The 433,871-nt window shown below is 42.7% G+C and overlaps 7 protein-coding genes across 34 annotated transcripts in view; 3 read left to right on the top strand and 4 right to left on the bottom strand.

The window, feature by feature from the left end:
* Positions 1-36,901, bottom strand: part of LOC125115732 (uncharacterized) — a 136,476-nt gene extending 99,575 nt beyond the window's left edge. The window contains exons 1-3 of the transcript XR_007132163.1: positions 36,585-36,901; positions 33,867-33,914; positions 29,648-30,642 (exon numbers count right to left, since the gene is read on the bottom strand). The gene's annotated coding sequence lies outside the window, so the exon portion shown is untranslated. The remainder of the gene's footprint in view (positions 1-29,647; positions 30,643-33,866; positions 33,915-36,584) is intronic.
* A 2,213-nt stretch (positions 36,902-39,114) lies between these two features.
* Positions 39,115-41,130, top strand: COMTD1 (catechol-O-methyltransferase domain containing 1). Of its 2 annotated transcripts, XM_047760167.1 has the most exons (7): positions 39,115-39,332; positions 39,515-39,642; positions 39,894-39,999; positions 40,089-40,207; positions 40,295-40,349; positions 40,556-40,689; positions 40,892-41,130. In XM_047760167.1, the coding sequence occupies exons 1-7, from the start codon at positions 39,239-39,241 to the stop codon at positions 41,042-41,044; spliced, it is 789 nt and encodes a 262-aa protein (XP_047616123.1). In that variant the 5' UTR covers positions 39,115-39,238; the 3' UTR covers positions 41,045-41,130. The 2 variants fall into 2 exon arrangements, with proteins under 2 accessions (XP_047616123.1, XP_047616124.1); XM_047760168.1 differs by lacking the exon at positions 40,295-40,349.
* Positions 41,131-43,663: 2,533 nt separating this feature from the next.
* Positions 43,664-58,860, bottom strand: VDAC2 (voltage dependent anion channel 2). The gene is made up of 10 exons (XM_047760628.1): positions 58,455-58,860; positions 58,195-58,249; positions 57,126-57,194; positions 56,240-56,289; positions 51,041-51,193; positions 50,897-50,949; positions 49,220-49,447; positions 48,232-48,382; positions 45,926-45,983; positions 43,664-44,055 (listed from the first exon to the last, which is right to left on the bottom strand). The coding sequence occupies exons 2-10, from the start codon at positions 58,223-58,225 to the stop codon at positions 43,964-43,966; spliced, it is 885 nt and encodes a 294-aa protein (XP_047616584.1). The 5' UTR covers positions 58,226-58,249; positions 58,455-58,860; the 3' UTR covers positions 43,664-43,963.
* A 32,382-nt stretch (positions 58,861-91,242) lies between these two features.
* On the bottom strand, positions 91,243-143,408 carry SAMD8 (sterile alpha motif domain containing 8). Of its 5 annotated transcripts, XM_047761030.1 has the most exons (8): positions 143,193-143,275; positions 120,576-120,639; positions 116,833-116,852; positions 116,139-116,731; positions 104,274-104,369; positions 100,707-100,824; positions 93,830-93,980; positions 91,243-93,659 (listed from the first exon to the last, which is right to left on the bottom strand). In XM_047761030.1, exons 4-8 carry the CDS (start codon positions 116,714-116,716, stop codon positions 93,355-93,357), a joined length of 1,248 nt encoding a protein of 415 aa, XP_047616986.1. In that variant the 5' UTR covers positions 116,717-116,731; positions 116,833-116,852; positions 120,576-120,639; positions 143,193-143,275; the 3' UTR covers positions 91,243-93,354. The 5 variants fall into 5 exon arrangements, with proteins under 5 accessions (XP_047616986.1, XP_047616985.1, XP_047616982.1 ...); XM_047761029.1 differs by lacking the exon at positions 116,833-116,852; XM_047761026.1 differs by lacking the exons at positions 116,833-116,852; positions 120,576-120,639 and having other exon boundaries at positions 143,193-143,408.
* Positions 143,409-145,026: 1,618 nt separating this feature from the next.
* Positions 145,027-158,685, top strand: DUSP13 (dual specificity phosphatase 13). Of its 9 annotated transcripts, none has more exons than XM_047761979.1 (7): positions 145,028-145,242; positions 147,691-147,898; positions 150,219-150,323; positions 151,465-151,559; positions 155,433-155,606; positions 157,306-157,526; positions 158,230-158,685. In XM_047761979.1, the coding sequence occupies exons 1-7, from the start codon at positions 145,034-145,036 to the stop codon at positions 158,430-158,432; spliced, it is 1,215 nt and encodes a 404-aa protein (XP_047617935.1). In that variant the 5' UTR covers positions 145,028-145,033; the 3' UTR covers positions 158,433-158,685. The 9 variants fall into 9 exon arrangements, 7 of the variants coding, with proteins under 7 accessions (XP_047617940.1, XP_047617935.1, XP_047617934.1 ...); XM_047761978.1 differs by having other exon boundaries at positions 150,219-150,422; XR_007132388.1 differs by lacking the exons at positions 150,219-150,323; positions 151,465-151,559; positions 155,433-155,606; positions 157,306-157,526; positions 158,230-158,685 and adding exons at positions 146,026-146,243; positions 148,195-148,270; positions 148,502-148,763.
* A 20,849-nt stretch (positions 158,686-179,534) lies between these two features.
* On the top strand, positions 179,535-219,898 carry DUSP29 (dual specificity phosphatase 29). 2 transcript variants are annotated; one of them, XM_047761942.1, is made up of 4 exons: positions 179,535-179,802; positions 193,349-193,582; positions 209,389-209,609; positions 219,270-219,898. In XM_047761942.1, the coding sequence occupies exons 1-4, from the start codon at positions 179,639-179,641 to the stop codon at positions 219,515-219,517; spliced, it is 867 nt and encodes a 288-aa protein (XP_047617898.1). In that variant the 5' UTR covers positions 179,535-179,638; the 3' UTR covers positions 219,518-219,898. The 2 variants fall into 2 exon arrangements, with proteins under 2 accessions (XP_047617898.1, XP_047617899.1); XM_047761943.1 differs by lacking the exon at positions 179,535-179,802 and adding an exon at positions 192,648-192,687.
* Positions 219,899-225,423: 5,525 nt separating this feature from the next.
* On the bottom strand, positions 225,424-418,114 carry KAT6B (lysine acetyltransferase 6B). Of its 14 annotated transcripts, none has more exons than XM_047761837.1 (18): positions 417,989-418,114; positions 406,946-407,013; positions 402,487-403,365; positions 292,431-292,539; positions 282,531-282,646; positions 282,215-282,296; positions 279,399-279,531; positions 275,622-276,553; positions 274,532-274,653; positions 271,756-271,871; positions 269,683-269,824; positions 266,328-266,489; positions 262,906-262,999; positions 237,749-237,980; positions 237,273-237,432; positions 236,333-236,677; positions 232,792-233,083; positions 225,424-229,577 (listed from the first exon to the last, which is right to left on the bottom strand). In XM_047761837.1, exons 3-18 carry the CDS (start codon positions 403,105-403,107, stop codon positions 227,035-227,037), a joined length of 6,201 nt encoding a protein of 2,066 aa, XP_047617793.1. In that variant the 5' UTR covers positions 403,108-403,365; positions 406,946-407,013; positions 417,989-418,114; the 3' UTR covers positions 225,424-227,034. The 14 variants fall into 14 exon arrangements, with proteins under 14 accessions (XP_047617793.1, XP_047617794.1, XP_047617798.1 ...); XM_047761838.1 differs by lacking the exon at positions 417,989-418,114 and adding an exon at positions 417,675-417,870; XM_047761842.1 differs by lacking the exon at positions 417,989-418,114 and adding an exon at positions 417,675-417,870 and having other exon boundaries at positions 276,171-276,553.
* Between the last annotated feature and the right edge of the window lie 15,757 nt (positions 418,115-433,871).

The raw sequence follows: 433,871 nt of genomic DNA, 5'->3' as shown, positions 1-433,871 counted from the left end.
TTCTTTATTTATCCCCCAGGAATATTAATTATATCATACCAATGCTATAATTTTTCTTTATTGCTAGAATCATCAATTTGATGACACTTTGTTTAATATCTGTTTCCCCACTAGATTGGAAGCAGACACCCCTGCATCTCCAAAAAACGTAGCAAAGCCTGCTGACCCACAACTGTCTTAAGAATGAATGAATGGTATATCCAGACAAAACTCTACTTAAAAGAGGCACATGCACCTGCATGTTCATTGCAGCACTATTCACAGGACATGGAAACAACCCAAATGTCCATCAACAGATGATTGGATTCGGAAGAGGTGGTATATATACACAGTGGAATACTACTCAGCCATAAAAAAGAATGACATAAGGCCATTTGCAGCAACATGGATGGAACTAGAGAATCTCATACTGAGTGAAATGAGTCAGAAAGACAAAGACAAATACCATATGATATCACTTATAACTGGAATCTAATATCCAGCACAAATGAACATCTCCACAGAAAAGAAAATCGTGGACTTGGAAAATAGACTTGTGGCTGGCTGCCTGATGGGAGAGGGAGGGAGTGGGAGGGATCGGGAGCTTGGGCTTATCAGACACAACTTAGAATAGATTTACAAGGAGATCCTGCTGAGTAGCATTGAGAACTATGTCTAGAAACTCATATTGCAACAGAACAAAGGTGGGGGAAAAAATGTATACATGTAAGGATAACTTGATCCCCTTGCTGTACAGTGGGGAAAAAATAAATTTAAAAAATAAATAAATAAAAATAAATAAATAAATAAATAAAAATATATTTTAAAAAAAAGAAAAAAAGAGTGAATGAATGGGCGTTCCCATTGTGGCACAGGGGAAATGAATCCAACTAGGAACCATGAGGTTGCAGGGTCAATCCCTGGCCTTGCTCAGTGGGTTAAGGATCTAGCATTGGATCCTAGATTGAATGAATGAATACATGCTGTTTCTCCCAAATGCATACCTCTTTCAGGTTCACTGCCATCATGAGCAGTGAGGAATAATTCTGGCACAATTTTTTTTTTTTTTTATCTTTTCTAGGGCTGCACCTGCAGCATATGGAAGTTCCCAGGCTAGGGATCTAATCGGAGCTATTGGTGCCAGCCTACACCACAGCCACAGCAATGCCAGATCCAAGCCGCATCTGTGACTTACACCACAGCTCATGGCAACACCGGATCCTTAACCCACTGAGTGAGGCCAGGGATCGAACCCACAACCTCATGGTTCCTAGGTGGATTTGTTAACCACTGAGCCATTTGTTAACCACTAACCACGGGAACTCCAATTCTGGCACAATCTGAGCTTGCCAGCAACCTAACACATCACTCTGAGCTACACATCGCAGGAGGAGTTTAAACAAAGGCCATCATAGAATGAGAGCTACTGTACCGTAAGGATCTCCCTGCACCTGGTTCTCATCCTACCTCAGGCAGGACATCAGCCAGATTGCCACCAATTCCACACCACCATCTACAATGCCTCAGTGAACATGCACCTGTCCCCTTATGGACCTGTGAAAAAATTTCCCTGGAATATAGGTTTTCCAGGTCATTAGGGATATATACACCTAATATACTTAATTGGATTAAATTCTCCCCTATTTTTGAGCTGCATATGTTTGAGAAATTTAGGGCTGATTAACTAGCTTGACGAGTGGGGCCTTGAACCAAATTTAGTTTGATTTAAAAAATACACTGTTGTTCTATTCTAAGTATCATGGCAAATGTGCTACCCGTTACAGACACAGCTTTATGTGCTATTGCCATTGCCACCCTTAGGGAAAAGGCCTCAGAATGAGCTGGATGCTGGAGGTGGGCAGTGTCAGTCCTTGCTTACCTCCTGGCATAGGTGACATGAGAAAGGGAGGAAAAGGAGAGCATTCTGGTAAAGGCTGGGTCTCCTGGAAGTATGACTGGTCTGCTTTCCTGGAGGGCCATGGAAAAATCCACAGGGCAAAACATGAGGTTATGCTCCTCTAAGGCCTGGGCTGGACTGAGAGGAACAACCAAGTCCATCCCACGTCCAGAGAGACCAGCTCGCTCGACAGGAACCACAGAAGGGTCAGGCTGGGAGCTATGGGATTACTGTGGAAGGGAGAGGAGAGACAGGGCCCCCAGATCAGTCCCATTTGACTCAAAACAGGAAAATCTTTCTGCTCCCACTCTGTCTTCCCAACCAGACTACAAAAGGCACCATCTGCTTGGTTCATCTGCAGCCTATCCTCAGCCCAGGCCTGACAGACTCTGATGTGGAACATCCAGAAATCTGGCAGAGTGACTATACAAGCAGCCTGGAGTTTCACCTGGGCAGACAGAAGGAAGGACCCTGGATCAGGGGGGCCAGCCACAGACAGCTTCCCAGACTCCAGCAGAATGCATTCAGATGTACAGACAGATGTGCATCCGGATGTGCAGTCAGAGGTAACAGATCCACAGCACACGCCTTCATGTAAACTGACCTGTCTTCTCCCAGCCAACCCCACAACCCACCTCAGTCTCCTCCAGAACTGCTCGCTTCCCAGTTTGACAGCACTATTGCTAAAAGCAAAAGAGTACTGAGCGCTCCCCACCTCCGGCCAGGATAGAGCAACGGGGACTGGATCTCCCCTCCCACCTGAAACAACTAAAACCTAGTACAAAGTACATGAGACAGTTTTCAAGCCACTGCACATCCAGTAACAGAGATGGGAAATCAACAAGGTGAGTCATACACTTTCCCAACTCACTGCCTTCAGAGTTTCCAGGATGCCACAAAGGGAAGAGGAACCCCAGGCAGAACTTAGCTACTGAGATGAGTTAAGGAGATGGAAGCTAAGGTTCTGAGGAAACCAGGGCATCTGGCATTTGCAGGACAGAGCCCTAGAGAGGAGAGGGTTGCCTAGAGGGACAAGCCCAGAGATGTGCAGCGCCCCCTGTAGGGCTCAATACTGAGTGGTATGTAAGGATGCTGTCTAAGGCCAAGAGAAAACTACCAGAAAAGATTAGAAGGCCAAGAATATTTCCACCTTCATTTTTCACCGGAATTGGGTGGAGTGCTTAGAAGAGTCCTGCCTCAGTCGTGAGTCAAGATTAGCCCTAGACCAATACAATTCTGGTTCTACCTAACAAATCTTAAAAGCAAGACCCAAAAGGATGAAACTGTTTCCAAGTAATGTAATGGCATCCAGAACACAGCTCAAGAAGACTTGTAAGAATTCAAAACACTCAACAAAGTAAAATGCAAAATGCCTGGTATCCATCAAAAATTGCTGCATGTGCAAAAAAGTAAGAAAGTGCAACCAATAAAGAGGAGAAAGGAGTTCCCTTGTGGCACAACAGGTTAAGGATCCAGCATTGTCACTGCAGTGGCTCTGGTTGCTGCTGTGGTGTGGGTTCGATCCCTGGCCCAGAAATTTCCACATGACATAGGCACAGGAAAAAAAAAAATTTTTTAAAGAGGAGAAAAATCAATCAATAAAAACCTGGAATTGATGCAGATAGTAGAATTAGCAGACAAGAACACTAAAACAGTTATTATAACTATATTCGTATATTCAAAAGCTAGAGCAAAGAGCAAACATGTTAAGTAGAGATAAGGAAGACATAAAAAAGGCCCAAATCAATTCTACAGAAATAAAATTGAACTCATCATCAACAAACTGTGGACAACTCAAGAAGATATATATATATATATATATATATATATATATATATATATTCCAGAGAAAACCATAATTTGGAAAGATACTTGTACCCCTACATTAATTGCAGCACTATTTACAATAGCCAAGACATGGAGGCAACCTAAATGTCCATCAAGAGAGGACGGGATATCCCCATGCTGTATGGTGGAAAAAAATTAAAATAATAAAACAAGAAATAAAAGAGAGAGAGGACGGGATAAAAAAGATGTTGTATATATATATATAAAATAAAAAACATAATGGAATAGTACTCAGCCATAAAAAAGAATGAAATAATATATTGGGGAATATTATACTCATATATCCCCAAAGGAAAGGAGAAGGGAACAAGAAATAATGGCCAAAATTTTTCATCAAACTACTAAAGCTTATTCAGGAAGAAATAGATATCTTGATTACTACTGTATTATAGAAGTTGAATTTGAATTTGAAGTTATGAACTTCCCAGGCCTGGAGACTTCACTGATGAATTCTATCAAATATTTAAGTAAGAAACAATACCAATTCTACACAATCTTCCAGAAAACTCAAGAGGACAGAATATTTCTGAATTCATTCTATGAAGCTAGCATTACTCTGATCCAAAGACATTATTAAAAAAAGAAAACTATTGTCCAATATCCTTTAAGAAACTTGATGCAAAAATTCTTTTTTTTTTGGGGGGGGGGGGGGAATGGTGGGACTACTACCACGACTTGTGGAAGTTCCCAGGCCAGATATAGAAGCCAAGCTACAGCACTGATCCAAGCCACAGCAGTGATAATGCCAGATCCTTAAACTGTTGAGTGACTAGGAAATGCCTTTTTTTTAAAAAATAGTCTTTCAGAAATGTTAGTGAGTTGGATCTATCAATATATAAAAGAATATCATATGATAACCAGGTAGGATTTAACCTGAGGATGGAAGGTAGATTTAATATCCCAAAATCAATTGATATGATATGTGATATTAATAGAATGAAGGGGCTAAAAATCAGTTTATTATGTCAACAGATGCAGAAAAAGAATCTTACAAAATGCAACACCCATTCAACATGAAAATCCTCAAGAAACAAGAAATAGAAGGAAACATCTTTGACCTAATAAAGAGTACTATGTAAAGTTCACAGCCAGCATCATAATTAATGGTAAGAGACTGAATGCTTTTCGTGTAAAACTAGGAATGAGATAAAGATATTATATTTTGTCACACCACAACAATGTACTAGAGGTTCAAGACAATCCAGTAAGGTAAGGAAAGACCTCTAATAAGGCATCTTAGAAAAGATTGGAAAGGGAGAAGGAAATTGTCTTTGTGTATGATATGACCATCTAAATAGAAAATCAATTGGAATCTACAAAAACCAACTAAAACTAATAGGTAAGTTTAGCAAGATTACAGGATACAAGATCGATTTCCAAAAAAAAATTAATTGTGTTTCTATATACTAGCAATAAACAATTGGAAATTAAAATGAAAAAAAAAATCATTCACAGTATCAGCAAAAATATGAACTACCTAGGGATAAATATAGCAAAAGATGTATGAGGTGTCTGTACTAGAAAATACAAACCATTACTGAGAGAGAAATAAAGACCTAAATGAATACAGAGGTATACCATATTCATAGATCTGGAGATGATGTCACTTCTGAAAACTGATGTACAGAATCAAAGAAATCCCAATCAAAATCCTAGCAGAATTTTTTTAAGCAATTGAAAATGTGAGTCTAAAATATATATGGAAATATAAAAGACTTAGAGTAGCCCAGACAACTTTGTGTGTGTGTGTGTATGTTTTGTTTTGTTTTTTGCCTTTTCTAGGGCCACTTCCCATGGCATACGGGGGTTCCCAGGCTAGGGGTCTAATCGGAGCTGTAGCTGCTAACCTACGCCAGAGCCACAGCAACACCATATCCAAGCCACATTTGTAACCTACACCACAGCTCATGGCAACGCCGGATCCTTAACCCACTGAGCAAGGCCAGGGATCAAACCCGCAACCTCATGGTTCTAGTCAGATTCGTTAACCACTGCGCCACAAAGGGAACTCTGCCCAGACAACTTTGAAAAAGAACAAAATTTGAGGTCTAACACTACCTAATTTCAAGACCTATTACAAAGCTCCAGTTATGAAGATAGAGTGATACTGACATCAAGATAGGCAAACAGAACAATGGAAGAGAAAAAGACCCACACATAAATGGACAATTTTCAACAAAGATGTAAAGGCAAAGTAGTGGAGAAAAGATAGTCTTTTCAACAAATGATGCTGAAACAACTGAATTCACATATACAATAAGTGAAGTTTGATATTACCTCATATCATATGCAAAAAAATGAATCAAAATAGATCATGACTTACATGTAAAACTAAACTATAAAAATTCTAGAAATTGTTATGACCTTGAGTTGAGCAAAATTTTCTTAGATATGACATTAGAAACCTAATACATAAAGGAAGAAATAATAAATTGGACTTCATCAAAATTAAATTTCTCTACTTTTCTTTCTTTCTTTCTTTCTTTTTTAGGGTCATACCTACAGCATATGGGAGTTCCCAGGTTAGGGGTCAAGTCAGAGCTACAGCTGCCAGCCTACACCACAGCCACCACAACACAGGATCTGAGCAGTGTTTGCAACCTGCACTACAGCTCATGGCAACACCAGATCCCCAACCCACTGAGCGAGGCCAGGGACTGAACCCGCCTTCTCATGCATACTAGTTGGATTCGTTTCTGCGGAGCCACAACAGGAACTCCCAAATTTCTCTACTTTTCAAAATACACTGTTAAGAAAATAAAAAGATAAGTCACAGATTAGGAGAGATATTTGCAAATCAGATATCTGATAGAGGTCTAATCTCCAGAATATATAGAACCCTCAAAACTAAAAAATAAGAAAACAGCTCCATATAATCAGCAGGAGTTCTAATTGTGGCTCAGTGGTAATGAACCCAATTAGTATCCATGAGGTCACAGGTTCAATCCCTGGCCTCTCTCATGGAGTTAAGGACCTGGCGTTGCCATGAGCTATGGTGTAGGTTGGCAGCTGAAGCCCTAATTCAACCCCTAGCCTCGGAAATTCCATATGCTGCAGGTGCGGCCCTAAAAAGACACACACACACACTCACACACACACAAATCAGCAAAAGATTTGAACTCTTTCCCAAAGAAGATATACACACACACTCACACACACACACACACACACACAAATGATAACTAATGGTTAATAGGGAAATGCAAATTAAAACCACAATGAATTACCACTACACACCTATTAGAATTAAAAGAATTTTTCAAATTAAAAAGATTTAGCATACCAGGTGTTAGTGAGGATATGAAGGAAGTGGAACCCTTAAACATTGCTACTAGGAGTGTACAATCGTACAAACACTTTGGAAAACAGTTTGACAGTCTATTTAGAAAATTAAATATATACCTAGTATATCCAGCCCACTCTCACATATTTGCCCAAGAGAAAGGAAAGTATAGGTCCATATAAAGACTTACAAACAAATATTTATAGCAGCTTTACTTTTAATAGCCAAAACCTGAAAACTAGTCAAATGCCCATCAACAAATGAATGAACAATTGCTGTGTTAAAAGAACAAAGAACCAGAGTTCCCGTCGTGGCTCAGTGGTTAACAAATCCAACTAGGAACCATGAGGTTGCGGGTTCGATCCCTGTCCTTGCTCAGTGGGCTAAGGACAGGGCGTTGCCGTGAGCTGTGGTATAGGTCGCAGATGTGGCTCGGATCCCACGTTGCTGTTGCTGTGGCTGTGGCTGTGGCCGGCAACCATAGCTCTGATTCGATCTCCAGCCTGGGAACTTCCATATGCCACGGCTGCAGCCCTGAAAAGACAAAAAATAGAAAGAAAAAAAAAAGAACCAGAGAGACAGATACCCGTGTTCCTAGCAGCATTATTCACATAGCAGAAAAGGTGGAAGCAATCCAAGTGTCCATTGGTGGATGAATGAATAAACAAAATGTGGTATATATGTGCAATGGAATATTATTCAGTCTTTAAAAAGGAAGTAAACTCTGATGTGTGCTACAACATGGAAAACTGAGCACACTACGCTAAATGAAATAAGCCTGTCACAGAAGGATAAATGCTGTATGACTCCACTTATATGAGGTACCAAAAATTGTCAAATTCACAGAGACAGCAAGTAGAATGTAGATACAGGAGCTGGGGAAAGGGGTAAAAAAGTTACTGTTTAATGGGGACTGAGTTTCAGTTTTGCACGATAAAGATTCCTGTTGATGAATGGTGATGATGGTTATACAACAAAGAGAATGTACTCAACATGACTGTACTGAACTGTACACTTAAAAATAGCTAAGATGGGGAGTTCCTGCTGTGGCTCAATGGCATCAGCGGCATTTTGGGAGCACTGGGACACAAGTTCGATCCCTGGCCCAGCCCAGTGGGTTAAGGATCCTGTGTTGCCGCAGCTGAGGCTTGGGCTGCGACATCAATTCAGATCTGATCCCTGGCCTGGGAGCACCGTATGCTTTGGGGAGGTCAAAAAAACCAAAAAAGCCAAGATGGTAAATTTGACGTTATGCGTATTTTACCACCAATAAAATTGTTTAACTTCTTTTTAAGTGCCAGGAAATAGAAGAGATTCCTTACAACTTGAAAGAATTCTAGACAGCTTCTTGGAGGAAGTGTCCTTTGAGTTAGATCCAGGAAGGAGAGTAGGCTTAACCTAGAGAACAGGAATTAGTTATCCCAGACAGAGGAACTCAAGCAGAGGCAAGGAGACTGCAGGGGGCTGAAGGGTGTGGGGTCAGGCAGCCAGGAGGGGGGCACCTGGGACTGAAGGGAAAAGTAGGTTGGGCGCAGCCCATGAGGGCCTCCCAGCCTCCGTTAGAGAAGAGAGACATCTGTAAACATCAGCGCTGTGTGAGCCAGACCCACAGCACCATGGCTCCATCAAGACGCCCATTCGGAAGGGAAAAACGTGGGGTCGGCTCTGGACAGTCATCAAAAAATAAACATGTCCCTGGACAGTCAGGAAACGCTCAGTGAGGCTGTGTCCAGGCGGGGCTGTTTGCTTATTTGTGACTTTCCTGCTTTCCATCACCCTGTCAGCGGCCACGCTGCCCCCATCCTGACCCTGACACCCGGTTGGTCAGCCTGGCCTCAGTCATTGGCTTCAGAAGAAAACCGGTCCCTGGGAGGGGAAGGAAGGCAGGAGGGGCAGCGGGAGTGCACGTGCAGCACCAGCTGTGAGTGTGTGTGTCAGAGTGCATTTGCACAAACTGGTCTAGCAGCATTGTGAGTGGCAGAGGGTGTGAGTGGATGTATTTGTCCAAATGCGTATACGTGGTCTCTGTGTACATGTGAAGGCTGATGCATGTCAGTGTGTGTGTGTGTGTGTGACTCCATGCGTGTGCAAAGCATCAGAGTAGATGAGGGCCTGGGAGAAGCAGGGTGGACTCTAGGCCCAGATGGGCTGAGTTCAAATCCAACTCGGGCAAGTTCCTTAGCCTCTTTGTGCCTCAGTATCTACATTTCTTAAATGGGAAAAATAACATTACCTATCTCACAAGGTTGTGCTAAGTATTGAAACAAATCCATGAATAAAAAGTACTTGATCAGGGAGTTCCCACTGTGGCTCAGCAGAAAGGAATCAAACCAGTATCCATGAGGAGGCAGGTTCGATCCCTGACCTTGCTCAGTGGGTTGGGGATCCAGCAGTGCCATGAGCTGTGGTGTAGGTCACAGACATGGCTCAGATCCCACATTGCTGTGGCTGCGGCATAGGCCGGCAACCATAGCTTTGATTCGATCCCTAGCCTGGGAACTTCCATATGCCACGGGTGTAGCCCTAAAAAGAAAGAAAAAAAAAAAAGTACTTGATCGAATGATGCCAGTATATAGGAAGTGCCTAATAAGTGCTAGCAAGTGTTATGCATACATATACCAGTGTGTGTGCACAAGCACACGCCGGTGTGTGTTGGCGTGGGTTCAGAGTATAACGATGTGAGCATCTTTACAGTGAATACCCAGTGCGGGTGTTCTTGAGGGCACATGTACCAGGATTTGGGAAAAAGCAGCCTAATCAGCCAGGTGCTGGTGCCCCAGGTACCATGGCCAAGCCTGGCACCCAGCGCTGAAGAGCCCAGGCCCTGCCTCCCGATGGAGGCGAGCAAAGCCTCTGGGCAGCTCCCTCCTCCTCAGCCTGCTCCCTGGGCCGCCTTCTTCCTGCCTTGGGCTGCTCAACCCTCCTTTGTCTTTCCATTTCCTCAGGCTGCAGGAGTGGGGGTATTTTTTTCTATCAAAGGCCCTTGGCCCCCAGAAGAAATCAAGCAAGGGTCAGATACAAAATCAACTTAATCTGGGGGCTGTTTTTCCTTGAAAAATACCAAAGGCACTCAACATTTCTGCTTTTTAAATCAAGAATAATAAGTGGTGCCAATTCTTTTAAAAAAAAATGGTCCTCAACTTCATATTATGTGAAATTGCTTTCTAAGGGGTAAAGCACTTTACAGATGTGAGGAATTCTTCTCTCTGGGAGGCGCAGTGCACCCCACCAGGGCGGGGGAGGACCTAGTAAGTGGAGGAAGGCAGATGGAGAAGAAAAGCTGTGAATGTGGCTCTGAGAAGGTCATCCCAGATGCAACCTTCAGATCCAGGCTGCAGCGGGGATGTGACCAGTGGTGGGCTGACCACAGCTTCCTGTTCTTGAACTGCTCCAACTCTCAAACCTTTAGAGGTTAAATCTGAAATGGAAACAGTGGGCTTTGGAACCAGGCTGGCCTGGATTCAAATCCTAGCCCTGTTCTCACCAACAGGGCTGCTACGATAAACACCATGTTCCTGGAATTGTGCAACCAGGTGTGTGAGCTGGGCTGTAGTGAAATGACAGGTGACCCCAAAAGCCTATGTCTATGTTCTCTCTGAGCACCTGTGAGAATTCCCTCATCCGGCAAAAGATCCAAATAAGGATCTTGAGAAGAGGAGCTCATCCAGTACTATCCAGGTGGCCCTAAATCCAATGACAAGTGTCCTTATAGAGGCAGAGGGAGATGAGAGACCCTCAGAGGAGAAGGTAATGTGAAGATGGAAGCTGAGGTCTGAGGGGGGATAGCAATAGTTCCTTCCTCTGGGAATTTTTTTGAGGACTAAATAATGAAATGAACATACAGCCAGCTATGGAACTCGGGGATTCTGCTTTAAGACTTGAGTTTGATGTCTGCCTCTGGGCCCTCAAAGTATGATTCTCTGCCATTCTCACCTTCTGACTCCTGGCAACAGTCTAGAGCTGCCTGGCCCCTTGTCTCTAATTGTCCATCTATAACTATTCTCCCCCTTCTTCCTTTCAGGAGCAGCAACTGCTGAGTGTCAGCTGCACACACAGATCCCCAGCTAGAAACTTCATTTCCCAGACTCCCTTGCAGTGAAGCCTGACCCTCTAAGTTCTGACCGACGTGATGTTCCAAGAAGTGATGTGTGTCCTCAGAAGGATGCAGCCTGCCACCCCCTCCATCCTGAAATCTACAAGGAAGACCCGTAGAGGCCCTTCCTCAGCCAGGCAGATGAGGACCCCTTCCAGAGACATGCTAGCCACATGAGCCTGAATTAATTAAAATTAATGATATTAATTAAAATTAAATAAAATTTGGAGTTCCCGTTGTGGCGCAGTGGTTAACGAATCCAACTAGGAACCATGAGGTTGCAGGTTCGGTCCCTGCCCTTGCTCGGTGGGTTAAGGATCCGGCGTTGCCGTGAGCTGTGGTGTAGGTTGTAGATGCGGCTCGGATCCCGCGTTGCTGTGGCTCTGGCGTAGGCCAGTGGCTACAGCTCCGATTCAACCCCTAGCCTGGGAACCTCCATGTGCCGTGGGAGCGGCCTAAGAAACAGCAAAAAAATATATAATAATAATTAAATAAAATTTAAAACTCAGTTCCTCAGTCACTCTAACCATACTTCAAATGTTCCGTTGACACATGGGGCCAGCGGCTACTGTACTGGACAGCGCGGGTAGAGAAGAGTTCCATCATCACCGTAAATTCTACTGGACAGCACTGTCATGGCTGTAGAGCAACAAGACAGAAGGATCTTGGGTCCTTAGTCAACTCTGAAGAGCACAGTCACCCTTCAGCCTTCTCTGCTTCAACTGCCTATCTCCTTATCTTTTTACAGGAAAGCACGAAATCCTCCACCTTTATCTGTCAATGCAGCCAAACCAATATCCCAATAAATACTTTTCTTTAATCAATCCCTTTTCCATTTAAGCTAAGGGCAGTGTCTGTTGCTTGTAGCAAAGAATGTTGCCTGATGCCAAAATAAGTAAAATAAGAAATGTAGAAGGGGGTGGATGACATGGTCTGGGAGAGCAGCTGTGTACACTAAGACCTCGGCCACTCTGTCCATAGCCATGGGACCCGGCTGAGCTCTCCAAGTCATGCAGTGCTGGGCCAAAAGCATGCACACGATGTAAAAGGGGATGTCCCTCCCCACAAACACGGCTAGGCTTATTCACCCACAGGCAATGGCTGAGGCAGGGAATCGCCAAGCTGAGCCATATTATAGCAGCCAGGAAGGACTCTTCAAGGACCACTAGGGTGGTGTCAGAAGGACTCAGGAGCCAATGGAAGTGCTCCCACTGGACAGATGGGCAAGTTGGGCATCAATAATAAAACTAACAGCAGTGGATTGAAATGCACCCAATATGTATAAATCTATAAGTTCATCATGACACTGAAAGGAAACAAACAAACCCAAGAGGCTGATAGGAAACTAACTTGTTCTTTTGAAGACTGGTAAACAGAAGGACAAATCTAGCTTTATGCTGCTGTTCCTCTATGAACTGTACCACTGAAACCAAATAGTTGATGAGGAGAACTTCCTCTCTGCTAACAAATGAAGAAGGAATAATGATAGTTTTTGCAGCCCTTTACGAATTTATGGATCTAGGCGTTGAGTATCACAAAAAGAAAGACAACCAGACACTATGTGTCTCCTGATGAAATAACATACCACCACCACTGAGGTAGCCTCGCCAAAAACAGAAATTTAAAAAAATGAATCTGATCAAACCTCTAGACCCAACTTCCAGTTTTCCATGAAACTGAGAGTCCAGAGGAGCTTGCTAAACATACCATTGGGAAATTCAGGCTCTGAACTCTTCTGAACAACAATCCAGTTTCTTCACCAAATCAACTTCAAAAGAAAAAAGAAAAAAAGAGGAGGAACATGGTTTAAAAAAAGACTCAGAGGAGTTCCCTCACGGCTCAGCAGGTTAAGGACCTAGTGCTATTACTACTGTAGCTCTGGTTACAGCTGTAGCACAAGTTTGATTCTTGGCCAGCATATGAAAGTCTCCAGGCCAGGGATTCAATCCAAGCTGCAGCTGCGACCTACACCACTGCTGTGGCAACACCAGACCCTTAACTCACAGCACCAGGCCAGAAATCAAACCCACACTGCAACAGAGACAATGCCAGATCATTAACTCACTGCACCACAGCTGGAACTCCTGTGTGGGCTTATTTAGACTCTGACTCAGAAAAACCAAATTTTTTTAAAAATATGGTCTTATGGTTTTAATGACTGGATTGAATATTTGATGATCTTAAGGAATTACCATTAATTCTTTTAGGTATAATAATACTATTTTCAGATGTAATCCTTTGATGTGTGAGGTTTGCTTCAATATAATCTGAAAAGGGCAGAAGTGAATGGGGATTTAAATGGAAAAAAATAGTGATGAATTGATAATTGTTGAAGTTGGATGATGCAAACATTTTACCATTCTCTTTCTGGATACTTAGAAATTTCTGTTTGACATTTTCTTAAAGAATCCTTTGGTATCTTTAGCTGAAATCTTAATTTTAAATCTTCTAAAAATTTTTTTTAAATAATTTGCTGCACACAAAACCCCACAGCACAAACCAAAACAACTGGACCAAGGCAGATTTTGGTTTCTATTGCCTTTCCGTCACCAGCCAACCCACCGATTCCAAGCCTGTCTCATGATGATTTTATCACAAGGAGCTCAATCGCCTTCCCTGCCACTGGGTCTTTTTGTTATTGCGTTAGTTTTCTTTTTCTTTTTGGCCACACCCAAGGCATGTGGAAGTTCCTGGGCCAGGGATCAAACCTGTGCCACAGCAATGACCTAACCCACAGCAATGACAACACCAGATCCTTAACTTGCTGTGTCACCAGGTAACGCCCATGTTAATGTTCTAATAACTGCTTTATTGAGTTGCCAGTGCTTTATTGAGGTATCACATGATTCACACATTGAATGTGTTCAACTAGGAGTTCCCCTCATGGCGCAGTGGAAACGAATCCGAGTAGGAACCATGAGGTTGCATGTTCGATCTCTGGTCTCACTCAGTAGGTTGAGGATCCCATGTTGCCATGAGCTGTGGTGTAAGTCACAGAGGTGGCTCAGATCTGGCATTGCTGTGGCTGTGGCATAGGTCAGCTACAGCTCTGATTAGATCCCTAGCCTGGGAACCTCCATATGCCGCAGGTGCAGCCCGAAAAAGACAAAAAGAAAAAGGAAAAAAAAGAAAGTGTTCAACTCAATGGTGTTTGGTAGAGTCTCAAAAAGTTGCAACCATCACTACAGTCAGTTTCAGAACATTCAAAACATTTCATGAACACATGCCCAAAGTTCTCAATACCTTCGCATCTTACACAAAAGGAGTCGGAGCCTTGATACTTTCTCTCCCAGAAGATTTCTGCAACAATTCATGCCAGTTTTTCTGCCATGACACAAATGATACAAGTACCATGTATCATTTACTCTATACACACACACACAGACACACACAAGCAGAGTTAAGTGCCACCCCACCACAGAATGACCATATTCCAAGCCCAGGCTCAGCATGAGAAGAGGCCTGGAGGCATAGAGCTGTGAGCACATGGGGTTGACAGGAACCCTTATGTCATTAAGGGGTGGAAGAGGAAGCGGGAGATGGAGAAACCCAGGCGGGGCCGAGGAGACTGGACCCAAATGGGCCCCTGACGCTGTAGGGGCTGCAGGTGCCCCTGCTCAGAAGGATGGGCGCCTCCCCCTCTGCCCTCTTCCCAAGCGGAAAAGCCATCACCACCCCTTTCCTGTCCTCCTGCCCCACTCCGGACGCCTGCAAATCACACAAGCCACTAAGCCAGTCCAATCACACCTTCCAAAGCGGTAGTTTCCTCTATCCAAAGACAAGAGATGTTTCCACTCAGGCAGACAGGCCGGGAGCCCTTTCTCCTTCCCCATCCTCCCTTCCCAGAGAATCAATCTTCTTAAACCTTATCCTCCCAGAGACCATCTGGATGAAAACTGCTCAGGAAATTTAGTCGGGTACTAAGCCCAGCATTCTCATCCATCTTGCCCTGTCAGAGCCCAGCACTCTGGCCTTAAAGAATCCTTATAGCTGGGGCCACCAGAGGGCTCCTGGCCACAGCAGCAAGGCCTGCCTGCACTCACAGCTACACCTTCCAGACATCTTAGAAACCATAAACCACCTTACAGCCTTATCCAGCCCTCATCCTCCCTCTGGACGCTTGGTTCCACTCTGCTGTGCCATCCAATTGTAACATCAAGAGAAGTGGTGTGCTACAGCAAGAAGAATTCACAGAGACTCTGGGCTGGGGCCTTGCTTTGCTGTGTGACCGTGGCCAAGTGGCCTGACCTCTCTGATTCTCAGTATCCCCATCAGGAAAATTATGGTTAATAATGCCCACCCTAGAGAACTGTGATAAGAACTAAATGAGATAATGGACTTTAAAATTACTTTCCTCCTCATTTTTTCTGCTCTGGCCTTCTTGTTGTTCCTCAAACTCTAACCATTGCCCCACCTCAGGGCCTTTGCACTTGCTATTCCCTGGAAACTCTTTCCCTAGAGATCCAAAATCATGGCTCACTGCCTTCAAGTCTCAGCTCAAAATGTTACCATGTCAGGAGTTCCCGTCATGGCGCAGTGGAAACGAATCCAACTAGGAACCATGAGGTTGTGGGTTCGATCCCTGGCCTCGCTCAGTGGGTTTAAGGATCCGGGGTTGCCGTGAGCTGTGGTGTAGGTCGCAGATGTGTCTCAGATCTGGCGTTGCTGTGGCTGTGGCATAGGCTGGCAGCTACAGCTCCAATTGGACCCCTAGCCTGGGAACCTCCATATGCTGTGGGTGTGGCCCTAAAAATTAAAAAAGACCAAAAAAAAAAAAAGTTACCATGTCAGAGAGGCCTTCCTGGACCAGACTATCTAAGACAGAAACCGCCTTCGTCACCCACCACCACCCACCACCCCCTTTCCTCTCTACTCTTTACCCTGCTTTCATCTTCTTCAGAGCCCTACCCTCCCCACTGGAAAATAAGTGCAGTGAGGGCAGGGACCAGGTCTGTTTTATTCCCCAGTGTTGGGACAGTGCCAGGCATAGAAATCACTCAATAGATATTGTGCCAATGGAGGAATAAATGGCTGATTACATGAACCAGTGCCTGGCCCATCGCGGGTGCTCAGAAAACAGGCGTTATTGCTGTTACTAATTTGGGGGTGCTGAGAGAGGCATAAAGGGGCCTGGACTGTGGGGAACATGTGGGGCTAAAAAGGAGAGCTCAGGTGAGACTCAAAGCTACCCGCAGCCTGTCCACGGGCCAAACATCACACCCACACCATGACATCTGGCCAAGGCAGGGATTTGCAGTCAGAAAGCTGAGGAGCCCTGGAGCCCCGCCCACTGCAAACCTTGCCTCCAGGGTCCTCTGGGAGCTGGGTCAGAGGGAGGTAGGGGATTGGAATGGGCCTGGTCTTGAGGATGGACAGCCCCTGCCACCCACATGTAGATGGGCTGCCCAGCCAGCCCCAGCAATGCAGTGGAGAAGAGGCACTCTGTCCCCACAGGGAGCTGGAGCAGCAGAAGGGACTGGTCACTGAGACTGTGGTGGACACTCAGGCCAGGTAAGGAATAGGCCAGGCCCAGGCATAGGAACCAGACGACAGGGTCATGAGTCTGTAGCCCTGAGCTGTATGCCCAGTGTCTGGAGTTTCCCAGTTCAGAGCAGGCTGGGCCCCAGAGTTATAGCAGAAAGAGCAGATCTGTATGGAAAGCCCAGCTCCATCCCTTTAACTGTATGACCTCAGACAAGTCACTGAACCTCTCTGAGCCACAGTGTCCCCATCTGTCAGGTGGAAATGATAATATCCACCTCAAGATGCTCATTAATAATAATGAGTTACCATTTATTAGACTTTGCCAGTGTTACATTACTGTGCTACAGTGTTACATTATCTCCTTTGATCCTTAAAACATCCCTAACTTGATGTATTTCTATTCCTCCTTCACGGAGGAGGAAACTGAAGTTCAGAGAGGGTAGTGACCAGCCCAAGGCCACACACTGAGAGATTCAGAGCAAAACTGGACCCAAGCCTGCTGGTTGTAAAGCCCTAACCATCATCAAGAGGATGCGCTTAAGCCCCCAGCACCTGGCTGGGGACACCCAGATTTCCAATCAAGGTGAATTTTCTTCCCCATCCCTGAGCTTCAGGTCTGGAGGCAGGTGAGCCCAGCTATGGGGACTGCAAGGTCAGGAAGCCAGGTGGCCCTTCGGTTGGGTGGATGCGGCAGCAGCAGCAATGACCCCCATCTCACTCCCAGCCAAGCACAAGCAGCCCAGGCTGGCTTCCTGCTCCCAGTAGGTTGTAAGACCCCTCCCCAACAATACCTCCTCCCCAGCTCAGGCAAGCTGGGGTCATCCCAGCAGAGGAAGTACAGCCAGGTCAGGCCTGCCCCTTTCCCACAGCCCCAGAGTGACCCTCCACTGCCTTTCCACTCAACTCTGGACCGAGAATCCCCAAGGCCCCCACCCAGGGCCCGTAGGGTTACCCAGCCGTCGGTGTGGCTCCCTTGACAGGGGACAGCCTAATTCACGTATGACCCACACCAATAAATCAGGGAAGGGCGGGGGGGGGGTACATTCATAAATCCATATCAAACAGCCTCCAAATTATGACAGATGACATGGCAGTCATAAAATTGCACAAGCAAAACTCACCAAGTCATTAATTTCATGGCCGTAGAAAATAAACAGACACATTTTTCCGCGGCCCTAATAAATTTTTAAAAACTCAAAGAATGGTCCATCTGCTTCGAATAATTTTTAATTTCCTATTCTGTCTCATTCCCATTAGCTATTCCACTGAGATATTTGCTAAATTCTTTCATTTACCTCCTCCCATCTGTATTCAATTACCCTATTCCCAAATAGAGTGAGTTTTTGTTTCTCCTAAGCACGGGACAAAATACCCCCGCCTGTACGTTAAAGCAAATGTTATGTGTGTTTTATTATCTGTTAGACCGTATGAGTCATTCTAACTCGATTGCCTGTGCGGAAAGGCTTGGAGAGCAATCTGATTTTGATGTTTTCTGGCTTGGGTGGAAAACACCTGCCCGATTCTCAAAGCTAATCTATTAACGTGGTAAATGCTGTAGCAGATGTTCCTGAGTGAGCAAGGGGCCGTGCTGGGCTGTGACCGGGCCCAGAGTGTCGGGCACGTAGTGGAGATCAGAGGCCAGCAACGCCAATGGGGCCCGAGCTGTCACATTTTCCAGCCGGTCCCCAGGCTCTGGCTGCCTGGTGACTTGCCACTGCCTCCCAGGGCTCTCAGCAGCCACTCAATGAGATGCAAGGACATTTCAAGGTCATCTGGTTGACCCCTACCAGACCCGGGCCTTGTATAGGAGGGAGACTGAAGCCCAGAGAGGAGGTGTTATTGCCCAAAGACACACAGCATACCAGAAAGGGGGAACATCCTTAGAGGCTCTGGTGGGTGCAGGGAGCTGAGACTCATTCTATATGGAGATGAGGAAAGGAATTCTGTGAGCGCCTTTCCCACCAGTGCCTGCCACCTGAGAAAAGAAGACCACTTAGGGTCTTTTCAGTCTATAAGTCTTTGCATGGCATCTTTCCTCATCCTGCAGGAACTGGGCCAGGCCTGCAACAGGTGGGGAGGAAGACTGGGAAGCGAGCAGAGGGGCCAAAGCCTTGCCCGGGGGTGGGTTGGTTTCAACGCGGTGGTAACCACAAAGGCCCAGGAAAGTGGGCGGCCAGGTAAAGCTGCAGATCTGGGTAGAGTTGGCGGTCTCCAAAGCCTCTGAGGGCACAGCGCAGGTAGCTGCGCTGTGGCTGCCCACCTCCCTGCAGCCCTCATCATTTTCACGCACGTGGGTGGCTTCTTACTCTGAGCACCTACAACACTGCCTGAGAGCCTTCTCCGGCCTGGGATTGTGTTCAGTAAACCCTCAGGACAGGCCAGAGGGGCAGCGATTTGACACCCCAGGAGTAGCCCTCACAATGATGACTGGAGGTTGGTGTATAAATACCCCAGCTTCCTCCCCTCTTGGCTAGAACAATTCTAAGACAATTCCATACCGGTGATTCTCTACCAGGTGCAATTTTGCCCCCCAGGGGACATGTGGCAACATCTGGAGACATTTTGGTTGAATGGTTGCTACCAGCATCTAGTGCATAGAGGCCAAGAAGCTGCTAAACATCCATCCATGCCCAGGACAGCCCCCAACCAACACTAATTATTCGGTCCCAAAATGTCAGTAGTGCAGAGGTTGAGAAACCCTGTTCTCCACCCTCCTGCAGAGGTCTCCAGTGGGACAGGTCCCAGATACCCACAGCAGTAACCTGCTCATTTAGGCACTCTCCTGACTTCTTTCCCCTCCCCAGACCCCTTCCCCACTCCCCTTCCAGAACTTTCTGGGACCACCTCCCACAACTGCTTTCACACAATTCCTCACCTCAAGGTCTGCTTCTTGAAGGACCCAGCCTAGGATTATGCATAGTCATGATAATCATGATGACACCCCCAAAAGGGTCTTGAAGACTTGAGTTCCTATTTCAGTCATCTACAGTCTCACCACACCCATTCGGTCCCAGTGACACTCACTCTGAGTGTAGCTTCTCAAAGACACATACATGGGGCACACCAGACCAGCTTGGTTAGGAATGCCCTTTGGGAGTTCCCATCGTGACGCAGTGGTTAACGAATCCGACTAGGAACCATGAGGTTGCAGGTTCGATCCCTGGCCTTGCTCAGTGGGTTAAGGATCCGGCGTTGCCGTGACCTGTGGTGTAGGTTGCAGACACGGCTCGGATCCTGCATTGCTATGGCTGTGGCGTAGGCCAGCAGCTACAGCTCTGATTCCACTGCTAGCCTGGGAACCTCCATATGCTGTGGGAAGTGGCCCTAGAAAAAGCAAAAAAAAAAAAAAAAAAAAAAAAAAGGAATGCCCTTTGGTTCTACTCTCATGGACTCACTGATTGGAAATATGCTTACACTGTAAAGAGATGTAAGACCTGAATACAGATTCAGTGCCATACCTGTCAGAATCCCTGCTGACTTTTTTTTTGTAATCATGCATATTTTAAAAATCTTTTTATGAGAGTTCATTTACATTGTTCTGTCAATTTCTGCTGCACAGCAAAGTGACCCAGTCATCCATCTATACACACTCTCTTTCTCAGATTATCTTTCATCATGTTCCATCACAAGTGATTGGACATAGGTCTCTGTGCTGTACAGCAGGACCTTGTTGCCTATCCATTCTTTTTTTTTCTTTTTGGTCTTTGTAAGGCTGCACCATGGCATATGGAGGTTCCCGGGCTAGAACTCAAATGGGAGCTGTAGCTGCTGGTTTACACCACAGTCACAGCAACACGGGATCTGAGTTGTGTCTTGCAACCCACACTACAATTCATAGCAACACCAGATCCTTAACCCATTGAGCGGGGCCAAGGATAAAACTCACGTCCTCATGGATACTAGTCAGGTTTGTTACCACTGAGCCATGACGGGAACTCCGTCTATCCATTCTTTTTTTTTTGTCTTTTTTTTTGCTATTTCTTGGGCCACTCCCACGGCATATGGAGGTTCCCAGGCTAGGGGTCGAATCGGAGCTGTAGCCACCAGTCTACACCAGAGCCACAGCAACTCGGGATCCGAGCTGCGTCTGCAACCTACACCACAGCTCACGGCAACGCCGGATCATTAACCCACTGAGCAAGGGCAGGGACCGAACCTGCAACCTCATGGTTCCTAGTCGGATTCGTTAACCACTGAGCCACGACGGGAACTCCCGTCTATCCATTCTTAATGTAACAGTTTTCATATATTAACTCCAGTTTTCATATACTAACAGTTTTCATATACTAACTCCAGCTGACCTCTTTGTAGATAGTGGCAGGCCAATTCTAAAGTTTACATAGACTTACAAGGGGCCAGGAATAGCCAAAACAATCTTGAGAAACAAGAACAAAGTATGAGGACTCACAGTTCCTGATTTCAAAACTTGATACGAAGCAACAGTAATCAGGATGTGGTACTGGCACAAGGAAAAATATATAGATCAATGAACTAAAATTGAAAGTACAGATATACCCATGTATCTATGGACAACTGACTTCTGACTAGGGTATAAAGACCATTCAATGGAGAAAATATAGCCTTTTCAGCAAATGATGCCAGAACAGCAGGAAATCCACATGCAAAAGAATGAAGTTGAACCCTTACCTCACACCATATACAAAAATTAATTCAAAATGGATATAAGATCTAAGTCTAAGAGCTTAGACATGACCCCAAAAGTATGAGCAAAAATAAGAAAAATAAATCCAAAAATTGAACTTAAAATTTAAAACTTTTGGGGCATTCCCTTCATGGCTCAGTGGTCAATGAATCTGACTAGGATCCACAAGGATGCGGGTTCAACCCCTGGCCTTGTTCGGTGGGCTGGAGATCCGACGTTGCCATGAGCTCTGGTGTAGGTTGCAGATGTGGCTCAGATCCCACATTGCTGTGGCTGTGGCATAGGCTGGTGGCTGTAGCTCCAATTTGGCCCCTAGCCTGGGAACTTCCATATGCCACAGGTGTAGCCTTAAAAAGCTGAAAACAACAAACAAACAAAAAAACTGAAAACTTTTGTGGTCCTATGAGCACCATGAATAAAATGAAAAGACCATCCACAAAGAGAGAAAATATTTTCAAATTATATATGGTAAAGGACTTATTAAGTATCCATGAATTTAGAACTATTTTCTCCTGATTAATTTAAATTTCATACAGTGACCCTCTATATCGCTAATGATGCCCTTTTGCCTTAAAGTCCATTCTATCTGATAGTAATATAACTATGCCAATTTTCTTTTGGTTTACTATTTTTCTGATATTTTCCTTACAATTTTTAATCTGTCCTCATGTTTTAGACATGTCTCATCTAAGCAGCATTTTTTTAAATAGAAGTATAATTTAAAATTACAATGTTTATTTCTGCCATACAGCAAAGTGATTCAGTCATACATATATATACATTATTTTTAAAATATTCTTTTCCATTATGGTTTAATATAGGATGTTGTATATAGTTCCCTGTGCTATACAGTAGGAAGTTGTTGTTTACCTATTCTATATGCAGTAGTTTCATCTGATCTGCTAACCCCAAAAATCCAAATCTATCCTTCTAGCTATTCTTTTTTTTTTTCTTTTGGCTATGCCCATGGCATGCAGAAGTTCCTAGGCCAGGGATTGAACCCGACCACAGCAGCAACCCGAGCCATAGCAAGGACAATGCTGGATCCTTAACCAGCTAGGCCATCAGGCAACTTCCTGGCTATACTTTTTTTTCAATCTAGTCTTATGGTATATGAATTTTAATGGGAGAGTTTGATCTATTTATATCTATAAAGCTTACAAATATATTTAACTCATTTCTATGATCTTATTTTGTTTTTAATTTGTCCTGCTTTCTAAGGATTATTTTCATTTTCTGTGTTGCATTGTTTGGAACTGATTGAGGTTTTTTTTTACTCATTCATTTTTCCTCCTTCTACTGTATAGGGGTGAAGCATTCTATTTCCTATTTTTTATTGGTGACTCAGCATTTTCAAGTTATTACCTAACTTAATTTAAGTCTAAAGTTAATAATCAATGTCTTACCCCTCACTTGAAAAATGCGAAGTACTTTGAAAGCTTTAATTCCATTTACCTACAGTCCAGGCTTTTAGATCTATCTCCCGTTTAACTCCACAGAATAGACAATGTTTTGGACAGTCAGTGTACTTGTTTGGATTTACCCATATTTTTTACTACTTTCTCAATTCATCACAGCTTCTTGTATCTGAGACTTTTTTCCTGAGATAATTTTTCAAGTTTATCCTTCAGAAACTCCTTGAATGGAGGTCTATTGTTTAAATTTTCTCAGTTTTAATAAATAGGCATTCCTTTTATCGCTCTTCACATCACTGTGGTTTGATTTTGCTGTTGTTGTTGCTCTTTACAAATTGAAGGTTTGTGGAAACCCTGCCTCAAGCAAATCCACTGAAGCCATTTTTCCAACAGCATCTGCTCACTTCGTTATCTTGGTGCCATATTTTGGTAATTCTCACAATATTTTAAATTTTTTCACTATTACTATATTGCCATAGTGATCTGTGATCAGTAATCGTTAATGTTACTACTACAACTCACTAAAGGTGAGTTACTTAGATGATTAGCATTTTTAGCAATAAATATATATTACATATATTATTTTTTTGCTTTGTTTTTTAGGGCTGCACCCGTGGCATATGGACATTCCCAGGCTAAGGGTCCAATTGGAGCTACAACTGCTGGCCTACACCACAGCCACAGCAACACAGGATCCAAGCTGCTTCTGTGACCTACACCACAGCTCACAGCAACACCAGATCCTTAACCCCCTGAGCGAGGCCAGGGATCAAACACGTGTCCTCATGGATCCCAGTCGGGTTTGTTAACTGCTGAGCCACAAAGGGAACTCCCTAGCAATAAGTATGCACATTTTTTGAACATAATGCTTTTGAACGCTTAACAGACTATAGTAAAAACAGATCTTTTATATGCACGGGGAAACCAAAAAATTTGTGAGACTTGCCCTGCTGCAACATTTGCTTTATCAAAATCATCTGGAACTGAACCTGCAAATCCACGGTAAGCTTATAAGTGAAAATGTCTTTATTTCCACCCTTTTTCTTATTTTTTACATGTTCATTGAGATATACTTCACATACTATAAAATTCATCCTTTGGAAGTGTACAATTCAGCTTTAGTGTACTATTTTTTTCTTTTATTTTTTTGACCACGTCCACAGCAAGCCAGGAATCAAACCTATCTCACAACAGTGACAATACCAGAGTCTTAACCCACTGAGCCACCAGGGAATTTTTTTTTTTTTTGGTGGGGGGCGCTTCAGCATACAGCAGCTTAATGTGGGATCTCAGTTTCCAGACCAGGATTGAACCGAGGCTGCAGTGCTGAAAGCACTAAATCCTAACTACTAACTACTAGACCACCAGGGAACTCCACTTAGTATATGTATAAGGTTTTATAAACATCACCACTATCTAATTCTATAATATTTCACCACTCAAAAAAGAAACCCCATGCCCATTAGCTGTCACTGCACATTCCACTCCAGCCTCTGGCAGCCGCAAATCTTCCTTCTCTCTCTATGGATGTGCCTATTATGTTTTATATAAATGAAATCATACAATTTGTGACCTTGGTGTCTAGCTTCTTTTGCTTAGCTTAATGTTTTCAAGGTTCATCCATGTTGTTGCCAAAATCAGAACTTTATTCCTTTTTATGGCAAGTAATACTCTACTATATGGCTATACCATATTTTGTTTATCTGTTCATAAGTTGGTAGACATATGGGTTGTTTCCACTTTCTCACTATCATAAATAATGCTGCTGTGAACATTTGTGTACAAGTTTTTGCATGGACATATGTTTTCAATTCTCTTTAGTACATACCTAGAATCTGTTTTAATTCTTTTTACAAATGAAAGTTCTTGAGCCAGGGATAGAATGTGAGCTGCAGCTATGACTTAAGCCACAGCTGCATGAATGCCAGATCCTTAACCAAGCACTGTGCCACAGCGGACACTCCTATACTTACTCTTAAAAGATAAATTATCTTTTAAGAAATTATTTAGTCTTATTAGGGACTGGGATATGCAGGCCCTAGTTGGTATGACTTTTTTAAAGTCCTTTAAAGTCATTATTCTGTCATTCATTGTTATTATTCATACCATTATAACTAATCACCATTAGATTAATTTCCTTTAATTATAGAAGTTGTAAACAACAAAAATTTATTTTCTTCCTGGTATTTTTAAGATCATTTCTTTGTCTTTGATATTCAATTTGATATGATGTATCTGTATATGGACTTTTTATTTATCCTTTTAGGGATTCATTTGAATTCCTGAATCTGAAGATTCTTTTTTTTTTTAATAATCATAGAAAATTCTCGGCCACTATCTCTTCAAATATTACATCTCTCTCATTATTTCTACAATTGCTTTCCAAAACTCTGATTAGACATATATTAGAGCTTAACATTCCATCATCTATGTCACTTAACCTCTTCTTCACATCTTCATTTTTCCTTCCTTCTTTGTATTTTCATTTTTCCTGGATCTATCTTCCAGTTTACTAATTCCCTCTCCATCTGTGTCTATTCTATTTAACCATTCCATTGAGTTTTTAATTTCATATGTGATATATTTAAATTCCTAGAACCTCTGTTTTGTTCTTTGTCAAAACTGCCTGGTCATGTTTATGATCCTTTGCTTCTTCCTTGTCTTTCTTGTGCCATGGAAGCTCAAGGTATGGAACGTTAGGCTGCCCAACAAGGTAGAAGTCTTCAATATGTACAGCAGTTTCATCAACATTTACTTCCCTGGACTGATGTTTACAATTTGTTCCTGACCTCTCACAATTCCCTTTTTTTCTTAGAGACTGTTCCATTAACAGAAGAGAATTTCAAAAATATTTTTTCTAGCATCCTTAGATGTTTTGTAGCTGATATATCTGTAAACCTTTCATCACCATATAGATTTTAAATCACTTTGTTCTTTTTCCAATATCCATAGTTTCAGAGACTAACCATTAAGCACCTACTATGTGCCAAAAGTTGCACTTCAGATTCAGGGAGAGCAAGAAAGAGCTTATCCCTGCTCTCAGGGTTGCTTACAGTCTATGGAGAAATCAGACACTTAACCAGGCAGCTGCAGCCCACAGATCATCAGTGATATGATGGCATAGGTGTTAATAAACATGACCATGATGAGATATATGGAGGACAGGAACACTCTAATACTCACACTGATTCTCTTTAAGTAAATATTCAACATTTATTTAAGGGGAAGGAATACCTTACAAAAAAAACTCAGCTCTTTGCCTACCTTAGAAGGCATTAGGGAAACTGTCTGTCATTATTCAAGCACATGTTATTACTGGAACATAACCTTTTGCGGGGAGGATCCAGCCCCCACCCCCAATCCCAAGCTATTTAGAAAATCAATTATTGCAACCACATACAGTAGCCTCCTAGAGGGATGTTCTGGTAAACAACATTTCCACTGATGTTTTACTTGCTTCCCTAACCACTCCTTAATTGCGATGTTCTGAGTAACTACTGCAGCATAACAAATCACTTGAAAACCATGGCTAAAAATGATAACTATATATTATGGGTTGAATTATGTCCCCCCAAAAGATATGTTAAAGTCCTAACCCTTGACTCCAGAATGTCATCTTATTTGAGAAACAGGGTCATTGAAGATGCAATTAGTTGAGATGAGGTAATACTGGAGTTCAGGAGCCACTAATCAAATGTGATGGTATCCTTTGTAAGGGGGAGATTTAGAAACAAAGACACAGGGAGAACACAATGTGAAGATGCAGGCAGAGGCTGGAGGGATGATCTACAAGCCAAGGTATCCTTCTCTTCTTCCTTCCTTTTGCCCTCCTCCTCCTCAACTTCTGCTTCTCTCACCCTCTCCTTCCATCCCTCTGTCTATTTTTGTCTCTAAACTCTTTCTCTCTCTTTCACTCTAACCTCCCACAGGGGCCAAGTATTGTTTAGAGCCAGAATCGTCTCCAAAATGATTTAATTTTCCCCTTGAATCTGCTCACACTCATTCAGAAAACCCCATGAAGGAATATACAGTGAATACCTGCCACCTCCTTCTCCTCACTCCACCAGGGACCTTTCCCAAGTCACTAAGCTGAGACCTAGAGTGGGATGGATAAGGAAAGAATGACCAAAGGCCAGAGTGGCAAGAGAGGGGATCTACTCCCAGTGGTCAAAATGCACTAGGACACATGAAGTGAAGACAGGAATTAAATCCTCATCAATAATCAAAGTTCTGAAGTTCCCATCGTGGCTCAATGGAAACGAATCCAACTAGTATCCATGAGGATGCAGGTTCGATCCCTGGCCTCGCTCAGTGGGTTAAGGATCCAGCATTGCCATGAGCTGTGGTGTAGGTTGCATATGCGACTCAGATCTGGCATTGCTGTAGCTGTGCCTTAGGCTAGCAGCCACAGCTCTGATTCAACCCCTGGCCTGAGAACCTCCATATGCTGCAGGTGCAGCCCTAAAAAGACAAACAAACAAACAAACAAAACAAATCAAGATAATCAAAGTTCCTCCCAACCTGAAAATTCCATCCCAAAAGCATGCTCCCACTTGCCAGCTACATGATCTTAGCTATGTCAGTTAACCTCTCTAAGACAAAAATAATAATCCCTACTTTAAAAGATTTTATTATGACTCAACAAGATAAAGGCTTGATTTGTCTCCCAAGGCAACAGAAATAAAAACAAAAATAAGCAAATGGGACTTAAACCTACGAGCTTTTGTACAGCAAAGGAAATCATAAAACAAAAAGACAATCTACAGAATGCTTTGCAAATGAAGCAACCAACAAGGGCTTAATTTCCAAAATATACAAACAGCTCATATAACAGTATCCAAAAAAAAAAAAACTCAATAGAAAAAATGGACAGAAGAACAAAACAGACACTTCTCTAAAGAAGACATACAGACAGCCAACTGACACATGAAAAAATGGAGTTCCCATTGTAGACCAGAGGGTTAAGACCCAACTAGTCTCAGTGAGGATGTGGGTTCAATCCCTGGCCTTGCTCAGTGGGTTAAGGATCCAGCATTGCCACAAACTGTGGCATAGGTTGCATATACAGCTCAGATCCAGTGTCACTATAGCTGTGGCATAGGCCTGCAGCTACAGCTCTGATTCAACCCCTAGCCCAGGAACTTCCACACACCACATGTGCAGCCATAAAAAGAAAAGGAAAAAAAAAAAGCTCAACATCACTATTAGAGCAGTGTAAATCAAAACTATAATGAGGTATCACTTCACACTGGACAGAATGGCCATCATCAATAAATCTATTTTTAAAAATGCTGGAGAGTGTGTGAAGAAAAGAGAACCCTCCTACATTAATGGTAGGAATGTAAATTGGTATAACCACTATGGAAAGCAGAATGGAGCTTCCTTCAAAATCTAAATATAGAACTACCATATGATCTAGCAATCCCACTTCTGGGCATATATCCAAACAAAACTGTAATTCAGAAAGATACATGCACCCCTATGTTCAAAGCAGCACTATTCACAACAGCCGAGACATGGAAACAACCTAAATGTCAACAGATGAATGGATACAGAAGATGTGGTATATATACACAATGGAATACTACTCAGCCATAATAAAGAATGAAATAACGCCATTTGCAGCAACATGGATGGAACTAGAGATTCTCAAACTAAGTGAAGTTAAAAAGACAAATACCATATGATATCACTTATTCGTGAATTCTAAAATATGATACAAATGTACCTATCTACAAAATAGAAACAGACTCACAGACCAGGAGAACAGACTTCTGGTTGCCAAGGGGAAGGGGGTTGGGAGAAGGATGGAGTGGGAGGTTGGGGTTGGCAGATGTAAGCTGTTATACATGGAGGGGATAACAACAAGATCCTACTGTATAGCTCAGAGAACTATATTCAATGTCCTGTGATAAACCATAACGGAAATGAATATTTTTTTAAATCTATGTATTATGTATAACTGAATCACTTTGCTGTATGTACAGCAGAAATTAAGACAACACTGTAAGTCAACTATACTTCAATTTTAAAATTTTTTAAATTTTAAAAAGGCTGTTGATTTGTTTGGAATGTTTTGCCCTGCAAATAACAGGAAGTTAACCAGGGCTTGCTTGAGCAATAAAGATACTTAATTATTTTATGTCCTGAGATTTAGAGACAGTTTTCAGGTTTTGTGCAATGACTCAGAAATACTATTGAAAACCAGTTTCTTTCTATATTTCTGCTTCACCACCCATAGCTTGTTGTTAACACCTCATGCTGTTTCTTCATGACTGAAAGATAACTGCTGCAGCTCCAGACATCACATACCATATTCAAAAAAAAATTATGAAGAAGGGAAGAGATATAGTAAAAATAAGCACCTCTTCAGGTGATGGACTCAGATAATCCAAGCATCCTACCCTGAGAAATTCTGCCCTGCAGCATGATCACCTAATATGAAATTCATTCTAATCTCATATGTCTTTGCATTTTGAAAAAGCCTTCAGAGAAGAGACCCCAACAGCAGGATTTCACGTACACGCAGGGCTAGGTAGGGGAGGAGAAGTCTTCCTGGCATCTCAGGTCGTATCACAGACCTTCAGAGCTGGACGAGTCCTGAGAGAGGGCCACCCTCTCACCCCAGCCGTACAAAGAAATGGAGGCCCAGGGTGGAGAAATGACTTCCTCACCATCATACGGGAGAGCCAGGGCCAAGGACTCCTGCTTCTGAGCCTCTCTTAGCACTCAGAGAGGAGACCTAAGAAAGAAAGGCTCAGACCAGGAAATGCAGCTATCTCAGGAGGGTTCCCCAGAAGCAGAGCCTGGGTTGGGGGTTTGCACTCAGATGATTTACAGGGAAAGGCTCTGAGAAGGAGAGTGAGGAGACAGGATGGGGAAGGGGTAAAGGCTGAGCCAGAAAGTGGTCTCAGCTGGGGCCGAGCCACAGCCTGGTCCCACCGAGACTTCTGGAGCTTGAACAGCATCACAGAGTTCATCCTACCTTGAGGCTTGGGGTGGCCTTTTGCACCACATCAGCCGGTCACTGGCCACAGTCTGCTCAGGTCGTGCAGTGTGGGGCGGCCTTGCGGGGCACGGCCCTCGTTTGGCTGCGAGCTCATCCCCAGCGAAGGGGCAGCTGGGAGCCATCAGCAGCAACCTCCTACAGCTGGGGGCCGGGGAAACCATCAGGTTAGAAGGAAAACAAGCAGGTCTTCCTGGAGCCCCGAGTCAGACCCAGCGTCCCCAACCACAGTACACAGCATGCAGGGGTCTGTCCCTGCCAAGACCCTCAGTTTCCTGGTTCCTAAAATGGGTATGCAGGACCAAAGGGTCGCTGGGTTCCTTTCCAGCTCTGCATGTTCAAGCTCCTGGGGTTCCACTTTCGCTTCACCCCAAAGTTCCAACTGGACAGTCCCTCTGCCTCTAGACCCCTGCCTCCTCCAAGCAGCTGAAGAACCAATGAGATCAAAGTCGGGTCATGACTCCATCAGGCCTGAACCCCACGAGGTGGGTGAAGGCAACAGTTTCTCGGCGTGTGTACATCTCCAGCCCCAGTCGACCTGGGGAGTCAGTATTTCTTAAAGTGTAAGTACCGAGACCACATGGGGTTGTCAGTAAATTCATTACCCCATTACCAGACCTGAATTATTCAGCGCCTCAGGAATGTGCCCAAGCACAGTCGATGCCGGATGGATGGAGTCAGGCCCAGGGCATGGTTGGTGCTGGGGTGATGGATCTGGCCCAGAGAAGCTGGCAGGGCTGACAGGCACAAGGCTGCCTGGCTGGTGGGGCCTGGGCTCTTGGTGTTCCTGGGGCCCAGGGAGAGGGTTGTGCACAGATCCACAGTCCTCCTCACCCGGCAGGAACTCAGCAGAGTGTATCTTTGGAGGCCCACCTGCTCCAAAGGGCCCAGGGACAGGAGATCCAGGCTCCACCTCTTCCTGGCTGTGTGACCTCCAGCAGGTGATTCACCTCTCTGAGCTTCAGTCTCTTAATCTGTAAAGCATAGGAATGATGCTGAATGTTCTCAGGATCCACTCTCTATTTTAAGTTTAATAATAATAGAACTGATTATTTTTTCATTGAACATATAACTCTCTGTAATAAAGACTTCTTTTGAGGAGTTCCAGTAGTGGCGCAGTAGTTAATGAATCTGACTAGGAACCATGAGGTTGCGGATTCCATCCCTGGCCTTGCTCAGTGGGTTAAGGATCTGGCGTTGCCATGAGCTGTGTTGTAGGTCGAAGACGCAGCTCAGATCCTGCATTGCTGTGGCTCTGGTGTAGGCCAGTGGCTACAGCTCCGATTCGACCCCTAGCCTGGGAACCTCCATATGCCACGGGAGCGGCCCAAGAAAATGGCAAAAAGACCCCCCAAAAAAACAAAAAACAAACAAAAAAAAAGACTCTTTTGAGGCTGAAGCATGGTCCTGTGACTAAGAGCTGGTCAAAGAGATGCAAGTAAAGTATCCTGAAAACCGGATTGAAAGTGTGATGGCTTGTGCTCAAGCAGTCATTTTGTTCAATGAGGAGATGCCATATGATAAGGATGGCAGCACAGCAGAGTAGAAGCCTGAGTCTCTGTTGGCCATGGAGCCTCCTTACCACTTCCAAGTTACATCTACATAAAATTGAAATCAAGTTTTCCCTTGGTTAAGTCACTGTTCTTTTGGATTTTTCTGTCTCTCATAGCCAAATCAACCCGACCTTACTGAGCAAGTCCAAGGGTGAAATGAGATATTACAGAAAAAGCAGCCACTTCAATAGGCAGTTCCTCTAGGATACTTCAGTGCTTGAGAACTAGAAATCCTGAAACCATAAAATCTGGGCTCAAATCCCAACTCTACCACTTACAAGCTGTGCAAATTTAGGAAAGTTACTTAACCTCTCTGGGCTTCAGCTTTCTCATTTGTAAGATGGGGATAAAAGTGATGCCTTCCCCCGACAGGGTTTATGTGAGGATTAAGCGAGTTAATATGAAATTAAGAGAAATGACTTGCACTCAGTAATTGCTATGTAAGTATCAGCAGTTAGTATCTCATCCGTTTATATCTCGGGACACTCCCTATGTAACTCAGGGACCTGGGTGTCTGTAACATCTCCCAAAGCCCCATCTCAGTCTAGATTCTCCCCTCAAGGTGGCTGTGCTCTTGGGGCAGCAATGCCAGGGGTGCTCTGAGTTTCTACCACGGCATGAACAGCTTTGCCTTGGGGGAGAGGACCCCAATCTGAGCGAATGGGGTGGGTTGCAGAGCCTGGGCTCCGTGTTTGGAGTCCACAAGAGGGACTGCTCTTTGGAATCTGGATGAAGCTCTTACTCAGGAAGAGAAAAAAAGAAACAAAATCCTGTGATAGGCTCTGTACCCCGTATCTCTCTGCTCTGGGCCTCTGGGGAGTGGATTAGATTGGAGGTTACAGCTCACCCACCAGCAGCACAAAGACCAATATGCAAAAGAGTGAACCTCTGTGGGTTTGAGACAGCAGGGACTGGTGGGGACTGGGGCAAGTGTAGATGTCCCATGGGGAATGAAGGCAGGTACCACGCAGCACCAAGCCAACCTGTTTGCCGCAGAATGGGCCCAGTACTGTCAAAACTTCTGCTCTCGGAGTTCCCGTCATGACGCAGTGGTTAACGAATCCGACTAGGAACCATGAGGTTGCGGGTTTGATCCCTGGCCTTTCTCAGTGGGTTAAGGATCCAGCGTTGCTGCGAGCTGTGGTGTAGGTTGCAGACGTGGCTTGGATCCCGCGTTGCTGTGGCTCTGGCGTAGGCCGGTGGCTACAGCTCCAATTCAACCCCTAGCCTGGGAACCTCCATATGCCGCAGGAGCAGCCCAGAGAAATAGCAAAAAGATTAAAAAAAAAAAAACCAAAACTTCTGCTCTCTCAAAAGAAATGGGAGTCAAATCTGCATTCTTTGTTACATTTGCTGATTGTTCAGTGTTGGCTCCATTCAAACAAGCAAAACCTTGATCAAGGCAAACAAAATATGTCCCCAGGCCAGCTCAGGGGCTGCCAGAAGTAAACAAGCACTGAGAGGTGTCCTGTGCAATGCAACCAGAACCCTTGAGTCCCAGGCTCTGTGTCCAGATGTCTGGGGGGCGGGGGGAGGAATGGGCATAGCTTGAGTGTGGGTGGGAAAGAAAGGGGCTCATCCTTCCCAGGGAGGTGCAGGCTCTGAGCTGGACCCGGGGAAGGTAAGCCTAACCCCTCAGCTGCCTCCCCACCTGGATTCAGGATGGCAGTGAGGATGGATGGAGGCAGGAGTGGCCCTGTGACCCCAGGTGACACCATGAGTCCCAGAGCGCCAGGTTCTTCCTCTGGAAACAGACGGGGGCATCCTCAGCTTGGGCACAAGGCAGGGACCCTTGCGGAGGCCCTGCCCTGAGGCGGGGTTGGGTCTTGGCACCCAGGACTTTGGAGACGCCCAGGGATATCTGTGTGTAGACTGGCCTGCTGATCCCAACCCTTGTCTCTGACCCACAATAGGGCTACATATCCACACCCTCTGCCATGCAACCTGGCAGGGCCACCCACAGAGGGGGGAGGGTACACACTTGCCCCCATGCGGACCTTGGCCAAGTGACTTGGCCAACATCAGCAGACCTGACCAAGGCAGAGGCTTTGAAAGCACAGTATATGGTTGGCCTCTTGCACCCATGCTGCCCACCAGGAAAGAGTGTCCCCAGGTAGCCACTCATCTCAGAACAATCTGGACACACAACCCAAAGCAGATGCAGCCCAGCTGACGCTGACCCAGCAGCGAGGAAAGTGGGTGGTTCTCTCAGAAGCTGCTGAGACTTGGGGCTGCTCCACAGCATTGTTGTAGCAGAAACCTGACCATGAGGCTGGGAAGGCGTGGGCACAGAAGCTCCCACCCCATCAAGTCATCTACTGTCGCAGAAGCCCCTGCACCTCCGGCCCATATGCAAATGGAGAAATTCTCCCTAGAATGGGGAGACCCCAGGCTTTGGGCCATACAGAACTGAAGCCAATCCCCACGCCCTGACTGTGAGACCCCAGCTAAGTCACATCCCGGGTCTGTAGAGGATGAGTGATCAGGCTCACCTCACTGGGGACTGGGGGTCTTGACAAGGCATCCCGCAGCAGGGCGGGGGTGGAGTGCTCAGTGGAGTCCTCTGGCATTTGGGCTTGTCAGGTGATCAAGGGACAAAGCCTCTCCTGTGAGAAAACTCACCCCTGAGGAAAGTGGGGCCTTACCTTTGGAGAGCAAGATATCAAGTTCAGTGTGGAATCTGCCACTCCAGCCTGAAAAAAAGCAAACGGGGTTATCTCAGCACAATCCCCCAACCACCCCTGGGCATGGGCCACACATTAGAGTGCCTGTATCAGTTAGGAAATAATAAATAGCTAATCACTGCTGAAACACAAAGCGCTCCATTTTCTCACATTAACAAGAAGGCTGGAGGTAAACAGTTGCTGGTGGTGTTTCAATGTGCAGACAATGTCTTCAAGGACAATTCACCATCCTTACTGTTTGGGGTTTTTTTAATCCTTAACCTTGTTGCCTCATGGCCACAAGATGGCTGCCACGGTTCCAAACACTTCACCTTTACACAACCACGTTCAAGGTAAGAAAAGGCTAAGGAAGAAGGGGGTATTTCTTGCTATCACAGAAAAAAAAAAATGTCCTGAGAAGTACCCGCTTTTCCCTGGCACAATATCCCTGGATGTTATGAAAAAGGGACAGAGAGGGTTGTAAAAGCCTGAGACTGATCACATTCCACCCAGAGAGTTCAGTACATTGTTGTCTGAACAATATTGAGCTCCTGTTGGCAATGCAGAAACAGGGGAATGGCACTGCGTGCTGGAGATAGGAGGTACCAGGTGGGACTCCTAACTGCAGACCATAGAAGCTGCTTTGTGGCAAACAGCAGATTTTACTTTGCTACAAATAACAGAATCCACATTGTGCAAACAGCAAATTCCACTCTGTTGGCAAACAGCAGACTCTGGGAGGGCCAGAGACTCAGGCTTGGATGCTCCACAACCAGGAACTAAGCAGCTAGAATCTCCATCAAACCACAGCAAAGGACTATTTTAGTTAAAAGCCCTCTGGGCACAGTCCCCACCACAGCCACCCCAGCAGGAACAGGCACCTCCTTGTTTGCTCACTTGGTGTCAGAGCCTCACTCTCCCTCCAAGCAGTGACTCACATGCCATTTTTGCATGCAAGTCCCGTGCAGCACGTGGGATTGTGGACCCCAGGTCCATGCCTGCAGGGGAGTTTGGGACATGTGTCTGTCTTTTTTGGGGGAAGGAAGCTCTCACAACAGAGGCCAGTGTCTCAAGGTAGAGAGGGTGGAGCTGCTGGGAAGCTGTCTTTACTCTTCTTCAAAATGACCCCACAAAGCCTTGACCATGTGACGGCTCCTGAGAGTCAGCTGAGGGGTCTAGCAAAAGCAATGACACCCCCGAGTGGCCATGATAGTGGTGCCACAGCCATCTCATTGGGAAGAGAGGAGCAGGTGACACCATGAAACACACACCTAAGTCATCCACTGGGGACTCCCAGAGACACCCAAATGCAAAGACCTGAATTCAATCAGAGAAGTCGGGTGACAGATAAATTGCTGGCACAGGTGGGGGCCTTGCAAAAGAACTCAGTGTACTTCCAGGGGATACAGGAGCTCTGGCCTCGGGCCCAGTGGTGAAGCTGAGACAGGGACACGTCCACATCCTGGCTCTGCCACCTGACATCTGGGAACCTCAGTTTGCACACCTGGAAAATGGGGACAATGCTGACTACTTGAGAGGGTGGCTGTGATGAACTTTCCCACTGCCCACTCTTTTCGGTTAGCAGCAGGGAACCCTCTGCAGTTAAACACCTAACATTGTGGTTCACAAGGAACGGGATAGGAACCAGGCAATTTTTTTTTCTTTTTTGGCCACCCCGCAACATATGGAGTTCCCAGGCCAGGGATCAGATCCTAGCCATAGCTGCAACTTACACCGCAGCTGCAACCACACCCGATCCCTAATGCACTGTGCCAGGCCAGGGATCGAACCTGTGTCCCAGAGCTCCAGCGATACCACCAATCCCGTTGCGTCACAGCAGGAACTCCATGGCAGGGGTATTTTAAACCTTACAACCCTTTTGAGAGGCAGGGGCTTATGGCTGACCATCCTCTCATGATCTCCACCACCAATGTTCCTCCCACGCTCATTGTCCTGGATGGCAAAGGGGGCTTGGCCAATAGAACTAAGGTCACTAACCAGCTCGCCTTAAAATGGGGAGATTGTCCTGGCTTAGCTGGGGGGGGGGTGTCCCAGGAACTACATGAGCCCTTAGAAGCAGAGGAGGAAGGCAGAGCATTTTGAAGCACCAGAAGTATCTGAAGTGCCTTTGCAGTCTTGCAGACAGAGCGGCTCAATGAGAAGGAACTAAATTTGGGCAATAACTGGAGAGCTCAGAAGAGGACGGGGAACTCAAGCAGAGCTGCTGCCCCAGACACCTCACCTTCTGCCTGGTGAGACCCTGATTGGCCAGGCCTGGCCATACTCCTGACCTACAGAACCAGGAATAAATGGTGTTTTTTGGGTTTTGTTTTTTGTTTTTCTTTTTAGGGCCGCGCCTATGGTATATGGAAGTTTCCAGGCTAGGGGTCGAATCAGAGCTGCAGCTGCCAGCTTATGCCACAGCCACAGTAACATCGGATACTCAACCCACTGAGCAGAGGCCAGGGGTCGAACCCGCATGGACCTAAGGGCTCATAGTGCACCCATCCTCTCTGCCCTCAGCTGCATTGGTGCCTGAATGGGGCAGCTGCATTTGGCAAAGGGCAACTGAGAGAGGCAAAAATGATCCCCCCTCCCCACCCCTGGGGGCAGCATCCCACATCCACGTGGCCCTCTAGGGAGGCCCAGCTCCCACTGCCACCACTGGGGCCACCACCAAGGAAAAGGATCAAAACCTACTTTGTCTTCAGCCCCCTGGCCTTCTAAGAAAAGCCTCTGTAACAGATTCAGAGGCGACACTTTGCTCCCTTCATTGTGAGCTGAGACACTGGGGCTGTAATAGAAGAGACAAGAAATGAGTAGAGAACAGGGGGAGGGAGGTGGAAAAATTAAATTTTGCGTGATCAGCAAGGTTTCAAACAATCGCTCGCCAGCTGAAGTGGGTGCCACGTCTATAAGTCATTCTGTTTTATAGACCATTAGGATCTCCAGAGAGAACCTGCATGGAGACCACTGCTTTTTGTTGAAATTAAAATGTCAGAGAAAAAGAAATAGAACAAAACAGGGAATCTGCAATTAATTACCAGGCCATAAAAATTCAATAATCAGGAGGCAGAGCAGCCGCGGGCCCAGAGGTATCAGAGCCAGCGTAACAAGAATGGAATACATTAATCTTTTCAAATTAGTTTTTTAATCTGACGGGGATATATGGTGACATGCCTCCCCTCCCTGCTTGCCGCCCACCTCCACAGGCTGGGGCCTGAAACCAGGCTCCGGAGAGAGGCTCTGGTGTGAGCTGGGGGTCTGCCCAAACCCAGACCCCCAGGCAGGAAAGAGAGTACAGGCTTGCAGCCCCAGCCGTGCCCAGGTGGAAGAGCCCCAGCAAAGGTGCTAGGAAAGCACGTGGGAGTCTGTTTTCCTCTGGGTCAGAAGAGCTTATAGGCATGTCCCTCTCTGGCCAGAGGACTTAAGAAAGCATAGAGCAGGACCTGCGGAGTAAGCATGGAGGAATGGTCTCTCTGAGCTGTGGTTTGTTCCGTTGGAAAATGGGAATAATATCGCAGCTTCACGGGGAGGCTGGGGTGCGCAATAAAATGTCCCTTATTGTTACTATTTTTACTGTCCAGACCCGCAGCTCAGGCAGCCAAGAGCCCGAGGCACCGCCAGCACACTATTCAGGGAACATTTATTTAGCACTTGCTGTGTGCACAGCTCTGGAAGAGAAGAGGACAGCGGCTTCAGTCCTTACCCCGCAGAATCAGACTCATAGTCAGGTCGGGAAACATTTACAGGGCCAAGCAGGATGTAGATAATCAAAAGGTAAGAGGAAAAACGATACTCTTCCAAGCTGGCCGCTTGCTTGGCAACAGGCAGACGGGAGGAGCTGGGAGGGCGGACCCAGACCCACCCAGCAGCAAACCACGGGCTCCTCCCCTGAATACCGCCCGGGGCTGTGGACTGATTGGTCAAAGGATCAGCCCCACCCCTGTGTCTGATAGGAGGCCACGCCTTCCGTCCCTGCGAGGCCTCGCCACCTTGCCCCGCCCCGCTCACCCTGGCCCAGGGCTCGCGAAGCTCGGATCAGTCCCAGCTCGCCAGGGACTTCAGGCTTAGCCAAGCCAGTCCCGCAACAAACCCAGCAACAAGGCTGCCTCTGAGCCCTGCTGGGGCTGAGCCTCGCCTGGGAAGCCCCTGGTGGAGTTCCAGTCTGCCCAGTGTGGTTGCCAAAGGGCTGGAGGGCCCTTCGTGTCAGGGGACAGCCGCGGAGTTGTCTGATGGAATTTGACTCCTTTTATAATTATAGCTCACTAAGTGCCGGGCCCTGTGTAAATCCTTCACCCGGATTTTCTCATTTCATCCCCCAGAGGTTAGGACTACTAAGAACCCCACTGTACAGAAGAGCAAATTCTGAAGCTGGGGCTGCTCACCAGTTCCCTGTGTCCTGCGGTCTCTGAGCCCAGCTTCACTAATACAAGCCAGGAACACCTTTCTCTTAGCCCCACTAGGCACAGTAGATGTTCAATCAGTGCTTACTGGATGGCAGCCCTGCGCAACAGCCCTGCAAAGGGGCCTCATCTGTCCTCCGATCACTTTCCTCCCCAAGATTTCTTCACTCCAACCTATGATTATAACAGCAGCTGCTATTTCTCGAGCACTTACTGTGTGCCAGGCCATGGATGGGATCTGGTGCCATTAACAGTAAGAGAATGGTCCCAGTTTTACACAAAGGAAACTGAGGCTCAGAGAGACATGGGCCCAAGATCTCACACCTATGTCTATCTAGCTGGCTCCCAAGAGCAGGATTCTAACTAAGGATATTGGCTCAGAGCTCAATCAACCAGATCTTACCCGGGGCTCCCGAACCCCACCTCTGGTTATGCCCCCTAAAATTACACTCCTTCAGCCTGATACCCTTGGTGACCTCCTCCAAGAGGCCTCCTCTGATTCTCTCAGTCCTTCCCAGGGATCCTTTAATTTCTATCGCTTTGTACTTTTACTATCCTGTTACACCAATGGTCTACTCACCCACCCAATATGCCCTAAGGGGTTCTCAGCAAAAATGGTAGCGATGAGGAAGAACCATAACCAAGAGTAGCATCACATTTTTCTTTCCTGACTCAGGCCCCTAGACCTCTGGTGACCGAGAAAGAAAGCAACCCCTGATGTAGTGCTTCCTCCCCGCCGGGCGCAGTTCCGAACGTGGCCACCAGATGACGACGGATCCACTCGGGTGGGGCTTGCAGTAAGGCAGTGCTGCCGCCAGATGGTACTCGAGACCGCAATTCCGAGGTCACTGCCCCGGCGGGGTGGAGCCGCCAGGATCCGCGGGTCCCAGGGAGGTCCCAGTAGCCTCAGCGCAGGTGAACAGGACGCCGCCGTCTCCAGCCTACACCATGACCCAGCCGGTGCCCCGGCTCTCTGTGCCCGCCGCGCTGGCCTTGGGTTCGGCCGCACTGGGCGCCGCCTTTGCCAGCGGCCTCTTCCTCGGTGAGTATGTCGGGGCCTTTGGCACCCTCCGCAGAGCCCCTGGGCGGGCACCGGAGTAGAGACCCTGCGGGCGGGCGAGCACTGGAGCAGAGCCCATGAATCCGCGAGGCTGGCTGCGGCTGAGGGTCAGCCCTGGTGCCCAAGAGCCCCAGTCCCTGATCCCAGCACCCACTACCCGGTAGGGAGACGGTTCCCTCCACGGCGATCCCGGCAAGAGAAGCGACTGCTGCCCCCTGAGGACAGCCCCCTGTGGCAGTATCTGCTGAGCCGCTCCCTGCGGGAACACCCGGCGCTACGGAGTCTGCGGCTGGTCAGCAGGGCCAAGGGGGCGGGAACAGGCGCCCACCGCGGGCCCATTTGGGCCCACGTGGTTATGTGACCTTGGGCGGGGCGGTGGCCCTCTCTGGGCTTTCCCGCTCCCCAGGCGGCTCTCAGTGGGCGTTCCGCGAGGGCACGCCCCTGGGCCACGCCTGCAAACCCCTCGGGGCGGGGGGAAGCTCTGAACCTGGGGCGGAGCTGGGTAACTGGCAGAGCTATGCGACCCTCTCCTCTCCCACGCAGCTGACCTTGGAGCAGCCGCAGGGGGATTCCATGATGACCTGTGAGCAGGCCCAGCTCCTAGCCAACCTGGCTCGCCTCATCAAGGCTAAGAAGGCGCTGGATCTGGGTAGGGCGCTCATTCGGGGTCACTGGGGGCCGGAGTCACCGGGCTATCCTCCTACTCTGGCCTGAACCTGTCTGTGTCCATGTTCCCAGGCACTTTTACAGGCTACTCAGCCCTAGCGTTGGCCCTGGCGCTGCCGCCTGCCGGGCGCGTGGTGACCTGCGAAGTTGATGCGGGGCCCCCAGAGCTGGGGCGGCCCCTGTGGAGGCAGGTGAGTGTCCCCCATGCCTGAGGCCCCGGTCAGGCGACTGGAGCCCCGGCACCCCCAGCTCCGGCTCTGACCCCGCCCCTTACGCAGGCTGAGGAGGAGCACAAGATCGACCTTCGGTTGAAGCCTGCCTTGGAAACCCTGGGTGAGGAACGGAGCGGAAAGGGCCTTGGCGCCGTTTTCCTAGTGGGTCCGCTGGGCAGGCTTCTTGGGCACTGACAGCACCCCCGCCCCCTAGTACGCGGCCACATGCAGGGAGGCAGGGCCGGCACTTCCGAGGCCGGCCCTGAATGGCCACCGCGCCTGGGCCGGCCTGCGCACTCAGCTGCATCTGCCTCTCCTTCCCGCAAGACGAGCTCCTGGCCGCGGGCGAGGCTGGCACCTTCGATGTGGCCGTGGTGGACGCGGACAAGGAGAACTGCACCGCTTACTATGAGCGCTGCCTTCAGCTGCTGCGACCTGGGGGCGTCCTCGCTGTACTCCATGTAAGGGACAGCCCCGGAGTAAAGACTATCGGGCTGGGTCTTTTCCTTAGGCTCCTCCCTGCGCCCCGCCCCCATACCCCAGAACCCTACCAGGTCAACTGCTACTCCCAGGTATTTCGAGGCTTTCCCCTGAGTCCTCAGTCCCTGCCTCCTGCGCTGGCACCTCCCGGGCCCCGCCCCCTGATGCCCCACCCCTCCACAGGTCTTGTGCCATGGAGAGGTGTTGCAGCCTCAACCGCAGGACAAAGTGGTCCAGTGTGTGCGAAACCTGAATGAGCGCATCCTGAGAGATGCCCGGGTCCACATCAGCCTCCTGCCCCTGGGCGACGGCCTTACCTTAGCCTTCAAGATCTAGAGCTGGCCATTAGGGAGTGGCCTCAAGGGAGGGGCCCTGGGAATCGCAGTTTTAAATCTGACAATAAAGTGAGGTCTGGGAAGAAATTCTGAGCCTCCCTAAGTGCTGAGATGGGGTAGGGAGGGAAGGCCCACACTGACTGCACCTTCAGCAGAAGGGAACTTTTGACACCACAGACCTCTACCCCCTCCCGGACACACTCCTGAGGATTACCTGGCACCAGAGCTATGGCCAGACCACAGAAGCTTCCAGCTGAATGGACTTTTAGGATGTAAAGTTTGACCTGCCCACATGCAACTGATCAGACCGAGCTCCTTGGGTTTGCCTCCACTCCAGAAGATCTGAGCGCTAGAAGCTTGGTAGAGGCCCCTTGTCCTCCCTCCTACATCTCTTTCTAGGAGGCTAAATCAATGAAGTTCTTGTTCAGTGCAGCTGGGACTAAGGGAGAGAACAATCTGGAATCTGATGGCAAGAAAGGGGTATTGCACCATGTACTTTTGTAGGGTATGCCAGTTCTGCTGGCCATTTGCCCATTTTCATATAATTGTCAGTTCAGCATAGCCTCACCTCTGCAGTAGAGGCTCTGGTCTACATCACCACAGATCAGGCCACTTGACTTAAACCTAAGGACCTCAAGAGTGGGTGAAGTATAGAGATATTATCCTGTCCTCCCCTGAAGTCCTGATGGAAGGTGAGAGCCAGAGTGGGATCACTGACCAGTGGTGTGAAGTAGACAAGCCAATAGGTAGGAGGCAATTTTTAACAAGATCCCCAGAAGAAGATGAAGAGAAAGTTAGGTTTTCCAATACCAACATCTATGTGTTGAGATGGAGAGGGAGCCAGGTGCTTCACTCTCTGTTTAACCTATTTAAACCTTCCCAATCCATAGGAAAATCTTAACTCCACACCAAAATGATCAGGCTCAGATATAGTGTTCTTTCCATGGCATCAGCCTAGAATACAATTAGGTGTTTGCCACCATCTGGTTAGGCCTGGGTGGTGGACGTGAACCTGGAGCCTGACACAGGCCCTATGAGCCCAGAGCTGGCGACTTTCATAACCTGACAGTGCCCTGGGATATACCTTGCATTTAAGGCAACCTTCATGGACCTAACTACAAACCTATCTTTCTCCCATTCATAAAAGCATTAGGAGTTCCTGTTTTGGAGCAGCAGAAACAATCCAACTAGTATCCATGAGGGTGCAATCCCTGGCCTCGCTCAGTGGGTCGGGCATCTGGCATTGTCAACTACAGTGCAGGCTGCAGACGCGGCTCAGGTCGCACGTTGCTGTGGCATGGTGCAGACCAGCAGTAGCTCCAATTCCGACCCCTGGCCTGGGAACTTCCATATGCTGCAGGTGTGGCCATAAAGAGCAAAAAAAAAAAAAAAAAGGTATTAGGATGCACAGAAGTGAACAGGTCCATTTTACTCTTAAGTATCCTGAAAACACAAGACATGCTTTCACACCTAGTTTGCAGACACCTTTTCCTATTTTTATCTAACAATTGGTCTTGCCTGACTTAAATTGGTTCAAATTCCAACTTACTGCCATTAAGTCATGTGTCTTATTCATATGGGCCATTCTAAGCCAGTCCCTTAGGACAGTGAAATCAGAAGGGGTCTTTCTGTCCCTCACCCCACCTGTGTGTAAAGCTTGTTTGGGTTTCTTATCTCTTAACAGATTCTTAACCTAGAAATTTTCAGCATGTATCACTTTTTGGGTAACGAGTCAAACACATTTTCTTATCTATTCTCTCAAACTTCACACTGTATCACAATTACGAATTTGTTGGGAAAAAAAAACAACCCTTCTCTAACCTTTGATTGCATCCTTCTAATTACATCCTCACATTAAAATTCCTCTTTCCTGTGTTTCCAACCAGAGTCACCTATTAATTTCTATCATTCAGCCAAAGTCCAGATTAAGGCCAGTGGCCACATAATCTGAAGGCATTGGCTTTGGTAACAAACTCAGGCCCACGCTTTGCAGTGTCGGCCTGGAAAGAAGTGATGACCTCTCACTGATGCCCATACATTTCCCTCTCGCAGACTCTGATTACTGACACTGTCTACACCTAAGTCCACTGCCCTACACCTAGTCCCATCCCACAGAACTAGGGCCTGGATCATTCCCATAGCAACAGCTTGAAGGGATATGGTGTGTGTATACAAACTTTAGCACCACCTCCTTTCCCTCTTTTTGTCACTTACATGCTAACCTTTCCTGGACTTAATGAGCCAATGCAATTTTGCATTAATTTATAAAATAAAGATATTAAATGCATTTATCTTATTGTCTAAAAATATCACTGAGTTACTCTTGGGACAGAGGACATTATAAAGAGCAAAATGCTCATTGGAAAATAAAGCACTAGCTAGACACCAGGAAGATTTGACCCTACGTGACAAGTTTTTAACTCTGCAAATACTTGGAGTCATTAATTATATATACTTGTTTTATTCATAATTTATGTCTGGGGATACCAAAAGTAATTCTAATGATGGTTGAATTTAACAAAAAATTTTAACCTCTTCTTAAAATATCCACTTATCCATCTCATTCAATGGCAATATTAAATGTTAAAAGGAACATAAAAACAAACATGCACACCAACTGCACAGTTTTCATAAAGGTCTATTTCATTATTGGTGGGCAGCGCATTTAACAGTTAAATACATTTAAATAATGTATAGGTGACTGCACGACTGCAGCATTGATAACTAGATAGATAACCAATTCAACTAGAAACCAGCTAACAAGTAACTGTCTAAATATTTAAAATACAGCTCTTGTTTAGATCATCCTTTGTTTTGATCACCTTTTGGGGGGGGTGGGGGTGGGGAAGCCTGCTGGTCACACTGGAAATATATTAAGGCCAAATCTGATATCCATTCCCAGAGGTTTCTTTCAGCTGGATTAAGCCTCCAGCTCCAGGGCAAGCCCAAGTTTGTGGCCTCCAGCATTAATGCTCTTCCCATCTACCAGAGCAGACAGTGTCAGCTTCACACCTGTAAACAAAAGCAGACAACCATCATGTGCCTGAAACCTCACGAGTCTGCAATCTTCTTTTTAAATAATCATGTCACAGCCTGCTTGTCACTTCTCAGCCTGTCAGATGACCTACTAGTGCCAGCCACCAGAGGGCGCTCAGGAGTATCTGAGATACAAGAGGGAATTCAGTTGGCACCATCCTAAGAAAAGCCATCAAGTGACAGCATTAAAATGTTAATAATAAAGCTCAGACAGCTTTAGAAAAGACAATAATGTTCAATACATTATCCACACTAAAGGACAATCATAACTGGATCCTGAAAAGGAAAAACTACAATAAAGAGACATTTTGAGGACAAGCGGGGAAATCCAAATACAGACTATATATTAGGTGTTATTTTAAATTATTAATTTCCTTAGCTATAAAAACAGCCCTGTAGTAATAATGTAGTTTAAAACGTCTTACTCCCCGGACTAAGGCTGATGTGTCCATGCGCTGCAGAACATATTTAAATAATTCATAAGGATATATGTAGGGGGAAAAGAAAAAGACTACATATACATAGAGACATAAACATAGTAAATGTTAGTAACTGGGAAGGTATATGGGTGTTCATGGTACCACTCTTTTCTTTAGGTTTCAAAATAGTCAAAAAGTCTGGGGAAAAAGTTCTAAGTGCTTTAGAATCTGGCTATTCAAATGGTTCAAGCACCAGCCATGCTGGCATCACCTAAGAGCTTATTAGAAAGACAGAACCCTCCTGGAATTCTCTTGTGGCACCGTGGGTGGTGTGGTGCAGGTTCAATCCCTGACCTGTGAACTTCCGTATGTCATGAGTGGAGCCAAAAAAAAAAAAAAAAGACAGAACCCTTCACCATATACCTATGTGATTAGAGTAAGATTCCTAAGGTGATTCATGCACACACTGATATCTGAAAAGTACTGCCCTAGAAAACAGCAAGGCTCAAAATACTATGTAAAGGAGTTCCTGTTGTGGCACAGAGGAGATGAATTCGACTAGTAACCATGAGGTTGTGGATTCGATCCCTGGCCTTGCTCAGTGGGTTAACGTTCTAGCATTACTGTGAGCAGTGGTGTACGTCACAGACTCGGCTCAGATCCTGCATTGCTGTGGCTGTGGTGTACACCGGCAGCTGTAGCTCTGATGTCTCAACCCCTAGCCTGAGAACCTCCATATGCCTCAGGTATGACCCTAAAAAGCAAAAAAAAAGAAAAAAAAAACTATGTAAAGTAAATGAGACTACAGAGACCAAATAACCAAAGCAATGACTGATCTATGACTGGAGAAATAAAATTACAAGTAAGGAAAGTAAGTAGAGAATGGATATCAAGTTAATATGGAATCAATGTTACCTTTATCAGGAGCTAACAGTACTGTGGTTATACAGGACAATGTTCTTAATTCTGAGACAAAGCATGTTCAAGATTAGGGAAATGGCATGGTAGCTGCAACTTCCAAACAGCCCATATAAAAAAAAGGGAAAGGAACATTGTGGCTCAGCAATAACAAACCTGACTAGTATACATGAGGATCTGGGTTCAATTCCTGGCCCCACTCAGTGGGTTAAGAAGCCCGAGTTGCTGCGGTTGTGGCGTAGGGTGGCAGCTGTAGCTCTGATTCGACCCCTAGCCTGGAACTTCTATATGCTGCAGGTGTGGCCCTAAAAAGCACAAAGAAAAAGAAAGACAGAAAAAGAAAAAAGAGGAAAGGAATACAAATTTATGGCAAAAAAGGTAAACATGTGTTGTTCACTGTACCCTTCTGTCAATTTTTCTGCATCCTTGAAAGGTTTGCAAAAGAAGCTAAAAAATAAAAACTAATTTTGAAAACACTATCAGAAAAATATTTTATCAAGAATACTTACCAGGCCTCAGGGTCTGAGTGTAGCCCACTCCAATTAAACTAGAGTTGTTGACTTTTGCCTAAAATAAAATGAAAAAGCAAATGTTAAGAAAAATTTTTGAATGGCAGGGCAAAAGCCCCTACAGGTTTCCCTATCATGCAATTATGAGGCATTCATTTTTTTCACATGTGAGGTAATAAAAAATTAACACTGTACTAAACCAAGCAAAAACCAGGTGACACATAATTCTTATCCACTGAACTCAAACTGTCAGGAGAACACATAATCTTGCAATCTTTTGGGATGTGTCTACAGACCCAAAACTGTCCATATAGTATAAAATCCTAAGCACTCTCATTAAAATTGTCCTTGGTGAGTCTAATCCAGTACAACAAAACCATACCAGAATGTGGCTAAGGAAGCCCATCAGGCTGACTAACTTATTTGACATGACACACACACCAGCCTCAAAGTATATAGCATGGGAAGTTTAAATTTGTGGCTATTATACACACATTACTACTTTCGGGGATCTGCCTCAAGAATTAAAACCAAGAATGTTGAAAATCACCAAAAGACAAGCACTTTCTCTGAAGAAACAGACTGACTAGAGCTCCTTGACCTCATACATAGTCTCATGCCTCTCATTAATATATCCCTGTGTCCTGGCTTGTATGTAACTAGACTATGCTTTAGACAAGGTTCTGATGGGGCATCATTTAACCCAGACCCCTGCCCTCCTGCATAATTCTACTATTTTAGGATTTTAGTCTCAGATCTTCATGCACACACATTACCCAGATCTCCAAGGCCTAGGCTGCCTCGTCAGGCAACTCTGTTGGGCAGCATTTTGAGTGCTATGCTAATAAAAAAGCAACAGCCTCTAGGATCAAAACAGATTTGGAAATGATTTGATGTCTACACTCTTTCGTAATGTGCAAGATCAAAACAGACCAATCCAGAGAGAAAAATGCTATGTCTATACAGGCAAAAGTCACATAAAAGGCACTTGTATTCACTTGGCACTAAAGCCAAGTCTTCATGAGCCACCCATGACATGTGAGTTATTTGCAGAAGAAATGCCCCACTAGTAACCATCTTGTGCCCAACAAATTAAGAGCCCCAGACAACTGGATACAAGTTCCTACTATTTTAGAATAGAAGTTGACCATAAAACTAATGGGGCATCAAGCAGTGCTTCAGGTAACGAATGCCTGACTGGGGCAATGGCAGCACTACTTAGGTGGATACACTGCCAAACTAATCCCCAGAAGTCACTCACTGGCACAAAGGTCCCAAGCTGCCTTTCCATTTTAGACTTTGAGAGCTGCATCTTATAAATGAATCACTGCTTTGCCAATGGGAAAAGCATTCCGAGTGCTTCTCATTCCCTCTGATTATAATTATGTTTTCCAATAAAACAAGGGGCTAAAACCTAACTTCCTAAATTACCAAAATATATTGTCCTCAGGAATAAAGATCACTTTATGTAACTAAAATAACTCTTATGGAAGGTTAAACTATCTCATTCCAGTACATACAGTACCTGACCTGTAAGCAACTGACACACAGGAACAGATGGTGACCTGCTTGAAACTGGAGTCAGCTGCTCTAGAGCCTCAGACACGGCACTCTCTCCTACCCCAATTCACTACGACCGAAGGAAGAAATAGCAGAAAGAGCCAAGAACAGAACCAGGGTGGCCACACAACCCAGCTAACCCACAATAAAGAAGAGTTCCTGGGATGCAGGACATTCAGTGCTAAAGCTGGGATAGTCCCAGGCAAAGCAGGATGAGCTACCTGGTCACTTAGATGGGAGGGTAATCAAAAGACATGCAGTCCAGTCCTGGCTCTACCCCTCTTTCCTTCTCTCCCTAGCAGTGGCCTAAGTCCTTCCTCTCTCCAAGCTTTGGTTTCTACATCTGCAACACTGCATGTGTGCCACTGGCCTCTCACATCAAATCTGAAGATATTTTGTAAACCATAAAAAGACAAACACAAAGTAACAAAGTACTATTTCTTTCCAACAAGAATGAGAAGTGCCCAGGGCTCACTGGCTTCCATGGGGTTGGATAGGCTTGGCGCTCAAAGTTATTACCTATATTAACTCACTAGCTTTTTTTTTTTTTAAGAATTTTTAAACAAATTCTTGTAGCCTGGGTATCAAACTTCTAAAACTGTCTCCACGGAGACTGCCACTCCAAGTCCTAATCCCAATTAGAACTGTGTCAACTGGGAACTGTGTGAATCACAATTCATATTTTCAAAAGAATCCAATATACTCAACGATTAATTCTCACAACCAAAACCCACAGTAGTACTCACAGAAATGGAAGCAGTGGGATCCAACTGATATTTAGCTGCAATGCCAAAGCGAGTGCAGTTGGTTCCTGATGTCCAAGCAAGGTTTACTGAAGTGTCAAGATCTTCACATACTTTCTGATAAATTGATCCTCCAAATTCTGTCCCATCATTGCTATAAGATATTTTAAATTAGTCAATGTAGACTAGACAATATCTAGTAATAATATCTAAGGCACAGGTTGATACTGTAGCTTCGCATTTAAACAGAAGCCATTGCAAATCAACTATAATAGAAAAAATAAAAATATAAAAATAAAAAAATAAATAGAGGCCATTGCTCACATGGGTCTCTAGAGTGTCACTAAAAACTTTAAATGTTTTCAATATTTTTGTTTGATTTTTGGCCATGGCAAGCAGCAGCTTAATGTGGGATCTCAGTTTCCAGACCAGGGACTGAACCTGGGCTACAACAGTGAAAGCACCAAGATCTAGCCACCAGACAACCGGGGAACTTCCTGAAGTTTTAAAGATTATACATCTAGTGGGATTATAAGAAATTCTGGTTTTCTTCTTTTTCTGTTATTTACCAATGCCTCATTTTTATAAGGGATAGAAATCTTTTTAAGTCCTTTCCACATATACATTTAATTTGGGTTAGATAAAAACTATACCTTTTAGGCAATCCTATCAAATGAGCACCTCACACATCACAATCAATTTAAATGCATGCACTAGTAGAGTCTGGTAATGTCTTGGCCTCTTCTAAAAACCCAAAGCACATCAAGCCTCATGTGAAATAAACATCTACTCTTTCAGCACCAAACTCAAACTAACGTGTCTCAGTCTAACACGTATACATCTCTGAGGGGCACTCTAGAAATGCCCAAAGATGATCTTTTTATGTTAAGAGAACTCCTTTGGGTTGTACCCAGAATCACAGAAAATAACATGAGACATCAATATCACTTTGAGGTCCTACATCATAATATGCCACAAAAGAAATACTCACACATTAGTGTGTAGCTGGAAGTCCCCAGTCCTGTAGCCCACTGCAAAGTTATTCCTTGTCAGCTTTGATTTGGCACTGTCAAAGGTCATCTGGTACCCAGCAAGCCAGCCCTCATAACCAAAGACAGCTGAACCATGGATTGCAGGTCCAGCAAAGTCAAAGTCAACATCGCAACCAAGGTTTACACACTCCCTCTTGTAAGAAGACTTGATTTTACCACTTTTCTTCCTGGAAAAAGAACAAATCGACTTAAAAGTGATGCCAGTGGGAAAGATTTACATACCTAACTTCTGCACAGAGGGCACAAAACATACTGAAATGAACTACAGTATAACTGGGGAGTACAGGCACATCCCACTGTTTCACCGCAGTTCACTGTATTGTGCTTTTGCATATACGGCCATTTCCCCCTCACAAACTGAAGGTTTGTGGCAATCCTGCATCAAGCAAACCTACTGGTGTTTTTTCCAACAGCATTTGTTCGCTTTGCGTCTGTCACATTTTGGTAATTCTCACATTATTTCAAACTTTTAAAACTATTATTATATCTGTTACAGTTATTTGTGGTCAGTGGTCTTTTGATGTTCTATTATGACTCAGTGAAGGCTCAGGTGAAGCTGGCTTTTTTTTTTAAGGCTGCACCTGCAGCATATGGAAGTTCCCAGGCAAGGGGCTGAATTAGAGCTACAGATGCTGGCCTATATCACAGCCACAGGGATCAAACCTGCATCCTCATGGATACTACTCAGGTTCTTAACCCACTGAGCCACAAGGGGAACTCTTGATAGATGGCATTTTTCAGAAACAGTTTTTGGGTTTTTTGGGGGTGGAGGGGGCACTCCCATAGCATATAAAAGTTTCCACGCCAAGGAACAAACCCACACCACAGCAGTGGCAACACTAGATCTTTAACCCACTGAGCCACCAGGGAACTCCAGAAATAAAGTATTTTTAAATTAAAGCATGTACATTTTTTTGCCCAACATAATGTTATTTCACACTTAATAGTATAACGTCAACATAACTTTTATATACACTAGGAAACCAAAAAACCTGTGTAACTCGCTTTTTTACAAAATTCACTTTATTGTAGTGATCTGGAACCATAGCAGGATAATCAAATCAAGCTCAATGAACACACTGACAGCACATGGGGCAAAGGAGCTGCTGCCACCACCACAGGAAGACTGTTTTGCAGAACTGGCTATCAGTCACAAAAGCCTATGGTACACATGTCAGTTGCCCAAATTAGTGCCACAATGATAAAAGGCAAATATTTGAAGGCAAGCGAACAACTGTATGCTTCATGCTCCAAAGGCAGAAACGGAAATCTGCCATAAGGCAGCTGAAGTTCAATAAGCTATCAAACAGTAAATATGCACCTTTCCTAAATACAGAAGAGGAATGCTTTTCAATTTAAAGCAGATAAAAATGTCCATGGAGATCCTGTTGTGACACAGTGGTAACGAACCCGCTAGTACCTATGAGGATGTGGGTTCAATCCCTGGCCTCACTCGGCTGGTTAAAGAACCCGGTGTTGCCGTGAGTTGTGGTGTAGGCCAGCGGCTACAGCTCCAATTCAACCCCTAGCCTGGGAACTTCCAGGTGAGGAAAGTGTGGCCTTAAAAAAAAGACCAAAAAAAATTTTAATTAAAAAATAAAAATGTCCATGCTTACCCTGTGTTTGGTGAAAAGGTGGTATCAAATGTCAGTTTCAAACCTTGACAAATCTATTTTGAAAGAAAAAGAATTTATTTTCAGCTTTATTTCCCTTTGAAATACAAAAATAAGTAATAGTAAAGCACACTTTCAGAATGTTACCTGGTCTTCAATAGCGATTTCTGTTCCCAGAGTGTTATCAGTGTTCCACTTTTCTGTGAAAGTCAGACCATACTCACACCATTTATATTTGGTCTCCAAGGTCCCAGTAACTTTACCAGTGTCTGTATTAGATGAACCAGATGTTGAGAATTCCTAACAAGAAAATAAATAACATCATGAACTTTCTCTTAAGCCTAGAAGAATCCACTAACTTACACATACAAAAAAATCCCTACTCAAACAACTTCACTATCCTCTTTTTTTCTAGCTTCCCAAACACTGCTACCCTTTACTACCAAATATACAAGAGTGACAAGTTAGCCTGCAAGTTACTGAGTGTCATCTTATTATTGCTGATATTTCCAACAAATTGTCACTGAACAACAAAGTATACAGCTTTTAAGGAAACTTCTGCTAAGGTGATTTCATTTGGCATTCCAAAACCAGTGAGGGGGGAGTTCTCAATGTGGCTCAGTGGGTTAAGAACCAAACTAGTATCCATGAGGATGTGGGTTCAATTCCTGGCCTCGCTCAGTGGATTAAGGATTCAGTGTTGCCATAACCTGCAGTGTAGGTTGCAGATGTGGCTCAACTCTGATGCTGTGGCTGGCAACTCCTGCTCCAACTCGAATTCCACCCCTAGACCAGGAAATTCCATATGCTACCGGTGCAGCCATAAAAAAACCAACCCAGTGAGGGGAAGAAAAGGAACAGGTGCTTCAATCTACCTGAGTAAAACACTAAGTAGGTCAGTATGACTAACCACAGACCCCCTTCATCAAAATCAGTTTATAATAATTAATATAATTTACTATGAAATAGTTTCTGAAAATCCTTAAAGGGAAAGCATCCCATTAAAAGAATGTATGCCATGAAAGTTTTGTTTTGTTTTGTTTTGCTTTTTAGGGCTACACCTGTAGCATATGGAAGTTCCCAGGCTAGGGGTCAAATCAAAGCTGCAGCTGCCAGCCACCGCCACAGCCATGACCACATGGGATCCAAGCCGTCTCTTCAACCTTAACCGCAGCGTGAGTCGACACCAGATATTTAACACACTGAGCAAGGCCAGAGATAGAACCTACATCCTCAGGTTCTTAACCCACTGAGCTACAACAGGAACTCCCAAAAAAGATTTTTTTAAGAATTATTTGGGAGTTTCCATCGTGGCACAGTGCAAAAGAATCCAACTAGGAACCATAAGGTTGCAGGTTCAACCCCTGGCCTTGCTCAGTGGGTCAAGGATCCGGCGTTGCCGTAATTTGTGGTGTAGGTCACAGACGTGGCTTGGATCCTGTATTGCTGTGGCTGTGGTATAGGCCGGCAGCAATAGCTCCAATTGGACCCCTAGCCTGGGAACCTCCATATGCCTCAGGTGAGGCCCTAAAAAGACAAATAAATAAATAAATAAAAATAAATAAAAAATTATTTGGTAAGCCCAATGTTCTGTTTTCCTAAAGAGTCACCAGGTTTTATGCCTTTCTAACCACCTTTCACATTCTCATTTAAAAAAAAAATTGAGTTCTCTTGTAGTACCATGTTATAGATTTAGTGTTGTCACTGAAGTGGCTTGGATCACTGCTGTGGTGTAGGTTTGAGCCTTGGCCCAGGAACTTTCACAAGCCATGGGCATGGCCAAAAAATAAGTATTTTTAAAAATAGGGGGAGGGAAATCATAGGAGATTAACTCTACATCTGGTTGATATCATGAATAATATAAACTATACTCTGTATAACAGATGGCATCAGTAGAAAAATTATCAAATGCAGTCACCAACTGAAGTGCATTATATAATGTGTTGGAAGCATATGTATTTATAACTTGCCAATCCTGCACACTAACTGAAAAGGAAGGCATAACATAGAGGGCTTATATGAAATTTAAAATCTGCTGCAAATAATCCAGAAATCCAATCTTCCAAAGATCGAATACTGGCAAGCAACTGAAATCTTCCAAAATAAAATACTAAAATGCCCTATGAAGGTTCTGATTTGACTACTACTGATATTTATAGGTTTTGGCCACTGGAAAGCCAAATTTAAAGATGGCTGATCTGAACTAATAAAGAGAATTTATACCTGAAATTGTGACATCTATATCAAAAACTATATCAACAGGAGAAAAGGCGAATCACCCTTCACTTAGGAAAACAGTACATTTGTTTAACTATTTCTCTGCAGTGAAACAGATTCAACTCCTTAGGTCTTTTAGATGCTTTCATTAACAGAAATTTCAAGTCAAAGGTTGGCACTCAATGCCCATACTAAAAAAAACACTGGATATAAAATTAGGAGTCTTGGAGTTCCCATCGTGGCGCAGTGGTTAATGAATCTGACTAGGAGCCATGAGGTTGCGGGTTCGATCTGTGGCCTTGCTCAGTGGGTTGGGGATCCAGTGTTGCCGTGAGCTGTGGTGTTGGTCGCAGACGAGGCTCGAATCCTGCATTGCTGTGGCTCTGGTGTAGGCTAGTGGCTGCAGCTCCGATTGGACCCCTAGCCTGGGAACCTCCATATGGCGCAGAAGCGGCCCTAGAAAAGGCAAAAAAATAAAAAATAAAAATAAATAAAATTAGGAGTCCTGACATCCAGTTCTGCCACTCATTATTAAATGAGAACAGTGAGGAAGACATTCTTCTGGGTCTCAATTACCTCAACTGAGCTATCTCTGGAGAATTAAAGTAGAGTGACACTGAAAGCTTTGCACATTTTCACATGCTCTACACAAAAGCATTCATTATTAAAACACTATAATGTATGGAGCATGTTCTTTTAATAGATACTTTTAATAGATACACTTGCAGAATGTGTATGAGCAGCTATTTCTAATGCTGAGTGACATGATTGATGATTGAGGCCCCGTCCACTGCCACCCATCAGTCCATAGATTGAGCGGGTTTATGTACAAGTACATGCCATGGAGTGCTCGAGACACAAAAACAAGATCACACTGTAATGTGGAAACAGAATTGGGCCAGATAACAGCACCAGTGGAGCTTATACTCTTTTCACACCATCGCCAAGACATTTAGGCTTCTACATTCTGGCTGGGGTGGCCTGGACATCTCTGCAGCTCAGGTGAGATAGCAGAACTAGGCATTGATGGGAATATTAGGGGCCAGGTACACATTACAAAATGAGTTCCACACTTTTGAATTACATATATTAAAAATAAATAAAAACACACTAGGGATTCCCAGCGTGGCTCAACAGTAATGAACCCAACTAGGATCCATCTGGACACAGGTTTGAACCCTGGCCTCAGTGGGTTAAGGATCCAGCGCTGTGGTGTAGGTTGCAAACATGGCTCGGATCCCACGTGGCTGTGATGTAGGCCAGGGGCAGCCACAGCTCCGATTCCACCCTTGGCCTGGGAACTTCCATATACTGGAAGTGTGGCCCTAAAAAGCAAAAAAAATATAAAAAAAAATTTTTAAAAGCTGTATCTAATTAAACTCCTATACATTCTTCATGTTCTTAAGCCTAATTTCATAAAATTCCTGGCCACAAAAAGCCTTTCCTTTCCAATAAAGACTCTGATTTATTGAACAATCTAGTACTAGATATACTGTTCTATTCCCTCATTTAAAGTGTCTCTCCAGCCAGCAAGCCTTTTAAACACAAGAATTGAGTCTTCTACTTTTTTAGAAGGCCTTTTGTGTTTCAGCAAACATACAGCAAGTGGTTTATAGAGGCCAATAGGTTAAGAGAGGAAACACAAAACAAACACCTGTTATCTTGAGCAAGTAAGTCACTCAACCACTGAAAACTCAGACCAAAGAAACCAAATGACAGATGTGACCAATATAAAACCCCAGAAATCCAAGTCTAGGCATTAAGAAACTACAGAATAATTAATTTAAATAAATATCAGTTATATGCATTAAGGGAGTTAACAACTTACAGCAAGAATTTATCAAAATAACCAGTATGCACACATTACACCCCATCCCTACAACAATCTCAACATGAAACAAAAAAAAATCCTTAGAAAAAAAACTACACAAAATAAATTTTACTTTACTCTTAGAGAGTCAGGCAGAATCAAGACATCCAAATATCAAAATATTAATCTCTCAAACATGGAGTAATAGAGTTCCTATTGCGGCTCAGCAGATTAAGAACCTGACATAGTGTCCATGAGTATGCAGGTTCGATCTCTGGCCTCACTTGGTGGGTTAAGAATCTGGCACTCCACAAGTTGTGGGTTAGGTCACAGATGTAGCTTGGATCTGGCATTGCTGCAGCTGTGGGGCAGGCCTGCAGCTTCAGCTCCAGTTCAACCCCTAGCCAAGGAACTTCCACATGTCGCAGAAAAAAAACATTTTTTAAAAATACTCAAATTTAGGACTCTAAAAATTCACAAAATACAGGTGGAAATGTCTCCAAGGAGGGCTGTTAGAATATAACCATTGTATAAATGATTACTACACTCAAATTACGAATTAGTTAAAAAAAAAAAAAAAGGAGCTCCCATTGCTGCACATCAGAAACAAACTCAGCCAATATCCACGAGGAGGCAGGTTTGTTCCCTGGCCTCACTCAGTGGGTTGGGGATCCCTTGTTGCTGTGGCTGTGGTGTGCAGCTGTAGCTCAGATTAAATCCATAGCCTGGGAACTTCCATGTGCTGCAGATGGCATTAAAAAAAAAAAGGAAGAATAAATTAGTGAATATTTTATGCGGAGAACTCTTAAGGCTTTTCAAACTCATCAAAAGAAGGGCTTGTAAAAAAGTAAAATAGGTTGCAATCTTACTGAGTAACAGAATCCCACATGACCAGTCTTTCCTGAGTACCTTGTATATACAAAGTAAGTAATACGACAAAAGATCACACAAAACCCAGAAATCCTATCCAAAAATGAAAATAAAATCAAGATAAAATGCCCTTAAAACGAAATCATCTTTTGTTTCTTCAAGATAAAATAGGCATTTCCGTGTGGCCCAGCGGTAATGAACCCAACTAGTATCCATGAGGACACAGGTTCAATCCTTGGCCTTGCCAGTAGGTTAAGGATCTGGCATTCCGTGAGCTGTGTGTAGGTTTCAGACGGGCCTTGGATCTGGCATTGCTGTGGCTGTGGCCAGCAGCTGTAACTCCAATTCAACCCATAGCCTGGGAACTTCCATATACCAAGGGTGAGGCCCCCCCCCAAAAAAAAATTATATAAAGGCTCAACAGAACTTAACAGATACCTAACACTCACCACGCCACTGCATGACTTTGTTTTCACATCCAGTTTCACCAACCCAAAACCTTCAAGAGAACAAAATGATTCTTTTGTATAAAAGATGCATGACAACAGCCAACTATATACACTAAAAAAAGAAAACCAGAAAGATTTCATGTATTCAAAGGGAGACAAAAATGTGCATTGATACATGATACTTAAATGAAAAATTCTATGTGAACAGACAGAAACATCCCCTTGAAGCTTTGCCTAATATATTGGTGTGTATTTGGCAATCCCCCCCCCCCAAAAAAAAAACTTTCAAAAATTTTATCAAAGCATTTATTTAAAAATGCTTTTCAAACCAAAATATCAGATTAGAAAAATCACTTCAACTTAAATCTCAGAATAGCCAATAATTTATTATAATTCAGGCACTGAGAACATTTATCCCAAAGAGGTACCTCCTTCGGGGATTAATAATCTAAACAATTAATAATCTAAATAACTGGGGAAATATTCTAAAGGACAGGGAGGGTGAGGTGTGGAACAAAATCTTCAAGAGAGTCCTAATTTATTCGAAAAAACCCATAACTCTTTAGTAGGAGTCACCACCATAAAAGCGATCCAAGACAATCATCACAATTCTAGTCAACCATGGCGTAAACTATATCTCAAAGAAAAGAAAGCACGATTGCTTTTCTTCTTAAAGGTAAATTCCTGTAACTCAGGTTTGAAAAAAACAGATGAAATTGGGATAGGATTTGGATTGTTTTACAGTACTATTTTAATAGAAATCTTATCTTAAATGTAACTAATAGGAGAATGCAGCAAAATACTTACAATTTAAAGTCAATAATTTCCCTAAGCAATCCACACACATTTTCCACTTCAGATCTAAAATTTTTAAAACAATTCTTACCAAATCCTTTGTTGAAAATATCTCTGGCAGCTTTGCCAAGGTCAGCATATGATGGCGGAATACACATTGCTGGTGGGAAGAAACATTCCAATGTTAATGTCCCTGTGCTCCCACAGTCTGTTCAAGAACTAGATTATGAACAGACTGCTATCTTTAAATCCAAGCAATCCAACTTGTTTTTATTACCACGAGGAGCTACAACAAAACTATAGTCTACTAGGATCCATGAGGGAGATATCAGCACCAAAGACTAATTTCTAAAACAGATAACTATAGTAAGTGGCCAAAAAACTTGGGAAATTCCTTCCAAAATATACAAAGAATCAAACACATACACACATATATAACTGTACATTCAAATATACCTGCCAAAAGTCACTGGAATAGGCTGATTTAACCAAATGACATAAAAAAACTAACACAAGTCCCTCACCCCCTCCCCCAATACATCCTTTAGTATCCTCTCTGAGGCCAAAACCAATATTCTGGAATGGGAAGAGAAAGGTAAATAATACCTGGGGAACTTAACGGAACTTAAAAAAAAGCCATCTATGTTTCACTCAAGTGTCTACATCAACTAAATATCAAATGGCACTTTAGACATATCCTAGGCCAATGCTGTGCGGCTTAAGGGCAAGCAATCTGAGCTCGTTACACTAGCTCATTCATTCTACACAGCACGTCCACGCCCTTAGGAGCACATGTAATGACCTTGTGCATTCACAAGGGAGATTACTACTTCCTCTAAAAAAGTGACCGATCCAAGCCTCCAAAGACCAAATCCGACATCAGTAACTTTTTCCTCTGAGTCCATTAAAGACACATCCAAAAGCTGAAGGTGAATGCGACCATGAACCAACTCCCCTGGCCTAGTCCCCCTATTCGAAATCCAGCAACTCAGTCCCTCCTCCGCAGAATTAAAGGAGTCAGACGGTGGAGGAACTACCAAAAGGGACAAATTTCCAAGTCCTTGGAGAGATACGGGAAAAGAAGCCCTAGTTTTCCGTTCGACAGGCTTCGGCTGTCCAGGCACCGCCGCCCCGTCCCGCAGAGATCCCCCTCTACTTACGCCGTGGGCAGGTCTGTCCATAGGACGCCATGGCGAAGCCGTCGGATGAGGTGATCTGAAGGAGGGACATAAAGTGTGGTCAGCAGGGGTCAGAAGCAAACCAAGGGGCCAGAAAGGGGGTCTGGGACAGAGGGGAGAGGGGCCGCAGGGCAGCGCGGCCATCTTAGGGAGCCAGGGCCGACCCAGAGTCCGGCTCAGACATCCCGCTTGGCCGCCCAGGCCTACGCCCCCGGGTCAGAGTGAGGCGGGGGCAGCGGTACCTGGTGGTCTCCTGGGGGGAAGGGGAGGCGCCCCTGCCGTTCGCTCGCAGCAGAAACCGTTCGGCTCCTTCAGGGTCGGGCTGCAGCTCCCTCGGCTGGAGGGCGAAGTGAAGGAGACACCGTTCCGCCTGCCGCAACCCTGTCCTCCCCCCACCGGCCAGGACCCTGCCGCTGCCCCTGGGGCTGCCCGCCGCGCCTGTCCCCGCAGCGCCGCCTGCTGCCCACTCCAACCTGCTCTAAAACAGCCACGTGCTCCAAGAGCACCCCCGCCCCCGGGATAGGGCGCCTCGGTCCCTCGGCGGGGGCCAGAAAGACATACGTTGCTGGACCTCAGGTCAGGCAGCGACGAGGACAGCCCCAGAGACGAGGGGGCGGGGAACGACGGATGCTGCAGGAGGGGACCGCGAGGGCGGGGGGATGGGGTGGAGGCCCCGCGCGCGCTCAATATGGGCGGGGCGGGGCGTCGGGCGCGTGCCTGAGCGGGACTGCGCGCGACTGGGCGCGACCGCGCTCCCCGAGGTCACGTACATCTCTCCAACTCCCCTTCTCGGCTGTGACTTACATGCCCTGCAGAGCCAATCCCCGGTAGAGGAAGGAGTCTGCTGAGCGATACCACTTCTGCCCTGAGCAAGTGCTTGCGTCTCTGGAAGACCGTGTCTCTCCTGGCTGAGAGAGAAATGAGTGGGGCGCTGGGGCGTACCTCCAGCCCCTCGCCCACTCCCTTCTTTCGCCCGCTTCCCATCATGGTGTAATCGCCATGCTAGGCGGGGCTCGGCCTGAGAGGCTCTCTTGGGCTGCCCCGCCCTGAACAAACTTGAGCACGTCTCGGGGTGCCCCGCCTTTCCCTACTCCACCCTACTCCCGCTCAAGCCTTAGGGTTCCTTTTCTGCCTCCTTCGTTTGGATTGGGGTTGGACTGCTTTACACACACAGGGAAACTGGAGCGGTCTTGGTGAGTCAAGCCTGCTAGAAAATTTAGGAATCATGCTGACCAAGCATTAGAACGCTGCACTCCAGTTCTCTGGGTGTGCAGGAAGTGAAGAAGCCAAGGGGACAAGAAAAAAATGAGCGGTCTAATGAGATAGAAATAGGGTCAACTTAAGGTCGGTAATCAATAGCCAGTCTCAGCAATTTATCCCTTCTCTACCCTAGTTTTGTCTTGTTTTGTTTCACTCTATAAAATAAATGAGATGAAGTGGTTTTAACAGCCATTCAGCCATAGACTGTGAGGAAAGCCCATTTTCCCCCACTCTGGCTTTTTCTTCTTTTTCTACCCACCGTGTGGCATGTGGAGGTTCCCAAGCCAAGGATCAAACCATTGCCACAGTAGTGCCCCAAGCTGCAATAACAAGGCAGGGTCCTTAACCCACTTTGCCCCAAGAAAATTCCCTGACTCTGGCTTTGAAAACCACCTCTATTTAAATGTTGCCAAGTTACCATCTTTTCCTAAACCAGGAAAAAAAGGGATAGCTAGATAGGCCTCCCAGTGCAAACCCGAATTTAAGCTGCAGCCTGGTGGATTTCCCTCCCATGAGCAGGCCCAGCCAGCAAGCTTGCCTAGTCATGGTTGGTATTACACATTGTAAAGGGTTAGAAGAAGGCAAAAGTTTTTGCGCCTAAAAGTTCAGGCACCAGGAGTTCCCGTCGTGGCGCAGTGGTTAACAAATCCGACTAGGAACCATGAGGTTGCGGGTTCGGTCCCTGCCCTTGCTCAGTGGGTTAACGATCCGGCGTTGCCGTGAGCTGTGGTGCAGGTTGCAGATGCGGCTCGGATCCCACGTTGCTGTGGCTCTGGTGTAGGCTGGTGGCTACGGCTCCGATTAGACCCCTAGCCTGGGAATCTCCATATGCCGCGGGAGCAGCCCAAGAAATAGCAAAAAGACAAAAAAATAAAAAATAAAATAAATAAATAAAAGCTCAGGCACCAGAGTCCTGATTAATTCCTTCATTCAGGTTCAGACAGGTTGGTCTGAAATCAGTCTGGTTCCACAGAGGACTGGTCTGTTCTGGCTATATTTGATGCTAATGGCAGAAACTGTCATCCTATCCTAAGTGCAGCATAATATACTACCTCCCAGAAAAACCTAGTCTCTGCTCAGTCATCTTTGGGGCTTATTCACACTGTGAACTATCTAACATATTTAACCACCAGAGAATCTTAATGTGCTACAAAACACAGATCTGAGGCTTTACCCTCTAATAAAAATCCAAGGGATATACACAGTACCTAATAACAGGAAGAATCATGGCAATTTGTTTCAAAGTGGGATTCAGTAACTATATATGAGTACTTACATCCAAAGCCCTTTAAAGAGTCCACTCTAAAACAAAACAAAACAACAAAATCAAAACAAAAAACAAAGCCCTTTAGACCAAAGCATCATTAGTAGCAGCCACCACCTATAGAGCAACTACTTTGTGTCACCCACAAAGGAAGCAAAATCCATTCAGACACACTTCCTGCTCCCGAGGAAGCACTTACAGTCAAGCATGTAGAGATGCAGAGATGTGTAGAGATGTCAAGAACTGGAAAGGTGGAGTTCCCATCATGGCTCAGTGTTAACGAACCCAACTAGTATCCATGAGGACTCAGGTTCTATCCCTGGCTGAGTGGGTTAAGGATCTGACGTTGCCATGAGCTGTGGTGTAGGTCGAAGATGTGGCTCAGAGCTGGCATTCCTGTGGCTATGGTATAGGCTGGCAGCTGCAGCTCTGATTTGATGCCTAGCCTGGGAACTTCCATATGCCATGGGTTTGGCCCTAAAACGACAAAAAAAAAAAAAAAAAGCTAGAAAGGGTCCAAAATTTTCCCTATGTGCAAACTAGCAAGTTCACCTGCCATAATTTCATATATTGATAAATGCTGGCAGAAGACAGGAAAGTTAAAGGTTAGAGACAAAGGATTTTATTACTCCAGGCTCAGCAAGCAGCATAAGCTTCATGTTCAAATCAGTTCCCCCTTGCCCTCTGTGTTCCACAGGGGTGTTGCAGACCACCCTAGGGAGTAACTGCACACCATGTGTTTGTGTCACAGCTGAGGAATCCTAAGCTTAGGAAATATCCTGCCTTATAAGGAGCTACAAACCTGTCCAACCTTTGCCCCAAGAGAGACATTATTATACTTCCCGGGAAACAAAATCTGCCCTCTGCCTGTTAACCCAGAGGGAGCTAACATCCCTGTCTCCCAAGGCTATTTGCTATGTAGACATTCTTGAAAAGATAGTTTGAGATAAAAGCTGTCACAAGACCTGTAGAAACACCACTGAGAATTGTCCTACAACACAGGACGGAGAATTCAGGGGTTCTAAGCACAATGCTGAATGTAAGCACCTGCTGACACAACACTGTAAATCAACTACACTTTAATAAAAAATTAGGAGTTCCCATTGTGGCTCTGTGAGTTAAGGACCTGATGTTGTCTCCTGAGGACGTGGTTTGATCCCTGGCCTCACTCAGTGGGTTAAGGATCTGGCATTGCCACAAGCTGTAGCATAGGTTGCAGTGCGGCTCAGATCTGGTATTGCCATGGCTGTGGCATAGGCCTCAGCAGCAGCTTGGAAGTTCCATATGCCACAGGTGGGGCACCAAAATTTTTTTTTTAATTTTTAAATTAAAAAAATAAATAAATGTAAGCACAGAGAACTGTGATCATGCACAGTCAGACTGAGGAGACACTTGCATTAAAGTATGAAAGTAGGACTTATCAAAATTGGAAAGCCAGGGGAGTTCCCGCTGTGGCACAGTGGTTAACGAATCCGACTAGGAACCATGAGGTTGCGGGTTCGGTCCCTGCCCTTGCTCAGTGGGTTAACGATCTGGCGTTGCCGTGAGCTGTGGTGTAGGTTGCAGACGCAGCTCGGATCCCGCGTTGCTGTGGCTCTGGCGTAGGCCAGTGGCTACAGCTCCGATTAGACCCCTAGCCTGGGAACCACCATATGCCACAGGTAAGGCCCTAAAATGAAAAAAGACCAAAAAAAAAAAAAAAAAATGGAAAGCCAGGAGTTCTCATCATGGCTCAGTGGAAACGAATTTGACTACATGCATGAGGATGCAGGATCGCTCCCTGGCCTCAACCAGTGGGTTAAAGATCCAGTATTGCCATGAGCTGTGGTGTAGGTCAGCAGCTGTAGCTCCGATTCTGACCCCTAGGCTGGGAACTTCCATCTGCCACAGGTACAGCCCTAAAAAAACAGGAAAAAAAACAACAACAAAAAAACACTTTTATTATCAGAAAGTTTCTGTGGGTCAAAAATTAAGCTTAGCTAAGTAGTTCTGGCTCAGGGCCTCCCATGAGGTTGTAGTCAATATATTAGCTGGGGCTACTGTCATCTGAAGCGTTAACCACGCTAAAGGATCTGCTTCCAAGGAGGATCCTTCACATGGCTCTTGGCAAGAGGCCTCCATTCCTCACCATGTGGCTGTTTCCCTAAAGCTGCTGCTTGAGTGTCCTCATGACATGGCAGCTGGCTTCTCCCAGAGTAGGTGACCAAAGAGAGAGACTGAAGCCACAATGTCTGATCCTGCCTCAGAAATCACACTGTCATTTCTGCTTTTTTCTATTTGTTGGAAGTGAGTTACTAAGACCAGTCTATCAAAGGGAGAGAAATCAGGCCCATCTTTTGAAAGAAGTATCTAAGAATTTGTGGACATATTCTATTTTTAATTTTTAAAATTTAAAAATTTTTATGGCCACACCTGCAGCATATGGAAGTCCCCAGGCTAGGGGTTGAATCAGAGCTGCAGCTGCTGGCCACAGCCACAGCCACAGCCATGCCAGATCTGAGCCACATCTTGCAGCAATGCTGGATCCTTAACCTACTAAGTGAGGCCAGGGATTGAACCCCCATCATCACAGACACCATGTCGGGTTCTTAACCCACTGAGCCACAGCAGGAACTCTGAGTAGATATATTTTAAAATGCCACAGTCAGTGCTGTGGTCACATTATTTACCTTTTTTCTACACAAAAAATACACTAACTCCCTCCTAAAACCTCCCCAAACCTCCACATTTATAGCATCAGCAAGAGGTTTCTCGGGTGTAGTTCCTTTACGCATAGCCACTCTAGTAGAGTTCTACTTGATCTTAAGACCTATGAACAAGGGACAACTACCTACTCCTGCCCGTCACTATACATATCCAACACACACATGGTAGGTCAGGCACCAGATAAATGCTAAAGGCACCCCTGGTCAAAAGGGGGGAAACAGGATGAACAATGGAGTCCACAACAGTTCTGAAATCCAGCCAGGCAAATTTTGAAGTTTCCTTTACAAGGATTCCATCCTAATCTTGACTGTGCCAGGTGAGGTCACATGGGGAGAACCAGCCCTAGTTACACATTCCTGTAGGCAGGCCCCAGAAGCAGGCTCTGGACTGTTTCAACAGGGGAAGCTGATATCTTTTGTACCTAGAGTTTGGGCCAGATACAGAAGGTGAGCGTGGGCTTGGGTGCACCTGTTCCTTGGCCCTGTAGACTCCTCACCCTGTAGGAATAGGCACAATCTGAGAAGGGTTAGAGTGGGGCCCTGTAAAGTCTGAGGCTCAGGGTGGGGGCTCCTCTTGCCCAGGTCTTAGGGCCTAGGGACTGGGAACCTTCTGTGACTGAAACAAACATTTATTGAGATGAAACAAGTGAAAGAGAGAACTATAAGCTGTGGTTACAGTTAGAATGTGGGACTTTGGGATGTAAGATTTTTGAGATAAAAGCTGTCACAAGACCTGTAGAAACACCACTGAGAATTGTCCTACAACATAGGACGGAGAATTCAGGGGTTCTAAGCACAATGCTGAATGTAAGCACCTGCTGACACAACACTGTAAATCAACTACACTTTAATAAAAAATTAGGAGTTCCCATTGTGGAACATTCTGGGTGGCGAGTAGCCATGGAAGAGTGGAGGGGAAGTGAAGTGCACTGGAGTTGAAGGTGGTCAAGGATGAAGGTGAGGTTTGGTTGTTGGAGCTCTCTGCTGCCCACACATCCAATGCACGATGGTGGAACAGGCACAGGTTGCTGGCAGGGATACTGAAGTTACCAGGATGTGGCTAGGACAAGAGATGGACAGGAAACTGTGAGTCGGGTGTCAAAGTCCTCAGGGAACACAGGAAGCTGGCTATAAGGATGACTACAGTAGAGGATGGTAGAACTGATAACATGAACCCCAAAGGAGGTGATTTTATGGGAGACAGGAGGAGTATAGAAAGTGGACATCCTTCTGGTCCCCAGGTCCAGCCCTAGAATGTGGGAGGGTGTTGGAAAATTAGTAGTCTTCCCTGGGATCCAATGTACCAATGGAAAAAGATGGTTTTTTGCTAAGAGAGCAGAGTGAAAGAGCATTAAGTGGTGAAACTGAGGTCTCAGGGTCATTTGTTTACAATGGAACAAGGTTGTAGAGGGCTCTGTGGGATGAGGTGGCAAGTCAGCCGTGGGAAGACAAACCAGGAAGAAGGAAGCATAGAGATGAAAACAAAGGAGAGCAAAGAGGAATACAGGGACTTAAAAATATTTGGAAGAGGAATTCCCCTCATGGCTCAGCGGAAGCTAATATTACTAGCATCCATGAGGACTCAGGTTCGATCCCTGGCCTCGTTCAGTGGGTTAAGGATCCGGTGTTGCCGTGAGCTGTGGTGTAGGTCGCAGGCACGGCTTGGATCCCATGTTGCTGTGGCTGTGGTGTAGGCCAGCAGCTATAGCTCCGATTTGACTCCTAGCTGCGAATCTCCATATGCCACTGGTGCGGCCCTAAAAAGACATATATATATATATATATATATATATATATATATATATATATATATATATATATTTGGAAGAGTTAGAACCCACATCTGGGGGGCAACGACCATCCTAGGATTAACTGGGCTCAAAAGTCAGGCCAGGAGAATTCCCTGGTTGCTTGGTAGTTAAGGACTAGGTGTTATCACTGCTATGGCTTGGCTTACTGCTGTGGCTTGGGTTCAGTCCCTGGCTCAGGAACTTCCACATGCTGCCGGCATGGCCAAAAAAAATGTCAAGCCAGTACCTATGGAAAATCCCTAAAACTGCAGGTAAAGAACAGTGTGCCCAGTTTTGTGCATATAACATTGGCTGTGCTTCTTAGGCACACTAAAGCATGAAAACCACTGATCTAGACTGTCTATCAAATTCCAGCTGTCACTAGGGGAAATGATGAGCATTCTAAAGCTCTCCAGATCACACACAGTTGTGGACTCTATTCTGATTTAATATTTAATATAAGATGTGACAATTAAAGCAGATAGTAGTGTTACAGCTTAATAGTCAGGACACAAATTAAGTGCAAGTTTCTTGCAATTCCTCTCAATTGATATTCCATTATAATGATTCTGGGTTGATTGTGTAATAATATAAAAGGACTTTTGTTATTTATCATCCAGTCAGCAGCCTGTGGCTTGCTCCGAGTTCCAATTAGGACACTGGTGAAGCATCATTTAGTTCCTTGAAAAAGCTCACACTTCCCTCTATGGGAAAGCTTAGTCCAAAGTGACAGGAAAAATAAAGAGAGGCTCCTGCTCAAGAAACTTCAGTGGCTCCCAAGTAGGATAAGATTCCTGATATAAAGAAGACGAACCATGATCCTACTCTGCCTTCCATCCCAGTCATGTTTCCCTCCTGCCACCTGTATAATTCAGGTCACATTTTCCCAGATCACGGTGTGTTTTTACTATCATGGCCTTTGCTGCTCATCCCATTTTGAATGCTTTCTTGTTCCCACCATTTTTTAGCTAAACTCTCTGAATCATTTTATTTATTTTTTGGCCATGCCCACAGCATGCAGAAGGTCCAGGGGCATGGATTGAACCTGTGCCACAGCAGCGACCCAAGCCATAACAGTGACCTGAGCCACAGCAGTGTCAAGGCCAGATCCTTAACCTGCTACCATCAGGGAACTTCCCCTATGAATCCTTTTAAGGTCCAACTCCAATGTACTCCTACCAGTATTTTCTTACCTACCAGTTACATGTTCATTTTACTCCCTCTGAACTTCAGTGGAATTTGTTACCTTTGGCATAAAGTATTATATATTTTCCCAATATTTTATTATGAAAATGTTCAAGCATGCAGGAAAGTTGAAAGAATCGTGTAGGGAACTCCTATATATCCACTATGTAGATTCCACAATTACCATTTGTTTTATTTGCATTATCCCATATTCTTCTGTCTATTCATCAATCCATCTTACCTTTTTGAGGCATTTAAGTCAATTGCAGACATCAGTATACTTCACTCCTAGATACTTCAGTATGCACTTAATTAACTAGAGTTCAATATTTGTGGGGGCTTTTAAAGTAAAATTTATCTATATATCATATTTTTTAAAAAATACTCTGCTTTCTGCCTTCCTTCCCTATCAAACTCTTTAATGGTGGGAAATAGTTCCTTTTTTTTAATGGCCGCCACCCATGACATATGGAAGTTTCTGGGCCAAGGATTGAAACCAAGCCACAGTTGCCACCTAAGCCACTCCAGTCATATTCTTTTTTTTTTTTTTTTTGAGGGTCACAGCCACAGCATATGGAGGTTCCCAGGCTAGGGGTTGAATGGGAGCTACAGCTGCCAGCCCACACCACAGCTACAGCAACACCACTGAGCAAAGCCAGGGATCGAACCAGCAACCTCATGGTTCCTAGTCAGATTCGTTAACCACTGCACCATGATGGGAACTCCTGGGAACAATTTCTTATTCAGTTTTATTTCCACCCACCCACCTATCCAATGTCTAATAATGGTGAAACTAATATGGTAAACAATCAAAATAATCACAGCTAACACATATTAACCACTTCCTTTGTGCCACATACTGTTCTAAACACTTCATATGCTTTATTCTTTAAACAACCCTATGAAACAGGTACTGCCTGTTATACCTATATCTATGCTTACAGATAAGAAACACAAGCCATTGGAGGTTAGGTAACTAACCCACTAAATGCAGATAATTCTTTAAGTGATGGAGACTAAATTTAAACCCAGCCGTAAGTCCAGGGCACATGTTCTTAACCACCATTCACACTGCCTCCCCATTGTCAAAGCCTTACCCCTTGCAGGTGACTAATGTGTTTATTAGTGACTAACACACGAACATATTTATGGAATGTTCAAAGAATCCACTGCTTTGCACCAGCTTTGTCATGGCCCATTAACAGACATAGTTGCTTTAAAAACTTTTCCCTAGTGGGTTTGTGATGAAGGCGTGAGCATCCACAATGAAAGTAAATGGGGAAGAGGCAACTGGCTTGACTGCAGACTTGCCACTGGGTCACCACTGAGAACGTCTCATGACTCACATCCTACGGCTGCCTCCATCTACTGTGCCCTGTGTCTCTGGGGCTGGTGTGGGAGGTGATGGAAGGAGAGTGAGGGAGAGTTCTGAGGCCGGGGAAAGTCACAAGGGCAGCTTGGCTGGCAGCCGCCTGGATACTCTATACAGAGAGAAGCTGATGAAGAAGTCAGGGGGACAATGGGCCATTATTTCTGGCTCTAAGAGGTTGCTCAGTTTGATATTGGGTGAGCCACCACCCCTCCTACCAATTTTGGTTCTCCTAGACCTTTGATTAGAAATAAAGCAAGTGGATTTCAAATGATTCACATGTCTGGAGATGGGGAGCAATCACAGGACTAGTTATGGCTGTAGGTAATCAGGGATGAACTTTGAGGTTCACCTTCTTGCTCCAGTCACCACAACACACCAATGCAGATAATACAACTCTGAGTGCCTGATTCCTCTCTTCAGAACCCCTCAATAAAGCAACCCAGGTTAAATACCAGTTAAAGCCCTCCACCAGATGGCCTATACCTAACTTTCTAAGCAAGTACAGAGTTTGGTTGGACAATGGTTATACAGGGCATTAACAGAATTTACATATATAAATGAGTTCTATGATCAAATATGTTTAGAAACTGTTGTATTAAACCAAGATTAACCCATTTCTTTCTTTCTTTCTCTTTCTTTCTTTCTTCCTTTCTTTCTTTCCTTCTTTCTTTCTTTCTCTTTCTTCCCTCTCTCCCTTCCTCCCTCCCTTCCTTCCTTCCTTCCTTCTTTCTTTCTTTCTTTCTCTCTTTCTCTTTAGGGCCACACCTGTGGCATATGGAGTTTCCCAGGCTAGGGTTTAAATCAGAGCTGTAGCTGCTGGCCTGCTGCCACAGCCACAGCTGCACCAGATCCAAGCCACGTCTGTGACTTATGCCAAGGCAGCTTGCAACAACACCAGACCCTTAACCCACCGAGTGAGGCCAGGGATCGAAACTGCATCCTCATGGATACCAGTCAGATTCTTAAATCATTGAGCCACAACAGAAACCCCCAAGGTTAATCTACTTCTTTAAGTGGAACTTCACAAAGCCTTGAATCATTGTGCATGATGAGTCTCTGAAAGGAGAATGCACTATGTTCCCAGTGTTTTCAACAAGGCCTTGAATCATGCACAATGATTCTATGCGGTTTCGATCCCTGGCCTCACTCAGTGGGTTAAGGGCCTGGTGTTGTTGCAAGCTGCCTTGGCATAGGTCACAGACGTGGCTTGGATCTGGTGCAGCTGTGGCTGTGGCAGCAGGCCAGCAACTGCAGCTCTGATTTAAACCCCAGCCTGGGAACCTCCATATGCCACATTTGCTGCTGTGAGGACAGTGGCAGACTCACTACTCTGGCTGCTGACCCTCTGGATTCAGTGAAGCTACACAAGCTGCTGCTGATGACCAGGCATGATGTGGGTACTCATCCCCACAAAATGTGGGACTCCTCTAACAGGCGGCGTCGGCTGGAGGATGCCCCTCTGACCTGGCTGAAACTTTCTTAGAACTACAGTGCCATCTGAAACTCTTCCCACCCAATCTTCCTCCTGCATCAAAATATGAAGCTGCTTCTACTTTTTCTTCTCTGTCTGTCTCAGGCATATCCCTCAGTAAATCTCTTGCACATTTTTTTTTTCTCCTTTTTCAGCTGCCCTGCAGCATATGGAGTTCCCAGGCCAGGGATCAGATCCAAGCCACGGTCAGGACCCAAGTCACAGCTGTGGCAATGCTGGATCCTTAACCCACTGTGCCAGGCTGGGGATCTAACCTGTGTTCCACTGCTCCCAAGATGCTGCCAGTCCCGTTGTGTTACAGCAGGAACACCACCTCTTGCACATTTAATTCCATCTTGGCATCTGCTGCTCGGAGGATATAAACTAGCATACCTATCTCAAATGTCTTTATTTTTCCTTCCTTCCTCCTTTACTTCCTTCCTTTCTTCCTTCCTTCCTTTTTTAGGGGGCCACACCTGCAGCATATGGAAGTTCCCAGGCTAAGGGTCGAATTGGAGCTTCGGCTGCCCTCCTACGTATGCCACAGCCACAGCAACACCGGATCCAAGTCACATCTACCACCTACGCCACACCTTGTGGCAACACCAGATCCTTAACCTACTGATTGAGGCCAGGGATCAAATCTGCATCCTCATGGATACTAGTCAGGTTCTTAACCCGCTGAGCAACAACGGAAACTCCTCAAATGTGTTTTTAAAGTCTTTCTGATTGTGCTCTTCCTTGGACTCTCACATCACTTTTCTGGCATCTGCTTTTTATGGTCTGCACTAAAATGTCTCCTGATACAATAAAGAAGTTCACAGACTCTGGAAGACAGTGGCCCCAGGTTTGAATCCCAACTCTGTCACTTACTAGCAATACAACCTTAAGGAATTTCCTCAACAAGCTGTAAAATGGGGAATTATACCATTATCTTGCAAAGCTTACAAAGATTAAATGAAAAATTAAACTTAAGGAGTTCCTGCCATGGTCCAGTGGGTTAAGTATCCAACTAGAGTGGTGTGGGTCACTGCAGAGGCTTCGGTTTGATCCCACGCCCCGGCATAGTGGATTAAAGGATCTAGCGTTGCTGCATCTATGGCACAGCTTGCAGCTGTGGTTCAGATTCAATACCTGGCCTGGGAATTTCCATATGCCATGTGTATAGCCATAATTTTTTTTAAATAAATACATTTTTAAAAAGAAAAATTATGCTTAGAGCACTGAGCACTCAGCAGTTACTCAACAGACAGACTGATAATGATGGTTTCATCACTTGTGTTTTTTCTATTTTCCCTACCAGATTATAAAGTCTTAAAGAGGCACAGTTTAATCTTCATCTTTAACTCCTTTGAAGGGCGTTATTCTTAGTGGATCAAGAAATAGCTGTTAAATTGAGTGGGGAAAAATGGTTACTTGCAGAAGGAAAGGGGCATCTCAGAGAAGAGGGGTATAAGAGCCAATCAGGAGAGTCAGCCAATGGTTCAGGAAATGTAAATCTTCAAAATATATAACACGTATAAAATAGGAAATGTTTACATAACATATGTAATATTTATTATGCATAATATTTACATATATAAAGGAAGCATGATTTCAGAGATAAATGCCTAAAAGAGGACCAGGAAAATGAAATGTGTGCTCCCAGACCCCTCTGCAGAGGTTGGTACTCTAAACCCCGTAAACACAACCTGGAAGAGCTATTTTAGCAGTAAAAGCCTCATAGGCAAGCTTAGCGCAGGGAGGAAAAAAAGGAAAGCAAAGGAAGGAAATTGCAGAGATTAATAATAATGTATCAATGTAAGGACACAATTAGAACCTACAGAACCAGGGCGTTCCTGCCTGGTTCAGAGTTCCCTTCTCATTCAGTTTATGGTGTCAGGCCACACTAGTTTTAAGATTTTCCTGTGGACTCTGACTTGGTGGAGGAAACCATAGCACAGGAGTGGTGGCCCCTAAAGTAAGCTCTTGTGGGTCTGTGCAAGAGGAAACTAGTGCAATCCTAGAACTTCTGCCTGTGTGCCCAGCTGTGGCTCTGCTTCCGGGGAGGCTCAGGAAAGGACGGAACCTGTCCCAGGAGCCCAACTGCTCTTTTGTGGGAGGGGAGACCTTCACACTTACCTCAGCTCTTCCCAAAACCTCATTAGTTCCTTGAAACCCCAGCTCCAGGATATTTGAGCCAAGAGCAGAAAAATTATAGGTGGAAGAAATGCCTAAAGCCCTGTTTGGGGGTATAGCCCAGCACTTAGTGTCCTCTTGTTCTCTCAGTAGGCAAGTGTGTTCATGTGCAGCAAGATTTCCTCCCTCCTGTTCTAACAGGATGATCCTCCATGATCACTTTATTTAAGGCCCTAATTTCCCATGAAAATTCTATGTGTGTAGAAGGGGTGGGGGAGTCATTGGAAGGAGTGCCTTTTAAGAGTGAGGGCTGCTGCTACAGCTTCCTTACAAGCAGAAAGCCACCAAGCTTATGCAGTTCAAATCTAGAAGCCAAATACACCAAGGCCTCCTTCACCTCCTTCAAAACAGCATCAGTTTTCTCCAAGCTTCCAGCAATTTTACGAGACAAGCTACAGACACACCATTTGAATGAATCCCTCTGCTCTCTGCAGTGCCAAGGACTTCATGTCTAGTTAATTCAGATTAATTAGGTCCAGCTGACAAGAGTTGGTTTGACTGACTCATAAAGCATATTAAAAGAAATTCAGCTTTATTACCTTCAGGAATCTAGTGGAACTATGTTAATAAATTGCTCCTCGGGATAGGTCTTAAGGGAAATCTGTTTTAATGAACTGATAAGAATGTTTTCTAATTCAATCTATCAGTTGTTTATACAGAAAGGATTACTTGTTGCGTGTTGAAGCTACCTGAAATGCTTGCCCTTGTTTATATCACAGAATTTCAGTTGAACAAACCCTGCATTTATAAATGGTATAAAATAAACTATCCAACTTGTCATTCCTTCAAAATTAGTGAAGTCCCAAATAACAGGGCAGTGAAATCAAATTACTGATGAGTGTTGCTCATCCCTCAGCAGGAACACTCCGCTTTTGCCTGGGCTATTCCCCATTCTTACAGATTCTGCAGCACTTATTCCTTCCCCTCTCCCTTTCTTCTACAAATGGTTATTAAGTATGTGTTAGACACTGTGCTGGAATCTAATTAAAAATCAATAATCTCCCAGTCTAGAAAGGGAGAGAAACATGAACAGGCATTGCCAAGTGCTGTCTTTGCAAGGATTGCTCTGTGAACAGAGGACAGCGGGGTTATGAAGGGATCAGTTCGCTCTGAGAGCATCCTGGAAGGCCTCAGAGGTCAATGGATTCTTAAAAATGGAGGATGTGTTTGTGTCACAGACAAGGGGGAGAAGGGCAGCACATAAAGAAAGAATGCCCAGGCATGCTACAACATGGCATGTTCAGCAAACTGCAAATAATATGACAAGAATGGAAATTACAACAGGTGGGATGTTAGGGAGGGAGGTATCAGGAAGAGGGGTTCTTAAGCAAGGCCAGGCTGGAAAGATCAGCGGAGGCCAGATCCCATGCTACTACAGACAGTGCCTGTGGAAGTTCTACCTTCTTTTTATGAAATTACAAACATGAAATGACATGTAAATCAAGGGGAGCATGGGCTGGCTGTCCTCAGTACTGGGTCCATATCACATCTGGAGTATCATGTTTAGGATGACGGTGATAATCTAGGGGGCATCAATGAAGTGGGAGGGTAAATCTGGACCATATTACTTCACCTTGGCCACAGGCAGAAATCTAAATTTGTGCTTTCTTATTTGTTTCTAAAAAAAAAATGTTTATGGCTATACCCACAGCCTATGGAAGTTTCTGGACGAGGGAGGGACTGAATCTGAGCCATAGCTTCAACATAGGTCGCAGCTGTTGCAATGCCAGATCCTTTAACCCACTGCCCCAGGCTGAGGATCAAATCTGCCCCTCTGTAGTGACCCAAGCCACTGCAGTCAGATTTTTTTTTTTTTTTTTTTGGTCTTTTTGTCTCTTAGAGCTACACCCATGGTATACGGAGATTCCCAGCCTAGGGTTCCAATCAGAACTGCTGGCCTACACCACAGCCGCAGCAACTGGGGATCTGAGCCATGTCTGTGACCTGCATCACAGCTCACTGAACCTCCAGATCCTTAATCTACTGAGCGAGGCCAGAGATCAAACCCACATCCTCATGGATGCTAGTTGGGTTCACTAACCGCTGAGCCACAACGGGAACTCAGATTTTTAACCCCCTGAGACACAGCAGGAACTCTTAAATTTGTATGTCTTAATTAAAAAAAATTTGAGGGCATATGTGTTTGTCCTTTTAATTCCAGGCAAAGCCTAGTGACAATATACCAGTGACTCATCAGTGAGACTGCACTTATAACAGCTTCAGAGCCAAAACTAGCTTCTTGAAAACAGACTTCATGCATGGAACTGGGTATTGGTCAAGAAGCTGGAAAAAAACACACTCTAATCTCTTAAAGTAGTAAAACCAGGCCTTTCAAGACATAGACCAATGGGACAGGGCTTTAAGCAAAATATTAGGTATAAGTGTTATCAATTGCTACTGAACAAGCCATACCAAAACTTAGTGGGAGTTTATGTCTATGACCCTGTGTACTGACCAGTTCTCCTGGTCTCCCTTGGGCTTACTCAGGCAGCTGTATGAGCTGGTAGGTAGGCTGGGGAGTGGGCTCAGTGCAGACGTTGGTCAGCTGGGCTTCTCTTTCCTTAAAAGATCTTTCATCCCAGGCTCCTTCATGGCACGGCAGTTTTAGGCCAGCATCCCAAGAGGGTGACAGTGGTAGCTTTCTCAGTCACATAAACAACAATTCCACCACATTTTCTTAGTTAAAGCAGCCACAAAGACAGCACCTACAAGGGTGGGGAAATAAACTTTGTGTCTTGATGGATGGAAGAGTGAAGACGCAGGTGAGAAGAGTATGTAGTCTACCACAGAGGACTTGGTGCCACTGCATAAACACCTGTATGATGCAGGGTGAGTACAAAAGGGTTGAAAAGCAAAGAAAACCTGCCCTAGGCTCCTGACCATGCAGAGACAGAACACTAGAAAAAGAGAGTGCAGGCTCAACCAAAGCCTTCAAAGAATGCAATGTAGAGTACAATCTAGCAGAAAAGCCTAGACAGGGCAAACAAGGGCCAGCAAGAGAACCCTGTTATTAAAAGGGCTTATTTATCAAACATACATCCTGACTCTCCAATAGAATGAATCCTGGGAGGTCCTGTTGGGGCACATCAGAAACGAATCCAACTAGTATCCATGAGGATGCAGGTTTGATCCCTGGCCTCGCTCAGTGGGTCGGGGATCTGGCATTGCTGTGAGCAGCAGTGTAGGTCGCAGACAAGGCTCAGCTCCTGTGTTGCTGAGGCTGTGGCGTAAGCCAGCAGCTGTAGCTCAGATTCAATCTCCTGGGAACTTCCATATGCCAGCAGGTGCAGCCCTAAAAAGCCCGCGCGCGTGCGCGTGCACACACATACACACACACACCCCTAGGACACAGAAGCCAGCTCTTGTAACTCAAGACCTGTTACAGTACAACATCTGAGGTTACCAGCCATTTCTGTTTTATATGTTTCCTAAGGGGAAGGATTATGAGAGATAAGAGGTGAGCTAAGGCAATAACCTTATGCATGAACATTTCCCAGACTGCCATGATGCTGTTGAGGTCTTAGGCAATTGATAAAGCAGTTGTGATAAATAAAAACATTTCACCTAAGTCTCCTTTACTTCATAACATAGATACTGACATGATAGGAAGCTCTTGGCTTAGGGAAAGTAAATTTTAGATTTTAGAATATGGACTCAGAGTGGCTGAAACAAATACTTTAATCTGGTAACCTGTTGTTCCTCTGGTATATCCTTCAGGATTGTTCCAGTAAAGTTTATTTTTCAAGAAATTTACTTCACATTATTGTATGTAAGTGATCACTTGTCAGTGTTCCAGATGTATCTTAGCTAAAACGAGTGAATGCCCTAACTTAGATGGTTTTGAAGCCTGTACATTTGGTATTGTTTGACCCTTAAACTTTTACATCTCTTAGCATGGAGGACGAAGAAAGGCTGTACATTGTTGCTTGAAAGTCTGTACATTTAGACCAAATTTGTATTTGCACTGTCAGTATAGCAGATGAGTGGGAAAAATGTTAATACACTATTGGATTTTTTTTATTTCTCTTTTTTTTTTTTTGATTCAGCTTGTACCTGGGCTGAAAACCTCAATTTTGTTCATGATAGTGGGGATTTTTTTTAATGTCTACATTCTTTCTAATAAACTTTTGGAAAACTTCTTGGCTATCCTTCCAAGTGTCTGGTTTACTGTAATTTCATGTATTGCCATTTACTGGAATGAGTTTTTATTTTTACTTGAGGAAGAATTTGGGAATATCCCTCTGTTCGGAAAAAAAAAAAAAAAAGAGGCTTGCTGTAATATCACAGGAAACCTTTTAAAAGTGGATCTATTACAGAAAATTAGAAAATTGTAGATGCACTTTGCAACAGTCGGAAAAGAAAGTGTTGTGATTTTGATTGAAATAAAACTAAATGTGTTGTCCTCCTCTAAAAAAAAAGAAAGAGGTGAAGCCCAGAGTGGGAGGCCAAAGGAAGTAGCAATTTCTTTTTTAGGGTGATTTTTTTTCTTTCCTTTTTTTTTTAGGGCCGCACCCACGGCATAAGGAAGTTCTCAACCTAGGGGTTGAATAGGAGCAGTAGCCACCAGCCTATACCACAGCCACAGCAATGCAGGATCTAAGCCACGCCTGTGACCTACACCATAGCTCATAGCAACGCTGGATCCTTAACCACTGAACGAGGCCAGGGATCGAACCCACATCCTTATGGATACTAATCAGGTTCATTTCTGCTGAGCCATGACAGGGACCCTCCAATTTTATTTTATTTTTGCTTTTTAGGGCCACACTTGTGGCATATGGAGGTTCCCAGGATAGGGGTTGAATCAGAGCTACAGCTGCCAGCCTACGCCACAGCTGTAGCAACTTGGGCTCCGAGACTTATCTTCAACGTATACCACAGCTCACGGTAACGCCGGATCCCTGACCCACTGAGTGAAGCTAGGGATTGAACCCACATCCTCATGGATACTAGCCAGATTGGTTTTTGCTGTACCACAAGGAGAACTCCAGGAACTCCGCAATTTTGAATCTACTCCAAAACATGCTACCCTACAGCTAGGGAAATGAAAATGTAATGCATTTCAGACATGCTGATATTTTCCTTGAGAAGGCAATGACTACCTTTAAGTATTGAAGCAGAGGAAGGATTAAGCTGTGGAAATGGGAGCTCTTAGTAAACTGACCCCAGAAGTTAGTCCCTAGGGAAGGGGGCTTGTCACAGGGAAGGCCAAGTGAGGTCGTGCTCCCAGTGCCAATGTATGAAGGCACCAGGCAGTGTGTGGGGTGAGAGGACACAAACACATTACATTGCCCCAGCTGCCATTCATTCCCACTCAACCACTACACAGAAAAGGCAAACTTTCTCTCCTCTGCTGCCTCGATTGGAAGCCCAATCTGTTGTTTTCCCTTGGGGCCCTTCCATGAGCATGCGGCTAACAATTCCCCTGACGTATCAATCGGGTTGAGGGCTACCTTCACCTCTGCCAAGCACTGGTCTACCCAAAGGCTTAACGCAAGAGTCCCCTCAGATGCTGCAACTCAGCTGCTTAACCACTCAGGAAGTCTTGGCTCAGAGTGGCAGGGGTTGTGCTATAGACTAGACTCCTGCCACTCCTGACTGAAGCCTAACCTCTCTCCATTGTAGGATGGTGGGAGGTCTACTCTTCAGCTCAGGCCAGTGAGAACAAACTATTTCAGGGCGAGGTCTCTCTCATTTCAAGGCCAATGTCCTTATCATCATTTCAGATGTTTTCCCCCTAAGTGTCCTCAGTGGTCACTTAGGATTCAGAATATTGTCATTGCTTTGTGAACTGGTGCATTATCTGTTTCTAAATATCATGACAGAATGGGGTCAGCAGATCTATTTCTGGTCACCAGAGAAACAAGAGTTCAGGATGGAAAGGGGGAAGGGTAAAACTGTCCCTGTTTATAGATGATGAGGCCGTCTATGACTACATAAAAAATCCCAAGGAATCTACCGGAGTTCCTGTCGTGGCACAGTTGTTAACGAATCCGACTAGGAACCATGAGGTTGCGGGTTTGATCCCTGGCCTTGCTCAGTGGGTTAAGGATCCGGCGTTGCCGTGAGCTGTGGTGTAGGTTGCAGATGCGGCTCGGATCCAGCGTTGCTATGGCTCTGGTGTAGGCTGGCAGCTACAGCTCCGATTAGATCCCTAGCCTGGGAACCTCCATGTGCCGAGGGAGTGGCCCAAGAAATGGCAAAAAGACAAAAAAAAAAAAAATCCTAAGGAATCTACAAAAGAACTTCTAGAACTAATACATGAGTTTGGCAAGGTCATAGGACAAAAAGCCAACATCCAAAAATCAATTGTATTTCTATACACTAGAAATTGGAAACCAAAATTAAAGATGAAATGGGGGAGTTCCTGTCATGGCATAGCAGAAAAGAATCTGACTAGAAACCATGAGGTTGAGGGTTCAATCCCTGGCCTTGCTCAGTGGGTTAAGGATCCAGCTTTGCTGTGGGCTGTGGTGTAGGTCGCAGATGTGGCTCAAATCTTGTGTTGGTGTGGCTGTGGCTGTGGCCAGCGTCTACAGCTCCGATTCAACCCCTGGCCTGGGAACCTCCATATGCCACAGGTGCAGCCTAAAAAAGATAAAAAAAAAAAAGAAGAAAGAAAAAAAGACCAAAAAAATAAGTAAACAAAAAAAGATGAAATGGGGGGATAAAAAGCTAAGCCTGATGCCTACAAACTTCAATTTTTACAGTGAACTTTCACAACTTCCTAAGAGGAGTGAGGAGGGAACTAGGCAGCTTTGTGAACACTTGCATACTCACTCCAGGCTGTTGTGAAATGCCCTTAGGGAAGCATGCCCAAGCTAGTAGAAAGGCTCTTGGGGTGGTTCTGATTGCCTCCAGATAGAGAGCTAATTTGACCAGGAGCATTTGCATCACCCGGGAATCTGTTAGAAATGAAAATTCCTCCCATCGATGGCCTCAAATTCAGGAGGTAAGCTCTAGTGCCGTATTTTAGCCAGCCAGGTGATTCCGATGTGCACACTATCCTTTGTTCAAAACAGCAACTTCGTCATTCATTCTGTGCCTAAGTGACAAAAGCACACAGGCTGCTGGAAGTTTGTAGCACCCTCTGCTGGTGCCCACTGCCTGTGAATTTTTTATTCAAATGAAGTAAATTTAAGAAAAATCCTGTTTCCTATTACATCCACTGCTGCCTCATCCCACCGTAGCCTTTCTGAGATAATGGTACGTTCTCCTATGGCTCTGCTGCAGCTTTCATTTCCTTGTGCCTCCTCCTTTTTTCCAGGCTCCTAATAAGGGCCCAGAAGGGCTGAGGAAACTTTCAGGGATAACAGTCTCCAAGGTCAAGCGAGTTGTCCCACACAGAAAAAGGTCAGTAGATGAAGCCTTCTCTGCCTTAGCCCAAGGGCAGTGTCACTTTGGCTACAATGCAGATTTGGGACGGAGTGGTGAGTCACTCCCCTACCCAAAACCAAAATCTCTCAATGACGTCCTCTAACACTGTAAACAAAACCTAGTCTTTACCAGGACCTTTGAAGCCTGCATGATTAGAGCCCTGGCTACTTAAGTTCATTTCCAATCACCCTTTCCCTTCTCACTCTGAAGCCAAATTTGGCCTCTTGTTCATACAACAAGCCAAGCCTGCCCCAGAGGTTAATGCAGTTGCTATTCCCTCTAACCCTAGAGATCCACATGGGTCCTCCCTCATTTCATTCAGGCCTCTGAACAAACATCACCTCTGCAGGTGTTTCAGTGCTGCCAGGCTGCACATGCTGTCACTATCCTTTCATCCTGTTTTGTGTGTGTGTGTGTGTGTGCGTGTGAGCATGCACAAGCGTGTGCATGTGTGTGTTAGAAAGATAGTGCTTCGGGGGATTCCCACTATGGCGCAGTGGGTTAATGATCCAGCTTATCTCTTTGGAGGCTCCAGTTCAATCCCTGGCCTGGCAGAGTGGGTTAAGGATCTGGTGTTGCTGCTGCTGTGGCTTAGGTCAAAGTTCTGGCTTGGATTTGATCCCTGGCCTGGGAACTTTCATAAGCCTTGGGTGCAGCTGAAAAAGGAAAAAAAAAAAAAGCGCTTGGCTTTTGGCTACCCAGAGTCAATTCCCACCAGCCAAAGATCACCAAGTATACACAACAGTTAGTTTTTAAATTTTTTAAATTGACCTCCCTGCAGCAAGAGACACTGAACATCAAGAAGAGTGGGGGAATCCCAGTAAGAGGTTTTAGGCTTGGATTGTTCAGGATTTGGGCTTGTTAGGTAATGTTACAGAGGCTCAAGAAAACAAGGAAGTGGAGTGCTATGCCAGATTGAGTGTTTTCAGAAAGCTAGGGCAACTCAGTACCTTAGTTACTAGCATTCATAGGGAGAGTCTGGAGAGTCCTGAGTATGGTTATTGGTGTGTTGCAAAGTGTCTGTTCAGGCCTGATTACAATATCATGATCATGCCCAGGCCTCATCTGATGTTGATACTCTGTTACATTATGTTCAGTAGGGGAACACCACTGTAACTATACTAGTTGACAGCTGTTAAGAATGCTTTTTTCGGAGTTCCCCTCATGACTCAGTGGTTAAGGAATCTGACTAGGAACCATGAGGTTGTGTTCGATCCCTGGCCTTACTCAGTGGGTTAAGGATCTGGTGCTGCCGTGAGCTGTGGTGTAGTCTGCAGACACGGCTCAGATCCAGTGTTGCTATGGCCCTGGTGTAGGCTGGGGGCTACAGCTCCGATTAGACCCCTAGGCTGGGAACCTCCATATGCCACAGAAGAGGCCCTAGAAATGGCAAAAAGTCAAAAAAAAAAAAAAAAGAATGCTTTTTTCTTTTTCATGGATTTGTTTATTGTCTAGAAAGTAAGCTTCTTGAGGGCTGGGACTTCATCACTGAAGTACCAGTGCTGAATTAGTGGTTGGCATAAAGTAAGTGTTCAATAAATGTTTGATAAATATTCTTTCAAAATGTCTTCCACACTTCAGGTCCTATATGTATATAATGCAGTCTTATATCTGGGACAGGTAAATTTGGGTCACTGGAATGTCTTATAAGAGATGGCAGAGCCAACAATAGCTGCTGGTGGGCAGACAGGAATTAACATTTATACTTTATAGAAATTTAGAACAAGGAGAGCAATGGTCTTTTTGCCATTTCTTGGGCCGCTCCCACGGCATATGGAGGTTCTCAGGCTAGGAGCTGAATCAGAACTGTAGCCGCCAGCCTCTGCCAGAGCCACAGCAACACGGGATCCGAGCCGGGTCTGCAACCTACACCACAGCTCACGGCAACACCAGATCCTTAACCCACTGAGCAAGGCCAGGGATCGAACCCGCAACCTCATGGTTCCTAGTTGGATTCATTAACCACTGAGCCACGGCGGGAACTCCTGGACTCTCCTATAGATTAGATAGAACTTAGCTTCCATCAGGTGCTCAAGGAAGGTAATTATCACAAAAAAACCCTGCTATTTTCCAATGAAGAGATAGCCAAGTTAAAGACTATGCTACAAGTAAAATGGAAGAAACACTCCTCAATCTAATAATCATCCATCCTTCTTCCATTCAACAGCTCACCGTCACATAGGTTTTTAGCAAAATTTATGGCATAGTCTGTGATTCAGTTAGTCTTCCAGAAAGATCTGCATGGTAATAAAGTTGTCTCCATTCTACCCGTCCCTTATTATATTACTATTTATTTATTTATCTGTTTTTGCTTTTTAGGGCTGCACCTGTGGCATATGGAGTTTCCCAGGCTAGGGGTTGAATTGGAGCCACAGCTGCTGGTCCATGCCACAGCCACAGCCACACGGGAGCTGAGCCTTGTCTGCAACCTATACCACGGCTCACAGCAACGCTGGATGCTGACCCACTGAGCAAGACCAGGCATTGAATCTGCGTCCTCATGGATACTAGTCAGATACGTTTCCACTGAGCCATGACGGGAACTCCTACAGGTGAACTTTAAACCTATCAAGTTGACACAAATAAAAATGTTCAGTAGTACATTATTTTGACAATAGTGCAGATCAATAGGCAAACTCATACATTGCTAGTGGAAAAATAGGAGATCCGGATTTGGCCTGGGAACTTCCATATACTGCGAATGCAGCTGAAAAAGAAAAAAAAAAAGAATGCAGTTACAGAATTGCTCTAGTATCCTGAAACCATCCAGTTCACAGAAAACATGTGCCTCCTTAAAACTTTCCCCCCAAACTAGTTAACCAAACCCCCAATTCTATAAGTCCTTTTGAACACACTCCAACTGAGATGCCCTATAATTCCCCAGGGTGGATATTCTCCCTCACTGCAATGAGCAAAAAACTCAACTTATTCAACTAAGATGTGTCCTTAGAGGGGAAGGCATTAGCACATGGTAAGCAAAATAAGCAAGGTGCAAAACCATATATATATATGTGCCTATATGTGTATATGCTACAATTTGTGTAAAATAGTATAGAAATAAAATTTTAAATATATTTGTTGGTATATGCATAGATTAGCTCTGGAAAAACACACTCATTAAAGATGGCTGTTTCTGAATGACAATGGAAACACAATCATACAAAATCTATGGGTTGCAGCAAAAGCAGTTCTCAGAAGGAAGTTCATAGCAATACAGGCCTTCCTCAAAAAACAAGAAAAATCTCAAACAACCTAACCTACCACTTAAAAGAATTAGAAAAATAAGAACAAACAAAACCTAAAGTCAGCAGAAGGAAGGAAATAACAAAGATCAGAGAGAAAATAAACAGAGATCTAAAAAATTGGGAAAAAATCCATAAACTAAGAGTTGGTTCTTTGAAAGAGTAAACAAGACTGACAAACCTCTGGCCAGACTTAACCAAGAAGAAGAGGGAGAGAATTCAAACAAAATAAGAAATGAAAAAGGAGACATAACAACCAACACTACAGAAATACTAAAAAACCATTAGGGAATACTATGAACAATTATATGTCAACAAGTTTGACAATATAGAAGAAATGGATACGTTTCTAGAAACACACAGCCCACTAAAACTGAATCAAGAAGAAACAGATAATTTGAACATACCCATCATTAGAAGTGAAATAGAACCTTTTTTTTTTTTTTTTTTAAGGGCCGCACTTGCAGATTCCTAAGCTAGGGGGCAAATCAGAGCTACAGCTGCCAGTCTACACCACAGCCATAACAACATGGGATATGAGCCATGTCTGTAGCCTACACCATAGCTCATGGCAATGCCAGATCCTTAGCCCACTGAGCGAGGCCTGGGATTGAACCCATGGCTTTGTAGATACTAGTCAGGTTCTTTACTGTTGAGCCACAATAGCAACTCCTGAAATAGAATTTGAACTTAAAAACTCCCTACAAGCAAAAGTCCAGGTTCAGATGGCTTCACAGGCAAATTCTACCAAACATACAAAGGAGAACTTATATTGATATTTCTCAAATTCTTCCAAAAAAGTGATGAGGAAGGAACATTCCCAACAACATTCTATTAAGCCACTATGACCCTGATACTAAAACCAGACAAAGACATGACCGAAAAAGAAAATTACAGGCCAGTATCTTTAGTGAACATAGATGAGATGTAAAAATTCTCAACAAAATATCAGCAAACCAAATCTAAAAACACATTAAAAAGATTATGCACCACAACCAAGTGGGATTCCTCCCTAGTTTACAAGGATGGTTCAATAAATGCAAATCAATCAATATGATAACACCACATAAACAAAAGAAAAAGACAAAACCCACATGATCACCTCAATAGATGCAGAAAAAGTATTTGAAGAGTCCCTTCATGGTACAGTAGGTTAAGAATCTGGCTTTGTTGCTGCTGTGGCACAGGTTCAATCCTGGCCTTGAAACTCTGCATGCAAAGAAAAAGCATTTGACAAAATTCAACATCCATTCATGATAAAAACTCTTACCAAAGTGGGTATAGAGGGAAGACATCTCAACATAATAAAAGCTATCTATGTCAAACCCACAGCCAACATAATACTCAACAGTGAAAAGTTGAAAGCCTTCCCGTTATAACCTGGAACAAGAAGAGGATGTTTCCTCTCACATCTTCTACTAAACATAGTATTGGAAGTCCTAGCCATAGCAATTAGACAAGAAAAAGAAATAAAAAGTATCTAATTTGGAAGGGAAGAGGTAAAACTGTCATTATGTGTGGGTGACATGATACTTTACACAGAACACCCTAAAGACTTTACAAACTACTAAAACTGATAATTCAGTAAGGGAGCAGGATACAAGATTAGCATACAGAAATCAGTTGCATTTCTTGACACTAACAATGAAAAATCAGAAAGGGAACGTAAAAAACCTTTTAAAATTGCACTGCCAAAAATAAAATATTTAGGAATAAACCTGACCAAGGATGTTAAAGACTTCAATGCTGAGAACTATAAAACATTAATAAAGGAAAATGAAGATGATTTAAATGAATGAAAAGTTATCCCATGCTCTTGGATTGGAAGAATTAATATTGTTAAAATGGCCACACTACCCAAAGCAATGTACACATTTAATATTATCCCTATCAAATCGCCCATGACATTTTTCACAGAACTAGAACAAATAATCCTAAAATGTACATGGAACCATAAAAAAACCAAAGATTGCCAAAGCAATCCTGAAGCACAAAGCAGGAGGCATAACCCTCTTGACTTCAGACAATACTACAAAATGGCATAGTATTGGCACAAAAATAGGCATATGGATCAGTGGAACAGAATAGAGAGCCCAGAAACGAACCCACATACCCACAGTCAATTAATCTTCAATAAGGGAGGCAAAAATACACAATGGGAAAAAGTCTCTTCAGCAAGTGGTGTCAGGATAGCTGGACAGCTGCATGTAAATAAATGATGATAGAATATACACTCTCACCATACACAATAAATAAACTCAAAATGGTTTAAAGACGACACCATAAAACTCCGAGAAGAGATCATAGGCAAAACATTCTCTGCCATAAATCGTACCAGTGTTATCTTAGATCAATCTCCCAAGGCAATAGAAATAAAAACAAACAAATGGGGAGTTCTCTTGTGGCACCTCAGGTTGAGGATCTGATGTCACTGCAGCAGCTCAGGTCGCTGCTGTGGTACGGGTTCAATCCTTGGCCCAGGAACTTCCACATCCACAGGTGTGGCAAAACAAAACAAAACAAAACAAACAAACAAAAAAACCCAAACAACAACAAAAAAATCCCAAACAACCCAATCAAAAAAATGGGCAGAAGATCAAAACAGACATTTTTTCCCCAAAGAAGAAATACAAATGGCCATTAAGCACATAAAAAAAAAAGTTCAACATCATTAATTATTAGAGAAATGCAAACCAAAACTACAATGAGGTACCACTTTACACCAGTCAAAATTGCTATCATTAGTAAGTCTACAAATAATGCTGGAGAGGGCATGTAGAAAAGGGAACCCTCCTACACTGTTGGTGGGAATGTAAGTTGGTTCAGCCACTATGGAAAACAGTATAGAGGTTACTTGGAAAACTAAATATGGAACTACCATATGATCCAGCAATCCCACTCCTGGGTATATAACTGGACGAAACTGTAATTCAAAAAGATACATGCACCCCCTATATTCATAGCAGTGCTATTCACAACAGCCAAGACATAGAAACAACCTAAATGTCCATGGACAGATTAATGGATTAAAAAGATGTGGTATAGATATACAATGGGATACTACTCAGCCATAAATAAGAATGAAATAATGCCATTTGTAGCAACATGGATGGACTTAGAGATTATCATACTAAGTGAAGTCAGTCCGAAATAGAAAGACAAATACCAAATGATATCACTTACATGTGTGATCTAAAATATGACACAAATGAACCTATCTACAGGGCAGAAATAGACCCACAAAGAGAACAGACGTGTGGTTGCCAAGGGGGAGGGGGTTGGGAGAGGGATGTTGAGGTTAGCAGATATGAACTATTATATGTCAAGGAGGTAAACAACAAGGTCCTATTGTATAGCACAGATAACTACATTCAATGTCCTATGATAAACAATAATGGGAAAAAATATGTATTTTTTGTCTTTTATCTCTTAGGACCACACCCGCAGCATATGGAAGTTCCCAGGCTAGGGCGTCCAATGTGAGCTGTACCTGTCGGCCTATACCACAGCTTACAGCAATGCCAGAACCTTAACCTCCTGAGCAAGGCAAGAGATTGAACCCGTGTTCTCATGGATACTAGTGGGTTCGTTAACCACTGAGCCACATCAGGAACTCCGAGAAAATGGTATTTTTAAAAAGTATATATAACTACATCCCTTTGATGTACAGCAGAAATTAGGACAATATTGTAAATCAATTACACTTTAATGAAAACAAGTTCTCTTAGAAGGAGAACGAAAGGCTGGGGCACAGGCGTGGGAGAAGAGTTTTCAATATATACAGTTTGTTACCATGCTCATGAATTATTTACTGGAAATTAATGACATTTTAAAAAGAGATTAAGAATCACAGGCACCACTGTGTAATCAGTCATGAAGTAATTCAGAATCTTGCCTGGACAATGAGGCTTATCACATTTCTGCATGTAAGACTTGAACTATGTTGACGTCTTCAAATTGGCAGTCTGTGGAAAAACAGGATCAAATTTTATGTACATTGACATCTTATTGATGAAGGCAGCTGATTAGTCATATCAAAAAAACCCCTTAGGTACCCCTTAGTATTCTCTTTAGAGTGGGATCTGGTGCTCTTAAAGCTGGAATATGAACAGGTCATTGTGGTTTTGTATTTCTGGCTCTCATGGGGAGTTCTGTCAGCTGAGAACATACAGCATTTCAGGATCATGCTACTCCAGCAGAAACCTTACAGCTATCATCTGTTCTTTTTCAAAGTTACAGCTGAGGGTAATCACTGAGCTCCTTCTGAGGTGACCACAGCAACCCTTCTCAAGTCTTCACCAGAGTATGCTCCCACTTCACTTAATGCCCATGGCAGGCCAGCATTCCAACAGGTGAGTTAGGTGTTCAAGCAGAAGAGAGACAATTTTGAATACAAGGTATATATCCTAGATTCATACTGCACCAGCCAGTAGCAGTTGGCAGCTCATTTGTTTGGTGTCTTGATCTTCCCTGGCTGTGGGCAAAGGCCTCCTACAAACTGTGCCCACTCCTGGTTCCTTGACCTACTTACTACCTTGGGCTTTCCAGCCTTCCTTTCATGGCTAGTGATCTTCTGCATACTTTCCACCTTTGTCCCTCCCACCCCCGCTTTTTTTTTTTTTTTTTGTCTTTTTGCTATTTCTTGGGCCGCTCCCGAGGCATATGGAGGTTCCCAGGCTAGGGGTCTAATCGGAGCTGTAGCCACCGGCCTACACCAGAGCCACAGCAACACGGGATCCGAGCTGCGTCTGCAACCTACACTACAGCTCACGGCAACGCCGGATCGTCAACCCACTGAGCAAGGGCAGGGACCGAACCCGCAACCTCATGGTTCCTAGTCAGATTCGTTAACCACTGCGCCACGACGGGAACTCCCACCCCCATTTTTTAAATTTTCTTTTTATGGCCAAACTGTGGCATGTGGAAGCTCCTGGGCTAAGAGCTGAATCAGAGCTGCAGCTACTGGCCAACACCACAGCCACAGGAATGCAGAATCTGAGCCTTTGCCGCAGCTTGGGGCAATGCCAGATCCTTAACCCACTGAGGGAGGCCCAGGATTGAACCCACATCGTCATGGATACTAGTTGGGTTCTGAACCCATTGAGCCACAACAGGAACTCCTGTTCCTCCTCTTTTTGACTTAAGACTTCTGCTCTTTGTCAATTCCTCTTTTACAGAACTGCTTATACCCACAATCTAGACCCAGGCAACAAACATTCCCAATGCTTTCATTTAAAATTAAATCAAATGTATGTTCTGTCAACAGTTCCCTAATACATACACAAATAAAGTCAGGGTTTTTGGGGTTTTTTGGTTTTGTTTTTGCATGACAATTAGAGTCCTCTAAGCCTTTTATCATGCCCCAATGAGTTATCCTTCAGAGAGGAGTCAGTTCAAGTTTCACATGCTTAGTGAATTCTTCTAGGATCTTTAGTCCCCAGTGAGTTCTTCCTCTCCCAAACTACTATTAAATGAAGAGAGTACATTTGTCTATTGCCTCAGTGGTTTCCAAACATTTACTTCTCCCATTCTCAACCCTCTTTTCAAAAAGAAATCCTTCTAGGAAAGCCAAAGACGTAAAACATCACCACTGGATGAAAATGGTACGAGCTCCAACTCCCTTCCCCTACCCCAGATGTTCATTCAGGCAGTTTTAAAACCACTGGCCTATTCCACCAATGAATGTTGTTAGTTCTATTTTTATGTCATCCTCCCCGCTGGGTTTTTAATTCCCTGGAAATACAGGCCCTGTGTTACTGACTTAAAAACAACTGCTATTTTAGCACTATGTACCAGTTACAGAGCCAGAAAGGCTATACTACTTAATAATCTAGGCCTTAACACAGCCTATGAGGTAGGCATTTCTCCCTACATTTTACATGTAAAGTTAAGTGGAGCTGGGAAAAAAGACCCAACTTAAGCAGCAGCAGAGATAATTAAACCCATACCTAGGTCCTCAGAGTCTAAACCCATCTTCTATTCCATTAAGCAGCCTCTTGGTGTTTTTGACTATTGTTTTCCAGAGTTCCCAAGACAGACAAGCTGGTGCCTGCACCAGAGAGGCTACAATAAGTAGTGACTGTGAATTAGTAATGTGAATCAGTCATGAATTAGAAAACCCTTATGGTCCTGTGATAATACTTAGTGTCCCAACTACTACATGGCTCTGGGCGGCTGGGTTACCCCTAGGAACGGTGTTCCCTTCTTTTCCTGCTCATCAGTATTTCCAAAGCTAACCTTCTACATAATCTGCAATTAAAACAAATTCCAAACCAACAAACAAAATGTCCAGGAATAAGTAGCTATTTGCTTCCATTTCCCCCCTCTCGACTTAATCTATATTTATTCTGATATCCTCAGGAAGATTATTTTTCTTTCCTAGTTTACAGAAATGAAAAGAGAAAGGGAAATGGCTTATCGGATAATTAAGAATTAGTAAATACCAGGGACTAGGCCCTATATTAGGATTTAAAACTGCAGGGCCCAATCATTTGCATAAATAAAAATCATCATATAAAAAATAGACCAGCTACATTAACAATGTGAAGACATTTAAATAAGAGACTGCAACATAACTTTTAAATGTTTTATTTTTAGTGTTTTAAAACATTTTAATACAACAAAGATATAAAATAATATATTAGTTAAATCTGGATTTAATTTAGAATCAAGATATTTACTTATATACAATACTGTGCTTCAAGGTATGGCTACACAGGAACTTTCACATCTTCAAGTAATACTAGTTTCTCCGTAGACGAGTGACATTTAGGTAGAATTCTTAAAACAAAACATGCCCACTTTAGCCCAAGCTAATTTTGCTTCCCCCATTAAGTAACAATTTCCACTTTATTTCATATCAGAAATACTTGAGTTGTACTAATAATCCATAGATTCTTTGAATAAAAAATTATTCAAATTAAGCATTTTAAAGATGATAATGATAACACTGCTTGGCTAGTTCAGACAACCCAGTAGTTCAGATTCAAAGAGATCTGAAAAAATAATGAACTTAACACAGTATTCCTTCTCCTTTCATATCAGGCACAAAGCTTCCTTATGCTTAACCGTGATGTACACTGATAAAAGTCCTTTGGCTAATTTAGGGTAGAACATATTCTAAAAACCAACTTTTGGAGCTGAATTATGGCTTACTGATTTCGTAGATGTTCTTACTGAACTTGATGCAAAGTATCCAGCTACATTTTAATTACTTGAAATTGGTGGCATTTGTTGGGGGTGAGGGATAGGTGAGAGGGGACCCAAACCTACTTCCACAGTACTTTCAGTCACTTAAAGTCACTCAAAGAAGAAGGGAAAAAACCCTCAACCTCTTTCCTTTCACATTAGTCACCTGAAGCAGTCTGAGTTTTAATGTCATTAACAATTTTCCTCTACACAGTTATGGGGTAATTCAGGCTAAACATTTTACAAATGTAAACGGTCTTAAGTGCCAAGTAAAGATAGCATTAAAGCTGACATGCTTTGCTGGTTTTGAAACTATCTAATACTATTTAAGAAAGCCATGGGACTATTCTAAAAAGAGCTTTCCTGTCTCAAATGCCTGAATGCTGTAAAGAACTCACAAATGACTATTATTATAATTACTTTTAGTAAGGGATAACGTAAGTCTACAAGAAGACTATTAAATAATTAAATTTATTAGATCAGAGAGTTTACAACAATATGGTTAATGTTCTCAAACATTCTGGAATAAGAATCCTTAAAAGTTTACTATGAAACTGATGAACTGCCTTTTACTGAATATAATCGAAGCAAGTTAGTGTTATGAATATGACTTTGAACATATAACACTTTCCAAACAGATGTCCCTAAAACACATAGTTTCATATTAGCTATACAATAATTTGGCGCCTCTGTTCTCCATTTATAAAATCGTAAGATTTTTGGAATTCTAAGTAACAACACTCAGGCAGGTAGAGGGTAGGGAAGAACGCCACTTTCAGTGTCAGTCTCTAGCATCAGTTTCTGCTTGTAAAACAGTCCATACTTATTTAACTGGTTCTACAGCTAAGCTCATTGATTTCTGATTTGGAGATACTACTAAATAGCCTAGCATACTGAAGTTTTATTTTTACCCTAGCAATTCTGGCCACAGAGAACTATGGAGAATATAGGCATGTTGAGAATTTTCTAAGACAGCGAAAAAAAGGTTTCTCCCAAATTATTTGGTGATAATTAGCAAACTTGCCTTCTTCCAAAACACCTGTTCCCTACAAACTTCAATTATCCTTCAGTAACACTGACCTTCATGAAATTAAAAAAAAAAAAACGAAAAAAAAAATTAAGGTAATGCTGCCCCAAGGAAAAAGCATCGAGGATTTTCACTATAACCTCCAGCTTGCATACCCAAACAAAAAAACCTTCTTGATTCCTTCTATACTGAGGTCTCAATATCTAATGATGTAAGCCTCTTACATGTTTGCAACTGTAGACAAGGTCAAAAAACATGTAGATAAATAAGGTATGTAGCTTCTCTACCTAGCCACACCAACACCCAAAATGTAAATCTAACTTCATTATGGTTTAGATTTTTTTTTCGTTTTTAGGGCCGCACTAGCAGCATATGGGAGTTCCCTGGCTAGGGGTTGAATTGGAGCTGTAGCTGCTGGCCTATACCACAGCCACAGCCATTTGGGATCCAAATCTGCCTCTGTGACCTACACACCACAGCTCATGGCAATGACAAATCCTTAACCTACTAAGGCCAAGGATCAAACCTTCGACCTCATGGCTATCAGTCAGGTTTGTTTCTGCTGAGCCACAATGGGAAACAAACTCCCTAGATTTTTTAACAAGAAAAAAAAAAAATTCAAAGACAAAATCTGGAAATTTCTGGACAAAACAAAAAGCAACAAAAATAGAGTTTTTGTATTAAAAAAGAAATGGAAAATAATTTTGTCTCAAAGTTTTCCAAGGAAGAGACTTGGAGATGATTAATTTATATAAACACTGCCATGTAATAGTTATAACACTAAATTATAAATCTAGCTTACCTTTTCCTCAAAACAGATTATGATAAATGCAAGGCTGGAAAGTTATTTTAGAATCCTCATTGCAGTCAGCTGTTAGACATTCTCAACATAAATAGCTCTGCAAAGTTACTTGCAATTTTTTTCTATTTTGTTCTAGAATAGAACCCATATGAAGGAAAGAAGACTGATGTTAGGCAGTTAACCATTTAGCAGCTATTCAACATTTTTTTTTTCTTTTTACGGCCACATCTGTGGCATATAGAAGTTCCTGGGTCAGGGGTTGAATTGGAGCTGTAGCTGCCACCTATCCCAAAGACACGGCCACACCTGATTCAAGCCACATCAGTGATTTATGCCGCAGCTTGTGGCAATGCTGGATCCTTAACCCACTGAGTGAGGCCAGGGATCAAACCTGTATCCTCACAAAGATGTCAGGTCCCTAACCCACTGAGCCACAATGGGAACTCCCTACTCAACATTCCTGAATTAATATTGCCACAGATTTTTTTCAACCATTTTTCCAAAAGCCAACACCAGTCCCTAACTAAATTCAGCCCTGTTCTGTCATTTGGAAAAAGTGAGAGTTACACATCTGTTGACCTCAAGGGTCAAACTACTCTAATTGGCACAAGGAACATCCCTCAACCTCCAATGATTATGCAATTTCCTTTGATGAACTGCTGGCATTTTCATCCCCAGCATATAACAGAATCAATAATTTAAGACATTCTAAGATTCTGAAGTATATGATTTAAAAGCATAATAAAACTTGAATTGCCTTGTGCCATTTCTCAAGTGAAAATAAAAAGAAATGTTCAGAGTAGACCTAAATCAGGGTCACTCAACATTAGTTGAAACTTGTTTATATAATATCTGCTTCTGGCCCAATCCATTCAGGTTCCTCTATAGCTTATACAGAGTGGGAATATGATTCAAAGTGCAAAAATAAAATATTTCACCCACGTAAGGAGCAAGTTTCTGCTAAGTGGCCTAATTTTAGACCTCAATATACCAGCACCTTTTCTATCTCCTTGTTTTAAAATGGAATGTAAAAACTACACAATTCATATTCCAAGTGGCTAAGCTCATCAGTTGGAGTTCAAATTTCAATTCCATAACCACTGTCAGAACTACTGTTAAAATAAAATCATTAAAAGTAAAGTGACAAATGTTATCACAGAGGTCAAATTACTTACTAGTGTTGTAAACAGCAACTAAGTTATATTACTTCCTGACTGCCAAATTAAGACTAAAGAATGTATGTACATAACTATATTTTAAAATAAAAAACAAAACTTTTTCATATCTGAATATGTCTGAGACTGCTTGCTTCTGATGGCCAAGAATGAGAAATTTCAAAAACCAAAAAGTTACATTACACCTGCAACCTGTTATAAATTTCAGAACGAGAAAAATTCTTTGCATGCATACCTCCCTACTTAAGAACAGAAGAACTTTATCTGATAAAACACTCCACTATTTTTCTCATTAAATAATATCATTAAAAAGCATAAAATTGGGCTGTCATCTGTCTCACTAACAGCTATAGCACAAAGTTATTCCAGGTACTTAAATCAATAAAATTAAGCCAATTTTATTTTTATTTATGGATGCAGCCATTTTTTCTTCATGAATACTTACTGATGGTCATGCTGAACCTTCAGAACAAAACAGGAATTGCATCTTTTGTTACATCTTTGGTGAAAAATGCCAATACTATACTGATACTTTGACATCTCATGTATGGCCCCTTTTATTCTCCTTGTTTCATGCATCCTGGTATATTCAGTATACTTTTCTTAAAGATGGTTCAGAAGGCAAAAATTAATTTGTTAGTGAAATGGATCACTTTCCAGAGTTGCATAAAAAAAAAAAAAATCCACAGAGATTAGTTCAAAGAAGAAGACTGCTCACTTGGTAAGAATTTTTCTCTGAAGATAATTTTTTGACTAGAGTCCTACTGGAAATTAAATAAAAAAATCTTTCAACCAGCCAATGGTTTAAGTTCATTTAAGTTCTACAGGCAAATACTCAATAGATAAAGATAAGAGCCTGACTTAATCACAACATTAAATCTGCCTAAAGTGGGCAGAAAACATCTACTTAAGCTTTCTGTTCAAACAGACTGGTAAGGCCCCTTGATTGTTCTTTCTTGCTTTCTACATTCACTGCCTTGCTCAGAACAGGGAACTTTACTTTGTCAAACATATAGGCCAAAAGCAAGACATCCAGGAACAACCTAGGGGGAAAAGGAAAAGTCACTTTCAACAAGGACTGTATATAGACATGAATCCATTGGTCTTCATCCAATTAGTCTTTTCATTATTGCTGGTTTTGAAAATGGCCAACAATATTCATTTGGTACTGTACCATTAACATTGCATTCAAAAAAAGAAAACATGGGAAACCAAATTCTTGCTCTCCTACTCTGCTGATATGCTCTGGTATTGGCTAGTGTATGGTAGTACAAAAAGAGTCTTGTCGTAATATAAAAAGCAATAAACACATCAATGGAATAATGTTCATGGGCAGCCAAAATGAAGAAGATTCCAAAGAGGTTGAGAACCCAGGATAAAGTATGCAAGAAATTCCAGCTTCTTGGTGTATCTGAGAAAAGGACAGAAAAATCATTGTAAAACCACATTTCATCCAATGTTTCTTAGTCATATGTTTCTTAGACCAGGTTGTTTCTCCCGCTCTTCATAGAATTCGACACCCTTCCCACAGCCTCCTCTGCAGCTAGTTGATAGGCATAGAAGCACTAAAGAGATACTTACATTCAGTGACAAAGAAATTCAGCATAGTTAGGACGACTGTGTGGCCACTGAACATGTAATCTCCACAAGTATGAACGCCAGTTAGGGTCATACCAAAGCCACTCCAAATGGCAAAGGCCCGGTGTAGTTTCTCCCATACACTGCCATATATCTATAAAGAAAGCGAAGCATTAGTGCTTCAAATGCTTAGAGTGGCAGAAGCTCCTGCCACTCCTAATGAAATTCAAAGGCTGAATAACTTATAAATAAAATTTAAACAAAAGCAACCAGACTCCCAGTCTAATTAGTTCCAGACATCAAAAATGGGTAGTCAGGGAGTTCCCGTAGTGGCTCAGTGATTAACGAACCTGACTGGCATCCATGAGTACACAGGTTTCAACCCCTGGCCTCACTCAGTTGGGTTCAGGATCTGGTGCTGCCGTGAGCTATGCTGTAGGTTGCAGATGCAGCTCGGATCCCGAGTTGCTGTGGCCCTGGAGTAGGCTGGTGGCTACAGCTCTGATTGGACCCCTAGCCTGGGAACCTCCATATGTTGTGGGTGCGGCCCTAAAAAGACAGAAAGACAAAAAAAACGGGGGGGGGGGTCAAAACTTGGTTGCACTCAGAAATATTTTGGTAATTAAATAAAATCAATATAATTCAAACTTCCGTACTAGGAGTTCCTTTACAATGAAAAGCTCACTACAACACAAAAATATTTCCAAGTTTTAAACGCTACAATACAGTAATATTTGCCTGGCTGTTCCTTTTAATAATAAATAGGATATGACAGAGACAATGGCTACTCCCCCTTTTCACTGGTAATAGCATCTCGCTTATCTGAAGAGGCAATAAACTCAACCAAAACACTGCACTTCCCAGCCTCTCTGGCAGTTAAGTGTGGCTAGGTAACTAAGTTCTGTACAACAAGATGTAAGTGGAAGTATAAAAGACTTCTGCGAAGGCTATACATAAAGGAAAGAGACAGCTTGCAGGAAATCTTTTCTACCTTTCCTTCTTTTAGCCTACAACTCAGACATGATAGTTAAAGTTCTAGCAGCCATGCTGGACCACAAAGTGGCCTTAAGGGTGCAAGCCAAATGTTAGAATAGGAGAACAGAAAGACAGAAGAATCATGGATTTTTGATGATGCCATAATGTTATCACACCTGACCTGGAGTACTTACTTTCAGATTTCTATTCTGAGAGAGGATAAACAGTTGTTTGTTAAACCACAGTCACCTTGAGGTTCCTATTATTGGCAGCCAAACCTAAACCCAACTCCCACACATACACTTAAAAAAAAGCAATCCATTTTGAGGAAGAATTTGAACAATGTTCACTTTTTTTAAAAAAGCATTTAACATAATAACAATACAAAAAGCGCTGCCTTTTATGTGCATTAGTGTGTGCAGCATGCTATGTGCTTATATGTTACTGCACTTAATTTCCACAAAAATCCTATGAGGTGATTCAATTGTGCAGATGAGGAAACTGGCTTAGAGAGATCACACAGCTAGTAATTCACAAGGAGGTGAACCCAGGGTGTCCAATTCCAAAGCCCTATGTCTTAAAGATTCTACTACGGCAAAAGAAATATTCTCGTTAGAATTACAACTTTGGAGTTCCTGTCGTGGAGCAGTGGAAACAAATCCAACTAGGAACCATAAGGGTGCAGGTTCGAACCCTGGCCTTGCTCAGTGGCTTAAGGATCTGGCGTTGCAGTGAGCTGTGGTGTAGGTTGAAGACACAGCTCAGATCCTGCATTGCTGTGGCTGTGGTGTAGGCAGTAGCTGTAGCTCTGGCTGGACCCCTAGCCTGGGAACCTCCATATGCCATGAGTGTGGCCCTAAAAAGAAAATGAAAACAAACAAACAACAAAAGTATCACAACTTCACTAAAAATCTCCCTGCTGAATACATACCACCCAGCTTTCCCTTTCTGCCTCAGTTGATGGCAGGAAGAGTGAAATTTATTATTAAGAGAAAACGAAAGTACTAAAATATACCTGGTTTGGCTCTTTCCACAACCTCTAATGAGAACAGGGTTAGCGATGTTACTCTCATGAAAGTGAAAAATTAGGCAGTGAAGAACGGAGACTGCTGGGAAACTGTCTCAGCCAAGGAGAGGGAACAAGTGATGCCAAAGAAAGCAATTATTGCTCAATTACTCAAGTATTCCCATTCTTTTCAATCTTGAAATGTCCCAAATATCCTTCCAGAAAAATAATAATTGAAACAAAACACAATATAATGAATTTAATCACTTTGATGAAAAATTTGCTTTGTGTTCCTTTTCTTAAGGTGTTTCCATCGCTAAATCTCAAAAATAGACATATTCTAGGTTTTGTCTCCAAACCTACTACTTCCGGGCATGAGATTTCAAGCAATTACTCTATTACAATAAAAATGCCCTATGGAGTTTAGTGTAAGGGATTTGATTTCTAGTTAATATCACTCTAACTTTCTATTTTTAATGACTGCTGCAAATAATTCAGGTCAATAAGTAGGCTATAAGTCAAAGCAATTAACAGTATTTAGGGCAGATTTGAATAGAAATGTCCACATAAAACTAACTGATAATGAAAAATTGTCATTAGAGATAGAAAAAAGGGCTGTCCATATGGTAGAGGGATGGTATCTAATTTATCTCTGTAGCACATGTTGCAGCCCTATAGGAAATTCTCTTTTCATTGTAATAAGCTTACATATTTCTTCTTTCAAATCTCTTACAATCAATTAGCATACTATCTGGGGGAAACTTTTCTATCCTTCCTTCACACCATGCACAGAAATAAATTCAATACATATGACAACTAAAGAATGTCACTGGCTACCAGGTTCTACAAGAATGAAGTCATTAGCCACTGTGGTTGCTGACCTTCAACATACCCTGAAAGGATATCAGGAGGGAGATGAGGAACGAGGCACTCTGCTCTAAGAAAATTGAAAGAAGAGACCTGCAGAACAGTTAGATTTTTTTTTTTTTTGCCTTTTCAGGGCCGTACCTGCGGCATATGGAGGTTCCCAGGCTAGGAGTTGAATCAGAACTGTAGCCACTGGCCTATACCACAGCCACAGCAACGCCAAATCTGAGCTGCATCCACGACCTATATCACAGCTCAGCACAACAATGGATCCTCAACCTACTGAGTGAGGCCAGGGATTGAACCCGAGTCCTCATGGATACCAGTCAGATTCGTTCCCACTGAGCCATGACAGGAACTCCCAGACAGGTATTTTTAAGAGAAAATTTTATGAACTCTGTTTCTTTCATCTTCCCATACTCAGGAAAGCACTGAAATTACTAAGCCATCCGCTCCTCATGATAGCAGCAACTTTCTATCAAGATACGTGCTTCTCCAAAATCACAAAAATGCTGGCCTTCCCCCTCACATCTTTAGAGCATTTCCTCAGAGCTATCCATGAGGCTGTCTCCCAGGCTATAATTTAAGTAACTCTCGGAACAAAACTGAAATTCACAGCTCTCACGTTGTGTATTTTTATTTAAGATTTAAATATAAAACATAAGACCATAAAAGTCTCAGATATAATCTTTCATTAAGCAGAATGGCAGTGGCTCCAAAAATTGATAATATTACAATTTTCAGCATGTTGTGTTCTTTAATTTCATAACTCCACTTACAGAAATTTTTTAAAAATGATTTAAAAAAAAGCATTAAATGTACAAGGATATTTATGACACCAATGTTTATAAATAATAAGATTTGAAAATAACCTAGGAGATTAGAACACCCTGCAGCTATTATAAAGATGAGGCATTTTTTCAGAAAAAAGTAAACAACATACTATTATTAAATAAAATATAAGCTAAAGAACAATGACTGAAATATAATCCTAGCTTTTGTTTAAAAAGTATATCAGAGTTCCCTGGTGGCTCAATGGGTTAAGGATCAGCATTGTCACTGCTTTGGCTCAGGTTTGATCCCTAGACCAGGAACTTCCAAATGCCACAGGTGTGGCTAAAAAACACAAATAAATAAAAAATAGGAGTTCCTGCTATGGTGCAGCCCATCACAGTGGGGTAAAGGATCCAGCATTGTCACAGCTGAAACATTGGTCACAGCTGCAGCTCAGACTCAATCCCTGCCTGGACAACTTCTGTATGCTGCAGGTGTGGCCATAAAAATTAAAAATTAAAAATTAAATAAAATATAAAAAATACGTTATCTTTATACTTATGTGAATATGTAAACATGCTTAAAAACTGTCCATACACGTAGTTCCTGCTGTGGCACAATGGGATCAGCAGTGTCTTGGGGGTGCTGGGATGTAGGTTCAATCCCCAACCCAGCACAGTGGGTTAAGGATCCAGTGTTGTAGCACAGTGATGTCACAACTGCAGCTCGGATCTGATTCCTGGCCTGGGAACACCATATGCCACGGGGCAGCCAAAAAAAGGAAAAAAGAAAGTCCATATAACTATACCTACCACTCTTAACAGTATTATTTATGGGGTGGAGTGAAAGAAGAGAGAATTTTGTGAGACTTTATTTCTATAAAATTTGATTTTTGTTTTGTTTTGTCTTTTTGTCCTCTTAGGGCCGCACTAGCGGCACATGGAAGTTCCTAGGCTAGGGGTCTAATCTGAGCCGCATCTGCAACCTACACCACAACTCACAGCAATGCTGGATCCTTAACTCACTGAGCGAGGTCAGGGATTGAACCCGCAACCTCATGGTTCCTAGTCGGATTCAATTCTGCTGCACCATGACGGGAACTCCAAAATTTGAATTTTTACAATAAGTTTATGTAACTTTATAATTAGAAAAAATACGTATCCTTTTGGGGGAAAAGAGAAGAAATAAAAACAGCTTTTTTTTTTTTTTTGGTCTTTTTAAGGCTGCACCTGTGGTATAAGGAAGTTCCCAGGCTAGAGGTACAATCAGAGCTGTAGTTGCCGGCGTATGCCACAGCCACAGCAACACAGGATCCAAGCTGCATCTTCAACCTAAACCACAGGTCATGGCAACGCTGGCTCCATAACCCACTAAGTGAAGCCAGAGATTGAACCCAAGTCCTCATGGATACTAACTGGGTTTGTTACTGGTGAGCTACAAGGAAACTCCCCAGAACAGCTTTCACCTTAAAACTAAAACCTTCACAGTAAATTGTTTTTTTAGGGCCACACCTGTGGCATATGGCAGTTCCAAGACAATAGGCTAAACCTGAGCTTCAGCTGTTGGCCTATGCCACAGCCATAGCAACACGGGATCCTAACCGTGTCTGTGACCTATACCACAGTTCATAGCACAGCTAGATCCTTAACCCACTGAGCATACAGGGATCCAACCTGCATCCTCATAGATACTACTCAGGTTCTTTTTTTTTTTTTTTTTTGGTCTTTTTGCCTTTTCTAGGGCCGCTTCCTGAGGCATATGGAGGTTCCCAGGCTAGGGGTCTAGTCGGAATTGTAGCCAAGGCCTACGCCAGAGCCACACCAACTCGGGATCCTTAATCCACTGAGCAAGGGCAGGGATCGAACCTGCAACCTCATGGTTCCTAATCGGATTTGTTAACCACTACGCCAAGACGGGAACTCCAATACTAGTCAGGTTCTTAACCCACTGAGCCACAACAGGAACTCCTCTTTTACACTAAATTCTAAGTGTCATTAACCTTCCTCCTTTCTTAATGGTCCATCTCCTTATACCTGGGAAGTCTAGTCACCCCTTCGGCTCAAGGTTGTATTTTTAGTTCTTGATCTCCTTTGGATGCTTAACCTTCCCTTGTCAGCATTTCAGCTATTTATATTCAGGTGAAGAACTAACACTTTATTTTGTTTTACACTTCACAAACAATATCAAAATAACAACAAAGGTATAAGGATATCATTTGAATATTTGGGAACACATATACCTAAAGCATGGAGGCTTAGAAAAGTAGGCTAACAAGTTCTTTTGTCCAAATTTAATGAGTCACAATAGCCAATTTTGTATATAAAGCACAGTTGATCTTCAGGGTTTTTAAAAAATTTTTTTCCTCTTTTTCAGCCACGCCCATGGCATATGGAAGTACCTGGGCCAGGGATCGAATCCAGGCCACAGCTGTGGCAACACTGGATCATATCATTAACCCATTGCACCACAGTGGGAACTCCATAAATTTTAAAAAATCTTTAAACTCATTACCCTGGTTGTTTGTTCCCATCTGCATAACCTATCCTCTTTCAATTTAACCAGAAGATATGTTTACAGTGTATCAAACAAGCTACAAAGAATAAAACAAAACTTAGCCATTATTTAAATACATCTTAGAAAGAATAAAGTTTAGAGCAGTGGCTACTACATTTTAAATAAGATAGGGTCCAACTACAACAGGTTTTTAAAAAGGAGTGACGAGAAAAATGAAGAAACCAGAGTCATGTCATATGAGGAACTAAAGATGCTGAGGATGGTAGGTAGGAGAGGGAAGCAGATAATCAAAAGTTCCTTTTTTTCTACAGCACTGAACTAGTACTAATGGATGAAACTAACAGGTAAGCTAGATTCCAGCTTAAGATTTTCACCAAATTATTTCTAGAGTTTTATTGTAGATACTCAAAATTCTAAAAGCACATTTTAATAGTAAAAGCAGTCTTAAGAGTTCTGCTATTGCACAACAGGATTGGTGGCATCTCTATAGTGCTAGGATGCATGTTCCATCCCTGGGCCAGGACAGAAGGTTAAAGGATCCACTGTTGCCACAACTGTGCTGTAGGTTGCAAGTGTGCTCAGATCTGATCCTTGGCCAGGAACTCTATATGTTATCGGGCGGCCACAAAAAGGAAAGAAAAATAAAAATAAAAGGAAAAGCAAAGTCTTAGCCCGAGTTCATATATGGTGCTATCAACACACTAAGAACAAAAACAAAGAATGATAAAGAAGGTAGTAGGCTACCTTTCCAGTACACTGCAGGTGCTGTCCTGGCACGGAGAGGGAGGTCACAAACATGGTAAAGCAGCGAAGCAAGAATACAGTGCCCATCAGACTACAAAGCCTTCGCAGAAGTATTGACCTGTGAACAGAATGACCAAAAAGGGAGAAAGATCAGAAGAAAACAAACCAAAACATCCTAGGCATCTAATGTTTACTTAAAGGGAGAGCAAGCAAGAAAGCCACGAGATTATTTGAAGAGGACAGAAATCTGAAAGACTATCCAAAGAATAACTGTCCAACAGAACTTTCTGCAATGATGGAAATGTTTAACTGCACTGATCAATAAGCTATCTACATATGGCTCTTGAGCACTTGAAATTTGACTAGTACAACTGAGGAAGTGAATTTTACTTCATTTTCACTAAATTAAATTTAAATAGCCACATGTGGCTAGCACCTGCTACACAGACCTAGAAACATTTCACAGATAAGAAAATTTCTAAGAGAAAGTAAGAGTTATGCAAGAGAGAAGATACTGTCTAGCCTGACTCTTAATGTTAGTTCTATTACTCATACATTGTCATAAATTATTTACTCACTGAGAAGTAAAGTTACATACATGACTCTAGGGAATTTATTTGCTCATTAACAACACTGTAAGTTAGTTAAAGACAGTAACTATATAATAAACATTCTCTAATTTGTTTTAAATTTAAGCTATAAAATACTGTGGGATTTTTTTGTTTGCCTGTTTTTGTTTTTTTTTTTTTTGTTTTTTGCTTTTTTTTTTTTGTCTGTGCCTATAGCATGTAGAAGTTCCTGGGACCAGGGATTGAACCTGCACCACAGCAGCGACCCAGCTGCTTCACGACAATGCCAGATCCTTAACCCACTGTGCCACAAGGGGATTTCTACAATACGTTTTTTTTTGTTTGTTTTTTTGTCTTTTTGCCATTTCTTGGGCCGCTCCCGCGGCATATGGAGGTTCCCAGGCTAGGGGTCTAATCGGAGCTGCAGCTGCCAGCCTACGCCAGAGCCACAGCAACGCGGGATCCGAGCCGCATCTGCAACCTATACCACAGCTCACGGCAACGCCGGATCGTTAACCCACTGAGCAAGGCCAGGGATCGAACCCACAACCTCATGGTTCCCAGTCGGATTCGTTAACCACTGTGCCACGATGGGAACTCCTGTTTTTTTTTTTTTAATACTAAGTTTTATGTTAAGTATTTCTCTAACAAAAATCTTGAATTGCATTATGATATCACTCATTCTGTTAAATTATTTTTTTTAAGGTCTTAAACCAAAACAGACTCCAGACTCAAGATTCTTTTTTTTCTCTTTTTCCTTTTTATGCCATCCGTGGCACATGGAAGTTCCTAGATTAGGGGTTGAATAGGAACTACAGCTGCCAGCCTAAGCCACAGCCACAGCAACACCAGATCCAAGCCACATCTGCAACCATCACCACAGCTCACAGCTATGCTGGATCCCTGACCCACTGAGCGAGGCTAGGGATCCAACCCGCATCCTTATGGATACTGGTCAGATTCCTTTCCACTGTGTCACAATGGGAACTCCCTCTAAGATTCTTAGACACAGAGACTTTGCTTTACACATTTTGAAATGCTCCTCCCACTCTCAAAAAAAAAGGGTACTAAACACAAGCTTAGGTAACTTTCAAACTTTAGTGCGTACACCTGGAATGGAGCCCAGGAATCTGCATTTTAACAAGAGCTCAGTTGATTCTAATGGAAGTAGTATATAGACCACACTTTGAGAAACACTTCCTCTGACTAATTTAACATCAAAACAGGAATTTAGCTGGTCACTGCTATGCTTTGCTAAACCTACCAAGGTTTCCTATATAAGGTAAAATCTTTCCTGTTTTGAAGAATAAATACATTCAAATATACAGGGTCTTGTGAGGCAAAGTTAAACCAGAAAATGGCAGTGATAAACCACCTCTGGTTTAAAGCCATCCAGTTATAAATATTGCCACAAAGTGGGAGAGAATGATGTGCAATAATGGTCTGAAAGTGTAACAAGACTAGCTATCATTAACCTTCTTTTCACTTTCAAAACAATGAAATAACTGCTGTTTAGAACCTAAATCATCACTGTGGTTTACCTCAAGCACTGCCTCGTGAAAAGCAAAAAATCAAAAATGTAAGACGGTATCCCTATTCCTCTCCACTGTCCACAGACAATGAATAGCAGACCCACAATCTTAATAAGCTCTTTATTTTTTTTTCTGCACTATGCCTTACTTTAAACTGAAGAATAGCTGATTTACAATATTGTATTTGTTTCAGGTATACAGTAGTGATTCAGTTATAATATATATATTTTTTTCAGATTCTTTTCTTATAATAATTGATCCCTAGGTTATTACAAGGTACTGAATGTAGTTCCCTGTGCTATATAGTAAATCTTTGTTGTTTATCTATTTTATTTATAGTAGTATCTGTTAATCCCTTCCTCCCCTCCCCCTTTGCTAACCTTAAGTTTGTTTTCTATGTCTGTGAGTCTGTTTCTTTTTTGTAAATAAATTCATTGTATTATTCTTTAAATTCCACACTATGCCTTATTTTTTTACTTAAATAATTCCCCCTCATTAAAGCAGGAAAGAAGCTTTCTCTTCTGTTTAAAAAAAAGGAGAGAACTCCTTTTTTAAATAAAAAATTCTTCCCTTTATATTTCTTGACACAATGTGGAAGAAGCATTTACCTTACTTAGCATTTCCTAAACCATCTGAAATAAACCACATTTGCTAAATGTCTGAGGTGTGCAAAATTACCTCTTTTTTAATGGGCCTCCTCCAAGTAGAGAGTTATTTCTTCTATCCAAACATCTGACCAAAGTGACATTAGAGAGGTTTCTACCCTTTCTATACACAGTGACATTTCTGATTTGTTTCCAAAGAAAGGTATGGCTACACTTAAGAGTGTGAGTGGTCAGAGTTCCTGTCATGGCTCTGTGGTTAAGGAATCCGACTAGGAACCCTGAGGTTGCGGGTTCGATCCCTGGCCTCGTTCAGTGGGTTAAGGATCTGACATTGCTGTGAGCTGTGGTGTAGGTCACAGATGCGGCTGTGGCTCTGGTGTAGGCTGGTGGCTACAGCTCCGATTATACCCCTAGCCTGGGAACCTCTATATGCCGCAGGAGCAGCCCTAGAAAAGGCAAAAAAGACACACACACACACACACACACACACACACACACACACACGAGCCCACGGCTGAACATCACCATCTCTAATCTTTCCCTACAAAATTCACTCCGAATATTACTAAATATGTAGGTATTACTTTAGGCTTTATATGCTCTTTATTTTTTTTCCTTTTTTTTTCTTTACTATGCCTTACTCTTTTGTTGATCAAACCCCAAACACCTTCCTCTATCAATAACCATAATGTCCCAATTAACAAGGAAACTAACTGCAAAAGGAGATACGGAGGTTCATCGTACAACTACAAATGTAATAAATTCATTAAATAATAAAAAAAAAGAGATATGGAAGTCTGATGACCTTTCCATTAAGACAGTTAATACATTCTCAATCTTTTAACAGAATAAGAGAGGTACCTGTGCTTGTGAAGAAGAAGAACCAGGAGCCAAATATAGCACAGAATCATGCCACATACTTCTGTCATGGCAAAGGCCCAAGGAATTCTGGGAACGCTGAAACAGAAAAAAAATACATTTTGGACAACAAGTATATGTATGTAAATGGTGCCACCCTTTTCAATAAAATACTCTTCTAATAATGACGTTGACACTGCTTTCCTTAACTTTTACCGCTTTTAGAAAAAGCTATCTGGAGAACCTGGAGGAAAAAACTGTTTCGTTAAGTACCTCATTTACCAGAACCTCTTTGTTGTCTGTGATTCCCAATCACGGTCCTCTGTAAAGAAGCAACAGCCTTCTTCTCTTCCCCACAGCATGACAGACCTGGACATATGACTGCCCCAAAAGACAATGGGAAAAAGGCTCACTTCTTTTTTTTTTTTTTTTTTTGGTCTTTTCTAGGGCAGCTTCCCTTGGCATACGGAGGTTCCCAGGCTAGGGGTCAAATCAGAGCCTGTGGGATCTGAGCCGCGTCTGCAATCTACACCACAGCTCACGGCAACGCCAGATCCTTAACCCGCTGAGCAAGGCCAGGGATCAAACCCGCAACCTCATGGTTCCTAGTCGGATTGTTAACCACTGTGCCACAACAGGAACTCCAAGGCTCACTTCTTAAATGATGTGCTCATTTCAGAATCCAGCAATCAGTGCTTGAACCTGACTTTTTTTTTTTCTTTAAGTATATTTGATTTTGTTATCAAGGAAGTAAATACAGTTTCTGTTTGTTTCATTCCTTTATTACTCTCTGCCCTCCTTTGTTTTACATTCCTGTTTTCTTCTATCTTTTCTTTTTCTTTCTTTCTTTCTTTTTTTTTTTTGGCTGCCCCACGGCCCATGGAATTCCAGGGCCAGAGATCAGATCCAAGCCACCATTTTGACCCCACAGCTAGGGTAACCCTGGATCCTTATAACCCAGTGTGCCAGGCTGGAGACTGAACTTGCATCCTGGTGCTAAAGAGACACCACCTATCCCGTTATACCACAGCAGGATCTCCTTCTATCTCTTCCATTGATCTCTCTTTCCTAGCCAAATCCATAGCTCCTGTGATTATTCATGAGTAAAAGGCTTATCATGTTTTTTAATTAAAAAGAAAGGGGGGAGAAAAAGAGGAAGAAAGAGGAGGAAGAAGAAAGAAAGAAAGGAGAAGATGAAGAAAAGGGGTGGGAAGGAGGAGATGGAAATGAATTAATCTAAATAGGTAGTACTGGTAGATTATGGATAGTTTTATTTTTACTCTTTGTAAATTTCCACTAAAAATTTGTATACAATGGTATGTTAAGTTTATTAACAAGGAAATAAAGATATTATAAGAAAGAAAACATGAATCTCAAAGATATTAATAGGTATATACTCCAAACCTCATTCAGAGTAACTGAAGAGAGTCAATCATCTTCATTCAGGGACTTATCTTTTAATTTTTACCCCAGAAAAAAAAGACTCCTCTTATGCATTTTTTTTCTTTTTCAGATTCCTTTCCCATATAGATTATCACAGAATACTGGGTAGAGTTCCCAGTACTATCCTCTTATGTAATTTTAATCTATTGCTGCCTTATTTATCTGGGATTACTGAGGAAAAGGTTATTTCACATTATAGAAGTTTCCAGATAAAAGAAAGACCTCTTTAAAAATTTAAACTTTGGAGTTCCTGTCGTGGTGCAGTGGAAACAAATCCAACTAGGAAACATGAGGTTGCGGGTTTGATCCCTGGCCTTGCTCAGTGCAGCCATGAGGTTGCAGCCTCGCTTAAGGATCCGGCGTTGCCATGAGCTGTGGTATAGGTCACAGACACAGCTCGGATCCCACATTGCTGTGGCTGTGGCATAGGCCTGCGGCTACAGCTCTGATTAGACCACTAGCCTTGGAACCTCCATATGCCATGGGTGCCGCACTAAAAAGAAAAAAAAAAAAGTTTCCATTTTTCCCTTAGGAGAAATCTCTCCTAGAATGCCTTCTTCAGAGAGGCTGCACTTGCTAGTCCTCTAGCATAGTTATTTCTTGGAATAAAATTTAAATCCCCATCTTGGAAATTCCCTTTTTCTATATTGGATCTTGTTTCCTGAATCCCATGTCCTCCTCTTTTTCAGTTTACTCCTTAGGCTTTTTTTTTTTTTTTCCTTTGGCTTTTTAGGGCCACACCACGTGGCATATGGAGGTTCCCAGGCTAGGGGTCAAAATGGAGCTATAGCTGCTGGCCTACACCACAGTCACAGCAACTTGGGACCTGAGCCACATCTGTGACCTACACCACAGTTCACGGCAATGCTGGATCCTTAACCCACTGAGGGAGGCCAGGGATGGAACCCACATCCTCATGGATTCTAGTCAGATTCGTTATGGTTAAGCCAGAAGATGGGAACTCCTTAGTTTTGATGTAGCATATCCTCCCATTATTCTCTCAAAAGAGAGGCTGGAGAATAAAGTTGTTTTTAATTTCAAATTTATTTAAGTTTAATTTTTCTTTTTATGGCCATACATGTGGCTTATGGAAGTTCCCAGGATAGAGGTTGAATCGCAGCTGCAGCTGCAAGCCTACATCACAGCAACAGCAATGTGGGATCTGAGCACATCTGTGGATCCACACCACAGCTCACAACAATGCTGGATCCTTAACCCACTAACCAGGGCCAGGGATGGAACCCGCATCCTCATGAATACAAGTCAGGTTTGTTACCAGTGAGCCACAAGGAGAGCTCCTACAATAAGTTTTGACAAACATATTCAGTCATGTAATCACCACTACAATAAAGATACAGAACATTTTCATCTCCAGAAAGTTCCCTTATGTCCCTTTGTAGTCAACCCCCTCCCTAACTTTAGCCAGGGCAACTGATCTGATTTCTGATTCCTATATATTTACCTTTTCTAGAATGGTATACAAACACAATCACACAGCATTTGTCTAAATACCTTTCATATCTGGCTGTTTTCTTTTTTAGGGCCGCACCTGCGACATACGGAAGTTTCCAGGCTAGGGATCGAATCAGAGCTGCAGCTACTGGCTCATACCACAGCCACAGCAACGCTAGATTTGAACCACATCTTCAACCTACACCGCAGATTGGGACACACCGGATCCTGAACCCACTGAGCAAGACCAGGGATTGAACCCATGTCCTCATGGATACTACTTGGGTTCTTAACCCACTGAGCCACAGTGGGAACTCCTATATCTGGCTGTTTTCACTCAACATAATATATTTCAAATTCATCTATATTATTGCATATACAATTCTTTATAATTTCCTTATCCTTTCACTAGTTGACAGATACTTTGGGCTATTTCCAGATTTGACTGATTATAAATAAAGGCCGCATACAAGTCTTTGCATGACATATGTTTTCATTTCTCCTGGGAAAATAACTAGGAATGAAACTGTTGAATCCTATGTTAAGTGTGAACAACTTCTTAAAAAACTATTTGGATTTCTACAAGCAATGAGATTATCAGTTGTTCTGAATCCTCGTCAGGCCTCATCATTACCAATTTTTTTCATTTTAGCAATTCTAGTAGATGTAGGGATGGAGAGTAAATTTTGTTGATACTTATAAATTTTAAATATCCTTGGGTCTAGCTTTATGTCTAACTGGTAGTTTATCTGGACAAAAATTCTAGGTTAGATATTATGTTCTCTCAGAATGTTAGAGGTGTAGGTCACACCTGCAGCTCAGATTCAATCCCTGGCCCAGAAACTTTCATCAGCTGTGGGTGGGGCAATAAAAAAAGTAAAATTTTTTTAAATTAAAAAAAAGAAGCATTTAGTATCTCCTGTCTATATCTAGTGTTCTGAAAATTTTCATTTCTTGCACTGGGTGTTTAGTGTACTCTTTCAATCTAGAAACTCATGTTCTTTGGTTTTGGGAAATTTCTTTGAATTGTATCTTAGATAATATCTTCCCCTTTACTTTCTCTACATATTCTTCCTAAAACTCACCCTATTTTTTCCACTGTTGGGCCAACTGGATTGATCTTACTTTTTCTCCTCTACTTCTTATCTCTGCTTTACATGCTGAGCAATTTCATCAGATCTAGGTTCCAATTTTCCTGCTGGATTGTATGATTTTTTTTTTTTTTTGCTATGTCCATGGAATGTGGAAGCTCCCGGGCCAGGGATCCAGCGGCAACTTGAGCTGCTACAACGACAATGCCAGGTCCTTAACCTGCTGCACCACAAGGGAATTCCTATCCTGTTGGATTTTAAATTTCTACTTTCACTCATTATTTTTCAAAAAATTTTCTCTGAATTTTCCTTTCTTATAGCCTGTTACTGTTTCAAAGAATGCACTATCTCTTATTTGTGACAATACGGTTATTTTTCAAGTATTCTTCTGCTCCCAATTTTGTGTTTCTGAATTTGCTTTTTTCTATTTGCATCAATCTGTTTTCCTCAATGAAGAACTAAAAAAAAAAAAAAAAAACCCACAGAACAACCAATGCAATGTTCTATGTGCATGGACTGAGCTCATCGAATTGTGGGTTTCACTGTAGAGTGACAAAACAGAGGTCTGGATGAGTCAGCTTCTCTTATGCAGGTTTTCCAAGGAGAGGAATCTGTTCTCCTGCTTGGAGGATTAGGGCTGGCTATGACTGGGGGTGGGAAAGAAGTCTGGCTACTGAGAGAAAGGAGCTGGAATTCTTAGTAACATAGATTTACAGTTAATAACCTTGAAAATATGCACCTTTGTTCTCATCTGGGCATGGTGTCCTCAAGTCCAGAGTCCTTCACATTCAACTACTCTGGAGAATAAACCACCTGACTTCTGTTGCAGCTGAGCAAATTCTTAAATTGATTTTTGATCAGTTCTCCCATATTTAGTTCCCATCTGTACCTAGTCTTGAGAGATGCTTGACACTGCCTGTTTAGAGAGTTTTCTGGAACACTACAGTACAAATAAACTTACCTCTTGGGCACTGCTAATCTCCAATCCCAATCTCACAACTGGCACTTAGCTTTCTACCTTCCAAATTTTCATTATCACCACTGCTTCTGCCTTTATGAGATTACTGGGGTCCCCTACCCCCAATTTTTCTTGTTTTTAGTAAAGCGTTATAACTGTCAAATGTGTATTCAATATCTCATACTTATTTTGATGCAAAGCCTTTGAAAATGCATTCATTATACACATTATGTCTTTTTTCTTCTGCATAGAATTTAATTTTCTTTGATAACGCAGAGTCATCATTGTGAACAATGATTATTACCCTGGACATGGTAATGACCTCAGGGACTACTGAGAAATGAAGGGCAGCTGAATCTCAGATTGATGTGGTTTTTCCATTATTTGTATTTGCTTTTTATAGTGCTTCTGTTTCCTCCCCTGCTATTACAGTTATCAGCTATCCCTCCTCACTTATAAGTGGGCCTGCCTGGAGAAACACCTCTATCTCCTAATTTTTTGGGTTTTTTTGTTTTTTTGTCTTTTTAGCTATTTCTTGGGCCGCTCCCTCGGCATATGGAGGTTCCCAGGCTAGGGGTTGAATCGGAGCTGCAGCCCCCGGTCTACGCCAGAGCCCACAGCAACGTGGGATCCGAGCCACATCTGCAACCTACACCACAGCTCACGGCAACGCCAGATCGTTAACCCACTGAGAGCAAGGGCAAGGATCGAACCTGCAACCTCATGGTTCCTAGTCGGATTCGTTAACCACTGCGCCACGATAGGAACTCACTAATTTTTTGTTTATGATGCTGAAGCTCTTGGAATTGTGTCAAATAAGTTTCATAAGCAGACTGTGAAACAAAGATCACTGTGAAAGTGATAAGGAATGTTCCCAAGGGAAAATCACTGTGTAAGGGGAAAGGAGATCAGGAAGGAAAGGAAGCAAAGCAAGGGTGAGACATCAAGCCAAGCCCTGTGGGAAACTCAGGCAAAGGTAACTTTGGCTCAATCCTGTGGGGAATCTGGGAGACAGTGTAGGTCCATCCCAAAGGCTGTCTCAATTTGGTCAAAGAGAAATGAAATATTTACACTCTACCTCATCAATCATTGGTTAAAGGCCGCTGCTGGAGAGATGTACATTTCCAAGCATGTCTGGCTCTCTTTTTAAGCAGGCAAAATATGTTCCAGCAGTTCTCCAACAAAGACATACATTTGGAAATATCAGTATACAAGGAAATGGAAAAGAAATCCAAGGGGGGAGTTCCCATCGTGGCTCAGCGGGTTAACGAACTCGACTAGCACCCATAAGGATGTGGGTTTGATCCCTGGCCTCGCTCAGTGGGTTAAGGATCTGGCGTTACCGTGAGCTATGGTGTAGGCTGCAGACGAGGCTCAGATCTGGCGTTGCTGTGGCTGCATGTAGGCTGGCGGCTACAGCTCCAATTCGACCCCTAGCCTGGAAACTCCATATGCTGCGGGTTGTAGCCCTAAAAGACCAAAAAAAAAAAAAAGAGAGAGAGAGAGAGAGACAGAGAGAGATCCAAGGGGATATAGGAGAAACACTTAACAGCACTTGCTTCCATTCTCCTGTGAATAAGTTTAGATGCTTAAGAGCATGGGGCTTTGTAGTTAGTGGAACTGTAGACTGTCAGGCAAAATTTGGTTTCAAATCTCCACTGCAAACTGAAATACGTGTCTATACAAAACTTTGTTGGAGCTCCCATCGTGGCTCAGTGGAAACAATCTGACTAGCATCCATGAGGATGGAGGTTCAATCCCCAGCCTCGACTGGTAGGTTAAGGATCCAGAGTTGCCATGAGCTGTGGTACAGGTCGAAGACATGACTCAGATTTGGCATTGCTGTGGCTGTGGTGAGGGCCGGCAGCTATAGGTCCGATTCAACCCCTAGCCTGGGAACCTCCATGTGCCGTGGGGGTGGCCCTAAAAAGACAAAAAACAAGCAAAAGACACCTTTGTTCATAGCAGCATTATTAATAGTAGCCAAAAAGTGGACACAACTCAAAATTCATCAATTGATAAATTGATACACTAAATGTAGTATATTCATACAACGAAATAATATTCTGTAATAAAAAGGAAAGAAGTCTTGAAAAGAATCTGAAAAAGAATATGTGTGTATGTGTAACTGAATCACTTTGAGTATAGGAGAAATTATCACAACATTGTAAATAGACTATATTTCAATAAAACTTTAAAAAATGAAAAAGGAGTTCCTGCCATGGCTCAGTGGAAAACAACCTGACTAGTATCCATGAGGACATAGGTTTGATCCCTGGCCTTGCTGAGTGGGTTAAGGATCCAGCATTGCCATGAGCTGTGGTGTGGGTCACAGATGCATCTCAGATCTGGCGTTTCTGTGGCTGTGGTGTATGCCAGCGGCTACAGCTCTGATTCAACCCCTAGCCTGGGAACCTCCATATGCCCTGCCGTGTGGCCCTAAAAAGACAAATAAATAAATAAATGAATAATGAAAAAAAAATAAAGGTGAAATGAAAGGTTAAAAAAAAGGGGGGGGGGGGAGCCCTGATACGTAATACTTATATGGATGAATCTTAAAAACACTATGTTAAAGGAAAGCAGCCAGACCCCAAGAAAGGCGACATGTTGTATGACTCCATTTATATGAAATTCCTAGAATAGACAAATTCATAAAAATAGAAAGTAGACTGGTTGCCAGGGTTTAGAGGAAGAAAGAAATTGCGTGTGACTGATAATGGATATGAGTTTTTGGGGTGGTGGTGAAAATGTTCTGGAATTAGTGGTGCTTGTTACACAATTTTGTAAATTCACTAAAAACCACTGAATTGTACACTAAAATAAAATCCTCATTGTTCTTCCAGATCATTTCCCCTCTTTTCTCCCATTATGCCTTGTTACAGTCATCTATAGAAACTCAGCACTCATTCGCAGTTTTTTTTTTTTTTTAAGGGCCACCCCTGTGGCATATGGAGGTTCCCAGGCTAGGGGTCGATTCGGAACTATAGCTGCCGTGCTACACCACAGCCACAGCAATGCCAGATCCAAGCCACGTCTGTGACCCATACCACAGCCCACGGCAACACCAGATCCCTAATCCACTGAGCAGGGCCAGGGGTCAAACTTGCATCCTCATGGATTCCAGTCAGATTCATGTCTGCTAGCCACAACAGGAACTCCTGATTTCTTGAGATTTTAGCTTTTGGTTCACTGTTACTCCACCCCAAACTTCTCCTGCTGTGATCTGTGCCCTTCTCCCTCTTCTCTTTACTTACTTCTCTTCCTTTGACTTTGCCTTTTACTCTACTTCAGTAACCCACTCCCATGGTTATTAACTGGATCTTGTCATTACCAAGATTATTCTTCAAAATTTCAATGTCAAGAATCCTACACTAACACCTCTTATATTTCCATCTTATTCCTTCAACTCTTCTAACTTCAATAATTCTGAGACCTATAATTACTGTTACTGATCTTATAACATTTTCAATGTCCTTTACTTATATCCACCTGTCCCTCCTTATCTACCTAAGTCCATGGTGAGTCATTATAATCACTCCCTTTCCTCTTTTTCCTTCACTGTACTGCCTAGCAAAACTTCAACTCCACTTAAATCCAATTATCTACTTAGTCTAAACCTGTATCTGTGCAGTTGAATGAGGCCAGTAAAAACACACAATGTCAACATGACTATTAAGTGCAAGAAACCCTTTAGTGCTGCTACTACATCACCCAAGTCGATTCATTCTCCTAGATGACTATTTTACACCTCATCATTTTTCTCCTCAAACTTCCAACTGTCTCTCTTCTAAATCTCTATTTTCAAAGAAAATAAAAACAAACAGGAGCACGCCCTCATGCTCTAGCCATCTTCTGTTTCCGTATTTTCTACCTTTCCCTCCATTACGAATGAACAGATCATGTACCTAAGACCAGCCTCTCCCACCTACTAGATCCCACTCCTTTTCATCTGCTCAAGGACATGACTCCATCAATTATACCCTTTTTTCACTCTAACAGCACCTCCTTCCTCCTAAATTGGGTCATTCTTATCATCAGTACAACAATCATGCTATATAATACAGCATATCCAAAACAAAACCCTAGTAACTCCATATCCTTTCCTCTACTCCCCAAGCTACAATTCCATTTCTTTGCTGCCCTCACAGGAAAACTTAAAAGAACTTTAAAGACTTACAATTTTTCTTTTCCCATTTTCTTTCTCTCTCTTATCATTTCTTTGTCCAATTCTTTTATTTTGAAAAATTCTGATCATAACAAAAGTTGAAAGAATACTTTATATTCTTCACTTAAATCTATCAATTGTTTATAATAATTAATATTTTTCCATGTTTGCTTTATTCTCCTTTTTCTATATATACCTAAATACATAAACACATACACATACACACTCTTTTGGAGGAGCCTAAGTCCTTCCAAAAGTAAGTTACAGACACTGACACCTCTCCCTTAAATGCTTCAACATGTGTCTCTTAAGAACAAGGATATCCTTTTCATAACACAATATCCTATCACACCCAGCAATTTGTAAGACCAATTTAGTGTTATAACTGTATCATTTAATAAGCAATCCATATTCAGATTTTTCTATTTGTCCCTAAAATGTTCTTTACAGCAGTATTTTTTTTTTTTCTTGATCTAGGATCAAATTAAAGTTCATGCACTGTGCTTGGTTCCCTGGTAATTCCCTATAAGAACTTCCCTCCACTTCATCATTTTTTGTTTGTTTTGTTTATCATATGGGGTCACAGATTCTTTTCCTAACTCAATATATTTTAATCTGTTACCATCATTATGCTTTTGTATGTCCCAAATGTCCTAATTTGACCAGCAGGAGCCCCTTCAAACCAACTCATATGGAAGTTCCCAATGTGGCACAGTGGTTAACGAATCCAACTAAGAACCATGAGGTTGCGGGTTCGATCCCTGGCCTTGCTCAGTGGGTTAAGGATCTGGTGTTGCCATGAACTTTGGTGTAGGTTGCAGATGAGGCTCGGATCCCGCGTTGCTGTGGCTCTGGCGTAGGTCAGCAGCTACAGCTCCCATTCGACCCCTAGCCTGGGAATCTCCACGTGCCACGGGAGCGGCTCGAGAAAGGGCAAAAAGACCAAAAAAAACAAAAACAAAACCAAAAAACAACTCATATGTTTTTTTGTTCTTTTGATAGGTTTCCATTGGTTTCCACTTCCTTGCTTCATAAAGGCAATTTCAAAGCATATCTTTATATACTACAGATAAAGCAAATGGAAAGTACATATCAATCAAAATAACAGTAATAAACAACATAATTATCATGAAAATATTATTGTTGCTATTACAGCAATCTTCCACAAACTTGGCAACAGGAAATAAAACTTACCTGTCTAACTTAAAAGTTTCTGCACAGCAAAGGAAACCCTAAACGAAATGAAAAGACAACCCACAGAATGGGAGAAAATATTTGCAAATGAATTGACTGACAAGGGATTAATCTCCAAAATTTATAAACACCTCCTACTGCTCAATACCAAAAAAAACAAACAACCCCATCCAAAAATGGGCACAAGATCTAAACAGACAATTCACCAAAGAAGACATACGGATGTTCAACATCACTCATTATTAGAGAAATGCAAATCAAAACCACGATGAGGTACCACCTTACACCAGCCAGAATGGCCATCATCAAAACGTCTACAAACCTGGAAAGGGTGTGGAGAAAAAGGAACCCTATTACACTGTTGGTGGGAATGTAAATTGGTGTAACCACTGTGGAAAACAGTATGGAGATTCCTCAGAAAACTAAACATAGAACTACCATTTGATCCAGCAATCCCACTCCTGGGCATCTATCCAAAGAAAACCATGACTCGAAAAGACACATGTACTCCAGTGTTCATTGCAGCACTATTTGCAATAGCCAAGACATGGAAACAACCTAAATGTCCATCGACAGAGGAGTGGATCAAGAAGATGTGGTACATATACACAATGGAATATTACTTAGCCATTAAAAGGAAAGAAATAACAGCAATTTTAGCAACAATGGGATGGACCTAGAAATTACCATCCTAAGTGAAGTCAGTCAAACAATGAGACACCAACATCAAATGCTATCACTTACACGTGGAATCTAAAAAAAGGACACAATGGGAGTTCCTGTCGTGGCGCAGTGGTTAACGAATCCGACTAGGAACCATGAGGTTGCGGGTTCGGTCCCTGCCCTTGCTCAGTGGGTCAACGATCCGGCGTTGCCGTGAGCTGTGGTGTAGGTTGCAGATGCGGCTCGGATCCAGCGTTGCTGTGGCTCTGGCGTAGGCCGGTGGCTCCAGCTCCTGATTCAACCCCTAGCCTGGGAACCTCCATATGCCACAGGAGCGGCCCAAGAAATAGCAACAACAACAATAGCAACAACAACAATAACAACAACAACAAAAAAGACAAAAAAAAAAGGACACAATGAACTTCTTTGCAGAACAGATACTGACTCGCAGACTTTGAAAAGCTTATGGTTTCCAAATGAGACAGGTTAGGGGGTGGGGGGATGTACTGAAGGTCTGGGATGGACATGCTGTAAAATTTGGTTGTAACAATTGTTGTACACCTATAAATGTAATAAAATTCATTAATAAAAAATTAATTATGAGGAGTTCCCATTTTGGCACAGTGGAAACAAATCCAACTAGGAACCATGAGGTTGCAGGTTCAATCCCTGGCCTCGCTCAGTGGGTTAAGGATCCAGTGTTGCTGTGAGCTGTGGTGTAGGTCGTAGGCATGGCTCAGATCCCACGTTGCTGTGGCCGTGGCAAAGGCTGGCAACTACAGCTCCGATTTGACCCCTAGCCTGGGAACCTCCATATGCCGCAGGTGTGGCCCTAAAAAGACAAAAGACAAAAGTAATAATAATAATAATAATAATAATTATGAAAGAAAAAAAAAACTTACCTGTCTAAGAATATATCTGGGAGTGGTGGATAGGTCTGCATGTCAGGCACTCGCTCGTGGACTATCACCATTATGAAAGATGTAAATCCAAATACTATAAAAACATATATACAACTCAATATGGTTTTCCAATACTCTGGGTCCAATCTTCGAATAGAATGTTTGTTTTTGCCATTCACATACTGGTATTGATCAGAATTCAAATCAGTGATGGGTCCATCACAGTCATGTGAAGGCTCCCCATTACAGAGCCACTCTGCATTCTGAAGAACACTGATGAAAGGAGTCATGGAACTCATGGGGCTGTCACTGTTGTATCCCATCTCTTCTAAAACATCAATATGTATTTTCTGCAGTTTTCGAACTGAGAGCATTAACCTTTTAATGTCCCCCAAGACTTTGATTTCCAGAGGAGGAGACCGGAGATCATATTCAGTCAATGTTAGCAATGTGATTCCGTCAAGTCGGTGTTTGTTGCATAAAATGTCCACATATTCAAAAAAGCCTTCATCCTTCAGCCAAACAGCAACATGCTTGGTAGTCCAGCGGCGAATGCAGAGTTGATTAGGACCAGCCATTTCCTCTTCCACTGCCTGTCAAGGAAAAACAGAAAAGTAGAACAAAAACTTCAGTATGTCCTAACAACTCCTTTGAAGACCAAATACACATAAACACACCAAAAACTGTAATTTACCTAAACTGCTCTACTGGCTTCTAGAAGAGAGTAAAAGAAACAAAGATTATTCAATGAGTAGTTTTCAATAAATGAACATTCTAATAGTTTTATGCATAGAACCCCAATAGCAGATGGAAAGCTAATGACCAAATATTTTTACAGAAATATGTTTTGAATGTTTTATAGTATTTTACCAGTGTGGCTCTTCCAAATCATAGCAAGCCATAATATAATTACAAAAAGCCAATTGTTGGAGTTCTGCTGTGGTTAAGGATCTGGAGCTGTCACTGAAGTGGCTTGTGTTGCTGCTGTGGCGCAGGTCTGATCTGTGGCCTGGGAACCCATGTGCCTTGGGTTCAGCCAAAAAAGAAAAAAAGAAAAGAAAAAGCCCACTGTTGAGAACAAGTGAGAAGAAAAACTCAACACTTTTCATAAAATGAGGTACTTAAAAAGATTTGCTATACATAAAAAAACAAATCAAATTTCAGAAATCTTCATGTTCATAGAATAAGTATCTCCCTCGCCTCCAAAAAGGGAAAAAAAAAAAAAAAAAAAACCTCACAAAAGCAGATAGATAACTAATTTCAGGAAATCCCGTAGATTATGCATATTTCTATCTACAACAAAAATAATTTCTATCACAGATATAATAAAGCCTTTAAACTAGATATACATATCTAAAAATATCTTAAGAGCTTATTTCTTTCTATACTTTGAATATTCCATGACAGAACTGAATAAGGAATTTCCTTCCTTCTTAAACTATCATTGATATTTTGTGATAAAACATTTCAATATACTCATAAATTTGAGGACCTTATTTTATGTTATTTTTTTTGCTTTTTAGGGCTGCACTCACAGCACATGGAGGTTCCCAGGCTAGGGGTTAAATCAGAGCTGCAGCTACAGGCCTATGCCACAACCACAGCAATGTCAGATTCGAGCCTCATCTGTGACCTATATACCACAGCTCACAGCAACACTGGATCCTTAACCCACTGAGCGAGGTCAGGGATTGAACCTGCGTCCCCATGGATGCTAGTCAGATTTGTTTCCATTGAGCCACGACAGGAACTGAGGATCATATTTTACACTACAATTATAAAAGGCCAATAATGTACTGACCGTTTCAAAAAGTACTAATAATTTTTACTACTTTGACCCCACACAGCTGTTTATGTTCTTTTTTCATTTTAAAATGTTTAGTAACTTGGGCCTATAGCAGATCTATAAACTTTATCAGATAAATGGGAGACAAAGGACTACATGGAAAAAAAAAGTACTTTCTCAACTACTAAAGTACTATCTCAATTATGAAAGCTGATGGGTTTCTCACATTTTCCAGATATATAAAGACCATATTTCGTTTTGAAATGATTTTTAAAAATCATTGTATGAGTTCTTGTAGTGGCTCAGAAGTAATGAAGCCGACTAGCATCCATGAGGAAGCAGATTTGATCCCCGGCCTCGCTCAGTGGGTTAAGGATCCGGCATTGCTATGAGCTGTGGTGTAGGTTGCAGACTCAGCTCACATCTGGCATTGCTATGGCTGTGGTGTAGGCTGGCAGCTACAGCTCCAATTAAACCCCAAGCCTGCGAACTTCCAAATGCCACAGATGTGGCCCTAAAAAGAAAAAAAAAAAAATAAAGTATGCTTTAGGTAAACTTTAAAGCATTAAAAAGAAGAAAGAATGATTCAACAAACACCCATGTGCCCACTACCCAGCTTGGGGGTAAAAAAAATCAAACAGTTTCAATACAAATGTTCTGTTTCATAAACCAGCTATAACAGAAAAAAATAAAAATCACTTTAAAAAAATGTTCTGCTTCTTTTTCTTTCTTTTTTTTTTTTGCCTGGATCCTTAACCCACTGAGCCACCAGGGAACTCCTAAAGCAAACTTTTAAAATCAAGCTTAACACACATAAAGTGTGGATCATAAGTATAGAGCTTGATGAATTTTCAGCTCTATAACTAACACCCAGATGAAGAAACAGAACACTGGGTGTTTTCTTGTGGTGCAGCGGGTTAAGGGTCTGGTGTCACTGCAGCTGCCTGGGTCCCTGCTGTGGCGCAAGTTCAGTCCCTGGCCCAAGAACTTGTGCATGCCATAGGTGTGGCCAAAAAAATAAACAAACAACAAAAAATAAAAAGCAAAACAAAACATCAATAAGTGAATGTCCTTCCCCGACAAAAGCCCCTTCCTCTCCTCCCAGATGTAGTAATTGCTGATTTTAGTGCTTATCATTCCCTTATAACATGTGTTTTTGGCTATGAAAATTTTTCTGTTTCCTTATGCTGAGGAGAGTAAAAAGCTGTTACTGTTCTGCATTCTTCTTCTATCCACATAAACTCTTGCCATGAAGACTTATAACCACCTAAAAAAGGCAAATACTCAACAACATAAGTACCTCTTATACCATCAAAAATATTCAGCCAACAAGAAGCATGCTCATTTAATATTTACTTAATTACTAAAAAGCAATCCCAGTTTTTGGACCTTAAATCACGCTTTGTTTCCAAGCAGAACTTTTACTAGTATTAATCCACAACAGCTTTGCAGTCCCAGAAAATTAACAGCCTATCCATCTATAAAGAACCTATATGTCTTAAAATTGCTAATTCTTATTTACTACAGAGCTACAAAAACTCTTACTCGGAGTTCCCGTCATGGCTCAGTAGTTAACGAATCTGTCTAGGAACTATGAGGTTGAGGGTTCGATCCCTGCCCTTGCTCAGTGGGTTAAGGTTCTGGCGTTGCCGTGAGCTGTGGTGTAGGTTGCAGACGTGGCTCAGATCCCACGTTGCCGTGAGCTCTGGCGTAGGCTGGCAGCTACAGCTCCGATTCCACATGGGAACCTCCATGTGCTGCAGGAGCGGCCCAAGAAATGGCAAAAAGACAGAAAAAAAAAAACCAAAAACTCTTACTCAACCTTTTGTTTCAGCTACAGTATATAATCACCATCCCAGAGGCTAAGGAATTATGATTTATTCATTTCAATTCATGGAATTTATACACACTGATGTATATTATTTTATAGCTTTTATTACATATATGCATATATATAATTTCATTTTAAATGATTTTGCTATGTTTTAGTTCATATACATAGCCAGATAGTTTCATCCTACTCACTACATACTTATCTTTTCCCCAAGGTATTCTCTGAATAAATTATTTCATCCCTGAATATCCAATAAGCATATGCTATGAACGCTTTAATAACTATGATGTAACAAATATGAGAAGTTCACCTCATGCAAAACAAGATCATATTCTGTCATTTTATTTCTATTCCGCTACCTTTCTCCTTTCTCTAACAACTTACCACCAATGGGTTCCAAGTCACTCCCATCCTTGTAGCCTTATTCTTCAGTTTCCTCTCATACATACACTGCTCAAAATGATCTCTTTCATGTTTTTTTTTCTTGTCTTACATCACCATCATTCTGGCTAACCATCTACTCTTTAAACCCTCAGTATAACAAACAGGCTTTGATGCTGCTGTTTTAGCTGCTAGAAAATAATGAGTTTTCATAAAAGAAAGTTTCTTGGAAGTCTTTTGAGCCTGCTGTGGCAATGCCCTGAAAGCATGACACACTGCACTGCTGTGCTTCATCAACTCAGCGCACGTCCTTTAATTGTACGCTGAGTACATATAGTTAAAGGCGCATATTTAGCTAACACTGTGAAAACCTGCACTAAACAGATATGAAAAGATGATAAAAGGCTTCAGGTCCAACTTAATATTTATGTTATACCTTAGGAACTACAGGGAACAGAAGACTTTTAATGAAGAAAATGACAGCTATAGGTCATCCACACCTACAAAATGAAGAAATTAGATTAGTAAATGTTTCAGCACACTTTCAGCTTTAACCAGTAATTAGTTTGAATCAATTATCAGCTAAGGGACTTCTGCTTCTGACCGAGAAGTAATATGAGAAATGAGATTTACCCTTCCATTTCAAACAACCAAAAAACAGATAAAATATATGGGGGAACAATTCAAGACGCTAGGCACCAGACAACAACGGAGATCCTTAAAAGACAGGAAACAAAGTGAACCCTACTGTCCTAGTTATGAGTAGTACAGGATGGAAATTTGGTAAGGCCCAGAAGACTTGGAGAATTGAAACAGACCTCAGAGTCTTGGGAAATCAACGCGATTAGTGTTAATGGGATAGAATACTAGAGAGGAGAAGGATGCAAAACAGAGAACTTGTTATGGACTGAATGTCTGTGTTCCCCCCTAAATTCATACGTTGAAATCCTAACCCCCAATGGGATAATATTAGGTGATTAGGTCATGAAGGCAGAACCCTCATGAATCCCATTCATGGGATTAGTGCCCTTATAAGAGATAGCCCAAGAGAGTTCTCTCATTCCTTGGGCCATGTAAAGACATGGCTAGAAGATGACCATCTATGAACTAGGAAGCAGGCCCTCACCAGACACCACATCTGGTAGTGTTTTGAACTTGGACTCTTTAGCCTCCGGAACTGTAGGAAATGCGTTGTTTAAGCCACACGTCTATATTATTTTTTCTTTCTTTTTTTTCTAGGGCCGGACATGTGGCATATGGAAGGTCCGAGGCCAAGGGATCAAGTGGAGCTGCAGCTGAGGCCTATGACACAGTTACAGTCACATTCATAGAGACAAAAAGTAGATGGTTTCCAGGGATTGTGCGGTAGGAGACAAAGGAGAATTACTTTACACAGGGAAGAGACTTTCCATTTGGGATGATGAAGAAGTTCTGAAAATGGATGGTAGTAATGACTTAACAACAATTTTTGTTTGTTTGTTTTGCTTTCAGGGCCACGTGTGCAGCATATGGAGGTTCCCAGCCTAGGGGTCGAATCGGAGCTACAGCTGCCAGCCTACACCACAGCCATAGCAAAGTCAGATCTGAGTCACATTTGCAACCTCCACCACAGCCCATGGCAATGCCAGACCCTTAATCCACTGAGAGAGGCCAAGGATCGAACCCACATCCTCATGGATACCAGTCAGGTTCCTTACAGATGACCCACGACAAGAACTCCAACAATGTAAATGTACTCAAAGCCACTGAATTGTGCAGCAATTAAAAATGGTTAACATACAAGTTTATGTTATGTATACTTTACCATGATCAAAAAAAAAAAAAGAAAAAGAAAAAGAAAGAAAGAAAAGAACAAGGAAAAGAACATCAGTGACAGGTAGGACAACTTCAAATAACCTAAGAGTTGTGTAAGCATAGTTCCCAAAGGAGAAGAGAGAGAAGAGAGCACAGAAAAAATAAGTGAGGTAACAATGACCAAGATTTTTCAAAATTCAATGAAAACTATAAATACATATATCCAAAAGGCTCAACAAACTCCAAACATAAACACACAAAAAACCATGCCACACCGCATCATAATAAAATTATTCAAAACCAGTGACAATGAGGAAATATTACAAGCAAAAACAGAAAATACACACATTATATACATAGGAAAAAAGAATGACAGCAGATTCCTCAGTGGAAACAAGGCAACCTAGAAGACTGTGACAATTTTTAAAATACTGAAAGAAATTGTCAACCTGTAATTCTCTAACTGGTAAAATGTCATTCAAAAACAAAGGTAAAATACTTTTTCAGACTCACAAAAGCTGAACAATTTCATCTCTGGCAGACCTGAAGTAACAGAAAGGTGAAAAAGAAACCCTCAGGCAGAACAAAAATGTCATCTTATGAAAATATGAATCTAAATGAAGCACTGAAGAATACCAGAAATGGTAACAATATGGGTAAATACTGAAGTAAAATACATGTCAACAATAGCACAAAAGTTGGAAGAAACAGACTGCTAAAATAACACACTTCCAGAAAAGGAGAGGATATTTCTGAATTCATTCCATGAGGCTAGTTATTACTCTCATACCAAAACCAGATAAAGATATTATACGAAAATAAAACTATAGCTTGATAACCCTTAAGAACATTGAAGCAAAAATTTTCAACAAATCTTAGCAAATCAAATCCAACAATATTTTAAGAGGATAATACAATATAACCTATAATGTTTATCCCAGGAATGTGAAGTCAGTTTAACACTTGAAAATTATTTGTTTTATTTTATTATATATATATATTTTTGTCTTTTTGCTATTTCTTGGGCCGCTCCCGCGGCATATGGAGGTTCCCAGGCTAGGGGTCGAATCAGAGCTGTAGCCACCGGCCTACACCAGAGCCACAGCAACGCGGGATCCAGCCGCGTCTGCAACCTACACCACAGCTCACGGCAACGCCGGATCGTTAACCCACTGAGCAAGGGCAGGGACCGAACCCACAACCTCATGGTTCCTAGTCGGATTCGTTAACCACTGCGCCACAACGGGAACTCCTAACACTTGAAAATTAAAATAATTCATCAGCTAAAATAGGGAAACCACACAACTCAAAAGACACACAAAAAAGCATTTGGCAAAACCTAGTATTCATTTCTGATAAATACTCTCAGCAAACTATGAACAGAGAGAAACTTAATCAAGTTGATTAAGGGTATCTTTAAAAAAACATATAGTTAACATCATCCTTAATGATGAAAGACTGAATGCTTTCCCCCTAATATCAGGAACAAGACAGTCTACTCTCACCATTTCTATAAAACACTAGATAATCTAGCCAGTAGAATAAGGCAGCACAAAGAAATAAAAGGCATACAGTTTAAAAAGGAACAAAACCGCACTTGTTCAGATTCAATGGAATCTACATACAGACACACTCATACGAGCTATTAGAACCAATAAATTAGTTTAGCAAGATTGCTGAATATCGACACACAAAAAACAATTATATTTCTATATATTAGCAATAAACAATCAAAAATTGAAATTCATAAAACAATGTCATTTACAACAGCATCAATAAATATAAAATACCAAAGGATAAATCTGACCAAACATACGAAAGATTTGTATACTAAAAACTATAAAACATTGCTAAGAGAAATTAAAAATCTAAATAGATATGAGACATGGGTGGGTCAGAAGACTCAATATTTTTAAGAAGTGAAATAATATTCATATTTTATGGCAATACAAGAAAAATTTAAACATAAAAATTCTTCTCTGCCTTTTTGCCTCCTCTCTCCCCACTACTGTGCATTGTGTATCTGCATTATGCATCAACTAAACCTCCCCCAGTGGCAGAAATACCTGCTCAGCCATAAAAAGCAACATGTTCCTAGCACCAACAAGACAACTCCTTAAAAGATAACATTTCTTCTTGATCTTGTAAGAGGGCCATATGACCTTGGATCTGGATTGTGTAAAGTGTCAATAATAACTCATTTAATGTATAGCCCTCTGTCTCAAAAAATTTAAATAACTATGCCTTGACTTCTAATGGACAACGCTTGGAGTTTTCTGAGATGCTGTTCCCAGGTTATAATCCTAAATTTGGCTCAAATAAAATTTTCCATTTCTTTCTTATATCAACTGATTCGTTTTTTTGCCAATGTGTCAATTCATCTCAAATTTGACCTATATATTCAATGCAATCCCAATCAAAATCCCAAGAGACGTTTTTTTTTAGATATTGACAAATTTACTTCAAAAGTTCTATGGAACTGCAAAGAACCCAGAAGAACCAAAACAACCTAGAAAAAGAACAAGATTAGATGGCTAACTTCAAGACTTATCATACATTATTGTTTTTGACAGCTGTGTAACAAATTACCATAAACTTAGTGGCCACTAGCATTCAGAGCCTTCTCTTATTCTGAAAATCAGCAGCTTCTTTGTGTGTTGATTCCCACTTGTACTTAGAATCTCTTTCTCCAGGAAAAAGCCAGTCCTTTTTAAAGGGCTAGCTGATTAGGTCAGGTCCACTGACGATAATCTCCCTTTCTTAGTCAACTATGCCATATGATATAACATAACTGCAGTAATAACCAACCATATTTACAGGTCCTTCCCACTATACAAAGGTCATTGGAAGATTTTAGAATTCCATACTACCCTAATCAAGATAAAGTGTTACTGATGTAAAGATAAACAAATCAACACAGCAGAAAAGACTGGAACAGAACAGACTCTAGAAACAAACCTACATATATATGGATATCTGATTTTCTACAAATGTGCAAAGGCAATTCAGTGGAATGGTATCAAATGGTATCAGAACAAATGAATATTCATATACAGAAAACATTAATTCTTAACTTGCACCATATATAAAAACTAACTTGGAATGAAGCATGGACCTAATGTTTCTAAAACTAGAAAAGCTCTAGGGGGTTTCCATTGTCACTCAGTGGTTAACAACTCAACTAGCATCCATGAGGATGCCAGTTCCATCCCTGGCCTCACTCAGTGGGTTAAGGATCTGGCATTGCCATAAGCTGTGGTGTAAGCCACAGACGGGGCTTGGATCCCACGTTGCTGTGGCTCTGGCATAGGCCAGTGGCTACAGCTCCAATTGGACCCTTAGCCTGGGAACCACCATATGCCGTGGGTGGGGCCCTAAAAAAAAAGACAAAAAAAAAAGAAAAGTTTTAAAAGATAACACAGGAGAAAATCTTTCTGATCTTAGGTTAGGTAAAGATTTCTTAGATATGACACCAAAAGCAAAATAGATAAAAGAACAAATTGATAAAATGGACTTAATTTGTCTACGTAGATGACTGAAGGACTTTTATGGTTTTTCACCTACAAATTTCTGCACAGTTTGGATCTTTTAAAGTAACATATTTCTATTATAAAAAGACAAAAAAATACCTAAAAGCAAAATGTATCTGCTGAATAACATTTAAAATATAATTGTTACATTACTGCCCCAGGGAACTACTGTTTATAATTTTTTATTTATCCTTCACACATAGAATTTTCTATAGAGAAATCATATCACAGGTAATTCTGTACCATTTTACTTAATATTACTGCATGAGTCCTGTCTAATGCTATCAAACTATCCTTTGAAAAGGACATTTAATTGTATGGCTATACAAGAAATTATCCATTTCCCCACTGTTGGCAACCATTCATAGTTTTACTACTATTACAAACAGTACTGCAGTGACTTAGGTTAGATTTCTAGAAGTGTAATAATAACATCAAAAAAACTGAGGTGTTATTTAGACACTATCACTCCCAGGTATGTCATTAAAGTTTGATCCATGTCAAAAAGCACTGCATGCAAAGCATGGTACTTGTCCAAAATGTTAATTGGTATGTAAAGGAAACATTCCAATTTCAGATAAGATTTAAAAGTTTATTTTGAAATCTGTGAGCAATTTAAAAATTACTTAGTTATCAAAGATCAATATTCTATTATCAAGGCACTGAGTGAATAGTCCACTCACGCAGAATCTTACCATCAATAGGCATTAATCAAACTTAGTTCCAAGTCATAGATAACATAAAGCAACTGACTGTTCTGTACAAAGTGGAACAAAAGATATCTTATCTTTTGGGTGGAGTCATGAGAAATTTCTGAAAACTATTAAAAGATACAATTTTTAGCACATCAACTCTCTCATTTACTAGCAAATTTATTTTTCTCTCCACACTTAGTTCGTAATAGTTAGAGATTTCAGCTGCCTGACGCAAAAGAGCTCAGTGCATTTCCTATGATCTTATCTTCATACTTAATGAAAACAGTTTATTAACACAAGAACTTTAAATCTGGTGTTCCTTAGCATAGCTATTTTTTAATCAATGAGCCTTTAGTGCATTCCATTGGAGTGACTCAAATCTCTTCACAATATAAATAACTCAGTTATTTACCCACCATATTAAAACTGCAAATAGGTTTAACAAACTAAATACAATCAGCCTAGAACTGCACTGTTGAAAGATAGTGACTATCAGAGTTCCCTTCGTGGCACAGTGGAAACAAATCCAACTAGGAACCATGAGGTTGCAGGTTCGATCCCTGGGTTAAGGATCCAGCATTGCTGTGAGCTGTGGTGTAGATTGCAGATGCAGCTTGGATCTGGCATTGCTGTGGCTGTGGCGTAGGTTGGCAGCAACTGCTCTGATTAGACCCATAGACTGGGAACCTCCCTATGCTGTGGGTGCGGCCCTAAAAAGACAAAAGACAAAAAAAAAAAAGACAGACAGACAGTTACTATTAACAAACTCTCCCTATCCTGCCCCACTGAAGGTATTTGTTTTGCCCTGTTCTCTGTGAGTGACCAGCTGCAGGACAATGTGGCCACTACTGAAAATGATGACTTTAATACAAAGAGTATTACCATCTATGAATCACCACTGACTCAGTATCTGTGACAAATATGATGAACTGGCACTCAGCGTCCCTTTCAATCTCCCTTTAGTTGTTTTCTGCTACTAAAGAGGTTGAAACGCTAAAAATTATTCCTCAGGATCCACTGCAACTAGGGTTCTAAAAGTGAATTAGATTCAGCCAACTAGATGCTCTGACATGAGATGCAGAAAACAGAAAGTGAAGTAAGGGCCATTTTCCTCAAGATTTTGCTATCCATAAGACTATGAAAATGCTGGTTGTGTGTGTGTGTGCATGTAATTCTCCAGTTTTCAGTCACTAACTTTGTGTCAGAAAGCAAGTGTAATTGTAGAGTGGCAGTACTGGCCTGTATCACAGGTAAAATGATATGTTCTCTGTGGATGTGTTAAGCTATATGTAACAGAAAATGTACTATTTTAACTATTTTAAGTGTACAGTTCAGTGGTATTAAGTACATTTACACTGTCATGCAATCATTACCACCATCTATTTTCAGACCTCACTCATTATTCCAAAAGGAAACTCCATAGTCATTAAACAGTAATTTCCCCATTGTCCCTTCCCCCCAGCCCCTGTCAATCACTATTCTACTTTCTATCTATGAATCTGACTATTCTAGATACCTCATGTGAGTGGAATCCTATATTTGTCTTTTTGTGTCTGGCTTATTTTCCTTAGCATAATGTCCTCAAGGTTCACCCATGTTGCAGCATGTATGAGAACTTCTCTTCTTTAAAGGCTAAACAATATTCCATTGTGTGTGAGTGTGTATGTAATAACACATTTGTTTATTTGTCCATCAAAAGGCACTTGGGTTGCTTCTAACTTTTGACTATTGTGAATAATGTTGCTATGAACATGGGTATACAAATATCTGCTCAAGTCTGCTTTCACTTCTTTTGAGTATATATCCAGAAGTGGAATTGCTGGGTCATCTGGTAACTAATTTTTTTCAGGAATCGCTACACTATTTTCAAAGTAGTTGTATCATTTTACATTCCCACTAACAACACGCAAATGTTCTAATTTTTCCATATCCTTACCAGCACTTGTTATTTTTTGGTTTTTATTTTATTTTTTTGTCTTTTTGCCTTTTCTAGGGCTGCACACGCGGCATATGGAGGTTCCCAGGCTAGGAGTCGAATCGGAGCTGTAGCCACCGGCCTACGCCAGAGCCACAGCAACACGGGGCCAGAGCCACAGCAACGCAGGATCTGAGCCGCATCTGCTACCTACACAACAGCTCACGGCAACGCCGGATCATTAACCCACTGAGCAAGGCCAGGGATCGAACCTGCAACCTCATGGTTCCTAGTCAGATTTGTTAACCACTGCACCACGACGGGAACTCCTGGTTTTTATTTTTAATAGCAGTCATCCTAACGGGTGTGATGTGCTATCTTATTGCGGTTCTGATTCAATTTCCATAATGATTAGTGATGGTAAATACCTTTTCATGTGCTTTCTGGATATTTGTACATCTTCTTCAGAGAAATGACTATTCAAGGAGTTCCCATTGTGGTGCAGTGTTAACAAACCCGACTAGTATCCATAAAGGTTGCTGGTTCGATCCCTGGCCTTTCTCAGTGGGTAAAAGATCCAGCATTGCCATAAGGTGCAGTGCAGGTTGCAGATGTGGCTCAGATCTGGCATTGCTGTGGCTGTGGTGTAGGCTGGCAGCTGTAGCTCTGATTCGACCCCTCACCTGGGAACTGCCAATATGCTACAGGTGCGGCCATAAAACACCCACAAAAAAAGAGGGGGATAGAGAGAGAGATGCCTATTCAAGTTCCTTGCCCATTTTAAAATCAGTTCTTATTATTCATGTAGTATATTTTTCTTCTTTTTTTTTTCTTTCAGGGCCGCACCTGCGGCTAAGGGTTTCATCAGAGCTACAGCTGCCAGCCACTGCCACAGCCACACCAGATCCGAGCTGCGTCTGCAACCTGCACCACAGCTCACAGCAATGCTGGATCTTTAACCCACTGAGAAAGGCCAGGGATTGAACCTGCATCCTCATGGATACTAGTTAGATTTGTTTCCACTAAGCCACAATGGGAACTTCTTTATATGGCATATTATTAAATTAATAGTTCCATGCTGGCCTTCTAATACCCTAACCCTCTGCTGACTGTGGCAAAGGTGGACTCCTCTAGCATACTAAGTCAAATCTTGTTCTAGAAGTCATTCCTAGCAGCCCAGTCCAGAGCCTGGAGTAGCTGTCTCTTATAACTGAAACCTGACTGACTATACCAATTAAAGCCCTGGGTCTTTCAAGTTGTCATCTTTCAAAGCAAGTGAAGTTAAACACTTCAAGTTTTCTCATAAGGTCCACATTCTGGTACAATTCTAGAGAAGGCAAATAATTATAAGTTGTTTCTTTTAATTTCCTGGGAAATTAAACAGGATATGGTTTTATCTACCCTTCTCATTAAATATATAACTCCTGCATTATCTATGAACTGAATGACATGTTTTATTACAATAAGCTGCTCAATTACTTTTTCTTAACCAAGCACACTGAGTCAGTAGAAAAAAGACTTGAGTAGTAAAATGTTCCATTAAAAAATTAAAAAAAACAAATGCTCTGATTTGGTCATTTTATCTATTAATTAGGTTCAACTGTATCAAGAATAAGAGAGTAGACCAATACCACACTATAAATTAAAGAAATGGGGAGAAAAAGGAAAATAAGAATGTTTTTAGTAAATAAAAAAGAAGTATCTAACACCTAGAGCAGTAGGAGAGCTTAGAGGATTTTCATTTGTTAGGTTGCTTTTGTTTTATTTTTATAGAAGACATTAGGGATTACTAAGAATATTACTAAGGTCTGTATGATTAGCACATAGGTTCTCAGTGAACATTATTAAATGAACGTGCAAAGAAGAAGTAGCAATCAAAACGAATGAATAACTCAATTCCCCAAAGCCCTTTTAAATAAAGTCATTAACAGTTAAGACAAAACCCTGCCTTTAGACTGGTTATTTCTTAAGAGTATATACCCTTAAGATTAAAAAAAATTCCTTTTACTTATGAATATTTTAATTATAAATTTTATCACAAATTCTTCAGGGCTTTATATCAACAAGTTTTATATTAACAAATTTAGAATGTCTAACTCTCAAGAGACAACCTCTAGTCACTAACTCGGTAAATTCACAAGGAATCAGGATGTGGTATTCAGCCTTGAAGGTTCACAAGTTGACCTTGTCGGTACCCCAGAGTTGATCAAACCAAGAGAGACCAAGAGAAAACTCACAAGGTACTCATAGATAAACTAGAATGCCAATACTAGTCACTAACGTATCTAGAACGAATGCTCAATCTAGAATGCTAGAACAGGAGTTCCCGTCGTGGCGCAGTGGTTAACGAATCCGACTAGGAACCATGAGGTTGCGGGTTCGATCCCTGCCCTTGCTCAGTGAGTTAATGATCCGGCGTTGCCGTGAGCTGTGATGTAGGTCGCAGATGCGGCTCGGATCCTGCGTTGCTGTGGCTCTGGTGTAGGCTGGCAGCTACAGCTCTGATTCGACCCCTAGCCTGGGAACCTCCATATGCCGAGGCAGCGGCCCAAGAAATAGCAAAAAAGGCGACAAAAAAAAAAAAAAAGAATGCTCAACATCTTATCTCAGGCACACCCTTTTACAATTTGGACATATCTAGGACAGTGTCTTAGTAAGCAGAATGTTACTTGTAGAGTAAGTAATCAGCGCAAAAGAAAAGTAGATAATCTTAAGTAAAATTTAATACAGACTTTTATGAGACCTAATGAAACATATGTGCCACACGGAGAGTATCTGTCTAGAAAATGTTGTTCCCATCTTCCAGGCTGTCTTCTGTCTCCTACACAGTGCAGGATATAAAGAGCCAGTTCTCTATGACTCCTCCCCCTTGCCTATGCTCTAAGGAAACTACATATACAAAGGCTTTCAACCCGGTCTACACATTAGAATAATCTGAAATTTTAAAACATGCCTGTACCAAATCCCATGCATTAACACCATTTTGATTCAGTCAGAATCTCTCAGGGAATAGGAGCTTTACATTTATATATTTTGAAGAGCTCTCCAAGTGATTCTGATACATACTGAGAGTTTCAAAGCATGGTATTAGCCCAAATTCTTGTTCATCCACTTATGGCTTTAATTTTTGAGATTACTTTGCACACATCTTATTTCATCTATTAAACGCAGATTTTATGTTAGGCTGTTGTCTCTCCTATCTTATAATCTACATGATACAACTGAATATAGTTAAATATATACACAGAGGAAAAGAAATATCACACTCTAGGGTTGACTGATGATATATTACATTAAAAATAAGTCTGTGGGAGTTCCCGTCGCGGTTCAGTGGCTAACGAATCCGACTAGGAACCATGAGGTTGCTGGTTGGATCCCTAGCCTTGCTCAGTGGGTTAAGGATCCGGCGTCACCATGAGCTGTGGTGTAGGTTGCAGACTCGGCTCGGACCCCGAGTTGCTTTGTCTCTGGTGTAGGCTGGCAGCTACAGCTCCGATTCGACCCCTAGCCTGGGAATCTCCATATGCTGCAGGAGCAGCCCTAGAAAAGGCAAAAAGACAAAAAACAAAAAACAACAAAAAAAAACCCAGCCTGTTTATAATACCAAGATCTAATATGCAGAAAACAGAATTTTTATTATAATCAAATTTATCCATAACTTACACATTTCTGGTAATTATAAGAATAAAAAACAAATGGATTTTCAAAATACAAGAATTTTAAGACTCTATAATAAACATTTTTAAAATCTCGAGTAGGATTTAATAGCTTTATTTTCAACCTGTCCTTTAGATACAAGGAAAAGTAGCATGATGTGGTGGGAAGCACTGAATCAGTTGTCAAAATTCTTGGATTTTAATTTCAACATCCCTAATAACTCTTTTGGTGATTTAAAAATAATCTAAACTTCTTGGCACTTCAATACCCTAATCCATAAAATGAGTAAGGAAAGAAAGAGTTAACATAAGAAAACTAACATTTATGAACACCTGCTACAGGTCAGCCACTATAGAGGGTGATTTCACATCTGATTTCATTTGTCTTCTTTCTCCTCCTCTTTTTTGTCTCCTCCTCCATCATGTCTATCATCGTCAACATCATCATAATTCCTGCTTCATCTTTGCCTAGTTGCTCTGGGGGCTCTGCCTGCCTGGACCTGTTTTACCATTTTCTACTTCTTGAGACCTCCAAGTTCTCTTCAAAGTAACAGATTATGAGATAAATACAAAATAGTAACAACAATAACAGCAGGTGCCATTTTATTGAGTGCTCATGTACTATTCTAAGCACTTCTCTGTAAAACTGTAAATATTAATTCTCGCAACAGTTTTATGAGTTAGATATTACTATTATCTCTCCTTTACAGATAAGACAACAAAGACAGAAAATTTAAGTGACCAAGGTCCTACTGGAAACTGACAAGATTCAAATTCAGGATTCAAACATTTCAAAACACTTGCTTTATACATATACACATACATTGCTAAACCATTCGACAGAGAAGACATTAAGATATTTATCATCAATACTTCAGCATGCATCTTCTAATAATAACAACTTCCTATACAAGAATAATACTTGTTACCACATCTAAGAAAATTAACTGATTAATGTCACCCCCCAACTGTCCCAACAATGTATTTTTGTCTGTTTTCCTCTAAAACAATAAGGATTCAATTTAGGTTCATGCACTGCATTGGCTCATCTCTTTTCTTCTGTCTCTTTTAGTCTAGAAGAGTGCCCCATCTTTTAGGGGACAGAGGGAGAGGGGTTGAGTTCAGGGAAGTTCTTTTGTAGACTGACCTACATTCTAGATTTGCCTCATTGTTTCATTATTTTCTCTTCTTTTAATTTTGTTTTGGCCAAGCCCACAGCATGTGGAAGTCTCTGGACCAGGGATGGAACCCAATTGCTGCAGTGACAAGACTGGATCCTTAACCCACTGAGCCACAAGAGAACTCAGTTATTTTCTCTAGTCTTAATCACAATACTCTGATGTCAGAGGTTAAAACCAGCTAAAATTAGCACATATCTCTAACAACAGTAAGGATTCATTTAACTCTTCAGATGGCACTGGGGATGTTTCCTAACCATTAACCTTTACCTACTATATGCCTAAGGGTGTAAAAACGAACTATTTTCTAGTATCCCTAAGACTTTCCTTCTTCTACATAGATGACAAATTTAAATCTGAATATGTCAAATAAGAATAGTTAATCATTTTAACTTTAAAGAAGTCCAAAAAAAGAAAAAACAAATAGCTTCAGAATAAGAAAGGCGCACTAAAAACAAGATCCAGATGATTTCTAGGTGACATAGTATAGAAAAGAATTATGGAGGAGGCGTTTCCGTTGTGGCCCAGTGGGTCAAAAATCCAACTGGTATCCATGAGGATGTGGGCTCAATTCCTGACTTCATTCAGTGGGTTAAGGATCTGATGCTGCTGAGATCTGTGGTGCAGGTGGCAGATAAGGCTTGGATCTGGCGTTGGTGTGGCTCTGGTATAGGCCAGCAGCTGCAGTTCTGATTTGACCTCTAAACTGGGAACTTCCATATGCCGCAGGTACAACCCTTAAAAAAAAAAAAAAAAAAAGAATTATGGAGGAAAGTAGAGCTTTTAATTATAAAAGTGTCAATTTTTGTTAAAAGCTCCTTTTGCAGATAAAAACAACACATTTTTCTCAATGTCTAGAAATCTGTGCTATTCAGGTACCAAAACCAGGCAAATACACATATTAAAAGTAATACAAATAGCTAGATAAAAAGCAAATCTTTCCATTTCAGGCTTATGACTATTAATTTCCCTTAAACTTTGTAACCACCATCAGGTCACCAGCCCAGTAGCCCTGTATACACTTCCAAAAAATAACTCTCTTCTTCCCATACCTCCTCCATGGTAACCACAAATCCCTATTCTATTTGTGATAATTCTTTGTTTTTTTTTTTTTTTTTACAGTTTTATTATCTAAGCCTGATCCTAAACAATACAGCTTCACCTGCCTTTGCATTTTACATGAATGGAATATCATATGTATCCTTAAAGTCTTATACAAGAATAGACTGCAGAATTTACCTGCAATTAGAAAAAAAAAATCTAAACCAGATTACTCTTGGAAAAAGTTTAGAGGACTATTACATTGATAAAAACAGACTTAAGATTCAAAATCATATAGGAAATGTTAAGAAGTCATTTTAATTTGTCCATGAAGACAAAACAAAGATTTATCACCTAGAAAGAGTTAACTGCACAATAGGAAAGCATAACCCACCAGAACTAATAAAGTTTGTTATTATATCCTTTAAGTGAAGAAGATAAAGTGCACACTGTTCCTTAGTGTGAACTAATTAATCTTTTCTGAGCTAAAAAGTCCCAGGAGGATTTTTTATTTAACTTCTGTATGATGAGCACAACAAGGTATGGTATTGGAATACATCCATCAATAGGATGGAAATACAGTGGGCAAGATGTTCAGGTACAAGATACGTGATGTCTGCAGTGTTGTTCTTTAAAAAGAATATACAATTGACCCTCGAATAACACAGGGGTTAACCCCCTGCCCCTTCCTTGAAAATCCACATGTAACCTATAGTTAGCTCTCTCTATAGGCAGCTCCTTCATACCCACAATTCTGTATCCAGGGATTTGACCTACTGTGGATTGTGCAGTACTGTAGTATTTACTACTGAAAAAATCCACAAATAAGTGGTTCTACACAATTCGAATCCATGTTGTTCAAGGGTCAACTGTATACGCCAACTTCCACACTCTAATTCCAAACTGTGTTTAGTGCATTTTGAGGAAATAACAACAGGCAATAATTAGATTAACATTTATAAAGTGCCAGCATGATCTGTTTTACTTACATGCCAAAATAATCCTCCAAACAACTATATAAATAGGTATTATTATCTTGCTCATTTTACAGATAACTGAAACATACAGGTTAAGTAACCTGTCCCAGAAAACTTGTACTGGTAATTAGGACAAACAAGTTTTAAACCTTGACAATCTCATCTCAAAGTTTCTGTTCTTACTCAGTAAACTACACCACTTCACTAGAGCTGAGGGCGCTTGTACTTCCATAAGGTTTGAATCTCATAAATATTAAATATTTTCTAGTTATCAGTAGAAAAATTGGTCAAAGGTCTTCAGTTACATTAAAGATTACAGTGATGAGGGAGTTCCCGTCATAGCACAGTGAGAGCAAACCTGACTAGTATCCATGAGGATGCGGGTTCCATCCCTGGCCTCGCTCAGTGGGTTAAGGATCTGGCATTGCCATGAGCTGTGGTGTAGGTCACAGATGTGGCTCAGATCTGGAGTTGCTGTGGCTGTGGAGTAGGCCAGCAGCTACAGCTCCAACTGGACCCCTAGCCTGGGAACTTCCATAGGCCGCAGGTGTGGCCCTAAAAAAGCAAACAATTACAGTCATGAGACTGCCTAATGGTGAAGGCTTTTTAATCACAAATTTTGCCCTGTTCAGTCTCAAGCATTTACTGTCTGCTGTATAGAGATGTCAGATTGTAAGGCACTGGGGATACACAATCTTAAGATGCCCTCTTGTTACATGTGTTCACCTATTAGACATTCACTGTGCACATAATATGTGAAGACACACTAGGTAATGGCATTTACTCAGATGAATCTGAAGCAGAGCCTGACCACAATGGTTTTATAGTCTAGAAAAGGATATTAAAGAAAACCATTTTTTAAAAAGGTAAAATAAATTACAGTTGCTAGTTCTTTAGATATATTAGCTTTCTTAATCCTCAAAACAATACTAATAAAGTGGTTGCTTATGTAATTTGTTTAAAAGTTGGCAAGTTAAGAGAGTTGGAAAGAGAGGTTATTTCCAGTTGTTAAGATCAGAGAAGAGTTCTTGGAAGTGACATGTGAGCTGAGACTTCAGGAGAGATGAAATTGTGGGGAAAGATGGAGAAATAGGGAGTTCCCACTGTGGCTCAGCTCACCCATGAGGATATGGGTTCAACCTCTGGCCTCTCTCAGTGGGGTAAGGATCTGGCATTGCCATGAGCCGTGGTGTAGGTCGCAGACGCAGCTTGGATCTGGTGTTGCTGTGGCTATGGCATAGACCAGCAGCTACAGCTCCGATTAGACTCCTAACCTATGAACTTCTATATGCTGTGGGTGTGACCCTAAAAAGACAAAAAAAAAAGAGAGAGAGAGAAATAAAAATACATCAGCAGAGGAAACTGCAGAAGCAAAGGCATGAGGACAGAAAACAATGGAGAACTGTTAGTATTTATAGGGCACAAGGGAGTATTAGAAAATAAGGCTGAGAATTCTCTGGTGGTCTAGCAGTTAAGGATTCAGCATTGTCACTGCTATGGCTCGGGTGTGATCCCTGGCCTGGGAATTTCTGCATCCCTTGGGCATGACCAAAGTAAAAAGAACAAAGAAAATTAGGCTGAAAAATATATATATTGAGGCCAGATATGGAAACTTTTGTTAAGTGGAGGCTATTCTATAGATATTGAGGAGCCATTAGAGATTTCTGATCAAGAAGATGATATAATCAGGGTGTATTTTAGAAAGAATAATAATTGACAATGGCGTTCCTGCTGTGATGCAAGGGGACTGATGGTGTCTCTGCAGCAGGAAGGACAAGGGTTCAATTCCCAGCCCGACACAGTAGGTAAAGGATCAGGTGGGTGCCACAGCTGTGGTGTAGGTTGCCTCGGATTCCATCCTGGACCGGGAATTCCATATGCCATGGGTTGGCCAAAGAAACAAAACCAAAAACCAACCAACCAACCAAACAAAAGAAAGAATAACTGTCAAAAGAGTGTAAAACAACTGTGAGGGTTAAAGCTAGGGTGAAAAGTAATGATAACGTGTAAAAGACCTCTAAAGAAACATGTTATTAAAGAGGATTTACGATAAGCATGTGAAAAGATGCTCAGCATCACTAGCCACTAGGAAAATGCAAATTAAGACTATGATGAGGTATCACACCTATTAGAACAGCTTAAAGACATTGTAGCAATAGGAAATGCTAGCAAGGATGCAGAGAAACTGGATCTCTCACATATTGCTGGTGGGAAAGTAAAACAGTATAGCCATGCTGGAAAATAGTTTGGCAACTTCTTAAAAAGCTGAACATAAACTTATCACCTAACCTACCAACTGTACTCCTGGGCAGTTATCCCAGAGAAATGAAAACTAATGTCCACACAAAAATCTGTACACAAATGTCCCTAGTTCCATTACTTGTAAGAGCTGACAAGTATAACAAAATATCCCACAATACATGAATAGTTAAACTGTGATATACCCTTACCATGGAATACTACTCAGCAATAAAAGTAAATTATGGATACACACAACAGATGGGACTCAACGGCATCATGCTGAATGAAAATAGCCAATCTGAAAAGGTCGTGTACTTATGATTTCATTTATATAACACACTCAAAATGACAAAATTATACTGGTAGAAAACAGATCAGTAGTTCCCAGAGGCTAGAGATAATAAACGTTGAGGGATGGGGGGTAACCAAAGGGAGATCTTTGCAGTGATAGAATACTCCTTTATCTTGATTGGGACAATGGGTACACAATCCACTCATGGTAATATGACACACAACTATATACACATGTTGAGCCAATGTCAATTTCCTGGTCTTTATTTGGTACTATAATTATGCAAGATGTGACCACTGAAGGTGCATGGGATCTTTCTGTACTGTACTTACAATTTCCTGTGAACTGAAAAGTATTTCAAAATAAAAAGTTAAAAAAATTTTAAGCAAAAAAAAATTTTTTAAAGGAGCAAAATGCCCTTAAAAATAGCACATAGCACATGGAGAATATGTATGTATTTAAGATAAATAAAATGTTTAAGTATTAATGGTTACTCCCCCAGTGGACTCAATGTTAATATATTTCCCTTATGTTATATTAATGTCAATATATTTTCCTTAAGGCAATTATATATTACAGTTGTACTCGCACTAAAATAAGCATAGAGCCAACTTTACCTAATAAAGCTTAATTAATATGCACAAGAGAAACAAAGCATACCACTGAGCAGATCCATAAACCAGAGGAAAAAAAGTAATTTTCATGGAAGCAAACCAAAATGTAGGAGGACAAGGTACTTTGGGCACTTAGCTCTCAGTTTGTAGTATTCAGACTATGCAGATTTTTTATTTTATTGAGCAAACAAAAAAAATTTTCTCTTATATATCAAAAGAAAAGTGTACTTTTTCTTAGCACTGTTTCCAAAGTATCTATGAAACTGCTATAATTACAAAACAGTTTCAAAAAACCAGAACCACTTCCTACCATCCATTTCTGAAACTCTAGCAGTGATTTTTCTACTGTTTTGGTATGTCCCACTTATGAGCAGTAGAATTTGGGGCAGTGCAACTGAAACAAATTAAATTGCCTCTTAAGTTACATTATCATTCTCTTGGCTGCACTTTAGCCCTGGTACACTTTTTTTTTTTTGCTGTGCAGACCATGCACTTACACTGTTATTTTAAAAATGTGTCATATAAACCAAAGAACACAAACATTTTCTGGTTCCAACTTGCCTTTAAACTAAAACTTCCACTATCAGCTTGTATCTAATCCTTAAATGACATTCAGAACTGCCTCAGTTCAATGAATAAGAATATAGGGAGCTCTTGTGCAGAACTTAAGCTGTGATGCAGCAGGTTAAGGATTTGGCATTGATTCTGTGGCCGTGCAGGTTTGATTCCAGCCCAGTGGTTAAGAATCCAGTGTTGCTGCAGCAGTGGCATAGGACACAGTTGCAGCTTGGATTCAATACCTGGCCCAGGAATTTCCATACGATTTGGGTGCAGTCAAAAAAAAAAAAAAAGAATCTAATAGACAACACTGCAGTTTATATCCTCACTCAGTTACAGTAAATGTTTCTACACAATGGTCAAAATACAGAGGTAAATTTGATGAAGCATCCTTAATCTGGCTGCAAGCCAGAACACACTAGTAAAGAAGCCAAGTATATAAAATTTGAATTCTTATTCTAGTCACTAAAATAACATTTGGACAGGCTAGCAGAGGTCTGATAGGTTGACTGGTAAAAATATTTATTTTTATTTTTAAATATGCTACATATATCCCCAAATCAAATCAACATAATAGAAAATGAGAAACTGGCTCAAGACTTCAACTCCATTAGAACACTGTAGACATATTATGAATTTGAAGGCTTTTGTTTTTTTTTTTTCCCCCTTGGCCATGCTCTCAGCATGTGGAAGTTCTCAAGCTAGGGATCAAACCTGTACCACAGCAGCAACCCAAGGCATGGCAGGGACAATATCAGATCCTTAACCCACTGTGCCACAGGAGAACTCCTGGCCCCAAACTTTAATATATGGTTTTGGCAATCTTTGACTTTCATGCCAATATTATATTGATAAAGCTGATCTAGATTTACTTTAGTTTCAGAGTGCCAAACTAAAACCAATTTGCAGGCATTTCCAATATCTCAGTGAGATATTGTAATATACAGTTTAACTTACAGGATGACCCTAAATTAGCAGAATTCATGGTCCTCTCCTCCTACTAAAACAACCATCAAGAATTTTAAAAGAACAGAAATGAGGTCAAGATAACAGATACATCACCACCTCTTTTTGTCCTCTGTCACAATTCAAAAGCTAATCTAAATGCACAATACAAATTCAAGACAGGAGTTCCTGTTGTTGTGCAGGAGGGTAGGATCCAATGTTGTCCAGCTGTGGCTTAGAATGCAATTGTGGCTCAGATTTGATCCCTGGCCCAGAAAGTTCCATATGCAGAGGGTGCAGCCAAAAAAAAAGAAAAAAAAATCAAGACAAATATAAGTCTCGGCCTCCACAACATTCTTTCAAGGTACACATCAGAAAACATTATTTTATTCTGAAACATGGTGCTGAAATATTATAACCAAGTTTTCCTAGCTTTTACCACCATAAGCAAAAGCCAAGATATACTCACATTATGTTACAATCTGCGGTGAAGTGATTGTATTACTAGTAGGGCCCAGTGTGCAGTGAAGTAATAAAACACTTCCGATATGGAAGCGTGAAGTCTAGACTCAAGAGGGTTAGGCTTAAAGGTCCAGTGATGATGGTGCTATGTGTATAAGAGGAGGGGTTGCAGGTCTGTTACAAATCCACGTCCCAATATTCAAATGGCAAATTACCAGACAGTGACAAAGGCAGCATGTAAACACTGAAATGTTTTCCCAGAGTGCCTGGCCCATGCTCTTCTATATTTAGTTAACAACCTCTTGATTTCTCAAAGTCAAGAGAACAATAAGACCTAAAGTAAGAATCACTGTCATGATTAACATCCTAATATCACATCAGGCCTGGAGGTAAGAATTTTGAAAGAAGAGCTAGTTAATACGGTCATTCTTGTAAGATAAAATAATAATATTCAGGAGTTCCCGTCATGGCGCAGGGGTTAACGAATCCGACTAGGAACCATGAGGTTGCAGGTTCGGTCCCTGCCCTTGCTCAGTGGGTTAACGATCTGGCGTTGCCGTGAGCTGTGGTGTAGGTTGCAGACGCGACTCGGATCCCGCGTTGCTGTGGCTCTGGCGTAGGCTGGTGGCTACAGCTCCGACTCAACCCCTAGCCTGGGAACCTCCATATGCCACGGGAGCGGCCCAAGAAATAGCAACAACAACAAAAAGACAAATAATAATAATAATAATAATAATAATATTCATTAGAACATCTGTGATTCAATAGTTTCTCAAAAACAATGTTCAAATTTCAATTCTGAGAAAAAACATGAAAATGTCTTTAAATCACCTATGTTGTAAAGTGTTGAAAAACTGTTGAGGATCTAGTAATTAACAAAATAAAAATATTTACAAAACTTATGTGATGCGAAATCTTTGCAGAATGAAGAGGATGCTACTGCAATCAAAACTGATTTACCTAAATATGCCTGCATGTTCTGCCATCACTATAATGATGCCTTCTTCTGTAATAATGTAGATTTTCTTGCCTTAGAGAAACTGCTCTATCATAAAACTTACTTTCTTTATAACTAAGTGGCAGTAAAAACTGTCAAAGCAAAACAAAGACAAAATAACTATTATGCATAATAACATATTATTTACACAACTTCATCTAACAGTTTAATTTTGCAGTAACATTAAGATGTAACCTTAATAGAGAGTTTTTACATTTCAGTTCAGTTCAGCAATTTTTACACGCCAAGACTTATTTAGAGCTAAGTATGAAGATAGGTCTCTAGAGAATTTCAGCTTGGTGAGGGCAAACAAATAAAAACAAATAATAGTAATACTATGTATACTTCTTGAACTAAAAATTGTATAAATTTAAAGAAAAGAGAGTTAATCTTTTAACAGCTAAAAGCAAAGCAAAGAATTCATCTTCTCTGTGAAGAAATAATTATTAGCCCATAAGCATTTGAAGATAACAAAGTCTATATACATAAATTAATTTAACAGCTTGCTGCAATCAGTAAATTATCATCTCCTGAAGATTAAACGGTAGATACCCATTTAGAGTAGGAATATTTGATTAAAAGATTGTTTTGAAATGGCAAACAACTTTGCAAACCTGTAACTGGATAAAAAGTTGTAAAAGTAAAACAAATGAGATGTGGCTAAACTCTTAACCACCATTTCAGGAAGCCACGTTATAACTTAACAATTACAAAAAGAAATTAATCTATTTCTACTAAAGAGAATATAAATCCTGCCATCATTATTTTTCTGGCACAATTATGGCTTTGGTGCTATGTCTTCTATGAAAGGCATCTGTGTACCCACCTATCTGTTGTGTTAACCGCCAACTACAAGATCCCCTTTATTTTTCTAGATAACTCTATTATTAACTATAAAATATTACTCATAAAATCGCTTCAAAATTACATTAATTTTAGTTCTGCAAATCCTTCAAAAGTACCGTTCCACTTTTCAAGAGATAACTCATTATGGGTGAGAGAAAGATCTGGTAGCCTCTTGAACTGTGGTGATTTCACACATAGTTTTATGTTCCTTTTCAACCTAGACATTTGCATTGACTATATTTTCACCCTGTGGCAAATATGCCTCAACTCAAGCTGCCAAAGTGAAACCAGTCAATACTGAGTATCAGTAAAATCGAAACGTCCAAATTCTTGTTTCAAATTTAAGCCTTTTCATTCTTTTTTTAAAAGATCTACACTTGTCTAGTATTTAAGATATATTTATTTAAAAAAATACAAAGAAAATCACACTATTACTGTTACAAGAAACTCAAATGCTTATCTTTATTTTCAGAATCTCTTTCACTCTTTTCCAAACTTCACTTCCTTTTCACTACTTCCCCTGGTCCTGTGGGCAAATCAGTGTTTTTAACACCACCCCTCCCACTTCATATTCTTAAAAAAGGATTCACTGTCCACAGATGAGAAAACCCCATTAACCAATTATATTACCCTAGTGATTCCCATGCTTTAAAAGACGCCTGTGAAAATGCCAAAATCCTAAATTAGGGCTCCCAAGGGCTCCTTTTCTTTCTTGACCCCATTTCTCTTTTTCTGGTCTTTAAGGCCACCCGATAGCCCCTTCCTCTTCAAACCTAAATCCTTCCTCTAATGACCAGAACCCCCTTCGGTGCGCGATCTCGTCAGTCCCAAGCCATTTCCCTCTCCCTGGCCAGGTGGCAACATCGACCCTGGTCCTGCTCCTGCTCCTGCTCCTGCTCCTCTCATCCCTCGGCCCCCACTGGCCAAATCCCAGAGCATCTCTTCCTCCCGTCCCACATTCCCGCAGGACCCCTTGCGTATTCGCCCCTCGCCACCCGGCTTTCGAAAACCTCCAAGCCCCCAACTCTTCAAGGGCACCTCTCCCTCAGCTTCCCACTCCCTCTCACTCGCCCCTCGGCCTCTACTTAACACCCAGGCTCGGGCCATAGTCAACCACTCCGGGCTTCGGCTCAACAACCTCCATTTCCCTCAGATTCCATTCTAGAGCTGACTCTCCAAGCTCCCTCAACCGCCTCTCGGGGCCCCTGGGGATCCCTGTCCACGGCAGCCCCCAGCTCCAACCCCGACTCCCCACTCACCCTTGGCTGCAGGCGCCCCCCAAACTCCCCTCTCCGCCTCAGCTCCCGCTCACCTCCGCGGCCCGAGTCAGGTTCTCCGGACCCACCTCCGAGTCAGCGTACGAGCCGTTGTCGGAGTCCGGCGCCCTCCGGGCCTCGCCGGAGTGAAACGCCTGGAGCGGCGGGGGCGGGGCTCGGGGAGGGGAGCCGGAGTGGAGGCGGGGGCGGTAGCGGCTGCGCGCTGGCATCGCTCCGGCCCACCTCTCAGCCGCGCCGGCAGCCGCTCGAATCCGAACCGGAACTGCTTCTGGAGGCGGGGCCCTACCGGGGGAGGAGGAGCCCCGCCTGCGGGGCGGGGCCAAAACCGGAAGGGACACGGGGCTCGAGCTGTGCGCCAGGGAAGGGCGGAGGCTTGGAACCGCAGCAAGGAAACACAGGAGCGCATGTCAGGCCCAGAGCCAAAGTGGGAGATGAGGGGCTAGTGGAGATGGGGCGAGGCCTATGGGGGTGGTAATAGGGTTCGGAGACAAGAGGAATTTATACCCTAATTCCTTTGGAGGAAGCCAGTTCCTCTCCAAGAGCTAACCTGCAGTCATCATTGTTATCGTATACTGCCTCTGCTCTCTGACAGTCCCTATGCCAAATGCCGTATAAATATCTCACTTGCTCCTTGTGCCACCTCTATAGGGTATTACAACAAAGAAGGGCCAAGAAACTTGCCTGAGATTGGGCAGTTAATATGTGCCAAAGCCAGTACTCCCACTCAAACCTAACTTTAGAACCTATGCTCCTCTCACTTTACTACCCCACCCTGAGGGAAGTCCCCAACCAAGGCCTAGCATTGGCATAAATCAAGTCCCAAACTACTTGCCACTTAGGCTCCAGCCCCTTCTTGGCCTTGCTTCCCTGGGTGGTGCAAGGCAGACTTCAGTGACTCCAATAGGGGTGGGGATAGGTTCTGGGGTTGAATGTGAATTCACATTGCTTCCATGGAATGCCCTGGTGTGGCCTTTACCCTCAAGCTGGACTCAAGGCCAAGTGCAGCTGGGACACTCCCAATTGCAGCTCTTACCCCTTTCAGCCCCATCAAGCCTTCATGAAGTCATCTGGGAAAGGGCAAGAGACCTCACTTATTCAGCCCATAACTAGCTCTAGCAGAAGGACAGATATAGACCTTTCTCTGTTTCTGCTGTGGGGACAAAAGCCCTTATAGGCAGAAGAATCTCCCTCCCACTCCAAAATCTTTCTGATGACCGCCCTTTGGCTCTTCAGAAAGTCTAGGGCAACATCCACCTCCCTTCTCCCTTTGGACATACATGGCAAATTTTAGCCTTCTCTTTTGAAAAACCAGCCATCTTCATAACAGAACCATTGTTCGAACCTTCTCCCACCAACCATATGGGCACCCTTTAGAGGAGGCCCTCCATGCTCCTCTCCACATTTCTCTGACCCTATAACTCAGTAAACTTTCCTTAGGCTCTATAATCCAAAAGCTCATTCAACAGTACAGTTCCCATCTAGTTTGTGGCCCACCAAGACCTTTTCCTATCATTCATCCTTGAAGCCAACCACCTCCTCTGCACCCTGGATCTCTACTTTAACTCAGTTCTCAGAATCAAAGAGCCTCATGCAGGCTCTAAATCATCTTCTACGTGTTAGACACAGAATATCCTTTGTTTCATTTAATCCTCACAATTCTCTAAGGTAGGTATAATTATTCTTTAGAGATGAGGAAACTGAGGCTGAGAGGTAAAGTGACTTGCATAGTGACTTGTCTGATTCCATGTTGGCCTGGAATTTGGGGTTAGGGGGTGACTTGGGGAGGAAAATGTCCTGTTCTCTTTGGAGGCCCCTGTGACTTGCTGAGTCACTTGCTGCTGTCTCACCTGTCCCTGCCAATCTCCAGGAAGGAGAAATGACACTGGAGAGGCAGAGAGGAGTGACCGCAGAGACAGAGGGGTGGGTGGGCTGGCCCATGGCGGAGGCCTCGCTCCCAGAGCTGAGGGGAGATGCTGAAGCCACGCCTTGCCCCAGCATCTTGGAACTGGAGGAACTCCTGAGGGCAGGCAAGGTTTCTTCCAGCCACGTGGACGAAGTTTGGCCCAACCTTTACATAGGAGATGCGTGAGTTGTAGCTGGCTGAAGCGGTGTGGGGGAGGGGACAAGGAGAGACAGTTCTTGGGATCTTTACCAGAGATGGAGGTGGGGTGGGAAGAAAGGCAAGTACTTCTGCTCTGAACTCCCCAGGCCAGAGACTTTCTCCAGGACTCCTGTGTTGGGGGACAGTGCAGTGATCAGATGAAGCCACCAGGGGGAGCAAGGGAGCAGGAACTTTGCCTGCTTGAAGGGAGCACTGAGGGGATTCTGGAGTCTTCTGCAACAACCAGAACAATTGGTGGTTCTAGGGGGCAAAAGACTGGGGAATGGTGATTTGGGGGTATGAGACAGGGTGGGTGAGAGCACCCCTTTCCAGTCCCAGCCTTCCTCCTGTGGACACAGAGCAGGTGAGGAAGCCTGGCTGAAGGTGAATCAGAGAAGGAATCACCTCTAAATATTTGCAGATCAGAAGCAGGTATGAGGTAACAGCCGAAAGGCCGGATGTGCATGGTTGGGAATGGTGTAGGAAGGGAGGGGCAGCTGGGTCCCAGGGCTGAAGCAATCCTTTCCTTCCTGTCCTGGCCAAGGCAGGAGCATATTGCCTCAGGAAGCATGGAGGGGCCAAAGCTAAATGCTTGCACCACCAACTCTCCTACCAGAAAGCTCCTAGGGTGGGGTTGCAAGCTGTGGAACCCATGGGTTCCTTTGGGTCCTAATAGATCCATCCCTCTAAATTAGGAGACCAGACAAAGCCTCCTTCCTAGACCTCAAGGCTCAACCAGCATCCAGCCCCCTTCCTTCCCTCCCCAGGGCCACAGCAAATAACCGCTTTGAGCTATGGAAGCTGGGCATCACCCACGTGCTGAACGCCGCCCACGGGGGCCTCTTCTGTCAGGGTGGCCCTGACTTCTATGGCAGCAGCGTGAGCTACCTGGGAGTGCCAGCCCACGACCTCCCTGATTTCAACATCAGTGCTTACTTCTCCTCTGCAGCTGACTTCATCCACCGTGCCCTCAACACACCTGGGGGTAGGACTTGGGGGTCTGAACCCATCTCCCATCCTGCTCAGCCCTGGGGGGATGTCCACTTTCCCCTCAAACACCAGTGGCCTCCCATCCATAGTTTTAAAAAAGGCATCAGGTTCTAAAAAGTCTCTGCTCAGTGTTCCAACCCATTATCCAACAGCACTGCTTCACAGATGGGGAAACTGAGGCTTAGAGTACAAGGTCATGCCACAAGTTAGGAACAATGGAACCAGAAGCCACATCTCCCAAACAACAAAACACTTCTTCCTCTGCATCCCTCAGCCTTGGGAAATTGCCGTCTGGTACCTAGATGTCTGGTTTCTACCGCAAAGTGCTTTCAAATGTTTGTTTTTTCTTCTGGCCATGCCCGCAGCATGTGGAAGTTTCCAGGCCAGGGATTGAACCTGTACCACAGCAGCAACCCAAGCCACTGCAGTGACCATTACAGATCCTTAACCCGCTGTGCCACAAGGGGACTTCTGATGCTTTCAAATGGAAAAAAAAAAATCCTCCCTTACCTCGGGTACAACAAAGGAGCCTGAGGAAGCTGGAGCCCCTGCTTTGTGTTCATCCTAGGTGACAGTCATGCCCCTTTGCTCCCTGAGCCTGGCAAAGCCAGTTGTCCCCTCCTGGATTCCATTTCTCATCTAGGTTATGGGAAAGACAACACTTTTCAATCCAAAGCATGTTGACATTCCTATCTTTATCCATTCATTCAACAACTGTTACCTCCTCTGTGCCCGGCACTGAGCTAGACACAGGGAATTCACACTCAGGCCAGGCAGGGCCCTGGTGGAAAGATAGTCAAGATGTAAAGTGTTTCGACTGCTACTCAGATGAGTGGACAAATGTGGATCACAGGGCAGGGTGCTCAATTCACAGGAGCGGGGAGGTGGGGGGACTCCCATCTGCAGCAGTACTCCACGGGCCACATGCAAAAAGGGTGAGCTGATCTGTGATTCAAGCGATACCGTGAGTGGCCAGGTAGGCGTATCTCAGCTGAAACCTGACAGATGAGTGGTAGATGTGAGTCAGACCAAGAGAAGGGGAAGAGTCTTACAGGCAGTTGAAAGAGCATGTGGTGAGGCTAGAGGCCACCAGGGAACATGACAGCTTCAAGGAACGGAGAGTCACCCAGTGTTCCTAGAGCTGAGGGTTGGGATGAGACAGCCTGAGATGAGGCTGCAAGGTCAGCAGGGGCCAGCTCATGGAGGATCTTGGAAGCCATGTTAAGCGGTGTGGACCCCATGCCAAGGGTAGGCATAATAGGTGTCGATCAGTACACCCACTTGACAGATCATGAAACTGAGACCCATAAATGCTAAATGATTTGCCTGGGGTCACAGAATACAGCCACAGCAGAGCAGGGAAAGGAATTTTGGGTGCCCACCTCAGCCCGTGGGTGGGCCGGTTGGTGGGAAAGGGTCTTTCACCAGGCTGTCTTCCCCAGCCAAGGTCCTGGTGCACTGCGTGGTGGGGGTGAGCCGCTCCGCCACTCTGGTCCTGGCCTACCTCATGCTGCGTCAGCAGCTGTCCCTGCGCCAGGCGGTGATCACCGTGAGGCAGCACCGATGGGTCTTCCCCAACCGAGGCTTCCTCCACCAGCTGTGCCAGCTGGACCAGCAGCTTCGAGGTGCAGGCCGGAGCTGAAGGGCCAGGTGAGGGTTGGGCAGGGCATGAGGGGCCGAGGCTGGGTGCAGTTAGAAGTGAGAGGTCAGGTGAGGGCTGGGCAGAGGGCAAGGGTACAACTGGAGGGAAAGGGATGGTGGAGGGCTGGCAGGGGAGATGGATGGGACAAGTTCAGAGGCTGGACATCAGAGCTGCATGTGGCCAGAGAAGAGGGTTGAAGGGGGCCTGGTCCATTCCACAAGCTGCTTGGCTCCCCTCACTGACCCAAGGTCACATGAGGTCTTGGCTGAGACAACTGTCTGGTATGTCCGTCTCTCTCCCCCAGCCCACCCAGGTTCTTCAGACCCAAAGAGAAAGGAAACATTAAGAAGGAAAGGGCTAGAAAACATAAAATGGAAGAGGTGAGGCCCTTCAGCCTGGTCCTGATGCTGCCCTGCCCTGCCTCCTTGGCTGAAAGCCTGTGAGGTTCACCTGACCCCTAGCAAGGCAGCACAGCCAGTCCTGCACCCAAGGGCTGTCTGGACTTTCCCACACCTCCACACATCCTCCCTCAGGTCTGGACCCTGACCCCAGCTCTAGGGAAAAAGTGTGGCTGCCGCTATTGCTCCAAGCTTAGTTAATTCTCATGTCAGCCCTGCTGCATCCATTGCCACTGTGGGGAAGAAGAACAGGTGCTGCCGCCACTGGCCATGACTTCATCACACAAGCCCTGCCTGATATAAAGTTCTCCTGTTGCCATGCCATTCAGTTCCCTGCCTTGGACCCAGCATCTGAATTTCTACCTTCACCCTGACCCAGTGTGATTTCAGAGATCTGCAGAAGGATCCTCACTAAACTCTCTCCTTTTCTGGTTCTGGGGAACCCTTTAGGACATAAAGCCTTTCCTGACATCTACCCCTGCCTCCCTCCTGTTCTGTGTTTAGTGCATTTGGAGCAACAGCAGATCGTCCTTAAACTGCACAAGTGGAACAGATCCCCAGTACCTCCTCTCCCCAAGCCACCCCCCCTTCTGCTGGAGCCTCCAGTGTCCCCAGCTGCACAATAGAAGGAGTTGGGCTTCCCCAGCAGCAATATGACTTCTCAGGCTCCCAGCCCACAAATGGTTGCTGAAGTACTGCTACACTTTCTTTGTTGGGAAGTGTCTCTTCCTGGGGGGGGGGGGCGGGTAGTGGATGTGGGGGCCCCAGATTGTGAGGAAGCTGCAGTATGCCCACTGCCTTTCTTCTCCCACACTGCCCAGGCTGGGGCTCTCTCTGGCCCCAACAGCCCATCTTCCTCACATTCACATCCCCAGTGAGGGCCATCAGATGGAAGGTTAAACCTCCAGAGCTGCTCTCCACTCCCCCTATTCCACCTCCAGCTCCTATGACCTATGATGCTCCTTCTTTCTTCTCTCCTCAACCCTGACTTTGGCTGTACCCTCACCACCCACTGGCTTGGAGGAGGTGCCAGCTGGGAATTGGGCACTAGCCTAGGCTCTCCTGGGAGTTGGAAGAACAGCAGGTTTCTCCTCCTGCCAAGAGCTTCCCCGGGGCATGGACTGAATCTCCCCTTGTCCACCACCCATAAGAACTGTTTTGGTCTCTGAATGTATAGCCAGCCCAACCAAGGGGTGGGGGGGGTACTTGAGCACATGCTCAAGCTATCAGGAGGATGAGCATCTTAGGGAAGAGGATTAGGGCAGAATGAAGGGCCAGGTTTAGAGTTTGGGGGTGAGTGTAATGGAAGAACATGAGGGTTATAGCTGGAGTTGGGATTAGACCTGGGGTGAGGCTGAGTGGGAAACTATTGTGGGGAGCTCTGCAGGTGTGGGAGCTGAGAAGGGGACAACAATGGCGTGTTCCCAGCCCGTTCCCTTTCCTCTAAACAGGTTTTGGGAACACAGCAGAACAGCAGATCTCTGATCATGCCTAACTACCCCACTTCCTTAGCCTGGGGCCCTTAAACACCCTGACCTCAGAACTCAGCGCTTTTCCTCAGGCAGCTGGCTTTGAGGGAGTCAGCTGGGTTACAGCATTGCACAATTCCTGGGGGTGTCATCCACCAAATAGCCTGTGTAGCTGGAGCCCCCAGCATGCAGGAAGCAATCTGCATGACTGTACACAGCAGCCCTGGGGCTGGGGACTCTGAGAGATGAGGAAGCTGTGGCGAGAGGTCATCCCTCTCCATGAACCCTGGGCCCAAACCTGCCTCCTCATCTCTCTTGGCACCGGTACCCACTTGACCTTACGCTGACACACAAAGCAGAAGCAGGTTTAGCTGGCAGCTCTTGCCTCTGCCCTGATGAGTCCCAACCAATCTGAGCCTTGGTTTATCTGCCTGTAACATGGAGTTCATCTCTTCCCCCAGAGCTGGTCCTTAGTCCCCGCCACGGGGCTCTGCTGCTTTGCCGCCCTGGCTCTGGCCCTGCTTGTGCTGAGGGAGGCTCTGGCCCAGGTGGAAACTCAGAAGATGGTAAGAGCCCAGTGTGGGGTCCGCCTTAGAGCCTGCAACTCCATCCGCTTCCTCCTGTTGCCTGCAGTCCCACTCAGCCACTGTCTCCAGTTCTCACAGGTGGGAAGGGGCTTCACTCTCAGCCCAGCCCTGAGACTCCTTGACCAGGAACCCCAAGTTCCCTCAGGGGTGGGGAGGCATGGGAGGTGAGCTGGAGGGGAGTTTAAATGTTCGTGATAGCTTTGGGCCAGCAGCTCTCCCCAGGACTCAGGGAGCTGCGGGGGGGTCGTGGGGTTGGGAGGCGGGGGCGGCGAGCCCTAGCTCCCTGGAGTTTAGGCTTCAGAGACACAGTGGAGGAGTGGCTGCGGGTGTGCATATGTCTGTGTGCGTCAGTTCTCTGGGAGTGTGAGTGGGGCAGAATATTAAGGTATCAGGATATGAGGAAAGTCTCTGGGGGCCAGGGAGTGTTCTTAATAGGCCCCAATCCAAGGTCCCTAACTGCCCCATTAGCCTTGGAAGGGACTTTAAAGACCATCTCACTGGCCTCAAGGGACAGTGATACCTGAGCCAAGAATGCCTTCTGGAAGAGGGAGGAGCCTGGCAGGCGGCAGAGTGGTTTCTGGAAACACAGCTTCAGACTGCAGGCTGGGTATGGTCCAAAGCTCTGCTCTCAACTCCCCTTATATCTTTGTCCATTTGTCTGCCCACACTTCTCAGGCTGAGTCTTCTGGATCTTAATCCCAGGGCATTCCTGTAATCCTTGGTTCCCAACCTAGCACCCCTGGGTCCAGGCTCTCGCATGGGCAAATGCTGCCAGTTTATGTGTGATTGGGGCTAGTCTCTCCCCTGTCTTCCTCCATGGCAGATCCTTCTAGCTTTAACTTTCTGCCCATGCTCCACATCACCCCCTGAAGGCAAAGGGAGCTTTCAAAACGCTGATGCAGTCTTCCTTCTTCCCGCCTCACAGTCAACATCCACACACACACACATCCCACAGGCAGATTCCTGCCCAACTGCCTCTGCTCCCAGCAGGGCCAGGTGCCTGACTGGGCTCGGCACTGACCATGCCAGGGACCAGGGGGTGAGTGGGGAGTGGCCCGAGGAGGCCAGAAGAGGGGAGTAGCACATCATACTTTATAATTAAACTCCCATCAAAAAATAGAAACAGCATCAAGTGTGCAGAGACAGGCGGCTGGAAGCCGGGAGCACAAAGTGCCCGTCAGAGAAGACCACGGCCCAGGCCAGATACCCTTGCAGGTGGGTGAGTGCCCCTATTTCAAAGGGGGGCTGCAGAGCATGCTGGGTAAAGAGGACTGGGACACCTGTGCCTCTGTGTATGTGTGTGTGATGGGGGAGGGGAGGACTGGGTTAGACTCGGGGAGAGACTGGGTCAGAGACAGAGGCACAGACAAAGCTCAGAATGACCTGGGCTTGAATCCTGGCTCCCATGCTTATTGGCTGTGTGACCTCTCGCATATCGCTTCATCTTTCTGAGCCTCAGTTTCCTCATCTGTAAAATGGGGATGATAATATTACCTGCCTCCTCTGGGTACCGTGAGGATTCAGTGAGAAAAATGTAAGCATTTAGCTCCTTCTGATCCATAGTACATCCTTAGTAAGTGGTGAATATAATAATTCTTGCTGGACAGAGCAAAAAAAAAAAAAAATCAAGAAACATGAAGAGATAGAGGCCAAGCCCCACCATTCTGCAGGGAAATTACTCTCTACCCACGATATGGCTGAGGCTTGAGGGGGTGAGAGTAATAATGGTAACGATAATAATAGCAAGATGCACCATTTATTGGGCATCTACTGGGAGGCAGACCCTGCGGGAGGTACCTGACATTTTGTGTCTCATGGAATTCTCACGGCAGCCCCACTGAGAGAACTGGCTCAGAGAAGACCACACAGTAACAGCTCCAGGCCTGAGAACTCTGCCCAGGTCTGCCCTCCTCCCAGGCCTGAACCTGAGTCCAGAGTCCAGGCCCCACCTGTTCTGCAGCCACAGTCCTGGTGGGTCTGCCTGGGGAGGAGGAGGAAGCAGAGAGAGTGAGCAGGAAAGAAGACCTGGCGGGGGAGCACCTGGAGCTTTAGCAGAGAAGGTGGACGGCAGACAGCTGCCCCCTTGCCCTGCAGAGAGGCCAGAGGCTGCGGTGCAGGGTGGGGTGTTGGGTGGCTGTGGAGGAGCCTGAGCTCCTATGAGAGCGTGGGCGGCAGAGGCCACCAGCAGAGTAGGGTAGAAGGAAGGAGAAGTATGGACAAAGGCAGAAAACAAGTGTCTGAACTTGTAAACAGCAGCAACTCAAGAGCAGGAAAAGCACTGCCCACAGAGGCAGCTGCTCAGCTTAGGCAGAAGCTGTAGGAAGGAGGCAGAACGAGCACCAGAGTGAGTGGGGAGATGACCAAGCTGAACCCCCTCCCCGCTGGACATTGGCTTTAGCCTGCATTGGCCAAGGACATGCAGGAGGAAGTGTCAGGCAGGGTCCCTGGCAGTTGAGGTCTGGGGATGGCAGAAACCAGGAGGCTGCTGCAGCCACCAACACCCTTCTCTGGGTGTGCCTGGAGCTTGGAGGATGAGGTGCTGGGTGGGGGCTGTGCCTGAGCCTGACTCTGGATGACAAGGTGGGCTGGACCACCGTGGGACAGATGCACAGGGAAGGGGTTCATCCATGAGTATCAGGTGTGAAGCCTAACAAGCAGTACCTTAAGTCCAAAGGAAAAGGCTCCCTTCTCCGGACCTGGGCCCAGAGCCCCTAAGAGATGGAGGCGTGGGCGGTGGCCTAGCAGCCCTTGGTCCCTGACCCCTCTGCTGGGTCCTTCTCCTCCCAGAAGCCTCCAGGAGGAACTCAATTTCTCTCTCAGCTCAGCTGAAGCCTGGCTGTCTGCTCCCAGGCACCGCTGGGCTGCGAGGCACCTACTGGCCACTAGGTGGCAGCCTTACTCCATCCCAAGCTTGGAGGCCTGGGCCGGCGCCTGCCAGGCTCCCCAAAGTCCCATTTCACTCTACCTGGGGCTCCAGCAACCCCAGCTGGTAGCTCCAGACCAGTGTGGCCGTGGGACTCTCCCCACCCCAACACGCCACACTGCGCCCTACCCTGTAGTGACTGCAGACCCAGCCACTCCTCTTTCATTCTCAGATCAGGCTCTCCAGAGAGTCCTTATAGTCAGACAAGGCCAGCATCTTCAAGATGAGAAAGATAAAACGTGGCCCAGACAGGACCAAAGATTTGCTCTTGGCCTCAGAATGAGGTGTGGCCAGGCTCTCCACCCTCCCTCTGAAGTCCTCTTCCCACCACTTCACATAGCTGCCCATATCCGTGGGGAGTTCCAGGGCCAAGAGCCTTTAATCTCAGAGATGCCAAGCAGAGAGGGGAACCGGGGCTTTGGAAGGACTGGGATTCAGTCCCCAGTGGCCTATGTCTGCCCTCAGGCCCCACCCCCACAGGCTCCAAGGGGAGGACCTGGAATTCTAGCCACTTCACAGCGTTTGTGTTCTGGGCGGAACCTGCCCCAGCTCCCCCGTTCCGCTCACGAGCTGAATCCTGTCCCTGCACCCACTCCCCTACTCCCGGCCCCAGACCATGCCCTAGGTAGGTGGCAGGCCGTCCAGCCTGCCCTGAGAGGTCACAGTGGGGGATGAAGGGGAAAGCCGGGTCTTCACTTCCACCCTGCCCTCCCACTGCCCGCTGGCTGAGCTTGGCCAAGCCGGTGGCCTCCTGGGTGCCCATTTCTCTTTCTGGTCCTGGCACAGCCTACCCAAGAGCAAAGAAGTTCTTCCCAGTTTGTACCTTCCCTAGTTATTGGTTGAGGGGGCCAGGGACCGTTAGCCAAGAGAAACCCTCCTTCCCAGCCCAGCACCAGACCCCGGTTCTGGTGCCATTGTCATCCCAGCTCTGCAAGGTCTCGGACTCCCTCGGCCAGCTGACTTCTGACACAACCCACCCCACCTGGGTGCGGCCAGACCTGCAGCACTGGCCTGAGTCATGGGGGTAAGGAGGAAAATCCCAGGGCCTAGAGGCAGATGTGTAACAGCTACCCAGCTCTCCTGTAGACAGACGGGTTAGTGACCACTTTCTGGAGTCCCCAAAGGTAGTAACTGGAAGGCTTGGGGAGGGAACTGCAGGAGCACAGAACTGGACTGAAACCCCAGCCTTGCTACTTAGCATCTCTACTGCTGCTTTGAGTATTACTTAAAAACAATTGTCTCTGCCCTCCAGCTTCCTCCTGTGTATTATAGGGACTGACCACAAGCGAGCAGTAGGCCCCTAAGAAGCATCGGCTCATTCAGTGCGGACATGCTAGTAAATGTCAGTTCAGGGCCCAGGCCCCTCACTCCAGAGATGGGCTCTGACCCTCAAGCACCTGAAAAAGGGAAGGTGTGGGGACCTGAAGACCAGCCCTGGAAGTAGTAGAGGACAGGGCTTGAGATGAGCTGCCCAGTGGTGGGAGCCTTTCTAGGTGCCCTGGAAGGGCCACAGCCATCTGCATCCCCATCTCTACAAAGTCCCAAGTGACCAGTGACTTTAGAGGTGGGGTCTGCCCTGACTATTTGCTGCAAACAGGGAACCCCAAGAGCCCCTTGGACAAATTTCCAACATCAGGGCCCTGTGGAGAGGGCAGGAGAGAGGGCTTCTCAGCTCCACAGTGGTGACAAGGGGTGGATTCCCATATTCCCTGCGGAAAGGGGCAAGGCTTCAGGCCCTGTTGAGCTGGTTAATAACCTCATCAGAAATAACAGAGGCCGGGAGATCCCGCTGTGGCTCAGTGGAAACGAATCTGACTAGTATCCATGAGGATGCAGGTTCAATCACTGGCCTCACTTGGTGGGTTAAGGATCCAGCATTGCTGTGAGCTGTGGTGTAGTTTGCAGATGTGGCTTTGATCCAGAGTTGCTGTGACTGTAGTGCAGGCCAGCAGCTACAGCTCCAATTCGACCCTTAGCCTGGGAACCTCCATATGCTGAGGGTGTGGCCCTAAAAAAAAAAAGAAAAAAGAAAAAAGGAATAACAGAGGCCCTTCTCAATCACCCCAGAGGCACTTGGGCACTGCTTCGTGCCTGGGCCTCCCTGTCAGCTGGGCCCACCTGTGGGGAGCCTACCCCTCGCCACCACGGTGTCCACTCTGTTCCAGGATGGACTCACTGGAGAAGCAGGACCTCCGGAGGCCCAAGATCCATAGGGCAGTCCGGGTGTCCCCTTACCAGCCGCCCACACTGGCCTCGCTGCAGCGCCTCCTATGGGTCCGTCGGGCTGCCATGCTGAGCCACATCAATGAAGTCTGGCCCAACCTCTTCCTGGGGGATGCGTAAGTACCACTTGTAGTGGGGGTGGAGCCTGCAAGGGGCAGAGATGACACCGGCTTTGCCTCCTACCCTCTCTTTCCACATGTTTCTTTATACTATTATTACCATTTATACTATTATTACCATTTATACTATTATTTACTATTATTACCATTTATACTATTATTTACTATTATTGCTTTGTGGGAAAAGAACACACATAGGATAGTACACGAAGCATACGCCAAGAGTTTCCCCACCCAGATCAAGCTATAGGGCCTTATCATTTGTGCCTGGTTGAACCCTTCTCATTAAAACCCTTTTCCCTATAGATAACCACTGAGTATTAAAACAATCATTTCCTTGCTTTTCTTTATAGTTTTACCACTTCTGGTGTTGCCTATCTTTTCAAGTGTTACGAATAGAATTGTACTGTGTATTTAGTGCCTGGCATTATTTGCTCAAAATTGGGAGATTAAGTATAGCTGCAGTCCATTCATTTTTTGTTGTTGTTGCTTATATATTATCCATTTGTGTGAATACACCACAGTTGATGCATTCTATTTGAGTGGTTTCCACTTTGGAGCTATTATGCACGGTGATCCCAGAAGCATTCTCATACATGTGTCCTGGGAACACACATGTATTTCTCTACAGCGTATATGGAGAGAGCAGGAAGTGGAAAGTCACTTTCCCCGAGAGTTTTCTTAAAATTTAGAACATATGGATCAATATATATGAATATCAATATATGAATTTTATAACTTTTCCTTAATATTTAGAAAACATGGGTCAATAGCTTGTTATGGTTGCTGTTTTTATTGGCCATGCCCAAGGCATGTGGAAATTCCCAGAACAGGGATTGAGCCCATGCCACAGCAGCGACCTGCGCCACTGCAGTGACAACGCCAGATCCTTAACCTGCTGCACCGCAAGAGAACTCCCAATAGCTTGTTAACAATATGATATGTATTCCCCCCACTACACTCGGAGATAACTAGTAATAAAGTCCTCATTGACTTTTTAAAAATACATACCACATACTTACATAAATGCTTTTTCACAAATTTTTTTTAACAAAAAATGGTATCACTTTACAATCCCATTTTGTAATCTGCTTTATATATATATATATATATATATATATATATATAGAAAACTTTTAAAATGGAATTGCACAACATATTTTAAAAACCCTTTTACGCAATGTTTTGTTTTATTCTGCATTTTCACAGGTTCTCAATGTAGCACAAACACCTTTCCTGTTCACATGCATCTCTCTACCATGTTTTAGTGGTCAGGTAGCATTTCATTCATTGACTATGGCTATACCACAGTCAATCTCCTATTAGAGTATCGTTAGTGATTTTCTCCCACATTTTCGCTATCTTAAATATCATTAGATCCAGTTTACATATGTCTGTGGGTACACTTGGGATTCTTTGAAGTTCCTAGAAGGAGACCTGCTGGGGCAAAGTAAATGTACATTTTTGAGGCTTTTGATGCGTATGTCTGAACTGCCCTCTGGAAAGGTTGGCTTGATTGAAAGGAAGTCCTGAACTTCTACTGAAGGAGCCCCTTCACCAGGGCTGGTTCACTAGTTCCAGTCCCTTCCCTTGGAGGAAGATGGCAGAGGAGGCAAGGAGGCAAGTTCCAGTGCAGCCGGAGCTGACGCTGTGAGCTCTAGCCACCTCCCAACTCCCCCTGTGCCCTCCCCTCCAGGTACGTAGCCCGGGACAAAACCAAGCTGACCCAGCTGGGCATCACCCACATCGTGAATGTCGCTGCAGGCAAGTTTCAGGTGGACACAGGTGCCAAGTTCTACCGCGGTATGTCCTTGGAGTACTACGGCATTGAGGCTGATGACAACCCCTTCTTCGATCTCAGTGTCTACTTCCTGCCTGTTGCTCGATACATCCGAACTGCCCTCAGTGTTCCCCGAGGTCAGCTGCTGGGGAAGGCACTGGGGTGGAGGTGGGGTACAGGCAGGACTTGGGGCTATCCACCTTTCCAGCAGCATTGATTGGTGGGGGTGGGGGGGGGCAGTCCTTCAGCAACCCTCCCACCCCAGGGGGCAGAGAGCTACTATCATTTAGTGAGTGCCCCCTTCAGGGACACCCTGGAAACCAACAACCATAGATAAAATCAAGGTCCAATGTGGTCATCATAGTAACTGTATCCCTCAGTAAGAGGCCAGGTCTTGGGCAGGTACAGGACCTAGCAAAGGCTCTTGAGCAGGCTCCTCTAAGATGAGGCCCCAGTGCAGAGCTGCAGAAGCAGGTGGGAGGACAGAACTGAGGGGAAAGGGAGGTAGGTGGACACCCCCTGTCATCTGATGTAAACCTAAGGGACTCCAGGACTACTGACCCCCCCAATGTGCTAGAGTTGCAAAGGATGCCAGAGGAAGCACCTTGGACCAGGAGAAGGGAATCCCAGCTGTCCACCATCACCCCACTACTAACTTGCTATGTGACCATGAGCCAGTCCCTTTCCTCTCTGGGCCTCTGTTGCTCCCTGTGTCAACAGGGAGGGCAGTGTTAGGATGCCGGGATGCTGTGATGGGCGGGCTGAGGGATGGGATGGCCAGAAGCATCTCTGATTCCCTAAGAGGACAGGTAGCTGATGCTAGGTTGGGTCTCCCAACAGGCCGCGTGCTGGTACACTGTGCCATGGGGGTGAGCCGCTCTGCCACAGTTGTCCTGGCCTTCCTTATGATCTGCGAGAACATGACACTGGTGGAGGCCATCCAGACAGTGCAGGCCCACCGCGATATCTGCCCCAACTCAGGCTTCCTCCAGCAGCTCCAGGTTCTGGACAACCGACTGGGGCGGGAGACGGGGCGGCTCTGACCTGGTGGGCAGCCAGGCTTCCTGACCCTCCAGCCAGCATGGCCCACCCAGCCAGCCTGGCTCTGGGGACCACAGGCTTTGCTGTTGCCAGTGAGCTTGCGATGTAAATAGCAAGTCGGGGATTAGCTGAGGCAGAGGCAGGGAGAACTGGGTGTTGACCTTCAGCAGGTAGATTCCCCGACCCAATCCAAAGATTCTTTACGCAAAAGAGAGTTCAGTCTGTCTCTATAATAAAAGGTTCATCATATAAAGACAGGTGATATGGTGGTTTGTGGGGTAGTGGCTCACTCCCAGGATGATCAAGAGGTCCCAGAAGGCTTGCCAACTCAGGGTGGCAGCCCAGAGTCTGAGTCCATTGTATGAATAAAGACCAAAGTTCAATGTGTCACCAATCCCCCCCACCCTCCACCTTATCAAAAACCATCTACCTACCTAGAGACAAATGAAAATGAAAACACAACGATCCAAAACCTCTGGGATGCAGCTAAAGCAGTTTTAAGAGGGAAGTATATAGCAATACAAGCTTACCTCAGAAAACATGAAAAATCTCAAATAAACCATCTAACTTTATACCTAAACAACTAGAGAATGAAGAACAAACAAAATCCAAACTTAGTAGAAGGAAAGAAATCAAAAAGATCAGGGAAGAAATACATGAAACAGAATTTAAGTAAACATTAGAAAAGATCAATGAAACTAAAAGCTGATTCTTTGAAAAGATAAAAACCCACTATGAAAAATCTGCTGTGCACAAATATCCTGCATCATCAGTCTACTCATTTTCACTCAACTTGCAAAAGGACTGACGAAAATTATAGAAACCTTATAGAAGTATTAAAAAAGAGGATCAAGGATGGGGAAGAGACATGTCAGAAGTCCTGGCAAAGGGCAGTTATGTGATGGGGCAACATTTGGTTCTGAGTTTCATGCTTCTCGCCAGATTAATTAAAACAATATAAAAAGCCCCAGGTCCCTCACCTGTACATGAGTATGTGTGAGGATTATAGCGCTGGCTTTCCTTCTACCTCTCTGGCTTTTCCTATTTAACCCTGTCTGGCCCTTAAATGTCAAGGTTTCTGAGAGTGGTGGCCTCTGCTCTTTCTCTCCCTCAGGGTCTTGCTCTCACAGTCTCAGTTTGCATCTCTAGGCTGAGGACTCTGAGATCCCTACGGCTGCCTGATTCTCTCTTCTGAGCTCAAAACCTCTCTATCCTGCTGGCCACCTTCATGCGAATATTGCACTTGAACTTCAAACTGCACTTTTGATCAACTCCCATCCAGACCCACTCTTCTTCCTAGCTCCCCATTTGAATGAAGCGTTCTGACAGGTATTGTTGCCCAAGTCAGTGATGGGCATCACCCTGGACTCCTGCCTCCCTTCCAACTAGCCTACCAATTCCACTGGCTAAATAGGGCTCAGACCTGCTTGCTTAGCTTCATCTTTGCTGACTATCCAAGTTCAAACCATACCACCTCTCACCTGAATTCTTGCTCAGGCCCCTGATGGTCTCTTTGCCTCTATCCTTGCCCCTCCAATCTCCACATAGGCCCCATCCTACTCAGATGAAAATCTGATCATGTCACTCCTCCACTTACGACCCCTGAAGGACAGACACCTTAACAAAACACAAGGAGGCTTCAGTTTCTGAGACCTTCTCATGTCTCCAGACATCGCTCTTGTGATTCTGTTCCTCTACATACTGCGTAATGAAGACATGGTAAATCCGCTGGCAGTTCCCAGAATGTTCCACTCTCTGCCTTCTTGGTGCCTTGCACGTGCTGGAGGTTGCACCATGTGAATGCACATCTTCACCCATTATCACTGGGGTATCTTTGAGGTCTCAGTTTAGCCATCACTTCTGGGGATTTCCCTGGACCCTGAAAGCCTGAGTGAGGTGCTCTTTCTCAAGCTACCAAAATATCCATCCACCCCTTGTGGTATCACCTGTCACTCTGAATGGCAATTGCCTGGTGCCTTTTCATTCTCTTCTACCTGGCTGTCTCTCACTAGGGCTTTCCCTGGGCTCAAAGTCCCCATGACTTCCACACCTTCTGCCTATGACCTTGCCCTCAGGTACAGTTCTGTGATATGGGGCCCTCTCTGCAGAGGCCACCAAAGGGAGTAGATCCCAGCTGGCCCCAGGACTTGGCCCACCTCCAGAGGACACCTCCTCTCCTCCCAACTCCACCCGCACACGTTTCACCATTTGGCAACCCCTGACCCCCTCTTCCCTCCCCACCCAAGTTTTCTGGGGACAGCCCTGCCCTCTTCTGGGGGCTTAAGGGGCCTTTGCCCTTCTCCACCATCTGCTCTGTTTCCGGAGGGCAAGTGCTTTTCCTTAGTAGCAAATCAAAAAAGGGGCCTCCCTCTGACCAAACCAGCCTTTTGAGCAGAAGCACTCCCAGGCACAGAGTTTGGTTAAGGAAAAGGCACCCCTTCCTCCCAAGCAGAGGTAGCCCCAGATCATGGTGTCCAACTCAGGGAGCTGAGCACAGGCTGTGTTTTAGGCCCCGCTCACCCCTGCAATTCATAAACCTCACCAGCATATACAGCTTTGTCTGAACTGTAGGGATTGACAGGCTCATTTTAGAGATGAACCAGTTGATGCTCAGAGAAGCTAAAGCAAGGCTGGATGTTGCCTCTTAGGTCCAGGATTTCTGGGCTCTGGCCTTAAAGGGCAGGTACCGCCCAGCATCTCTTCTGCTCTCCCCGCTGCAGCACTTGGTTCTAACCCTGGCTGGCTATTATTGCCTCAAGTGTTCTCTGGGCCTTTTCTAAAGGGTAAACATACCTCCTAGCTGGAGGATGACAGAGGGGCTGGTGCTGCTGTGCCCAACCAGGCAGGGCCCTTCTCCAGCCCAAGGGGATGGAAAATGTCTCCGTTCATCCTTGATTGGTGGGGCCTCTAATTCTCCAGAGCAGACAAATCTAGTTGCCACTCAGTAGCCTAGCCTGCCCACGCCCCGTTCCCTCGGATCCCCCGCTTCAGCCTGACAACTCAGCCCTTGTTGCTATTTCTTGCCTGTGCATGGTCAGCAGGATCCAAAATAGTGGCTCCAAAAGCTAGACTCTAAATCAACATCCGGGTCTATGAGTGTGGGCAGCCTGTCCCTGCGGGCTGGGGTGGAGTGCCCAGATCCTGGGGCAGAGCCACACCCTGGGCCTGGGGTTTCAGCAGGATACCTTGTTGGGGTTCTGAGGGTTGGGCTCAGCATCTGGGGCTATAGGGGGAAGTGGAAAGGAAGCCCTCAGAAGACAGGGAAAACCAAACATTCCCCAGAGCACCCAAGGAAACAGAGTTTGAGCTCCAGAGGCACCTGAACCAAGAAGTCACCCTGCCTGCCACACTTGCCCCAGAGAGTGTGTGATGATGCATGTGCTCCTCCTGTTCTATACAGCAGCCTTGTGAAAGGAATAGGGAGTTGTTCAAAGCATGATTTTGGAGCCAGATGACCAAGTTCAAATTCTACATCTGCTCCTTACGAAGTGTGTGAACTCAGTTAACCTCACCATACTTCAGTTTTCCCCACCGGTAACATGGGAGTAATAACAGCCAACACATAGGACTGTTATAAGGACTAAGTGGGGCATATTGAAAGGGCTTCGTACAACATGTGACGAGTTCTCAAAAATGAGAGCTGTGACTACTTTCACGGTACACAGTACAAGGACCTCTGGCATCGCCTGCCGCACAGAACCCCAGGTCTTTGACTAAAAGTTGGCAGCACTCTCAGTGCACTGAATGAATGAACGACTGATTAGAAAGGAGCTGACGTAAACGCAGTGTGGTATCCCAGATGGATCTGGGATTAACAAAGGACACAAATAGAATAACTGATGAAATCTGGGAAAAGTCTGTGGTTTAGTTAATAGTGTTACATCAATTTTAATGTCTTTGATAAGTTAACTATACTGTGATTATATAAGAAGTTAACATTAGAGAATGTCGGGTGAAGAGCATCTAAGAAATGTCTCTTCGATCTTTCTAACTTTTCTGTAAATCTAAAATTACTTCAAAATAAAGTTTCAAAATTTGTTGACAATTACCGACTGCTTTGCATATGCCAGGCACTGTGCTAAGTGCTTTAGATATATCCTACATCTTCTCATTTCACTTTCATTGTGATGTTTTATTTCTTTAGAAAAAACACAAATCAAATGTGTGTTTGATTGTTAAAGTGTGACCACACTGAGTTGCGGGAATACAGGTGTCAGGAGCTGGGTTTTGTTTTTTGGTGGGTTTTTTTTTTGTATTCTTAAGATATTTCCCAATTTCAAAAATCAAAAATAAATTGACTAACTTTTAAAATTAGAAACATCCTAGTCTCTATAGCTAGGTTGTAAAATCCATTAGCAAATGGGTTTTAGGAAATATCCTGAATTTAAACGGTGCCATTATTATTGGTGTTTGGCCCAAAATACTGCAAATTCACATGTTATTCTTTTAAGACCATCAAGAGGCTTTATTATGGATAATCTTGCTTCAAGAAGAAAGTAATGATAACCGATTTATAGTGTTTAGGCCAAATAACTGTGATCAAAGAGAAGCTAAGCCAGTAAGTCAAACCTTGTACAATACAGGTTTGAACTGCACAGGTTCATTTAAACCCAGATTGTTTTCCATGGTAAATTCTATAGTACCACACAATCCACAGTTGGTTAAATCCACCCACATGCATCACTGATACAGACCCAGAGGAACCGTGGATATGGAGGAAACATGTATAGGGAGAGTGAACTATAAGTCATACATGTAAATTTTCAACTCCGTGGGAGGGTCTGTGGCCCCAATCCCCCTCATTGCTCAAAGGTCAACTGTACATTTCATTTAATCCTCACATCCTTAAGGGGTAAGTCCTATTACAAACCCATTTTACAAAAACAAAGGTGCACAGAAGTTAAGCCAGAGAACAGCTCACTTTAATTGAGAGCTTATGTGCCCAGGCATTAGTCAGGTTAGTGGCTCTGACAACCTTTTATTTCCCTCTTACAACTCAAGTTGATGGGTGGAAGAGGGAGCAAGCATGGAGGATATAGAGGCCAGATATATCACTTCCCCTCTAGTTCCCATGACCTCAGCTCAGTCACATGGCCACACCTAGCTGCAGAGGCAGCTGGGAAATGTAGTCTAGCGGGGTGCCCAGGATGAAAAGGAAACTAAAAATATTGATGATGGTGAGTAGATGTGTCCAGAGCAGGCTTTGCTATGAGATATAATCACTTAATTTTCATAAGCCGTAGTGGTAGATACCATTATTAATATTCCCATCTTAACAGATGTGAAAACTGAGGTTCAAAGGGAGTTTAAGTAAACTTTCTCAAGGTCACTTAGCTAGCAGCAGTAGAACCATACGGCAAACTCAGTCAGCAAGCCTGTTTTTTTTTAATGCTTCCTGAGCCTTCATTTTGAGTTGTTCTTTAGTGACTTATTTGCCGATAGAATTTGGGGAGGAAGTGGCATTCTGGGACTTCCGAGGCTGGGTCATAACATGCCTTGCAAACTTCAGTCCAGGTCTCTTAGAACACTCTCTATGGGAGCCCCAAGCCACCATGCAGAAGTCTGACTCCCCCAAGACCAGCAAGCCAGGGAAGCCATGTGTAGGTGAACTGGTTGACAGGCCGTGCTGAGTCCAGCCTTCTGGCTTCCCTGCCAAGTCCTTTGGCGTGAGAGTAGTCTCTTCTTGGATCCTCCATACCAGCACACCTGCCAGCTGAATACCACTTGGAATAGGTGTCAACACCACGTGGAACAGAACGGTCCACTTGAACCTATCTGAATTAAGGACCCACAATGGGAGTTCCCGTCGTGGCTCAGTGGTTAACGAATCCGACTAGGAACCATGAGGTTGTGGGTTCGATCCCTGGCCTTGCTCAGTGGGTTAAAGATCCGGCGTTGCTGTGAGCTGTGGTGTAGGCCACAGACGCGGCTTGGATCCCACATTGTTGTGACTCTGACGGAGGCCAGCAGCTCCAGTTCCGATTAGACCCCTAGCCTGGGAACCTCCATATGCTGTGGGAGCAGCCCAAGAAAAGACAAAAAAAAAAAAAGACCCACAACATCATGAGATAAAAGACAACACTCTTGTTTTAAGTCACTAACATTTAGGGTAGTTTGTTATATATCAATAGGTAATAGCAGCAGGGCCAGGTCTGACCCAAAGTCCCAGGGCAATGCCAGCAGCATTTGGAAGTTCCCAGGCTAGGGGTTGAAACAAGAGGTGCAGCTGTTGGCCTATACCACAGCCACAGCAATGCAGAATCCAAGCTGCATTTGTGACCTACACCACAGCTCATAGTAACACCAGATCTTAACCCACAGAAAGAGTCCAGGAAGCAAACCTGCATCCTCATGGATGCTAGTCAGGTTCGTAACCCAATGAGCCACAATGGGAACTCTCCAAAGTCCTAGTTTTTAACCACTAAATCAGGCTCTGCAGGAATAGGTAAATGAGAAAAGGCCAGAGGAGCCACCACATCACCAAGTACATGAAGATGTCCCACAGCTACAAAAGAGTACAGATGACAATAGATCCCTCGCTTATACCTGCCCAGAGCCCCACTCTAAACCAGAAGATAGTTAGAGATCCGAGGAGAATGTTGGTGGCAAAGGGTTTAGGGTGGGCAAAGTGGGGAGGCTGCCAGGAATGAAACAACCCCTCCTTTCCCAATCTCTGTTCTAAGCTCTGGCTGCCCTGCCTTCCAGGCCAACAGACTCCCACGGAGCAGCCCAAGACTTCCTGGCCACCAGGAGGCCCCTGTGGATCTGCTGGCCGTGGGCTCTCAGCCTGGCCTTGACACCTGCCTCTTCCATTTCCTCCCTCACCGGGGCTGGGGAGGGGAGCTGCTGCAATAACAACCCTGCAGCTACTGGGGCCTGGGGGAAAGCTGGTTTGAGGAAAGCTCAAAGGAAAAGACTCCACACCAGCCCTACCTACCTAGGTCCCTTCCTCCTTGGCAGGCAGAAGGAACCAGTGACTGGTATTCTCCCCTTCCCAACATCCCTCAGCTCTTTGCAGGTTAGACATCTATGTCTCAGCACTAATCTCTTCACCCCTGCTTCCTGAGCCATCTGGCGTCTGGACACCCTGGCCCCTACTCCTTGGGAGCTGCTGGAATGAATGTGTCCTCCTCGGAGACTGCCTGCACCCCAGCTGCTATTTCAGGGCCTTCCATCAGTGCATCCAGACTTCATCTCCTCTACCCTCTGGGCCCACAGCAGGGCTCCTGGGACCTACAACTGGGACCCCGTTAGACTAGTTTTCAAGCTTCCCAGGGCATCAGCTTAGTGCTGTTGGCCGCTCGGGCCATCTTGACTCTAGTAGTGACTAGGGCAGAGGATGCCCAATCAGGCAGATGTAAGAAAATACACATGCAAGTATAAAAAATTGAGGACATGTTAATTTCCCCAGGATCATGTGCACACTTTAAAAGGGGTGCTAGGGAGTTCCTGCTGTGGCACTGTGGGTTAAGAATCCAACTGCAGTGGCTCAGGTTGTTGTGGAAGCACAGATTTGATCCCTGGCCCAGTGCAGTGGGTTAAAGGATCTGGCATTGCTGCAGCTGCCACATAGGTTGCAGGTGCAGCTCGGATTCAGTCCCTAGCTTGGGAACTTCCATATGCTGTGGGTATTGGCAATTAAAAAAAGGGAGACGGGTGGTGGGAAGGTAATGTTTCAATTGAATGTTGAACTTGCAGGCAGCACGACTAAGGGGAAAGTTGGGGGTGGGATGAGAGGCTCTCATAGTCCTTTATAGACCACACCACAAAGACAGCACTCTGTACAGCCCATGGAAGGCCCCCATCATGCCAGCGCCCCTTTCTGAGGGAGTCCCAGTGTCACACACTACCATATGACTCTGCTGTCCTAGCCATAGATGGTTACATCAGAATGGGCACATGGGCACGGACTTCTTGCTCCCCATATCCCTTCGCCCCTTTGACCTTGGTAATGAACCTCAATTGTTAGCTGAATGGCAATGCACCTTGTTCAAGCAGAACCTATCCCAACCTGCCTTGCGGGTAAGCGTGGCCATGTGCCTATGTTCTGGCCAATGAGATACACTTGGATGATTGTGTGGAATTGCTGAGAAGTCTCTTTAAAGGGGAAAGGATGCATACAAAGATGTTCCCCCCACCCCCTCTTCTCCATGGAGCCGCTTAGAGAGTGAATGGCATTGGTTGGACTTCCCTCTAGTCCTGGACTACTCGGCCTCCACACTTCCTTTACATGAGAGAGAAAGAAATATTTTACTTGGTTAAGCCACTATTTTTCAAGTCTGTTACTTGCAGCCAAGTGGGTCTTAACTACTCATCTCCTGACCCACAGGCAGCCAGAGGCCTGGGTGTCTGATGTAAGAGGCTGCCATTGATAGGTGATCTTGCCCTGGGAAAGCAGAGGGATTCAGCTGGTGGTCACAGGGAGATGAGAAGCCAAGCAGAGAAGGACCAGGTCCCCGTAGAGCCAGAGCCTTGGAGGTTGAGGAGCAGCCTGCACCAGATGAGACCCCCACACGGACCTGGTCACCAGAGTCATGGTGGATTCCCATTCTCCAGGAGATTCCTTGTTTTCTAGTGTGTGAATCCCTGAGGTCACTTGATAGTTTTATCTTTGAGCACCTCAAAGAACCTCTTCTATTCATTTCCTGAATTTCACTCAGACCACAGGCATGCCCTAACGAGAATGAGTTTCTTTGGCAGGACAACAGGTCAGTGGATGCAGTCCTGTCCCAAAACGGCCACCACACACAGGGGCTGGCCTGATCCCACTCACTCTCAGTCCAGCTTTGTGCATCCTGGTGCCTCCTGAGAAGCAGCAGTACATCTATCTCCAGGCGGGGAGATCACAATATATACCACTGTTGAGTTGGGTGGCTGGAATAACAGGAGTCTTGGACACACATGGGCTTGGGTTTTCATTCAGACTCCATCTTTTTTTTTTTTTTCCCCCCTGCACCTGCGGCGTACAGCAGTTCCCAGGCCAGGGATGGAAACTGCACCACAGTGGCGACCTGAGCCATAGCGCTGACAATGCTGCCTCTTTAAATCTTGGACTCCATCCTTTAACCGGCTTTGCGAGCCCAGACAGATAGTCAGCTCCTCTGAACCTCACATTCCTCAAGTGTCAAAAGTGGGATGGATCCCAGCCTTGCGCAGGACTGCTGTGAGGATGGAGACAGAAGCCCGGTGCCTGACACATAGTAGGTCCTCAAGAAATGCTTGCATGTGTTTCCTTCCTGCTGAGAAAGCCAGGGGCTTGGGAAGAAAGCTCTCCAGCTTTCCCAAGTGGGAGATAGGAGGACTGGTCACACAGACCCCAAGAGAGAGACACAATTTTTTCTTGCAGCCTCTCAGAAAAGCAGTGGGCATAGGGGGGTGGTCACAACCGGCCTGTTCCTAAAAGGCCGTCATCTGGATTTACTTTCATTCTTTAAAATAGATGTATATGATTTATAAACTTTGCCAAGTAGTTTTACATATTTAAGAGGCTCTGCATTCTATTACCAGTTTCTTAGAAATGGTTGTAACCTTACATTAGGATATTAGACTGTAACGGCAAACTCAGCCCTCTTACATAAAACCCCGGTTCTCCAAACACGAGAATATTTGCTTAATGAAAAGAGTTTTACAGGCTCTCCAGACTCTCAGTTCATCTTTATTCTGGTCCTTAATTTAGGGAAGAGGAGAGAAAAGTTAAATGTCACACTCACACACACACACACACACACACACACACGCCTAAAGTATGCTTCTGAGAAAAATCTGGAATGTCTTAGAGTTTTCTTTTCAATTACAGCTCAATAAAAATGTCCTCATAAAAGTTCTAGGTAAGCAATAGCTTTGCCAGCAGGATGGGGCTCCCCACACCCCAGGGAAACCTGCCGGCTGTGACTGGGGGGTGGGGAAGGGCAGGAAGCCAAGGTTGGTTGCTTCACCTTCTCCTCTACTTTCTTCATATAACACACACAATGGGCTCCTCTGAGGAGCTGGGAGTAACCCGTGCTAGGAAGGAGGTGCGGGGCAGCCTCCTTCTTTCTGAGGCCCCTCTAAGTCTGTCCAGCCAAGAGGCCAGCAAGGATAAAGACTTCTGTCAGGCATAGTATTTTGAAAATACTAAATAGCTGTGTTTTTCATTCCTCTCCTCCACAGTCAAGTTCCCTAGACGTTGGATTGCCAGGTATAATATGGGACACCAGTTAAATTTGAATTTCAGATAAGTAACAAATAATAATCAGATCCCAAATACTGCAGAGAACATAACTTATACTAATTTTTTTTTTCTAGCCACACTCACAGCATATGAAAGTTCCCAGGCCAGGGATCAAATCCAAGCTGCAGCTGCAACCTATGCCACAGCTGCAGCAACACCAGATACTTACCCTGCTGTGCCACAGTGGGAACCCCTACTGAAAAGGTATTTGTACGTCAGTCAACCCTACCTGGAAGTCACTTCACCATTATAGCCCCAGACAAATGGGGAAAAGAGGCCAAATCCAGTAGGAGGGGGACCAGAGGATGTTCAGGTAAGAAAGTAAAAGAAAGTGAATGACTGAAGAGAACAAGGGATAAGAGAGGGGCAGGTGGCAGTGAGGCCTCCAGGTGGTGACCTCCATTCACTAAGACCACATCACAGGGAGAAAGTGAAGGGGTGGGGGTGCTTTCCTCTTTACCTATTTAGCCTTCTGGAAGGAGATCATTTTGCCCCACCAGAGCAGCAGCCAGACTCAAGGAAGCCCATGGCACCAAAGCTTCCCCTCGACCCCCCAGCTTGGCTCTTGCAATAGACCCCGACGGGTCTGCACAACAGAGGAGGATTCTGAAGGTTTGAGCTGTTCAGTGGGAAGAGGCTGAGTATCATTACTTAGCAAATTTAAGTGTCCGCAACTCCCAGCAGGTGGAGAGGGGCTTGCGAGGAAGGTGAGGAGAGCTTAAAAAAAAAAAAAAGTAAAGATGCTTCACTCTCTTGGAACATTCCAGTGAAAAGAACAACAGCAATATCCAGGCGGTGACTTAATATCACTTGTTGTTACCTTTCCCTTAGTTTCTAGAACACTGCCCAGCACGTAATAGGTGCCCTACTGGGATGCAGAATGAGCAAATTTTCCATCCATCCCAAGCCAGCCTGACTGCAGCGGTGAGGGTTTCTCTCTGGCTCCTGGGCCTCTCTCACTGTCCTCCCTCCCTGAGAACTGACCGCTCAGGCACAGTCTGAGAACCTGTGCACAGACACCAAAGTAGTGAGATGCTTAATAAAACATGAGCTTCTTTTTGAAGATCCATTTGCATCTTGGGCAGGATGTAGTCACATCATCAGAGTCAGAAAACCTATATTAAAATGACAAAACAATGCTATGTGCTAAGGCCAGGATTAAGCACTTTACATAATTTCATTTATTCCTGAACACACAAATACCTCCAAGGCGAATTCACCAGGCAATTCTTTATACTTTGCCATCAAAACATATCTGGAATCTGACTCGCTTCTCACAAATTCTGTCGCTATCGTCTTTGGCCAAGGCACCAATGTCTCTTTCCTGGACAGTAAGAGCAGCCTTCTCCCTGGTACACTTATTGTTCATCATCTTCCATTCCCCAGATACCAGTCAAAATGTGCTCCTTAGAATGCAAATCAAATCATGTAAGCATCCTCCTGTGGAAAGTAACATAATGTCTTTTTTTTTTTTTGTCTTTTCTGGGGCCAATCCTGCAGCATATGGAGGTTCCCAGACTAGGTGTCAAATCAGAGCTGTGGCTGCCTGCCTACGCCAGAGTCACAGCAACGCGCGGGATCTGAGCCACGTCTGCAACCTACACCACAGCTCATGGCAACGCCGGATCCTTATCCCACTGAGCAAGGCCAGGGATTGAACCCACAACCTCATGGTTCCTAGTCAGATTCATTAACCACTGCGCTACGATGGGAACTCCAGCATAATGTCTTTTCTAGCAAAAGAAATCTTGGTTACTCCATTTTGCTCTGGTTTCAGTGGAAATGCCCCTGCGACCCCCTTCCTGTTTACCTCTTTTCCCAGCAACAATTTGTTTCAATTAGCCAACCGGGAAGAATGTGCGCCCTGACCTGACCAATGGGGAGGGGACAGGTAAATCACCTGCGTTAGGGATAAACAGGGGAGGGTCCTTTTTTCAGCGCACACTTTTTGGAGTACCCGCGCCCTTCTGCAGAAGTAAAGAGCCTTGTCGAGATTTCTCCTTGTCCATGTGTCTCACTTTCCGACACTGGCGACCTGAGCCAGAGTTATCTTAATTTCCAACACTCCCCAGAATAAAATCCCAACTCCCTACCATGGTTATAAGGCCCCACGGTAAAGGCCCTCATCTGCTAACGTTCTCTCCCTCCCTCTGTTGCGACCACCCATCCTTTGAATGTACTGGGATACAGGCTTAGGTTACTGCAATAGAGACTCCAAACACAGTGGCTTAAACAGATAGCTGTGCATTTCTCGCTCATGTCTCCTACCTCTGAATCTATACTGAGGGCAGTCCAGACAGATAAGGTGATTTGGCTCCATGAGGTCATGCAGGAACCCAGGGTCCTTCTGCCTCATTGCTCTGCCACCCCTAAGAATGTTGTTCTTGTCTGCCTGCTTGAAACTGGGTCACAGCCACCTCTGTATGCCATGGCTTTTCGCTGTCACTGCATGCTGGGTGCTTCAGCAGCCCTTGTTTAACCCTGTTCACACTCCATGTAGTCCCTTCATTAACATCTTTTCACTGAAACCAACCTGGTGAATTCTGCCTCTTTTTGGCCCCTGACTGATCAGTGTACAATGTGTCAAAGTCAACCCCTTCTGAAAATTAAGCTCAGTCCAGCCTGTGTGTGTCTGTCTCTGTGGGGGGGTGTGTCTGTGTGTGTGTGTCTACGGCTGGGTGTGTGTGTGTCTACGGCTGGGTGTGTGTGTATGGATGTATGTATGTGTTTTCCTCACACGATATCCCCAAAATCTAATTAGAATTGGGTCATGGTATTTGTCATGACTAAACTACCATGAATTGGCTAATGCTCATCCTTGAACAAAAATATCCAGTTTGGAGTAATAGTACTCTCTGCAGCAAGTGTTGGCTGAGTGCCTCCTGGGCTCATGGATGACCAGCACATTACCACAGGACACTCCCACCCAGGCTTTTCCCCCAGTGCCAAAGTCAGCCTTCTTGGAGCATCTTTTACCAAGTTCCCCAGCTCTTCTGGGCAACCTGGCCCCTTGTGTACCCCCATCACGGCCCTGGCTCCCTGAGCCACCAGCATGTGCTCAGAGGTCTGCTTCCCCACTGGATGGTGAGTTTCCCCAGGGCAGGCTCTCATCTCCTTCCTCTCAGCCCTCTTCCTGCTTCTAGAACAGGGCCTGGACCCAGAGTAGAGTGTGGCTTCAGTAAGTGGCTCCTGAAACCATAGGGAGAATGCATCTCTCAGTTTAATGGTTTGTTAATTCAATCCTCTTTAGGGCCCTCTTTCATCTGTCCAATGGAAGTTAATACAATGAACCAGAGGTGGGCGTGAAGGAGCAGAACAATAATGACTGGTATCGTTGCTTCTTCCAAGCCAAGAGCATCGCATGCATTATCTTATTCATCTGCCTGGTAACCCCATAGGTAGCTCCTGTTATTATTCTCAATGTACAGGCTCAGAGAAATTAAGAGACCTGAACCAGCTCAGAACTAATTGGCAGGGGCAGGATTTGAACCCAAGTTCTTGTGTTTTAAAAGCACATGCCCGTCAGTCCTCTGCCCTCCTGCCTCCCACACACGAATAATCACACTGTCAAGCCTCATCAATGTCACTTTGATGTGCTAACAGGCCGTGAAGAGGAAACAGCCATCTATCTGCAAAATAAACAAGTCTTGGCATGCAGACAGAGGTGCTAATAGAGACACAATTTACCCATTTGCTGAGATCACTGACAGACTTGAGCAGGGCTCAAACAGCAGTCTCCTGGGAAAGGGGGGAGTGTGGGGGGATCCCTACTCACAGCCCAGGCCCTGGGTCCTAAAGGGCTCCAGAGGCCCCCAGCAGGGGACTGGCAGCAGGCACTCCCGGTGTTTTGACAGCCAGGGAGATAAACGGAGCTATTGATTTCAGACAAACATCCTTGGCCCTTAGGCCTTCTCTCCCAACACAAAGTCCTCACATCACTAGGCCATCAGTCAAGAGTGACAGCTCCACAACAGACGTGGCCCTGCCAGCTACCAGCTAACTCCCTGGAGAGCCATAGAAACCTCTGAGGCACCCACACGACGAGATGACTTGGGGCTTCAGGAACAGGGGACAAGCCAGGCTGGAAGAAGGTACGTCAGCCACGGGCAGGAGGACAAATGGAAACCCCCCATACCAGTTCCCACCAGCTTAATGACTTGTCTCATCTTCAGTGATGTAGAGCTGGGCTGTCCTGTGGGGCTACTGAGCACCTGAAATGTGGCCGGTCCAAGCTGAGATGTGCTGAGTGTAAAATATGCAGATTTCAAAGGGAAAAAAAACCTCAAATAGCTCAATAACTTCCATATTGATTACATGTTCATGGGATAATATTTGGGGCATAGTTAAATAAAATACATTATTAAAATTAATTTCAGCTGTTACTTTTCACGCCTTACTGTGGCAGCTACTAGAAAAAATTTAAATTGCATACATGGTTTGCATTCCATATCTATTGGACATTATACATCTGAAGGATCAAAAATAAAAAGTAATCAAATTCAAAGTAAACAAAGGTAAATATCATTTTTATCAAAATGCAAATTAAATGACAACACTAAAACATGACAAGTATTTCCACATACATTTTCAAAAGCACTCTTTTTCTAAAATATTCTAAGTTTCCTTTAGAAGTAAAAAGGAATAGATAATTATTGAGTATCAAAGTTTTAAATCAGTATGATCTAAATATACCTCAAAATCTTAACTCACTTCTTTGAAAGTTTTGTTAGATCTTATAAACTACTGCTATAAAAATAAAATGATGGTGTCACACTAAGTAAGACAAAGATAAATATAGTAATGACATCACTCATAAGTGGAATCTAAAAAATGATGCAAATGAACTTATTTACAAAACAGAAACAGACTCAGACTTGGAAAACAAACTTATGGTTACCAAAGGGGAAACGGGGGAGGGGATAGATAAATTAGGAGTTTGGGGTTAACATATACATACTATTATATATAAAATAGATAATTAACCTATGGTACAGCACAGGGAACTCATTATCTGTAATAACCTATGTGGGAAACGAATTTGAAAAAGAATGGATATCTGTATATGTATAACTGAATCACTTAAATACAACATTGTAAAAATCAACTATACTCCAACGTAAAATAATTTTTTTTTAATTTATTTAGTTTTGCTTTTTTAGGGCCGCACCTGCAGCATATGGAGGTTCCCAGGCTAGGGGTTGAATCAGAGCTACAGCTGCCGGCCTACACCACAGCCACAGTCAACAGCCAGAGCCAGATCTAAGCAGTGTCTGCAACCTACACTACAGCTCACAGCAACGCTGGATCCTTAACCCACTGAGCAAGGCCAGGGATCGCACCCACATCTTCATGGGTACTGGTCGGGTTTGTTACCACTGAGCCACGACAGGAACTCCCTAAAAATATTTTTCTAAAGTTGTATGATGCCATCATGTTGATGTGCAACAATTTATTTAGTTAATATCCCATCAGTAAATTGAGTATTTCCTTAAAATTCACTATAATAAACAATCCTGATTTTTTAAAAACAAAATGATTGACAATTCTAGTAGTCAATGTAAAGAACTGGCATTTTGCTACACGTTTTTTTCCTCCAGGCCTACACATACACACTTATAAAGAATCCTGCGAATTGTTTAATACAACAAAATATCCCTCAGCTGGGAACTATTGTGACTATCGCAGTAATTCCAGGTCATCTTCAGGACCCCGGAGCAGCACGCAGACACAGGGCGGGTGCTCAGCGCTCCAGGTCTGTGTGCTCAGAGGGGACTGCGGACCCGCTAAGTGGGATAAGCTGCCTGTTCTCCGGCCCCTGCGCTCCCACCGCTCAGATCCTCCTGGCACCTGGACAACCAGGTAAACAGCAATACCACCCATCCACCTTCCCAGAATTCAGATTCCGTCACCTTTTGTCTTGAGGACACAGAATAAGAGAAGGTTTAGAAACACACACTCTGTGGCCTGAACAGTGTTAGTCACAAAAGCAGATGGAGTCACGGGTCCCCCTCCGCCAGTGCTGAAAGCCAGAGCCCGGATGAATGGGGCACCCGTATCCTTTTTGAATTTGCACAGAGCAAGGTGTTATCACTTAGTGTTACTGACAAACGCGTATAGTTGTGTGATGACAACGACCAAGATACGGAACCGTTGCGCCCTCCCCCAAGTTCTTACCGGGTTTGGATTGGTGGGTTCTTGTTTTTCGCCATTCTGATGAGTGGTTAGCAGAATCTCAGTGTGTCTGTGTGTGCGATGTGTGGGAACCTCTTAAAAGGACAAGCTCAGGTCAGGGGCTTCTGTTTCCAGGGTCTGTGGATGATACTGTCTAGGGGCGTCAAAAAATTCCCCTCTTGGATTGGTGACTAATCTTGGTAGCTTTTTGATGAGAAAGAGAGGCCCGAGCTTAGCCTGATAGGGAGACTGAGACGAAGAGGGAGCCCACCTGCTTGCTCAGCCTAATCATCAGTGAAGAGGAATCTGGAGCCTCCCGAGGGAGCTCTAGAGAAGTGGGGAGAGATCTAGAATGGAGGAAAAGGAAAACTGCAAGCTTTGTATATACAGAGGGGAGACCCGTGAACATGGCAGGCGCAGGGACAGACCTCTCTGGAGAGAGAAATTCCCTGGGGAGGGGGCCTCGTCAACAATTTTCTAAGGATAAGGGGCTCAGACACTGAATTCGGAGTTGTCTGCTGCCCTGCGTTGTGGTCCCCTCTGCCACACGCAATGGTGCTGAGCAGGTGGTGCTTTGAAAGTGCAGATGGGGATGGTATTGAGCTTGGGGTGAGGTTTTGAAGCCGCGGGGGGGGGGCAGAGGGTGCCAGTGAGGGTGCAGTGGTGAGAAGCCTACAGGGTCGACTCTGCAGAAATGAAAGCCATCCTACCTGTACTCCCCTGGAGGAAAGCAGTCCTCCGAGATGCTGTGGAAGGCTCTGAGTGGCCTCCAGAACATGGGCCTTAGTCTGCTTGCCTTTTTTTTTTTTTTTTTTTTTTCCTTTTTAAGGCCGCACCGGTGGTATATGGAAGTTCCCAGGCTGGGGGTCGAATAGGAGCCTTTGCCACAGCCACAGCAGATCTGAGCCGCGTCTGCGACCTACACCACAGCTCAGGCAATGCCGGATCCTTAACCTGCTGAGCGAGGCCAGGGATTGAATCCACGTCCTCATAGTTACTAGTTGGATTCGTTTCCACTGAGCCACAATGGGAACTACCCGCTCCCCCGACCCCCATTTTTTAGATGTGAGAGAACAGAGATTCCTCTAGGAGAGCAAAGGACTTACAGTCATTAGACCACACTCATCTGCTGCAGAGACCTGACCCTAGTTCACCAGGCTCTGTCCAGGAGGGCATCCTCTCCCCTGGGCTCTAGCTGGACTTCGTGTCCACAGAAACTCAGGTGTCCACAGAGCACTAGAAGCCCTGGATCTTTTCAACCCAGAAAAGTCTCGTATTAGTCACATCTCACATACTAGTTTCCTACTGCTGTTGTAACAAATTACCTCAAATTTAGTAGCTTAGAGCAACATGTATCACCTTACAGTTCTCTAGATCAGAAGCCTGAGGTGGGTCTCTCTGGGCTGGAATCAAAGTATTAGCAGGACTATGTTCCCTCTGTAGATTCTAGGGAAGAATCCGTGTCCTTACCTGTTTCAGCTTCTAGAGGCTGTTTTTTGGCTTTGTAGCTCCTTCCTCCATCTTCAAAGCCAGCAACAGGGAGTTGAGCTCTTCTCAAGTTGCGTCATTCTAACCTCACCTTCCAATTTTAAAAACTTTTGTGATTACACTGGGCCCACCTGAATGGTCCAGAATACTCTATTTTAAGGTCAGATGATTAGCAATCTTAATTGATTAGCAACCTCAACCCCCCTGTGCCTTGTAACATAATATATTCACAGGTTCCAGCGATTAGGATGCAGACATCTTTGGGGGCAGGGGGTGGGTAGTCTGCCTACCGAACCTTGCTACTGGGCCTAAGTGGGATTCTGATCCAGAGAAGCTGAAACAAAGAGCAATGTCTACCTAGATGTGAAAATGGAGAAAGTAGAGGCTTGCTAATAAAAATCACATGGGTCAGAGGGCGGTGCTGGGGAGGAACCTCTATCAAATGCTGCAGTAAAGTAAGTTCCTAAGAAGCTACAATGAAAATAACAGCTATTTTTACAAATGATACTTTACCTGCACTACTGTAGCTTTGCTGTTGCACAGAATCCTGGTGAACTATCCCTGCAGTGTGGAACGGCAGGAGACATCTCTGAGTCCAGATGATAGTTGCCGGGCTTAGTCCAGTTCTGGCAGAGTGGTATCTTTGCTGTGTCCAGACAGGCAGCTCTTGGGGCATCTAGCCATGGCCTGGGTTCTGCCCTGAAAGTTGTGCAGAGAAGGCTATTGTTTCTCAAAGATCTGCCCTCAATTACTAGAAGACAGCACAGGTGTCTCCTGCTACCACCACCACTCTTTTCTAGTAAACCCTTTCCAGGGCTTCCTATAGCTCCTGATAATTAACAACATGGTTTTTCTACCCTTCCCTACCCTTTGTCAACTTCTTTTGGGCATTCTTTAATTTGTGAAGGATTAGGGGCACGTAGAGTGTGGGGATGGTCACCAGTCTTCTGGTCACCATATCCAGGGGCTTCTCTAATGGAGGTGATAATCCAGTAACTCACCTCATTCTTTTCTTGGCTTTATTTATTAGACCATCCTTTAGAGTGTAAGATTCTGTCTCCCTCTCTTACCTATTATCTCTCTCAGAGGTCTTTTTTTTTTCCTTTTTTTGGCTGCATCTACAGCACATGGAAGTTCCTGGGCCTGGGATTGAACCCACATCGCAGCAGCGACCTGGGCTGCTGCAGGGACAACACTGGATCCTTAACCTGCTGTGCCACAAGGAAACTTCACTTTTTATTATTTTTAATTACTTCTTATTGTTAATTATTATACTATTTTTAAATTTTAAGGTTTTTATTTTTAAATTTTAATTTTTAAATTATTTTTTTAACGTATAGTTGATTTACAACGTGTTAATTTCTGCTGTACAGGAAAGTGAGTTATACATATACATATTTTTATATTCTTTTCCATTATTTAGATTCCACATATAAGTGATTATCATATGGTATTTGTCCTCCCCTCTTTCTGACTTACTTCACTTGGTATGATAATCTTTAGTTCCATCCATGTTGCTGCAAATGGCATTATTTCATTCTTTTTTATGGCTGAGTAATATTCCATTGTGTGTGTGTATGCCACATCATCTTTATCCATTCATCCATTGATGGATATTTAGGTTGTTTCCATGTATTGGCTATTGTAAATAATGCTGCTATGAACATAGGGGTGTGTGTATCTTTTTGAATTACAGCTTTGCTTGGATATATGCCCAGGAGTGGCATTGCATCATATAGCAAGTCAAATTTTTTGAGGCATCTTTACACTGTTCTCCATAGTGGCTGCACCAGTTTACATTCCCACCACGTGTAGGAGGTTTCCTTTTCTCCACGCCCTCTCCAGCATTTGTTATTTGTAGATTTAATGGTGGCCTTTCTCACCAGTTCGAGGTGGTACCTCACTGTAGTTTTTAATCTGCATTTCTCTAATAATTACCAATGATGAGCATCAGATGTCTAGATATCTGATCCCCACCCCCACCCCCACTAAACTTACATCTTTGGCAGCAACTCTGACTTGGGCTGGGGTTGGGACCAGGCCCCCAGCCCTGCCCGAGGCTCCCAGCCGGAAATCTTTCTTTAGTCTTTGTCAGCTCCAGCATCTCTTTTGGTTCTTGGGATAATTGCAGAAAAGCCTTTGATCCTGCTGTTTTGACTACAGCACTTGACAGCAGGGACATTTGGACCCTGACATTTGGACCTCCTTGTACACTTAGATCCTGAGCCTCTGCCTTGTGAATACGGTCTACACCAAGAAATCAATAAAAGCAAAGTCTTTTTAGCAGTTTCACCATGAAAACTATTAGCAGAAATAATTGCTCTAAATAAAACCGGCAGTAGATAAACATGCAAATTGTGAGGAAGATCTTTGGTTTGTTGAATACAAAATTGCAGGGGACAATATAATGATCCCAATATAAGAAGACGCTATAAAGTGAAGGATGTGGGGAGACTGGTGATCCCACATGGAAGGATGCCCAAAGAGGGTGACAGGATGCAGAAGGATGGAAAACCACATCATTCACTATAAGGAAGTGTAGGAAGACCTGGAAAGATCTTACTAGAAAACTAGAAGAGCCTGGACAGGATTATACCCTTCAGCCCTATGAAGGAGGACCACACTAGGTGTGGGGGTGGTGGGGGTCCTGGAGCAAAGAAGGCTGGAGCCAAAGAGGAGGGAGGTTGAGAAAAGGAACTATCAAGAAGAGAGATCAGGGGATGACTGCTGAATTGGGAATATTTTTGGCATCCTAACTCAATCCAGAATTTTTTCAGTATTTAGCATATGCAGGTAACTATGCTACGCAGGTAACTTTGTCTCATTTAATGCTCATAACATGAGGGCAGCATTGTGATTATTTTCCCTGCTGAAGCCCAGACGGGATGGACACTTGCCAGAGGTCTCAGGAAGTGGCACAACATCAACGAACCCAAATTTCCAGAGTTTCTCTGGAAGGCGGAGGTGCTTCATTAATCACCGTGCAATGCAGTATTTAGTCTATCCACTCTCCGGAGATGGCTCCCCAAACTCTCAGAAAAGACTGGAGTGGAGAATTCCCCAGGCTGTGTGCCCTCGACCTTCCCACGGGCTCTGTGCCAGCAGGCAAACCTTCCCGGTTCCAGCTGTTCCAGGACAGGGCTCCAGGCAGGGCCCCGCAGGCACCTGGTCTTGTCGATCCTGAGGAAACAAAGCTGGGAAATCCCCCTGCCTGTCCCCACCCTGGTGGCTGCATGTCCTGCCTCCGTGGCTGAGCCAGGAACAGGCGTGTGGGCTCCGGGTACAGAACTCCCAGAGTCAAGGGTTTCAGGTCACACCAGCGAATCGTTTTGCAAGCAGATGCCACAGGTCTCTGCTCAGACCGGGCAGCACACAAGGTCAGCGTCAGCAGATCTGACCCTAAAAATAGGCTCTTGGATGCCAGTCGGGGTGGCTGGGTGTGCAGCCGCCACACGCCCCACGGCCCAGCACCTCCCGACCTGGCCAGGACCCGGTGTGCACAGGTAAGGTCCCTTTTGGGGGTAGACTGGCACCTCTTGGGTCCAGTCAAGTGTTCTTTGGGGACCTTGGGGTGGGGATTAGAAGACCTCTTTCTACTCTGCTTTGGAGCAGCAAAGAACAGCTGACATCCTTTTAGCATAACAGGCTCTTCTTGCCCTGTCTTTCCCTAGAGGCGCCAAGGAATTTTCTCCACTTCCCTGCCTCTAAATCTAAGCTTCCAGTTCAATGACCATTTCTAAAGGATAATAGGGTGGATTAAAGCTCATCGGGCCCTTCTGAGGCCCTGGATGCTTTGTATCACATATCATATTCCAGCAAGGTTCCACATTTATCCATTTAGCCAGTAAAGGGAAAACTAATCTCAGTGGGAGGTGGGAGGGGAGTAGGGGGGCGGACTGGAGACACAGTGACTCATCTCATGCACAGGGCAGCACATGTTACAAGTGAGTGCTCAGAACTCAGGGATAAGAGCTCTTCCTGTCTCTTGGTAACACTAAGCATCGTGTGGACAGGGTGGCTCCTTTTGAAGCTTTTCCCAGTCCTGGTGGGAGGATGGGGCTGGGGGCAATGGCTCTGGTAGAGATGGGGAGACTGGGTCACTAAAGGACAGAGACTCTGGACCGAGATGTGGTGTGTGTGGGCAGGACAGTGGGAAGATATCCTGTCTCAGACCAGGGCTCTCCCACTGGACCCTGGGCTCCTGTCCTGTGGCCTCCATGGCCTCTCATGGGCCTGGAACCCAAGAGTTGGGAGCGGGGGACTCTGACGGTTCAGGAAATCGGAAAAGGTTCCAAGAGCGAAAACTCCCAAGTAAGATGGGAGAGGACATGAGGTGTATGTATGGAGGGGCCCCCTATGCCGGCCCAGCATCTGAGGGGCTCTGGTAATCAATGTTCTATTGCCTAGAATGTTCCATTGTGCCCCTCCTTGTTCTCTTCATGAGAAAATCATTTTGGTCCCACCAAATGACACTTGCAAACAATGCTGGAAGGGCTTCTGAGCTGAGTATACAATGAAAGAGCCATGGACATGGGGGTGGGGATGGGCTATGGGAGAGGGTCTGAGTGAGGGGGAGCTCCGTCAGCCCTGAAGGCTCCTCAGGGGCAAAAGCAGATCTGTACTGAGGGTGAAAGGGGAGGTAATGGTCCCCTACCATCTGATCAGCTGGAGGCCCTCCCTGGGGACATTTCAGTCCAGGGGTGGCACTGGGCTGGAGGGGACTCTGAGTCCTAAGGGCCGAGTTCCTGTGGCTGTTGACAATCTCACGGAGGGTGAGGAGCAGAGAGGGACCCTGAGGCCAGAGGCTTGGTTGTTAGCCTTTCTTGTAACCCTGTGGATGCCCAGCTGAGTCCTGTTGGGGAGGGGACAGCCTGCCCTCCATGGAGCTGGGGATGGCCTTCCCCAGACCCTGCACAATCCTGTGTGTCGATAATGTGTCCTGGCTGACAATGTGCTAGACATGGATCCAAGAGCTTTTCTTGTAAGCAGTAACTCATGCACTTACTCCTCAGAACTTGGACAGCCCTGGGAGGGGTGCAACTCAACTTCATCTCAGATGAGGAAACGGAGACACGAAGCAGTGGAGGGGTTCTCCAACATCACCCAGCCCAGGCAGCAGTGAGGCCAGTGTGCCTCTGAGTCTGCTGGCGGGGCCTCAGGGCTCCAGTGTGCGTCCCAGAGGTAGGGGCGGGAGGCAGCTCGTGCTCCCACTTCCCTCCCTGTCTGAACTCCAGCCTGTGCCCTGCTTCCCCTCCTCCACCCCCAAGGAGGCCTGGGCCTGGGCACAGCCACTCCAGGTCCTGGTGCCAGGGGTCACCCAGCTCTGTCTGTCCTCTTCAGCCTGACTCAGGGCTGGTGGTGCTTGGATTGTCACTTCAGGTGACCCTTGATGGTTTGGGGCCCACCACTGTCACAGTAAATAGGAGCTCAAGTCTCATGCAGCCTGGCATGGCCACCAGGCATTAAGAGGCTGAGAGAGTCCCTTCTCCCCCTCCCAAAAGCCTCGCTGGTACTTCACACGTGAGCACACGAGCCGCATCACCCACAGGAGAATGTTCAGCCTTGTTTATGCCCCATCGTATTTGCCACAGCTACCCTGGCGAGACCCTTGGCGCACCCCCACACCCCGGCCAAACTGCTCCAGCCTCGAGTCCTTACTCTTGGCTCAGAATTTAGCTCCCAACACAGCTGGGAATTCTCCACCTGCACCCCCCTTCCCCTTCCCCTTGTCTTCATACATGAACTTTCCCGAGTCCATGTCCACATGCTAAGGACTTACATGATCGCTTCTACCCAATAACCAGGGAGGCGGGTATGATCCCCATCCTACAGATGAGGAAGCTCAGCCTGGGTACATGAGTCTCCAAGGCCAGTGACAGCTCTTTCCCCGACTTCCCATCACTCTGGGCTTTGCACAGGGAGGGGGGCCTAGGCCCAGGCCCGCCCTCAGGAGCATATACCCTGGGACCATGGATATAGCGACCTAACTGCTGACCTGGGTCGGGGATGCTCCGCCGCCTAGGTTGAGCCCCAGTTGCACCACTTACAAGCTTGGTGTCGTATTCCTAAACTCTCTGAGCCTCATCTTTCTCATCTGTAAAGTGGGAACAGATATTCCTTGTCCAGGAGGTTTTGAGAGTAGATAATCACCAGGCATATGATAAAAGTCACCACCAACTATATAATCATTTCTCTGGGTCCTACCAGGGCCTTGATTTCTCAGTGAGCTTTTGTGGCAGCTTTAAGACATGGGAGCTTGGCCTGCAGCTTTCCCAAGGCCTGGAGCCACCTCTGTACAGCACCAAGAGAGAGGCCTAATGAGCAGCAGTGGCTGGGATGAGGAAATGGGGGTGGATGGGGAGCCACCGCACCCTCAGAGTCTTGCCCCCTCCCATCCCGACCCATCCCGCCCCTCTGCACAAGGAAGCTTTATGTTCTGAGGCAATACATAGTTAGAAATGATTCTTGAGGGGAGTTCCCGTCGTGGTACAGTGGTTAACAAATCCGACTAGGAACCATGAGGTTTCGGGTTCGATCCCTGGCCTTGCTCAGTGGGTTAAGGATCCGGCGTTGCTGTGAGCTGTAGTGTAGGTCACAGACGCGGCTTGGATCCCGCATGTCTGTGGCTGTGGTGTAAGCTGGCGGCTACAGCTCTGATTAGAGCCCTAGCCTGGGAACCTCCATATGCCACAGGAGTGGCCCTAGAAAAGACAAAAAGACAAAAAGACAAAAAAAAAAGATTCTTGAGGAATTCCTGTTGTGGCGAAGTAGAAATGAATCTGACTAGGAACCATGAGGTTGTGGGTTTGATCCCTGGCCTTGCTCAGTGGGTTAAGGATCAGGAGTTGCCATGAGCTGTGGTGTAGGTCTCATACACGGCTTGGATCTGGCATTTCTGTGGCTGTGGTGTAGGCTGGTAGCTGCAGCTCCGATGCGACCCCTAGCCCGGGAACTTCAATATGCCATGGATGTGGCCCTAAAAAGACCAAAAAAAAAAAAAAAAAAGAGGAGTTCCCATAGTGGCTCAGTGGTTAACAAATCTGACTAGGAACCATGAGGTTGCGGGTTCGATCCCTGGCCTCACTCAGTAAGTTAAGGACCCAGCGTTGCTGCAAGCTGTGGTGTAGGTCACAGACACGGCTGGGATCCCATGTTGCTGTGGCTCTGTCGTAGGCCAGTGGCTACAGCTCCAATTCCACCCCTAGCCTGGGAACCTCCATATGCCATGGGAGAGGCCCAAAAAAATGGCAAAAAGACCAAAAAAAAGAAAGAAAGAAAGGAAATGATGCTTGAAAGAGGTGGGCAAAAAGGCCCTCTCTTTCTGAATTCATGAGCTGTGTAATTGCCTGCAGTGCTTCCACCGCAACTGGCCTGGTTAGAGGTCATGGCCCCTTGTCTCTTGTGCTGAAGCCTCCTCTTCCCTACCAGGCCGGCTGCAGAGGTCACGTCCATCACAGCCGGCTCCCTTGTCTGAGAAGGAAGCCGCATGTGGGCCTCCAGCCTCCTCATAGTTTCCGGGAGGCCCAACTCTGCCAAACCAAGATTGGAAAAATCAATTAGGAGTTCATAAATTACCACCCCGAAGCGCTCTGAAACCATTTGAAGAGTTAATCAAACAAGTTAATGACATCAACGCCATCATAGAAGGAATATTAAATTACCTCTTTAAATGAAGGCTTTTCTGTTTTTTTTAAATAAAAGGGTTTTATATTAATTCATGTAATTGCCTCCTATTAACATACTTGCCAGAATCCAAAAGAAAAAAAAAATCTGTTAAACTTGGATTGTGTCTGATACATTAGGAATTAAATTATAGGCAACAAAAAATTCCTGGGGTTTTCACATCTAGGTTTAAATTTTTTAAAAAGAATCCCACAACTTTTATTTCCTAGTTGGGATCATTTTCGTAGATTTAAGATGTGTAAAGACAAGCCTGACTGGCGGTAAATTAAAAGTGTGTATATTTATACACGCATACGGGTGCCAAATTCTGCCCCTCTGTGTACCCCAGCAGTAGGTATTACTCTCCTAATAGAGTCATTTTCCCAACCACAATAACATTTTTCCTCTGCCCCTTCTTTCAAGGCACATTCCAAGCCCAACATGGGTGGTGTGACGGAAGAACTGCGGTCTACATGCATTTTAGCAGAGACTAGCTTTCCCCCATGATCCTAATGCATTAGGGGCATCAATATGTGGTGTCCACAGATACAGAATCCCTTCAAAGGAAGAGAGAATTTGTAAAAATATTAGATTATAAACTGTGCTGCTAAACCAAAAACTTCTAGCAGGCAGAGACCTCGCTGGCCCATCCCGTCCCTGGTGCCTAACAGAGGGATGTGTCAGTAAAGCTTGGGGGCAGGTGGGAGGGGGAGGGGAAGGCAGGCTGAACTTCTGAGGAAAAGTCAAAACCAAAACAAGGACCCTTCCAAGGCCCACTCGGGACCCGCCAGGGCAGCCCTGATGTTGACTGACTTAGCCTGAACCAAGAGCAGGCTAAGGCAAGTCAAAGAGCCCCAGGGGATGGGGGCGGGGGGGGGGGGGAGGTCTGTCTCAAGTCAGAGGGGAAGCACACTTCCTTCAGAGGTGGATTTTACCCCAAAGTTTCAGAACCCCACCTGTGCCCCGGTCTCTTCTAAAGGCCCTGCACCAATTTGATTTTCTTTTAAAGAAATTACATAAACTTCAGGACCCATAAAACTTGATTCCCTTCTGATTTCCCAGGGAAGCTCGGAGAGACCAGAATGACTTTCTATTTATTTATTTATCTATTTATTTATTTATTTATTATTCTTTTAGGGCCACACTCGCAGCATACGGAGTTTCCCAGACTAGGGGTCGAATTGGAGCTGCAGCCCCCGGCCTACATCACAGCCACAGCCACATCAGATCTGAGCCACATCTGTGACCTACACCACAGCTCACGGCAATGCCAGATCGTCAACCCACTGAGCGAGGCCAGGGATCCAACCTGCAACCTCATGGTTCCTAGTCAAATTCGTTTCCGCTGCGCCACCACAGCAACTCTGGGAATGACATTCTGACACGACGTGGGCCTGGCTCTGCCACCAAAGAGCTGCTGACTTCAGGGAGCTCGCAGGCCCAGGGAGGGCACTCGGGATATAAAGAACACCTGGGGAGGGCTTGTCCTGAAGGCCACCTTCCTATGCCTCAGCCCACAGGTTTAGGGTGAGTATCTACCACATCCAGAACAATTCTACAATAGAACTTTCCCAGGGTTTTTCCCCTCTCCACATACTCAAGTAATGTATGTTCCTCACAGAGATTTTAGACAAGATGTTTCCTTAAAAAGAATAATCACATATAATTTCATTATCCTAAAATAAGCATATAGCCAGTGTTAATATTTTTGTGAAATGTATCTCTGTATAAAAACAGACTCAGCTCCGACTCGACCCCTAGCCTGGGAACCTCCATATGCCGCAGGAGCGGCCCAAAGAAATAACAAAAAGACAAAAAAAAAAGAAAAAAAAGAAAAAAGAAAAAAAAAAACAGGCTCACAACGGACACGTTGCTTCATAAAGTTCTGGTCTCTTCTCTCCACCAGCGCAAGCCTCTTTCCTCTCAAAACTTTCAAAAAACACAGCTGACTGTCCTAACAATTTCACGGAAGGTCTAGGGAGACAAAGAGAGGCCTGACACAGCCCAGGGGCACCACAAAGTCGAGCACTGGGATCCATGTTCTCAACAGTCCTGTGGCTCTGGCCTCTGGCTCTCCCTGCCTGTCTCTGGCCTGAAGCCCTCCCTCCCCGACCTTGCAGCAGGGCCCCTCAGACCCCTTCTGGGGACGTTCTAGAGGGTCCCCTTTGCTTTCTTTCTTTTTTCTTTTCTTTTTTTTCCTTTTTAGGGCCGGATCTGCGGCATATGGAAGTTCCCAGGCTAGGGATTGAATCGGAGCTGCAGCTGCCATCCCTACACCCAGAGCCACAGCCACACCGTATCTGAGCCGCATCTGTGACCTACCCTGCAGCTCGTTTCAACGCCAGATCCTTAACCCAGTGAGAGAGGCCAGAGATTGAACCTGCAATCCCATGGATACTAGTTCTTAACCCACTGAGCCACAGTGGGAACCTCCCCCTGTGCTTTCTCGTACAGAAAAATTTAGCTTTGTTCACTCCACCACTTTCTGAATCATGCTTTAGGACTTACCGTTCCCCCATCCAAAGATCCTCAAATGGGGTTCCTGAAGCGGGAAGCCTGTTCTGTGGTTCACACTCCCGGGCATGGCTTCCTGGCCAGTCTCTGCAGGGGTCTCTCGAGGGGTCCACGTAGAGATTAATTTTTCCCATTGAAATGAATGATACATCTCTTCGCCTGGCTTCTCCCACACTCCACCTTAGAAAGCAAAAGAATTCAGGTTGGGACGTTTGTTTGTTTTAAAAAGTAACTTTGCCTCTCTTGTCACAATTCCATTTTATCAAAGAAGAAAGTGAAGCTTAGGGAGGATGAGCCATGGAGATCTGAGCATCCTCAGGGATTGCTGGGCTGTGAGAGAAGGGCCATGACCCAGTGAACATGGGGAGAGAGGGACAGAAAAAAGTAGAGGAGCTCCAGGAAAGTGACAGGTTCAGGGAGCAAGTTAGGTGGAGTAGAAATCACAAATGAAAAATCACAAGCAGCTTCCAGCCCAGACTGTTCTATTTGGCTAGAATAGTTAAAAACATAGATATGCTTATTCATTATAAAATATGACTGGAGTTCCCGCTGTGGGGCTGTGTGTTAAGAATCAGACTGTCGTGGCTCAGGTTGCTACAGAGGCACAGATTCGATCCCTGGCCCAGCAGAGTATGGGTTAAGGATCCTATGCCGCAGCTGTGGCTCGGATTCAGTCCCTGGCTTGGGAATTTCCACATGCCACTAGTGCAGCCATAAAATAAAAATAAAATATGATTATTTATTAAAAGAATCTCAAGACAGAAGACAGAAAGAAAAAAGAGTCTCCCTGAGTCCTGTCACTTACCCACAGTGTCGACATTTTGATTTTTTTCTTGTTAAAAAAAAAGTCTATATTTTTTTACATAAAGTTAAATCACGGTGCCAAAATTATATTTTTGAATTCAGATTAAAGTCTTTCCTCAGAGTTCCCGTCATGGCTCAGCGGTAACAAACCTGACTAATATCCATGAGGACATGGGTTCCATCCCTTGCCTTGCTCAGTGGTTTAAGGATCCAGCGTTGCTCTGAGCTGTGGTGTAGGTTGCAGATGTGGCTTGATCTGGCACTGCTGTGGCTGTGGTGTAGGCCAGGAGCTATAGCTCCCATTCGACCCCTAGCCTGGAACCTTTCACATGCAGTGGGTGCAGCCCTAAAAAGACAAAAAAAAAAAGGCGGGGGGGGGGGGGGGGGGGAGGGAGGACCTTTAACCAAAGGCAAGCTGAAAAGTCTGAAATGGAGTAGGAGTAGGAGTTAATGAGGGATCCCTGTTTTGATTATTCCTGGAAATAGCTCCTCAAGACAAGGCCACTGTTTCACAGAGGGAAATGGCACTCCAGGCCTTATAGGTCAAGTACCACTTGGCCTCTGCTTTCTCTGTTATTACGGTATATTTAAATGTTTTAAAATTAGCAGTATCTTGGGAGTTCCCGTCGTGGCTCAGCAGAAATGAATCTGACTGGCATCCATGAGGATGCAGATTCGACCTCTGGCCTTGCTCAGTGGGTTAAGGATCTGGCATTAAGCTGTGGTATGGCTCACAGATGCGGCTTGGATCTGGCATTGCTGTGGCTGTGGTGTAGGCTGGCAGCTGAAGGTCTGATTCGACCCCTAGCCTGGGAACCTCTGCTTTTATTTTGCCCTAAAGAGCAAAATAAAATAAAAATAAAAATAAAAATAAATAAAATTAGCAGTATCCTAGTGTGGGTTCTCTCAAGGGCAGACCCTGAAATCAGGGTGTGGAAAAAAGTTGTTTGTTTGCAAGCTGGTCCAGGAAGCTGGTAACTCCCTGACCAGAGCAAAGAACAGAAAAAACCCTCAAGCCAGGAAATACAGAGGGTTTTTTTTTTTTAATCATTTATTTATATATATATATATTTTCTACTGTACAGCATGGTGACCCAGTTACACATTCATGTATACATTCTTTTTTCTCACATTACGTGTTCCAAGGAAATACAGAGGTTTGAAGGAGGAAGCCATTTGTGCAGAAGGGAGCTGTCCACTTACACTGCAGCGATCTGAGCTGAGGAATGGTACAGGATAAGGACAGCCCCTGCCACAGGTGCCTACTGATTTAAAATTTTAAAACCAGTACATTTCTCACGAAACTCTGGCTTTCCGGTTTTTCACAAAGATACCTGACCATCTGGGCTTGCATTTCCCCATGGAATGGCAAGCTGCTGTCTCCTTCAGTAGGGGCATTTGTTCTCTACTGTGCCACAGTCCCCACTACTCCCTGATGTCTCCTGCCTGAGGCCAATAGTTAGGTTTTTTACTTGTTAGTTTTATTCTTTAACACCCAACCCACTTTTCTTCTCTGTGACCTGCCTGGTCCCTCTGGGAAGAAACCCGAATCTGCTATCCTTTGAGGAAGAGGAAGGCCGATGCTGCACATATAGGCCAAGTAGCCGTCAAGTTGGCATTTGGTTTCCTGGGACCAAACCTTTCAATATGAAGCTGTAAAAGGAACCTGGAGGCCTCTCTTGACAACCTGCCCGGCTCTCATTATGACATTTAGCCTGTGATTGATATTGTATGTGTCATCGAGACCTTGGCAGTTAATCTCTAGGTCGAATCTATGGAAACCAAACAGAACAGACTTGTCTTCCCCTTCCATTTTGGCTGTGATCTGGGAAACAGACGCTCCCAGCTGCTCTGAGATTCAGAGACTGGGGAACCGTGCAGAGAGGGATGCACACAGGCCGCCTTCAGGATTTGGAAAGATTACAGGTCTGTGGTTTCTGGACGGCTCTGCACTTTGTTCTCTCTCCCCATCAAATCTGCACGCTGGAGGATAATAGATCCCAGAGCTCCCTCTGCATGCCAAGCTGCTCAGGGTAGACCACACCACTTCCTCTTCTGTCTGGAAATCCAGCCGAGGCTTTCAGTGTGGAGATGGGGGTGGGGCTGGGGCTGGTTCCTCCCACAGAATAATGAAGGAGGACCAGCCTCAGCAAGGGTGAGGTCAGTGTCAGTGATCAAAGGAGGCAGGCAGGGGGTTCAGAATGTAGTTGCTCCAGCCTCTCCCACAAAATCCCTTCTTCTGAAACCTCCTTTGGTGGCAGGCAGGGTGCAAAATGGCCCAAACCTCCATACTGAGGTAAAGGGTGCTCAGCTTTGACTTCCTTCGAAATAAGAAGAGCTGGTGCCATGAACGGCTGAGCGCCAGACCTCTCAAAATGAAGGCGCCTTGGGCCTGCAGTGGGGAGGGTGTGACCTGAGGTGTCTGTGCTGGTTCCCTCACAGACGTTTCTGGCCATCCCTTGAAATGACACCTCGCTTGATGACTACAAATGCCAGTACCCAGGCCCCAGAGTAGAGGTCGGGCCTGAGCAACTACCTGCTAGAGGGGACTGTCCACCCTGTATTCTATTCTTTGTGCAACCTCACTCCTTCTCCAAAGAAGCCCAGAGGCTCCATCCTGCTTCATCAGCTCTGGCTGAGGCCTTAGAACTGGCATCCCAGTCTTATTCCTTTATCCCCTCAGGCATCTAGTCACTCATTCCACCCATTCGCTAGGCCGTTCCCTCATTCAACCAAGCACCTCTTACACGTCAGACACTGAGGCTAAAAACGACGTGAAGGAGCGGCCTTCAGGGAGACTTGAAGAAAGGCTGTCCAGCCCCTCTGTCCCAGTCCCACATCCTTATTCTAGGCTAAAGATCTGGGTCTCTGCTTCAATGAGAAGCTGGAAAGCATATCAAGCACCCTCTCTATGCTTCTCTTGACTCAAGAGCTCCCTCTTTTTTTTTCTATTTTTAGGGCTGCACCCGTGGCAAACAGAGGTTCCCAGACTAGGGGCTGACTAAGAGCTGTAGCTGCTGGCCTACACCACAGCCACAACAATGCTGGATCCTTAACCCACTGAGCAAGGCCAGGGATTGAACTCGCATCCTCATGAATACTAGTCGGGTTCCTTAACTGCTGAGCCATGATGGGAACTCCAACAGCTCCCTAATTCTTGCGTCACACTCTTGGGCAATTTTTAAATTAATTAATTTATTTATTACTCAAATGAATTTATCACATCTGTAGTTGTATCTTGGGAAATTTAAAAAAATTATTTATTTTAAAAATTATGGTTGATTTATGATGTTCCTTCAATTTCTGTTGTACAGCAAAGTGGCCCAGTCATACACACAGACATTCTTTTTTTCACACTATCTTCCACTGTGTTCTACCCCAAGAGATTGGACATAGTTCCCTGTGCTGCACAATAGGCCCCCGCTGCCCATTCATTCTAGATGGAATAGTTTGCATCTACCAACCTCAAACTCCCTGTCCATCCCACTCTGTGCCTGCTCCCTCCTGGCAATCACAAGTCTGCTCTCCACATCCATGTCTGTGATCTGTTTCTTTGGGCAATTATTATCAAACTTGAGTCCGCCTCAGACCCACTTGGGGGCTTGTTAAAATACAGACTCCTAGGTGCCATCCCTGGTCCAGGGTGCAACCCAGGAATCTGTTTTTTTAGCAAGTGCCCAATGCTTCTGAAGGAGGTGATCTTTAGATCACGTTTTGACAGACTCCAAAGAAAGGTCTCCTCTGCAGCCATTGCCTCCCAGCCTCTCTCAACTCAGGATTCTGCAGGAGAAAGTCACAGATCCTGGCTTCCCAGGATCCCCAAAGACACTGTGAGCCAGTGACTTTTTAATTTATCTACCGTGAACTTGGGAGAATCAAATTTCCCAGAGCCCCAGAGCGGTGGTTTCAGCCTTTTCTTTTTCTTTTTAGCAAAAGATAATGGAAAGTTTCAAACACACACAAAGAGGAACAGTAATTACCTGGCAGCCATCATCCCTGGCCAATCCCGTCTCATCACACCTCCACCCCTACCCCCCACCTCACACACAATATATTATTATGTTTTCCAATGGTCTTATTTTTGAAGCAAATCCCAGACATGATATCATTTCATCTGTGAACATTTCAGTATGTATTTCTAAAAGATAAGGCCCTGAGGTATCATTTAACTGTCCTCTGAATCTCCTGAAAATTGCTGGCTAGATCTAGACTCTGAGGACTCTGATCAAAGAATCAGGTTTTCCTTTGACGAGACTGCTTTTGTGATCGTGTGTTCTGCCATCAGAGCACCCGTGATGGCTGACGGTCTCTTCTTATGTTGCTAGCAGTCAGTGTTCAGTGCCTCCTCCATGAGCTCATCGGGTACCGTAATATGGTGCTTGCTTCCTTCTTTATTATCTGGAATTCTTTTTTTAAAAAATTAATTAATTTACTTTGTAGCGGCACCTGTGGCATACAGAAGTTCCCAGGCCAGGGACCGAACAGCACCACAGCAGCAACCTGAGCCACCACAGCGACAATGCCGGGTCATTAACCATTGTGCCACCAGGGAACTCCCTGGAATTCTTCTATAAAAGACAATTCCCCTCATCTACCCTGCAGCAGAGTTTGCATCAGGGAAGAACAACAAATACTAGATTCTTTCCCTTTACTGACCTGTCCTCATAGGGAGCTGGTTCCCTAGCATCTTTCAACACTGAATAATTGTTTTCTGTATCTTTATGATTTAAATGTTTGATGTGTTTCTATCAACCACAGTTATTTTTATTATCCATGTTCAGACAGTCCCATTTCTGATAACTGGGAGCGCTGAGTCCTTTCAATAGGATCCTGGTGGGCTTTGAAGCTACCCGTGCTTGTTTACATTCACGTCCCTGGCCTGCCCCTCCTTATTCTGCATCCCCCACTCCCACCCTCACCCTCTGGGCAATTATTTTTTTTTCTCAGAAGACCAAGACCATGTGTTACAAACATCCTCAATTTCCAGTTCTCCCCCCCTCCAAAATGGCGATCAATCACGGCGCCAATCTCTTTGGTTAAGAAGATTACATGAGTTTATCATCGTGAAGCCCTTGCAATGGTGCCTGGCACATGATAAGTACTACCTAAGTCTGTGTTAAATAAATGAGTTACCTCCCCACTGCTCACCTTCACTTTTCTCAGTCACTCCACCCTTCCCTCCAATCTCTGAGCACGATGGGTTAACCTCCCTTTCCCAAGCTCCCTCAGCTCACAGAACACATGGTGCCCAATTCCACAGTGAATTCATTTCCTTGGGGACAATGGAAACAAACACTTCACCCACATTCCACCCACATTCCACTCACAGAGCCTGACAAGCTCTCCAAATATACATTCCAATCTGCAGACATAGCTTTCTAGCTTGGAATGCCTCTCCGGGACCCCTGGTAAGTTAGCACAACTGCCGACCTCCTAGTGAGAGCAGCCAATGTTGACTTCAACTTCCTAACAAGCTGACAAACCCTCATGCAGCCAAGTTTCCTTCTATCCCAAGACTTCCGAAGCCCCAAGAATACGCCTGGCTGCCCAGACCACACAGGCTGTGGATTTCCAGGTGTGCCCTTTCCACTGGATGGCAGCTTTCTGCAGACGCTGCCTACCACAGGCCTGGAGTGGCAGGGACCTTCTGGGCTTTCTTATTTGGATTCAAAATGACCCAAGCCAGCAGATTCCAGCCACATAAAGGAAAGAGTAGGCACCAAAAAAGGGGTAAAATCTGAAAGAAAGGAGGCAAGAGACAGGCTGCCAGCAGGGATTTCTTAGACCCAAAGCCTGTCTTGGGTCTGCAGCAAACACACAGTGGCTCAAGTCAGAGGGTGCCCAGCACGCTTGCCCTGCAGAAAACTGGAATGTTGGCGAAGTGTTGTTTAACTGCCACCATGGCCTTCTTTGTCGACCTCTGTTTCCTGGGAAGAGGAAGCAGAAGCAGAGCAGGCCAGGGAAATGACTGCCAAATCTTCAGATCAGCCTATACCCACTTCTTTTGATAAAGCCCATGCCTTTCCTCCAATCCTGCTAATCCCAACCCTGATGCTCTCTCATGACCAGCTGCAGAAAGGAAAGAAAATCCTTTGGCTCCAAAATGACATCCGGAGAATCAAAGACAAGCCTCAAGAATGCCTACCCGGCTGCCAAGAAGCTGCTGCCGAAGGTGGAGGAGGAGGGGGAGGCTGAGGAGTACTGTACCCCAGGAGCCTTTGAGCTGGAGCGTCTCTTCTGGAAGGGCAGTCCCCAGTACACCCATGTCAACGAGGTCTGGCCCAAGCTCTACATTGGTGATGAGTAAGTGCCCATCTTCACCTCTGGCCTCATCCAGGAGAAGACAGCCAGCCCTCCCCTGGGCACAGCCCTCCCCACCTTCTTGCCATGAGCTCTTGCTTTTTAGGTTGGTTCTATGAGAACTCTACTAGTTAAGGCTGGGCTTATTTTCATATTACATCAAGCTCAGGAAAGGTGCTGAAGCCAGAGAGAGGTTGGTTTCTCACCTACACACAAGAAGGGCAGAGTAAGGCAAGCTGGATCTTGATATATGACACCAGGGTCATCAGGAGTTCTGGCTCCTATGCTTGGGATCCACCATCCCTAGGGCATGGCTTCCTTCTTCAGGGTTGTTTCATGGTCTGACATTGCTAGCAGGGCTCCTGCTGTCAATTGTAGGATCCAGACTACGGGAAGCTAGAGGGAAAGGAAGAGCAAAAGGATATCTTCCTAAAGGGTGGTCCCACCCAAGACTCTCCCTGCCTCTAGCTGCAAGGGAAGCTGGGAAATGTCATCTTGCTAGGGATAAAACCAACAAGAAAAAAGTCAGTTCTCAGGTGGATGGCACAGGAACACACCAACCTATGTGTCAGGAAGCATTGTAGACCTAGAAAAGCTGAGGTCACTGTCCCCATTGTTAGAATTTTATAGCCACCATTCCCCACTCTTCAAACAACTGGGAAGTGCCTACTGTAAATAATAATATCATGTACTGAACACTATGTACTAGACATGTTCTCACTTTATTTTCACTACAATCTAATGGGAGAGGTCATCTAACGACTCCCATTTTAAAAATAAGGATGAGTTCCCATTGTGGCTCAGTGGTTAGCAAATCCGACTAGGAACCATGAGGTTGCAGGTTTGATCCCTGCCCTTGCTCAGTGGGTTAACGATCCGGCGTTGCCATGAGCTGTGGTGTAGGTTGCAGATGCGGCTTGGATCCCACATTGCTGTGGCTGTGGTGTAGGCCAGCGGCTATAGCTCCAATTCGACCCCTAACCTGGGAACCTCCATATGCCGTGGGAGCGGCCCAAGAAATGGCAAAAAGACAAAATTTAAAAACAAAAATAAATAAGGAAACCAAGGAGTTCCATGTGGCTCAACTGGTTAAGTATCCAGTGTTGTCACTGCAGTGGCTCGAGTTCGATCCCTGGCCTGGGAATTTCTGCATGCCATGGGTGCAGGCAAAAACAAATAAATAAAATTTAAAAAATAAAGGTAAGGAAACCGAGGCACAGAGCAATTAAGTAACTAGCCTAAGGTCCACAGCTCAGTAAGTGTCTGAGAGCTGGGATTCAAATACAGTCTTGCCCAACCCAGAAGCTTTCATCCTGACTAGCACTTTTGTTCCTTCCTCCATCTCCCAGGATTCCAGCTCACGGGTCATCTCTCCAAGGAGCAGATGGTGCAGGACTCCTGCACGTGTGATTTTTAGTAAACACCTTGCTACTTAAAAACCTAGAGATAACTGTCTAGTGATGGGAAACCCAGGGGCAGCATCCCTTTTCTTTTTTATCTTAATACTTTGAAGTGGAAGTTACAAAAATGATATGCCCTTTTGTACTAAATTAAACTAAACAGAGGGTTATAAAAACCACCTGTATGGTAGTTCCCTTGTGGCACAGTGGGTTAATCACTCAGCATTGTCATTGCAGCGGCTTGGGTAGCTGTTGTGTGTGGGTTTGATCCCTAGCCTAGGAACTTCCACATGCTGAAAGTGCAGAGGGAAAAAAAAAAAAAAAAAACACCTGTATAATCTCCCTTTGTCCTGTCTTAATTCAGCCATTGAGTAACCAGGGTTATGTTTACTTTATGTATGTTACTGAAAACATAAGGAAGCATACATACATTTAAAGAAGTTTTTTTCTTTTAAATAATTTTTAGCAAAAAGGGTGAATTATACTATTCTGTACTTTCAATATTCCATAGCATAGCTGTACCACAATTTATCCAATCATTTCTCAGTTGTGAGCATTAGGGGAACCCAGGTTCCCCTAAATAGGTACTCTGCATTATTTACTTTTTAAAAATAATAGCTTGAATTCCTGTCGTGGCTCAGCAGAAATGAATCTGAATAGTACCTGTGAGGACGCAGGTTCGATCCCTGGCCTCACTCAGCAGATTAAGGATCTGGTGTTGCTGTGGCTCTGGCATAGGCCAGTGGCTACAGCTCCTATTCGACCTCTAGCCTGAGAACCTCCATATGCCGTGGGTGTGGCCCTAAAAAGACAAAAAATAATAATCATAGCTCTATTGAGATATAACATACAGGCCATAAAATTCACTGTTTTAAAGTGTACGATTCAGTGGTTTTATTATATTCAGAGTTGTACAACCACTATCTAATTTCAAAGCATTTTCATCACCTCAAAAGGAAACCCTGAACCTATTAAATAATCATTCCTTGTTTCTCATGTTCCACCAGCCTTAGCCAACCACCAATCTGCTTTCTCTTTCTATGGATTTGCCTATCCTGGATATTTCATGTCAATGGAATCATAATAAATGGCCTTTTGTGCGTGGCTCTGTGCACATAGCCTAATGTTTTTGAGGTTCATCCAAGTGGTAGCATGTACCAGTACTTTAATCTTTTTTTTTATTGCCAAACAATCTCTACTATTTCTGCAACTCTTCTGTAGTCTAAAATTAGCTGAAAAGAAAGCAAGGTAAGGATCCAGTGTTGTCACTGCCGTGGCTCAGGTCACTGCTGTGGCGTGGGTTCAATCCCTGGCCCAGGAACTTCCACCTGCCACAGTCATGGCCAAAAAAGAAAGAAAGAATACAATTAGTTGAAAATCAAAAAGGTATGCATATACTTTGACCCTAAATATCACTGTAAGAAATGTCACTTAGTGAAATAAGAGTACCCATACATAATGAAACATGTACAACAGTGTTTAATACTGAAGTAGCAAAAAAAGTAGAGGGAGGATATGAATCTCTTACCTTTTGATAATGAAATATTGAATGTAGTAAATATATTGTTTTATTTTCAAAGTAACATAAACATTGTATAAATATAGACAACTTAGTTTTCCCACTTGCAACAGATTAACAAGAGAACCTTCCTCACAGGATTGTATGGCTTGAGATAATATATGTAAAATACTAGTGCAGCGCCTAGTACAGAGTAGGTATTCAAAAAGGTTAGTGATAACAATAAAACAGTGTGACCGATGGAAGGAAGAAAAACTTTTAAATCTTCCCAATGACCAAAGCCCATTGCTCCAAAGCTACTCCTACTAATATCCGTAGTACATTTCCTCCTAGACTTTCTACATGCTATTTTTGGTTTAAAATGCTTTTTATATAGTTGCAATCGTATTGATTGTTCCTTTTGTGTTTTTTCTACATAGAATCATTCATAAACATGCCTCTTATTCCATACTTCTCATACTTACATACTTCTCATTTAATGATTATAATTATACCAGATGGATATAAGACCATTTACTTAACAACTGTCCCTATTATTGGACCTATCAGTTATTTCCAGTCTCACTTTTATAAATAATGCTGTAGTGGACATCTTTATCTTTTATTTTCTTTTTTCTTTTTAGGGCCACATTTGCAGCATATGAAAGTTCCTGGGCTAGGGGTCAAGTTGGAGCTGTAGCTGGCAGACACCACAGCCACAGCAACACCAGATCCTTAACCCACTGAGAGGGTCCAGGGATCGAACCCACATCCTCATGGATACCAGTCGGGTTTGTGACCGCTGAGCCACAACAGGAACGCCTTTAACTGTTTTGTTTTTGTTTTTTATTATTACTCTTTAGGATTATTTCCTTAGATCTGCTCCTAAAAATCATATTAATGGGGGAAAGAGGATTAAGATGTAAAGATGTGCACTGTCTCTGTGTCTTTATCTATGCCATTCCCTTTACCTAAAATGCTCTTCCCTTCACCTCATCTCTGTGCCCAGATTCTATGGATTCTTCAAAGTCCACTTAAGTCACTTCTGCCATGAAGTTAGCTTTCCCCAACACCCATGGTGAGAAGTAAGTTTTTTTCTCTCTGCATATTATATACTTTATTTACCTTTCCTACAGCTTATAACAATCATAATTTGTTTGTTATGACTGGCTATAAATAGCTAAATTAAGTTGGATTCTTACCATGTGCTGTGCCCTGTGCTAGACATCTTTTAAATTCCCCAACAACACTATGAAGGAGGCACCATTATTTTTTCCCATTTTAAAAATGGGCAAACCAAGGCTCATTCCATCAGTCTGTCAGTATTTACTGGGCACCTTGCTAGGTGCTTTGGGGAATACAAAGAGGAAACTGGGGCTCAGAGAAATTAAGTGACCAGCCCAAGGGTACACCACCAGCAAGTGGCAGTAATTCTACTCAAATCAGGATCAAGAAGGAGTTCCCACTGTGGCTCAGAGGTAACGAACCCAACTAGTATCCATGAGGATGTGGCTTTGATCCCTGGCCCCACTCACTGGCTTCAGGATCCGCATTGTCATGAGCTGTGGTGTAGGTCTCAGACACGGCTTGGATCCCACGTTGCTGTGGCTGTGGTGGAGGCTGGCAGCTGCAGCTCCAATTAGATCCCTAGCCTGGGAACCTCCATATGCCACAGGTACAGCCCTAAAAATAAAATTTAAAAAAACTTAACAAAAAATCAGTATCAAGAAAATGTGGCCAGTCAGATAAAGAAGCTGTTTTCCAGTTGAGAAGAAGAGATGTGCAGAAATGTAACAGGGAACAGAAAGAGGAAAAGGTAGTGGGGTGGAAGTCATGTGGGGTTTGAGTCTAGGCTCTGCCATTTACCCACTGGAAGATCTAAGACAAATTGTTTGACCTCTCTTCACCTTCTATGGCAACAGTAACAAGGCTTATTTCATTGGGAGCGATTAAATGAATTAAAACAAGTCAAGTGCTAGAGCAGTAGCTGCCACACAGTAAACGCTCCGTAAGTGCTCTGCATGACAGCTCTAAGAAAGTGTCACCAAAGAGGCAAATTCCAAGCCTGGCTTTGGGAGATGGGTGGGATTTCACCAGAATTCCAGGCAGAGGGAGCAGGGTTAGAAAAGGCATAGAGTTGAGAACAGACAGGGTGATTTCTCTGGAACACAGGGGATGAATGTGTTGGAAAGTGTACTTTCAGAGGGTCTGGGATTAAGCCACTGTGGAATCAGTTTAGACTTAGCTGTGCTGTGCTAACAGGTATCCCCAACATCTCAGAGCCCTGCCACAGCAGTGGTTTGTTTCTCACTCATGTGACACGTCACAGTGGGCTGGTTCCAACTGTACTCCGCATCCTCTAGACCCCAGGCCTCAGGACTCGGCCCTTATGTGGGATATTGGCAGGCTCCTGGCAGTGAAAAAAAAAGAGACATGGCAAACCACAGGCTGATTCAGAAGCAATATGAGACACTTGGGCCCATGTTTCACAAGATACAAAGCCTCATGGCAATGGGGCAGGAGAGTGTAGCCCACCCCTCAGGTCATGCAAATGTTCTAAATGATGACACTGAACAATCGACCAGAGCTACCATCAACTCCAGGTGCAGAGGCTTTGGGCAGGTCCTTTGACCATTCTGGCCTTAGTTCTAAAAGTGGTTACTGAGAAGAATCAAAGAAATAATGGAATGTGAAGCATTTTGTAAATTACAAAGTAACAGACAGGTGCAAATATCATTGTTATTATTGCTACTCATTGAGAAAGAACCCTGGGAAGGTAGGTCAGAGCCAAGGGGCTTTATTCAGGCAGCCATTGAGTGTCCGAGCCAGGCAGAAATGGCCTAGTTAACAGGGTGAAAGGCAATAGAGTTGGATGTGGAGTTCCCGCTGTGGCGCAGTGGAAACCATGAGGATGCAGGTTTGATCCCTGGCCTCGCTCAGTGGGTTAAGGATCCATCATTGCCATGAGCTGTGGTGTAGGTCGAAGATGCGGCTCAGATCCCACATTGCTGTGGCTGTGGTGTAGGCTGGCAGCTGTAGCTCAGTTAGACCCCCAGCCTGGGAACTTCCGTATGCCATGGGTGTGGCCCTGCAAAAAAAAAAGTTGGATGCAATAAGATATGCTTGCCTCCTTGACATCTGACCAACTCATTTGCTTCCTCCAACCAAGGAAATGTCATAGCCCATTCAATCCAGCTCAGTCTAATGGAGCCCACACCCACCCCACCACTGCCCATAGGCACAGTCTAGGCAGGCTCCATGGCCAGTGTGTGCGACCTGAGCACTCAGTGCAGGGAGAGGACCAAGATCAGCACGGTGTGGTGCTTGTCCCCATCTCTGCTCAGCATCCCTCCTAGACACCCACTTGCAAGGTTAACGAGACTCACAGAGGCTTATTGAGAAAGCTGTTAATTCCACTGCCGATGCAACCATGCTGAGCTTATGCCCCAACTGAGAGCAGGCACAACTCCCTGTGTTTCTCAATCTCTTTGTAGGTTTTGCCCAGAGCAGGGAAAAGCTCAGCCCCATGCACTGAGGCTCAGTTTAATTTGCTATTTGCATTTAGGTTGAGCTTTTTCTTTCCCCAAAAGTGTCTAAGATTTTTAAAAGCCAAGGCTCTGGAAATGAAGGCAATCAGGACCTGGGAGTAAGAATGGGTGTCCTGAGGCAGCCAGAGTCACTAGCTGTTCCTAAAGTCTAGACCAGTGACACCTGGGGCTTGCTGGAGACCAGACTCACCCCCCTGGAAGAAGCTCACTCTTTTTCCCTCCTCTTTCCTCAAAGCCAGAGAGGTGGGCATCTGCTCTGGAGCCACAACATCTGGGTCAAATCCTGGTTCCCATGTGGCCTAGGGCAAGTCGCTCAAGCTTTCTGAGCTTCAGTTTCTTCCCCTATAAGATGTGGATCCATGGGTTAATACATATGATGCTTAGCACAGTTCCTGGCACACTACTGAGTGGGAACTATCAGAGACGGCACAGGTTCTGGAAATGTGACTCATAGTGTGAGAAGAAGGTTAAAAAAACAGTCACTAGGGGCCCTCTGTGCTAGGGGCAGCCCTGGAACAGAAAATAGCCCTGGTCTAATTCCTCCCACATGATGCTACTGTGAACCCAAGGCCAGGAAGAAAGGAAGGTCCCTTCTAACGGGCTTTCTCCAGCCAACTCCTTCTGCAGAGTTGTCTGGTCATTGCAGGGGACGAGGGTGGCCTAGAACCTGAGACGGTAGTGCAACATCAAAGCCCTACGCACCTGTGGGTTTCAGAAATTCTAAAACATTTTCTCAATCCCAGCTTATCCCAAGGGGATCCTCAAATGGGGTGGTGGTGACTCTAAGTTACCACTGCTTACCAGCCTGGGGAGGACAGAGAAGCTGCCTCCCCCAGCCCACAGTCTGGTGAGAAGAGGGATGTGCCTGGGGTTAAGCGCCCTGGGTCAGTGGAGGGGTTCAGTGCAGGCCAGGCAGTCATCTTCTGGGTGTCCTCACAGGGAAGCCTTCCTCGCTCAAAGGCACTGCCACCCTCTCCCGCCCACTTCCCACAACTTGGTAGGGGGTCTGAATCTGCAAGTGGGAGCTGCAGGGACAGTGAGGAGTGGCGCAAAGGTCCTCCGGTGGCCACTTTGGGAGCACCGAGTTCAAGCCCCCAGTGTGGGTAGCCACTCTGTGTGGCCTCTGACGAATATCCTATTGTTCTGGGACTCAGTTTCTTTATTTGTAAAATAAAGGGATAATTTCAAAGGTCCCTTCCAGCACTAAAGTAAAATTCTTTAAGAAATGTCCTATTAAATAAAATTAGGCTCTATTGGGTTCAAGCACATACTTGTTTTATTACTTTTAAGTCATTCAAATTAGATTCAAATTAGGTTAACCAAGTGTTGCCCTCCAGAGAGCCAGGGACTGGCATCAATGATGAGATAAGAATAATTCATCACCTCTTATCAATCAGCAGCCCCTAAATGGGTGCTTCAAAAGCACTTGAGGATGCTTGAAAGCACTAAATTTCTATAATTTAAATATCCTCACTTTAATCTCATTCACATCTTTCATTTGCTTAGCAAAATCTTTTCTTTCTTTCTTTTTCTTTCATTCTTTTTTCTTTTCTTTCTCTTTTTTTCTTTCTTTCTTCTTTCTTTCTTTTCCTTCCTTCCTTCCTTCCTTCCCTCCTTCTTTCCTTCCCCCCCTGTAGTCAGCAGGAGGGGAAATATCCTGCCTACTGTCAGAGTAATTGTAAATCCCCAGGCAGGCCAACCTCCACGTAGTAAGGCTGAAACAGGGTAACCGTGAGATCTCTTTTCCCTCTCGTGATAGAGGCAGCCCTGAAGGCCAGCACCAGGCTCTGCTAAGCCATTCTGTCACTTGAACGGTGGGGGCCTAAGCAGCACCCTATTTTTTTTTTTTTTTTTTGGTCTCTTTAGGGCTGTACCTGCAGCATGTGGAGGTTCCCAGGCTAGGGGTCTAATCGGAGATTTTGCTGCCAGCCTACGCCACAGCCACAGCAATGCCAGATCCAAGCCTCATCTGCAACCTACACCACAGCTCAAGGCAACGCCAGATCCTCAACCCACTGAGCAAACCCAAGGATCGAACCCGCAACTTCACGGTTCCTAGTCAGATTCGTTTCCGCTGCACCATGACGGGAACTCCAGCGCCCTATTTTTATGAAAACTATAGCTGCCTCCAAGGTCTGGCTTTGAGGGGGGGGGTCACTGGACAGCCAGCAGCCAGGGGTCTGAGCTCACTTGCCAGGTGTCTCTCTGTCTCACCCTTCCGTTTTTCTGCTCCCAACCAGATCAACAGCATCAACAGCTAGTGGCATCTCCAGGTCTGGACTATAGTCCAGGAGGGGGGAAAATGAGGTAAAGGCTGATCAATTGCTGAGAGAGGATCTCTCCCCACAAAGCAGAAATAACTAATTCAGCCTCAATGCACCAAGCAGAGCTAAAACTTGACTTGCGTCTCCAGAGTGGGCTGAGGCTAGTTTAGGATGCAGCAAAAACCCAGTCAAGGTTGACAATTAAACACATTGATTACTACCTGAAAGAACTAGAAAACCTGGGCTCTGAGCCTCCAGTTTCTGAAGGTGACTAAGGTACAACTGGGCATAGTCACGAGCAAGGAGCCCGGGGAGAGAGGCCACTGGCCCTGGGCTGGCTGGGTCTTCTCTTGTTGGGTGACAGCTTTTCAGCAAAGACCTCCAGCAATGTCAACCGTTTCCTTTCACGGTTGGCCAGAAGCCTAGTCCAATCATTAATACAACAGCATTTCTTGAAATCTGGCCTCTCATGCATTGTCTTTCTGCTCTTAGCCTCCATCCTTGGAGGACCAGAAGCCTAGGGAAGTGGGGCAGATAATGAAGAGGTTTCCAAGGAGTTAAAAACACCGAGACCGGGAGTTCCGGTTGTGGCTCAGTGGTTAAGGAACCCAACTAGCATCCGTGAGGACACGGGTTCAATCCCTGGCCTCACTCAGTGGGTTATGGATCTGGCATTGCCATGAGCTGTGGTGTAGGTGGCAGATGTGGCTCGGATCCTGAGTTGCTGTGGCTCTGGCGTAGGCCGGCGGCTACAGCTCCGATTCCACCCCTAACCTGGGAATCTCTATATGCTGCTGGTGCGGCCCTAAAAGACAAAAAACAAACAAACAGACAAAAAAAAAACACTGAGACCACTTTATGTCCTTGCCATAGTCAGTCTCTCCTGAGAACTAAGGACAGAACCTCAATAAAAATCATGGTAGGGAGTTCCTGGATGGTCTCGTGGTTAGGATTAGGCACTTCTAGGTTCAATCCCTGGTCTGGGAACTGAGAGCCCACATAAAGCTGCTGAATGCCATGGCCAAAACAAAATAACAACAAAAAAAACCCTGATCATAGTATATATTTACACATTAAGTGAATCTGTCATGTTCATTACTGATTACAAAACACAGACAAAAAGAAGAAAATTAAAATTCCCTATAATCCCATGACTCAGAGATAACCACTGGTAACATTCTGTCATACTGTCATACATCTTCCTATTGCTTTTTCCCCCTAAATTTGTCTTTTAACCTTTCAAGGAAACTTGAATACTGCAGCACTCAACTTTACAAGAATCTTGGAAGGAAAGTACTGCCAATGTAATTAGTTCTATTTAACAAATAAACCCAGAGGTTCCATTGCTTCAGTTCATGCAGCAGTTTAAGCTTCAAAGCTACATCCATGAGCCCTATGTTCTCTGAGAGACCTCATAAACAAACAGCTTCGTCATCAGCAAGTAACAGGAACACCCCCAAAATTAGAGAGCGAGTGAATTTCACTTTTGTTTCAGGTGAACTGACCAAGATCAAAAGCTAGAAATGTGCCTGCTGTTTTAAAATTCACCTGCAAGGAGTAGGTGTGGTCAAGATTCCAGAGAAGGAGAAGGGTCCCCATCAGGGTCACCCCCAAGAAATGATGTGCCACCACGACAGTGTCACACGCATCAGAATAAACAAAGTGCCAGATCACAGGATGCAGGTCATGGGTGACGAGTCTACGATTAGGCGGGGGGAAATCAGCAGTTCCTCACAGACTGGAGGGTGTAGAGAACCATCCAATCATTGGTGGATCTTTGTTGATGCCCAGTGCAGAATCCTGGCAACAGAGGAGCAGATGGCTTCCCACTGAGAGGCAGCTGGTGGACGGCTCATACAGACACATACGTGCATGCCCCCCCTCCCCGCTGTGCGAGAGCACTCACCTGGGGGAGACGGACTTCCAAACAGGTGCTGAGGTGTGTAGACTGGGAATCAAGAGGGCCCCAAGGGGTCCGAAAAAGGGGAATGCCAGGAGCTCTGACCTAGGAGACTGATCTTATTTGCCACCCCTCAGGGTGGAGGGAACGCCAGGTAAAGCACGCTTCCTGGAGGAACTCCACGGAGGCTGGAAGGAGGCTGGACCAGGCCAGAAAAGGAGGAGGGAAGGGAGGGTCTCTGATGGAGGAAATGGGGCCTCGGGAGAAGAAAGTCCCTTCCTTGGTCCTCAAATCCAGAGTCCGAGCCCACAGCAAGGCCAAAGGTTCATGGAGAGGGAGAAGAGCTAAAGAGAATTGGATCTTGGAGTTCCTGCCTTCACTCAGTGGGTTAAGAAACTGACTGCAGTGGCTCAGGTCACTGCAGAGGTGTGAGTTCTATCCCTGGCCCGGCACAGTGGGTAAAAAGGATCTGGCATTGCAGCAGTTGTGGCTCAGATTCAAACCCTGGCCTGGGAACTTCTATATGCTGTGGGTATGGCCATAAAAAAAAAAAAAAAGGAGTTCCCATTGTGGCTCAGTGGGTTAAGAACCTAACATAGTGTCCATGAGAATGTGAGTTCGATCCCTGGCCTCACTCAGTGGGTTAAGGATCTGGCAATGCCACAAGCTGCGTTGACGTTCACAGATGCGACGCAGATCTAGTGATGCTGTGGCTATGGCGTAGGCCGGGGGCTGTGGCTCTGATTCAACCCCTAGCCTGGAAACTTCCATATACTACAGGTGCAGCCATAAAAAGGAAAAAAAAAGAGAGAGAGAGAGAGAGGAGAGAGAGAATTGGCTCAAAACAGGGATATGACAATGTCTTCAAAAGTAAAACTGTACAAGTCCAACAAATGTCTGAGAAAATGTCCAACCTCATGGCTAAAATAAATTCCTGAAAATAAGACAGCCTTTTTTTTTTTGGCCTTTGAAATTAGCAATGAAGAAAAATCAGTATGTACATTTGAGCAAGGTTTTTCTGGAAGACAGTTTAGTAATGAGTATCAGGTTGTTGAAAATGCTCATGCCTGTTGACCCAGCAATTCCACTTTAAAAAATCTCTCCTAAGGACACAGAAATGTTCCCAAAGAAACAGAGCAAGTTGTTCATTTACGGTGTTTCTTCTTGTGATACCCACCACTCACTCTGCAGGAGAGAGACAGAGAGAGAGATAGGCAAGAGAGAGAAAGAACACAAATGGCCAAAGCTAGGGGCTCAGTGAGGTAAAACACAGATAAAAATCTATACGATGGAATAGTATGCAGCTCCTGAAGGCCATATGTTGACACAGAAGCTGTTTACAATATATCACCATGCAACGTTTTTAAAACTGTCTATATAGTATCGTAACCCCGTACCACTCTTTCTATAAAATATAAAAATCTATTTATGGAAAAACAACAGATCTATTCAGAAGAAAATCTTTTATCAAAGGGCCAATAGGAGTTCTCATGTGGCTCATCTGGTTAAGGATCCGGCACTGCCAATGCAGCGGTTTGGGTTGTTGCTATGGTGTGGGTTCAATCCCTGGCCCAGGAACCTCCACATGCTATGGGTACAGCCAAAAAAAAAAAAAAGCAAAAAACCAAACCAAAACAAAACAAAAAAACCAGGTCCAAAAAGTCTTCATCTCTAGGAAGTAGAAATCCAGGTGTTTTTGTTGGGGGCTTGGGGGTGTCTGTTTCCAACATTCTGCATAGAGCACGTATTATTTTTGTAATTGGATGACATATTATTTTTTAAATGAACAGATTACTTACACATTATTTTTTAAATGAACAGATTGCTTACATGTAGGATTACAAGCAAAAACTAAGGCTCCTGCATCCCCTAGATTCTAGAAGGAACTTGACAACCCTGTTCTTTTTCTGTGCTTTTCTCCTTCAGCAGAGGCATGTTTCTTAGTCTCTCCCACATATCTGAGCAGGGGGCCCTGAACGTTAAGAAAATAAAACAATGCAGTGCCAGGCAGCACCCTCTGACCCTACTCCACTGCCAGCAATTGGCGAGCTAGGTGTCTGGGCCAACTGGAGATCTGCCTCCCTAACAGGCACTGTTGTCAAAGAGTCACTCCGTGTATTTGCAAATCCCCAGCCTGCCCTGGGTACCCTCTGGAGCCCTCAACTGGATTCTGGGTCAACCAAGCTGGGGGACAGCCTTCGAGCAGTGTGTGAGGACATCACCTCCCTTTCCCCACCCAGGTAGCTTGCAGAACCCAAAAATATGCAATAGGCCTTAGGGCACCCACCAGGTCTAATTCTCCCAGGAGCCCCTTTCTCGCCCTCAGACACGGTCAAAACCAGCTCAGAGGGAGGTGAATTTTCTCGCCCTCAGAGTCAAAACCAGCTCGGGGGGGTGCGGGGGTAAATGTGGAGGTGTCATGCAATGAGTCTTGTTGCATCTCCACCCCGATCCTTGACCCCCGAGGCAGCAAAGTGTAAATTGTTATTTATTCAAACTGCCATTTGATTATGTTGAAACGCAGCTGCTGAACCCAGAGAGAAAAGTCTTTATGGTGGGTAGGAACTTCCTGTCAAGGACAGTTAATTTTAATTTTTCCACTGAGCTCAACCTCAAAGTGAGGTTGATTGCTACTCAGCAAGATGGACTGCATTAGCAGAAGCTTTAATTGAGCACAGATCCATGTCCCCAAAGCATAATGTTTGTTGTGTACATACTTTGGGACGAGGAGGAAAATGAAAAACAGACCCTTCTGAGGAAAAATTGAAAGCAGAATGTGTTTCATCGTCAGGATGGCAGCCCCAAAAGCCAGCTGGGGGGCTTGGTGGAACGCCCCACCTCCCCACGCCTCAGTTCCCATGGGCTGTTTGCAAATGTTTCTAAAAGCTCAATGCCTGTGCTCAGGTCTCTCTTTCCTAAACACTGGGCTCCACTGTGGCTCCTCTCACGACCCACAAAAAAACCCCAGGAAAGCAGTGATAGACAAGGCGCCCTGGGCCAGGGAACCATGGTATTTGTTTCTGCTGCACGGGGCCTCCCATCCCAGGATGTGGATCCATGTTGGCATCTAGTATGTCCACTTCTGCATCCACAGCTGGAGCACACTGCCACTTTTGGCCTCTTATGGTTGTGGTTCCAGACCCTTGTCACCTCCCCCTGAGCTATAGAACTAGCCTTTGGGCTGTTGGGGAGATGTCATCTTAAAGCTCAAATGGTATCACCCTCCTCAAACAGTGTCAACAGCTCTCCTTGACCCGCAAACCCCAATCCTGACATCCAAGCACTTCCATGGACAAATCCCACACTCCTTCTCCAAACCTTTGTCGACTTTCCTCTCTCATCCTATGCTCTGGCCAGACCAGTCCCCTCCTCCCTAACCCCACTCCCAATCCATGAGTAAGTCCTCTCTTGTCCCCATGACTGTGAGCCTCCGCAGGGCTCCTTGCTTCTATTCTTTGTTCCTCTCCATCTCCATGCATCCACCAGACTGATCTTTATGAAAGTAAACAATGCTCACCCCTTCCTTAAACTCCTCTGTGGCATGTGGTGTTCTGCCATATTTAGACTAAAATCCAAACTCTTCCCTACGGCCTACAAGACTCACCATGGCCCAGTTCCCTTTTCAGCTTCCTCTTGTCCCACTAATAGCCATACTAGTCTCCCTTCTGCTCTTAGCACTTGTTCCCTCTGCCTGGAAGAAACACTTTGCTTCCAACTCTTCCCCTGTCTAGGCCCTGACTAATCACCTCTCAGTCTTAGTTTATATGCCACCTCCCAACAAACGCCTCCCTGACTATTGACTACCGTCATTCTGCACAGCTCTTACTGGTATCTGAAATTATCACATTTATTCATTTCTTTGTTCTCCCCATCAGAATCTAAGCTTCCTGAGGGACCTTGACCAACCTGTTCATCGCTGCATCATCAGTACCCAGGACAGCATTTGGTACATAACAGATTCTAAATCATTCATTTGGGGATAAACGATTGATTATAGGAAAGAAACATTTCTTGAAAGGCCTACATTATGTCTGCCTCCATCCCTTAGGTTGTGCTATTTCTTCAGCTTAGCGCCTCCTTCTTCCCCTCCATCCCTAAGTGCTGACACTTGCAGTAAGGCAGGTGCAAAGCCCCATCTCCAATAAAGTATGCCCTCCTCCCTCTAGGCAGAAATAACTTCTTTTGCCCCATGCTCCCGGGCCACCTACTTTATTTTAACATGAGTTTACTTTTTGCTCCTGGAAATTCTTGCCTAGAAAGATGAGGCTATAAACCAGAAAATAATCTCACTGTTGGTTTCAGGAACTTCCTAAGATCAATTCCAGCAACAGAGTGCTCAAACAGCTCTTTCTCAGAACAATGCTTTGCTCAACTAGACAGTGATTCACTTATCAAAGCAAGTGTTTTGCTTTGTGTTCTCCGATCTCTTGAACAACAAGATCAATCAAGAATTTTGCCAAATCCCAACAATCAAAATATTGTACTGAATGACCCATCTTAAGCTACTCTTTCACCCCCAACCTCCAAACCCTGTAAATATCCAGAGGATTCAGAGAAGAAGACACTTTTTTTTTTCTTTTTTTGCCACCACGTGGCATATGTAGTTCCCTGGCCAGTGATCAGATCCAATTCCCAACTGCAACTTAAGCCACAGCTGCTGCGACACTGGATCCTTAACCCACTGTGCCTGGCCAGGGATGGAACCTCCATCCCAGCGCTCCCTAGACGCTGCAGATCCCACTGCACCACCGTGGGAACTCCAGAGAAGAGACCACTTTAAAGGGTATCCTGAGACTCTGAAGGTAGCCCTCTCCCTCTCATTCGGCTTTGCCTGATGACCAGGTTATTCTGATGGCCCTAAAGGGGCTCTGGCATCTGACAGTCCACTCCAGTGACCACTGCAGTGTCTAGCACCAAGCTCTTCCATATTTAGTGAATGATGAAAGAATCAAAGGACAAGTGAATAGCTTGCCTACCCTCTCCCTTCTCGAAATGGCTGAGCCGGGAACATTAAAAATGGCGCATTGGCCAAGAGACCAGTAACAGCAAGGCTTAGACCAGGGAAGTCCTTCATTTCAATGGCTAGGCCTTATCTTGGAAGCCAGAATCAAGGGCAGAAACCCATGGGCGGTGCCGGCGTTTCCCCCAGATCCAGGCCAAGCTTCCCAGGCTGGATCAGCCTCTCTCGCTCTAACCCAGGGCGACCGCGCTGGACCGCTACGGGCTGCAGAAGGCAGGCTTCACGCATGTGCTGAACGCTGCCCATGGCCGCTGGAACGTGGACACCGGACCCGATTACTACCGAGACATGGCCATCGAGTACCACGGCGTAGAGGCCGATGACCTGCCTACCTTTGACCTCAGCATCTTCTTCTACCCAGCGGCCGCTTTCATCGACGCTGCGCTCCGCTATGAACACAGTAAGAGACCTTCCGCCCCGCCCCGCCGCGCCCCCCCCCCCGAGGCCCCGCCCCTCATCCTGGTGGGAAAAGTCATCTGCGCACTCACCTCACTCTCAAATCTGGCACTGCAGGGGTTGCTGGAAATATCTGATCCCTTGGAAGCTGTGAGACCCACTGAGCTTGCAGCTGCTCGAGTTTGGTTCCATGGGTTGTCGCTATGGGAAATCGTCTGGGAAATCGGAATCAGGAGAGCTCAGAGGAGAGACCTTTGGCCTGAATCTCTCTCTCCTAAGGCACAGCAGTCATCCTCCAAATGCCTGGGGTAGTTTGGGAGCCCTCAGAGCTGGGATGCTGCCTAAATGCTAATTGTGCCTGGGCCCAAACCATACTAACAGCCAAGGGCCTCCATACTAGAAAACCCTCAGGGAGCTAACTTGCATGGCAATCTAGGGAAGACTAGATTCTCCTGTCAGTTAACTAAGCTCATATGACCCAAACCTCCTCCCATCCCAGTCATATTCAGTCTAGTGAACCCTCCTGTAGAAAGCTGATAGCCTATTCTTTGTAAGTGGCAAACTATATTGGAGAATCTGAGTTTTGCGCTCATGATGTCCAAGTTTCCCAAGGTTAATTAACCACCTTTTAAATCACAGTGTTAGTCCTTGTGCTCAAAGTGCAGTTTTAGCTGCTCTAATGCAGGTAAAGGCTTCAAGGCTATTATGGAGGGAAGGGCAGTGCAGCTATGCATCCAGGTAAGACAATATGCTGTGATTGCTGCAGGCTGTATTTCAGTGGCATTCCATAGAGGCCAGGGGGACTTCAACTCCCTGATCTGTGCTGTGACTTCAGCCCCATGTGTCACACCCCTTTATGGGGCCATCACATAATTCAGGGTATACAGTTACTGAAAGCCTTCTTGCCACAAGTGGTTGGGATTACAAGGCTCATTGATGGTCCAACTGGCCTGCTTTAGGAACTGCAACCTGCAGGTGGGCCTAGGCCATGTCTGCAGGATACTCCCAGACCTTATCTTTATTTTGGTTCAGAAAGCAGTGTCATATGGGAGGAAAAGAAAAAAAAAACCATAGAGCTGAAGTCCTTGTCTTAGGCAATGCCTCATTTCAAAGTCATCCTTTTTTATGAGTCTATTTATGGACCATCTTTTGTGTTAGGCACATTCTGGGTTTCCAAGCAGGATCAAAAAGCAACTGGACTCTGACTCATCACCATGAGGTGAAATTCGCCTCATGGTATTTGAAGTTAACTGAAAACAGATCTGACACGAAAAAGCAAAAAGCTACAACCACCCAATCCTTCTGATTCTGTTTAATGTGCTCACTTGCCCTTACTCTCTATATCTTTAGCCTCTTAATGGAAGGGGTCTGGCAGGCTTTGGAGAAGACAGGGTTGGGTTCAAATTCACATTGCCCAACTTAATAACAAGGTGATTTCTCTGAGCCTTGGTTTCTCCATCCAGTGATGAAAACACTTACCTTGAAAGGTTATAATGAAGATCAGCAGTAACCCACATAAAGCACTTAGCACAGACCCTGGTGCACAGCAGGCTCTCACATGTGTTTGATAAAGAGAGGTCGCGCACCACCAAGCATATAACCTCACCAGCACGTGCTCATCATAATAATAAAATTTCCAATCCCTAAAGGAAAAAAAAAAAAAGGAAAAAAGACATTCCAACTTTGAACTACAGTGGTACGATATACACACATGACAGCTTGTCTGGTTCCTGGCACGTCTGGTTCCTGGCACATCATTTTAGAGTCTGTGCCCACTGCTGGATTAGGAAAGAATGGGCTGGGCAGGTCACAGAGCATCCATGTGGTAATGTCAGGCGGGTGTGGATTGTAACAGGTAGACCTGGTGGCTGAAAACACCTAGCAAAGAAAAGGTCAGGAGGGGAAAGTATATATACAGGGCAGAGGACATGCAGGCTAGACCACTTGGCTGGGGGTGGGGAGCAGATAGAACCCTGGTGCCAAGTGGGAGGCTGGATTCTCTTCTCTGTGCGCTTTGCACTTGTGTATCTAAAGACATCCTCTGAGTCCCCGTTGTGACTCAGCGGCAATGAACCCGACTGGTATCCCTGAGTATGTGGGTGCAATCTCTGGCCTCGATCAGTGGGTTAAGAATCCAGCATTGCCGTGAACTACAGTGTAGGTCACAGACGTGGCTCGGATCCCATGTTGCTGTGGCTGTGGTGTAGGTCAGCAGCTACAGCTCTGATTGGACCCCTAGCCTGGGAACCTCCATATGCCTTGGGTATAGGCCTGAAAACATTAATTCATTAATTAATTAAATTTAATTAAATAAAGATGTGCTCAAGATGAGGGTTCAAGGGCCAGCCCTTCAGGATTGGGCAGAGGCCATCGATGGGTGAAGCTGGCTGTGTGTTAGGCCAGGGTTGTGGCTAAGGGGGTGCCTGTGGCTAAGCTGAGAGCCCCAAATCCCTTCCCAAGGGGGCAGCTGCTACTCAGTCCCAATCAACGATTGTCCTGTGAGAATCGTGCCAGGGCGGCAGATCTCACATTTCGGGAAAAGTCCCCAGTTGGGACTTTCACATAACATTGCTCAAATTTTAAGCCTTGGCCACAAATTGAACATTTCTGAAAATGCAGCCAAGTCCAAACCAAAGAAACTCAATGGCTGTCCATCTGTAACCTGTGCCCTGAGTAGTCAGCGTAACAAAATAAAACACTTGTTAGCTCAGCAATGACATCGTCCCAGACTCCATTCGTGATGATGGCAGGTGCTCAGCCCGCATGGCACATGAAGCAGGCAGCCTGCATGGGTCCAGTCACACCCTGGAAAGCCAAGGGACACTCCTGTAGCATGGTCGAGCCAGATGCTCTCGTATGTTTCTTATTATACTCTTGATGTCAGAGGTGTCAGCGGACAGTCTGGCCAAAAGGCAAGACCTATCTTTTTCCACTCTGTCTTTCCTGTTCTTCCTTGGCTCCTTTCAGCCTAGTGTTCACTGTTTCCCACCACTGCCCCTCACGGCCAGTCTTGATCACTCTTTTTGAAAGGCAACCTTTGCAGTGCTATAGAGCTGCATGCGTGGTCTGTAACCAGCCCCAGGGGCCCATGGCTATATCTACCCTCCCCTGACCTGAGCCTTCCCAAAGAGCTCACCAGGCAACCTCAGTCACTCCTGAAAAATCTTAGAATCTAATTCTGTGTTCTACCCTGAGCGCTGGGGCAACAGAGACCCAGGGAAGCCAAGTGATGGGTCACAGAGCTCCTCAGAGGCCAGTGGGAATCTCTTCTGTCACTCAGGCCTCATGGAAGAGTCCATTGTCCTTCCTTGGAGCATCTGGTGACTATATACGGGGTCTCCAGATATTATGGAAGGTGAGACACTGCAGCTGGTTAGAGGATCTAAAACAACCGACCTAGTCATTCTTCATCAGAAAAAGAAGTACTGATGAAAATACTGCCACGGGAGCCCCATTTGGGCTGCCATCCCTGCTCCTGGCCTGGCATCCTCTGAGCTGAATTACCGTGGTTTTAATTTAATGAAATCTTCTAAGAAATCCCAGGGCAGCTACTACGAGGCTCTAAACATTCAGCTTTTAGTATCACCACTCTCCTTTCAGTTTTTCTTTTTCTTAAACAAACAGTCCATAGGCTGATTTTGAAGCCATCTTAAAATCTATCACAGATAAGGTAGGTATGAATAAATAAATGAAGTCTACGTTTGAGCAGAAGGTTGAGTCTCTGGTGCCTCTAAGCTTTAACCAGACCAGATTTTCAGGGTGTTTTAAGGGTCTCTTGACCCACTATAGCACCCACAGGCCTGCCCACTGGCAGTTTAAAAACACACCATGCATCCTTTTTTCCAAGGACTTCTGCATGTGCAGAGCTATTTGGGGAGATGTATGAACCTTGCCTTTGCAGGCTCCCTGGCAGTGAGTGGAAGGCAAAGGGCACCCCCTAAACCAAGGAAATGGGTCTGGGTGGGTTGGTGGACCTACAAGTCTGATTTGAGTGATAGAGGCCTACCTACAAGTCTGATTTGAGTGATAGAGGCCTACCTTCTGGTCACCAGGGAAGACGTGTCAGTAGCGAACAGTAAGATTCTGGATTAATCTTTTCTTTATAACATTGTGGGAGTCCACCTTTTGGTAAAGACCAAAGGAAAAATAGTTCATCTTTCAAACCTAGTTTGTGGCCTATCAGTGGGTTATAAAATCAATTTAGGAATTCCCATCATGCACACTGGTTAACGAATCTGACTAGGAATCATGAGGTTGTGGGTTCGATCCCTGGCCTTGCTCAGTGGGTTAAGGATCCAGCATTGCTGTGGCTGTGGCGTAGGCCAGCGGCTACAGCTCCAATTCCACCCCTAGCCTGGGAACCTCCATATGCCATGGGTGTGGTCCTAGAAAAGACAAAAAAATACAAAAAAAAACAAAAACAAAAAGAAATCAATTTAGTAGCTGCAGCCAGCATTTCTTTTTTTTTTTTTTTTTTAATGGAATAGATTAGAAAAGAGAAAATGTCAGCATGCATTGCATGTAATAAAAGCACGAATTATGTGGTGAAATTCTTATCTGATATACACACACATGTGACGCCTTAGTATCCAGGCCTCTGGCATCAGCGGCCTGGGCTTGAATATGGGGGTAGGGTAAGCCCAGGTACCATGGAGGGAGCCGTGAATTTTATGATTTGTGTAGAGGGGGTCACACAAAAAAGTTTGAAAGGCACTGATCTACAAAATGCCAACCTGGCAATACTCCCCTGGCTTGGGACCCTACCCCTGGCTGGCCTCTAACTCCTAGAGAGCCTCTGGCTTCCTCTGCTGTGGGCCATGCTGGGAACAGGCTGAAGGCAGCCCATGCAGTTTCTCACCATTCAACGCCCAAAGGGTGGTACTTAGCAGAGCCACAGAGCAAAGAGGGAGCAGTGCCTTGAGAGTATGGGGACAAACCCTCTGCCCCAGGGAGGCCCAGCAAGCCATGTAGCCCACGGCACTAGTGCTGCTGTCTTAAAAGCAAAATTCAGCCAGAAGGAGCGAAGCCCCCCACCTCCTTTCCCTTTTCCCTGCCCACCATCTACCCCCCCACTTAACAGACTACAGGCTCCCCAAAGACTTAATGAACTACAGCTTTCGTCTGTTTTAAGTTTTTGGTCATGACAGAAAGAATTACCCTTTTTGCCAGGGGAGGAAGAAATGCTTTAGTTATCAGAAGAGCTGGCAAGGGGCCAGGCAGCCTCTGGAACGGTGTGTGGGGATCAGAATGCCAGAGGTAAACATTCCACTCCAGGAGGTAGCCATGCCTGGGAGAGCTGGGCCAGCACCCCCCGAGCCCCACCCAGCACCCAGGAAGCCAGCCCTGCTCCTCACCCTCTGGCCTTTCTGGCCAAGCTGCCCAAGGAGAAGGTGAGGGTTGGGAGTTCCCTTCATGGCTGAGTGGTTAACAAACTCAACTAGGATCCATGAGGATGTGGGTTCAATCCCTGGCCTCGCTCAGTGGGTTAAGGATCCAGTGTTGCTGTGAGCTGTGGTGTAGGTTGCAGATGTGGCTCAGATCCTGCATTGCTGTGGCTGTGGCCAGTAGCTGTAGCTCCGATTCGAACTCTAGCCTGGGAACTTCCATATGCTGTGGGTACGGCACTAAAAAGACAAAAAAAAAAAAAAAAAGTTGGGGTGGCCACACTCTTGTAACTCAGCAATGGGGACTAGATGCCAGCCTGGTTAGCTTGTGGAGATTCATGAAGACAAATCGTGATACTTAATAGCTCTCTATGCGGCACCTTCTGTGTCAGCTCTATGTGTGTGGACAGGCCATCCGTGGGGTCCTCACCTTGGGGGAGGGTGGGCGGCCAGAATCCTGGTGCCTGGTGTTCGACCCTCTTGGATTTCTCCTGTTGCTGTGGCTGTTAACCGTCACCCGGTTCTGGGCTTGGTCCTGTGAGGAAGGGGTGGGAGGGAGAGGGAGACAAGGTCGCCACGTGCACTCAGAAGTGTTTGCCAAATTGCTCCACCAACCCAGCGACGTCCATGAGTGTCTCCTTTCTAATCCTTCCAGGCCTTGGGCCTGAGATTCAGGAACAGGGACAGTACTGGGGTCACACAGCTGAGGCTGCTCCAGCCAGCTTGTCCCCAGCAAAGGGACCCCACTGCCACAGGAGAGGACACCACTGGGATAGCAGCAGTGGTAGTGCTGGGGACAGCCAGAGAAGCAGATCTCCTTACTTAGCCTGTTCTCAGAGCACAATGGCAAGTTGCCAGCACACAATAGGGCCTCTGTAACCAGCTGCTTTGAACTATTTCCAGCGATGGTACCAACTTTCCGGGTGACCTCTGGCAAATCATTTCACTTCTCTGAGCCTGTTTCTTCATCTGTAATCAGGAGTGAGCATACTGAAACCTTGGAGAGTATATTAAGCGTGACGTTATCTATGTGAGTTCTAGAGCGCCATCTAATGGAGGGATGGAACGCTGCTTCTCATGGTGGCTTCTCATTAGGTCCAGCTGTTGCCATGGTAGTGGCCAAAGGGAGCCTTTTCTTGTGGAGATTCTTCTAGATCTCCAGTTCTCACACTTTATGGTCTCAGATCGCTTTTACACTCCTATAATCTATTGAAAGCTTCAAAGAGCTTTTATTTATGTAGGTCTGCTCTATCAATATTTACTCTATCAGAAATAACTCAAAAAATTGAAAATATGGATTCATTTAAAAATAATAAAGTAAACCCACTGCATACTAACATACAGGTTTTTATGAAAAATTATATTTTCCAAAATAAAACTACAGAGCGGCATGGCATTATTTTACATCTTTGCAAATCTCTTTGATGTTAGGCTTATGAGAATCCAGGTGGATTCTTACATCTGCATTCAACCTGTTGTGATCTGTTGTTTTGGTGGACGTATATGAAGAAAATCCAGTCTTACTCGGATATGTAGCTGGAGAAGGGAGGGATATTTTAATAGTCTTTTTAGATGATTGTAGCTCTTCTTCTTTGATACCACACCAAAGCTTAACAACTTTTGTTATGTGAAATCTGAAAACATATCAGTAAACTTTATACTCTGTTACATAAAAATCCATCGGTCTACCTTGCACTTTGAATGGATTTTTTTACCCATATATGATTTTGTAATATCTCACACTGTCATGTGGAAAGCATTGGTTCACTAAGTTATACAGATCTTCCCAAAGTTGACGCACTGCATTGTACATTATCAAAAAATGTATTTGTTAATACCACCACTGCTCTTAACAGGAAAATCTGAAAAGTACTGTGAAATTATCAGTTTCACAGTGGTAGATATAACTTTTCCAAAATTCTTTTTTTTTTTTTTTGGCTATTTAGGGCCATACCCATGGCATATGGAGGTTCCCAGGCTGGGGGTCAAATTCGAGCTGTAGCTGCTGGCCTACATCACAGCCACAGCAAGGACAGATCTGAGCTGCATCTGTGATCTACACCACAGCTCGTGGCAACACTGGATTCTTAATCCACTGAGCAAAGCCAGGGATCAAACCTGTGTCCTCATGGATGCTAGTCAGATTCATTTCCACTGAGCCACAATTGGAACTCCCCAAAATTCTAATTTTGGCTTGAAAGCTTGCATTTTATCACTGGGGACAGATACTGTCAATTGTTTTCTTTCCTGTGACAGGCTCATTTTTTTCACTTTTGAGAAATAGTTTGTCAAAAACCCAAGTTTGAATTACTGTGGTTTTTCTGTCATTTGCTCCTCAAGTCAAAATAGTGTTTCATGAAACAGTGGCTAATTCAGCTTGCAACTTGATCTCCCATTAGCTTCTCCTTGAGATTACGATCCTGCTTTGGCCTGAAGCCGAAGTGCTTTCTGTGTACATTCCATTTCATCACACAGAATATTAAGAAGTGGTGTAACCAGGGGCTGAAATTTGATAGTATTAATTTTTACTGCCTCACCAAGGATATTCTTAAGGGAAATTGGCTTGTTTTTCCACTAAGAGTGCTTGGTGGTGGGTGCAATGATTACTAGCACAATTTGGTGCCCCTGCCATGATTCATGCTAAGGCACCAGCAGTTCTGTCCACCGCTGCATTTTGAACCTCAGTGAAAATGTCAACATAGTGAAAGAGGCAAACATCACCATAGTGCTGTTTACAAATTAATGTTAAGCCCAAAGCTCTCCTGAAACTGTCTTGGGAACCCCCAGGGTCTTGGATCATGCTTGGAGAACCTCTGGTCTAGAAGACAATTTGGTCATCTATGTTGTAAGAATATTCAACCCCTGGTTTTACCACATGGCACAGTAAAACTATTTTAATTAAAAAAACAAAACACTGACCTTGTGATTTTTATCGAACTGGTTTTGCTCACGGCTGATGTGATGTTGCTGCCCCATTTGACAGTTGAGAAAGTTGAGGCTCCACAAGCCGAGTGACTTATCCTAAACCTGGGTGGTTGGTAGCGGAACCGACTCTAGAACCCAGGTCCTGGGTGCTCACAGACTCCACTGCAAGCAGACCATGCCCTCTGTCTCAGCAGCTTGAAGGGTCTTTGGGGACAGTGGGGAGCTCTCTCCTTATCCAAAGTCAAATGCAGCAGCACTGCAATGGTGCAGAAAGCATGCATTCCTGTACAACCCACCTTCAGCCATGGATGGAATATAATGCAACCTGTTTAAAGTGGATTATGGCACATCCACACAGAGGAACTCTATGCAGCCACAAGAAAAAATAACTGAGAATTCTTCGTAGACTGATATACAGAGTTCTCCAAGGTATATTGCTAAATAGAAGAAGCAAGGTATAGAAAAGTGTGTAAAGCTTGCTACATTTGGGGCAAGAAGAGAAAAAATACGTTTTTGCTATGTACATACACAGAGTCTCCTGTGGAAGAAGAAACTGGTAATACTTATTGCTTTGGGAATTGAGGAGCTGGGTGGGAGAGAAGCTTTTCTTTTCTTTTTTGCTTTTTAGGCCCATACTTGCGGCATAAGGAGGTTTCCAAGCTAGGGGTCAAGTTGGAGCTACAGCTGCTCCCCTACGCCACAGCCACAGCAGAATCCAAGTTGCATCTCTGACCTATACCACAGTTCACGGCAATGCCAGATCCTTAACCTACTGAGCGAGGCCAGGGATTGAACCCACATCCTCATGGATCCTAGTTGGATTCATTTCTGCTGCACCACAATGGGGACTCCGGAGAGAGGCTTTTCAATGGGCATCATTTTATACCCTTTTCTCGTGGCTGCCCTATTCAAAATAAGCAAACATTAAGTAAATAAATAATATGAATATATTGTAAGTCAAGTAGCATTCAAAAAACCTCACAGCTCTTTCTCCCGCACCCTGACGGAGCTCTCACTTGGAGGTACTTTGGCAGGAAGGAGGCGTCAGTTCCATCCCCCTCTTCCTTAGCGAGACAACAGTAACATCTGTGGCTTATCGAACCTTCGATACCTCCAAGCAGTGGACCAAATGCTTTACACAAATTGCCTTCTTAAGCGCCCCAGGAGGGAGATACTGATAGTGTTCCCATTGTACAGATGGGGAAGCAGAGGCTCCCAGCCCCTCAGTAACTGGCCCAGGATCCTCCAGGAGCGGGAGGGAGAGTCAGGATTTGAGGGGGCCCAAGCCTACACCCCAGCCCTCAGGCCACCCTGCCTCTCCGGTCTGAGTCTTTGTTCTCCCTGCACCGTTTCAGATAAGATCCTGGTGCACTGCGCTATGGGCCGCAGCCGGTCGGCGACTCTGGTCCTGGCCTACCTGATGATCCACAGGAACATGACCCTGGTGGATGCCATCCGGCAAGTGGCCAAGAACCGCTGTGTCCTTCCCAACCGGGGCTTCCTGAAGCAGCTCCGAGAGCTGGACAAGCAGCTGGTGCAGCAGCGGCGACGGGCCCAGCACGGGGGCGAGGCGGGGGAGAAGGCTGGTGAGAAGGAGCCATAGCGCCCCCTCCGGGGCGAGCGGGACGCTGGGGAATGGAGGGCTAAGGCTGGCAAGAGCTCTGGCCTGTGACTTTGTCACGGAGAAGGGACGCGAAACCGAAGCTCGACGCCTCGCAAACGATCGTAGGACTTCCAGGGTGCGTGCTGGTGAGCAGGGGAGATCACAGTGGCCTCCGGGATGAGTCCAGCCCTGGGCTTCACAGCCAAATGGGGAAGACGGGCTTCCCAGCAGAATTGGTTACAGATGAGCTCGCCAATCTGCACAAAGGCGCCGTTTTTTTTGCTCCTTTTTTTCCTTTTTTTCTTTTTTTGGGTAAGATGGAAGGAGAAAAGGATTTAAAACTGTGTAGACATTGTGCTGTGATTAAATATTGGCTTTGTCTGAAAGTCACATTCTTAAAAAATAATTAGAAAATATAACTTTATTTTCTAACCACTTAAGAGTGCCTGGGAAAGCCGCCTTACAGGAGAGTCTGCATCCCTTGTTAGTGAGTCTGCTCTCTGGGGAGGGGGTGCGGGGGAGGGGGGGACCCACGTTTCCTCACCACATCCTGGCTCCTCTTGTCGGTGGAATCCCCAGGCTCGGTCTCCATCCACACATGCTGCTTCTGGAAGCTGCAGAGAGCAATTCATCTGGTAGGGGTGGGGAGTGGGGGGCCTGAGCCCTTGCACAGAGGCCTGGCTTTGGGCTCCCCCACCTTCCTCAGGGAGCTAGAGCTGCCAGTACCCAGAAAAATTCAACAAATTCTGGTAAACTGGGACAAGATCGGACTTGAATTTTTTTTTTTTTTTTTGGTAGAGCCGCACCTGTGGCACATGGAGTTGAATCAGAGCTGTAGCGGCCGGCCTACACCACGGGCATGGCAACGCATGATCCCAGCCACATCTGCAAACTACACCACAGCTCATGGCAACTCTGGATCCTTAATCCACTGAGTAAGGCCAGGGATTGAACCAGCATCCTCATGATACTAGGCAGGTTCTTAACCCACTGAGCCACAATGGGAACTCCCTGGACTTTATAATTTTCAAGGGAGACACTCTTTGGGGCAGTGAAACTTGTGGGGAAGCTTCTTTCATTCTGATTCAGTCCAAGCAACCTGGGCAATCCAGCAGAGAGTATTTGCAAAGGTGCTTGCCCTGGAGTGGGAGAAGCGGGCAGCCTAGGAGCTCAGGTGCGGAGTTCCTCTGGTCCTGAGAGCTAAGACAGGCACCACGACTGACTGTGTGAGTCTCCTTCTTGAGGAGAAAACAACAGCAGGCACTGAGTGGGGAGAGGTGGCTTCTGGAACCAGGAACGGGAAACCAGACAGAACCCAGAGAGATGCTGATGGAGATGTCACAGACTGGAAATCAAAACGGCCTGGAGGAAGCAGAAAGTATGAGAAAGGCCTGGGGGAAAAATAGGCCCTATCCACCCCTTTGGATGTGGTTTTCAGCAGAATGAAAGAGAAGATCCTCGATGGAGGGAGGATTGCGTCCAGAGATTTAGCAGGTATGTAAAGCCACCTGAGGGTCACCCGGAGACCTTTGGTGGGCTGCCCTGCTTTGGGGCCAGAGGGAAGGACCTGTGGCCTGGCTCCCTGTGGCTGGCAGGGCCCAGTCCTGGAACTGCCCAGAATCCCTTCTGGACGAGTCACCTTGGCCCAGGAAGCATTGGGTCCTCACCACGAGAGGAGCCACGTACACATCTCGGGAAAGAGATGTAACCAAAAGGGATTCTAGGGTCATAGTGGCCCCTACCTAGACCTTCCCATCATAGGATCCCAACAGCCTCCTTGAAACTCAGTTATCACCTAGCTCTGATCTATTCCTTATCCAGAAAGAAATATTTCCATTTTAATGAAATGTTACTTTCATACATTATAATGAAGTATTTACATTTAAATGAATCCACACGTGGGGAGGATAGGTCTGCTCCTGGGGCTCTTTGGAGTGCTCTTTGGGCGCTCTCTCTCCACCATCCTATGGGTTCCCACCTCTGTGGGGCTGTGAGTCCTGCTAAGGGAAGCAGAAGCAGAGAACTTTAGAGATCTAGTCTCTTCAAGATGGCTCCTGGTGGGAGTTCCCGATGTGGCTCAGCGGGTTAGGAATCTGACTAGTATCCATGAGGATGTGGGTTCCATCCCTGGCCTTGGAGGAAGGATCTGGCGTTGCCGTGAGCTGTGGTGTAGGTCACAGATGCGGCTTGGATCCTGCATTGCTGTGGCTGTGGCTGTGGTGGCCCTAAAAAGCAATTAAAAAAAAAAAAAAAAAAGGGTGGCTCCTGGGAGCCAGTGGTAGGACAAAAGGAGGAACAGAATTTTTGCAAAAGCATTTCAGATCTTGAGAAATAAAACATGCATTTGGTCAACACGCATTTGAGAACCTACCACATGCTGGAACTTAGGTTAGGAGGTCAAAACAAAAATGCATGTTGTGATAAAGTGGAATGAGGGAAGGCAGGTGGTGAGGTGGAAACCTGGGGACAGGGTAGAGGGAAAACCCATTTTAGACAGGGTGGCGAAGGAGATGGGGTGAGCTAAGACTTGAAGGAGACCACCTTCCGCGTGGGGAGGGAACATTCTAGCTGAGGAGCAGCACAGGTGAAGTGGCCCTGAGGCGGCAAGGAGGTGTGTTTCTGAGGAAACAGAACCCGAGGCGGCGTGTTTCAGAAACTGCCCATCTGTGAAGCTGGAACTTGTGGGTGAGATGGGAGGTGGAGACAGAGGAGTAGAGAGACTGAATTTTATTCCAGTTGCAAAGAAAAAGCACCAAAGAGCTTTAAGCAGGGAAGCAGTATGATCTATGTTTTAAGAAGATCACTCTGGAGAGAAAAAAGATCACCCCGGCTGAAGTACAGAGAATGGATTATAGGAGGCAAGATGGGAACCACGGAGGCTGTTGAACTGTCGACAGGAATGATAGCGCCAGGGGACGGGAGTCTTCAAGGTTACTTTGGAATTATCCTGGAGAAAGGACAAAGCCTGCGGGGAAGGGTGGGAGATTTGGAAGATACTCAGTTTCCTGGTGGTGCCTTAATACTGAGATGGGGTTGACCAGGGCAGAAATGAGGAGAAGATGGCTGGAGAGATCACCAGTCCTTCATGTCTAAGGCATATGAAAGGTTTCCTATGTCATTTCACCTTGAATCTAGAGAGTGCTCAGAGGAAGGGCCACCACCAGTGATAGGATTGTGGGTGTCATCTGTACAGACCTTTGAAGTCATTGTACTGGGTGAGATAATGAGAGAAAAGAGAGAGGGAGCCCCAGGCCTGGGTGTTTGGTGTTGGGGGAGATTCAGGAAAGAGGATAGAGAGGGAGGAGGAAAACCAGGAGTATGGGCACAGAAAAACTGAAGGTCCTGCTTGTTAACGTAACAGTACTGGTAAAAACCCCGAATCACCCTTATCATAAATCACCCAATCTCCAAGCCCATGAAACTTAAAAATAACCTTTTCTTCCTTCAATGCATAAGAAACTATACAAAACCAGTATAGCTTGTAACCACAAGTAACCTAACTTTGGATAGCACTGAACAGTTCTAAAAGCATCATGGAGTCATTAGCCAAGCTTTAAATCAGAGCGAGGACAAGTTACAGTCTTTTCACAGAGTCCAGTGTTCCAGGAAAAAGAGCTATGATTTGGAGAGACCCGGGTTTGTTTCAGCTTACAGATTTGAGCTGAATGTATTTGGAGCAATTAAGTGAGCTTCCCTGAGCCTCAATCTCCTCAGGTGTAAACTGGAGAAACGGCCCCACTTCCTACACAGGGTGGGTGTGTGGATCACGTCGTCGGAGGACTGTCCGTGAGTCATCTCTTGGAATGGTATTTGTGGCGTTATGTGTGAACCATAGTTTCTTTTTTTTTTGTCTTTTGTCTTTTTTGTTGTTGTTGTTGTTGCTATTTCTTGGGCTGCTCCCGCGGCATATGGAGGTTTCCAGGCTAGGGGTTGAATCGGAGCTGGAGCCACCAGCCTACGCCAGAGCCACAGCAACGCGGGATCCGAGCCGCGTCTGCAACCTACACCACAGCTCACGGCAACGCTGGATCGTCAACCCACTGAGCAAGGGCAGGGACCGAACCCGCAACCTCATGGTTCCTAGTCGGATTCGTTAACCACTGCGCCACGACGGGAACTCCCTGAACCATAGTTTCTGAAATGAAATGTTGCTGAGAAAAGCCAATGCTTCATGCCTGGGTCAGCACCATACCTGCCGCTAAAAAGTAAAGGCCCCAAACTGATACCTACTTGTGAAGACTTATAAATGAAAGAACTCATCACTGGGTTTAAAGGATGTGGCCGGCTAATGGAGCTTAACCAACAGTGACTCTGTTTCAGTCCCGATGAATCCAAGATCCTGTTTTTCCAGGCTCCATGGTGTCACACTTAGGTCTGAGCTGACTTCTCTCAGTGAGAGTAGTTAATTGCGGAGCAGCGACAGGGGGATCTGAGGCCACCTCAGCTCAGCAGTTTCTCTCCTCCACCAAGCCCTTTTGTCCATGAACATCAGGACTTGGGGTGAACAAAGTGGCTCCCATACCCGGCTATGCTGCAATCCCTGGGAAGCCTGTGAAATACCAGGAGTTCCCAGTACTGCTCTTAAATTCTGGTGTGGGGGGTCTAGGCTGTGACTGGGACGTGTCCTCAAGGTCCCTGGAGGACTGTGGGAAGCCCAGGCACCACACAAACCGTAGGGTATGGTTACAAGCCATTGCAACACATCGAACCAAGGACAACCTCAGGCCCCAAAGGACCTTGCTTAACACCAGAGGAAAGAGAATAAATATGAGGAGGTGGAGTTCCTGTTGTTGCTTGGTGGTTAACGAACCTGACTAGTGTCCATGAGGACGCGGGTTCGATCCCTGGCCCTGCTCAGTGGGTTAAGGATCCAGCGTTGCTGTGAGCCGTGGTATAGGTGGCAGAGGTGGCTCAGATCCCTTGTTGCTCTGGCTATGGTGTAGGCTGGCAGCTGCAGTTCCGATTGGCCCCCTAGCTTGGGAACCTCCATGTGCTGCCTGCAGCCCTAAAAAGCAAAAATAAATAAATAAAATATATGTATATGGAGGAGCAGGTTTCAAGGTGGGGCCTGGGGGAGGCTCTTCGTAGTTTCAGACTGGCTGGTGAGGCAGGTCCCCACCTCTCCTCCTGGGCAGGGGCAGCCTCTGGCCTGAGGTGTGTAGCCAACGGGTTGCTAAGATCCTTGGCAGCTCCTGAATGGATGACACCAGCAACTGACTCCAACGAGAAGCGGCGCATCATCGCTTCCTCCTCTGAAGGCAAGCATCTTAAAGGCTCTTTTCTCCCCTTTGCAACAACAGCCCTGGCAGAAGCATCTTCTCGGAAGCCACTATAGACATTCCCCCACTGCCTATGCAGTTGTGGGGAGAAGGGACCAAAAGATTTAAATCTTAACACTAAGCCCAGAAGGCCTGGTGGCCGTAGGAAAGAAGGAACAAGGGTGCGGGCACCAGGCAAAACCCTGCCAGGCGTCCTCCCTCCATCAGAACTGATTCCGGGTCGTGTGCACCGTCTTCCCTTCCACGTGGGTCGTGGGTGCCAAGTCAGGCATTCAGTCCTAGGCTTGTCACTTGAATGATCAAATGTTCTAACAGGCAGACGGAACTTTCTCTGAATGCCACATGATAATGTTTGTGAACAATGACTTTTCCCGGTCTAAACTTTTAGTCTAAAAATAACATCCAATCATTCACTCACAACAGAGCAAAACTTGCACGCCTTTGTTAAGAAAACGATTTTTCAAACATACAGTTCCAAATTGGGTATTTTTTTTGCTATTATTCTTTGCAAAAATGAAGTCTGCTACCACTGGACTAGGCCCTGAGGGGAGTTTATACAGACTATATAAATGAGGCAGCCGGATATTTGGGCAGGATCCCTTTGCAAATGAAGATCAAAGTCAAAAAGAAAAAAACAAATTCACTTTATTTTAAAGACAATGATTGGCATACAGAAGGTATGCACTCGCATAAAATAAACTTTCATGAAAAGCATTAAAATCCATTATAAATTAATTTATTAAATAGGTATTTGGTATATGTGATGGTTTTTATTAGATATTACTCTTATTTATTGCTGACCCCCTCCCACAAAGTCAAAACAAATCAGAAAATCTCTTAACTCCGATTTACACTAAATAATTTATTTTCCCAAAATGTGTATGTGTTCTGAGATGTGACACATGATACAGTTCAATTGGTCATTCTCTATCAATCATAATATGACAGGACACAAGAGGCTAAAAATGGCTCATCATAATTTATTTTATGTTAAAATGTACAGCTTTTTTTGTTTATTTTTTTTTGTTTATTTTTTTTTTTTTTGAAGTGACTGACTAAAAAGAGAACAGATAAATACAAGAGTGTCGCTGGCTCCTATTTTATACAAGGATTACGCCTCTCCTGCTTGGCCCTTACAATCACCCTGTACAGGTACAAAGGCTACAAAAAAGGAAGCAATATAAACAGACACAAATAACTTTTTTGCTTTTTTACATGCGATTTGTAAGCTTAGTTTGAGCTATTCACAAGCTACTTCTCTATTTTTCCTTAAAAAATAACTCCAATATTTTATAAAGATAGAAAAATCTACAGATGGAATGAAAATGTAAAGTTAGAGGCATTTCCATAAAATAGCAACTTTACACCAAATTCACTATTTTTTTTTAAATCCTGCCAAGTATTTGGACATATATGAAATGTTTCAAAACCTGACAGATAAACACTGAGATATGCTTCATTCAATAAACAGAAGTCGGCATTTATAAAACAGAAAGCTGCCTTTTTTTCCCCAAAGAAATCTGTCACCAAAATGGAAAAGGGTCTCAACTTTACATCAAACATTTAGCAATAAAACCCTTTTGACTAACCAAATGGGAATAGCTTTTATAGCTCTTTACAGTTTTATAATTAACAAAAATATAGTTTTTTTTTAAACCCTCAAATTAGGGCACCCTAATCAAGGCAAAAAACTTAAGAAATGGCTTACTGTTAGCACAACACTTGTACAGTACTACAAAATGCACTGTCACTAACAAAGACATTAGCGGCATGCTGAAGTGTCACCTCAAACAAAATATACAATAACTGAAATGCTAAAGGCATTTACATGGAGTGGACAGGGAAGAAAAAAAGCTCTAGGTTCAGTATTAAAACAGATAATTGGGGGGGCGGGGCTTGATATCCACACTGTTTAATGGAAGCAGGCACAGCAAGTGGCTGCCTCCAAATTGTAGTCCAAAGAGAGGCCTTCCTTTGCAGAGAATTTCATATAAAAGTAACAGAAACAAAGGTACCAAAAAAGAAAAAGAAAAAAAAAGAAAAAAAAAGAAAGAAAAACAACTTGTATAAGGCTTTCTGCTGCATACAGCTTTTTTTTTTTTTTTTTTTAAATAAATGGTGCCAACAAATGTTTTTGCATTCACACCAATTGCTGGTTTTGAAATCGTACTCTTCCAAGGTATTTGTGCAGATCAATCCGAGAGTGATGCCCAGGGGTATTGTGACTGCCCGCGCTGCCTACCTTCTCATGTAGGACCCGTTGAGAGACTGTTTGGACATGCCCGTGTTCATGTAGCCGTGATGCCCGGGGGCCGTGTACATCATGTTACTGTGGGGCGGGGTCTGCATTGGCTGCTGGGCGTATGGCTGGGTTCCCATCATGCCCATCTGCATCTGCATAGGGTACTGGGGCGTTTGATTCATGTAGCCATGATTGCTGTGGTAGCCACTGTTCATCATCGGCTGGGACATGCTGTACCCATTCATGGCGTTGAGAGTGTTCATGTTCATGTTCACGGAGTTGACGTTGTAGGCTGGGGAGGGCATCAGATTCACACTCATGTTCATGCCTCTCTGCATCGTTAAAGTCCGTGCGGGACCCTGCATGGCTACGGTCTGGGAGCGCCCATAGATTTGTGACTGATGGGTGGCAGCGGCTGGTGACAGAGATGCCGATTTGGTTCTCATGGAGACGTGGCCCTTGCTGGCAATCTGGGTTTGCAGTCTTTGGCTGTGGGAGATGCCAATATTTGACGCAGCCATGTTCCGTTGCAAAAGAGGCGGTGGCAGATTCATCGGAGGAGGAGTCAGATTGGGGGGTGGGGTCATGGTCGCTTGTGCTTGGGGTCCCCCCGGGACGGAGTGTGGAGACTGAGAAAGCTGAACAAGCCCTGTGTTACTTAATGGTGTGGACAAAGAGGCACTGTTTGCATAGGAAGTTACAGCAGCGGAATGGCTGTAAGGCAATGAATGATCAATAAGTGTATTAGTTAACTGCTGTAGTTTGGCAAGGCTGAAGGTGGCTGACGGCTGTGGGTAGTGCCCAGCCCCAAAATCACTCTGACCCATTCGTTCATATAAGCCAAGGTTGGCGTTGCCGGTCTCAGGGATCTCAGCCAGCTGCATGGGTGGCGTGAAGTTAGCGGCCATGCTGCACTGGGCCAGCTGCTGGCTGCTGCTCGGGGGCCTCTCCACCACGCAGCCCTGAGGAGACTTGACGCTGCAGGTCGGGGGCGAGCTGATGCTGGTCTGCTGCAGCATGCTGCAGCTCCCACTGATGTTGGACATCTGCTGGGTGACAGCACAGCTGCTCTGTGTCAGATTGCTGGAGGTGAGGTTGCTATAGGAGCAGCTGTTCTGGGAAGAGCCGTTTCCACAAATGCTGCCACCCATAGTAGAATCATAGCTGCTCGGGTTTTCGTAGTTCTCGGTTGTGCTCTCGATACTGCCCAGGTCACTAAATCCGCTGTCGACGACTTGCTGAGAATGATCCGAAACAGATGGGACATCCATCATTGGACTGGTTTCCATGTTCTGCAAAGATGGCACCGAGATGGCACTTTGATCTGGGCTGATTTGGGCATAGCTGTTTTCCAGGGCGGGGACACTTGGACTGCTGACAGAACGCACTGACTGGCCGGGATGGGAGTGGACAGAGGACACTGGGCTACTGTGATCTGACTGCTGGCAGTCGTCTAGAGCGGTGGCAATCTGTGGGCTTTGGTCTGCGTGGTTGTAGTTCTGGAGGCTTCTACAGGCCTCTTGAGTCTCGGCACAATCCTGAAAGGTGTCGTCCTGTTCTCTGTTCTCCTGGGTCAAGGACTGAACGGCTTGGACGGTCTCAGAGTCGATTTCCAAGGTTGCTGCATTTCCCTCTTTGAACTCAGGATCTACATCTTCACTGCTCTTTTGGTCCTGCTTCTGGGCCGGGTCTCCTGGGGGCTCCTCATCAGACTCGGGTGCAGTTTCAGTGGCTCCAGCAAGCTCCTTAGGGTCACTGCTGCAGGAGGCTGCAAGGTCTTCAACACCACAGTCCATGAGGACCTCTGGGTTTGAATGACTAGGCTGGACACTAAGGTCTAAAAAAGCCTCCTGGTTTTCCAGTACTTCTTTGAAGGCTTCTCTCGGGCGCTCTTCCTTCTCGGCTTCGGCAGACTCCGTGTGACTGTCGTCCTCATCATCTGCATCATGCCCCTCGTTGTGCGATGGCTCTTCATCCTCTTCTTCCTCCTCTTCACGGTCATCCAAACGCACAGGATCTTCTTTGTCTGTGCAGGCTTCTGGTGGCTCTTCTTTTTCCTGACTTTTGGCACCAGCGGGGTCTTTTTCTACGTTTGCTTCTTCTTCTTCTTCCTCTTCCTCTTCTTCTTCCTCCTCCTCTTCCTCCTCTTCCTCCTCAGGTTTGATTATATTGTCTTCTGGTTTTTCACATGGTGATTTATTTGGACTTATAGGGGAACACGTTTCCTCCCTTCTGTTTTCGTCCTGAGGCAGCAGGGGTTCCATGGCTTCCTTGACCTCTTCCTCAATCCTGGTGGGAGTGGGGCTGCTTTTGTCCTCCGGAGTCTCCTTCTGTTCTTCCACTGTTACCTGGTCATCGGGTTCCATGGGGGTTTCTGGTGGGGTGTACAAGTTCAGTTTAAATCCAGTCTTCCTCTCTTTGTTTGGCCTCCACTTAGAGAGACCACGCTTTGCTCCTTTTGGCCATTGCTTGCACTTTAGAGGTTCAGGATTGTCTCTGCTGGTTTCTTTCAAGTTATTTGCATCACCATCCATATTGTCTTAGCGAGGAGACAGAGAGAAAGGGGAAGGAAGAAAAATAAATTCTTAGAAGGCAAAACCATGAACAACTTGAATTCATTCTTCTGAGTTATGTAGTGAATGCTGCTTGCAATTTACATTTTAAGAGTAGATGCTAAAGGCATGATCAAACCTTATACAGAATAATATTGTGGTAGAAGCTGAGTAAATAACCTAGGCCTGGAAAAGAATATATGTTGCACACACCACACACCCACCCACACAACCCACTCTTGACAGAAAGCCGTGCTTTTTATATGAAGCACATGGATACAGGCAACTACAATAAACTTATTTGAATTTAACAAACAAGACATGCGCTGATGCAAAAGCCTGGAATTGCAAAATATAAAAGAAAATCAATTTGAAATATTTGCAAATTAGGAACTACAGGGGAAAGGGGTTAAAGCTAGCTCATATCCAAAATCACCACTGTACTGCAGAAATGAATAGAAGCCAACTCACATATTTACTCTGAGAAAGTGAACTTTTTTTTTTTTTTTTTTGCTTTTTAGGGCCGTACTTGCAGCATATGGAAGTTCCCAGACTAGGGGTTGAATCAGAGCTACAACTGCCAGCCTTCAGCACAGCCACAGCAACACACGATCTGGTTGCCTCTACAGCCTACACCACAGCTCACAGTAATGCCAGATCCCCGACCCACTGAGTGAGGCCAGGGATCGAACCGCATCCTCATGGGTACTAGTCAGATTCGTTTTCGCAGCGTTACAATGGGAACTCCGAGAAAGTGAACTTCTGATTGTGGACATTTACTGGATTGCAATGATCTCAGATGACATTATTTACTTTGATGTGAATGCTCTCTCTGGCATGAAATAAACTATGTACCTCTGAAACAAATGAGTAACTAACTTAAATGCTCAGAACATAAATACATCTGTAATCTATTCTAGGATCATCATTTCTACATGACAAAAACTATAATGTAACTACCATGAAATTATTGAACATTTAAAATACAGGCATTCTTTTTATCACTAATGCTGTCCACACTGCATCTGAGATCAATGTGCAAATGGATGGTTTGAATATTAAAGTAAAATAAGAAACAAACCATGATCATCAAGCTCATTTTAGCTCAGCTAATCTTATTTTCATTGTACCTGTACATGCTTATGAATATAAATAAAGAGGAAAATATATTTACATACGTATAAGTAAATATATGAATAAATACAAGTATAAAACACCAAAGTCTTAGATTGTTATAAAATTCAAGATCATACTGATCTTCTGGAGGAGTCAATCTAAAGGAAAAGTTTCACCAAGAGAAACAGCCTTACTAGAAACACTATTTTGGAGAACAAAAACAAGATCTAATAATCAGTGTGGAACAGAGATCCCTTTTGCCAGAATGGAGTGATTTCTAATCCAGTTCTAATCCAATCAGTACAGAGCAGGGTGAGCTCTTAGCTCATTTATGTAATAAAAGGACTACACATAAACTTACCTGTAAGTATTAAGTTCAAATAGGCTAGCTGAAAAGATGTGCTGTAGACTGAAGTGCAAAGTACAACACCCCGTTAACAGATGTCTCAAGATGTTCAAATGGATTCATTTCTATTCCCATGGACAGGGAACAGGCATGCAGTGACCCTGGACTCCACATGGAGCCAGACCTACCAGCATTTGTAAGAACATCCCTCTAAAACCAGAAGATGAGTTTTGCAATAATTATTTTTTAAGAAAGAAGATCCTGGAGTTCCCGTCGTGGCGCAGTGGTTAACGAATCCGACTAGGAACCATGAGGTCGCGGGTTTGATCCCTGCCCTTGCTCAGTGGGTTAACGATCCGGCGTTGCCATGAGCTGTGGTGTAGGTTGCAGACGCGGCTCGGATCCCGCGTTGCTGTGGCTCTGGCGTAGGCCGGTGGCTACAGCTCCGATTCAAGCCCTAGCCTGGGAACCTCCATATGCCGAGGGAGCGGCCCAAGAAATAGCAACAACAACAACAACAACAAATAAGACAAAAAAGACAAAAAAAAAAAAAGAAAGAAGATCCTGAAAGGAATGAGGTGTAATATGGCCACTTGGAATTTGTAAAGGCAAACGGCACTAGTGGAAAATGAAAGCAGTGGTGATTCAAGGACAGGCTCTTGAGAAGTCAGGTAAGAAATGGAAATAAGGCTCGATTTCCACACCAGGAAATGACCTCTTTCTGCAGTTTGTTGTTGTTTGTCTGTTTATGTGTTTAAGGAAACTCATGAACAAGGCTTGGTTCCTCTATACCCAGGGTGAGATGTCTCGGCCTCAGCAAAATGTACGTGGCAACAGTACATTAATTAAGACGCTGTTAATTAAGAAAAGGAGATGCTCGTTCATGTTCTTATAATTGTGGCTTTTCAAAGGCAAGAGTGATAACCTGTGGTTTCCAGGAAAGTGAGATGGGCTGTTCTTTAGACTGAAATAAAATAAGGTTTTGAATAGTCATTTCAACTATAGAGAGACCATCCCACAAACCCGCACGGTTTAGCTGGGAGCTCAAGTTTCTAGCCCAACAGGCAAGGGGTGGTTTCTTCTAAACAGGGCATCAAATAGGAGTCAATGGTGTTTAGTACTTTTTTTTTTTTTAATTAGATAGGGCTGTCTCTGCCAATAGCAACTGTAGAACAGTAGAAAGGAAAGGAAATTCCCTCATTTCCACATTATCCTATATTATCAAAGCTAATAGTGATGGTGTGGGTAAGGTCAGATGATTCTTAAGGAGAACATACCCAAAGACACCACGGATTATAAGATGCATCAATTTACAAATATTTGTTTTTCGGGAAAAAAGAAATGATTGCATTCAATGTTCACATCAATAATAAGATATGCTCTGACTTCAGAAATATTAAATGCGGAAAAAAGTACGTATTAGAATCAAGGAAGTGAAGTGTGTTTCTTATTGACAGACTTCAAAGTTTCTGAGGATAAGCCGATTTCTGGAAAGTAAGGTGAACCCACCTAGAGGGATGTTCTTTCTGGCTTTAGAAGTTGTTTAACATAAAAATCCAATTCCAGGAAGAAGAGCTAGAACCTTTTATGAATGAGAAAGGACAGAGGAGCACTTATCTCTGGTGGGTGGGTACAACGGCAGAGATGCCTTTGGGTAGAACTCAGGTGCCTGCTTTTGGGCAGTAATACACAGATGTCTGCAAGGGCAAGGGCAAGGTTTTTATAATTCCTCCACTTACTTCTACAAGAGTCAGCATTCTTAAAGCAATGATTGTCTTTTCCTTCCTCTCCCTCTGTCTGTCTTTTCTTCCCAGGCTGGTGTTGGAATGCTTTTCGCAGGACTGGCTTCCCGCCGTCCTCCTCTACCTCAATCTCACAGGTAGGCTCCAGCTGTGGCATTGGCCTCTCTTCGTCGGAGTTGTCAAAGGGCTCATTCAGTACTTCTGTCGTCTCAGAAATGGTCTCGGTTGTTACACTGCTGTTGATCCTCCTGCGTTTCCGACCCCTTTTCTTCTTTAGTACAAAAGGCCTCTGAAATTAATTCCAAACATAATACATCAGAGCTCATGAGAAATTAAATCGCTGAGTCGATATGCTGCAAACATGTACTGCACACGAGTCTGAGAATCTTACACGTAAAGGCTCCTGTAATGCCTTTGTACTTAACCTTCCATTTGATGTTTAACATCCCTCTCGGGCTCCTACTACACCAGCAAGTGTTTTCCAAATAAAACAGTTGTTTACTCAAGCAGATGCTTTGAGAGGGAACATCTCAGCAGCTGAACTGTAGATTTTAAAAGCTAAGGTTTGCTTGTATTTTTCAAGAGTATCTGCTGGCTTCGGGAAAAAAAAAAAAAAATCCTGGGGAGTTCCCATTGTGATGAAGCGGAAATGAATCCAACTAGCATTCATGAGGACGAGGGTTAGATCCCTGGCCTCACTCAGTAGGTCGGGGATCTGGCACTGCCGTGAGCTGTGGTGTAGGTCACAGATGCGGCTCGGGTCCCGCGTTGCTGTGGCTGTGGTGTAGGTCAGCAGCTATAGCTCCTATTTGACCCCTAGCCTGGGAACTTCCATACACCATAGGTTCGGCCCTAAAAAGCAAAAAAAAAAAAAAAGAAAAAAGAAAAAAAAATCCTTTACATCGTAGTTATTAAGTCATCATGGACACCACTGTTTCTATAGATATTTCTATAATTAACTAGCCACCGTGTCCCTCATTTTAACACTTGATAACTGTTCAAGGAGCACCTACTACGTGTAAAGCACTGTTAAGATATATGATGGTGTACAAGACTAGCCTACTCGTTCTGAATGTCATAGGACCTCAGGGCCAACAAAAAGGAAAAAGGAAAGGGTCCCTGAAGCAAGAATTACCCTGTTTACAATGTCAGAGTCATGTATTGGTGGCTGCAGGGATGTCAGATACTTTTCATTTCACAAAATACTTTAATACAGAAGGCATCTAAAGACAATTTATTTATTTATTTTTATTTTATTTGTCTTTTTGCCTTTTCTAGGGCTGCTCCCTCGGTATATGGAGGTTCCCAGGCTAGGGGTCTAATCGGAGCTGTAGCCACTGGCCTACACCAGAGCCACAGCAACGCGGGATCCAAGCCGCATCTGCAATCTACACCACAGCTCACAGCAAGGCCGGATCGTTAACCCACTGAGCAAGGCCAGGGATCAAACCCACAACCTTGTGGTTCCTAGTCGGATTCATTAACCACTGCGCCAAGACGGGAACTCCTCTAAAGACAATTTAAAGACAGGTAGAATGTGTCATATGTAGAAGATATTAAAGTTTTTTTTTTCTAATTGCACTGGAGGTTGGCACAAATGACTCTCTGTGATTGCAAATATAAAATATTTTTCCCCCAAAAGAGTACACAATGATACAGAATTCAAATATACGAAGAGCAGGTGGGAGTTCCTGTTCTGGCTCAGTGGTTAATGAACCCGACTAGGATCTATGAGGATATGGGTTCGATCCCTGGCTTTGCTCAGTGGGCTAAGGATCTAGTGTTGCTGTGAGCTGTGGTGCAGGTCAAAGATGCAGCCTGGGTCTGTGGTTGCTGTGGCTGTGGCGGCAGCTGTAGCTCTGATTGGACCCCTAGCCTGGGAACCTCCATATGTAGTGGGTATGGCCCTAAAAAAAAAAAGAAGAAGAAGAAGAAGAAGAGCAGGTAGATTTACTGCTAAAATGTAATCTGTCAATAATAGGCCTGAAAAATTATTAAGAACATACTGCAAAGAAAGATTCAATATGGTTGGTTAAAACTCAAACTCTAAGTAAACTCTACCCAAGAATTATTGTGTCTCCCATTTTTAACTCTCTGAATGTTCACTGAAATGCACATATAAGCCTGAGAGTCATATTCTGTAATTTAACATTTATGATTATTAGCACTCCTCCCCCTCAAGCTGCCCTGCTCTCCTTAATCCGCTAGAATTTTCCCAAACGTTGAGTATAGCCAACATAAAGAACTGCTTTTCTTTAGATTGAGTCCATTTTTATGACAGTAGGCATTTATTATGTCTTGGATCATTCCAGTTTTTGATGTCTTTAAAACAAATTTCTGGAGTTCCTGCTGTGGTACAGTGGGATTAAGAGTTCAACTGCAGTGGTTGGGGTTGCTGCAGAGGCATGGGTTCAATCCCCAGCCCCAGCACAGTGGGTTAAAGGATCTGGCATTACCGCAGCTGCAGCGTAGGTTGCAGCTGCTCCTTGGGTTCAATTCCTGGCCCGGGAACTTCCAAATGCCATGGGTGTGCCCATTAAAAAACAAAACAAAACAAATTTCTTCTGTTACATAAATAATACATGAACACATTTTCCTTATAAGAAATCAAAATATTATTTTTAAGCTAAAAGTCCACTTTCTGGGACGCTCCTTTCTAGTACCTCCCCACAGCTGCCCTTCCACGAGAACTGTCAGGCTTAGATGAAACCGCTTCTAGCTGGGAGTCAGGAACAGCAGGTTCTCTGACAGACACCACATAGGACGGCCTTGGGGAAGAGCCTTAATCTGTGTTATCACTCTTAAGTCTTGGCTACCCTACAATATCTGGCCCCTCTCTATGTCACAGATAGACTGGAAGACAAAGATATCAGATCTGGGTTGAGCACTGACTTAAAGGCAAAAATCAATTTTTCACCTTCCACACAGGGGATGTGTATCTAGAAAAACCACCAGGCTACTAAGATATGAGACATTTCAGAAATGTGTACTTGGCCATAAATGAAAAAAATCAGCATCAAAAACGAAGGGCTTATAATACCTTCTACCAATTCTATGCCACCAAGAAAAGGAAACAGCATCCAGAGTGCTGGCCTTGAATCTGAGCACTCATCTGGTTCTGGCTCCATCTCTAAGGAGTTGTGTGACCTTGGACAAGTCTCCTAGCCTCTCTAAGCCTCGATGTTTTCATCAAAATTCACTGAAGGGTGGTTTAAGGGCTCTCCTGGGCTCTTTTCTCTTCCCATAGCCTGATTTACTCTAGTCCCACACACCAGCAGGTGGCAGTAAGTACCACATGACAAAGCCTGCCTGCCCCGGGTTTTCTGTCACAGCAACTAAAAACCTCAAAAAGTAAACACAATCATGACTGTAAGATAAATGATGGTGATACACGATCTGATCAGTGGGACTGGATACAAATAAACTACATCCTAAAGAATGGAGAGTGAAACACATACTAATAGATAGAATGTTTGCAATGACAAGTAAGATTTGATTGAAACTGACTCACAGATGGAAAATCTAAACAGACACATACCTTTCTCTTTATGGCAACTGACTGTGGTTTAGTCAATCTTGGAGGAGAGCTCTGAATATTTTCTTCTTCCTCTTCCTCTTCCTCCTCCTCCTCCTCCTCTTCCTCTTCTTCTTCCTCCTCCTCCTCTTCTTCCTCCTCCTCTTCCTCCTCCTCCTCCTCACTGCTCTCCTTAGAGAGCTCCATCAGCTGCCCTCGCTCCCCTGCCACTGGCCGGCTCTCCGGGGAATGCAAATATTTATTTTTCGATTGTACTTTTGCAGGTGATTGCCTACTGTTAGCTCTTGATGACAGGATTTCTTGCTCCTCCTTTTCCCAGCAGCTAGCTTGTTCCATTAGCCGCTCGGCCTAAGGAAGGGGGGAGGATAAAAATGGCAAGCCAGTGAGAGGGCAGTTTGGCAGCCAGAGCCTCTGAGGATCAAAGGCAAAGGATATCGAAGTCATTTCTGATCAGGATAGTCAGCCAGCCAAGCGGCATTCCAGCTGCATCATCTCAGAACTCTTTTGCATCAGTTAGGATAACAAATCAAAGAAGATTGGGTTTCATGGGATATTTAGCAGTATTAATGATGCAGCGAATTGATTTGAGTCCTTTATCACTACATTACATGCTCACTGGCATGGAGCACTTTAAGCAAGTTCATAAACACAAAGAATCGATTGACACTGCAGCCTTGGAGCTCAGCACCAAATTTGATCTGATTACATGCTGTCAGTAGTGAAAAATGCTGCTTTGTGATCAATGATAAATGTTTCATTTTTCATACTCAATTCAATAAAATTATCATGTCTTACCATGCAAACCTCAGTTAGGATAAATTAGTGCCATGTCATTTCACAAGCTCGCGCTACATAACCAAGCTTTTGACAATGATGTTAATGACTTCCTTAAGAATGCTGCAAGACTGAGGTTCCACGGCTTAGGCTGATGAAGCCAAATTACCTCTTTTTCCGCTTCCCGTTCTTCTTCAGAAACCGCAGCATTAGAAATTAAAATTGGGGTCCACCTTAGACTCTCTGGATCAAGTTCATTGGTCCGGGAACAGGTTTTCAACTTTTCCATGTGGCCCAATATCAACTTTTCCCGTCTAATGATGACAAATCTGCGATGTGAGGCAGAACAAAGGGCAGTCAAAAGCTGAACTTTCATTTCTCCTTCACATATGGATCTATTATTGGCGCTAATAGTACCTGGGCTAGGAAAAACCGAAAGCTCACCAACAAAAAGATACAGCAAATTGAAATGTAACCAGCAAAAAAGTGTCATTTCCTATTTCCCTTTTAGGAGAAAAGTTTTGGTGATACTGTGGGGGCGGAACCTCTTATCTTTAACTGGAATGAATCTGCCTAATGTTAGGGACCCTTTCTGGTGTGAGATGCTTAAGAGGCAGCTAGGGTTGCCTGGGGCCCGTCCCTCACCTGCCGTCCCTTTTGTCAATCATGTGGAGGTGCTGCAGGGTGGTGGCGATGTCATGGGGGCACATGCCCGTAGCTCTGCTGATGGCCTTGATGCTGATGTGCCTCTCGTGGTGGTGGTAGAGATATTCTAAGATGACACTCTTCCAATAGGCCAGGTAGGAGAGACGGCCCAGGTCAGAGAGTGGCTTTTCAGGAGACCCTGCTTGGCCTTCTCTTCTAGAAAGCAAATAGCCTAGGGCAGAAAAAGCAAGTTGACCTCACCATGGTGTCTTCAGACCCTGGATCAGGGGCCACTCGAAATAATATAAGTAGCAACAAGGTAAAAAAAAAATAGCACGTCAGAGAAGTGCAGTCATTTTAGGTACAGTCTCTTCCCAGCTCCAGTGATTTGCTCTCCACGAAGTTTACGCTCCCGAACCTTTTGCAGTGGCACTGTGAGCCAATGCCCATAGCTGATGGCAGCATTCCTAACATACATCAGGGCATATTTAACAGAGCTAAGGTTGAACACTTTACTTCTGATAAGTCAATGTTAAAGTCCCCCAGCTTCAGATTCTTTCCAAAGCTAAATGTCAGGCACTTACTCAGAAATCCTGTTGAGGACCACCCTGAAATTAATGGGCAAGCTGTTTTCCACAGGAAGGACCGAATGACCCTTTGACAGCTGGGTCTTCATAAAAGAGAAGGGCCTCTGTTGACTGAGATTCTATATTGCTTGTTACATTTAACTAGCGGTTGATCTGAAGCTTTGTTTTAGGACTAATGAAAGAATGTCTTTTAAGTCAACTGCTGCAACTCACAGCAGCTCCACCAGCCCTATTTTCACCTCTTTCATGGAAATTAATTTATAATCCAACCGCTGCTGCTACACATTAAAACAAAACAACCTCCTTAAAACAAACTGTTTCATGTATACGCAGAAAATCCTGAGCATGGTAAGCTTTGGAATGTGCATTTGACAGCATTACTGTGAAGGTTCCTTGGCAAGGGAACTTTAAAATGAGAAAAACTTTCAACCCACTTGAAGGTAATGAATGAAAGCTGGTGGCTGTCTCGGTAATTAAGAGCCACTTATGGAGTAGCGGAGAAATGTTATAAACTAATGATGTCTACCTTGCTCTAATTATCTATTTCAACAGCCTCACCTTCATGAACTTCCTAAATTTAAACAAACATCAACCACATACAGTAGGTGGCAGCAATTACAAAATCATGCTGCTCTGTAAACCACCCAAATCTTCAACATTTTTCTTCTTTATCTACATTTCCAAAATGGCTGCATTTTTCAAGAATTTTTCTCAATTTTGGATCTTTTTGTTGTTGTTGTTAGAAGGAGAAATCAGTGCCTCTGATGCATTTTCCTGCCTCTCAAAAACACTGTAAATAATGCAGAAATATAGAACAGGAAATTCAACCTGACCCTTGAAGGGATATAACCACATTGTTTTGAATTTTGATAGTTTTAATCTGAATCCCATTATAAAGAATAGGCATATATTTAACTTTAGGTTTTGCTGAAGTCTTTTGACTTGTCTCTTTAACTCCTATTTAAAAGCGAAGTATGTGACTGAATGCAAACAAGCACCACAAAATTTTACAGTCAAACCACTGTCGACACGTCATTCGGCTGCACACAGAGGCTTTCAAGAGCAGTGTGTCAGGAATGCTAACGGTGATGGCCATTCTGCCGAATCCAGCCCAGATCAGGCCCTGTCAGTGTGGAGGAGAGCTTTCTGTCGCCAGAATACAAAGGGGGCCCGAACCTCAGAGCGCAGATAATTGGCACATCCGTCACCTGCCTCCAAGGTGCTTGGCACCTGCTGAGAAATTTACTCAGTCGGCTGGAGGTCCCAGCTCTGTACTTTGTGGGTGGGGGGTGGGGGAGGGGAGAGAGCATGGGGGGATGAGAACCACAGTATCATGAATATGGAACAATCCCCTTCTCTCCAAGAGACCCCACAATTAAAAGTCTCCTGCAGTGTCTGTGAAATTCGCTAGCCCCTCACTTGTTCTTACATGAACCCCACAGTTGGGGACAGAAAGCCCCGCATCATTCCCAGCCTAGCAGAAAGATTTCTGTACAACCAATGTGGTCACAAGGTGGTATGTGCCCTCCCCACCTTATGTCCCCTCCTTCCATGAGCAGCTTTGCCCAGGAAGCACATGTACTTCTTTGTTCCGTCTTCTTTTCCCACAAGCCCTGCTCTGGGCTAAGAGGAAGCAGCCAGAATCCCCCCAAAACAGAGTTTACAGAGCCGTTCATGTTTTCACACCCTGAGGTAGTGCACATACACCTTCTCAGGGCCTGGGACCATGCTGGTTAGGCCATGGGAACTCTCAGGCAACCCGGGATCTGTGGAGAGCATCCAGGCAGAAACCTTTCAACACCTGCTGTTCCCACCATGTTAAGTGGCTGTCTCCCAGGACTCTCCCTTGGACACAGGCTGAGGTCTGTGACTGACTGTCACAGAGGAGTCCTGGGGCCTGTGGGGTGTTGAGGAGGGGGCAGCAGGACCCTGAGCATGCATATACCAAGCCCATCAGACATTCACAGCAAATACCTCTGTGCTATGCTGTGCTAGCAAAGGTTACAAGGCTACCAACACCTGCCAGCAAGGGACACTTTCTTGGGTGCTAGAGAGGAAAAAACTGTAGCCCCCAAATCCAACCAGGAAACATCAAACAGGTTTTCAGGGATGATGGGTACCAACACTGCAGACCCCACAAAGCCACTGTCTGAAGATATCACCGTATTGCCGGCTGTTAGCTTTTCCTTCTCTCTGATTCAGGAGCCCCTCAAGGAGCTTACACCAGTGCAAGAAACTTACGCTTATGCCAAGAGCCATTTGTAAGTCCATGGTCTCCTCCTGAAGAACACGTTTTTGGTTTAAATGGAATCCATCTCAACAACCAAACTGACCAAGGATAAATTCCAGATTCCTTGCTAGTTAAGTAAAACCCCTGGTAATATGTCAACATGTATACATCAGCTCAGCAGAAAAAGTTATGCAATGTCCACTCGACTCCATTTGTGCACTAGGTTGATGTAATACATAGTTTAAACTTTACCTGGGGCAGGCACTTTCCCACAGAAAAGCTGTAGCTGGTGGCTTCTCACTGCTCCGACCTTCATGACATGGGATGTTTTAAATAATGAATTTCTTGCCATCTTTTGTCTCCTTTTTCTAGGCTCCTCAAATCATAACTGCTCTAGAACCCGCTGACAGAATAATTTTTGGTAAGGACATTTAACTTATTGAATGATTAATGAGAGGTTGTGGCTTAAGTTACAGCTTTTTTTTTTTTTCTTTTTTGTCTTTTTGCTATTTTTTGGGCCGCTCCTGCAGCATATGGTGGTTCCCAGGCTAGGGGTCAAATCAGAGCTGTAGCCACCAGCCTTCGCCAGAGCCACAGCAACGGGGGATCCGAGCTGCATGCATCTGCAGCCTACACCACAGCTCACGGCAGTGCCGGATCATTAACCCACTGAGCAAGGGCAGGGACCGAACCCACAACCTCATGGTTCCTAGTCAGATTCGTTAACCACTGCGCCACTACGGGAACTCCTTAAGTTACAGCTCTTAACTTACCAAAAAGATTCCATATAATTGATCTAAGATGCAGGGAAATAAAAAACACTTATCTTGGAAGCAGGTGTATTATTCTGAAGCATCTGAAACAAGTACAACACACCCCTAGGTGAATAGATTCCTGTGGTGCTCTAACACCTTTCCTTAACTCAGGACACTTTCAAACAGAAAACCTGAACTACTCCTCGGGAAAGGAGGCTGTCCAGAGAGAAAATAAATTGATGTTTGGAGGACAAATCCCAAGTAGCTGCAGTATAATTAATCGCTGGTGAAATCATTCCCTTTACATTACCTGTGAACCAGAGGTGCTGGTGAACAGCATCTGGAGACTTGGAACTGAAGGCTGATGGGCTCGTAAACCCCTCACCCACAGCTATCTTGCTAACTACCTTGAGGAAGCTGGCTTCCTCTTTTGCTTCACTGGAACTATTTACCCAAGAATAAATGAGGTCTGAGTTTCAGTGTATGGACCACACACTAAATTCAAAAGATAATCAGAGTGTTTGCTTAAAGGGAAAGTAAGACAAGGCAATGTCTGCAAAAAAAAGCAAATATTTCTAAGTTGTACTGCACAGGCCCCAAATTTACTTCACTTCTGTTAAGGCCAACTTACTTAAGAGTCAGATAATCAATCCCCATGTCAACTAGCTGTGATCCTTAGTGTTTGAAATGGTTAACTCTCTCCTGGGGGAGGGAAAAAAAGTGGTAGAGAGCTGTCTTCCTGTAGACAGATCCATTAGGACAAGGAAGGAACCATCTACACAAGGTCAAGATTTGTTTTTGCAGCCTAAATTCCCAAATTAACTGAACTCCCAGCATATTAACTGCAAGGTTAACCCTTGCTTAATATGAAACATTCCTTCCTTTTAACCTAGTTCTGTTTTAAGCGTGTCAACTGGACCAGAGTGAGTAATGTTCTTCAAATTCAGCACAGGGGTAGGGATTGTCCTCCCGGAGGCAGCCACCCTCGCGCTGCACACCTTGATCTTCTACCACCTGGGGCCAAACCATATGAACTTCCTCATAAAAGGGCAAACTCTGGCAAGCTACTCCCATCTCCCATCTGTCCAGATTATGAGTTTGGGGTAACAAGCTGCTTTTAGGGGAAAATAATCTTCAAGGATTACACACTTTTCATCAGACACCTGTTTAGCTCAGCAAACCCCGCGGCAGGGTTCCTATCCGTGGACAGCACTGGGTTTGCAAGCCTGGGAACCGACACCAGGCCAGGGATTTATGGCAGCTCTTGATCGGAAGAAATCCAGTGGCTCTAACCATGTATCTCATGATTGCGGACGGAAATTCACTGGTCCACGCTCATCTGTTACTGGTTTCTGGGGTTAAGCAGCTCTGTGACAAAGTGGACGAATGGCATGTTATCAGTTTAAACAGTAGAGATAAATGAATTTGACAGGCCATTTATGTCTCCTCACTGACATTTTGTGGTGATGTTGCAATTAGTAAAGAAGGAAGTTGAACTTTAGCCTTCCCACTGTTTTAAGAGAATAGGAGCATTCTAAATGACCTGTGACCCATCTGAATTCTTACTGCTTTCCATTTATTACAAGATTCAGGTGCATCCCTAGGAAAATTGGAAAATTTGAATTTTTGAGATATTTTGTGTTTTAAGAGATTTGGTTCTGAAAGTCTACGGGCTCGAAGTAATTATATAACAACTTGAACAAGCATTGCTTGACTTCTCAATCTACTGCCTACAAACCAGTGGTTTTCAGAGGCTGGTCCCACAGATCAACAGTATCAGTATCATGTGGGAACTTGTTAGAACTGCAAATTCTACGAACCATAACTTGTAGGGGTGGGACCCAGCACCTGTGCTTTATCTGCCCTCCCCAGTGATTCTGATGCAAGTGTGATGACCACTGATATAAACTCTGCTATAGGGCTGCTGGTTGTTTTTGTTTGTTTTCGTTTTTTGTATTTTCAGGGCCACACCTGCGCATATGGAGATTCCCAGGCTAGGGGTCGAATCGGAGCTGTGGCCGCCAGCCTACACCACAGCCACAGCCACGTGGGATCCAAGCCCTGTCTTCGACCTACACCACAACTCACAGCAATGCAGGATCCTTAACTCACTGAGTGAGGCCAGGGATCGAACCCGCAACCTCATGGCTCCTAGTCGGATCTGTTTCCGCTGAGCCACGATGGGAAACATGGTTTTGATGAAGATGTGAAAACTACCTTGTACAGGAGGAGAGCCAATGAAGAGACAGTAGGATTGAAGAATCTCTGGTGAAGAGGCCTCACCAGATCCTTAGTGGTAGACAGTTGGGGACAGGAATCTTCAAAGCTCCAGCAGACTGAAATTTAGCCAAGGTCACTGAGTGACAGACTAGCTTTGCCCATAGCTTCTAGGCTTGTGCTTCTCAAACTTCATTGTGCAAATAATCACCTCTTGATACCACTAGATTTTTTTTTTTTTTTTTTGCTTTTTAGGGCCACACCCTTGGCATATGGAGGTTTCCAGGCCAGGGGTCTAATCAGGGCTACAGATGCCAGCCACAGCCACAGCCATGCCAGATCCAAGCCGCATCTGCAACCTATACCACAGCTCATGGCAATGCCAGATCTTTAAACCACTGAGCAAGGCCTGGGATCGAACCTGCAACCTCATGTTTCCTAGTTGGATTTGTTTCTGCTGTGCCACCACGGGAACTCCAGATACCACTAGATTCTGATTCGACAAGTCTGGGGTAGGGCCTGAGATTCTGCATTTCTAACAAATTGCTATACCATGAACCACACTTGACTAGCAAGGGTTTATATATTAAATATGTGTGATTCTCAAACTTTTGCATGTTAGGATCTCTTTACAATAAAAACAAATTATTTATGAGCTTCTGTTTATAAGGGCTATATATATTAATTTTAGGGAGAAATCTGACAAATACTTATTTGTCAAATAAATACAAACATAATTATATGTTAACATAATTTTCTAAAATAAAAAACAAAACAAAACAAAATGGTGAGAAGAGTGGCACTGTTTTACGTTTTCGAAAAACTCCTCAACAACATGCTTAAGAGAAAACAGCTAAATTCTACTATCTATTTTGGTATTCAATTTGCTGTGATATTACAGGTCATGAAATTCTTGACAACTCCACTGTACACCTGGGGGAGAATGAGAATGAAAAGGACAGGGAGTATCTTAGTATTACTTTGAAAACTCTTATGACCTTGCAGACTCCCTGAAAGGGCCTTAGGGATCCCTAGGGGTACCTGGACCATACTTTGAGACCATCTGTATTAGATAAAAGATGAAAAGAATTTTTAAAAGATGGGCAACAAGACCGTGACTATTTTAAAACAATATGGCACTTATTGAATGCAGCATAAGAGATCATAAGAGGCACTATAGGTTGGTAGGAAAGGGGACCTCTTCCTTCTGCAGTGCTCTTGTGTTGAGGAGAATGAACATCCATGATCGAGTTCCTAAGATGGGGGTGACCAGGGCTAGAGAAAAACCCCTGTGAGACAGTGCAGGCCAAAGATGAGTCAATGGCATTTTGATAACCAATAATCTAATTGAGTGACACTATCTCTCTTTATTTGTCCTTTTTCTATCCTCTGGTCTAGCCCATTGGTTCTCAGCTGTACATCAGAGACGTCTATATTCTAAAAACTAGAGATGTCCGTATCCTACCCAATCTCAACTCTTGTCTCTCAAGCCAGTCTGGTCTCAGATGCATCCGGGATTATCTAAGGCAAAGGGTCTTGGGCACTAAACCTTGGTCAATATGTTAAATGGGGGTGCAACACTTCTCCATTCTGCTGTCCCACCTCCATCCCAAGGGCTGTGGTGGCAGCAGTGGTGCCTAGTGAGAGATCCAAGTACAAGGTGAATCTTGGGGGAAACAGAGATATCTAAAGAGTCGAGGTTTCAGAGGAGATGGTCACTTGGTAGACAGCTCCGTGACAGACTAGCATGTCACTGATCATGACCTTGTCACTAGGCGGGTGCGTTTTTCTTTCTAAGAAGAGGACCATATAGGAAATAGATTGAGTATCTCAATTTCCTTATTAGGAAAATGGGGCACCTCTGATAAAGGATAAAATGATCAGGGAATGAGAGATGATATTTATATATACTCTGTCAATTTCCCTTATTCTCACACTAAAATCATTTGTGGAAGGCAAGAATTTTTTTTTTTTTTTGTCTTTTTGCCATTTCTTGGGCTGCTCCCACGGCATATGGAGGTTCTCAGGCTAGGGGGTCTAATCGGAGCTGTAGCTGCCAGCCAGGGTCACAGCAACGCAGGATCCGAGCCACGTCTGCGACCTACACCACAGCTCACGGCAACCACTGTGCCACGACGGGAACTCCGGCAAGAATTTTTTAAAAATATCTCTCCTTAAGTATATTTGGGAAGTAACCAGATTCTTTAAGTGGCCCACTGCCTAATGCAAATTAAGTAAAGCTCTGATTCATCACTCAGAGGCACTTCTGGTTAGGTAACAGTAATATAATACCAGTACTGTGACCTTTGAAGTAACAAGTTAAAAGACATGTCAGAAGAATGCCCTCCTCTTTGACCTTTTGTCTGTTTCCACAGATCAAACCACTTTTAAATTCCGGAAAGTTTTAGGAAAAACACATTTACCAAAAAAAAAGAAAAAAGAAAAAAATTTCACAAAAGTTCACATTAGAGATTCAATCTGAAAAACTATTTCAGAAACTATTTTACTTCTTCCAAGTTGAAACCTGGATAAAATTTTCATATGTAAGTTATAAAATCCCAGTAAGTTACATTGTAAACACACTGCATTAAATCCATACACACTTGAAATAAAGCATCTGCTCCGAGCAAGTAACTATATGTACTTATAGTGCTTCACCTGTGAAACATTACAATTGAACTCTTCCTTTTTTTTTTTTTTTTTTGGCTATGCGTGTGGCATGTGGAAGTTGCCAGGTCTAGGATTGAACCCGTGCCACAGCAGTAACAATGCTGGATCCTTAACCTGGCTGTACCACAAGGGAACTGAACTCTTCTTTAAAGAAAAGACTAAAAGCAAAAGCTGGACTTACTTTTGACCACTGAGCTTCTGTGGTTCCGGGGGTTGGGGGGTGGCTGAGACAGGTCATTCTAATAGCTAGTTGTCTACTCTAATCCTACCTGGCCGAAAGAGTGGGAGCATTTAGGTCAGCATGGACACTGGCCACTGATTTCAAAACCAAGTTTGGGAGGCAGGACAGTTAGAAGAGCAACTTGCCTTTTCATTTTGCTCTCCTGTACCTTCCCTAAAATACTGTGTTTGTGTGTGTTTACCAGCTATAATTTTCAAAAATAGGACCAAGTGATGTTGTAATTTCAATCCTGGCTGATGGGCTTCCATAGCAAACACAAGAATACAGCAAGCCTTAAGAAAGAAAAAAAAATGGGAAGAGAGATATCTCTAAAAATTCTTCTTTGTGTTGAAAGTGCATTTCAAAAGGGATTTGTCAGTCTTTAAGATAACTTTCCAACATCAAAGCACAGCCCATCACCCAATCTGACCAACTAATGTTGAAAATGTGAAGCAAAGAAACCATCTCTAGCTGTCCTCGGGTCATCTAGAAAAACAGTCCTATTCCACTGGCCTATAGAAGTTGAAAATAATGCTTTTCACTGATTTTTTATTTATCTCCCATAAGCTTTCAAACAAGATTTGAGGCAAAAAGCCTCTGGCAATAAATGGTGGTGTCCCTACAGGGTTACTGATGTACCCATTTTGATTTTGTTTTTTGGCTGTGCCAACGACATATGGAAATTACCTGGCCAGGGACTGACCCTGTGCCACAGCAGTGACAATGCTGGATCCTTAACCGCTAGGCCACCAGGGAACTCCCCTGATGAGCCCGTTTTGACAGTTGTGCAGCAAATATATAGGCTGGGGGTAAGAGCTGGGCTGATGATGTGTTCAATCAAGTGACAGGCTGGTTTGCCAATGGATTTGATGTCATGTAGCTATCCAGCTTTTAATACTACTGGGATCTTAAAAGTCCAAATTGGCTACCATTAGAAGTTAGGTGTTGGAAAAACAAAAACATGAAATACCATGAGTAGCAGTATAAAAAGACATCAGCGATTACCCCTTCAGTTAGTGAGCGATACCCCTCTTAAAGTCCACTGTTCAGGGAGTTCCTGTCGTGGCTCCGTGGTTAACAAATCCGACTAGGAACCATAAGGTTGAGGGTTCAATCCCTGGCCTTGTTCAGTGGGTTAAGGATCCGGCGTTGCCATGAGCTGTGGTGTAGGTGGCAGACGCGGCTCGGATCCCGTATTACTGTGGCTGTGGCATAGGCCGGCGGCTACAGCTCCAATTAGACCCCTAGCCTGGGAACCCCCATATGCCATGGAAGCGGCCCTAGAAAAGGCAAAAAGACCAAAAAAAAAAAAAACAACCCTCCACTGTTCAGATTGGCTTCCTAATTCTAGTAATACTTTGCGTTGAAACTTCAGTAACAATACAGTATTATGAGCACAGCTTTCGTCACAATATACTAATATTATTCCCTGGTCACAGTTAATCAAAGAATGTCCATTCAACTTTCAAAGGGTTAGAATGGTTTAGCAGTGTCCAACAGCTGAGTGCCTACTGTGTTCTTGGCACTTTTCTAGCTAGGTTGTACGCAGACATTCTGTTTTCCAAATTTAATAAGGAAAAAAGCTCTGAGAGTTTAATTTGTTAACTAGTATGCAACTGCTGAACTCAAGAACCACAAACTACGTAAATAACCGGAACTCAAAGAGACATGTTAACAGCTAAAGTTCATTTTTAAGAATCAATTCAATATGCTACAAGCAAGCAATCAATTACACTGCAATCATCATTTACAAATCAAAGTACACTCGGATACTCATGGGGTATATACAACTAGGTGGAAGTATGTGATTATGGACAAACAGACTGAAACTGTAAATTATGTAACTGTCTCTTGTAATTACCCGGCTTGAGAACCAAAAGAAATTTCCTGTATAATTTTGCAGGAGAATGGGGACTGAGATACAGAATCGCTTTTTAGTTGACTTTAACCCTTCAACAGCTATTTAATTATGTGTGATGAGGTCAAAGAAAGTTTATGCTTAATTTATGAAAAGCTGGCAGGGAGATATTTCAAAGTAATCCTTTAAAAAGCTCCTGATTATTCACGAAAACTAATGATTTCTCTTCCTTGTCAAGAAAGATTTATCTAAATTATTTGGTAAAATAACATTTAAAACAAATTCACAGGCATCATTCATTTATTTCTTCTCTAAAAACGTTCATTATGGTCTGAAAATTTTTAACTGGATGCAACTGAAAGCTGCAGGGGTAGAAAGCTGTCAGAGTCCTTAGACACGTCTTCTGCTTTGGTAGGAAAAAAATCTCATTAGCTTCCTTAAATTCAGGGGGAAAACTCCAACACTGGGCAAACCACAGGGCAGGGCTTCTAATCTACGAACAAAGAAGCATCTTCTTAAGAAGGAGGAAGCCTGTTTTTGCAATAAATAATCAGCAAAACCTCATTTCAGCATATTTTAAGACATGCTAGCCTTTTTCTTTCCCTTTTTTAAAATCTAACTTTTTAACATCATTTTTCTTCTGTAAGCACTGTTTGCAGTGCCTAAAGATCTGCCCCAAATATTAGAACTGCTGAACACTGGTATCCTAGGCAGAAGGAAGGGGAATTTCTTACATTTACAGTGTCTGCCAGTATGGCGTTGCCTCATTTTGGATTTAAAAAAAAAGCGAGTTCCCCTTGTGGTGCAGCGGAACCCATCTGTGAACCATGAAGTTGCGGGTTTGATCCCTGACCTCGCTCAGTGGGTTAAGGATCTGGTGTTGCCATGAGCTGTGGCGTAGGTCACAGACGTGGCTCAGATCCTGCGTTGCTATGGCTGTGGTGTAGGCCGGCAACTGTAGCTCCAATTTGACCCCTAGCCTGGGAACCTCCATATGCCGTGAGTACAGCCCTAAAAAGCAAAAAAAAAAAAAAAAAAAAAAAAAAGGAAAGAAGAGGAGAGGGAAAAAGGGTGAGGAGTAGGGGAGAAAAGAAGGGAGGGAAGGAAAAAAGAAAGACAGAGAAGAAAATTAAGTCCCAATACTGCAGTGTTTCTATCTCTTTATTCTCTCTGTTCCATATTTTGCATCCCTATTCTGCACAGCCATTTCTCACCCAAGTCCTCAATTTTATCACCTATGTTAACATACAACCCTTCATTTATGTTTCTCTGGGTTTAAGAGTGGAAGCATAATTTACAGGAATACTGTTTTTCTAATGGACTCGACTCAACACTTGGGAGGATATAATCCTAGTAAATTTTAGTACATTTCCTTCACATAAAAGTGATTCTGCAAAGCCTGACATAAAGGTGATGCCAACACACCAAATACCTTGTACTCATGCTTTGATCTTAAAGCAGTAAAGGTAAAAAACTCTATCTTTTTTCTTTCTTTTTTTTTGTCTGAACCCACAGGATGTGGAAGTTCCCAGGCCAGGGACTGAACCCATGCCACAGTTGCAATCTGCTGCAGCAATACAAGATCCTTAAACCAGCTGTGCCACACAGGAACTTCCTATATCTTTCTTTTAAAAACATCATTAATATAATGCCACCAGTAAGTCAAAAAACTTTTCCAGTTTTAAGAGTTTCAAGAATCTAAGCTCTAAAACAAATACCACAGGGCATGACCTTCCATTTTAAGACCCTCACTTTCTTAAAAAGAACAAACAAAAAGCAAAAATAAAACAGAGATATAGAAAACTACACTAAACAAATATATAGCTTAAAGGATTATAAGGCAACCATGTTTGTAACCATCACCCAGGATCAAGAAATAGAAGTTGAAGGGATATTCCAAAGAACCTTTCCTTTGTCCCATCCCATTCACCCCTCCTTTCTTCCTCATGAGTAACCACAATCGTGACTAATACTAATCCCTCATGTTTCTTTATACACTTATCACCAAAATATCCCCAGGCAGAACAGTATAGTCTTGTCCATTAAAAAAAAAAAGAAAGAATGTCTTTTAAGTCTCTTTTAATCTATGGGTACCCCCACAACCCCACACACAATCCTTTCTTTTCCTTATAATTTATCTGTTGATGAACAGGAGTCATTTGACTATAGAGCTTCCACATTCTGGATTCTGCTGATTGCATACACACAAAGCAGTACAATTTGCTCCTCTTTCCTCCGTGTTCCTGCAAAATGGCAGCTGGATTCAGAGATTCCATCAGACTTGGGGTCCAGCGATGTTGCTGTGGCTGTGGGGCAGGACGGCAGCTGCAGCTCCAATTTAATCCCTAGCCTGGGAACTTCCATAAGCTGTGGGTGCAGTCCTAAAAAGACAAAAAAAAAAAAAAAGGTGCTTCTCCTCATTTACTATTTGGACCTAGTGGTACAGTTCATATAGGAAAGGAAGGTTAAATGCTTTTGCAAGATAAGAAACGAGTTCCCATCACCCTCTCAATTTGTTTCTAAACGTCATCATGAATATGTGAGTTTATGAATTTGATGAGTTTCGGACTTCCTGTTGTGGCTCAGTAGTTAATGAACTCGACTGGTATCCATAACAGGTTTGATTCCTGGCCTTGCTCAGTGGGTTGGGAATCTGGCATTGGCATGAGCTGTGATGTAGGTTCCAGACTCAGCTTAAATCCCGCATTGCTGTGGCTGTGATGTAGGCCGGCAGCTACAGCTCCGCTTCGACCCCCAGCCTGGAAACCTCAATATGCTGTGGATGCAGCCCTAAAAAGACAAAAAAAAAAAAATTGATGAGTTTCAATCAATTGCAGTTATCTTTATTATTATATTTAATGCCCAGCAGGAGCCTCCTCAAGTTGAATCCTACATCCTTTCAATAAGACTCTAATAATTTCTTTTTTTTTTTTTTTTTTGGCTTTTTAGGGCTGCACCGGTGGCACATTTACGTTCCCAGACTAGGGGTCGAATCGGAGCTGTAGCTGCCGGCTTATGCCACAGCCACAGAAACATGGGATCTGAGCCTTGTCTGCAATTTACACCACAGCTCACGGCAATGCCAGATCCTTAAAGCCACTGAGTGAGGCCAGGGATAGAACCTGCATCCTCATGGATACTAGCTGGATTCATTACCGCTGAGCCATGAAGGGAACTCCAACTCTAATAATTTCTGCCTCCTTCTGTCTAGTGTGAAACCAAGGAACATGCCTTTCACAGAAAGAATTCTCTATTTCATTTAAAATGATGATTCAACTTGGACTCCCCCCACAAAAGACACATGCAAATATATTGTGTATAGTGAAGCCTACCTGTATTACAGCAACCACATTTTTCGATACCTTCTGCTATATAACAAAAAACAGTGCATATTTTTTTCAATGTGGACAAATAGTTCCATTCTTAACTGGAATTATTTTTAATCCTCTTGACTATTTTTAAGCACTTTATAAACATCAATTTAAAACAATTTTTGTTGAAAAAAGGGAGCTCCTTTATGATGTTAACTCAAAGCAGGATTCAACATAAATATTATAAAACAAGGTTTTTATATTGGTAAACATGAAAATGTAGCACTAATATTAGAGTAAGAATATGCTAAACACAAATTTATGGAGGAGGGGAAAAAAAACAGATTTCTAACTAGTAATTTCCTAACAGAATTCTAAACGAATGCAGAGAATTGCTTTACCCAAAACAAACTGATATTTTAAAAAATACACCTTCTAACCAGCTGAAATGTATTGTTTGGAAATGTAAATGTATTGTTTAGAAATACCCTCATGAGAGGACGTTATCAAACTATTATCTTAGAATATTCTATTTCAAACATAACACAACAAGCTGGAAAAATACGTTTACAAGGAATAATTCCCTTGAAACCAAAACCAGGTATGGCACTAATGTTAACCAATCAGAATAATATCTTTCTTGATCTTGGTTTAATACTGGGAAAATGCTTCCCTTGCATTTATCTTAACTGGGAAAATGGAAACAAGAGTTGGAAGCATTTTCTTACTCTGCACTGATGGAGCCCAGGTGCACCCCGCACACACAGCATGCATGGCTAAGTGAACCTCCATGTGCCGGCTACTTCTCTGTGGGCAAGAAATAGATCATTTATCCTGCTGGTCCTATCACCAAGGCCAACCCTGGCATGTTTGCTGAAGGAAAGGACGAAAGGATCAAGAGTTAAAAACAAACAACAAAACCCATAAAGACTGAAAGGAGATCTGAGATCAAGCCCCAGTTCTGCAGGAACCTGGCCAGGTGAATCTGGCAGATGTTTTCAGTGACACAGAGAAGAGGACTGACTATCTCTGGGCAATCATTTATTCATTCACTCCCTCAACAAACCCTTTGTGACCTTGTCTCCTAGATGTGTGGCACTGTGCTTTGGGCTTAGAGCTCAGCACTAAACAAGTCCTCGTTCCCTTTGCTCTTTTTTTTTTTTTTTTTTTTTTTAAAGGGCTGCACCTGTGGCATATGGAAATTCCCAGGCTAGGGGTGGAACTGGAGCAGCTACTCACAGCCTATGTCACAGCCACGGCAACACCAGATTGGAGCAGTGTCTGTGACCTACACTACAGCTCACAGCAATGCAGGATCCTTTAATCCACTGAGGGGGGCCAGGGATTGAACCCAAACCCTCATGGATACTAGTCAGGTTCGTTACCACTGAGCCACAATTGGAACTCCAGGTTCCCTTTACTCTTGAAGATTAGGTTTTCTAATACTAATTATTAGAATGGAATTTACCCAGTAGTGGGTTTCAAAATGATTATTACAAATGCTGGTCAATGTTAGAAATCCAAACAGACAAAAGATTTGCTAAAAAATAAAATCCACCTGCATGCCAACTTGAAATAATTTCTGAGCTACGTAAGGCAAAACGGTAGCTGCAGACCGTATGTTTCATATTTACAATGTTTTCATTGAAGCAATGAATACAAACTATTCTATAAGAGCTATTTATTTTCTCCTATTTATGACAAGCTTAGTTTAAAAAAAAGATACATAAATAAATCGTTAGCTGTACTGCCTCATGCAACTCATTTCAATGCATTCAGTAACAGTCAACCTCTGAATAAATCACTGAGAGCTCAATTTTTAACCTTGATGTCATCTTTAGCATATTAAAATACACTGTACTTCAGCCCAGTGTAATAAAAGTCATGACAAAAGCTTCTAGTACAATATATTATAATGAGAAAATAAGGAAAAATAGCCATTTTCCTTATTATATTACAAACTAGAATCCTATTAAAATATAAGTCATCATTATACTTGATTACAGAGGTCAAAACACATCTTCCAAAAACCTAGCAAAAGTCTGAGGATACAGCTACTGGTCCTATCTTCCAACAAGTGTCATGTGGAGGTGAGGGGAACAGTTCCTATCTTAGAAAAGGCTTCAAAAGCATGAGTAACTATTCTTTAATGGTTGCCTTGCCTGTGCTCACTTGGGGAGGGTAACTGCTGGGAAAGCCCTGCAAAGAGAAAAGCTTTCTTGACAGTTTCTTAGGACTAAAGTTGGAATTCTCCTTCCAAAACAAATGCATGGGAGTTCCCGTCATGACTCAGCAGTAATGAACCCAACTAGGATCCATGAGGATATGGGTTGGATCCCTGACCTCGCTCAGTGGGTTAAGGATCTGGCATTGCCTTGAGCTGTGGTGTAGGCCGGTGGCTACAGCTCTGATTAGACCCCTAGCCTGGCAACTTCCATATGCTGCAGGTGCAGCCCTAAAAAGAAAAAAAAAAAAAAAACCGCATGAAGAAAGGAATTATCTGATAAAAGTCAGGAGAAGATAACTGTCTCTTCAACCAAGTGTGTAAATGAGAATGTTGTCACAGCTCTCATTTCTCTGCCCAAGGTTTATACTAGATAAGATTGCCTCCTTTCTGATGCAACTTACGTGATCCTAAGATAGAGGCTGCCCTTGAATAAAAACACCGGACCTCAGAAGAAGGCAGGGCACCCAACATCATTTGGAATTAAGCAACCACGGCTGATTAATTATGTTCTAATAAAATAAAATTGTTCTTCCTAAGAATCACATGAGAAGAGAAAGTACACTGAAAAAGCTCTTCCTGAGGTAATTCGTTTAACATTTATTCAATAAATAATAAGGACCTATTAAGTGCCAGCCTCTTCCAGGAGGTAAGATTATAGCAGAGAACAAAGATGCTACCTCCATGGTGGGTATATGAATATATGAAAGCCATGAATGTATGAAAGACACATGCAACTTTCTAAATGACTCTGTACTCACTCAGACTACACCATTTTTTTTTTTTATGGTCAGTGCCATTGAAAAAAGGGAAAACTATTAAATAAAAATTGCATAAGTAGGTAAACACTGCCTGTCACATGGGTAGGGCCTTCATTTAATTTGATCAACTCTTCACAGGGGGTCAGAGTGTTTCAGTTACAGATCATGTGCCAAAGACATACTGTCATGTCTCTCAAAACACACTGTCATGTCTCTCAAAACACATTTATGAGCTTGGGGAGCTCATAAATGGGGGGAAGTGAAGTATTTACTCTGCAGCCTACCCAAGAGAGAGTTTACACCCCCAAGTGAGTGCTGCATGACCTTCACGCCATCAGGAAGAAGGCAGAGGTCATGTGTCTCACTGGGACTAAAGGATGAGGCTGCTCAGGGTGAGGTGATTGGCACCAGAGCAGTGAAAGCTACACTATCTATGGCTCCCTGCCATGGTGCTTGCAAAGTGTGGCCCTAAGTCAACCACAATGGCGCAGAGATGCCCAGAGACCCTCACTAGAGAAGTCAGGTGTCTCACCGGGGCCTGGGGAGAATCTGCTCACCCTGGTGTACTCAACTTGCCCTCCAAGAGATGCTAGTGAGGCCTATCAGTCCTGGTTCTTCAGAATTTACCAACATTCAGGTAAAACATGACTCACGGGAACCCAAGCAACCAGACTCCTAAATGAAAACTACTTTCTTAAATTTTTTGGTTTTGCTTTTTAGGGTCACACCCATGGCATATGGAAGTTCCCAGACTAGGGGTCAAATCGGAGCCACAGCTGCTGGCCTACACCACAGCCACAGGAACATGGGATCCAAGCCGCATCTGCGACCCTGTGACCTACACTATAGCTCACAGCAACACCGGATCCCAACCCACTGAGTGAGGCCAGGGGTCGCACTTGCATCCTTACGGATACTAGTCAGATTCGTTTCTGCTGCACCACAAAAAGAACTCAGAAAACTCCTACTTTCTATGGGAGGCCGGTCAGTATCGAAAATTTGTTTCCCAAAAGCAATTTGCAGGTAGGATGAAATTACTGTGAATCTTTAATTGTATTCCAATTCCTAAGTTTTACTTAAACTGTGTTTTGAAAAGTGTCTAAGTGGTAGCTCTTTTAAAGTAATCTATTGAAGGCTGACTGTTAAAACTGGAAGTTCCTAGCTGGCAACCTGAAATATTATGAAATTTATTCCTGTATTTAACAGTTAACCTAGTAGCTAGTGTCTATGATATAGGGGTAGAAGTTTTTGCTTTGAGAGCATTCACATGACTAGCCTCTCAACACCACACCTTTCTAGGTAGAGATGCAGGATATCACTTTCTAATTCTATGTGATGGACCTAGAAAGGAAGAGAAGTAGGGAGAGCCAGACACCAGAGAGAAGATGCTTTCTCATCAAGGTGATGCTTTCTCAAGAAATCAGCCAAGAGCTATAAAGAGGCTAAAGGAAAGACAAACCCGGGAATGGACTCTAAGCACCTCTCTTAGATTAGATTGGTGCATGAGAAACAGACTGGACAAAGAATGAAGGCAGGCATGGAGAATTAACCTGTTCATTCTCAGTAAGAAAGAAACTAGATATTAAGTTGTACCCAGAAGCATCCTTCCTTAAAAGAGGACTATTTCTTATTTTCCTTAAGTCCAGGTGTGTGAGTATGTGTGTGGGTGTGTGCACGCACACACACCATTCTTAAGAAATGAGAACGAGTACAGGGACAATGTTAACCACCCTGTGACATGTCCAAGTTCATAATGTGTAGGCACTAGACTGGGTCATATGCACCCATCTTGTACAGCACACGCTAATTACAGCCTCAGTTTGTAAGTAGTATAGTATATATTCCTCATGTAAGCCAAGGTGAAACCTCTCAACATATAGGATCACAGAAAAGATCAGCAAAGGGGATTTCCTGATATGAGTGCCTAACTCATTCAATCACTCCTGCTTCCTCTAGAGTGAGTTCTGTTCTATCAAAGACAACCCTGACACGCTGGACAATATTTTAATATTGAATAAAGAAAGCAATGAATTGAAGCTGCTTTGAGACTTTTAGAATTAGTTACAAATAAACAGATACTAATTTTTTAAATGACTAAAGGTAGAGTTAACTGATAACTTATGTAACTGACAAGCTGGTTGTATACCAGTCTCAAGAAAACTATAGATTTAAGTTTGTAGACTTTTTGGACCCAACTGTCATCTATCTTTTATAGCTTACCTAAGAGTAAGTAAAGTCTGAAACAAAGAAGTTAGTATAAGACTGAGAATTCTTATCATTCAAGTTAGTATGTTTGATTATTTTAAATTAGGAAATAATATTGAATTTCATCAAATGCCTTTTTTCAATTTGCAATAAACAGCTCATCTGGGTATCATTTTTTTTGTTTTCTCCTTGATCTTTTTCCATCAGTGCTCCCCTCCTCTTTTTTCTGTCAATGCTCCAGTTTTTCTAACCTAAAAACAAAAACCACCTACTGCCCTTGACGGTTGACCTTTCTGAATCTACTTTAAATTTCATTTATACCACAGTCCCCCAAAGCATACTTTTTACACCTTCTCTTAACCTTCTTCTCTGGGGCACTGAACAGTGGCTGCGGAGTGATCCTAGACAAGTTTCTTAGGGTCTCTGTGCCCCCGCCAAAAGAGATGCTAACAGTAAGCAACCTTCCAGGGTTTCTGCAAAGATTGAGTTAATGTGCATAATTCGGGTGACAGTGCTTGACATACAGTAAGTGCTCCAAAAATGTCAGCTGCGATAATGAGTACTGTTGAAATGCAGGCCTCTTTTGGCTTCCCTGACACTCTTCTCTCCTCATCTTCTTCCTACTTCTGGAACCTTTTCAATTCCCTTGATGCCTTCCTCATCCTCTATTAGCTCCTTGAATGTTAGAATTCCAAGCACTCCATCCTCAGCCCTGTTTCCCTACACTCTCCCTGGGTTGTCCTCATCCACGCCTATGGTTTTAACCACTATGATATGCCCACAATTCTTCGTAGGATCCCTCTACTGCATACCCTTACTGGGCTCTCAACTTCATGGGAAGCTGGGCATGGGGTGTCCAAAATCACAATGAAGACAACATGGCCAAAGCTGCACTTGCTATCTTTTCAAGCTCAATTCATTCACTCATTCAACTAGTATTTACTGAGCACCACTAGGTGCCTGGCAGAGTTCAACTTGTTGCAGGATGAATAGGAAAACACCTGCCTCATTTCCATGCATCTTCATTGCCACTGCCCTCGTTTAGGCCTTTACTGACTCTTTTTTCTTTTCTCTTTTTTTAATGGCTGAACCTGAAGCATATCGAAGTTCTCAGGCTAGGGGTCAAATTGGAGCTGCAGGAGCCAGCCTACCTGACAGCCACAGTAACAGGGGATCCTCACTTAACCCAGTGAGAGAGGCCAGAGATTGAAACTGTATCCTCATAAAGACAACATTGGGTCCTTAACCCACCAAGGACACAGAACAGAATTCCAGGCTTTCAGACTCCTGCTTCTTAATTTTCTTTTTAGTTATGGCAAAAAGTATGAACAAGAAAATTGTAGCTACCTGTAATTCTAATTCTAGAGATAATCCGGAAGTGTATTTCCTTTCTTTCTGTCCATATACTTTTACATAATTGACAATAGAGTATACACACAATTTTGAAAGCCATTTATTTATCATAAGCATTTTCTTATTTTATTAAAAATTCTTCAAAACGTAATTCTTAATGGCTAATGATATTTCATTATATGAATATACCATAATTTTCGTAGACAACTGGTTCTTTCTTACCTTTGAATACTGAGGCTGTTTCAGTTTTGTTTTGTTTTTTCTGCTGTGAGAAGTTTGCTCACCCACACAGTGAGGTTAAAAGCACATATCTCAGTTGTTGGTGGAGGACAGAATGAGTCAGGACTCCTAGGGAAGTGGCTGGTACATATTAGACACTCAGTAAATGCCAGCAATGTTGCTGCCACCAATGATTCCCCTTTTTTTGCACATGCTGTATTCATGTCCTCTGCTCATTTTTCCATTAAGGTTTATGTTTTAACACTATCAAACCTTTAACTACTAAAGACATCAAAACCTTGCTGGTCTATTTGTTAAATATCTTTCCCATTATGTTTGCTTTAAATATTCAACCATTTTCCTACATAGATATTTTACACTTTTATATAGTCAAGTTCGTCTGTGTGTATGTGTATATATATATATATATTTTTTTTTTTGTCTTTTTTTATCTTTTTTAGGGCCACACCAAAGCATATAGAGGTTCCCAGGCTAGGGGTCTAATCAGAGCTGTAGCCGTCGGCCTACACCACAGCCACAGCAGTGCCGGATCCGAGCCATGTCTGCGACCCATACCACAGCTCAAGGTGACACAGGATCCTTAACCCACTGAGAGAGGCCAGGGATTAAACCCGCAACCTCATGATTCCTAGTTGGATTCATTAACCACTGAGCCACGATGGGAACTCCATTGTCTGTATATTTTTTTGGTGTGTGATTTCTTTAGTTCTTTTAATGCTTAGGATATCCTTGACTGTCTAAAGATCAGATAAATAAGTATCTTTTCTTCTACTTTTTAAATGTTTTTATTTTTGATTTTTGTTAACCTCTAAGCTTTTAATCTATCTGGAATTTCTTTTGTTTTTACCCAAATGTCTAACACACTTCCTTATATGGTCACGCTTTTGAATATGCTGGTTCCCTCGGCCTGGGATGTTTTCATGCCATGAGCTCTCAATATATATTGTAGAACATACTGCCCAGCAACTGATGTCTTGTCAGTGAATCTGACCACACAGCAACGGCTATGTCCTCTTCATTTTGGTTGCTCATGTTTAGCAGTGTAGACTAGCGTTACTATTATCTATCTATCTTTTAAAGGATACAACAAGGATAGAGAAAAACTAAAGTGGATAACAGAAACAAATAAACCGAACTGTATTTCAAATGAATAGTACAACCTCACTGAAGGGAGATAGGTTAAAAAGAACTAACCCAAGTCACGTGTGAACGCAGTACTTTAACTAAATACACTTAGCTTAAAGTCAAAAAGAACTATACATAAATATTGACCTCTAGTTCGGAGGTTTGTTTTACACAGTGGTACGAGTTAACAACTCTAAAACTACTTAATGTGTATTCCAGACTGAGCATATAAATAAATACATTGTGGATAATGGAAGTCAGGTTTCTCACTATTAGCGAAGAGAGTTACAAACACAGAAATGTGAAAGGATAGAATAAAACCATGCAGTGGCATTGATGTGGAATGCAGAGTTCAGTATGAACTCATGATAGGGGTAGGTGTAGGTACAGATGTAGTTGTGTGTATGTGCATACACACACCTTTAAGTTTTGGGCAGTCACAAAACTCATGAGTTGTTTTATGAGCAACTGGGAGCTAGTGCCCTTGAGTCACTCTGGCCAAGCTCTCCAGATGACCTCCTGGGAAGCCCTGCTCTAACAAAACCCAGATGAGCTATCTTGGGAAGAGACAGGCAACAACATTATTCCAAGGACAGCATTTGGTCCTGGGATGACCATTCCACCTCTTGACTGTCATAGAGAATAGTGCTCAAAACTCTGGACTCATAGTTCTTTGTATACACAGCACACACCACTTTTCACCCATGTCTACGATCCAGTGTGCCAGTGGGCAGCTGGGTAGCTAACAGTTTTCCTTCTACTGGTATCTTGTTTTAGCTTCCTAAACCAGCAGTTTTTAGAGACAAAATAAAGACTTCCTGCCTTACAGCTTTCTTTGAATTACCAAATATACTTCTCCTGACCAAAAAATCCTCAGGCTCATGTACACATAGAAATAAAATAAATCTAACCATTAAAAGGTTCCTTAAAAAAAAAAAAAAAAAAAAAAAAGAACAGATTTTAGAAAACCTGTAACCCTGGTTATCTGCTTTGCCCTGAGTTCTGAGTTATAAGGTTTTCAATGATTATGAGAGGGCATGGGGTTTATCTCCTTCTGCAAAACTGGATCTAATCATTATAGAAAGATATTTATCTACTATTATTTTAAGTAACTCCAAAGAGGGAGATGCTATCAATTTTTTCAGCAGCCTACTTTATCTTCTTTAAAACCTTTGTAGCCAAGGACTTTTTCCCCCTTGGTTTTAAAGTGAATTTCTATTGGGTTTACACCAGTCTCCACTTTCAGTGCTATAAAATTCTTCCCTTGGTTTCCTATTCTCTGAAGAAATAGCACCCATCCCCTTTCAACTTTATTCAAATCATTCACCATACTCCTTAACCCACTCCAATGCAGGGTGATGCCAAGAGTATACAAAAGAGAAAATCTACAATGACACCTCAGCGCTGCATCATGACTGTCCTGAGCCATCCATATCAGTTTGAATATGTTCCTTAATTCATATTTAAAAAAAAGAGAGTAGACTCTAATGTAGTTTTCACTAATATGGTTAACATAAAGATTTAGCATTTGAAGGGAATGTCTTTGTTCCTGGGTGGTTCTCTTATGTAGAAGGCCTCAGTTTCAGATCATGCTGCACAAAGAAGATGCTAGCACTTTGGAGATTCGATTCAGATCAAAGCAAATACATTTAATGCAGATTTCTGAGGGCACCGCCCCACTGAGTACAGAGAAGGTATTCAAGGAGTTTACAGTAAGTTGGAAGTATGATACTTGTATCAAATAATTACCACAAAAGAACTTAACTGAGTCTAAGTGCTATCCTGCAGAGATATATGGATCCAAGAAGAGAACGGGATGAAAGTCCATGAGGAGGGATCAAAAAGAAGAGGCTCTTGAGCTAGCTCTTAACAATGGATAGGATTCTGAACAGATGGAGGCTAGAAAAGGAGGAAGCAGTCCTTTTAGGAAAGGACCACATAGACAAAGAATAGAAGTATGGGAACCTGCTCAGAATATTTGAGAAGGAGGTTAATATATGAAAAAGTCTAAGAGATAGGCTGGCTCTAGCTGTTGGAAGATCTTGAATATTGAGCTAAGGAGTTTGCTTTATTCTGCAGGCATGCAGATCCTATCCAAAGTTAAAGGTTTGAATGGCGGCTGTGCATATCAAGTTATAATATTTAGGAACAACTGGTGAATAGTGGCCACAGAAGATTTCAAAATAAGACAAGTGGATTTGCCCTTAGAACTCATTACAACCAGGACTGTAAAATAAAAATGGTGACCTTCTGGTAAGGTGGCCCTCTGTGGGATAACTAGATCAGGCGGAAATAATACTAGCATAAAGCATTAATAACTAGAAAAGTTATCTGAAAATATAAAAATAATCAATAAAAAGAATAACATCCTTCAATATCAATAAATTCTAGAAATCAGTCCAAAAATACTATACAGTTATACTTTACACTCAGATTTTAACATTTCAACACCTAATATACACATTTAGACAAAAAGTGTGACTTCATGGTTTCCCTTGAGCACAGTTACATTTTGGTTTTGCTTTTGATGTACCTTATGTAGATCACAGGATTTGTTATATTTTCCTTCTTTCAGTTTAAAATCTGGTAATGAAGACGCACACAGTTCCTAGTGACAAATTTTTACACAGTCGGAAGTGATTACTATGATGGGATACCTGGCCTTTGTGTTATCTGGATATTTGAAACAATTCTCCAGATGCAGCCTATTTACACACCCCATGTAAGATAAACAAGGAGGAAAAAACCACCAATTTTTTTTTAACATTATTAACTATGCATATTTTAAAATAGTAATTCCATTTTCATTGAGAAGACTCAGAAGATACCGACATATGAGGATAAAAAAATATTTCTTGGATATCCTCTAGATACAGACATTGTAATAATTTCCATAATAGAAAAGGGAAATTAACAAAATAAGATGGTTATTTCTACTAGCGAGGCTCAAAGCACGGGCTACCTAAAGAATTGTTTTTCTGAATAGAAATATACCTTTTCTGCTCTGTATTGCACAAGATTATAGGCAAAATTTTAGAAAGCTGGAAATCCTTTTAAATAACACTTCCGTTCGCTTTAATCGCAAATAATTGCCTCTTTTGGTGCTAATGAGCATCAGCCCCACAGAATGGAATGTAATTCTGCCAGTTCATTCAGGGTAATGGCTTTGTGAGTTGGTGACACTGCCGAGAGATCTAGTCTCAATTTCCTAGAGCACAATAAGTGAGCGGTAGTACATTTTTCACTTGAGGAAGATTTTCTAACCTATGTAAATATAAATAGAAAACTCATTATCTATTGATAAAAACAACAAAGTGGGTTAAATAAAGTTTTATGTATTATTCTCCTTTAACAGCCATCAGCTCCCTGGATCGTGAAAGTAAATAAAGCACTTCACTTACTGAAATCAATGAGAAACCGTCCAAATCCTTGCCTTTGGTGCTGAGGCATGATCATTATGCAGGAGACATTATACTTCTGCTGGCAAAGCTTTTCCTGAGGGAAAGAGAAACAGATCAAGTATGTCAGAGCTCTGCTGAAATGGGCGATTTCCTGCACCTGCCACCATCCTTGTGCACTAAGGTGAGCCAATGTGTGAGGTCAGGATCAAGCAGAATAATCCTACCGTGTTAATCAATCAAACCCTCAGCTAACAACAAACTATCCACTCTAGGAATGCCTCTCAATTACATCTTCATTCTTGAAAGCAGTACCATGAAACATGAATAAAGAATCCAAGGAAATGTGAGCCAAATGAAACAGAATACAGATTATGGAAGAAGTGTTTTCCTTGGTCAACTTGGGAGGTGGGGAAAAAAACACCCCTCCCCCCCAAAATACAACATCCAGGGAGTCACCTAGTGGGGTCAGTTAGGACTTACTTAGCTGGCTGCCTTGCTTGCTAATTGCCCCCCAATGAAACTACAATAGTGTATTTGCACAAATACATTTCTTCTATGAATAAAAAGTCAAAGTAAAGAAAGTGGAGAAACAACCTGCATTTCCAACTAGGAACACAAAACCAAAAATACAGCAGCAACAAGAAACTCCCAAGCCTCCAACCAAAGTGAGGCCAAAATATAACCAACAGTCTGAAATCAGGAGGAAGACTGGAAAGAACATGATGGGCAATGGTTCTTAAGAGTTTAGGAAAAATTTGCAATTTTCATGGGATATGGCATCAGAGCAGCAATATTTTCTTCAGAGTACACAGAAGCCGCCAAAACCTACACAGAGAAGATCTGGAAAAGGCTTTTGAGGTTGTGAATGGCCTGGCCAAATATAAACCACAAATTAGACTGACCACAAATGGTACTAACCACATCAAAGAACTACTTCAGAACACCCAGATCTTTAATGAACCTATTTAAAAGATCACAGGAAATGGTTGTGGAAAAAACCCTACAGGGCAGAATTAAAGATTTCTTTGTGAAAAAGATGGGCTCCTGACTTTTGCACATTTGGAGTTGTCTTTGAGTCTCCAAGAAATGAGGAGGAAGAAATATGTGTATCAATTTTCCTAAGAAACTGGATTGTCCATCACTTGATGTGCACATCAATGGCAAAGAGTCAAATAATTAGTTTATTTGCAAAGTTAGACAAATGGGTCACAGCATCTAAAAAGAGGTGTACTCTGGGTTAAAAGGATTCATCCCTGATGCCATTCTTTTCTTTGTCTCCCACTAATCTTACCTTTACGAGATCATTTGAAATCTGACCCAACAGTGGTCCTTTCCCCTTTGATACAAGCCTACCCTTTAACACAAGTTACAAGAGCTCAAGTCCAATCTCCGGGTAAAATAAGAGCTCCTTCTTCCCTTCCTGTTTTGAGTCATCTACTATGTGCTTGGAAACTCACGTGCATGTAATGACTTACACTGAACTTTTCTACGTCATCTTGGCCATTCTCTGGCTATAACGTCTAGAATCTAGAGTATAACCCCAAGGGGCCAAATTTCTCACACTCCAATTTACATGTTCTACTATGGTTTAATTTGCACCTAGTCTTTTAGCAGTTGTTTTTGAGATTAATTTTCATTGTACTACATTGCCAAAGAAAATTATACTATTTCAGGTATGGTAAGAAATGATAATAGTTGCTGCCATACTATAAAAGAAACTGTGACCAAAAAAAATTTTTTTGGCTTTTTTGGGGGGGCTACACCCAAGGCATATGGCTAGGGGTCTAATTGAGCTGCAGCTGCCAGCCTACTCACAGCCACTGCAACACCAGCTCTGAGCTGAATTTATGGCCTACACCGCAACTCGAAGCAACGCAGGGTCCTTAACCCACTTAGCGAGGCCAGGGATCAAACCAGCATCCTCATGGATACTAGTCGGATTCTTAACCCATTGAGCCACAATGGGAAGTCCCGAAATTGACAAAATGAAAGAAGTTTAGCCTGTTCTAAGGAAAATGTTGAACCCCATGAGAGGAAGACAGGCAGACTCAAACTCTAGGAGTTACCATGAACCAAAGAACCAGAGGCCAACTCGAAACAAGTCAGGACAAGGACAGCAGGCACCACTGAGTATCTGTTTCTAAACTCAGATACCTTTAAAGAAACACCATTTTCTAACAGGAAGGACAATAAAACCACCATTCTTTTTAACTTTGGAGAAAAAGATGTTTACGCACCTATACAGAAGGTAAAATATTTTGTAAATTATATAGATTTCCTGATTGTTGCTTTACCCTGTGTTAATTCTCTATTATCCTTTGAATCTATAATCTATAAAGTTAACTTTCTTCTTGTTCATTTTAGAGCTTTACCAAGTATGTGGATTAAAATGTTGAGGCTGTTTCCCACGAATGCTGTCACTTGTTCATGTTTTTGTTTATGGTCTCTGAGTTGATTTTTAAACTTAGAAAAACTACACTATTCAAAGGACTTTCCTATATATTCTACCTTTTGATTTTCCATGAAAATGACACTTCCATAGGCATTCCATTTACATTATGCAACAGTAGATTCAGTGAAATTCACTTATCACCTAATATGTAAAAACATATCATAAGATAAATAAAACATAGGGTTTGGATCATTTACCTTCTGCCTAGAAGTCTTAAAATTATCATCCTGACATATAATTTCCTAAGAGCCTAAGAAAAGTTATGGTCATTACCTGGTAAATATCTCCAAACTCAGATTTCCTTTATTGCGTATGAGTTATTGTTTCTCAGAAGCCTCTGAACAGAAGAATGTGAGAGAAACGCTCTGAACCAGTGAAAAAGACAAACTATATCCACTCAATGTGTCATGGGCTCCCCTGTATTAACAGCTGGAGATACTTAGGCTTTCTAAAGGGGAGGCTGCTTTAGATCTTAAAACAATAGCACAGAGAATAAGAGACGAAAGAGTAAAACCACCCATTATATCAGCTTAACTGTCCAAATGCCAACGTTCCAACTCACTGAGATACTGATAACCACAGAGGGAATGTAATGAGGAGAAATGAGAATTATCTTTTAAATGCTACATTACACTGAAACGTTTATGTTGACACCACTTGGGGGAAAAGGGAAATAAGCTTAACATTTAGAAAATGAAAGATGCTAGGTAGTCTGCAAGGCAGCAATTATAATGTTAGGTGAAGGCTGACAGGACAGCAGACAGTGCTGAGGTCCCTACCACACTTCCTAGACACAATGCTTATTGTTTTTGTTTTTGTTTAAAATGAGCTCTGAACAAGAATCTGAGCTTTTCCAAAACATGTGTCACCTATTCAAATTAGAGTCATAAAAAAGCCCTGTTTGAAGGATTGGGCTCTACCAAAAACATTTTGAAAAAGAAAATGAAGGTCATACTGGCTCTTGTTTTACCTTAGAGAAGTATCCAACCAGATGACAGCCCTTTTCATCATTTTTTGTAAGAACATAAAAAAGGAATGGCTCGACATCATAATACAACGTTTTGTGGTCCAGGAAGAGCTTGGCTAACAAGCAAAGGTTTTGGCAATAAATTTTGCTCATATTCCCATCAACCTAGCAAAGAGAAACAGACAACATTATTTAACATAAAAATACCACTCAATATAAAATTGTTTCTTTTATATGGTATTTTGGAAAGTATATAATTTTATTTCGAAATCCCAAACCGAGAGATTAAAACACTCCATTGACCAAGCAGAAAGTTTACCAGAAAATAGCTGTCACTTGGCAAATCAGAATTCCATTTCTCCTAGATTGGGGTAAATTTAAGGTTGCTTAAATTTCTCTTTACACTATCTGAAGAAAGGCCAAACTGCTAACAAAGGAGTAATTTTTATTTGCAATTTATTACGAGTGAAAAATGACTAGGCATGTCCTTTTTTTTTTGAACCAAGTAAATTTGAATTAATGAAATGTAAACCTATTAAAATACTGCTCGATTAAGTTAAACTTCATGTTGTTTTCAAAAGGGCTTCACATAAAAATAAAATAAATGAACTGTATTATTCTGGTTCCTCAGAAGTGTGGATTAGCAAAAGAGGCTTCCACTTTGGTTCTACCCCAAGCATCATTTTAAATATAATTGGAAAAGATAAAATTTCTATGTTGGGAATACTTACACAGAAAGTGAGATGAATTTCAACCTAAAATAAGTACCATGATTATAATCTACTTCTCATCAAAATAAAAGAATCAAGCTGTGATACTGATGGTTATAGACAGGAGGCTAGGCACAAATGCCAATTTCTTTGATCAAATGTAGTTACTTGTCGAAAACAGAAAGCACAGCAGATTCAAGAATTTCACTAGCACTTTTCTTAGGGGAAATGGATATGTGCTAACCAGAACTCTTCAACAATGAACTTGACCATTCCTGGGTCTCCTGTGGACCATACAGGTTCTCATATTACACAAATTATTTTAAAACTTTATATAACTATTTCCCTTGGATGAGACCTAGGTCCCATACATGGCAACATAATCAAACATGGGCAACGGGCACAGACAATACAATTCTCTCTTTAATTAAAGGAAGTGTTTATGTATTGGGGAGTATGGTCCTTTTGGAAATGATAGTATACTACAACAAGGAAAGACAGAGATGTACGTATCCCTGAATCAAAAAAAGGAGAGATCACAAAACTGAAGCAAAATTCTTATTGGCTGTGAAATGTCTAATGTGGCATAATTTTAAGAGGGATAGAGACAAGATAGGAAAGTAGTGATTTGCGATTATTATTTGATTATTTTCTAAGTTACTTACGACACTGCTAAGAGAAGTTTCCTACATGCTATACTCTTGTTATTAACTCAGTCTAGAATAGGGACCTTGGCACTTATCCAATCCAACTCCTTCAATTACGTTTATGAAAAAATTTTACAAATCTGCTTCTGATTTTTCCCTCTGTATGGTCCAAAAGCACCTACCCTGCAAGAGACCATTCTTAGTAGCCTAACTAGACAGATTCTCTTAACCCTGAGAAGACTCTCCCTGCATTTATGAGAGCTTCATCCCCACAGGCAGATTTATGCTGATTTAACAATTACTTAAAGCCAACAATGTGTTTTGTCCTTTGAGAAACAATGAGTTGATGATTTTCATTTTATTCTGGTCAGAAGAAAGCTTTCAATGCATCAAGGAAGGAGCCAATATTGAAGGGGAACTTGTGACATTCGTTAACTAAGCTTTAACTGGGAACAGCTCTGTGACTCCACTGGTTGAGGCTGGTTAGGTAGCATCCCAAGACTGACAACAGGAGGACAGCCACTTACATTCGGCTTTCCTTTTCCACCCAATGGCCCTCACCGGGGTGATACTGCCTCCCAGGGGACACTGGCTGCAGCTGGAGACATTACTGGTTGTTCTCACTGGAGGAGGTGCGGTCCTCCTGGCGTTGAGTGGGTAGAGGCCAGGGATGCTGCTAAACATCCTCCAATACTCAGGACGCCCCATACACCAAGAATCATCCAGCCAGAAACGTGAACAGTTTCCAGGTTGAGAAACCCTGTGCCTCCCATTTAGAAAGAACTAATGTATCACCAAATCTTCCCAAGAACAATACCCTTCTTCATTCAAGCCTGCCAAAAGGACCTGGTATAACCTGGAAGACGGGCTTTAAAAAAATCATAAAACATAGCTGGAGTTACATGTGATCTCTGATCCGTCTTAGGAAAAAGCAGTGGGCCCAGCCAAGCCTGTTTGAGAGAGGGAGCCTGGTCCATGAGAAAAATCCGTAGGACCCACCCCAAACGTTAGATACAGTGCAAGATAGTACAGACCAGAACTAAAGAGAAAGTGGGGCAGCAGAATAAATTTCCAATCTGAACTCAGTAAAAGGGCATCGTAAACTAAAACTGTATTTCAGAGAAAAAAGACATATCTGCTGTGCAAGGATGACTTGTTCTGAGCACCGAGGAAAACAATGCAAGAAGGGGTAACATAGAAAAAAAATAAGGCAGGGCAATGGAAGTGTTCACGTGAGAAAATGAAGAAGCCCTATGAATAGGCAATAACATGAAAGAAAAGGTATGGTCTCTTCAAGGTGCAACTGGCTCAGCTAAACTGGATCCCTGAAGCTGACAATAAATAGCACATGATCAAACAATGAAACGATATAGCGTCTAAGACTTTCTACTACTAAATCAATTCTGAAAACACAATTGTCTTCAAGAACACACAATGACAGACATGTGGCCACAAGGGGTTCCTGTGAACAGCAGAGTTCTCCAGGGGTGGCCATCTACCCAGATGGGGGCGGCGGGGAGGTCCCAACCTCTGCTGGGGTCTCACCAAAAGGATTATCCACCCTGCCAAGAAATGGATGGAAACACAGGTGGTTGTGTATTGAGGAGATATGTACAGCTGCTCAATTCCCTGGAAGAATGAGCACCTGCCAGACATTGGCTGGAGCTGTTGAACAAAGCTAATTTCTCCTGCCAAAGAAAAGTAGAATTTACAAAGAGCTGGGGAGATCATAAATTCACCAGTGAACATGTCTGCTGCAGACAGGGATTTGGGAGAAGACAAAAAAGTTAATGTGATGATGTAGGAATTCATCATCAATCTCAATGGTTGCTTAATATGGTTAGAAAAACATTCCAAAACATAGAGATATTTTAAAAAGCAGTTTGAATTTCAGTGCCAAAATTGAATATACTTTGTACCTTCTACAAACAAATCAGTACATGGTCAACAATTAGAGGCACTAGGTTTCAAGTGCTGAGTTTTTTATTTACACACGCTTACCTCAAATACTGAAAGGTCTTTCCTTCGGTAAATTTCATTTGCTGGAGGATGAAACCATCCACATTTCTTTGAGTGCCTTAACAAAATATTTTTACTTTTCATATATTTAAGACAGAATTCACACAGGTAAAGCTTTGGTAATCTGTTGAAATTTTAAAATCAAAGAATAGAATCAGATTGATTACCCCTTTCACAGGAAAATATTAAATATTATTCGATTTTCTCTAAGTTATAAAAAGGCTGTATAATAGTATTTGAAAGAAGTCATTTCAAAAAAAGGAAAAGAAAAAAGAAAGCTAGTAGTAAAGAGAATGTACAAACCTTACATTATTTTTCAATCTAATAATATTTGCTGCCTTTACTTTGAGAACAAGTCATTTGTTTCCTTAGAAATGTCCTATAGAAAGAAAGGTTTTCAGACTTGGAACCTACTCTAAAAACTATGGCATCCTAACATCCACGCATATCTTTCAAATTTCAGATTTAACGTCATAGTTTCAAGAGTATACGTGATCAGTGGTCTAACTCTAACACTCTTTTACTCAGAGAGAAGTAAACTCATTATTTTTAAAATGATCTGTGTACTTATAAGGCAGTCCTAGAATTTAGTTGTTTCCATTTCTTATGGATGAGGTAACTTCCAAGTTATTATCATAGTTATACATGGTCTAAAGCAGTAAATGTAGTTAAGTCCAAAGACCTTACTTATTTCTACCAATTCTACCAACTCTCTGAGAAACAGGAGACAGATTTCCCTTCTCTGCTGACTTTTTCTCTACCTTAAAAATTATACCATTTTTCACTTGTGCCCTATCATGCTTCTTAAGTGGACATTGCTAGTATTTATAAGAAAATGTTTAGAAGCACTTTCAAGGTCTTGAGGGTATAAGAATGGGGAGAAAGTTTTGGGGGAGAATTAGATAAGATTCAGATCACAGCAATATCAAATCTTGGACTCACATGCATATTTTATTCAGAGCTCTCAGAACACATGACTTATGATTACGCATACAAATAAAAGCTCATAGCTGCTTTTAAAAAATTGTTCAGGAGTTCCCACTGTGGTGCAACAGGATCAGTGGTGCCTCTGGAGCGCTGGGACGGATGTTTGATCCCTGGCCCAGGTTAAAGATCTGGCGTTGGCAAAGCTGCAGCGTACACAGGTTGCAACTGCAGCTCGGATCTGATCCCTGGCCCAGGAGCTCCATATGCCTCGGGGCAGCCAAAAAAGAAAAAAAAAAAAGAATTTTCAAGAACATAAAGCTAGCCATGTAAACTAGAAAGGGATACAAACTGGGAAGGGAAACCAAGACTCCTGACTCTTAATTTATCATGCAACTCCCAAAGAACCCTCCCCATTTTCTCCAGTTGGATGACTGGACAGTCACCCGCAAGAACAAGAAAGGGACAATATCTATTGTAGAAGAAAAGCAAGATTGTGATTACCAGAAACTTTGCAGGATAAAACATTTGAGAAGATAGTAATAAAGTGTGCCCTAACACACCTGAAGAAATCTGTTCACAAGATACCCAATTTTAGATATATTAGTTCAAGACAATTTCACAGCTGATCTTTGTTCAAGATAAAAGAAAATTTTAGTAGTATTATTTTCTCATTTTTAACAAGTTAGTCACAATTGGCTCTAAAAGTCAAGATTCTGGGAAGGGTCTCTTAAAGCTAAACCTCTCCCACCTCCTTTCTCCCATCTTTCCTTTTTTGGTTGTAATTTCTATAAGAAACTTGACAATAAAATGCCAGAAACCAGAGATAAAGCTAACAGGCTTAATGAGGAAACTACCAAACATCTGACAATGCCTTATTTCTTTCCCCCTTGATTCAGTTTCTTATACGAACAATATTTCCTCAATTAACCAGAGAGGGAAAAAAAAATGTCTAAAGGTTAAAAAGCAAAATTTACAATGCCTGTGTTACATAGGACACTGAATACAATAAAAAGATGCTGGCAAAAGTAAAAGTTTTGGAAGCACTTAGAACTGACTATCAAAATGTATGTCCTTAAAATCATGTAATTCCAGCTTCGGAATAGTCTCTCCTCACAAACGAGACATTACCTTGCATATTCCTGTGGGTAAGGCGAGGAATACCAGGTTTGGATTTCATACTTCCCAAATTCTATTACAGAAGGGTACCGGCCACAGTCTTCTACTCCACTTTCACACTCTATTTTCTGTCATAGAGAAAGAAAACAAAATATTAAGTATTAGAAGAGGATTTTTTTCACTTACATTTTGGTTTTCCCTCCAGCGGACATGAAAAACTAGCAAGACCAGAACAGTAATCTTAATTGTGAATTTTCATGTTGTTGAAACAATCATTAAGGACCCTTATGAAATAATAATCAATTTTGCATAAGATTCATATATAAACACTCTAAGAAACAGTATTACCAAAACAGGAAATGAGTAAGCTGTTAATGCATACAAATGTCTACTGAATTAAATTTAACCATCTGCTATAATGTCTCAAAACTGAGGAAATTATAAGATGCGGCTGTTAGATGTTGTTACACTGTTACAGTCCCCTGTCCCTCCACCAAGCAATATTTAACCCAACTGTAATGAAATAATCAGTTGGGAAGCCTGCAGCTTGATATCCATCTCCCTTCACCCCCATGCACCCGGTTAAGAACCTAACCTTGCCTGCCGGATTCACTGTGATATTCCCAGGGTCTGGCCCAGTGCCTGACACAGACAAGCAATGTTTGTGGGCGTTCCCGTTGTGGCTCAGTGGAAACAAATCTGACTAGCATCCATGAGGACACAAATTCTATTCCTGGCCTCACTCAATCGCTCAGTGGGTTAAGGATCTGGCGTTGCTGTGAGCTGTGGTGTAGGAGGCACACGTGGCCTGGACCTGGCATTGCTGTGGCTGTGGTGTGGGCCAGCAGCTAAAGCTCCAATTCGACTCCTAGCCTGGGAACCTCCATATGCCATGGGTATGGCCCTAAAAAGATCAAAAAAAAAAAAAAAAAAGTTTGTGAATGAAAGTGTCATTGTTGATTGGTTAGAAAGAAAGGAATTTAGATTTAGCAGTAACTTTCAGGTAATAAATAGCCTGAGGTTCATCATGTGTGTATATGAGTGCCAGAATTTGGCCTCCAAAACGGTAATATTTAAGGTCTTCAAATCTCAGTGGTGGGGGGAATATTTGACATTTTATCTTCACCAAATATAATACAAAGAACAATGATAGGTGCAGAATGAGGAATGGGAATATCCAATGGTCCCTAAAGTAGAAATAAGCATGAGTATTTAGCCCAAGTGGTTGCTACTAAGAATAAAGCTTAACAGCCTAGAGAGCGCCCTCTAATCCCGCAAAAGGAAGTGAGACGGGGTAAGGAGTCTCTCTGCGAATACTGTGCCCTGGAAATGGAACGTGAACCTACTGTCTTAAAAATTCACAATCCGGGAGTTCCCGTCGTGGCGCAGTGGTTAACGAATCCGACTAGGAACCATGAGGTTGTGGGTTCGGTCCCTGCCCTTGCTCAGTGGGTTAACGATCCCGCGTTGCCGTGAGCTGTGGCGTAGGTTGCAGACGCAGCTCGGATCCAGCGTTGCTGTGGCTCTGGTGTAGGCCGGTGGCTGCAACTCCGATTCAACCCCTAGCCTGGGAACCTCCATATGCCGCGGAAGCGGCCCAAGAAATAGCAAAAAAAAAAAAAAAAAATTCACTATCCATAATAAATTTGTCTTTGAGAAGTCCAGAAGCCTTCTCTCTCAATGTTTTGGTGACAATAAGCTCAGGAGTTAATATTTCAAGGGGAAACATTCATTCATTCATTCATTTTTCTTTTTTTGGCTGTGCCTGCAGCATGCGCAAGTTCCTGGGGCAGGGAGTAAATCTGAGCCACAGCAGTGATAACACTGAATCCTTAACCACTAGGCCAGGAGGAAGCTCCAAAGGGAAACACTTAAAGAAATTACTGGAGAGTGAAAACAGAAGTGATTAACACTGGAATTACTGGTGACTCAGTAGGTTAAGGACCCATTGTTGCCACTGCTTCGACTTAGGTCACTGCTATGGTGTGGGTTTGATCCCTGGCCTGGGAGCTTCAGCATGCCTCATGGCCAAAAAAAAAAAAAAAAAAAAAAAAAAAGATTACAACTGATCAAGCTACATAATACTGTCTTCTTCAATGCTCAACAGTTAAAATTAGAAGACATTTTTCATATGGCTGGCCATCTGTGCTGGAAAAAGATTGGTCAATTTAAAAGCAATGTTCCTCTCTGTGTTAATGATGTTAAATGGCTATTTTCTCTTTTTTTTGTTTGTTTGTTTGTTTTAAGGGCCACACCCAGCGTATGGAAGTTCCCAGGCTTGGGGTCAAATTGGAACTGCAACTGCAACAGCCAACAGCAACGTGTGATCTGAGCTGTGTCTGCGACCTACATCACAGCTTACGGGAATGCCAGATCCTTAACCCCCTGAGCAAGGCCAGGGATCGAACCCTCATCCTCATGGTTACTAGCTGGGTTCATTACCACCAAGCCACAACGGGAACTCCTAAAATGGCTATTTTCTTAATTTGAGCAAAAATGATCAGGAATCTATTCTTTTACCCCTAGAAATGTTTTTCAAAATCTGCCTCAACTACTGCTACTCTGGCCTGCTTTGTGAGATCAGCTCAGCCATTACCACTTTTACGAGTGGAGACAATTCTATAAAGTCACTGCTTTTGAATGTACAGTCAACCAAAATGATAACAGTTAAAGAACCACAAAGGATTTCGAGGGGATTCTCTATACAATCAAGGCAGTAGTTTCATAGTAGTCACATATGAAAATTATGTATTATCCTCGTTACTATAATGTGGGATCCTGGCCTTACCTCCCAAGACAGTTCCTGGGCCTGTTTAAAAACATCCAAATCCTCTTCAGTAACGGTATCCTTGTTTCCAATCACATTTATATCTGTACTTTCTTGTTTGATGCTTATTTTGATTTCCGTATCTGTCATTTAAAACCAGCAGAAAGTGTATTTACTAACTTGCATATGAATAACCACCATAAATTACCAAAATGGTACCAAATTAGCATAGTGGGCAAATAGGGATTGTTTTCTTAAGCTTCATAAGCTTTCACATCTAAGCACTGCTCATAGATCCAGCAGTACCTTTCCCCTGCTGGACCCAATTTTTATTGGAATTATCACTATCATCTTTTTATAGCATCAATAAATAAATGAGAGAAAGTAAGAGCAATACAGAGCAAAACCGTATTTTTCAACCAAGAAGTCATATCAATGTCTAGTTAAAGAATTCCCATGATCACTTTTGAGATAATAAAATCTACCACTTTGTCCAAATGACACATTTTTGGCTTCTGTTTTTACAAAGGATAGCAAATGCTAACGGGCCAATTTGTTAAATGAAACCATGGAATCAGTTTTCTCCCTAAAGTGAATACACACGCAGACACACTCACATCCAAAAGCACACTTCACAGAATCACAGATCAGGCTTTGTTGAGAAGGAAGCAGGATGGACTTTGTCATGAGAAAGCAATGGACAGAGGGCAATGAGGAGCTCAAGTCCCCCTGCTGGAAGCATGGACAGCACACGACCACGCGGCGCTGTGGCTGAAGAGGGAGGAACATGGCAGAAGCGTGACAGTGGCTACTCATGCGGGACTACAAAGCCATAAGCAACGCTATGGAGGCATCTGGGGGTCCTAGTGTCACTACAAATGGAAATAAATCATAAAAAGTGGGAGAGTATTAGTTGGAAAAACAACATTTTGGAGGTTTAGTCAGCATTAGAAAAAGGTCGAAGTTTCACTGCTTCTGTATGAAAGTGAAGTGAGAACAAGAGAAATAGCTAAGACCTATGTGACAAATAGAATTGATTGATTTTTCTCGGGGGGGTTGGGGAGAAAGGGACGGGACGCAGGTTTGGTTGGAGCTGTGACCTTTTGCTTACCATCATCCTGATCAGGTTTAATCCTTCCGTCTGTCAAGCTCCCCTTCCCTGGTGAGGGGGTCCCCATCTGAGGGGTCACTTTATATTTTAATCTGCCTAGCATCCTGTGCTTTTTAAGGAAAGTTGTTCGCTTGAAGTGAGCAATTGCTTTAAAAATACGTCCTCTAGCCATCCCCCAGCTAGAGGAGGAGGAGTGAGAAATAAACCTACTTCTAATATCTCTCTTTCCAAAGAAATGGGCTTTAGATTTTGCCGTGGAAGAGAACTCGGTTTTACGACGCATACGTTTAGGTGGTGCATAACTTGGGTGTCCCTTTTTGCGAGACTGTCCCTGAGTGGTATAGATATGAGAGAGTCCGTCAAAGAGTGCCTTCAGCTGGCTGTTATTAGTAAGACTGCTAAAGGAGGGCACACTGGACTGGCTGGAAGAACTCTGGGGAGAGGTAGAAGAAGCAGAAGTGCTGGACTTTTGTGAACTGGGGCTCTGACCAGACATGGGGGTTGGGGGTGGGAGTGAAGAAGGTGGAGGTTTTAGCTTTTGTGTGGTACCTGGAGCCAACACATGAGAAGTGCATGACTGTTTCTGAGAGACCTTTTTCCTTGGACGATAGTGCTTTGAAAAGTCTATTATTTCACCTCGTGATCTGCGACCATCAGGTGATGGTGTAAAAAACTTAGTAAGGCCATCAATGAGCCCTTTGGTTTTCTTGTTAACTTTAAGTGTAGAGGCAGAAATGTAGGTGGAGGTGGTGGTGATTTTGGTGGTGGCACCAGGCCGAGTGGGGTCTGTAACAGCCAATCTGCTGCTTGAGTCCTTCCCAGATGCAGCATGACCAGATGAAGGTGTGGTACAGACTTTAGTCTTTTGACCCCTACCAGGTGACCCCCTTCCTGTGAATGCATTCATGGATCCTTCATCACTGGTTACAGACCTAGGCAAAAATTTAGAGAATAGTATCAGCATTTAATAAGAGAATGATAAAGGTATCGAAAACAAATTTATAGCAACTAGATGCATTCAAATGTGCTTCAAGTTAAGAAAACTGAACTGCAACCCTAAGTCCTATTGGTGTGTGTGTGCCTCCACCTAGATGTTTCACTGTTGAAACAGGCTGCAGCAACTACGCTGACATGTCATGACTCTCCTAGGGCCCATTCAACAGGTACTGGAAGAATCATGTGGACCCAAGGGCAATACGAGTGAGAAAAATTTTGAGAGCACTAAAAGATCACCCAATGCTTTCATTATAATGAAATAAAACTGTTACCCCCTTGCGTCGCCACACATAATTATGATTTCCTGAAATGTCTTTTTTAAAGTATTAATGGAAATAAGTCATAAGTAGTCTCTAGAAGCTAAGGAATAAGCTTATCTAATCTCTAGTTGGAAGCAATTTTAACTCAAATGGAAAATTTATATAAATTGAATTTGGTTATACCTATAAATTAGTACTTTTAAGAAAAAAAAAATTAAAAGATACCCTCTTCTTCTTCTTAGCAGTTTATGCTTAGGATGATAAGATAACCAATAATACTCTCTAAGTAGAGGAGACAACTAATTACAGCATAAAATATTGCTGAAAAAAGGACAACAATAGCAAAAAACTGAAGAAATGATTAAAGAAAAGCTACAGCAGGTCAGACATGACATGGAAAATCTGGTGAAGAAGCGGCACATTTACCATGGTCATTATCAGACACTTGGCATCAGAATCTTTATACACTGTTCTGACTGCTATTTCAGTTCATTTGATGCCGGTTCTGCCCATACAGCTGTGTGGTCAATGGAGACTGGAGGTCACTCCGCTAGCACAGCTGCTTACAGGATCAGCAGCTGCCTGCCTTCACCTCAGGCTAGGCCTTGGAAAGCTACCCGTTTTGCAGCAGAATTTTATACAATACAAACATTTGCATGTGAATTATGGCAGTGCTGGGGCCCAAGGATGGGCCTCAAAAATTATCAATTGAGCTGAGGGGTAGTAATGAAGAAATGGAAGCCTGAAAATGATATGATCTATGAATCATAAAAATATCTTAAGTAATTACAAATAGAAGAGCATAGTTCAGCGGTCTTCCTGTACACAGAGATTTAACGAACAGTTTCGGCAGTCAGCTGAAGGGGAGGCTGGTGCAGACCAATGGAGCAAGCTACTAGGCTCATCAGAAGCAGCTCAACTGCCAGGAGCTTTGCCCAACGCCACCGATTCAGCCAAATCAGGTTAGAGCTGGAGATCTCTAGTGTCACAGTGAGAGTTACTAATAAACAACTCATCCAGGCTAGAATGTTTCTGCATCAGAATGCTACATTTGGACTCTATCTGGAATCGATTGCCCAGAAAGGATAATATGCTTATAAAGCATGTAAAAAGGAAAACTCCCTAGACTGTCTTAAAAATTCCTAAGCTCAAAAGGACAATTTTGGACAAACAAAAAGTTAGGATTGGTGCCAAATGCAATTTTCAGCTGTGTCCTTTGTTTAGAAAGTTTATATTCTAATTTGGTTTTTTTAATTGGGCCCTGAGGATACAGTCCCATTTCGAGAACAATGCTTACACCGGATGAATGCAAAAACATATAATTTCTACTTCAAATGATGCTAATATGAAAGATTTTATTCACGAATATGTTTAACGTTTGCTTCTAGAAATTAACACAAATCCCAAAGTAAAACGTCTACCAGTTTAAAGGTTTTCATAAAGTTTCACAGAACACTCTAGGAAGGACTGTGCATTTTCTATTTTTCCTGTAGGAGATAAAGGTGCAGAAAGAGACTGTTTTTCTGAGAGGAGGTAATACAGTGAATTGCTTCTGCTAAAATGGGGGGTGGGAGATTAATAAGCAAGAGAATGAGACACCTGGGGTGTGTTCACTGGGTGTGCAGAGTACCTATCGTTTCTACATCACAATGACCCTTTCACTAAGCCTGAAGAGAAGGGCAACGGTCTAATTGATAGAACTGCTTCAGATATGCAAGTCTACTGACTTCATCTGTAAACATCTTACCCAACGCTGACAGTCAAATCTACACTCCATTCAGGCGAAAAAAACTACAACCATTTTGCCTCTTATCTTTTCTCTACCTCTCCAAGTAACTCCTGCTAAATGTTCTTCTTGGCTTTTATGTCATCCAAATGGCAACAGGCTGATGGAAATGGGGCTCTTATAGCAGAACTGCAGGCTACTGCAAATATACTATTTTGTCTGTATGTCTGCACACATGTGCACACACCAAACGGTCTTGTCTAACTCTTTGGAGGCGAACAGTAGGACACTCATTCTCAGTTATCTCAGAAGCTCTTATTTCATAAAAGGGATCTTTAAAAGTTGTAATATTGAATTAGCACCAGAAAAGAGAAGTCTTTTTCTAAAATGTTATCTGGGGCAACTAAAGAGATTCACTCTAGATGTGAAACAAATCCCTCTCTTGTTTTCAAAATGCCCACAAAAATATTTACATAATTAAGCTCTTCAAATGCTCAGCCAGTAATAAAGGAGGCAGAACGATTATTTCCAATTCTTACACTCTGCTTCTATCCTGTGCTTGAAAAACATCACTTAGCATCACAGATACTGCCAACAGAAGACCCCCAAAATGCCAACTGTAATTAAAAATATTATTTTCCAAAAAATTTCCATAGCTTACGCAAAAATAGAAATATTCCTCATCCCTGAGTTTGTAAAAATGATGGTAAAAGTTAATGGAATCTAAGGGGGTTACAATCAACTATATCTTAAAGCACAACATAAAAGATTTCTTTTGATAAGATCTCAACCTACAACAATCGTTGCTTTAATTTATTTTTCGGTCGTCCAATGGGTTTTGCATATCGTCGTTTTATTTGTGCAGCTTTCTCATGAAGTAGTTTTCTTCCCTTTTTCTTTGGTCTGCAGACTTGGCAAATCCACATCCCTGAATTAATATATATATGAGAAAAATATTTTAATGTTTCATTTTAGGAGAGAGATGAAATATAAACTGCAGCTGTAACAAGCTGCCCAAGGATGCTTGTACGCAGAACTTTACTCCAGAAAGTGGATCATTCCCTTTTGTCATTCTCCTCAGGAAACTGTCATTACAGGTCATTTTCCCCAGGGTCAATGTGGTAAGATCAGAGGGCTGGCCCTATTTCAGACCTCTTCTAATAAGGCTTTTCCCAACAGGTCACCAAGCCTCCCTCTGCCACATAAACATATGTGAAAACCCAACCTGTTAGATACTATGTATCTTTTGATTTGAGGGACACATTTTCAAGTCAATCAATTTTTGGAACTTATGGGAAAAAATTGTTTGTTTTATCATCTCTTTTTGAAAATTTTCTACACTAAAAATTTTTAATTATAGTTTTTAAAAATTAAAACAAAAGTTTTAAGTACTGCAGAGCTACAATAATTAAAGCAATATACCTGGTATAGGTAAGCAGGTCAATGGATAAGAACTGAAGGCCAGAAAAACTGAAAAATTTAGCATATCATAAAGGTCATTTTCCAGATCAGCAGGGAAAAGATAAAACGATTCAGTAAGTGGTGACAAAACAAATAGCTCTCTATCTGGAAGGAAAATAATTATTTCCTATCCTTTACAAACATAAATTCTAGGCAGATGAATATTATATGACAAAATCAAATGTTGCAAGCACCAGGAAATATACATGGATATTTAAATAATCTAAGCAAGACCGACATTTAAGACTGAAGCCATAAAGAAAAAGATTCATGGGTTTGACTGCATAAAAATATAAAGAGCTTCTGCAAATCAGCAAGAAAAAGGTGAAAACGCCAATAGAAAAATGATTAATGGATAAAAACAGGTACTTTACAAGAAGATACACAAACAGCCAATAACCAAACACAAAAAATGTTCAATCTCACTATTTAAAGAAAAAAAATTATCAGACCCCTTTTTCCTATTATCTAACTGGTAAAATTTTTAAATAATAACACTGTATTACATTGAATCTAAGGTATTACTGACTATAAAATACATCTGATTCCAAAGATGTTAAATTTTTTTTTTTTAAAGTATAGACTCCATGAAATACAGCAATGGTGAGTATTGGTCATAATACAGGGAAAGAGGTATTCTCACACACTGGTGGTTGGTCTGAAAACCAGTATGACCTTTCATGTACATAGCCTTTGATCTAGCAAGTCTTCCCCAAGGAATTTATCTTAAGGCAATGATTGTGGATGGAAAAAATTGGAAACATTTGTAAGATCCACCACAAGGGACTGGTTAAGGAAGTTATGTTTTTTTAATCCATGGGTTTGCAAAATCAATTATGTTCAGGAACCACCCAGGTATAATAATGTGATCGAAGCAAGCTGGAATGTAAGACGATGGGTAGCAGTGAGATCAAGGCAAACTGGGGCACCAATGGACTCAAATTCAAAATTTTAAAAATACTGCACCAGCTCTTCCATAACGTGGTCAAGAGAGGTCTTAAAAATATACGTGTGTGTGTGTGCGCATGTGTGCTGTAGACAAAACCAACAAAACATTTTTGTGGCCCAGAGTCACCAGGTTTGTAACCCCTGTTCTGTACACGATGGAGTCCTACACACTCATTAAAAACTATGTTTAGGAGAACATTTAATGATGTGGGAATGTGAGAATCTATTGTTAAGAGGGAAAAAAACCATAAACATGTACAGAATGTTCCATTTCTTATTAAGAAGCTGTATGGGGGCAGGGAACGAATTTTTGAGTGTTCATCTCTTTTTGTCTCTGTGTATTTTCTAAATCTTTCACAATTGAAAATGTATCAATTTTATGATAAGAAGGCAAAATTATGTTTAAGGTTTAACATGATATGAGAAAAAGAAGGCTGAGCTTACTCAATAAATGGAGAAGAAAATCAATATTCTATATGGATACAGCCATACAGGATTTCAGATCCCTATGTTTAAAGTTATCAGCTAATGGCCAAGAAAATGGTGATGGCTCCTATCACAGGATTTTTGGAGTCATTATTATCACCATCATAGAAAACAGGTAATTCCTTACCTCTCAACACTGTACTGAATAATATGGAGAGGACTCTATAAACTCTTGACCTACCTAAACTTATTCTAACAAGGGAGTGATTTCAGGAGAGGAATGGTCTTTTTGCTATTTCTTTGGGCCGCTCCCATAGCATATGGAGGTTCCCAGGCTAGGGGTTGAATCGGAGCTGTAGCGCCGGCCTACGCCAGAGCCACAGCAACGTGGGATCCCAGCCGCGTCTGCAACCTACACCACAGCTCACGGCAACGCCGGATCGTTAACCCACTGAGCAAGGGCAGGGATCAAACCCGAGACCTCATGGTTCCTAGTCAGATTCGTTAACCACTGCGCCGCGGCGGGAACTCCGGAATGGTCTTTTTATCCCAGTGTCTGAATGAGAGTATTTATTACATTCATTACCCCAAAACTAAATGCTTTCACACTTCTCTGCTCACAACCTGAGCCAAACCCATAAGTATAAGGAAAGTGGGAGGGAAGAAAAAATGCTTAAGAAAAAATGCTTAAATGTATACTTCTGAGCTGTCAGACAGTAGGACAAGGCTAATGAGTATGTAATAAGACACATTTTTAATGTGGTTTAAATGTTCACCTTTCGGCATTCTGGAGAGTGGGGGATCACAGCACTCCATATGGAATCCTCTATCACAGGAGTCACAAAAAAGCATATTATCCTGTAATATAACATATTAGAGACTAATTGAGACTGAAATCAACTGCAAAAAGGCCACAAATTCTTATGTTATCCAATGAACAATAAAAAAATATAATCCCTACTGAAATTTGATATCACATTTACATTTTACATCTTAAAATGTAAAAAGAAAATAGCAACAGTCTACAAAAACTGAAAAACCTAAACACTAACAATTTACGCGGAGATGGACTACTGAGAGCCAAGTACTTACTGCATTTTTGCCCTGGATTCTACATGCACTGCATGTCTTGCATTCGATGCACTGCCACCTTAAGGCCTTTACATTTGTTGTTAATTCAGGACAAAATTTCAAACAGGACGGGTGTCCTAAAAGAATAAACAGGAAATTGCTTTATGGGAATGGTGCCTTTGTTTTCTTAAACACCCATGCCCTAATATCTCATGGTGATGATGCCAGGTAAAGAACCTTGAACTGGAAAATTCTTGAGAACTGGAAAATCCAAAAAGACCAAAGAATCCAAATTATACTTTCCTTTCTGCCTCCCCCCCCCCACCCCTTTATGCAACAGAGAGACTGTACAAGTGTTTTCCCTATGAGAAATTTGGAAGATATATATGGATTCCCACCATAATTCTTGGAAAACTGAAAGATAACGTGTGCTCTGATCACATTCTCACTCCTGAACCTTCTGTTAAACCTCTCGCCCTCAGCATCTTCATCAAGCACCATCTACCTCAAAGTTTTCTGGTTTGCCAGACTGTGAGGTAAGTGTGGAAATTCAAACATTCCCTGCTCTCTGTGTATAATGAAATCATAAAACTTAAAACAACAGTTAACTAAATACAAATCTGGGGTTGCTTAACATAACAAACAAATGCAGAAAAGAAAAAGAATCCAATGGCATACCAAGAATGGCCCATGGCTGGGATATACAAAGAAGAAACAATTGCCAACTTGCCCTTGGGTTCCTGAACTTAAATTCTGTTAAGTAGGAGCAGAAACAGTGAATTTGAGAGTAAAGAAGTTGGAAGAGCCAAGCTAAATGGAAGCATATCCTCAGCAAGTATGACCCATTTTTCTGAGGGTCACCTTTCCCACACTGTTTTGGGCGGCACACTTTTCACCTAGCAGCTATCACCTCACAGAGGAAAACCCGGACACCCCGAAGGGCAATGCCATTCAGGGAAGCCAGCCAGGCTACTCTTGAGTAAATAGATCACTCCGAAAGGTTTGTGGAATGCGAGCCTAGCGTCTCTGGAAGGCAGTTCAGTTTAAAATCTGATGGTCTTTTATCATATAAACCTGAGACTTCCAAACCTGATTTTATTTTTCTAACTCTGGCCTTAAAATAGTAAGAACATTAGTAAATCCCATGTGAAAGAACTTATAACCAAGCTGCAAAAGAAACCTGAGGGGTAATAAAAAAAAAAAAAAAAAAAAAAAAGGCAGAATAGCAGAATCTGCAATTTCAAAACTGTTTTATAATTTCCTGACTTTGGCAGGCTCATTGTTTAAATATGTACTTTGGGTTCCTGCCAAAAAGGTCCTCCTCCCTAAAGCTTAACAGGTGCTTCATAAAATTCCACCCACCAGGAGATTTGGCTTTTTGAAGTAAAAACATTCAAAATCAATCATCAATACCATTAATAAAAGCACACTATTACTGGGTTAAAAAAAAAAAAAACCCAAAACCTAAGCATCTGTATTTAAGATGTTGAGCAAATAAAATGTTGTCACAGGATTATGACCTCAGGCAGGAGAGACTCCCAGGCAGATGCATTTAACCTGTGACACTGTTCTTTCACAAGGGCTTCTCTCATTCAAATGAATGGGGGTGGGGGTGGGGGTGTTAAATATATAAAAATGGTATCAATCACCCCTTTCTGCTCAGAAACAGCAAACAAAGACAGCTTGCTTTGTCACGAGGTTAGGACATATACTCCAAAGGGGGAGGGGAAGACCTACTTTGATCAGGTTTTTTTTCCCCCTTACATAGTGAGGGGGGTGGGGTAAAAACCCAAGTTTTAAAGAAAGGTAATTTAAATTCCACCCTTAAAATGAGTCCCATCAGCTTAAAAGTATACCATTTACTTCTCTTTTTTCCCCTTTTTATTACTTCCTGTAAGTCATACATCACTAGCACATATGACCTCAATTTCATGCACTAAATTTTTCTCTACATTAAAATCTGCTTTTGTACTTTGTAGCTTAATATTCAGTAACTAAGGTAATTCAGATCATATTACAGCTTATTATTTATTCTCACAGATATCCTATGAAAAATACTTTAATAATTAATTACACATTTTGAAAGTTACGGATGTCAGTCACTTTCAGTCAAGAGCAAGGAATATTCTTCCTCATTGCTTTCTCTCACTTTAAGGAATATTACACCTCAACTATTATCATTTAGGCTATCCTACCAAATTCTAAAAGCTTCAGCCTATCTATTCTTTAGGCAGCAATCTTACCTTTATTTATTAGCTCAAGAGAACTGGCCATAGATCCCTTCCAGCTCAAAATTTCTATGATTCTGTAAAGGATGCTGACGGATGAAGAAATATTTCCATTTTATTTTCTCACAGCTGACTTAAAAATAACACCAAAGACTAACTGCGTCTTGGTATACTACTACACACTCTACTGTAATTAGATAAAGGACAACAATGCTATGGATAACACAATTCCTTAAGTCCCATTTAGCCATTCCATAAACTATCAATTTCCTCTAAAATTCGGGTTTTCTCTGCTGACACAATTCATGGTGGTTTATCTTTCTAGGTACTTTTGTGGTTTGCAACTTAGCTGATGAGAGGTATTCACTCACTCATTCATTCTTATTACAAGCACATATTAAGCACTGGTAGCTTGTAACAGTTTTATCTAGCAAAAACAAAGATGCACCGTTTAAAATTAAACGAGTACCAATAAACCAGTAGAAATGAGTTTTGGAATAAGTACTGTGGGGGAGAAAACCATGAGCTCTGTAGTCAGAATAATCACCCCCAAGGATGTCTGTATTGTAATCCCTATAATTTGTAAATATATTAGCTGACATGGCCAAAGAGACTTTGCAAATGTGTCTAAAGGTATAGGCCTTGAGACGGGGAAATCATCCTGAATTATCTGGTAGGCCCAACCTAATCGTGGGGACCTAAAAGCAGAGACTCTTCCAGCTGAGTCAGAAAGATGAGACGAAAGGAAAAGGAGAGGTTCAGAACTGGGGACTCCACCCAGCTCCGCTAACAATGAAGATGGAAGAAAGGGTGGGGGCACGAGTCAAGTAAAATAGGTGTCCATTAGAAGCAGGCAATGCTGTTCACCTGACAACAAGAAAACGGGGTCTCAGCCCTGCATATGCAAGGAACTGAGTTCTGTCAACAATTTTGAGGTAATTTATTACAGCAGCAATGGAAAACTATTAAAGACTCAAGGCACTGGGTCCCTCAGACTGGCTATGTGCCCAACCATCTGTCCATTTGAGGCACAGTGAGGAAAAGGACAGACATTTCAGATCACACCGTCTAGCAGCAAAGACAGCCATTCAGCAAGAATTAGGATGGGGTGGTTTGGACGTATGGGTGAATCCGACAGGAGATGAGAGGAAGGCCCTCCTGAAGAAGAGACCCAAAAGACTGGTGGGATTAGGTGGGAGCAGAGGGGCACAGGGCAAGGGGAAGAGAACGTGTGCAGAGGGAGAAGAGAATATGGTAACACTCAAGGAGAGGAAAGAGGCTTAACATAACTCATGTGAAGGGGCCAGTGCAGTGGAGCAGGGGCCTCAGGTACCTGATCCAGAAGAGCGTTTTGGGCTTGGATTTTTCCTAAGGGTAACTGGTGGCCATTAAAACACTATGTGATTAGATTTACAATTTTAAAAAGTAACTTAGGCTGTGGCATGGAAAATGGATGGGGGGACAGAGGGTCAAGATTAACGTTAGGTTATGATCATAGCAGCTCTGAGTGGGTCTGGTGTGGGCTGTGGGTATGTGAGGGTGTAGGACATATGTTAGGACATACAGTTGATGCACTTTAGGTGATTCCTTGCTCTAAGAGCACAGGACAGAGGATGGCTTATGGAACTGAATGAGTAAGCTGGTGGTGTGCCATCTGTTGAAATGGGAACCCCCTGAGGAGAAGCAGGATGTTGTTTGTTTGCTGAGATATCTGTTGTTATGATTGTGATGGTTGTTTTGGGGCGGGGGAAAGAGCAGTATAAGGTTTATAAACCGTTTTGGATATTAACTCTGAAGAGCCTATGGTGTGTCAAGTAGAAAAGTTCTGGATGCGTTTATATCTAAGGATTTAGAACTCAGTAGAAGCTAAGAAGTGAAGTGAGAAAACATAGGGCCAAGGACAGAAGCTTGAAGAAACATCAAAGGGATGAACAGAGGGAAAGGAGCTAACAAAAGATGTAGAAGAAGTGTAGAGAGAAGTGTAGTCACAGAAGCCAAAGGAAGAAAACATTTCAAGGAAAAAGTTTCCTAACAAGTCAAGTATGGCTGAGGAGTATTTGGTACAGACTGGAAAACGTCCACTCAATTTTGACAAAGTAGATACACGTAGGTCACTGTTAATCATACCAGCACAATTTTAAAGAAACGGAGAAGGCCAGAAGCAAGGCTTCTGCTTCCTGTTTCTCTGCTTGGATGGTAGGCATCCAGCTTTGGGCTTCTGGAGGGTGGGGCTCCCCAACTCTTCCCCTTCTCTCCCTGTCTATTCCTCTTTGGATTCCACCTCTGGGTTTCTTTCTATTCATCTATCTTCTTCCAAACTTATTCAGTCTGTGCCCAGGCAATGTGAAAGAGGATGACTAAACCAATCCCTAGGGCATTTTCTCACAGTGACCTTAAGAAGTGAGTAATTTAAAAAAATATGGGGAGTTCCCATCATGGCTCAGTGGTTAACAAACCCAACTAGAATCCATGAGGTTGCGGGCTAGATCCTGGCCTTATCAGTGAGTTAAGGATCCGGCGTTGCCGTAAGCTGTGGTGTAGGTCACAGACGTGGCTCAGATCCGGCACTGCTGTGGCTGTGGTGTAGGCCGACAGCCACAGCTCCGATTGGACCCCTAGCCTCAGAACCTCCATATGCTTTGAGTGCAGCCCTCAAAAGACAAAAAAATGTATATACCTGTACACCCATATACATATACCTACCAGCACACTCTGGGAGCAGAGGGCAGGCAAGCTTTGTTCAGGGTTAACACACAAATAAAGAGAAATCCAGGAGAGGCTTCAGGTCTCTTGGGGGTGGACTGACTGATATTGGACCCCCCGTCTCAGGCTCTCTTTACTCCACAAAGGTGATCTTCCCGCTCTCCCAGCTGCATCACAGCAGCCTTTTTATATCCAGTTTCAATGAGCTTCCACTTAGAATGATGCTGTAATTTTTGAACTGTGCACTTATCTTAGATTTGCTAATTTGAAAACACACATGCACACAACTCATCTGTAAGTAAGATTTAACCACCCAGCAATCTGAGCAGCAGACACAAAATTTCATTTGGTATAATATCTAATACTTATGTGAAGCTAATTAAAGATAATTTGGTCTTAATGAGGCAAAGAGAATATAACAGTGTTAATTTCAAAGTAGGCTGATCCATGAAAGTCAAGTAAAAATCACGTCCTAGTCCCAACATTTCCATAGACCTGAAGCCTCTATGATGATTCTCACATTCAAATTAGTGGTTCAAATGATCCTTCATGTTTGTGTAATGTTTTATAGTTACTGATAATCTTCATATCATTAACTTGCTGGATCCTCATACAGCTCTGTGGATGCAGAGTGCAGAGGTCACCCTCCGAATTTTACAAATGTGTAAAGGTGCAGTTACACAGCCAGCAAGCAGAAAAGGACTGTAACATCGTATTTGTGGCCCTTGCACTATGGACCTCACTTCACGTTCTTACCACCTGCAAACTCGAATTATTTTTTCAAAAGAACTCTTAGCAGGAAAAACAGAGTTAAAGAAAATACTGCCCATTTGCGGCACTGAGCCATCTTAAAAACAGAGAAATTTCTAATTGGCTTTACTTTATGATGTAAGCAGAAGGAAACACTTATTACTTAGGTCTATGAAATCTAAGCAGTGTGTAAATGTGACATCATACAAATGGTACTTGAGATAGAGGTGACTAAAACCCAACAGGCACATATGGGAAACACATTTAAGAATGATTCTCCTGGAGTTCTCGTCTTGGCGCAGTGGCTAACAAATCTGACTAGGAACCATGAGGTTGCGGGTTCGGTCCCTGCCCTTGCTCAGTGGGTTAACGATCCGGCGTTGCCGTGAGCTGTGGTGTAGGTTGCAGACGCGGCTTGGATCCCGCGTTGCTGTGGCTCTGGCGTAAGCCGGTGGCTACAGCTCCGATTCGACCCCTAGCCTGGGAACCTCCATATGCCGCGGGAGTGGCCCAAGAAATAGCAAAAAGACAAAAAACAAAAAACAAAACAAAAAGAATGATTCTCCTTACGGGCTGCCATCTATATTTCCTTTTTTGGGGTTTTATACTGTCATGGGTATTTTTTTTCACAGAAACATCTTACATTAGGGATTCCTTTGATCACTACAAACAATTTCAATTCAATCCTACAACCAATGGACTCTTTGGAGTATGAGACAGTGGCCACTTCCATAAGGCTGACCAGGGGTACCAGCCACTCTGTAATTCCCTCTTGAGAAGCTCGACTGAAGCATGACGACAGGGCTCCCATCATTATTGGAAGATACTGTTGGGTCAGGCTAGCTTATTTTATTCTTTTTTCCCTATAATCACCAACCCCTCACAACAGAGCATGATATCTACAAGCACTCCCCCAGCCAAGCTCTCTAAGAAGAACCATATTTTACTTTGATCCTTCTGTTTAAAGACCAGAAAATAACAAAGTCCACTTATGTGATCCCCTAGGTGAAGTAAATGTCTACAGTGCATTTCCTCAAGTTAGGAACAACGTGTTTTTTTTTTGTTTTTGAGGGCCGCATCTGCAGCATATGGAGGTTCCCAGGCTAGGGGTTGAATCAGAGCTGTAGCTGCCAGCATACACCAAAGCCACAGCAACACCACATCCAAGCTGCGTCTGCAACCTACACTGCAGCTCACAGCCATGCTGGATCCTTAACCCACCGAGCAAGGCCAGGGATCGAACCTGCATCCTCACGGATACTAGTCAGATTCGTTTCCGCTGAGCCATGACAGGAACTCCAGGAACAATGTTTTTTGGGATTTTTTGTCTTTTTAACTAAAGTAGCTAAGTCCAGAATGGCACAGTACATTCAAGGGAAGATTAAGTGAACCTTAACACTAGAGCCAGATCACATTGCGGAATCCAGAGAAGCACTCTGAGCCATCCCGTATCCCGAACAAAGGGACATGATGACCCCAGGGCTTGAATTTCTGCCATGACCCATACCTCAACTCCAAAGTCTCTGGCTCCTTCCTTCTACTTGAAGGGAGGGGGGAAAACTGGCTCACAAAATGACTCTAGACATTAGTCTTTTAAACACCATCTTCAACCCCTTCTTCTCTATTTGTTAAAAGCGAAAATAAGAGATTATTTTGGAAACGAGAAAATACAACACTACACTTATGCACCCTGGCAAAGTAAGAAACTTCAAGGAGGGAAATAATTTAAGTGACCTCAAAGTATAAAGGAGACCAAACCTCTCCTTTGGCAGCCCTTCAGTCTGGGAAAGACTATGGGAGATTGGTTACATCAGAAAATCTAAGATCTCCCTGTTTAGAATTACACCTTTATACCCTGTGAAAGAGGCCTTGAAGTTATGATCTAGAAGATAGCAATCTCTTATCAACTCAGTAAGTGTATCACCAGATGTAAGGAAATATATGAAGGGAACTTTTCTTCCCAGATTTAAGTATGTCTTTAATCTGTCTAGGCACCCAGACAAACAGATACTCAAGAAATAAAACAGTTAAGAACGTTTTTAAGGGACCACCTTAAAAATCACAAAGGGTAAACCCAAGCCAAGTAAACACCACTAAACTGATCAGGCAGTCACACAAAACAATAATTCATTCAGAATGAGCCTCATGGGAAAACCCAAAAGATAACCAGAGAGTCAGAACTGATGAGTGAGGCACTACCTCAACAGGATAAAGCAAGGAGACTATAGGATTGAAATTTATAAGGAGACTATAGGATTGAAATTTATTAAACTGAACACACAGATAATGTTTCCATGCCCTTTTGTCACTATCCACGATAACCACAGGCAGGTGAAAGAGTTTTAATGAATCTGTAAAGCCTATCAAAAAGACTGTCAGAAAGCATTTCTCAGACAGAGTCTGCAATATCTTATTTCCAAGGCTCTCCCCTCCTAGTCAGGTCCTGAAAGCTGCAGAATCATTTAGGGTCTATCAAGTTAAGCTTCCTAGGAAGAGGAAGAATCATTACACAACAGTGTCATGCCTCAGTGTGAAACATTTCCTCTATCCAACCATCAAGCAGCTGTCATAAATGATAAGATTTTAAATTACTTGCAGCAATCAAGGACAACAGTATCAAACATGCTCAAAAACCTAACAGCCGACATTTATGGTACATTTATCCGAGTTGCTGTAGACCCTGAGTTAGGCTATTTACTAGTGTTCTTTCTCTCCTTTAACTTCCATACAACCCAAGAGGTAGGTGCTACCACGATCTCTAGTTTTCTAATGAGGAAACTGAGGCTTAGAATGGTTAAGTAACTCATTCAAGATAGTGGAGCGATGGCTGGCTCTCTAGTTCTCTTAACCACTATACCGTATTGACTTCCTAACTGAGAGTATGCTATTGTGCTTTGCAGATTCTTTTTTTTTTTTTTTTAAAGAATTAACTATAACTAGAGAAATACTTGATAATTAATTTTAAAATAACACGGGAGGGGGCGTTCAGTAGGCTGGGAGAGGGAAATTTAAAGATTAACACAGAGATTAATTTTTAAAAACCCAGTAAGTACCACTCGCTTTATTGAGATATACACACACACACACACATATATGTAAGTGTGTGTGTACATATATATGTATAAGAGTACATGTGTATGTACATACATACATACATACATATAACCATATACATTTCACCTAGGCAACCTACCACCTGCTTAACAAGAAGGAAGACTGGATGGTTAAGAAAAATTCTTTTAATGTAAGCACAATTTGACTTTTAATTTCCATTTTAAACCTGGAGGTGTGGTCTTAAAATCCTATGCTGAGAAAAAGGCAGAGGTGACAGTATCCTTGAAAGCATCTTGGGTACTGCAAATTGCCAGTGGCCCAGTGCCCCTACCCAGCACATCCTTGATTTCAATATCACCTTCTACAAAGACCACCCTTTTCCTATCTTATTCTGGGCAATCTGATTTTGATGAATGCCTGATGACTTTTTGATTCTACCATTGCAGTTTCCAGAACACTGTCCATTCCTTTCAGTCGGTCACACAGAGCCGGGCTGTAATACTATATTTCACTAGTAGGTGTCAGGACCTGAAACACTATATATTCCAAGTCAAATATCTCTTAAATGTCCATTACATAGTTGAGACTTCAGGTTATAGAAAACAAGTGATTCTAGTTGTATTCAGCTTGAAAGTTTAGAATTCTCTGGCTTGAATTTACCTGCAATGTGGAATACTCCACACTGAATTATCAATGCTAGTATGATATCAAAGTTTAATTTAAAATATTAATACACACCCAACATTTTTTCTTTTTTCGTCTTTTCAGGGCTGCACCAGTGGCACATGGGGGTTCCCAGACTAGGGGTCCAATTGGAGCTGTTGCTGCCGGCCTATGCCACAGCCACAGCATCGTGGGATCCAAGCTGCATCTGCGACCTACACCATAGCCCACAGCAATGCCGGATCCTTAACCCACTTAGCGAGGCCAGGGATCGAACCTGCAACCTCATAGTCCCTAGTCAGACTCGTTTTCGCTGTGCCACGACAGGAACTCCACATAACATTTTTTTCTGACAGTGCTAATACACTCACACTTATCCCTCCCCTACCTACGCTTACTTTTTAAATTTAAAATTTACACTATTACCAAATAATTGCTTTAAATAACAAGTATTGTTTTGACAGAAATCCATGTAACCATAATAGGGAGTCACTGTACACACATATAAAAAATACTAACTTACCGCTACTGCCACAATCTGCACAAGAAAGGAGTTCTTCTGGTTTCTTTTCACGATTTGATTCTTTTGTCCCCAGACAGAAGCTACATATTGGAATGGGATCGGCACGGGGCTGTGACAAAATTGAAATGAAAAAACACCATTAGTTTTCCATTTCAAAATTAAACATGAAACATTAAAACCAAAAGCTTCTTTTAAAAAAATCAAAAGCTCCTTATACATTTCTTTACCAAAGAAAAACTGCTGAAATAAGGTATTCAGCCTAACATTTTTTGCTAATAAAAAAAAACACTCTCAGATTATTTGATATAAAGTATTGCCTGAATAATGCATTTAAATGTAATATATAAGATTCGGAAGTAATTTTTACTAAACCAATGAAATTTAAAACCTTTATATATTACATAACCTTCCTGAAATGAACATCAAGAATTCATTCGAAATCTCAATCATTCCCATATACTATATGCCTACAGTAAATTGATTCATCTATTCCCTATTACAGTCTGCTAACATCACCTAGTTAGATCAGACTGTTCAACCAAACTTTATCAAATGTTTTAGTACACATTACTAGTATTCATTGATTAAATATCTGACATACAATATTGGTATGTTTTTAGGTGACATGATAACAGTGTTAGAGCTAAGCAAGAAATTTAAAATTCTGTGGGATCACTTGAGATGATCAAAAGACCATTAACAAGGCCCTTCTGGCACCAAGGTCTTCAAAAGTAAACCATACCATGGCACACAAAGGAGATAAACTCTCATTCCCACTTTAAAAAAAGAAACAACAAAACATTTGTCTAACCCCCTAGCTCCCCTTTAACTCTCACTAAGGAAACTGCTTTTAACAATGTATAAATCTGCATACATTTTAGTGTCTCCATTGTTATTTATGACTACCAGCAACACTAGTATTCCCATCCATATGAATAGTTGACTGTGCCTACAGATCTGGTCACATTATTTTGAACAGCCAAACTGTATGAAGACTAAAATTTTACTGCATATTCCAAGATTCACACACACGTTGTCTGCTAGCCATCTGAATGTAACTATAATGTATTTACATTTGAATCTCATGAATCAAAAATTCAGGGCAAGAAAGTGTAGCATGATCACAAATGTTCTTTTTTTTTTTTTAATGTAAATTAAAAACAAGATCTCGCTAGGCCTAACTTTCTAAACATATCTGCAGAGAACAAACCTCATTTGTTCAGCCACTCTATTCCAAATACCTGATACATTGCCTGATACATGTAGGTATAGGAGGCACTCAAAATTTATCTGCTAACTAAATAAAAAATATACTTGAATAGCAGATCCCCATCATGGCTCAGTGGTTAATGAACCCGACTAGCATCCGTGAACACCCGGGTTCAATCCCTGGCCTTGCTCAGTGGGTTAAGGATGGTGTTGCCGTGAGCTGTGATGTAGGTCACAGACACGTCTCGGATCCTGCGTTGCTGTGGCTGTGGTGTAGGCTGGTGGCTACAGCTCTAATTCAACCCCTAGCCTGGGAACCTCCATATGCCACAGGTGTGGCCCTAAACAGACAAAAAAGCTAAAAGAATATATATATATATATATATATATATATATATAATTACATATATAATTTTTGAATATACGAAAGAATAAATGAAAGAAATATACACTAGTTAAAAGTCCCTTATCTCTAAGATAATATTTCAAATAGTTACAATGATTCCAACAAAAGTCTTGGTTTAATGCAACATGGCATCAAAAACCAGAATGCATCTTATGACCAAGCATTTGCAAAACTGTTCAATATAACTGCTAATTTCTTTCTACAATGTAAGCTTTCATTATCTTACCCTTATTTCTGGTTTCATTTGTTCTTTTAATATGCATGGGCTCTACTTTCTGAGGTGACTATGCAAATGTATTTTTGTAGCCCTAGTTAAAAAGCAGAATATATAAAACACTGTAAAAACCCAAAAAGACAAGCTGCAACAAATTGGTCACTGACTTCTGCCACAATTTTTTAAATGCCAGATAATCAGCACTGCATAATTATGGATCCATAGTTATTACTCGTAACTGCTCAATGGCAGTACCTTGGGAACACTTTTGTTACTTTAAATAGCAATTAAAAGAACAATCTGGTTTTCAAGTGACAACATTCCCCTGATAGATTCTAGCTAAAATCCAGTCCTTGTACTAATGGGATTCCTGCTTTCATTTGATATAATAATGCTCCAGCCATTGCTGCCATCCTTGCAGTGATAAATAATTTACAAAATGTCACATATCATTCATGCAATGAAACAAATCCAAATCTGCAATCCCATTTCTCTTTCCCGGATGAATTTGTAGCTGTAAGAAAGACGTGGCCATCCGCCAGCATTCATGCTCATTTTTCGTTTTTAACTAAAGGTAACACAAAGGACAAAGGTTGCGAGTAGTTCATGGCCAGAAAGACTGATGTCCCACACTCTGCTCAATAATAGAAAGCATAGATGGTATCACTTCACGCTACATTCAAGCGAGCCCCACCATGCTGATGTATGCTCACAACCATTTATTTTAGGGATAACTATCTCACAATACTCTATAAAACCACTGCATTATACAGAAATGTCTGCCCTGCTGAATTATTGATAATTCAAAGCACTTTTTTGCTAACCTCAGTACAGCCAAGTCTAATTAACTTTAAAAAATTGTCACTTGTATGAAATGAAACTTTTACAGTAATGCATGTAAATGGGTCACAGAATTATGATTCACTATTCTGAATCAGACTACATATAAACTGTTTCAGAAAATAATCCCTGGTAATAGATTAAAATGGATTGCAGTCAGAAAGAGGTTTGAATAAATGGCAACTCAATTCCACAAAAGTCCACTACAGACAAATCATATTTAAGAGGTCTGAAAATGGAACCAAACACTCCCAATTCTGAATTCCTTTGACGCTTCCCAAAGAAACCTAATGTGTTGATCACATTTTCTTATCAACATGCCTGAATATTTCAATCTAAGCTCAAGAATGGATGCTCATGGATGGGTTTTAACTCTGCAAAGAGTTCACAAAGCATTTCTTCCTCACCTTCCATGTAATGGTCCTGGGGCAGCTGCTAGGCTAGAGGCTACTCATTCACTACTCATTATCTCAACAATCCCATCAGAAATGTATATTATCATGCCCACTGTAAGAGAGAAACTGAGGATTTGAGACGTGCGTTAACTCTTTTCTAAAGCTGCACAGGTTCAAGTATGGAGCTGGGATTCAAACAAGTTGACCTCACTAAAGCCCACTTCTCACCTTTACCACCTCCACTCCTCTTCTGTCCTCTCTCAAGAAAAACAAATGTTTAAAAAATTATCTTTCCACCAGCAGTAATAACTCTTTACTAATATGCTCAGGATCTTTTCCATCCAGTTTCTCCCATGACCAATGGCATATGTTTTTAAAACTATTAAAAAAGCAACCTCTAAATGCTGTAGATTATTTATTAATTACAGTGGGGTTCCACTATAATGGAAAAATCTAGTAGACACTCCTTTAACCAAGAGATCAAACCTATCAGCCATTACGGGACAAAAGGCTTTCCGAGTGTGACAATGAAGGACTCAGCACTGCTGATACAGTGTTCTCACTGGAAACATCTTCCCCGAATCTAATCTTAAGATGACAATCAGGCAAGTCCAAATTTAGGGACATTCTTTCTATAAGACAACTAGCCTGGACTCTTCAAAAAATGTCAATGTCATATGAGATCCAAAAAAAGGGTAGAATCAATTTAGGTGACTAAAGAGGCATGAAAACTATATACAATTTGATCTTTGCCTAGATTCTGAATTTTTAAAGATACCCACAGCTATGAAGAACGTTATTTGGATAATTAGGGAAATATGCACCAAAGAGCAGACAATATATAAACTACATTTTAATTATATAGGGAGTTGTTCTTAGGAGTTACGTGCTGAAATGTTTTGGAGTAAAGCATCACGATGTCTATAACTTGAGTTCAAATGATGTGGGGGTGGGGGAAACCTGTGTGTGTGCGCACGCGCGCAAACAGACCGGGGGGGGGGGGGGGGGGGGGGGAGGGGAGCAAATGTGGCAAATTTTAATGGCTGCTAAATCTGTGTAAAGATACACGAATGTTCCTTACATTACTCATTCAATTTTTCCAATTATTCGTTCAATGTTTACAATTTCCCAAACAAAAAGTTAGTGGTACTCTCAAAGAAAGGTCTAGAATGAATTACTATTATTGTTGGATTACACCTTTATAAGATAAAGTATCTCAATCCAATTACTGATTCACAGGAAATACGGAGAGCAGAGGTACATATAGCAGGGGGATGCAAGTAGCAAAACTCCAAGGACAAGTGACCCAATTTCTTCAACAAATAAATTAAAAGGGAGACAGAGTGAGAGAGAGAGTAAGAGAGAAAAACAGATATGGAAGAAGAACCAAGAGATTAAGAGAGATTTAAAAGGCTTATCAGCCAATTACAATGTATAGTCCTTATCTTGATCATGACTCAAATAAACTGTAAAACAAAAATGACCTATTGAAAGAACTGTGGTTAATTTGCTGGGAAGAGACTGCTGGGAGGGGACACACTGGGTGTCATTCAGGGAGGGGTTAGATTTGCTCTCCAAGCCCCAACAGGAGTCATTTTAGAATCTCTAACTTTCCAACAGAGCTGTCCAGCAACAAAATGGGCTTTTTTTTTCTTCTTTATTTTTTACATTGTGGTAAAATGTATATAATATAAAATCTACCATCTTAACCATTTTTTTTTCTTCTTTCTTGCTTCCTTCCTTTCTTTTTTTTTTTGGCAGCGCCTGCCTCATGCAGAAGTTCCTAGACCAGGGACTGAACCATGCCACGGCACTGACAATGTCAGATACCCAACCCACTGAAGCCACCAGAGAACTCCAACCATTTTTAAGTACACAGTTCAGGAGCATTAAGTATTTTCATGATGTTGCACAACTGCCATAGGTCTCCAGAACTTCATCTTACCAAAGTGACACTCTGTCCCCACTAAATACTAACTCCCCACTCTCCCAGCCCAAGGCAACTGTCCTTCTACTTTCTGTCTCCATGAGTCTGAGTCATCGAGGTAAGGTATCTCATATAAGTGGAATCACAGAGTCTTCAGGCAATGGATTATTCCTGAGGCAGTTGGAGGCCTCCAGAATCAGAAGAGGCAATGGAGGGGGTAGGTGGATCCCATCAGGATAGCAAGGGTGCCACAGAGGACAAAGGAGCCTCTCATGAGCTGGAATCTGGAGCTTTTCAAAGGTTCTTTCCATGAGTTCCCACTGTGGTGCAGTGGGTTAAGAATCCAACTTCAGTGGCTCAGGTTGCTGTGCCAGTATGAGTTGCACCACCAGCCCCTGCACAGTGGGTTGCTGGATCCACAGCTGCAGCTCAGATTCAATCCCTGGCCTTCAAACTTCCACATGCCACGGATGTGGATATAAGAAAGAAAAAGAAGAAAATTTTTTTAAAATGTCCTTTCCAGGAGTTCTCGATATAGGGCAGCGGAAAAGAATCCGACTAGGAACCATGAGGTTGCGTGTTTGATCCCTGGCCTTGCTCAGTGGGTTAAGGATCCGGTGTTGCCGTGAGCTGTGGTGTAGGTCGCAGATGAGGCTCTGATCTGGCGTTGCTGTGGCTGTGGTATAGGCTGGCAGCTGTAGCTCAGATTCGATCCCTAGCCTGAGAACCTCCGTATGCCATGGGTATGGCCCCAAAAAGACAAAAAAAAAAAAAAAAGTCCTTTCCAGATCAAATAGTTTAATGGTTCCATAGCTGGATAATATCTAAGCCTTCACAGCTCCTAGCTAATTTTTTTTATTGCCTCTACTATATTTTAAAAGACATTTTAAGAGTCTTCAGGACCCTTGATATCAAAATAAAACTGTCTTTTCCAAGAAAACATTCTTTTAAACCCAAAACAACACACTTTTGAGAAGTTTCATATTTGCTTATGGTTACTTTTATTTCTGTGCTGAAGGAAACAAAAAAAGATACTTGTTTGTTAGTCTAAGCAACTAGACAGAAAGAGAGAGACAAAGAAAGAAAGAAAAAGAGAGAGAAGGAAAGGAAGGTAGTTCATGCACAGATCAGAGCCAAGGGCATCCAGGCTCACTCTCTTTCTGACAATGACACAAAAAGGAGTTTTGCCCCCTCTGTCTCCATTCACAATGATCATGGACATGGCCCTTGCTTTTAGTAACCACTTATGGATCCTTTTCCTGGAGTCACCTACAACATTTCTTGAATCTACTTATTAAACACATAATTTTAGTAATTCTTAAGTGTTAAAAACAATTCAGCATTTTTTATTCACATATTCCTTCTTGTATCACAGAAAGGCCTAAATTTAAATTCTCTTTTCTGAGCCCCAGGTTCGTTCATCTGGGCACAACAAAAGGGCTCTAAAAGGGCAAAACAGGAGTTCCGGTTGTGGCTCAGTGGGTAATAAACCCAACTAGCATCCATGAGGATGCGGGTTCGATCCCTGGCCTCACTCAGTGGGTTAAGGATCCGGCGTTGCCATGAGCTGTGGTGTAGGTCGCAGACACAGCGCGAACCCCAAGTTGCTATGGCTGTGGCGTAGGCTGGCACTGTAGCTCTGATTGGACCCCTAGCCTGGGAACCTCCATATGCATCAGGTGCAGCCCTGAAAAGACAAGACAAAAAAAAAAAAGGCACACAGCATCCGTGTTGTCTAGCTCTAGGATTGCTAAAGTTCCCATGTGAGTGAGTGAGTGTGTGAAGTACTCTGTAAACGATAAAGATCTATTCAAACATTGTTAACAATTATTGCAAAATTCACTTTGGCTATAAAAACAAACAGGGCAAACAACTTTAAGTCCTTAATAAACATCAGTGCAAATAATTTGTTCTGGAGTCTAGAATTACTTTATAAAGATGGTGGTGAGCCTCCCTCCACTGATAAATATTCATCTTAGAGGGGTTTTGGGGGTTTTATTTTTAATGAATTAATCAGGGAGGACAGAAACAGGGTAGAAAATGCCTCAAGTGAGAGTCAAGAGGCCTGTAACTGATTTAACAAAAGGAAAGCTCAAAGGAAAAGAGAAGAAAAAGATGTCAAAGGAAAAAAAGCACAAATATAAAATCTTAAACAAGTAATACCACTAAAGCAAACAAAAATGAGTATAAATCTTTTACACCCCGGTATCAAACAATTCATCTCTGGAGAATGTTCTCTACACTTTAGTGCAGACAAGTCAATTCAATAACTCCACAAGCTGTATGAAAGGGCTGTTTTAAGAAGACTCTTTGGTATGGAACTCCTTAATTTGTACCCTCTTATCTTTTCACACTGAAACCTGAAGTAAGAAGCACTGCGTTATTCTTTCCCAAAATGCTTTTCTCAAGTGTCTCACTTGTGCTAAACACAAACCCTGTGAAACAGGCCTGTGGCTCATTCTGTCTCCATTTCACAGGTACGTCAAAGGCCTTGCTAGGGTCACATAACTACTAAGAGAGAGGAAACCCAGCCTGCTGACTCTAAGCTCCTCGCTCTTTGGCTTCCCATGGCTGGTCTCTCATTTCCTTTAGAGCTTGATATGGGTATCACCTCATCAGAAAGGCTATGCCTGACCATTCTCTCTAAAACTGAACTCTGCCAGCACCACTCTGGATCATCCATGCCTTGTTTGATTTTTCTACATAGCACTCATCACTATTTAACATATGATATATCATTTGTCTATTTTGTTTCACTTTCTGAACATCAAGAGGGCAGCTCCAGCCTCAAAGTACACTTGTGGAATAAATGAATGAACAAATGGGCAAATGGCTTTCAGACTCAAAACTGGTTCCTCCAGTTCAACAGGTCCCAAAATACTGACTACTGTTCTTTATTTTAGTGTACATTTTTATTTCTCTTTCTTTCTTTTTTTTCCTAGGGCCACATATGGAAGTTCCCATTCCCAGGCTGGGGGGTCAAATCGGAGACTTAGTGGCCAGGCTAAGGGGGATCTGAGCTGAGTCTGCAACGTACACCACAGCTCGTGGCAACGCCAGATCCTTAACCTACTGAGCAAGGCCAAGAATCAAACTGAATCCTCATGGATACTAGGTGGGTTCATTACCACTGAGCCACAATGGGAACTCCCTAATGTACATTTTTAATGACTTCAATATGAAGCAACCATCAATGGCAAGGTGGGTTCCATCATGGTCTCATATGAATGCTTTTTTCCTACTCTGACCATTTATAATGAATGACACTTACGTCTGGACATAATTGTACTTCCCCAGATATAATCTGTCAGGATAGAACCAAAATTTTAAAATCAGCTGGCAGGAAAAGTACCTCATCACTACCAGAAGTATTAACTATTAGGGCTCACTCACTAAGAGCCACCATAGGTTATAGGTAAGATAGATTTTGGACCATGCCTGGTTGCCAGGACCTAATTGTGATTCCCCCACTCCCACTTTCCCTCTCAAGGAATAACACAAGTTTTAAAAAAAGAAGTCAATACACTGCAGTGAAGAGTAACACAATTAAAACAAAAGCATTAATCTGTTCAACTTATTTTTTAAAAAAATTTATAAACTTTGTGTGCTTGCTTATTGGTAATTCATTATTTTCACAAACAACAGAAGTTGAAACTGTTCATGTTGTTTTTAGGGAACATAATAAGATTTTTTTTTGCCACTTCAGCACTCTACTTGACACTTATCTAATAAGGAGTTAGACTTCATTTCTCTCCACTTAACCCACTTGTTCATCTGATATCTGTCTGAACAGATCAAGCCCACTCCTAATTAGGATATAGATCATGCTCACTCAGGATTTTCTTCTACAGCAATCTGCTTAAGATGTGGTCTTGGGAAATATACAAACTCTGAAGGGAGAGTCTTCCTGTGATCATCTAAATCATCTTATTTTTTTAAGAGCATTAGCTTGTCCCTGTCGGCATGTGCTGTAACAGTGGTCAGTGCAGCCATCCCTTTGCAAGAAGGTCTGGTGACCAGCACAACCTCACGGCAGCAGCGAGGCTCCTGCAGACCCTCCGGGCACAACAGCGCTCTGTTCACAACACGCCCACCGCCATTTTCTCTATACTCATGTACCCTTCTGTTTTATTCTAAGGCTACTCGTGCAATTCTGTCGTGAATTTTGACCTAAAGAGATGTCTAAATAATTTCTTCCAGAAGATAATTGGAGATACACTTATTGCAAGACTTTTCATAGGCAACAATTCTACCACAATTTTCCTCTCACTATACGGATTTTGATTGTATCACCTCCCCTGCTCATTATACTTCTCTGTGGGTAATTGGTTCTGTGAGGGAGCACTACATCATCCCCACTGGCTCTGGATTGAGTTTCTGTATTACTCAGGGCAAAAGGATTTATTATTGCTAATGTATGGAGATCTTGAATGTGACTGCTGTATTTTACCTCCCTGTCACAGCCAAGAGGGTTCTCTGTATTTTAAGAGTTGACAACAAGTAAATTAAATCTAATAAAATAAAAATATTTAAAAGCATCCCTACACATACCCATAAACACATCCCCTCTTTTTTTTCCATTTAAAGAATCGCTTGGAAACAAAAATAATATCAATGACCACATACCGGGAAATTCCTACAATCAAAGGCTGATTCAGAAGCATAAAATAATAAAAGCTTAGCCACAGAGGAATAAGAAGAGAAGGGAAGAGTTTCTAAGAACATGAGTCACAATAGTTATCAATTGTGTGGAGCTAATTGAAATGCTCACGCTGTATCCTGTAGTCTAGAACGTGTTCTAATTAGGCAGGTGTGCCATTTATATGAGTGCTGATTAAGGAAAGTGATTCTATTGGAAGGAAACAAATCTAATCCTGCACACTGCATTTAACAAAAGCATCTCATCTGTTCTTTTTGGGGGGGTGGGCTGGGTAATAGATGAGGCCTAAAAATTGGGGCAGGCGGGGTAGGACACAAAACAATTGCCTTCGCCAGAGTCTTTAATTCTGTATCTAGACAGAGACTTGGCTTTTAAGATTTCATCTGAAAATCTCTCCTACACCCCCACCATTAGAAACTGCAGATACTGCATTTATCTTAAGACAGATCAAAGTCTGATTCAACACAGCTGGAAATTCAACACATGGTTATAGGAAGTCAGCTTAGGATTTACAAACTATTCTCTTCAGCAAGTATGTCACAATAGTAGTAATATAATATCAACTCTACCCTAGATTTTGAAAAATGGAATTTTAAAATCAATGCATAGTCAGGTGTCACAAATCTTTAACAATTTTTTTTTCCTAGACTTTTTTAAGAGAACTTTTGCGTTCACAGCAAAATTGAGGAAGGCACAGAAATTTCCCATACGCCCCCTGCCCCCACACATACATGGCCTCCCCCATATCAACATCCCATACATTTGTTAAAATTGATAAGCCTAAATTGACATGTTATTATCAGCATTAGAGTTCTCTTTTGGTATTGTATGTTCTATGGGTTTGGACAAATTTATGATGACATGTATCTACCAATATAGTTTTGTACAGAGTATTTTCACTGACCTGAAATATCCTCTTGCTCTGGCTGGTCATCTCTCCCTCCCTACTCTAAGCCCTGGTAACCACTTCTTTTTTTTTTTTTTTTAAACTGTATCCATAGTTTTGCCTTTTCCAGAATGTCATACAGTTGGACTCATACAGCTGGCGTCCTCAGTTGCCCCAAGGCATCTGTTTTCGTCTAGATGTGGTACATAAAATGGAATCTAGGCATGATGTGAACGTAAATATTCTCATTAACCAATTCCATCAAGAGAAACCTGCATTAACTGCTCAGAGACACAGGCAACTGAATTGATTGTAATCGGAAACAAGGAAGTAGACTTGAAGAGATGAGACATGGGTTGATGGATAGTAACAAGCTAGAAAAGTCACTTGGTAGTTAGTCACTTTCTCAGTAATATAATCATCACCACCTCCACCCCCTGCAACAATGTTCTACATTCTCGAGATTTATCAGGCAGTTGAGGTGTTATGTGTCATGCAACAAGTTACTAATACTCAGCACTCAAGTATGCCAGGTAGAATATAACTGGTACTCCAAGTGCTTGTCCTCACAGAACCAATAAAAGCAGTGCAATTCCATTATCAATTCTCAATTGCCCTCTGAGCACATTAAACCATCTGGTTACTGACTTTCTGTGCCCTTGACTTTTCTGCTTTTGTTTCCTTCACTTTCAGGCAAACTTTGACCCTTTCATTACATTAGTCATGAACAGCAGGAAAGGAGAATTGCTATGATAATTACTACCTGAATGTCAAGAGTTCTGACCTTGTTGTTTGGAATCTGCCCTAAATCTCTTTGTGGTGGAGGTTCTAGATCTACTAATGCTTTAGGCCAGACACCAACCCAGCCCCTACATGAATACTATCAGTGACAGTCTGCTCTCCGGTCCTCTAGCCCCACTTGTAGGCTGTGTGGGAAGGAAGGGCACAGAACATAGTGCCACAGTGACAGGCCTTCTCCCTGGGGCAAGGGTTTTTGGGCTCAATTCCCTAGAACTTTAAGAGTCTACAGAAACCTACTAAAGAGTATACAGTAGGTGGAAGAAAGCTCTTTATTTTTATGCAATTAATTTATTTGCATATTTTAAGTCAAAGTTTAGTACACTGTGAGCTCTTTGAAGGAGATCCTTGTTTGGTTATCTTAATTATCACACAGAATGAAGAATTACATACCCTAACTATTTGATAAATATTTGTTGAATACATAAATGTAACATTATTTCTCATATTTGGTATTTTCTCATCATTTTCTAAATTACATTTTTATTTTAGTATATAAATGGTAAAGAAATAATAGAGCAGCACATGGTATGAGAGAAAATAAACACTTGAAATGTTTGCCCATTTAGAACCTTCACATCACATCTACCCGTTTACATTTTGTGAATTGTAAAAATATACTTAAAGTGCACCATTTTAACCCCCGTCAAGTGTAGAGTTCAGTGTCAGGTGCATTCACAATGTTGTACAACTGAGTTTAGGTATATTTTACATATAATAAAATGTGTACTTCATAGAGTTTGAAAACACACATATACTCACATAACCCACATCACTATCAAGATAGAGAGTACTCGTTAACCCCAGACAGTTCTCTCCTGCCCCTTCCCACACAAATCCTCCCAACGCTCCGTTCCAAGCAACCACTATTCTGATTCCTACCCCCACAGTTTGATTCAGTCTGTCCTAAAACTTCACATAAATGGAGTCAGACATGGAATTCTTTTGCGTAGGGCTTCTTTTACTCACTCTGTTGTCATCATCATTCATACTGTCACATGTATCAGCAATTCATTTCTTTTTATTATTGAGTAATATTTTATTGTAAAATACACAAAAAAAATTGTGTATTCTCCCTACAGTTGATCAGCACTTAAGTGTTTTTCAGTTTAGGGACAAAATGAGTAAAGCTGATATGAACATTCTTGTAAAAGTACTTTTGTGGATAAGTTATAAACATTCTTCTGCACGCATTTTTGTGGATAGGTGTTTTCATTTCTTTTGAGTAAATACCTAAGACTGGAACTACAGGGTCATGAGGTAGGTAGATGTTTAACTTTATTATTAGAAACCTTTAGTTTGATTAAGAAAAAGAAAAATGCTAATTACCAGTATCAGGAAGTAATAAGCAAGGGACAGATATCACTACAAATCTTGAAGACATTAAAATGATGTTAATAAATTAGACAACTTAGAAAAATGGACAACTTCACTGATAGACCAAACCAACAAAAATTAACACAAAAGGAAACAGAAAATCTGAATAACTTTAAAGCTGTTAAAAATGATTCATAACTTAAAACCTCCACACAGGCATACTGCAGGCACACATAGCTCTGCTAGTGAATTCTTTCAAAGATTTAAGAAGACTGCAATAACAATCTTAAATGATCTATTTCAAAAAAGAGGAGAGGGAGAAATATTTCTCAGTTCATTTTATGAGGCCAGCATAATTCTGATATCAACACTGGATAAAAACATTTTAAGAAAGTTAAAAGAGGAGTTCCTATTGTGGTTCAGCAGGTTAAGAACCTGACTAGTATCCATGAAGATGTGGGTTCAATCCCTGGCCTCACTCAGTGGGTTAAGGATCCAGCATTGCCACAGCTACAGGGTAGGTTGCAGATGCTGCTGCTAAAATCTGGTGTTGCTGTGACTGTGGTGTAGGCTGGCAGCTTCAGCTCTGATTCAACCCCTAGCCTGGGAGCTTCCATATGCTGCAGGTGTGGCCCTAAAAAGAAAGTTAAAAGACTACTACCTGGAGTTCCCATCGTGGCGCAGTGGTTAATGAATCCAACTAGGAACCATGAGGTTGCAGGTTCAATCCCTGTCCCCGCTCAGTGGGTTAAGGATCCGGTGTTGCCATGAGCTTTGGTGTAGGTTGCAGATGCGGCTCAGATCTGGCATTGCTGTGGCTGTGGCAAAGGCCGGCAGCTACAGCTCTGATTAGACCCCAAGCCTGGGAACCTCCATATGCCACAGGTGCGGCCCTAAAAAAAGACCAAAAAAAAAAAAAAGACCAAAAAAAAAGAATACTATCCCACATGAACATAAACCCTCAGTTGTTCTCTTCTTAAATTTTGCTTCAAAAAACCCCTCAAATTTACTGAGGTGTAATTTGCAATAATATGTACCCTTTTCACGTTGGGACAGACACATATATCCATATAATTATCACAACCATTAAGAAATAGAACCCTCAAAAAGTCCCCTCCAGCCCTTATATAGTAGTCCTATTTCTCTTGCTAACCCACAGAACTACTGATCTGCTTTCTATCACAACATTATTTTGCCTGTTCTAGAATTTCATATATGGAATCACAGAGTATGTACTCTTTTGTGACTTCTTTATTCTTAGCATGTTTGTAAGAGATTCATCTATAGTGTTGCACAGATGAGTGAGTTTATTCTTTTTCATGCTACATAGTATTTCATTACATCAATATATTTAAATTCATTGATCCAGAGTTTCCATTGTAGCTCAGCGGAAACAAATCTGACTAGCATCCAATGAAGACGCAGATTTGATCCCTGGCCTCACTTGGTGGGTTAAAGATCCGGCATTGTCATGAGCTGTGGTGTATGCTGGCAGCTATAGCTCCAATTTGACCCCTAGCCTGGGAACCTCCATATGCTGCAGGTGTGGCCCTAAAAAGACAAAAGAAAAAAATAAGTAAATAAATTCATTTATTTAAGCACCAGTTTATAGACATTTGTGCTCTTTACAATTCTCAGCTGTATGAATAAAGCCTATAAGAAAGTCTTTTTGTATACATGCTTTCATTTCTCTTTGGTAAATACCAAGCAGTGGAAATGCTGGGTCATATGGTAAATGTATCTTTAGCTTTGTAAGAAACTGTCAGAGTGATTTCTAAAGTGAATGCACCATTTTATACTTCCCACTTAACTTGGTTTGCCAGTCTTTTTAATTTTAACCATTCTGGAGAGGGTGCAGGAGTATCTTACCATGGTTTTAATTTGCATATCCTTGATGGTTTATGATGTTGCCTATGATTTCATGTGCTCAGTGGCCATTCATATATCTTCTTTTGTACAGTTTCTGTTAGACTCTTCTGCTTGTCATCGTGGTCTACTCCATAACACTGCTAAACCCTCTTCCAGTGAAATAAAACCTGTTTCCTCAGCTACTGAAAATGTTAGCGGCAGGCAGCTTTTAGCTGTCATCCCTTCAGGGGCTGCTTCAGCCTGTACAGAGTCACCTCAGCCAAGGACATGCCCCTTTCTGTGGTGGCCCACATCTAAGTGGTAAAGGTCCTCATCTTTGAGTGATTCAGAAATACAAAGGTCTGGTCGTCTTGGCCCAACTCTGGTCCCAACTCTGTCCCAACTCTGAAGGAGCAAGCTAGATCTAGAGCTACACAGAAAGTCAGCCAAGGCTGTTACTGAGCTACAACTCTGCTCAACCCCTTCCTCTGCCCAGTGCTGCTTTGCTGCCCTTCCTCCCACAAGAGTTGATGATACTAAGGACTCTTCTTAATAAATACTCTACCACAGAACTTTATCTCAGTGCTTGCTTCCTAAGAAACACAACCTGTAACACCTATTTTTTTTTTTTTTTAGGTCCACACCTGCAGCACATGGAGGTTCCCAGGCTAGAGGTTGAATCGGAGCTGTAGCCACCGGCCTACACCAGAGCCAGCCACAGCAACACCAGATCGGAGCCAAGTCTGCAACCTACACCACAGCTCACAGCAACACCAGATCCTTAACCCACTGAACAAAGCCAGGGTTCAAAACTGTAACATAGCAGAGACCTGTGCCACAGCAGTGACAATGCCAGATCCCTAATCCACTGCACCACCAGAGAACTCCCTTCCTTATTTTTTTTATGTCTTCACTGATACCCCTCTCCCATTCCTGCTATTGGTAATTCATGTTTTCCCTTTACTTTTTTGACTGGGCTACCTGGAGATTTTTGTGTTTTTATTGATGTTCTCAAAGAATCATCTTTTGATCTCCACCATTTACTTTCAAAGTTCTTTATATGCAGAAAAATGTTGCTTCTTAATGCAGAAACCTGATTTGTTAGTATCACTCTCATTATCATTTTTATTCTAATACAACAGATAGAGCCATGTGCCTATTCAGAGTGAATCCCTTTTCCTTGGATGTAGAGCAGAGGTCCATGTAGTCTACTCTGATACCACATCTACTACTGGGAGGTTAGAGGCAGGGAGGAGATAATAGCTGGTGCTTTAGTAGAAGAGGAATTCTGCCAAGAATTGCTCTCTAGACAGTGGTTCTTAAACAGGTGTGAACAGTGGGATCACCTATGTGGCTTTTAAAAAACATACATACCTAAGTCACACACATGGATTTTGATTAAATAGGTCTGGGGCTGACTCAGGCATCCTGATTTTTTAAAAGCTTCAGGGAGATTCTGATGGTACCCCAGGTTGAGAATCATAGCTCTGAATGATGAGAACATGAATGACTAAGACATCTGACAGTTTACACTCAGAAGAGTCTTGAGAAGAGCAAGGGTAAATACAGAGCAGAAAAGCTGCTGAGAATTAGCTGCCTACATTTAAAAACTGTGGGTCTGAGGGCCCCTGAAACATGAATGAATTTATACACATGAACATGCTTTAAAAACAGAGGGAAAAATACACAAGTGTTGGAAAATATAGCTTAAATTTCTTCATTATAAGGTTTTTTTTAATTTTTTTTAGGGCTGCACCTGTGGCATATGAAAGTTCCCAGGCTAGGGATCAAACTGGAGCTGCAGCTGCTGGCCTATGCCACAGCCACAGCAACTCGGGATCCAAGACGTGTCTGCGACCTACATCACAGCTCATGCCAATGCCAGATGTTTAGCTCCCTGAGCAAGGCCAGGGATCAAACTCGCATTCTCATGGATACTAGTCGGGTCTGTTACCACTGAGCCACAAGGGGAACTCCAGGGCTATTTTGTTAATTTTAAAGTTATATATGTCTCTGTGTGTGTGTGTGTGTGTGTGTGTGTTTAATTCAAATAGTGCAAAGGTATACGGAATGGAAAATAAGTCTCCCTCCTATGTCTAATCCCTGGACACTCAAATCCCTTTTTAAAAGGTTTAATGAGACACTTTCATCTTAAAAAATTAAAAGGTGAGGTACATTATATCAGTTTCATTCTAATAGATGTTGAGGTTATTACCATTCTTTTGCTTCTACAAAACATACATATGTGCACTTGCATGTGTAAATATACCTGAAGAATAAATGCCTAGATGTGAGATTGCTCAGTTATGAGATGTAGGCATTTTTAATTGCAAGAGATTGTGCAACTGTATACTCCCATCATATTTTATCAAATGTTTCTCCTTGCCAATTTAGTATATCATATTTCACCTTACGTTTATTTTTCAAATTAACGTTCAAAAAATCAATTAAAAGGTCATATTTTAAGTCAAAAACCTAGTAGTTTTCTTTATCCCCTGGCATATGCTATTACAAATAAAGATGTGCTTCCACAACCATCCATAATTCATGGTTAATTAAAGACTAATGTTCTTAAACACTCTTGTAACCTTTACACTGGAGTAAACAAACCAAATGATGATAGAAGCACTAGTCAAAGGACAGAGAGGACAAATGAGGTAAATGAAACTCTACTCTCCTGTCTACTGACCATTTAGGATCAGCATATGAAGAACATCATCTTCACATCAAAAAGCTAAATGAAGCACGAGGCTAAGAGGACTGCACTGTATAAATGTGTTTAAGAAAATGAAGGATCCATACTAATCTTTGAGACTGAGTTAAAAGGAAACTCTGCAAAGTAAGTTTGACAGATCACTGGAACTTACAGAGCCACAGAAATCTGTTATCAGCTCATGAAATGACAGTACTTCTTTCTGAAGTCTGTGTCACATTAAAGAACAAGGTGAAATCAGAATTATAGTACTAGTATTGTTAAGCATGGTTTTGCTTCCTCCCTCCTTCCTTCCATCTTCCCTTCTTTCGTTTTTTTTGGGGGAGGGGGGCGCATCCATGGCATGAGCAAGTTCCCAGGCTAGGCGTCGAACCCGCACCACAGCAATGACTCGAGCCACAGAAGTGACAACACTGAATCCTTAACCTGCAAGCCCACAAGAGAACGCCTTCCCTTCTTTCTAATTAACTGCCGTAGTATGTTTGGAGGGCCTGGTTCATGTGCTACTGCTTGGTAGTCCACTGATGGTAGTCATTTCTACATTATTCAGATGATTTTGAGAATGGTTGGGTGGGGAGGCTAGGAAATGATGTAGATAAGTACTTCTCAAACTTTAATATACAAACAAAACACCTCAAGATCTTGTTAAAAAACGCAAGTTCTGATTCAGTCGTTGGGGTCAGCAATTCTGCATTTCTAAGAAGCTCCTCCATGATACTAATGCTGCTGATCTGTGTTCCACACCTTTGAGCAATAAGAATATAGATACCTTTTAAAAAGTAATCTCAAAATTACTCATATTCAACTTTGGGTTACGTTTTACCATTTCAATATGAGGATTCACCAAAAAGCAAAGCCCTGAAGTTAATGCTCCATAGGAGAAACTACTTTATTAGTAACAGTTATACATTAGTTGGTGTAGTAACAGAAGCAACAGTGATAAGCAACAGCAAACATTTTAAAAGAACTTACTAAGAACAAACATTCAGCAAGCACATAGTCAATCATTGAAATGCCAGAAGGTAGGTACTATTATCTCCACATTACAGATGAGAAAACTGAAGTTAACTTTCCCAAGACAGTTAGGCTCTAGGACCACTGCAGAACCCTCCTCCCCCTATCTAGTTCACCGTCACTGTACTGTTAGTAATAAATGTCATCATTTCTCAAGCTGACACACAGGAGGGGGCAGTTGTTTAAAGGCCTTATTTTCTAACTCCTGTAAAGTCCAGCTTAGATAAATAAATAGGTCCTTGTAACTGATCAGTCTGGGTCAAGGTCAGGAAGAATTTAAAACTACTATTTGACACTACAATCTACCCTTAGATAATCAAGACTGGCTGTGAGTTCAGAGGCTATAGAGATCCATAATGTTGTTTTAAATCTTTTGGCTTTACTTGTTAACTAAGGTGTGACAGAATGGAATAGCTTGCTTTTGAAGTTATCCAAAGACTACATTTGTTACAATATGAATTCCAGCATATTTGGCTTTGAAGCTACATTTTACACTTTTTAAAAAGAGATCAAGCTAAACATACAGTTCTCAGTCAAAAAGCCCTGTAGAGTAACCTGATCTGAGCAATGGCACTTTAACTTACTGCCAAATAAAAACCATGATCGCCTTATTCCACACACACAAATACCATTCTGGGATAGGCCAATTAATCATGAATATAACTTTTCAGACATTACATAATTTCACAAAGACTTGCTTCTAATGCCTGCCAAGGAAAACAGCAATTTGTATCACTCGGAATAAATCTACACTTGAAAAGAAATGAAAGTTACAAATATGAAACAGTATAACTCTGGTCACCTCTTTCATGCCACCCTTCCTCATAAGTTCTGCAATAATTTTATTTTATAAAACTGGCATTAACAAAACAACCTAAAATGATTTAAGTTGTAAAATTACATACACAAATGAAAATAGGAAAATATAAGTAATTTTTACATCTACAAGAGTAGCAACCTCTAAGATATGGGTAATAGCACTAAATATATATATGCTATATTTTATATATATATATATATATATATATAAAGTCATGTGCATACTACATATTCGTGGGTCTTTCAATATTACTCAAAAAACACAGGTATATTAAATCATTCATTATTGTTTTTAAGAGATTCAATTTTCCCACCTAAAATTATTTGTTTTCTAAATAAATGTTTCATTGACACATCCCTGGTAAATCAGGAGTAAGTGATTAACCTACCAATATCTATCGTCAACATTTTTGGCTATAAATAATCAACATAAGTCTGGTAAGTATTCTTAGAAAATATACATACCAGTCCAGGATTACCTCAGTATGTTTATAAAATTCCTTAACAGATTATTTACAAGCAAAAAAAATTAGGAGAACAAAGCAATTAATTATCCTCATGCTTAATAATGACTGTACTGAAACTACATCCTTTAAAGGGGTATGCATAAACTCACGACAGATTTATCTGTATAGTTCCTCTCTATAGTCATTTTTACTTATTTATTCTTTATACAGTCATTTGGGGGGAGTGGTTATTTAGGGCCACACCTGCAGCATAGGGAGCTATAGCCGCTGGCCTACACCGCAGCCACAGCAATGCCAGATCTGAGCCGCATCTTCGATCTACACCACAGATCACGGCAAGCCGGATCCTTAATCCGCTGAGTGGGGCCAGGGATCGAAGCTGAGTCCTCATTGAACCTAGTCAGATTTGTTAACCACTGAACCACAATGGGAACTCCTATACAGCCATTTTAAAAAAGAATGGTCTCTTCACATTAGTCTTCTTTTAAAAATTAGTTTCTCTTTCATTTACTTAAGATTTGGTTGGACTAGCTCCTGCTTTTGAAACTTGCCTAAAGAAAATCTGTCACCCTATTCATTATCACTCAAAGGCAACCAAGAGCCCATATATGCATATGGGGTTCTGGTGATTTTAAACAAAGACAAACCACTAATGTCAGATCTTTAGTAGGTGTGCAAAAAACAAATGGAACAGTGTATTTCCCATCTCTGTTGCCTCATCAGCCAAGATTTTGTTCAACTTTATGTGTTTTGCATTTAAAAACATGAAATTTTTCATTTTCTAAAAAAGATTATTCTCAATGTTTTTTCCAAACCCTGTAATTATATGTGAATGTAGATGTGCTGTGCACACATGTATATAGGTACACACACGTACGGGTATATGTGTGTGTGCATACAGATTTATAAGATAGACATGTGCTCTTCATTCTCTCACTCCAGTTAAAGGAATAATAATAACAGCTATGGAGTTCCGTTGTGGCTCAGTGCTAACAAGCTCGACTAGTATCCGTGAGAACGTGGGTTCAATCCTGGCCTTGATCAGTGGGTTAAGGATCCGGTGTTGCTGTGAGCTGTGGTGTAGGTTATAGACAGGGCCTGGATTCCGCATTGCTATGGCTGTGGCTGGCAGCTGCAGCTCTGATTCACCCCTAGCCTGGGAACTTTCATATGCTGCAAATGAAGCCCTAAAAAAGAAAAATAAAAGGGAAAAAAAATAATAACAGGTTTTGGTTTTTGTTTTTGTTTTTTTTTTGGCCCCACCAGCAGCATATGGAAGTCCCCAAGCCAGGAATGGAATCTGAGCCACAGCTGCAAACTACACCACAGCTTTAGCAACACCAGATCCTGTGCCAGGCTGGGAACTGAACTGCTGCAGAGACAATGCCGTCTCCTTAAACTACTGCACTATGGCGGGAACTCCAATAACAACTAACATTTACTGCATATTGACTGTGTGCCAGATATTGTATGAAGTGCTTAAATTATCTCAACAATCTCGGCTAGGTGTTCTGACTGTTCAGTCTTATTGAGGAAACTGCAGCACAGAAAGGTTGAATGACAGGCAGAAGGAGCACAGCTGCAAGTGGCAGAGCTCAGATTCCAAGTCAGGCGGTTGACCTCAGAACCTGCTTTATTCACACTCGCTTGAGTCTCTAAATTAGGTGACAGTAACCAGATCAGGGATGGGATATACACATAAGTCAAGGGCAAGGGTCAGTTTGGAAGTGGCAAGTGGAGGTGAGTTTATAATGGAGGGGGATATTAGAGGCAGAAGCCACAGGAGGTCTTTTATTGTGAGAGGAGATGAAGAGGAGACCATCAGCAGTTCTCTACTTAATTCAAAAGGACTTTTACAGGAGTTATGTAGAACAGAAGAAAAAAGGATAGTCTGTCGAGAAGAGAATCTAAGAAAATGTAGGTGCTTGGGAGATGGCTCAAAGGGCGGATGAAATGAGTTTACAAGGAAGGTGCTACCTAGAGAAACTTAAAAAGGAATGGAGAGAGAGAAGTCTGGGAACCTGAGCAGCAGATGAGGGAAATGAGATAATCCAGAGCTTGCTGGTGCCTGGCTTTGATGCCCGGGGAGAACAGCCAGAGTAGATGCAAAAGGAAATGAGAAGCCACTGTAAAGATTTAAGGAAGGGGGCGGCGTGGTCAGGAAGTCCACCCGGCAGGAGGTAACAGCCCATTCTAGGAACCTGGAAGGGAAAGCAAGGAGGGCAGAATGACAGGCCTGGAAGCTACTGAGTTCAGTGGATTTCATGATGATTTCATAAAGACCTGTGCTTTTCTGGACAAGTCTGTACGTTGAGGAGGAAAAGCCAGACAGAAATTGCTCTAAATTTAATAAAGTCTTCAGAAAAAATTGCCAAGGCAGAAAACTGCCTAATGACTCTGCCAGTAGAGCTAATTGCTTAGCAATTACTGGTCATGAGGACTGGAGAAACTGTAGACATTTTTAAACCCTTGCACTGTGAGGAACTATATCTCAAGTGGCCTTGAAATTTTTATTAGTATTTGGGTGTGCTCTGAGCAAAGTTCTCTACCCATGTCACCAGAAAAAAAGATGATAATTTCCCAGAGAAAATTGTTATGTTGTCTCCTTCATTAAGCCAGAGTTCTCCTCAGCTAAGATGTACATATGAATAATTTATACTCACCTGGACCAGTTAACATATGAGCATAACCGCTCCAAAATTACAGCTGGTTTTCTTAACAGTCCAGATCACTGAAATCCTTCAGAGTCCTTCTCATTTAGTTAAAGGGATAAAATGCAAACATTTATGGGAGAAAAACAACTTTAGCAGCTTATTGATTTAGCTTTAGGAGTATTTCACAACTGAGTCCTTTTTAACAGCAAACAACCAGGGGCATGTGTCTAATCAATACTGAACATCTACCTTGCAGTTGGGGCTCATGAATTAATCAGCATCAACTCAAAATCAAAGCATCAGACAAACAGAAACAGTGACCTACATCTCTTTGAACATTGTAGAACCGCCAAATGACATTATCTTTTACAATAATGACAACAAACTTGAACCTGAACCACAAGTACCAAAACTAGCGTCTCTACTCATGAGCTATTTATTCCTAAGTTATCTCTTTTTTCAAGGAACTAATAGCAGGAATTAAGGTCGTCATATGCAACGCCTCCTATATGTATTAGCCACACCATGCAACACTACAAACCAAAAGCTGATGAAGCATTTGATGACCCCAAGGCCACAGAGCAAAATTACAGAGTGTGGGGAATCTGGACCTCTCCCCTGCATTTCAATGGTCTATTGTTAGGCCAAGTAACCTGTTTCCCCCATTAGCATGTGAAACAATGGAGGATAAAATGGTGTGTAAGCAGAAAGTCTTTCCACGTGAGCTGCTAATTATATAAAGAAGGTTTTATTTCTAATTATGGTCATATAATTACAGACACTTTAAGGAGAAGAGCCTGTTTGTTCTCCCTGGTGTGAGCAGCTCACTGATTTAGGCTCTCTTGAAGCCAGCAGCCAAGTGGCAGTGGCACAGATCCAGGAGTTCCTGGAGGAGAACAGATGGACAGCTATCCTAAAAAAAGAGCTCCCTGATGTCGCCCAGCAATGAGATGTGAGAGCTTGATAACACTACCGTCCTCATTCAGGTGGTACATGTATAACATGAAAGAGTTCCCTGCCTTAAGTAGACATTTATCTCATCGGGTAGCAGACAGTAAGTACCATGCTTGGTCTCCCATTCTCTCATTTTCTAACAAGACCTTCCCAAGGCCTTCCCTTGTTTAGCATAAATCAACTCACCTAAGGATTACTTTTAGTTTTCCACTTGGTTTGGTTTAGAAAAAATTTATATTTCATCTACGTTTTCAGAACTTGTTACAGAAAGTTTCTGAAAGGCTGTTGACACAAACTGTAGTCAGTGTTGAGGGTCTAGAATCTGGAATTAGCTTCCCTGGGTTTCAGTCCCAGCTCTATCAAGATCTAGTTGTGTGACCTTAGCCAAGTATTTGACTCCCCCTTTAGCTGCCGCATCTGTAAAATGGAAATAATAACAGTTGTGGGAATTACATGAGATAGCATATATAAGTGCTGTAGCATGTGGTAAGTGCTCAGATGTTGACAGCTGTGCGTTACTACTGAATCTGATATAGATATTCCAGCCAATCAACAGTTTTTCAGCACCTGCTACTTCAAGTGGACAAGAGCACAGACTCTCTATCCACTATGCCACAGAGGATTAAAAAAAAATGAGAACATACAACCCATGCCTTAAAGAGTTTACAAACTGCAGGGGCAAAGAGTATACATGTACATATACAGTTCAAGAACACGTTTGAGACAACATAATCCCACGGACACAAGTGTTTCTTACTTTCTTCAATAGTATATTCTGTGGAAAGTTGGCAAGTTACATTCTAAAAGGCCAGTTCCTTGACCTCTTTTAAAAGAAAGGTATGGTGTGAACACTTTTGAAAATTAAACATCTTAAGAACTATCACATGTCAATTATATATCAATAAAACTGGGGGTGGGGGACGGAACAACTGTCCTATTTTCCTTTATAAGTTCATACGGTTAAAGAAACATTTGAACACCTACTACATATACAGGGCACTATACATGATTATTAAAATTCAAGTTTTTGAAGTCCTTTATTTTTTAAAGCTATATAGATAGAAAATAAAGTATCAATAGAAGTAGAAAAGCTGGGTGAAGTTGATTCATAGGGCTTGTAGAAGCTTTATTTTTTATTTATTTATTTTTTTCTTCGTCTTTTTGCCTTTTCTAGGGCCGCTCCCCTGGCATATGGAAGTTCCCAGGCTAGGGGTCTAATCGGAACTGTAGCTGCCAGCCTACGCCAGAGCCGCAGCAACACAGGATCTGAGCTGCGTCTGCGACCCACACCACAGCTCACAGCAACGCCGGATCCTTCACCCACAGAGCGAGGACAGGGACCGAACCCGCAACCTCATGGTTCCTAGTCAGATTCGTTAACCACTGTACCACAACGGGAACTCCAGAAGCTTTATTTTTTAAAGCTATATAGATAGAAAATAAATTATCAGTAGAAGTAGAAAAGCTGGGTGGAGTCAATTCATAAGGCTTGATGCAGATGTTAACATGGAGGGTGGGAGGGGTTTCAAGTAGAAACAAATAGCAGAGGTTAAGGGCAGCAGACACAGGTGGAGAGGGTGGCAGCAGTGATGGTGAAAATACATGGACTTGAGAGAGGATTCATGTGGAGACAGGAAACGAAAGGAGGTCCTTTAGAGCCAACTTGGCAAGAGCCTCAAATTAAAAAAACCCCACAAAGCTCTCCTCACTGACCACCATGTCACCGCCTCATCAGTCCAGAGCTCTTTATTTTCCCATAAAATGCTCAACACCAGTGGCTAATAAGCTATTGTCTAGGACACCCGTGCATTGCTGCTTCCACCTGTTGAGTTCTGTGCTTAATTGTGTTTGTTTTCAAATCTGTTTGTCAGTTATGCCTGTTACTATAATTAAGAACCTTAATTAAATACTGTTATCCAACATCCAATAAACTACGTGTACAAAAAGAGTTGTAGTCTCTATGGACACTTTGTTGAATGTTTTTAGACAGATCTGACTAATAGTGAAAAAAATTATTACAAGACTTGGAGGAAATCACAACTTGAAGAATTCTGCATCCTAATTGCTTCGCAAGGGCAGCTAAGGAAACTGAGATTCAAAGTTGTTGAGCAAAAAGATGGAAAATGCCAGCTCATGCTCAAAGAAAAGCCTAGAGCCTCCACCAAACAACTAAACTGGCAAATATATACACGATATATATTTTATAAGTTAAATATTAATAAAATGTTATCATACACACATATATAATTTTTATGCCCTACTTTTAACCAACTGTTTTGATTAACCAAACAATTTTTATCACATCAAATAAAAAAGCTTCTACTTTTATATACATCATCCAATCACACTTTAAAGAAAATGATCAAAGACTGCGCCTGCATACAGGTGGGGAAAATCCCATTCAAATACATAAATCTTTATATCTGTACTTACTGTGTCTCATTTCCACTGCATCTACATGAGTCAAAAGAACAGGTAAATTAAATACAAACTTTGTAATTTTGTCCACAGAACTTCAATCTGAACAATGAATTTAAACAGCTATTTGCATTTGTAGACCCAATCTTAACATGTTTTCATTTGATCTAATGCAAAATAAATATTTCTAACACAAAAGAAATCTAAGTAGATATGAAGTACTTTCAAAGTATCTTAAAATAATCAATAAAGTATATATACTGTGAGGATCATCAGTCTCTGAAAAGCAATCATTTTTCAAATAATATAATTTGCTATTGACTGATTTTAAGACCTAAATAATATTACCATAAAGAATGGCAGATATCGGAATTCCCATCGTGGCACAGTGGTTACGAATCCGACTAGGAACCATGAGGTTGCGGGTTTGACCCCTGGCCTCGCTCAGTGGGTTAAGGATCTGGCGTTGCTGTGAGTGTAGGTGGCAGATGCGGCTTGGATCCCGCATTGCTGTGGCTGTGGTGTAGGCCAGCGGCTACAGCTCGGATTGGACCCCTAGCCTGGGAACCTCCATGTGCCGTGGGTGTGGCCCTAAAAAGCAAAAAAAAAAAAAAAAAAAAAGAATGGTAGATATCTCCTACTTGTGCTCGCTTTTTTTTCTTGAGTGGGTTAAAAATACAGGTAAGAACCAACCTAGGATTATCAAGAATTATTTTGAACACACACTTACTGCTTACATATCTGAAGCTAGCAGCCCAGTTGGAGCCACATGTATTTTCCCATTAATTACCCTGAGCAGGTTATTAATCATAATTGCAAACAATTTGCCCAACTGATGGTTGCTTTTTTTTTCTTTTTTGACATGACCATTTCACAAATAATTAGACTATAAAACCACTAAATAGGAATTGTGTCTTGGACTCTGTCCTGTACTCGATGATGAATACACTGGTGGCACTCAGTCAATGTATGACTAATGATAACACTGCCATTCGTTTATTTTTCAAATACTTTATGTTCACTGAAAAATATTTATCGCAGGATTTCACTGTATGCAAGAGCATCTGTAACACAGGGTAGAAACGGAATGTTTTCAAAACAGAGCGCCTGGAAACATTAGCCAGAACTCAAGCGGCCAGTATTTGGGGAATTTTTTTTTTTTTTTGGCAGGCACATAAAATAGATCAGACATTCTGGTTGAAAACTAAATCCCCCAGCAATAGACAGAAGAAACCAATTTCATTCAAGATAAATGATCATTTTCAAATTCCACTAAAAGGAAAGAATCTGTGTTTGGTAGAGATAGGCAAAAAATTGTGAAAGACATATCAGACGTATGAGATGAGGCCCAAACCACCACCACCTCATAATATGTAGTGATTCCCATTACAGAGCCCCACAAGCTTTGCAAATTTTTACCTAATTAATTATAAATCACTAAACAAACCCTGACAATGGTGAGAATCCAGCTTGGACAAAAACAGTCTGAACATTTCTAATTCAACTTCTACCACACAACAAAAGAGAAAAATACTCTGCCAGGGAAAACAATGGTTCCTGGCTAAAATCTCAACTCACCACCTTGTACTTATCAAAGTCATCTTAAGAGGCATTATTCCAGAGTAACTTTACTGTTGTTTAAAAACTAAAAAATGTACATGCATTGGCCCAAGGTCAGTACTCAATAAATACTTGTTGACTTGATGTCTTAATTTTTCAAGAAAAGGACTATGAAAGTTTTAACAACTATGTATAAAAAACCAAAAGATTAATTTCTCCATAAAGGTACGTTCATATGTCAAATGACTTAAGTGAGCTAAAAATTCTAAGGCACAGAATAAAACCCAGGCTCTCCACCAACGATTAAATTAGTGATTCAAGTTGTTCTTCATGACAGGAGAATAGAAAATACTACTAATATTTACTTATTTTGCATTAGTGGATTTTATTAAATATATCTATTTTTCATCTTTCTTCCTGCACACATAGCACTTCAAATTGAAATCATACACTATTACACTTGATCACCACTCAAAATGCCTAGTATTCTATTTCACATGCATAAATCTAATCCATTCAATCATGCCACTAGTTTCTTGAGAGACAGTCTTACACTTTTTATATCCTCTTCGGGGCCTAACACACCACCAGGCTAAAACAAACTTTCAAAAATTCCTTATTTATCAAGTAAGTGACAATCTAACCAGAGAAAGACAAAGTAAACACTTTGATCTGGCACAAACAATGGATACTGGCTTTATTCAAATACCCTGGTTCATAAAGCAGGATTTGCGGTTTTCACAAATTTTGAGCAGAGTAAAAAATCTGATATCACAGCTATACAAAATACAATTAACTTTTCCTTGAGTTTTACATTGTACACTCTTGCATTATTAACCTTGAGACAGAGGACTGCCAGCTAAAAGAAATACCCAAATAATAAAATGCCAGGTGGACTCTTTGCTTCCCCAGGACCATTTGTTGATGAGTTCAGGTGCCTGACTCACAATCTGGGTGAGTGTGCATAAGCCTATGGAGTCCTCTAGAGTTCAGGGCAGCTCAGAGGGTCTCCCCTCTTGTCAGCATTGGAAAGCAGTGCGACCACTGGGTCTGCACACTTCCCAGGCTGGAACAAAGGCACAGGGTCCAAGGGCAAAGAGCACTGTGGAAGCTACTGAACAGCCTCCCCGACAGCACTGCAGTGGTGCCCGATGCCTGTAAACAGCAAAGGACATCCACAAAGGCGGCTAGGGAGGAAAAACAACAGCTACTCCAAACCAGCAAGAGAAAGACGCCTGAGGCCGGGTGAGGGGTGAGGCGCTGGGGAGCCAGGCTACTGAGAGAACACAGGGCCCCCTGAGGCTTCCCCCTCCCTCCCAAACCAATTGAATAATCCAGCCCATCACTACTTGCTGACAATCTGAATCAGAAAGGATTAAATTATCTGTTTCTTAAAAGGGAGATTTTCAATTTCCCCAACAAGTCTGTCAAGCCGAAAAAAAAAAAGGTTTCTTACAGCAGGCTCTAGTCAGCCAAGGAGAGGTGCCTCCTGCTGAGACGCTGGCTCCCCAGTTCACATTTCCTGAATCATTCAGGCTCTCCTGAGAGGTTTCTTTATACCCAGTCACAGCGCGGTCTCACTCCACAGGGATCTGCTCTAGGCAGTCCCTTGCCAGTTGACAGACATGACTCCTAATTCACTAGCGGCCAGTGCAATTGGAGAGGGGGCTGAAGTGATACACAGAAAGGGGCCTTGTCAGGCCCCTACACTGGGCCAGCACACCAACTGGCAAAGAATTGTTCACAACGTTAACATCTAGGTCAAAGCTAGAACACGGGCAGCCTCAGTAAGATTTTGTAATGACTTTTCTGGAATGTGCATTCTAAGGAACAACAGCAGTGTAGTCATAATTAATGTTGACGATGATTCCACTGAACATGCTTAACTCTTACTTCATGATGACACTTAATCTTCACAACCCTGTGTGAGAAGAGTGAGAATAAACAGCCCAAGATGAAGGAGTGGGACACCAAGCTGACTGGACTGGAGGTCACTCCTTCCTGGGAGCCAAAACAAAGGTCTCCAGTTACAGTAAGCAAGGAATATACTCATTCATTAAACAAACCTCTGTTCGATGCCTCTATGGGAAAGGGGGGTCCAAGCTCTAGAGTTTGACAGGTAAATTTAACATAGTCCTCATCTTAAAGGGTAGTTGTGAGATGACAAGGAAGGAGCAAGGTGGCATTTAGGTTGGGTCTGGAGGGGGAAAGGGTGTTGTTAGCGAAGAAGACTAGGATGTGTCTATGAACATACATGGCATAGGTGCAAGAACGAACTTGGGTCAGGTTAAGAAAAAAAAGAGACCCCCCCCAATAAATAAATAGTTTACATCTTCTCTTACAGGTAATATACATACTATGGTGCTTTTATTTTTTAATAATATATTCAATTTTGGACTAGTCTAAAACTTCAAATAGCTATTTGATTTCAAGATCAAATTCAAGATTTATGGAGTGCTCACAATATACATATTACCATACATATTAGGTACCCAGTTACAGACTCACTGTGCCCTGTACCTGTCACCAGTGAGACTGCATGGTTGTATGTATGATTATTGCTTTACTGTCCCCAGTGAATGGATAAATGTACATTGAACACTGTGCTATAAAAGAATTCTCACTCTACAGAATAATAGAATGACACCTAAAAATTAATGATAACACTACATAATGAGTGTTATAAGAATTACTATTAAAGAGCTTTGAAAACACAAAGGAGCAAATAATCTCACTCAGCTATCCTCCTACACATCACCCTCTAGAGACGGTTTCCACCCTTAGTAATTTACTTTTATAACAAATACTCGTCCAACAGAAACTACGTTACTCTATGAAGGAAATTTAAGCAATAAAAGTGACTCAATTTCCAGGTATAGATTTCACAAAATGCTTTATTCTCTGCCAACCACTGTGATTACCAGTGCTTTTGTGAGGATTATGAAAAAGAAACGTTATTATATAGAAAGACTGGAACAAGACTAACCCCTAGACCTACTTGAGAAATCTTCATTGAAAATTTTCAGTGGGGGGGGGGCTTTAGGGAGAGGGGAAGTACAGAATGATTATCCCACAATATTAGACCTTTAGCTTTCAGATGTTAAAAAATAGTTTATACCCCAAAGGCTCAATTAAAACAAAGTTGAAAAAAAATTCAATAGAGCAAACTGACAGATTCCATCATCTGATTTCATCACAGAGCAGTAAGAAACATTTAACTAGCCTATGGAGAGAAAGAAGCGTGGTTCTCTTGGCTGGAAGGCACTAAATCCAATGTTCTGTTTTTTTGGCAAAAGGAGAAATGTCCAATCATCATAGTAGAGAGCAAGTCATAGAATTTCTAATTTTAAAAAGTCGATTTTATGGTTAAGAAGTAATGTTTTGATGGTAATAAATACCTTTTCATTTTTAAAACATGACCATGAGAACATCCAACTAAGATAGTTATTTCCAAGGATAATGTCTCTTCCTTTCAAAGTTAAAAACTCTTAATGTTTACTTGGCTTGGAACATGTTTTTTAGTCATGCCCATTCTTTGGATCTTTGCCTAATACAAGCTTTCATTCCGATACACCACTCCCATTGATGTTTATAAGAATGTCTTGCTATTAACCTCTAACCCAATTAGTCACCAAGTTGGCAGAATACATTGCTATTTGGAAGCCAATAGCTTATGAAGAAAGTTTTAAAAAATCTGCAAAATGAGCTATATCATGACTACTTTATTTACAGTTTAAAAAAAAAAAAAGTATTCCAGGAAATCTATAGTAGCAAATTCAGAATAAAGGGCAAGTACAGGTCTTTAATGTGCTATGGGGCTATTTTACACAAAAATAAATTAAAAATTTAAAGGTACACAGTCCATCTTCCACTTTTGCCATTTTCCCCTTTTCCTCTCCTATATGATCTTTGTGCAGCTCAGTAACAGATGATTTCATCCCTCTAGTTACTCAGGCCAATAACTTTGAAGCCTCTTCTTTTTTTAACACCATACGTCAAAGTCCATCTACAAATTTTGTTGGCTTTACTTCAAAATACATCCAGAATCTGTCCACCTATCACCACCCTCCATCACCCTAGTCTAAGCCATTATATCTCCTGCTTGATTTACAGCAATACCCCCCTAGCTGGCCACACTGGTGCCGCCCAATAGTTTCTTTTCAACACAACAGCCAGAACATCTGGTTAAAAACTAAGTCAGTCAGATCATGGCCCTTATTGCTCAAAACCTTGCAAAGGCTTCCCATCTTATTCCCGGAAAAGCCAGAGGCCTTACGCACGTTCCCAAAGCCTGGTGTAAGCTGGGGTCTTTCTTTTCATCTCTGTCCTTAACCTTTTCTATTCTCATCCTCTGCTCCAGCCACAATGGCCACCCTTCTATTTCTCAAACAGGTCAGAGCACACTCCTCTTGACATCCAGGCCTTATGCTTACTACTCCCTTTGTCTAGAACACTCCTTCCCCATGCATGGCATGCTCCCACACGGCCTTCAGAATCAAATGTCACTTTCTCAGGGAGGCCTCTCCTAATCAAATTCATTAAAATAGTGCTCTTGCCTCCCTAAGTCTGTTGATTACTAACTCTGCTTTATTTGTCTCCACAGTATTTATCACCAGGTGACATGCTATATATTTACTTGTTTATTATCTGTCTCTTCCCATTAGAATGCAGATGAATTTCATGACGGCAGAGAACTGTCTGTTTTGTTCCTTGCTGTATCCACAATGCCTACAACAATGCCTGACATACAGCAGGTACTCAGGAAATACAGGTTGATTTAATGAATAAATGCCAGACTGTCTCCTTCTTCTTCCACTTCTCCATACTACTTCTAAGAACAGAATTACTCACCCATGATTTATCAATAATTGCCTTGAGTTACTTCTCAAAGATCTGCTTTAAATATAACTCTTATTATCCTATCTGAGGATATACCCAATAAATAAACAGGAACTTAGGAAACCAACTTACTTACTGTCCAGCTAAACATTAGAGACTTACTTGAATCTTTCCAATAGCCTCTGCCTGCTTCTGAGGGCCTGTGGTTTCCTCTGTCACAGTGCACAATTCAGACAGTGTTTCCCAATCCTCAGTCACTCCCAGACCATCGTCTAGCAATTCTGCTTCATCTACACATCACTTGCGCTATTATTGTTATTATTTTATGACCACACCTGCAGCATATGGAAGTTCTGGAGCCAGCAACTGAATCTGAGCTGCAGCTGTGACCTACTCCACAGCTGTGGCAATGCCAGATCCTTTAACGCACTGTACTAGACCAGGGATCAAGCCCATGCTTCCACAGCAAACCGAGCCCTTGCAGTTTGGATTCTTAACCCACTAGGTCACGGCGGGAACTCCTGTACTATTTTTTTTTTTTTAACAATTTTTTAAAACTTGGGTCACTTTTGTTCTTTTTCAGAAACTCTATGTAAGGAGTTCCCTGGTGGTTCAACAGGTTAAGGGTTTGGTGTTGTCACTGCTATGGTGTGGGTTTGATTCCCTGGCGATTCCCTGGCCAGGGGAATTTCTGCATGTCACAGGCACGGCCAAAAAAAAAAAAAAAAGTATATAAAAAGAAACCTATCTTAAGCAGTCACATCTATGAAATGATAGTTTTGAAGTAGGTTTTCCCCACCCCCAACATGTATAAATATAAGAATATAACTATAGGAATGAAGTGTTTGTCCATGGTCCATTACCAGTGGTACAATACCATATGCCAGCATTCAGTGATATAAGCCAAAAAGTTTATCTTGAGGCCTGCAGTAACTTTAGGAAGTAACACACACACAAATTCCCCTTTGCTCAACTCCATTTAAGTTAAGAATACAAATCCCAAAAGAAACATATCATCAAGAGACTCCAAATATAACATGAAGAAATGCCTAAATTCCTAATCAGATTAATTTAGATCATCAAAGCTAAGGTCCTAAAGGGAAAATCTGTTCAATTATCTGTTGAGTCCTTTTGTAAGATATTACCTGCTAAAATATTCTGGTAAAGGGCAAACTTGCATGCTTTTCTAGGTAAGTTCTTTTTTATAGAGCACCTGTCTGTCTGCCTGTCTGTTTATCTATCTATCTTCTTTCCTTCCTTTTCCTTCCCTCCTCCTCTTTCTTCCTAACTCCCTCCCTTGCTTTCTTTTAGAAGGCCCTGGTTTGGGTACAAAGATCTGGGAGACATTTCCTAAACTTGATGATTTCCTCCTAAGAGCAGTTTTACAGTTTATTTCAAGTGCTTTATCCAATTTGACTTCCGAAGATTACTTTTCTGTTTTAGAGAATGAGAATAAAAAAATCTCTGATTGAGAACAATGATCTTTTACAAACTAGTAACCCATCCCTATATTCAAACATGTTTTAAAATGTGAGAAGTATTCTAAACTTGCTTCAGATAACCCATACAATCACAAGAGTTATTTTAAGAAAAAGACTCAGATGGACATGTCCACAGAAGCTAATACTAATGTGCTCTTCTTCCAACGAAAAGGTTACTGACCTATCCGTAGGAGTTGTCTTTTCTGGCAGAGATGATAGATTTGCCTTGTCTTATCTACACCCCCTGCTCTGTCCCCATAATGAGCCATGGCATACATGTGCAAGACAGCTGGCAAGGGGGAGTCAGGGTCTGTGGCCATGGGCCAGAGCAAAGCTTACCAACCCACTCTGAGCCTGGACCTATGACCCATGTCTCATTAGCACCTTGCTCCAAGCAACTGAGCTGCCACTAAAATCAACAGTGGCTTAAGCCATTTTGTTTACAAGTGAAACAAATCAGGTCAGCCTGACAACCAACAGTTCAAGCAGCCACTAGAGAATCGTAGAGAAGAACCAATGGTGAGGAGGAATTAAAAGGGTCTTGCTGTCCAGCTTTTGGGGTGGAGATCCCAAAGCAAGGATAAATTTGGAAAGGAAATGAGAATATAATAGACAAATGTATTTGTAATATACCAAGTATTCAGTACACGTTAACAAAAGATCATAAAAGAAAAGCACATCTACAACTTTGTAGGTGACACCCTTCTTACACAGGGGTTGGGACACACTTGACAGGTGCACAGAAGAGAGCAAGAGACAGTTGGGACTTGGGAACTGCAAGCTTAAAAAGAATCTATAGTTGAAAAATAGCTGAATTACAGCCATCTGTTTACATTAGAAAACCATTTGATCTTTCAGCAAAATGAAAGAAAATCCAAAGCAATTAGTTCAAAAGAAATCATTACATAGATATTTCATTACCAAAATTTTGGATTTCCAAAACATCCGAGTAATCGTTCTTTTATAATACATACAAATTAAAATTAAGAAAAGCTCCCTAGTCATGAGTTTAGTGATTAGTTTAATTGGGGTTATCCTGTCTTGGGGTGGAAAAGCAAGGGAGAGGAGAAAAATGGACATGGCTGTTTTTAAATTATGACAAATCTCTCTTTGAGGAAACAAAGCAGCTTTATGAACAAAGAGGAAAAAACACTGGAGGTTGGAAAACTGCCCCTTAATCAGCCAGTTGACCAAAGGATAGATGTAGAGAACCAACTATCTACTTACCATTGTATTAAATGTTATGTGAGATGGATGAGAAACAGCAGGTAAAGCCTTATCCACAAAGCTCACAATCTGGTTGAAAATCTAGGATAAACAAATGTTTTAAAAAAAACTATCCAACTAAAAAACTGAATTGTTAGGCACTCAGTGCTGGAGGCAACCTTCTGGTGATGGAAGAATAAGCAATTCATACCAATATTCCTCATAGAGACAATATAAAAAGTTAGACATGAAGTTCCCTGGTGGCTTAGGAGGCAGAAGATCTGACGTGGTCACTGCTGTGGCTCACGTTGCTACTGTGGTACAGGTTTGATCCCTGGCCCGGGATCTAGGAAAAAACGAAAAAAAAAAAAAAATTTGGACAACACACAAGGATCTTCATCTAAGCACCAAAGAGGTAAGGATTATCTGTTGAAGACTGGAGAGGACAGGAGGCCAGAGAGATATGCCCAATACTCAGATCCACTGTTGTCCTTAATTTTAATTTGTATGTTATTACCAATCTAGGAACAGAAGCTGAGAAGAAACTGTGGTGGCCTCTGAGGCCTAAAAGCTGGGGTCTAGTAGGCCAACCTCTCCTGTGAGCTGGGCCACACATAAAGGGGGAAGGGAACGATAAGTAACCACCCTACATGTGGATTTGTAGCCCAACTCACAACACTTGAATTGTGAACCTGGGTTGAAGAGGCCTTAAACTACAGAGTACATAAATTTTTCTATAAATTTTTTTTCAAAAAAAATCTCCAACATCTAATCAAGCATATGAAGAGACCACACACCGTAAGCCAGAACTAGCAGAATCAGATCCTCAGAAATTTCAGATTCAGACATATCTCACTTTACTGTATTTCATAGATAGTGTGTTTTATACAAATTGAAAGTTTGCGGCAACCTGCATCAAGCAAATTTATGAGAGCCATTTTTCCAACAGCATTTGCTCACTTCGTGTTTCTATGTCACATTTTGGTAATTTTTGTAATATTTCTAACTTTTTCATTATCATATTCACAATGGTGATCTGCGATCAATGATTTTTGATGCTACTACCACAACCTGCTAAAGGCTTAATTAAACGACAGCATTTTTTGGCAATAAAATATTTTTAAATCAAAATATGTACATCATTTTTTTTAGACAGTGCTATTGCATACTTAACAGACCACAATATAGTGTAAACATAATTTTCATTTGCACTAGGAAACCAAAAAAATTGTGTGACTCACTTTATTTCAATACTTGCTTTATTGCAGTGTTTGGGAACTGAACCCACAATATCTCGAGGTTTGCTTATACTGAAAATATGGGCAAAAACTGAAAAACAATTTTTTTACTATATTCAAAGAGATAAAAATCAAGCTTAAATATCTGTCAGGGAGGAGTTCCCTTTGTGGCTCAGCAGTAATGATCCCAACTAGTATCCATGAGGATGCAGGTTTGATCCCTGGACCTGATCACTGGGTTAAAGGATCTGGTGTTGCTATGGTTGTGGTGTAGGCCAGCAGCTGCACCTCTGATTCAACCCCAGCCTGGGAACCTCCATATGCCACAGGTGCAGCCCTAAAAAGGAAAAGGAAAAAAAAAGATCTGGCAGGAAACTGTCAACTATAAAATGTGACAAATTTGAAAATAAAAATTCTGTGACTGAAATAGACAACAACTGAAATTAGCAATTCAATGAATGAGTTTAATGGCAGATTACATAGTTGAAGAGAGAACTAGTAAACTGCAATTGAAAATTATCCTGAACACAGTTCAGAGAAAAAAGATAAGAAATAACAAAAGAGAGGGTAAGAAGTTACAGGGCACAACGTGAGAAATTATAACATATGTTTCACGGAAATCCAAGAAGAGACAAGAAAGAGGATGAACCAGGAACAATGTGTAAAGAAATAATGGCTGAGGTTTTTCACGAACTAATGAAAGATACCAATCCCCAGATTCCCTAGTGGAATAAATAAAAAGATATCCACATGTAGACATAACATAGCTAAACTTCAAAGAAAGTATTTTACAAAGCACCAAGAGAAAATGCAGTTGCCTTAGTTTGACAAATGAAGTCATGTGAGAATGGAATAGCTTTAATGGGTCTTTAAAAAAAAAAAAAAACATGTCTAGCAAAAATAATCTTCAAGAATGAGGAGTTCCCGTCGTGGCACAGTGGTTAACGAATCCAACTAGGAACCATGAGGTTGCGGGTTCGGTCCCTGCCCTTGCTCAGTGGGTTAACGATCCGGCGTTGCCATGAGCTGTGGTGTAGGTTGCAGACGCGGCTCGGATCCCGCGTTGCTGTGGCTCTGGCGTAGGCCGGAGGCTACAGCTCCTATTTCGACCCCTAGCCTGGGAACCTCCATATACTGCAGGAGCAGCCCAAGAAATAGCAAAAAGACAAAAAAAAAAAAAAGAATGAATGTAAAATAAAGACAAAATTATTTGTGCCAGCAAACCTGTACGCAATAAAATTATCTTCCTTCTTCAAGACCCAGTCATATTTATTCATTTGTGTATCCCCTGCATTACATATGGTAGGCAGTAAACAAACATTTGATGAACAGAACTGCCATGTTAGCTCAAATATCTTACAACTAGAACCACTAGAATGTATCAAAACAAGAACAATAATTGTCCTCTGTTTTCTTTGCTGCTATGTCCCTCACCTAAAACAGTGTCTGTATATAATATGTGCCCAAAGATATTATAAAATAAATTATATTAACAGAATTTAAAAGATATTAGATTCTACAAGAGCCGAACATCAATATTTGTTCCCTTTGTTTGTCCAAACAGACAATAAAATCTAATACTGATTACAAATTAAATGCCCATAAGTGTGGTTAATTTGAAATTTTTAAAAAATTGTGTAAGTATGAGACTACATTTATTCTTAAAAAGCAATGAAAAAAGGTGGTTCCTTACTGTGTTACTGGTTTCATCTCTCACTATGTTCTCCGCATACCCAATGACCCATTTCTATTAAGTGATTTGCTAGTCTAAGCAGTCACCACAATCTGTCTACCAGGCATTCATGCCAAACACTGTTGTTTCTGTTCACAATGTCTTCCTATTCTGTGCCAGTTCCCGAAAAAGAAAAGTTCTTTAAGACCCAAATCAAATGTCATTTCTTTTCTTTCTTTTTTTTTAATGGCCACATTCTTTAACCCACTGCGCCAGGCCAGGATTTGAACCCACACCTCCACAGAGACCCAAGCCACTGCAGTTGGATTCTTAACCCGCTGTGCCAAGGAAGGAACATCTAAATGTCATTTCTTTTGAAATGGCTGCCTCAACACTGTCACCCAATGAGTTAAGATTAACTCTCTTCTCTATCAGATAGTACAAAGCCCTTTTATAGAAGGTACTACATTGTGTTCATCACTTAGATATATGTTGTCTACCTCATCAGAGCTAAAGGTAAGGGTCCTGTCTTTCCATTCTTTTATCTCCCTGCCTCCAAGTGCCAATTGGAATTTCTAGGACATAGAAAGTATCCTAAACTGTTTGCTAAGGTGATGAAAGACAAAGAAAGAAGAAGTATAACAAATTAGAGGAGGCAAAGAAAAAAACAACTAAAGTTAATGTGGGATCCTGGATTGGGAACAAAAAAATACCGTGGGTGAAAAACTATGAAATTCAAATGTGGACTGTAGGGGTTTTTTGTTTATTTGTTTGTTCTACGGCCGCACCAGCGGCATATGGAAGTTTCCAGAGCTAGGAGTAGAATCAGAGCTGCAGCTGCTAACCTACTCCACAGCCGCAACAACAGCAGCTCCAAGCTGCATCTGCAACCTATGCTGCAGTTTGCAGCAACACTGGATCCTTAACCCACAAAACGAGGCTAGGATCAAACTTGCATCCTCATGGATACCAACTGGGTTCTTAACCCACTGAGCCACAACAGGAACTCCTTGGACTATAGTTTAGTTTAATAGTATGGTACCAATAAATTTCTGGTTTTTCGTTTTGTTTTGTGGCCACACCCACGGCATACAGAAGTTCCTGGGCCAGGCATTACATCCAAGCAACCTACTCCACAGTGGCAACAACACTGGATTCCTTTAACCCAAGCCAGGCCAGGGACCAAACCCGTGCCTCTGCAGCCACCTGAACTGCTGAAGTCGAGTTCTTAACACATGGTGCCACAACGGGAACTGATTTTAATAATCATACCATGGCTATGTAAGAGGTTAACATTAGGGAATCCTGGTAAAAGGTATATATAAAACTACTATTTTAGTAACTTTAATGTATTATTTTCAAAATAATTTTTAAAGCATTTGCTGGGTTATTTTTATCAAATTATAGAAACATCTCAAAGAAATGTTCAGTTTTATACAAAGTGCTCAGATACACAATGTAAATAAGTAATTGGACAGGTCAAAGGAACCATTACCAGACCAATACTATCTGAATGTTTACCAAGAATGAATTCATATAACACAAGGATAACTGAAAAACAAAGCCCCACAAATAAAGTACATGAGAAGTACAAAGCAAATTTAATATACCTGCAAATGTGTCCATGGCCAGCATAGTCAATAAAGACACATGACTCTGAGTCACCCCTAAAGCACTCTCTGGATAATACGGAACTCAGTGATATACAGAAGAACACATAAATCATAATACATGAAATCCGCTACTACTGTAAAGATATTTCATTCTGACACATCACTGCACATGAAACCAAGCTCTAGATAAAGCACTGTGCCATGCTACGGAACAGAATAAAAAAATATGTCCCTGATAAAAGTGGTGAGATTGTAAAAATACAAACGTGAGAGAAGGTCACTTTAACTTAGAGAAAAATACAAATAATCGAATTTGTGTTTCGATTTTAATAAAAACCATTTCAATAAAACCTTTAGAACCATAGATAAAGCGCAACTGCAAACAGTTCTACAAGACGCATTACCATTAAGACATTATGATATCACACAGGGTCACTACAACAGTCACACATAATTAAAAATTATAGATTTTAAATACCACCATCGCAAGCAATATAAGTGAATTTTAAGTCATCCTTGGAATATGGTAACAGTGGCAATGGGCAGCAATATTGGAGCATTTATTCATTTGAATTGATCTACCAGCACATATAAGCTCTTGATTTTGGTTCAATTTAAAACAAAGGTAACCAGATAGCTCTTTATCTGAAAGACTGATGATGAAGAAACAAAACAGTCTTTCACTCTACAGATATTCACTGCAATTTAGTACTGCCAGGCACTGTGAGGATATGGCATACACAGAAAGGTACAGTCCCTGCCTTACTGGGGGGGTTTACCCAGAGACAGCACTAATGAACGCGATGATGTCATGTTAGTGAGAAACAGGACGCCATGGAAGCTCAGAACCCAGTCAAAGAAGGCTGTGCAGATTCTGCGCAGTTCATACTTTGGTGCAGTGGGTTAAGGATCTGTCTGCCATGCTTGGGTCTCTGCGGAGGTGCATGTTCTATCTCCAGCCAGTGCAGGAGGTTACACTTCGGTCTAAAGGATGAGTGAGAGAGAGTGAGCTAGACAACAAAGTGAGTAAAGGTGTGAAGTGGGGTTCTTAGCTGGTGAGGCACCTGACATGAAAGAAGATCTGGAAGCACATAGTAGATTCAAGGAAGTAAGGACAATTCGTAATGTCACAATGTAGGATGGGATAGTTAGCATATGCATTTATAAGCCTGTTGAATGATTCTCAAAAACACACAGAGACTTTTATATGGATGCTGCTCTTAAGCGACGTATAGTAATGGTTTATCACCACAATTACCACTATTTTTTCTTTTCTTTTCTTCTTTTTTTTTTTTTTTAAACTTTTTACTGCCATACCCATGGCACATGGAAGTTCCCAGGCTAGGGGGCGAATCAGAGCTGTAGCTGCCAGCCTACACTACAGCCAGAGAGAGCATGGTGGGATCCAAGTCACATTTGCGACTTACACCACAGCTCACGGCAACACCGGATCCTTAACCCACTGAGCAAGGCCAGGGGTCAAATCTGCTTCCTCATGGATACTAGTTGGGTTTGTTAACGCTGGGCCACAATGGGAACTCCATTATCACTACTTTTGCCAAAGCAAAAACATGTTTTAATGAAAAGCTATATTTCAGAAGACGTTTTCTTTGCTTTTAAGGAAACCGTATAAACTAGACTTTGAAAACAAAGTAGAGGGAGTTCATGCTTTGGCGCAGTTGGTTAAGGATCTGTCTGCCATGCTTGGATCTCTGCGGAGGTGCATGTTCTATCTCCAGCCAGTGCAGGAGGTTAAGGATCTGGCATTGCTGCAACTGCAGCATAAGTCTCAACTGCAGCTCAGATTCGATTCTTGGCCCAGAAACTTCCAAATGCTGCAGGTGAGGCCAGAAAAAATAAAAAATAAAAAATAAAATAAGAAAAGAAAACAAAGTAGAATGTGTCAACAGTTAGCCCTGAGGGTACACTGGAATCATAACCTAACTATGCAGGCCTTTTAAATGATTGAATTCAAAAAAAGATGGCTCATTATTAAAGAAATTCCTAATTTCTTGAGCCAGCTACTTTAAAAAAGTTTGTACCACGTTTGGCTAAAGTCCCTTACTCATAAGATCCTAAAATTTTCCGTAAGAAATAAATTGCTTTAACCTTGGCAATAAATAATAATTAAATGTGATAAACACCAAATTAACTAAATCCAAATTAGTTCTATGCACGTAATGTCATAAAATTATGTTGAAAGCTACCCACATAACAATTCTTCAATTTTAAAAGAATTCATTTAAATAATAAATTTGATTGAATTACAGTTCTCATTTTTCTTGTGTGTGAGAACAGCATCTGTTTTCTGTCACAGGACTTTTAATTCTGGATTGACTAATTATATGTTGAGAAAGCACAGCGTATGAAGAAAATGCTACAGATTTGCTAAATAAGTAACACTTAAAGCTTTGGCTGGGCCTGAGGACAGGTCTACTGTACTCGCCTAAGAGAATTGGGTGAACAAGAAGAGACTGAGGCTCTGGGCACAGCTCTCTGCTGGGGAAGCCCTGGGTGATCCCCACGGTTGGGTTGCTTCCTGTCTCTGAATGGAGATCAGTTAGCAGGCCTCAGGCGTACATGTTTTCTTTTACCTTTGTGCACTCTCTCTCAAAGAGTTACATTTCTAAAATACAAGTTGCTGCTTGACTAATGTTGGGTAAAAGGTTTCTTTAGCATGATCCAAGTCTAATTCAATCCTCATGAACTGGAGAAGCAATTAACATTATGAGAGCAGGTTTTCCCCAATTTTTAGAAATGTAATATAATTTTTAGAACATTTACATTAATGACTTGTTTTTGGTGTTTTGTTCTGTTTTGGTTTTTTTGGTTTAGGGCCGTACCCATGGCATATGGCAGTTCCCAGGCTAGGGGTCGAATCGGAGCTACAGCTACCGGCCACCACCACAGCCACAGCAACGTGGGACCTGAGCTGCATCTGCGACCTACACTACAGCTCACGGCATTGCTGGACCCCTAACCCACTGAGCGAGATCAGGGATCGAACCTGAAACCTGATGGATACTAGTCAGATTTGTTTCCTCTGCGTCAGATGGAAACTCCAATGACATTTTACTCATACAATATAACCTAAAAAGGCTTATCATCACTCATTTTACAATGCTTCCCATGTAATTTAACATACCAAATAAACCTAATTAGTATAATATCTCTCTCTGAGATGCTTCAGGGGCCTTCTGAAACAGCCCAATAACTTTATTATTATTATTATTATTTTGCCTTTTTAGGGCAGCACCCATGGCATATAGAGGTTCCAAGGCTGGGGGGCCAAATCAGAGCTGTACAGCTCACAGCAATACCAGATACTTAACCCACTGAGCCAGGCCAGGGATCGAACGTGCACCCTCACGGATGCTAGTCAGATTCCTTTCCTCTGAGCCACGACAGGAACTCCCCAGTAACATTAATTAAAATCCAATCTTTGGAAAGTTTGTAAAAAATACTAAAAAGCTTTAAAACACAGGATCATACAGGCCACTTTTAAATAATACTTATTCACTTCATCAAAACAATAATAAAAGATTTCAAAGGCAAATAAAGAAGGTTACAACAGATTACTTAAAGGTAAATAAACTTACAATCTGTTATCTAAAGCAGATAGATATTTCAAAAAAATTTTTGTTCTCTTAACAGAGAGAGAAAACCAAATTCTAGTCTTGTACAAACTTACTTTTAATAACAAAAGTTATTTACTCAATTAAATTCAATCTAATTTTATCCAGTCCTGATGATGCACAAAACTTCTTTCTCAGGGTCATTATAAGCATATTTTAAAATCTATTTCTAAGTTTACCTGGGGGATGCTTCATATCAGATTTCCCTAACAGAAGTTATCTGCAGAGTTCCCTAACATATAGAAGAGATACAATGAATAGCTTGTTACACCGAACTTCTCCCTCCAACTACTGGTCTACCTTCTTCCTTCTCTTCACACCTCAAATTCAAGTAACACTTCACAGGGCACTTATTTAACTCCGGGATTATCATATAACTGCCATTTAGAGTTAGATCCATTCTTTTTGCACTTGACTGAAAAACCCAATCAATAACAACAAGGACACTCTGCAGTCAAAAGCAGACGCTGCTCCAGCTGCCAGCGCCTCTGGGGCTGATGGGGGGTTGGAGGGCAGGGAGCCCTGCCAGGTGCGCACACGGTGATGTGTGATCACTCTGCCCCATCATACAGACACCGACATCAGATCGAGCACAGACTCACATAGGTCATTAGTGAATGTGACTGAAATCAGGCAATGCCATAGCCTCCTTTGTCATTCTACAGCCTTAAAAACTGGACATGGCTGCCCATATGATAAACTGCATTCGAAGCCGTTAGCACTGATATTAAAGAGGGAGAAACAGGAGAAAGTAAATGCTCATATGATAAATACAGGCAGAGAGCCAAATACAAGATACGCGAAGTGTATAGACTCACAATATAGGAAATTATAGAACTGAACAACTATTTAATAGTCGTTTTATATGACTATTTAAAATCTACTGAAAGTTAGGATTCCTACCCTAACTCTATCCCCTTCAACTTTTAACTATCACATATATATAAGCAAAACAGTTGAATAACAGGCCCAAATAGCCTAGAAATTAGGATATTTGAAAGTTAAAATCCATAGCTACTGCATATTTGCTTAGAAGGAAGCCAGCCATTATATCCTTTATAATGTGAAAGGGAATATAATTTGGAAAATAGAAACTGCTTTTAAATAACTAATCGCAAATCCTTAACTAGTCTTCCCCCTGATTATGGACATATACAGTCATTCTAAAAAATGTATCAAAATTTTTTTGGTTTTTTTTTTGTGTGTGTGTTTTTGCTATTTCTTGGGCCACTCCCGTGGCATATGGAGGTTCCCAGGCTAGGGGTTGAATCAGAGCTGTAGCCACCGGCCTACACCAGAGCCACAGCAACGCGGGATCCGAGCCGCGTCTGCAACCTACACCATAGCCCATGGCAACGCCAGATCGTCAACCCACTGAGCAAGCGCAGGGACCGAACTCACAACCTCATGGTTCCTAGTCAGATTCGTTAACCACTGCGCCACGACGGGAACTCCATGTATCAAAATATTTTTAAAGGTAATCTGAAATTGCTGTAAGAATCTCAAGTATTATAAAACAATAATTTTATTTTTATCTTTTTATAATGATTTTTATTTTTTCCATTATAGCTGATTTACAGTGTAAAACAATCACAATGAGAAGAAAGACAGGGGAGACATCAAGAAAAAATAACATAGTTCTATAAAAATGGCATGGGACAGAGATGAAGACAGTTAAAAATTATGTTCAACCAACTTAAAAAAATATGGTCACAGGCACATCTATGTTGTTATTAAAAGCATGAATCCCAAAGGAATGCAAACAGTATTTATCAAATATCATCACACATACCATACTCTGCTAGGCTACTCACAGTAATCAAGAAAAATAAAGTTGCTTTGAAGATTTTAGAGGAAAGATGTTTTACATATTGAAGTACCCAATCTCAAAATGTATTTTTAAAAATACATTCTTTCAGGAATGAAGAAAAGTACCTAAGATCCTCTACCAAGAAACAGAGAAAAGGATCTTGAAAATGGCAAAGGGTAGGCAAGACAAGATAAACAGCCCAAGCCCAAGATCAGGGAAGAAATACTAAGAGAGGACATAGCTTCTGTGTCGATGTGTATTTACTCCCTGCCTTCATCCATAAAAGATGAGTGCTGATGACTGTTTTATGCAAGTTCAAGTTTCTAGGCCTCAGTAAACTTCCTCTTAAACCCAAGAGGACTTGCCAGGGAGGCAGGAGGCAGTCCATTAAGTTTTTTAAGTCGGGAAGAGAGTGGCTGAGATGTCAGAAGTCTGAATAAGAGGGAATGCCAACCACAATAACAACAACAAAGTTAAGAAAGAAAATTCATAAAATAACAGACAAGAAGATACTGTACTCACCTTCAGCAAAAACTTTAGGAAAAAAGAGCAGATTACTTCTAAGTAACCAGAATGACATACCTTTAGAAGCCAAGATGGACTCACTAAGCACTAAACCTCAAAAGCTAAGTTCATTTCACCTCTTTTTATTTTTTTGGTCTTTTTTTTGTCTTTTCTAGGGCCACACCTGTGGCATATGGCGGTCCCCAGGCTAGGCGTCCAATCAGAACTGTAGCCTCCAGCCTATGCTGGAGCCACAGCAACACGAGATCCGAGCCACGCCTGCGACCTACACCACAGCTCACGGCAACGCCAGATCCTTAACCCACTCATCGAGGCCAGGGATCAAACCCACAACCTCATGGTTCCTAGTTGGATTCATTAACTGCTGAATGACAACAGGAACTCCCATTTCTCCTCTTAATACGGTTGTTGGATAATGAGTTATAGAAAATGCCACAAGCAGAGTTCCCGTCATGGCTCAGTGGTTGGCGAATCCGACTAGAACCATGAGATTGCGGGTTTGATCCCTGCCCTTGCTCAGTGGGTTGAGGATCCGGCGTTGCCGTGAGCTGTGGTGTTGGTTGCAGATGAAGCTCGATCCCGAGTTGCTGTGGCTCTGGCGTAGGCCGGGCAGCTACAGCTCCGATTAGACCCCTAGCCTGGGAACCTCCATATGCCGTGGGAATAGCCCAAGGAATGGCAAAAAGGCAAAAAAAAAAAAAAAAGAAAAGAAAAGGAAACGCCATGAGCAAAAAAGGCAGGTAACAAATTCTTTTCAAGCTATAATTACATTGAAGAGAGAAAAATAAGTTTAAGGCAGTTAGGTGAATTCACTAATTGACCGAAAAACTAGAGTATAAGCAAAATTGACAAAATTGACAATGGGAAGTGTTCCTTTGCCCCATCCTACTCAAAGAATACATGACCTTAATAAAGCAGGTGTAAAATAGTGAGGACATGAGAGGAAAGAAGAGATAGATGAATACAAAAGCATAATAACCTCCTCTATAAAGTAGTTTGGGATCTAAGTGCTTTAGGGTGGGGCTTGGAAGCTGGGCCCTCCGCTCATACTCAACTGCTCCACAAAATTTCCTCTGAAACAAGAACAGGTAAAGAGTACTAAGCGCTCATGAGATATGCACCACACACTGGGGGAAGAAATTCAGGACGGCCATAGAACTCAAGCTGGTCTAAAGAATTCAAAAGGCACCTGCGGCTACAGAATCCCCTCCTCATCAGAAGGCCAGTGTCCATGCAGAACCCGGGAGAGTTAAGGGAAATGAGCACCCAGCCACGAGAGAGAGGAGTGAGCCAGAAGCTGATGCACAAAGTGGGGAGACTGTCCGAGATGGATGTGGGGACTAGTTCTGGTATAATGCTAGCCCAAATCAGAGTAGTTCAGCCCGGTATCTAGCCAATAAGGACCTAGACAGGGGATAATTCTTCTGCACAATCAAGAGGACAAACTCTAAAACTTATGTAAGGGAATGGGCCTGGCCTCATTTACACATTGATAAGGCCAACATGACTACCGTTACCATCATTTTTCATATTTCTCATGTCCCCACTACTGACTCCCCCCCCACCTCATTACACCCACACACAAAATTTGTGGATATTGTGATATGATTAAGAAACCATGGTTCAGGGTCCAAAAGGGAGAGAAGCTGGGGAAGTATTCCCAGTTGATGTGGGGAAGAGCCAAGGCAGAATTTGAGCTGCAGTGGATCAAAACTCTGGGATCTGCCAGAGTAAGGATAAACTTAAATAATAATAATAATAAAGTATATTTGACCCCTGGCCCAGGAATTTCTGCATGCTGTGGGTATAGAAATACGTGTGTGTGTGTGTGTGTGTGTGTGTGTGTGTGTGTGGAAAAAGGAACTAAGAACTTATGTTAAGGATTTAAGTGACTGGAAGAATATATAAATTGAAAAAGCAGAGAATTAGGAGGAATATATTAGGTTGACCCAAATAAAACTTCCATTTGCATAGCTCCAAAAAGTCCAGTATCAGCGATTTAACTTGTTTAATGAGTAACTGTACAGTGCTTTGCACTGAAAAATTCAGTGTAACTGGACAGCACCAGAATGAAGAGATAGTTTCAGTTCAATATGAAGGATGCACCTCTAACAAACAGGTCGACCGGGGTGTGCAAACAGAACAGGGGAACGCCTCTCAAGAGATTTCTGTATTGCATAGTCTCTAAGATCGCTTCTGAAACATGCTGCAAGTTCTTGCCCACTTCTGGTGGGTTTGGTTCTGCCTCTAGTAAAAGTCGAGAAGACAGGCAGACATAACAGGAATATATTCTGAAGAGAGAATGGGATGAAAAAAGTTCAGGAAGACAAGAAAATGACCATTTCCACCACGGTCAGCCCACTCTCTGCAGAACCTAGAGATCATCCTGCCTTGACCACAGTGAAATCTCAACCAACATTTACAGGCAGGGGAAAAAGGAGCCCTATAAACAAGTGCTGTAAATTTAAAGGAAGGATTTAGCACCACTAAAATGCAGTAAAGGGGTCTGGAAGGGAAGGCTTCGCTGAGCTGGAGAGGCTTGAACCACAGAACTGCCACTTAGGTAGTTTGGGACACAGAGTAGAGATGACTCCAGGGGCTGAAGCCCAAGAAGCAGCACAGCAGAGCTGGAGACAATTAACTTAACTGGGGTGATAAGTCACAGAGAATAGGTTGAGGCCAAGACTAGGGACAGGGACATTTTGACTGCCAAGCTCAGGATGACACTGTAAATTTGTTCACCTGCTTTTAAAAGCTTATAGACAAAATGGAAGCCTGAAGCAATGAGGGAAGGGGATAGTTTGTGGACTCCTAGGCATTTGAAATATCACAATGTTTAGGATACAAAGAAAAAAGCAAAAGCATGGTTTGACTAGTCAACTGTTGCTTCATTTTTCTGTTTTTCAGCTCAGATTTTACTACATTTTATTCTTAACAACTATATTTAAATGTCTTATTTTTATTACACCAATTTTTCTACACACTTCTACCACAAATGTTGTTAGACCATATTTTCCTAGTGTTTCCTCTCTAATGAAAACATCCCCCTCAGCTCAAATGTGAGAAAACCAGTAACAACATACATCTTGGGGTATTTACGAGCAAGGCCCTCGCCTTTCCAGGGGCTGGATAGCAGGAGGGGTCCACCAGGGGTGCAGGCAATAAGGGCGGACCTTGTCTGCAGAGAAGTTTAAAACAGTAATAAACTAAAGTCAGTCTGCTTTTTATTATCACTTTGCACTGGCAATGCTAAACAATTCTAACTCCTCCCTTCTGGAGGATGGCTCCCATCACAGCCATCTCTCCTTGGGTCCACCACCAGCACTCGTGCTCAGCGTCATATTATGTGTTCTACACAAACCTTCTTTTTTTTTTTTTTTGTCTTTTTGCTATTTCTTGGGCCACACCCGCGGCATATGGAGGTTCCCAGGCTAGGGGTCGAATCGGAGCTGTAGCTGCCCGGCCTACGCCAGAGCCTCAGCAACGCGGGATCCGAGCCGCGTCTGCGACCTACACCACAGCTCATGGCAACGCCGGATCCTTAACCCACTGAGCAAGGCCAGGGATCAAACCCGTAACCTCATGGTTCCTAGTCGGATTCGTTAACCACTGCGCCACGACGGGAACTCCGTACACAAACCTTCTTTTAATCTTCATTTTACAGAGAGGAAAAGAGGGGCTCGGGAGATGGAATGGGAGAATGAGCAAAGACAGCAGAAACCCCCAGTTCAGCTCAGCTGAGAGTCAACCGCTACATTTGAATGTCCTGTTTCACCAGCCTACCTTTTTTCACCAGACTTTTCATCAGTCAATCAACGACTGACTGCCTAGAGCTCAGAGAGCACTATTCTTATAAATTCACTGCCCATTTTTGAACAAGTTTCCCTAGAGAGCAAGGCAGGTTAACTCTGCCACATCCGTGACCACTGTGGCCTAAGGCAGGGCTCTCTCAAAACACACAAATGGGCAATGAAAACATTCTGGATTCCTCAGCATTCATTTTAATGAACAAGGATACCTATGTTTAGGTACTGTCAAAATCTCCATTATAGAATTCTTTTTCTTAATTGCTTTAATTTCATTTTTATTTATTTATTTATTTATTTGGCCATGCACACAGCTTGTGGAAGTTCCCGGGCCAAAGATCAAACCCACACCACAGCAGCAACCCAAGCCACTGCAGTAACAACACTGGTTCCTTAACCTGCTGCACCACAAGAGAACTCCTTAATTGCTTTATTTCATACTGTGTCTTTTACCAGAAGTCATCACAGCGGGAGAATCTAGAATATAAATAAGAAACAAGGTACTTGCATTTCTTCAAAGGTTAACAATTTAACTATGCAAACAACTCATTTCCTCTCCTCAGTTTTTCCAGCTATTAAGTAGAATGTTAAGATATAGTCCTCAAAAGTTTAGTGAGGGCAGAATTTCTCTAACAGTATAAAAATCTTTAGACCATAAAACTACAATGAGGAGTTCCCGTCGTGGCGCAGTGGTTAACAAATCCGACTAGGAACCATGAGGTTGCGGGTTCGGTCCCTGCCCTTGCTCAGTGGGTTAACAATCCGGCGTTGCTGTGAGCTGTGGTGTAGGTTGCAGACGCGGCTTCGGATCCCGCGTTGCTGTGGCTCTGGAGTAGGCCGGTGGTTACAGCTCCGATTCGACCCCTAGCCTGGGAACCTCCATATGCCGCGGGTGTGGCCCAAGAAATAGCAAAAAGACAAAAAAAAAAAAACCTACAATGAGAAGTCACTGTTGTGAGGACCTTGGAAATGACAGTGAAGACACTTCCCTTCATCCCATTTCCCAACAACTGAAGAGAAAAAGATAAAAGAAAAGTGACTTCACAAATTTAAACTTAAAAAGCAACACATACTGAATATGAGTAGAACGATGTAGTAGCTTTAGAGGTGCAAAATAGCTTCCAAGTCCAGACTTTCAAACACTAGATGTATTAAAGCTAAAGAAGAAAGTGCCGGACAGCAGGTAACAGTAAGTCAGCAATAGATGCAGAGACTAAGGTAGTGGCAAGCAAAATTCTAATGGCCTTCTCGGAGTTCCCTGGTGGCCTAGTGGTCAAGATCTGCATTGTCACTGCTGTGGCATGGTTCAATCTCTGACTTGGAACTTCTGCATGCCACAGGTGTAGCCCCCCCACCCACCCCCCAAAAAGATGGCCTCCTAGTGTATACATTCTCTATAACTCCTTCCCTTAGTGTGGGCAGGACCGTGAACATTATGGATTTCACTCTACCTGTTATGTTACATGATCAAGGTAAGGAAATTTTGCAGATGTAATTAAGGTCCCAAATCCATTGATTTTCAAAAGGAAGACCTTTCAAAAGGAAGACCATCCAAGATGGGCCTGACTTAATCAGATGGAAGCTTTTAAAAGGATCATAGATTGGAAAGACTGGGAGACTATGAGATTTCCAAACTGACCTTAAAGAAACAACAACAAAAAAAAAAGTTATGAAGAGGGCATTGTGTCAAGGCAGCCTTTAGGAGCAAAGGGCCTCAGTCTTCAAACTACAAGGACCTCAATTCTGCCCATAGCTGGTGAGCTGGAAGAGGAACCCAGCTTTCAGCTTTCCGATGAGATCACAGCCCTGCCGACGTCTCGGTTTCGGCCTGGTGAGACCCTAGGCAGAGGACCCAATTAATCCATGCCTGGACTCCTGACCCACAGTAACTGAGAGATAATAAATGTGTTATTTTAAGCTGATAAACTGCAGTTATTTGTTAACAGAGCAATTGAAACTAATAGAGGAGTCTCCAGATAAGTTGGCAGCAACCATCTAAACACTGACCAGGACACAGGCACCACTGTTGTGAGGCAGAAAAATTATAATCATCTAACTCTTCAGGTTAGATGCCATGCTCACTACTACATGCTTGGCTTCCTACAGAGGTCTGCCTTCAGGGAGAAAACAATCATTTAAAAGGAGTATCTTGCTGGAGTTCCCGTTGTAGCTCAGTGGTTAATGAATCCGACTAGGAACCATGAGGTTGCTGGTTTGATCCCTGCCCTTGGTCAGTGGATTAAGGATCCAGCATTGCCGTGAGCTGTGCTGTAGGCTGCAAATGCAGCTCAGATCACGCATTGCTGTGGCTCTGGCGTAGGTCGGCTGCTATGGCTCTGATCCATAGGGTTAGGGTTCCCTTAGCCTGGGAACCTCCCTTTGCCGCGAGAGCGGCCCAAGAAATGGCTAAAAAAGACAAAAAAAAAAAAGAAAAAAGAAAAAAAAGGAGTATCTTGGTCCCTGGGACAACTACTTCTTAGGCAAATAAATAAATATACTAGCTCCTTGACTTCAAACATCAGTTCTTTAGGAGTTCTCTTATGGCAAAGCAGGTTAAGTATCCAGTGGCTCAGGTCACTGCTGTGGCTCCGGTTCAATCCCTGACTAGGGAGCTTCCACATGCCATAGCAAAGCAAAAAAAAAAAAAAAAATTAAAAACAAAATAAAATAAAAAATCAGTTATTTAGCTATTGTGAATCTGTCCCTGCGAGAGAGCTTTGCTCTTGATATCTAGAGAAAATCAAAATAAAATCTGACAAAGCTAAGAATCAGCAAGACCCTAGGCTATGTTAGTTTTCTATCAATACAAACAGTGGAGTAAGATAACACTCATTTACTAATTCACAGTTCTGTCGCTCAGAAGTCCAGGTTGGAGTTCCTGTCGTGGCTCAGTGAAAACAAATTTGACTAGGGTCCAAGAAGACACAAGTTTGATCCCTGGTCTTGCCGTGAGCTGTGGTGTAGGTTGCAGACTCGGCTCAGATCCAAGTTGCTGTGGCTGTGGTGTAGGCCAGTGGCTACAGCTCCGATTCAGCCCTGAGACTGAGAACCTCCATATGCCGTGGATATGGCCCTAAAAAAAAAAAAAAAAACAAGAAGAAGTTCAGGTAGAGTGGACTGGATTCTCTGCTTACGGCGAAATACAGTCAAAATGAAGGTGTTGAGGAGTTCCAGCTGTGGTGCAGTGGGTTAAGAAGCCAACTGCAGCAGCTTGGGTGGCTGTGGAGGCACTAGTTCAATCCCCACACCTGCATAGTGGGTTAAGGATCCAGCATTGCCGCAGGTGTGGCATAGGTTGCAGCTGTGGCTCAGATTTAATTCCTGGCCCAGGAACGTCCATGTGTCACAGGTGCAGCCATAAAATTAAAATTAACTTAAATTAAATTAAATGTAAAAAATGAAGGTGTTGACCAGGCTGGGCACTTAGCTGGAGCCTCTTGGTAATAACCCACTTCCAAGTCAATTTAGGTCCTGGCAGAAGTCAGTTCCTGGTTGTAGAACTCAGCTTCTAAAAGGAGTGCGTACATTCTATGGTACACGGTCCCCTCCATCTTCAAAGCCAGCAAAACACACTGGATCAAATTCTACTCAAGCTTCAGATTTCTCTTTCTTCCCTTAGCCTGTTTTTAATGGGTTCACGTGATTATATTAGCCCACCTGGATACTGCTCACTTTTGCCACTCGAGGTAATATAAATCACGGGAGTGCCACCTCAACACATCCACAGATTCCACCCATGCTCAAGGGGGAAGGGATTATACACAGGGTAAGGGTAACGAGGGGTCATTCTTAGAACTCTGCCTACAACACTGAACCACAGCAAACCCAACAAGACAATGAATGCTACCCTAGAAGGGCTCCTAAAGAAGAATCAGCTAGCTTCCTACAGAAGACACACCACAAGAACTGTCAAAATTAGCATCGAAAGCAATTAATCTATTTCCCTATTCCTTTTCCACATCCTTAGCCTATTGGCATATACATACATATTGATACTTTTTATTTCTCTGGTATCTTATCAATGTATTTTGAACACACAAAGAAATTAGGTTTTGTAAAAATTAAGCAAAAATCATAGACCAAATACTTACCAAACATCTATTTAATATGAGACACACTGTATTTAAGCACTGTGAAGGATGGAAATATGTACAAGTTAACTTCTCTCAAAGGGGTTGATAAATAATGCAAGAGATAACATAATAATGCAAGAGATAACATAAAATGATTAATGATGCCACACTTAATATTAGTCAGAAGGCCAAGAATTAATAAAATATTCACACCAAACTGCATAGTTTTTAATAAAAGTCTCACTGCCAGGGTATTCCTACAAATGTCACTGGTGACAAGTACTACATATGCAGACCTTTAAAAGATTACCAATATGATTCTAAATTTGGGGGTATTTAATGTGTGTATAATTTTTATGTGTGAACAAGAAAAAATGAGAGGAAATATACCAAAGGGTTAGCTATTTGAATAGTGGGGAGTCACAAGAAATTTTAATTGTATTTTTATTAATTTTTCAATATTCTCACTTTTTTTCCAATAAGTATGTACAGCACTTTCATAGACAGATAATATAAATAGGTAGGTAGGTAGGTAGGTAGATAGGTAGATAGATAGATAGATAGATAGATATGCACTTATATTGGGCGAGTCATGGTATTTGTTTCAACATTCTTTCAAGTGAAAACCAATCCTGCACAAACCCCTTGCTCTAGAAAACATAGTCAGCCTTGACATGGCAAAAAAAAAAACAAAAACGAAAAAAGACTAGTGGACGTCGTACTATCTGGAATCTGAATAAGGAAACAAACTGGTTAACAGCAGGAACCAGAGATGAAAGGATACAAGAGAGCTGAAACTAGTAAGGGCCACAACAAATCAGTAGCTTGAGAGAAAAGAAATGCTGCGTAAACAGAAGCTATAGGGTGGAGGGAAAGAAGGGAGAGTGAGAGCAGAGAGCAGAGCCAGTGATGTGCGGGGAGGACAGAGACAGAGAGAGGGAGAATGAATGGGTGGGCAGACAGACGGCAAAATGGAAGGATGGACAAACAGATGGACAGAGAGCCAGCGCTAGCACCTGATTCTCCTTGTGCTCCTTTGGTTTCTGAGAAATCTTCAGCCCCCTTGCTGGCATTTTTTGGGGGGTGGGAGGGCTTTTTTTCGGGCCACACTGTGGCATATGGAAGTTACCAGGCTAGGGGTCAAACCAGAGCTGCTGCTGCTGGCCTATACCATAGCCACAGCAATGCCAGATCGGAGCTGTGTCTGTGACCTACACTGCAGCTCACGGCAATGCTGGATCCTTAAACCACTGATCGAGGCCAGGGATCAAACCTGAATCTTCATGGATACTAGTCAGGTTTGTTACCACTGAGCCACAGCAGAAACCCCTGGAATCATTTTTATTAAATGATTTTTCATTCCTTTCAACTAAAATGAGCCCAACTAAAATGACATTAAAAACATTACTTCCATAAGGCTAAAAACTAAAACAAAAGACAAGTTTCTAAAGATTTTCTGAAAGACAATTTCTTAATTTAGACGTTTTTTGCTTCTTCAAATCTAACTCCTCCCCAAAGCTGGTGAGAACCTGGGAATCCCTGACTCTCCCCACCCCCAGCACTCACAAACAGACAATCCCAGCCAGAAAAGGATTTGCCTATTAGCCATGCTATCTCCACCAAGACAGCAGCCTTATTAAATTACAACTGTTTGAACAAGGTCAAGCACTCAGAGTTTAATTCAAAGTGTTTCCAGGTATAATGCTGTCAGGTCAACTTAAACAAGCCAACAGAGGCTTGGAGCCTGATTAAATATTAAAACAGAATCTTTCACATCTGTTTTTACCCAAGGATGAAATTACTGTACATCACTTCAACCAGCTCATTAATACACTATACACACATCTTGCCTCAAAGGTTACAGGAATATCAATGCTTCAGAGGCCTGCAGTGAAACCTGCCCACACAGCTAGAAGTGAGGTCATCGCGTACTTTATAGGACATCAATATTTCTTTATAAAAAGTGAGAGATAATCAGTTAGACAGAGACACATTTTAAAGAATGAAAATCTCCATGAAGTTAAGCCAGTTGCTTTTGATCTGAACCTTTTAATCATTCATTCACTTGGCTTTGATAGGTAACTTGACAGTACACGTTGAGCAAAATTTTGATTCAACAGTAATTATTTTATAAAATGGAGTGCCGTCACATCCAAATAGATGGCCACGGTGATTACATTTTTTAACTTACAAAAAAGCAGATATATGAAAGGGACATATAAACATTTCAAAGCACAAACACCTGGGACACTCAGAATGTATATTTTCATGGTGTATTAGGTAAAAGAATAGTTGACAGTTTGCTACTTTAAAAATTACTGTAACAGGGAATGACTCCTAGACCAACTCAGAGTATTCCCCTGCATTTAATACCCCCATATCTGAGCCTAGTGAAAAAAAAAAATTTTTTTTTTAAATTTGGCCGCATCCGTGGCACATGGAAGTTCCCAGGCCAGGGATCGAATCTGAGCTGCAGCTACGACCTACACCACGGCTGTGGCAACGTCAGATCCTTAACCCACCTGCACCTCTGCAGTGACCTGAGCCACTGCAGAGACAACACCGGATCCTTACCTGCTGCACCACAGTGGGAACTCTTCAGTGAACAACCTTAAAACTGTTTTGCAGTCCTATGTTGTAGACTACGATAGCTATTATTTGTCCTGCTGTGCACAGTTCCCACCCTCTCCTCTTCCTCTGGTACATCTGGAAGAGAAAAGTCTTTGGGAGCTGGAAATGCTCCCCTGGCAGGATGTATCTTGGCCATTTTACCATCCCTGAGGAGAGAGCCTATATCAACAGGGAGCTCAGATACAGAGGAAGCAGAGCTCAGGATGCAGAGACATAGCACTGACCACATTCTCTGAGCAACAGAAGCCAACTGAGCCTAATCCACCTCCACTTTCTGTTTTGAACATCAGTGTCTCTAGATAATATTAACATCAGCTAGTACCAGATTTATCTGTGTTTGGATACTAGCAGTAAGATAAGAGAAAAACTGCTGTTCTGACCAAGACACACCTAAACTCACACTTCCTCTAGGAAATCCTACTGATCTTTGTCTTTTCTGAAGTTCTACAGACCTTCGACTTCTACGTCATTACCTAGAGATTTTATCTGGCACTGTTTTCTTACTGCTTCATCTGTGCAATTCATTTAAAGTTTTAAATCCCTTGTTGCTATCTATTAAAAACAATATAAAGGCTGCTAAAATCTAAGATTTTCTTTTTCTTTTTTCTTCTTTTTTTTAAGGTCACACCTGTGGCATACAGAAGTTCCTGGGCTAGGGGTCAAATCAGAGCTACAGCTAAAGGCCTACGCCACAGCCACAGCAACATGTGATCTGAGCCACATCTGTGACCTACACTGCAGCCTGTGGCAATGTCGGATTCTTAACCCACTGAATGAGGCCAGGGATCGAACACACTTCCTCATGGACACTATGCCGAGTTTTTAGCCCGCTGAGCCCCAATGGGAACTCCTAAGATATTTTAAATCACACTAGCATAACGGTACTAAATTCTAGCTATATAATAATGCCTTTGACCAAAAATAATGATGCTGGTACGGAAGTGTTACTTGTTTCACTGCAGCATTGCCACACTTAGTACATTCAGGTTTCTTTTCAAGGGAAGAGGTAATCACTCATTTACTCAGGAGTAGAGGTCAATTTCACACCCAAAGAGGAGTGCTTACAGCGCCCAAGTGATAAAGCCTTCACAATCCAACTTACACACTTCAGGCTAAGAATTATTCAAGAACCGTTTGTTGGATTATGGAGTTTTAAAAATCCATTTAGAACAGTGATGTATTATCTAATCTTTCACAGAAATAGCAGTTGCTTCCATAAATATTTTCTTTCTTTGGACTGATTATAAATAAAGGAATGATTTGAGAGATGAAAAATCAAAGGTTCATTTTTTTCCCCAAAGATATAATTACACTGGAAAATGAAGGTGACAATCAGCAGAGCACTGTTTTATGTTTTTTCCTCCTGCCACTGCACAGTATTAAATAACATTTCAGTGGAGAAACTATGGGACATGGGCCAGGCGACCCAAGCTAGAGCTCTTGCTGTCACTGATTGGCCGTGTAAAGATACAACAGACAAAACACAAAACTTCTCTTGAACCTGTTTTGTCTATTGTCTACGTGGGCAGTAAAGACCCACTGAGATGAAGTTTAAAAAATAAATAAAATAGGGAGTTCCCGTCGTGGCTCAGTGGTTAACGAATCCGACTAGGAACCATGAGGTTGCGGGTTCGGTCCCTGCCCTTGCTCAGTGGGTTAACGATCCGGCGTTGCCGTGAGCTGTGGTGTAGGTTGCAGACGCGGCTCAGATCCTAAGTTGCTGTGGCTCTGGCGTAGGCGGGTGGCTACAGCTCTGATTAGATCCCTAGCCTGGGAACCTCCATATGCCGCGGGAGCGGCCCAAGAAATAGCAAAAAGACAAAAAAAAAAAAAAGGTTTAAAAAAATAAATAAAATAGGAGTTCCCATCACGGCTCAGTGGTAATGAACCCATCTAGTATCCATGAGGATGCAGGTTCAATCCCTGGCCTCACTCAGTGGGTTAAGGATCTGGTGTTGCCATAAGCTATGCTGTAGGTCACAGACAAGGCTGAGATCTGGTGTTGCTGTGGCTGTGGAGTAGGCCAGCAGCTGCAGCTCCAATTCAACCAGTAGCCTGGAAACTTCCATATGCCAAGGGTGCAGCCCTTTTAAAAAGACCCCCCCCAATAAAACAAACCAAAAAAACCCTCTATATGATAGTTTCCCATTGTATATGAATGCCAGGAGACTAAAATTTTTTTAATTGTAAAAATTAAATAAATAAATAAATAAATAAAATAGCATCACCTAAAACAATTCACAGAGTTCTCACTATGGCACAGTGGGTTAAGAATTTGACTAAAGCAACTCACGTTGCTCCAAGCCAAGAGTGTGGGTTTGACCCCCAACCTGGTGCAGTGGGTTAAAGGATCCAGCCATTCATTCCCTGGCCCAGGAACTTCCACGTGCTGCTCGTGTGGCCATCAAATTTTAAAAATTAAAAGAAAAAAAAAAAGCAATTCACAAATATGAGTTGCTGTCTAGAGAAAACAAATTAGTTAATATCAGGTAATACCACATGTGCAAATATGATCTTAATCCTCTTCTAATTTATAAATGAGAAAACAAAACTCAAAGGAGTTAATCCTAACTTGTGCAAAGTTACAAAGCAGTTTCAAGAAGCAGGTCAGTCTGCCGCCCACATTCCTCCTGTCATGACCCTGCCTCCAGTGACTTTAGGACAAAGAAGCTACACACCTTGACTAGGAGGATCCAAATCCTAGGTGGCTTTGCCTAGTTTGCACATGCATTTGCCCACGTGTTGAGAAGGTAAAAGTTCTATAAGAAGCACTCACTACTGTCCCTTTTTATTAAACAGCTTATTATTGACAAAGAAAAAGTCCAGCAAATACACATAAAAACCTATTGTGTTTTGCAGGAAAAAAAATAATTTAAAAGGGTCTCTCTTCCATCTTTGATATAGTTAAAATCCCAATTTAACATGGCAAAAATATCTGCAACTGAATTAAAGTTAATATTCCCTATGGAGTTTTCAAGCTCCAAGAAACACAAGAGCCCCCAAATTTTCAATTTTCAAAGCCAAAAAAGCAATACAGCTCATTACTTGTAGGTTCACAGTGTTCGTTTAGTGAATGTAAACCGTGATGAATACATTTAAATTTTTAATAGAATGTATTTTTTACAGAACAGCTGAAATTTCTTGACTAGTAAATTTAAATCCTGATGCAAGCTAATGGCGACTTACTGGATTTTCCCTGACCACAGGCTTAATGGAAGTAAAAGGAACCAACCAACCTCCTGGGGGTAAAGCTAAGAGGTCTGTGGGCCGCCACAGTGGGGAGGAGAGCTGGAGGCCAGTGGTCACTGGACTTGGGTCACCACTCTAGGTCCCTGCTCTCGGTACTGTCATGTTGGAGTGAAAAGCAGGGGAGGAGGATGGGCCCATGATGTGCATGTCAGAGTGTGTGTCTGTGCCTGGGCTGATTTCAGGGGTGGGAAAGGATGCAGTGAAGCCAGAGGTTAGGCTGTAGGATTATAATAAAAGCATTTGAAGACTTACCAAAAAAGGTTTTTTTTGAAATCTTAAACAGTTAAGTCTAAACATTTGTCGTTAATAAAACACAAAGCAACTTATTTAAGAAAAAACAGAATTCCAATGCAGCACCACCTTATACCACACACAAAGTCGCATTGGAACAATATGATAGAGCAGCATAAACCATACTAAAAGTAAAATCAGTAAATTCTTTTTTTGATTATTGAGACCCACACCACCCTACCACCACCACCAACCACCAACCACCACCACCACCACCACTGAAGACTATGAGTTGTTTAGCAGAAGGAAATTAATCAGCATTAATACTCTGGGTTCAATACTGATCTACGGTGAAATAATTTGGGTGTTAGTTCAGTTTACATGAAATAAGATTTAAAGCAGCACATTTAAAAGAAGCAGAATTCATTAAGCAACCTCTCAAAAGGATCATTTCCTCTAATTATTGCTTTTATAACAGAAGACAAAAGCGACCCAATGTAAGTTCATAAAATCTGCAATTAGCTGCCAAAATCTTACCAGATACAATTAGAAGAGAGAGGATATTTAGACACATAACTGGCAAAAGGTTCTGCTATTTCTATTTATTTATTTATTTATTATTATTTTTTTTGGTCTTTTTGCTATTTCTTTGGGCCACTCCCTCGGCATGTGGAGGTTCCCAGGCTAGGGGTCGAATCGGAGCTGCAGCCACTGGCCTACGCCAGAGCCACAGCAACGCGGGATCCGAGCTGCGTCTGCAACCTACACCACAGCTCACGGCAACGCCGGATCGCTAACCCACTGAGCAAGGGCAGGGACCGAACCCGCAACCTCATGGTTCCTAGTTGGATTCGTTAACCACTGCACCACGACGGGAACTCCAGTTCTGTTATTTCTAAAAAGACATTCGCTCTTTCTTTCTACCCATAACCATTTAAAGTAGACAGACACTATGGGCCGGGTATTATGGTAGGTCCACAGGAATGAAGACTACAAAGCTAAGACCAAGCTGGGTGCTCCAGTTACAGTGCTAGGTTTTGGGGAGGGGAGTGTAAAAATCCTCAAAATACCTCCAGACCAAGGGTTCTAACCTGGGCTTTATATAAAAAGCTATGGGAGAAGGAAGTTGCTGATTGATTTCTTGAGTCTTAAAGGAGAAGGACCCTGAAAAGGTAATAAAACAAGAGGGAAAACAAGGCACTCTATATTCCAAACAAAAGAAATAACAGTGTGTGAAAGGCACATACAAAAGGATGAAATAGTAATTTTGGAGAACCTTTGAACAGAGTAGTAGGGAAAAATAAGGAGGACTGATGATGGAATGTACAATGGATGAATGAATCAAGAAAATGTGGTATATACATAAAATAGAATATTATTCCATCTTAAAAAGGGAAGGAAATCTTATCATATGGTACAATACCGATGAAACTTGAGGATATTATGCTAAGTGAAAAAAGTGAGTCACAAAAAGATTGATTCCACTTACATAAGGTATTTAAAATAATCAAACTCTTGGAAACAAAAAACAGAATAGTGGTGGCCATGGATCTGGGGGAGGGGGTTAAGGGAAGGAGGGATGGTGTTTAATAGGCATAGATTTGCAGTTTTATAAGACAAAAAAGTTACAGAGACCTGTTGTATGACGATATACACAGTTAACACTACTGAACTATACACTTAAGTATACTGTACTATGTACTTTATACTTTAAAAACGGTTGAAATGGTCAATTTCTATTATGTGTTTTGCTACATTTTAAAAATTATATAAATAACAGCAGCAACAACAACAAATACAACGAAAGGTTATAAAATTTCAAGCTACTCCTTAAGGGGCCTCTAATGCCAATACAGGGACATGACTTGTATAAAATTAGTTATAGTAAGTTTACAATGTTCAGCTTATAGTGAATTTCAATTCTCTCCCATGACAAAGTAATTGCTGGTATATTATATGCCTGAAATCTGCAGGGTAGAAAATAAGTAATACTGCACTTAACTATAAAGCCCAGCTTTAATCTATTGGTGCTGAGAATGCTGGCTGTGCCACCATGGAAAGATTTTTCAGAGTTCAGTAACTTAGAACTACTGATTTGTAGCTAGAGTTTTAAAAAGACATTATTACCTTAAGTAAATAAAGCCAAACTTTCAGCATTAAAAAGTCCAATCTAATCTAAATCAAAACTAACTTCATCCAATCTGAAGCTTTTCCTAAAGACCACCAGTGAGGAAAGGGAGGGTGAGGGGGCTGGAGAGGAGTCCAGAGAGTGAAAAGAGGCAAATGTCAGAAAAGAAAATGGGGAAGTTCCATCCATTGGTCTGTGGTCCTCTGGCCTGCAAAGCATCTGCCAACTGCAGGAGTGCAAATGCTGGATCTCTATGAGAGCCCTTCTCTGGAGCATCCACACTGCCTGATAAAGGCAATGGAACCCTTCAGCTCGGCTCGCAGCCTCCTCTCAGCTCCCACTCTGTGGCTCACCACAGCCTCTATCTAGGCTGGGCCCCTACACCTGGCGGCCAGTCTTCACTTCAGGATGACTCAGCTGCTGCCCTCCAGGCAGCCCTCCCGGGCAGCAGGAAGTACCCAGCTTGCTGCCCCCTCTCCAAGCACCCCCCCACGCACCTGTACCCCCACCCCCACCGTCATAGCTCCAGCCATACAGATGCTTTCAGGTAAGAGGAAGACACCAGGCTCTGGTCACAGGCACCTCCAATCTCCAGGAGAGACACGCCACACTCTCTCAGGAACTCTCTCAAGGTTCCACCATAGTCTCCCACAGCAGCACTCGGCAGGTGACTGCAATTCAAGAAAATGTCAGTCTCCTTTCCCAATCAAGCCCAATCTCTCCTTATTCTCTTGGATCTCAAACAATCGGGAGAAAGGGAGAAAGGGAAACCTCCACTTCCCTCAGCGAAAAAGCACTCTCTCCTCCTAGGAGTCCTTTGCATGTAATCCACCTCTAGTCTTTCTTCCACAGGCTGCCTTAGAGAGTGGAGGATGTTAATACTTGCCAGACCCATTTAGCCACCTCATGACAAGTCCTACAATGAGTGCTCCTAGAAGCTCTCTTGAGACTACGTGGGTACTTACCACATATTGGCTACAGCTTTGGGACCTTGGCCAGAATTTTAGGCACTCCCATTTAACTTGCATACATAACTCATATGTATTTATACAGTGTGAGAGGAGAGAAAAAGGACTATATCAAATTTGACAATTCCTCCAAGGATAGTTTGAAATTCAACTCTATTAAATATTCCAATAACTGCACAAATAAGCCCTGTAGCACAGAAAAAGAAGTCAGCCCTGCTGAACCCAAGCTGTTGGCTGGGCGGCAGTGTCACCACGCAATAGCTGGAACTGTCTGTCACCCACTGTTCAAGGTTCTGATTACGTGCACGAAAGGTGACTATAGACATCAGTACAAAACGTACAAAAGTAAAAGCCAAGCCCACTGTATTAACACTCATGTGGGCAATAAAGACTATTCAGGGAAGAAGCCTTGCTAATTTTAGCAACTCTACTGCCACTACTAACTGTCCCCTGCATTTTATACCATTCTCTCCAGACTCAGACTCCAGGATGAAAGCAGTTAGCAGCCTGAGTCTAAGCAGTGAGCCCAACCTCAAACTCCCAGGAAGCAAGACCAGGAAAGGCCCATTTGACTTGCGCCACCTTCCACGGCAAAAGGTAGAACCTACCACAACCCACCAGTGGGTAATCCACAGCGGACACCAAATGTCTGCCACAGACATTCCCTATCTCTTTCCTTAAAGAACGCAGAATATAACTCCAAACAACCCTGGCAATGATAATGTTATTTCTGCCAGTCCACATTACATGCTAATAGCATTCTGACTAAAAAATAATTTATAAAAGCATATCACTACCACAGTCAGTCATCATCAGTCAGAGTCAACAAAGAAATGAAAGCTCCCAGAAGGGCTAAAATCATTAATGCAACACTGATGACAAAGATGCCAGGAGATTATTTAATTTTTTATGTCAGATCATGTTAATTGTCATGTTCAAATTTGTAAATTGCTGCTTGTTAAAATATCCACTTACTAAAATAATAAATAATGCATGTTGTGACATACTAGTGAAATATTATCTTTAAAAGCATCACAGGCACAGATGAATAACCATTTCAGTGCAACCCCCTGTACCACTTAGGGAAGAACAAGAGGATCTGATAAGTTCTACTGTGGCAGAAAAAGTCCCAAACTGACCTTCCACATTTCAGATTCCTAAGGTCAGTTTAGCTCAGCAAGGCACCTGGGGAGCCAAAACCAGACTCCAGAAAGCTGACTGGAGGCTTCCTGCCAAAGGTAGCACTTGAAACAGCAGCACCAGCTAACAGCGAAGCTGAGCTGGCAACAGAGGGGTGGCCAGGTTTAAAAGAAAGGCTCTAAGGAATTGCCAGGATGAGAGAAGCTGTTCCAAATCATACCACAGCAAAGGTAACAAGGATCACAGCTTTTCCTAAACAACACTTACACATTTCATCTGCCACTAATCTTACTAAGAAAGTCTTTCATGTTCCATTTCACCTCATTATACAGGGCTCAGTTCTTCACTTTCACTGAATGGAGATAAATATTAGGATCTCCTATGATCTCCTAGGAAAGGGAAGTGGTTATTTTGTAAGTGCTAGAAGGCAGATAGTAAAAAGTTAGTAGAACAAATGTAATTTTGAAATTCAACCATTTACATGAAAAAAACAAAAAACACAAAACACCTGTGCTCTACATGCTTTTTTTTTTTTTTGGGCCAGGCCCACTGCATGCATAAGTTCCCAGGTCAGGGATCAACCCTGTGCCACAGCGGGGACATCACTGAATCCTTAACCACCAGGTCACCTGGGAACTCCTCTATACACTTTTTTAACACAAGATTTGAACTTACATCAAGAAACTCTTAAAAAATAAGTGTGAAGGGACCAAAATTTTTAAAAACTCAAACCAATGATGGTACATGGTAACCAAAGGATTCAATGGAAAACATGTAAAAACATGTGCCTAGTGAATCAAGGTCAAACTCCTAAGCTTGGCGTTCTCAGCTCTTCACGGCTGTAACTTACCTTTCAAAATCTTATTTCCTACTGCTTCCCTTTTATACATATAGCTTTTCCATCTCCCTGTTTACATGTCTGCACCGAGGAAACTGTGCTGCCCACGGTTCCTTCCGCATGTTCTCCTTTGTGCCCTTGCATCATCCTTCCCTTCCTTGCAAATTCCTTCTTAAAAATCAACAGGTTCCTGTTACTTATCTATTTCACATATAGTAACGTGTATAAGTTAATCCTAACTACATAATACTGTGTAATAACCTACATGGGGAAAGAATTTTGGAAAGGAATGGAGATATATATATATATAACTGAGTCACTTTGCTGTACACCTGAAACACAACATTGTAAATCAACTATACTCCAGTAAGATTTGTTTTTTAAAAATCAATGGGTGCAAATTCTATTCTTCCTCTAGTGACTACCCAAATGACATCTTGGCCAAGAAGTCTCCCTGGGTCCTCTCTTCTGCTTCTGGCTCCCATAGCTCTGGCTGACCTTTTATAACAAGCTACACTCTGTACCTTTTTAATGGTCATCTCTGTTTATAGCATTATGACTAAACTCTGTGTTTCTCTTCACAATGGAGTCTTACATATGGAGAGATACCTACACTATGCTCTGTGTACACAGATCCCCTACTCAGGCCTCCAGAACAGGAGCAGAACCAGCCATCAACCTATGGCTCCTACTGCCTTGTCACGCTCCTCAGATTTAAAACCCCATTTAGTCCTTTGGTTCACCTCCACTAGGCCTTAGTACTCTACCCAGACAATGCACTTTCCTCCCAACAGCATTAATGCTCCCTGGTTTAACCTATTTTCTGCTGTACCATACAAGTGAGTTATCCAAACAGTGGATGGGACAGCACTGACCAGGTCTGTCCCAGGGAACCCCCAGTAGGTAGATGAATAACCCCACAATAATTACCTCTGGCTAACCTGGCACCACCACCTGTAGATAGTGACCTTCAATGTTTTCAGACTGACAGGAAAGGTTATAATGAATTCACTGGCCCCTGGCTTGAGGGTCCTGCTCCCCATTTTTCTTAGACCTCAGTACTCAATTCTCTCCTGGTGAATCTTCACAGCTACTTAACTTCTTAATGGAGCTGAACAATCTCTCAGTCTTGCAAGCCTTAAAGTCTCAGGTGAGGCTGAGTATCAAGGAAAAGGTGGAGACAGAAAAATGGTTCAGATGACACAGTGACCCAGGCAGCTCTACCTCCTCTGATATATATAATTTTTCATTACACAGTAAGCAAATACATTTTCATTGTTAAAAACAACTCAAATAATATAGATGACACAGGTGAACTAACACCTCGCTATTAACACCTCCTCAATCCCATCCCACTGCTTCCTTACAGTCCTTGGTCAATGCCTTTACCTGCCATCTTTCCTCAAACCTAAGGCCTCATCACTTGCACTTCACCCAGAAGTTTAACTATAAAATTGTGCCATCGATGGTAAGATACACATTTCGGAAATGTGAAAAACATATTTTAGAATCCATGAAATACATTTAGAACCAAAATGAGTTTATTTTATAAACAGATTTTATATGTGCAATACATAATCTATAAAATGCAATACATACAGAAATATATTTAGTTCTGAGGGTTTAACATAAATGCGATAATTTTATAATTTTTATAATTTATTTTTCTCACTAAAAACATATTTTAAGTTTCCCATGCCAGTTGCATATAGATCTGTCACACTCTTTCCAGGTGCTACAGAATATTCTATATGCTGGCAGTACCACTTTTATTTAGCATTTAGTTATTCCAGCATTTTACCACTACTAACAATGATGGAATAAACATGTGCCCATGTAGAAGTGCTAGACACAAAACTAACGAATCAAAGGAACGTGACTTTACTTTCATGGATACTGCCAAGCTGCCTTCCAAAAAGGTCTGAACAATTTATATAGTCACTATATATAAAGTATACCCATTTTTTTCTCACTGTTGCCAAAAGAGAATATTATTAAATTTTTAATTTCTGTCAATCTAATGGGAAAAAAAAAAATCACATCTGATTGTTTTGCAGAAGGTTCTTTATATCCCCTATATTTGTCCTTTGTCTATCATACCTGGTCTATTTTCTCCTGGTCTCCTCTTTGTCTTTTAACTATACTTGTGATTTTTGTCTTTAGAGATACAGAGGGGAGTTCCCGTCGTGGCGCAGTGGTTAACGAACCCGACTAGGAACCATGAGGTTGCGGGTTCGGTCCCTGCCCTTGCTCAGTGGGTTAACGATCTGGCTTTGCCGTGAGCTGTGGTGTAGGTTGCAGATGCGGCTCGGATCCCGCATTGCTGTGGCTCTGGAGTAGGCTGGCGGCTACAGCTCTGATTGGACCTCTAGCCTGGGAACCTCCATATGCCGCAAGAGCGGCCCAAAGAAATAGCAAAAAGACAAAAAAATTTAAATAAATAAATAAATTAATTAAATTAAATTAAAAAAATAGAGATACAGAGGTTTCAAATCTTCAGAAAGTCAAATTTACTCATCATTTCCCATCTGTACCCAAGATTACTTACATGTAGGTAACACTTTCTTCTAATAGGTAACTCATTCTTTGCAATTCCACTAGGATCTGGCCTGGCGGGGCTTGGAGGGAGATGGAATACACTGCTACAACCCAAACACTGAAGAATTTCCACAGCTGTCCTGAACCCACCTCTGAAAGGGGTAGGTGCCAATGAGAGCTCTGCCAGCCTGTGGGCACTATTTCAGGAAGGACTAGCCAATTCCCTTCCTTAATGTTTGAGGCAGAAGTCTAGCCCATTCCAGGCTATGTGTGCCAACATGGTCAGCCTGACATGGTGGCCCAAGGCCAGGGACCAAGGACAGATACACAGAGGCAAGCATCCCACTCTCCATGGCTGAGTTCCTGAACCAGGAGTGTCTGGACATCTCATGCAAAGACTGCCAACCCACCCACACCCACCACCACCACTTCAGCCTCACGTAACAGACTGTAACAGGGATGTGGCACCATATTCTCAACCTGGCAAAAACAAACCCACAGCACTGGGTAACTCTGGTGACTGGATCCTAACAGGCCCAGCTGCCAAGACACAAGTCCATGTGACATGGTCTCCTGAACCCAGGGGAAAAGGCTGGCTTTTCTCCCTCCACATCTGCACCACAAGAGCAGATCATTAATTCTAGCTCCCCACATGTACATGGCCTCCCTCTCTTAGTCTATAACCCATTGCTCCCCGCCTGCCTTAGCTTCACCCTTCAGGCCCTCATGACTCACCCAACTGCCAGAGAGAGGGCTCAGGACAGTTAGGTTCCAAGTTCCCTGCCTCCAAACAGTGCCTAGGGAATTCTGGTTAGTGGCTCAGTAGGAAGACATAGGGCTGTAGATGGGTCACGGATCACTGGGGAAACACACACCTCTGTACAAATTCATGATTTATTTAACTAAAATCACAGAACTTAATGCACAAGTGAGGTGGCTGCACAGAGTAAGAGCAAATGCAGCCTATTTTTCTGTGGCTTTTCCTGTGCTCCTGGGTTTCCAACTAAGAGCACAGCCAACTGAACTCAAGTGGGATCTTGCCAGTTTGGAGAAAAGGAAAAAAAAAAGCTGAATTCTTGCCATGACTTTTAAAAAATCAGGCTTACTTTTGTTTAAGGGAATATTTATTAGACACTCCTGGTTGCTGAGCCAAACTCAGCATTATCAAGAATTCCTCTTCACTTAGGTGAAGAAGAGTGTGTTGAGGGAAGGGTTTGTTCTAATATCTCTGCCGCCAGCTTTCCAGAATCTTGGGAAAGTCCACCTCCCAGGAGTGGTGAAGACCTGAGAGGCCTGCTCAGACACATCTGGAACTCAGCAGTTTCTCACAGTGTACACCTGGAGAAATCCCAATCCCACCTCAACCCTCTCTCACCCCAAATTAATCTTGCACGTCGGGATCTTAATGTTCCCAGATGTAAACAGTTTCTCCTTGTGCTGTTACAGCCCAGCCATGCTGCACAGCACTGAGCCAAATCCTGACTTTAACAGCCTGATGATAATACCCTACTTGGCCTTCTGGGCTCCAGAAGGGTCCCCCTTGGACAGAGCTCAGCCCTTGGGTTATCAAAGCCTCCTGAGGAAGAGTCAAACAGAAAGCTCCTTGAGGGGACCGCATCATTTCCACTCACTCTGGCCTCCACGTTTAGTGGAGTTCTCTATACACAGGGAATATTTTCTAAATATTTGTTCAATTAATTAAATTGGAATTATTTTTGGAATGAATCTGCCTTCTCAAAGGAGCTCATTTCTAACATATTTAAGTCTGATAAGCATACATCTTTGTTAAAGAGGCCTCTCTTAGTTCTCTTTACCTAAGAAGACTTGAGAGCCCAGGATGCTGTTAAGTTAAATGATGATCTTCTACATGATCTAAATCTCTGTTGTCTAATACGGTCACCACTAACTATTTTAGAGAAAACTTAAAATTTAACTCCTTGGTCTCACTCACCACATTTAAGTACTCAAGAGCCACATGTGGTTACCATACTGGACAGTGTAGAAACAGAAGACTTTCATCATTCTTTTGGTTAGCACCACTCTAGATGCAATGTAAACCTTAAAAACCCGAAGAATTCTTAGCTTGCAGCCAGTAAGTATCAGATCATCAAAGTGCCATAATTAAATTTAAAAATACACTGCTCCTTAATTAAAGCAACAGAAAAAAAAAAAAAACACTCTCACTGATGAGTAGAGCTTTTATAATAATACATTTGTCTCATCACAATGAAAAATTTAAACAGAGCATAGTTCTCATCTATCTCTGGTTGTCAAAATTAATATGCTAGGCAGAGGGCAATGCATACTTGAAGTTACATGAATCTTCTCTCTGGACAGATAAAATTTCTAGTTAATGGTCATTTAGGGAACTAATTTTTATATAATCCTTAGTGTCCTAGGCCGAATAAAGTGTGCAAACGTCAAGACAATTTTCGACTCAGGAATTTCAAAATGTATGCATACAAAACCAAAATATCTAAGTCCCTAAGAATTCAGTATTTGGAGCTTGCAGAAAGGTTTCTATGAATATGTTAACGATGTGAATTAGAAGAAAGGTAACCTCTACTCTGGGTCACCCCCGCCCCCATCACCCCCCACGGTAAATGCCAATACTCCTTAACAAATGGAACACACACATAGGGAGTTAGAAGAAAGTGTCTTCAGTGTCTTCTAGGAACACTGAGGCTTCAAGGTAAAAGTCCAGGCAGCACGGTTACGGCACTTGCATAGAGAAGCTCCCCCCACCCTCACAGAGTGGATCAATAAGAGGGATGATAAGTGCACAATGAAAAAAATACATAGCAAAGGCGAGGAGGATAATGACTGACAAAAGAGGAAGCCTGAAGTTAAAGACAAGGTAACTTATCCAGGAGGGTCAAGGTATAAAAGTGTATGTTAGGGTCTGAATTTCACACATTTTCAGGATGTGTCTGTGACATTCTCAACCCACTACCCAAGCTCATTCACCAGTTCTTACTGAGATGTGCTTTACCTTAAGGACCATTCAAGTGGTCTCAAATAGCTCAACTTTGTTTTTAGCTGGATCCTAAGGCCTACGATTTCCTACTAACAGAGGGTTAAAGGAAATACACCCCTAAAATCCTGCCAGGAGGGCAGCTGGAGCTATCACAGGCAGTCAACAATTGGGAGCTTTAACTTTCATCTCCCCTTGCCCTCCACAGCATTTCAGGGTCCTACAACAATGACCACTGTTTTACACTTGACTCCGTTGTCCTTAAAGAGCTATTTTTCACCATGCAATAAAACTGGATTTTCTCTTTGGGGAACATACATGATCTGTGACAAGAAGGAAATCCTCAGACCATGAGGGGTAGAACCATAATGGACTCACAAAACTGAGCTCGACTTTACTAGAAAGCTCTAAGTGGTAAGGATTTCGTCCAGGTAAGAGAGAAACACTGAGAAACAATCTTCCCTCCCATTTTACACATCCATCACTTCAATTCCATTTGCCGACTGCTTGTAATCTTTTTATAAACGCTCAGAAACTCAAGAGGAAACACTGCATGAGTCATTCTCCCAATAGTGCATAAATGATGAGGAATACATTACCATATGCATACTACTATTCACCGAAATTTTTAGTTAGCTGTTTTTAATAAAGAAAACCCATATGATCATCGTAAGTATATTATAAGCATGTTACAGATTCTGGCACAGTTTTCTTTCAGAAGAAAATATTAGGACCAAAAAAAGCATTAACATAACCCTCAGAAAAGAGGTTTAGAAGGTTTAAAACATTAAAAAAAATGTTTTAACCTCAATTTATCAGATTTACTGAAAAATGTCTTTTCTGGGACATTAACTTTACTGGGAAGAAATTAACTTTTTAAACAAAGACAATTTTTCAAAGTAAGCAATCTTACAAAACGTTTATCTAACAGAATCCTGGCATGCTGGCTACAGCATCTCTATTGACATACCTAAAAAACCACAAATTACTATGAAATCAGTCTGAAAACATGTGGCCCGTGGAGAAAAAGTCTCTAACAAAGAAAGGTTTCTTTCTAAATTACATTAGTATTCACAAAGCGGAACAGCCTGTCAGAGAGGCACAGCATTAGTCTCACGTTCTATAATGCCTCTACTAATAAGAGAATATGTTCGACTATCACACTTCTTTTTTTACAAAACTTAATTATCAGAGGCTAGAATCGAGTGGCACAGGAATGAGTTTCAGCATATCAGATAAGAGGCTGGCTGCAGAATGAAATTATCATTAAATATTAACTAAAAGCCAAACATGCCGGAAAATATACAAAAGGCATCAGTTTTAGGATAAGGTTAAGGAAAAGAAGTAGTGAGCCAGATTACTTAAAGCTAAGAGGAGAAATAATCTGGATCTCTCTCAGCATCAGGCAACGGAGTGGGAAGGGGAGAGAAGGTCTTTCAGATCCTACTCTCCCACCCAAGGTCACCCACGAAGGGTCTATCTATATTAAGAAAGACAGCTTTCAAGGTCAACCTCAGCAGGAAGCCTGGAGTGACAGGAGGGCCGCTGGGGTCTGAAACTCCACCCCCACCCATGTGCTAGCTGGTACAGGCCTGCAACACAGGGTTTAACACGTAAATTATTCCTGAAATAACATATAATTGTTTTCAGTGTACTCAATCAACCAATCAAAAGTATTGGTGAATGATAACAGATTTTTGTCTTTTGACAGAAGAAAAGAAGATGGGGGATAAAAAGTATGTGGTGTTTGAAGCTGGCCATAAGGCAAAGGCAGCAGCTAAGGACAGTAGAAATGCCAGAACTGACTGATATGCAGATATGAGCCAGCACTTCACTTTATACAGGTTTATCTCAGGTAAGCCTCACAATAACCCTGGGGGCTGAAGGGAAGACAGTCAAGGAGGGCAACTCTAAAGTATATCTACCCCCAAATCTAGGAAAACTAAGGCTGTTCAGTGAGACTCAAACTATAAAACTAACAGGTGATCTCAGAGATACACAGCATGTATAAAGAATGGCAATAAGATTTGCCTGAAGACCTAGCAGTTCTACTCCTAAGCATATTCTGGGAGAATGTAGGTGCAGTCCAAGAGATCTGAAGACCTGTGTCCATCCAAAAACTTAAACAAATGTTCACAGCAACATTATTCAAAATAGCCAGAAAGTAGACACAACCTAAAAGCCCACCAACTCATAAATGAATAAACAAAATATGGTATATCCATACAATGGAATGTTGTTCCACAATTTAAAGAAATGAAGTACTGCTACATGCTACCACTCAAATGAACCTGAAAACATGCTAAGTCAAAGAAGCCAGGCACAAAAGAGGCCACATAGAGTCTGATTCCAATTAAATGCAATGTCCAGTACAGACAAATCCCACAGAGACAGAAAGTAGACTAGCAGTTGCCAGGGGCTGAGGGAAGCGGGAAATGGACAGTGACTGCTAATGGGTAGAGTTTCACTTGGGGGTAATGAAAATGTTCTGGAATTAGACAGTGAAGTTACATGTGAATAAACTCTTAAAACCACTGAACTGTACACTTTAAAAGGGTGAATTTTTATGGTATGTGAATGATACCTCGAGTTTCCAAAAAAGATTTGCCTGAAGACAGTAACATATCCAAAGATTGTCCATCAGAAGGGGAGCATTAGCTACAAAAGCTCAGAAAAGGGGAAGAAACAAACATGGCAGTGTTTAGAGGAGGACCCTTCATTGGCAGAGAGAGGAGGCACCCTGAGCTTGCTCCCATGGGAAAGTCTTTTCTGAGCCACATTAGCATGAGAGGATTCACCCCAGGCTGCTGGGTACAGAGCCCCCTGGAGTTGGGTAACGTCGCAGCCCTGAGACCCTTCGTCAAAACCTCCCAAGCACTAAGCAGCTTCTGCTGCCAGTATGCTCCACAGATCCAGTAACACTTATCTCTCTCTGTAAATTATTAAATTTTTATTTACTAGTTTAACAGTTTGTATAATTTACAATCAAATTACTATTCGATGTTATTAAGTTATTATTAAAATTAAATTATTAAGCTACCTTTCAATCTCTCTAAGCCCAGTCAAGGCAGTTTCATTCTCAAGAGATGACTGGCTTCCATATTTTTAGGCCAAAGAAAATAAAGTAAGATTGGCACAACAACCATCCTGGTTTTCCTAGGACTCCCCAAGTTATAGCACTGCAAGTCCTGAATCCCAGGAAATCTCTCAGTTCCAGGCAAACCAGGACAGTTGACCACCCTGACGGTGAAGTTGGTAACTATACCAAGATAATGTTGCCCTAACAAGGATAGATCCTGTGTAGACTGGCTGATGCAAACTCATTCCCACCATCTTTTTTTTGTGTGTGTGTCTTTTTGCCATTTCTTGGGCCGCTCCCACGGCATATGGAGGTTCCCAGGCTAGGGGTCTAATCGGAGCTGTAGCTGCCAGCCTATGCCAGAGCCACAGCAACTCAGGATCTGAACCGCGTCTACAACCTACACCACAGCTCACGGCAACGCCGGATCCTTAAGCCACTGAGCAAGGGCAGGGACCGAACCCGCAACCTCATGGTTCCTAGTCGGATTCGTTAACCACTGCGCCACGGCGGGAACTCCTCATTCCCACCATCTTTGCCTTTGCCTTCTAACCAAAGAGACCAAAAAACTACAATCTGGACCTCCCATTGTACTTACAGCTAGTGATGACCATGGGAATCAGCTTAAGGCAACAAAATATGAGCAGAGGCCCCTGGCCAAGGGAGGGGCGGGGGGTGCCTCATTTCCTGAATGGAAAGGAAAAGCCTCACCAGGAGAAAGCTTTTGTTGTTCCCTGCTGGAACAAAACAGTGATGTCTAGACATGAAGAAGCTATTTGGTGAGAATGAGGAGGGCATGAGCAAGGTCTCTATGCTAAGGATGGTGAAGCAGAAAGATGCAAAGACCTTGAGTCCTGGTAGCATCACGGCATCACGGGCAGCTTTGGAGTGCCCACCCCTGGCTGCAGCAAGAGACAAAGAACTCTTGCCTGTTCAACCTCCACTGCCACTCTCTACTCTCTACTATCCCTCACTTACATTAACTGTGAAACTTCTTAAGAAAGAGCCAGCAAGCCACTCCAGGCTTTAACGCAGTCATGGAAAACAACTTAAAAAAAGAGTGAATAGTGGAGTTCCTGCTCTGGCACAACGGACTGGCGGGAGTCTCTGGAATGCTGGGATGTAGGTTCGATCCCCAGCCCAGAGCATAGATCCCCTGAGCATAGATCACGGCTCAAATCTGAACCCTGTCCTGGGAAATTCCATATGCTGTGAGGTGGCCAAAGAAACAAAAGAGAAAGAGAGAGAGAATAGTTCTCATTTTTTATAGCAGGTATGAATATATTATTTTTTTTAAAAAAAGCTCAAGGATGGAGTCAGACCTGGGATGGGGTTATTTGCTGAGGCTATAACTAGGTAAGATGTGTTTTTGATTTGTTTACAATTTTTCTTTTTGTACAACCAGCATGCATTATTTTTATTTTATTCATTTATTTATTATTTATTTATTTGCTTTTTAGGGCCACACCCAAAGCATATGGAAGTTTCCAGGCTAGAGGCTGAATCAGAGCTGTAGCTGCCAGCCTACACCACAGCAACATGAGATCTGAGCTGCATCTGCGACCTATACCACAGCTCACGACAATGCCAGATCCCCGAACCACTGAGCGAGGCCAGGGATGGAATCCACATCCTCACGGATACTAGTCGAGTTCATTACTGCTGCGCCACACCAGGAACTCCACGCATTATTTTTATAATCAGGTTATTTCCCTTTGGAGGAGAGGAGAAAAAAAGGGTGGGAAGAAAGATCATCAATGTTATTACTCATTGTTGCTTATATAGGATTAGAATCCAAAATAAATTACCCTTAAGATCAAAAAAAGCAGGAAAAACATTCTCTCTCTTCAAACTTCTATGCTTCTGTAACTGACAATAAGAATCTTACAAACCATATCTTTCTCTTTTCCCTTAGCTTTCGGTATGTTTAGACCTAAATTATTCATTCTGGACACATGGTTTATCTGGTCTTTTATCTTAATTATTTTTGATGCTTTGGGAAAAGATTAGGATATTAAATATATTTTAATCACCTAAAATCATTTTTGGATTCAGACACAGAACAACCACCATCTATAAAGGTGAAATCAGGCAGAGCCACTTTCTACAGGATCAAAACCATAGTAAAGCCTTGGAAAAAAGTATATATCTTCCAAATTGTGGCTAAATCATCCCCCCTTTTCTAAAGTATTTCAGTGCAATTTAATGAGCTTCTTCATTTCAACTGGGATCTTTTTTTTTTCTTTCTTTCTTCCTTTTTCTTTTTTGCTTTTTAGGACCACGCCTGCGGCATATGTAGGTTCCCAGGCCAGGGGTCGAACAGGAGCTGTAGCTGCCAGCCTATGCCACAGCAACAAGGGATCCAAGCTGCATCTGCAACCTACACCACAGCTCACAGCAATGTGGGATCCCCAACCCACTGAGCGAGGCCAGGGATCAAACCCGAATCCTCACAGATACTAGTCAGGTTTGTTACCGCTGAGCCACGATGGAAACTCCCTCAACTGGGATCTTTAAACCACCACATAATTTAAGCATCATTAAAAATCTTCTTTTGTAAAGCATTAGACTTCCCACATTGACATATAAAACCTTAGCACTACATTATTCTGCTCCCAGAAACCCTTGTGGTTGGCTTAATTTTGCCCTGGAATAATAATAAAAGGCCTACTTAAATTGAGAAGTAATTCTGTATGATAATTACCAAAGCAATAACTCCTCAAAATAAAATTTTGCCTTAGTACTTAGAGGCAAATAGTACTACAAAAAGCACAGACACACACACCAAAGTAAAGATAAGTTTCTAATAAAACAAGTCTTTGCATGAAAAAAAAGTAGAATCAGCCACAAAGCAAAAACTCTTCTATGTATCTTCCACATTCCATACAGAACAGATATGCTCCTAAGAAGTTGAAGCCTATTTTTTTTTTACCACCACAGTGAAAAAAATGGGAGATAGATTTACATTTTCAGAGCTCTTCAAATAGTGGGCAATGTTGACATGAAGTTGCAAGTGTAAATATTTGTTCCCTTCTTGGTTTATAAATTTCATGATGATAAAATTCTGTATATAAAACCACTAATTAAAAAGGAATCTATTTGCCTTGTAGGATGCTTGAGGCTGTATGTTTATTTGAGATGAATAAAATGGTGCATATTAGAAAGCAAAGAGAATTAGAATTTTGAATTTTATTGGTTTAGCAAGTTCTTCCTGGGGAGAAAAAGAGATTTCATTTGTCAAATCTAGGCAGTTCCTTCAGATGATTATCTGTGTGACAATGTAATAGTTATAGTAGAACTTAATATCCTGCCCGCCCCCGCCCCTGCCCTTGAAAGTAAGGAAGGATGATGTGTGATGAAAAGCAACAAATTAAATGAGAAAAAGGAAGACAATATTCCATTACTTTGGTTTTAGGGTACCTTGATATCACTATTTAATAGTAATCTAGCAACAAGCTCCCCTCAACTATTCAAGCTTGCTTTAATATGCCACTCAGAGAACTCGCTAAACAAAATTGATTATCACACAGCACTTCACAGATGAACAGCCACTTCTGCTACTATTTACCTCTATACTAATCTGGAATCTAGACCTTAAGCCTGAATTGATTTCTTATAATAAGCACCACTGCAACAAACAACTACAAGTTACTGAGCTCTTATCATGTGCCAGGGACTCTTCGAAGCACTCTATAATTTAATTTACCAAACAGCCCTGTGAAATGAGTACTGTTCTCCCCCAATTAATCAAATAAAAAATTTAAAAATTTAAAAGGGCATACATCTCATACAGAGAAGTAATTACTCAGGATAAGTCACTTCACTTACTGCTAGTAGGTTTAGGGCCCAAAAATAGGAAGTTGAGGGGGCAGAAATTGATATCGGCCCCTCCCCTCCTCCCTCCCCTCAAAACCTCTTCTCAAGGCTCCCACAGAGATTTCCTCCTTTCTCACTGATGCTCCTTTCTCTTAACTGCCCTGGAGCTCTGGCCTCGGGGCCTCTGCTCTCTGATCCACACCCCCAGCCCACCCACCCACCCCACCCCCAGAAGTGCATGCAGCCTCAGTCCACTAAATACCACCTATATGCTGATGGCTCGCAAATTCTCCAGTTCAGACTCTTACCCAAGACTATTCACCTGACCTCCCTGCGTCTCCAATGTATGTCTAAGAGGCCTCTGAAACTCATGGCCAGGAACAGAAGACTACTGATTTCTTTTTCTCTCAAATCACATTTCTCCATCAGCCTCCTGCCTTCCCTACCAGTAACTGTCTCCATCATCTATCCAGACGCATCCCTGCACCCCTTGCCTCAATATCCAAACCTTTATGAAGTCCTGTCAGCTTTCTCTCCAAAAAATACCCTAAGTCTCACCTTTTCTCCTTCCATCCTCCCTGGGTCCTTGCCACAGTCCCATCCCTCCAACACCCCTGGCTTGCTTCTAAATCAGAGCTTTTGCCTGGGCTGCTGCTTTTGCTTGAGATACTCTTCCCTGAACCAAAGGTGCACCTTCCGTTTCACTTGGGTCTGAACCCAAATGTCACCTTCTCAGAGGGGTTTTCCCAGACGAGTCCTACTAAATAAAGCTATAGAGCACCTATCACTCAATAAACTCAAGGAATCTTAACATTTCATTTGGTAACATGTTTAAAAGGTAAGCTCCTTGAGGGTCAGGTCTGATCTGCTCACTGCCGTTGCCTGGAACAGTATCTGTTGACTGAAAGACTGGAAGGAGAAGATGACCATGAAGTCAACTAAGAAAACACTGACTTCTAACCCATCGATCACTATGGAAATAAACAACACAGGACAGCCAACAGTAGCCACCCAAGTGAGTTTATCTTTTGCTTTCTTATTCCCATGGGGATTGCAAGACCTGTTTACAATAATCCTGTTCATGGCTTTCCAACTTTCGATGGTAACTCAAAGTAAATAACACATTTTACATCATGACCTAGAATACACATATGTACATATTTAACTAAGAGAGAAGTTTCTTGAAACGCAGCTTAACCTTTTCCCAAGGGACATGCTATAATGTTTCTTTTTTAAAATTTTTAATGCTGGCAGTAACTACTGCATTGATTTCACAACCAAGTAATGGGAGAGAATCAGTTTGAAGAACACTGAACTCATGCCTATATTCTGGTTTTCTGGGTAAAGAAGAGTAAAATTTCCACCGCTACCCGATAATTTCAAATGAATAACTTCACATCCCCGAGCCTCACTTCAGCCATGAAATAAATCATTGCGAACTGTTCACAGAGCAGCTGCCTTGAGGAGAACAGATTGGGGGTGAGAGTGCCTTGGGAAGACGATTCTTTTGGAATTCAGTCTGTAACCAAAAGGGGGCAGTTCTACCCCCTGCTCTCCCCTCTGCTACCACATCCAAGCTATCAGCTAGTTCTGTTAGTTCTACACCCAAAACATACTTCAGATCTCTCCTCCTCTCTCCATTTCCATTGTTAAGCCCTAGTCCATGTCGACACCTCCTCCCTGGCCTGCCTTCCCCTCCTCTCCCCCCCCCCATAACTCCTCCCACACACAGCAACCTCAGAGACCTTCAAAATTCACTTTGAAAAAAATTTCAAACCTACAGAAAAGTTGCAAGAATATTACAGTAAACACCCATATGCTCTCAGCAATTTGCCACCTCCTTTTCCTCTCTCTTTTTTTCTGAACCATTTGAGAATAAGCTGCAAAGATCATGACTCTTAATCCCTCTCAAGAACAAGAATGTTGTTTTCATAACCACAATGGGTTATCAAACTCAGGAAATGTAACATTGACACAAAACTATTATCTGATATACAGTCCACATTCAAATTCTGCCATTTATCCCAACATGCCCCCTGCCCCACAATCCAGGACCATGCATTTCATTTAGTTGTCATGTCTTTTGATGATTTTAAAAACACAAATAAGAGCCTCTGGTTCCCCAATGTTAAGCTCTGCTGCTTTGGTTCTCTCTGCTACAACCACATCAGCTGCCTTCTCTTCCTCAAACACAAACACTGACCTTCTGTCCCTGAGCCCTTCAGCTCTTTCCACAGCCAACCACTCTCATCCTTTCATCTCTCTTCAGGAACTTTCCAGAGCACAATGTCTACAGTCCCATTACTGGGTCTTTCTCTCACTTCTCTCTTGATTTCCTTCCTGTCACTTAACACAGTCATAATTACACTGTTGGTTCATTTGTGTACCACCCCCTCTCCCACTAGAATATAAATTCCATGAAAGCAGGAGTATCTCTGAGAACAGTGCTTGGGTCAGAGTAGCCACTCAGTAATTTTTTTTTTTTTTTGTCTTTTTAGGGCCACACCTGCAGCACATGGAGGTTTCCAGGCTAGGGGTCTAATGGGAGCTGTAGCCACCAGCCTAAGCCAGAGCCACAGCAACACAGGATCCGAGCCACGTCTGCAACCTACACCACAGCTCACAGCAACACCAGATCCTTATCCCACTGGGTGAGGCCAGGGATTGAACCCACATCTTCATGGATATTACTTGGGTTTGTTAACCACTGAACCACGACGGGAACTCCTCAATAAATATTTGTGAATGAATAAATAAAAGAATAAACAAATTGCCTTTTTTAAAAAAGTGGCCTTGTCAAGACATTACCATGTAAGGCTGCAAGAAAAAGGACAAGTCAGTGAGGCCCCCTCTCCCCTTGTGGGACAGCACAGCGTGTGGTCACAGCCAAGTCACTATCAACATGGACACGCACCCTTAGGTTAGCACTGTGAAGGTTCCCAAAACAAAGGACAAGAGGGTTCAGAGGCCAGAACGAGGTGGTTTCGAATGCTAGAAAGACCCATGTCCTCAGCGTGAAAGGGGAAGCCCACAGCCTTCAGAGAAAGGGCAGGGTTTGCCTCCCATCTGCGTGGCCCTAACTCCCTCTGGGCCTCAATTTCCTCCTGTGTTTAGTAAGAATAATACCTACTTCTTGGCCCATCTGAGAGGAGAGAGTACTGCAGGAAAGATAGGGGGTGGCAGGTTCTTTAACACTAAAATGGAGAGTTCCTTCCTAGCAGTTAAAGATCCAGCTCTATCACTGCTGTGGCTCAGGCCTCTGCTATGGCATGGGTTCGATCCCTGTTTTGAGAACTTCCAAATGCTGTGGGCATGGCCAAAAAACAAACAAACAAACTAAAAGGAAAACAGGCTCCTGAATAGAGGAGGGGAAAAAGTGAGTTATGGCACACAAGTGAGCAAGAGTAAATGATCACTTATTAGCAATAATCTTAAGTGAAATGCCCACAACATGTCTGACACAGACTAGGTTCTCAACAGTTCCCTTCTCACCCTTGTTCAGCCCTATTTGGAGAGGAGCAGAGCAGCTCAAATATGCAAGCAGATGCTAACAGAACCTAAAGACCAAAGCTGTTTCTGGGCACAGGGGCCCCCACCCTCGCAGTTGTGGGAAAAGAGGCTGCACAACCACTTCGGCAGAATCTGCAGAATTGACTCAGGCAAGGGTGCAGCTATATGACCCAAGAGGTCACTTTGAACTTTGAGGTTCTGTGATTTTTTAATTAAGTATGTCCCTTTAGCTGGCAGCATGGATGGTATAAATTTAAGATCTAGACTCAATCTCCAAAGTACTGATAACCAGCCTAGAATGTCAAGGCCCACAGAACTGAAAAGTTACCCAGAGAGCCAGGGACCAGGACGGAAAGGAAAGAGCATGGCACTACAGCAGCTCAGAGGATGAGGAATTTCTAGAATTACTAGAGGCTGGGAGACTGTCCGAGAAGAGGTGAAAAGTCGGCTAGGATGTGAGGGCCTGTGTGTAACAGAAGGCTATTTGAGGAGTGTCTCCTCTGTTAGTTAACACTAGTGGTAGTTTTCTCTCTCTCCTTTTTTTTTTTTTTTTGGTCCTTTTGTCTTTTTAGGTGTGCACCTGTAGCATATGGAGAGTCCCAGGCCAGGGGTCCAATCAGAGCTGTGGCCTACACCACAGCCACAGCAACCCTGGAATCCAAGCTGGGTCTGCAACCTACACCACAGCTCACAGCAAAGCTGGAGCCCTAACCCACTGAGCGAAGCCAGGGATTGAACCCATGTCCTTGTGGATCCTGGTCGGGTTTGTTAACCCCTAAGCCACAAGGCACTCCAGTGGTAGTTTTCTCTTATACTGCTGGTTCTGGCCTCAGCTTAACACACATGGCCATGTACTGACAAGTCCAGGACAGGAGGCATGTCTAACAGCACAGGTTCCTGAACAGATGGTTATTTGGCAAACATTCTGCTACAACGAATGAGATGGCATAGGATGGTGTGGAGAGAGAATGGACTGAGAAATCCACTATGGAACCTGGAGGAGCCAGTGAGCCTACAGAATAAGACCGCTCCAGCAGCAGAGAACACATGCCACACAGCATGCAGGACCACAGAGGGCAGGGACTAGGACACAGACTCTGGTCCATTTGCTCTCCAAAGACTCAAAGGCAATCTTCGACCCTAAATTCAAAACTAGTTGATAGGAGTTCCTACTGTGGTGGCATTTCTGCAGAGCCAGGATGCAGGTTCAACACCCAGCCCAGTGCAGTGGGTTAAAGGATCTGACATTGCTTTAGCTGCAGCGTAGATCACAACTGAGGCTTGAATCTGATCCTTGGCACAGGAACTCCACATGTCACAGGGTGGCAAAAAACCAAAGCAAACCAAACTAAACCAAACCAAAACAAAACCCTAGTTTATAAAATGTCAGAGACAGGGAGTTTCTAGTGGCCTGGTGGTTAAGGACCTGGCACTGTCATTCCCCATGTCTTGGGTTTGATTCCTGGCCCACGAATTTCCACATGCCATGGGCACAACCAAATACTACTACTACTAATAATAAAATTTTTAAAAGGTCTCCGTCGTGGCTCAGTGGTAACAAATCCAACTAATATCCATGACGATGTGGGTTTGATCCTTGGCCTCACTCAGTGGATTAAGGATCCGGCACTGCCGTGAGCTATGGTACAGGTCGCAGACTCAGCTTGGATCCTGAGTTGCTGTGGCTGTGGCGTAGGCTGGAAGCTGTAGCTCCGATTCAGCCCCTAGCCTGGACACTTCCATATGCCACAGGTGCAGCCTTAAAAATAGTAACAACAGCAACAACAATAATAAAATAAAATGTCAGAGATTGAAAATGAATTTTGTTTTATCTGACCCTTTCTACTTTTTTTCCAACTATAGATGTCTACTGATGACCTTGCTAAGATTTTTATATAATAGCTTGCTTATACACCTGAAGTATCTGATTTATTTTAGTCCTTCCTAATGATCACTATATATCCCACAGGGTTATGTATAACACACAGAGTCTCTTTTTTTAACCAAATTCTAGCCTCAGACATTGAAAGATCATGTCTTTGATACTACAAACACATGTATTGTTTAATTTGTTTCATCAGGTCATGAAAATGTTTCACAAAAGAGCAATTAAAATCATCTCTTTCAATAGACAGCTTATGTTTAAAGAAGTCAAGTGAAAATGAAAAGATCAAATCCATCTATTTGAAATTAGCTGATTGCTGACTGTGAGATTTACCAGTCATCAATCAATAAAGAGATTCTTGTTGCCTCTCATCCTAGATCAAGATATGAGGTAGCAGAAGTGAGAAGCTCCCCAACTCTAAAACACAAACCACGGGCTACAGTTCCAAAAATCTGCCCTTAGAACTTCTGATTTCAGTCTCATTTTAAAAATCTCTGTACATTACCTCTGACACAGGATCAGAAAACATGACACATGTCTCTTTCTAAATTCTAAACACACTTTCCCAAAACCCTGCAAGTTTGGTGGAAATCTGTCCAGCTATTTCTAGACAGATTGTGTGTTTCTGCAATGGAATAACAGAAAAACAGAAACTTAATTTTAGCCAAGAGATAACATAACTACTTGTACTCATTTAACAGAGGTAAGCAAAGAGATAAGGTCCCCATTTTGTGGAGCTTTTTCATCTAGGGGGACAACTGAAGTTAAATAATAACTTCAAATAAATAAATATATAATTATAGACCACAGTAAGTGCTAATAGGAAAAAGTAAAGAGTACTTTGTTGGAATTACTAAAGGGACTTCATTTGAATTGGGAGGTTCAAAGAGATAAAGAAGAGCGTTTTTAAACAATGACATTAATGGAAAATATTTATGAATTAATATTTTATTCTTTAAAAACAAGAATATGGAGCTGTGGATATGCTTTGATTATACTTATGCAAAAGGACAAGCACAGAGACAAATGTGGAAGAAAAAATCAAAAACAAAATGGTTGTTAGGGTGGCAAGATGAAGTGTTCACATCTCAAAATTTTCCTTTAATACCATTACATTATTTTTATTGTAATTAAGACAAGATAGACACAGACACTGAAGTCCAAAAGGAGAACTTTTTGTTTATCTTAAGCTTGACTAAAAAACTATGGCTTAGATCTTCATTACAATAGCAGTATAGCAGAACAAAGCACAAGCCTTGGACGCTGAGCCTGGACTCTAATTTGGCCCAGGCACTAATGAGCTGTGTGACACTGGGTGAGTCATTTACCCTCCCTGGGAGGCTGTTTTATCATCTCTGAGATGGAGCTAATGAGACCTACCTCATAAAGCTGTTGAGGGGATAAAGTGAAAGAGCATATGTAAAGGAACAAGCCCAAAGCCCAGTGCAGAATATGATAATAAATGTTGATAGACATTCTGATCATTACTTGTGTATAAATCCAAATGAAAAAGTGGGCTTTGAATCAAAGTCTCCCAGGCCCAACAGATGACCAAACTAGAGAAATCAGATGGCTCCCCATCAATCACTGTTAAATGACTTCTCTCTGACAATAAGCAAATCAACTAGTGGCCACAGTCATTTTCTCTGAGGCCCCCTGTGCTGTACTCCGAGTAAAACCAAAAAGATGAGTCCAAGAAAAAGTCTCCTAAAGGAGAAATGAGCCACACAATTTTGGCAATGTACGAAGAACAATTTAGAACTGCTTTATTAAAAATGAAGCCTCCTGAAATAAATGCCAGACGCTGAGACAGAATCCACACAAAAATATGGCAGATTAGAACACAATATCCCTACAAAAATTATACAGCTGGAACTTGCCAAGAGATAGTATCACTAAGGCATGCTTTTAGTTTTGAATATTTGTGAAAATAAACTTAAAAAACCAACTCCATTAGTCTATCATGCATCTGCCAACATAGACTCTGCCATAAAATTAGAATACCTCTAACATCAATTATTACGATAGGATATTTTCTCCAACTTAAAACAATAGATTAAAAGAAACACATTCATCCAACACCCAATAAACCACTGCTTTAAATCATTTAGTTAACTGAGCAAAAAGTAAAAAAAAAAAAAGTTTTTGTTCATTGGTTTCCATCACAGAGAAAACGGTGTCAAAGGAGGAAGAAGGCTTTCACTCTTGCTTTGTTGAATACCTGGATTAGACTGACCACCCTTCAAGATAGCCTTTGTGTGCTTCCAAACCCAAACCAAGCTACACAGAGCAGCTGCTCACTGACCAACTGGTCTGCAGAATTCAATGAACGACAAAGGGTTACCTTAATTCAATAAGATAATCGGCACACATTTACTCACCACCCAGAGTCTAACCATCTGCAAGGCGGCAGAGCCAAATGCCTATAAAACAACTGGCAGTGCGCAGACACCTCCCCGTGCCCCTCATGTCAATGGCATTTCTCTCTTAGCAACAGCTAAAAAGAAGCTGAAGTTTCAGAATATTTTCAAGATATCATGATCCAACAACTTGTTAGTAAGTTATTTTGAGTGCCACTGAGACTTCCAGGCCAGATGGGTAATATGTTTTATTCAATTGAGTCTTGTACTAGGATAACAAAATGTGAGACAGACATGGTCTGGATCCTTTCATTGTTCAAGAGGCAAAGCGATCTAGTGGCTTCCAAATAACAGCAGGAACAATGTTGCAGGAAAGAAAAGAAAGACAGAAAGGAAAATAAAAACCAAAACCAAAGACCCAGCAAAACCCCAAACATAAGAGCAACTTCAGAGGAAGAAACTGGTAACAATTTAGACAGCAAAATTTTACATCTGCCTTGGGCCAGGATGCCGTTCAGCTAAACATGCATCTGTAGTGATCACAACTACCAAATAACAATGATACTGATAATGCAACACAGAAAGATACAACGGGCACTATAAACAATTCGGGATTTAAGTTTCTTTTCTTTCTAACGCAATTACACTTAAATCAACAGATGTAGTATCTCCCGCAGTGTGGGATTCAAGATGCTCTGAGGTGAGTCAAGATAATTTGAAGGGATTTTAAATCACATGGAGTGAGAAAGCGGTTCCCTTTCTAATTTTCTCTCATACCTGCTCATTAAGTCAAGGAGAAAGTCTCAGTTTAGCACTAATGTGTCTTTAATGCTTCTCTAATGTCTGTTAATCTTCCTTTGAGAGACCAGTTAGGCTCAGAGCCTCAGCAGATAACAGTATCCAAAAGCATTTTATTTAAAAAATTTTTGATAGTAAGTTTTACAACTACCTTCTATTTATGACAAGGAATACTTATTCTCTACTTACGGTAATGATGTACTTTTCTTTTTGAGAGATCTGTTAAAATAAGCGAGGCAATTTAATTTTTAAGGAGGATTCTAAATGTATGTATTTTTCCAAATTTACATTTTGAAAACATTTCAAGCCTACAGAAAACTTTTAGTACAATGAATGTTTCTATGCCCTTCACTGAGATTCACCAACTGTTATAATGTTTGCCTCATATCTCTATCTGTATCTATCCAAACTCACACAAATATATATTTATGCACTTATACTTGTGGTATGATTGTTGATGAACTACTTGAAAGTACACTGCACCAGCATGACACTTCACCAAATCATTCAGAAGGCATTTCCTAACTCACAAGGACATAATCTTAGATGACAAAAAGCCACCATCACATGAAGAACATTAACATTAATGCCTTAATTTCCCCTAATATCTGGCCCAAATTCAAATGTACTTAATTATGCCCCAATTTCTGGTACAGAATTCACACACAGCATTTGATCGTTATGCCTCTTTAGTGGGGGCAATAGGAAAGAAAATATTTAGAAAACAATTAATAGCATATGAAACTGGCAAAAATTGTGATGGAGGCACACTTGGATCTGAAAAACACAGAAATGACCAAAATCTTAAGGAGAGTCAGGGGAAAGTAAACTAAATAATTAATAAAGAAAAAGAAAAAAATTAACCCCTGTTATTAAACCAAACATATTTGCAGCACACAAAGCTACAAGGAAAACACTTAAGACCTCTTTTTTGATTAGGCCTTTAAAAAGGACGAGTAAATCAAAAGATCACTGTCAGAACATAAAGGCACAGGCCAAAATGTGCTTCATTAAAAATTCCAAAACTAAAAATAAAATAAAACATTAATTAAAAAAATTTTTCCAGAGCTGATATGTGTTCAAAACAACTAGCTCATCTCTTTCATTGAATAGGCACCATGTCAGGTACTGAAATGCATTACCTCATTAAATCCTAATTGAGATGCCTATGAAAAATATTTTCTTATTCCTATTTTAGAAACAAGAGACTCAGGGAGTTTGTATGGGGCTTGTTTTCTTTCTATTATTAGAACTTTTTCAAGAATGTTCTAACACATTTCTTATATACTTAAAAAATGTTTTTTCAAAAGAACAAAAAAAATACCAAAAGTATGAACCTATTTTTTCTTAAAATATGTATACAAATGTATGTATAACATTCATGCACAAGTGCTTTAAAGGGGCTTGGAAGAATATGCACAAATCACTAGCTACGGTTGTCTTTGGAAAGCTATTTTAGGGGAAGAACATGCAGGGCCAATAAGAAACAACTTTTACTTTTTACTTCATATGTTTAAGCTTTTGACATTAGGCATATAATACTTTTATAATTTCTTAAAAGTCAAAAAATGCAAATGATAAATTTTAAATTCTCATATTTTTCAATCACACCATCTTATCTCAAATGCTCTCACCCATTAGACATACTTGGTTTCAAATTAATAGTAAAAATATTTAAATTATTTCAATAAAAACTATATATATCATAGTTTGTTACAATAAAGATTTGGATATATCATATAATTTATGATAGCATAGCTTCTAAAACCCATTATTGGGAGTTCCCATTGTGGCTCTGTGGAAACAAATCTGAATAGTATCCATGAGGACACAGGTTCGATCCCAGGCCTTGCTCAGTGGGTTAGGGATCCGGCACTGCCATGAGCTGTGGTGCAGTTCGCAGATGTAGCTTGGATCTGTCGGATCTGGTGTTGCTATGGCTGTAGCGTAGGCCAGAAGCTCTGACTTGACCCCTAGCCTGGGAACCTCCATATGCCACAGGTGTGGCCCTAAAAAAAAAACCAAAAAACAAAATTATTGTGTTTTCTCTACTTCCTTCCTCTCTCCCTCTTCTTCAGTCACACATGTGCACTCTCTCTCTTCTTCTCACTTACTTATATATACACACACACACACACACCATCTAGTCCCCCAACACAAGCATAACAAAAGAAAGGACAACAAAAAATAAGCTTACTAAGAACACCGCTTTACTAAACAGACATGTTTCTAAACTGGGTGAATTTACTAAGACTGAAAAGTTTAATTATGCTAGGATGGTTAAATATTAGAAAATAAGTTATTATCATTAATTATATTGAAGATCAAAGGAAAAAAATCATTATCTCCATAACTGCTAAAAAGACATTTAATATAATTAAACATCTATACCTGATTAAATTCATTTAAGAACATGATAAATACATAAGCCAGCTTCGTGTTTAATTGCAAGATACTGAAGTATTCACAAAATATATCCTCTTATCGCCTCTATTTGTTAACATTATTAAGTACTAGAGTCAATAAAAATAGACAACAGAAGAATTTAAAATATATAAATTAGAAAGGAGGAAACAGAATTAAAATGATCGTTATTTGCGAACAAAGCATTACTACCTAGAAAACCCAAGATAATAAACTAAAAATTATTATAAACAAAAAGAGAGTTCAGCAAGGTGGCTAGGAACGAAACTAATATATATAAAAACCAGTAACTGGAGTTCCTGTCGTGGCGGAGTGGTTAACGAATCTGACTAGGAACCATGAGGTTGCAAGTTCGATCCCTGGCCTCGCTCAGTGGGTTAAGGATTTGGCATTGCCGTGAGCTGTGGTGTAGGTCGCAGATAAGGCTCAGATCCCACGTTGCTGTGGCTGTGGTGTAGGCTGGCAGCTACAGCTCCAATTAGACCCCTAGCCTGGGAACCTCCATGTGCCACGGGGAGCGGCCCTGGAAAAGACAAAAAAAAAAAAAAATCAGTAACTATCCTGTATTTTAAAAAGAGCCCATTAGAATGTACAGCAGAAGATTCCATTTTATAATAGCACTCCAAAAAGATCCTATCTAGGGATTAATTTAACAGAAAGTTAAAATCCTTCAGCACACACTACTCACAGTCTACACTCCACACAGTTATATTCACATACAAAAGACTTTAAATGGATGATAATGGTTATACTATAAAAATATTTATCAAGAAAATGATGTATGTCTGGGACTTACATCAAAATAACTTGTGTGGTGGCAGAGGCAAGGGACAATGTGTAGAGATACAAATGAAACGAGACTGGTCATGAGGCAATTACTGTCATAGCTGGCAATGTGTGAGCATTGCTCTTGATTTTTCATAGGCTTAAAATTTCCCACAACGGGAGTTCCCGTCGTGGCGCAGAGGTTAACAAATCCGACTAGGAACCATGAGGTTGCGGGTTTAGTCCCTGCCCTTGCTCAGTGAGTTAACGATCTGTCGTTGCCGTGAGCTGTGGTATAGGTTGCAGATGCAGCTCGGATCCCGCGTTGCTGTGGCTCTGGCATAGGCCGGTGGCTACAGCTCTGATTCAACCCCTAACCTGGGAACCTCCATATGCCGTGGGAGCGGCCCAAGAAATAGCAAAAAAAAAAAAAAAAAAAATTAAAAAAAAAAATTTTCCACAATGAAAAACTGTTAAGCCAGATAAATAACATATGATATCACTCACATGTGGAATCTAAAAAAATGATACAAATGAACTTATATACAAAACAGAAACAGACCCATAGACATAAAAAACAAACCTACGCTTACCAAAGGAGTGAGGGGGGATGGTATAAAATAGGAGTTTGGGATTAATACATACACACTACTATACACGGATAACCAATAAGGACCTACTGTACAGTGCAAGAACTACACTCGATATTTTGTAATAACCTAAAAAGGAAAAGAAGCTGGAAAAAAAAAAAGATATATATGTATAACCAAATCACTTTGCTGAACACCTGAAACTAACACTATAATCAACTGTACTTCAATTTCTTTAAGATGAAAATCAAAAGATATACCTGTTCTTTGCTATAAGACTCAGTATTCTAAGAATACCATTCTATACCTGAAAAACTCCAATAAAATTACAAGATCTTTTGAGTTTAGCTCAACAGCTGACTCTAAATCTATGTGGAAAAATAACAAAGCACAATTAGCCAAGCAAGATTCTGAAAAGGAAAAGAAGGGAGCATTAGCCTACCAAGAAAGAAAGAGGGAGAATAACAAGTGGCTAAGAATGTAGAGAAACTAGAACCCTCAAACACTGCTGGTGCAGCTACTGTTGAAAGTACCTAGGGAGTTTCTCAAAAAACTAAACATAGAATTATTGCGTAACCCAGCAATTCCACTCCTAGGTATATATCCAAAAGAACTGAAAACACAACATTCAAACAAAAACTTTGAACATGTGTTCATAACAGCACTGTTTATGCTATCTATAAGAGAGAGATACATTTTAGATACAAAGACGTAAATAAGGTTAAAGTAAAAGAATGGAAAATAATATGTAAATTACAACCAAAGAAGGATGAAATGGCTATGCTACTATAAGAAAAAAAAATTTAACATAAAAATTGTTACCAGAAAGATAAAAAGGACATTGTATAATGATGAAAGGGTCAATGTATCAATAAAAACCTAACAATTATAAATTACATGTTCCCAACAAAAGAGCCTCAAAATACATTAGGAAAAAGTGACAATAATGAAAGAAGAAACAGACAATTCAGACAGTAACAGTTAAATCCTCAACATTACACTTTCAGCAACAGAATAACCAAGCAAAAGATGAGCAAGGAAAGAGAAGTCTTGAACAGCACTACAAAACAACTAGACCTAACAGACATCTATAGATGTCTCCATCCAACAATAGCAGAATACGCATTCCTTTCAAATGCACACAGAAAATTGTTTTCCAGGACAGACCATATGTTAGGCATAAAGCAAGCCTCAATAAATATAAAAGAAATGAAATCATATAAACTGCATTCTCTGACCACAATGGAATGAAATTAGAAATCAATAACAGAGGTAAATTTAGGAAATTCACAGCCCAGTATAAATCTTTGGGCAATACCAAATGAGAGTAAGACGGCCAAAAAGATCAGATGGCAGAGTAGGGGACAGAGTCTGACGAGCAACAGCTCAAAACATATCCAACAGGAAACTTACTCTCTTCTGTGTCAAGTTTAATGCAGCAAGTATCTCTAACAAATGCACTTTTACGTCATTAAAACCAATAGTTAATCAGCTAAAATAAACCCTTCCTGAACTCTCAGTTTCACAAAATGATCATAAGGAATTAGCGAAACACAGGCTGACATAATAGGGCTACCTAAGACCCTCTAGAGACCCACAGAATTTAAGGGGCAAGTGATTTCAAGTGATCTGTGTATTCCAGAAATCTTTGAAAATGGGGATACTATACCATGGAGGCCACTTGCCTTTTGCTTCTTCCCTCCTGCCCTACATTCCAAAGCAAAAGTGGAAACAGCTCCACAGATTAAATGAGGTTAACAGAAATAAAAGGTATAAAGTTAATGGAATTAAAATTTTCAAAGGTAAAAGTAGAGCTGAGTATTAAGAGAGATTAATACTTTCTGATAGACATAAAGTTATGATGCGATTTTTTTAAGGCATCATAAATTATTGGACAAAGTAAGAATTTTATTATCCTGGAACAATCAGCTATTAAAAACAACAAGAGATCCTTATACCATTTACTCAAATTAAAACTGCACGTGATCTTAAGGATTTAAGTATAACACCACTAGAGACAAACCAAAATATTAGAAGGAAGTATCAGTAAATGCCTCTCTGAACTCAGGATGGAGAAGTAAAATAACCAAGAGGGGAAGGAGGGGGTAAACTAGGAGTTTGGGATTAGTATATACACACTACTACATATAAAAAAGATAACCAACAAGGACCCACTGTATAGCACAGGGAACTATACTCAATATTTTATAATAAGCTATATGGGCAAAGAATCTGAAAAAGAATATATATATTATACATATATACATATAAAACTGAATCACTTTTCTGTATACTTGAAACTAACAGCATAGTAAATGAACTATATACTTCGATAAAAAAATTAAAAATTTAAAAACATAAAAATAACCAAGAAAAATCACAAAATGTGATAAAAGTATACTTCATGGCTCAACTAAGTAATATTTGTATACTGGTAAAAATATAACCGCTGAATACAAATTCTTAAGCAGAAATGAAAACAATTACAATTGAGTTGAGCAAGACAATGGGAAAAGGAGGGGTATATGTGCATAAGAGAACTTTATCCTCATTTTCTTTGGCAAGAAGTCAATAGAAAATGTCTAAAATTGAAATTCAAGTTATAGCATTATAAGAATGCTGTTTAAAAATACAGACAAAAAAAAAAAAAAAGGAGTTCCTGTCGTGGGGCAGTGGTTAACAAATCCGACTAGGAACCATGAGGTTGCGGGTTCGGTCCCTGCCCTTGCTCAGTGGGTTAACGATCCGTCGTTGCCGTGAGCTGTGGTGTAGGTTGCAGATGCAGCTCGGATCCCGAGTTGCTGTGGCTCTGGCATAGGCCGGTGGCTACAGCTCCGATTCAACCCCTGGCCTGGGAACCTCCATATGCCGCGGGAGCGGCCCAAGAAATAGCAACAACAACAACACAAAAGACAAAAAGACAAAAAAAACAGACCTCTAACTTTCAGAAGAAATGACTAAATATGGTTGAAGATGGTTGCCTCCGGGGCACAGGAATGAAGGATGGGGAGAAACCACAACACTACATACAGCTCTGGAGCAATGACCATTGAACAAAAATGCACAAGTTATTCGGTAATCAAAGAAATACAAAGTAAAGTAACAAGGATTCACTCTTCCCTCTCCCACATTAGCAAGATTAAAAAGTAAGGGAGCAAGAAGCTAGTGAATACTCAAGGCCTCTCATAACTCATCCCAAGAGTATAAACTGCTACCTTTTGGGACACTTTTCCACCATACATTCCAAAAGTCTTAGAAAAAGAATTCCTGGAGGTCTTTTGTGGTGCAGTAGGTTCAGGATCCAGTGTTGTCACTGCAGTGGCTTGGGTTGCTGCTGCAGCACAGGTTCAATCCCTGACCCAGGAACCTCCAAATGCCATGGGTGCAGCCAAAAAAAGAAGTTCCCGTTTATGCCCAGTGTACCTCCTCTAACAGTCTATCCTACAGGAAATAATTACCCATGCATACACAAATTTTTAGTAGCAGTATTATCTGAAACAGCAAAATTGTTAGGAACATCATAAATGTTGAATGAACAGCAAAGAAATACTCCCAGGCATTTAAAGTCACACTTCAAAGAATCATCAAGAATATGGCGAAAGGTTCACAATATATTTTAAATGTAGAAAGCAAGATACAAAATTATATAGCTAAATATATTATGTAGATAGAACAAATATATATGAAGAAGAAAAAGAGTAGAAGAAAATACAAACTTTTAAGAGTGGTTATCTTTGGAGTGAAATTTGCAGTCACAGTGTACCATAACTGAACTTTTCTGTATTCTTCAAAATCTGTACAAAGCATGTGTTACTCTGAAAACATACTCTTCTTCTGATTATTTAAATAACAACAAGTGGGGGGAAAACAACAAAGAAACATTCATTTCAGCCATTGGTGGCCTATATGATTAGAATGAATCTCCAACAAGAGAGGAGATCTTTATTAGATAGTGACAAAGGTATCAATTTACACTTTACCTTCAAGCAGCAGGAACAGCCAAGGAGGAAGTGCCAGGAGCAACTGCCCCTCCCACAGCAGCTGGACTCTGCTCAGCTGCCTTTCTGTCTCAGCTCAGGAAAGGCTTACTACCTCGCTATCTCAAGGCCATGATTGTCCCAAACTACCCCAACGCAGTCTGTGCTTTTATTATCTCCATTTGTTAGCTGAGGAAACCAGGACAAAGACTGTACTTGCCCAGTGGAAAAGCCAGAATCTGAACCTCAGTATTCTGGCTCCAGGGCCTCTTCCTCCTAAGACTCCTTTAGAAGGATCTCCAAGATCCCTTTTAGCAACAACCAGGGCTCTGCCCAATTAACATATCTAGACTGTATCCTCGACCACAAAAGCTGCCTCTGTTTGCTGATCTATAAAAGAAAGTTAGCCTTGGGCAGTGATGCCCAAGCTTTTGCTGAATTTTGGCAACCCGAAGAGATCTTTAACAAGTTCTAATGCCTGCCTCCCTTCCCAACACTGTTAACAGGTGGGTATATCTTGGCATCAGAACTTTTAAAAATTCTTCAAATGAGTCAAGTGTGCAGCAAAGTCTGGGAACCACTGGCTTAAGTCAAATGACCTTTGGGAGGAGGGGAGAGGTGAGAAGCTCTAGAAAAATACTCCTAAGTATATAAGCCCAACATTCCGTACACAATTTCAGGGGTTCACAGCCCCTCCAACTTGGTGACCTTCAAGACTGCCTGCTACTCTAAAATGTTACTCTACAGTTGAAGAATTAATATACAACAGTTTTACTACATTAATTTATAACAGAAACAAAGAATGAATGTGATGCTTTTTGGTTTTCTGTTCTAAAGCACAAACACCAAAGTCAGTTAGTCAGTGGTTTCCTTTGGGATGTGTGTCTGGGAGAAAGGAGAAAAGGGACTGGCAGTATAACCTTGTAGGAGCACAATCCAAACTGTGTTTAACCAAATGCAAAGATTTCTAGACAAAAGAATTGCTATTGTGGGGAGTGAGGAGAAAGGGAGAGGCAAGGACCCATTATCAAATCATCTTGGGGAACTGTGGGCTAAGCAAGTTAAATTCCAGAACTTCTCAGAGCTTTAACTCTCAGAATGTTATTAGTATCATTAACATCTTAAAGACTATTACTTCCTTCTACCTCAGAAAGCCAACTTCAGTGATCTCTCACTATAAATTTTACCAGTTTTTTCAGTGACTCCTATTATAAACACTAAAAAGGCACCTAGAGATCCAGATTTATAAGAACCTAATGTGTAACCCTCTTCTATACCCTTTCTTTTAAAAGAAGTTTTTCTTCATGAGAAAAATATGAGGTAGTGTAGCATAATAGGTGAGCGCACAGACTATGGAGCCAAGATGCCTGGGCTTGAATCTTGGACTCACTCACTACACAATAGCCAAGTGACTTTGGGCAAGTCCTTTAACGTCATGTGCCTCAGTCCCCTCTCTTGTAAGAATGAAAAGAAGTACTATCTCACAGGCAAGTTACTATACTTTAAGCACTTTAAGCAATGTCTGACCCACAATAAGCAACAAATAAATGTTGAATGTCATTAATCATTCCAAAAGAAAATAAATTTTCAATCACTGTGAAAATGAAGATTATCTCACTGGTCATTTGAGAAGGAATCACATAAATTGTTATGTCGGAGTTCCCGTCGTGGTGCAGTAGTTAACGAATCTGACTAGGAACCATGAGGTTGCGGGTTCGATCCCTGCCCTTGCACAGTGGGTTAAGGACCCGGCGTTGCCATGAGCTGTGGTGTAGGTTGCAGATCCGGTTCGGATCTTGTGTTGCTGTGGCTCTGGTGTAGGCCGGCGGCTACAGCTCCGTTTAGACCCCTAGCCTGGGAACCTCCATATGCTGCGGGAGCAGCCCTAGAAAAGACAAAAAAAAAAAGGGCAATAAATAAATAAATAAATAAATAAATTGTTACATCGTGGCATGTTTCAACTAGTAACTTTCATTATAATTTGAATATGGCTTATATTTTGTAACTTTCATGGTGCCTAGTATAGAGCTTTGTATGTTAGAAGAATTCAACAGATATGTGTTAATTCCATCCAAATAAATGAGAGACCTAGAAGGTGACGAAGCAGCTGTACTCCAGAGTTAAGACATCAGCTCCAATGCTTCCCACGTACTCTTGGGCAAGTTACCTTCTCTTGCCTGTTTCTTCATTTGTAAAATTTCATCAGTAACACTACTTATCTTTCAGGGTGCACATAAGATTATTTTCTGTATATTAAATACTTAATATACAATATAGAATTGTACCCAGTACATAGTAAACACCAGGTGTTTAATATTAATATCTTCTTGCATGTTTTCTGTAAAGCCTTCAAATCGAATATGAGCTATTTACTATGCATACTTTACAAGGCACAAGTACATGTTATAACCATGTTCTTTTGCTTTTGTTGTGTACGACAGACAAAATTAGGATCTTAACTAGTCACAGGCACAAATCACATATTTCAAGAGTCAAGGCATTTACAAGATACAAGTCTACCATGTCAGATTTTAAAATGACCTAAAAAGTGGTGGTCTTGATGATAACTATTTATTTCATTTTACGCTGAAATTTTTAGAAGCTAGAAAAATATATATAATTTGCCCCTGATCAACGTTCTGCAAACTGCCTGCAGGCTTGTGTTCATACCCTAGCAAGATTTATAGCTAACCAACATGCTATGCTAAATTGAAATCAAGATATTATATAATTTTCCAATAAAGAGATGATTTATATAAGTTGGTATAAATCCTTTGTGAGGATGTAATTGTTGGCATCTTGTTACATTTCAGTAGCTGGTGGAAAATAAGTTGAAAGGGAGGTTTACAGAGAGTCAGAGCTCATCAGATTAGAAGATCATCTTTTTTTATCAGCTCTAGGAAGCACATTTACAGGCTAACCAAACAGTTATTTTTTAACATTTGGAACAATCAGTATTTCCAAAGCATTCCAATTAACTGCAGCAACAGCAAAAGGTTCTACTAAAACACTGTGAAATGGAGTTCCCTAGCGGTCTAGCAGTGAAGGAGTTGGCATTGTCACTGCTGTGGCTCAGGTTCTTTGCCTGGCCCAGGGAACTTCTATATGCGGCAGGTACGGTAAAACAAAATAAACAAACAAAAAAACCACTATGAAATGAAGTGAAATGAAGAATTCTTAAGGTTAACTGCCTCTGTGAATCTTGATGTGATTTATTTTCTGAGTTTTTGCTAAAAACTGAAAGAATATAATATCAACCTACATGATATTTTTCTTTTTTTTCCCAAACTTACTGAGGTATAACTGACATATAACATTGTGACCATGAAATTGTTCTTTTTTAAAATAAGTACATTTCTGGACCAGAAACCTTAAAAAAGATATCCTACTCCAGAAGACAAAGAGGAGGCCACATCAAGAGGTAGGAGGGGCGATTTTGCGATATAAACAACCCCATACCTCCTGGGTGGGAAGCTCCACAGACTGGAAACTTACTGGTTCATAAGAGACTCACCTACAGGACTGAGTGCTGAGCCCCACATCAAACTCTTACGTGTGGGGATCTGGCACTGGGAGAAAGAGCCCCTGGAGCATCTGGCATTGAAGGCCAGTGGGGCTTGGGCGCAGGAGCTCCACGGGACTGGGGGAAATGGAGACCCCATTCTTAAAAGGTGCACACAGACTTTCACGTGCCCTGGATTCCAGGGCAAAGCAAAGTCTCCATAGGAATCTGGGTCAAACCTGACTGCAGTTCTTGGAGGACATTCTGGGAAAACAGGGGTGAATGTGGCTTGTTGTGAGGGAAGGACCTTGGAAGCAAAGCTCTTGGGAATATTCAGCAGGGTGGCCATCTTGGGAAAATCTGGCCCCACCTGTCAGTCAGGGCTGAGAAGCCCCAGGGCAAACAACAATCCAGGTGGGATCACAACCCCGCCCCTCAGTAAACAGGCTACCTAAAGACCCCTTAGGCACACAGCTGCCTCTAATCCTATCCAGAGACAAAGCCCCACCCACCAGAGGGATTAGAATCAGCTCCACCTACCAGTGGGCAGGCATCAGTCCCTCCCATCAGGAAGCCTAGAGCAAGCCCCCATACTGACTTCAGCCACAAGGGGGGCAGACACCAGAAGTAAGAGAAAGCTACAATTCTATTATCTGTAAAAAGATCACCACACCAAAAACCTATAAAAATGAAAAGACAGAGAACTATAACTCAGATGAAGGAGAAAGGAAAAACCCCAGAAAATAATCTAAGTGATGAAGAGATTCTCAGCATCCAGGAAAAAGACTTTAGATTATTGATGCTAAAGATGATGCAAGACATTGGAAATAAACTGGAGGCAAAGATGGTTAACTTACACGAAACACTGAGCAAAGAGATACAAGATATAAAACTTAAACAAGAAGAGATGCAAAATACAATAACTGAAATAAAAAAATTCACTAGAAGCAGCTAACAGCAGAATATAGGAGGCAGAAGAATGAATAAGTGAGGTGGAGGACAGATTAGTGGAAATTACAGATGCAGAACAGAAAAGAGAAAAAAGATTGAAAACAAATGAAGAGAGTCTCAGAGAACCCTGGGACAATGTTAAATGCACCAACATCCATATTATAGGGGTGCCAGGAGAAGAGAGAGAGAAGGGGACAGAAAAAATATTCCAAGAGAGAATAGCAGAAAACTTCCCTAACATGGGAAAAGAACCACTCACTCAAATCCAGGAAGCACAATGAGTACCATATAAAATAAACCCAAGGAAGAACACCCCGAGACACATATTAATCAAACTGACCAAAATTAAAGAGAAAATCTTGAAAGCAGCTAGGCGAAAGAAACCAAGTAACATACAAGGGGACCCCAATAAGGTTATTGACAGATTTTTCAGCAGAAACTCTGCAGGCCAGAAGGGAGTGGCACCATATACTTAAAGTGATGAAAGGAAAACACCTCCAACCAAGATTACTCTACCCAGCAAGGCTCTCATTCAGATTTGGAGGAGAAATCAAAACCTTCACAGAGAAGCAAAAGCTGAGAGAATTCAGCAACACCAAACCAGCCTTACAACAAATACTAAAGGAACTTCTCTAGGCAGAAAAGAAAAGACAGCAACAGGAAACAAAAATTCCACAAATGACAAGGCTCACCAGTAAAGGTATATATACAGTAAAGATACGAAATCATCCATGCACAATTATACCACCAAAATCAGAAATCATGAGAAGAGATGGGTACAAATGCAAGACACTGGAGATGAACTTGCAATTAAGAGAACAACAACTTAAAACAATCTCCTATACATACAGACTCTTATATCAAAACTTCAGAATAACTGCAAACCAAAAATCTATAATTGATACACAAACATGGAATCTCTGGAGAAGAAATATATCTCATAGTAAATAAGTGCATAATCCACCATGAAGGGGGTCATTTGACATCATTCTTGGAATGCTGAAGTTTTTGTTTCCTCTCCATCAAAGAATTTATGATAATTATAATTAAATAATGCAACTATACAATTAAATAATACAGTTCTACAATTGTATTATCAACAACCATTTCTCTCCATGGTACAATGCAAGGTCTATAATGTCTTGTTTATCACATCACCTAGAATGGTGTAATGCCTATATTGAAGAATCAACAAGATGTAACAAATTGTGAGGACATATTTATATAGTTACACTGTTTTTTAACCAATTTATGCATTTTATATTTTACTTATTTTCAGAGGGTGTATTATTTTTGTTATTCTTACCAGTTAAGTTATTCTTTTTATTATGCTATATAAAATATTTAATGGTATATAAGGCTTTCTTCTTTATAAATTTTAGTTGCATAATATACACAATTTTAATATAATGCTAATTCTTAAAGAAAAATTGAAATGTAATAGATAATACTAAATAGTAAAGATGAATGCCATACAAAATGGGATAAAGTATAGAATAAATTTCCTATTTGTCTCAGCACATTTTCCATTCCACTTCTCCAAGGGAGTCACTTTATCTCTTTCTTAAGATCCATGATATAATAATCTGTGTGAATGTAATTATGTTTAAATATATGTATTTTATTCTGTAAAAAAAAATTTTAATTAAAATAAATAAATAAAATAAGCTCATTTCTTGTTCAGCTGATTTAGCATTCTTTAACAGAGGATTCAAATTTAAATAAAAGGCATAAAATTCTTCAGATATCAGTCTTTAAAACATCACCAAAGAGGAGTTCCCATCGTGGCGCAGTGGTTAACAAATCTGACTAGGAACCATGAGGTTGTGGGTTCCATCCCTGCCCTTGCTCAGTGGGTTAACGATCCAGAGTTGCTGTGAGCTGCGGTGTAGGTTGCAGACGCAGCTGGGATCCCACGTTGCTGTGGCTCTGGCGTAGGCTGGTGGCTACAGCTCCGATTAGACCCCTAACCTAGCAACCTCCATATGCCAATGGAGCAGCCCAAGAAATAGGCAAAAAGACAAAAAAAAAAAATCACCAAAGAGACTCTAAGTTATCTTGTATATTTTCATGCATTCTGTGGGCATTTCTTTTTATTTTTAGTCTTTTTAGGGCCACACCCACAGCATATGGAGATTTCCAGGCTAGGGGTCCAATTGGAGCTGCAGCTGCCAGCCCACGCCAGAGCCGCAGCAACGCAGGATCCAAGCTGCGTCTGCAACCTACACCACAGCGCACAGCAACGCCGGATCGTCAACCCATTGAGCAAGGCCAGGGAGCAAACCTGTGCCCTCATGGATGCTAATTAGGTTCATTAACCACTGAGGCACCCCACAGGAACTCCTCTGTGGGCATTTAAATGAAAGATCCTTGTCTTCAATGTTAAATGTTGTCAGTAAACATTCTGAATATCAAAACTCCTATTGTTAAAAACTCTCAAGCTACCACTACCAGTTGTAATTCAGTTCTTCGATTTGGGAGTAAAGAACACTAAGTGAAAGTGGGGGGCAGTTCCTCTTGCTGCCCTTGTGGAAATGATTCAGGATGTGCCATCAGACCTGGAACTCAGGCTGCCTGACTCCCAGCCTTCAGCTAGCATCACTACCTTAAAACTGGGATTCATTCCTTTCCAAGCAGACTTGGACCATGTTATTACACTTTAGCCTCAAAACCTTCAAAGGTTTGCAACCTGTGGTGCAACCTGAGGTGAGGATACTGGCAACTACTGTGTGGCAGACAGAATAATGCCTCGTTACCCACCCCATCTCTACTTCCTAATGCCAAGAACCTGTGAATCTGTCACCTTACATGGCAACATGACCTTTATTGCTGTGATTATGTTAAAGATCGTGAGATGGGAAGATTATCCTGGATTATCTCAGTGGCTCCAATCTAACCACATGAATCCTTTAAAAGCGGTCCATGGGGTCCTACTGTACAGCACAGGGAACTGTGTGTGATTGAGTCACTTTGCAGCACAACACAAATTGAAGAAACATTGTAAGTCAACTATACTTTAATAAAAATAAATAAATAAAAATAAAATTTAAAAAACAAAAGCAGTCCAGGCTGTGGTCAGATGGTCAGAGAGATGAGATGTTGCTGGCTTTAAAGGTGGAAGGAGGAGGCCATGAGCCAAGAAATGCAGGCAGGAAAGGGTGAAGAAATGGAGTCTCTAAAGCCCCCTGACACCTTGATTTTAACCCGGTGAGACCCATGTTGGGCTTTCAACCGACAGGACTGGAAGACAATAAACTTGAACTGTTTTAAGCTGCTGTTTGTGGTAATTTGACACAGCAAGAAATAGAAAACTAATACACACTGGATGAAAGGTTATTCACGTGGCCTCAAAGTATCACTGTGCAAATTACTTATTAACCACAAAAAGGAAAAGATGCCTTTATAAAAAGATTCGGCAGACACCACCTTAACCAACAAATCAAATAAGCACTGTCAGTAACAAGACAATCCGAAAGGATGTATCTACTGATGTGACAGAAGAGGAAATACACAACATGACCCATGCAGTATTCTTGCCAAAAATGCTTACCTTGAATCTGATCATGAGGATGTAATCAGACAAACACTACTTGTGGGACATCCCACAAAACAATTAGCCTAGGCTCTTCAAAAACGTCAATGAGGGTTCGATCCCTGGCCTCACTCAGTGTTGCCATGAGCTGTGGTGTGGGTTGCAGACATGGCTCAGATTCCAAGTTGCTGTGGCTGTGGCATAGGCCGGCAGCTGCAGCTCCAATTCCCTAGCCTGGCAACCTCCATATGCTGCAGGTATGGCCCTAAAAAGCAAAAAAAAAAAAAAAAAAAAAGTCAATGACAGGAGAAGCAAAAAAAAAAGGAGGAAAACTGTTCCTAGATATGACGACCAAATGTGATTCATGATCCTTAACTGGATCCTAGCTCAAAAACAGAAGTTATAAATGTCATTTTAGGGCCATTTGAAGAAATACAGACTATTAGACAATACTCTTTTTTCACCAATGAGTTTCTTATGGTTATATAGAAGAATGTTCCTCAATATATAATTATTATTATAACTTAATATCATAATGTTTGCTGTTATTTTCAAATAGTTCAGCCAAAAAGCATGAATATGTGTATGTACGTGTATATATATACACCACATAAACACACACACACACACACACACACACAGGGAGAGACAGAAAGAACAAATGTGGTAAAATGTTAACAATTGGTGAATCTGGGTGAAAGAAATACCACTTATTGTACTACTCTTTCAACTTTCCTGCAACACTGCAATTGCGTGAACTACCAAGTTAAGGGGGAAACGTCTTCCTGGCTCCCTCCACTGGCTGCCTTCCCCAGCCTCCTCACACCCTGCCGGCACTGTGCCTGGAACAAATGTAAGAAGTTTTATATTCTGGAAACTGCCCAGACTCTTCCACTAGCAGACCCTATGTTCTGTTGCTTTGCTCGCATCTCAAGGCTCAATAGCTAGAGCTGGGTTTCCACACAAGGTAGAGCTCCGACATGACATTAAAAGACCAGTTTGGGAAACAAGTTCATCAAATACCAACTAGGAATTATCGTTTCATGTTCTTAATATCTGAACTTTAGCTTAGGCCTTCTTTACTTCTCTTACGATTGTTTCTCTTAGCCCATATAACCCTTACTCTCTGTTTCCTAAACTTCATCATTCCCATTTATGATCTGAGCAGGTCTCAAGCATGGCAGTAAACCATGGACCAAAATCAGGACTGGCCAAATCAGAAACTACTATAGAAACATCAAGTGCAGTCTCTGGCTCCCAGCCCACATCACTGTATCACAGGCAGCCCAGGCCCACCTCCTTCCTGCAGGCCTCATTGCTTTCCATATGGCAGCTTACTGACATCAAAGAAGATGGAAGAAATTATCTAAATTCACCAGCTAGTCCCGTTCCCTCCCTTCAACTGTGGAAGAATCATTGATATCTCAATTACCAATTCTGCAATACCTTATTCTGCAATGCCTTAAAAAAAAAAAAAAAAAAGTTGGGGATGTCTACTGGACTAACGGAGGATTAAGAACAAGACTTCCCTGACAAGGGGAACAAGAGCTAAAATGTTGGTACACCTACTATAAAAGCACAAAGAAACAAAAACTGAACTTGTAAATAAAATCAGGTTGCTCTTCCAAAAAGCCTGTCTAGCTACAGACAGGAAAAGGCTCAGCATGGTCTTTATGTATGCTTATGCTGTTTCTAATAGAAAGGACACAATCAAGCCAAAACAAACATCTGTTAACCAGTTAAGTTTGTTAATGAAACAAAATTGCAGCTGGTTTTATCAAAGATCAAAAGTGGAGCAAATTAGAGAAAGGATGTATGAACAAAGCTAGTTTCTAAAAAGTAATGGCCAAAGAATTCTAAACCCACTTGTCAAATTAACACAAATCCTTCCTGGATTTTGCTTAGACCACTGATTAGGATTTATTTTGTGACTCTGTAGAAACCAGCCTCACAGTTTAAATCTAGAACTCTGACTATATAGTTCATTTTACAGATTTTTCAATATATTACGTTTCACAAAATGAAGCAAAAAAAAGTGACACTCTACGTTGATGTTCTGCTTATTAAAAGGCTCACTTATAAAAGGAAAAACAGTAGTACACAATTTGCAACTCCTAGAGATGTCCCTGGGGAAGCAGACCAGCCCCAAGCAAAAAGCACAAAAAGAATGTTCTGCATTTCAGAAAGTGCACTGCCATGTCTCCTTTTCCCACACGTATATAAACTCCCCATGACCACCTGAAGACTGCGAGGTAAGAGCACCCACACACAAAAACACACTTTTCTCATGGCCCTACTAACTCACAATGTCACAAATTACATGGCTGATTCATTTGTGAATTTGAATTTAGTGAGCTAATTGATGTTTATCTACTTAGAAACATTAATAGATTGGAGAGATCAAACTACCTGAGAAGATGCAGAGTCACATTTGAAATTCTGGTGTAACCGGAGAAGATCGGTTACGTCAAATCTACCATAGTTTAAGGAAGAGGCCAAGAAAATTACATTTATAAACAAAACAAAAAGTCGTGAATTTTACAATCAAAATTTGCTATTGCAGTGAAAAGTAAAATCACATTTTCTCATGTATCCTTTTTACATCACCATGTATAAAGATAAAATATATAGGAGTTCCCGTCGTGGCGCAGTGGTTAACGAATCCGACTAGGAACCATGAGGTTGCGGGTTTGGTCCCTGCCCTTGCTCAGTGGGTTAACGATCCGGCATTGTTGTGAGCTGTGGTGTAGGTTGCAGACGCAGCTTGGATCCTGCGTTGCTGTGGCTCTGGCGTAGGCCGGGGGGCTATAGCTCTGATTCGACCCCTAGCCTGGGAACCTCCATATGCCGCGGGAGCGGCCCAAAGAGATAGCAAAAAGACAAAAAAAATTAAATAAATAAAGATAAAATATATAAAAGGAATATAGACCTTCATTCTGAGAAACATTAAAATGTACTATTTATTATGTAAAGTTTGAAAGGATGAATATAAATCTTTGCCATCCAAAATATGATCAGAATAAATAAGCAAATAGCACTTAACTGTTAAATAACTTCAAAGCTATAAAATGTAGGTTTCCTTGGCAGTGAAAGTATAACAAACACAACGTTTACAATCCAACTATGTATAGGGAATACAAGAGTAAATTCCTGAAAGCTGTTGAAACTATCCAAAATCAGTCAAGGACCTACACCCTGCATCCTTAATGCTTGGAAGAAAATACCATTAGGAAATCAGAAAATAGACTGATCTATGTATCATTCATGTCAGGATCAGGACAAGGCAGCTGTTATCAAGTACATCTAAGATCCAAAGAGTTAAAAAGAATGTTTAAGATTCAGTTTAAGAATCCAAAATCCCAAATTCCTGGTGTGGCGCAGCAGAAAGGAATCTGACTAGAATCCATGAGGATGCAGGTTCAATCCCTGGCCTCGATTAGTGGGCCAGGGATCCAATGTTGACGTGAGCTGTGGTGTCGGTCACAGATGCAGCTCAGATCCCAAGTGTCTGTTGCTATGGCTGTGGCGTAAGCTGGCAGCTACACCTCTGATCAGACCTCTAGCCTGGGAACTTCCACATGCTGAAGGCGCGGCCCTAAAAAGCTTAGGGAAAAAAAAAAGTCCCAAATCCTCTGACATGATCTTTCTACTTTACCTGAAATCTATTTCATTTGAAGTCTAGACAAGTCCCATCTTGATAAAGGCTCAAAAGTGGAACATGCTGTCACTCCTCTGAGTTTGAGAAAAAGATGCACCACTCTTCCATTCATCCTTCCTTGATCCGACCACTAGTCTTAGACAATCCCTGTGCTCTCTGAGCAAAGTCTCAACAACTAGGACTATCTGCTCACGCAAGTGGCCCACAGGTACTCAGCTATTCTGAAGAACTTCTGAAGCTTAACCATAGGAATAATATGACTACAATCCTCTCCCTTTCCTGACCCTGGAACAGCAAGCATGGATTCACCTAATCATTCCCATTATGTAATAGGTTTCTGTCCGACTTAAATTTTTCTAAAATTGACTTTCATCCACACAAATTCCAAAAGTCAGGTTACACAGAAGAGCATATTTTGAAGAGTATGTTTTGTTGTATTTAGGACTTTATCCAACTTTCAGTTGAAGGCAAAGAGCTAAGCTCTCTGAGAAATGTGACATCTGCAATACAAAGGACACCAATTTGAAGGAGAACTAAGGAAAATAGAGAGGAGGACATTTGGACTCTATAATTAGCAGATATAGAATACACATATTTCTGTCCAAAGGATCCAGAATCCCAGAATTGTCTGAGACTATGAATAATTATCCTAAGGCTGAGAGACTTCTGGAAGCCTGCCACATCAAAGAACAATATAGCCTAGTGAGTGGTCCTTTACAAAGCACAGGTGATTGGAAAAAAATCCCAGAGGGAGATGTGGAAGGTCTCTTCAGGGCAGGGAAAAAAATTAAAGACCAGAAAATCTAAAAATAGAGTTCTTTAATATATGGCATTTACACAGCACAAGAAATGATGCATGATGTACATTAATCTTCTATTTATGGAAATATCTTGTACTGATAACTCTGCCAAAAATCCTAATAAAATACCTCCCTAAAAAAGGATGGGGGACAAACAATAAATTGAACAAGCCAAGACCATGAAAAGTGATTTTTAATATAGTTTTCTCTCTCAGCCCCATTTCTGATCATCTGTGCTCCTTCCGAAACTCATCTTTTTTTTTCCTTATTGACACCATCACTGTTGTGATAATTACGTTTGAAGGTTTTTTTATAAGATTACAGTTACTTCATTTCTTTAAGGAAAAAAATAAAAATAAATCAGGAGTTCCCCAGTGGTCTAGTGGTTAGGATACGGTAGTTTTACCGCTGTGGCCCAGGTTTGATCCCTGATCTGGAAACTGAGATCACATATCAAGCCTCAACAACAACAACAAAAAAAAGTGGAGTTCCCGTCGTGGCAGTGGTTAACGAATCCGACTAGGAACCATGAGGTTGCGGGTTCGGTCCCTGCCCTTGCTCAGCGGGTTGATGATCCGGCGTTGCCGTGAGCTGTGGTGAAGGTTGCAGACGCGGCTCAGATCCTGCGTTGCTGTGGCTCTGGCATAGGCTGGCGGCCACAGCTCCAATTAGGCCCCTAGCCTGGGAACCTCCATATGCCGCAGGAGCAGCCCAAGAAATGGCAAAAAAAAAGATTAAAAAAAAGAAAAGAAAAGAAAAAAACAAACACCCCAAAAAGATCAAAAGCCCTACCTGATATTAGAAGTGTCTCCCTTTCCAACTACAGCTGCCTAGAATGAGAGTTCCCCTACTATGCACTGCATGAGAAACATACCAAGACTTGACACAATTCATTTTAGGAAAATATTCCCAATAAAGTGAAATACCAAGGAATCTGTTTAAAACTGAACAAAACTGATTTTATAAAAATGCTAAAACCCAAATGTTCATATGGAATCTTAATGCTACAAAATGTGTCGTGATAATGGAAGTCTCTCTTAGAATATGTGACTTTCCAAAGTCCTCGTAATCTGACCTAATTGAGCTTTACCACTTTTAATGAGAAACACTAATACTATCCTTTAGGAGTTCCTACACCAAGTCAAAGATAAAAGTTTTATCTTCAGTGGTTTAATTCATTTCCATATCACCTCACCAAAGAGAGCTTTCTTAAATAAATACAAAGATGTTATGCTAAGGAGCCAGTATGGTAATATCCAATTTGAATTCTAGACTATCAGTAGATGTGCAATTACATTTCAGAAAGGAAGGGCCCTTCTATTTCAACTTGCATTGTACTCCTCCTAGCAGTCATGCACAGGAATGATGATGATGTTAAATCTAATTAGACACAGATTTACTTCTTTCCCTACTGCTTTCCCATATTGCTAATAATATAAATAGTATCTGCTTTAAAAACTGTAATATGCTCATTGCGACTACCAAATTTAAAATGCCAGAAATCTATTTGCTGGGGGAAAACTGCTTCCAAGCATTTGAGGAACTGAAAGAGATACTTTTCCTGTTAATGAGAGGCCACCACTGTTGACCAGTATACAGCCCAGCGGTAAAGAGGTCTGGAGTCAGATTGTCTCGTCAGAATCTTGGCTTCACCACTCACTAGCTCTGTAAGTGACCTTGGACAAATTAAACTGCTTAGGCTTGGAGCCTCTCTTTTTAATCTGTAAAATAAGGATAACAATCTATGGCCCTCAGAGTTATTGTGATAAGGAAATAATAAACGTAAAGTACTTGGAATATTGCCCGCATTTAACACTTACGAAATGGTATTGTTTTTCCTATTTTTATTTAGTTTTTTTACAATTAAATGAAATTGCTCAACAGAAGTAACCAGGATAACAGCTTCCTTGACAGATCTTAGCTGGCTAAATTGTAACTGAATTACTTTATCTCTGTAGGGTGGCCATTTATGTCATAAACGTACTCTGACAATGCGAATTCTACAGACCTCTGGCACATCAAGAACAATGATAACTTGCCTTTCAAATGGATTAGAATAAGCCCAAATTACAAGAAGCTATAGTACAACCAATCTATATACAGTTCCAGGATCAACAGCTGAAGAATAATCAAAAGTCAATAATTAGCATACACACATGATTTTAGTATAATGAAACTCAAGATATTTTCTACAATACAAAAATGTTCACACTGGCTCTTGACACTTTAGACCCCTTTGAGAATCTGATAAAAACTATAGACCCTGACCTTAGAAAAACATGTGGAAACAAATGACTGTTCTACTTCAGGGGATTAGTCAATCCATCTGTCCCAAACTTATTCATGCACCCAGGTCAAGAGTTTCTATTTCACTGACTTAGAAAGTTTACAGGGTTCTAAACCATTTACCCTTTATAATCTCAAAGGGCTATTTAATCTGATGTAGTTTTTATTATGTTTTTCAAGGAAAAAATGCTATGGTAATATACAACACAGACAATACAATACTTTGTGGCCAAACTGACTTGATTTGATTTTCATTTATGTTTATTTGTTCTTTTTTAAGAATTAGATTATGATTACTCAACACACTTGATCTCCAAATTTCATCAAATAAAAATGCTAGACCACAATTTCTCAGCTTTCCTTGTTGTATGATGAAGCTAACTGGACAATTTAAAGATCAGCATCATAAAAAAAGCAGCAGCAATTGCAGGCTAAACAATAAATTACTCTGTTCTCAATTCTAGACACTTCTAGACATGAGCTTTCCTTTAGACTAAAAATATTTCCATATAGAAGCTGTTAGAAAAGAAAAAAGCAGAATATGGACGGCATGAAATATTGCCATGAAATGATGGGCAAGGTTAGAGAGAAGGGGGTATGGGAAATCTGTAGTGATTCCTCTATCACAAGTTAAGATATTCTCCCCTGGATCACAAAACTCTTGCAACATGCTCTTAGATTGTCTAACCTGAATTAGTCCATGTACTTGATAATTATAAAACCTTAATATACCTTAGAGTAATGTACGTATTTTAAAAACAAAGATATCCAAACCCATCAAGAAATGGCTCTATCTTCCCTTAAGGAATTTCCTCATGGCATAAGCTTTTATAAAAATATTCAAAGGGAAACAGAAGTTCTTAATGTAGCTGTGTCAGACACAGGAATGAAAATTTAAGTCGCCTGCTGTATTTTCTTAAACCAAATGTTATTAAAAAGAAAATTACATAGGTTTACTTCTTTTAGAGTATTATACATGCATTTTATTTTTTTAATTTTTTAACTCAAGGACTTTTATTACATTTATAGTTGTACAACGATCATCACAACCCAATGTTATAGCATTTCCATCCCAAACCCCCAGCCCATCACCTGCAACCTGTTTCCTTTGTAAACCATAAGTTTTTCAGTCTGTCAGTATCTGTTCTGCAAAAAAGTTTATTGTATTCTTTTTTTTACTTCTTTCTTTATGCCCACATTTCTCTCACAAAGAACTGAGGGTTGGTTATGCAAACAGAAATACCACCAAATTATCAAATACATGTTATGAAAACTAATAAAGTAAAAATACGGTGAAGAAATAAGGGCTAGGGTTTAAATGAGTCCGTGGAAAGGCAAATCACCTGGTCCTACCCAATCTGTAGAGGTGGGCCTCTTATCAGCTTAACCCACTAAAGGAAGCAGGGTCTATCTCAGGGCTACCAGTGTCCAAAAAGAGAAAACAAGGCATCAGGAGCACAGCTTTTCCCAATACTGATTCTATCACTTCTGAAAACATAGTTAACACCTCCAACAATCACCCTTTGTATCAACAACAGTTAATGGTTTACAAGAGGTAAAGTCAACTGGTATCAATGCATCCACTCGCCCAAAGGATAGACAACAAGCCCCCAAACTGGAGGGCTGAAACCATTACAATCTGGTTCTGTTCTACATTGGTTTTAGTTTGGGCGTGTTTTCGATAGCTCTGAGATAAAATAAATTTAACCAAATAAAACAAATTTAACCAAAGACTTAAAATTGTAGCAGTTACTTAAGGAGAAATCTGCCACATGTTTATGTAAATACTACAGAAATAACAGAAAGCCCAGAAAAAACAAAGAGGATAAGAAGAGATAAGGTATGAGACAAATAAACATTCACTTTCACCTGCTGAGAAGTGAACAATAATAAATGACTTTAAATGGAAACAGGTGGGATTTAGGTCACACAGTAAAACAGTTGCAGTAATGCACTATCAGTATTAAAACAATTAGTCTATAGATTCTTCTCCGAAATAACAGAGAGAAAAATATATCAATTTTACCTCATAAGGCTAAAAAATAATAATATAAAAAGAAAAAAAAAACACAATGGTCTGTCCTGGATGTTTGAAATACATATGTTCCTGCCTTGAGGAAGGAGGATTCAAATTGTCTATCCTGGTCCCTTCAAGCACTCACTGATTAGCAATTAGAGTTTAAAAAACAAATCGAATAGTCATCACATTAAAATCTTAGTCAAGCAATGGGGAAGCCCTTAATACTGTATAAAACAAAGGACGATTGTTTTGTAAAGTATATATATCTTTTAAAACACAAAGGCCTGCTCTGAGGCAAAACATCTGCTTTTATTAAACTTTACTTAGAACTTTTGTCCATATAAAACTTAAAACTGTGCAAGTCAAGTGAGCAATACTTAGAATGTACTGACATTCTCTCTTCACTTACCTGGTCTTTCTCATGGGGTAGAAGGCTGACCGGTGGGAGCGAGGATGGGAAAGCACTAGGGTATTTGGGAGCCCCTTTGCCATCTAAGCCCCCGTAGTTGACCCTGTACTGCGGCCCGTCCTTCAGTAACCTCCCATTATTCACTGCGCGTTTCGCTCCCAGTCGCAGCCGCTGCTGAAAGGCTGGGTTGGTGGTGGTGCCCGAGAGATCACTTTGACTTCTGAGATACTTCTCTATGTTCTTCAGGGAGGAGCCATTGGGCTCCTCGAGTCCTTCGATTGCTCTCCTTAGCAGTTTATTCCAATCCACGTTTCGGAGATCATTACATGATCCTCTAGACCCCTTGGTTGACTTAGGAAAAGTGCCTGGTTTAACTGATGAAAAGCGCCCAGGGTTGTCTGGGTCCTTATAGGAGGCAAGGCCTTTGTTGGTGACTTTGAGAACTGAGCCATCCTGAACACTGAGTTCCAGCTGTTCAGAGACCGTCTTCTTATCCAACCCGTGGGAAGTGCTGACTGCATGGCAGATTCTCTCTTCAGAGGGCCTTTGCTTTTGCTTTTTAATTTTCTGTATAGCTTCAAGAATCCACTCTGTATAAAGTGGGTTTGCAAGTTTTACCATGGTTGACAAATGACTACTTCAATACAAAAGTTACCCATAGAGGTTCTCCTTGTATTTAACAGAACTTGCACATTTAAAAGTCATTCACAATTCAACAAATGGGCAGAGTATTCCAGAACAGAGTAAGCAACATCTTACAAACATCCATCCTTTAGAGATTAAAAAGAGGACAAACAGGCAATGTTGATAGTTGTCTTATTTGACCAACAGGAAAAACTGCATTCAGGTGGAGAACATCTTTAATTAGGAAATCAAGACCTTAAAGGATAAAAAGGGGGGAAACAATCTTAATAATGGAACTTCTAAAAATAAAAAGACTCTTTAGTATTACTTTTTCAGATGCAAAATGACCACGGAAGTAATGACAGGCAGGTATTATGTAACAAAGCCACAGTGACAATATTTTCCAACCAGAAATTTGGGCCACAGTCTGAGAAGTAATTTTTTTTTTTTTAAGATTTTTTCACTTGTTATTTCTATGAGTCACGGGGCATTCCAAAGATCACATATAAACTATCCGTATTTAATGGATAACCTCTACTGAAATTAATACAATTACATGAAAGTGGTTCAAGATAAATGTCTACCATAAAAATAAAATCAGGAGTTCCCATCGTGGCGCAGTGGTTAACGAATCCAACTAGGAACCATGAGGTTGCGGATTCAGTCCCTGCCCTTGCTCAGTGGGTTAACGATCTGGCGTTGCCGTGAGCTGTGGTGTAGCTTGCAGACGCGGCTTGGATCCCGCGTTGCTGTGGCTCTGGCGTAGGCCGATAGCTACAGCTCCGATTAGAGCCCTAGCCTGGGAACCTCCATATGCCGTGGGAGCGGCCCAAAGAAATAGCAAAAAGACAATAAAATAAAATCAACATCAAAGAATAAGTCTATGATGCAAAAAAATCTGACTGGAAGCACATTAAACTTACTTCAAGAAATCTTAAACTTTAAAAAAAGAGTACTAATCCTAATTCTATTTCAGCTAGATATTCTATTTCCCAAGTCTCCCACGTAAGATAATTCCCCACCTAACCAACTATAATGGAAAAATTAAAATTCATTTAAAAATTAAAAAAAAAACCCTCCCCACCTGGCCACATTTACAGAATCATTATTCTCCCATCTCTTTGAAAAGGATCTGTGACACTTTCTAACCTATAGGTTGGAAAATTGAAACTAATATAGTAACATAATCTATCACCTTTTGAACAATGTAACACTCTAGGTATCTCAGTACCCAGTTAGTTCATGAAACTGCTCAATGTGAGCAAGGTTCATAGAAATCTAATTTCAGGTAGAGAGTGATACTGCTCTCTGAGAATATCCTGATGGACACAAAAATCCCTAGCTCTTCTCTGGTACTGAGTACATGTGCCAAGAGCACCTGGCAAAAGTACGCTAGCCTGGGAGGTGGGTCAGATCTGGGCTCTAACCTTGCTCTTCACTGATAATATCCACATCTTCACTCTTTTTTTATAAAGTTTATAGAGTGTGCTCATGTATAAATTTGTGATGTAATTTGCAGGAGGATTCTGTGGGTAAATTGACGCTCAGGGGAAGGAAGAACCCACTCAAGAGAACAGTCAGTAGCAGACTCACAGCTCAAATGCCATTTAATTTATTTTATTTTTTTCTTTTTTGGCCACACCCATGGCATGTGGAGGTTCCTGGGCCAGGGATTGAACCCGAGCCACAGCAGTGACCTGAGCTGCAGCACTGACAATGCCAGATCCTTAACTCACTGAGCCACAGGAACTCCATTATTTTAAGATCTGAGTCAGCACCATCTTCACCTGAGCCACAAATGCCTCCTCTTGCTAGTTCTGCCAATGCAATCAGACTAGTGCTATGAATGCCAACCCCACCGACGTCCAGTGGGGAAACCCCGGGTAAATGACCTAAGTTTCCCTCACTTAACCTGTAGGACAACAATAGTATATCCCTCCCAGGATTGTTGAGAGAATTAAGTGAACACACAATCTAATATTAGTAGCTATCGTCACTTCTATCCAATACAATATCTACACACTGAAAAATGTCTCGTAAAATGTAAAGTTATCTCTGGCTGTTTGTTTACATTTAGCATACCAAAAAAGGAGAAAATGATATCTTTCCTCAAAACTTTAGCCTAAAGAATTTAACATTTGCTCTCAAAGATTCTATTGCTAAAAAACAATTGGATCATTGAACTTGTTCAGCCAACTTGAAACAGGCAGTTTAAAAAGGACTGTCTTTTCTGTAGTCAGTAAACTGTAGGTTCACTCCATTTTTCTCCCCTCAGATTTATAAACTTGGGGTTAAAGGGACCTTAGAGGTTATCCAGTCCAGTCTCTAGTTAAACAGTAAAAGATCCCTTGCACAATACCCCCCAACAGATGGGCCATAAAGTCTCCAAAACGTCCAGTGATTAAGAATCTGTCATTTAAGGCAGCTCACTCCACCACTGGACAGCTATACTTGTAATATATTTCTTGCTCGCAGGAGCCAAAATCTGCCATCCCATAACTTCTACCCACTAGTCTAGTTCCCTGGAACAATCTCAAGAAATTCTTTAATAGGACAGGCCTTCAAATATTTGAAAACAAGTATCTTTTAAAAACCACTACAATGGAGCCCCATTCTACCTCCAGGCCCAACTTAGACCACTCATTCGTTTCCAACATTCTCATATATCACCTGGTGTCCAAGCACCTCCTTATCCTGGCAGCTCATTAGTTTGGCTAATGCCAATTCTAAAACCTGGCATTCTAGGCATTATTGTATTATTAATGCAACCCAAGATTACATGAACTTTCTTAAAAGCCCTGCCATACAACTGGTTCACGCCAAGCATGCAGTCCAACTAAAAACCCCATATATTCCTTCAAAAATGCTGCCAAGGAGTTCAGCAGAAACGAATCTGACTAGCATCCCTGAGGACGCAGGTTCAATCTCTGGCCTGGCTCCATGGGCTAAGGATCCAGCGTTGCCATGAGCTATGGTGTGGGTCACAGATGCAGCTTGGATCTGGTGTTGCTGTGGCTGTGGCGTAGGCCGGCAGCTACAGCCCTGATTAGACCCCTAGCCTGGAAACTTTTCCATATGCCATGGGTACAGCCCTAAATATCAAGAAAAAAAAATGCTGTCAAGCTGAGTCTTTTCATTCTCTTCCTTGTGCAAATCTAAATGCTGGGATTTTAAATTTATTACAATTCAAGTTCATCTTGTTGGTTCAAGTCTGTCTTCAAACTTGTTAAAAACTGTTTTGAATCTTGATTCTGTCATCTATGTCATCTGCAAATCTAATCAGCACTCCCCCTTTGTGTCATTAAATATAAATCATTGACAAAAATGTTAGACTTGGAACAAGGTGTGTTTAGGAATGAAATCACTGGCTTTCATAGTGCCACCATTTTCACGATAGAACTCAGGAATCATTCTGCCTTACTAAGTTTAGAACAGGAAGCTGATCTTTCTAGAGTAAAATGGTTCGGGGCAAAATTTCATTAGAAGACATTTCACCGTGTCCAAGTAATTATTTTCATCTTTCATCATTTATTCAGGATGAATCAACTTATTTAATTTGATTGCACAAAATACAACTGCAGGAAGCAGGAAAAGAGGTCACAGAAAAGTATCCAATATTGCAAAGCTGCTTTCAGGCATTTCTGTTGCACAAGCAAATGAACATACATTAAAACAAAATATGCTTCATAACTAATAAATACTCAAAATATACCTTCATGATGAGCTATTACCACAATCTTTACCCACAATCAGAACTGTTCGTGCCCATTACCAACACATTTCAATACAACTGACACTTTATATCTTAAAAATATAATAAAACAAGGAAAAATACCAGAATTAGAACTCCAAGTGTTTTAACAGTCCATGACAAAAAAAGATTGTCCAGATCTTCAGGTAAATCTGTCAAAAGAGAAATATATAAATGTTAATTTGGGCATAAGGACATCCCTTAAACTCAGCAACCATCTGTGGATCTCCACAACTATTCAATCCAAACAGCTGTAATGAGTTTACTGGTTACACTACATTTGGTGATATGTTAGCTCTTTCAAACCCATAAGGGTATTTAAGAACATGGAATCCAGCACAGGACAGGAAGCCCTAAAGCAAGTGCCTAAGAAATAAAGTTCACTCTTCTTTAAGGCCAGAGCTGTTCTCCAAATATTTAAAATCAGGGTTGCGATAGAGTCTAAGAAAGAATTCTACCACACGCAAAAAACCCCATAACTCAAACAGCCAGGTATGACATTTTGTTGGTGGAGGCGGGGAGGTCAAATGTTGTTTAAAGGTCAACATTAGCTTTGCCAGGCAACATTTGTCCCAAAGATCACCTGGCATCTAGGTACTGACTGAACCATCAAGATATGGCCAATAACTGCACCTAAGAGAAGGATGTACCAGTTTTCATGATGTAAGTATGTGTTGGCACAGGTCACATTTTAGGGCAGTAGTGACCATTGTTACTTCAAAGGCAAAAAACAAATGTAAAACAACACTGGGAACAACTGTATTTTGATATTACACAAAACGACCAAGCAACCTCAGAGCTTCCTTCTCCCCTCCCCCAGCCACAGCCACAGCCGCAGCCCCCCCCAACACACACACACACTCACACACCCCACTCCTCAATTTAATCTCAAAATTAGCTCTCATCTGACACCAACCAACAGAGTTAATTAGGCAGAAGCAGATGTAACTCAGCAGCTCTTTGCTACAAGCCGAATCAGTGTTAAAAAAACAGAGCTAGAAGAACAAAATCAGAAATCGCTTATCTGTAGACAATTCTCAACACACGTATATTATTCACTTTGTGTCTTATCCACTGCAAATTTTTTAATCTTGGGCTGGTTTGTTTCTGATATCCACTGGCCCCACTGTAAAATGATACACACTATAGACTGAAAATTTAATTTTATTTTAAGCAGTATCTAACTATAAAGACAAATCTAGGGGAAAAATGCATAATTCACTCAAAAGCCAAACAGAAATGTTTTTTCCCACCGATTCAGAATTATCCACACCACTTCTCTTTTTCAGAGCCCTGGGATTTGTTGGGATTTGTTGTATGTACACAGTACATTCTATCACAAGTACAACCCTAAAAATCATTATTCTCTTTTCATTTTTCTCTATAAAAACTTTAAAGTTGGACTAAAAGGCTACCAAAATGAGTATGAATCATTCCAAATTAATTCTGGGGACTCATGCTACATCAAAATTAAATTATTGTATTTTTTAAGGTTTTAAATCATTTATTTTTAACTAAAAAATAACATTAGTAAATTATATGGTTGTACCATACAGTCTTATAATAAAACACTATTTACATCATTCATTACAAACTATTCTAAACAGATCTAGAGAAATGCTTAGTCCAACACTGAGCTTTTGGCTTCATTAGTATTATATAAATATCAACACTATTCAGAAATACTCATGTCAGCATAAGAAGAGTCAAAATATCCTGTATCATAAATATTACGTGAAGCGTCTTCTAAGCTTTTACTGAAGCTGTGTGTTGTTTCAAAATCAATGTCATAACACTCAAGTCATGGGATTATGGGTGAGCCAAAAATGGTGGTAGAAAAAAAATAAAGATTAATAATAGAGTTTACTCTTGTCATCCTGAGTTTCACTTGCTAACAGTTATTTTTAGCTCTCTCACTTTTATAGGCTCCTGGGTTTTTTCATAGCCAATTATGTAATTGAGTGAGAATCTACAAATCTTAACAATATCTTCTGAAACAGAACATACACTGCTTAAGAAAAGGGACCACAACTTTTCTTCTATAACCACCCAGCACAGTTGTTCAAATCAGCATCCTTAGGGAACAAATTATGTCGTCTGAGAACATCAAATATCATCCATATGGTAATATTTGTTAACAGTTCAAGTCTTGGATGCATCTATTTCCCCTAAAATCAATGCTCAAGGCCCAAAACATGTGAATCGGGAGGTGAGGTTATAAATACTAATCAAAGAACAACCAACAAATACTTAGTGAGTTGTTCTGTGTGTGCAGCCCTATGGTAGATGCCATGGGGATAAGAAGCAATTAAGCACCAATAGGAGGTTACTCAAAAAGTTAAACAAAATTACCACATGACCCCGCAATTCCATTTTTAGCTAATACCCCAAAGAACTGAAAGAAAGTACTCAAATAAATACATGTACCCTCATGTTCATGACGTCACTATTCACAATAGCCAAAAAGTGGACAGGCTAATGTCCATCAACAGATGAATGGATTAACCAAATGTGGTATAGCCATACACTGGAGTATTATTCAGCCACAAAAAGTGAAATAGTGATGTATGCTACATCACAAAAATATGCTGTAAAAGAAGCCAGACACATAAAGCTACATATCATATAATCCCATTTATATAAAACATCCAGAATAAAGCCATAAACAGAACATATATCAGTGGGGCCTGGGCAGGGATGTCGGGTGGTTGTGTGGAGAAACTACTTAATGGGTAAGGGATTTTATTTTGGAGTGATGAAAATGTTTTGAAGTTAGAGGAGGTAGTCAAACAACACTGTAACTGTTCTAAATGTCACTGAATTGTTCACTTTAACATGATTAAGTTTGGGAATTCCCTTGTGGTACAGCAGGTTAAGGTTCTGGCGTTGTCACTGCAGCAGCAGCTCAGGTTGTTGCTGTGGCACAGATTCAATTCCTGGCCCAGGAATTTCCATATGCCACAGGTGCAGGCCAAAGGAAAAAAAAAAAAAAAAAGGAGTTCCTGTCATGGCTCAGTGGAAGCAAATATGACTAATATCCATGAGGATGCAGGTTCAATCCCTGACCTCCCTCAGTGGGTTAAGGATCTGGTGTTGCCGTGAACTGTGGTATAGGTCACAGACACAGCTTGGATCTGGTGTGGCTGTGGCTGTGAACCTCCATATGCCACAGGTATGGCCCTAAAAAGACAAAAGAAAGAAAGAAAAAGATTAAAATAAAAAACAAAACAAAAGAACCCTGTAAGGTAGCACTACTTCTCCATTTGCAAAAGGAAAATTTAGACCTAACTTCCTCAAAACCTCAGACCACTAAATCTTGAAAGATTTTAATTCAGATGCTAAAACCAGTTTTAGCTAGTCTCTCCATTGGTTTTCAAACTAGGCTCCTAGGATCTCTAGCGAGAAAGTGCTTTGTGTATGGGCACCACCTGAGGTGCCCCTAGTGAGTTAAACACTAGGGCCACCATAATCCCTTGCATCAAACACAGCCTCTCTACCTTAAATAATCTATATGTAATGGACTCCTCCATAAGATTTACTTCAAAGAAAAGTTTCCTCTGATTACAGAAGGAAAAAAATCTAAAAACAAGTGACTCTACCCTGCTGAGCATAGATGAGCAGAACCCCTTGGATGGATGGGACTTAAACTAGACCCTGAAAGACAATGGAGTACTTGGATAACTGTCTCCACCCAAATTCAAATCCTTCACAGCCTAGACAACTTCTCAGAAGCCCTGCATTACTCTAACAGGAAGTTTTTAGCTTTCTTTTATTTGGGCATTCATTTTCCACTTTGTATTTTAATTACTTGGGTACTGACCTTATCTCCCCTATGAGACTAAAATTCTTAAGAACTGGACTCATGTTTGATTCATCTTTGTATATCCCAAGACTTTCCAGGACTACAACTTGAACATAAGAGAGGTTCAATGCCTATTTGTTAAACGAATGCATCAGTGAATGAATGAAGGGAATCTAGGAGAAGACATAGAGCTAAGAATGAGTTGTCAGACAAAAGGGACACCAAGTCCATAGGCATGCCTAGAGTTGGGGGCGGGGGGGCTGCTAATAAGAAATAAAGTTGGCTGTGACAAAAGCCAGGCTGGGGCCTGTGAACATGACAGATAAAATAAAAGAAAGCCCCTACAGGAGTAGTGACACAATAAGGTATAGTGGAGTGCAAACACACACACACACACACACACACACACACACAGGCTGAATGTCTGAACAACTCTGGCAAGAGTATCCATCCAGTATAGGTTGGAGGAAAGGATGACTGAAGGAACAAACAAAAGCAACCAGTATTTCATCTCTCCAAATATATATGAGCCTAACACAAGAGCAAGCCCAGAGTATGCACTCAATAAATGTTAGCTGAATTGAATATTTAATTCCCCATCTTTTCAGAATAATACTAAGTTCTTTCTCACTACTCATTAACATATGGAGTTTTCAATTCATAAGCTAATAATGTTTTCCAAGGATTTCTAAGAGGCTAAATCACCATGAAAATTATCATTTTGACTAATACATATTATATTAATTGGAAGTTTAATTTTTCATGTCATGCTCTCCTAGTTGACAATATCCTTGTTATATCATTAAACTATAATTGTGTAAATCTGCTTCAACAAACAATAACTGAACCATCAATAAACTATTATGGCTTCCATAATCCCTAGCAAAGATTAGTTTCAACATCATCATCATAAATTAGTAGAGACATGTCCCAAATCCCCTGGTGAAGCCCATGAATTACGTTTGCATAGTCCTCTCTGCCCTTAAGTGCTCAATAGTTTCAGAATCTAAAATTTAATCACACTGTTAGGAACCTCACAGGAAATTTGATCCCTTGTAAAACAGAGGATTTGAAAGACAAAATGAAAAGTCATTTGAAGTCACCAGGCCTTTGGAACCAGGATACACTGATTAGTAATGATGCTATTATAACTAAGCACTTTCACTTAAGAAATAATCAACTAAATTTAGAGTGTCTTTTTTTGGCATTTAAAAATTCCTGTTCAATCCAAGATTTCCTCCTAATCTCAAATTAGCTTTAACCGAAATTTAATGACAAAGACTGAGAGCAACATACTAAGAAAAAAATCTGACATCTGAACTTTTAAAAGATTATTTTGAAAATACACATCATTTTAGGAGTTCCAGTTGTGGCTCAGCAGTAACAAACCCGACTAGTATCCATGAAGACATGGGTTTGATCCCTGGCCCCACTCAGTGGGTTAAGGATCCAGTATTGCTGTGGCTGTGGCGTAGGCCAGCAGCTACAGCTCCAATTAGACCCCTAGCCTGGGAATCTCCATATGCCACCAGTGTGGCCCTAAAAAGACCCCCCTCCCCAGAAAAAAAGAATAAGAAAATATACACATCATCAGAATTCTGCGGTAACTATATCACAAAAATCTTTGAACAGGATACCCAGTAGACCCGTAAAACAAATTAAGGTTGCCCTCTAAGAATCTCAAGAAAATTACAGATTTATTTTCATTTTTTATTTATTTTTTAATTTTATGACCGCACTTATAACATATGGAAGTTCCCCAGCCAGGGACTGGAGCTGAGCCTCAGCTGCGACCTACACCACAGCTGTGGCAAAGAAGGGTCCATTAACTCACTGCACCAGGACAGAGACTGAACCCATGTCTCTGCAGTGACCCAAGCTGCTGCAGTAGGATTCTTAACCCACTGTGCCACAGCGGGAACTCTGGATCTATTTTTTTTAACGAACACATGTACATACAGATATTTTCATACAAAGACTTATGGAACTTCTACTGCCCATCCAAGTACCTCTTAAGGTACACTTGCTACTCCAATTTGACTTAATTTAATATACAGACAGGTCAATGGTTTTATCCAGTTTTACATAATTATCTCTACGTGTGCTTTAAGTAAGATGTTATACTCAAACTAAAAAAAGTTATTCTTGTTGGTTTTGGATCTTATCAAATAGGCTCCTGAAATCTTATTCAACAAGGTGATATGCTCTGATGGGATGGATCTAGAGAGTTCAGGGATCAAGGCCCCACTTTACCAGCTGCCTAAGCTGTGGGATACTGGACACATTACTGAATCAATCTCAGTCTGTTTTCTCATTTGTGAAAATGAGAGTATATTCCCATTTTGGAGACCTGTGAAGAGGAATAATTGAGATAATGAATATGAAAGAACCAAGGATAGTAGCAGACACGTAGCAGGAATGCAATAAAATGCTAGCTTGTAAAAGGAAAAAGGGCAACAGTCAGCTGGAGACCTGTAAAATGTAATCTAGCAGAACTTCTGTCTATATGGCCATTTTCTCCTATAAGGCAGGGGAAGTCAGCACCTGGCTCTTAGTTGTAGCTGCAGACAAGTAAAATTTCAAGGCAGAGAACAGAAGTAAAGCAATGCAAAAATAGATGGGTAATGGTGAAGATGGAGTCAAGAAGAGTGCACTCATACTCACATATCATAATCATACACCTTTTAAGGTCAGCACAGCATTGAGAAGATAATACTGCATGGGAGAATATCTACTTAACCTGAGGGTAGGACAAGAGTCTTAAAACAAGACACAAAAAGCACTAGCCATAAAGAAAAGACCAATAAATGTGACTCCATTAAAATTAAGAACTTCTGTTCATTAAAAGACACCATAAAAAGTGAAAAGGCAAGCCAGAGCATGGAAGAACACATTTGTAACATACACACAGAGGACAAAGAATCTGTATCCAGAGTAAATAAAGAACTTCTAAACAGCAATAAAAGATATAAGGCCCAATTTACAAAAGGTGGCAGGGGCGGGGAGTGGAGACTTAAACAGGAACTTTACAAATAGCCAACAAACACCTGAAAAGTTGTTCGACCTGAATACTCATTTACTCATCAGGTAAATGCAAGGTTTACCAGATTGGCTTAATTTGAAAAGGTAACAAGACTGAGTCAAGTTGGCAAGGACAAGAAGCCAAGGAACTCCCATCCATCACTACAACACTTTGGAAAACAGTCTGACTGGTACCTAGTAAAGCTGAAGACAAGCATACCACATAACTAGGGCAACCATACAGCTCATCATCCAGATCCAGACCCTTCTGAGAACTAAAGGTGACATATCACTACACTGGGACAACAGGCCTAAGCTGGCATAAATGGTCATGCTGCCTATAAACCACTATTCTGTCCCTCAGTGTACACTTTAGACAGACCTGTGCATGTGTGTACCAGATGATGGAGAAGGGAACAGTAACAACAGCTGAGTTCACAATTTCCCCAAGTGAGAAATAACTCAAATATCTGGCAACAGTGGAATGGATGATACAAAAACTGGAGATGCAAAGATTGTGGGAGTCCTATAAAAAGGCACTTAAAGATGCTTTGGAAATGCAAATTAAAGCATGTAGGGGGAAGAAACAGCCCTTCCTCATACTTCTCCCATCCAGGCATCATTTACAAGCAAAGACTGATCACTATAGCTCACACATCCCTGCTTCATAGGACAATTCCTTTTCTCTCACTTGACAAAATTACAGGCATCTCTATACAAGAAAACTGAAAGTATTATGTAAAGAACTATCTTAGAGACTGAAAAGTCACCTGTCGGGAATCCTGGCATTTAATAAAGCCAGATCAGGAAGGTAAGTCGTCTTCTAACTGGTATTCGACAGTCCATGTCAGTTTCTGAAGTACTGTAGCACTATTTATGGAACTTTCTCAATCACCTTCCTTTACCTTTCATTCATGTCGTGCCTTACATCTGACAGTTCCCACCTTATTGTCACAAGCAGCTCAAGATAAACATTTGTTGTAACAGCAATGACATCACATCCACTCTAGTCAGAGGCCTGGGCTTGGGTGGTAGGCAAAACTTCAAATGACCTCATCCTCACCACCACAGTCATTCCCTTAGGCTCCTCCTTTAATGTTTAAACCTTTCTCTGCCTCTATCTTTTCTTCTTTTTTTCACTTCACCTTCGCAGTCTTCAACCCTAAGTAGAAGTTCTCAGGTAAGAATCTCATCCCTTGTCTTAGCCTCATTTTCTCTCCTAGTTTTACCATGAGGCTGTCATTGTAACAACCAAAGCAAATGTTTGTTTGGTAATGCAAACATATGCAATTTTAGAGTTTCCTTTTTATTTTTTGCCTTCAGAATAAAGTCACATAATCTCTGAAAAAAACTTATCCTTTAACAAAACATGCAATATTATCCTTCGTTTCTTAATGGCGTGAAAAAACTGCCCCAATTCATTTTGATAAATGTGTGAAGAATTTATGAATAAAAAAGGAATGGAATGTTTTATCTCAGAGCTATCCAGGGAAATCTAGGGTACTCAAGTAAGACAGGAAGGACCTACTTTACTCACAGTCATACAAAACACAGATACACCTTTTGTGGACTCCCACACAACTAACACTATCCCAACATAACTAATTCCCATTTGCTACTCCCACCTCCTGCCAACATATGGAGATGTCTTCATGTACTCTTTATCTTGAATTTCCCCGCACCTCCACCTCAAACTTGGTTCTCTTTCCCTATCTTCCACATTTTTAATCTAGCCCGTCCTCTCTGCCTTTGCCCCTTGTCTCCCACCACTCCCTGCCCTCTGCTCAGATCAAAGAATGTATAAAATCAAAAACACAGTATGCCTTTCCAAAGGTATATATGAAAGCTCTGAGAGACACCTCGTTCCTTTCCCCTTTCCTGACTCCAGTTCAAGTTACACCCAAGAAATGCAGCCTGTCAAACAACCCTGTCTCCCAAACCAACACCTTTCTTGCCCCATATTCACTCCTGGTGCAGTTCAAATCATACTCACCCAGCCCCACCCATCTTTCTTCACACGTTTCACCTTTTCCCATCCCACTGAATTCCCCGACATGGTGAGATTTTTTGCTAGATATATTTTGCAAGTTCTAAACAGCCTCCCTTCACGTTTAACTCTACTCTGCTGCCTAATCTTTCAAAGTCTCTCCCAAGTAGATCCATCTCACCCTTCCATGTTTTCTTAATGCTTCATATACCCCAAAGCTAGCAAACCTCCTTTCTATTCCAACATACGAAATCACCCAGATTATCTCCTTCCACCAAAGTGTACCTATTCCTCCATTTCCCCAATACTTCCTCCAGTGCAATATCTACTCTACAATGCTTTCTCAACTCTACTCCACATCCACCACACCCAAATCCATTCTTATTCTGCCACCAGATAAATGCAATCTCACCCTTCTGCACCATTTCACCTGCCCCTCCATCCTCCTCCCACATCTCCAAATTTGCACCTCTCCCTACTCTCCCTTCTGCACCTGCCAGCACACCTTCAGTTTCCCCTCCTATCCACCCCCTCACTAATCCTTCCCAGACACTCACTGGCCCCCCCACCGTTCCGACTAGGTCACTCCCGCTAAGAAAACCCCACCAAACCCCCGCCTTCCGACCACCCGAGCCCCGCCCCCACCCCGATAACGCCCCGCCCCTCATCCTCAAGCCACGCCCCTTGCCCTGGAGGCCCTGCTGAGGGGCGGGGCCTGTCCCTCCTCCTCTTTCCCCCGCCCCCTACCGTCACGCTCAGGGGCAGCCTGACCCCGAGCGGCCCCGCGGTGACCCTCGCGCAGAGGCCTGTGGGAGGGGCGTCACAAGCCCCCGATACCCCCCCCCCGCTCCCGCCCAGTCTCCTCCCCCTGGGAACGCGCGGGGTGGGTGACAGACCTGGCCGCGCGCCACCACCACCGCGCCTGCCAGGGGCGCTGCCGCTGCCTGAGAAAGAAGCCGCGGCTGCCGCCTGGAGGAGGTGCCGTCGCCTCCGCCACCGCTGCCGCCGCCGCCAGGGGTAGGAGCTAAGCCGCCGCCATTTTGTGTCCCCCTGTTGTTGTCGTTGACATGAATCCGACATGACACTGATTACAGCCCAATGGAGTCTCATTAAACCCGAGCCGCGGCCCCGCCCCGGCGCTGCTCCATTGGACGAGACGGCAGACACTTAGGGCCACTCGTTGGCCTACGGGTCTGTCCGTCACCCACACACTAACCACTCTGCAGCCCATTGGGGCAGTATCCTGCCGGTCATCTCGCCTCCGCATAGACACACCCCTCAAACCATCAACCCCCCCCTCCGGCACCACCCCGGGGGAGGGCCCACTGCCAGTACCAATCAACAGACCGTTGGGCCCGCCTCTCCTGGGCACCTATTGGTCTAGCCCTTTTTCTGTCTCCCAGACACCGCGCCACCTCTACTTCCGCCTACCCGCCCCCTCGATCTCTAGAAATAGATTGGGTCTACTCGTAGGAGAGGTCCTTGGCCTTATTGGCTACAGACAACGCCAATCAGAAGGCCTTTTCCCTCTCCCCTCCCCCACTCAACCCCAAACCCCCTAGCCCGCAGCTAAAGTTTGTGTGAGAGCTGATCGCTGGCGGCGGCCGCAGGATTTAGGGGTGGGCGCGGGCGGGCGCGCGCGGGCGGGCACGCGAAGTTAAAATTCGAGGTTCTCAGTCGCCAGCTCCTGCGGTGGAGCGCGCGGACGGGCGCGCCGCCCTGAGCGTTCCTGCCCGCCCCCTCCTCCACCCTCTCCCGTCCCGTCCCGGGCGACTACTCGCCCGCCCCCTGGCTCGCATCCTTACCCCCAACGCACCCCTACCCTGCAAGCCCCAGGCCGAGTGCAGACAGAACGATGTCGCTGCAGCTTCCTTGCCATCCCATGCCGAGGGGGAACAAGCCCCTACCCGCCGGGCGTGCACCCCCCGGCTCCACACTCGCCCGTGTCTGCAAGCACGTGCACCGTTCGCCGCTGCCTCCAGCCACCCGAGTCCCCGGCTAACCTCGCCTGCAGCCCGGCCAATCGCTTGCTGCCCTTTGTTGCTGCAGCCTAGGTCTCCCCGCTGCCTTCCTCAGCCTCCGCCTCGTCCTTTGCCAGCCGCCCGGGTCCGCAGCGCCGCGCTCCCCCCGCCCGGGACCCACCGCCGCCGCCTCCTTCTCCTCCTCCGCCTCCTCCTCCTCGGCTCCGGGCTGCAGCGCACAGAGCCCGAGGCAGCGCCGCCCAGCCCCGCTCCCCCCGCGCCGCCAGCTAGCCCGCCCGGCCCGGCCGGGGGCGCAGCCTGGACCCCGCCCGCCCCAGTCCCCGCCCCGGGGGTACCTGCCTCCGCCCTGGGGGGCTCCGCTTGCCGCCCTTGGGGGAGGGCGGGGATGCCGGTGTCCGCGGGAAGATGGGGACGCCTGGGCCGTTTGGGGCGGGGAGTGTGCCCGCCAGGGCTGGGACTGAGAGGTGCGGTCCTCGGCAACGCGCCCCCCCTCCCGCCGCTGTGGGCCCCAAACTTCGTCCTCCGCCCGGGCCTTGCACCCTCGGGTGGTCGCGGCAGTTTTGGGGTGGGGGGTGCCTCAGGAGCTGTGTCTACCCTGATCAGGAGAAAGAGGGAGCAGTGACATTCAGCGACTGCGGACAGGGCACGGCGGCGGCATCCTTGGGTGGGAGTGGGGATGTCAGACGCGGGCTGGAGGGGGAAGCTGCCCCTCAAGATGCCCTCTCCCGGCCGGCGAGGAGCTGGAGAGCTCAGAGCTGCGTTCTGAGTGCTTTCTTGGGCGGTGCAGCCGGATGGCAGAGGGGCTGGGGGGCGGGGGTAGTCGGGGGAGACGGCTGGGGGGCCCTTCCCCCCTCTCCTCTAGCCAGCGCTCGAAGGAAGGCTGATGGCGAAGTTCGGTTTTCCAGGCTTCCCCTGGGCCCCCCGAGTTCCTGAGGCCCACGAGAGGGAGGCTGGGGGCTCCTCTGGCCGCCCAGGCGAGGCCACTCTGACGCTGCCCACATGCCTCCCAGCGCCCTCCAGACTCTGAAGAGAGAGTCCCTCGTTCTTCCCGAATATGGGTGGGGTGGGATGCTGGCCGGGGAGACTTCAGAAAATAGAAAAAGTGGGCTCAAGAAATGGCTCCTACAGAGTTTGAGCACAAAGTTTCCCTTCCGAGGCGCCATTTCTTCGTGAGGGGGAGGAAAACTATGGCTTTGTAAAAGAACCAAGTTTCAAGCATGGTGGCCTAGGTGGAAAACCACCTGTTGACAGAAGTCTGACCCAGGGCTAACTTGGGCCCTGGCAGGGTAACACAAGGTGCCAGGGAGAGGAGTCCCCAGGCTTACTTACTCAGGCATCCTCATGGCATTGACACTGAGGCAGCAGCAGTATGTGCAATTTCCCCTTAGAAACCACTGTACAAACTAGGTAGGTACTTTGTTAAAGCAACTTATGTCAAACAAAACAAGCAGCACAGCCCAGGCATCCAATGCAGAGCTCAACACACACTTTTTAAAGATGGTCTGTTCTTCTGGGGTGTGAGCTGCCCCTGCTTAAATGCTTCTTGGCAGCAAGGTGAGAAAGGAGCTAAGACAAAGAGCAGAGTTGGATGAAAGGGTAGAAAAAGGGCTAGGGGAGCAAAAGAGTTGTAATACAACACTCAAAACTGTCACTGGTTCCATTATAAATCCCTTTTATAGGTGTTTTATTACTTCGTTGTTAGTTTTTAAAACACAAACCTCTTTAGATTAAATCTTGGCATTCACCCGCTCTGCTCAGGGAAACAAAACACAGGGAAAGCTCCACCATCCGCCATCGGCTTGGCTACTTTTGAGTTACATTACTGATAAAACAAACAAACAGCAGGTTGAGTTTCCTCATAGACTCTCTACCTCTTTTATTTAGTATCTTCAGTAGCTGGCTCAAGGTGAATTTTTACAAGCCCATTTAGTTCATAATTCAGTCTAGTTCATTTAGGTATTTCAAAGAGAAGGACATTTATAAGGTGTGCTTTTTTTATAATGCAGGTGCTGGGATTTTTATTCTCCAAGAAGTTACTAAGTAAACTTAAAAATCCTGGCAGACACTTCACATTTATGTTCTATTTTTCCCCCTGTGGTCTGCCCAGATGCACTTTATTTTGCAACTTACATTTGAGTCGCCCAGACTGCACTTTATCTCAAGCAATAAAAATAAACCAAGTCTTAATTAAAAACAAGTTCCAAAACCCCGAATCTGTACATTCAAACTAAAGTATACTAAAGAACCAACCAAAGACAATAAAAGTCAAAAGTCCACATTTAAGATGTCTTCAGCCAATGAATTGTGGGAGATTTATGAGCATCTAACACTTGATATCCCTAATGAGTTAGCCACATGCATCAAGACATGAGCAGACACCTTAGATAGAAATGGGTCTTATTTGCCTAAATTTGTGCTCCTGGAAACAGGAGCTAGGGAACCCCAAAAAGGGAAATATCTTTATCCAACATCTTGATGTGTTTTCTGAGATTCTTAACAAGCATAGTTCTCTAACCGACATGACAAGGAAAGGGAGTGTGTTGCTTTCCCATTGATACTCTCGACGTGTCCTTTGAGAAATCCTGGCTCTTCAGATAAGTGGGACTGGAAAGGATAACAGAGACACAGCTAAAGACACTTAATGCTAACTCCTAAACCTCTCTCTTTATCTGTGATCTCAAGTCCTCTGTGGAGCTAAACAGCTCAATTAAGGAGTTCACCTAGAAATAACTTGAAAACAAAGCATAGTGCAACATTTGCAAGCTAAATGTGCTGAAGGGTTAGGAATCCAGGGGCCCATCTGACCAGTCCTCCTCCCTCCCTCAAAATAGTTGCCAACTGGCCAGAACTGCTCAGTGTGATCCACAGATCGGTGGCATTAGAAAGATCTGGGAACGAGTGCTTAAAATACAAGCTCCTTGGCCTAGCCCCAAATTCTGATTCAGTTGGTCTGTAGCGAGCCTCCCAAATCTGCATTTTTAGCCCATGACTTGGCTTGAAGTTTATTGTCACTGATTTGAGAACCACCAGCCTAGGCTGAATCCTCTTCTTTCCCAACTGAAAAGGAGTATTTCTTTTGTGAGCATCTTAGCCAGAAAGTTATATATAGTCCCTAGTATTGAGATGATTCCATGGTCTGACCTATTTGTCCTTGAGTCCTGAGTAAAGGTAAAAAAGAATGCAAAGTAGCTTCAGGAGCTGAAGGGAACCTGAGGGGTTTGATCTTTGGGGTTTGTTTACAAACAGCCTGATAAACAGGATCACATCCACAGACACACCACTAACAACTCCTTCTGAAAGAAATTGCGTAAGGGGGCACCAAGCAGGAACCCTGAACTGATCTGTCTAGGCCACAGCCCATGATGAATTCTAATTACATCCAATTAGTCACTTTAAAAATATTGGTCTACATGGCCACATGGAATCCTTCCTTCCACCTGCCACATGGACTCCTCTCTCTTCATTGAGTGGAAACTGTATCCCCATGAGATCATCGTGTCTGATTATGTCAGTAAAGGGCAAAGGCGATGGGGCATGATCAGTCAAACCATTAATTTTAGATAGGCTAGCGAATTCATGCTATAGCCATGTACGAACAGCCGAGTGATTTTAAATACCAGTATTGTGCACTCACACCTTATTTGTCCCAGCTTAAAAACCTTTAGCGTCTTTTAAATGCATTCTAGACCAAGTCTAAACTTCTCAGCCTACCACTAAGGCTACACACATCTGCCCCCAGCCATTATCTCCAGCTCCTCCCAGCCACATACTCCTCCGTGCCCAGCACACACTGTTCCCTCTGCAGCCAGGCCTGCCTTCTCTATCTTATCTGATGAAGACATTGAAAAAAGATTCCTCCAAATCCCTTCTTGGCTGCAGCTTCTTCTGTGAGATTTCCCTGGGCTTTGCAGGTAGCCTACAGGACTCGAAGCCAATCTTTACTCCAGGCCTGGCACTTATTAAGTGTTCTGTTATTATTTGTGGACTAATGGAATAAAAGAGAGCACTTGCTACACTGTTGTCACAGTTTGCCAGGCTGTTTTCCTAATTAACTTTGCAACTGCATAGTCCAGTTTGTTCATCTGTGTAACTATCCTAGTGCCTGACACAAAGAAGCTACTTAATAAACACCATCCATACCAATGGTTACCATCCCTGGCTGTACATGAGAATCACCTGAGGAATTTTCAATCAGCCTAGCACTGAGTCCCACCTGAGGCGACTGAAGAATATTTGGAGATGGGGCCCATTCATCAGTATTTTTTTAAAGCACCCTATGCTTTAAAATCATTGTAGGAGTTCCCATCGTGGCTTAGTGGTTAACGAATCTGACTAGGAACCATGAGGTTGTGGGTTCGGTCCCTGCCCTTGCTCAGTGGGTTAAGGATCTGGCGTTGCCGTGAGCTGGGGTGTGGCTCAGATCCCACGTTGATGTGGCTCTGGCGTAAGGTTGGCAGCGACAGCTCCGATTAGACCCCTAGCCTGGGAACCTCCACATGCTGCCAGAGAGGCCCTAGAAAAGGCAAAAAGACAAAATAAAATAAAATTAATGTAGAGAACAATTGATTTATATAAACTAGGAGGATGCCTCAGCATCAAGTGAGAAACTCTGAAGAAGACAGGAGGGTGGTAAAATATCATAAAGTTAGCTAAAGGTTACTGAGAGAGCAGAGTTCTTGGAGATCTTTTTATTTTGAGACTTAAGAAAGTCTTAATAAAGACTCAGTTTTTGGAGTTCCTGTTGTGGTTCAGCATGTTACGAACCTGACTAGTATCCATGACTATACATGAATGATCCCTGGCCTTGCTCGGTGGGTGCCATGAGCTGTGGTGTAGGTCACAGATATGGCTCAGACCCCGAGTTGCTGTGGCTATGGTGTAGGGTGGCAGCTACAGCTCTGATTTGACCCCTAGCCTGGAAACTTCCATATGCTGCAGGTGCAGCCCTAAAAAGAAAAAAAAAAAAAGACTTAGTTTTTAGTACTAGGCTATACCAAAGAAAAACCAAATTACCCCAATATTTATTTTAGTGATTCCCAGTCCTTTGGATTTTGAAATGTAGGGAAAATGACAGAGTTGCCAACTTTTAATGTTGATAATAAGGACATTTTAAAAAAGAGCTAGAGTTCCCTGGTGGCCCCCCAGTTAAAGATTTGTTGCTGCTATGACTTGGGTCAATGCTGTGAATGAAGCCAAAAAAAAAAAGAAGAAGAAGAAGAAGAACTAATTGCCATTAAAAAAAAAGAATAATTCCATTATTAAAGAAAAGAAAGGACATTCTGAATAAAGGATAGTGCCTCCCATGAAAGGAAAGTGAGTGACTTTATATCAACATTATATTATCATTCTTCTTCTTTTTTTTTAATTTCTATGCAGACAGTGTAACTTTTCCTCTGAATCTGGCTATCTGACCAGAGTGCATTTAGAAATCATTGGACTATTTTAAACTTTTCCAGGGGTAAGAAATATAGTTTTTTGTTTTTTGGGTTTTGGGTTTTTTTAGGGCCTCACTCACGGCTTATGGAAGTTCCCAGGCCAGCGGTCCAACTGGGGCTGCAACTGCCAGCCTACACCACAGCCACAGCAATGCCAGATCCTTACCCAGCTGAGCAAGGTCAGGGATCAAACCTGCATCCTCGTGGATACCAGTCAGGTTTGTTACCACTGAGCTACATAATGGGGAACTCTGAAATATAGATCTGGTTCAATATAACCATCAACAGTTTTCTCCAATATGCCCAACCTAATGTGCTCAACTAATTGAAGATAGTTTTCTCTTATTCTGTCTTTAATACAGAAAGAAAATATACAGCGCAGAGGGGCTGCGGCAAAGAAAGATGGAAGAGAGCACTCGAATAAAAGCAGGTCACCAGATTTTTATCCATCTCTGCCACCAACTCATGTGTGTCCTTGAGCAAATCACAGAGTAGCAATGTCTTAAAACTTGGGTTTCCTATGAGATAGTAAGCCTATGTACGCAGCTTTGTCCTCAGAACCTAGTACAATGCCTGGTACATAGCAGATGCTCAATAAATATTTGTTAAATCAATTTATAGATTAAATAAGGGAAGTACTTTATAGCATCTCTAAATTCTGAGCCAGGTCCCAAATCCTCCAACATATTTACATAGCAAACTACAAATCTCTGCCCTTAGTAATTTATCGTCAACTTACTCTGTGATTCCCAAGAGGTCATTATTCTTTTTTTTTTTTTTTTGTCTTTTTAAGGCCGCACAGACAGCATGTGGAGGTTCCCAGGCTAAGGGTTGAATCAGAGCTATAGCCACCGGCCTACACCACAGCCATAGCAACGTCAGATCCAAGCCAAGCCTGGGATCTACACCATAGCTCAAGGCAACTCCAGATCCTTAACCCAATGAGCTAGGCCAGGGGTCGAACCTGTGTCCTCATAGATACTCGTCAGAATCACTTCCACTGAGCCCTGATGGGAACTCCCAAAAGGTCATTATTCTTATATGTCACGTGCCTAAAGAATTGTTGAAAGAGTGAAACCTCTGAATAACTTTTTCTCCTAGCACATCTTTTAATAATAAAATCTTTATGCATATATATCATAGAAAGTGTGGATAATAAAGGAGGAGGGAAAGAGGACAAATCAGTTGCAGGTCCTGCCACTGAAAGATAATATTTTGGTATGTATTCTAATTTTTCACCTCAGTCAATATTTCTATTGTGACTGAGGTTGGGATAAAATTTTCAGGTAAGGAAACTGAAGTAGTAACTTCCTAGGACTTCCTAGGATATTGAGACTTCTCAGAGAGTTTGCATGCATGAAAATCATTCCATGCCTGGAAATAAACCAGTTTTTCAACATAATTGCAGACAGAGGGCTTGGAACAGACTTTCCATCTATAAGGTCCTCAGTGCAGTCAACATCCCATCATTCAAGTTAGCAAGTCTAAAACACTCCAAAGAAGGCCAAGAGGATCAGCCCGGTAAGCCATTTAACCAGCTCCATGCCTTAGTAATGAGACTGCTTGTGGGAGAACATGGTCAAGCTTGATTGCCACTACCTCAGCCAGAAACTCTTTCAGGGTTGGGACTGGGTTCATCTTTATATTCCCGGAATTCCCTTGCACATGGCATTAATAAATGATGTTAGGTAAAATAAAAGGTTAAGGATCTGTTATCTATCTGCTTACCTAAAGCCTATCTTATAAAATTCATAAATAGACTGTAAACCTCATAAGCTCAAATATTTCTTATTTAGTGTCTTACACATGAGGCATTAAATATATGAAGGATGGATAAACATATTCCCCAACCACTGTAAAACTGTACTTCCTGTACCTAATCTAAAACTACTTTTTTTAAAAATTGAAGTATAGTTGATTTACAATGTTGTATTAATTTCTGCTGAACAACTAAATGACTCAGTTATATGTTCTTTCTTGAAATACTCTTTTCCATTATGGTTCATCATAGGATACTGAATATATTTCCCTGTGCTATACAGTAGGACCTTGTTGTTCATCCTTCCTGTATATAATAGCTTACCTCTGCTGACCCCAACCTCCTACTGCTTCCCTCCCCCAACCCCCTCCCCCTTGGCAACCACAAGTTTGTTCTCTAAGTCTGCGAATCTTAAAACCACTTTTTCTAAGCTATGTGTGTTTGTTAGGGAGTGTCTTTAAACATTTAACACTTCAGCATTTGACCAATGGGTGTGTTTTATTCATATATTTAGTCACACACACACACACACACGCGCACACGCACACATATCAGAGAAAACCAAATGTATATGTACCCGCAGGCTTGAAATCATCTCAGTTTCTCTCTTTCTAAGATCAAAAATACCATACTTTGGAGTTCCTGTTGTGGCTCAGAGGTAAGGAACCTGACTAGTATCCATGACAATGTGGGTTGGATCCCTGGCCTCACTTGGTGGATTAAGGACCTGGAATTGCTGTGAGCTGTGGTGTAGGTCACTGATGTGGCTTGGATCCTGTGTTGCTCTGGCTGTGACGTAGGTGGGCAGCTGCAGCTCTAATTTGACCCCTAGCCTGGGAACTTCCATATGCTTTGGATATAGAAGCATACAAACAAACAAACAAACAAACCAAAAAGAATACCATACTTTGAGGAGCTCCCCTTTACTCTCATAACTGCTTTAGCTACCTATTTCTGGAGTTTGTAACCTATTGTTCTGCTCCATTGGCTCACTTCAGTGGCTGATGTCACTTGGCATTATCTACTAGCTAGGGCTGACATTTTCCATTTTCTTTCAATTGCAGTGCCACACATCAAATAATAACCTTTAGTTAATAGTCTATAATGGCTTCTGATTGTGTTTCCTGAATCATAGCTGGTGACTGGAAATAACAATTCCAAGTTTACTTGTAGTTTGTAGCATCTCAACCTATGGCAGAGAGATTAGTGTTCACCAAATATTCCGTGTGCTCCCCAACATTTCATAGCCTCCCAGTCAGTTAGGTTAGATCATGTGGCTAGTTTCAGCTAATGGACGATGAGTAGAAGTGCTATGTATTACTTCTGCATCAAGGAAGTTAAGAACGAGCGTGGTCGTTCTCTGTTCCACTCTTTCTCTGCTAAAGCATCTCAGAAGCCATGTATTCCAGATGAGGAGCTACAAATTGGCAGAGCCACTATCAGCCTAGACCCCTGAGTGACTGAATGGAGCAGACTTCCTCACCCCACAATAGGTTTTAACATGTAACAGGAGAAATAAATTTTGGTGTGTTACGCCAAAGAGATGTGTTGAAGTTTTTCTACTACAGCAGGTAGTAGTGTAGCAGAACCTAAATTAATAATTCCCTAAATGCGGAGTTCCTGTTGTGGCTCAGCAGTAACGAACCCGATGGTATCCATGGGGATGCAGGTTCGATCCCCAGTCCAGCTCAGTGGGTTAAGGATCAACTGTTGCTGTGAGCTGTGGTATGTAGGTCACAGACTTTGCTCGAATCCAGCGTTGCTGTGGCTGTGGCGTAGGCTGGCAGCTGTAGCTCTGGTTCGACCCCTGGCCTGGGAACTTCCATTTGCCACAGGTGCAGCCCTAAAAGGACAAAATAATAATAATAATTCCCTAAATGCAATACCTTTTAAAAATCTCAGTAGCTGTGTCATTGAGGTAAAAGCACCCCTCTCCACTAGTTATCCTTTTTTCCAAGCACCCTGACTGACTGTCCATTGGCCATGATTGTGATGGACATATCAGATATATTATGTTATTTTGGACCTTCCCCAGAATACGTTAGCAAAACTGTTGATGAGATGGAAAGAATTAAAAAGTGAATCCATTTCTCCATGTGAATTAAGCTGAGAAATCCTGGGATGGTAGTGTTATTCTCAGATTACAATCTATGGTGTTTCTGAACACAGTAGAAGAAGCAAATTGGAATCACCTTCATACTTCACCCTGCTTTTGTTGGCTTCCAAATAATTAAACTCTGTCACCACTGTAAGTTGAGTTTTTCAAAATATGGATGTTTCTTGAGAAAATGGCTGCTTCTTAGGATGAAGAAATTCTGCCCTAGTCCACTCAGTGCCCTTTTTTGCAGTTTCTCAGCCTAGTCTTAGAGCTCTAAGAAATGACAAATGACCTAGGAGCTGATTTGCAAGGCAGCTAGGAGAAGTGCATTTTGTTCCTGTCAATTAAAGGAATAGGGGGACTCATGTAGAGCATGAAGTTGTGTAATTCTGTGGCTCCACTCAAAACCTCTCAGGATAAACAGTGTGGGAACGCAGGATGTTGAAGTGGACTGAGGGAGCATGTTGGCTGAACATGGCTTTTGAGTGCTTGGTGTAACAATATTATTAATAATAGCTACCACTTACGGAGTACTTACAGTGCTAAGTGATTTCCCTGAATTGGCTCATTTGATGCTCACAAAAATCCCTTTTAAATACTGCTATTATCCCCCATTTTACAGACAAGGAAACTGTGGCCTTGAGAGCTTGGCAGGGGGTCAGAATTCCCTCTTCCTACCCCTCAATTAAGACTGAACTCAAGTCCAGGCCTGCAGTCACTGCTCCTCAAGGGTGGCCCCGGAGGAGCTGTTGCGGGGGCAGGGGTGGGGTGGAGGTGGGGGGGGAGGGGGATCCAAGCAGGCACTGAGCAACCTGCTCTCCCTGCGCTGCCCTGTGGTGCCTGTGGACCAGAAGCAAACTTGAGGCACACACGGCCTCACCAGGCACGGAAGCCGGTGGCTCTTGGCCAGAGAGGAGGCTGGCTCCGCCAAGGATGGGAAGACACCAAGGCAGGAGGCCAGAAAGGCCAAGTGGCCTCTGGGGCAGAATGAAAGAGTCCTAGCGAAGGAGAAGGTATTGCTGGGAGTGACGGAAGTAAACCATTGTCTCAGGTCAGAGGCCCAAAGGCTTCCAGGCTGTGAGGACACTGGAATAACCAATTTGGGGCTGGCCAAAGCCTCCCTTAATTCCGACGAGAGAGAGGAGGAAGGAGCGAAGGCGCAACGGAGGACATAGAGTTTCCCGCAGGCAGCTGCTGGCGCAGTGGGTTCTGGGCACAAAGCCTCACCAGCCGCGCCCTTCCTTCCAGCCTTTGGCGTCCCTGCCACCAACAATGCTGTGACCTTGGTCACTCCGCAGCCCACCTCGCTAGCGAAGTCACTCAGCTGTCACGATCAGGCCCTGAGCCGCAGGCTACAGAACAACTCCCTCCAGACCCCCTTGCGGCTGGGGCGGGCGGGGCCTTTTCCGCGCGAAGGCGTATCAGCTGCGTGTCTGCAAGTTGCTAAGTCAGCCGGCAGCTGTTTTAATTTTTGCGTGAATTCAGTAGATCGCGGATATCTTGGTAGTGTGTGAATAAGTCCCTTTCTGAAAGAATTCACCTTGCCGAAGGGCCGCTGTCAGGCTCACAAAACCGAGCTTTGGCAGGAGCCTCCCGGGCGCCCTCTCTGTGCCAGCTGCCTTGGCCTCTGTTCCCAACCCGCCAGCCTCCTGGAGCGCGCCACCTCCCTGGGCAGGGCCGGCAGGGCCAGGCTTGGGCCTGGTGTGGCCTCTGCGCCTCGGAGGGTCATGACCTCAGCGGCCTGCACAGAAGGAGGCAGGGCAATTAGGCAAAGATTCTAGAAACTGACAGGCTCCTTTCTTTTCTCCCCCCCCCTCCCCCGTTTTGGCTGCTCCCTAGGCATGAGGAAGTTCCCAGGTCAAGGATGGAACCTACACCACAGCAGTAACCAGAGCCAAAGCAGTGACAACCTTTAATGCCCTGAGTCATGACAGGCTCCCTTCTGGACAAGCTCTGCTCTGTGCTGAAAATGTGCCTGCTTATTCGCACATTTGGGGGGCGGGGAAGGGGGTCCCCAGCTAGAGTGGCCATCACCAGCCTGATATCAACTATAGTGCAGAAGGAAAGGGCCATTCCAGCAAGGACAACCTCAGATATTTGCTGGTCTAGCAGAAACCAATTAATACATAGGTGGTACAGTATGGGTTTTGTTTAAGCATCACATCCACCTTTCTCAATCTGAAGGTGGTTTCTCCCACAGGCATCCCAAATAACTCCTGGACTTGGATCTCCGGTGTAAAGCCAAGGACACAGGAGCCAGAATAACCCATCTGGTTGCTTCCTCTGCTGCTTTTGCCCACATGAGCCAGCGTTTTGACTGAGACTAGGTGAGAATTGACATGAAACATTTTAAAGAAAGTTTGATATATTTCAAAGCATACATAATCCAACACAAATACTTATATGAGGGAAAGTATAAATAGTTAATAAACATATGAAAAATGTTCAGATCTATATATTGAAGATGTGTGAGACCCGATTTTTTTTTCTCTTCTGTATTAGCAAAATGAAAATATAGAATCCCCCACACTGGCCTGGGTGTGGCAAGTTTGGCACTTTCTGTGGGAATGTAAATTGATATGAGGTTTCTGGAAAGTAATGTGGCAACATGTATCAGGAGCCTTAAAAATGCCCCACACAGATGAGTGAACTCTAATAAAGCAGGGGCTTGGGAGCCAAGCAAATGTGAGTCCTGATCCTCACCATTCCAGCTGTGTGCCCCAGGACAAGTCCTTTAAGTACCCTTCCCTCAAGTACAAAGAAAATGGGCCCTCAGAGGGCTGTTGTGAGGATGAAGGGAGGAAAAACAGGTTGCTAAACAAATGGTGATGGGAGCTGACGTGGTTATCATAAATTCTCTTTGAGCTGGTAATCTGGACTGTCCCAAAGAAATAATCTGAGATGCAGGCAAAGATCATGCACAAAAGATATCTATCCAGCATTACTTACAGTCCTAAAAGCATAGAAACAATGCCCCCAGCATTAGGGGGGGAAGGCTGAGAAAGTTAGTGTATAGGCACATGGTTTTAGATATAAACTCAATATTAGAGCATGTGATATGCACTGTTTTATACTGTTTTTTTTTTTTTTTCACTGAGTGCGATGTTTTGCAAATTTTACATGTCTGCAGGATAAGTGCCTAGCACTGGAATTGTTGAGTCAGAGGATGTGCATATAATCACAACATTGTAAATCAACTCTCCTTCCATAAAATTTTAAAAAATGAAAGGAAAAAAAATGCTCTATGACTTCATAACCATCAATCTCCCACCCCCCGCCACAAAAAAGACATGCATATAAAATTTTGCAGCTATGGCCAAATTTTGCCACCTGCCCCGCAGAGGTTGTTCCCATGCATACTCTGACAGAGATATCAGAGGGCCTGCTTCTGCAGCTCTCTACAGCAGTGTTATCCACCTTTGTTCTTGGCCAAGGTGAAAGTAGTATCCTATTGAAATTTCAATTTGCATTTCTCTTATTATGAGTGAGGTTGAGCACCTTTTCATATGTTTAACAGCCATTTGTATTTCCCTTTCATGGAATTGTCTGCTTGGGCCTCAGTTTCTAATGAATAGAAGGCTTTTTTTTTTTCCCATTCATTTAACTTTTCAGTTCACACATGCAAATTTTTTTCCTCTCGTTTTATCACTTATCTTTTAATTTTTTGTGTGTGTGGCTTTTGCCATTCAGTTTTAAAATAAAAGAACATGTTGTCTAGGTTCTAGGCAATTGCTCCTTCCATGCTGTGACACACTGTATTGTCCTAAGTCATTGACTCTGAGCTCCTTGTTGGCTGGGACCATGAATATCTGGTTCACCACTTGAACCACTGGTAGGTACTCAAAAAATACCTGCTCAGCAACTGCAGCTGCACTTAGTGAGTGAGTGCTAAGAACCTGTGCCTTCTAGGTAAATTTGCATAGTACACAAGGAAAAGACCATTCTCCTGACCTATCAACTTCTGCCACAAAACAGTCATGGTCAACTTGTAATGAGAATGTAGTGAATTTTCAAGGTATTATCCTAGCCTCAGAGGTCAGTAGCCTCAGCATTCAAGATCACAATGAGATCTAAGCCCACCCCGGCCTCCCACCCAGCCCAGCCGCAGTCCAGCCCCATGTGGGACACACTCTCTTAGCCCCTTGGGTACTCACTGTGCTCTGGTTCCCCTCTGAGTGGGCTGGTGGGCAAATCCCATCCACAGGGCCTGAGGCAGCTTCAGAAGACCCTCAGCTTGTCTTCCTGGGGGCCTAGGAGGAAAAGCAAAGTTCATTTCCAAAAGCAAAGAAAGGGTAGCTCAGATTGTGTTATGCAAATAATTAATTCCAATCTGTGAAAACTTCAGAGCATTCCTGGCCTCACTGGGAGGAATCAAGAAAATTCAAATTAAAAAAAAAAAAAAAAAAAAAGAAGGAAGGGAGTTCCTGTCCTGGTGCAGTGGAAACAAATCTGACCAGGAATCATGCGGTTTCGGGTTTGATCCCTGGCCTTGCTCAGTGGGTTAAGGATCCGGCATTGCCATGAGCTGTGGTGTAGGTTGCAGACGCAGCTTGAATCTGGTGTTGCTGTGGCTCTGGCGTAGGCCAGTGGCTACAGCTCCGATTTGACCCTTAGCCTGGGAACCTCCATATGCTGCAGGTGCGGCCTTAAAAAGATAAAAAAAAGAAAAAGGAAAAGGTAGGGGGTACAGAACAACTTTCAGCCTTTGGCAGAGGTGGGCCAGGTTAGAAATTGTGGGCCAGGGTTTCATATACTGTTTCCTGTTCAGGGGCAAAACTGGGCAGAGGCAAAAGTTAAACCTTGTCCCCAAAGTTGATTTCACTTTGGAGCTCAGCAATGGGTATCATTTTTTTCTAACAGCTACACTCCATGAGCAAGGGACATCAGAGGGTTGTGTTCAGGCATCCAATTCTGCTTTATTCAATAGTTAGCTTCCTCTTCCCAGAAAGCATCATGGAGCCACTCTAAACAATGACCTCTACCACATTAGAGATATCAGAAATATCTTTGTATCTTTATACATTTTAAAGGCTTTATTTTAAATTTCTTATTTTGAAAAAATGTTTGCAGAAAAGTTGTGAAAAACAATTCAGTGAACTCCAAAACCCTTCTCATCTATTTTCACCAATTGTTTTTATTTTTACTACATTTGCTTTATCACTCTCTCTCTATATATATATTATCTTTTTAATGAACTATTTAAGAGCAAATTGTAGACTTTTAGCCCTAAATATTTTCATCTTTGCTGCTAACAGTAGAGACATCCTCTTAAATAATCACAGTACAATTATTAAATTCAGAAAATTTAACATTGTTCAATTAGTTATCTAATCTGCAGTTCATATTCAAATTTCACTAATTGTCCCAGTAAAGCCCTTTATAGTTCTTTCTTCCCCAGACCAGAATCCAATCTTGTTGCAATTAGTTGTTTTGTCTTCTTTATTTCCTTTAATCTGGAAGAATTCCTCAACATAGTCTTTATGATCTTACTATATATAAAGATCACTGGCCAGTTGTTTTTAGACTTTCCCTTAGTTTGGGTTTGTCTGATGTTTCTCCACGATTAGATTCAGATTATGAATTTTTGATAAAAATATTTTTTTAGTTGCTCATGATTCTTGTCCATTATAACAAAATTATCAGATGAGTCACATTTTGAAAACTTTTTTTACTATAGTTCATATTCATTTGCTTCTAACTTTTTTTTTTTTTTTTTGGTCTTTTTGCCATTTCTAGGTCTGCTCCCACGGCATATGGAGGTTCCCAGGCTAGGGGTCTAATCAGAGCTGAAGCTGCTGGCCTACACCACAGCCACAGCAATGCAGATCCAAGCCGTGTCTGCAGCCTACACCACAGCTCATGACAACGCCGGATCCTTAACCCACTGAGCGAGGCCAGGGATCGAACCCGCAACCTCATGGTTCCTAGTCAGATTCGTTAACCACTGAGCCACAACGGGAACTCCTGCAGCTGACTTCTAAAACATTATTTTCTACATTCTTATACCACCTCCTTTTGATAATACTTCACCTTGGTAAAAAAATATATATATATACTTTGCATTTAACGTTTATTCTTTTGAGCACAGATGTAGTTGTCTCTCTTGCTTCTCACTCTCTTTTTGTCAGTTCTGGGTTTTTTAGTATCTGTTTATAATATTTGGATATTGATGGTTTATTTTGAAATAAAACTTATCCCCCACCCCCATACCAAGTCTCTCCTTTTCTCCTTTGTATCCCTATATCCAGCACCAATACCTGGCACCACCAAAGAAACCTCTGGGAGACACTGGTTGACTCAGTGAAAGAATTTGGAGATTATGCACTGAGTTTTCTGAACTCAGGTCCTGTGCAGACCATAATATTGGTTGCTGTTAATACTGTACAAATTGAGAAGTACAGGAATTCAAGTATTACGGTTTAGCAAAGATATCTTCTACTAAATAATTTAAGTGTCTCAATCTTCCAAGGAACCCAAAGTCCACTATCTTTGGATGAAACCCTGCTTAAGCTCCAGTTTATTTGCAGAGAGAAGGCTGGTGCGGGGGAGGGCAGGTATGGTGGTCTGAAGCCTGGCTTCTTTGGGGAAAGTCTCCTTCCAGAAATGGAGGAGGAGGCAGGCTGGGCTGGGGGCTTTTAGGCTCTACTCAAGGACACCAAGTCCGATCGCAGAGACTTGGACCTAGTCACTCCCTGGTTTGAACTGCCTAGCTTGAAGTGTGGTCCAGATGCATCACCCTGACATTCAAGGCACCTGTCATCGAGAACCTGCCCACCTCTCCAGACTCAGGCCCTCCCTCCACCTTGTTCTGCCACCGGTAACACTGACTTCTCCACCTCCTCCCTGGAATTTTAATACTTGATTAGTAGCAGGAAAGAGGCTCAAATTCACAGAGAATTTTTAAAATTTGTCATAATAGTTTAGTT

This window comes from Phacochoerus africanus, chromosome 15, assembly GCF_016906955.1.
Source record: "Phacochoerus africanus isolate WHEZ1 chromosome 15, ROS_Pafr_v1, whole genome shotgun sequence".
In the NCBI taxonomy this organism is placed as follows: domain Eukaryota; kingdom Metazoa; phylum Chordata; class Mammalia; order Artiodactyla; family Suidae; genus Phacochoerus; species Phacochoerus africanus.
The sequence above is the reverse complement of the archived record's forward strand: the minus strand, read 5'-3'. Positions and strand labels throughout refer to the sequence as shown.

Excerpts from the sequence above, each read along its gene's own strand:
- COMTD1 (XM_047760167.1), top strand. The coding sequence starts at position 39,239 with ATGACCCAGCCGGTGCCCCGGCTCTCTGTGCCCGCCGCGCTGGCCTTG. Across the intron at positions 39,643-39,893 it reads CGCTACGGAGTCTGCGGCTG|CTGACCTTGGAGCAGCCGCA; the intron begins GTCAGCAGGGCC and ends TCTCCCACGCAG. Across the intron at positions 40,000-40,088 it reads TAAGAAGGCGCTGGATCTGG|GCACTTTTACAGGCTACTCA; the intron begins GTAGGGCGCTCA and ends CCATGTTCCCAG.
- VDAC2 (XM_047760628.1), bottom strand. The coding sequence starts at position 58,225 with ATGGCGTCCTATGGACAGACCTGCCCACGGC. Across the intron at positions 48,383-49,219 it reads TTCCAGCTACACACTAATGT|CAATGATGGGACAGAATTTG; the intron begins GTGAGTATTTCT and ends AATATCTTATAG. Across the intron at positions 45,984-48,231 it reads ATCCCACTGCTTCCATTTCT|GCAAAAGTCAACAACTCTAG; the intron begins GTGAGTACTACT and ends ATTTTATTTTAG.
- SAMD8 (XM_047761026.1), bottom strand. The coding sequence starts at position 143,366 with ATGCCAGCGCGCAGCCGCTACCGCCCCCGCCTCCACTCCGGCTCCCCT. Across the intron at positions 100,825-104,273 it reads CTTCTTCTTCACAAGCACAG|GTCAATACTTCTGCGAAGGC; the intron begins GTACCTCTCTTA and ends TTCTGTTCACAG. Across the intron at positions 93,981-100,706 it reads ACCTGCAGTGTACTGGAAAG|ATATATGGCAGTGTATGGGA; the intron begins GTAGCCTACTAC and ends CTTTCTTTATAG.
- DUSP13 (XM_047761978.1), top strand. The coding sequence starts at position 145,034 with ATGACACTGGAGAGGCAGAGAGGAGTGACCGCAGAGACAGAGGGGTGG. Across the intron at positions 147,899-150,218 it reads GGCCGGAGCTGAAGGGCCAG|AGCTGGTCCTTAGTCCCCGC; the intron begins GTGAGGGTTGGG and ends CTCTTCCCCCAG. Across the intron at positions 157,527-158,229 it reads TGCCCTCAGTGTTCCCCGAG|GCCGCGTGCTGGTACACTGT; the intron begins GTCAGCTGCTGG and ends GTCTCCCAACAG.
- DUSP29 (XM_047761942.1), top strand. The coding sequence starts at position 179,639 with ATGCCACAGGTCTCTGCTCAGACCGGGCAGCACACAAGGTCAGCGTCA. Across the intron at positions 179,803-193,348 it reads CCAGGACCCGGTGTGCACAG|CTGCAGAAAGGAAAGAAAAT; the intron begins GTAAGGTCCCTT and ends TCTCATGACCAG. Across the intron at positions 209,610-219,269 it reads TGCGCTCCGCTATGAACACA|ATAAGATCCTGGTGCACTGC; the intron begins GTAAGAGACCTT and ends GCACCGTTTCAG.
- KAT6B (XM_047761837.1), bottom strand. The coding sequence starts at position 403,107 with ATGGTAAAACTTGCAAACCCACTTTATACAGAGTGGATTCTTGAAGCT. Across the intron at positions 271,872-274,531 it reads CCCAGGAACTGTCTTGGGAG|AAAATAGAGTGTGAAAGTGG; the intron begins GTAAGGCCAGGA and ends TCTCTATGACAG. Across the intron at positions 236,678-237,272 it reads AACGGGAAGCGGAAAAAGAG|GCCGAGCGGCTAATGGAACA; the intron begins GTAATTTGGCTT and ends CCCCTTCCTTAG.